The sequence below is a fragment of the Balaenoptera ricei genome, chromosome 13 (assembly GCF_028023285.1).
Source record: "Balaenoptera ricei isolate mBalRic1 chromosome 13, mBalRic1.hap2, whole genome shotgun sequence".
In the NCBI taxonomy this organism is placed as follows: domain Eukaryota; kingdom Metazoa; phylum Chordata; class Mammalia; order Artiodactyla; family Balaenopteridae; genus Balaenoptera; species Balaenoptera ricei.
The window spans coordinates 77,909,548-78,412,352 of NC_082651.1; the positions used below are offsets into that span (position 1 = coordinate 77,909,548).

At 46.6% G+C, this 502,805-nt stretch overlaps 3 protein-coding genes across 4 annotated transcripts; all 3 read left to right on the forward strand.

Annotated features, from left to right (window-relative positions):
- The first annotated feature begins 22,153 nt into the window (after positions 1-22,153).
- Positions 22,154-81,172, forward strand: CAPN14 (calpain 14). Its single transcript, XM_059942610.1, is given in 21 exon segments — positions 22,154-22,165; positions 24,130-24,199; positions 25,059-25,177; positions 25,300-25,436; positions 25,817-25,991; positions 26,606-26,668; positions 28,418-28,503; positions 31,698-31,772; positions 32,743-32,906; positions 33,908-34,075; positions 36,656-36,893; positions 38,418-38,454; positions 38,957-39,013; positions 40,356-40,413; positions 42,956-43,020; positions 44,659-44,727; positions 45,386-45,464; positions 46,106-46,222; positions 46,573-46,628; positions 79,031-79,172; positions 80,934-81,172. Coding segments are annotated over 21 exon segments (2,226 nt in total).
- A 106-nt stretch (positions 81,173-81,278) lies between these two features.
- GALNT14 (polypeptide N-acetylgalactosaminyltransferase 14) lies at positions 81,279-297,828 on the forward strand. Of its 2 annotated transcripts, XM_059942929.1 has the most exons (15): positions 81,279-81,407; positions 217,092-217,261; positions 247,043-247,141; positions 253,399-253,466; positions 255,562-255,627; positions 255,744-255,865; positions 262,960-263,047; positions 263,820-263,904; positions 266,436-266,539; positions 278,775-278,901; positions 281,069-281,161; positions 285,360-285,443; positions 285,930-286,074; positions 296,340-296,459; positions 297,670-297,828. In XM_059942929.1, exons 1-15 carry the CDS (start codon positions 81,279-81,281, stop codon positions 297,826-297,828), a joined length of 1,659 nt encoding a protein of 552 aa, XP_059798912.1. The 2 variants fall into 2 exon arrangements, with proteins under 2 accessions (XP_059798912.1, XP_059798913.1); XM_059942930.1 differs by lacking the exons at positions 285,360-285,443; positions 285,930-286,074 and having other exon boundaries at positions 297,670-297,756.
- A 110,989-nt stretch (positions 297,829-408,817) lies between these two features.
- On the forward strand, positions 408,818-462,003 carry CAPN13 (calpain 13). Its single transcript, XM_059942611.1, is given in 23 exon segments — positions 408,818-408,974; positions 408,977-409,014; positions 417,783-417,861; positions 419,001-419,122; positions 424,248-424,381; positions 430,986-431,043; positions 431,046-431,162; positions 432,094-432,168; positions 437,249-437,334; positions 441,361-441,435; positions 442,475-442,635; positions 444,741-444,883; positions 447,087-447,098; positions 449,206-449,411; positions 450,456-450,498; positions 450,859-450,909; positions 454,134-454,191; positions 454,286-454,344; positions 455,967-456,035; positions 458,018-458,093; positions 459,642-459,770; positions 461,059-461,109; positions 461,972-462,003. Coding segments are annotated over 23 exon segments (2,031 nt in total).
- The last annotated feature ends 40,802 nt before the right edge of the window (positions 462,004-502,805 follow it).

Consider the following 502,805-nt stretch of genomic DNA (forward strand, 5'->3'; position numbering starts at 1 on the left):
AACCCAGTCTAAGAATGACACCGCACAATGCTGTCGTGGGGATAAATTGACACAGTGTAGGTTAAGAACCTAATACCATTTTATAATCTCTTTACAAATATCTATCTATCTATAGACATAATTACATGTATGTATATATATGTGTGTGTATATATATGTATGCACATACATATGGCATGTAAGTTCACTTTTGTTCATTCAGTTTTCATTCATTCAAGGGGAAAGTGAACTACTGTTCTTTCTACTTGAACTACTGTACTTTCCCCTTGAATGAATGAAAACTGAATGCATACAAAGAAAGGGAAATCTGGAATAAAAATAAGGAGATTAGGAAATTGTACTCGGGAAATTTATAAACAGAAAAGGAGATGAAGTAACAGGCTGAGTCCAGTTGTTCAGTTGTCCCTGAACAGCCTGCCCTGTTCATACCGTTACTGCCACACCTATTGATACTTAATTGCTGGAACGTGCATCTGTCATACACAGCGGCTCTCGTGGGCAGAAAGATAATCTCATCCCTAGGTTACCAGGGGTGAGCTCACCGGAAAAGTCCAACATCACAAGGAAGAAAGCCCACACCATGGGAGGCAGTGGTGGCTGTCTGGTTTTATTAAAGTGTCTGCTTCTTGCGCCCCTACAGCTCAGTTTTCTCTCTGAGAACCTCATCTCCCAAAGGCAAGACATTTGTAACTTACAAGATGTGAGCTATAATTAGAAAACCTTCCATCATCACCTTCATTTTCAGTCTCTGCTTTCATAGCACTTGTGTTCCTAGAGGGTGGGCATTGCCCTTGTAGCATCTGGTCCTCACAGCAGTGCTGAAAGTAAAGATAGGAATGTTTCCTTGAGAGGAACACTCACGCAGAGAGGTCGAAAGCTTTGCCCACGCAGGCATCCTCTGTGGAGCTATCTATCATCCTACCTCCTTTCCCATCAATCCACAAAACGTGTGAGGCAGCTTTCCAAAATCTCCTGAATTCTGAAAAATAATTTAACCCTTGAGGCAGTAGATAGGAGGAGAAGGGGCAGGTGGCTGGTGCAGCGATCATGTCGGGGGGAGGTGCGCTCACCCAGTGCTCCTTAGAAGTGAGCAGCTTGTGCGGCTCCGAGCTTCCTGATGAAAGCAAAACCAGAAGCAAGTTCTTGGTCCCAAGCCCAGACATATCAATCTGTCCCTGCAGGCAGTACCTTGATTGCACCATCTCACTAAACAACCCCCCTTGGGTAATAAAAGTAACAAAGCAGTGAAACGACAAAAACACAGGAATCCAGAGGGACCCTGGAACAAGGACAAGTCTTGAGCATCTTTCCTAGATGGTAAATCTTGCCTGTCTCCCCACTAGGGGAGGTAGAGGAAGCTTCTTGATGAGGAAGGCTGAGCTGTTATTTCTCTTGAAGTCGAGCTCAGTGCTGGAGCAGGCCCCAAACTTGACTCATTAGGGAAGTGGCTCTTGATGGGCAGAGAGACTGGAAATGTGAATTGCCTGCAGTTGGCTAATGATTGTAAAACAATAAGGCTATGACCATCACAAAGTGTGTACCAGCAGAAGGAACCTGATAAAGGCAGAAGATAGGAGCAGGCATTATTTAAAAATACAAAAGCAGACAACAGTGGAAGTTGAAGAAGCAGAACCTGCTCCTGTCTTTAAAAATCTGCTACCCAGCAACTATGTCTCGATTTTTCTCTATTTGAAAACTGTATTTATTTTTATTTTATTTAGTTTGTATTTTTTTTCCAATTCATGAACACAGGATGTCTTTTCATTTATTTATGTCTTCTTGAATTTCTTTCAATTATGTTTTGTAGTTTTCAGTGTGCAAGCTGAAAACTTGCATTTTCTTGTTTTTTTTTTTTTTGTTTTCCCACACACACACGCTGTATTTTATTTTTACAAGAGATAAATAAACTGGCACCAAGCATTGTAAATGGATGACCACAACAAAAGCAACAAAGATTGCAATTGCCAAACATGAAACACACTCATAACTATGTCATAATATTGACATTCAGTCCAGTAATCCTCCACTGTAACAGCTCCTTTACTTTGCAGTGAAAATTGACTTCTATATTTTTTGCCTCTGAGTCCTTGTGGGATTTTTTTCTTCAAACAGAAAGTCACAAAAAGTATAATCATCCTCATCAGTTCACTCAGTCCCATGTCATTAATTTTTTTTTCATCTTGATCTTTTGTTAGCACTTTTATGAGTTCATCGGTTTTTCATTAGAGTTCTGAAAATGCTTATTCATTCAGTTCAGCAGTACAGTCGGTTACCAGAAACCTGTACTTGTCAGAGTCTTTTCCAAGAATTCCTTGAAGATGAAACCCTTTTATAGGAAAATATTTGCAAAAACATCAGAGTACACCCAGAACTGTCTGTAAATGACAAAAGACTTAAAAATGACCATGGTTAAAGATTTGATGAAAGTTCATAATAATGCAATTGACAAGGAAATTTAGTTATTTCTGAGATATACATTTTAAAGTAATAACTAGAATTATGACTTATAACATTATACCAGAACATATAAGATTTTTAGAAATTTCATGTAATGTCTGCAACATTTATATTAACATATTTCCATACAAATAACCCAATGAAAGTTTAGTATTAGTTGTTTTGTTTGTTTGTTTTTTTATACTGCAGGTTCTTATTAGTCACCAGTTTTATACACAACAGTGTATACCTGTCAATCCCAATCGCCCAATTCAGCACACCACCATCCCCACCTCACCGCCGCTTTCCTCCCTTGGTGTCCATACATTTGTTCTCTACATTTCTGTCTCAACTTCTGCCCTGCAAACCAGCTCATCTGTACCATTTTTCTAGGTTCCACATACATGCATTAATATACGACATTTGTTTTTCTCCTTCTGACTTACTTCACTCTGTATGACAGTCTCTAGGTCCATCCACGTCTCAACAAATGACTCAATTTCGTTCCTTTTTATGGCTGAGTAATATTCCATTGTATATATGTACCACAACTTCTTTATCCATTCGTCTGTCCATGGGCATGTAGGTTGCTGCCATGACCTGGCTATTGTAAATAGTGCTGCAATGAACACTGGGGTGCATGTGTCTTTTTGAATTATAGTTTTCTCTGGGTATATGCCCAGTAGTGGAATTGCTGGATCATATGGTAATTTTACTTTTAGTTTTTTAAGGAACCTCCATACTGTTCTCCGTAGTGGCTGTATCAATTTACATTCGCACCAACAGTGCAAGAGGGTTCCCTTTTCTCCACAGCCTCTCTAGCATTTGTTGTTTGTAGATTTTCTGATGATGCCCATTCTAACTGTTGTGAGGTGATACCTCATTGTAGTTTTGATTTGCATTTCTCTAATAATTAGTGATGTTGAGCATTTTTCATGTGCTTCTTGGCCATCTGTATGTCTTCTTTGGAGAAATGTCTATTTAGGTCTTCTGCCCATTTTTGGATTGGGTTGTTTGTTTCTTTAATATTGAGCTGCATGAGCTGTTTATATATTTTGGAGATTAATCCGTTGTCCGTTGATTCGTTTGAAAATATTTTCTCCCTTTCTGAGGGTTGTCTTTTGGTCTTGTTTATGGTTTCCTTTGCTGTGCAAAAGCTTTGAAGTTTCATTAGGTCCCATTTGTTTATTTTTGTTTTTATTTCCACTACTCTAGGAGGTGGATCAAAAAAGATCTTGCTGTGATTTATGTCAAAGAGTGTTCTTCCTATGTTTTCCTCTAAGAGTTTTATAGTGTCCAGTCTTACATTTAGGTCTCTAATCCATTTTGAGTTTATTTTTGTGTATGGTGTTAGGGAGTGTTCTAATTTCATTCTTTTACATGTAGCTGTCCAGTTTTCCCAGCACCACTTATTGAAGAGACTGTCTTTTCTCCATTGTATATCTTTGCCTCCTTTGTCATAGATTAGTTGACCATAGGTGCGTGGGTTTATCTCTGGGCTTTCTATCCTGTTCCATTGATCTATGTTTCTGTTTTTGTGCCAGTACCATATTGTCTTGACTACTGTAGCTTTGTAGTATAGTCTGAAGTCAGGGAGTCTGATTCCTCCAGCTCCCTTTTTTTCCCTCAAGACTGCTTTGGGTATTTGGGGTCTTTTGTGTCTCCATACAAATTTTAAGATTTTTTGTTCTAGTTCCATAAAAAATGCCATTGGCAATTTGATAGGGATTGCACTGAATCTGTAGATTGCTTTGGGTAGTAGAGTCATTTTCACAATATTGATTCTTCCAGTCCAAGATCATGGTATATCTCTCCATCTGTTGGTATCATCTTTAATTGCTTTCATCCGTGTCTTAAAGTTTTCTGCATACAGGTCTTTTGTCTCCCTAGGTAGGTTTATTCCTAGGTATTTTATTCTTTTTGTTGCAGTGGTAAATGGGAGTGTTTCCATAATTTCTCTTTCAGATATTTCATCATTAGTGTACAGGAATGCAAGAGATTTCTGTGCATTAATTTTGTGTCCTGCAACTTTATCAAATTCATTGATTAGCTCTAGTAGTTTTCTGGTGGCATCTTTAGGATTCTTTATGTATAGTATCATGTCATCTGCAAACAATGAAAGGTTTACTTCTTCTTTTCCAATTTGTATTCCTTTTATTTCTTTTTCTTCTCTGATTGCCATGGCTAGGACTTCCAAAACTATGTTGAATAATAGTGGTGAGAGTGGACATCCTTGTCTCGTTCCTGATCTTAGTGGAAATGCTTTCAGTTTTTCACCATTGAGAATGATGTTTGCTGTGGGTTTGTCGTATATGGCTTCATTATGTTGAGGTAGGTTCCCTCTATGCCCACTTTCTGGAGAGTTTTTATCATAAATGGGTGTTGAATTTTTTCAAAAGCTTTTTCTGCATCTATTGAGATGATCATATGGTTTTTATTCTTCAATTTGTTAATATGGTGTATCACGTTGATTGATTTGCGTATATTGAAGAATCCTTGCATTCCTGGGATAAACCCCACTTGATCATGGTGCATGATCCTTTTAATGTGTTGTTGGATTCTGTTTGCTAGTATTTTGTTGAGGATTTTTGCATCTATATTCATCAGTGATATTGGTCTGTAATTTTCTTTTTTTGTAGTATCTTTGTCTGGTTTTGGTATCAGGGTGATGGTGGCCTCATAAAATGAGTTTGGGAGTGTTCCTTCCTCTGCAGTTTTTTGGAAGAGTTTGAGAAGGATGGGTGTTAGCTCTTTTCTAAATGTTTGATAGAATTCACCTGTGAAGCCATCTTGTCCTGGACTTTTGTTTGTTGGAAGATTTTTAATCACAGTTTCAATTTCATTACTTGTGATTGGTCTGTTCATATTTTCTATTTCTTCCTGGTTCAGTCTTGGAAGGTTATACCTTTCTAAGAATTTGTCCATTTCTTCCAGGTTGTCCATTTTATTGGCATAGAGTTGCTTGTAGTAGTCTCTTAGGATGCTTTGTATTTCTGCGGTGTCTGTTGTAACTTCTCCTTTTTCATTTCTAAATTTATTGATTTGAGTCCTCTCCCTCTTTTTCTTGATGAGTCTGGCTAATGGCTTATCAATTTTGTTTATCTTCTCAAAGAACCAGCTTTTAGTTTTATTGATCTTTGCTATTGTTTTCTTTGTTTCTATTTCATTTATTTCCGCTCTGATCTTTATGATTTCTTTCCTTCTGCTAACTTTGGGTTTTGTTTGTTCTTCTTTCTCTAGTTCCTTTAGGTGTAAGGTTAGATTGTTTACTTGAGATTTTTCTTGTTTCTTTAGGTAGGCTTGTATAGCTATAAATTTCCCTCTTAGAACTGATTTTGCTGCATCCCATAGGTTTTGGATCGTCGTGTTTTCATTGTCATTTGTCTCTAGGTATTTTTTGATTTCCTCTTTGATTTCTTCAGTGATCTCTTGGTTATTTAGTAACGTATTGTCTAGCCTTCATGTGTTTGTGTTTTTTACATTTTTTTCCCTGTAATTCATTTCTAATCTCATAGCGTTGTGGTCAGAAAAGATGCTTGATATGATTTCACTTTTCTTAAATTTACTGAGGCTTGATTTGTGACCCAAGATGTGATCTATCCTGGAGAATGTTCCGTGCGCACTTGAGAAGAAAGTGTAATCTGCTGTTTTTGGATGGAATGTCCTATAAATATCAATTAAATCTATCTGGTCTATTGTGTCATTTAAAGCTTCTGTTTCCTTATTTATTTTCATTTTGGATGATCTGTCCATTGATGTAAGTGAGGTGTTAAAGTCCCCCACTATTATTGTGTTATTGTCGATTTCCTCTTTTAGAGCTGTTAGCAGTTGCCTTACGTATTGAGGAGCTCCTATGTTAGGTGCATATATATTTATAATTGTTATATCTTCTTCTTAGATTGATCCCTTGATCATTATGTAGTGTCCTTCCTTGTCTCTTGTAACGTTCTTTATTTTAAAGTCTATTTTATCTGATATGAGTATAGCTACTCCAGCTTTCTTTTGATTTCCATTTGCATGGAATATCTTTTTCCATCCCCTCACTTTCAGTCTGTATGTGTCCCTAGGTCGGAAGTGGGTCTCTTGTAGACAGCATATATATGGGTCTTGTTTTTGTATCCATTCAGCAAGCCTGTGTCTTTTGGTTGGAGCATTTAATCCATTCACGTTTAAGGTAATTATCGATATGGATGTTCCTATGGCCATTTTCTTAATTGTTTTGGGTTTGTTTTTGTAGGTCCTTTTCTTCCCTTGTGTTTCTCAGTTAGAGAAGTTCCTTTAGCATTTGTTGTAGAGCTGGTTTGGTGGTGCTGAATTCTCTTAGCTTTTGCTTGTCTGTAAAGCTTTTCATTTCTCCATCAAATCTGAATGAGATCCTCGAGGGGTAGAGTAATCTTGCTTGTAGGTTCTTCCCTTTCATCACTTTAAGTATATCATGCCACTCCCTTCTGGCTTGTAGAGTTTCTGCTGAGAAATCAGCTGTTAACCTTATGGGAGTTCCCTTGTATGTTATTTGTCGTTTTTCCCTTGCTGCTTTCAATAATTTTTCTTTGTCTTTAATTTTTGCCAATTTGATTACTATGTGTCTCGGCGTGTTTCTCCTTGGGTTTACCCTGTATGGGACTCTCTGTGCTTCCTAGACTTGGGTGGCTATTTCCTTTCCCATGTTAGGGAAGTTTTTGACTTTAGTCTCTTCAAATATTTTCTCTGGTCCTTTCTCTCTCTCTTCTCCTTCGGAGACCCCTATAATGTGAATGTTGTTGCGTTTAATGTTGTCCCAGAGGTCTCTTAGGCTGTCTTCATGTCTTTTCATTCTTTTTTCTTTAGTCTGTTCCGCAGCAGTGAATTCCACCATTCTGTCTTCCAGGTCACTTATCCATTCTTCTGCCTCAGTTATTCTGTTATTGATTCCTTCTAGTGTAGTTTTCATTTCAGTTATTGTATTGGTCATCTCTGTTTGTTTGTTCTTTAATTCTTCTAGGTCTTTGTTAAACATTTCTTGCATCTTCTCGATCTTTGCCTGCATTCTTATTCCGAGGTCCTGGATCATCTTCACTATCATTATTCTGAATTCTTTTTCTGGAAGGGTGCCTATCTCCACTTCATTTAATTGTTTTTCTGGTGTTTTATCTTGTTCCTTCATCTGATATATAGCCCTCTGCCTTTTCATCTTGTCTGTCTTGCTGTGAATGTGGTTTTTGTTCCACTGGTTGCAGGATTTTAGTTTTTCTTGCTTCTGCTGTATGTCCTCTGGTGGTTGAGGCTATCTAAGAGGCTTGATGGGATGCTCTGGTGGTGAGTAGAGCTGACTGTTGCTGTGGTGGTCAGAGCTCAGTAAAACTTTAATCCACTTGACTTGTGATGGGTGGGGCTGGGTTCCCTCCCTGTTGGTTGTTTTGCCTGAAGCAACCCAACACTGGAGCCTACCTGGGCTCTTTGGTGGGGCTAATGGCAGACTCTGGGAGGGCTCACGCCAAGGAGTACTTCCCAGAACTTCTGCTGCCAGTATCCTTGTTCCCACGGTGAAACAGAGCCACCCCCCACCTCTGCAGGAGACCTTCCAACACTAGCAGGTAGGTCTGGTTCAGTCTCCCCCGGGATCACTGCTCCTTCCCCTGCATCCTGATGCACACACTATTTTGTGTGCACCCTCCAAGAGTGGGGTCTCTGTTTCCCCCAGTCCTGTCGAAGTCCTGCAATCAATTCCCACTAGGCTTCAAAGTCTGATTCTCTATGAATTCCTCCTCCCGTTGCCGGACCCTCAGGTTGGGAAGCCTGACGTGGGGCTCAGAACCTTCACTCCAGTGGGTGGACTTCTGTGGTATAAGTGTTCACCAGTCTGTGAGTCACCCACCCACCAGTTATGGGATTTGATTCTACTCTGATTGCGCCCCTCCTATCGTCTCATTGTGGCTTCTCCTTTGTCTTTGGATGTGGGGTATCTTTTTTGGTGAGTTCCAGTGTCTTCCTGTCGATGATTGTCCAGCAGCTAGTTGTGATTCTGGTGTTCTCGCAAGAGGGAGTGAGAGCACGTCCTTCTACTCTGCCCTCTTGGTTCCTCCTCACACCTAGTTTGTATTTTGCTTCTCAATTTTGATTATAAAAAAATTTTTTTTTTGCTTACTGAGTTTAAAATTGTTTTATAGGAAAAGTTATTGGTTTTTTTAAAAATTTTATTTATTTTTACTTTTGGTTGTGTTGGGTCTTCGTTGTTGCACACGGGCATACTCTAGTTGTGGCGAGTGGGGGCTACTCTTGGTTGCGGTGCATGGGCATCTCATTGCAGTGGCTTCTCTTGTGGAGCACGGGCTCTAGGCACGCAGGCTCAGCAGCTGTGGCTCATGGGCTCTAGAGCGCAGGCTCAATAGTTGTGGTGCCTGGGCTTAGTTGCTCCGCAACATGTAGGATCTTCCCGGACCAGGGCTCGAACCCGTGTCCCCTGCATTGGCAGGCGGATTCTTAACCACTGCGCCACCAGGGAAGCCCAAAGCTATTGGTTTTATTCTTTATGATTTCTCCCATTACTACATTAAACTTAGAAAGAGTTCTCCTGGTCAAGAATTTGAGTTTTTATTTTCTTGAAATTGTTCTCTAGTTTGAAACTTTTATATGTAACTTTAAAATTCATCATTAGCTTTTTTTTTTTTTTTGGTATAAAGTTGTGGAGTGGTGATGTATTCAAAATTATTTCCAGATTCTTTACCAGTCCTCTGTTGAATAGTCTTCCATTCTCTTTTGATTTGTCAAGTCTTCTTAAAGACACATTATTATAAATTATTGGATAATATAAGCCCTATTTCAGAGTTATCCTGTTTCAGTGAGCTGTGTCTATTTTTAGTAACATGCCATTTAAATTACTGTAATCTTATGATACATCTTAATATCTGGTATGAATATTCACTCTCCCTTACTACCATGTTTTAATAATCTCTTAGTCTCACTTTCTTCTTGTCCTTGTTGTCTTCCCCGCCCCCCCCCCCCTTTCTCAATCTTCTGTTCCTTCTAATTGAAAAGTAATTATGAAATTTGGGGGTAATTTAGTTTCTGTCTTATTTCTGTCAATATATATTTATTTATCCTCTGCCTTTCCCCAGTCAACATTATACCATGTGTATTTCACATATCCTGGAAAACTATTCAAATAATTAATAGGAATGAATGCTAATATTCAACTCTATGGAAATTCCTTAATTTAATTAACCATAATAAATAATGAACATGTAAGTCATTGGCAGAATTATTGCCAACAATAATAAAAGCTTTATTTCAGAGTTATCTATTCTGTTTCACTGAAAGATGAACACCTTTGTACATAATTCTTCATCCATGGTTTTATTTACTTAATATGTATTTTATAAATGGAACCATTGGGAACATTATTAATTCTTTTGATACTTACCACAAAATTGCTTTTCAAAAGAGGTACAACAGTTTATATCCCTATTGCAGTGATGTTAGAGTTCCTAGCGTTTTTTTTTTCCCCCAACACTGTATGTTATTATTTAAATAAATTCACCAATTTGGGAACTGGAAAATATCTCATTTTTTAAAATGAGTGTATATACTATTCCAAAAAAGTTTGAAATTTTTCATTTGTTTATTAGTCATTTATATTTCTTCTGTGACTATTTTTGTTTATCCTTCATTTTTCTAAAAACATTTTGTGTTTTTCTCATTGTTTTGAAAAAGTTTCCTTGTTTTTACAATAAGGACATTAATCTTATGTCTCTGTGTTTACTCATCCAGATTAATTTTGAAGATGTTTTGTCAATTACCTTCTCCTCGTCTCTTCCCTCCCGCACAAAACAAGATCATTGGGATATTTTTTATCAGAATCTCAATAAAACTATAAATTAATTTTTGGAGAATTAACATCTTCTTAATATTTAAATTTTCAATCCAAGGAAATGATACAGCTTTCCACTTATTCTTTTACATCCGTGTAAACTTTTCGTAGTTTACAAATAGGTAAAAAAATTTTCTGTAAGATTATTCTCAGTTATTTTATATTTTTATTGTTACTATGAAAGATATTTCTTTTATGACAATTTCTAACTGCTTATTGCTATATATAGGAATGCCATTACTTTAAAAAGTGTTTATCTTATGTATAGTTTTTTTACTTAATACTCATTCATACAGTACTTTTTAGTTCATTCTTAGTTTTCCAGTTAAATGAGGATCAGCTAGTGTTTTTCTTCTTTATTAATACTATTTAGGTTTATAATTGTATCTCATATTTTGCCAGAATTTTCAAAACAATGTTGAAATTTTAAAAAGGAGCCTTCTTTTTTTGTTCCCCATGTCAGTGCTACTCTGATACCTATCTGGATTCTTCTTTCTTTCACCTCCTTGGCTTGGGAGTTGTGATCTTTATCAATGCTTTTTTTTTTTTTTTTTTTGGTCAGATAAAAAAGTATTTTTAGCATCTGGCATGTAGCATCCTCTTAGATTTGACAGATACATGTATTTGTGTGTATATAGACTCCTACATACATAATTACGTATTTGTGTTATGTGTTCTGAGTGTTTCTTAGAAGCCTGGGTAGATGGCGATTCTGTGAACAGAAACTGAGACCACAGGAGGAATAGTAGGTTTGGAAAATGATACCTACTGATAGCCACAAGGATACTGAAGCTCAGTCCAGGATCTTCTCAAAGGGTTTCCTTTTGCAGGATGGGACAGAACTCACATGTTTTAACATGTGAGACATGAGATTGAAATGACAGCAAACTCAATGTGAGTCAACACTAAGATGTAGTTGCCAAAAATAATTCTAAGATTTGAGCCTCATGAGCCCAAACATAGGAGATGAGGACAATCAGTGCTGCCTGGAAGCCTGTTATATGGCTGGCGCTATGCTAGCTGTTCTCACACAGATGACTTACTTTGTTTTCATGACAGTTCGAAGTGTCATGATTCTCCCAGAGAGCGGAACAGAAGCTTAGTACCTAGAACGAGGCAGAGCAGGGCATGTGCCACAGTTTTTATCAAGTGTAGGTGAACTGATTGATAAACCCAGATGTGGTCTGATATGGCATGGTTAACAGTAAGGGAACCAGTCACTATGTTGTATTATGGATAATTTAAGGAACTGAAATTTTAAAAATTATATTTGGAGGACTGTTCCCTGCGAGGGCAAAAACAACCAATCTACTACTGTGCTATTACCCACTTGCAAGATTTTGATTACCATCTGTATGCCAATAATCCTAAACATTCATATCTCCAGTCTGAGCTTCCCCTGGATGTCCTGTAGACAGGCAGCTCACATTCAGTCCCAGGGGTTAAGAGTTTCCCAAAGACCTCTTGGTAAGCACTAAATTCAATCATTAAGGAATAATTTTAATTACTATTTTAACACAATTTACTGAGTGCTTATTATGGACCAGCCACCAGACTAAATGTTTTGTATTCATTACGAAATGAATAGTTGAATTTTCCCACTAATCTTACAAAGTATATATTATCCCTATTTTGTAGATGATAAAACTGAAATGATAAAACTGAGTCAGTAAATGGTTAGAGTTGGGTTCAAACCCCAGGTTTACCTGGCTCTAAATGTAAGCTCTTTCTAGGACACACACTCCAAATTCCAGAGAGGGCAGACCAAGGCAAAACACATCATGCATTTAGGAGGCTCAGACCTGAGGGTGACTAGGTGACTGACGTTTTCAAAATTGCTGCCTCATCCTCGAAAGCCCAGACACTCAGGCTGATCAGAGATTAGGCTCTTGGCTTAAAAGGATGTTTGATCTGTTATGTATTGAAAGGCACACACAAACCCTTCCATGGAACTGTAGGAGGAAAATATATTTCAACATAAATTTCTGCCAATGTCCTGTTGAAAACTTTAAGCCACACGTTCCATAAAAGCGTGTTGTTTTCTGGATATAGAGAAACTCTTATTTTAAGAGAATGCGAGGTTGAGGACGGCTAGTAGACATAATTGTAAAGGTGAGGATTTCCTTTGATTGGCAACCCGGAAGCTTCCTTGCTAGAGACATCACTAGACGGTTATGCATGACGGAGCTCTCAGGAATTGGAGCTACTGTATTGGCACTTCTACTGGAGTCATCACCCTGGCTGGAATGCTCCTGGCTTTGGGACTTTTTTCACCTCCTTTCTTGCATTTTTCTGGGCATGAGGAACCGTGTCGTACTCATTTTTGTACCCCTGGGATTAGTCACGGTTTATTTACCATCAGAGCATTTTTCCTGACAGAAATCTTGCCGCTACCTCTTGGAAGGAAATATGGAAACCACACTGTTCTCCTCAGCAGTCAATTTTCCCTGCCATGAGCATGATAATGGCAGGCAAACGTACTGCCAATAAAGATAGCCCAGGGCACAAGTCAAATGGAAAATAAACAGATCCACACCGACAGATAAGTAGAGGTAAAATTGTGAGACACTCAGAGCAAAATGATGTCAGGAATAAAGTAAGGGCTGGGAAGAAGAATGGTTAGCAATATGCTCTGTAGTTGTGTATCAGTTGGACAAGTTTAATAATGCCAAGAATACAACTAAGAATAGAGGCAGAAAATAAGAAATGTATACTATGAGGCTTTGACAGAAAGAAGTCTAGACAACATTTTTTTATCTGTCAGGGAACCAGACTAGGAGCTAAAAAAGAAATGAAAACACAAATCATAATGTAGACCTTTTTGTTCCTTTGTTTTTCTCTCTTTGGACAGTCTTTGTTTGGAAGAATAATCCATAACTTCATAATTGTGTGATTTTGGGGGGGATATCAGGAAGGCCCATCGTGCCAGGAAGATCTCCCCCAGTGGCTTATGGTTAACAGATGAAGTTCTAGGTTTCAAGGTCTATGTTTTATAATTGAATCATTGGCATTTGACAATTAAACTGTCATCAGTCATGCACATCTTTTCATGAATTAGGTTATCAGATTCTTTCCAATGGCCATGGGGGAAAGTATGTTAAAAAAAAAAAAAGGCCAGAGTGCTAGATTAATGGATGTTTCACGAACTTGCTAAAGAAATGCCAAAATGCACTTCCAGTCAACTGAAATGTTATATAACGTATATGATATATATGTCATATACAAGTGTGTCCCAGGCATTGCCCCAGTATGACCCTACTTGCTACACAAACCTGGTCCCCTGGACCAATATTAGGCCAGAGAGAGTGGGGTAGAGAAGACAATAACCCGAATGGAGGGTGATGGAGGAGGGGTCCTGCTTCTGCTTCCTTTTAACCTCCATCCACCCCAGATTTAGTGACCAATTCTGCCCCAAGACTGGGGAAATAACTAGGACCTAATTTAGATATTTTTATGGGCCCTTGACATCTATCTCAATAATTCTGCTCTCTTGTTGTGTGGTTTTCTATGAGAAGCAATTGTCTTTCATCCTAAACCAAGAAGAGCTCCCTGCCTCAGACCCTCTTCCCTAAGAGACGGAGGTCAGCCTTACATCCGCCACTTTTCTAGGAATCCAGCTGTGTTCTGTGGTCAGGTCGCCATAGCTGTTTTAGACCCTCTCTGACGCTGCCTGCCTGGAGCTGGACCTCGCTGTATTTCTGCATCTTTTTGCCCTCACCCATTCCAGACCATCCTGCCCCGATGCCTGCCCTGCCTCCTGATCTGCCTGACTCCCAGTGCATCCCCAAGCCCTTCCCAGATACAGCACACCTTGACAATTGGAGTTCACTTCGGTTATGGGTTAGAAATAAATGTCCTTGAAATTCTAATTAACTCTCTGACAACTCAGGAAAACACCCTCCTGTTGAAAAAATACCTTGTCTGTTTTTATTTCCAAACTTCCTACTGAGTTTCTTTTTTTTTTTTTTTTTTTTAAATTTTTATTATTTATTTATTATGTTTATTTTTGGCTGTGTTGGGTCTCCGCCTCTGTGCGAGGGCTCTCTCCAGTTGCGGCGAGTGGGGGCCCCTCTTCATCGCGGTGCGCGGGCCTGTCACCATCGCGGCCTCTCTTGTTGCGGAGCAGAGGCTCCAGACGCTCAGGCTCAGCAGTTGTGGCTCACGGGCCCAGTTGCTCCGCGGCATGTGGGATCTTCCCAGACCAGGACTCGAACCCGTGTCCCCTGCACTGGCAGGCAGACTCCCAACCACTGCGCCACCAGGGAAGCCCCCTACTGAGTTTCTTAAAGAATATTTTCCTATGACATTCTGAATATATTTTCAGTGTGAAGAAATTAATAATTTAGGTCTTAGAATTTACTTTGGAACCTTGAAGATGACTTTTAATTTATGAGCTCATCCACAAAGCCTCTTTTTATTATCTTGGTTTTTGGATAAATTTCTAACGCTTAAAAGTTATATATGGAACCACCAATTTTTCCTTTTCCTTTCTCCTACTCACAAATCAAATCTCTTCTCTTTTCCTTGTTGGATCCTAGTTTTAAAGACATATAACTGAATAAAGATCAAGTGGGAAGAAACATCAGAGATACTGTCAGTTTGTTTTATGAAGCTTTGGTGCTGCCATAACCACCAGGACCTTAAATCCCCGTCTATAGGGCTGCCATAAGTAACCATTGCCAGAGCTATAATATCTCATGATTTACTTGTTTCACTCTTATATCTGCAAAAAAGGGGATCAATGCAGGGAGTGGTTAGATCTTAACCACAGTATTTCAGAAGTTTTTCTCATTTACAATTGTATTGGACACATAACAGCTTTACTTGTTTTTTAATGTGAGTCTAATATAATAACATAAGTGATCCACATAAGCAAGAATGAACACTTTGAACAGTTACTATTCACTATACTGGGCACCTTAACTTATCCCTCTCCTGGACTTTTTTACTTCTTATCTCACTGCCTGAGATTCCAACCACCAAGGATTAGGGCAAGGAGTTTTCTATTTAAAACGCAAATACCTATGGTGAAGATAAGGATTTGTGAGCCCCTTCACACAATAGTGAGAACTAGTTCAATCAGATTGCTTTCCAGTGCCCTAAAAGAATGAGAAGTCTGATTGTAGGAAAAGGAAGGAGATACTTCCGAGAATGCACTGAAGTTTGTGGGAAGGTCCGGCTTGTGTAGAGCACGCGGATTCTTTGAAAGAAGAGTACCAGGAAGTTGGGTAAGAAGAGACAGAGTCAGTTTCTGACAAGAATTCACTTCCTGGCTGGTAGATGGCTGCCTTCTCAGTGCACCCTCATGTGGCATTTCCTCGGTACACAATGAGAGAGAGAGAAAGAGAGAGCGAGAGAGACGCCTCTGGTATCTCTTCTTTTAAGGACACTAATCCTATCGGATCAGGGCTGAGTCACTACAAACTCATTTCTTTCCTTACTCCAAATACAGACACACTGTGGGGTTAGGGCTTCCACATATGGATTTTGGGGAAGACACAAACATTCAGTCCATAACAGCTATTATTATCAGTACTCTTTTCTTTATCAGTATTACTCAAATGAGTGAGGTGATAATTGTACAGAAAGATCGAGGTGTGAGAGATTAGAGTCAGGGCAAAAGGCCACTGCAGAGAAGCAGGTAGGAAGGGAGAGGAGAGAGGAGTTCTAGAGGTAAGGGACCTTTTAATTCCACTGACATGTACTGAGCACTCACTGGGTGCCAGCCATCGCTCTAGGTCCTAGGGATCCAAGGTGTGCAAGCGTGGAGTCAGACAAGCTGGAACTGACTTAATCACCAGGAAGAAAATCTGTGCAAGTCGTGCTGGGAACCCAGGAGAAGTCTTCCCAAAAGAGCAACCACGTGAGCACCAGGAAGTGTTTTGAGGGAGGAATAGCCAGTGTGAAATGTAAGGAAACAATCAATAGGGGTCAACATTTCTAGCTTTGAGTGGTCAAAGACATGAAGGCAAAATTGGCAGAAAAGTGGGATTTGGGGAGCAGATTTGGGAAGGGAGAGGGGGATCTCCCCTATCTCAGTAGCAAAAAGGAGTCACAAAGTTCCTCCTCAGCAGGAAAAGCTGCATCAGGCTCTGAAGACCGCAAAGGAAAATAATAATTGTATTATTTCTGGCAATGATATAATGCTCTAAGCCGTATCTCCAAATACCCTCCCTAGATTGGAACTGAGAAGATGACTCTCTTCAAGGCATTACTGGAACAAGTTCTGTTTGTATGTTGTTCTAAGAAAATAACTGGATTTGTACCATGTCATCACAAAGCCCCGGGCGGTCCCCTCCCTTCCAGGGAACACACAGCGGGGAGGAACCAAAACTGTGGAAGGCAGGAACTCAGACTCTCAGCCCGGCACTTGTGTCTAAGAAGGACCTTACATAAAGAGTAGTCTCGGGCAGCCGGGTTCTACCTGCATTGGGATTAGAGCCTGTCCAGTTGCTTAAAGGAACAAGATCTCCTGTGCAGGTAAATTTCTTTAGCTCCAAGGGTGGGTCCAGTTTAGCCCAGAGCCTCTGAGGCCTCTGTGAGGTCTGGGTTCAGAAGGTGAGAGAAAGGTAGTTGCTTTTCCTGGTATGAGCTTTGCAGGTCAGAGTGTACATAGAAAGAGTCTGGGGTCTGGAGATGTGAATGTTGTTCTCAGCTTTGCGTTTGCTCACTGGTGTGACCTAGAACAGTGGACTTCAGTCCTTTGGTCTCAGTCTCCTCATTAAAATCAGGGGGTCTTTGGACCTGGGTGATTCCTGGGGTCCCTCCTGCTCTGATTTCCATCAGTGGTGATTTGGTAGAGTTATTAATGCTGCTAGGGGCTGTCATTTCCCGGGGCTCAGGACTTTCCAGGGATCTTCTGAGCCTCCTTGATTTGGGGAGGGGGCTGAACGGGTCCTGGGGCCTTGTGGGGTCCTGACGTCCCGGGAGACAGACTGCTCTCTGGGTGCTGGCAGGCAGCAAGGCTGGTTTGACGTCCTCTGGGAAATCAGATGTAAAGGAACACTGATGACGATGCTCACCTTCTGTGAGAGCGCGATGGTCCCTCACGTGATAGTTGTCAGTTTGGTGCTAAGGAGTGGCCCTTGCTTAGATGAGAAATCTAGAAATCACCATGCTGGAGCAGTTTGCTGGCCTCTGGGCATCTGAGCCTTGGGATGGCTCCGGAGGAAGGTCGTCAGCTCTCAGCTCAGTGTGCGACCCTGTCCAGTGAAGGCAGAGGGAGATACCCTTTGTGTGGGTGGGACGCAGCCTGGATATAGGTTAAACATTTCTGTTCCGGACATGCCAGATTCAGTCTACAGGAGCTCAGGGCTAGAACTGTGATCCTAACTTTGAGCCAGTGAAGTGGACTTAAGTTTCTCAGTCTGGGGAAATCTTCCAGACCTGGCAGGGTGGGAGCATATCTCTGACTTTGGAGAGTGAGGATTCTTGGATGGGCTGGGTACTGACCATTACGGAGTAAACCTCACAGGGAGGAGAGGAGAGCCCTCTCTCTTGGCCTGTGATGTCCTTGAGGGCGGAAATTCTGATTCATCCTGCATCCCTGCCATTGAGGGCCCATGGGGAGGTGCCCAGGTAAACAAGACTTGTTTAAATGAGTAGAATGTATCGCTTTTCAATCTCCCTTGTAAATCTCTCTACTGATGATCACAACAATCAGTAGAAAGGAATAGAATCTATTTAACTATTAGTGGCATAATTGGTTTGGGGACAAATCTCTCCACCCCAAGGGTAACCACTAAGCTGATTTCTAACACATAGATTGGTTTTGCCTTTTTTGAAAGTTATGTAAATGGAATCATAGACTTTCTGTGTCTGGATGTTTTCACTCTGTACTAAGTTTGTGACTTTCATCCGTATGGTAGTGCGTAGTCCTTGTTTGTTCACTCTCAATGCTCTATAGCATTCTATTGTGTGAATGTTCCCCAATATCATTTATCCATGTTCATGGCCTTGTGGGTAGTTCTCAGTTCAGGGCTATTTTGAATAACGCTGTTATGAATATCCTTGTACATGTTTTGTGATACACAGATGTAAGCATTTCTGTTGGGTAATATCCAGGAATCGCTGCATCAGAGGATGTATATATGTTTACCTTTAGTATTGACTGCCGAATAGTTTTTGCGAAAGATGTTTTTGATTGACTTCCTTTATCTGAAGTGTTGCCTGGGTTTCTAACTGCATAGCTTGATTTTCTGGAGTGGTGCAAATCATAGCCTGAGATGCGAGGCCACCCATTCCTCAAGTCCAGGACCAAGGTTTCGGGGGGCTGGGAAGTGCTGTCACCCAGCATCGTTCTCCCCAGGTCATAGCAGATTTGGGATTGTTCTTTCATGGTGGCTTCTTTTGCAACAGTCTCCTTTTTTTTTTTTTTTTTTTTTTCTGTAGACTGGATTTATTCATTCCTCCTTGATCTCATAAAACCTACCACATGGCAATAATTCTTATTGTTCCTATTTTTTTCATGCTACATACCCGGTCAATGAAGAGATTACAAAACTCTTGCAATAGAACTATAACCCGAACAGGGGTATTATAAAACGTGGAATGACTCCAGATCAGACAGATGGTATGAAATAACGGGGCAATTAATACACCAGTCTGTGGGAATTCCATCTCCTGGACACATTGAAGGTGTCTCCTCAGGGGTCTCAGGTAAAGTTCCACGTCTTGGGCTTCGAGAAGAGCATTTTTCACAGCCATGAAGATATCCTTCAAAGTTGGAAAATAGCTGCTTTGCTTATTTTTCAGGATCTTAACCATTTTGAGGACAATGGGAGCCTGAAGTTGATCATAAATGCATGCTAGGTTCTCTCTTCTCATCATCCAGAAATCCAGTTCAGTTTGAGGATTTGAGTGAAGACTATTCAGCAAAGGCTGCACTAAATCTTTTTCTACAATTTCTTGGATTTGATGCGACCATTTAATAACCACTGATTCAATTGCATGGAGTACTGTCCTTTCATTTGGCTCTAGTTTGGTCTCTGAATATTTCTGATCCAGGTCAATATTTCCTGCAATAGTGGGAATTGGTAGAAGAGTTCTTCTTAACATTTTGCCCTTATAAATATGCATTTTATATTTCATGACTTCTATGTGACGTTCCATGTCTTGTGAAATACAACAGGACCAGGATTTATGGTTGTTCTTATTAGAAATAATTGGCACTAAAATCTCGTCTAGGAAAGCAGTTACACGTCCAAGAGATGAGGCGGGTAACTCTCCAAATAAAACTGTTTGAGAGAAATCATTTACTCCAATGTTTTCAGTACTCTTCTTGGCAATATAAACAAGTTTATGTTTTGCATCTCTTGGAATCTCACGCCTCACGCCCAGGCAGCTGAAAGATGCGCTGCTTTTCCTGCTTTATCGGGATGGAGCAGGCGCAAAGGCTGACCTTCGCAACAGTCTCCTTTTAATACTGTCACACAAGCTCAGAGATCCTTAGAATACCTTTCCTGAGGTGTAAAACAATCTGTGCATCAATGAGGTAACTCAGCTGTGAGAAGATAAAACGTGCTAGAAAGCTGGAGAAGGCTCTGGGGAGGAGGGGAAACTTGACCTGAACTTTGAAAAATGGATGCAGTTTGAACCAGAGAGGGCAAGACACATCTTGTGTTTGTGTGCGAGCGAAAGGTGTGTTGGAATAGAGCAGAGGGCATGTGCTGGGGGTTGTTTACCCAGAAAGGGGCCCAAATGCTGAGAGCCTGTCCATTTGGGTTTGAGGCCACGCTCTGTGTGAATCAGGGGAAGGAAGGCTATTTCTGTTTCATCAAATAACGCAGTTCAAAGCCTGTGACTCTCTTAAGATGCAAATACTCCTGAAAAAAAAAAGAGGAACTCATTTACATCTGTTTTAGAACTCCTTCCTATTCACGTGTGTTTTGAAATGTCCAGAAAGGAGAAAAATCAGAAAGGTGGTCCTTTAAAAGGGTGGAAGGTGCTGGAGAAATCAGAGTAGGGAATGACTCCAAGACTAGGATGGTAAGAATTGCAAGAAGCAAATGGTGTGGCCCCGCTGAGGTTCCGGTCTAGGAGCCTGTAAAAAAGTAAAAAAAGAGGATGTGCCAAGAAGATGCCCCCGGGCTTTTACACCAGCCAGGCTGGACGGCCAAGAGCCACTGAAACCGCTCGGAGGTCCTGCCTCTACACAGGGCCGCTGAAAGGGAGGACCACCAACTTCCTTCCAGCCCGATGTTTAGTTCACCTACAAAGAGTGACATCAGGGTCTGGCTTCCACATGGGCCAAGTGAATGTTCGGAAGCCTGCAGAAATTTACGTGGCAACTCAAGGTGCACTCTCACATTCTGGGGGAGTCTGGGGGTGTTTGCACTTCTACAGAGATCTGTGGCTGTGTAGTGTCTCACAGAGTCAGATGGAAGATGGGGCAGTTGGGAGTGGGTAGGGAGCTCCATCCGCCAAGTTCTTATTTCTCCAAATGGTCCTGCAATCACCCCAGAGGACCCTCTCACACAGCATCACCAGTGAAGGCAGAGGGCGTCCTGCCTCTCCTTCCCTAACCCCGGCCCCGGCCCCAGTCTACTCTCCCGGTGCACAGTCGCTATGGAGACTCCTTAAGGCTGACCTTGATTTCACTTTGTTCCTCAGGGCACTTTGCCCTAGATCCCACATACCCTCCTTGAAAAGGAGCCCTAAAGCCAGCCTGGATGAGGAGGGAGTGCTATTAAGGAGGCCTTTGAAAACAGTTCTCAGCCTAAACTAGTTTCAGGCATGTGATCAGAACAACAGAAGAGCAGCCGAATGGTTGAGAGCTCACAGAAAGTGTTCCTGTCCTTTTCTCCTTTCAGCTTCACATCAAGAGGGGTGGAGAGGGCAGGCTTTACCATTCTTTACGTTTTACAAATGAAGAAACATCTATTCATTCATTCAGTCAGTCAGCAAACACTTATCAACCACCTCTTTTTTCATAATATAATGATGGGCTCTGCAAATCCAGGGGAAAAAATACTCTTGCCTTCAATATCTCATAGCTGGACCACGTCCTTCATTGTTTCCTGAAAGGCAATGTCTTGGGGTCTTCTATTAAAAATTCAATCTAAATGCAGATAGATATCTAAATGGTAAAAACTTTCAAGATCCTTTCCAACTATTAATTTTGTAAAATCATTTCCCCTTTTATGAACAAGTCATGATCTGTACATAGAGATGTGGGTTTTCCTATTCATAATCAGTACCCACAAAAGCATCTGAAAACTGCTCAAGAATGCCTGATGTCATCACCTCTAAAAAATGCATTAGAGACCGGACTTTAGCAGAGAGAAGTGGCAAGCCAAATTTTTAAGTCTTTTTGAGACACAAATGTAACTGAAAATGTTGAATCTGTAAAAAAAAAAAAAAAAAAAAAAATCAATAAATCAATTAGAGATAAAATTCTGTTGCATTAAGATAAATTCTCAGTGATGGATTCAATTAACCACATTTTATTCTGTGAATTCCTCCTTGGAGCTTACCCCTGTGCCTAGTGCCACGCAGTAACAATCCACCTGGGTTAGGTAGTGCTTTAGAGCAGACTTCTCTGTAAAGGGCCAGGCTGTAAATATTTTTACTTGTTGGTCATATGATCTCTGCTCTAACTACTCAACTCTGCTTTTGTAATGTATATTGCAAAAGCAGCCATGGACAGTACATAAATGGGTAAGTGTGGCTGTGTTTCAAAAAAGCTTTATTTACAAAAACCAATGGTGGGCCAGATTTGGCCCATGGACCATAGTTTGCCATCCCCTGCTTTAGAGTTTATTCAAGCCACTTCACATCGTTGTCTCTTTGAGTCCTGAGAGTAGGCACAGTATATGTCATCTCCTTTTTATAGGTAAAGCAACCAGCTCATGCATGGTAAGTGGTCTGCCCATGGCCACACAGGTAAGAGGTGGCAAACCCAGCCACCTGCTGGGTTTTCTAATTCCAAATCTGGCACACCATGAACACTGTACAATGCCTGTTACACAAAAGAAGTATAGTTCTTCCCAAGATAAATCAGGCAGGGCTGATTCTTAGTCTTGTTCTTTTGTTCTGACTGTCAAGAGGATGGAATTGATCATTTTTTTCCATCTGATAACTCTTAATCATGTAGACAGAGCCATTGTGCAAGGAGCCTAGGTTTCTATTCCAATTTTACCTGAGACAACTCAGTGGGTTGTGGTGAGATGCCAGAGCTCTCTGGAAATCAGTCATCCCGTAGGAGGATTCTACAGGTCCACTGTACCTGTGAGCAGGGACATGCTTCTTATTTCTTTTGTTTCCTTTTCAGAGCCCCGACTCTACCCTTATTGGTGAGTCAAGAGCCAAGTGTATGTGTCCAGCATGGTACTGTGTCTGCACATAGTAGGTTCTCAGTAAACATCTGAAGGAACTGACCATCAGGGCAGGGACCCGAGGCGTGAAAGAGACCCAGTGTCTCACCTGGTGATGGTGCTCAATGTTCACCAGCCAGTTAACATTCTAAGGCCTCCTGGGGGTCATGAGTACCAGGGATCCCCCACCCCACCATAAAGATCTCTCTTGCCCTCAGCATCTACAGAGAAGGCAAGCATAGCCAATGTGGGAAAAGTGAAGGTTGAGGCTCTGACTACTGATTTGCTGAGGACAAATGAATCCCGACCTGAAGAACATGATGGATGAGTCCAACTCCCTCTGGGGAGCCAAGGAAGCTCTCAGGCCAGGCAGCGTGTCTTCAGGCTGCACGCGCTAATACCTGTGTCCTGGTTAGTGTGTTCATTTACCAGTCTGCTCCAACATTGCTCACTTACAACGGTTAAAGTGCATTTCCATATATGACCGAGACCCATGTGGCCCTTTGTAGAGAGCTGTGGCAATATGGGAATGAGACAATTTCTTCCACAGCTTGTAACAGAAGACACACAAGAACTTCCAACGGGCTGCATCTGGGTCTAGACTCTCCTGAAGGTGACTTAGGAATACTTCTTTAAAGATAAGGTATGTGTGTGTGTGGCCTCATCCTGAAGAAGCTATTAATCACTTTACAAGTGTTCTTCTCTTCATAAAACGCATCAACAAGTCCTTTAAAAGGCAACGTCTTAGTGTGTTCAAAGGCAATCCAGCTCCCCCAAACTTGGTTAACACAGAAGATTTCCCAAACACGGCTAGTGAACAAAATGAAGTCAATCTGTGCTACAGATTCTCCCCTTTTCTGTTCCCTATTCAGCCGTTACCATCAGGGCCTGTAGCCCCCGACTTACTAAGTCCCTACTGTGTGTGAAATTCCCAAGAGAGCCTCCTAAACTAGATGACAGCCAAGATTCTCCTTCTCCCAGAAAATCTTGGGAACTGCTGATGTAGTGAGTCTGTCACACACCTGACCTTGAGGGAAGCGTGCACATGCAAAGATGGAGGGATTAGGGCCTGCTGTGGAGCAGAGACGGCCCCCCACTCCCCCTGCCCCCCCAAGCCTGCATCTCAGCATGGAAGCCAAAGAGGCCGCTAGACTGGGGGTTGGGGGTAGGAAGGAAGAGTAGGGGGAGAATAAGGAGAATGAGAAATCTCTAGGAAAAATTAGAACACTCCCTAAGAGAGGTGCTTCCATTTTTCACAGATGCCCAAGAAAAGGCATTCTTGATACAAGTGCTACTTCTCAATATCTACACGGGGTTCTCCAGGACTCTCACTTAACATGAGCTGCAAGAAGGCATGAGAAATACAGTGGGCAGAATCTGTATGCCTGATTTTCTAGAACAGCCCTGATTTCACATATGTTCTATATTTATGTCCCCAGAAGTCCAGTTTGGGGATATGGGAAACTGTGGTCCTTGTAGCTCCAGGAGCTTCTTTGTTCTCGCTCAGAAGGACATTTCTGTTTGTTCCTACAGGAGCTGCACGGCAATCCCCACTTCTATTCTGCCAAGGCCAAAAGGCTGCATCTGTGCCAGGGACTGGTAGGTAAGTCTGCACAGCCCCTGAGACGCACAACTGGCAGTAGCCAGCCCAACCCAGACAAGGCAGAGCTGGGTGAAGAGGAGGGGGATTGAGAGAGCCCAACGGGGGAAATGGCCACCCTGAACTCTACCTTGACATGTTGTCCTTTGATGAGAAAATGATCACAACTGGTTCCCTGAGGATGCGTGGGAATGCCACACCTTGCCTAACGATCATCCTTGTTACCAGTTTACAGGTCTAAGTTTCATCTTTGGAAAATGTGCTCACTCTACCTTAGTCCCTGTAATGAGTCCTTCTTGGCACACCAGTCACTAGATACCCCAGAATCCAAGCAGATCTATCCTCAGCCCAACTTTGTTTTTAGAGGAATAGAAAAACCCTTGGCCATGAGGGAAGGCACGCGTGTAGTGATACCCATTTCACAGACAGAGAAATGGAGTCCAGAAGGGTTGAGGCTTTCTCAGAAGAACATAAATCAGTTACAGAAGCAGGCCTTAGAAAACTTTGGTTGCGTTTGGGTCCAAGTTCCTGACATTGGGGCAAGGGGAAGCTAAAAGCTGGTCCAGGAATATGGTTCAGTTCTTGGTGTCAAGTCTGGATTCCAGACAATGTTCCCCACCCTCTATTCTGCTCACTCACCATCTTCCTCCCCGGTATAGAATTCCCTTCTCCTAAACTAGGCTGCAAGCCCAGAGAGGATAGCAGTTGGCGCCAGACATTTCTTGCATGCAGTGAGCCCTCAGTAGATTCGTGTGGACACTTGTAGCATGTGCAGGCCTGTACAGTACACCCATGCAGACACTGCGGTCTGTGCACGCATGTCCAGCAGATTCATGTGGAGACTGTGTGCTGTCCGGCTTAGGCGACTGCTGGTTCTTGGCGGCTTTGCAAGCTCTGACTTTGCACCAGGATATCCTGAGTCGTGTCATTCCCCTGAATCAGAGTTTCACTGAGAAGTATGCTGGCATCTCCCGGTTCTGGGTGAGTGTCCTCCTGGTGCCCCAGCCTGGAAAGAGGGTTCTGGAAGAGTCACGTCTTTGCTCCCTGGGCTGACTATCCTCCATGGCAGTCTTCACTCACCAGCGGGCACTCTCTCCTTCCAGTTCTGGCACTTTGGGAAGTGGGTTCCAGTGGTGGTAGATGACCGACTGCCTGTGAATGAGGCTGGCCAGCTGGTCTTTGTCTCTTCTACCTACAAGAACTTGTTCTGGGGCACTCTTCTGGAAAAGGCCTATGCTAAGTAAGACAACCCCTTTCCTTCCCAGCCCTTCCCACCTCCTCTGCCTCTGTCTCCCTCTCATCAATGTTGAGGGAGGACAAGACGAAGAAGCAGTGAAGTTTCTCACGTGAGAGATGAGGCGCATCTCAGCAAACATAGAGGTCACGCTATCGGAACATGCTTTCAAGAGTCTTACCTTTCCCTGATGGATGGAGTTCTTTAATAGGGTTAGAAACTCTGAGTATATATTTTCTTCTTTTGCCCCTAGGATGGAAGGAAGGAATAGCAGACACATGACCGGGGAATAACCAAGTGGGGGATTCTCTAGACTTGTTTGGACCATCCCAGGCTACAGCATAGACACCCTTCCCTTAGCCCATGCTTATGCCTTCCCTGGGCAGGCTCTCTGGCTCCTATGAAGACTTGCAGCGTAAACAGGTATCTGAAGCCCTTGTGGACTTCACTGGAGGGGTGACAATGACCATCAACCTGGCAGAAGCCCCCGGCAACCTCTGGGACATCCTAACCCGAGCCACCTACAGCAGAACCCAGATTGGCCTTCAGACCCACTCAAGGGTGAGGCTGGGCTGCGCCCTGGCAGGATGGCCTCCTCCGCTGCTCCCTTCCCCTTTGTCAACCAGCTGCTGCTCTCACCTCGTGTGGGCCCCCGGACTCCACCAGCTCCCGCACCCAGAGTCCTGACGTTCAAACTAGAACAGCAGAGCTGAGCCCCCAGGGCAGGCGAGAACACCGTAGAATACAGAGGGTGTTCAGAGAAGGGAGTTAATAATTCTTGAGTGTCAACCACATGCAAGGCCATTTACCAGCACCACTAGCTGTCACCGTCTAATTTCATAACAAACAAGAACCCGGAAGTGGAGTAGGAAGCCCTCAGTTCAGCCCTGCCTCTGCTAACGACCGTCGCGTCACCTCACATGACTTAGCAGCTCTGAGTCTGTGTTGCCCTCGGGAAAGTGGGGAGCTAATCACTGCAGAGTGGCACCCTGACTTCTTGAAAGGCTCAAATGAGACTGCAGGTGCTGAAGAGCTTTGAAAACTGTAAGGAAACGCAGCATGGGTCTCTCCCACCGCCTCCCCATAAACCCTGGCTCCAGTCAATAAATCCCCCCAACTCTCAAGTTAGCTGTACACAGCAGAGTGCTGACAGGAGCTCTCTGTCTCTGCAGAAGGAGAGAGTGCTGAAGAATGGGCTGGTGCAAGGCCATGCCTGTACTCTCCCAGGGATCAGGAAGGTGGTGGAACCCAGCCCCTCTGTCTCCCTTCAGCCTCTCCCTTCTCTCCCGGGCCTTCTCACCGAGGCCTTGCCTCATCTTGGTGAACGTTGGTGTCTGTGCCCAGTCTAGGGGGTGAGTTTTTCTGGTAGGCCTGCCAAAGCAGGTAGTAGGCTCCCCGGACCTCCGTGCCGCTTCTCTGGGGTGAAGTGGTGGGTCCAGCCTTTGCCACCTCCATCGCACCATCCCCGCCTCTCTTGACAGTCCCAGCCAATCAGCCATCTAGCCCTGCTGTGCCTCACAACCCTTCTTTGAGCTTCACTTAGCTCTAGGCTGCCATTGATAGCTTTTCTATCTGGGTTTTCCCTCCAAATTCCTGCTTCTTTCCCACATGCTCCTTTCCCCACAGTCTCCCAGTTTCCTTCTGATGCTATCCATCTTTTGAGCTCTACTAAACATTGAGAGAAAGATGAACCAGACCGAGACCCTGCCTACAAGGAGCTTACAGTCAAGTATGGAGGCAAACCATATTTGAAATGGATAGGGAAGCAAAGTAGAAACTGAAAGAAGAAAGCAATGGTGAAAGGCTTGAGGGGTTTAGAGGTAGGAGAGAAGACATTTACCTGGTTGGGTTGGAGGGAAATCAGAAAAGACTTTATAGAGGAGGTGACATGGAGTTGGCCCCTGAAAGATGGGTAGATTTGTGTGAGGGGAGAAGTGCCTTCCTGGTGGAGGGAGGGCAGGAGCAAAGCACAGAGATAAGGAATCCACAGGTTGAATCTTAAAGAACCTCTGCTATCCTCTAGAGAGTGTGACTTCCCCAAAGTCCTCCAATTCCCTTTAACTCTGTTTCAGATTTTTTCAACTCCATTCGCACCTGACTTCTTCTTTCTCTTAGATCTCCATCAGTCATGTTTGTGTGTGTCAAGAACTTTTATTTTCATATTTAGATAACAAAATTTATATTTAAAAATATTTACGTTTATGATTTTATATTTATTTAACAAATGTATTTAACAAAATGTAGCACTTAATATGTGATAAATACTGTCCTAACTGCTTTACCAATGTTAACTCAATCCTCACAACAGTCCTATGAGTAGGTGTATTAGTGTCCTAGGGCTGCCATAACAAATTGCCACAAGAGAAATTTATTTTTCACGGTGTTTTTTAAAGCCAGAAGTCTGAAATCAATGTGTCCTTAATACCGTACTCACTCCAATGGCTGTAGGGGAGAATCCTTCGTGCCTATTCCGGCTTAGGATGGCTCCCAGCATTCCTCAGCTTGGAAGGCATAGCTCCGGTCTTTGCCTACATCTTCACACGCCCTTCTCCTCTGTGTCTTTCCCCTTCTCTTCTTTTGTAAGGACTTTTGTCTTTGGATTTAGGACCCACCCTAATTCAGGGTGATTTTGTCCCAAGATCCTTAACTTAATTACACCTGCAAAGACCGTTTTTACAAATAGGATCACATTGACAGATTCTAGGTAAACATATCTTTGGAGGAGGGTACCCATTCAACTCACTGCAGTAGATGTGACTATTGGCTTCATTTTACAGATCAGGAAAAGGACACAGAGAGGTTAAGTAACTTGCCTTAGGTCTCACAGCTAGTGAGCAGCAGAGCCATTTTCTCCTCTTACCAACTCCCAGGGCCTTTGATCGTTCATTTCAAGGTCTCATCTGCAGGCATGTATCTCACCCAGATATCTGCAACATTTGCTATTGGCACTCAGCCCAGCCACCTGGACTGGTTCTCATTTTATACAGGTGACCTCCAAACGTGGACCTGCATACCTAATCAAGCTGCAGAACCCCTGGGGAAGAGTGGAATGGAAAGGAGACTGGAGTGACAGGTGAACTTCTGATACCGGCTGGGAGGGGTGAGGACGGGGTAGGTGAAGGCTGCAAAGGAGGCTGCCTTTGGCACACAAATTCAAGAAATGAATGGATCCAAAAGATGGATAGCGTGCTTTTGACATTTTCACATCTGCGTTATCACTTAATCATTTTTATAGATGAAAAAATGAAGGCTCAGAAAAATAAGTGGAATATTACTCCGGATAGAATGTACTATACTCTATTTATTATAATTAATAAAGAGAATTGTCGGAGGGACTGAGTCTGTGTGGAAAAATGGCATCCAAAGATTTATATAAATTTTTTTTTTTTTTTGGCTATGTTGGGTCTTCGTTGCTGCGTGCGGGCTTTCTCTATTTGCAGCGAGTGGAGGCTACTCTCCATTGCAGTGCTTGGGCTTCTCATTGCGGTGGCTTCTCTTGTTGCGAAGCACAGGCTCTAGGCGCGCAGGCTTCCATAGCTGTGGCATGTGGGCTCTAGAGTGCAGGCTCAGTAGTTGTGGTGCACCGGCTTAGTGGGCATGTGGGATCTTCCCGGACCAGGGCTCGAACCCACGTCCCCTGCATTGGCAGGCGGATTCTTAACCACTGCGCCACCAGGGAAGCCCGATTTATATAAATTTTAAAGTGTTGTAGAAATATAGCATCATAATGTTGTTGGTAGTGGTTTGTTTAGGAAAACAAGTGCTTGCCTTTGAGAAAAATGACAGGTTAAATTAACTTTGGTGGCTGTGTGATCTTAGGCAAACTTCTTAATTTCTTTGAGCCAGAGGTGTGATGAGGATTAAATAAAATGATGGGCTTTATTCCATAGTGTCTAATCTGCTGTTAGTCTCATTCAGAGCAGTTTTCATTTTAGATATTATATTTTTTAATACTAGAGATACCATCTGAGAATATCTTTCACTTTTCTCTGCATCATGTCCATAGTTCCCTTTACATCCTTGAGAATATGAAGCACATTTATAATGGGTGTTTTAATGTCCTTATCTGCTAATTCCATCATATCTCTCTTATTTCTAGGTCTGTTTTTACTTGTGGTCATGGATCACAGTTTCTTTCTTTTATTTTTTTAAACATCTTTATTGGAGTATAATTGCTTTACAATGGTGTGTTAGTTTCTGCTTTATAACAAAGTGAATCAGCTATACATATACATATATCCCCATATCTCCTCCCTCTTGCGTCTCCCTCCCACCCTCCCTATCCCACCCCTCTAGGTGGTCACAGAGCACCGAGCTGATCTCCCTGTGCTATGTGGCTGCTTCCCACTAGCTATCTATTTTATATTTGGTAGTGTATATATGTCCATGCCACTCTCTCACTTCGTCCCAGCTTACCCTTCCCCCTCCCCGAGTCCTCAAGTCCCTTCTCTACATCTGCGTCTTTATTCCTGTCCTGCCCCTAAGTTCTTCAGAACATTTTTTTTTCTTTTAGATTCCGTATGTATGTGTTAGCATACGGTATTTGTTTTTCTCTTTCTGACTTACTTCACTCTCTAGGTCCATCCACCTCACTACAAATAACTCAATTTCATTTCTTTTTATGGCTGAGTAATATTCCATTGTATATATGTGCCACATCTTCTTTATCCATTCATCTGTCGATGGACACTTAGGTTGCTTCCATGTCCTGGCTATTGTAAATAGAGCTGCAATGAACATTGTGGTACATGACTCTTTTTGAATTATGGTTTTCTCAGGGTATATGCTCAGTAGTGGGATTGCTGGGTCATATGGTAGTTCTATTTTTAGTTTTTTAAGGAACCTCCATACTGTTCTCCATAGTGGCTGTATCAATTTACATTCCCACCAACAGTGCAAGAGGGTTCCCTTTTCTCCACACCCTATCCAGCATTTATTGTTTGTAGATTTTTTGATGCTGGCCATTCTGACTGGTGTGAGGTGATACCTCATTGTAGTTTTGATTTGCATTTCTCTAATGATTAATGATGTTGAGCATCCTTTCATGTATTTGTTGCCCATCTGTATATCTTAGTTGGAGAAATGTCTATTTAGGTCTTCTGCCCATTTTTGGATTGGGTTGTTTGTTTTTTTGATATTGATTTGATATTGGATCACATTTTCTGCTTCTTCATGTACATAGTAATTTTTTATTAGATACTGGACATCGTAAATTTAGTTGCTTAGGGATTATTTTGATACTTTGAAGTTTTTTTTTTAGGACAGATCTAGGAAAACTTTTAGTTGGGGCCTAACTTGACCCCACTACTAAGGTGTAGACCCTTTGAGTTCTCTCCTAAAGACCCCATGTATACTGTAAGGTCTTTTGACTCTGGCTGGTGGGAATTCAAATGATTTCCAGCCTGGTGTCAGCTCTGGAAATTGTTCTGTGTATAGTCCAGTCTTGTGGGATTTCATTTTACGTATGCACAGATTTTATTTTAGCCAAAGACTCAAGGGAACACCTATGAAGTTCTCTGGAGGTCCTTGTTTAAGTAGCTCCCTCCTCTTGGGCACTTTCCCCAGCAAATTCTAGCTGTCTTGTCTCCCTGAACTTCAGACTCTGTCTCTTCCACTCAGCAAGACTGCTAGGCTCTTTTTGGGTCCCCTTCCCTGCATCACTGTCTAGGGAATTAGTTTCAGGCAGGAGTCTAGGCAATGTTAGGGCTCACTTTATTTGTCTCTCTCCTCTTGGGGTCACAATTCTGTGCTGCCTGCTGTCTAATGTCCAAGAACAGTTGTTTCTTGTATTTTGTCCCATTTTTAGTTGTTTATAGTGGGGAAGTGGTACATGAAAGCCTTACTCCTTTGCGGCCAGAAACAGAAGTCCAAAATGATGGGCTGTGGAAAAAAAACCAATAGCAACATAGGTTCCAATGCTAGTTCTGACATTTAATAACTTTGTGACTTCAAGCATGTGACCTAATCTCTTTTAACCTCAGTTTCCTAATCTCTAAAATGGCAGTAAAAATCCCTACTTTGTAAAGTTGCTGTTAGCCTTAAATGAAATAAAATATGTCAAGAGCCTAGCCCAGAACTTGGCTCAGAGTGAGTGATGAATTAATGTCACACGTTGCTTTCATAATAGAGGATGTGAGATGTAATTGTCTGCAAGCAGTATGAAGATGAGAATAAATAGCTACCCTATAGAGCATTTACTGAATAATTTCTTGCATGTCCCTCTCAATCCTTTCCTTCCCCATGAAAACATTTCTTTTTTGTTTTCAGCTCAAGTATGTGGGCGCTACTGAGCCCCAAGGAGAAGATTCTGCTGCTGAGGAAAGATGATGATGGAGAGTTCTGGTATTTGACTCAGAGACTTGGGGCACGTGCCCTGGCTTACATTAGGACATCCATCCAGCAAACGTTTACAGGGTGCCTCATGCATGCCAGGCATCTCTTATACAGAGATCGAGAAGACCCTTTAGGGGCTCATGAGAGCAGAGACCCCTGGCATGGAACTCAGCAGGTGCTCAAAGCAGAGGGTGGGTGTGGCCACTGCCTCCTCTCCGACTTCTGTCTCTTGCCAACTATAAGCCACCGCACCTGTGCCCTCCAGAGCAAAGCAGTACTACTCCCACCCACCCCAAAGCCTCTCACCCCTTTTTATGAAAGGCCACCAGACACCCTGAGCTGATGCTGCTTCTGGGTGTCTGACATGAGACCCACCTGCTCCCCGTTCCTTCCACTTTTCACCCTTACTATTAACTCCCACGCTGTCCCTCTTCTCCCTGTACCAATCCTTTTCAGACTGCTGTGGCCCTTTCGCTCTTGAAGTAGGTGGTCATTGAACTCAAGAGTCCTGCAAATACTGTTATTTCCGTTAACAGATAGTAAACTGAGCTGGTTCAGACAACACGCCTCGGGGCACAACATTAGCCAATAGGGGCGAAGATTTTTATCAATTGATGATGAGGAACTGATTTGTGCAATTCTTATTGAACATGTATAAATCAACTGACTAGCTACGAATGCCCCAATTCCACTTTATCACCACCAGCAGCGGCCCAGGAGCATTGTCCTCAGGCAGCCATTGTTGGACGCTGCTTCCAGCCACGGGGTGGGGTTTCTTGGTAGCACCACCTGCCCGAGATGGACCCTCACACTGGTCCATCCAGCCCCAGTCTCATGGGTCCAAAGCCAGCTCAGCTCTGCGTGGGGGTGTGGAGGATGGGGCCCTGGGTCCAGCAGAGGGCTGGGATGCCCGTTACTTAGTTGCAGCCTCCCTTCTGATCCTGATGACTGGATGTCATCTCCTTCGTCCTCTACACAGGATGGCACTGCAGGACTTTAAAGCACATTTCATGCTTCTGGTCATCTGTAAACTGAGCCCAGGCCTGCTGAGTCAGGAGGTGGGCCAGAAGTGGTCGTACACCATGCTGGAGGGGTGATGGGAGAAAGGGACCACGGCTGGTGGCCCGAAAAAGTCACCCCTAGGTGAGCCTGTGCACAGGAGCCAGGGGCTCTTGGGTCTAAAGTGGCAGCTTCCCCGGGCAAAGGTGGGGCTGCAGACAGAGCCGCTGCCCAGAGCCCCTGGCTGAAGGTGAGGGGGCTTTGCTGGCCAAGCTGCGTGCGCTGGGGCCGGGCTATGTGAACCAGGGAGATGGGGCACTTCTGTCCTAATTTGCACCAGGGTGTAGAATTCTCAGTCAGGCTGCCTACCTCTTGGGGGTGTATCTTTCCAGAGGGTTCCCTTTCCTAATCGGCACCAGGAGGCCACAGGGGCACAGGCATAGTAGAAGGTTGGGTTACATCTTTCTGTGGTTTTACGATAAGGTCACTGATATGCTGAAGTAACCACCCCATAACAGGCAGGATTGAAATAGTATTTATATCGTATGTATCGGGCCCTCCTTACCTAGAGTTTGGTAGAGAAACAAAATCAAGGATTCCCAGGTCATCAGGTATAGGAGATGAAGGTGTATACATTCTCCAAGTGGAGAGGTTTGGGGACTGTGTCCCTTTCTCCACAATGGGCCATGTCTTGGGTAGGAAAGATTTGAAGGGGGTAAGATCTCAGCAGGGCCCAGGTGGCCTTGGCTCTGGCTTCATCTCCCCCACAGGGTCCCCCCAAAGGCTGAAGCTGCACATAAGCTAAGGCCCCCGTTAAAATGCTGCTCCCCTGGGACCACAGGCACGGTCTCTTCAGTTAGTTAACAGTCACTGGCCCAGGCAGTGAACGTCTCCAGGACACAAAGCCTGTGCCAGGCAAAAGCTACAGTGGAGAGTAACTCTCAGGTCTGTGTGTCCATAGAAGAACCCGGGGTGGAAGAGGTGGGAGGGAGGGGGACAGACCTGTGGTGAAGAGACCCCAGCTCTGTCCGGGTGGACCTTGGGTGGGAATCCTGGGGCAGCACCCTGGGTCTGTGCTCCTCTCTGTGATTTGGCAAGCAGGATGCTAGGGGAGCCTGTCTCACCTTGGCTATGTTCTGCCCCAGACACATTTTGGAAGAACCCGCAGTTCCTGCTGTCGGTCTGGAGGCCCCAGGAGGGCAGGAGGTTCCAGATGCCCTGCAGCATGCTGGTGTCCCTGCTGCAGAAGCCCAGGCACAGGCACCACAACAAGAAGCCTCACCTCGCCATTGGCTTCTACCTCTTCAGGGTAGGTGGGCCTCTCATGGAGTCTTATCATTTCTTCCTGTTTCCTGTCCTCTTTACCATCCATCTCTGTCTACCTACATCCCTCTCTGTCTACCATGGGTACAAATCCTTGGGAATATATGATCTAGAAGGAGCCACCTTCTTGCATTTGAACATCAGTTTCTACATCTGTAAAATGGGGACAATGATATTTATGCAAAAGGTGGAGTAAAGGAAGATCGTGTAGCAGTGCTTATCATTGTGCCTGGCACACAGTTGGTACAATTAATTCTGGTTCCCTTTGTCCCTCTCCAAAAGCCAAGCTTACCTTGCCTCACCCTTTTCTAGAATTTCTGATGATGGATTAAAATGTCACTGACTGGAACAGCAAGTCTTATGGGAGGGGAAGTGGCCTCTGGGTAGAGTCTTCTTGTATACCAGCCTCCATTAGAATTCATGCCTGTGAAAGATCTGGATTCACTGCCTAATGAGGCCTCTCTTTTTTGTTTTTCAGATGAGCAAGGTGAGTTGCACACTTGCCAGGCTGGCCCTGGTAGGGAGTGATGTCCCGGGTTCACTGAGACTGCAGCAGCCTTATGTAAGGAGCCGCTGGAAGGTCTGGCAATAATGCCAACTGCCTCTGTGTGTGCAAGTAAAGAGCATCTGCTGTTCTTTTTTTATCCAAGGGCCCCCCCAAAGTCCTTATACCTCCGTAGAGAGGTCTGAGCCTGATGCAGAACCAATAAATTTTAGAATCGATTAAATCCCTACATAAATACTTAGGGCTAATATTGAAGACTGTCACCGCATAGGAAGAATGATAAATCACAATCTTGCCTGAGTTATGAAGCCCATAATAAAACAGATCTATAACAGATGGGACATCAGGAGCCCGTGCAGCCCACCTACTAGGGGACAAGGGACAAAGGCTGGGAAAACAAAACAGAAACACAGGCAGGGGACAAGAGCAGCTCTGTGTTTCAGCTGCAGTGGCAGCCTACAGGGATCAGTTGAGAAGGCCTGAGCTATCCCAGCCTCTGAACGGTGGCAGCTATTCTTTGTTTCCCAAAGAAAACAGGAGTGAAAAACTTAATTTTCTCAGATTGGACTGAATCGAGTAAAAGGGTTTTTGTAAAGAAACCATTTTGCATTGGGTGTCTTGGGTCGGTTTGGGTTTTTTGTTTTCCTCACGAGGGAATACTGAGTGCTCCCAAAGTTGCCTATTAATTTAAAAAGAAAAAGTTATTTAGTTGGGGAGTGGTGGTGGGATGAATTGGGAGATTGGGATTGACATATATACACTAATATGTATAAAATAGATAACTAATAAGAACCTGCTATATAAAAAAAATAATAAAATTCAGAAAAAAAAAGTCTAGGAAATAGTATAAATAATGCCAGATCTCAAGATAGACATTGGTAAATCTAGACAAATCTAAAATGCCATGAATTTCTATTAAATTCTACTATTTCATTAAAAAAAAAAGCTATTTATATCAAGCCTATTCCTAAATAGAATTGGGTCAACCTACAATAAAAAGTATAAACAGAACAAAACTATGAACCAGTTACAGAATTCAAAAGGCGAGAAAAAAGTTAGAAATAGATGAGGGATAGGGAAGCAGTTAATTCTACCAGGAACATTAAACCTAGAACAGCTACTACAGCTGATTACAAAATTTAGTTCTGAGATTCCTGGCAGCCAGGGCAAAGACAGCAAAGGGCTGATCTTCTAGTGCTCATTGTCTCAATAAAGAAAGCATGCATCACCAAGAGACACATTTTGTTTCCCCAGCCCTAAGTGGAATCTGGGAAATGTCTTTACGTGGTGGGTAGTGTCTTTATCAGCAACTGTGTGCATCCCCCTTATGGATCTCCCCTCCCTCCATAGTCCTGCATGAGAGCCAAGGGAAGAGGAAGCAAGAGAGAAAAATAGGGCCAAAGGGGGATGTAAAAGAGGGAGGGAGAGAGAAAGAGAGAGTAAAAATATGAGATAAAACAAAACACAAACCAGACCTCTGATTTGGGTCTTCTGAGCTTTGGCCAGTACTCTTTCCTCCTTATGAGGCTGCTTTCACTGAGATGACATGGAATATCCAGTTGATCTGTATGGAGGGAGATGGCTGGTGGTCCGTCTGTACCTATGAGCATAATCATGTCATAATCAACCTTGAAATTGTAGCACATACATGGAGGCAGCATCAGGAAGTATCAAGAACATGGACATTGGAGCTCAGCTGCCCTGAATTCCAATCCTGGCTGAGACTCTTACCCGCTAGGTGACTTTGTGCAGATGACCTAACTTGTCTGAACTTCAGACCCTCAACTGTAAAGTGGAAAGTGCAAACACAGTGACATTCCTCACCTCATTTTGTGTATGATATTGTTTTTAACACAAAGTCAAATCAGTCGACATATTTATTCAACCTCATGTAGGGTTCCAGCAAAGGTGCCCACTATGGACGTTTTCTGGTGTTTTCTGTCCACTCCTCATCCCTTTATCTCATCCTCCATTGGGGCAGGTGGGATTTGGCAGATCAGCGGCCACCTTAGTCCTGGCTCCTGGCCAAGGGGCCCAGGCCTGGCCACAAGCCCTGGGTGATCAGCTCAACTGCTGCCCTCTGTCCTCTACCCACAGAGCTATGATGCCCAGAGGAGACTGCCTCCCAAGTCCTTCTGGAAAAATGCTCCCCTGAATTGGCCTGAGACGTTTCTCAGAGAGAAGGAAGTGAGTCGGGAGCTGTGGCTGGAGCCTGGGACATACGTCATTGTGCCCTGCACATCTGAGTCCCGCCAGGAGTCTGAGTTCGTCCTCAGAGTCCTCTGCAGGAAGCACGTCTTTTAGTAAGGTCCAGGCCTCTCCCGGAGGTTGGGGTCCACTCGGGCCAGGGGAGGGGGGCAGGGCGAGGCGGAAATGGTGGAGGACGGGGGTCTCTGTGACCAACACAGGGGACGGGGTGAGCAGGAGAGCAGGGCAGCTGTCTGCGCGGAGACATCCCTCACTTCTTCCTCCCCGCTCTCCTTCTAACAAAGGAACACTCTGCTGGACTTGGAGAGAAAAAGCTAGAACAGGTCTGGCCCCTGCCCTCCAGGAGCTCAAAATCTGGAAAGGACATGGACGTATGAACAGTTATTTATGTTACGCTGTGTCTGGGGCAAGCGTTTATCTGCCCAGGGTGTTTGGAGAGCACCAAGGAGGAGCATCTGAGCCAACCTTCCATGGTCCTGGGGGAAGCAGGGGTGGCTTCAAGGACGTGGTGATTCCTAAGAGATGCACAGGGTTTGTTCAGTTGAGGGGGGCTGTCATCAACCATCAGGCTCAGAGGAATCAATATACACTCATCCCAGCCAAACTTATTACAGGCCTACCTTGGCGATATGGCAGGTTTAGTTCCAGACCACTGCAATAAAGCAAATACTGCGTTAAAGAGAGTCACAGGATTTTTTTGGTTTTCCAGGGCATATAAAAATTATGTTTACACTGTACTGTAGTCTATTAAGTGTGCAATAGCATTATGTCTTAAAAAAACAATGCGCATACCTTAATTAAAAAATACTCGGGAATTCCCTGGCTGTCCAGTGGTTAGTACTCTGCGCTTCCACTGCAGGGGCCACAGGTTGGATCCCTGGTGCGGGAACTAAGATCCTGCATGCCGAGTTGTGCGGCCAAAAAAAAAAAAAACTTGACTGCTAGAAAATGCTAACCATTGTCTGAGCCTTCAGCGAGGTAGAATCTTTTTGCAATAGTAACATCACTGATCAAAGATCACAGTAACAAATATAATAATGAAAAAGCTTGAAATATTGCGAGAATTACCAAAATGTGACAGAGAGACAGGCAGTGAGCCAATGCTGTTGGAAAAATGGCGCCCATAGACTTGCTCGATGCAGGGTTGCCAGAAACCTTCAATGTGTAAAAAAAATGCAGTAAGGCGGAGCACAGTGAAATGAGGGAGGCCTGTATTTTGCCTATGATAATTCTGACATGACAGCCCTTCATTGCTTAGAACCCAGTTCTTTTTCCATCATATTTCGGGCATAGATAGTTTAACTTGGTCCCAGGCCTCACTGCCTTGTGAGACCACTGAGTCTGAACATATGAGTGGGAGTAGTTAGATGAGGGTGGGGGAAGGAAAGGGCACACGGGGTGGAGGGCTCCGCTTGAGCAAAGGCCGTGGGGTGAGAACACAGGGCGCGTGGGGAGGTACAGTCGTGTGCTGAGCCATGTGCCAGACTGCATGCTTCAAGGGCAAGTGGGGCGTCAGCTTAAGGAACTGGGAAGGTGAGTTCCCAGGGGTGGGAGAATATTGGTCAAAACATTCCCAAAATGATCCCCAAGAAGTAATTCGGTCTTTTCTCCCCCCTCAGTGAAATTGGCTGCAATTCAAGTGTCGTCTTCTCTAAGGTGAGTTGTCAGGTGGAATTCCACATGATGGGGACCGTTTACAGAGCCGGGAAGGGGGGCTTCTCCCCTCACATTCAGGGGTTGGGGGAAGAGGTCTGCAGATCCTGCAGGCCCTACTCTATGGCACACATAGTATGTTATCTATCGTGCCCTAGAAGTATGCAGGTTCTGCTGTTTTTGCACCAAAATAACTGCCCTTCTGATCAGGTCCTTGGCATTGAAGGCCCAGAGCCCCAGATGCATGAGTCACACCTCCATGTTCTTCTGTTTCTCTCTACCTGGTGTTTCTTCTGCCCCTTTCACGGTTTGCTACTTCCCCAAAGCCAGTGACGATTGGAGAAACAGGGATGTGGGTGAGTGCTATGGTAAAACATTTCAACCAGCACTCAAGGTCAGAATCACAGATTTCAGAGGCCTGGGAGCCGTGAGCACAGTAGTGAGTGCACGAGAGTCCATTCGTCCAGGGGAATGACCAAGTCCTTCTGTGTGTCTGTTCCTATAGGAAACTGTAGACCAAAGTGAAGGGCAGGATGAATTCTTCACCAAATTCTTTGAAAAGGTAAGTTGAACCAAGGGAGGTAGCAAGGAGCAGGGGACACTGTGGAGCCTATAATTCCATGGAGGGTGGGTTTGCATCTGCCTGACCCTGTGTATAAATTGTGATTTAAGGCTTCCTAATCTCCAAACTGCCACTTTCTATGAAAGCCCTCAAGGTTTTAGACAAATGAGTAGAGCTGTTGTTTCCAGCAGACTCCTGTAAAATGCATATCCGTTCTTGGAAGCTACATTGATTTGTTGTAGGAAAAACAACTTTAATTTTTAATCCCTGTGACGATGGAATATGGCGGAGGTGAGACTCAGTGTTGGGAGGAGTGGGTGGAACGTGGCAATGGTGAGCCCTGGGGGGTCTGGGGGAGGGAAGCCCAGGGAGAAGACCCCGTGGGTGGGTTGGGGGGGGGTGGGACTGGTAAGAGGCATTGGGGAGGAGGAGGGCTACCCACCTGGTCCCTTCCAGTTCTTTCCTTGGGCTGACCCAGGTTTGAGCACCAGCAAGAAGCCACCCCGTCCCTAAACTGCAGGACACTAAATACATTTAGGAACAGGGCAAGAAACCTGGGCCTGCCATCTGAGTGATGTCATCACAACTGGAAGAACATGAACTCCCTGTGTTAGTAACACTCCTGATTTCATTCCCAAGTTGCCTGCCCTCCCGTCTTCTCTCATCTTCACCACTGGCGTTTTGCTTAATGTCGTCAGAGAGGATACATCAGAATCTTATGTGTTTGTTTATAAAAGTTTTCCTCCATACCAGGGGTTTCCAAACATTTTCTGCGGCAGTCCTTTTTATCAAATGGGATCTCACAGAGAAACCTAACATATATAAAACAGATAAATATGAACAGATAACTTATAGCCATTTTATAAGTTCAAATTTATGGTACTTATATTGCATTAATATGTTCTAAAGTTAAATGTTCATGTAAAGGGTTGCTTTTCTGAACTCTAAAATGGAAATCTGGACTCTTGGCTAAGGATAGTTTATTAATAATAAAACTGAAACCCAATTGCTGAACTTTCAAAGCATCTCTATAGAACCCAGTTTGAGAATCACCCCTATTAGTCTACCTCTTAAGAGTCCTGCCCTGCTGGGGTGCTCTGAACTTGGCACCCAGTTAAACTGTTGTAGAAGTTCTTATGAAATTCCAGATTTAGTTGTATGTCTAGTCATGTTCCTTATGTGCAGGAAAACGGCATCACTTATTCTGCCCAGAAATGGCATATGTGCCACCCTGAGCAGATGTGGGAGAGGCCTTTCCCAGCCCCCTTTAGCTGTGGGCCCTCTGCATCTAACAAGCCTTCAGCAATGATGATTTTCTTCTACCACTCTGCTTCTACTCTAGCATCCAGAAATAAATGCAGTCCAACTGCAGAAGATCCTGAACCACATGCCCTGGTCAGGTGAGTATTTCAGAGTAAGACTCTGTAGGACTCAGGGGACACAACTTTTCTGAACTCTGGGTCTATTTCTCTTTCTCCTGGTGAGACACGTGAATGCCCACTGGTCGCCCCAGGAGCTGTGTCTTATACCAGGGTGGGTCGTGTGGTCTGAGAAAGAGGTAGAGGAATTTATGCAGCTTAGAGAATTGTTCTTTTTTTTTTGCTTAGTTGAGTGTGTAAAGATAGATGGCAGTGAAAATGAAGATTTCTGCTAGTTTGCTAGTTTGAGAAGAATAGTTGAATATTTCTTTCTTGGCATATAAAGTCCATGTGGAAGAATGGCATTCATTTTCTCAACCCGGCAAATAAATATTAAGTATCGACTAGCTTACCAGGGAGCTCTCTGATGAGCTCATATTTAAATTGATTAACCCACAGAAATCTGATAGGAAGGAGCACATCGCGTAGGAGAACTGCAGATGGGCGGTGTGGATGCCTTTGTATGAAGCTTGGGATAAATCATCAGGAAAGCTTAAAGCCCATATAAAAGTATTTTATGTGTATATTTTGAGTGAGAAAAACATGATTTTGAAAAAAGTAAACCAAACAACTAAAGGGTATTTGCTACCTGAAACATGTGATTGCTTCTCCTTTACATGAAGCCAAGATTTCAAACCCAAACACACTCAGAAACTGTATAATTTCCAGATGGTTTCTCAAAGCCAAACTTGGGTATCGTAAAAGAGCCAGAAAGGGAGACTCTAGAAATTATACAATATGAGATGCGGCCCCTCCCTACCCCTCCTCAAAAAAAAAAAATTGTAAAAGAGATGGCTTCTGCACATTAAAATTTTTAAGGCATTAATCACAAGTATGCAAAATGATTTTTGAAAGAATGGATGGACACATTGTTTTCATTTATTCCTGTGAGAGGGTTTCTGGTTGATAGATTGGAGAGCTACTATAGCTTTTGGCAAAATAGTTGGTAAAGTCTCCCATAATAAATGATGAAATGTGAGTTGGAAAGTTGCAATATGATTCACAAGTTTTATCATCATCCCAAGAGTTATATAAATATGAACCCAGAGAGATAATTCTATGTTATGGGTCAGAGCCTATACGTTTTAGATATTTAGTTGAGAGTCTCTGTATTCTGCACTTGGTCCCCTTACACTTCCTCAACTTTTATCAATGGCTTGGAAGAAGACATGGCATGCAGGCTTATCAGATCCGCAGATGGCACCGAACTGGGAGGAATAATTAATATAATAGCCAACAGAATTGAAATTCCGAATGCTCACCACAAGCTGTGCCCAAGCCAAAAAGATGAAGTGTAGTCAGGGTGGTAATTAAAAACTGCCATTTTATAATATTTAAAAAATCAGTTGCACAAGTTCCTAACAGAAGAGACCTCATCTTTGTGGCAGTTAATTTGAAAGCTATCTGGTTAATTTAGTTGGCCTTGAGCTTAACATGTGCTAATAGTTTCAAGTTGCTGCTAAATAAGCTAATCCAAATTCAGGCGGTATTTAATGGAAGCATTCAGTGTGTGTTTTTGAAATTGTGTTCCAAGAAATGTTAGAAACCAAGAGGTTTTAGTAAGTGTTCCATGAAGTAAAATGGGTTAGATTCTATGGTCAATTGTGCTTAGGAAATTCTGCATTAAACAAAATTTCAACATTGGCTCCTGTACACTGATCACGTGCTAAGGTACATGGTGATGGAGACAAGGGTCATGGATACAGAATATTTCAAATGTATTTGAACTCAAAACCCTTTCTCTGCAAAACATCTCCCTTGGAACCTAATCTGGGAAATGCGGACTGAAAATTTTGGAAGTGATAGACCCACTGTACTCTGCTTAATCCACCTGTGGCTGCAGGAGTGCATTCCAGTCTTGGTACCACGTTTTAGGGAGACGCTGGCAAAGCATAGTGCGTAGAAGAGGGAGGCGGGGATTTAGAAACCATATCATCTGGGGAACCGATGGAGAAAGGTTTAGATGTTTAGAATGGAGGAGAGGAGTCGAAGAGGGGACAAATACCTGTTTATGCTTTTCTGGAGGTAGAACTAGGACTAGTGAGTGAGTTTTACAGGAGCTTCCTTTGGAATTAACATGAGAAATTTCTCCTGACTTGGAGCTATGGATCCATGTGAAAAAGTGAGCTCCCAGAACCGACAGGCCATCTGTCAGGACATCTGAGATTGTCTCCCGGTTTGGGTGGGAGCTTGAAAAAGGTGCCCTTTCAGACTGGGGAGCCTGTGACTCTATCGTCCTGTCTGCCCCCACCCCAGCCCTCCGATACACAGGACCATGTTCGTCTGACCTACTGTGAAGCAAAACCAGAATGTTCTCTGCAGGGTTTTACTGTGTTACTAGGACGTAGGAATCCCCTCTAAGCCTTCTCTCTCTGTCTCCACTGTTCTCATTCTTCCTGCCCCAACGTAAATGGTGGTCATTGGACCCTATGGCTGGCCTAGACAGCACTGCCTCTTCCTGTTCAGAAAAGGGCCATGCAGTCCTGGGGCCACCGGCATGCAGACGCTTTCTGTTCCTTCACAGGTCTAAGGAGCGAACAGCCTCTCTTCAGCCTCGAGGCCCGCCAGGGGATCCTGGCCCTACTGGGCGTACCGTTCTGGGTTTGTGGGAGGATGCATTCCGCTGTTTGAGAGCTTTGGCCCTGGAGCCAGGCTGCCTGGGGTTGAATCCCAACCCCAGCTCTTATGACGTCTGTGATCTCCGACTAGTCACTTAGCCTCACTGTGCCCCAGGTCCTCATGTGCAGCCCAGAGATGGTATTAAAACCTATTCTGGGGCTTCCCTGGTGGCGCAGTGGTTAAGAATCCTCCCGCCAACGCAGGGGACACAGGTTCGATCCCTGGTCTGGGAAGATCCCACGTGCCACGGAGCAACTAAGCCCATGAGCCACAACTACTGAGCCCACACGCCTAGAGCCCGTGCTCCGCAGCGAGAGAAGCCACCACAATGAGAAGCCCGTGCACCGCAACGAAGAGTAGCTCCCGCTCACTGCAACTAGAGAAAGCCCGTGAGTGGCAACGAAGACCCGAAAAATCGCAGCCAAAATACAAAAAAAAAACCCAAAAAACAAAACCTATTCTGTAAGATTGGTATGTGAATGCAAATGAGATAACCCATGTAAAGTGCTTAGGACAGCACTGTCATCGAAAAGTGATCGATATTGTTATTAATAACAATAAGCTTACTTCCTGATAGCGAGGAGGAGGCAGCTGCAGGGTGGCGGTTAGTAACAATTCTCCAGGTTACAAGAAGCTTTTACAAGAGCCTCAGGGTCCTGAGTTTTCCATTTGGTGATGGGGCAGCAGCTGCCCCCATTTACAGATCAGGAAACCAGAGCTTGGGGAGTTCCATGACATGCCGCGAAATCAGCTTTCCTCGTTCTCAACACTGTCATTTTTCTAGCAAACCGTCTGCCTTAAGTTATTCGGAGTTTAATTACCCACACCACAGAGAGGCACATAGAATGGATACTGTGAGAGGGGTTGCAAATATAAAGAATGTTGGCAGAGACTTTGCAGAGGCTGCGGGCAGTGTGGGATGGTGGTCAGGTATGCAGGCACTGGGGCAGGTCCCACCCTTGTCACCAGCTGTATGAACTTGGACAAGATCATGCTCTCTGAGCCCTCATTTCCTCATCCATAACAGGGAGGAGTTAGTACCTACCCCACCTACTAGGTGAAAATGAAGTTCCATAGGTCAAGTGTAGAGCTCAGTGCTAGGCCCGCCATCAGGGCTCAAAGAGAGGTGGTGTGTCATGGTGTTTCTGAGCCAGTCTCTCTGATGCGGGGGTACTTGGACGTGGTCTACAGGGCTAACCATTCAGCTTTTAACTGTTCCAAAAATGACTAAATATAAGAGGCACCCTTAGTCACCCTGTGCCTGACTCCTTCCATGAGTTGGTTTTGCCAACAATGAAAAAAAGAGTTACTGTTTTTTATTTAAACCACATCAGATTGGCCATGTCAGAATACCCTGCTTCACTAAATGGTAACTGTCGTCATCACCATCATCAGACCATCCTCTCCTCCCAGTGCTGCTGTGTTCCAGCTCATTCTGTCCTTTCCTGGTAAGGGCCGGGGAGCCCTGGGCTGGACTGATCAGTCAAGGGAGGCCAGCTATTGAATGGGGTGTCCCAAAGTGCACATTGCTGTGTGGAGGGCCCATTACTGCCTCCAGAGGTGTGGACAAAACTCCCCTGGCGGCTTTGACCTTAACCCTGCTATCAGCTTAATGCGTCCGGCACCGTGAGTATCCAGGAATTCAGGGACCCGTGGAAGCAGCTGATGCTCTATCAGGTAAGAACAAGTGTTCACCACGCCTCCCACGGGACAGTGCAGAAATGGCAATTCTGCAAAACTATAAGGTACCTCTCTCCCTTTCAGCCCTTTCTACCCAACCACTCACCTAATCTTCCCTAATGTCCTTTTAGTGTTTCCTCCTTTCTCTCCCAAACTCAGAGAGCCTGTTGCAATAGTCTTCTGAATTTTTAAGGCGACATCTGATCGCATCGCTTCCTTACTAAAAATTTTTTGAGACTCCCCGTGGCCTTCAGTCGAGTTCACACTCCTCAACATGGCATTTAGAGTCCTTCATAACTTGGCTCCCTCCTACTTTTCCAATCATTACTCACAACTCTCCTCCCGTCTCCTGAGTCATAAGGTTGGAAGCCCTTCAAAATTTGGATGGCGTGCTCAGATTAGGCACGTTTACCTGTCCCCAGACTCTCCATCCCCCGTAACAGAAAGACCGCGCCCTCTCACAAGCCTTAAGGAGAACGGGGAGAGGAGGTGGCATCCTGGCGGGACCCCCGCCCTATTCTTGTCTAGGCAGCCGGGCCTACTGGTGGAGCGCACACTCAGCAGTCCTGCAGCCTTGACGCTGGGGTGTGAGGGGCTCTCAGGTGGGGCTTGGAAACGCCTGGCTTCCTTAGCCTTTGGTGTGGGCTCTTTGCAGGAGGTTTTCCACAAGCAGGACACTAACCGCTCAGGATGCCTGAACTGGGCCCAGCTGTGGGCTGCCATGAGGGACACGGGTAGGCCCGGTGGGTGGGGAGCTGGTGCTGCAGGGCGCACACCAGGCAGGGGATGGGGCGGGGGGGTGGGGGTAAGTGGTGCTGGGCAGGGCATGTGGCGTCCTGCAGTCTTCTAATGAGCAGAGTTACTCCCCGAGTTCAGAGGCCCAGAGACCAGGATCCGTGAATAACTAAACCATTGATTATTATCACTATGATCACAGCTAACATTCATTGAGGGTTGGCACATGTATACTCGCATTTAATCTTTGCCAACACCCTGTTATAATCCCCACTTCACAGAGGAAGAAATTGAAGCTCAGAGAAGTTCACTTGCCTGGGGCTTAAATCCAGGACTTCCAGACTCCAAGGCAGATGCTCTTGACCACTAAGCAGACTACCTCCTGCCTTCAAGGCCAGTAACCCATGTGATAAAAAGATCCTCATGCTGGTTGCCTAGGGGACAGGGATGGAGAATGGAGAGACAATAAAATGAATAGGCTAAATAATTGAACAATTCACAATGAACCGTGTAAAAGAAGATCTTAGGCTATTAGGATTCAGGTCCCGGAAGTGGAGGGACAATTTAAGGGGCCTCAGGTGGGAGGGGAGCTGGATATGAGGTTTCCGGCACCCACGGTGGGAGCCCTTGTTGAATGCAGGAATCGTGCTCAGTGATGACGTCTGCCGGCTGATGCTTATCCGCTACGGTAGCCCTGACCTCCAGATGGACGTCGTCAGCTTTGTCCGCTTGATGCTGCGTGTGGAGAACATGGAGGGTGAGCTGGGGGGAAGGAGGGAGGGCCCGGGCTTCCTCTGCTCTCCACGTGGACTGCCCACCTGTCCCCAGTTCAAGCACGAGACAGGACTGTTGCCCGTGCGGGGAGCTCCGGGGAACGCTGGCTCTGTGCCTGTGAAACCCAGCTGCATCTACCCAAACTAACTTATGCCCTGTCTGCTCCAGGGCAAAGGTGTGAGGCGGCTCGCTTAGAACAAGTGTGGCGCGTGTGATTGCACAGAGGCCGAGATTGGCTTCCTGGGTGAGGGCCCATACGGGAGGAGCTAGTCCCCCTTGTTTCCAACACATACACACATATTAGCTGTGTTCTTTTCTACTGCATTTTCACAGACGTCTTCCAAAACTTGACCCAAGATGGCAAAGGGATATACCTCCAGAAGCCAGAGGTAAGACCTTCTCCATGGGGTCGATTCACGTCATCTTAGGGAGCAGTGGCCGCTGCCGGTTCAGGGGCTTGTAAAGGAGAAGGGTTCTGAGTGCCCTTCATTCTGCTGAGCTCACGATGGAGCACTGTATTCATTGCACTTATTCATGGGTGCCTCACATATGACTGGGCAGCCACTGTGTGCCAGGCACATGTGAAGGTACAAGTGTTCGTTGAATGAACGAGGTGACACGCTGAGGAGAAAACAGCTCTGTGTCTGACGCTGGTTGTCTTCCCTGATCATTCAAGCTGCACGGATTTACTGAGCACCTGCTATGGGCCAGATGTGGAGACACTGGAGTCTGGAGTTGAAACATCTGCCCTTTCTGTCTAAAACACATCCTCTGTTTGGGCTGCTTAGAAAGAGACTAATAAAAGCTGGGGTTTCTTCCTTGACCTCAGATGTTCAGTTTATGGAATAAGCTTCTAAGATATAGGGACCCTCAACATGTATCTACCCTCAATCACTCCCATATTTGAGTGTGAAGGTGGGATGCAGGTGGAGGGGCAATGGTTAGAACTTCTGAGCCCGTACCCAGGCACAGATCCCCAAGGACACCTGATCCCAAGCGATCCTTCCATAGCGACGTACTCAGCACTGAGAGAACAGGACAGCCATCACAGAGGCAACTGACACAGGGCAGCGCACAGCTTGAGCAGTCTCCTAGAAAGCAACGTGCTATCATGGCAAGAGAGCTGGCCTGAGACCCAGGGTGAAGCCACAGCACCCCTCGTAACCACCTGTGGGACTGTCAGCAAATCACGCTACATCGCCGGGCCTCAGCTTCCCTATGTGCGAAATGAGCTGGCTGGGTGAGGTAGTCTCTACCGTTCTCTCCAGCTCTGACCATCTCTGGCTCCTTGAGGAGATCCTCAAGGCCATCCGAGGAGGCCTACAGGGAGTGGCAGCCAACTTGCTGGAATTTCACTCTGGGGTTTTCTCTGACCCCACTGGCAACTTCACCATTATCATCTTCATCATCACCACATCAGCGTCACCATTTTTATGTAACTGGCCTGGGGAGTGGTTTCCCCAGAGGTCCCCCCCTATGTGAGTTAGAGGGACCGTTCATCACACCCACATAAAGCTGTCAGACAAATGGGCCCATAAATGTAAACATGTAGACTATGCTCTACTGGATCTCTGCTACCCAGTGGTTCCACACACCTGCACACTGCTGTCACAAGCATGCCAAATCGAATTCATGGGGGAAAATTGCATTGAGAATTGAATATAGAATCAGGCTGCATCTTGGCTATCATCATTCACAGGCGCCAAGGGAAGTCAAGGTTGATTATATTTCAGGTTGATTTATACTTACTATGGGATGGTGTGCTCCCTCTGGCTAAGCTATCCATTAATGTCCTGTCTCTGGCTTCCCAGGAGTGATGGGGGAGGAGGCCCCAAGCCCTGCGTCAGGCTCTAGGACCTGGTGACTGAGAAATGAAGCATCCTTAACTGAATGTCAGAGATGGGTCTGAATAGATCATAACTTTCTTCCCCATTATTCCAGTGGCTGATGATGACTCTGTATCCTGAGAAGGCTGGACGCTCATCGGCCCTCGTTGAGGACTCTGCATATGGCCCAAGGGTGGCCTTTGGCTGAGACCAACCCATGCTCAACCCACCTACAGTTCTTCAGGATTGTGTCTCCAGCCATCCCCTTCTCATCTGTGAAGATTTCTTTTCTGCAGATCTCCCCTTTGGATGGGCAGCATACAAAGAGGGAAGCAGCGAGGTAGTAAAGATTGCCTTGGACTTGTCAAGACCAGCTCTCTTTCCCTGTGACCACGACCTTGTCACAAGCAGAAACGTCGTCTAAGCAATCTGATTCCAGGGTCGGTGTGTTTTCCTTTACACAATACTGCCTCCACAGGTGTCCAACTTAAATGACCTTAGACATGCCGCGTTCTCACATTTGGGGTAATAGTCTAGGTTTCAAGATCTGAAGAGGGAATGATATGTTTGTAGGCATCTGTACCGGCATCTATAAACTGGTAGAGGGATAGGCTAACTTTTAATGGTCTGGGGGTGGGGCAGGGGTACATTGAGCTTTTAAGAACACAGAAAATAACAGAACTGTCAGGGTCCAGGTGGGATGGGCTGGATCTGGCATCTGAGGTCACCGTGTGATCTTCTGCTGACAGTATCTCCCGATGGTTGGATTTGGGGGGTGCCAGTGAATTTAAAACACCCGACTTCTTACAGGGCTTCTGCATGTGATGGGTGTCAGTCTGTTTACCTGACCTATGGGCTCTCAGATCTACTTCAAAGAAGAACAACAAATCCACGCTGCATTGTAGAGTTAATCAGCGGACGGTCGGTATATCCGATTTTTTGTGCTACAGTGGCCCCTCACTTGCCTGGCATCCCTACCAACCCAGAACCCAGGCAGAAAATCAGAACAATGGCCATTTCCCAAGGCCCATGCGTTTTACTCATAAGTTAGCAACCCAGAGCCATTCGTTAAAATTCTATTTATTATTAATTTACAAACTGTTCTAACAAACATGACTACCTGGTTTCCAGGTCCATAGCAGACTAAAGGAGGAGGCTGAATAGGTGATAAAAGGGTGTCCATTGGCGGAACTAAAGGAAGTTTGACAGCCTGGTAGATGGGCAGTGCGGGAGGAAGGAGCACTTGAAAGGGGCACTTTTGAAGCATAAAAACCTTTATTTATTCCAAATGATAAAATGTGAAGTGGTTTACCGTAAAGTGCCATATGCACTAATACATGAGGTATTACTGATTTTGTAAACAGTCGTCATATAATTATAGTCTTTTAAAGATTTTTATGTCTATTTATTTATCATTATTTCTCTCTTTAGACCCTGCCGTTTTAAATATTTGGTTTAATTAAGTTATTATTGCTTTGCATGATGAAGGCCATTTTGCAGATTTTTGGGGTGATGGGAAGGTGGTACCATTATTCCGTTCATGACACTTGCATTACAATGTGACGGTTTTGCTTGGTGCAGATGAGATCTACATTCAAATTAATTAATTCTGATAGAGCCCCCTGCTTGACTTCTTGGTGGTGGTCTGAGCTGCCCTCCTGTCACTCGTGTGTTACCCTCACCCCCCTGAGTTTAGGTATCACTGTAGCAACTCACAGATACCCTGTGCCTTGCCGACCTTCACCCCCACTGATTCCCTCTGTGCCCTCCCAAAGCTGAGTACCGGAGATGAGGGGCAAAGCCATGTCCCCACCCACATATCCCCTCCCCATCTTCTGTCACCCCAGGGCATGGGGGGCAAGTAAAGCTCTAGGACAGGATAGACTGTTCAAGGGTCCGGAGGAAGTCACGCTGAAGGTCTGAGTGGTGGATATTAGTGATTTCCAGAAGTTAAAAGCCAGAAGATTACCATGACCAAGACAGGTGGAAAGTCTGCATTCCAGAAGCCCAGCAACGGAGGAGCAAGCAGTCAGTCCTCAGGTGCCAAGACAGGTGAGTCAGGGAGTCCAGAAGGTAGGGCTGTCTAGAAGTCCAGCCCAAGGAGACAGAGCATGCCTGGGGGTCCCGTCCTAAGCCTTCAAATCTCAGGAAAAAAGGACTCTGATGAAAGGGCAGTGCAAGAGGGGACTAAAATACCTGCCCTTTATTTATCCCTGTTTTTCTTTTTTCCTTGCTCTCATGTTTTGTACAAAAACTTAGTCACCAGAGAGAACCTTCTAGATACCAGTTAAGGCCCAGGGCAGGGCAGTCAGCAGCTTACTGTACAGAGCACTGCTTTCCTTCTGTGGTGCCGCCGGGTTAGAGAAATGATTTTAGCCTCCAGGATTTCCAAGCTGATGTTTTCCCAATGAAATATACGTTTTTTAAAATTTATAATGGAAGAAAAGGAAAAAATGAGTTTTGTGGGTCCTAGGTAGGTAAAAGGGGGCCAGCTCTGCCTGGCTTTGTGGAGGAGTAAGCTGTGTGTCCAGCTCTTGGGGAGCTCTGGGAAGACAGCCCTCTGGGGTCACTGGCCCCAGCGCCTGAGCTACCAATGCTCTCCCAGAGTCCCGAAGACTGAAGGGGTACAAAATCCAACAGGAATGAAAGTGAGGAGAGGTTGGGCAGGAACACTCTAGCTGTATGACATTGGACCTCAGGTTACTCATTTGTAAAACGGAGCTCAAAATGTCTACGTTACTGGGTCATTATGAAGACTAAATAATGCTGGTATGCTGTAGGCACTCAGTAGATGAAGCTGCTCTTTTTTTCCTTAGGCAGGACAAGTCTTTTTTTTACAACCATTATTATTTAGTTTTGTTTTTAAAACACAGTCACTCACAACGACCACTCCTCTGAAACACCCAAGGTTTCATACCCCATTTCTACCTTCCTCTTCTTCCTCTACTTCCCCTCTCTGAACCTATCATTGCTTCCTTGAAGTGTGGCCTCAGGAGGGCACCCCTCGTCTCCAATGCCAGGCACCTGCAAAAGGGGCCATCTTGTTATTAAAGCTCCTCTCACGTCACACAGACACAGGCTCTGTCCTCCAGTCACCTTGAACTTCAGAAGCAGGAGAAGGTTTACTCGTCAGAGGCCCAGGTTGTCAGTGAGGGCTTTTCTGGACCACAGACCAAGCAACTCTGGAGACCATACTGACCAGCAGTTGCTCCGGAAACTCTGTTGGATAATTTAGATGTGACCTAGAGCTGACTTGACACTAGGAGTGAGAAGGCCTGACAAGTGCACAGCCATGGCAAGGAAGCAGTTACTCTCTGTTAGACCGATGTCCTCACAGTGGTCCTCCATGCTGATTGGCTCAGCTGGTTTGCTTGTGGTGCTGATGAGGCCCTGGCATGGTGAGGCCAGCTGGGCAGTGGGATTGCATCCCCTCCACCTGTCCAGACAGCCAGCCGTTCAAACATTCACCCATCCATCAGAAGACATGTGTCAACCTCCTATAATGGGTTGGGCACCGTGCTAGGCACTGGGGACACAGAGTCACAGTTTACTGGAGTGACAGCTGACGGACAGATGGCCTAAGGCACGCTGTGATGGAGATGCACAGAGTGCTGGGGAAACACACAAGACAGGTGCCCAGGCCAGCCTGAGAGAGTCGGGGGAAGCTTCCTGGGGGGTGATGCTTGGCCGTCTTAAAGGATAGAGGCACTAGATAAGACAGTAAAGGGAGAACGGTGAGGTTCCAGATAGACGGTCCTGCACATGGAGAAAAAGTACACAGAAGCAGGGAAGGGCATGGTGTGTTTGGGAAACAGCCACGGTCCCGAGGGGTGGGGCTTAGCTCTGTCGTGATGGAGCAGGTGAGCGAGTCCGCACAGGCAGGCAGGGGCCCAGCGAGTTCTGTCATGGCCTCGGGACCCTCTCCTGAGGGGCTGAGGCATCAGCCAAGGCCTTCAAGCTTGGCCATGAGACGTTCAAGCCCTTCCTTTCCGCCACTGTCAGCAGGGTGCAGGCAAGGACCTCAGAGTCCTAAGAACTGAGTTCAAATCACGGCTTAGCTCAGGGGTTCCTTCGGAACTTCGCCTTTTCGAATCTCTACAGCCTCATCGATAAGACGGCGAGAAACATGCTAACCTCACAGGGTGAATTTCATGAGACAAGATATGAGCGTGTCTGGCATTGGGCAACGCACTTAAAAAAATGTGAGCTCAGCCTGATTTTTCAGGTTAGGGGCGGAGCACCTTCCTTCCCACATCTATGGCATGTGCTGCGGATGAGCAGACACTAGATGGCGCCCTGTCCCCACGCAAGGGCTCCTTCCTGGGTGCTGGACTGCAGATGACAACTTCAGCCCCCTGGGAAACCCCAGCTGGTTTAGAGTCCTGCCAGCCTGACTCAGAGCACAAGGCCCCCCTCCGCCCCGCATGGACTCACTCCCCTTTTCTTGCCTCCTTTTTCTGCTCAGGTTTTTTTTTTTTTTTTTTTGGTCAGCATTTATTTATTTATTATTTATTTATTTATTTATTTATTTATTTATGACTGTGTTGGGTCTTCGTTTCCGTGTGAGGGCTTTCTCCAGTTGCGGCAAGCGGGGGCCACTCTTCATCGCGGTGCGCGGGCCTCTCACCATCGCGGCCTCTCCCGTTGCGGAGCACAGGCTCCAGACGCGCAGGCTCAGTAATTGTGGCTCACGGGCCCAGTCGCTCCGCGGCATGTGGGATCTTCCCAGACCAGGGCTCGAACCCGTGTCCCCTGCATTGGCAGGCAGATTCTCAACCACTGCGCCACCAGGGAAGCCCTCTGCTCAGGTTTTAATTGATGTACTGTACTTTATTTTACACAGCTCATTCATTTCTGAAAAAGAGCAAACTATGCTTTTAAGCCCTTGTTTCAAATGCATCTCTTTGATGATGCACTCAGTCCACTCACCCTTAGAACCCAGCGCCTGGCTTAGTGCCTAACCCACGTTTGGTATTTATTGAATGAATGAATGATTTTTGAAGTAATAGGTGAATCTTGTCATTTAAAAAGTCAGCATCTAACTGAGTTTCTAGCGGAAAATATTTAGTACATAATGTTTGCTTGGGGACAAACGACTTTCCTCTAAAAGGGTCCCTCTGATGTTGCATAAGGTATAGGTTCACTCTGATGCCGAGCACTGTGGCTTTTCAAACCACCTTTGAAAAGCTCATCAGGCTCTATCTGAAGACATTCTTCCTATCTTGACATTCCAGGGACTTGGGCATCGTTTTCTCTCACACATTCAGAATTCATCCTTCCAGAGGGATTAACCAGTTGAGGAAAGTTCCAGAGACTTTTGCGTTCAGGGTGGCAGTGGCAGTGGCAGCTCTGTGAGTAGCGGGAGGCGGCTGGTCCTGGGCCTGAAGGCTGGTTGTTAAGTCCTCGTCTCCATCCTAAGCCTCGACAGCTTCTCCTGCTTGCAGAAGAAAATGAGGCCAGAACAGGCAGGGTGGGGTGTTGGAAGGAGCAGGCCTCACCCTGGCAGGGAGTCTGGGTGTTTTTTGTTCTCCTGAAGAGCAATCCACGGGGCCTTAGATGACTTCCCTAACTTCTCAATTCAACTATTTACAAAAGTTATGTGTGCACTTGGAGGAGGTTGGACTGTATAACTTCTAAATCTGCCTCTGGCTGGAGATAAATTTGCCAAGAGTACAGGCTGGGCTTGAAAAAAGACGCCTGCTTCAGTCCGGCGCCACCATTTACTAGTGTAAGTTACCTTTGGCCAGTTGCCCAATGTATCTGTGGTCCAGAGGATGGTGTGGATCACGTGTGATCACGTAGGTACACTGCTTAGCACTGAGCCAGGCCTCTGCTATGGTTTACTGTGGACCCACAGGAGGGGCTGACTCCACTCTACAATGGCCCCCCCCAGGATTCCCCCCAGGGGAGAAGCTAAGTGGTTTCTGAACCAGGGCAAACCAGAGGCCACAAGGCTCTGATGCCTGAAACCCAAGCTGCGGTTCTGCTTGGAAAACATCAATCTCGGGGCTTTCGTACAGAGGGTTTGCTTCCCAGATTCATTTTCCTTTTGGCCGAATGAAAGGATCAAAATGATCTTTGTCTTTGTTTTGACTTCCCATTGGCCTCACATCAGGTCTCCCCCAAGAGGGAATGTCACCAAGCTTGACATTCCACTCACCCAGCTGGTGGCCTGATTTGCTCATCAGCAGTAATGACAGACGCAGCCCAGCTAAGGCTGCACAGTGGCAGCAGTGGCCTTACTCAGGCAGAGCGGGTGGACAGGTTGCGGGCCCCAGGCTGGCGCCTCTGCTCTCTCACCCCCGGTATTGCACACACTCAGAGAAGCAGGCCGGTTCAGGCCCCACAGCAAGGCTGGGCTGTGTGCTAACCCTCTCTCCCATTTTGCAGGGTCCGGGGTTCCCTGGGTGCAGCTTGGATGGTTGACTCACACAGAACATTCTTTTCCTGGTCTTTAGCTTCCTTGAGAAAGGAGGAATCTGAGATTATTAGAGTGCCTTGGCCAGGGCTTTAATGATGGGAGGGCCATGGAGTTCTCAGGAGGCAGGCACTCTTCCCCTAAAACTGCCCCTGCCTCTGGGTGGGGGAGGAGCTTCTGGAGGGGCGAGCTGCAGGGAGGTCTCCCGGGGACTCTGGTGGCTGGGAAGGTGCAGTACGGTTTGCAGGCACTGCCTGGAAAGGGGTCTGGGAGATTGTTGCTCAGGGCTGCTCGTTGCTGCCTGAGTGCGTGTGTGTCCGACACCCAGGCTCCCAGAACTGATGGTTTCTTCAGATCAGGCTATGCCAGGCTGGAGGCTCAGCAGCTGAGAGGAGAGGTCTGAATTCTGCAAGTCCTACTGTGAAAGCTGGGGTCCTTAACGGAGTGAGAATGATCCAGGGGTGGGCTGGTGAAATGGGCAACACATTTGACCAGGAGCCAGATGACATGAGCTTACGTCTCCTCTTCCACCAACTGGATGTGAGGTTGTGTGGCCTTAGGAAAGTCATTTAACCTCTCTGAGTATCAGTGTTGTCATGTTCTGATTTGGGATGGTGATTCCTGCCTCCCAGGCTGGTGGCAAAGATTAAATAAGATTGTGAGCATGAGAGAGCTTTGCAAATTGTAAAGTAGGGTTCGTAGTTGGGGGTTACTATTCTAGTGGATAGACGTGGAGTCATATGCATCTGCTGGATTATTTGAGAATATTTGATTCTGCTCTAGAAAATAAGAGAAACCAACAAATAAGGAGGATAGATAAAACTAAGTGTAGAAGCACATGGCAAGAGAGACAAGTCAGACGTAGATAAAGAGAGTGAATCACCGCGTGAATTTAGGAAGGGATGCAGGAGCTGAGTAGGCTCTGAATATTCATGCTTTGCACTAAATATACATGAGGCACCTGAAGCATCAAATAGTCAGGATACGTCAAACATACACGAGACCCGTGAGGCACTCAGTCTTCAATCAGCCGCCCATTGGTGACGCCCACCCGGTCCCATTCTAACCCCTAGAAATGCAGATAAGCACCATGGCTTTCAGCTGACTAATTGGCGAGCTGCAGCTGTACCCTGCCATCCCTGCCTGAGGCTCACTGATAGAGCACCTGTGTGGTTGGGCCCAGAGCCTTCGGTCTTTTGCTCAAAGCCTCAGCTCTGGTGCTTGTGAGCACACCGTCAGCAGGAAGGGCTGACGTGGCAGAGGGACAGGACACCCCAGCATTCTGTAGCCCAGCATTCAGTGGCGTGGACCTTCTACAATATCCTAAGTGTGTTTACTACTCCGTCTCTCCCTGCCTTGCTTTTCCCTGTTTTCAATTGATCCAATCAACCACGTGAGCTGAGGCTCCTGCGTTTTGGTCCGCAAGCCCTTCTGTTTGGTGACTTGCTGCTAGAGGAGTCGGAAGATACCCGTGCAGCAAGGTAATTTCCCCCCTGACACCTGGGACCAGAATGGGGAGCTGGGGGCTGGGGGCAGGAGGACTGCGTGCTTCCAGCTCTGTGGCTTGGCTGCTGAGGTACGGGTGCCGTGTCTACACGCATGGTGGGTGGAGCGGGCCCCTCAGTACACCCCTCTCCAGCAGCCCTCGTCAGGTGGGTCAGCTCCCATGCAGAGGGCTGAGCAATGCCTAAGGCCACACGTTGTGGAGAGGTTCCCAGCGACCCTGCCGCTCTCTCCCCTTGTCCTAAAACGACAGAAGGTCAAGTGATTTCAGCAACCACCTGACAGAATCTCATGCTCTCCTCACTGGCCTGACCGGTGTTCCAACTTTCTCACCATCACCTTCCCATAGCCTCTTCTGAAAGTCATCCATGCGAGGCTACGTGTCTGAGCGCAAAGAAACCTGGGCCAGAGTCCCGCCTCTGTCACGTACTAGCTGTGAGATGTAATCGAGTCACCTAAACTCTGGGCCTCGGTTTCTTCATTAGTAAAATGATGCCTGACCAGGCACTTGTAACAGCTGATGTCTGTTCAATAACCCCAAGCACAGAGAAGGCAGGTAGTTCTTTATTTTATTTTACTTTACTTACTCTATTTGATTTGATTTGATTATTTAGATTTTTTTTTTTTTTTAAATAGACATATAGGTGCTGGCCTAGATCCTAACCTATGGAGATGAAAATTCAGCTCCTGTTCTTAAGGAGGTTGCAGTCTGCTTGGAGGAAAATACAAGAAAGTAGCCCGGTGTAGGGGGTGAGAACACACCTGGGGAACTCAGATGAACTTGGGGAGGCTTGGAAGAATTCCTGGAGGGCGTGGTACTTAGTTTGAATGCTCAAAGACGGATCCAGGGACAGAAGGATGAGCTCGGTAGAAGGAAGGGCGTGGGAAAGGACAGAGTATTAAAACGTGGATTCATCAGGAGAGGGATGAGTGCTATAATGACAAGTGGTTGCAGCAGGATAGAGGGTGATTTGGAGAGAGATTGTTCCAATAGCTTAGCAGAGGACAGATTGGCAGGAGTAGAAATGGGAGGGAGTTCAGAGATTGTAAGTGACCTACCCAAGGTCCACAGGAAGTTGTAGGTCCTCATGACTCAACTCTTCCCGGGCCTCCCCCTCAGGTTTCTTAGAATTCCAGAAGGGCCTGATAGGTGCCTTTCCCGCCAAGTTGCTGTCAACCCACACCCTGGTGGCTGCAGATCAAGCCACTCTGGAGGGGAGGGGAGGGGGGGAGGCTGCCCCATGCAACCTCACGTCATCAGAGACCCAGACAGAGGCCAGGTTGAGAGTGTGACGGGGACAGGCAGGTGTGTGGAGGCAGCTTCCCAGAGCCTCAGGCTGCCCTGCCCAGCCGTCCTTCCTTAGGAGGGTCCTGCAGGAGGTAAAGGAAGAGAGGGAAGGAAGAGGAGGCTTAACGGGTGACTTCAAAGCTGCTTCTCCCTCCTCAGTGTTGCCTCACCCCTCTCCACGAGAAGGCATTTTGTTTCAGAAGCAAACAGGGCATCAGTGAACAAGGCAAGGTCCCCTCCTAATCCCCACCCCCTCTGACTTACACTATGCAAGACCAGCCCTCTGGGCAGCGGTTTTAAAAACCCCTTTTTATTACCATGGAAACTTAGTGAACATTCAGGGCGCTGTTGGACCGGGGGCTTCCTTTCTAGGGGATGTGGAGGAAACCATCTTATTGTACGGGTATCAATCTGGGTCATATCAGGAGAGAGAAACCACACAGTAAGGTGAATAGGGGTCTTTTACATAAAGACTTTTTAACTATAACGGGGGATTGGAGTAACGAGAGACAGGGTAGTAAAAAGTAACGAGAGGGCTAAATAATGTAACAAAAGCAGATAGAAGGGCATCTGCTATCCCTGGGTCTGAGATAAGAAATAACTCCCTTCCTCCACCCAGAGCTGATCGAAGCCTTGGTGGAGAGGGCACGCTGTGGTTCCTGCACGGCCGAGAAGCCACTGGGGTGCAGGCAAAGTGGCAGACTTGCTGGAGATCTCAGCTCTGGAACTGGCTCAAGTTCTGCCCTCCAGAACCTGCTGGAAATCTGCCCTCCAGGGTGCTAAGGAAAGCTGTTCACGGGAAGGTGTCTCACCAGGGCCACTTTTCATGTGTACTTTCCTCGCGCAAAATACTGAAAAGGTTTGAGTTCAAGGGTTGAGATTTAATCAAATTAATCATTTTTACTGCTTTATCAGAGACATTCTTAAATGAAATTGGCTGTTACCCCCCTGTTCTCCTGCAAATGTGCGGTGGTGTAGAACATGATGGCAGGGTACGGTTGGGGGGGCACTGGGCTGAATCTAAGGCGCCAGCTGTTTACCTACCACTGCTTCTGCATCCCCGGTGTGAATGTCAGCACAACAAAAAAGGACAAGAAGAGTTTCGTACTATTTTTTTTTTTTTTTAAATCTTTATCTGATCTTAGTCATGAAGTTGGAAATAGTGTTGGTATTGTTATTTTATTTTATTTTTTTTAACATGTAATATGTGGGAGGTTCTTGGTATTTTGATTATTATTTATTTATTTGTTTATTTTTGGCTGTGTTGGGTCTTCGTTTCTGTGCGAGGGCTTTCTCCAGTTGTGGCAAGCGGGGGCCACTCTTCATCGCGGTGCGCGGGCCTCTCACTATCATGGCCTCTCTTGTTGCGGAGCACAGGCTCCAGACGCACAGGCTCAGTAGTTGTGGCTCACGGGCCCAGTTGCTCCGTGGCATGTGGGATCTTCCCAGTCCAGGGCTCGAACCCGTGTCCCCTGCATCAGCAGGCAGATTCTCAACCACTGCGCCACCAGGGAAGCCCCAGTTTCGTGCTATTATTCAAATAGTTTTGGCCCTGCAGGGCCCCTGAAAGGATCCTGAAACCACAGGGGTCCACAGACTACCCTTGGAGAACTGCTGAGTTGCTGGCTTGGCCAAGCTCCTAGACTAGGAAGTAGGGGTAGAATTTAAATATTGGGCTCCTGGCTTCAAACCCTGTGCCATTTCCACCAAAACTGTTGGGGTTCCCAATAAACAGCCTACCTCTTCTTTGTCCAGATTCTTAATAAGTTGAAAAATAAAATAAAACTAGGGTCCAAATGTCATTTTTTATTACAAATAGAGACCAGGTTGAAGGATGTAGCATCAGGTCTGTCAACCAAGTGGGCTTGATAATACCAAACCCAATCAGCCACATAGCGCTGGCCTGGAAATAGACCGTGTGTGTGTGTGTGTGTGTGTGTGTGTGTGTGTGTGTGTGTGTGTGTGTGTAGGGCTGGGGAAGGTGTGGGGAGCATTGCCCAGAGAGACAGAGCAGAGCACAGGTGGTCTGCAGCCCCTCGCCCCCAGGAGGTAGAGGGCAGGGCTGAGCTGAGCACGGTCAGTTATTCCTAAGACAGAGGAGTCTTCGGCCTTCATAAGACAGGGAAGAAACCCAGCCTTAGAACAGGAGTCTCAGATGCTTCCGACCCTCGCATTCCACATTCGAGAAGTTTTCCCTCCACCCCATGTCTGTATCCTGCCAGCCAAAGGCAGTCTCTGAGTAGCCAATTCCCAAGGTTTCTTGTCATTTCTCAGATATGCTCAGCACCCCTCCTTAATGCCTTTGTAACTTTCTATATCCTAGATCAAAAGTAATCAGATGCTTTTACAGACATATAAAGCATGTTGGAAGTCCCCTTATTAAGAGGCAGTGAGGTTGAGGAAGAGAAGAGACCAGCTTCTGGTTGGGCCTCTGAGGGGCTGTATGGTGGTGGGACTTTCGCAGTTCAAGACACAGCTGGTCAGATAACCCAGGTCAGGGCACCCGGAAGTGATCTGGGCAACTGGGTCCCCACCACCATGCTCATGTGCTTGTAATGTGTCCTGGGAACTCATCCATCTGAAGGAGCCCCCTTTAGGGTGACTAGATGCTTGTGTCCATCCTCCCCAAGAGGCACTACGTCTGGGAACCTGGAAAAGCAAACAAATCATTAGATGGCTAAACAGACTTAAAGCCCAGGAAGTGAGACGAGTCTGGGCCGCTGCAGCACAGGCCTTTCTAGTGACTAAATATTTGCGCTGCCAGATGCACACTCCCGTTTTCCCCCTGGTCGGCGCTCCGCAACCGCGGAGAGCTCTGCTTTCCCCGGCTGCGCCCTGATCAGCTGTCAGTTACTTCCATCCATCTGCTTGAGCTTGTGTGACATCATCTTCATCTGAACACATTTAGTGCTTGTAGCAGGCCGAGCTAAGTTTACAGATCATTTTCTGTTGATTGCGTTTTTGAGTGGCTGCTTCCCTGAGTGTCCGAAGAGGGCCAGTAATTCACCAGTGTGCGCTCTCCCAGTTGCTCCCACAGCCCGATTTACTCCGGGGAAGATTTCCTTTTCGACACTTGATCCGCATCAGGAGTGTGGATTCCCATTAGGTCTGATCAAAGAGATCCTCTGTGATTTGCCCTGCCCTTAAAGCGCCACATGTGTTGGTTTATTTCACTAATAGATGCTGCCTTTAATGTTGCTGGCAGCCCGTGGGAGCTTAGATAAATATCCTTTAAGCCAAAAACAATAGAAAGTGTGCAGGGGCCTTAAGCAAGGCCAACCTTTGAGTTAAGAGTTTGGGATTTTGAAATGGAAAGCTTTTCCACCCCTCACAAATAATTTTTTTATTTAAAGGCAAGCAAACAATTAGACGTTGTTAATACGCATTTCGAAGTTAATTTTTTAGAAGAAACAAACCCTTAAAGATAAACCCCAGGTCTTTATCTTCAAGTGTGAATTTCTCCCTCAGAACCCCACTTTTATGAAGTTTCATTTGGGGAGTATCGGTTCCCCACAGCTTGGTCTCCAAATGGTTTGTAAGAGCTCTCACTATTAAAGCCCATTCATAAGGGAAGTCGTCTTTACAGGAGTTCAGTTTTGCTTCAAAACTGAGTTTCTTGATTGTTTACTTGGTTTAAAAGAGTGTACTCTGGGGTTTGGGTAATTGACATGCTGTAGAGGATGTGGTTACCTCCTCAGTGTGTCTTACCAGTGGGACCTTACATCAGATCTCCTGGAGAGTTTTAATCACACAGCTTCAAGGGACCCGTAGATCACCCTCTTCATTTTAACATCTGGCGCTTTCAGGACGTGACACGTTCTCCCAGCTTACAGATGATTTCCTGTTGGTTGAACTTTAGAGTGGCTGCTTCTCTGGGTGTGCAGGGCGACACCTTCATTCACCACTTAAATCTGAAATTCTGCGGCCAAGACATGAAAACCTAGGTTTTCACAAAACCCCCATTTTCAGAAAAAAATCACTGAAATGATTCTGATGTATGCAAAGATCTGATGTGTTTCAGAACCTCCTAACTTCGCTTTGCCAGGTTTCATTTGTTCCATGCCTCTCCAAGACGGGCTCTGGAGATAGGTTGCCAGGACATACCCGACTCATGCCAGGTACCCACCAGCGTTGCCAGCACTGACCTCTCGGCATAAAGGAAAACGCTGGGCGGTTTGTACATTTCTTCATCCTTCCTCCTGTGCCACTCTCTCAGATCTGCACTTTCTCCAGAGCTCCCCAACGTAAAGGGATCTGAAGATGCTGAATCCGACCTGTTGGCAGCGTGTGTACCTTGCTGAGAAGAGGATGAAGTGAGCATTTGGCTTCCTGTTGCTGGCATACACATTTTAATTTTAGGGTCTTCATCTGCTTTGGTAGATAAATCACAAACATTTCCATGAATAAGCGCGTCTGTTATGCAAATTGTTTTCCGTCTGCTGGTCTGTTGAGAATAATGTTCCATAATTACAACAGCTATTTACTTATGGGCAAATCAGCTTTCTTACCACCTTCTCCATTTGAGAGAGGCCTCCAGCTGCTGTAGGAGCCCTCGTGTCCGGAAGGGCTGGAGGACTCTGCCTTTGTGGGCCTGTGGTCTGAGTTGGCAGGTCCTGGGACAGAGAAGGATCCAAATACCATACATTACTCACTTGTACATTTATTCCATGAGTGTTTATTGAGTACCTACATCATGCCAAAAACTGTGCAAGGTTGGGTATTCAGAGATGAATAGATCCAGTCTAGTTCTCCATAATTCACAGTCTAGTTCAGGAGAATTAAAGTCAGCATGGTGTTCTAATGAGGGGTAAGTGTAAGGGGTCATGTAAGTCCAAGGAGGGTCCATAGTCCAGGATCAGGAAAAGCTTCCAGGGAGAGGTGACATCTTCTCACTATGCTCCAGCCATGCTGTTCTTTCCTGCAGTTGCAGATTCCTCCCCACTCCAAGTATTTTCAATCTATGTTCCCTCAGGATTGAATGCTGTTCCCTCTCCTTTTGACTATCTCCTCCCATACATCTTCAGGTCTTGGCATAAATACCACTTTCTCAGGGAGGCTTCCCCTGACCTCACTCCCCACAAATCTAAATGATGATTCCTCTGTTATTTTTCTTTCCTACCGCCCCATTCCTTTACAACACAAATATATTTGTATCTATGTGAATCTTTAAATAACTGTTTATTATTCCTACTAGCATGTAAGCTCCTTTTCCTCCACTGTGTATACAATAGTGTCTGCCACACAGAAGACACTCAATAAATACTGGTGGGACACATGAACGAAACTACCCAACAAAGGCAAGTCAATAAGTCTTCTGGATCTCAGTTTCTTCATCTGAAAAATGGGATTTATGTGCCTGCTTCATAGGATTTTTGGAGTGTGATTACCTGAGCAATGTCCCCCAGAGATTTTCACATCCTAATCCTTGGCACCTGTGACTATGTGACCTTATATGGCAAAAGGGACTTTGCAGATGTGATTAAATTAAGGATCTTGAGATGGGGAATTTATCTTGGATTATCCAGATGGGTCTGATGTAATTACAGGGGTCCTTATGAGAGGGAGGCAGGAGATCAGAGGGACAGAAGGCAATGTGGTAACAAAAGCAGAGAGAGACCTGAAGATGTTACGTGGTTGGCCTTGAAGGTGCAGGAAGGGCCCACAGACCAAGGACTGCAAGTTGGAAGAGGGAAGAAACAGATTCTTCCCTGAGCCTTCACAAGGGACACCCCCTCCCCACACTGACACCTTGATTTAGCCCGGCAAGACTCATTTTGAACTTCTGACTTCCAGAGCTGTAAGAGAAAAAAATGTTATTTTAAGCCTCTAAATGTGTAGTAATTTTGTTACAGCATCAATAGAAAACTAATACATGTAGGGATCCAGTAAGATCTTGTGTGGGATGACTCTTGGAAAAACACAAAGCCAGGAGTCATTATTAGTTTACGACAACTCCCCCCTTGTTTATTCAATTTCTGTGCAGTGCTATTTAAGTTCCAGCTCCTATAATGAGGCGAGATGCTTGAATAATAGCCCTACACCCCAAGAAAGGGTATTTTTTCATAGTTTATAATTGCCATAGAGCTTGAAAATCTTCCAGGTCTTATAGTTCTTAATTATGCTCTCATGCATATGTATCAATTACCCACATGCTCCTACCTAGCTTGTTACTGCAAAGATATTTTAAAATATATATATTTGGAACAGTTTCCTCTGCATGCATCTCCCTCTGAAAATATCCTATGAAATATTTCACCTCCACTGCAATAATCCGCTCCAGTTGGGACATGCTTGCCAATCTTCTCCTGCATGATGAAATTAAACCTGCATTGTTGTCTGCTGCAGTCTCAATCCTGCTTATTCTACCTGGCAGTTCTCTCCTCTTAACTCCCAGTGGCGTCATTATAGATTTGGTTCTCTGGGTTTGTGTCTACTTTGCTTAGTATGGTCTGCAATCTGGGAAGGATCAGGGAGTGCCTGGCCCAGGAGGTTATATTGAAATGGCAGTGGAGGGGGAAGAAAGAGTGTTGATAATTTTGCTTGCTGTTTCTCCCTGTTCAAAGTGGTTCTGCAGGGTCTATACTTCTGGGCCACTGAGTTCCCACTGAATCTCAGTGCTAAGGGGAGGCAGTTTTATCTGCAAATCAATGACTTTGCCAAGTGATAGCACGGGAGTCCTCAAGTGGCCCTTCTGGTGATTTTCGGTCCCACCTGACTCAGTTTTTCAATTTGTAAGTGTATTTTCTTCTTTTCTGATTCCCCCCTTTCCTTCTGTTCCTTCTCTCCCTGACTGCTCCACCTGTCCTGGAGATGCCCATGGGAACTACACCTGCTTGTCTCTGTTGGGAGAATCACAGTAGATCTTCACTGGGCATTTTCATCAAATGGACTAATGTCATTCTGTTGGTGAGCTGAAAGGTGGTGGTCTGCCTCAATATTTTGACTGTTATCCTGAACTTAAAAAAATTTCTTTTGTGAAAGAGGAGATTTCACCTGTGGAACCTCTATTTTTTAAAACATATGAGTTGTATCATTAGGTAAAACCTTTAACCTCTCTGCATTTTGGTTTCTTTACCTGTAAAATGGAGATAATAATATAAACATGGTAGTGTTGTTGGGAGGATTAAATGAATTACTATGTAAAATGCTTGTCACATATGGGGCACGGTCACTTGGAAAATACTTATTCTGTCCTCTGCCCCCGACTCCATTCTCATGCTTGAGATGCACACACACTCCCTGGTGAATTTGCTTTAAAGGAAGATTCTGGGGTCTTAGTCCAGAAAGTCAGATTCAGTCAGTCTTGGGAGAAGTCTGGGAATGTGCACTTGGAACAAGCTGCTCAGGTGACATTGATACGGGTGGTCTTCAGACTCTACTTTTAGAGACTGTTCCACGGGCTGTGAATACGGTGAGCTTGGACCATAAGCATCTTCAGGGCAGCGCCTGTGTGACATCAATTTGTGTATAATCACAGTGTCTGTCACAGAGGAGACACCCAATACACATTGGCCAATGTTAAATGAATACCTCTGTGCACTTTCCATATTACCTGATTTATTTTTTCAAGCTTTACTCCTCACTGGGTAATTAGAAGGCTATGTATAAAGTACACTAGTGTGACAACCCATCCTCTGAACCCTGAAGCATATTCCTAGGGGACATCTGGAGTCCCCATTCTCCTCCATTCCTGCATGTCCAAATTTACCCATCTTTCAATAAGCCCCAGTTCAGAGCCACGTTCTCTATGACGTCTTTCCTGGTTACAGTTAACATTACCTTCCTCTTCGACCAGTTTCTCTATGTCATGTAAAATAGGGTAACTCATACAGGTTAAGTATGTGCATTGGCTCTCTCAGCAAATTACATGCTCTTGATGGTTTTCCCCATAATGTCTCTCAAATCCATCTCCTACTGCCATTTGGGCCACAGTTGGCCCAGTCCCAGCTCCATCATCTTGTTTGTATTTATGACATTAGCTTCTTCTTTGACTGGGTCAGGTGACTGTGAGTTCTGTATCTTTTCGATAAACTCTCCTTCAAGTAGGCTAGCTTGAGTGAGCCTCAAGCTCTCCGTTCTTTATCTTCAAAAGAAATGTGAGAAGCAATCAGTGATTGGGCATGTAATGGAGCAAACAGTTTAAATCTGAATTTGAGATGAACCTCGGGGGACTCACCTTTCTTAAAGACTGGAGCCACAAACATAGCTTCAGAAGAAACAAGCTGGGAATATCATGCTTGTCTGTAACTAAGCTGAAAGCTGGCACTTGTGTTTATTTATACAGTTAGCGTTCTCTGTTACTCACACTTGGGTGAGGGAGACTTTCCTGATTGGACATCTGACCTGGCATGAGTTGGGCTCATGGCCTGCTCTGGGGGAACTGCCAAGACTGAGGTTCAATGTGGAAAGTCTTCTTTGCTGCCTCGAGAGACGGTAGTGAAAATGACAGGTACAGAAGAAATCAATCTAGCCGCCCCCTCTTCCAGTGCAATGGCAGCCTGGCCTGACCAAGGGCTGATAGTCTTTTCCCTGCTCTTCTAGATGATTTCTAAGGTGTTAGCACCACGCTGATGCTCTTGTAAAATCACACTGGCTGCTATTCCCCTTAGATGGTGTCTCAGCCACCAGCTCTAAATGCCTTCAGATGTTCAAGTCAGCAGACCCAGCACTGTCTTCATTGGCCGAGGTGCTGTCAGCTAGTCAGCAAGGGCTTACAGCGTGTCCCCTCGGTGCCCATCTCTGCACCAGGTGCTCTGTGCACTTGACTCACATGTGTGAAGAAAACAGTTAATTGCCTGCTGGACGTGCTGTTCTGGAAGGGTTCTGACGCTTTGGCGAGCATTGCCAGGGCAACCAGACCAAGAATCTGTTAATTAGTTAATGCTGCAGTGATCGTACTCCACTCTAGATAAAGGGACGAGGAAGCTGGTTGGGATGCTTTTCTTCTCTGTGAGGGGTGGGTGAGAAAGAAACAAGGAGTTTCACAGTAGAGGTTTTGTCCCATTTTAAAGCTAACTGGGACAAGACAGGGAGAGAACTGGTATGGGGGAGAGTTATGGATGAAAAGATTTCAGCCCGTAACCACGTGGATGACCAGCAGAAAAATGGTTGAAGGGTTTCTTGGGAGAGATGGAAACCACAGCATGAAAGATCTATCAAGGGAGAAGCTTAATTGCCGAGTTGGGGTTCAGGTTTCCTGTAAAGTTTAGCTTTCCGATCAGGGCATCTGAGAAGATTCACTTAGAAGGGCTTTTGTAGAAACAGTTGGGAATTCATGAAGAAGGACACATCCATGTGAGTTTTATTTAATTTTGCGTGTGTGTATGTAATCACGAAAACCAATGACTGATTGTCAAAGGCTGTGCCCATAATGGTTTTGACATAGGGATGCAAATCCTTTCTGCCCACAGTTCTGGCTGCCTTTTGGTGCTTTGAACCCCATTCTGCAAGCAAAGGTCTTTGGAATTAGGGTGGACTCCAAAGGAACTCATTTGTAGGTTGGACAGAGCCAAGTAGATTCTTTTTATCTTCAAGAATCTCACTAAGAAACTAAATTAGTTGATAATTAGGAGCTTGAGTGAGGAGGGGGTGGTCACAGGGATCTGTGCTAGGTAGCTATGTCTTCCATGAGCACTCAGATGCAGAGAACAACACTGGTGGCGGCAAGGGGGATTCTTGCTTGCTTGCTTGCTTTCTTTCCTTCTTGCTTTTCTTTCTTTCTTCCTTCCTTCCTTCCTTCCTTTCTTTCTTCCTTCCTTCCTTTCTTTCTTGCTTTCTTTCTTTCTTCCTTCCTTCCTTTCTTGCTTTCTTCCTTTCTTGCTTTTCTTTCTTTCTTCCTTCCTTCCTTCCTTTCTTTCCTTCTTTCTTTCCTTCTTTCTTTCTTTCTTCCTTCCTTCCTTTCTTGCTTTCTTCCTTTCTTGCTCTTCTTTCTTTCTTCCTTCCTTCCTTCCTTTCTTTCCTTCTTTCTTTCCTTCTTTCTATCTTTCTTTCTTTCTTTCTTCCTTCCTTCCTTCCTTTCTTGCTTTCTTACTTTCTTGCTTTTCTTTCTTTCTTCCTTCCTTCCTTCCTTCCTTCCTTTCTTCCTTCCTTCCTTCCTTTCTTCCTTTCTTTCTTTCTTTCTTCACTCTTTCTTTCACCCTTTCTTTCTTTCTTTCTTTCTTTCTTTCTTTCTTTCCTTCCTTCCTTCCTTCCTCATTCAAAGCTATTCACTGAGCACCTTCTATGCACCATACCCTCTTCTGGACACAAGTGATACAACAGTGACTAAAACACAGTCCCTTTCCTCATAGAGTCTACTTTCTAGTGAGACAAAGGAGAGACGTAAAATAATTAAACACACACTATGCGCTCAGGCAGTAGTAAGTGCTATGAAGGAAAAGAAAGTCACGAGGGCCATAGAGATTGACGGGGTTGAGAGGCTGCTGTTTTAGATAAGAAGGACAGGGAAGGTGAAACAAGGGAACAATCCCTGTAGCTATCTAGGAGGAAAGACCGAAGAGGGTGGCTGAGAGGGTTAGGGACAAGGCTTCATGTGGTCATAGAGAAATGCAGAGAAGGATTCTTTAGAGATCTGGCTGCCCTTACTGTCCTTGGGTTCTGTGAGATACCCTGCTACACATCTAATGAATTACCCCTTTTTGCTTAAGCCAGTTGGAGAGCCTTTCGTTTTCTTGTAGTTAACAGATTTCAAAGTCATCTACAAATCCACAAGGTGAGTCTAAAGCAGTTACGAGCTACCTAGAATTTCTGTCAAGGCTCCCTAGTCAGAGCACGTGGCTCTTTATCTCCACCTGGTGCCAATATTCTGAAGGTGCAGGAGCCTTAACAAAGGAGCAAAAACCAGTCTGTGAGCACAATAGATGACAAGAGATAATAAATGTAACTTTCTTATCCCCAGTTTTAGCAAATTTTGAAAATGGAAGAAATTATATTCTTGAAAACATTAAAAGGGTATTTATTCATGTCAAGATTATCCCATTTCATCTGTAGGATTCCAGGAAACTTGGAGATATTAGTTGTGATTTCTTTGAACTGAGGGCAAGAGCTGGTCCCATCTTGGAGTCAGGTCATACAGATCACTCTTGATGGCTCTGAATGATTCTGCATGTGAACCTGAGGCACAGTTTATTCCTGGCCTTTTGCTTTCACTCTAGCTAGAGAACCAACCAGTAAGCTGGGTTCTCTCTAGAACTGTGTGGATCCCCAAGATGCACATATACTCAAATGTCAAAAAGGAATATAAGTAACACTGTAGCTTGAGGCTCTGACTGCTCTTGGACTTGTGTTTAAGGAAATAATATTTGCTGAGTACTCTGATGCCAGACACTGAACGTATAGTATCTTCTTCTATCCCTAAGGAATTAACCCTGTTGTAAAGATGGGGAAACAACTGCAGAGTTTAAGCACCTTGCTGGGTCAGTCAAATTCTGGATTGCAAGCTCCAGAAGATTGCTCTGGCTGATAAAGCAGAAACAGAATACTAAAAGGATTTGGGGAAGCTCACAGAGAACCAGGGCTAAGCTTCCAGAGGTATGCCTACAGTTGCACTGCAAAATTGGTCTGATGAGCAGACCATGGCCACTCTTACAGAGCACTAGATGCCAGGATATGCACCACTGCCATTTTTGTGCAGGTACTCGGCTAGACTGCTTCTGCTATTTTTGCAAGCCCCATGCCGCTTTTGTGCCAGAAATTCAACTTTTCAGCTGTCATGACTCCCACTGCCCTCTGTCCCTTCTTTCTTGTCTCATCAGTTTCCATGTAAAAATTTGGCCAAGTGGTCTGACCAGGAGAGCATAAATCTGGGCTGCAGCTGCAAGGGAGGCTAGGAAAGGAAGTGCTGGTGCTTTTCAGCTCCTCTGAAAGGCTGCTTCAGCTCCTTATCAGGGAGGGAATTCCCCCCAAATGGAAAGGGGTTCAGATGTGGGCAGCCAAACACAGTCACGTGCCCTCCAGACTTGCCAATATGACATGACCAGTGAGGGGTGGGCTTGGCGTCTCTTTCCAGAGCCCACTACTTCACAGTCCTTCTTTCTGTCCATCAAATGGAAGGAGATGCTTGCTTTTTAAAAATTCATCAAACAAATATCGTATTGAGTATTTTCATCATGTCACTAAGTGGTGGAGGAGGGGTGCCAAGGTCAAAAGACACAGTCCTTGCCCTCAAGGTGATAGCTTATCGAGCCATCATCACATGATCATGAGTGGCAGTGATGGATGACTGGTATATTGATTACCTTCTGTACCAGGTGCTTTGTATCTGTTGTTTCTAAATCCTCACAACAGCCCTGCAAGGAGATATTCGTAATGTCACTTTTTTTTCAGATGATGACGCTGGCGCTCAGAAAGGCTATATAACACGCCCACATGACACAATTAAGAAGCAGCAGATCCCAGACTACAACCAGAGGTCTGTGTGACCAACTCCAACCCGGGGACAATTGGGGGACAGAGGGATTCAGTGGCTTGACAAAAGTCTGCAGCTGATGGCAGAGGTAGGCTTAGAACCCAGGCCTCTGACTCCGGTGCCTGTGTGCTTAGCTGCTAAGCCAAACTGGCTTGACATCAGCTGTGCTCACGTCACACCAGGTGCAGGCTGACCTGACCCTCTTTGCCTTCATTGTTCTGAATGCCTTTTATTCAGTCTTGAGGTTTTAAAACTTGTCCTTTCCAGTCCCATGTTTTTGAGGGATGCTGTCCACCTCAGGCGATTCCAGGAGATAGGGGTGTGTCACTAAAGCCAGATCGCCCAGAGACCCTCTGAGGACACAGGCTAGTGAGCACCAGGGCATCGGCCAGCTGAGCGTGAAGGTCATGTCCCCGTCTGACTTTCCACGAGGAGGGCTCATTCCTAGAGTGTGTGACTCCTTCTCGAGAGAAGCTCTTGATTTTAAGTCTCCTCTGTGAGGCTGCTGGGTTCTATGATCTCAGGGCAGTCACCCTGACTGCTGGGATGAGTTCCTTCCTTAAAGGACAAGGACAGGCTGCTTTTTTTAAAGCAAAGAATTGCTGTATTAAAGCAAACTATTAACATGTACACACAAACGGTAAAGCTTAAATACTGAAGTCATAGCAAACAAATGGCAATTCAATATCCAGGGTTGGTGGACAGAATGCTTGAGAGGGGCAGCCCCAGATCAGACTCCCATGGTGGAGAGGGCGTCTTCAGAAGTGAGGGGCCCTGGGACAGGCTGCTGGTGGTGATTAACTCCCTAATGAGGAAAAAGGACTTTTGAAGAAGGAGCATGTGCAGAGCCTTGGTGGGGGATGACGTGAGTGACATTATGAGGACCTGCCTCCCAACTGGACAGGTCTGGCAGCACTGAGGGTGAAGAGCAGAGGATATTCTTTTTTTTTTTTTTTTTTTAATTTATTTATTTATTTATTTATTTTTGCCTGTGTTGGGTCTTTGTTTCTGTGCGAGGGCTTTCTCTAGTTGCGGCAAGTGGGGGCCACTCTTCATCGCGGTGCGCGGGCCTCTCACTATCGCGGCCCCTCCCGTTGCGGAGCACGGGCTCCAGACGCGCAGGCTCAGTAGTTGTGGCTCACGGGCCCAGTTGCTCCGCTGCATGTGGGATCTTCCCGGACCAGGGCTCGAACCCGTGTCCCCTGCATTGGCAGGCAGATTCTCAACCACTGCGCCACCAGGGAAGCCCGAGCAGAGGATATTCTGAGAGAGGTCATGAGAGGCTGAGGGAAAGAGACAGAATTAGAGGAACTGGTTCTTTATATCTTTCTCTCCCACCTCCCACCACTGGTCCAGCTTTCGCCATGGTTAGGTAGCCTTAGTTTTCACCTTGCTCCTTAATGTGCCCGTGGTCTGTATGTAAGTGCTTAAACATTATTATTGTTGTTGTTTGGGCACTACTGGACCATTTCTATTCAGTTCCTGTAAATATGAGCCCATACCACGTCCTCCCACTCCAACTCACACACACACACACACACACACACACACACACACACACACACACACCCTTGAAAACCTCAGAGCCGTTTGCTGCACCCTGGGGATTGCTTTGTCTTTGAGAGACCAGAGAGAAAAACCCATCAGCTGTCAAAGATTTTAATTATTTATTTTTAATTACATAAGCAATGCATGAATATGTCTGGTTGTAAAAAATTCACACAATACATATAAAATTAAAGTCTCCTCCAAGTGATGAATTTTAAATAGTTCTGGTCCTTACCTGTCAGATCATAGGTCTGCGTGGAACAGTTCTGGGGGATGTGGGTGAATCGGGCAGGGGTTTAAGGCAGCTGGAGCCTTCATTATACAGGGAAGGGTAGGGAAGCCGGGGTCACTTGTTAATGAAATGGGGGTGGTCTCTAGTTGAACCTATCCTTTCTGTTTAGAAGCTGTGGACTTTGCTAGGAATGTGTTCTTAGATTTTTGCAGTTTTCTTTTCAAGGAGTGAGGAAGAGGAGACATGGGCTCCTGCACCTCTGTAGAGATTCACCCTTTTCTCTAACATGTGCTGCTTTAAGGCAGCCAGCATCAGAGGCAAATGTTTGGCACCCTGGCCCACTGGCTTCTCTCCAGAGGGCCACCTTCCCGGTTCAGGCAGAAGAAAGAGAATCATCCTCACACATCCCCTGTCCCATGTGACTTAGTGAAGGAATTTCTCAATATTGGTTCACACCCTCCTTGAGTTTAAGGGACCTGGACATGCTTGGCCATAGCAAACAGGAAGACTTTTGTCAAATATATCTCTTCTCATCAACATTTTATCAGTGGGTATTTCCCTATGACTCAATAAAACCCTGTACACATTGGCTGCAGAACCAAATGGAGATGAGTAAAGGATTTAGGAGGAGGAGTAAGAAATGCATTGAATCCAAGAGAGACTGAAGTGGAAAGGATCTTAGAGACAATCAATTGAGTTCCTCACTTTACAGGTGAAGACATCAAAGACCAGAGAAATTTGGTCTAATGCTCCAAGTCCCATAGGCAGGGTTAGAAGCAGAGGGAGAACCAGGATTCCCAGTTCCAGACTCAAGGCAGTGCTTCGTCCCTTACCGCAGATTTGGAATTCAAGCTGCCACTGAGATTTACCTACAGGACCTGGGCAGGTGACAACAATTCTTGGTCCCAGTTGCCTCATCGCTCCTATCTACCTTAGAGTAGCACTGCTAAGAGCTTCACATGACATAATGACTGTTAAGTGCCATGCAAATCACCAAGCAATTTTCAAGTACAAAGAGTGAACTGCATTTCAGTTATTGGCAAGACAAACATTCTTAATTAGTCAGTCAACGATCATCACCTACCTGAATAAACATTTTTGGGAATCTGGCCAGCAAGGTTTGCTTCTTAGTTTTGTTCTGTGTTTTGAAGTTCCCTAGAAACTTGGTTATGGACTGAGTGTTGTATGATCTTAGGAAGTTATTTTTAATTCAGTTAGGTGTGATCATGGTGTTGTGGTTATGCCCAGGATGCCATTAATTTCGGGGACTTTGTGATGAAGTGTTTCTGGGTTATTGTTTAGGTGTTCTGTATCATGTCTGTAATTTACTTTTTAATGGTTCAGCAATTATAGATGCATGCTTGTGTGTGTACACAAATATATGGCAAAATGTTAATTTTTGAATCTTGGTGGGAGGTATCTTATACGCCTGGCTGTTGAGTAGATTATCATCCTAACTTCCTGTGTGTTTAAAAATGTTTATAGTAAAATGACTAGTAAAACAAGTTTTCCGGGTGATCCTGATTCTCTCTAATGGTTTGAGCCCACTCATGTGGAGCTGTGAGCCACTGACCAATGACAATGTGTGAGTGAAAAATCTTTTAAATTCCCTGCTTGGTGTCTTGTCAGAATTGGAATCACTTTTCCTCAGCAGTACTGGTGAGGTTCTATTTCCCATTGCTCTGTTTTGCCTGTCTGAGTCATCTATAAGACCAAAGTATTGAAATAATAAACCATCTTCAACATTTCCAGGCAGACCTAAGAGGTGATACTGACTCAACTTGAAGATATTGACTAGTCCAGTGGTTCCCAAACTTAGGTGCCTAGAAACATCACCCACAGAATTTCAGCAGGCTTAGGACAAGACACAGGCATCTGATTTAACAGATATAATTCTAATGTACATCAGAGGTAATTCTAATGTACATCAGAGGTAATTCTAATGCACGTCTAGGTTTGAGACCCATATTTTAGACCACAGTGACCACAAAGCCAGGGTCATAGGTTTGATTCCCAACTGAAGAGCTATTTAACTTTGCAGAAAGAAAAGTTCTGTTCCTTAAAGATATCCTGCACACCTTGCTCTGTTCTATCATTTTAAAATAGGGGTCCTGGTGGGAAAAAAATGAAAAAAGGGAACCAGGACAAAGAAGGTGAATGGATCAGAGCAATTTACTATTGCAAACCCATGTACGATTTTCTTCCCTTTTTCATGAGAACCTGCTACATTCTATTGTAGAGGTGACTGCATTTTGTTGATGGGTGAAAAGAGGCCTTTGTTTGTTGTTCTCTGACTGCCAAGTGTATTCCTACCTCAGGGATTTTGGATGAAAAGGTAAAAATGTCTTGTTAGTATCAGTGAATTATGATCCAAATGAATCATGCTTTTAATGAAAAACACTTGATGCACACTTACCCGGCATGCCTGAAAGGAGAAATTGAACCTTGGGAAACAGAAAAATGAACACTCCCCCCTCACCCAACTACCTTTATTACGAACATTTTCTGGGACTTCCTACACCACCATAAAGGAAGCCAGGAGCTGCCCTTTGGTGCAGCCCTGGTTTCTTGCAGCAAGAACCAGCAGTGTCCTTCATTAGCACGCCACAAAGCAGCTTCTCGTGTTCTTATGTAATACGTCTTTGCAGCTTAAACCTTTAATTAACCAGAGATGTCATCAAGAAAAGTTTGCCAAGGAAGAGGATGCCCGGTTTAATTTAAAAGATCTTTAATAGTTATTAAGGAAATCAATTTGGAATTCAGGCCTGAGAGCAGTGTTGGGGGAAGAGATCACTGAGAGGAACTTTGCCATCTCTCTGGGTAATGGATTTTAACCCTTTGATCTGCATTGCTTCAAATCCCTGGGACAGTGGTGCAGGGGGATGGAGAGGGATGCTTATTTATCACTCATCACTTTTGAATCTACCTTCCAGATCCCAGAGGCAGGTCTGCCTTACATACAGAAAGCCCAACCTTTCTGGAATGCAGTTATCCTGGCAATCGAAGGAAATGGAAAACCATTATAAATTGAAAATCTACTACCTCACAAGTATGAGCTATTTCTTTTCCCCAAGAGATGCATTATTTCTCCCAGAGGATTTGTGCTTGGACTGTACATCAGGTGTCTTTTTCTATTACCGCGCAAACCCTCCTTCTTCGGATCAAACCAGAAAAAAAGGAATTTGGCTCTTTGGAGCACAAGAGAAATATTATTTTCAGTTGTCTCATGAAAATGATGACACCAAGGGTGAAACAGCCAGAGGATGGGCAAAATAAATTGCCTATGGTGTAGGGGGGGAACTGCAAAAGGGAAAGAATTTTTATTTTAAAAGAACAACATTCTGCCAGCCGGGGGATGATTTTAATATCATCCTCTGATGCAGCCCAGCTGAGTTCAAATGCTAAAAGAACTTTTCAAATAATCTCTGTTTAATTAATATTTGCACAGCACTTAATGAGGGAAACTGAAGACAGGTGAGGAGTATGGCTACAAAAACGACTTTCTTGTTGCAATGTGGCTCATTCTCAGGTGGACTGAAGCGCCTCTACCTGGAACTCCTATCATTACTCAATGGAAGCTCAACAGAGAGGATGAACCAGATCTTTGGGCGCTCAACCTGCATCCTAATCACCAGCTTACACTTTCTTGAAGAGTTGGGAACAGGTTTGTATTTATTTGTATTACTCACAGCAAATTGCCCAGAATCTGTGCGTACAATGTCTCTGTTGCTGATTACCTGGAAACTTCTGGGCTTATTAGCCCCCAAAATGTCTCCGTTCCCTGTTTCACTTGGTCTATTGAACCTAGTGAGGGGTGTCACTTGGCAGAATTGGGGGTTCGGGGTAGATGCGTTATAATGCAAGGTCTACTGATGAACTTGTTGTCTTGCTGGAAATAGATCAGGTAGCTTCTCTGAGCTCCACTTTCCTCAATTACAAAATAAGAAGCATTGAACTAGATGGTCTCCAAGGCCCCTTCTGACTCTAATATAGTCTGTTCCACTATTTCCCCTTTGTCTTGGCTGGGTGTTATCTGTTCTAAGTTAGTAGACTGATGGTACACAGGAAATCTCAGTGCTTATTGAAACATTTGTCGCTGAAGTACGGGTTGTAAACTGGCAAGCAGGAGGCTGGATCCAGTCTGCAGACCTGTTTAATTTAGCCCACCTAATTTTTCGGAGAGGGGGTGGGAATTGAATTAGTTAACAACAGTTAAAATCCAGGCGATATCACGAAGTTGGACTTGTGTTTCTGTTGAGAAGTTGGAAAACTCTGGTACCGCTTCATCTTCATTGGCAATGATCTGCTTCCTTGTGAGTCCTACATGGACCCAGCCCCTTCCCACTGTGTCCTCAACAAGAAGGTTGAATGTCAGTTTCATTGTTTTCATTGATCTCATACCATTTCACTCATTCATGGCCCACAGAGTTATGTGGGTAGAGGGAGAGAGGGTTGGAGGGATAATTAGAGTCTGATGTCAGGAACCTCCTGTCCTTTGAAGAGACACCTGTGCCAGGAGCCTGGCTGCTTCCTGAGATGTGTGAGCTGCTAGGTGGATAAAGTTCCTTCAGTTGGGTGGATAGGATCAGACAGCCTTTGACTGATATGGGCAACACGATGATTTCCCATTTAAAGCCAGTGCGATTTGTCCACATTGTCTCTCCTTTGAACAAATGTTTTGATTATCGTTCACTCAGAATCGTGCCCCACAGGAACATTTAGTCTGTCCCAAACTCAGCACACCCACAGAAGAACTTGAACAGCAAAGACCCTTTTGTCACCTAAGAGCATCAATCTTTTTCTAGCGACATCACTGGAGTCGTCCTGTCCATGTCAGTGGCCATCTAATTTATTGCCTAAAATATGAATTTCTTGAAAGTGAAAGGGGGCACTATTAATAATTATGCCAGGAAAATAGGAATAAACCAGGACTGCCCTAAGCAAACTGGGGCATGTAATCACCCTGCTCAATGCGCAACACCCACTAATGACTTGATCACAAAATCTGCCATTGGCCGCAGCCGCTTGTCCTGGGAACCAGATTTGTCCCATTTCCACCCCTGGGCATGCTTGGCTCCTCACATTGTTGAAATTCCTGCCAGATTGGAGAGGACGCACCCTGTTTCCATTCCTTCCAGGATCTGAGCTCTCCTGCCCCCTTCTACCTTTCACTGATGCCTCTAAACTTAAGCCTCCCAAGAAGGACTGTCTTTGATTTGTCAAAGATGATGCAGGTGGCGATCAGACGTGGCTGTGTGAACTCTGGGTCCTGAGGAATGAATGATATCTGTCTTCGGATCCCTCCATTTCTTCTCCTGCTCCTGCACCCCTCTTTCCTGCTAGGTAATTCAGGTTAAAGAATTTTCCTCTCCTTTTCTTTAAGCTAATTGGGTCATCCCTTCGTGCTGCTAGAACTTTACATTTTCTACGTGGGGAGAGGTGGTCCATGGCTCAGGTCACTGCAGGACACCACCACTGAAGATCAAACCACTTTCGCAACCAGCAAAGGCATATCACTGCAGCAATAGTGAGTTTTATACTTGGCATTTGGGTGAGGAACAAAGAAAGTTTGGGGGCACTTCAAGTAATGAAAGAAAGGAGCAGGCTTTTGAAATGCAAAGATATAAATCCCTTTCCAGGAAGCAAATTATACCGTGGTACATAAGAAAAAAAAGGGAGGCGGGGTTGAGGGTAGTAGGATGGTGAAAGGAGGTGTTTAATGGATGGAGAAAGATCCAGAAAGGTGAGTCTCAGATCCCTTAGATAAAGCCACCCATCTACGTGGCGAAGATAAGAGGAAAAGTCGGCTGGCTTTATTCTTTTGACAAAGATGCACCAATGTGGCAGAGAGAGGACGTAAGAAGGTTGGTAACAGCTCATTCTCATTTACCACACAGCCTAAACTATTCTATCACTCACTTTATAAAAAGGCCTCGCAGGAGACTCGGGACATACAGTTTGACAGAGTCTACAGTGGCAAGGAAAAAGGACAGGAACACAGAGGGAAAGGGAGCTGATGTATTATTTACAGGTGAATAAAGAACTTGAATAAAGCAGGCCGCAGGATCAGGCCCAAAGACTTGTGTCCATACGACTGTGGAATAAAGACAGACATCTCTGAATTCTTGCTGTTGCTCCTTTTGCTGCTGGAGACCCTTGCCAGTGCTGGGCCCGTGTGCATGTGTTTCAGCTCATCACCGTGCCCCAATCTGCCCTGATCTCAGTTACATTTCCCTGCGGCCCAGAAGGGGTAAAGCCCTCACCTGGAAGCTGCCGGGCCTCTGTGGGTACAATCTCATTAGGCTGGGCACAGAGGGCATCTCGCTGGTGGTGGCAGGTCCAATAAGCATGCAGATGGAAGACACACATGCACACACACACTCTCGCTGAAGTCATGCAGTGGGCAGAGAGGAGGGATACGGGGGATCGGATCCGAAAGGAACAAAAGGCTGCAGCCTCTGCAGTGAGCTGAGTGAGAGTGACAGGAGGACAGCCAAAGGCAACCAGAAGCAAAGTGTGAAAACCCACAGCAAAAGGCACCGGAGAGCATATGCACTGGACTTCACAGCTTCCTCCCATTCCCGGCTTACACTGGCTCCGTGTGCTGCTTTACACAGCTTTCTGGGGCCATAATGGGTTTTATTCCACAGTTTTTATACTAACACGAATGACTCACATCTGCTCTAATACCCAATTCGCTCTCTAATGACTTCGGCTGCTAGGAGAGAACTTGCCAAGGACAGGAGTGGCAAAAAAGAGTCCCAATTCAGGGACGAGGAAGGTTACAACCCCATACGTGTGAGCTGGAAGGCCTTTGAGAGGGCATGACGTTAGGAATGGGGAAACAGATCCCGAGAAATCAGGAATTTGCTCCAGACTATCAAGACCAGAGGTTGATCCATTTTAGGGCACCAGGATAGTCCTAATTCAGAATGTTCTTATTTTTCTTATTTTCCTGCCATGTTAAATCTTTTGCTAGGAGCTTTTCCTCCCCATATAGGCTGTGATGAGAAAAAAGTAACTTGGATTAATCACCGATGATAGGTAATCCCCCACTGGGATCAACCGTGCTCTGCATTACTTAAGGTGGATATTAAAGTTTTAACTATCCGGGGGACCCCTGAATAGGCTGGGAGAGACTTAAAGGGCTGGACCCTGCATGGAGACTCACCTGGCTTCCAAATGTTTGAAGTCCCAACTGAAATCAGTTTCAACCCTAATGACAGTGACTGGCTTGACAACCCAGAATAATATGCCTTTTGGCTGGATCAGGTAATGACACTTGGCAAAACTGGATTCCCTTCACAGCTTTCATAGGCCCAGGGAATCTTCTCCACTTGAAGGGAGGACAAAATAGTAATCAAGAAGCAAGCATCTTGGAAGGCAATCCCTGCTGCCCCAGGCATCACAGGGTCTGTATGGAGCTGCCATGGGAGACCCAAGGCCTCAGTTTCCCCAGATGCCAAACAGCACCAAGCACCTTACACCCTCAGCAGCAGGTGGTGTGGTGCTGCACCATCTCTAAAGCTTGGCGGTGGTGTTGTGTAACTGTTCGCCATCTGTTACTCAGATGCAGCATCACAAAGCGCTGAGCGGCGGACTACGGTGCTGCAGCTCCTGCCTGGAGCCTACGGCACTTCAGCGGCTTGCCTGGAGCTCCCCTGCGCAGCCTGCCGCAGAGCACTTTGCGGGCCCCAGGCTGCAGGCCCAGGGTAAGGCTCCTGGAAGGATCCAGGAAGCTCAAGATGCTGCAGACAGGGGTTCTCTTGCTGCTGCCCCCCACCCCTCCCATGACCATGATCTACCCGGACCTTTGCCCAGCCAAAGTCGTGGCTGGGAAGCCTACCTCAACCTTTCAGTGTGCTAATAAAGGCAAATCCTGGACCATCCCCAGGGTTCTGTGTGATGGTCTGAGAGCTCAGCTGAATCTGGAGATGGGCTGGCAGGAGTGCTCAGCTTTCCTGGGCTGTTTGATTTCCGCCTTTGTTCCCAACCAAAAACTTCTCATCTATAGCCTGGCCGAGAGCACTTTGGGGCTATGAGGAAGGACTGCCCTGTGACTGAAAGACAAGGTACCAAACACAGGGGTTTGCAGCAGATTCCTCCATTTCTGACTCCACTTTTTGCTGACTCCATCTTACTGGAGAGTGAATTCTGGAGCCGTGCTTTACCCCTGCGCTACCTCCCCATGCTGAGCTCTGTAGGGAGAGGCAGGGAGGATGATGGCTACAGTAGTAGATGCATCACTTTCACCTCCCCAGGCAACTTGATGAGATAAGCATCCCTCCAACTCAGGCAACAGACATAATATGGCACTGTTCCCCAGGGAGAGCAAGGTTTCTTTCTTTCTCTCTTTGAGGGATTAGATGATCAGGTAACACCAGCACCTTGCATTTAGCTTTCACAACTATTCATTCACTTGTCAGAGGAGGTAGTATCGTCCCCATTTTACAGATGAGGAATCTAAGGCTCGGGGAAGGTAAAGGACTTCCCCAAGAGTCACACAGCTAGTGTGGCTGACCCGGGCCAGGAACCCCTAGTCCAGTGATATCACCATCATTCCAGCCTAGCTGAGACCCACATGGGAATCCAATTCAGACTTTGCTCTGCCTCTGGACTCAAGTAGTTCTAATCTTCAAGAGGAAGGAGGATGCACTTCCAGAAGGCATTTGGGGAAAGGGGTTTTTGAAAGATAACCCTCTGTGCTCAGTACCCCACTGCCCCAAAACCACTTTCCAAGAACCCCACGTGGTTGACCCAGCTTTGGACTCCATCCCCCACCCCCTTCCTGCAAGCACAGAGCCCTGGTCCTTATAGGGAGAGAAAACCCTTAAGGGAGATAATTACACCTTAATTTTTAAAAGGATTTCTTTAAAGTTAAATCTAGACCAACTCAGCGTTCCATTAAGCAGAAAAAGTTGCCAGGCACCTGCAGGCAGGCAGAGAAACACCCTGGGGCGGTGGCTGAACTCTGCCTTGGCCCTGCACGGCCAGGAGCGTGGCTTGCGGGTGGGGCAGTAGCCCCGCCAGCGGCCCAACCTCTCGGCGTCAGCTCCCATAGGGCGGGTGCGCAAAGGGCGGGACCGGGCTGTGAGCGCCACGTGCAGACCCCCGCGGCGAGCCGGAAAGTCCTCCCAAGCACAGCTCCTCCTGGCGCCGGCTGGCCCTTGGATCCCAGCTCGCAGCTGGGGGTGGCGGGTCTCGCGGACGCACCTTTCCCGCCCCGCCCCATCCCGGTACGGCCCGGGAGCTGCGCCCAGGGCTCGCCGCGGGCGACCCCAGAACAGCACCCGGCGCCTCGGTGGGCGGGCGGCGGTAGCGCCCCCTCTCAGAGCCCCGTTCGCTCCTGCCCGGGCTCCCTCGGAGTCGGTCTGTCTGTCGGCCCTCCCTCCCCCTTCGCTCCCTCCCTTCCCTCCCCCGTCGCGTTCCTCCCGGGGTGCCGGGCACAGCCTCGGATTCCTCCCTCCCCACAGCTCGAGTCAGTTTTCCTCGCGGCGGCTGCCGAGGCGGCGGCAACGGCGGCGGCGCGGGAAGCATCTCGGCGGCCACCGCGCTTCTCCGGCTGGAGCGGGCGTCCAGCTTGGCTGCCCCTCGGCCCTTCCCTGCCGCGCCTCGGGGCACCGTGTGCCCACCACCCCTGCTCTCTTCTCCCCCAAGCGGGCGGGGCGCCTGGCAGGATCCCACCGGCCCTCCACCCGGATCCCGGGGCTAGCGCTCCCGGGAGCAGGGCGCTCTGGGGACTCCTGCCCCGCCGACCCTGACCGCCAGGGGGTGCCCCACGGGCGCAGCGCCGCCGAGAGGAGAAGGCAAGAGGGACCATGCGGCGTCTGACTCGCCGCCTGGTGCTGCCGATCTTCGGGGTTCTCTGGATCACCGTGCTGCTGTTCTTCTGGGTAACCAAGAAGAAGTTGGAGGTGCCGGCGGGACCTGAAGTGCAGACCCCCAAGGTACCGGTTTGGCGGCGCGCCGGGCGCGGGGCAGTGGTGGGCAGGAGGGCGCGCAGCTCGCGCGCCGGGTTTGCGGGCTCCCGGGAAGCCAGGGCGGGGGTCTGGGTGCTGCGAGCAGGTAACCGGGCGCCGGATGCGGCTACAGTGTGATGTTTCTGGATTTCAAAAAGCTCAGGGGCATCCCCGGCCCCGCTCTGTGTGTAAGTGGGAGTGGGAGTGGGTGTGGATGGTGGGCGCGCTGGCGGGCAGAGCGGGCTCTCAACTTGGGCAGCGCGCCGGGGTCCCTGGGCGGCGGGGGCACTACGGTCGAGCAGCCCAGGGGGTGGCCGTCCGTGGACGCCGCGAGAGAGTCGCCGGTGGTGGGGTCGGGTGGCAGGGCCGGCAGGTGCTGGCGCCCGCGAGAAATCGGGAGGCCGCGCTGATCTCCTTCCTTCCCTCAGCTGCCAGGCCCGACCGGGGGAGGCCGGAGACCGAGGGTGCGCCGCGCGCGCGTGTGTGGCGCGGGAGAGCGCCCTGCAGCCTCCCGGGCGGTTGCTGCCGGGGCCCACCCGGCCTTTCGCCACCCCTGCTGTGTAATTGTCCTCGATCCCTCCGGCTGCATTGGAAGTTGAATTGAATGTGCCCTGAACATCACTAAAGAGCCTGTAAAAACAGACGCCTTGGTATTGGTGGGGAGTTGGGGAAATGAGAATCCAAGTGGCTTTTCCAACTCCTGCCCAGTCGGTTCATATGAGCGGAGCTGCAAGGTTCAGTCTTACCTTTATTCAGAGCCCCTATTCCTCGGTCCCCTCTTCCACAGACCTGGCTGTAGGACACAGAAAAAGGAGGCCTCAGGGGGTTTCCTGACCAGCCAGGAAACGCTTATGAACTGGGTCCAGAGAGGTCCTCCAGCGACTGCGAAAAAGCCCTTGGAGAAGATTTACGGTCCCAAGCAGGAGACAGAAAATAATGGGGGAAGGGAGAGAGAGGGGAGGCTCCCAGTAAGTACAGTGCAGAGCACCTACTAGGTGCCAGGTACATAGTGGGTGCTTCTTCATAAGTAGTTGTATGAGTTGGGTAGGATTCTCCTTATTCCATAGATTAGGAAACCGGTTCAGTCTTTAAGTACCTTGCCTTAGGACACTACTGATTTGAACTCAGACCTCCGATATTCAGGATCTTTCCACTATATCAAGTTGCCTTTGAGATTGCCTTTTAACTAAGTCTCTGGTCACTTAATGTTTTGGAATCTTGCCAATGCTCGATTGAATTCCACAATCATTTATTGATGATCTGCCATGTGCCAGGCAGTGTGCTAGGTACTGTGGGTACAGAGATGCAGAACTTGTTCTCTGCAGTAGGGGGATCTGCTCAGGAATAGACCAGGACCATACAGTGTGCTGAGGGCTACAATGGCTCAGTGCGCTGGGCGTCATGGGAGCCTGGGGACTTCCTGGAGGAGGAGGAGGACATAAGGGAACTGAGTTGAGAAGGATGAACAGTAGGTTTGCCAGCAGGTAGGGAGGGCATTCCAGGTAGAGGTTAATTGCACCAAACAGGCTGAGAGGAATTACACAGCGCGCTGGGTGAGTTTGGCGTCAAAGCATGTGGCCAATGGCAAGGATGAGGTTGGGAAGATGTGTAACGGTCCTGTTGGGTAGGACCTTGTGGGTACCAGGGGACCTTGGAGGTGTACTAAGCAGAGGAGTGATGAGGTCAGACTGATGATTTCAAACAGCCTTCATCACACCGGGTCAATTTTCTCACTCACCTCAGACCTAGAGAGGTCTGAGGTGAGTGAGATCTGGAGAGCTCATAGATCTGGAGAGCTTTTCGTCTTTTTCCCTGGGTGGTTCTGCTCCTTGTGAGGTTAATGATGTCTGTGGGGGCATGAACCCTCTCTGTTTTGCGTTGAGCCTCATTACCTTAAGCTTGTTTATTCTAGTCTACACCAGGGAGCTGGGACAAGAGATCTGTTTCCTTCTTGGTGCACTTTGTCTGTCTTCTTTTCCTGCCTCTTCTCATCCTGGCGAGCGCTGAGCACACATTGATCGAATGCAGCCACAGGCCAGGCTCTGTGCTAGGTTTGGGGGCGGCTGTGATAAGTACACTGCGCCCCTGCTGTTTGGCGGGGGCGGCTCTCACAAGTTCCTGGTTGAGGCAAAATTACAAACAAATGAGTAGCGGCATGGGATGGGGGCAGTGGTCTAATGTCAGAAGTCCAGACATAGTGCTGTGCAGTCACTTGCTCTTTGTCTTAGTATCTTCCTTTTCCCTCATTTTCTGTATCCTTTATAACCATGAATTCTCTAGACTTTAAAAATCTTGGTAATTCTTATTATTGGTCACCCTTTTTTTTTTTTTTAATATTTATTTATTTATTTATGGCTGTGTTGGGTCTTCCTTTCTGTGCGAGGGCTTTCCCTAGTTGTGGCCAGCGGGGGCCACTCTTCATCGCGGTGCACGGGCCTCTCACTATCGCGGCCTCTCTTGTTGCAGAGCACAGGCTCCAGACGCGCAGGCTCAGTAATTGTGGCTCACGGGCCCAGCTGCTCCGCGGCATGTGGGATCTTCCCAGACCAGGGCTCGAATCCGAGTCCCCTGCATTGGCAGGTAGACTCTCAACCACTGCGCCACCAGGGAAGTCCCGGTCACCCTTTTTTGTTAGTAGGTTTCTTCTTCCTGTTTTTCACCTGTATTATGCCTTTTTGTGTCTACATATATGTGTTGTGTGTATTCGTGGGTGTATTTTGTGTCTGGTGGATGAGCAGCCCTCTGTATTTTAGTGTATATGTACCTGAGGGGCGGGATGGAGAGACAAAGAGAGGTCCTTCTTAGCACTAGAACAGTTGTATTCCCATGACTGATCTACTCAGGAAATTTGCATGTCAGGTCCCAAGGAGTGCGGTGGGTTTCCAAACCTGATTCCATGTCAGAACCACCTGGAGAGCTCATTTAATTTATACGTTTTTGTGTTTATTGCAGAGATGATGATTCTGTGGGTTTGGTAGAAGGTCCTAGAATCAATATTTTTACAAGGGCTCCATGTGAGTCTGAGGCAGCCTATTGATGGGTGGTATTTGGGAGCTAGATGAAGAATACCAAGTCTCTTGGGTTTTTTTGTAGTTCGGTGGACCCCATGTAAATATGGCCGAATGATCTCATTCCTCTTGAGTTCCTCATGGACCAAGCCTGTGTGAGCACACGCATTCATGTGAAATAACAATAGCTAGCATTTGTATCATGCTTTACAAATTCGCACACTCCATTTCACATATATTAGCTCATTTAAGCTTCACAATGACCACAAACAATAAGGCAGATCATACTTTTATGCAGATGAGATTGAGTAATGAGGTTAAACAATTGGCCCAAGATAACAAGGCTATTATTAAGTGGCAGCATCAGGACAAGAATGGAATGGGATTATTCTGGCAACTGCTCCCGCAAGAGCTGCTTCCATGCCATCAAGCCACATGGATGCCTGGGTCTGCGCTAGTGGGTGATGGGGGGAGGTTAGGGATGTTAATAGCTGCACGATGCCCACCTACTTTCCAAGCACTTTCATCCCTACGTGCTGGCCTTTGGAGAGCTCCAGGGAGGTTGGTGTAATTTGTGGGGAAACCATTTCAGAGGGAATCCTGCTCTGCCCTCGGAGGAGGTCATATGGGGCAGAGGAGGCTCCTCTGGCTGGATAGAGAGCACCCTGGTGGGGCGGGTCTGATGGAAGGTTGCAGCATCATTGGGGGGTTGCCTCAAATGGTTGCAGGCGGTTGCAGCACCGTTGGTTTAGGAATCATTTGCCAGGGCGGAGATTGTTTCCTCAATAGTAGGAATTATCCAGGGACATTTGTCTATTGTAGGGAAAACTTTTTGGTTTTTGAGTGAGTTCAGTATCCAAGGTTTTCCTAGACAATGCTCATGCACAGTCATGGGGAGAGCTCTTGCCTTGGACATGTCTGAAGCCAGGGGGACTCTGCCTAGGGCTCTTCCCAGTGTGGTGGAGGGGGTCAGTTTATTTTCTAAAGCAAGAACACTGGGCTCCCTTCCCTTAAAAATATTTAGAGAAGTTGAAATGGTGGAGGGATTGGACTAGAGAGGGCTATGGTGAGGGCTCCTGGGCTGGGGACTTCCCAACTTGTAGATTCCATGCAGCCAATTGCCTTCGCTGGGGACTAGACCCTTATTCCCCTTTCCTCCGTGTTAGGGAACATCCTCATTCACCTGGCAATGGGATCTCCAAAGTGAGCCTGATAATAAAATAAAACCTATGCTTTGTCACAATCCAAGTGATAATGGAGAAGCCAAGCTGCACTCCAGCTTTAAGAAAATTAATTGGATTTTTTTCCTTAGTTTCAAGAAGGGCTGTTTCTATTAATAACTCAAATAAAGATTTAAGTTTGACTTTTCAATGTTGATTTGATTTTTTATGGGGTTTCCCACCCCCAAATTCAGCAAAGCTCTAATTCCTAATTGAAAATCCTGTAACAAGCTTGATGCCTTAATTTAAACTGTATTTTAGCAATAAATACTGTACCACTAAAAAAAAGGACCTGAAAAATGTTTCCATTTTTTCTCTCCCCTATCATTTGTTTGCTTCTTGGAGAATTATACAATAACTGGCAGAATTAAAAAAAAAAACAAAAACCCAGCAAATTTGTCTCTTATTTCCAAGAAACTAAATTTAGTCCTGGGGCTTAGGGCTTAGTAAAAGCAGAAGAATTTGAGGCCTGAGGGTGCTTTTGGAGGAAGGTATTGGAAATGTAAAGGCTTTGAATAAAGTGCCTCAGGCCCATGTAAATGTATTTGTGCTGTACTAGAAATACAGCAAAAACTATTAGAAAAGAGCCTGTTTTCTGTAATATTTGTATATTGCAAATACCTTATGTATATGACACTGTTATCGTATTCCCCATTTATTAGGTAATTTCTCCCACTAAAAAAAATTCATCAATTTTAGAGAGAGGCCCTAATAATCTGCTGACGCTCAGTGGGTGTATTTTAGACTGTCCAGGGAATTTTGACTCTGGCATGACCAGAAATAGCTCATTATCAGGTGAACGTTCATCCTTCATGAACATTCATTTCTGTGTGTGCTGGTGCCTGCGCTGGACGCTGTGCTGTTTTCCCGTCTAAGGCAGTTCCTGGAGAAGGTGGCGGGGATGGTGTTGCCTTGTGGGCCAGATATGGCTGCTGTGAGAAGCTGGGAAATATGAGACTAGAAGGTTGGAGCCTCAGGTATTCAAGAAATAGCATGCTTTTGCTTTCTAGATATCAACGAGCTTAGAAAAACAAACCAACCCAAAAACGCTGAGCTCCCCTGTACTTCCTCTCTTGCCCTGTTCAGTCCCATCAGGCTGATGGGAATTTCTCCTCCTTGGGTCATTTTTGGCCTGCCCTGGGTTGCACCCTTGTCCCTGCTTGCTTTCCCAGCTGGCATTCTCCCCCAGGCCCTGTCCCAGGGACCCACAGATCTATTCGAAGGGAACCTCTTTGAGTCAGTCTGGGGAGTGCTCTCTCTCTCTCTCTCTCTCTCTCTCTCTCTCTCTCTCTCTCTCTCTCTTTCTCTCTCCTCCTAAACCCTTGTTCCCCTAAGTGGCCTGGTATTTTTGGAAGCAAAGACCAGGAATCCCTGTCTCAAAATTTTCTAGAGGCACAGAATGATATCTGCTCAAATCAGGGAAGACAAAGGGGCAAAACCAGAAAAGAAAGAGAAATTAATGTCCTTGTCACAAGCTTCCCCAGCCTGTCTAGAGACTACCCTTTTCCAAGGTTGCTCATCTGTTTGTATCATTTAAAAGTGTTAATTTCCAGTCATCAGAGGTCATTTATTAACTGAACAGGGACAGAATGAGGCTGCCGTTGGCTGATGCCTAAGGCCCGGGATATTTACAGGGACAGGTTCACATGCCATCTTGTCTGCCGCCTTTGCCTGCATCCTTTCCCACACCTCTCCCATCCCAAATTTCCAAAACAGTCTTATGCATTATCAGGCACCCAGGAACACATTTTGAAGTTGAAGAAATGTGTTTCTGTGCCCTTGTTTAATTTCTAACGTTTTTAGTTTTGTCACTCTTCCAGAGCATTTCAAAGTCCCCGATGCATTTGTTTTGGAAAAGAATCTGAATGAGAAAGTAGGGACAAATCCCCAGCTCCTCTCTCTGGGGGCGTCTGTGAACCCTGTCATGACTTTTGCACATTCTACCCGAGACCAGCATTATGGACCCACCGTCTGTTTGGGGAAGTGAGTCTGACATGCCCAGTGCCCTCTACAGCTGGCTGCTGCCTCTTCCACTTGCCCACAGTGACCCTGAGCTGGGTGGTCAGCCTTCCTCCTTGTCTGGACCTCAGAGACTCACACTGTTCACCAGGGTCGAAAGATGGAGAGCCCAGCCCTCTCCTGGCAGCTCCCATGATGTCATAATCAAGTGTGATTTCACCTTCTGGTTTTTCTTATATACGTGGCAACCTGGGTGTCTCTTTCTGCCATTGGCAGTGCTGGGGATAACTCAGATAGTCTCTTCCGGGCTCAGTCTCCTCAACTGCGAAATGGGAGCAGCATGCTACAGCACTGCCTGTCTCCCACTTGCCTTGCCAGCAGTCTGAGTCATTTTGGGTTAATTGTGAATAATTCTGAAGTGAGACCTCGTGGCTTTAAGTAATTATACCACAGATACTCTGTGTCTGTTACTTGTCTTTTAATTATTTTACCAGAAATGTTAGATTAACCAAAAGATAAATCAGTTCCCGAGCCCTCAGATGTTGAACTGATTAAGAAAGAACCCCTTTGGGATACTGAAGAACGCGCATGCACACACATGTACACTGGCACCCTGGGGAATTCTGCAGAAGCTCCTGAAATTTGCTGGCTCTGGTATTTTGGTATTTCAGAATAAATGGCCTGAGATGACCTTCTGGGGCAGCAGCCTTTGCATTTGGCAGCAGCTGCTGTCATCACAGGACCTAATGAACACTAGGAAGCTAATGGGGAGAGCGAGGAAGAGATCTATCTCTGTGACGGGAGGAATGTATGTGCCACTCAGAGAGTCCTCTTTCCTCCTGCTTTTCTTTCCATCGCTTCCCTCCTCCCTTCATCATTCTTCCTCCTCCTCTTACTCACATCTCCTGGAAAGCAAGGGGGCCCCAGAGCAGCGAGGCACAGGGCACTTGGTCAGGAGCCCCGGGAAGAAGTCTGGAGGTGCAGGAGCCCAGTACTTCCTTGCAGGCACTGACCAAGGTCAGGAGCAGCCTGTCTCGCTGCTGCTCTGGACACAAAGGCCGTTCTTTCCGAAGGAGGGAAGTAGCCGCTCTGGGCCATCCTGAGCCATTCTGCTCGGATGCTCTTATGTCAGCATGAGCCCTCATGGCAGGAATTAAGGAGCCATCAGACCACTATCTCCCGGACAATGCCAATTTCAAGTACAAAGTCTCTTCTGCATACCATTTCCTGGAGACAAGATTAGGCATTTGAAAAAAATAATTAAATTCTCCTCATGTCACTTGTCTTCTTAACTGTGAGCACTACAGAGATCTTTCAAGGAAATGCAGGGCGAGCAGCACACGCACATGTTCCTGCCACGGGATCTGAGTGCCCAGACGAAGAGAACCACCACCAGCTGCCTCTTTTCTAATGATCCCGTTGTTTAAACCCAATTTGCATCTCATTCCCAGCCAGGAAAGCGTGGGTAACATCTACAGAGCAGGTAGGACCGCCCCATCTTGACAAGCTGTCTCCCAAGAGGCCATCGGTCCCTTTCCTCTGTCCTCACTAAGGTTTGGAAATTAGGATTTTTTTTCCCCTAATGGTCCAGGCTGAGGATTTATGTAGCTCCTGTTGTTCCTCTGAGAACACTCTAATCGTTAATTCCCCACCCCGCCAGCCACAGAGAGACTGAGCCAATCAATATTTATGCTCCCATCGCTCACAGCTGCAACGCACAGGCATAATGGACGCCAAACTCCTTGATGGTCATTGAGAAATTAGCTGGCGCCCGTGTTTCGGGCTCATTGTTTTCTAGGATCTTGGGGAGATCGGACCATGTCGTCCATGGATTATCTGTTTCAGGCTCATTTTCCAGGATCTTGGGGAGATCAGACCACGTGTTCCATGGATTAATTAAGCCATCCAGCTAATTGGCTGTTAATAGACAGGCAGTTGATAGCTGCCAGCTGAGTGCTGAATCGACCGAGGTCCTTATTATGGTGGGCTGCTGGTCTTTACCTGCAGAGGCACTGGCTCAAAGACCTGACTAATTAAAGGTGAATGAGGAACTGGAAGATAAGAGGTAGCTTCCTCCCTCCACCTCTTTGTGCGATGTTTTACAGTTTACAAAGCGTTTTTATTCACAAACGCCTCGTTTGATCCTTCCTGCAACCCCTTGAGGTGGGTGTTATTATTATCCTCGTTTTCTGAGGTATGATGAAGCTGAGATTATAAGAGGGAGGAGACTGGCAAGCTCGCCCAGCCGTAAGTGGCCTTGAACTCACTCATCTGACTGTAAAGCCTGTACTGTTTGTATCATGGCTGCACTCAACGTCTGGCAAGCTTCCTTTTCCAGGGGAAATGACATCTATTTTATATATGTATGTGTTATGTATATATTTTCATATGGACAAAAAGCTTATGCTCTTGCTGAGAAGTGACTCCGTACCTCTGCTAAAACACCAGTGTTGCTTTTCTGCATGTAAAAGGGAACAGAGGGTTTGATTAAGGGAACTGTAGAGCCGGTCTCCAGAGGGCCACCAGGACTTTGGGTTTTCTCCCAGGACAGGCCAAGTTTAACTCACTCGCAGGCCCAGCAGAAACATTCCACAGGACACTGTTTTCTACTGTGGGAAGGTGCCGGCCTGGAATGGCAGACTCATGGTCCTGGGAGAAGTGGAGGGAGAGAGGCTTTCCCACCCCTGAGTCGTGTAGTCGGCGTTGTCTCTGTCCTTGATTCTCCCTGGCTGGCGGGGTTTGCCAGCAGGAAATGAGGCTCTGATGTCATTCAAGAGGCTGCTTAACTCAGAAGTCAACAGGATTGTGCAATTAAGACAGAAACCGTTGATATGAATCCCTTTCGTGATGAATGTGGTTCTTAAACAATCGGAAGCAATTCCCCTCTAAGAGGAAATATGTCATTTGAAAGAACCTAAGACATACATCCTATTTGACATGCGAGGCAGGTGTATGGGGGAATGACTCCAAAGAAGTGTCTTTGGAAGGTAGCCAGCGTCACCTGAGAGCCTCCCGGCTCGAAGACAGAGGGTGCCCTGCCTGCGTCGTGCTCTTTAGCCTTGAAGGCCCAGGGTTCAGCCTCTTGGTGGCTGCTTTGGAGGTTGGGTGTGGGTAACGTAGTTGCTGCCCGCGTATATGCTTAAACTTAGGACAGCATAAAAGCAGGAGGTTGCTAATATCTTCCTGGTATTTTGTCTGCAATTCGGGTAAGCTACCCGGAGGGCTCATGGTGGTGCTTTTGTGATGTGGCCTGAATGACACAGTCTCTACTGTGGGATCCTGAACAGAAGCGTGACTTCTCCACTCTTGTCCGTTTCTGCAGAGTGTGGCAACGTTAAAGGGGACTATATTTTTAAAGAGTGTGCATGGAGTAAGAATGAAAGGAAATGTAAACCTGGAGAACTCTGATATTTTCACTCTCCACTCAAAAGTCCCGATGGTTTCTAATCATTTGTTTAATTCTGGATCAGGTAAACACCCTGTAATTCTCCCTGCCTCTCTTAACACTGAGATTATGGCTTCTGCTCCAGGTTTTAGCTTTTCTCTTAAAACTGAATGTATATTTTGGAAAACGTCTTGGCAGTGTCTACTAAAGCTGAACACATGTATATACCTATGACCCTGCCATTTCACTCCTAGTGATAAACCCCAAAGAAATGCATTTCGTATTTCAACGAATGCCTCGCACTCAAATTGAAGTGGGCAAACTTTTTCTGTAAAAGGTCATGTACTCAGAATTTTTGATTTTTTAGGTCATATGGTTTCTGTTGTAACCAACTCTGCTGTTGCGGAGTGAAGGACAATATGTAAATGAAATTGAGCACGGCCGTGTTCCAATGGAACTTTATTTATGGACCCTGAAATTTAAATTTCGTATAGTTTTCACATCTTGTGAAATATTATTCCTCTTTTGGCGTGATTTTCAAAGATTTATAAATGCAAAATCCATTCGTACTTTGCCAGGGTATCCTTAGACAGGTGGCAGGCCAGATTTGGCCCTCAGGCTGTGGAATTCCACTTACATAATGTACAAGAACAGAGTAAACTAATCTATGGTGTTTGAAGTCAATTTCACGGTGACACTTGGTTGGCATCAGTGACTAGAAGGAAGCAGGGGGGCATTTGGGGCGTTGGTACTGTGTCAGTTTCTCGATCTGGGTGCTTGTAACTCAGGTGTGTTCATTGTGGGAATTCATCAAATGCCTGCGCTTTTCTGTTTGTATATGCCTCCTCTGTAAGGCGTTCAAAAAGATAAAGAATGAACTGAGTGGGTGGCTTCTGACTTCAGGTGTTAGCACCTCTTTGGGGTCAGAGCATAGAAGTTTTCATTCTTTTTACAGCCACCGGCTTCTGTTTCTGAATAAGAGAGTCTCTGGAGAAAGGTCTTGATAGGTCTTTCCAATTTCCCAACTCTTACTCCCTTTTACATACAGGGAGACGTTTAATAACTAGTGTAGTACAGGTACCAGCCACCCAAAGTACAGTACCTGCGGAGAGTTCACCCTCTATTTGCTGAATCATAGGAAGTTGGTTGGGGGAGGGGAATCCTAGAGGAGAGCCAGGCAGCGGGAAAGCCTTCAGGGCAGTGGGAACCGCCAATAGGAATTCGGCTCCATAGTGATTCCGGGCTGAAATCTACCTATGTTTATAATTAAGAGGTGGAGGCTTAGTTACAGTGAGTGGAATTATATGGCTACAAGCTAGTGGCTTGTAGCAAACCACCTTCTATTCTTTTTTTTTTTTTGCACCCAGGACAAAAAGCAGAGAACTAACAACCTGAGCCCCTATGAGTACCAGGTGTTTCCTGTGTCAGACATCTGTTCTTCCTAACAGCCCCGTACAATAGGCATTAGTAGCTTTATTTTTCAGATGAGGAGCATCAAGCCTTAGGGAAGTTAAGTGACTTTCCCAAAGTCATGCCGCTCATCAGCAGAGGAACTGGATTCCAATCCAGATCTGTCTGGCTCCAGAGCCCACCGTCTTCCCACGTCACCACGCTCACCCCAGGTTTCTCCTCCCCTCACAGTCACACCGAATCTGGCCTCCTGAAAGTGATGATTGAATATCGTTTCCCCTTAGCAACCTGCCTTTATAGCCCGCTTTTGTTCTGCTTCCTGGAATTACACACATCTTATTGAGACCACAAGCTGTTGAATGAAATAGTTTTTTATCAGAAACTATCTCTTCCAGGACAAGTCATTTTAAAACAATAATCAAGGAGAAAACTTTACAAAACTTTCAAAGAGAAATAGATTGTGCTTTCGGCACTGTTTGATATCCCTTGTGAACACGTCAGATGACTGGGGATGTTTCTGGTCCCAGGGTTAAACTTTGAAAAAGGAAATCTCCAAGCTATCACATTGTTGACCATGTTAAGGTGCTGTCGACATGCCTCAAGACTGATGAAAGAGGGCATGGTAAGGAGTTAATCAACAGATGCTGAAAATGCAAAGGCCATAGTGAATGGTAACCCCCCTCCATATCACCCCTCAGAGAGGAATAGTCCTGTATCCGACATAATAGCACCAATTATTTGGTTGTTTGTGCTGAGGAGTTGAAAGCTATCATGTGCCGGGAAAATACTCAGCATGGAGCAGTAATTATGTATCAGCTGATAATAAAGGATGCACTGGATTGACTGCTAATTAGATTATTAGCACCAAAAACAAATACCTGCTATTAACCATAGATAAGCCATATTTGGGGACTTCCCTGGTGGCTCAGTGGTTAAGAATCAGACTGCCAACGCAGGGGACACAGGTTCGAGCCCTGCTCCGGGAAGATCCCACATGCCGCAGAGCAGCTGAGCCCATGAACCACAACTACTGAGCCTGAGCTCTAGAGCCCGTGAGCCACAACTATTGAAGCCCTCACGCCTAGAGCCTGTGCTCCACAGCAAGAGAAGCCACCGCAATGAGAAGCTGACGCACCGCAAGGAAGAGTAGTCCCCACTCACCGCAACTAGAGAAAGCTGGCACGACCCAACACAGCCAAAAATAAATAAATAAATATTAAAAAGAATAAGCCACATTTATAATATTTTCTACTTTTAAATACACATTCCTTTTTATAATGTGCAATTTCCTTCCTTCCCTTTCTGTGCCAAGACTTCTAATTTTCCCCAGTCATATTAAGCATAGCTGTTTTCTGAGCTGTAACCAAGTTGTTTTCTTGTTTCCTTCTGGTCTCAAAAGGAGTTGAGAGCTCTGACATGTATTGAGTGTCACGTGTCAAGGCCCTACATGAGATGTGCTAGTTCTTTTCAGGGAAGAAGTTGGGATTATTCCAGAGCAGAACCCCGGTGTTTCCCACGGGCACGGAGTCTTTATAAGGGGTAAGGGATTGTAGAATTTTCTCTGTGAAATATATGTTGGAGTTAATTGCCAAAGAAGTGACCCAGTTGCTTTTTTTGTGGCACTTTGGGGTTTGGTCCTTGTTTTCCTGATTTGAGGAGGTTGGGATGGACATGTGGGTGCTTTGGGTATGTGCCCTCCACCCCACCCCAGCAAGTAGGCCATCTTCCTACAAATGGGTTGACTGTGTTCCCCCAGTAGAATGAGATTCCAGCTGTCTTCTGCCCAGGGTGGCTATGAGTTCTGTGGGTAGGACCATCTGAAAGAAGCCTCGGGAGCTCCCTGGGTTGTCTGCAAGGAAAAGTTCCAGTAGGAGTCAGGAGGTGGCTCTGGCCATGTGCTCAATAAGTGGTGCAAGTGACTGTCAGGTGTCGTGCAGGAAGCGCTGGCAATGGAGCTTTGCGTGGCCACCATCATATGCTAGGAGGCTTCCATGGGGAGAGGGGTGTATGGCTGCATTTCAGGAGAAATGCTAGCTGCTCTATCTGTGTTAAGTTATTCATTCTTTACAAGGCCTACCACAAGGTAGGCAGGCTGAGATTTACCTGGTACTTGCCAGTACAGTCATACTGGGTGTTTAAGGCTGTCACCTTTCTGATTAAACAGTGTCTGAGCCATACGGGTTGTTAAATGTTCTCTTATGAACATTATCTCTGGATGATGTATTGATTACCCTTATTTTACCAATGAAGAGCTTAAGGTTCATAAACATCCAGTGAAACTTGCCCAAGTCAACAGAGCTAGCAAGTGGCAGAGCTAAGACAGGTCTGGGTGATGCTGAGGTGCCAGTGGGGCAGTCGGCAAGTGAGAAAGACAGTGAGCTCCTTGAAGGGGTTTCTCCCTTTGAGCGCCCATCCAGCATGGGGAGACAGGCTTATCGAACAGGGGGAGACAGAGGGGGCCAGTTGCCCTGCTCCAGGCCACTGGGTCAGGCTCATCAGTTCATTCAGCAAACCTACATGGGCATTGCTGGGTGCGAAGCGCTGTGCAGGATGCAGGAGATGGCCGAGGCTGGTTCTGCCCTTCTTGCCCAGGGCGAATTCTTAGGGAGTAGTGAAGTGTGGCGCAGTGGCCCCCGGCTGGCGCCTGGCGACTTCTGTCTCTAGAACTCTGTCTCCCTGTTGGACTTTCAGGTGTGTTGTTTATTCCTGGAAAGATAGAACTGTGTCGCTGGGATGGCTGTTAAATGGTGAAATGGGCTGCAAAATGGCTAGAAGTCTTTTTTGTCTTTTAAGTCAAAATGGGATGTGAGGCCAAGGGGATGGAGAGAATCTTTACCTGGGTTCATGGGATAAATGTTTGAGACTATTGCTTTCAAATTTTCTAGGTGTTGTTCTGCAAGGTTGATCTCTTCCCCTGATCATGTCACTCTTCTGTTAGCTCAAAAAACTGTGGTTGAAGTTTAATCTCCTCCTTAAAGCTCTTCCACTAAAACAGGAACCTGTTATTCCACAGGGCCTCTTATTAGAAGAAGAAGGATTTAGGACGGCCTTTTAAAGTCCGCTCAGTGAGTTTTGAAGAAGTACATTTCAGCATCCACTTGTCCCCAAAGTGTCTGCTGTTTGAAAAGCACAGCGCTAGTGGAAGGATCACGGGAAAGGAAAACCAACTTCAGGATAGAAAAATAGGCTGAGCCCCTCACTTTAATTAGTCGAGGATGCCTATCGTGGGTTTTATACTGTGTTGGACACTCTAGACCAGGATCGGCCCATGGGCCAAATTCAGAACCCCGTCCTCCTCTGCTTATCCTGTGAGCTAAGAATGTTTTTTAAAAATATTTTTAATGGTTGGAAACAAAACGAGGAAGAAAAATATTTTGTGACACGTGAAAATTATCTGAAATTCAAATTTCAGTGTTCATAAATAAAGTTTTATGGGGACCATCACACTCATTATGTGTTGTCTGTGGCTGCTTTCACACTGCCGTGGGTGGCAGAGTTGAACAGCTGTGATGGAGACTAGGTGGCCCACAAAGCTGAAATTTTTACTATCTTTATAGGAAAAGTTTGCTAACCCTGGCCTTAGACTTTTGCTTCTCAAAGTGTGGTTCTTGGGCCAGGGGTGGAAGTTTGCTAGACATGCGGATTCTCAGGCCACTCCACAGCTACTGATTCAAAATCTGCATCTTTTTAAGACCCCCAGGTGGTTCTTGTGCAATTAACATTTGAGAAGCGCTGCATCAGATAGCAACTAACTCTTGCTCACAAAAAGGTAGTATGAATCATACTTCACGAACTGAGGTCTAGAGTTGGTGCCACGTTTCCCTATTTATTGAATTCAGTTTGATTCAGAGCTCCCATTCCCCTGGGTTGGAGTGGGGAATTCCTCTCCTACTCATAGCTTCATAAGGATCCTCATTGCCTGGTGATGTGGGAAGAGCCTAGAACCTTCTGAGCATCATGGTCATGTCTGTAACATCATTGACTAAGCTCTCATCATTCTGTTGCTCTCGGGCTAGTGGGTTCCTTGTGATGCTGGGAGCCCAGAGCCCAGGGCCCAACCTCCCTAGGGGCACCACACAGCCATGCCTCTGGGACCCTGCTGCCCCCTGGGGCACCCACCACTTTCAGGACTGGCTACCTTCATTGTCTTTCCAAGCTGGAGGAATTCCCTTTTTCCATCACCTTCTGGGCTACTTATTCTTTCAGCACAGCTTTTATGTACCACTTACCTGGGAGTGAGGGAGTTTCCTGTCCAGGTTGTATGCTGAGGTTAGGGGCTGGGACAGGGCTGGGGTGGGAGTGAGTGGGTGGAATGAAAACAAATGCAAACGAATATCCCGGTACATTATCCTACCATGCCTGTAGTATGTTAGGGTGCAGTTTGCGGACATGAGCAGCACCATGTACTAGCAAATCTAGGATATCTTCCTGCAGAACAAGAAGTAAATTCTGTAGGAATTTAGAGAAAGGGCAGTTGTGTGGTTGGCAGGGGTGGGGAAGGTCTTCCTGAGGCAGTGGTACTCGGCACGAATGACCAGAGGTCCATGCAAACCAGGAGCAGCCCAGATAGTGGAAGAGTTTTTTTTTTTTTTTTAAATTATTTATTTATTTATATTTCATTTTTTTGGCTGTGTTGGGGTCTTCGTTTCTGTGCGAGGGCTTTCTCTAGTTGTGGCAAGCGGGGGCCACTCTTCATTGCGGTGTGCGGGCCTCTCACTGTCGCGGCCTCTCTTGTTGGGAGCACAGGCTCCAGTCGCGCAGGCTCAGTAGTTGTGGCACACGGGCTTAGTTGCTCCGTGGCATGTGGGATCTTCCCAGACCAGGGCTCGAACCCATGTCCCCTGCACTGGCAGGCAGACTCTCAACCACTGAGCCACCAGGGAAGCCCGGAAGAGTTTTAAAATAAAGCCATTTGCTTATTTTTGTTCTCAGAATTGAATGTGTCTGAAAGTAAATGGATCTCTTCAGTTGGGAATATTATAGTCTAATCACTGGGGACTTTGTTCAGGAAATATTTTTGGTTTAAGCATTTTAACTGCTCAGAGTTTGTTAATTGCTCTTAAAGGGGCAATTCAGGGAAACTTCAATGTGGCATTCCCTTTCTCTTACTCCCTGGCGTAAATGAGAGTTGCTGTTTACGTTCTCTATTTCTCACCAAGGCTGATTCTGGCTTTTCTTGACCACCTATTTTCATCTTTAGTCATGTAGCTGCTCTTAGAGAAATGCCCCGTGGAGAAGTCATCTTTTCTACCTACATTCTCTTCAATGAGGTCTTGGCAGGGCTGTGACCGGAAGTCATGTAGAATAGTCACGTCTTCTGAGTCCAGAAGACCTGAGTCTGTATGCATTCGTTCAAGGAATCAAGAAGTGAAGATATCCTGCCTGGTGTTACCAGGAGGATGGATGGGGATCAGGGCCTGGGAGATTTCTTTCTTCTTATATATGCCAGGTAGCCCAAAGGCTGATGGCCGGCTGGCGTTCCCTGAGATGTGTGGCTGATCCACCATGCCTCTCTCCAAATTATCTTCTTGGGAGGCTAGACTAGGAAAGTACCTGACCCAGTGGGCATGGAAATATACTCATGATGTACCAAGTTAAAAATAACTTGTGTCTATAGTAGGATCCTATTTTATTTAAAACCATATATCTATTGAAAAGAAATCTTAGAACATCAAAATGGGTAATATACATAAACGGGTATTGTCTATGTTGTATTTCTCATTGCTGCTTATTAATTTATTGATTTTGGCCTTGTCTTCTCCCTCATGCCCTCCACTCACCCCTCTCCCCAATTTTAAGTAAGCAACATAACAACCTGGATGTGTAAACTTCCATATCTTTCTCTGTGTACCCTCTAGTCAGTACGTAAACATATATAAATATTTATTGATCTGTTTTGGTCATTATTAAGAAGGAGAGAGAGAGATTTATCATATTATATATACTTCTTTGTATCTTACTCTTCATTAACCATATATCCTAGAAATCCTCAGATCAGCAAGTTCATTATTTTTAATGACTGCATAATATGCTATGACATGGCTGTGACTTATTTTATTCAACCCTTCCATGTGACGGGTATCTGCCTTGTCTCTTATCTTTTGTCACTACACACAGTGCTGCAGTAAATATCTATGTACACATGTTCTTACATATTGGTGCTTCTTCTATGGGATAGGTTTTGAAGAGGGGGGAATTCTGAGTCAAAGGGAGTCTAATTTTTATATTAATGGATATATTAAGATTGCTTTTGAAAGCAGTGTAATAACCCACATTTCCACCGGCAAAGTGAGTGTTCTTTCCCCAGCAGCCCCTTTAGCGTAAATTTTGTCCTTTTCATCTTGCCCATTTTGGGTGTAAAATGGAATCCTATTGTAATTTTACATTCCTCTGACTACCAAAGAGGTTGAGTATGTTCTCATATTTTTATTGCCCTTAAGGATCTGTTTTTCTGTGAAGTGTCTATTCATATCCTCTGCCCATTTTTCCCCTGGCCTATGTGTCTTTTGTTGTCAATAATAAGAGTTCTTTGTAAGTTACAGATAGCTCTTTATTGGTCATATGCATTGCAGATTTTTTTCTAGTCAGTTGTTACACTGTTGATTTTGTTTATGGTATATATTACCATATATTTTTTGCCTATTTTTATATAGTTAAATATGTCTTTTAAAAAATAGTTAATGAGGGCTTCCCTGGTGATGCCGTGGTTAAGAATCTGCCTGCCAATGCAGGTGACACAGGTTTGAGCCCTGGTCAGGGAAGATTCCACATGCCGCAGAGCAACTAAGCCCGTGCGCCACAACTACTGAGACTGCACTCTAGAGCCTGCGAGCCACAACTACTGAGCCTGCACGCCTAGAGCCCGTGCTCCGCAGCAAGAGAAGCCACCGCAATGAGAAGCCCGTGCACCACAACGAAGAGTAGCCCCTGCTCACCACAACTAGAGAAAGCCCACGTGCAGCAACGAAGACCCAAAGCAGCCAACAATAAAAAAATAAATAAATAAGTAAATAAATTTTAAAAAAAACCCAAATTACTGAACTTTAAAAAAAAAAATTAGTTAATGAATGTTCTGTCTTATTAAAAAGATCTTCCTAACTACTAGGTTGTATATAGACCATCCTAAATTTCCTCTTCTATATGAATTTAAAAAAACTTTAAAATCTTAAGTCCATCTGGATTTTATTTTTATTTCTAGATTGAGGCAGAGATTTAACTCCATTTTCTTCCAAATGGATAGTTATTTGTGTCAATATCATTAACTAAATAAGCCATCATTCCCTCCACTAACTGAAATACCACCTTTGTCATATATTTATTTCCCCTAAACAATGGGTTTTAGTTCTGGGAACTCCACTCTGCTCTATTGATCTGTTTATCTCTTACTATATCAATATCATACTTTTTACCAGAATTTTCTTATTAAACCTAGGGGTTACTTGTTAATTAGTCCATTAGATTTTCCAGGTATAAAATCATATCATTATCAAAATGAGTTAAATTTATCTCTTCTTTCTGAAGATTATTGATTGATTATTTCATTATCTTGTTTTGTCACATTCATGAGAACATTCAAAATGAAATACCATGGCAATACAAGACTCTTTTCTTGATTTTGATGCAAATGGCTGTAGTATTTCACTATTTACTATTTCACATTTATGAAATATTCTTTACCATATTGTAGTGCTTTCCTTTCCTGTTTTACTTCAAGTTTTTATTAGAATTAATTTTGTATTTTTAATTATATTTTGATTGAATCATATAATTTTTCTGTTTGATTGATGCAGTGAAATATTTTGACTTCCCTATTTTGAACCATCCTTGCTTTCCTAGGATAAACCCTCTATAGTTATAGTTTATTTTTATTTATACTACTGGATTTTATTTGTTGGCATTTATTTGGAATTTTAACAGCTATATTCATGAATTAGCTTAATTTATAGTTTTTTTTTTTTTTGGTACTCTATCAAGGTTTAGATTTAAGAATATACTGCTTCCATAAAATGAATTAGGGAGATTTGTGTTTTTTTTAAATGTAAAATAGTTAAAATAATAGTTTAAATAACTTTGACATATCTGTCCTTTAATGGGCACATAAAAACTCAGCTCTGAAACTACTGATTTCTTCAATGGTAGCCCTTGACTCCCTTGAACACCTATTTTTATTTTTCAGTCCAGTCTGAAAATGGTAGTTTTTGAATAGGAATATTCAGCCTATCATAATTAGTGAAATAATTGATATATTGAATATTTACTATTTATTTTTCTTTCTCCTTTGTATTATTGTCACTATTTTGGCCAGTCATTATTTCAACTTCTGTTTCCTTTTTAAATGCAGACATCTTACTATACTATCAACACTGACAGTTACCTTTCTTTTCAGGACATTCAAATAGATATTTCTATAAAAACAAGATGTGGATGAGTTTTCCCCACAAAGATGTTTTACTCACTTATTTTCAGTCTAATACATTGAGACTTTTAGGAGTACTTTTACTTCCTTACTCTTTCTTACACTGAAATCTGGCAGACCTTTAGAAGGCTTTTACTCCCAACCTCCACCCCCACTAATTTCTAGGTTTTGCTAAGGTAATTTAACACTTCTAGAGCTAAATGGCAAGTTTTTCTTTGCAGAGTGCCTCTTCTTTTTCAAGTATTCTTATTTGTCCCTTTTGTTACGTGTTTCCAGCACTTTATACTATCTATTTAGATTCAACCGTGCAAATTGCATGGTTCATCACTCACCACTGTTTTCTCTTCATCTCATTCATCCTGAGATTTCTGTTTGAATTCATTCATTTTTTGACCTGAGTATTTTCCTGAGAGGGGGTATGTGGGTTATATTTTCTATGAACCCTTGCATATCCACAAATATTCTACAAATCAGTTGGATAACCGCTGGCTTGGATGACTGGTAGTCTGTGGCTGGTTCCCTGCTGTCTTCTAGACTCCCGTTGTGCAGATGGCAGGTAAACTTGATAGCTAACTACTTTTCATTTGTAAGTCACTTGTTCTTTCTGTCTGGCAGCCTGTGAGATTTCCTCCTGATCTTTGGAACTTAGGAACATACTTTGGGGTACGTCCTTTCCCATGACTCCTGCAAGAAGCTCAGTTCCATCGGCAGACTTCAAGGGAAGCCCTCTATTTTCATTTGTTTAATTCTTGTCTGTTCTTTATTTGTTCGTTTTTGTCCTCCTGGGATTACTCTTATGCACAAATTAGGTCTTCCGAATAGATCTGTTATCCAAATATCTTTTTTGCCCCGATTGCTATTTCTTTGTATTTTTGCTCTTCTTGTGATATTTTTTTTCCATTTGCTCTTCTGAGCCACTGATTCAGGTTGGTACAGTGACCGTTCCTTTACTCAGCTCATCTGATGAGCTTTTTAGTTTGAAAATCATGATTTTTAGTTCCAGAAAGTCTTCTTTGTTTGGTGTTGTAATTGAGCATCATTAAATGCTGTTATTGTGTTGCTTGTGTGGTCCTTTGCCTCCTCCAGCCTCTCCCACTTCTAAGTGATTTGCTCCTTCAACTCTCTGCCTTCTGGTCCCCTCTATGGGGAACGTTTGTCTACTGGATGAGTCTCAGGACCAGCTGCCTTCAGGTAAGAGCAGCGGAGAGTGGTGACGGTATTACAGTCTTGGCTCCTGTACTTTGGTGTGGTTCCACCTGGCAGGTAGTCAGTTCCCTGAGACACAAGAAGGAACCCCTGAGCTACCCTGGTTTCAGGCTAGAGGGGACTCAGCAGGCCTATTCAGCTTCCAATCCTTCCTGTGGGCTACAGAGCCTCTCTGAACACTCTTGCCAGCTGAGCTGCCTTCCTCCTGGGGTCCATCCCACTCTGGGCCAGGCTGCCCACAGGATTTGGGAGCTCTGAGCTTGCCTCTCTGCTGCTCCTCTCCAGGCTGTCTTTCAGCCCTGCATCAGCCTTCTCCATCCAGCTCTGCAGGACCTGAGGTCTCTCTCGTCACAGACTCCAGACACACTTGTGTGCTGGCCTCAGCGGCTGCCAGGCTCACAACAGCAACCTGCGGTTAGTTAGATTGACGTTGAGTGAGACAACTCCAACCGTCAGCAGGGGCACGTTCGAGACCATTGTCCAAAACTGCTTCATCAACTCCTGAATTTTCAACAGTGAATTTTCAGAAACTTCTCAGCAAATTCTGTTTGAAATTTAGGTTTCTTTGTAAAGCAATCCAGTTCTAGGAGGAAGATGAGAAGATAGAGTCTTTGCATCGACTTTTGTATCTTGTCACCTTCTAGGAGAGGGGGTTTTGCTTTAGTGTTGAAAGAATTTCTGTGCATTGAGAAGTGTTACTGTGATTTTATAGTAGCTGCATATAATAATACTGCTGTGTAAGCCTAATTTATCTAGACCAAAATTACTTCCTTATGGGGTCATTTAGGGGCTGGTAGGTTTAATCCATCACAAAGTAAGAGTTCCAGAAGCATATGGAGATGGGGTTCTCTAACCAGAGGAAAGAGGACTTGGTGTAGCCTAAGGATCAAAGGGGAGAATTTGAGGGTGGCAGGAAGGAGAAGGTTTGAAGTAGAATTAGGGACAGACTCAGTGGTGTTGTGGACCATGAGAATGACACGGGATCTTGTTCCATAAAGTGGACAGAAAGCCAGGTGGACCCTGGGTTGCTGGGAAATTCATTGCCAAGATGTTATCAGATGTCCTTTCAAGTGCAGAGAACTGGAATATGACCTAGGTCGTGAATGTTGGCCATTTTGCCTTGAAGACTGTGACCTGTCCCAAAGACTAGCTCATGAAGAATTCAAGAGATCCTCATGTTTTTCAGAATTTATTAAACACCGGTTCCTTACAAAAAATTGTGCCTGGTGCCGTCCCACACATCTCGTTTACTCTCCACCCAACGTTCTGTGTTAGGCAGCCTCTTCCCCAGTTTACATAAAGAGCAGGAATGAGAAGCTAAGTGACTTGTTCAAGGTCACAGGTCAATAAACACCCACCGTGATTTATTAGCTGAGCGGGAGGCCTGACTCCTATGTGATTGTGTGGCTGAAATGCATAGGGTTTTGACCAGAATTTGCTCAAACAGTGATCAGAATAAGAAAGCAACCTCGGTATGTTTGCTCCCCTACACCCTGGAGCCGGTTCGCCGGGAAGAATGTTTCAAGGACCTTCTGCTGAATGGGCAGGATGTGACCACTGGCCGTCTCCAAGGACAGCCTTTTACAGAATTGGACTGAAATAGGAGCTCAGGTCCTCTGAGGAATAAGGAGGGATACAAAGAAGAAAAAAGGAGAAGCAAATACACAGAGCTACAGAGAGAGAAGGCGCCCAGCCCCGTCGGTGGAGGCAACAGCCGTGTGAGAGGCTGTGCTGTTGGTACCGGTGCTTCTGGCGGCCTGTTTAAAAAATAAACAGTAAATAAGGCATGAGAGAGAAGCAAAATAGATACAAAGGAGGAGAGGGTCTAATTGAAACTCATCTTGCATAGACAAATGACGAAAGCCAGATAAGGCCCTTTGTCTGAAAAAAAAGTCTTAAGCAAACATCTATTTACCTGCATCATCTCACCTCATTTTAAAAGGAAACAAAACTCTTAAGGTGCAGCTCAGGAGTCTCCAGAGGGGTGGGATTTGGGTAGTCTGTGATAGTTTGTTATAGTTTATTTTTGGTTTGATGGACTGTGGTTTGAAGTCCTGGGTGAAAGCCACACAGGGGGTGGACGGGAAAGCTGTCCCAGTCAAACCAGCCTGGGAACCAGCAGAGAGGGGCTTTCCTGCTGTCGACTTAGTGAACAGATTAAATTCTACAAATGTTTAGGATGAATATCTGTTGTGCGTCCAGGGATGAACTCAGCCTTGTGGGAGTAAAAGTGTAAGCCCAGGTCCTTTTGCCCTAGAGACTTGTGAAGTCTTTCAGGGTAGCTGCCCTGGGAGGCCTCCATCCTGGTGTCCTTGGGGCTTGCGACTGCAGAATCCCAGGCAGCTCAGCGATGGCATTTCCCCGTCTGCAGCCTGGACGGTTCCCTGGGGCTTCAGAGCGGAAGCAGGGGGACAGCATATACTTGCTGCCTCACCCCAGCTTGCACCTTTGAGGCTCTGGGGTGCTCACTGGTTTCAGTTCTCTGGCTCTGCTGGGAGACTATAGGGAGAGGGTCGGTTTGTCTAACTCTGTCTTACAAATGGCCACGTACATGAGGGAGGACTAAAGTCCTTGACCCCAAGTCGTTCAGGGGTTTGGAGTTACCATCCAAGTTCCCTGAATCCACATGAGTCAGGTTGAGTCATATCTTTGAAAATCTGACTTGCAGATTTTTTTCCCTCATGAATGAGGGTTGATATAAGTCTTGCAGAGTCAGTTTTTCCCATTCAGAGAAAAAGACCAATCAGCTTGACATCAATCCCTCCCAATTTTTGAACAGATGGTTTTCTGAGCACTTAAGAAAAACATGTGGTGGTCGCCAGGGCTAACATGGCTTCCCCTCAGGACAAAGCACGTCTTCTTTCCCATGGTCGTCTACTGGGAGGTCAGGGGAAGGACACAGCAAGCGATGGCTAACATCTAGCCCATGTGCTGTCACTCCTTCCCCAGCACTCAGGCCAAGGGAGATAGCGCTAACTGTCCCCTCTGCCAGCATATGGCCACAGTTTTCATGGAAGCCAGAACCAGGCTTGGTAGCTCCTGTTCTGCCTTTATTTTGCTCATTAAAGATTGCCTTCTGGGTAAGAAACAGGGTTCTTTCCTTTTTGTGGCTTTTTAAATCCTTGGCCTGTTCAATTTCCAAGATGCCTAGTGTGTGGAAGTCCTCTGGAGTCACTAGAGGTAGGCCACCTTTGACTTGATTAGCCAACGAATGGAGTGTCTAGAAATGGGGGCCAGGAGGAGGGATCTGTGTGCTTCTTGCATTTATAGGGAATGAAGAGATTGAGGAGGTAAGAAAGGGAGAAAAGAAGGACTGAGTCTGGCTATTCAGACACCTGAAATATTGTTTCAAAGAAAGGCAGTGCAGAAATTAAACCATTTTTTTTTAAAAGAGATGGGGCTCAAAGACAAGGAAAGAATGGATTTGTTTTTAATGATTTCAAGTAGAATTGAGGCTGTTCCTGTGATTGTTGGAAATAAAATTGGTTAGAAAATGATGTCAGCAGAGAGTGGGTACTGTGAACCGGGAAAATAAATGAGCTCTGAAATCACCTTCTATTTTATAAATATTGTTTCTGGAGCTGAGAAAATTGAGACAGATTATTCCTTTTTCTCTCTCCCAAGCTACGGGTGGAAGAAGCCCCGAGTATCCCATTTGGACCTTGTGAGGAGCGTCCCATCTTGTCCTGGCGCGCTAAGTAGCTTTGTCTGCATTTAGACACACTCCATTTCGCTCTCAAGGACCACTATCAGCAGTAGCCAATTACAAACACACCTCATAACACATTATTGAGACACACTGCAAGCAAATAAGCTGGAGAGATGTTTAATGATTGGATCGCATCGCGTCCATTCCAATCTGTCCGCACTGCCGGAGGACGGAGGGGCTGTGCCTGGGTGCGAGCGTCTCTGTGTATTTGTGCTTCTGTGTATTTCATTTTCACTGTGTCCTAATTGGACATAATTTGATCCAACCCAGTTGACAATTTCAAGGAGGGAGAAAGGGCATCATTTCACATTCTGACAGGCTCTTTTTAAGCCTGAGATTCCTTGTCTTTGGTTTTCTAAAAGTATCAGCGCTATTAGCAGCCTGGATTCATCTGAGAACAAGGGATGATGCATTTTCCGACTCCATGGGTGGTTTTCTTCTGTTATCTGTCTCTTGTGGAGAGGCAAAAGGTGGGCATTTTAGAGAAATGTTACTTAGGCAGCCACTTCCTCCACTCTTTCATCTGCGGGTTTGGTTTTGCGGTAAGAGTTGGCTGAATTTTATTTTCTCTGCCGTTTGCCATTGCTGTTGGTTTTGAAGTAATGACTGCATTTTGCCACGGTAACAGCAAGCATTCCAGGCCTGGGAGAAGTGGTGGCTGATTCACAAAGCATAAGGCTTTCTCTTACGGTGTGGGGTTAGGGGTATCAGAGCTGAGAGTGAGGTAACAGCCAGGGTCTGGGGGATAAACCGGAATCCTCACTTGCTGAAGCAGGGAGCCTTTGAGTTTATCAGACCCACTTGCCCTCCTTACATCTGAGGATGCTGAGACTAGGGAGAAGGTACCCTCTCAAGAGTACTCAGTTGGTTGGTGGTGGAACTTATCTGGAACCTGGCCTCTTGGCGCCTAACCCAAGCTCTTTGCATTCTGCCTGTTCCAAGCTGGCTGTGTTGGCCTCCATCAAATGCAGGGCTCAGGGGGGAGATGGGAGCTGCTGGCAGGATGCTGGGGGCCTGCCGGAACCTCCAGCCATGAAAAGCATCCCAGAGCATGCAGACGATGAACACTTGCATACTTCTCATTCCTCAAGGAGACTGTTCCCATTCCACAGAGCCTTCTGAAAGAGGGCATATGATTTCAAAGGATAATTTTATCAAAGGATTGTTTTTATCCTCCTTCTTTTGGAAAAATGGGTTGCCCAATGCTCCTACCCATGTTGTCTTGCTTGAGTTTCACTCTTGTAGTTCTGAGCCTTCCTTGAAGGGGTAGCAGAAGGAAGAGAGAACAAACCTTTGTGTATGCCTGGAAATCAGCCAGGAAGGTTTTCAGCTGGATGGAAAACTAGGTCAGGTCTTCTAGAGCCTGTTTGTACAGCTGAGTGGGTGACGTGTCTGGCCTCCCGACTTGGAAAAATTTACTGTTCACATTTCATTCATATGTTCCCTAGTCCTTGGCAAGTGAATTGCTTTTGAAGAATTTATGTTCCCATCTGCCACTTCTATTACTAAGGGTGACATTTGTGACTGATATGGTGACGGCAGAGTCCTCGGGCCTCGGTGATTTGACATTGCCCATCTGTAGCCTGAAACTTTGGGGTTCACATGGGGTCATGGGTTTGGTAGTTCCCAAATCACACCACCTGTCTGAGGGAGCCTGTGTTTGCTCACAGCCAGGCAGATGGTGCCAAGTAGTGGCACATTCCTACTGCTACTTTTGCAGCCAGCAAGAGAAATGAGACAGGGCAGCCAGCAAATTGGTATTTTGAAGAATCTGCTACGTCTGTGGGTGTGAGTGTGGGTGGTGTTGGGGAGGTGGTGAGAGTCTGCAGTCTAGTCCTAAAGAACCAGCTGTTTCCTGGCTGGTGGTCTACAGAAGAGCTGGTGCTAAAGGAGAAGTAGAATGGGAGGTAAAACGATCAGCACCATGGAAAGCACCCTCCCTAACAGCAGTGAGACTTGCCTCCTGTCTGCGCTTCCCATACTCTGCTTTGATCATCTTCAGAAGGAGCTGGGAGAAGGACAGCAGTTCCTTCTGCCCATTCTGCTCTTGGGGAGACTGAGGCTCACGGGGTGACTGGTTTGAGATGTTGTGGTAACCCAGCAGAACAGGCAAACAGAACTTCCAGCATGATATGGTTGTTTGTGCAAGACAACGTCTTGCTTTCTGTCCTTGAATATTATACAGAAGCAACAAGGGGAATAATAATAATTTAAAAATGCAAAATGTCATTTTCAGTGGAATTAGAGAATAGATATAATCTGTGGAATCTGAAGTATGTGCAAGGGCTACCTAAGCAGCTGGGTTTGGGAGAGGCCACTGGCAGATGTGAAGAGGTTTAGAAGAGCAGCAGGAGGGCCTCGGGGCAGCAGATGGCAGAGAGTGTCAGTAAGATATGTGTCCTGGAGGTGCAAGGGCATCCTGAAGATGTATCCCTTATTTTCAAACACTGGGCAGGGACTGGCATGAGCCAAACAGAAGGAAGGTGCCTCCTGGGCCTGTTTTGCTTTAGAGAAGCAGAGGAGGTGGGTTGATACAAAGTATCCCCCAGAGAGACCTATTTGCCGGAAGTAATTTCTGTTGCAGCAGAAAAAAAGTCATCCCTCCCTTCATCCCTTCCTTCCTTCCTGCGTACATTTTTCTTGAGGTCTAACATACATGCAGTAAAGTATATAACTATTTTTTAGCTTGACAAATTTTATATATTTTATATATGTTCACCACACAATATATATATGTGTAACCACCACCCAGTTCAAGATCTAGGGCATTTTCAGCACCCAAGAAGTCTCCTTGTGCCTCCTCAGTCATTACCCCTCCCACAAAGAGCTTTTTTTTTTTTTTTTTTAATAGTGAAATGCTACCCTGGTCCTTCCTTCTATCCCACAGGGACTTCCTGCAAAAAACTGGTCCAAGAAAATCCACTCATACAATGATAAGTAATGAAAGAGAAATGAGAAATTGAGGGTATTGGTAGAATAGAAGCAAAGATATTACAGTGAAAAAATGTCAATAGTAGCCACAAAAAGTACACCAAATAAGGAACATTTCCATGTAAATGTACGGAGGAGATGAAAATTTCAATCAGGTATTTCACAGCGAATTTAAAGAACCCAATGAAGCAATCATTTCTATGAAGAAAAACTACAAAGCAGAAACAAGAATTCTGGAAAGGATGACAGGATGGCAAGAGGTGGTGAAACGCAAGCTGTCAGAACCCAAGGAGAAAATAAGGAGGAAAAAGGCAAATCTATCTCAGAAATGAAGATAAAGTTGGAAGGCTCTCAAGGGCAAATAGACACTGGAAAATTCAGTGTGGAACATAGACAGTAGAAATGAGTACAGTGAATAAATGCAATTGAAATAAGAGAAGTGTTCATAAAGATTGGAGAGAAAATGATAGATATAGAAGACATGCAATGGAAATCCAAAGAAAGCATCATTTTAGTCCCTGAAGGAAAACACAAAACAATTGAATGGAACAAACATTTAAAATATAAATTAAGAAAGCTTTTATGATATAAAAGAAGAGTTAATATCTAAATGTTGAAAGAACACAAATTTGGACTTTGGGGAAAATTACCCAGAGCAGTTAACACCAGGATATAGCCTTGGAAAGTTTTAGGCATTAAGGGAAGGGAATAATTCCCTTCTTTCCTCCTTTCTCTCCTCCCTCCCTCCTTCCCTTTCCTCTCCTCCCCTCCCCAGCAGAGTAGAGAGTAGGTGTAGAGGTGGCAGGCACAGAAGTTAATTTATTGAGCAAGTAAAGATATATAGAAAGGATAATAGGACCCATGGTTTTCACTGTTTGAGAAGAGATTTATAAACATGTAAAGAGGAAGGGCTAGAAAGAATGTGGAGTGCTGGATTGGAATTAGAAGTATCCATGTGTATATGTATATACATGTATTTCCTAACTCATTCTGCTGAGATGGTCTGGAGGCAGTGGAACTGTAGCAGCTGTGAGTGTACACTGAATACTCAGAGCCTGTTTTCTGAATACTGTCCTTCCACTAGGAGTTACTGGGGCTCCTCAGAGAAATGGCTGATTTAAGGGATGGGGCAGAGAATGTGTAAAATGAACCTGAAATATTTTATTTTGCAGAAAGTCAGGAAAAGATTGGAACCTGTCAGGACACAGAAGCCAGCTTGGAGTATCCATGGGCCAAAGGACAGTATGAGCATCAAAGTAAATAAGTATCAGATTACAACCATTGCATAAAATAGGAATCCATGTTATAGATGAATGAATGAATCAATCAATAAATAAATATATGGATAAATAGATAAGTGGGGGAAAAGGGGAAACTTTTCCTTATGGTAGAATGCCAACTGAGAAATGTAGAAGGAATAATGGAAATAAATATTTATTCATCACTTGGCAACCATCATGATGGTAGTTGATACAGGCAGGAGTTGTCAATGGATGCTAAGTCTTGTGGGTGGAGGTTTCATAAGGATCTAGTGTTATTGGCACAATACGGAATAGCTTCCCACAAAACCGTTATCAAATACAATGGAAACATGGTGAATTATCAGTGGTGAAACCTGGCAGACACCGCCTTGGCCAGATAATCAAAGTTAACATGAATAGTGGTGGAATGTGTTGACCTAGGGTACCCTGGATGTGATGCACTGAGAATACAGCATCATTTCTATTGTATTCCTACCAAGAATGAATGGCCTTTGTCTGGTCATGGGGAAGCATCGGATGTACCCAGGCCCTACAGAATGAAAGGCCTGTAACTGAGACTTTTAAGGACTTGAGAAACAGAGAAAGGCTGAGGGACTGTTCCAGATTGGAGGAAACTGATGAGACATGACAACTAAATGGAACACGTGTTGGTGGATAGGATCCTAGACCGGGAAGGGAAAGGAGACATTGTTAGGACAGTTGGAGATACTTGATTGGGCCTGTGGATCAGGCTGTGCTGTATCAGGGTTGATTTTTTTTTTTTTTGGCTGTGTTGGGTCTTCGTTTCTGTGCGAGGGCTTTCTCTAGTTGTGGCAAGCGGGGGCCACTCTTCATTGCGGTGCGCGGGCCTCTCACTATAGGGTTGATTTTTTGACTAGAAGGGTTTGTATGGTGGTTCTGCTTAGAAGGGTCCTTATCTTTGGGAGGCATACACTGGAGTATTTAGAGATGCTAGACATCATGTCACAAGAAAAATCTCTCTCTTTCTCACTCTCCACAAATGGGAAAAATACAGTAAAATGCTCTCATCTAGGGATTTGTGTGGAGGGGAGTGTAAGAGTTTGTATTGTTCTTGCAACCTTTTTTTTTAAGGTTTGAAATTACTTCAAAATTAACAAAGGGATCATGAAAAAGACAGTTTGAAGGAAGGAAGGAGGGAAGAAGGGAAGAAAGAAAAGAAAGGCAGACAGACAGGAAAGAAAGACAAGAAAAAAGGAAAGAAAGACAGGAAAAGGAATTCATTGGGAATCTGGGCAAAGAAATCAAGTTACTTATGAGGAGAAAAATATCAGGTTGGCCCCAGTTTCCTCTGCAGAAACATTAAACGCCTGGAAGTCAGTGAAACATCTACAAGATAAGCAAGGGAAAAAAATGTGACCCCGAATTCCCATCCATCCTAGTCATCTTTTAAGTATAAAGGCAGTTTTGATCATGCGATAACTCAGGGAATATTGTTCCCATGAGCACTTCCTGAGCAAACTAGTAGAGGATGAACTTCAGTCAACAAAGGGAAGAGTGAGGATGAACGCCGAGTAGTTCCAACTGTCAATCTACACTAAAGCTAAAACAAATATAAGGATTAGAGCAACAGAGGAGAATGTAAATGTTCTGCGCCCTGATGATGTAGAAATAACACAACCAACAAATATTGGAAGAGGAGGGGGGAAAAAGTAAGTTGTCGGAATGCCTCATTCGATAATAGCAGGGAGTCAAAAGATGTAATTTAGAGCTGACAAATGAAGTAATATAAGCATAATTATATTTAACAATAAATGGTAAACATTATGAAAGATAATATTATTGATTAAAATCAGGTGATGGAAGAGGGATGCAGCCTAGCCAGCATAAATGGTGCCCAGGGGCTCTGTAATGTGTTTGTCATCTCCCTCCCTGCGTGCAGCTGCCACTGTGTTAAATTTCTATGCATTTTTATAACTGGTGTCCAGGGATGTATGTCTCTTTCTCTCCCTACCCTGACCATGCCTTTGCTATGCCTCTGTGGAAAGGGAAGTGAAGAGGAAGAGGAGGAGATATACCAATTTTATCTTTGCTTGTAGTATAAGACTCATAAATCACGTCTAAAGACATAGATTAAGATTAGTATATAATGTTTTAGTTATGAAATGTAACCACTAGAATAAAAACATGAACCTTCCCAGAAGAATCCCACAGAATAAACAATCACAGAAAGACTAAAATAATGCCAAGAATCCAGGAAACATGATATAAAATGAGAACGAGGAGCAAGCCCATTTGTCATACTGCTAAATATAAATGAGTTTAACTCACCTTTTAAAAAGATGTTCAGATAGCATTATAAATCACAACCCAATTCTATGTTGTTTAGAGAGACACCCCTAAGGAGAGTGAAATGGCAAGGTTGAAACTACAGGAAGAATGAGTAAAGGAACACCAGGAAAATGCTTTAAAAGGTTAATAAAAAAGTAAATATAGAAATAAAGTAATAATCACAGGCTTGCATCAGAAAAAGTAGAATTCAGGTTAAAATGCATTAAATGAGATAAAGGAACTTCATTATGCTAAAGTGTGCATTTCACAATGAAAAAAACAGCAATATTGAGAAAACAAAAATTTCAGGAGATTCAAGGAGAAATAGAGCAAAGCACACTAGTAACAGATTACTTTAATTTACATGTTTCGGTCTCCAGATAACTGGACAAGAATAAAAATCAATATTGAAGACCTAATTAACATAAGTAATAAAGCAGATCTGATTGATAAATAGCAAACCCTATAGACTAAATAAATGAAGAGAATGCATCTTTCAAGGGCCAACGAGACATTCACAAATATTGACCATCTATTAGGGGCTAAAGATAACCTCAGTAAATCCCCCAAATTAGAAAAAAAGATACAAGCAGTATTCTCTAATTACAGTACAATTAAGCTAGAAAGTAATACTAAATCAGAAAATCAAAAGACCATTCCACTAAAAGTAAAATCAAATCAAAACAAAAAGACCCCTTCAATGCATAGCTCAAAGAGGAAACTAGAAACTGAAAATTCAGATTTTCTGGAAAACAGCAATTGATAAAAACACTAAAAATCAGGACAGATGTGATAAAGCTAAAGCAGTACTCAGAGGGAAAATGATGACCTTAAATATTTACACAAAAGAATGAAAACACATGAATTAGTCATCTAAGTCAAGGAGTTATAACAGAATAAAAAGATTATAGCAGAAGGAAAGCAGAAGGAAAAAGTAGATAAAAGTAAAAATTAATGAGTTAGGAAGCGAAACAGTTGAAATAAATTTCAAAGCTGGTTTTGGGGAAAAACAACAATGAAATAGATAAACTACTAGTTAACCTAATCAAGAGAATGTGGGAGCAAGTGCAGATACATAAAATAAGAAATGATATGTGGGAAATAATGACAAAAACAGGAAGTTAAAGGAATCACAGGGGACTACTTTGCTCAGATTTATGCAGATATATTTGAAAGTCTGAATGAACTAGATTATTTTCCAAGAAAATAAAATTTACTAAGCTGACCTCAAAAAAGAATCCAAAATTTCCAAGGCAGAACACAAAAAAACAAACAAAAAATCCTTTTCAAACAGGTATACACCACCCCAAAATAAAAAACAACAGTCCAGATGGTTTTACAGAGAAAATTTTATTAAACTTCCAAGGAACAGGCAATTCCAATACATTCCAGAGCATAGACAAACAAGAGAAATAGTTACCAAAATCTGACAAAGAAGGCACAAATAGAAAACCAAAGACTAATCCCACTTATTATATCAATTCAAAAATCCTAGGAAAAAATGGCAAAACAATTTCGGTAATACATTTGAAAACTAATAAATCATAATCAAGAGGGTTTTAATCCTGGAATGCAGATACAGTTTTACAGTAGTGAACATTAGCAGAAGAGTGATATGGTTATCTTCATAGATGTCAAAAAGGCCTTTGAGAAAGTTCAATCATCATGTTTTATTTAAAAAAATACATACAAAAGCAGGAACAGCTAGGTACTTTCTTTTTTTTTTTTTTACATCTTTATTGGAGTATAACTGTTTTACAATGATGTGTTAGTTTCTGCTTTATAACAAAGTGAATCAGCTATACATATACATATATCCTCATATCTCTTCCCTTTTGCGTCTCCCTCCCAGCCTCCCTATCCCATCCCTTTAGGTGGTCACAAAGCACTGAGCTGATCTCCCTTTGCTATGCAGCTGCTTCCCACTTGCTATCTATTTTACATTTGGTAGTGTATATATCTTCATGCCACTCTCTCACTTTGTCCCAGCTTACCCTTCCCCCTCCCCGTGGCCTCAAGTTCATTCTCTACGTCTGCATCTTTATTCCTGTCAGCTAGGTACTTTTCTTAACAGCTAAAAATACATCTATCTTGGACTAAAAGCCAGCATCATTCTTAATGGGGAAACACTAAAGGAATTCTCACTAAAGTAAAGAATAAGGATCTATACTATTAGTACTATTATTCATCATTGTGCTGGTGATACTTTCCAATGCAACTAGACAAGAGAAAACAATTAGAAGAGAGAAGTGGGGAGAAGGCAATAGTCACTGTGTGAGATATTGTGGCTGCATGACTGGAGAACATATGAGAAATCACCATGAAACTATTTCAGACAATAAAAGAATCCCATGAAGTAACAATGTACAAAAATTAGTAAACAGAAATCAATACCTTTTGTATGTACAAACATCAAACAGAATGTACATTGGAAAAGCCCTCGGTTACAATAACAACAAAAAATGTAAAACAATAATAAACTTAGCAAAAAGATATATAGGGTATATAAGAGGATTTAAAAACACTACTGAAGGATACAAAAGGAGCCTTGAACAAAGGGAGAGATATATCATGTTCAGTGGAAAGACAATAGATGTTATTCTCTTTATAAATTTAATACAATCTAAATAAAAGTACTGGTAGATTTTTTTTTAATTAGGTAAGCTTATTTTAAAGTTCATATAAAAAAATAAATAAGAATAGTCAGGAAAATTCTGAAAAAGAAAAACAATGTGGGAAGACTGGCCCTCCCAGTTATTAGAACTTACTATAATGCCTCATTTATTGAAAGAGTGTTGGAGGCACATGCACAAATAGTTAAAAGAAGCAGAATGGATAGTTTAGAAATAGACCCAAATACATGTGATCATTTAGTATTTGTTAGAGGTGACATCTCAAGTCATGGGAGGAAAAGCTTAAAAGTTTAAAAAATCCCTAGGGGAGAAAAATAAATTTGCATTTATACCTCATACCATATATATGCCAGGATAAAATTCAAAACAAAAATAAGATTTAAATGTAAAAATAAAACTATAAAGGTACCAAAAGAAAACACAGAGAAGGCAGTTCTAACCAAGATTTAAATCCAGAAGCTGTAAAAGAAAAATCTGATATATTTGACTAGATAAAAATTGAAAGGAAAAAAAAAAACCAACAAAATCACCTGAATAGTAAAAAATAATCTGTATAAAGTAAACCGAAAAGACAAATGGCAAAGGACTAATCACTTTAATAGATAAAGGGCTCCAAAGAGTCAATAAGAATTTCAGTCCTATAGAAAAAATAGACAAAGATATAACCAGAGAAGTCATAGAAAAAGAAATATGAATGGCCCTAAATGTGTTAAAAGATATGCTCAACCTTACTTTGGAAAAAGTCAAATTAAAACTACATATAAATACCGTATTTCACCTATCAGAGTGCCAAATGAAAAAAAAATTCTGAACAGAGTGTATACAATACTCACGTTTGTATAAAAGGTGGTGGAGTGGGGGTGAGGCAGAAATAGAATGTATATTTCACATTTGCTTCTATAGGCATGGGAAATTCTGGAAGGAAACATAACTAACTATGGTTTGCCTTTAGGGGTGCTGATGTGAACTCGGGATGGACAGGGGTGGAAGGGAAACTTTTCACCGTGTGCCTTTTTTTTTTTCAACCATGTAAATGCATCCATTTTTTAAAGGGATTATTATACTAGCAGGATTCTGACATATTCACTGATATATTTATATCACAAAATGATGCACACCCCCTTATCCCTCACCTACAGAACAGGGTACAAATGCTTCTACTCTAACTATAATTTACCCAAACCTTTCCCCCTTTAATAAGCTGTGAAGGATAAAGGCAGAGCTCCTCAGAGTCCACTGTGAGTTTTTCAGGTAAAATCAGCATCATCTCGAATCACTGACTTTTATGAGGCAGTGAAATGTTTGTTTGCAGAATGCAGTGCATTTGCTGAGTGTGCGGTTTGCATCTCCCCTGACGCTTTGGTATGGATCTGGATCAAGTGTTAGATGCTTGTTTTGCAGCTTTTCAATAGAGATGTATGAAGGTGACTGATACCAGCTTGAGATTACTCAGTTCCCAGCTCTAAGGTAAGTCTGAACAATTCTGACCATGTAGAGCCTAGGACATGAAACAGAGGGCATGGAATGGATCACTGAGATTCACTCGTGAAATTCCCCCGTTTTATTGGTGAGCAAACACTCCAGTCCTGGTGGAAGGTGCTGAGCTAGAGCGAGAACCTTGAGGTTCTGGGCTGGAACCTGCCAACTCTGGATTCTTTCCCATCTTCCCATTTCCCATGATCACAAAGGTCTTAGCGTGGTCAGTACAGTGTGACTCTATGGACAGTATGAAGGAGGCTTCGTATTAGGGTGTGAATGTCCTATGTTAGGATGCTTGCGTGTGGGCAACAGGAAACAAGAATTAAGCTAACATAACCGAGAAGTCCAGATAATAATAATCTCTCTGTAACAAACCCCTATTTTATTTTCTCATAGCGCAAAACACTCCCAAAAAGATTTTGTTGGATTTTTTGTTGTTGTTGTTGTTCATTTGTTTATTTTTTAGCTCTGTGACCAAAGAGGCCTCATCTGGCTTGTCTACTCTTGTATCTCTGATGCCTAGAACACATATTAGGTGCTCAATAAATACCTGTGGGAGGAGTTAGTTCTCTGCCCTTGGAGTGTAGGATGGAGGGTGGAGCAAGCGCATGGTCTAAGAGTGGGGGGAGGAATTGTCCCCCAAAGACATTGAGAGGTGACAGTGGATGCACGAGGCCAAAAGACAACTAATGTCCACTGCACCTCAAAGATTTTCAGATAATCTTCTTTAGCTCTCTTCTCCTTCCTTGTTTCTTAGAAAATGTCTTCATGTTCATGTTTTCCCTTCTGCTGCATTTGACTCAGGAGGACTGGGAGAAGCTTCCGTAATCATGGTTGGTTACTGTGTCTCACACAAGCGGGAGTCACCTCTCACACCACCTGGCACTGCACAGAGTACATGAGACGCCCCTCCCAGTCCTTCCCCAGCTGGAGGAACCTGACTACTTCTCCTTGATTTAGAACCAGGACTAACCTGATGGTGTGTAGTCGCACAGCAAGAAAGGAAGAATATGGTTTTAGGAGGATGCTTTCAATGGGAAACAGACAGAGGACAGAAATGCAAAGTGAGAGACCCAGGGTCCTGAGTTATATTCAGAGGCCAGTGTCTACTATTGCCACGCCTCTCCACTCAGGTCAAGTTGTGCTTTGGCCGAATGGTGGTGCTGGTGGTGGTGGTGGTGATGGTGGTAGTGGTGGTTACCTTCTTCCCTGTGTGTACATTTCCATGGTATTCAGAACAGGTTTTCACGCAGGGCATGTGTTATTAGAAAACTCTAATTTGAAACCACAAGTGTTGTCATTTGTTAGTTGTGTGATCTTAGGCAAATCATTTAACTTCTTACTCTGAGATTATACTTCTACAAAGGGGGGATGATGGCAGTACATTCCCTATGTATTTCCCAATTGATGCGAGGATTACATGAGACAAAGCATAGGCAAGTGCTTTGAAAACTAATGCACACGACAGAAGCTAATCTTTTAATGACCTTATTTTATCCCCATAAAGTTACATATCTTAAAGATCTGAGACTAAAGTCCTTGATTTTAGAGGAGAAAACCAAAGTGACAAGAGGTTTGGCCAGGGTCATATGCCTTAGCTAGTAGAGGAAACCGTTTCCCACTGTGGCAGGTAAAATAATGCCCCCTACTCCCCCAAGATGTCCTAGTTCCTAGAAACTGTATGTTAGCTTACATGGCAAAGAGGAGTTACATTGCTAATCAGTTGACTTTAAAATAAGGAGAGTAGCCTGGATTACCCAGGTGAGTCTAATGTAAATATGAGTGTCCTTAAAAGGGAAGAAGGAGGCAAAAGAGGTCAGAGGGATGGATGTGAGAAGGACCCCACCCTCTGTTGCTGGCCATGAAGATAGAGGACAGAGCCGAGAAATACAGGTGGTCTCTAGAAGCTGGAAAAGGGAAGGGAACCCATTCTCCCCTAGAGCCTCCGGAAGGACCATACCCTTGCAGACACCTTGATTTTAGCTCACTGAGACTCGTGTTGGATTTCTAACCTAGAGAACTGAAGGAGAATAAATTTACATTGTTTTTTTTTTTTTTTTTTTTTAATTTATTTTATTTTATTTTATTTATTTATTTATGGCTGTGTTGGGTTTTCGTTTCTGTACGAGGGCTTTCTCTAGTTGCGGCAAGTGGGGGCCACTCTTCATCGCGGTGCGCGTGCCTCTCACTATCGCGGCCTCTCTTGTTGCGGAGCACAGGCTCCGGACGCGCAGGCTCAGTAATTGTGGCTCATGGGCCTAGTTGCTCCGCGGCATGTGGGATCTTCCCAGACCAGGGCTCGAACCCGTGTCCCCTGCATTGGCAGGCAGATTCTCAACCACTGCGCCACCAGGGAAGCCCAATTTACATTGTTTTAAGCCACTAGTTTATGGCAATTTGTTACAGCAGCCATAGAAAAGGAATACAGGTACCATTCCTCACATTTAAGTAGGCAAAGAAAGGTAGAGGGTCTTTTTCTAAGTCATAAGTGTCAGCTACTTCGGGAACTTTTTCTAGAGAAAGGAGTTGTTGTGTTGAAAATATTCAATAACTACTATGGAGATAGCTTGGAAAAGATTAGGATATTAAATAGCTGGTCATGGAAATAAATTTTCATCTCTTTTTAGCTAGCCTGCATTCCCTCTGTGGAGGGTCAAGAGCTGTAAAATTTTTCAGTGACCTGGTGTAATCATTACTTGTCCTGCTGAGTAGGCAGGTTGACTTTCTCAGGACCAAAAAACATCTTAGTGGAAAGTAAAAAGTAGGAAGTTGAGGCAGAGACCATTTTTTGTATAAATGGAAGAGGAGACTTTGGCTTATGCACTTTTTTTTAGGATGATTTCCCCTGTGTCCGGTTAGCTTAATGCAGGGCCCGTGCTATGTCAGATACTCAGCTTGCAATTGTTCTCTTGTCGGGGTTCATGCACATTTGTCAGCACATCTGGAACAAGGGTGAAATTCATAGACACTGAATGCTGGATGGGATCCTAGTGGTTACCCTACCTCGTTTTGTGTTGATGACATTAAGCTATTGCAGTGACAAATCTCTACCAAGATTAAGTCATCTCTGGTTGTCTTCTCTGGGTTTTGCCACCTTTCTTTCTTTTTCCACTCCCACTGATGTTTCCATGACTATTCTGCTGTCCATGTCTCTTTAACTCAGCACGTTATTTGCATTCTCAGTGACTCAGCCAGAATATGCTCATTGATTTCACTCAAGACTTGATGTTTACCTAGTGGTTCTTTTGTATCAGTGCCGGGCCTATTTCTCATTTTGATCTTGATACTCCTCCCCCGTGGCTCTGACCTGGCTTCTGGTCTAATATGCTCATTGGTCCGATGAGCTATTAAGGCCATAGAGGAGAAGTGACCCGCATGGGGCCCCATATCACTGGGGCAACGATGGGGCCAGAGCCCGGTTTCCTTTACTCCATTCCTCGCCCCTCGCCCAGCACACGGCCTACAGTGAGTCTCTGTGGAGGACCAGATGCTGCCTGTGTCTTCCAGTCTCAAGACCAGCCTCATGTTCTTTGGGAAAATTCCTTAATCATAAACTTCCATTCTCCATATGCAAAATGGAGAGAGCAGAGAAGAAGCTGAGAGACACCTGGAGAGTGGTAAAGTCTGGGATGTGCAAGAAAAATGGATCAAGGGAGACCCAAGGACATACTATTGCCAGAGCAAAAAGAATGATCGAGGGGATCTGGCCACATGTTGCCCATGGCCAATTTCTGTGGCTCTCACACAAATAGCTTTGGCCTCCAAATGGGCCAAGTCAAAGCCGGCAGGTGGGGTACATTTATTGCACCATAAACTAATGTGGATGACCTGGATGCAATGGGTTTCCAGCCAATCAACATGCTTGGAAAGGGCTTCTCAAGCCCCAAGGTCCAGCTCAGCGTAGTTCAGTCTAGGTCTTGGAATAACCTGGCAGCCTTACTGCTCTGCTCTTGGATGTTTTTCTTTATAGGAGGCTGCAAGTCTGTAACAGTGTATTTCAGTCCATTTGCATTCAACACCTGCTGGATACTACAGAAATAAAGTGATGTATGCATGATAGATAATAATAAGAAACGTAGCACTTGTCATTTGTTAACAGTGCTATTCATTATTCTTTGCAGCAGCGTGGTGTGATAGATTCACGTTATCTTTTTCCTAAAGAGGAGAGATGAAGCCCGGTTTGTGGGAATCAACATACCATGTCTGTGGTCTCTGCTCAGGATGTGCAGCCCCAGACTCCCCAGGCACTGCTTCTAGAAGTGGCGTGGCCTCTCCTGTTGTACAAACAGTCTTCGAAAAGATGAACAGATGCTGGTCACTGATCACTACATGTTATGCTCACAATATTGTGTACTCACTACTCTGAGTACATGTAGTGGTGGGGACCTCATCACTTGAGTTGGCACAGACAGCCAGCATGCTTCTTTATGTTGAGCTGAAATGGGTCTTCAGTCCTAAGTTTACTCCTTGCAGCCACGGAGAAGGATCCTTATCTTCCTTCTTCCTAACAGCTCTTTGGATAATTGAAGGTACCCACTTAATTATCTCTCTAACCATTCTTCCTGTGACATGTGTCTGGGTCCCAGAACACTCCTGGTTGCCTAACTGAATGTGATCCACTTTGTCTATACCTCTATTAAAGTACGATTCCCAGAATCAAATCCTGACTCATTCTAGATCTTTTTCTGGGAGTAGCCTTGGGGCAAGTAGAAAGATGGTCTATATCAGGAGTTGGCAAACTTTTCCGCTGAAGAACCACTTAGTAAATAATTTGGCTTTACAGGCCATATGGTCTCTGTTGCAGCTACTCAGCTCTGCTGGTGTAGCATGAAGACAGCCACAGACAATATGTAAACAAGAGAGCACGGCTGTGTTTCAATAAATCTTTATTTATGGACACTGTAATTTGAATTTCATATAACTTTCGTGTGTCACAAAATGCTCTTCTTCTGACTTGTTTTTCCAACTATTTAAAAATGTAAAAACTGTTCTTAGCTCACCTGTCATACAATAATAGGTGGTGGGTCAGATTTGGGCAGTGGGCTATAGCTTGCTGACCTCTGGTCTGTATTCTCTATTTAAGAGCCCTGAGCTCCTTCCTCAGATAAAAAAAAAAAAAAAATACAACTCCTTTCATCCATGCCTGAAATACCCCCGCTGATAAAGGAGGGAAATATTGCCCTCCATGCAAAAGGGAAGGGATGTCAGAGGGTCTGCTTAAAAGTGAAAATATTTTGGGGTGAGGGAATCCAGGCTTTACAACTTTAGTATGAATTAGTACCTTGTAATGACTTACCTTGTAAAACACTTACCTTGTAAATGACTTACCTTATAAAACACTTGCCAGTTTATAAACATGCATTATTTAACTCTGTCATCACGGAACCTGTGAGGTATATATTAAAATATCTACCTTCACAGAAGAGGAGAAAGTGCCTTAAAGATGAAGTGACTGCCTCGGGCTTCACGGTTCAGGCAGAGCTGAGGCTTATCCCAGGCAAGTTGAATTCTCTGCTACCTCTGTTGTTTGAATATAATAAAATATAACATTTATTCAGTGCCCACTTGTGTCTGGCGCACTGCTAGAGAAGGAAAGACAGGTAGATAAGACACAGCCCCAGACCCAGAGAGCTCAGAGCCTCGTAGGAGAGATTCCTAATGTCACTGTCGTTGCTTGGCTAGAAGGTAAGAGTAGGGTACTCCGGAAGCTCAGAAGAGGGGACCCTCACCCAGCCCAGCTGTGGACCGGAGGGCTTCTTGAGGGACACTTTGCCCCAACAGAGAAGGAGGGGTGGGCTGGCTTGATGACTCTGGTGTCTGAAAATGATGGGGACTTGGGAGGGTGGATTGGAGCCCTCAAGGGGATGGAAGGTGAGCGCCCGCACCTGCTTCACGAGTTTGCCCGTGGCAGCCCTGTTGCCAAGCAAGTGTTCTTTGGACCAGTCCTGTTATCCCCACGCATAACTGGTGGGTGTTGAAGATGGCAGTGCAGGACCTTCAGAAACTGTCAGGTACCTTGAACCGAGACTTCAAGTATACTCTGCTACCCTGGCTCAGGCTGGGAAGGCCCTTGAGAGCGAACTCCCTCTAATCTCTTTCAGGTATAAATAAGGTCTGCGTAGTTGGGATGGAGGGAGCAGGCCTGCTGCTTATTATTTCTGGGACCCCTTGCATGAAATACACGCTCCCGAGCGTCACCTGTCAGACCTGCTGCCTTTTGTTTCATTAAAAATAAAACAGAAAGCCCTCTAAGCAATGGCATTAAAGAACATCTGGAAAATAACCCTTCTGCTTTCCCAGGGAAGATGTCAGTACGTCCGAGGCAGGATTGATGAAGGCATTTTTGAAGCAGTAAAGAAAAAAAACAAAAAACAAAAAACGGATCAGGCTTCAGGGAAGTCGGCATAAGAAGTGAGAAAAAAAATAACCCCAAACGAGAAAATGTGTCTGTCTCCAAAAAACAATAGTTCTGGTGGCTAACTCTTAACAGCTGGTCTTGCCTGGTTTGTTTTGGTCCAAGTCAGCTATTCTAGAAGATGAAACAGTGACAGACAAATACTTTTTCTTCTTAAGCCAGTTAACAAGTAATTATTAAGCCTCCTCAGCATGACCATCATTATGTCATTGGTATTTTGGGAGACTCAAAAGAAGCAGGCTGCATGGCCCGCGTGTCTTATCAAGGTGAAGTCCAGCAGAGGGAAGAGGAGGCATTAGTCTTGAAGCAAACAATGAGAAGGCTAATCAGTATTGGACTGGGGTTGAGACTGCAGATACGGTAGGAGAAGTGAGGGGTCATGGTAAGCTAGAGTCGTTAGCAAAAGCTTTCAAGGAGAGAGTGGGGCTTATTAGAATTTAAATCAGTGGAGAAGATTACACATTTAAGGAAAGGCAAATAGCAGGCAGCAAAGCATCCCCTCACCACAACCAAGGACACTTCCTACAAATGACCTTGCATCATTAGTCCTTGAGAAGTTCGAGTCCATCCAACCTGAGCTCCTCATCTTTCCTCGACCAGATTTTTAAACTTTCTGGCATCTGTACCCACCTTTTCCTCTCTTATTACAATGGATACGCCACCCTCCTCTTACCTAAGACCAGCCCCTCCACTTGTCCTCGGGATCTCATTCCTTCTTGCTCTTCTCATAGACGTTGCCCTTCCAAAGCTATCTCACATTTCCCAGGCATCAAAATCGTTTTTCATGTCAGTAGATCATTTTCCTATTAGTATACAAACATACTCTAGTATCACCTATCTTAAAGATATCTGACTACAAGTTCTCCCTTGTATCAGTCAGCCATATCCATAAAAATGCTGCATAACAAATAACCACTGCATCTCAGGGGCATTCATACAACAAGCATTTGTTTTTTGCTCATAGGCCTTCAGGTTGGCTAGGAGTCCACAGATCTAAGCTGGGTTCCAAGTTGTGGGTTGTGTCCTAATCTGTTCCACATGTCACTCATCCTCCTTCATCTAGAGGCTACCCAAGGTATGTTCTTCTCATGGAAAAAGGCAGGAGCCACAGAGAGCAGGCCCAATCAGGCAAGTGCATTTCAAGCCCTTGTTCAGGGCATAGCTGCCCATCTCATATGCCAGATCATGTCAGAGGTCCAAGCCCAGCATCAGTGGGGTGGGAAACACACTCGTCTCCTGTGGATGGAGGGAGAGGGAGTGCATGCTTGCTGAGCAATATTCCACCATATTCTTTCATCTTCCACACCTTTGTTCTGTTCCTCTTGAGGGCCAGACCTCTGGAAGAGGTTGCCTACACACGGTGTCCCCAGTTCCTCACCTCCTGTTCTGTTTCCGTCTCCTCCAATGGCTACTGCCACAACCACTCCACTTAGGCCCCTCTGATCAAGGTCACCAACAGCATCCACAATGTCAAAGCCAGTGGATATGTTTCCATCCTCATCTTACGATCTCCATGTCTCAGTAGCATTCCACCCAGGTGGGCGCTCCCTCCTTCTGGAATTCCTTTCTCTTTGGGATTTCACACCTTCACCAGGTCCTGGTTTTCCTCTCTTTCCATGACTGTCCCTCCTCATCTCTTTCTTCTGCTCCTCTCCCCCAGCTCAGGGGTGGTATTTCTCAGGACTTGGTCTAGAGCCCCTCTTCTCTACTTTCTCTAAACTCCATCACTGTTCACAGAGTTTGAGGTGCCTTCTCTGCACTGATGACTCCTGAAGGCATGTGTCTAGCTCAGAGATCTGAGTGTTCACCTCCTCTCTATTCAGCTGCCTTGACGGTGCCGTTTGGTTGCCATGCATAACCCTTGAAGTCAGTACATCCAAATGGGATTGTTTGTCTCTTCAATGTCTCTTCAGTAATTTGCCCCTTCAATGTCCCCGCCCGCAGCCATAAAGATCCTAAACAGACCACATTGGCACCTGCCTCAGAGCCTTTGGAAAGGCTGTTTCTTCTTCCTGGAATGCCTTCTGCCCCCCTTCTCCCCAACCCACCCCTTCCCATGGCTGGTGTCTTGCCATCGTCCAGGTCATATGATCAAATGTTACTACCCTGGAGAAGCCTTCCTTAACCATTCTCTCTAAAGGAGGCCACTCTCCTCAGACTACCTCATTTTTTATGTCAGTCCTATGTTTCCTACCAGTTACCACAATTAGTCATTCTTTCATTTGTTCTCTTGGATTTTTTTTCTGTTTCCCTAACTAGAATGCAAACTTACTGGCAGGCACTCAGTAAATATTTGTTGAATTAATGACCTTGAAAGGCCCTTGGAGATTATCTAGTCCTCTGTTTGCCAACCTACAGGCTGTGGACCCCTGGGGGACTGTGGAATCATTACCCTGGGTCCAAGAAGCCATAGTGTACGAGTAATAAAAGATCTCGCTCATCTATGTACTACTATTTTTCAAATAATGGTGTTGTAATGAATAAGATACAAGTTCATTTGAAAGTATTACTACATTCATAGGGTCTTTTTATCTCACCTTCTAACATAATTCATAGACCTCTGTCCTTATAGTTGTAAACACAGCTCCAGAGGCATGAAGTTACTTTCTCAAGGTCACATTCTGCAACAGTAGAAAGGCCTGGAGGGAGGTGGAAGTAAAGGTCAGGGGCCTGGGGAGCCTTCACCTATAGCTTGGTGATTAAGAGCATGGCTGTGAGCACATGGTTGGAGGCATCTGGTTCAGCAGGGTGGGCCCGTGGCTGTGGCCTGAGCTGACTTGCGGGGCTAAAAGGCAGTGACTTGGAGGGTAGTGGCAGGTGAAAGGGTTAAGAGATGGCAACTCTGTGTGCCTGAAAATCACGGTTTAGCCTGGAATAGTGTGGCCCCAATCCAGAGTTCTTGGGACGTAGTGAAGGCCTGATGGCCAGAGTGGGAGGTGACAGAGCAAGTGTCACACACGGGCAGGAACTGAGCATTTCAATTAGAGAAGCATCAAAAAGGCACAGGAGAGCTGAGGGGTCACAGCAATGCACAGAAAGGAAATGGAGTGGCTTCTAATGAGCCCATTAGAGGGTGGCAGGGGAGTGATGACAGGGAGGCGGAGAAAGTGTGACGGAGGTGGCGGAAGTCAGGCTGGGACTTGGGTTTTCCCAGCGAGGACACCAGTTCCCGGGCCAGGGGCTGCAGAGGCCAACTCCCCTGCCTCGCCCAGCCCGCCCCCCACCCCATCTCCCCACCGCCTTCCTGTGATTAAGGCTCCCTTGTTGTCCCTGGGCTCGGAGTTGAGCTCTGCGGCTGTGCTTGGGAGCACCTTTTTGAGGCTCCGAAGGTTATGCTTGAGCACTGGCTCCTCCCTCTCTCTGGACGCCCTTCTCGCTGTCCTGATCCTGGCTTGCCTTTCTGGATGCCTGGAAGACCAGGAGCGAGGAGCGAAGGCTTTGTTTGAATCGGGCTCCTAGTCAGACAGGTCAGCCTGGCGTGGTTAAACGCCGTTAATGGGGGAGTCCTATCGCTTCTGTTTGGCTTGCGGGCCTGGCACCCTGACGGGTTAGCAAATGTTGCTCAAAATAACGTTCCCCATGTATGGAGGGCTACACTGTGCCCCATGCAATGCTAAGCGTGTCACACATGCTATTTTTAATAGTCACACCAGCTATGGGTGAGCCAGGTTATAGATGAAGAGACTGAGGTTCAGGGAGGTTAAGTGACTTGCTTAAGGCTGCCTAGTTACCATGGAGCAGAGCCATTATTCCAACCCTACTGTGTGGGGTGTACGAACCCGTGCTGCTTCTCCTTCACTGGCCCACCGCCGCAGTGTCTCCAAGGAGGACGCCCCATGCCACTCCCGTCCCCAGGACCCAGGCAGGCTGAGCATCAGGTCAGGGTGTCAAAGCCCTTAATAAACGTGGAGGAGCTGGGTACATCAACCACGGGGCTTCAAACGCCACACCGGACGGCTGGTCCAAAGAAGACTCTTCCTCGGGCACCAGGTTCTTGGCTCCTTGCATCAGGCACCATCGGTTCGGTGCATGTTACTGATCCCCGTCCCAGCCCACATCTTTACAGTTCCAGAATCAACCGCTTCTGCTTTAGCCAACACACCAAACTCCTAAGCTTCGCTGCATCAACAGTTCACTTCTCTTAGCCTCAGAGTCTACCTCCCTGAGGTTGTTGCCTCATCCAAAAAAAATGGGGCATAGTAATGCTTACTTTAGAGTCTTGTGCTGAGGATTAAATGACAAAATCTGAGACAGTGCCTTGTACGGTGGCTGTTCCCAGTGCCTGTGCGGCGTGTGCTAGCCGAGGCTGAATTTCTCCCCCACTTGCTGTATATCAGCCATCTCTAGAAATCGTGTTCCTAAGTCCATCCCTACCACCTCAGGGAGCTGAGGTGTCCCTTGTAGCTTCCCCCACCAACAGCCTCTCACCAAGCATCCCCTGGGCCCTCCTTGCTTCCACTGTTCTAAGATTCGCCAGCAGCAGGAGAGGAAGTAGGGACTCGAAGTTGTGTAACTGCCCTCTTGTCGGGTTACACGTAGGGTCTGGTGACGGGTTATGGGGAAGGCCTTGGGCCTCGGCTCCTGACCCGGGAGACCAGGGCCTGCCCACGGAACCAGGGCTCCCTGATAGTAATTCCCAGCTGAGAGTCTAGGCCTTTCTGCAGAGACACAGCCAAGGAGGCAGCAGATGGGAACCCTGGCCCCATCACTCCGCTTATTCAGATGCTTTGCACGTGGCTGAGTGCCCACCACCTGCCAGGCTCCTGCAGTGAGTGAGGCTCTGGGTGGGCACCTGGTGAAGGGTGGGGAGACCAGCTGAAACTCAGTGAGCCCAGGCACAGCCAGACCCCGCTTCCTACCATCCCCTCCCACCCCCTTGTTCTGTTTTCTTTAACTGGAACCGGCGGGAGGAAATGATTAGACTGGGCAGCTCGTTAACGATCATCGATTCACTACGTTCACTTCACCAGGCACTGTGACGGGAAATGCCAGACCATGATCCTCAAACAAGAAAACTCAGCTTTTCCCCCAGGAAGGTGTGGTTCCTGGCTCCCTGACTGTGATGGCCTCGGATGCCCACAGCTAAAGGCACTTAAGCCCCCCTGCAGCTTCCGACCCAGCCCAGGCTCTGTGATCATTTTGGGCACAGCGCAGGGAGAGAAGGACCAGCCATCCCAGTTTGCCTGGTTTAGCCCTGGATGAACCACATCTTGGGAACCCGGCCCCGGACAGTTGGTTACACTGGCAGGGAACATTTCATCCTCCTCCTCATCGGTAATAACTCATATCAAGTACTTCCCATGTACCAAGTTGACCTGTGCCACACATTGTACATCTTTAGGAAGTTGGTAATCCCCTTCAGGAAGCTGAGACAGAGGTTACAGTTAATTTACCTGATCAGCTTCTGCACGATTCTGTTTACCCGAACCCCTAACTTATGTTCTTGGCAGCAGATCAGCCTCCTGCAGGGGCTACTCTAATCCTCTGGTTTCCCCCAAGCTCCTGCCTTGTCCTGGTTTCTGGCTCTCAGCCTTTCCTATGGCTGAGATCCACTGAGTACTTCAGTACCCTGGGACCAAGGTCAGCCTTGTTCCTGACCTCCATCCTGGAATTCTACAAGAGCCTGGAGTGTGGCACTTGAACTTCTATCACTGAGGCTTGGCCTTTACACCTGCACTTGGATCCTGCGTGGCTGCCTGCTCACCGCTTAGTAAATTATAGCTGGTGCTTGGTCAGCCTTCCTGGAATTATCTTCAACAGGTCTGGGCTTGCAGAAGGCTGTGCTCTTGCTCTGTTGGCACGGTGTGGGGAGCACAGCCCTTTTCATATCAGTCTGAACATCCTATAACTAGAGAGACAAATAGACCACTGCAAATAACATCATGCACTCCAAAGGCACGTATAAATGACTTTTGGAAAGGGTGGGCTCGATTAAAATCAAATTGATTCAAATCATGATTTGAATCACTAGTCAGGAAGAGTCGATTAAATCAATATTTTCCCTTCAAAAATGCATTCATTTTTGATACAATTTTAACGCACAGCCTTCACATCTCTGACAGAGATAGATGTGGTTTTCATTTTTAGAAGTTACATACCATGCATTTTTAAGCTGTGATTTATTTTGACATTTCGTTGAATCAATTTTGCAGCCACGTCTGTCTTGAGTGATGACTTGGTTATTTTATTTACCAAAGCTAATCAAACAAATGTGTATAATTTTCCCAACAAAATAAGCATGTGTACTTTTGAATGTTTAACTTTTTTTTTCTGTAAATGTAAAAATGTGTCTTTGCTGAGATGAAATTAGACTGTTTCGGGCAGATCCAACCCAAAACGCTTATATAGTTTGGAGTTAACTCAGTCTTTACCTTTCCTTTCTGCTTGCTTACATATTAGGAAAGAAAGGGTAGGCTTTTCTCCTTTTGTAGTTCCCAAATGGTTTTAAAATTTAGGCTGAATTAGTCTTCTTTGGGAGACACTCTTGTATGTGTAGAGAAGAAATAGCTGTGATCACACAAACTTGATATTCTTCCTAATCGTTGCTGAGAACCCAGTGCTTGACTTCTGCCAGCCTTTGGTGTGACCTTCATGAAGCTTTGTCAGCATCTTTCATGATTAATTGAGCTTTACCCTATCTGAAACAAATTGTCTTCATGGGGATCAGTGGATTTTATTTTAAGAAAGTATTTTCACAACAACAAAACCTTTTAAGACACACCTTTGGAATCAGATACAGTCTTAATAGGGCTGTTTATGGAAGGGCTTCTCTTTCCTTCTATCAGCCTTGGAAGGTTTGGGATGGACCTCCATAGAGCAGTAGAGGCCCAGGTAACTTACTTGGGTTTATCTTTTCTGGCCCTATTTCTGGCTTCAATTCGTGACACCATCTCTTAGAACAGGGCCATGTGAATTCTGTGCCTGCTGGGAAATCAAGTGTCTGCCAATGGATGAATGGATAAAGAAAATGTGGCTTATATATACAATGGAATGTTATTCAGCCATAGAAAAGATGGAAGTCCTGTCATTTGTGACAACATGGATGAACCTGGAGGTCATTATGCTAAGTGAAATAAGCCAGACACAGAGAGAGCAATACTGCATGATCTCATTTATATGTGGAATCTGAAATAGTCACTCATAGGAGCAGAAAGTAGAATGGTGGTTACCAGGGGCTGGGGGGAAGGGGAAATGGGGAGATGTTGGTCAAAGAGTTCATGTAGGATGAAGAAATTCTAGAGATTCAATATACAGGATGATGACTCTAGTTAATAATACTGTATTATATACTTGGAATTTGCTAAGAGAATAAACTTAATTGTTCTCAATGCCCACCCCCCCAAAAAGGTAACTATGTGAGGTAATGGGTATGTTAAAAAAGAAAGAAGAGACCTGCAAAGAAAGAAAGAACCTATATCTTTCTGCAAGAGGTGCCCTCTAGTTTTGTTTTTCTAGGACTTGGAACATAAATACGTTTGTTTCACCCTGTTCGTATAGTTCTAATTGAATAGAATCATAACATTTAAGTACTAGAAAGAAAATAGCCATTTCCTAGTCCATCCTCAAACTAACTAACATAAAAATTAAGTGACTTGCACAGGTCACAAGCCTGGGACAAGAAACCATGTCCTCTGGGTATCCCAGAACATGGTGTTTCCTATAATAAATCATGCCTGGATTTGAGTAGTTTCTCCTCTAAGTCTTCCTCTTCTGGAAAGTAATGATTTTTTAAAAAATTATTTTCCATATACAAACATCTAACTTTTGTTCATTTATAACTGTTCTTTGCTGGACTTTCATAGAACTGCATTTAGAGTCTAGGTATAGGATGGATGGTTTTCTGGTAAGGATGCCAGACTTAGCAAATAAAAACAGAGGATGCCCAGTTAAATTTGAAGTTCAGATAAACAATACTTTTTTAGTGTAAGTATATCCCAGAAATTGCATGGGGTGTACTTATACTAAAAACTTAACTGGGCCTCCTGTATTTTAACTGGAAATCCTATTCTCCCTATTATTCAGGGTAATGTGTTTTATTTGGTTACCCATGCTCTTTCTAAGGTGTAGAGTAATGTATCTAATCCATCTTATAGGTGGCCAGACATGCTTGAGTTATATTTTCACTGCATACTCTGCTCTTCTGTTTTGTTTCATTAAAAAAAAAAAAAAATCATTTTGTGTATAGAAAAGCAACAGATTTCTATCTATGAATCTTGTATCCTGAAACTTTACTGAATTCATTTATTCTAATTTTCTTTTGGTGGAGACTTTAGGGTTTTCTATATATAGTATCATGTCATCTGCAAATAGGGACCATTTTACTTCTTCCAACTTGGATTCCCTTTATTTCTTTTTCTTGTCTGATTGCTGTGGCTAGGACCTCTAATACTATGTTAAATAGAAATGGCAAGAGTAGGCATCCTTGTCTTGTTCCTGATTTTAGAGGAAAAGCTTTCAGCTTTTCACCATTGAGTATGATGTTAGCTGTGGGTTTGTTATAAATTACCTTTATTATATTGAGATCTGTTCCCTCTATACCAACATTGTTGAGAGCTTTTATCATGAATGGGTGTTGAATTTCATCAAATGCTCTAATAATGAACTAACAGAAAGAGGAAGCAAGAAAACAACCCATTTACAATCACTTCAAAAAGAATAAAATACCTTAAAATAAATTTAACCAAAGAGCTGAAAGACCTAAACTCTGAAAACTATAAGACATTGATGAAGGAAACTGAAGACAAAAAAAATTCATTTTGATCAGCTCTGATTTTGCCCCACGCACCATTTTCATTAATGTGCACCACTGCATCCTTTCAAGAAGGGATCCTGATGCTTGCAGAACTCACGCCTGCTTAAGCCAACCTGTGTGGCACCAGGTCACAGGAAACTGGCCAAATCCACGTGCTGGAGGCTGGAGCGGTGCCCTGAGTTCCCAGTCTGGTCTTTCTGGGAAGCACCAGGAGGGCCTGGCGTCAGAGTGACCACCAGAGGGAGTAGCTGTGATGGGGGCTGAGTGACACGAACCTCACTGTGCCCAGGATGGGAGATCTAGACCCTGCCTGATTAAGGAAGGCTGTGGAAAGCTCATGCTGACACAGCCAATTTGCTGGTTGATGGGAGCCTCACACAGAAGCCAATTATCCCTAGATGCATGGCTTTCTAATTGCAGTAGTAGCTCTTGTTGGCCATCATCTTCCCTCTGGACATGGAGCCTAAACTGTGGCTCTTGATTCAGACAAACTGGTTTCCCACAGGTGTGGTCACCTGAGCCACATATCATGGCATGCATTTCCATTTCTTATTTCTTTATGTTTTCGTGAATTGAAAGCGGTCTGCAGCTGAGGTCTGGGCCCACCCATCTGTGAACCCAGCCCCAGCCCCCCAGCATAGCTCCTCTGCTCTCCCTTGGAGGGCCTTCCTCCAAGGCCCTGAGATGGGCTTGCACAGCAGCAGACCTGGCTACACAGCTTCCTGCTCCAGCAGACCTGAAGTGCCTGAGTTTGCAGCCCTGTGCTCTGATCTATGAACCAACCCTGCTCTGCTCTGCTCTCTGACACCCAAGTTCTCCCAGGTCTGTATCTTGTCCCATGCCTTGACCTCAAGTGCCTGTGCCCATCCCTGTTGCTCGTCTTGGTGGCCTCACCATGCTGTCCAGCTTCTGAACCTTTGCCATGAGTGAGTACTGTCCTGAGTGGGCAGCGTGGCCCCCAGGAGCCTGGGCAGGCCTGAGAGCTCCCTGGTTCCGGCACTGCTGCAGGGCTGGCCCCAAGACAGCTCACCTCAGCCAAGCTCAGTGCGGGGTAAGTGGGCTGATTTGTTGGACTTCCAGAGAGTGGGAGGAGAAACCGTCAGTAGGCCAAATCCTCCCAGGATTGCTGTGAAGAGAAATTCCAATTTAGACCCTTTCTTCTGAAGTCATTTAGTTGGCTTTAACTCTGGGTGCAATTTTCCGGTAACCTTTAAAACAACAGGGTTTTCTTATCAATCTGTGTTCTGTTAATAAGGGAAGGGCTGATGGAGACAGGAATGGGGGGCAAACCTGGTGAACTTAAGTATCTAATGATATCAAACCTAATTACCATTTTCAAAGCCTGGCTGAAACTGTAAAGTTTTGGAGTAGGATCATTACCATTCAAGTTTTCTCCTCCTAACGAGCCTGAACTTTCTCTGCCATAGCTGAGCCTGATACTTTTGGATGGTTGTCCCTATTGACTAATGAACATAATTGGTCCTGGCCTTTTTTTCCAGCCTCCTCTTTTCAGACTCAACACAGTCTCCGCTGGAGCCAGTCTTTTCTCAAGATTACCTGTATCCCTTCACTTTTGCTCCCGTGTTGTCACCTCTGGCATGACGTAGCAATGTCCTCAACTCCCGACTTGAGCCTCGTGGCCTGCCCTGGTCTCTCCTGTACCCAGGGTGGTACCAGACAACTCCATCTGTGACCTGGTACAAATTTCTCTGTGGACACACCATGATGAGTCTTGGTCAGGTTCCCCGGCCCATCCACCATAGGCTTTCAGCATAGACTGGCACTGAAATGCAATGCATATGCAATGGCAAATAGGCAGTGCTGTGGCTGCCCTGCTTATTAAGGGATGAAACCCAAAGGTGATGAAATTGAGTGAGAAATGTGTGTATTTTGCTGGTACTCAGGGAAAAGTCGATTTAATTAAAGACAGATGAAGAGGTAAATAGAGATTTCTGGGAATTGTGCAAGGGGGACGTCAGGGCACTTTCAGTGTCATTATTGGATGATATAACTGTTTATTATTTTAAATTTTATTTTACAACTTAGGTTTTCATTTGCCTTCATGAAGGAACTCTTAGGCTTATCAAACAAGATTAGTGAGCATCTTCGGAGATTTGTAACAGGAATGGAAACGGGGAAAGCGATATTTAGAGAAAAGGGGAAAGTATTTTCCGAGATAATTGAAGGGAAAGAAGGACAGATGTTAAGTAGGGAAACAGAAATTAAAATGGAGAGAACAAAACTGCCTGAGATGGCAGGAGCTGAGTTGTGGTTGGTGAAAGATGGACGTGTGTACTGGACTTCATAGCCTCCTTGAGGAATACAGGTCAGAACTTAAGCTTGTAATTAAGACGAGGCCCTTTATATTCAGAAAGTGCTGGAGTACTCACTTTCATGGGCATTGGGCATGTCACTTAACCGACACTCTTTGTACCCTGTTTTACTTTCTGTAAAATGGGTCTAATAATGCCCATCTCTTATCATTGTAAGAATCAAACAAGCTGATATCTGTAATGGCTTAGCACAGTATCTGGCATCTCTAATCAACAATTAGAGAAGCTGCAATTATTATAAAGATTGTTACTATAATAATACAAATAACAGAATTTAGTGCTGGTGTCACAAGGGATAGGGTGGCACTGTGCAGAATTCAGCACTTGTATAGGACACTTGAAAGCGGAGCCTGTGTGAGTTTGGCCGGGGCTTATGACCATCTAGCTACCTTAGGTGACCTTACGTCCTGGTTCACCTTGGCCAGTTCCATTTATACCTTTTGTCCTAGTGCAGTTATTAGCAGTGTTCTCCTTTCATTCTTAAGAGCATTCTGGTGTGGATGACAAATCATATAGTTATCCTACATGTGGTTCTTACTGTCTCAATCAGTAAGACAGTATTATTCATTGTTTCCTATTTTCTCAAAAAGATTATGAGTTTCTTGAGGCCACTCTATATATGTGTAAATCTGTGTATGTATTCACACACGCGTGCACACACACACACACAATTTAGTAGTTCTTTTGTATTTGCATCCGTGCTTCAACAGTGCTCGTCACATAGAGATGCGGTGCTCTCATCCTAAGTGATCATTTCTCCAGGACCCTCCCCTCCCACTGTTGCTACTCCATGAGCCCCTCCCTCACTGCTCAAAGGGGGTCATTAGAGGACAGTGGGCTAAGAGGAGAAGTGGAGACATGGTGTTCATAGGAGCAGCGTTGGTTCTAAAGTGGAGCTGTGGGCCGACAATGAGTTTGCACCCTAAACATCTCCTGGGCCAGTCATTGTATTTCTTTGAGTCTCCGTTTGCTCATATAGAAGAGTAACAAAATAGACCTGGAAGTCTTGTTAGGAGGATTGTACTGCATGGTGCCTGACCGTAGTGGGTGCTCAATAAATGGGAGCCTTGAGTAGGACGGCCCTCTAAATATACGTGGGCAGCATCGTGCCCCTGCCCGCCCCTACCCACTCTTTCCTTCAGTTCTCCCAGCTGTTCTTTATACACTGGGGTTTCAGGTCCGTTGGTGACCTGGGTATGCTTGAGTGAAGACAGCTTCTGGCCAGGGGGATGGATAGGTCAGTTCACGTGGCTGTCGGAGTTGTGTGCAGGGTGCTTTAGAAAGGGTTCTCTCCCTGACTCACGAATGCATGTGTAGAACCTGCAAGAGGCACAGAGCCCAGTGTCGGGGAGAGGTCTTCCCACCACGTGTACTTCCTGTCTGCCTTGAAGTTAAATCATGTTATTCAAATGGGATATTTGTGATTCAATAATCAATTCAACAGTGAAAGGCGAAGGAGCAGCCTGCCAGTTCTGGCGGAGTAAATCATCCTGTAAGCACGTGAAGAGCAGCAGCCCCTAATAGCTCTTGTAAACATGCTGTCACTCTCGCGGTTGGGCACGGTCCAGCCAAAGCTCTCTCTGATGTTTGTCTCTATTTCTTGGAAGCGCTGCGAGAGCCAGCTGTGACACACATTCTGTATCAGTCAAGAAACACTGTTCCAACCCATGTCTCTGTTACCCAGAGATTGTTTCCGATTGTTTGCAGATCAGTTAGGAGGCCTTTTTGGAGCAGCTTCTGGGTGGGGGGAGGGTGGAGGCTCAAGGATGTTTGAGCCAGATCTGCGTGTGAAAGATGTGTGGGGACAGTGGAACCCCATTCTGAGCTGCGCTCTGCAAATGTGCTTCCATTCATGTTCACGGCAACTGTCCCTTGTTAACTTCATTTTACATGGGAGGAAGCTAAGACTGGGGAGGTCAAATGACTGCTCCAAGGTCACCAGCTGAGAGTTGGAGCCCGAGCTGACTCTGCAGGCTGTTCTCTGCTCAGTTATGGTCAGCCGAAAATGTCCATTAGACCTGAGTCGTCTCCTGCAGTGACCTCTGGCCTCCTTTATCTACTTCCCCTGCACCTTGGTGTCATTCCTCACCCACATTTGCCTCTTCCAGGTCCCCAGCTCACAGGCAACTATTTGCAGTGGAAACCCCAATTGATTATTAAGATGTGCAGAGAACTCAGGGCTCAAATAACATACAGGTAGATAAGTAGGCAGCCTGGGGTAAAGCAGAGGGCTCCGTGTGGCAGTGGAAGGAGGGGGGTTCCACCCCAGATGTCTCTCCTCCCGTTCTCTCTAGTCCCACATTTGCCTCAGTTTTCTTCACAGCTGAGATACTTCATCTATGATTTGCCTCTCTCCTCCACTAGAATGCAGTCTCCAAGAGGGCAAAGTCTTTGTCGGTTTTCTCGACCACTGTGTCCCCTGTGCCTAGATAAACACCTGCACACAGCGGCGTGCAACAAATATATTCGTCAAGTCCCATCTTTGTAACTAACCTGTTTTGAGTGCGTATAATATGCCAGGCACAGGGCAAAGTTATTTATGTTAGCTAGACCTTGTAAAAACCCCATGGAGTGAGTCCTAGTAATATTCCTGTTTGGCAGAGTGGTTAAATATTTTGTCCAAGATCCTAGAGCTGCTTAGTGTTGGAGCCTGGGCTGTTGGACTCCAGATCAGAGCCCTTAGACACTATTCTCAGGTGACCGCTTGCTGCCATCACTAAGCAGTTGAGGAGGGGTTTTCTCAGCAGAGGTTGCCTGGCCCGTGCGGTTCCTGGTGTTACCTTTGAACCTGGGTGTCTTCCTTACCTACATCTTCTTCCATGTACCCAACACTCAGATGTTTAAGTGCAAAGGCCAGTTTATCATCATATGTCGAGAATGTAGGGCTCAAATAAGATACATAGACAATTAGCAGAGCCAGAGCAGGGCAGAGGCCATGTGTGGTCATGGCAGGAGCACCGGGCTAGAGTCCGGTGACCTGGGCCACCCTGACCTGCACATCTCTGCCTGGGGTCCTAGTGTGCATGGCTTCCCTCACTCTCTGGCCCCATCGACAGGGTGGAGGAGAAGTCCCTTGGTCCCCATGCACTGAGTGAGGGGTCCCGTTGGAGGGATGTCGTCTGTCGTAGGACTGGATGTCCTCCAGGTCTCCTTCAGCTGCAGGAATACGAGTCTGTGGGTCTGTGAGTCCACTAAGGGAGAAACCAAGGAAGGCAGAATTGTCCAAGCAAAGCAGAGCAGGGGCCTGTGAAATGGAATGGAAAAGAGAAGCAGAGAAGCAAGGCAGAGTGAGGACAAAAAGAGGAGAGGCCAGGGGACCAGAGGAGTGAGAATGAAAGAGAGAGAAGAAAGCAATGAAGGAACAACGAAATAAAGGAATGGGATCAGGAAGGGGGAAAATATGTATTTGGCATGTGTGTGTGTGTCTGTGTGTGTGTGTGAGGAGAGAGAGAAATAAAGTAGGTGGAGGAAGGCGATTGGAAGCTGGGGAGGGGAGTGAGCGCCTCGGAGCCTGGGCCACCCCTGCTTCTCCTCCCCTCCCCCGCGCCTCTGCCCAGCACAAGGTGAAGATCATGCCTCCCATCCTGTCCTCCCAGCCTGAAGTGCTCGTCTCTCCCCGGGTTCGCCTGTTCTTCCATGTGTCTCGGTCACCTCCCTTTCTGCCCATCCTGATTCCCTGTTCTCCCACGCATAGTGAACCCCACGCGCAGACCCTAGGTGACATCTCCTCTCCTCGGTTTGCTCAGCACCTCCACTCGGGATGTCTGGTCAGGGTAGCCCCCAGAGCACTGCCGGCTTCCTGGCCCTGCGGCTCCTGAAGCTGCACACGGGCTCTGTGCTTGATTTCAAGTCTGCTCTTGAAATTCTTCATGATTTTTGAACAAGGAAGCTCTACTTTTCTTTGCACTGGGACCTACCAGTTATGTAGTCCTCTCTCAGAGCCCAGAAGCCCACCTAGCGGTCTGAAGGAAGGGAGAGACACCAGAATTCAGAGGAGGGTGGAGGTGAGAGCCAGGGAGGTCCAGACACACCAGGTCAGGTGCGGAGAAGGAGGGCCCGGGAGCAACTTGGAAGCCGTGGGGCAAGTTCCTGGGACCAGGTGAGCCAGGTAATTCTGTGGGACGGGAGAGGCGGCTAGGGACATGCAGAGTCAGAAGCTCCAGGGCCTTGACCCTGCGCTTGTGGGCAGGGAAAGGAGCTGGAACAGCTGTGATGAGGAAAAGATATCGCTTGACACCAGTTTCTAAATGAAGCTTCTCCATCCACCCTTGGTGTTAGATCCAAGTGGCTGTCCTTGAAGCCACTGGCTCTCTGTTATGCTCCGCTGTCCTCTGGACATTGTTCAAGAAACAGCTGCGAAAGCATCAGTCTGGACAGTACTCAGACTCATGATGGGCATCCTTGGTTGACCCCGGTTGTACTCTTCTCCAAGTCCGAGGAAGGCCCTGGTATCTCTTCGCCAATAAAGATGGCCCTTACTCCTCCTGCAATCCTGTGCCCAGCCCCGAGTAGGGCCCGCCTCTCTCCATCCTGCAAACATCCAACCCACACTTCCAAATCTGCATTTTTGCAATTGGGCAAATGATCTCGGATTATTCCACCAACTCAGTGATTTGGGCATTTGCTACACACTGGAATTTGGATGCATCTGAAAAAAATTCAGACTCCAGGGTGTAGGATTTCAAATTAAAATTAGAAGGGTGGTTCACAGCATTGCTTGTTTCGGCTGCACTGGCTCGTGGCTGTCAGCCGCCTACCCTCGGGTGCACTGATAAATCGCTGCTGAGCGTTTTTCGGGCTGGTAGAAAATGGATGCATCAGTGGGCTTTCGGAGCCTAAATGCAAGCTTGTGTATTGTGTAAGTTCAGTGTGAAATGGCAGGTGGAAGAAGATGGCCTTTGAGTCAGGGCCCCACCAGGAGTACAGAAGCACTTCTGTGTCTGAGGACAGGACCTGTTGGGCAAGGCCTGTGTGATGCTGCCATTTCCAAGTTCCTTCTGTCTTCAGAGGGACATTAGGACCTAAAGGGTCCCCTGTTATTGCCCTCAAACTGATGTCCTAGGTTTGTTTCTGGACTCCTTTTGGGATGGTGGACAAGCGCCGGCTGAATTTCCGACTGGTACTTGGTGAGTGGGTGGACGTGTGGGACAGTCCCTGATTAACGTGGGAAGGAGGCTTGAATGCGGGGTTGCGTTGATTATCCTGGGATAATCACTCAGGTGGTTCATCTCTTTCCTCCCAGAGGCTCTTGGAGGCTGCTTTGCGGAACTCAGAGGAGAGGTGTAGGTGGATGGAGGAAGGAGTGTGGTTTTGCTGTTGGCTGGGTGATTAAGCCGTCGTCCTTTCCTTCGCCCGGGTCTGGCTCAGTGTTGATGGGTCTCTCCCCTCCCTGTCACAGTGGGGGCTTCTCACGGAGCAAGGCCGTTCATCACCCCATCGGGATGGGGAGACAAATGACCGCGGTAACGTAAACTGAGGAGGATTAGATAAAACCAAGGAGCTATCACACACAACAGTGGACAGTCATTTAAAAGGAAATCCATCTTGTTGTTGCCCGAGGCCTCTCGGGAAGAAAATGACATCTTCCTATCGTGAGTTTGGTTTTTATTGGGGGGGGGGGGGGAGTCAGCTTCCAGGAAGCTCCGCCCCTCTCCTGCGGCGAGCTCTCCCAGGCTCAGGGGGGAAGAAGGAAGGCTCTGGAGACACACCACCTGGGTTCACACTCAGGGTCTGCCTGTCCTCGGGCGAGATATCACGTTTAACCTCTCGGAGAGTCCATTTCCTCGTTTGTATAGTGTGGATAATAAAAGCATTTCCTTTATAGGGCAATCGTGAAGGATAAATGAGAGGATACCAGCAGAGTGCTTAGGACGTAACTAGGATGCGATCAGTGATAAGTATGATGATTATAGGTCAGATGCCGGCTGTCTAACCTGTCCATAGACAAATTACTCTAATAAAACACAGACCCTCTCGCCTTCCTGATGTGGCCTGGGGGTAAATAACCATGAGAATGTTTAATGCTCTTTCTGAGATACTGACTTTCTCCCTGTCCCTCTCCAGAAAGGAAGATAAAGGGGATGACCCAGAATCTTCTTATTTTCTTTTGATAAATGCAATATTTATAAATGGAATGGAATATTTATAAATGGAATATTTCCTGCCCTATCAGTAAACAAAGGATGTCACAGCCATCAACAATTGCAGCCCTCCAGCGTGAGCCGGTGAGCCCTGAGGAGACTCAGGGCTGAAAAGAATACTTGCCATCTAGCAGCCATCAGACTGCAGCCACTCCCTGCGGTGGATACTGGCCCCGGATAGCGGAGGTGCCTATCAAAGGAATGATTTCCTTTGAGCTCCAGTGAGCCCCAGACTCTTGCATCTTCCCATACATAGAAAAGCGCTAAATTCCTTAACTTGAGATATCTGGTTTTCTTTCATTAACAATAATCTTTTGATGTTCAGATTACTTGCCCTTTGTTACAAAACTTCTATATAAGTTGGCTCCCCTGCCTCACCTCCCAGGAGCAGTTTCTCAGAGTTATCTGAAACACTGTCTCCCAGGCTGCAGTCCTCACTTAGCCCCAAATAAAACTTAACTCGCATCTCTCACATTGTGCATTTTTTTAAGTCAACACTTTAATACCTTTACTGAGGTATAGTTTACATACCATAAAACCCACCCACAGAGAGTATACAGTTCAGTGTTACAGTGTATTCACAGGACATACAACCATCACTGCAATATAATCTTAGAGCATCTTCATTGCCCGCACCCAGCCCCTGACGACCACTAGTCTACTTTCTGTCTCTATGGATTTGCCTGTTCTGGACAGTTGATACAAATGAACTCATACAATACGTGGTTCTTTGTGACTGGCTTCTTTCACTTAGCATGTTTTCAGGTTTCATCCATGTTGTAGCATAAATATACTTCATTACTTTATTTTTTAACATCTTTATTGGAGTATAATTGCTTTACAATGGTGTGTTAGTTTCTGCTGTATGACAAAGTGAATCAGCTATACATGTGTGTATATATATATATATATATATATATATATATATATCCCCATATCCCCTCCCTATTGCGTCTCCCTCCCACCCTCCCTATCCCACCCCTCTAGGTGGTCACAAAGCACTGAGCTGATCTCCCTGTGCTATGCGGCTGCTTCCCACTAGCTATTTTACATTTCGTAGTGTATATATGTCAATGCCACTCTCTCACCTCGTCGCAGCTTACCCTTTCCCCTCCCCATTTCCTCAAGTCCATACTCTACATCTGCATCTTTATTCCTGTCCTGCCCCTAGGTTCATCAGAACCACTTTTTTTTTTTTTTTGGATTCCATATATATGTGTTAGCATACGGTATTTGTTTTTCTCTTTCTAACTTAGTTCACTCTGTATGAAAGACTCTAGGTCCATCCACCTCACTACAAATAACTCAATTTCGTTTCTTTTTATGGCTGAGTAATATTCCATTGTATATATGTGCCACATCTTCTTTATCCATTCATCCGATGATGGACACTTAGGTTGCTTCCATGTCTATTGTATATAGATCTGCAATGAACATTGTGGTACATGACTCTTTTTGAATTATGTTTTTTTCAGAGTATATGCCCAGTAGTGGGATTGCTGGATCGTATGGTAGTTCTATTTTTAGTTTTTTAAGGAACCTCCATACTGTTCTCCATAGTGGCTGTATCAATTTACATTCCCACCAACAGTACAAGAGGGTTTCCTTTTCTCCACACCCTCTCCAACATTTATTGTATGTAGATTTTTTGATGATGGCCATTCTGACTGGTGTGAGGTGATACCTCACTGTAGTTTGGATTTGCATTTCTCTTGATTAGCGATGTTGAGCATCCTTTCATGTGTTTGTTGGCAATCTGTATATCTTCTCTGGAGAAATGTCTTTTTAGGTCTTCTGCCCATTTTTGGATTGGGTTGTTTGTTTTTTTTGATATTGAGTTGCATGAGCTGCTTGTATGTTTTGGAGATTAATCCTTTGTCAGTTGCTTCGTTTGCAAATATTTTCTCCCATTCTGAGGGTTGTCTTTTCATCTTGTTTATGGTTTCCTTTGTTGTGCAAAAATTTTTAAGTTTAACTAGGTTTCATTTATTTTTGTTTTTATTTCCATTTTTCTAGGAGGTGGGTCAAAAAGGATCTTGCTGTGATTTATGTCATAGACTGTTCTGCCTATGTTTTCCTCGAAGAGTTTTATAGTGTCTGGACTTACATTTAGGTCTTTAATCTATTTTGAGTTTATTTTTGTGTATGGTGTTAGGGAGTGTTCTAATTTCATTCTTTTACATGTAGCTGTCCAGTTTACCCAGCACCACTTATTGAAGAGGCTGTCTTTTCTCCATTATATATTCTTGCCTCCTTTATCAAAGATAAGGTGACCATATGTGCGTGGGTTTATCTCTGGGATTTCTATCCTGTTCCATTGATCTACATTTCTGTTTTTGTGCCAGTACCATACTGTCTTGATTACTGTAGCTTTGTAGTATAGTCTGAAGTCTGGGAGCCTGATTCCTCCAGCTCCGTTTTTCTTTCTCAAGATTGCTTTGGCTATTCGGGGTCTTTTGTGTTTCCATACAAAGTGTGAAATTTTTTGTTCTAGTTCTGTGAAAAATGCCATTTTTAGTTTGATAGGGATTGCATTGAATTTGTAGGTTGCTTTGGGTAGTATAGTCATTTTCACAATGTTGATTCTTCCAATTCAAGAACATGGTATATCTCTCCATCTGTTTGTATCATCTTTAATTTCTTTCATCAGTGTCTTATAGTTTTCTGCATACAGGTCTTTTGTCTCCTTAGGTAGGTTTATTCCTAGGTATTTTATTCTTTTTGTTGCAATGGTAAATGGGAGTGTTTCCTTAATTTCTCTTTCAGATTTTTTATCATTAGTGTATAGGAATACAAGAGATTTCTGTGCATTAATTTTGTATCCTGCTACACTGCCAGATTCATTGATTAGCTCTAGTAGTTTTCTGGTAGCATCTTTAGGATTCTCTATGTATAGTATCATGTCATCTGCAAACAGTGACAGCTTTACTTCTTCTTTTCCAATTTGGATTACTTTTATTTCTTTTTCTTCTCTGATTGCTGTGGCTAAAACTTCCCAAACTATGTTGAATAATAGTGGTGAGAGTGGGCAACCTTGTCTTGTTCCTGATCTTAGAGGAAATGGTTTCAGTTTTTCACCATTGAGAATGATGTTGGCTGCGGTTTTGTCATATATGGCCTTTATTATGTTGAGGTAAGTTCCCTCTATGCCTACTTTCTGGAGGGTTCTTATCATAAATGGGTGTTGAATTTTGTCAAAAGCTTTCTCTGCATCTATTGAGCTGATCATATAGTTTTTCTCCTTCAGTTGGTTAATATGGTGTATCACATTGATTGATTTGCGTATATTGAAGAATCCTTGCATTCCTGGGGTAAACCCCACTTGATCATGGTGTATGATCCGTTTAATGTGCTGTTGGATTCTGTTTACTAGTATTTTGTTGAGGATTTTTGCATCTATGTTCATCAGTGATATTGGCCTGTAGTTTTCTTTTTTTGTGACATCTTTGTCTGTTATTGGTATCAGGGTGATGGTGGGCTCGTAGAATGAGTTTGGGAGTGTTCCTCCCTCTGCTATATTTTGGAAGAGTTTGAGAAGAATAGGTGTTAGCCCTTCTCTAAATGTTTGATAGAATTCGCCTGTGAAGCCATCTGGTCCTGGGCTTTTGTTTGTTGGAAAATTTTTAATCACAGTTTCAATTTCAGTGCTTGTGATCGGTCTACTTATATTTTCTGTTTTTTCCTGTTTCAGTCTCGGAAGTTTGTGCTTATCTAAGAATTTGTCCATTTCTTCCAGGTTGTCCATTTTATTGGCATATAGTTGCTTGTAGTAATCTCTTATGATCCTTTGTATTTCTGCAGTGCCAGTTGTTACTTCTCCTTTTTCATTTCTAACTCTGTTGATTTGAGTCTTCTCCCTTTTTTTCTTGATGAGTCTGGCTAATGGTTTATCAATTTTGTTTATCTTCTCAAAGAACCAGCTTTTAGTTTTATTGATCTTTGCTATCGTTTCCTTCATTTCTTTTACATTTATTTCTGATCTGATTTTTATGATTTCTTTCCTTCTGCTAACTTTGGGTTTTTTTTGTTCTTCTTTCTCTAATTGCTTTAAGTGTAAGGTTAGGTTGTTTATTTGAGATTTTTCTTGTGTCTTGAGGTAGGATTGTATTGCTATAAACTTCCTTCTTAGAACTGCTTTTGCTGCATCCCATAGGTTTTGAGTTGTCGTGTTTACATTGTTATTTGTTTCTAGGTATTTTTTGATTTCTTCAGTGATCTCTTGGTTATTTAGTAGTGTATTGTTTAGCCTCCATGTGTTTGTATTTTTTACAGTTTTTTGCCTGTAATTGATATCCGGTCTCATGTAGTCGTGGTCGGAAAAGAACTTGATATGATTTCAATTTTCTTAAATTTACCAAGGCTTTATTTGTGACCCAAGATATGTTCTATCTTGGAGAATGTTCCATGAGCATTTGAAGAGAAAGTGTATTCTGTTGTTTTTGGATGGAATGTCCTATAAATATCAGTTAAGTCCACCTTGTTTAATGTGTCATTTAAAGTTTGCATTTCCTCATTTATTTTCATTTTAGATGATCTGTCCATTGGTGAAAGTGGGGTGTTAAATTCCCCTACTATTATTGTGTTACTGTCGATTTCCCCTTTTATGGCTGTTAGCATTTGCCTTATGTATTGAGGTTCTCCTATGTTGGGTACATAAATATTTACAATTGTTATATCTTCTTCCTGGATTGATCCCTTGATCATTATGTAGTGTCCTTCTTTGTCTCTTGTAATAGTCTTTATTTTAAAGTCTATTTTGTCTGATATGAGAATTGCTACTCCAGCTTTCTTTTGATTTCCATTTGCATGGAATATCTTTTTCCATCCTCTCACCTTCAGTCTGTATGTGTCCCTAGGTCTGAAGTGGGTTTCTTGTAGACAGCATATATACAGGTCTTGTTTTTGTATCCATTCAGCCGGTCTATGTCTTTTGGTTGGAGCATTTAATCCATTTACATTTAAGGTAATTATCGATATGGATGTTCGTATTTCCATTTTCTTAATTCTTTTGGGTTTGTTGTTATAGGTCTTTTCCTTCTCTTGTGTTTCCTTCCTAGAGAAGTTCCTTTAGCATTTGTTGTAAAGCTGCTTTGGTGGTGCTGAATTCTCTTAGCCTTTGGTTCTCTGTAAAGGTTTTAATTTCTCCATTGAATCTAAATGAGATCCTTGCTGGGCAGAGTAATCTTGGATGTAGATTTTTCCCTTTCATCACTTCAAATATGTCCTGTCACTCCCTTCTGGCTTGCAGAGTTTCTGCTGAAAGATCAGCTGTTAACCTTATGGAGATTCCCTTGTATGTTATTTGTTGCTTTTCCCTTGCTGCTTTTAATATTTTTTCTTTGTATTTAATTTTTGACAGTTTGAATAATATGTTTCTTGGCATGTTTCTCCTTGGATTTATCCTGTATGGGACTCTCTGCACTTCCTGGACTTGACTGACTATGTCCTTACCCATATTAGGGAAGTTTTCAACTACAGTCTCTTCAAATATTTTCTCAGTCCCTTGCTTTTTCTCTTCTTCTTCTGGTACCCCTATAATTCTAATGTTGGTGCATTTAATGTTGTCCCAGAGGTCTCTGAGGCTGTCCTCAATTCTTTTCATTCTTTTTTCTGTATTCTGCTCTATGGTAGTTATTTCCACTATTTTATCTTCCAGGTCACTTATCCGTTCTTCTGCCTCAGTTATTCTGCTATTGATTCCTTCTAGAGAATTTTTAATTTCATGTATTGTGTTGTTCATCATTGTTTGTTTGCTCTTTATGTTCTTCTAGGTCCTTGTTAAATGTTTCTTTTGTTTTCTCCATTCTATTTCCAAGATTTTGGATCATCTTTACTATCATTACTCTGAATTCTTTTTCAGGTAGACTGCTTATTTCCTCTTCATTTTTTTGGTCTGGTGGGTTTTTACTTTGCTCCTTCATCTGCTGCGTATTTCTCTGTCTTCTCATTTTGTTTAACTTACTATGTTTGGGGTCTCCTTTTCACAGGCTGCAGGTTCATAGTTGCCATTGTTTTTGGTGTCTGCCCCCAGTGGGTAAAGTTGGTTCAGTGGGTTGTGTAGGCTTCCTGGTGGAGGGGACTGGTGCCTGTGTTCTGGTGGATGAGGCTGGACCTTGTCTTTCTGGTGGGCAGGACCGTGTCCAGAGGTGTGTTTTGGGGTGTCTGTGAACTTAGTATGATTTTAGGCAGCCTCTTTGCTAACGGGTGGGGTTGTGTTCCTGTCTTGCTAGTTGTTTGGCATGGGGCTTGCCAAACACTGGAGCTTGCTGGTTGTTGAGTGGAGCTGGGTCTTAGCATTGAGACAGAGATCTCTGGGAGAGCTCTCGCCGACTGATATTACATGGGGCCGGGTGGTCTCTGGTGGTCCAATGTGCTGAACTCGGCTCTCCCACCTCAGAGGCTCAGGCCTCATACCTCGCCGGAGCTCCAAGACCCTGTCAGCCACATGGCTCAGAAGAAAAGGGAGGAAAAAAAAGAAAGAAAAAATAAAATAAAATAAAATAAAGTTATTAAGATAAAAAATTTTTAAAAATTATTAAAATAAAAAAATTTAAAAAGTAATTAAAAAGAAGAAGAGAGCAACCAAACCAATAAACAAATCCACCAATGATAACAAGCACTAAGAACTATACTAAGATAAACATAAAACCAGAAACAAATTAGATGCAGAAAGCAAATGCCAAGTCTACAGTTGCTCCCAAAGTCCACTGCCTCAATTTTGGGATGATTTGTTGTCTATTCAGGTATTCCGCAGATGCAGGGTTCATCAGGTTGATTGTGGAGATTTAATCCGCTGCTCCTGAGGCTGCTGGGAGAGGTTTCCCTTTCTCTTCTTTGTTTGCACAGCTTCTAGGGTTCAGCTTTGGATTTGGCCCCACCTCTGCATGTAGGTCGCCCTCTGGCGTCTGTTCTTCACCCAGACAGGAGGGGGTTAAAGTAGCAGCTGATTAGGGGGCTGTGGCTCAGGCCGGGGGGAGTGAGCCTGCGGCGGCAGAGGCCAGCATGACGTTGCAACAGCCTGAGGCGCGCCGTGCGTTCTCCCGGGGAAGTTGTCCCTGGATCACGGGACCCTGGCAGTGGTGGGCTGCACAGGCTCCTGGGAGGGGAGGTGTGGATAGTGACCTGTGCTTGCACACAGGCTTCTTGGTGGCAGCAGCAGCAGCCTTAGCGTCTCATGCCCGTCTCTGGGGTCCGCGCTGATAGCTGCAGCTTGCGCCCGTTTCTGGAGCTCGTTTAGGCAGCGCTCTTAATCCCCTCTCCTCACGCACCCCAAAACAATGGTCTCTTGCCTCTTTGGCAGGTCCAGACTTTTTCCTGGACTCCCTCCCAGCTAGCTGTGGCGCACTAGCTCCCTTCAGGCTGTGTTCACGCAGCCAACCCCAGTCCTCTCCCTGGGATCTGAACTCTGAAGCCTGAGTCTCAGCTCCCAGACCCCACCCGTACCAGCCGGCAGGTGAGCAGACAAGCCTCTCAGGCTGGTGAGTGCTGGTTGGCACCGATCCTCTGTGTGGGAATCTCTCTGCTTTGCCCTCTGCACCCCTGTTGCCGCCCTCTCCTCTGTGGCTCCGAAGCTTCCCCCCTCTGCCACCCCCACCCGCAGTCTCCACCAGTGAAGGGCCTTCCTAGTGTGTGGAAACTTTTCCTCCTTCACAGCTCCCTCCCAGAGGTGCAGGTCCCGTCCCTATTCTTTTGTCTCTGTTTTTTCTCTTTTCTTTTGCCCTACCCAGTTACGTGGGGAGTTTCTTGCCTTTTGGGAAGTGTGAGGTCTTCTGCCAGCGTTCAGTAGGTGTTCTGTAGGAGTTGTTCCACACGTAGATGTATTTTTGATGTATTTGTGGGGAGGAAGGTGATATCCACGTCTTACTCCTCCACCATCTTGAAGGTCCTCCCCTACTTCATTGCTTTTAATTGGGAAATAATATTCCCTTGTATTGATGTACCTCATTTTATTCACCCATTCCTCAGTTGGTGGGCGTTTGGGTTGTTTCCACTGTATTGTGAGTAACCCAGCATCATGTTAAACACCCAGGGGCCCCACTGCTGTCCTGGGATGCCAGGGCCCGGTAGTGAGTGGCCATATACCACTTCCAAGGTGGCCCAGCCTCTAATTTAGATCCTCTGGGGTTGAGAGGGGAATGGGGTTAGCTGTGTACCTTTTGTTACTCTTTAAAGTGAGTGTCCAGGGATTTTCCTGGTGGCCCAGTGGGTAAGACTCTGTGCTCCCAATGCAGGGGGCCTGGGTTCGATCCCTGGTTGGGGAACTAGATCCCACATGCATGCTGCAACTAAGAGTTCGCATGCCACAACTAAGATGTCCATGTGCCACAACTAAGAAGTCTGCATGCCACAACTAAGAGCCTGCATGCCACAACTAAAAGATCCCACATGCTGCAACTTAACATCCCGCATGCTGCAACTAAGACCCAGTGCAGCCAGAATAAATAAATAAATAAATAAATATTTTTTAAAATAAATAAAATAAAAATAAAGAAATAAAGTGAATGTCCTATTAGTTAGGGGCCTTTCTGGGGTTGCAGCCCTTTGTCCTCCTTTGGAATCAGCCAGAATCTGGGTGCCTGCAGGGCTGAGCCCCACAGTCCTGACCAGAGGCTCCAGTTTGGGGAATGACTTGGAGCCCCTTTCTGGGCAGAGCTGGCAGCAGGGTGGGGAGTGGAGGCTCCTGAACTTTGTTGCTGGTGCAGATGGGGAGAATCCACACCCACAGGAAGGCAGAGCAGACTCGAGCTCAAGGTGCTGTGTCCCCAGCCTTTCTGCCTGCATCTCCCCCAGATCATGGCGCATGGGAACAGTACCTCCGTGTGTGTTCAGACTGCCAGGCTGTGGCTCAGGCGCAGGGGGACATTGAGCGTGTCCCTGAGCACCTCAGAGCTCCAGTCCTCGTCTGAAAAATGGGGTGAGTCATGCCCGCTTCCTAAAATGTTAATGAAAATTCATGGAGCCGATGGGAGTGGGAGCGCAGCGCTGCATCTGTCATTCAGGCTCATTTTTATCGCACGAGCAGGCGCCACTCCTATGTCCTCCCTTTGCGATAGGCTGGGGATCGGCTCCCCTGCCTTTGAAGCTGCATAAACGGAGGCATGGAAGGCACCCTCAGTATTAGCACCACTAGGGGCAGAGCCGGGAACCCTGCCCAGTTTCACAATAGATCCAGTCACCTGTGGACGCCCCACTTTCCCGAGTAAATGTGTCTGCCTGTCACAAAACCCGCTGGAGGAGGGCCCTCGGGGAGAAGCTCGGTATTCTGTAAGTCCTTAGGATGCGGTGGAGACCGCCCGGCCTCCATGATTCTGCGCGTCTGCGCTCATCGGGATGTGGGCCTCTGCTCCTTCTCCTCGGCCCCAGGGGGGACGCTGCTTCTGTCTCTGGACCCCCCGTGTGGCTGCAAGGCTGCGTCCCCAACACTCTTCCTCTTCTCGTCGGATCATCAGGGCTGGAGGGGACCTTCCCCTGCTCTCGGCCATGTGACCAATGTGGGGACCATGGCCAGCCAGGCCTGGTGACTGTGTGAGAGCGACGGGGCGCGTCTGCTCGCCCTGGACCGGAAGAAGGAAGAGTCCGAGCGGCTAAAGTAGCCCCTGAGGAAAGGATGGTGCCTTGACTGCTGGGGGCAGAAGGAGGGTCCCTGGCTGGACGGCCGGGGGGCGCCATCCAGCTGCATCACTGGTGTTGCTGGGCCGTGGGCACCCCCTGCTCGAGGGGTTCGGGCTGGTGTCCGAGCACCGTCACACGTGGGTGAGGTAGGCCTGCGGCCAGTGCCCCGCCCACTTCCCCCTTCTCGGCCCGAGTGGGCATGGAATTGGGTTTTCCACCGCCAGAGCGGCTTCCCACTGACTTGATTTCTCTTTTCTGTGTGTGGAAAGGGGCGCGGCCTGGGGGGCCGGCATGGAGAGGCGCCATTGGTGCAGCGGCGGGGCGGCGCCCTGCCCACCTGCCGACCAGCCCCGCAGGTCGCCCCGCACTCCGACTCTTTGCAGAAACCAATATTGCAGCCGATTTTATCTCTCCGCGGGGATGGTAGGGGCCGAGATGCAGTTCCTGGCCAGCCCGTGTCAGCATTTCTGAGGGGAAGAGCTCTAATTAAAGGCTTCCCTGCACGGCCCCCTCCCTGCTCGCTCAGCCCGAGTGACGTAAATGAGCCCCTTGTTTCTCTTGCACCAGCAAACCCTGAAGGGTGGCTGGACGCCACCTCCCCCATCCCCATTCCCTGGTTGCCACTAGGAGTCATGGGCAGAGCCGGTGAATAACGGCCGCTGTCGAAGCCACAGCCCTGCTCTTCTAGCTTCTGACAGGCTCCTGGGTACTTTATAGCAGGGGAGGGTGTTATGCTTTCTTCCGTCTCCTTCTGACCGTGCTGCTCTGGCCCCTGGGGTGGCCTAAAAACGGCTCAGCTGAGGAGTCAGTTGATGAGAAGCATCTTACAGTGGGCACACAGAGTGGAACCTCCAGACTGATGGGAAGCAGGGAATGGGGTCCTGGGAAGGGGGCATCTGCCACGTGATGTGCTGCTCTGGGCGAGGCACCTTGAAGCTATGATGTCATCTCTCTCATGTAGCAACCCTGCGAGCAAGCTAAGAAAAGGGAACCTCAGAGAAGGTGAGCCACTTGCCCGAGGTCACACAGCTAGGGAGAGGCTGGGGCAGAGATTTGAATACTGAGCTGAAGGCCTACGCTCTGGTCATCGTGCTCTGCTGCCTTTTTGGGCAGTTTGTGGGGCTGTATGGCACGAATGCGTCAGAGCTGGAACTCAAACCCAGGTCCACCTCATGTCCTCCGCCCTGCTGTTCTACTTCCCCTGGGCACCCAGGCCAGATTTGCTGGACACCTAGGATTTGTTGGGCACCTGGGAAGGACATGTAGGATGGTTGATTGTGGTCTTTCTCAAAGCAGGAGGTCCCCAGCACAATTTGAATGTGAGTCCTTTCACAGTGTTTCAATTCACACATCATTTTTTAAATCTGATATGGTGAGCAGTAAATCTGAGACTCAGGAGGGGCCATTACCAAGTTGACAGGTCTGGAAAGTGCATAGCAGCATTGGTCCATCCCAGGCCTTCCTCCTGGCCCCTTATGGGTTCTGGCTAACCCCACCCAGCACCCTGCTGATTGGTGCTGCATTGTGCCCACTGAGATTTACCAGACACTGAGCTGCGTGTTTTACCTAGAGCATCGACTTCCCCTTAATTCTAACCACTCTTGAAAATTATTCTCCCCATTTTTCCTATGCAGAAAATGAAGGCAGAGAAAGTCAGTGAACTTGCCTAAGTTCACACAGCTTTGAAATAGATGGGAGGGATCTGGATTGACTCACAGCAATGCTTTTCCCATGGTCACCTCAGCCTTTCGTGGAAGGAGGGGAGAGGAAGGGGGAAGCTTAAAGACAGTGTAAAACATGGGGCATTGTCTCTGCCCTCAAGTCAGACTTCAAGCATCCATGTAATAGTTAAAATAATAAAACAAAAGAGTGGATGATAAAGAACCAAGATGGATGCACAGACTGCTAATTCAGTGGGAGCCCAGAGCTGGGGGGTCTTCAGGGCTGATCTGGAAAGGAGAGGTCAGTTTGGGGCTTGCTTCCAGCCACTCCTGCGTCTCCCTCACTTTTCATCCCCGAGGAGAAGCGTGGCCAGCCTGAGTGTGAGCGCTTAATCTGCTGGGAATGAAGGAGGAGATGAATCTCTTTAACCGTGCTAACAATTTTTCACCACTCTCTCCCTTATCTCTGTTTATTCTGGAAATCAATACAGACAAAGGAAAAGTTATGCCCTGGAGAGGACCTGGCCATGTGGTTTTCAAAAATATCCTTAGTCCTTCTTCCCTGGTCCTGCTTGCCTTCCCCCATCACATTTATTCAGAGCAGAGCCATTTCTGAGAAGCGACACTGGGTAGTGAACCAGAGAGTTCTAGCTGCTGTAGCCTGGTCTTTGGCAGGGCCAGCGGAGGACCCGGATGCCCAGGTCTGATGGCCACACAGCACAAGGGGCACATCTCTTTCCTTTAGACAGGAATGTTTGCTTCCTGAGCCAAGGAGAGGGCTGCAAAGGCAGAGAGGACCCGTGCTGGGTGGGGAAGGAGACGGAAGTGCCCTGCTGACTTCAGGTCTTAAGGGCTAGGGGTGTCTGGCGAGATCCGATAGGATGATCTGAAGTCTGCCAGTCCAATAGAAATCAGTATCCCCTGCGCCGTATATTCTGACATGTAAACATACAGTCTTGGGTATTCTATAAGCTAATTGAATGATCTAGGGAATTAGAATAGATGTTAACTTTCAAACGTTTCCCCCAGTGAATCCTTTTAGTTGGATTGAAATCTGTGCCAGGTAGCAGATATGAACCAGTTGAAAGTGTAGCTTTGGTTTTAGGGGGCCAGGGTTTGGGACAGACTCTCTGCGCTCTGATAGGATATGGGGCTCTGAGGGAGGTGGGGAAAGCACTGGAGGAGTTGTCCCTGGAGGTTGTCTCTAGCTCTGATAATGTAGAAATTTACTATCTTGCATCGTTCCCCTCTCTGGGTTGTGCCTGTGTCTGGACCCTCTACAGAGCCAGGGAACGCTGTGAGGGCAGAAACAATGTCTTCCATTTGATTTGTGCCCTTGTACACAGCAGGAGCGTAAAAACAGATTTGTACCCACTTGAGTTCCAATCTCTGTTCCCACTTAGAATCAAGGGTTTGCAGCAGGCTCTCTGGAGGAGAGGGCCACTCTCCATCAGTCTAGCTGTGACATCCATTCTGTGTTCTGGCGTACCTGGCCGTGAACCTTGCCATTTCTCCTCTCTTGCCATCTGTAAAAGAGGACTCTGCCCAATAGGGATGAAATGAGAATGAAATCCTCATCTTGGAAGTCCCCTCCTGTAGAATTGTCTTTTCAAATCTTTTCCATCCAGGAAGAGTATTCTCAAGTACTACCACGGAGGAATTCAGTTCATTTTCAAGATTTTATTGAAACAGTTTGGTTCAGGCACTGCATGAAACACTAGGGTAGGAATAAATTAAAACTCTGATCTTGTCTTCGAGGACTGTTCGGTGTGGGTGGGTTTTCTCCCCGTCAGGAGTGGAGCCTGTTTAGCACCGGCCCTATTCAAGTTCAGTAGGAGGCCCTGGGTGGTAGGCGTGTGTGTCTGGGGGCCTCGCGTGGATTGTTGGCAAAGCAGAGCCTCGAGAGACTGGTCTACGGTGGGCGGAGAGAGGCCGTCTGGAAGAGCTGCGTGATCATAATAGCATCTTCCCAGGCTGACAGAAAAAAATCCCTGACCTGGGCCCTCCCTGCTCCCGGTCCCGGCTGCAACGCTGGTTTCCTTGTCACTCTTGGTCGAGCCATTTAGCCTTTCTGCCTCTGCTCTCTTCATCTGTGAAGTACAGCTCATAACACCTCTCATCCTCTCGGGTATGTTGTAGGGATTAATGACGGTGAAGCATCTCAAGGGTTGGGGAGGGGAGAGGGCTGGTGGTGGTGTCCATGCTGAGTGTTGGGAATTCTTGTTGAAAGCGAGGGGAAATATAATTTGGCATCGCCAATACATCATTAAATTGAATTCCTGATAGTATTTATTCAGGCCAAGTCACATTTTAGGAGAGGTACAGAAAGCACTGGATTGTGTCTGTTCAGATGAGAAGTGGGCTGTGATGTCTGCTTTGAATCCAAAGAAAACTGGCCCTGTTGTTCCCTTAGTGCTGGACGGGCGAGGAAGGGGGCAGAGCTGCCAGGCAGGCTCTCTTGCCCTTAAAATAAAGGTTAAGATAATTTCGTCCCTTGGGAAATAAAGAGGGTAAGACTTTCAACTCTGGAACTTTTACTTAAACATAAGATGCTTCTTTTATCTCTCTGCTTTTTCCTGACATCATTTTCACTAAATTACACAATTAAACCATAAACGCTCAATGACTTGTAGATGGACGACTGTATCTCTTCGATGCCATTTCTGTTTCTCAGTGGAAGAGCCTGTCTTTCCGGTCCAAAGATTTACTGAAGGGTGAGGGTTTTGTTGAGTCATTTATATTTGCTGTCTTAGCTCTTCCTGCTGGGAAAGAAATTGAGACATTGGTTAGAAAATTTAAGAACTAGGTCTGGTTTTGGTCCTCAGGAGATGTGTGACTTTGGACAAGTCTCCCCTATCTCTGAACTCTGTCTCACCCCAAAAAGAAGTAGGGTAGTAAGGTCCATTTCATGATATTGTGAAGATCAAATGAGCATCATCTGTGAAAGCTCTGTGCACCTGTCAGGTGTGGGGATTTATTGCTGAAGTGGGAAGAGGGAAAATGAAATCTAGAGGGGATCCCCCCTAAGCCAGACGGCTCCCCTGGGCCCAGCCTGACCTCCTCCTTCTCCTATGGGGAATGGCCCCCTGGCTGCTGTGTGCTTCTGAGGGGCAAGAGGCATCTGAGCCCTGTGTGCCCCCAAGAGACCTCCCCTAGAGTGATTCTGGCCATTCTGGACAGGAGATATACTAGGTCTGTCTACCCAGAACAAGCTGCAGGGCAACCTGTCTTCGGAGCTCTTTGCCGGCTCTAAAATGAAGGTGACTCACCAAGAGCTTTCCTGGCCAGGCACCCTGCTAGACCCGCTACTCACACCGTTCCGCTTAATACCCACAGCCCGCCTATGGCGGTGGGTGCTGCAGTTCCCCTTCCATAGATTAAGAAGCTCAGATTGGTTGGGTGCTTTGTTCAAGGTCACGTAGCAGGGCAGGGTTGTATCAGGAGGGCTCAGGCAAGAAACAGCTGGCACACACAGTGTGGCTCAGGGGCCCTTAGTAAAGAGGCTGGTTAAAGATCTGCGGGCAGGTGAGACTATCTTTCCCAGAAGCCCCCAGCAAACGTCCCCTCACATCTCATTGGCCAGAAAATGTCACATGGCCTATACCTAAACCAATCGTATACGTGTGTATATATATATATTTTTATATTCTCTTGATAACATGGGTTTGATTTTTCCTAATATTCATTTATAAATTCCAAAAGGAAAACATTTTGTTGGGAACAATATGGGAAATTTGAATATAAGCTGGGTATTGAGTAGTATTAGGAATTATTTTAAATTTTGTTAGGTGTGCTTAATGACATTGTGGTTATTAGGGAAAATGTCCTTGTAGTTAAGAGATGCGCATTAAAATATTTACAGCTAAAATATGAAGATCTGTAATTTACTTTATAATACTTCAGAATAAAAAAAGACAAAACATGCCAAAATGTTAAGATTTATTAAATCTGAGTAATGGGTATGTGAGTGTTCATTATTTTATGATCTCTACTTTTCTGTATATTTGAAACTGTTCATAAAAGAAAGTTTTTAAAAAGTTAATTAAACCATGAAAAAATTGCAAAATAAAGCAAACAAAAAAACCCCCCAAAACAAACAAGCAAACAAAAAAAGATCTATGGGCAGGGGTAAGGGAGCCAGCAGGAGACGGAGAACCCCCCAGGGACCAGCACCGCCAGGGAGCAGTTACTCCCTAGGACTGGAGGGGCAGGAGAGGGATGGTGTTACAGGAGCAGGGGGCCACCTTGGTGCCCAGGTAGAGGACGGCTCTGCAGTGGTCAGCTCCCGGGGTGCACAGCAGGGGCAAGTTCGGAGACAATATATCTGGGGGCAAATGGAGAATAACAGGATGCAAATCTGATTCTCTGGCATCAAAATCAGGACTCGTTACCATATCACTAAGCTCAGATAGTGTTGCACACATGCTCTCAGGTGGCGTGTAGTTGTCACGTGATGACAAAAAAGTGAAGCTCCTGGTGATTGTTCTTCCTGGTGATTGTAAAGAGGGCCGTTGCCTGTCCTTTGCTACTGGAGCCAGGCCCAGTGCCTCAGTGCCTAAACTGGGCTTCTTAGCTTGGCCCTAGCTTTATACTTACGCAATGCAGCTGCTACAGGGGTTTTGAATTTTTTTTCCATCTTGTTACTACCTTGAAGTTACAGCAGTTCTTAGACCACTGCTAGATCCCGTTGAAGGCATTAATAAAGAAACACATATACGCTACATCAAGTTAAAAATTTTTTTTGAAAAACCGTATTTGGATATAACTTGTTTCCTTTGTAACACTATGCATTTAATTTTATGCGTTTATAAGCATTTTTCTGAGAAGGGCTTCCCCACAGCATGTACCCTACAAAAGATTCAGAACCTCTGAACTGGGTGGTCTTGACCCTGCATATGTTGTTGCAACCACAGGTATTGCAGCTGGATTGTGGCAGATGATGCCTCGAAGGTCTGGGTCGTAGGGCCCGGCCAGTAGCTCCCCAGGTCCCAAGGTTGAGACCCTTGGACCGAGCTTCAGGAGTGTCCCTGGGATGATTCTGGCTCTTTCTGCCTCTGGATTCACTGACCTAAACACTGATCCTTTCTCAGGATCACACTTCTGAGATAAGTGTCCCGAGACGGGAGACTGGGGACCTGAACCTACCGAGTGGACAAGGGTAAACCAGCTGGTCACCTTCACCTCGGAGTTTCCTCAGTGTGTGATCTGTTCATCCCCTGTCTACCTCAGGATCACTTGGGAAGCTTATTAAAATGTAGATTCCCACTCCAGACCCACTGAATCAGAATTTGGGGAGCAGGACCTGGGAATATGCATTTTGTGGGTTTCTTGGGTGACTTGGGGGCACGCTGATATTTGGACCCAGAACCACTGCTTTCAATTGCCTGTGCCCTGGAGCTGCTAATTGGACCTGAGGTTTAAGATTTGCAATGGGTGTTCAAGAACACATCTCATTTCTAAACCAAGTTCCACTCCAGTTGGAGAAAATTGTGCATGGAGGAGAATCATGGCTTCTTGCACTGTGCCAGTCTATCTGGCTCTTGTCCAGTGTAACTAGAGGTCTTCTTGTCAGGCTCTGTGCTGTCCTCTGTGGCTCGGCCACTTTTTTTTTTTTTAATTTTATTTATTTATTTATTTATTTATTTATGGCTGTGTTGGGTCTTTGTTTCTGTGCGAGGGCTTTCTCTAATTGCGGCAAGCGGGGGCCACTCTTCATTGCGGTGCGTGGGCGGCCACTTTTCATGAGAGAAATAAGGCAGCCAGGGGCTGTACTAGCAGGGTCTCGTCCCGTCTGCTCTGGAAGCCCGGAGAAGTAACATATCCACTGGACAGTCCTTCAAGTCCCCATAGCCAAGGGCTGGCCAGCGGGGAGCCTGTGCCTTTTGCAGTGAGCCGCTCAAAGCTTCTCATTACAACAGGGGACCCAGTGCTCTACGGGTGGGTGGCACAGACACTCGGGTGGCAGCGGCATGCCAGGGCTCAGAAAGCAGGTGATGGCCTAATGGCCCTTTTGGCCTCCAGCAGCTGGAGTCTCAGCTGACCTGGGCTGTTCTCTTTTGACCCTGAAGTTTTGCATTGCAATGGCCAGTCAGTTGATCAAGTGCAATGACAAGGCAGTGGTTTATCCAGCACCTTTAGTCCCAGCATTTAAAGAGCTGTTCAAAGGTCAGCTTCCAAGGAGTAAGTGCCCATGTCATTTATGTTTTCTAAAATAGTAGCGTAAATGAAAACAGTTTGCTGGCACCTTGCTAATGCATGCACACTTTCCAGATTTTCATTAGCCCTTCAGAAGACTGCCAGTGTTGTATGGATGATCCATTTGACAGCAGCAAGCCTGAAGATTCACAGTATCTGTGCTGCAGATAATTTCAACTTTCATTTAAGTTACTTTTTTTCCAGAACATGATTTCTTTTATGTGCAATATTTTCATGGCCAAGTCTCATCCTCCTTTGCTCTGATAGTTTAGTGGGCAGACCTCTGGCCCAGGTTTCTTGCATGTGGCTCTCAATATGGCTTGGGCCTCAGTCTTGCCATCCAGAAAATGGGCAGCTCTTCCCAGTCTCTCCTCTACCGGGAGAACACTTAAGTACTTTTTAATCTTGCTCCGTGGTTTCCTGTCTTGAAAATTGTTATCCACTAAATAAACAGCTTGGATGTTATGATGCTTTTGTTTTCCCACTTTTAATAGTCAAAATATATTTACTAATTAGAGTTTCTGATTAGCAAGGGAGCCAGTAATACTGAGTTGATATCCTTGTAGTCAAAGGCAGAGAAATGTGACATCCTATTTCTCCTGTGGGGCTTTATCGAGGATAAGGAATATCCTTATCCTTTGGAATATATGGAAATAGCTCACAGGGGCCCGGGAGGTTGGGAACCACTGGGTGGTTGTTCTTCCTGTTCTTTTATTTGTTCCTTCATTTGTGCAGTAAACTTCAGTGGAGGGAGCACTTGCTGGGCGCTGGAGGTGTAGTGTCAAAGGACACAGGCAAGGATGCAGGAGGACAGATGAACAAAGAAGGAGAGGCCAGGCTGTGAGAAAAGCCATAATAATGACAAAATAGGAGGCTAGGAGGGAGAGTGATGGGGGCCGCTTTAGATCAGGCAGCTGGGGAAAGTCTCTCAGGGGAGGGGACATTTAAGGTGAGACAAGAAGGAAGGAGCCAGCCACGCCAAGGTTATCTTTGACCACATTGACAGAGTGGCCCAAGTCAGTGTACACATCTGTAAATGTGACTTCAGTCTTATTGCCAACCATCTTTCAAAAAAAATCAGAACAGCCATTAAGTGGACAGCTCACCCCAGGGGCTCAAAGCATTTGTCACATTTCTGTGAAATGGTCTGATTCCTTTTCTCCCTCCCTAAATAATGTGTCATCTCCTTGAAGGCAGGGCCCCTGACTTGCTCTTCCCTGTATGCACAGAGTCTGATGCTGTGCCTGACTCAGGGGAGGCCTACAGTAAATTCAATGGGTGGAGGAAGGAAGGAAGGAAAGGAGGGAGGAAGGAGGTGGGGAGGAGGAAGGAAGGCACAGTGTTGATTTTCACTCTCCTCGGGCTTTGTGGTACGGGGTTCTTGCCAGGCAGTGACAGAGGATCAAAAGTGGGCGAGAACTGGTAAGTGAAGTCAGCAAGGGTCTTCCCAGCCTTGATCTGATTTGCTAGTCCCTTGAACAGTGTGGTCTGAAGACTGCATGCAAAGGAAAGATTTAGTAAAATATTAATGCCCTGCTATGCCTCTTGTTAAGAAGGCATGGGTGCCAGGAGAGCTAAGAAGCCAGTCTATTCAGAAGTATAATTGTTTGGACTTTGAGCTGCCTGGAAGCAGCCGTATCTATAGGGAAGACTAGAAATGGGAGCAGAGGACTGCTTCTTAGCAGCAGGGGACAGACCAGGACTTCAGGCTGCAAGTGGAATAGGGACCTCAGGGGAAGCCATGGGATGTCTGGGTGGCATGGTTCCTAGTGCATTTTTTTTTTTTTTTTTTTTTTTAAATTATTAGCACCTTTAATTATTATTTATTTATTTATTTATTTATTTGGCTGTGTTGGGTCTTCGTTTCTGTGAGAGGGCTTCCTCTAGTTGCGGCAAGTGGGGGCCACTCTTCATCACGGTGCGCGGGCCTCTCACTATCGCGGCCTCTCCTGTTGCGGAGCACAGGCTCCAGACGCGCAGGCTCAGTAATTGTGGCTCACGGGCCTAGTTGCTTCGCGGCATGTGGGATCTTCCCAGACCAGGGCTTGAACCCGTGTCCCCTGCATTGGCAGGCAGATTCTCAACCACTGCGCCACCAGGGAAGCCCCCTAGTGCATTTTTGTGGGTCTTATTTTTTTTTTTTTTTTTTTTTTTTACTTTCTGAATTTTATTTTATTTATTTTTTTATACAGCAGGTCCTTATTAGTCATCAACTTTATACACATCAGTGTATACATGTCAATCCCAATCGCCCAATTCATCATACCACCCCCCCACCGCTTTCCCCCCTTGGTGCCCATATGTTTGTTCTCTACATCTGTGTCTCAATTTCTGCCCTGCAAACAGGTTCATCTGTACCATTTTCTAGGTTCCACATATATGCGTTAATATACGATACTTGTTTTTCTCTTTCTGACTTACTTCACTCTGTATGACAGTCTCTAGATTCATCCACGTCTCTACAAATGACCCAATTTCGTTCCTTTTTCAGGCTGAGTAATATTCCATTGTATATACGTACCACATCTTCTTTATCCATTCGTCTGTCGATGGGCATTTAGGTTGCTTCCATGACCTGGCTTTTGTAAATAGTGCTGCAATGAACATTGGGGTGCATGTGTCTTTTTGAATTATGGTTTTCTCTGGGTATATGCCCAGTAGTGGGATTGCTGGGTCATATGGTAATTCAATTTTTAGTTTTTTAAGCAACCTCCATACTGTTCTCCATAGTGGCTTTATCAATTTACATTCCCACCAACAGTGCAAGAGGGTTCCCTTTTCTCTACAACCTCTCCAGCATTTGTTGTTTGTAGATTTTCTGATGATGCCCATTCTAACTTATGTGACATGATAGCTCATTGTAGTTTTGATTTGCATTTCTCTAATAATTAGTGATGTTGAGCAGCTTTTCATGTGCTTCTTGGCCATCTGTATGTCTTAGGAGAAATGTCTATTTAGGTGTTCTGCCCATTTTTGGATTGGGGTGTTTGTTTCTTTAATATTGAGCTGAATGAGCTGTTTATATATTTTGGAGATTAATCCTTTGTCCGTTGATTCGTTTGCAAATATTTTCTCCCATTCTGAGGGTTGTCTTTTCGTCTTGTTTATGGTTTCCTTTGCTGTGCAAAAGCTTTGAAGTTTCATTAGGTCCCATTTGTTTATTTTTGTTTTTATTTCCATTACTCTAGGAGGTGGATCAAAAAAGATCGTGCTGTGATTTATGTCAAAGAGTGTTCTTCCTATGTTTTCCTCTAGGAGGTTTATAGTGTCCAGTCTTACATTTAGGTCTCTAATGCATTTTGAGTTTATTTTTGTGTATGCTGTTAGGGAGTGTTCTAATTTCATTCTTTTACATGTAGCTGTCCAGTTTTCCCAGCACCACTTATTGAAGAGACTGTCTTTTCTCCATTGTATATCCTTGCCTCCTTTGTCATAGATTACTTGACCATAGGTGCGTGGGTTTATCTCTGGGCTTTCTATTTTGTTTCATTGATCTATGTTTCTGTTTTTGTGCCAGTACCATATTGTCTTGATTACTGTAGCTTTGTAGTATAGTCTGAAGTCAGGGAGTCTGATTCCTCCAGCTCCGTTTTTTTCCCTCAAGACTGCTTTGGGTATTTGGGGTCTTTTGTGTCTCCATACAAATTTTAAGATTTTTTTGTTCTAGTTCCATAAAAAATGCCATTGGCAATTTGATAGGGATTGCATTGAATCTGTAGATTGCTTTGGGTAGTATAGTCATTTTCACAATATTGATTCTTCCAATCCAAGAACATGGTATATCTCTCCATCTGTTGGTATCATCTTTAATTTCTTTCATCAGTGTCTTATAGTTTTCTGCATACAGGTCTTTGTCTTTGTGGGTCTTATTGTCAAAGGAGGTTGTGTTCAGGCACCACACTTGGTTAAGATCTGATCCATGGTCATCAGAACTGGAGGTGGGTAGGAGGGTATGGCAGGATAGGTGGGGAAAACAGGCTGAGAACAGTCCCACTTACCTGCATGGGGAGCTCGCCTAGCCACAGGTGCCAGTGGGCAAGTGTACACCTGCGTCTAGGTGAGCTCCCTGGGTGTTCAGGGCCTATAGCTGTCTTCAGTCAGGGAGGATGGGGGGTACCCAAGAGGAAGTGGCCAACTGTCCTGGCAGTCAGGGCCCTCTGCCCATTATACTAGGGTTTAGGCACTGGACCCAAGGTTGGGCAAAGGGCCTGTGTTATCAGGCAGGTCCCCAGGCCTCAAAGAGGTGCCAGGAAGAACCTCAGCACAGGCCCAGGAAGTGGGTCACAAGACTAGGGCCGGGGGCCAAGGCAGGGTCTGTTGGGAGCAACGGGGCTCTGCAGCTGCTTAAACCCCTCCTGTCTCAGCTGAGGGTTGGGCCTGGGCTGAATGAGGGGGCCCAGCTGTGAGGAAATGGGACAAGAGACCTGGAGGCTGGGGACCAGCAGGGCCTGACGCTGTCGCCCTCCCGGCTCTCCCCCGCTGGAAGTAGGGTGCCAGATAAGATACAAGATGCCCAGTTATATTGAATTTCAGAGAAACAACAAATAATTTTTCCATTATAAGTATATCCCAAATATCACATGATGTGTATTTGTAGTTGATCTGAAATTCAAATTTAAATGGGCAGCTTGTATTTTTATTTGCTAAATCTGGCAACCCTGATTTGAAGGCAAAAGGTGGAAGCTCCCAAAGAAACCACTGATTTCTGATGCATCTGCTGCCTGACGTGTCCTCTGCAGTCGAGGCTGGTGGAGCTGGTGTTTCTCCTCCACCTCCCTGAGCACGGGGGCCTCTGGGTCAGCAGCTGGGCTGAGGGAAGCAGCCAGAGTGGCCCGGGCTGCCACAGAGGGAAGGGGTCTCTTGGCAGAGTGGAGGAGGCTGTCCTGCCGTCTCCCAGGCTGCGGCTCTTTGCTCCCCTCCTTGAAAAAGTGTCTGAAGTGAAAATGCCCAACTTCCTGCTCTGCCTTTTGACCTTGAGTGTGTCCTCTAGTGCTGCGTGGGCTTCTGGGGCTGTCACCCCGATCTGCGGACTCCCAGCAGCTCCGTGGATGCTACTGGTTTCCTTGACGCTGAGAGAACCACGGGCAGGACAGCCTGGAAGGGCAAGCAGCCTGTCTCAGTGGGTTGGTTCCGCTGGGTGCTGTGGATATCTCCTTGGCAGGTGGCACGTTTGTCCTCCTCCCCAAGGAAGTTCTGTCAGCCCAGGCACACGTGACTGCGGAGAGTTCAGTGATGTGCTGTTATTTTCGAGTTGAAAATGAGACATGGGGGGAGGGGGATGTCCACTAAGCTATTTCTGAAACGTTTGTCACTTCCTGTCACTTTTGAGTACAGGGAAAGGCATCCTCTTAAGACGATCAATACAAACTCTTTATTTCAGTGACTGAACGCTGAAGCTGGGGAGCACCAGTGATGGGGCGTCACTGTCTCTAAACCCACAGAGGGACATCAGCGGGACAGTGAAGAGCGCAAGTGTCTCTGACCCAGCCCGGGCTCTTCCGGATCCTCTGTTTCCCTTGAATTAGTGAGGGTTCTCCAGAGAAGCAGAGCCAGTCTGTGTGTCTACTTCTACATATTCATATTTGTCTTATACATCTACATCTATCTATCCATCCATTTATCTATATATCTAGAGAGATTCATTTTAAGGCATTGGCTCACATGATGGGGGGCTGGCAAGTCTGAAATCTGTAGGTCTTGGATAATCAGGTCAGAGCTCATGGTGCAGTCTTGAGCTCGAAATCCATAGGCAAGCCAGGCAGGATGGAAACTCCGGCTAGGTTTCTATGTTGCAGTCTTGAGAATTCCTTCTTTTCCAGGAAACCTCACTCTTTGCTCTTAAGGCCTTTAACTGATTAAATGAGGCCCACCCACACTACAGAGGGTCATTTGCTTGACTTTGAGTCTACTAAATTAAATGGTAATCTGCACTCAAAGTCTACTGATTTAAATGTTAGTCGTATCTAAAAAAAATACCTTCACAGCAACATCTAGGCTGGTGTTGACCAAACAACTGGGCCCCATAGCCTCGCCCAGCTGACACATGGCACTAACCATCACAGTGGGCTTGTCCTCAGACTTGCTGAGTGTACAGAGCTGGCTGGAGACCCAGGTGGAGTGTCAGCCACTTTCATGCGGATATTTCTCTCCAGTAAGGGGATGTTCCCTTGGCTTTTCTACACGAGGTTCACAAAGGCCAGAGTGTCCATCTTGATTCCCCTGCCCCTCTTACTACACCAGATCTCTTATTGCTTAGGGGAGATGAGTCTTTGTTCTCTTAAGGCCTTAACTGATTGGACGAGGCCCACCACTTATGAGGGGCCATCTACTTGACTCAAAGTCTGTTGATTGTAAATATTAAACACATCTAAAAAACAATACCTGCACAACAATATCTAGACCAGTATTTGACCAACCGGACACCATAGCCTAACCCAGTTGACACATAAAATTGTTATGCTTTTCCTCTGGCCTATCCTGAGAGTCGGGAGACTCTACCCTTGCCTTGGATAAGAAGAGAGCCAAGGAAAGGTGTGGTCACCTGTGTGCAGAGCAGGAACTTGGCACAGTGGGAGCGAGCCAGGAGCTCAGGAGCGCGGGGGGGCGGGGGGTGCACATCACAGTGGGCGTGTCCACCTGATCCACGCCCCTGCCCTGGAGGAGGTTTGGTGGGCCTCCAGGCAGAGGCCAGGAGAGACTGGCATAAGACAGGAGGTCGCTGCCAGCTGTCCCCTCCCTGGTCAAGGATGTTACACTCCCTCCGTGGGCCTGCGAGATTTCCAAACATGCCCAGCTGTCTAGAGGGTCTCACACACCCCACCGGAGGCAAGTTCAAAAGGATTCCCACAATGGCTGCCCCATGCGAGCCCAGAGTATTCTGCATGGCATGAGGCTTTCTGCCCAGTTCATTTCACTGCCTCTGTCCAGTAGACTCTTCTGACAATAAAGATGGTTTTTTGGTAGCATCTTCCTGCCTCATCCCTTTTCTTCCTTCTCTGTAGGAAGGCTTCCCCCTCTGCTTCCCCCTTTGCCCTTCTTCTCTTTAGTTATAACCTGCCTGTGACTTGCAGGCTCTATCTGGGGTGAGGTCACACACAGGGAAGGTCCCTGTCAGTGAGGGGCTGCCCCCAAACCCCACCACCCATGATGGAGAACCCTCACCTCCAAGAAGGCAGTACATTCACTTTTTCAATAAATTAAACTTTTTTTTTAAATTAATTAATTTATTTATTTATTTATTTCTGACTGTGTTAGGTCTTCGTTTCTGTGCGAGGGCTTTCTCTAGTTGCGGCAAGCGGGGGCCACTCTTCATCACGGTGCGCGGGCCTCTCACTATCGTGGCCTCTCTTGTTGCGGAGCACAGGCTCTAGACGCGCAGGCTCAGTAGTTGTGGCTCAGGGGCCTAGTTGCTCTGCGGCATGTGGGATCTTCCCAGACCAGGGCTCGAACCCGTGTCCCCTGCATTGGCAGGCAGATTCTCAACCACTGCGCCACCAGGGAAGCCCTAAATTAAGCTTTTAGCTTAGAATAATTTTTAATTCATAAGAAAGTTGCAGAGATAGTAGAGCATTCGTCCAGTCCCTCACCCAGTTCCCCCCAATGTTATCCTCTTACATCACATGGAACGTTTGTCACCACGAAGAAACCAACATAGGTGCGTTACGATTAACTCCGGACCTTGGGTTTCACCAGTTCTCCTGTTCCGGGTGCCGGTCCAGGATGTCACGTTGTGCTTAGTGCTGCTCCTCCTTCCAGGCTCTGTTGGCCCCTTGCGCTTTCTCACTACACCCTTCCTAGTTCTCCCCTCCTCCCCTCCCGAGAGAGTGTCTCGGCTTGAAAGTTCACTGATCGAGGCTCATGGCGATGTCTGTTGATCTTTGCGCAGAGGCCTAACCTGGAGCTTTCTTCCCTCTTTCACGCTGGGAGAAAGGAAGCCACCCTGGCCGCTTGGTAAATATTTTACAACATCTAATGGAATCAAGTTGTTTACTCTGCAGGAAATAGAAAGGCATTCATTAAAGACGGTAACAAGCTGGCTGGTTGCTGGCCCTTCCGGTTTAGCGAGAGACCTGGGAGCTTGAATGATTTCTACTTAAGAAGCTTTAGTGCTGGCCTGCAACTAGAACATCCCAGAAGTGATTGGCTTCTGCTGCTTCTTGGGGCAGGGCTCTCAGGGCCAGGATCCCTGCAGCCTCAGACTCACCAGGGACCTTGCTGGGCTCCTACTCAATTCTGTCCCCATAATGTCTCCCCTGCGCCTCAAACCTCACTCCCCCCAAATTCTCCCCTTGGCCTCTTCTTCCTCAGCTTGATTCTCCCAGCCCGTACCCTTTGGGGGTGTCCTGCGGGGCTGTGGACCACATCCTGAGCCTGTCATTTCTGTGCCCTCCTGGGGCCCCTATGAGCTGTGCCCATCAACATGGCCCCTTGCCCGTGGGACCTGCCTTTCTTGTCTGGCATGAGAAGGATGGTGTTTAACACGCAGCCCAGAGACAGAGTGGAAAGGACTGCTCCTCCTGGCTGGGTCTGGGAACTCCCACATCACCCGATGCTGCATCATTTCCTGCTCCTGCCCCACCTCCCCCTCCTCATGTCCCACCTCTGCTTTTCTGGACTTTGCCCCCCAAGAGTTTCACAGAAGAGTGAAACAAAAATATTTATTATTTAAACCAGGGCATATAAAGGAAGGCTGTAGTAAATTGTTCTGATGCTGTTTACAAGCGTGAAGTCACTAGGGAATCAGTGAAGGAGGTCTGAGCAGAATCTTGAATGAAGGGGAAACAGATCTTACAGACCCTTAGGTTTGCAATTTTGTCCCCTGCCGGCTCGTCACTCTAAGGAGAGCTCTGGCCTCCCTGCTTTGCCCTGTGGCTTTCTTGCCCTCTTCTTAGCCTGCACCCCACTCCTACCCCTCGCCCCCTCATCTCATCATTCGTCCCCCTGGCCCCTGCCCCATGTACACCCAGTTCTCCGTGACCAGAGGAAGTGAGCTGCCGGCTAGTCCCTCGGCGCCTCAGCCCGGCCCCGGCCTGCTTTACCCGGGGGCCCTCGGAGCCGTGCAGCGGAGCCCTCCCGGCTCTGGCTAGGAGCACAGAGGAGCCTCTGATTGGACTTTGGAGATTTACCAGGAGCCTGGGTCATCTTTCTCAGTTGTCTTGAGTGATAATCATTCCTGCTTTGAGTGTTTAACAAGTGCAAGTTTACGTGTGATACCTGAGAACAAGCGGAAGACACAGACCCTAACCCTGAGAAGGGGGCCCTAAGACAGAGGGCACTGAAGTGGACAGACGGACGGCTGCACCCGGAGTACAAAGAAGCGAGCCGGCGAATGACTCTGTTACAGTGCAGAGAACTAGTTGCATAAAGTACACATCGTGGGAAGCTGTGGGATCTCCAAGGAGGGCACAGGATATTTGTCACGGCCTGGGGTCCTCCCTCCTCATTTGTGAGGGAAGGCTGGCCGGGCAGGGTCGGGGGAAGGGAGGGAAAGGAAGGAAGAGAGACGTCTGTGGGCTGGAGGGAGCATCTATCCAATGAAGAGGTCCTGGTGGGAATGAGGGGGTCAGGGGAAGGGCCCCAAATCCTGGTGAGTGGTGGGGAGGCAAGTTCAGTCCTCATCGCAAGGACAGAGGGGCTTCTCTGGGGTATGGGGGAGAGAGCTGACCTGGCCCAAGGTCAAGAGAGTGATAGCAGCGGCATGAAGCGAGGGAGTCAGCGCAGAGCTCTCGGTACATCGAGGGGGAGAGGATGGGACTGTGGCTCCCAGCGAGGGCTCAGCATGGGGGAACGATGGCAGAGCTCCGTGGAAGGACGCAGCCCTGGGTACGGGGAGGCAGGTGAGGCAGGCATCAGGGTGGGGAGGCTGTCCCAGGGCCTGGTCGTGTCTGGCACTCTGTCTCCCTCTCTTTCGTATTTGTTCCTAAGAACCTGGCCATTCATTGCTTTAGCCTCCAGAGGCTGGCGGGTGGTGAGTTTTGGAAATGGATGAAGGCAGGGTGAGGTCCTCCCCAGCCTGGAGCTTCCAGGCCGGGCCTTGCAATCCAGCTACCATGAGGGCTATATAAGCTAACAAAGTAGAGCCCTGTCTTCTCTCTGCTGTTCTCCCTTATCAGGGTGCTCGTGGGGGAGAAGAACCTCTCTGGTTCGAGGCACATTTGGGCATTCCTATATCCCTTAGCCCAAAGCCATAGAGCCAGCAGGGCCCCAAGCCTGAAGTTCTTAATAGAAAGCAGGAAAAAAAAAAAGACCAGTTCATGTTTCCTACAACCCACCTCCTGCCTGGGGTGGGCAGCACATACACCCAGGGGTCCCTTTTGGGGGTGATGAGCTTATCCCTGACTCTGAACATCCCCCTTGGGGCCCTTGCATGTGGATTCATGGCCCTCACATCTGGGCCATTTCTCCCAGAGAGCTGGGAGCTGGCTCTCTGGCGTTTGGCGGCATCCCACCTGCTCAGCAGCTTTGGATTAAAATGTTCTAAATCCACCTATTATGGACCATAAGCTGGAGCCCCAAGGGGCTGGTGCTTGGCCGTAAGCCAGCGCTCCCCCGAATAGGTTGGACACTGGCACTGAAAATGAGCCAGGAGATGAAGGTGGGTGGGTCCTCTTTCTGGTCCTGGCTTTTAAGAAGACTCCATCCCAGCTTTGTCCTCTTAGGGCAGGAGTCTCATCAGCCGAGATGGTTGACATGCAGATTCCAGGGCCTTATTGCCAAGTTCACGATTCAGTATGTCTGGGGTATGGTCCTGGGATCTGCATTTTGACGGAGATCTCTTGGGTAGTCCTGACGTGTAGCCAGATGTGGGAACCCTTGCTCGAGTCCACCCTCCTAGAAAGAATCCCTTCAAGGTCACTAGCCTAGGCCCTCGTAGATCTGGATGTGGAAGGGAGACTGGGGAACAGCCTGGGGCCTCCCTCCCCTTTGACTTTAGTTACACAAAAGGGAAGAAATGTTACCTGTAGTGCCCATCAGACCTCAGAAGACAGAATCCTTGGGAAGACCTGATTCTGAAGCTATTCAGAGCCAAGGGAGTGGCTACAAATGGGAGCCTGGGCCACCAGGACACGCTGTCTTCTAGTGAAGGGGTGAGGTGAGGGGCAGCAAAAGGAGGATGAGGGACACTTCCCAGCAGCGGGGGAGGCAGGGCTGCAAGGTGGGGGCCTCCTGCCTGCTCCTCTCGGCTGCCTGAGGCCCACGCTCAGCCTCCTGCCGGGCGGGCCCTGCTCTGTTTTCTCCTGGAGGGATACTCTGCCCCCGATGGTGGCTGGCACTGCACTCCCTCTGTTCCTGGGGGTTCCGCTGGGGAGGGTGATCTCTGCTGTGAGATTTAGCCCCGCACGAGGAAGCAGGAGGCCTGGCTGGAGTCTGTTTCCAGCCACACCGCTTCCTGCATCTGTGCCCAGGCAAGGGGCCCAACCTCCCCGAACCTTAGTTTCTCCATCTGTGAAAGGGGATTTTGATTTCTGTCTTGCCTCCCCTATAGAAACATTCCAAAGACCACATGAGTTGAGAGGTGGGAGAATATCTTGAAATTTCTGAAGCAAAGTCCATGAACTTGATATGTGGGACTAAATGAGTGAGCTGGGCAGTGAGGAATGGCGGGAGCTGTGGGGAACCGGACAACGGAATTAGATTCAATCAGAAAAAGTCAATACCGTGGGCTCTGAATGACTCATAGATAAGGCCCAAATTTGGCTTGCAGGCCAACAGTTAACCTCTACTGTAAAGTGTCATTCAAAAGCCAGGTAGCTCTCATAGATTTCCGTACCACAGCCATCAACTATGATATAGCAGCATTGCAAACAATGCCCTACAAAGTATTTTATGCCTGGACATATATAAGTGTGTGTGTGTGTGTGTGTGTGTGTGTAGGGCCTCTAAGAGATGGGCTCTGGAGTCAGCCTGCTTAGATTCAAACCTGTTCTCTGGTGCTTGGACACGTTATTTCAACTTCCTGTACTCTCGATTATTTTCTTCATGTGTAAAATGTGGGTAATAATAGCACCTACGTCATTGGAATCCTGTGCAGATTGAATGAGATAATCCATGAAAAGCTTAGCCCAATGACTGCTCATAACTTACTCAGTAAAAGTTCGACATGATGATTATTGTTGTATTATTATTATTTTTCTCTGCTTTGTTGCACAAAGGATTGGAGGGGCGTATGCTGCAGGAACGCAGTAATAATACAGAATAAGGGATGGCGGTAAAAAAGAGTCGGAACTTAAGAGCAAAGATGACCACAAAGGTCTCATGCTGTTCCTTTGGAAAGTTTGTATTTTACTTTGAGCTTCCTGTTAACCACAGGGACCAGGGAGAAATGGCCAGTTTCAAGCTTCTTATCAAAAGGGAGGCGGGATCTTGGAAGCTCCTCCTGGATCCATGCTTATCTTTTGTTCAAGAAAAGAAGTGGAAAAAACTTTCATCCTCAGTTGAAATGACTGTGAATATACCTGGATAACTGTTTCCTCATTGGCAGGTCTGAGCCCAGAGTGACACCTTGGTTGTTTTTAAACCTCGGTGGTCCCCAGATACTGGGACATGGAAATGGCCCCCTCATGGCTAGTGCCTCAAAGCTCAAGATTTGGGCCAGTTTTCTCATCTTCCTGAATGTGCCAGAACATGGGTGCTGCTCAGCTATTTCAGTAGATCCATCTCTGCCTGTACCTTGTATCTAACCCTCTCCTTCAGCAAACTGGTCATTCTTCTCATGTGACTCTGACATCTGCCTTCCCACCTCCCATCTTGAAGCCCTTTCTGAAGGTTTTCTGGGTGGTGATTTCCTATGAGCATATTGGCTTGAATTTCCAATACCTTAGGTAGATCTGACACCCCATACTTCTGACTACCCAAATGCTCCTGGGATAGAGTGTAGCCAGTATGTAATTTCTAGAAGAATCCTTTCTGGTTTGTGCACTGTTAATATGGAGCATTGAAGTACAAGTTTCTAGAGTGCACATACCACACATCTGTTTATCTTGCTCTGATTTACATTCTATGCACAGAAGGATACTTAAATCAATGTCCTGATGAAGATGGTGGTAGTGTCAGTAAATGATAATAACTGGGACAGCAAAAGAGGAAAACGTTACCTGATTTGAACACAAAACTTGAGTTTTCGGAGGAAAGCAAGCTCTACGCAATGCATTTATTTTAAGGGAGAATGTGTTGACTTTGCAAGCCATTGCTGGACGAAATGAGCAGTGCATTATTTTACTGCTGAGTCCTTCCAAATGGTTTTAGGAACTCTGATGTGTCAGGACAAAAGGCCTTCTTTTTACAACAATGTGTGGCTTTAGAAGACTTACTAAGGGAAATGAAGAAACAATTGTGTGAAAAAATTGATCTTTGAGTGATTAAAGGGTCTTGTGATAAGTTGCTGGTCCTTTGCTGTGCCGTTATAGGGTCCAGTATGTGAAGTGGGCAGTGAGGAAACTTGACAGCATTCCCAGAGGGCAGGTCCTTCTGGTACTGCTTTCTGAGGTACAGGGAGGCATCCAATAGCCTGGCAGGCCCTTTCCCTGATCATCCTTTACCCTTGCCCGCCCCGCTACTGATTTCACCACTGTTGTACCTGCAATTCCAAGGGACTTCTTATAGATGTTGATATTGTACTGCGTTATAATTCTTTGTTTACATGTTGATCTCTCTGGATTGTGGGGAGGGACCAGTGTGGTGTGATGTCTTATTAATCGTCATATGCACAAGACCTAGCATGTAGTAGGCCCTCAATATGTATTTGCTGAATAAATTAAATAATTTTGGAAAAACACACACACACACAAAAAAAACCTGGTCCATCCCTTTCTGGTAAGGTGGAGGACCCCAGAGAATTTTAATAGCTTGTCCAGAGCCCCAGAGCTAGAATGCGGCCTGTACGGGGACTGGATCTTCTGTTTCCTATCTCCAAGTACAAGTGTTTTTGGCTGGAGTTACCAAGTTGTGGGGGTTTTTTCCCCCCTCTTGTTTGATTACATTGTTTTTTTCTTCTTACACATTCAGTCATTGACTCATTCTTACTTTGTTTATTGAACGGCTACAGTGGGCTAGGTACAAACCAGAACAGATGAAGAATGCTTATGGTGCTCTGTTATGACCCAGATGGGCGGGATGGGTGGGGGATGGGAGGGAGGTCCAAGAAGGAGAGGATGTATGTATACATACAGCTGATTGACTTCATTGTACAGCAGCAACTAACACACCATTGTAAAACAATTATACGCCAATTAAAAAGAAAAGAAGGCTCATGGAGCTTTTGTTTTATCAGGGGAAGATAGCCAATAAATAATAAGCATAATTAATAAGGAAGGTATATCATATGTCAGAAGGAAATAAGTGCTATGTAAAAAAGAAGCAAGTGAGCAAGGAGGGGAATTGGAAATGTTGAGGTGGGGCTGGCAGTAGGTTACAGCATTTCATGGGATGAGAGTGAGAAAGTGAGGTTGGAACAAAGACTTGTAGGAGGCGAGGGATTTTGTCTACAGATATCTGGGGGAGTGTGTTTCTGGCAGAGAAAAGAACTAAAGCAAAGGCTCCAAGGTAAGAGTGCACTTGGAGTGTCTGAAGCCAGGGCCAGCAGAGTGGAGTGGGCTGGGTGAGCGGAGGGGGAGAAGTAGGAGGTGAGGCAAGGCAGGTAACCAGACCCGTATCAAGTAGAGTCTTGTAAGCCATAAATAGGATTTTGGCTTAGATTTGGAAGGATATGGAGAGACATTGGAGGGTTTTGAGGAAAGGAATGACATGATCTGACTTGTTTTTAAAAAGAACTAGCTGTCGTGTTGAAAATAGACATTAGGAGGGCAAGGGTACAAGCGGTGAGACCTATTAGGAGGCTATTGACATAATCCAGGCCAAAGATGCTTGTGGCTTGGATCAAGATGGTAGCAGCAGTAGAGGCGGAGAGAAGAGGCAGATACTGGATTTGTTTCAAAGGGAGAGCCAAGAGGGTTTCCTGATGGATTGGATACAGGGTAACCCAGGGTTTTCACCTCAGCAGATGGAGGGATGGAATTGCCATCCACAGTCATGGAGAAAGGCTCTGGGTGGAGCTGGATGCCCCGTCTCCCCACCCGCCCCGCTGGTTCCATTCCTGGGAAGGAAGAGGAGTGGGGAGAATATGGAGTGAGATGAGAGTCCCCGCTTCTGTTTTGAACCCACAATCTTTTTCTCCACTAATTCAAACGCTACCCTTTCATTATCCCCTTTAAGATTCATCTCCTCCTTCGTGACATCTACCTTGATTAATTTTACCTGGCTGAAGTCTCCCAGTTCATTCCATATTCATACAGAGATATACTTTACTTAACACAATCGATGAGTTTTTGAAAAGAGAGGTGTAAGTCACCTTTTAAAAAAATATTAAAGCCTATTTTATATTCTCCAGGGGAGCGAACTATTCAAAGTACCTTATTATTAATGCTTTTGTAAGGCTAAGAGTCCTTTTGTTAGATGACTATGGAGCTCCAGTAATTTATCAGTTTTGAAAGATCAGATTATAGATGTGTAAAACTGAGTGCACACTTATACGTCTCCGTGCGTGAGGCACCTGCTAGGCATCTCATCACAGGGCCACTGGGACCTCAGGCTTAGTGCGTTCTCACCTGAGCGCGTCATTTTCCTCCTCAACCCTCGTCCTCCTGAACTCCCTGTTCCGCCCAGGCCTGAAACCTCAGAATCATCTCTTGATGTTTGTCCTCATCCGTCTCTCTGTCCCTCCCACACCCAGCTCGTCACTTCACACCTGTGAACTTCCTTGCATCTCCCGCATTCTTTCCCTGACCCTCTGCCTCTATTATAGTTCAGGTGCATGGACTTCTTAACTCTTCTCCCTGTAAGGATTCTAGCCCTGTTCTCTAATGCATCATTCTCCATTCAGCTATGCGAGCAAACTGCCAAAAGCATCGTTCTTATCGTGACACTTCTTTGCTCAAAGATCTGTAATCTCCGCATCACCTTGCCTCTAGCTTGCAACTAAACCCCTGAGCATGGTATCCACGCCCCTGTCTGCACCAGCCTCCATGCACCTCTCTGGCCTTCTCAGCACCTGTAAATCCCTTCATCCTCATGCGTCGTGAGGGGCATCTGTGATGAGACATGCCCGCGGTCCTTAGCGTGAGCAGGTGTGGGCCCACACCTTCATCACCCCTGGCCTGCAGTGCCCCTCATGCCACCTTATTCTACTCAAATCCTTTCCATTTTCAAAGACCTCCCAAGCACCCCTTCCTATTGGAAGATGTCTGTTCTTCAGACAGAAATGACCTCTCCTTCCATAGCACTTTATGCAAATTATTTTCATAGGCCATATCCTTCTAGTATGTCCTTATTCTGCTTCTTATATCTTCCTCACCAGTCTGTATGCCTGCTGGGTGCCGTCTTCAACCTCACCTTTCCTTTCATGTCTTATGTGGAGTGAGCGCTTAAGAAAAATGTGCTGTATGACTGTACAGCTGTCCTTTTTCTTATTCATGTTTTATTGTTGACATGTGCTGCCCACATTTAACTGTAAGCTTTGTGAAGTCGCGAACTGCCTTTGGTTTTTTACCTCCATCCTTACTGTACTGTCGCCACAGACAGTGTTTATTGTGCTAAGCACTGAGTTCTTCATTAGCCCTTGTGTTTCAAGGTTCATCCCAGGCACTCTGGCCTCTGGTTTGTTTATTCATTCATTCACTTATTTATATCCCATGTGGCGGGTATGAATTTCAGGCTACAACTGTAGGGTGCCAGGAATGTCACATTTCTTTGTTTCTCTAAATCAAATTTAATCAGTGCCAAGCTTCCACCTGCTGAGCTAGCCGGAAATTCAGTCTGTCTTTTGACAGCCTCCCACCCCCAACTACTCCTTGAGGATTGTACAAAAGCCTCAGGGTTCTCACTAGTTCTGAAGAGCTGAGGAAGGACCCTTTGTTTGGGGTCCATACTGGTCACATTATAACTCATGTGATCTGCAGGCCAGTGGCTCCTCTGCTTCTGTGTTAAGAGAGCTGGAGGGCCCAGGCTGGGAGCATGAGGTCCTTTCTGAGATTCTCCCATGGTCCCCGGGCACTGCAAGGAGAAGGACGCTAGCCTCTACTACTCAAGATGCGTCCAGAAACCATGCTGCATCACTTCAGGGGACATTCTCAAAACTTCCACAAGATGAGAGAGGGAAAATACCTCTTGTTCTTCTTAGCCTATTTCAATATTGCCCAAAGAAATCAATATCAGAATGACTTTTCTGTCATACATATTAATAATCTGATTTATGCTCAGTACACGTTATAAATTTGTGATGGTACAGAAATAGAAATAAAGAATTTGGACCAGAGAAAGAACCCAAAGTCCCAGTAGCTATAATTGCTATAGTTAAGCTTCATATTTGGTTGTCAAAATGAAAAGGGAGATGAGGTTTCATAACTCTATTATCAGAAAGGGAGAAACAATCAGTTTCTCAAGAGAGGCAAAGATTTTTCTATTACTTGGTTCTAAAATAAATTTCTCTTGTGAAGCTTTATAGAGGGCATATCAAGTTAAGCCTTTTGAGATATTGCATGCAGGTCTCTGTTCCTGTAGCTTGTGCCTCTTGTTAACTATGTGTGAGGATAAGAGTGCCTGGGGCCCTGCACATGGGAGCATTGAGCACAGATATTGGTTCCTTCTTTTGCTACCTATATTTCCTGCTCAGATTTCTAAAGATGGCCAGATATTTTTGATATCACCACTGCATCATAGTCTAAATGGAACAAAGACTGAAATAATCATCTACTAAAGATCATAACCTAAGTGGCAAAAAAGTATGGCCAGTCTGGGCAGGTAGGTTCTGCTCCTGATATTGCCTTTGCCTGTTGATGGCCCTTGGCCATTTTTTTTCCTGCTGAAATCTTTTTGAGCATTGGAGCTGGGACTCTGTCTTCATCATTGAATCACTAATGCTTCACATGGTGCCTGGTGTTTAACAGGTGCTGACTAAATCATTCTTCAGTTAATATGCTTGCTTTTTCCCTCTATTTCATATCTGTAACATCATCTTTTAAGTTACCCTCCTGGGTTTCAGGAATAATGTGGAAGTAAGTAAGAAAAGAGTTCCTCCAAGGTGGACTTTTCTCTACCTCATACATGATAGGACTAAGGAAATACATCTGAGGATCTATCAGTGATTTAAGGGACATATGAGAATTAAAGGAAAGTATGAGAATATTGCTTCATTAAATAGAGAATATTAGTAAAGAGATAGAAAAAATGTATATGAGAACCAAATAGACATTCTGGAGTTGAAAAGTATAATAACTGAAGTGAAAAGTTCACTAGAGAGACTCAACAGTATATTTGAGTTGGCAGAAGAAAGAATCAGTGAACTTAAAAATGGGTCAATTGAGAGTATCCAGTATGAGGAACAGGATGAAAAAAGAACGAAGAAGAATAGACAAAATATGAGACCTGTGGCACACCATAAAGCATACCATACGGGTAATAGGATCCCAGAAGGAGAGAAGAAAAAGTGGCATAAAGAATATTTGAAGAAGTGATGTCCAAAAACTTCCCAAATTTATGAAATGCGTTAATCTACACATCCAAGAAACTCAATGAATTCTAAGTAGAGTAACTCAAAGAAATCCACACGTGGATACATCACAAACTGTCAGAAGTCAAAGACAGAGAATCTTTAAAGCAGCAGGAGAGATTTGTCACGTACAAGGGATGTCAATAAGATTAACAGCTGACTTCTCACCAGAGAGCTGGGAGGCCAGATGTCAGTGGTCTGGAATATTCAAAATGCTGACAGAGAAAGACTGTCAACCAAACATTTTATATTCAGTAAGAACTATCCTTCAGAAGTGAAGGAGGAATTAAGACATTCTCAGATAAACAAAACTAAGAGACTATGTCGTTAGAAGACCTGCTCTACAAGAAATACTAAAGAGAGTCTTTCAGGCTAAAATGAAAAAACACTAGATGTAACTCAAATCCACACAAAGAAATAAAGAGCAGTCATAAAAGTTACTACGACGTAAATGTATTTTTTATTTATTACTCTTTTCTTTTCCTATCTGATTTAAAAGACAAATATACAAAGCAACAATTATAAAACATTGTTGATAGGCTTATAATGCATAAAGATGTAATTTGTTTGGCAGTAATACCATGAAGTAGGGGAAATGAATGGAGCTATATTGGAGCAACGTTTTTATATACTGTTGAAAGTAAGTTGATATTAATCTGAACTAGATTGCTGTAAATTAAGATGTTAATTGTAATTTCCAGGGAACTCACTAAGAAAATAATTTAAAAAAAAAAAGACGACAAAGAAGAAACAGCGGGGAATAAAAATGGTACACCAGAAAACATCCGTATAACATAAAAGAAAGCAATAATGGAGAAATAAAGGAAAAAAGACACAAGGCATATAGAAAACAAATAGCAAAATGGCAGACATAAATCCTACCTTATCACTAATTACATTATATTCAAATAGACTCAACACTTTAATCAAAAGGCAGAGTTTGGCAAGATGGATTTTAAAAAAACGTAATCCAACTATATGCTGTCTACAAGAGATATGTTTTCGATTCAGAGACACAAATTGGTTGGGGGTAAAAGGATAAAGATATAACGTGCAAACAGTAACGACAAGGAGCTATACTAATATCAGACATAATAGACTTTAAAACCAAATTTTTACCAGAGACCAAGAACATTTTATAATGATAAAAGGGTCAGTTGATCATGGAGACATAACAAATATAAGCATAATCACCTAACAGCAGGACCCCAAAATACATGAAACAAAAATGAACAGAATTGAAGGAAAAAACAGACAATTTGACAATAATAGCTAGAGATTTCAATACCCCACTTTCAACAAGGGATAGAAAACTCAGCAGATGACCAACAAGGGAAAAGTGGCTTGGGCACTAGAAACCAAGTAGTCTTAACAGATATCCGTAGAATACTCCATCCAACAGCAACAGAATAGACATTCTTCTCAAGTGCACATGGGACATTCTCCAGGATAAACCATATATCAGGCCATGCAACAACTCAATAAATTTAAAAGGACTGAAATCATACAAAATATTTCTCCAACCACAGTGGAGTGAAGTTGGAAGGCAATTACAGAGGAAATTTGGGAAATGAACAAATATGTGGAAATTAAACAACATACTTCTAAATAACCAATGGATTAAAGAAAAAATCATAGGGAAACTAGAAAATACTTTAAGAAGCATGAAAACGAAAACACAACATACGAAAACCTATGGGATGCTGATAAATCAGTGCTTAGAGGGAAATTGATGGCTGTAAATGCCTATATTTATAAAGAAGAAAGATCTCAAATCAATAACCTATACTTCCACTTTGAGAAATTAGAAAAAGCAGATCAAAGAGATGGAAGGAAATTAATAAATATTAGAGCAGAAATAAGTCAAATAGAGAATAGGAAAACAATCAGAGGACTAGAAAAAGATCAAAAGTCAGTGACTGGAGTAAGCCACAAAGAGCTCAAGGGAACGTTCCAGGCAAGGCTAACAAGGATGGGTGCCGTTTTGTGAGGGGTCCTGGTGCTGGACTAAGCACCCTGTTTTGAAGTGTGGGCTGAGAGGAGTCCTTGAAACTTTCTCCTGGAAGAGTAGCAAAATGAAATAAGTATTTTAAAGGATTATCTGGAGGCAGTGTTCATTATCTGGGAGCAGTGTTCAGTGCATTATAAAAGCTAAGGAATGAAATCAGTAAGGTGAAGCTAGAGGCCACTGCAGTAATCCAGGCAGCTAGGGACAGAAGTCCAGAGTTGAGTCACGGCAGTGGAAGGACAGATTCAGTATAAAAGGGGTCAGGAAGGAAGGAAGACTTCACAGAATTTGATGGCTGTCTGGATCTTTGATCTGAGAAGTAAGAAAGGAGAAAACTGAGTTTAGTCTTGGCTCCATCATTTACTTGCTATTTGATTTTAGGCAATTCTTCTGAGCCCCCAGGTCCCTCATCTATGAAACGAGGCTAGCAATGCTTGCCTGGCCTATATTCCTGGATCTTCAGTATGATTGAAATGGAATAATGGGCATAAAAGAGGTATAAAAGCCACTTGTGAACATTCAAACTCTTGACAAGTAGGAGGGTTTGTTTTCTATTATCGTGAGTTTCGTTTTTGACACGTGTGTTCAATAGTGAGACCATCCACGTGGAAATGTTGAGTGGATGGTTGGTAACGTGGGAGGGAATTCTGGAGAGAAGTTAGTGCCAGAACCAACATTTGTCCTCACCTGCCTATCCCAGAGGGAGGAGTGGAGAGAGGAGTGGGGTGGGACGGGCAGGGACTCAGCCAGCAGAGAAATGGAACCCATTAGGGGCAGAGGCAGGCCAGGGTGGGAAGGAAGCGGGAACTCACTCAGGTACAGGGTTTCCCAGAGCTGTAGTTCTGAGATGTGAGAGGGAGAAGCTAACAGGTCTGGGAATGACGGGGTATCTGAACTACACACGGGAGTTTCCGTAGAAAGTGATAGAATCAAAGGCAGCCTTATCTGAATTTAGCTGGAGAATCAAGAGTAAGGAAAGGTAGGTCACAGGATAGAGTGTTCATTTAAATGACTGGCTTTGGAAGAGAGAATCGGGACAATCTCAAGAGTCTTGCATTGAGACGTCGTCATTCTTTATTTTGAAATGGAAACTCTGTAGTGGTTCTGCTGTGTGAAGTGTCAGGGTCACGAGGAAGGCCACCAGGGAGGACAGGTGCATGGGGTTTTGCAAGTAGGAGCCCTGCCACACGCCACAGAGAGGTGGGGACCCCAGTCCACAGGAGCAGGAGGGAAACGCTTGGCAGATCAGAGATACCCCAGAGCCTCGAGGGCTCAGTCGCCTGAGCATGTGGAGAAGCATCCCCCCACCAAGGCAGCAGGGCTCGTTTTGGAGACCTAATTCTTTTGCTTCCATCTATCCCCTCCCCTGCAGCCGATCTGTTCCCTAACCCAAGGATGCCCACCCTCATATAGCAGTAAACTTGGGCTTGGTGTGACTCCGGGTCCCTCCCAGCTCAGGGCTGCTTTGGGAGCTGACCAATCCAGAGGTGCCCTTAGGGCGAGGGACGCAGCCTTTTCTGGCTCCTTCTCTCCCAGAGCCCAGCAGAGCCCAGCTGTTGTTCCAGCGTGGAGCAAAGTGCCGCCCGAGGCAGGGCTTCCTGGCTCCGGAGTGCAGAATGCACCTCCTGCTCTTCACAGCAGGTCAGTGGGAGGTTGCTATGACCTTCATGGCTCAGCAGTGCTGCTGGGCTGTGCTGAGCCGGGGCTTCCTGGGCCGGAAAGAGAGAGAATTGGAGGGTAGAGGGGGAGGACGCAGCGAGGAATACTCTCAGCAGCTCCCCCTGGCAGGAAGATAGCAGAAGCAAGTTGTGCACGCTTGCACTGACCTCTGGGCTGCTTCTGTTCTTTCACAGCCCCAGGATGCTTCTTAATATGCTGGACCTCGGAAGGCACCAGAAAAGTAAAAGCAGCAAACGTTGAGCCCAGCTACCCTGAACTGCCGACTTTATCTGTTTCTTGCAGCCTGGAAATGAAACTTGCTTTGCCTTTGGTTGCTGTTCAAGACATCCTGGAGCCCTGCACTGTGGCCTCCCTGCCCAATCCCCACACCCCGACTTTCTCTTCCCCAACCCAGGCTCAGGTAGGGATGAAAGTTCTGGGATGTCGGTGGCTGGAGGTATCTTGAGTGGGTGAGTCGTCAGCCAGCCATCCCCACCAGTTCCCCAGGGACCATGGGCACAGAAGACTTTCTGAGAAAAATCACTCTTGTCATAAGTGAGGGCTTTGGGTCCGAGCCCCTGATTGGTCTCCCACCTTGGAGAGCTGGTCTCATCACCACGGGACCTGAAGGAGTCCTTTGTATTCATGAGTCTGGCCCCTGGGTATTCCTGCCCAAATCCCACCATGACTTCAGCATGGCTTTCCTGAAGGATGAAGACACGTCCTTCCAAAGGAAGGAAGGTCCCCGTCAGATAGTGTGGCAGCTCCAAGGAGTTCCTCCAAGGAGGCACAGGGAGCAGGGCCCAGCTCGGCAAGGCCAGAGACCGCGGCTCCAAACAGGAAGACACTTACTGGAGGGAGAACATGTTACCCAGGGTGTGTCCAACCCCTGCGCTGCTCCTCCTCGGGGGCGGGGAGGGGAAGGGGAGCCTCTGTCCCTCCTCAGAGGTCGGGATGTGTAGCCAAGATCCTGCGCCCAAAGCCACATTTCCGCATGGGGTTCAAAGCGTGGCAGCTATTTTCAAGCCTCAGGCAGGACATTTGAAGACTTCCTTTTCATCCATACGACCTTATTTGGGTGCATCCGGATATTGAAAGGTGTGCCAACAAGCTGGAACTGTTTGGGACCGAAGAAGACGCAGGCATGCGCTCCAGCTCCTCACTGGAAGGCACATGTGTAATAGCCACGTCCGTTTGTATGACGTGCTCTCATAGAGTGCCGTCAGAGAGCGGGCGCACCGTGGCCGCCCCGGGCAGCCAAGGACTCGCTCTTCTCAGAAGGACGGTGGAGCCTGTATCCATCAGGATATGGGCTAAGCTGCTGTAACAAAGCCACCAAATATTATCGTGCTTCCACTAAGGTAGACGCCGCTTCTTTCCTCTCTGAACAGACCAGAGGTGGTCCAGGGTGGGCCGTGCTCTGCAGCATGAACTCACGTAGAGAGCCCAGCTGTCTTGTTGCTTCTCCACGCCTTAACGTGCTGTCCTTGTCCCCATTCCTGAGACTGGCCGCCACCATCACGTGCAAGTCCCAGCACAGGGGAAGGGGGAAGGAGAGGAGCGGGGACAGCCCATTTCCTTTATAAAGATTGTGACCTGGATGTTGTACCCGTAATATCCACTCACCTTCCACTCGTTATGTGGTTCCGTCTGCCGCAAGGCGGGCTGGGAAGTACAGATGCTAGCTGGGTGGGTATGCCCAGCTGGAACTCAGGGGTTCTGTTACCAAATGGATGGAGTGGAGAGAGATTCAAGGAGACAGAGATTAGTCTTTGCCCAGATGGCTTCACTGCGCGGGGACGCAGGCGCTGCTGCCGCCCCGTGTGAGACTGACCGGGTCTGTGGAGGGCCAGGTGGTCGGATGCTGGTGGCGATGATGAGGCATTTGAGGGTGATGGTGGTGGAGGCATCTGTGACCGTGAATGTGGGGCGCAAGGGGCAGAATATGCTTGCATAGACAGGCTGGCTCTTCCTGACTTTGGCTCTTTGTATAAGAGTCACAGAGCTTGTCTGACCCTTCATTTTGCAAATGACAAAACAGATCCAGAGAGCTGAAGTGACTTGCTCAAGGTCCCACCACTCGGGAGTTGCTGAAAAGAAACTCAGAGCCGAGTCTCTGCTCTACCCTCTACGCACTTTAGAATTTTCTTGGGTGGGGCAGTTTGAGACATGGGAGCACAGGGGGCGCCCAGGAGACCTGAGGGCTGTAAGAGCATATGAGACCTGCCACAGATGCCCTCGTTCCTGGCCCTCCACCTGCATGCTGGAAAGCAGTGCTTTCATTTTGGTTTTTGTTAACATAGCCAATCCCTCAACTGTAAGCTCCTCTCAGCCGTTGCCGCTTAGCATGTGAACCGTCCTCTCCCTCCCCTCACCTTCCCGTCCCCCGCTAGATACCGTGGCAATGAAATACCACCTTGGCAGAGTCGGAGAATTTGTCATTTTTACATCTCCACATCCTAGTGTCTTCTGCTCCCAGTGACAAATAAATCCCTGGGCTGATGGCTGGCCCTGGCCATTCATTAAGCAAATAAAGCCCCAGAGTTTGAGCCAGAGGCTCGTAAATAATCCCTGGTGTTTTATCCCCGTCGCCTGCTGCCTCCCAAGCTTTGCATATTTATAATACAGGAGCAGTATTTCTGATATAGCCTATTATGTGTGGGAGACGTGTGGGAGAAGGACAGACAGCGGAGGCGCTAGCCTGGATGGAGAAGGCCCTGTCACTGCGCCTGGCTGCGGGCAGTGGCCCCTCAGCCCTGAGTGCTGACATCATCACCCAGCTGGGCTGAATGAGGGGCTCTGTCATGCTGGGCCCAGAGCCGGCCCTGATCTGGCCCCAGTCGAGGTGGGGAGGAGGAGGGAGACCTGGGCCGAGTGGCAGCTTCAGCCCATTCTGTCCTGGGGGTAGAGGACCATCATCTTGGAGGAGGGAAGTGGCTGTAGTGTGGTAGAGCCCTTGGCCGGCTAAGTGCTGGCCATTAAGGTCCCTCACAGAGGCCAAGCACCCTCACTTCTGTTTCCCTGGGCAGCCTCATGGGTGAGGGGGTCAGGCTTCCGCAGTGGGCAGCAGGAGGAAGATGAGAAAGAGTTCATGCCTGTAACAGTGAGAACAAGGAGAATAATTAACACTAAGGAAGGGGATAGAGTTCACAGGCACTTTCATATGAGTTACGTGCCTCACTATATACACTCTTGAGCAATGGACTCAGCGAACCTCTGTTACCTGAGGAAGATGTCACCATGCAGCACCCTGCCCCCGGCACGTGTACACACACACACACACACACACACACACACACGTGCACACATGCACACCATGGCCCTCTTAGCATGTCATATCCCCCAGGCAGCATTTGTCGCCTAAAGCCTTCCAGTGGTAAAAACTATTATTTATAGAGGTGTACGGTGTACACGGGTGCACGATGGTGGATGTAAATTTCATTTGGCTTCCACCACAAAGGTTGGACACATGAAACTGTGGCGAGAAACAGAAGCAGAGATAATGGGCAATAGATACTCTATACCAGTTCCGAAAGGAAGGCTTGGGATACACTATTGACCCACTGGCATCCAGGTTTCTTCCTAAAGTGACCAAGGTCGGCTGATCTCACCCAGGACCCCTTTTGTCTGGGGTCTGTGTGAACTGGCCTAGGACCCCTGAATTTGTAGGTTTGCTCCCTGACCAGGCCCTGTGACACCTCCGAGAGGAAAATGCTGAGAGCAGAGGCCATCTTTTACCCTCAGTGAGAGCATGTGGTTGTCCCATTTAGTGTGAGGTAGACCAGAGTGTTTGTTTAATGCGGAGTATGACGCATCAGTGAATTGTGTTTTTTTAAAGGCATGGGCTGGAATGAGAAAGCATTGCCAGCAGAAAGGGAGAGTTTCATTCATAAAATGTGAGCTTTCATTGTGCTTGCAGGTGTGTGTGCTGTGTAGATGTACTGGCCACAGTGTGAAATGTATTTCTTACCTGGGGTTGAACTCAGAAAGGTGGGCAGCATGGGGAAGGCTGGAGAGGAAAGGGCTCTGGACTTGAAGTTGAAGGTCCTGGGTTCAGCTCCCGGCCATGCCCTTGAGTTCTTCTGCACATATTCACACACCCTGACTCAGGCCAGTCCCCTTTCTTTGTACATGACAGAAATGACCAGTCACAGTGGCATGGTGGAATGGCCCAGCCGGAAGGCACCTCGGAGATAAGCCAGGTCTGCGTGGCAACTCAAGGCCAGAGATCGGGAAAGGCTGTGCACGGTCACATGGCACCTTAGTGGCCAAGGCAGGACTGGGACCCATTGTGATTCTTGCCGCAGCCTCACTTCTGGGGAGCAATAGGCATGAGGGCCTCAGGAATCTCCTTAGAAGCAAACGTCTCCACGGAGTGACCAGGAGGACCTGGCGTCACCCCATTCTAGGCCTCATTCATCTCTGAACCGGGACAGGGTGGCCACTTAAACCATCGCCGTCCACAGTCCAGTGTCTGTCTGGGGAGAGAAGACAAAATATTCTGCATCCAATTAAAAGCAACAAGAGGGTGTAACGGAGACAGAAAGTAATTCTCCTTCTTGGAAGCCAGCCAGGGCATCCTCGTGCCAAGATTAAGAAGGATAATAACAACAGCCATAATAGTGGGAAGGAAGAAGCTTCTACAAGGCCTCAGGGACCTGACTAAGTAAGGAGAGAAGAAGGGGAATCAAGATGGACACTCTGACCTTTGCAAACCTGCAGAAAAACCAGTGGCCCAGCCCCTCACTGGAGAGAACTGTCCTCCTGGAAGTGCCCTTGGGTCTCTGGCCAGCTTTGCACACTCGACACGTCTGAGGCCAAGCCCACTGTGATGGTTAATGCCAGGTGTCCACTGGGCGAGGCTAGGGGGTCCAGTTGTTTGGTCAACACCAGTCTAGATGTTGCTGTGAAGGTATTTTAAGCACGTGATAAACATTTAAATCAGTAGACTTGGAGTCAAGCCATTGACCCCTCATAGTGTGGGTGGATCTCATCCAATCACTTGAAAACTTCAAGAGCAAACAGTGAGGTTTCCTGAAGAAGAAGGAATTCTCCTTGAGACTCTAACATAGAAACCCTGCCGGAGTTTCCAGGCTTTGGACTCCAGACCGCAGCATCAAACTCTTGCTGGAGCCAATTCCTTAGAATCTCTCCCTCTCTCTCCTACTGGTTAAGTTTCTCTGGAGAACCCTGACGAATACACTCACCAGCTCATCTCCAGGTCTCCTCCTGTTACAGGTCCCTGCATCCTCATCCCCACCCAGGTTAGAGCTTGCAGAGCTGACCTCACCTCTGGTCTCCTCTTCCCTCCACCCACATCCAGTGGGCCAACAAGGCTGTGAGTGTTTCTCATTACCGTAGGACTGTCATTTTCTACTGCCCGTCTCACATCCAGCCCTGTCTTGTCATTCTCTAGTCGGTCCTGTTTAGCCTCACACCTGGACAATTGCAGTTGCCTCTTTAGCTGGCTCGTACTCTTTCTCTCTCTCTCTCCATCCATATCTCCCTGTATCTATTGTCTATCTCCCCTCCCCCTCCATTTGTCCATATTAGAGAGTGTCAATGGTAGGAGGGTGCCTTGCAGATCATGAAATCCAACCCCTGTTCATTGGTTCTGGAATCAGACCCCCTGCATTGGGATCTAGGCTTGTCAACTTCCTGGCACTACTATAAATCTTTCTGCCTCAGTTTTCCCATCTCTGAAGTAGGTATAATAGTAACATGTACATCTTAAGAGTTATGAGAAGAATTATGTGAGATGAGCCACATAAAGTATTTAACCCAATATAAATGTGCAAATCAATGTTAGCTAGTTTCATTATTACTGCAGGAAAAAAAAAAGTTGGCCCAAATGGATGAAGTGACTGGCCTGATGAAGAGTGTCTGTGGTGTAGCTGAGCCACCTGTCAAGTATTTTGACTTCTAGTCTAGGGTTCTTTCTCTCCTGTTCCAACAGCCCACCATCACTGCCAGGAAGACTGTGTGGGATCTCTCTCCTCAGAAGTTTTCAGTGGCTCCCCATTGCTTCTCCAAAGACATGTATAATCTCTATGGTGCTAATGAATGCTAAGAAGCAAAATAGAACAGAATAAGGGAAAGGGTGGTACAGATAAGTCCTCTGAAGAGCTGAGGTGAGATTTAAACAGGAGAGAGTGAGTCATGCAGATATTTCAGGAAAGGGCGTTCCAGGTTGAAGAAATAGTGCGTGCAAAGGCCCTGAGGTGAGAGCTTGGCAGGCATGGTGGAGGAACAACCCGGGTTAGGGTTAAGGTTAGGGTTAGGGTTAGGGTTTAGGGTTTAGGGTTAGGGTTAGGGTCAGGGTCAGGGTCAGGGTTAGAGTTTAGGGTTTAGGGTTAGGGTTAGGGTTAGGGTTAGGGTTTAGGGGTTAGGGTTAGGGTTAGGGTTAGCCCAGTATGACTAGGATGGGGTGAGTGAGGGAGAGCAGCAAGAGATGAGAACGTGTGGGGTCTTTGGGCCACGGTAAGGCCTTTCCTCCTGAGGGGGTTGTGCAGCCAGCAGATAGTTCGGGGAAGAGGTGTGCCGTGATTTGACTTACATGTTTAAAGGATAACTATTGTCGGTTTCTGTGTGGAGAATAACCTCTAGGGAGAAAGGAGAGAAACAGGGAGTCCAGTTAAGAGTACAGATGGGAGGTGACATTGGCTCGGGCTCTGGTGATAGTGGTAGGCGTGCTGAGAGGTCACGTGGGGTGTATTTCATCTTTGCTGACAGTGAGAGGAGTCAAGAGTGACACACACACTGAAGGCTGGAAGGAGGCATTTGCCTCGTACTGAGACGGGGAAGGCTTAGAAGAGCAGGTTCAAAGAGGAAATCATGTTCTGTGTTGGGGACGCATGTTCAGGACATATTTTAGACCTCAAAGTGGAGATTTGGGGTAAGCAGTTGGAAACGAAGAGGGAAGAGGTTGGAGGTAAAGATATAGGTTTAGGAGTCATCTCTGTGTTGAAATCCTGGGACTTGATGAGATCATGTAGGGAGTGTGTGTGGATGCAGAAGAGAGGATGACAGAGTACAGAATCTCGGGCACTGCAGTGCTTAGCCAGGGGAGGAAGAGGCTGAGAAGGGGTGGCCAGAGAGGTGGGAGGAAAACCAGGAGAGAGCGGGGTCCCGGAGGGGAAGGAGGAAGGCACCCCAGTAGGAGGGCTGGAGTTACTGTGCAGTGATGCTGCTGGATGAAACATGCTGAGAATTAAGACTTGTCTATTGGATTTAACCCTGTGGAAGGATGACCTTCCTATGGGCCGTTCATAAATCATGGATGACCTCCATGAGGGCCATTTCAGAGGACAGTAGGGCTAAGAGCCTGATGGGGTGAGGTTCAAGAGAGAAGAGGAGGAGATGGTGAAGATGGGATTCTTCTTCCATAAAGGGAAGCCGAGAAAGGGGCTGATAGCTGGAGAGGGATCTGGGGGTCAAGGGAGGGTTTTTAAAGATGGGAAATATGGTACTAGATCTGTGCGCTAGTGAGACTGATCCAGCAGAGAGGGGAACTGTGATGATGTAAGACTGAGAGAGTGCAATTACGGGAAGGAATTCCTTGAGTAGGCAAGAGGGGAGGCAAGTAGCGTTCCCACCAGACCCGTCCTGGAAGTGGTCCCTCTAGGCCATCTGTGCTCTCTGCCTGGGCTGTCCGAGTGCTTTTATCATCAGTGCAGACTTCTTCACTAAGCAGACGGAGTGCGTGCTGAGGGAAGCAGCATAGCAGGGCCACCTGTGGGTGGGGAGTGAGGGAGGGAATTCAGCTCCCACCAACTTGCCCAGAATTTTGGTATTGGAAGAGCTACAAGGAACCTCTGTCCATTTCAGTATACTTGTAAGCTTTACTGTGGCATATTGTTTTCATTTAGAATTATATATTGGGAGGCATCATGATTTCTTCTGGTCTTAGGACCCCCTAAAGATCCTAACTGGGCTGCCCTCGCCCCCCCTTTCTCCCCCAGGAGGCTGTGAGTGCCTGGAGGATGCATTGCATCCCACCTGTCTTGGGGCCTCTGCAGCATCTCCCAAGCTCCTAAATATACATCTCCTGTGTGTGAAGACACGGTTTTGCAGAAGTGTTACATGGAAACTGGAGGCCCCGTGTGGGATGATATTCTGACTTTGAGGAGGGTAGAGTCGTGGTGGTCTTATTCCAGAACCGGGAGAGAGCAGGGCCACAGGGCTGAGGCTAGGGTCACAATCCATACACTCAGCCCAAGGGGGGAGCTGACCCAAGCCAGGTGTTATGATGGGCCCCGCATCCCAGCCTCTGCCACCAACGGACCCCCTGGGGGGCTTCGTGGCCCTATTTTGAGTGTGCCAGTGTCCATATTAAAAGAGAAGGCGGGCATTGATTTGCCTACTCATCCATATTTCTCCTGAGAAAATCAAGTGGTTGTCAAAGAGCAGCTCTCCCTTCTCCCCTCCCTTCCTCTCCATTCTGACCCACACCTCCCATCCATCCAGACAGGTATTTGCAAAACACAAGCAGGGTCTCTGAAAATATTCTAGCCCATGAAGAATAGGCTGGAAAGGTATATTTCCGAGCCACAGAGGAAGAAAGAATCTCTCTTCCGTCTAATTCCTTACTGATGCATCTGCCTTCCATGCCTTCACTGTACACACAGCTGATCTCATTTTTACTAATTAGGGCAACACCCTGTAAAGTAGATGTTACATCCCCATTTTATGGATGAGAGAAACTGATCCGTAGAGAAGTGAGGAAACCTTTGCGGGGCACACAGCCAGGACAGGACGGAGCACACGTTCATCTCCAGTCTCCTGGCTCCCAGGGTCCAGCAGAGTTCTCTTTCTACCACACCAGGGGTTGGCAAACTTTCTCTCTGAAGGGCCAGATAGTATATATTTTAAGCTTTGCGGGCCATATGGTCTCAGCTCTGCTGCTTAGTGAGAAAGCAGCACAGTGTGTAAAGGAGTGGGTGTGGCCATGTTTCCGTAAAACATTTTTATCAGAGCAGGTGGTGGGCTGGATTTGGTGCACAGGTCTGAGAGAGAGGACCCCAGACCTCCTCCAAAGCTGCCTCTTCCCTTCACGCCCTTTTGTGACCACGGCTTCACAAAGCCCTCGGAGGGTCCCTTCCTCGCCGGCAAACTGGCCCATCCGTAAAACGCCTGCTGGCTTTTCCAGCTCTCCCGTGCATCTCTCTTGGCTCCAGGATGGGCCTTTCCACTCCTGCCTTCCCTCCAGGCCCATTGGCAGGTGATTAAGAGCCCAGCTCTACATTTCTGACAGCAGTGGCTGGCAGAAGGGACCGCGTGGCTGAGATAAGCGAGCCTGTGCTGGGGAAGGGGGCTGGCCACGTGGGATGAGGGTTTCATTCCTGGAGAGGAGTAATAAGCATGTAATTGGCTTTTCAGAATCATGCAGGCTGCTGGAAAGCCTGTGTCTCCTACACACCATGCTCCCTTCTGAGCCGCCAAGGCTGATTCACCCAGAGCTGGGATGAGCTGGATGAATGCTGCATCAGCAGGTGGGGGCCACCTTGTCCTCAGTGATCACTATGAACTGTATGACACTTGGGAGCTGAGAGGCAGGTTAGGACAAGACAGAAGGTAAGTTGTTCCCACTAGCAACTCCCCTCTCCAGGGGGTGCAGGAGAAGTGGGTCTGGGAGGACCATTCCTAGACCCAGCATGACTGTTGAGGAGAAGAGAATTAAATAGCTTCCCCAGGGTGCTGGGTCCCTTGGGGTCTGTAAATTAGACCATCCTTTCATGACCCCGAGACCACCTTGAACTCCAGGCGCAGGTGGGAACTGCCCATCCCCCAGCTCTGTGCTGCCCAGAGAGGGTGCTGTGACAACATTTGATGGTGGGGAGGGCAGGGGCTGCTGGAGGTCCCCCGCTTCTCTCTAAGCCTCTCTGTTCTCTGGGGTGTCGTTGACCCACATGAAGGTATTAACAGCTGCAGCCATGTATTTGCTGGACTCGTTTTACAAAAATCAGCTTTCACTGTAGGTTGACTTTAGTTCAATCCCCCTTTAACGAACACAGTTAAAAGGTACAGTCTATAGAGCGAGTCTACGTTCATGTCCCGGATAAAGATCCAGTACTGCTTTGCGTCTTATAGCAACGAAACACGTCTAACATGTTTGTTCCCCAATCCCTGATCAGTTAGCGCTGGCCCATCCAGCAGAGATGCTGTTCATAGGGTAGACTGTTTGAGAACCTCTCACTCCTATTCTAGTACAATTCTATACTTAGATTCTGGCACAATAATAATCTCTTATATTTGTAGAGAGCTCTTATGTTGTCAAGGCACTTTTACATGCATCTTTTTACTTCATTCCCACAGTGACCCTGTGACCTAGGCAGCTCAGGTATCATGATTCCCATTTGACAGAAGGGCTAATGGAGGCTCCAAGCTTGGACTTCTAAGATCACACAGAGACTAAGTGCTGGCCTCTGGAAAGGAGGCAAAGCTGCTTAATGTCGAGGAGATACCCTTGCACCCCCAGGTCAGCCCTGTCATAACCTTCATGACCTTTTGTGGTGGCCTGCAGGCTCCTGATGCATGTTGTGTGGTCGTGTGGTTGTGTGGTTGTGTGGTGCACCCCTGTGGCCTGCTGCCTAGCCCAGGCCCTGCAGGACACAGACAGATTTTCAATGAGTGGTCATTAAATGGGTGAATGAATGAGGGACCCTGGGCCTCTCCCAAATGACAAGTCAGGTGTCAGACACTGGGCTCTGCAATTCCAGAAGGAAGAGTTCTTTACAAATGAAAATTAAAAGCAACACCCACTCAAAGTAAGCTCTGATGTCAACAAATTCTCAGCCCAAGTCCGATTCTAAATTAAGACTGCACTGATTCATGTTGACCTAGAGTTGGAGGACCCAGTGGAATCATAGCAGCCTCCATCCTTTCTGAGACGGTCTCGGCCCTCAGGGCTTCCATCCCTCCCACCCTGGAGGCACATGGGGTGGTGATTGAGGACAGCCTGCATTTGCAGCCTGACTGCCCTCTACCAGCCTGTGGCCTTGGGGACATGACAATCTTTCCTACCTCATGGCATTGTTCTGAGGATTGTATGAGATGATGTCTAATAAAGCATTAAGTGTAGTGCCCACAGACACCTAACTCGCCCATCACCAGCCCCTGTGCCACTGGCATTTGTGGGGCCCAGGGTCACTGTTCGTTCACCCATTTAATGACCACTCACTTAGAATCTGTCTGCCCTTCCTGGGCCTGGGCCAGGCAGACGGCCGCAGGGCTCCACCACGCAACCGCGAGCCTGCAGGCTGCAGTGAAAGGCCAGGAGTCCTGAGGGCTACGTGCTGAGTAAAATTGTGCGTTTTATCGTCACCACCGCTGACCTCATGCTCTCACATCCCTAAGAACCTGCACAAATTTTCTTACTCCTCACTCTGTCCATCCCTAGAAGCCCTCACTGTTCCAGATATCATTTGCTTCAAATACCTTTAAAAAAGAAAGAAAGAAAGAAGGGAAAAACAGACCACCCCTCTAGACTCTTTAGCAAAAATGAACAATAAGTGGCGATTATTCCTCTCAAGTGCTTCGAAGCTGAGGCTGCCTGGTGCCTGAGACCGGGTGACCTCCTTTCCACTGGCGAGGCAGGCCCGGAAGCCTTGCTGCCCTGCTGGAGTGAAATCCCAGAGGGCTGGCCTCGCCCTCTTGTTCTCCAAGCCTTTGTCCCTTTCACACATCTCCAGGCCCCTTTCTTCTCAGGAAAATTGCCTCTCCCGGAGCTGGGAGGCTGCTGAATTGTTGGCCCTGACCTGAGTCAGGACATGAGCGGAGAGCTGTCCCCAGGGCCCAGGGCCTGAGGGAGGGTAATTCACCCTTGTCGCTATAACTACAGACGCCCTTATTACTCACACAGACGTCTCACCCTTGTTTAACAACATATTAAACCATTAGTCTCCGTGCCAGTGGGTTCAGTTAGTTCACAGTGGCAAAAGCTGATCATTAAATCCCCTTTTCCCTGCTTAATCTCTTTTAAATTGGTTGCCTTTTAATTTCATCAAGTGCCCTCTTTCTCAACTGTTCCATCAGCCGGTGCAGCGGCGCCGGCATAGTGCTAGGTGAGAGGGGCTGCTGCTGGCCTTTCCGGGTCTTCCCCGGTGGTCTCTGCGGACTGCAAGGTCATGGGGCAGAGGCTAACCGGAACGCTGTCCCTGAAGAATGGGCCCCGCTCCGGGCGCTGTGAAAGCGTTATGGGTTTTACTCTCCTCTCACTCATCTCTGCGTCAGTACCTGGGGCAGAAGATTCCAGTCTTTAAACCTTTTGCTTCACCAGTCTGTCCAAGAACCCGGGTTCCCTGTAGGTTAAAGTAAAAATCTTCTGTTTTCTTAGGAGGAAATTTAAGTATTCGTAAAAATGGACAGTGTGCTATATATACGTATTACTTACAGTAAATTCAAACGTCATTCAAGTTGTAATTGAAGAGAACTCGTATCGCTAGGAGCCTGTCAGTCTGTGGTTGCACCATGTACAGTTGCGGCTGAGCGCCCGTGTGCCGAGAGATGCTCCAGGAAGCCAGCTGAGTGCCAAGCCCATTCTTTCCCTATCACGCAGCAATGCCACCCCCTTACCTCACCTCAGTCACTCTTCTTGTTAGGTTAGGTAGCTATGTTCTGTGCCTGCTGTCTACTGATAAGAGGAACCAAACCTGAAGAGGTGGAAGCCATAGCTTTAAGTTTAAGGGGGCTCTGTCCACTTAGGTGGGACTGGGGGGTGGAAGGGAGAGGTGACTCTCCCCTTTCCGTTTCACAGAGACCTTTAACTGTGGAGAAAAGCACAAATTCCCTAAGTGTGGGAGTGGGGAATGGGCCCCCTCCTACTTCTACTCCTTGGTTCCCAGATCCAGCTGTGAATTCCACGTGTTGACTATAGAGCCATATCCTGGTCATGGGTGCCCTGAGGGCTGATGCCCTGTCCTCTCAGGGCATCATCTCCAAGCTGGTGCCTCAGCTCCGCTCTAATAGGCTCGTGTCTTTTAGACGGCATAGTATGTTTTAGGATCAGTGGATCTGTAGTCTTGTATGTATTGCTTTTCCCCTTTGGCATAAAGTAAGTCCCTTGGTACAGGATGATGCCATTATGGGGAATCCTCTGCTGATAGGTCAGACTTTGTGTGAGCCCTCAGCAGTGGTACTAGTCAAGGCTCTGCAGACAGGAAATTCAAACACACACCTGGAATACATGTTCATCTGGGAATGATGAATCTCTCTCTGCCTTTTCCATTATGGAAGGGTCCAGTGTTCACCCTTGAACAACACTGGGGGGGATCTGAGTATAACTTACAGTCAGCCCTTTGTATCCACAGTTCCTCTGCATCCAAAGATTCAACCAACAGACCATGTAGTAGTGTTTTATTTACTATTGAAAAACATCTGTATATGAGTGGACCCGTGCAGTTCAAACGCATATTGTTCAAGGGTCAACTGTAATTAACTTGCACCCAGTGGCTGGTTGGTCTCCAGCAACCAGTGGATGGTGCTGTATTGGACTCAGCATTGGCCTCTGTTGTCGGCAGGTTGGCCCCATGGCTGTGGCCGTGGCTGGATCAGACTTAATGAGAGGGAGCCCAAGCCGCTAAGCCCACACATACTCTCTACCTTTGCCTCCATGACTGCTACTTCATTCCTGAGCCAGTTGTGAAAGCGCTGGGGTGGCTGAGGACAGAGGCTGGCTGCCTGTTCTGCCGTGGATGTTCTGCCATGGTTGTTCTTGGGGGGCATGAACACGTGACACATAGTTCCTCACACGTGCCTGCATCCATAAGGCCATCACGTGCATCAACCCAGATCTCCTTGTCTCCAGCCTTAACCTTGCTCCTTCCAGGCCCTTGACCAACCAGCTCAGCCATTCATCACTGCTTGTTAGACCGTGGATGTCCTTTCCTTGGGCCACTCGCACAAGGCACATGACTGAGAGCCTTGTCTGAAGCTTTACTCACTGGGAGGATTTTCCCTCAGCACCATTCCAAGGCCACAGTGGGGTGTAGCTAATGCAACCACAGTCTATTTGTGGTTTGCACCCATCTGTAGTTCCAATTGACCCACGAACAAAGCTCAGGCTTTCCCCTTTATCTGTCATGGGAAACCCCGACCCCTTCCCCATGAGGCCGAATTGGTGAGCTGAGTGAGCAATGTGGGTGCGATCGTTCTAAGTGACGAGGAGGAGGAGGGGTCTGGGCCACCTGTTTTTGAAGCCTTCTTTCTGGATGTGCTTAAGCCCAATTCTGGACGTTCCTTTCCATTTTATGATGGCTTCTCCAAGGCCTACTCAACCTTATGACTTGGTAGGTCCCACACTATCCAGTTCATTGTGAGTAGTTTTGGCTCTGTGGTTGCTTCATGTTCCATGGGTAGATTTTTTTTATGCTCTTCTTTTACTTGATATCCCAGGGTTAGGGGTGTGTGTGTGTGTGCATGTGTGTGTTTTAATATTATGTTTCTACCAGGGCCCAGAAGCATGTCCTGGCATATACTTCCATGCCTCAATAGCATCTGTAACTTTGCTACATAGCCCTGTGGTTCTATGCTGCAGCTCCTCTTTTGGGTCTTTCCAGAAGCTACATACAGCGTTTTTCTTTACCACAGATACCTCTGGTACCATGGGCTCTGCCAAGTTGTATGCGCTAAGTGTCAGAGCTGCTTGACCTGTAGCCTTGACCTTCCGTGGAGCCCATTTTTGTTCTGGGTCTCTTAAAACTAGCAGACTTTGAAGTTATCTGATAAATGGGTAGGAACAGTATTCCCAAGTGTGGAATATGCTGACTGCAAAACCTGAAGAGACCTAGCAAGTGCTATGCTTCTCTTTCAGTGGAGAAGGTGCAAGATGCAATCCCATGCCTTTTGCTTTGGAGGGGATGTCCCAATAGTCCCCAGATCCTGGGATCCCTAAAACTTCAGCCATAGGTCAAGCCCTTGCATCTTCATAGGGTGCATCTCCCATCTTCTGCAGCACGTGTATCTTACCTAGACTTCAAAGATCCTTGCTAGTTCCACTCATCTAGCTTGATTAACATGATGCCATCCATATAATGGACGAATGTGATGTTCTAAGGTATGTCCAGATAGTCCGGGGCCCTTTGGATGATACTGTGACAGAGAATTAACGTAGCCCTGGAGCTAGCCTATGAATGTATATTGTTGTCCATTCCATATGAATTTCAGTGAATTTCTGATCTTCCTTCCTGATGGGTATTGAAAGAAAAGCATTCACCAGGTCAGTAGCTGTGACCCAAGGCTGTGTCACTCTGTTCTAGCAAATATACCACAACTGGCCCAGCAGCTTTACTCATGCCCACCACCTGGTTAGGTTTGTAGTAGTTTATTATCATCTGCCATAATCCATCCGGTCTTTGCCTTGGCCAGGATGGTGATTTAAATGAGCATTGATAGGCATCACTACCTTGGCATTTTTAAAGCTTTGTGGATGGCACTAATTCCCCAGGGGGAATGGGATTTCGGGGTCTTCCACTTGTCCTTTCCTATCACAGTGGCTCTTATACTACAAGTCAGAGAATCAACGTGGTATTTCTGCTAACTAAATTTGTCCTTTCCAGTTTTATATTGAAGAACCAGGGAAATGAACACCAGGTAGGTCTGTGGATCCAGTCAACCCACTGAGAGACTAATTTGGGCCAGGCCTCCATTTCTTAGCAGACCCCTCTTTGCCCCCAATCCAGCAGGGGGACTTTGATGGCACATTGGGTCACAAGGTGTCAGTAACAAATTAGACCCTGTAATTGATAGTCCTCAAGAGACCTGGCTATGGTTACCTTTTTGAAAGAAGACAGACTTTTTTCTCCACCTAATTCCACAGCAGCCACCTGATTCCACAGTTTTTGTAGGTGCAATTTCCCTCAAACTCCTTAAACACCAGTTGCATTGCACCAGCCAGGGCACACCCTTTTACCTGTATCCTGACTGGTCCATCACCAGGCTGTTAGAAATAGCCACTGCCACAGCTTCTTCCATCCACAGCCTGTGTTGGGGGCCTATGGCCATCCAGCCAGCATGTTATCCACATCCTTAGAGGCTGATCCTGGAAGCAGAGCCTGAGGCAGGGATCTCTGTGGAAGTGATTTACTTGGGACATGCCTCCAAGAGGAGGGACCTCAGGGAAGCAGGATAGGGCAGGGATGTAGTATCCACTGGAGACTTGCTTTAGCCTGGTCCTGCTGGGAGCTCTGGATTAGGAACTGCTTCAGAGCTGGTCCGACTTTCATGCAGGAGGGCTGACCTTGGGTCCCTTCTGCCAGTTAGTCACTGGCTTCTGGGTTACTCCCAGGAGGGGACCCTGCCAGACTCCTGCTCACTGGGGTGAATTCTCTGGAGAAGGAGACAGCTCTGAGTCATTAGCTCATCAGCAGCCAAGAGTCAGTGGAGGGAAGAGTGTCCTGAGCCCAGGAAAAGGCTCAGGGTAGGACAGTAATAGCATCTATGGCACCTTGGATCCTCTCTACGGACCTGCTGTTCTAATCTCGTTTTACCAATAAGGAAACTGAGGCACAAAGTGGTTAGGTAATATTTCAAGGGTCACCTAGCACGTAAGAATCCAAGCTGGGCTTTGAACCCACATTCTCTGACTTCGGGACCTCTGTACATCATGGTCGTGCTTCATTGCTTTCCAGGCTACCAGACCAAGGCCTGCGTCACACACACACACACATTGCTGCCCTAGTCTGGGCACAGCAGGAGCAGGAGTGGCTGGCATTGGTGGAGTGGACTTAGGTAAGGGGTTAGGAGCACAATGAGTACCTCAGTGGTCCATGGATCTGGACAGATGCATCCTTTTTTTTTAAACAACTTTTTATTTGAAAATGATTTTAGACTTGTAGAAAAGTTGCAAAAATAGTATGGAGAATCCTATACCCTTCACCCAGCTTCTCCTAATATTAACATCTTATATAACCATAGTATTATATAATTATCAAAACCAGGAAATTAACACTGGAATGATCTCCTTAACTAAACTAAAGACCTACCATGAACTAAACTACAGTTTAAAACTTCCCCAGTTTTTCCACTAATGTCCTTTGTCTCTTCTGGCATCCAATTCCAGATCCCACATTGCCTTTGATTGTTCTGTCTCCTTAGTCTCCTTTAATCTGTGACAGTTTCTCTCTTTCCGTGTCTCCGGTGCCCTTGACACTTTGAAGAGTACCAGTGAGTAATTTTGTAGAATGTCTCTCGATTGGGTTTGTCTGATGTTTCCTCCCGACCAGATGGAGGTTCTGTGCTTTGGGTGAGGATGCTGCAGAGGCCGTATTGAGCCCTTCTCAGCACATCATTTCAGGGGATACATGCTGTCGATGTGTCTTATGAGCGTGGTGTTAACCTTGATCCCTTGGCTAAGGTGGTGCCTGCCCAGCTTCTCCATTGTAAAATACCATTTTTCCTCTCTGTAATTAATAAAAAATCTTAGAGGGATATACTTTGAGACTCTGCAAGTATCCTGATTTGACTCTGGTTTTAGGATCGTTGGATGCAGTTTTTATGCCATTTTCTGGACTCCTTTCATAAGGTGGAGTTGGCTTCTTTCAGCAGTTCCCTTATCAGGAGTGGGATCCTGGGGCTCTGAGCAGGTTGAAGGCAGCTATCTCCAGCTCTCTCTGCAGGCAGCGAGCTGACGCTCCTTTATGGCTATCGGATCGGTGCTTCAGTCCTTTCCTGCTTCCTTTCCTTCTCCTTGTCCCCTCCTCTGCTCATTTACACTTCAGTCTCGTGTTTCCTGGCCTTGCTCCCTCCTTCCTTTGGTTTGCTTGTTGAGTCAGTTGAGGCCACAAAGACATCATATGGGGCATGCAGCCTGCCCACAACTCTGCACTCTACACATACAGTCAACCAGAGAACTTCCAGGTCGTTGACTCCCACCCACTTCCTTCACAGATGAGGAAAGACACAGACAGGTTGAGAGGAATAAGTGGGTGCCAGTGCCGGGTCTAGAGCTCGGCTTCCTGACCTCCGTGTGCTCTGTTCCCCGGGCTGCCGCATCCCTCAGGGCTGGTCCTGCAGAGGTCACCCGGGGTGGTCAGGAGGAGGTGCCAGCCGGCTGGCAAGCTGGAACCACCCCGCCCCTCAGCCTGCACCTCACCTGCGGGGAAGCCTGGCTTCCCGTCCTGGCTCCTCTTCCTCAGTCCTGAGAAAGGGGGCTGTTTTCTGCCTGGCTGGAAACTGGGGGCCCCACGCCTCTCTGTGGAGACACTGCTCCCTGTTTTGAAGCACTGGGACAGGGACCTTTGTGAAAGCCCAGCATCTCCCATGAGTATCCAGGCACAGAGCAGTGGTTCATCCTCTTGCCTCTTTGCGGGGAGCGTTGAGGTGGAGGTGCTCACTTTCATTCCCATTTTCACCCTCATCTTTGGTCTCCTTCACCTCTTAGTGAACAGTTATTATGTGCAAGTCACTGCTTTATATATATTTTTTCATTTAATCCTTAAACCCTATGAGATAGGCATGAGTCTCCCCATTTGACAGGTGAAGAAACTGAGGCTCAAACAGGTTAAGTAGCTTCCTCCAAATCACACAAATAGTGAGTGGTAGAGCTGGCATCAGAGCCCAGGTCTTGAGAAAACTTAGGTCAATCTTTGTTCCTTATTAGCAGCTTTTATGATAGCTTACAGAGATAAAAGCCTAAAGCCATTATCCGCATTATTATTATTTTCAGATTGTCAGAGCCTGTAACATTTTCACAGTATTATATGACCATTGCCACAGCTGCTTCTTTTTTTTTTTTTTAACTTTTATGTTTTTATTTTTATTTTACCTGTGGCTGCGTCAGCTTTTTTTTTTTTTTTTTTTTTTATTTATTTATTATTTTTGGCTGTGTTGGGTCTTCGTTTCTGTGCAAGGACTTTCTCCAGTTGCGGCGAGCAGGGGCCACTCTTCATCGCGGTGCGCGGGCCTCTCACTGTCGCGGCCTCTCGTTGCGGAGCACAGGCTCCAGACGCGCAGGCTCAGTAATTGTGGCTCACGGGCTCATGTTGCTCCACGGCATGTGGGATCTTCCCGGACCAGGGCTCGAACCCATGTCCCCTGCATTGGCAGGCAGACTCTCAACCACTGCGCCACCAGGGAAACCCCAGCTGTTTCGTTTTAATTTCATAATTAAATAGATTCATTGTGCTCCTGGTTCTTATACTCCGTTTCTGGGCTTTTCATTTTGAACCATCTCTTCATTGGCTGGATGTTATCATTTAGTAGATTCTTCAAAATGGGCTCAGAGGTGCTGTGATCCCCAAGGTCTTTGACGGTGAGAATGTCAGTCTCTCGCCTCCCACGCTTGAACAGGTTAAGATGCTCTCGGGTCATACCTGGAGTTAGCCTTTGTGGCTACTCCTTCACTGTCATCTGTTGATGAATGTTGCTCTGGGGAAGTTTGAAGTCAGCAAACATTCTTCCTTTTGTAGATGAGAAGATGTCTTGTTTGTTCTGCCTGGATGCTTGATGATTTCTGTCTCAATCGTCCAAGTTCAATACCTAAATCAGGAACCATCTCTGGGTCAATTGTTCTGTATCAATTTTTTGTGGAACGTGGCATCCTCTTTTGCTGTACAGATTTCACTTTTTATTCATTTCAGGGGCTTTTATTTTTAAAGGATGAATACCTTTTTGTGCGTTCCACGTGTGTCTCGCCTTCAGGTTCGCTGGTTTTCTGATGTTGGGTCACCTTTACTGTTTCTGCATGGTTTTTTCTGTCCTCTAGTTGCTTCAGTAAATTGAGCTTTTCTCCTTTGCAGTCACAGTGACTCACTCAAGGACCCACTGCTACTGGGTGGCAGACGGGGATGGAACCCTTTAGTTGGTGTCAGAAATTAGATTTTCTGCTTCATCTGCTACTTGGAATTTCTACATTTATTTACTGGTTCTGCAAAAGCATTTAGTGGTTCTCGATTTTATAATCCTTCATTTTGTTTCTTTGTTTTATCATCTGATCTTCTAGCTTTTGTTTTATTAAATTCATGTTCTTAAGTTGTTCTATAGTATGAAGCATGTTTGGGTAGTTTCTTTCTGTGCCTAGGTTATATTTTCTTTTAGGCTGGGGTTTTTGGTTTATGTGTATGTGCAGTGGGATTTTTAATTTTTTTCATGCTCTGCTCCATTTCTTTGTTCGTTTTTGTTCATCTCCCCGCCCCCCACCCCCGTACTCCGCAATGACATTTGCTTCATTGCCATGCAGTATGTTTTCAGTTTGCCTTTCCTACTGACCCTGACTTAGGGTGAGTCAGTTCTTGACCCCCTTCCCAGCGTGTCTTGGCTTGTTCATTTTCTCCACCAGGAGTAGTTTGAGGGCTGGGGGTTCTGTGTTCTGTCCACTTTTCTGCAGCCTGAGAGCCTTGGCTGGGGCAAGAATGGAAGTGGAGAGCTGGCCCGAGGCTGGGAGTAGTCTTCATTCGGACACCCAGCCTCTCTCCCAGATGCCAGGAGTCAGCGAGAAAATCCTTGCTCCTACGTCTATGCAGTTTGGGAGAAGAAGGCCTGACAAATACGTAATTATAATAAGTGCCATGATGTAAGAGGAGGGGCCACTTTCAGATGGCAGGGACCAGATTTTCTCAACTTACTTTCAGTACTAGTGGTGGCAGTTTAATGTAAGGATACCAGTTTTGTGGGGACTGGAATTAAGGACTTGCAGGCCATGGTAAGGAACTTGGCCTTTATTCTGTCGATAGGATCCAACTATATATTTCAGAAAAGTCACTCCAGCAGCAGCATGAAAATTAAATACGGATCTGAAGACTTAACATCCCCAAAGCATATCTGTGGGTCAGCTCTGCAAAGAGGCCAAGAAAATAACTTTAGTACTTGGAGCTGGGGCACCATGGAGTAGAGAGGTTCCTGAGACAGGCTGACATCCCTCCACCCTTCTTTATCCCTTCCCCACTTCAGACACCCTCAGCTTTGGGGCAGCAGCTGAAGAAACCCAGCTTCTCCTCCCAATGCTGTTCCCTCGTGGACCTCTGGAGATGTTTTCTAGAGCTGTCCAGATGACAGCCAGGGCCAGGGGCTGCACATCGGGATAATAGATCTCAAGGTTGTTGTTTTTTCCCGGCACAGCACGGAGCAGGGCCCAATTATGCGGTCCCTCTGCATAGCAGCCCTCATTACTGTGCTCAGCATGGGATGGGCAGAGGCTGGCAGAGCTGGGGAACCGGCTCTGGCCCCCTAAAGTATAACTTAGGGGCGGGGGGAAGGAAGACATCATTGATTTCTTCCCTGCCAGGCAGGTCTGCCTGTGTGAGCTCGTCTTTTCAGGGAGGCACCCATACCTGCACACCGGACTTGAAAGCCGGGTGCCTCCTAGGGTTCCTTGGTGGCACTGGGTCCTTGATACTGTAAGCAGAAATTTGTATCTGTGTCTACACAGACATTTCTCTGGGGAGAGGGGCTTCCATCATGTTGCAAAGGGGGCCATCTGTCCTCAAAATAGTTAAGAATGCCTGCTCTAACTCCTACATTTGGCAAGTGGGGAAACTAACCAGAGACCCAGTGAGTAGAAGTGATTTACCCAAGGATACAAGGTAGTGGCAGAGGCAGGTCTAAAAGCCTGATCTCCTGGCTCCTTCCGGGAATCCTCGCTGCCTCTCTGGTGGGATCACTTCCTGCCCCATGGACACACGATGTTGTCTTCACTTTACTAACAAGTGAAGTTGTAGCTACTATTGACGGAGTGCTTAGTGTGTGCACGGCACAGTACTCAGTGCTTCATTTAGTCTATTTGTTCACAAAACAGAATCGTGATTTTACAGACTAGGCAGCTGAGGCTCACTCACAGAGGTTAATCCCTTGCCCAAGATAGACAGTAACTGGAGGACAGAGATGGCACACTCAGCTCTTTCGGGGCATCCATTCTACCCATCCCCACCTCCCACCTCCCATCTTTTTGCACTCCTGTCTCAGTCTGGCCCAGGCCAGGACTTCCCCCTCCCTGCAGTGTTCTCTGACGGGCCCAGCCCTGGCTGTTGCTTCCTTTCTCTGGATAGGCAGGACCACTGTAAGTTCTTCGTAGGCAGATGGTCTTGGTTCAACTCTCAGTCCTGCTACTTCCCTGATGGCTGCCCTTGAGCATATTTACTTCTCCTCTCTAGCTCTGCTTGTATATGAGATGGGAATAATAATACCCAGATCTTGGGGATTTTAAGAGGATTAAATGAGATAATTAACATCCATCGAGTCATTTATTCAACAAATATTGGAGAATCTACCATGAGCCATGCAATATGCCAACAGTGGTGAGCAAAACAGACAGTTCCTGCTCTCAAGAAGGGTGTGGCCAAGTTGCAGAGGCACACATGAAATATATAATTAGACCAATGTACCTGATACAGGCTGTGATTTCCCAGTTCTGTAAAAGAGATGTGTAAGTTCCTAAGAGAGTATAGGAGGGACTTCATGCAGCCTCAAGATTCATGGAAGCCCTCTTTAAAGATATAACACTTAGTTTGAGAGCCGATGGATGAAGAGTTGATCAGGTGAAGAATATTCCAGGTAGAAAACACGGCAGGCATGGAGGCCTGAGATGGTGTATTCATTTGCAAGAACTGCCATAACAAAATACCACAGACTGGGTGGCTTAAACTACAGAAGTTTATTTTCTCAAAGTTCTGGAGGCCTAAAGTCTAAGGTCAAGGTGTTGACAGTGCTGGTTTTTCCTGAGGCCTCGCTCCTTGGCTTGCAGATGGCCGCCTTCTCATCATGGTCTTTTCTTGGTAGGAGGGCACCCCTGGTGTCTCTACCTCTTTTTATAAGGACACCAGTCATATGGGATTAGGGCTCCACTCTGATGGCCTCTTTTTAACCGAATCACCTCTTTGAAAGCCCTGTCTCCAAATGTGGTCACATGGAGCAGGGCACACCCCAATAACCTCATTTAACCATAATTACCTCTCTAAAGGCCCTATCTGCAAACACAGTTACACTCTTGAGGTATTGGAGACTTCAACAGATGAATTTGGGGAGACCAGAATTCAGATGGGAAAGAGCTTGACTTGTTCTACAAGCTGAAGACAGGCCAGTGTGACTGGAGCGTAGTAAACAAAGAGGGGAAGGGAGACGGGAGTGAGGCTGCAGAATTTGTGAAGCCACATCAGGCAGGGCTTGGAGGGCCGTGGTACAGAGTGCGGATGGTATTCTGAGTGCACCCGGGAGCCACTGGAGGGGTTTTGAGTCCGAATGGGAGAGAGAGGATCAGGTGTCATTTTAAGAAGGTAACTCCTGAAAATGGATTGTTGGGGCCGAAAGTAGAAATACGGAGTTGGGGCCTATTGCAGTCAGTATTTCAGAAAGCAGTCAGTGGTGGTGGGCGTGGTTGTAGAGATGGGGATGGTGGGGGGGAAGGATGGAGACACGTGGTGGAGGTTGAATCCGTAGGACATGGTGGTGGGTGGGGTACAGGCGATCAGAGTGAAGATGCGGGTGAGAGAGAAAGAGTGTGAAGGATGACTCAGATTCCCGGTTGAGCAGCTGCACGGATGCTGGTGCTGTTTCCTCACAGGGGGCAGACTGGAGGAGGTTGTGATGGGAAGATCAGGAGTTCCATATGGGACCTACTCAGCGTGAGATGCTTGTGAGACACCCGGGTGGGCATGGCAAGTAGGCATCTGTTTAATCTAGACGTGAGCTCAGAAGAGATCTGGGCTGGAAAGATATAGTGGGAATTATCCACCTGTAGAAGCCTTTGAAGACACAGGAATGGAAGCAGTCACCTGTGATGAGCATATAATGGGTGGGGGAGGGGGGATTAAATCCACAGGCAATTCCAAGATTTAGAAGCCAGGGAGGAGGAGAGGCCAGCAAAGGAGGTGGGGAAGAGGGCAGAGGATGAGGAAAAGCCCAAGAAAGAGGGCTCCTGGGAGCCAAGAGACAAGAGCACCTGAAGGGGGGGTGTTCCCGCTGGGATAGATGCTGCTGAGGGACCAAGGAAGAGGCATGTGCCAAATCCTGGCTCAATGCTGGGCAGCCAGCGGGCACCCGATCGACGTGGGATCCTTTTCCTTGCCACTCTCTCCGTCTTAATTTGTTCCTGTATTTCTGAATATCTATTGCCTTTTCCCTCAGATGACAGTAAGAACCCAAGAAATAATGAATAAATGAATGAAGATGTGAATGACAAGGGCAGCTGTGATGGGTGGTCTCCGGGGTGAGGTGCAACGCCCCTCATCTCCTCTCCTGCAGCCCTGGGCATTGATTTTGTCCCAAGGCTAGGCTGGGTGCAAGATTGCTGGACACTGATGGCTCCTGTCTAGCAGAGGGCCCTCTGGGGAGCGACTTCGCGTGTTCCTCAGGCATCCCGGCCTGAGCAGGACCGAGACAGCCCCCTTGGCTGCTGGTGCAGGGAGCCGCCTCCCTCAGCAGGTCGCCGGAGTCCCTGTCGCCTTCCCCCCACCCGCCCAGCGGTGTCAACTGCACTGTAATCACACAATTATGATGCCATTAAAATGTCACATTTGGAGACATCCATATAAACAAAGCATTAACAACCGCTTGAAAATTGTAGTCTTTACCACTAATGACCTACTTTGTCTATGCACCCACCGTACCCTCCTGCCACCCCCAGGGCTGCCGCTTTCCCCAGCCTCGCTTTCAGAGGCAGACCAGAAGGTACAGTTGTGTCTGCTGCCTGGAAAGCCTTAATGTTTAATGTGCTGGGAGAGGCTCTTTGATGCGTGTGTCCGAAGTTGGCCAGGCCAGGGGGAGACCGGCACTGAGCCACTTAGCAAATGAGACAAGAGGATGCCACACCGCCCTACCACCCCCCTGCCCTCCGCACTGCCCACGGCAGATCTAAGATCCTGATGGTGGAAGAACCCGTGGAGAGAATCTGGTCCTTGGGAAACTGAAGAAAGAGGAGGTTGTTGAAAAACGTGAGGGTCGGATTCATGCCATTGGCTTTGACTCCCTCCTTTCGGGAAGAGATTGAACCTGAGACTTAGTGTCAGGCCTTGCAGGAGGAAAGGGTCCTGCCCAGCGGCTGTGGACCAGAGTGAGTCCAAGCTAAGAACGTAGGTGGGTGGAGAGCCACGGGGTGAGAGGGCTTTGATAGTTTTTACCTCATTCCCAGGACAGTGCTCTGGAAAAGTGGAGATACTGAATTTTCTTTGTCACCAGAGTCTAATTTTAGTGCACTAAGGAAATGGATTACTTAAAGGAATCTTGTAGTGAGTGCTCTTAGGCAGTAGGACATAAACCAAAGCAGCTCTGGCCAAGTGATTAATCTCTTCTCGATGTATCTCAATTGCAAATCTGGATCCCCAGAGAGTCTCGTTTGTGGTTGAAGTCAGAGTAAGCTTTATTCTGAAGAAGCGAAAGAGAAGACCACTGTGGGTTAAAAGATGTTGAATTAGAGGATTGGCGATGTTTTATTTTTGTTTTTATTGAAGTGTAGTTGATTTACAATGTTGTGTTAGTTACTACTGTACAGGAAAGTGATTCAGTTATACATATACATATATATACATTCTTTTATATATATATATTCTTTTCCATTGTGGTTTATCATAGGATATTGAATCTCTGTGCTACACAGTAGGACCTTGTTGTTTATCCATTCCATATATAATAGCTTACATCTGCTCACCCCAGCCTCCCACTCCATCCCTCCCCAGCCCCCTCCCCCTTGACAACCACCAGTCTGTTCTCTGTGTCCATGAGTCTGTTTCTGTTTCATAGCTAGGTTCATTTGTGTCAAAACTCTAATTCAAAAAGATACATGCACCCCCTATGCTCATAGCAGCACTATTCACAGTTGCCGAGACATGGAAACAACCTAAATGTCCATTGACAGAGGAATGGTTAAAGAAGATGTGGTACATATATACAATGGAATACCACTCAGCCATAAAAAAGAACAAAATAATGCCGTCTGCAGCCACATGGATGCAACTGGAGATTATCATGCTAAGTGAAGTAAGTCAGAAAGAGAAAGGCAAATACCATATGACAGCACTTATATGTGGAGTCTAAAATATGACACAGATGAGGGTAGAAGATGTTTTAAATGTCACTCCAGCACTTGACATCCCTCACACAGTTCAGGATTAACCTGCACAAGGGATCATGCCACAGGTGCTTTAACGAATGGACAAGAATGGTTGGTGACGAGCACGTCATTTGGGGAGCAATTATTGGTGCTTCGTAAGGTGAGAGAGATGCCCCTGTGGGTCTTGTTTGCAAAAGCAAGTGCTTTATAAATCCCTTCTTTATAGTTCATGCAAGATGCCATAGACGAAATTCCTGCCAGGCTGTAAAGATGGTCAGTATTTAGGACAGGCTCGTAAGGATTTCTCCCAGTTTTTCAACCCACTGCTGTTATCACTTGCTATGTTGCCTGCAGCACTAAATTTGCCCTTCGCAGAGGTGGGCATCCTTTCCCCACCCAGATTCAGCAGCCGTGATGTCTGCTGGGTCTGCTTTTGACATAATAGAGCCCCTTTCACTGAAAGCCAGCCAGCAGCCCCCATGGAGTCCTGGGAGATAAAGCCCTTTCAGAGTTATTCACTCCAACCCCACACCTGCATATTCAGCAGCTGACCTAGTTTTGAGGGAGCTGGAGGGTATCTGGATGTCACCTTATTTACAGAGCGGATAGAAAATGCGCTAAGCTCTGGGCCCTGCCTGCACACAGTATCTGGGGAGATCTAGCCGGCACCTCGGAGACGGAGAAGAGAGGAACAAATTCTCCTCCGCCAAGAGCTCGAGGCTTCTTGCTAATGTCACATTTGGGGAATGAATGATAGGGCTTAGGGGACATGACTCTGAAACTCCTTCTAGACAGAAAATCCAGTTTAGCACCTTTTGACCTATGGATTAGGGGAGGTGTTTGCAGGATAGCCTCGGCGGAAAGTGTATGACGGGGCTTCTGGCGGGCACCTCCTCCCCCCTCCTTCCTCCATCCTTCTCTAGGCAGGAGCTGGGTTTGGAAGCCTCTTTCCACGAATGACCCTCTGCCATTGTAGGTCCCGGTAAAGGATATGACGGCGCCCACCTGCCTGGGTTTAATCCCAGCATCTGCACTTACTAGGTGTGTGACCTTGGCTGAGTCTCTTTAGCTCCTCAAACCTCAGTTTCACCTTCAGTAAAATAGGGTTCATAATAGCACCTGCTTCAGGTTTGTTCTGAGTATTCAATGAGTGACATCTTCAGGACAGAGCCTGGCACGCAGTAAATGCTACAAAACAATTAGTTGTGATTGCTGTTCTGAGTGACTATGTCCAGTGTGCGAATTGATCACCTTTTCAAGTTGGTCCTCTTCCCTGGCTTCTCACAGCCATCTCCACCTTGATTTCTCCAAGGTCACCTTTGCCCAAGAAGAACCTAGAGGGAGATTTGGGGAAGCTGCAAACCTTGTCGAACATTTTCCTTGTGAGGATAGCTGTAGGACTGGCCATTCCGGCCCTTGGAAGCCAAGTCCCAGGACGCCTGGAGAAGACCCTCCGGGGCTAATGCGTCAGAGGAGGAAAGGGGCCAGCAGTCGAGCAGGGAGCAGGCTCCTTGGCCTGATGGGAGCCTTGGGGTCTCAAGCAGGTTCAGGTTTCTGACCCCACCCCTGAGATCCCCAGGTGTCCCCCCAGAATCACCCAGCACAGCCTCTGTGCCTGCCGCAGACCCCACCTTCACACACATAAAGAAGGGAGTTAGCACAGAGGCCACACAAAACTCAGTTTCCAGCCTTCCAAGCTGGCAATGACCTTATGTATTACTTTTTTAAAAAGTAGTTTTCTGGTTGTGTCGTTTGCATGGCACTGTGCTCAAACCCGTATCTGAGATGGGGCTTTTGGGTGGATGAGCCCTCCTGAACCCCAGGCCACAACAGCATTGATGATGACCTGTGTCTTTCATCACAGCCGGACAGTTAGGAGGTGCATCCAGTCACCTGAGGATGCAGTCACAGGCCACATCTCTGCCACAGGGAAGGAAGAAGCTAAACGTAAATTAGCTGACTGTAAGTCGTAAAATTGTAAATTTTCTCCCCATTAGCATTCAATCCCCAAAAGGAATAATAGTAACCACAGCAATGTGGACAATAATAATGTGTTACATTCGCATTATGTTTTACAGAACAATTTTCGTGTCTTATCTCATTTCTGAGACTTAATCCAGGACTGTAAAATTGTGTGGGGTAAAGATTCATATTGCCCTTGGGGTGGAGGAAGAAACCGACCACAGGAGGTTGAAAGGGCGTTGCTGAGCAGAGCCAGGCTCGGGACCGGCTTTCCTGACTCCTGTGTTCCTTTAGCATCTACGGGACCGTCGACAGGAATTACAGGATCTTCTCTGATGCCGTGCCTCCCCTTCTCTGCCCATCTCCACCTTCCCACACGTCTGCGCTCTTGCTGCTGCATGTCTGTCCGGGTGAAACTGGGTTGAAATGTACAAGGGGCCCCTTGAAAGAGAAGAGAAGTCACAAAAGCTTGACGCGTATAGCATGAGCACTTTCCCCTTCATTTCATTCTTCCCTCCTTTATCTTTACCCTCTTCCTTTTATCCCATTACTGTCTCTGGGTCACAATTTGGTAGCCCGCAGACTCACCCCATGGGTGTATTTTGTTTCACCCAAAGGGGAGGTTTAAGGCAGTGTCACTAGGCAGGTATTGTTTGGCACCTGTAAGGTCTTCGCTCACATTTCTGTTCTCGGTGACCCTGAAGGCATGTTCATTTGTGACCCCTGCTGCACACCTTGGTTCAGTCGGGCCCCTTGAAAGTTGCTTGCCTCCATAGCTATTCCTTGAGGCTAACGAGATTACTGATGATGTCTTAAGATATTTCCTGGCCCTGTACAGGTGAAGAGGGAGACCTCTTCTGTCACTGGGAAATTCAAATCTCGTTTTTAGTGTTTTGTTATTTTCCTGCTTCTAGTGAGTGAGCGTCTTACCACAAGGCTCCATCTCTGTTCCTGCTGGAAGCCACTCTGGCCACACTGTTGGGCCATCCCAGGAGGAATGCCCTCCTCTTCCCTCGCAACCCTGCCCTGAGAGATGGCTGCAGTGTCACCCTGGCAGACCTCAGTCTTTGGAGGTGACCCTGTGCCCAAGACGACTCAGCTGTCCACACCAGAAACAATGAGTTTCAGTGTCCGGTTCTGTTTAGCTGGAGGCCTCCCTTTCTGAGCTCACTGCCGGTCCCCTCTCCCTAGGTCCAGGCCCTCTCCTTGGTCCCTCCCGAGCACAGGTTCGGTCTCTTCATGCCTGCTGTCCTCCAGCGCCAGCCTCCTGGGTACAGGCACAACCACCCTCCTTGTGCCACCATGCGGTCCACCAAATCCTCTTCCTCCTGGGCCCCGTTTGGTTACTTGGCTCCCTCCCCACTTGATCTCTTGCTCTCTGGGTTCCAGAGCTGAAAGGGACAGAGGCTTCTCATGTTCCCATGGTCTGTTTACTGCTCCATCTTTGAACACAAAGAAGATGCAGAAATCAATGCTGTGGGTGGGGCCAGCTCTCTCTTCCTCATGCCCACCAGCGATTGGGAGGTGCTCTTCAAGCAAACAAGTGATATGAGATGCCCATCTCCATAAAGCAGCTCTGGGTTTGGTCTTTGGTGGTGGAATGTATAGGGCGTTGGGTAGGAAGGGAGCAGACATGTAGCGTTAGAGCTCACTCACCCTGGCACGTGCAGGGGGACCATACCTTCTTGCCCAGTCACGCTGGTTTATACTTCCCTGGTGCCTCCCTCTCATGCTAATTAGCAAGCAAATTAATCTCCATATAAGGCCCAAATTGCATGAGACTCTTTTTTTCCCCTATTCCAGAAACAAAAGCTGGGCTTCTGTCCATTCTGTTAATCACATTATATTTCACAGTTGGAGGTTTCAGGCAATTATAATAATTATCAGAACTTTTCTTCTTCCAGAAAGCTCGAAGCATCCCCCAAAGCCGTATTTGCATGTGATGTGCAATTGGAAAATATGTGGTCAGGGTGTGTATTTGGCAATGATGGGGAGGAGAGAGCTAGGTAGTGGTGTCTCTTGTCCGAGACCAAATGAGACTAAAGCCAGCAATAGAGTCATTGTGGTATCCAGACTGTCAAGACCCCCCAGTGGCTCAGAGAAGCCACAGCAGACCCAATATCTAGGCACCTGGCTCTTGAGGGAGCGGGAGTGAGAAGGAAAGTGGGGAAGAAAGACAGAAGGAGGTGGAATAGAAAAGTAAACTTATCCCTGTTGAATTATCTGCTACCTCATTTGGCCTGAGAAATAGCCCTTTCCTCCTCTATTATATGCCCATTCCATCTATCAAATTCTTTAAGAGTGACTTTCATATAATTAATACTAACCATTAAACTACAGCATTGAAGGAGCAATTGCCTAATTCTGAGGAAAATTTAAATTTATTATCAGCACCCGAGATAAAATGAATCCTAAAGAGAAGAAGGGAAAACCGTGCAGAAGATAAATAGAAAGCCAAGTGGGATATTGACTTGATCCTTCTCCAGTGCAGGGTAATTTGGCTTCTAAAGTGAGTTAGATCATAATAAATTAAATTTAGATTTCTGCACATCAGTTAAATAACTCCCCAGACAGAATTCCAGTGAGAGGAAGAGGTGATAATACATGGTAGAAATATTAAAATGGAGATCTTATCTAATAATCCATAATTGATGTGCTGTCCCTGGATGAGGGAGAAGGATTTTGCAGCTCTTTCCTTTGTCATGAGCCCAGGTGGGTGAGTGAAGGGCTGGCTTGCCCCTCCTTCTTTGTTTGAGTTGGTCCTGCAGACTGTGGGGAGTCTGTTACCAGCAGTCAGTCCTCTCCCAGACCATTCCTACCAGGTAGGACTTACATAGCTGTACTGGTGTGATGAGGGATTCTGCTGTCCTCTCTTGACTGGCCCTTGGAAAAACAAGGTCACTTCCCAGATGGATGCACATTAGAACAGTACAGAGGTGGGCAGATCCTCCTGCATTTTTGTGACTGCCTAGCAGGGTGAACAAAGTGGCCCCGTGGATGAGTGAAACATCTGGTGATGGGGAAAGAACACCGGTTTTGAGGTCAAAAGTCCTGGGTTAGAGTCTCAGTCGTCTCCAGCAAGCTCTTTTGCTTTCTCGAGCCTCAGTTTTCCAGTCTGCAAAATGGGAACAACCTAACTGGTCTGCCACCTGCATGGGGTTAATACAAATGGATAGTCCAGTGAAAATGCTTTGAAGACTGTAAACATTTCTGTTTGTCTTTCAATCATTATTATACTTTTTTGTTTCTAAAAATTCTGTTTGGTTCTTTTACAAATAACTTTTGTTCTTTCCTAATTTTTTATTCCACATTTCAACCTACATATGCTTTATTTTATATCTGTCATTTCTGTGTCTGGATTTCTTGGAGGAACAGAATATGTTGTTTATAGTTTCCACTCACTCTCCCTTATAGTGGACTTGTTCCCTCTGTGTCTGATCATTTTTTATTGTGATTCCATCTTTTGGTGAGCTACGTGGGAATCCTGGGAGCCTACGTTGGAGATGCTTTCCTCCAGATAGTATTTATATTTGTCTCTGCTGGGAGCCAGGTTACAGCTGACCTGGGACCATTTAGTCCCACTTCTTGACCTTAATTATGGAAGACTCAGGTTCAGTTACTCCACCTTTTAGGAGCCTGCCTTTACTTTCTCAGTGACCTTTACCCTCGGGGCAGCCTTACATATTGTCTTTACTTACCATTCAACTATCCCAGCTCTGGCTTTAGCACCCTGTATTTTCCCTGGCCTCACCTCTCCTCTTGTGGTGAAGATTTTCGTTCTAGAAAGCCCAGTAATGCATTAAAAACCACATTTGTGGCACCTCCCTGGTGGTCCAGCGGTTAAGACTCTGCGCTTCCAATGCAGGGGGCACAGGTTTGATCCCTGGTCCGGGAATTAAGATCCCGCATGCCGCGGGGCGTGGCCCAAAAATAGAAATAATAAAATAAAACAAAACAAAACAAAATATATCTTCAAAAAAACCCCACCACATTTGTTGTTATTTATGCAGGATCTAGCTGTAGTTCAGCATGAAGGTCCTGGCGAGTATCTGGTCTGCCATGGTGCTAGAAGCAGACGGCTCCAGCGGGTAGGAGGCAGGGGCACTCGGGGTGGTGCTGGGAAGCCACAGGCTGTGGTCCTGGAAGCAACCTGGATGCGTGGAGATGTGAACGCCAGGCTGCACAGCTAGCGTAGAAACTGGGTCTACAGGCCTTGAGGCACACTTCTCAGTTGTGTGAACTTGGGCAAATAATTAATCCTGCCCGTGCCTCAGTTTCCTCACTTGGAGATTGGGGATACAATTTTCTGTTGTATATTCGGATTGTAAGGGTTAGACATCATTTGGGTTACCTCTCCCTCACTACTTCCCTCTGAGGTTCTGACAGGGGAGCTGGGATGGGTAGTTTTGTGTGCTCAGTAGGTGGTGGGCCTTATCAAAGGCGCAGCAGAGCAACTTCCGTCTAGGAAGCCTGCATGTAAAAGTTAGACTGTATTATGAGCAACGTCTCCCTTCTCGTTCTGCACATACGGAAGGGTTTCCAGGGTGTTTGAATTCCTTGATGAACCCCACCCGACTTCACTTACTCTCGTTCTCTTGATCCTTTGGTAGATCTTTTGCACTTCTCTGTGTCATTTGTTCTGAGTTGCAAGTCTTATATAAGACTTGGAAGCTTGGGGGTTGGAAGACCTGGGGAACACATAGTTGCCATTAAATATCTGAAGGGTATGAAAAAGAAAGGTCAGATTTGCATTAAATATCCCTGGGGATAAAACCAGGCCCCAAAGGGAGATATTACCCGGAGACAAATTCTGGTTCAAAATTAGAAGAAAACTTCTAGAAGTTACAGTCCTTTGAAGCTTGGAGTGGGCTTCTTGGGACTGCTCTGTCCCTGAGTGGTGGGATGTCCACCAGTGGAATGTTACATTGGAGTTTCAAACATGGGGTGGATAGATGAATTATATCGTCTTTAAATTATCAGTTGTATCATTTTTTTCAGTTATGACCTTCTGTGTGTTAGTCTATCACATTCCCATCTTCCTGCAGGAATCTGCCTGCAGAGTTCCCCCTTTTCTTGCCCTAGGCTGGCAGGATGAAGCCCACTGCTGAGAGGAGAATGACTGCCCAGACGGGGGACTGAAGAGCAGGTGGGAGGATGGTGAGAGGGGGCACAGACATCCTTGCATGGAGGAAGATCTCTAAGCAAGGGAAGAACTGGACCTCGAAAAATGGTGGGAAGCACATAGATAGTCTTCGAAGGTAGCCCAAGAAAATGGCAGTGAGGGTGTACTAAGGTTGAGTCACCTAATGGGTGAGCGCATGGGAGCTGGAGCTAGGCCGCCTGGGCTCAAGTCCTGGCTCTAACACTACCTGTGTGACATTGGGCAAGTTACTCAATCTCTCTGTGCCTCGGTTTCCCCAGTTATAAGATGGGAATGGTAATATTGACATCTATTAGAGTGAGGATTAAATGTAAATATTTAGGACACATGATAAGAGCCCCCCAAGGTGTTAGCCGTTTATTATAGGGTGAGTCTGAGACATTCTCTTAAGGATCAGGGGCAGTTCAGAGTAAGATGGAAGCCTTAGCAAGGGCTAGAGATTCTCTCATTTGAAAGTGAAAAAGAAGAGAATTAGATCAATAAGAGAAAACTAGTAATGCCAAGCTGGGGAAAGAAGGGAGGGAGACAAAAACATTAGTGGAAAATAGAGGCATCTTCAAAACCTAACAGAAGGGAAGGCTACACCCATGATTCCTGAGCCAAATAATCAGCTTGAAACCAGAGTGAGAGAAAACAGGCCAGGGAAGGATGGAGGAAAGGGGATTCATGATTTCTCATGGAAGTGTGGTGAGACGAAAGAAATGAAGCAACTTAACAGATGTGCTTTTGAGCTTTCATTTTTGGTGCCAAATTATTTAAGCACTGGTCTTGGCCAGGGGGTTGGCTGACTTAATCGATAGTTTCTACTTAAAAGATGGTCTTCGTTTTTGTTTGTGGCATCATACTCCTCTTTTGAAACACACACACTCTAGATTGAATAAATTCCAGTCAGATAGTCAAGTGGTGGCAGCTTGGGGGGCCAGGTGGCAGTGGGCGCAGTTCTGGGGTGGGCCCTTGTGGGGGCTTCCTTGGTGTGTGTTCTTGTTTTGGAAAAGCATTGCACGTCCTGTGCTAGGAAGGCTTGTGAAGGTGAAACTGCCTGTTCAGAAACTCTCTCGATGTTCACATGAGCCAGGAAGCGAGGAATCCGATGCATGGGTACAACGTACGTGCCCTGGGCCCTTAGAGGCCAGATGTGGGGACTTAACGAATTGAAGAGCTTGGAAACCAGCTCCAAATCAGGACTGGAAGTATTTGGCAAAGTCGCTGCCCCTTTAGAAATTCCGGGAGGACCGCGGTCAACTCTATTCTGGGGGCAAGCAGGGCAAGAGTGGCTGGTCCTTCCTGCGGGCATGTCCCCCACTCCACTCCTCCAGGGGGGGGTCTTTCTCTGCCCATTCATCCTCAGCAGAGAGGACGCCCCTTGTTCTGTCCATGATAAACAGAACAGACCGTGGCGCTGGGAGGCCCTGGGGAGATTCAGTCGGGGGTCCCTTCACTTACTAGCCGTCGTGCATGGGCAAGCCACCTTACCTCTCTAAGTCGACCCCTCCCTGTCCAAATGGGGGTTGTGTGAGGATTCTGTGACAATACCTACCTGCAAGCTGCTTCATAAAATAGAGATTGCTATTCAAATGGTAGTGTTGTTTTAAACACAGTCTCAGCATCATTTAATACATCCAGATATCATTATAGAAACACCAAGCTCCCAGTACAGGGAGATCCCCCCAGCGGATGCAGTGCGGCAAAGTGGGAACCAGCTCCGCACCTGTGACCATCTGAGGGCGTGGTCCCCTCCAAGGATGCCCTCGACTGACTGTTCAGGCAGTTTCTCTTGCCAGCCTGGCTGCTGCTCCGGCTCTAGGCCTTCTGGAAGCCAGCTGAGTTCTCACGGCACCATCTCCAAGGATGCCAAGGATGCTCAGCTGCCCTTAGGGTGGCGATTACCAGGCTGAGCAAACCACCCAGCCTTGCACCCCCTTGGCCCTCAGCCTGGTCTGGTATTAATAGAAAGTAGGGATTGGGATGAGACTTAGAGGTTGGTCGAGTGCCCTCACTCCAGCCCCTGTGCCTCCCCACGGTGCCTGCGCCACCACCTGCTTCTCCAGCTGATGGATGGTACACCGGGGCCCCATCAGGCTTCCCTTCCCACCAGGTTAAAGTGCTAAGGTTACCTCCCAACTGGTCTCCTCGTGGAGCTCTCTTCCCTCCACTCCATCCTGCACACGCAGCCAGAGATACTTTCCCCTGACCTGCTTCATACGGGACCAGCCGCATTCTGGAATTTTCTTTCACTCATGCTCTCTTTGCAGTGCGCACTCTGGCCTCCCCATTCTGACCTAGCCATTCCCTGAACAAGATGCGCCTCCCCCGAGCCATTCTGCCTTTTATCTGGATTTTCACTGCGCACGCACTTCCCTTCCCCATATCCCCTTAAGCAAAGCAAAATCCCTGCTCATCCTTCAAGTCCTAACTCATTTGATGCTTCTTCTGGGAAGCCGTTCCCATTTCCCTCGCTCCTCTGTTATAGGTGTCTTCACGCAGGTGTCTCTACAATGTTGCGCCCGCTGGAGGGCAGGGGCCTTCCGTCTCCGCATCTCTCCTCCCCAGCACACAGCACTCTAAGGACTCACAACGTATTTTGAGATTTGCAGTGAATTCAGTGGGGCGTGAGCCAGCTGGAGATGGTTCAGGGCCCCATGGCCCTTCCCGCAAGAATGGGATGTCAGGGTGGCCCTGAGGTCATGTTCCAAGCACAGGTGACATCTGTCAGGCTGTGACATGACACAGCCCAGGCTGGGGGTTTCATACCCCACACACACACAAATACCCCCACATAGCAGCGGTATCACAGGACATTAATAAAATCAATTATTGGATAAAAATCACTGGTTTCCAGTGCTTCATTTTGTGCTATTAGCAGGAGAATGCTGTTTCAAAAGGATATAACAGAGAGAGAGAGAGCAAAAGGGAAAGATCAATTATCAGATAAGATGCAGTGGTGCCTGAGATGAACGTGTATGTGGGCGAGCGGCCCCCCTTACCTGCCAAATGTGGGCCGAGCGCTTGCACTGCTGTCGGCAGCACCTGCCCTGGGCCTTCCTGTTTGGATGCCCTGAGTGCAGAAGAGCATCCTGGCCAGTGATGGGATGGGTGGTACCCGGGCAGCTTGAGATACTTGCACAGCGAGGAGGGTCGGTAACACGTGAATGAACATCTCGTCCTCGATGCCAGCCCCAGGGCTCCAGCCCTCATGGTCCAGGTCGGAGCCTGGTCAGTAGGTTCTTCCTGGCACAGGATTCTTTTGGCTTTGATGAACCTGAAAGGTCTGAGCTTTGTTGATACAGAGGGGCTCTCCCCTAGTGGGGGCAGCACTAGCATCCACTGGGCAGTGGCTATCAAGGGAAGCATCCAGTTTGCCGAGGCCCTGAAGCCCATACCTCCTGCTGGCTGTGTGGAGTCTCTGTTGGCTGCAGAGCCGGGGTGGGCAGAGCGGAGGCGGCAGCCTGGGCTCTGGGCAGGAGCCGTCGCCTCCCTGTGTGAATCCCCTCACCTCCTCTGCACTGGGGGGGTCCAGGAGACAGAGCTCTGCTTTGGGCTCTGCCACCATCCACCTGGGCGACCTCAGACAAGCCAGTAACCTTTCTGAAGGCTTGTCTTCCCTACTCTGCAGAGGGTCTTGGGGAGGGTGAAACGATATCGTGAATGCAGAAACCGCCTTATCCATTCTAAAGTACTGTCTTCCCTTGTGGTGAGGGTTGTTACTTGCTCCCCCATGGGTGCTTCTTAAAAATAAGCACAGATTCCTGGGTTGGAGGAAGAAAGGAGCACACAGGCATCCATCTGGTGGGTAGCACACCATGATAGATGGACTGCTTACTTCTCATCGCCACCTTCCTTTGGCAGAGGAAGGAATGACAGTCACTCTGTACCACCTACTATGCGCCAGCCACTGTGCCAGCACTTTTCACCAAGTGTCTCAAATTACCCTGGAGAAGTGGCCTCTGGGGTTAGTATTCTAGAATCCAAGCCCCAGCCCTGCCGCATCCTAACTGTGAGATCTTGAGCAAGCTGCCTGGGCTATAGAGCCTGCTTCCTTGTCCGTGCAGTGGGAATACGAGCAACATCCATCTCCTAAAACTGCTCTGAGAACTACACGAGATAATGTGAGTATAGGTCCTAGCACCGTGCCTGGTATGTGAGCACAGCACTCATTAAATGGTAGCTGTCATTGTCATCGTCATTCTGTTGTTATTATTGTTGCTCATGGTGTTATTAACGTCCTACCTCTGCCCCTATCTTTGAGCTAAACCTCGCCAGCACAAGCCCGGTCTCAGCGGCTGGGCACTGACAGACAGAGGGGGCTGAGAGGACCGGGAGCCATCCTCACAGACTTCCTGTTCGTGTCTCACAGATTTCGGATGCTGACTGGGATGACCTGTGGGACCAGTTTGATGAGCGGCGGTACCTGAATGCCAAGAGGTGGCGCGTCGGTGATGATCCCTATAAGCTGTATGCTTTCAACCAGCGGGAGAGCGAGCGGATTGCCAGTAGCCGGGTGGTCCCAGACACCCGCCTTTTCAGGTACTTCCTCCCGACCCCTCCCCACAGTCATGTCAGATCCACAGCAGGCTTGCTTTGTGCAGCGCCCAGTGCCAGGAATCGGGGCAGGCAAACCGTTTGTTGCCAGTTAGACACGAAGGGGTCTGTGATGTTGCAGTTTACCCCGTCTGTGCTGCTTGCTGCCGCGAGCCGTCCCAAAGCACCCCGTGGAGAGGGAGGGGACCTCCACCTGCACCCTGCCGCCCTCACCCGGGGGTCACCCTGGGCATAGCCGCCATGGGGTCATGGAACACTAAACACCCTACAGCCAGAACCTTTCTCCCCTGGCAGATTCCCGTGGCCCGGCCTGGCTTTCACACTGCGGGAGGGCAGGCCGGCCAGGCCTCTGGGCAGTCAGTCTGGTGGTCTCTTCTGTCGCTGGGAGGTCCCTCTGGCTTCTCTCCTCACGTGCCAAAATGTCAGGCCATCAGAGGTCCTACAGCCTGACATTTCGGCACGTGAGAGGAGAAGCCAGCGGGGCCTCTACACTTGCCATTGGGTCCGCTGTCTGCTTCGGAGCAGCCCTTTCACACAGCCTCTGTCCTGCTATCCCCTTGGTCAGGCCCCCTTCAGATGGGTTGCAGAGATCAGCCCTGGGGCAATGTGGAAAGCTTTGTTTCCCAGCAAAAAGAGGCTTTGTGAAGGCGCTTCGCCTCTCAAGCCTTCCTAGAGTCAGCCAGCCCTTTGCTTCCTGGGGAGGCCTGAGGAAGCAGGTCAGTCTCACCCAGCGCCTCCCCTCCTGACCTCCAAGCTGGGAGACCCAGCTGTGCCAAAGCCCCAAGAGGGCGTGTTTCCTGTCTGCTGCGGGAAATTGACTTGGCACCCAAAATAGCAGACCAGCAAGCTTGGGGTAGAGGGGCTTGAAGGCAATGTCAAATGAGACACTGTAGGATTGGTGTTAGCGTCTTAGCTTTCTGTGTCTGTTTGGGCCTATGGGTACCGAATTGTGGACACTGGGGTTTACGAGCAGGACAGTAAAAATTTTCATGACAAACGAGGCTGGTCAATCAGGTGGTGCGTAAGCTGGCAGTATGGGAAGGCTGGTGAACCCAGTCTTCCCGACTAGGCAGCACAACCCAGAACCTTGACTTATGCAGCTTATTTCCGCGGAGGGGTTTGACCAGTCCTGGTTAATCACCATCACCCCTAAGAGGAGCCGGAGTCCTGGTTTCCCCCATGAATAAAGCCAGGGAACTGAACTGGATGAGATCTATGGCTTCTCACTCTGAGAGTCTGTGAACTCAATCCTCCCCTCGAGGTACCCTGGAGACGCTTCCTTAGCAGTGGGGCCTGGAAGTCCCCTTTACCCAGGACACTCCCTGCTGCTTGCCTGAAAGCTTCAAGTCAGAGTCTTGTATTATTCCTATTAAAATTCCCCAGCACTTACCCTGGTCCTTGGACCTGATAGAATTTTATTTAAATATTAGTTTATTTTATTTCGCGGGGCGGAGAGTATGTATAGGAGAACAGGGAAGAGGGAGCAGGCAGAAGGCTGAGAAGCTCCACTGGGTCTCCAGCGGGTGGTGCCTCCCTTGTCTTGTGTCCAGATGCCGAGGCCCTGTAGAGGGACCCAGGGACACCTCCTCGCCAGGAAAGGGGCTGGTGCATCTGGGTGACAGCTGTCGGAGCTGCCTCTGAAAGCTCCCACCTGCAGGAAGGAGGCGTCGGGGAATTCACTGAGCAGGCCGATTTGCGGGGATACCTGAGCAGGACTAACATCTGCGTTCACCCTGTTTTATGATCTGAGAGGCAGAAACGAAAGCATTTTACAGGGCTGGACACAGTGGTAGTTGCGAGTGAAGAACTCAGCCTGTCCCCAAGGATCTGAGTTCCCCAGGTCCAGTTCCAGGCTCCCTACCTGACCCAGTGTGTTTCTTCTGTGACGTAAGTGTGATCTTCTGGGATTGCAGCAAGAAGGGAAGAGAAGATTTAGACAGAATGCAGACACCCTTTGGGAAGACAACGAGGAAAAGTGTATCAACCACACGTCTGCCTCGGGACAGTGACCTTGCTCTGTGGGAGCTGGGATTGTGTTACTCAGAGAAGTTCAGACTTATGGATCCTAATCTGAAAGAGCAAGAAGGGGAGAGGACGGGGCATTGGGAATGAGGGCAAGCACATGGGACCAGGCAGCCATGGCACGTGGTAACGCCTACTGTGTGCAAAACCCTAAGCAAGCCCCGACAGAAGCCGCCCATTGATCAGCTGTCTGCAGGCTGAGTTTGGTACGGGACTGACCCTGTGCTTGTATCACCCTCGTGGTGATGGGAGTTCTGGAGACTGCAAAGCCCAATGTTCTTCTCTCACATGGGCCCCCACTGAGTGGTGACTTTCTGTCTACAGGACCTCCCACTTCCAACCCTTACCTCCCAGGGAGTCCGTGTCCTTGAGGTTGAAGTCATCAGCTAAGTCCCTTAATCCTTCTGTGATTCTAGCCTCTCTGCTGTATCCTGCCTTCACCCTCCTCCAACCCTGGGGCTTGCCTGCCTGGGCTGACAGAGCCCCAGGGCCCATTCTCAGGCCCTGCCTGTCCCAGCTCTGACCAGCTGTGGCTGCTGGTGACCTGCGTCCACCTGACCAGGGATTCTCAATGGTGACTGACATTTGGGGCTGGATAACTGTATGTTATGAGGGGCTGTCCTGTACTTTGGATGTTTAGCAACATCTCTGGCCTCTACCCACAAGACGCCAGTAGCACCTCCCCAAGTTGTGACAACCAAATATGTCTCCAGACATTGCCAAATGTCCCCTGGGAGCAAAACTGCAATGAGAACGCCTGCCATAAAGCCAGCCCTGCTTGTTACCTGAGTTCTCAAGAATGAAACGTAAATATGCCTTCTCAGCCCCAGCAAAAGGATGAGGCCATATCTTCCCCCTAAGTCAGAGTCAAGCAGAAGGCAGTACAGCCCAGGGGTTAATGATACAGAGTCTGGGACCAGATCACCCTGTTTCCAGTCTTGCCTGTGCTGCTGCCTAGCTGAGCAAACTCATCATCACCTGGCTTCTCTGGTCCACACTTTCCTCTTCTGAAAAGTAGGGATAAAAATAACAATGATACCTACCTAATGCGCTTTTCATAAGGATCAAATAATCTATATGTAAAGTACTTACATACTCCTTAGCAAGTAGTAAAAAAAATTTTCATTGTTGTTATTATTACACGGTAATAATATGGGCAGGCTGGCACTGCAGGACCAGGAATGGAAGGGAAGTGTCGGGGGTGGGAGGGGCGTCTCCTGAGAAAACTGAAGATACTCAGGCAAGAGAGGCAACCAAACGCCGAGTGTCAGGAAGGAGCATTAGGGAGATCACTTAAGTTGTCAGGAGGGGTGGGGGTCAGGGAGGAACAGAGGAGGGCCTCAAGAGTAAGTTCAAAGCTGGAGAAATGGGCGTGGAGTGTTGGTCACGAGTGGGGGTCCCAGCAGTTCTCAATCCAGGCATCTCATAAGAATCACTTGGGGAACTTTTAAGAAATGCTGATACCCAGCCTCCAAGCAGCTGAAGTGTCTTTTCTGAGTTCCCCAAGTGATTCTAGGGAGCAGCCAGGGTTGAGAAACGCCGTTCCAGGTACGTGTTTCTCAGACTTAAATCATCTGAGGTTCTCGTCAAACTGATCCCGCAGGTCTGGGGTGGGGCCTGAGAGTCTGCATTCCCATCAAGCCCCCAGGTTCTGCCGATGGACGGTCCATTGATCACACTTCGAATAGCAAAGGCTTAGAACGATGGTTCTCAAAGTGTGGCTTCCCAAACCAGGAGACTAGCAGCGCTGGCATCACCTGGAGGCTTGTTAGAACTGCAGTTTCTAAGCTTCCCCCCCGGAACTACTGAGTGAGGCGCTCTGGGGTGGAGCCTGGCAGTCTGTGTCTCAACAAGCACCACCAGTGATTCTGATGCCTGCTCAAATTTGCAAACCACGAGCATCAGCTGGCACTGCGGCTTCCTTTTGTGGGTCAGATGAAGTCCATGGGTGGGTTGGTCCAGCTGAAAGGCCCAGGGTTTGAGTAGAAAGTAGGCCCTCGAGTAAAGATGCCTTCCCGCCTACAGGCTGCAGCCCTCTCCCTCTGTTCAGGTGATGGGGCTCTGTCTCAGGCCCTGTAGAGACCTCTGGCTTCTCTGCCCCTTCCTCTTCTCAGTTTCTTCAACCACAGGGTGTATGTGCTGCCATCCTCTTGGCAATTGGCATCGCCTTTACCAAGAAGCTCCTACTGTGGCCATTGGCCCACCCTGGACTCCTGGTTCCTTTGTGGGACCCGACCCCATGGACACAGCTTCCCTCTCCCTGTCCATGCCTTGCAGCTAAGGTTCTACTAGTTATGACACCAGTTGCCCTCTAGGGGGAGAAATCTTTGTTGTGTGATAGGAATTCAATAAATGTTTGGTGAGCAAATGAAAGGGAGAGTGAGCCTGGAAAGACAACTGATGACTCTTTTCCTATCTGCCTTATGGGTAAATAGGACAAGAGCAGCTAGAGGAAGCCCCCTTCTCCGTATCCTCCCATCCTCATGGGCTTCAGATAAGGGACCAGGAGAATAGCCTCTGTTAAAGGAAAAAGGCCTTTTTCCCATAAAGAGTTCTCATTACTGAGAAGAGAAGAGTGAAAAAACAGCATGTGAGAGGGGTCTGAGCTTATTAAATTTGCTTCCAATTTTCCTACCACAGTAATTGCATTGTAATTTATAGGATGCGTTTGGGCAACGCCTGAAACACAGAGCTGTTAGCTGAGCATCAGAGCAGACACTGCTGAGAGAGCGGGCACTGGGCGGAATGGCTTAGGAATCCAAAGGTACCCAGGTGGAGTGAGGAGGGGAGAAAGGAGGAAGGCTGCGGAGGTTTTCACCAACCACCCACTGTGCTGATTGAAAAGCGAGTGCATTGGTGGCGTGGAACGCTGACAAACAAGTCATGGCGGGGTGTCACGTGATAGAAGAACCCCCAGAGGGGCCAGGGGCTTGATCCCCTATGTGAAATGGGATAGAGTCACCATCTTTCTCTTGGTCCTTTACCCCGTGGAGTCCACGGTATTTTGTGGGAGGCAGCAAGGTTTACCTGGAGCCTGGGATGACTGAGGTGAGGAGTAGGAGATAAGACTGGGGGGCAGGCTTTGAACTCTCCATTCCAGGGTTTATGGGGGCTGTGGGGTCCATGGGGTCAGCAGTGAGGATAGTTTAGAAATGAGTTTCTACAGTTTCCAGTGGATCTACTCATTCACCCTTCGGGGTCAACAACCTTCCCCTGCCCGCCCTACCCCTTACGTAACATTTGACATTTTCACAATCTTGAGATGGAAACCTGCTGTCTTGGGGCTTCAGACATGTCTTTGCTACAGCTCGGTCTCCCCACCCCTGATTCAGGCCCAGTGAGAGCAGTGGGGACGAGGTGACCAGCAATGGCCTTCCGCCCATCCCTGCCCTGTCTCGGCTTGTTTTCTCATCTGTAGTTGGACTAGATAACCTCGAAGCTTTCTCATTCCCTGAATGCCACACAACTGTAGATGGGTTCATTCTTCCGTGGTTGGCCTTCTCTTCCAGATATAAACATACACTCCGCTCTCCCACCCGCCTCGGCCTGTGTGAATACAACACGGGGTGCTTCATCGGGGCATCCTAGTCTGGAATTTTCCCCCTAAGGCCCATTGTTCTGTTAACTCGGATGAGAGCCTTAATTTCCAGGGCACTACCTAAGTCCTGTGGGGTCGCAAGGATGAATACTTGTGGCTGCCTGTGCTGGGGGCTGGAGGTGGGGTGCCGTAAATATTTCAATGTGAGGAAGAGACAGCGTCTAGCTGGGGTGAGTCTGAGAAGATTTCCCAGGGGGGTTCTGCTGTTTATAAAGCATTGACTGGTCCAACAATTAGTCTTCATTTTCCAGTCCTGCCGCCCCCATCCCTGTCACCACATTCTGGTGACAACAGCTGGATTTGCTATCATCCAAGTAGCACATAAAACGGCTGGCAGACAGGAAGCCATTAAATGGAGGCACACCCCTCGAGAAGGGGGGAAATATTTTGATAAGGCACATGTATATTTTCGCTGTTGCCTAGCAATGCTTATTATGGGGTCGCTTTGATTGCAGGGGAGCAGGTGGCAGGGTGGATGCGCCCGTGAGCTGGGAGCTGGGAGGAGTGAGAGCTGGGAAGCCTCATTAGGTCACCTCCCCCGGCCATGCTGGGTTTGATTGTTCCCCTCGGCATATCCTCCTGGGCTCTGTCCGGTGCGGTGCTAAATCATTCGAACAGTGGGATGCCCATCGCTTGCCTGGAGGGAACATTCCACACTTCGATACATCTCACCGGGAAGACATTTTTCCTTTGCTTCTTTTCATTCTGGGAAATGAAGGGACCGTGGCCCAGTCTAGGATTGCATTTATCCTTCCTTGAATTTACTCGGTTGGAATGGCTGCCAAAGATCATCATCATTTCTATCCTTGTACTCGTCACTTAGCAGTAATAGGATCAAAATCTTTATGGCTGGAATGGCTAAGCATAAAAAATGTTCATATTCCCTCAGAGTCAAGGCAATTCCACTAGCTCAGCATAGACTTGGTGATTCCACATCAAGGTGGAGGGGAGGGGAAACCCATCACAGACAGTAAGCTTTGCAAACAAGCTCTCCCATCTGCTGCATTCTGGTCCCTCCTGTGTGCCATTTTCCAATACAGGAGCTTGCAAGCCCGTTGACAGTGGCTCTGAGAGTGCTTCACTCCAGAGCATCTGAGAGTTTCAGGGAGCTTTGGAAGGGAATAGCGGGAAGAGTTTCCCAACAGCCTGGTATCTCTCAGCAGGAGAACTGTGTCTGCTGCCCTGGGTACCCCTGATTGCAGGACCACTTACAGGCCCTGGGAAGGGGTTCTCTCCAGGGTGCGGAGGAAGAAAGACCACAAAGGCTGAGAGAGCAGACGTCTCTGGGCCAGGATTCCTTCCACTCAGGTCCCCTGTTCCTTGTGTGCTGCCCCTGCAGGTCCCTCCCTCAACCCCCGGCTTGCTCTGTGAGTTTCGGACAGATTTCCCAAAAGGGCAACTCTTCAGACTTTGAAAGGGGGCCAGTCAAGAAAAGCTACTGATGAGAACTCATCTGGACAAACCGCCTTAGCTAATGTTTTCTCACACCTTGTTTCCTAGTTAATTCCCACCAACTTGACTTCCCACCGCTGTGCATCTCACTCATTCACTCATTTCCCCATTCATCCACTCATTCATCCACTCAGCACATTTACTGAACACTAACTGCATGCCCAGCTCCGTGCTAGGAACTGGTCTCCGCTCCCAGGAGCTCATGGTCTAGTGGGAGGAGTGCACAGCGACGGATTCCTGATGCTCAAATGTGGATCGCCCTGAAGCCATGTCCTTATTTCTGGAGTTAAGGCACAGCCTTCCCGCCCTTGATTTCCAAGCGCCCATTTCCTGCCCTGTCTCTGGTTGGGTGTAGCTATTTCTGTCTTGACCATGGAACAGAACACAGGAGTTAGGAGCTTTCCCGAAGGAAAAAGACAAAATAGCATTAGGCTGGCGTAAGGAGGAGAAGGAATTTACACGTGAATGGGAAGCAGAGGCTTTTTGAAGGAGGCAGCATCTGGACCAGAAGAACTAGGGGAGACAGGTAGGAATTTTGCAGGTGGGAGGCATTCCAAGTTGAGGGAACAGTGTGCCAAAGGCAAGGAGATGGAAGAGCCACAGTGTTTTGTGGGAGTCAGTCCAGTTTCCTTGGAGGGTGGGATAATGGAGGGGATGAGTGGGGAAGGATAATTCTGGAAGGGATACTTCGGGTCGTGTTGGGGCAAAGCCTTGGATTTGGGGTGAGGACCTTACAGTTAATTCAGTAAACACTGAAATGCTTTCACTTTCACACTGGCCCTGGCCCCTCATCAGAGCAACCCTGAGAGATGCCCTAGACAACACATCCTGGGGCAGCACCATATTTTGGGAGCTCCTGCCTGGGGGAGGGGACCAAGCCCAGCCTGAACCTGGAGCCGGCCCAAGGCGGTGGAGGGCAATGTGGGATCTTGGCTCTGAGGCTCTGGCATCCTCAGGGTGGGAGTGTTGTGTCTTACACCTGGGAGTTTACTCAGAGGTGAGGTGGGAGAGATGAGAAACCAGAACTGGTCCAGCAGGAAAAGGAGCTGGTGGGGACCTGGAAAAGGGGGTTTGTCCTTGACCCCCAAACTAACTGCTGGGCTTCAGGATTGAGCACCAGTACTGGCTGTGGAGATTTGGGCAGAACAGCAAGACTAGCAGATTAACCACATACCTAGGTAAGGAGATCCAGGCTCAGAGAGGTTAAGGGACTTGTCCAAGGTTGCACAGCTAGTCAATGCTTGGGTGAAACTCAGAATCAAGCTTTTAGATTCTAGGTGAGCGTGTGTGTGTGTGTGTGTGTGTGTGTATATATATATATACACATATATATAGAATTCTGTCACAAACATAAAACCCCTATTATGGCCAGGTTCACTGAGTGAGTGAGTGTGTGTGTGTGTGTGTGTGTTTGACTTGTGCTTGTAGGAACAAGTGGAAGAGATGATGCATGAGGATTCTGGGCTTCAGATTAGATAGTTTGATATTTTTATTTTAGTTTTGCTTAGAGACACAGAAATAACATATTTCGGTTGGCTAATGGAGTCAGTAGTTTCTTCTGGTGTTCTGTCACTGAGGCCAAATTCTAATGGGCAGGTACCCCAAGAAGAACCCTGTGTGGCTTTGAAAGGTACTAAATGGCCTTGGTTCTGGCGGCAGATTTCCCTTCCTCCTCCTTGGGTTTGTCCCCCCTTTATTACATGATGCCTGAGGAAAGAGGCAATGGAAAGAGATGTAGAAAGAGACGGAGAAGTATATTCAGTGCCCAGAATAGGAAACTGGTTTGGAATTAATATTTGCCATGAAAAAAAACCAGCCCACAATACTTATTACTTATACACACTGAGTAATTAGGCTATTAGGGACATATCAGTAAATGAGCAGTCCTGGCGCTTGCTCTCATGGAGCTGAGATTCCCCAAGTGAGCAAATCCCCCGCTGGGTGATTGGGAGCTACCTTAGCGCCCCTGCAGGCCACCAGTCCCTCCTCACCTGAGGGTCTCTCCCCCTGGGAAGAATGTTCCCTTACTCTGGCCTTGAAACTAAGTGCTGGTGCTCAGGGCCAGTAACACCAAGGGGAAGGTGGTATCATTTCTCTCTCCTCTAAATTATCTTTTTCTTGAAAATTTGGTTTGGGGTGTGTACTTTTAAAGGTCAGAGGCAGAAGGCTGAGGGGACCTTGGATTTGCACTCTGTGTTCTGGGGTGTTCTCTCTAGCACTATGAAGGGCACCAGGATGGTTGGAGTTCTAAGAAGGGGACAAGGCACTGATGAGTTTGCTACCTATTTCATTACAGTCCTTGCCTATTTCATGGGCTGTATTTTGAATCCTTCCAGTTCCGTGGCTTTTGAAATATTCCTGCAAGACCAAAATATACCCATGGATGAGGATCTCTCTTCATCTTAAGTAAACTTTCTATCCAAGTATCACATACATATAGGAAAGTTCACACTTTGTACATGTACAGTTTGATGAACTTTTCCTAAGAGAAGTTACCCATGTTCCTATATCAAGCACCTCGGTCAAGGACAAGACCCTCAGTTTGCCAGAAGCCACCTTTGTTCCCCACTCCTGCTCCCCACCATAAGTAACAGTGTCTGGACTTCAAATGCCATAGACTAGCATTGCTTGTTCTTGAACTGTTTATAAATAGAATTACACAGTGTGTGCTCTGTGTCTGCCTCCCCTCAAAGTTATGTGTATGTTTAATCCACTTGGAGTTTATTTTTGTATATGGTGTTAGGTAGTATTCTAATTTCATTCTTTTACATGTAGCTGTCCAGTTTTTCCAGCACCACTTATTGAAGAGGCTGTCTTTTCTCCATTAGAGGAAAACATAGGAAAAACACTCTTTGACATAAACCACAGCAAGATCTTTTTTGACCCACCTCCTAGAGTAATGGAAATAAAAACAGAAATAAACAAATGGGACTTAATTAAACTTAAAAGCTTTTGCATAGCAAAGGAAACCATAAACAAGACGAAAAGACAACCCTCAGAATGGGAGAAAATATTTGCAAATGAAACAACAAAGGATTAATCTCCAAAATATACAAACAGCCCATGGAGCTCAATAGCAAAAAAACAAACAGTCCAGTTAAAAAATGGGCAGAAGACCTAAATAGCCATTTCACCAAGGAAGACATACAGATGGCCAAGAGGCACATGAAAAGATGCTCAACACCACTAATTATTAGAGAAATGCAAATCAAAACTACAATGAGGTATCACTCATGCCGGTCAGAATGGCCATTATCAAAAAATCTAGAAACAATAAATGCTGGGAAGGGTGTGGTGAAAAGGGAACCCTCCTGCACTGTTGGTGGGAATGTAAATTGATACAACCACTATGGAAAACAGTATGGAGGTTCCTTAAAAAACTAAAAATAGAACTACCATACGACCCAGCAATCCCACTACTGGGCATATACCCTGAGAAAACCATAATTCAAAAAGAGTCATGTACTGCAATGTTCACTGCAGCACTATTTACAATAGCCAGGACATGGAACCAACCTAAATGTCTATCGACGGAGGAATGGATAAAGAAGATGTGGCACATATATACAATGGAATATTACTCAGCCATAAAAGAAACGAAATTGAGTTATTTGTATTGAGGTGGATGGACCTAGAGTCTGTCATACAGAGTGAAGTAAGTCAGAAAAAGAAAAAAAAATACCATATGCTAACGTGTATATGTGGAATCCTAAGGGGGGGGAAAAAAAAAAGGTACTGATAAACCCAGTTTCAGGGCAGGAATAAAGAGGTAGACATAGAGAATAGACTTGAGGACTTGGGGTGGGAGGGGGAAGCTGGGGCAAAGTGAGAGTAGCATCGACATATATACACTACTGAATGTAAAATAGTTGGCTGGTGGGAAGCAGCAGCATAGCACAGGGAGATCAGCTTGGTGCTTTACGATGACCTAGAGGGGTGGGATAGGGAGGATGGGAGGGAGGCTTAAGAGGGAGGGGATATGGGGACATGTGTATCCATATGGCTGATTCGCTTTGTTGTGCAACAGAAACTAACACAGTATTGTGAAGCAATTATACTCCAATAAAAATCTATTAAAAAAAAAAAAGATAAGTGTGTGAAATCCAGCCACATTTTGCAAGACAGTTTGTTCATTCTCATTGCTGTATAGTATTCCTTTTGAGGAATATATTACAATTTATGTATCTTTTCCACTGTTAATGCTCATTTGGGGTTTTGCCAGTGTGAGCTTCTTCTGAATAGAGCTCCTATGAGTAACCTTGTATTTGTCTTCTGGCGAACAGGCGTATGCGTTTCTGTAGGGTGTATCCCTGGCAGCTTTTTAAGATTTTGTCAAACATCTAAGGAAGCGGTTAGACCGCTTCCACCCCCACCAGCAGCGTGAGAGTTCCAGTGGCTCCGTGTCTTTGTTGCCCGTCACTCGCTATAGTCAGTCTCTTTCATTTTAGCCTTTCTAGGGGCTGAGTAGGGGTGTCTCGTTGTGGTTTAAATCTGCCTTTCTCCGCGAGTCAGTGAAGTGGAACACCTTTTCCTAAGTGTATCGGCCACTTGAATCCTTGATCAAGGGTCTTGCCCCTTCCCTGTTCACCTTTCTGTGCTCTTTGCCCAAGAACCAAGCATGAAGCCTGGCTTTTAGTCTGTCCTCAATTATCTCCTCCTCTTCTGATTAGTTTCTGGCATTTTGTCCCACATCTTGGCAGCATGATAAAATGAGGGGGGAAGAGCTGAACGGAGCGTGAGAAGATCTGGGTCCTAAGATGCTCCCCAACTCTTCAGCTCTCTGGGTGACCATTTCTTCACCTGTAGGAGGAGAGAAGTAGCTCAGAGATTGTTATTAAGGTCACTTCTAGCTCTGCTGCTGGTGGAAAATACTCTGCCAGTAAGAATGTGCGGGAAGTGACTTAGGAACTGACTCAGATTGGAGGCTATTTCCAGACGCAGGGCTCCTTCTAGCTCAGCAGCAGTGGCCCGCCCCCGAGACCCTGGATTAGTCGTTCTCCTCACACACTTCCCTTCCTGACAGGACTCCAGGGCCCCGCAGAACCGGAAGAGCTGTCCTTTTTTTATTGCTGCCGTGGCCGTTTCCTTGTACGGCTCCCCTGCCCCTTCAAGCCTTCCCCTCAGTGGAGGTCACCAGACTCCCTCCCAGCTGGAGATCCAAATGTAAGCTGATTTGACACCATCTTTGCACTTATCCGAAGGTCTCAGGATCTATTAAACACGACGACAACAAAACCATCTACCCCTGGAATTGACGCGTGGGCGGCAGCTTGACTGCAAACTGGTGACCTGCCCACGTTTTTCAGTCTAGTATAGGGAGTTGGAGCATACGGACTTTTTCCCTTTAAAACCCAGGATGCTGTCATGTTCAGTTACCATTATCCCCCAACCCCTAGTGCACTTGGCGTGGTGTGATGCCCCTGACGCCAGAGAGAAACAGGGCTGGTAGGACTGGCTTGATGAGGCCCAAGGAGTCTCAGGGCACCTTTGGCAATTCCTTAGTGAAAGGCTGAACCTTGTAGTAAGTGCCTAGAATGAGAATAATCACACCTTATATTTACGGGAGACTTTCCAAAGCACTCTCACATCCCTTACGCATGATGTCCTCAGTAGCCCTTTGGGTGAAGGGGCCATTGTCATTTCACAGCAGAGGAAACAGAGGCCCAGGCAAGGCAACTGGTTGGCTAAGTGGCAGAGTAGGTCTTCTCGCCGTGTGAGCCCTGAGAGAAGTCATCTCTGCCACTTACCAGCTGGTCCTTGGACAAGTTACTCAACTCCCGAGCCTCAGTTTCCTCATCTTTAAAATGGGAATAATAATGGTACCCAGGATTGCTGTGAGGGTGAGCAAATCCATAATCCATGTCAAATGCTGAGCCCCGTCTTTAACCCCTAGTAAGCACTCAGTGATTGTTTGTTAGCTGTGGTCATGAGCAGTCAAATTGTATTAGTCTGAGGACCAGCATTAGCACTCAGGCCCTGGGGCCTTTTCACTGCTCCACAGCTGTGGGTAAAAGCAGGTCCAAGAGGCGGGCAGAGAGGGTGACCCAAACCAGGACAAAGGGGTGATGTGAGTAAGTTTGGAGAGGTCCTGGCTTGGTGCCCTGTCCCACACCTCCGAGTTGGTGTGCCCTCCAAGAGCAAGGCGGGCAGGGGTGGCAGGGGCGCGGGCAGGGAAGTTGTGCAGAGAGCATCCTGCCTCATCCTTGGCTCTCAGCACCAAACACTTCACGTGCCTGAATGTCAGACTTACTTTGGAAACTGGAATGCAAAATAAGCCATGAGGCAACTGCAATGCCGTGTCTGGTGAAATTTGCATTTTTCAGATACTGGGGATAGACGCCAAGGCCAGCAGAGGGAGTGATTTAAGGGCTGGGGTCCAGGAAGTACAAAATGTGTTTGACAAGAGATGAAAAGAGCAGAGAGGAGATGACAGCTGTGAGTGGGAGAAGCCATGGGAAGGAGGCTGCCCGTGCAGCTGTGGTGACAGACAGTGGGATGGAGCGACGTGAGCCCCGGGGACCAAGGACAGCGGGAAAACTCACTGAGGAACGTGTGACGTGACAGAAGAAGGGCTCTGCTGGGGGACCCGTGGAGTCACGTGGCAGCCGGGCTTCCATCTGGACTGACAAGGGGCACGATCAGCAAAGGCCCCTTGTGGGGTCCTTAGTGTCCTGGATGTAGCAAGAGGAGCCACTTACATTGGACTGAAGCATATCGCATCTGACAGCTCTCACCTCCTGCCCTCACCTCACCCTCCCAGTGACCCTGCAGCCAGCCAGACCAGACATCGTTATCTCTGTTCCCTGTTTTCCTACTTCTCCCTGTCTCTCCTTGATTGATCATATGGACACATCATTTTTTCCTTACTCCGAGCCTGCCTGTCGAGACATCAAGTACCCAGTCTGCTCTCATGTCTCCATCTCAGGGCAAGCCCACTCTTCACCCTGTGACCCAAGCCAAACCCTCGGCGTCCCCTCCTCTCTCACCCTCACTTTGTTGGGTCTGCCTCCTACATAGCTCCTGGTCCCTGCCCCTGCTCACAGCTCTCCCCTCTACCTGGGTGACCGCAGCAGCCCTCAGCCGCCCTCCCACTGGGCTCTGGCCCCCCACTGGTCCACCCTGCACACCTCCTCCATGGAGAGCATCCCAAATGCCGGTGCATCACTCCCCATCCAAACCCTGCAAAGCTGCCAGCTCACCCCGCCCCTGAAGGCACACCCACCCCAGCCAAGCCCAGGCTTGCAGCTGCCTGACTGTGCACAAGGGTTCATTCATGCCTTCTCATCTTCGCTGCTCTCTCTGCTTGGGATGCTCTTTCACCTTTCAGGAACGCGGGTTGGTTGGGTCGCCACTCCAGGAAGACATTTTGCCCCTTCAGGCTAAGTAGGGCAGCACCTCCTACTCGCTCACCTCTGAGCAGCACCCGTTACCCCGAGTTTCAAGCTTACCCTCTCCCCTCCTTGAGCGACATGGGCAGGGATGCTGACTTACATTTGCACCTCCCTGCAGAGCTCCACACGGTGCCTGGCACTCAGACACTTCATCAGTATCAGCAGATGACTGATGGATTCAAAGAGCACCCCCCACTGGATTCATTCTCAGACAATCTACTGAAAACATCCGGGTTTGCAAGTGCAGGTGTGGGAATGTATCCTCAGAACAGAGGGAGAAAAATCACGGGAAACTTAAAACGACCTTCACTCAACAAAGAATTCTCTGTGTTACCACATAAATCCAGGACCATAATCAGCCAACATTATTGATCAAACTAGTCCCCTGACATGTGGTAGGCACCTTACATATGTTCTCTCAGTTAAGCCTCATGACAACTTTGCTATGATCCTGGGTTTAGAGATGAGGAAAGTGACTGCAGTCGGTTGAGTAACTGGCCCACGGGAACATTAAGAAGTAGAAACGTGGCCGCTGCCCACGGAGAAGATAGCACAGCCATGCAGGAGGGGCAGGGAGGCCAGGGAGCCCACGAGAAGTGCAATGGAGGAGCTGACCTAGGCTAAGCATTGCACAAAAGTTACACTGAGGCAGCCCTAGAAAGGACGGTGGCTGGATGGGGAGGTGTGTGGAGGTCATGGCTCAGGCATGACCAAGGATGCATGGACTGGTTCGCAGGGCTAGAAGGTTCAGGCAAGAGAACCGTGGGGCAGAGCTGAAGGGTTAACACGATGGTGGGGGCCTTGGGATGTGGCCAAGGTTTAGCTTAGGTAACTACGGAAGGTAGGGAGAGCTACGTGTGTGAAGCAGGGTGTTAGAAAGATTAATGTGGAAGGTGGGGGGAGGAATGAGATGAGGAGCAGTCAGAAGGCCATTGTAGTCCCACAGATCAAGGGGGTGGGCCCGGCTTGGGCAGATGGAAATGAGAGTTAAAAGAGGGGATGGAGGCAGAATTTGGTACAGGACTGACTTGGAGATGGGCCGACAGTCTAGAAGGGTACAGGTGGGCATGGGAGGTCTTGGCTTTTTATCTCCCCAGCTCAGACCTTCCACAGGGGCCCACCGTTATGAGTCCCCTAGAGAAGAAGAGACATTGGATGCTTGGCCCTCAACCAGACCATTCTGGCGCTCAATGTGCTGGGTCTGACCACATGCCTGGAGTCACTAGGCTACAGGTCTTATCTCAGCTGCTTCAGTTTGAGGAACATTTCCCCCTTCAGGTAAAGGAAGGGAATGACTCTTCTCTGATCCTTTAGCTGGAAAGTCTGAGAAGTATCAGGACACAGCTCAGGGAAGATCAAGGGGAGACATCCTTCCTTAGCAGGCGAGGGACACCCAGACTTGTGATTTTCCATCTTTCCAGAACCTTCCAGCATGCAGACTTCAAGAGCAAAGACAGAGAGAAAGGTCAACATGAAACAAAGTTTTGCAAACGAGTGTGTTGGCTGACCATCAAGGGTCATTCTAGTGGAGTGTGAGAGCTGAGTTGGGAGCCAGACCATCTGGTGTGACCTCGAGACTCTGCTGCTTACTGACTGTGACCTCACAGTGTTCTCCACGACGAGCGAGGAGGTCTCAGAGCACCTACCTCAGGGAATGATTGTGCAGATTTATAGCTCTTGGAAGAATACCTGAGACATAGGATTCAGTAAATGTTATCTATTATTACTATTGTGTAATGTGATTCAAGCAGGACTAAAATAAGACTTGGAGGAGCCCTAGTCTCAGACACTGAGGAATCTTTTTCAGGAAACATTTCAAAAATAAGCCTTGGCCCACCTCCACACTTCCTGGTCCTGGCTAGACTCTGCATTTGCCTTTTGAGAACATTCTCCTCTGCACACACACATGCACACACACGGGCACACAGCTGCCATCTGGGTAGTGCTTGGTACCAACTAACCCAGGTCCTGGGAGCATCCCAAGAGAAGCCTCTTTGCAGCTTCCTGAGAGCAGCTGATCTTTCTGGAGAAAAGGCGCTGTTACTTCCCTGTGGTTTCCACCAAACCTCAGTGTTCCACTCACTTCAAAGGGGCTGAGTGGTCTGGAAAAACACAGTGGTGCAGAATGGAGCTATGGTCATTTCTAGGAGGTCTAAATGTGGCCAGAGGCGTCTGCATTCGCCAAGTTAGGTGTGCATTCTGAGCCCAGATTGCGCATGACAGCTTGGACAGCAGAAGTGCGTGAGGAGATACATTGGGGCTAGAGACTGGAAAAATCATACCAAGTCATAGCATCAGCAGCACCAAGAACAGAGCTGGAGCTGCTGCTTCCAGAGCAGAGTGTGGAGATATCTTGTCTTCTGCGTTTAGTATACGTGCTGTCTGTGGAGGGTGGACATAGGTGCATCATAATTTATGGGACAAACCCTTGAACTGTACTTTCAGATGCCATTTGGTGAATTAGTGCAGATCTGATCTGTGGAGTTGGGGAAAAGGGGAGATGCTGAGGGAGATTTTCTTAAAGTTTAATTTTACAATTTATAACGCTTTTAATGATTCTGAGGTTGTGGCCTTTTTGAGTGTTTAAACACCCTTTCTTTTATGAAATAACAATGATGCTAGATGATGAGAGTTTTAAAATATAATTTTGCTGCAAAAGAAAATGTTGCAAACCTCGTAATCTTCTCTACAATTTTTTAAAATTTTATTTTACATTTAAAATTTTATTTTACATTTTATTATATGAAAGAACCCAATATCTAGAAACTATTGTCTGACACTAATGTTGAAATTTTAAATTAGATTATATACAAGCTAGGTTCAGTAATGACCTAGGACAACGATGTCTAATAGAAATAGATGTAAGCCATGCACGTAATTTAAATTTTTCTAATAGTCACATTTTAAAAAGTAAATTTTTTTTAAAGAATTTTTTTTATGTGGACCATTTTTTAAAGTCTTTATTGAATTTGTTACAATATTTCTTCTGTTTTTATGGTTTTTTTGGTTTTTTTGACCGCGAGGCATGTGGGATACTAGCTCCCCAACCAGGGATTGAACCCACACCCCCTGCATTGGAAGGCGAAGTCTTAACCACTGGATCTCCAGGGAAGTCCCTAAAAATTAAAATTTTTTAAGTGAAATCAGTTTTAATAATATGTATTATTTAACCCAATACACCCAAAACTATCATTTTGACATATAATAAGGTAAAAAAATTACTGATGAGGTATCTTGCATTTTTTATCAGTCTGAAATCTTGTGTGTATTTCACACTTACAGCATATCTCTATTCTGATACATCTCAAATGCTCAATAGCCACAGGTAGCTCGTGGCTACCGTATTGGACAGCACAGGTCTGGGAGAAAAGCATCTGAGTCATAGTCTGGCAGTCCTGTCAGCTAGGATTCAGTCTCTCCCCTCCCACGTAAGGAAGCCTTGTTCATCTCTGGGACTTCAGTGAACAAGGGGAACATCCCAGCTTTTTAAACATAGCTGAGTATTTTCAATGCAACAGAGAATGCGTCAGACCTGTCCACAGGCACCAGATGACTGTCCCAGAAGTCTCCCAGGACAGCCTTAGCCCAAGGCTCCCCATTCTCCCCACATGGTACCATTCTCAGTTTTGGTGACTTGTTTGGACTCCTCTGTGTGACTGACCTAGGCACGCCACTCAGCTTACAGCTCTGCAGCTTCCATGAGCTGGTGCCACCTGTCACTTGGCAAGGGACGTTTTCTCCTCTGGCTTTGCCCCCATGGAAGCCTCACCTGCTTCCTCCCCCATTCACTCATCCACTCATTATTCAGATGTTTATTGTACGTCTACTATGTTTAGTCGCCGTGCCAGGGACTGAGGTTTTAACTATGAAAAAGTCCTAGCCTTCATTGCAGCTAAGAGTCAGCAGGAGAGACGGAGAGTTCCCAGTGCTTGGTAATAAACCACAGTGATGGGGTGAGTGCAGGGTCCTAGCGGAGCACAATAGAAAAGACTTGGAGATCAAGAAATGCTTCCAAGGGGAAGTACCTTCCAAGCCAGGATTAGAAGAGGAAAAAATAACCAGGCCTTGGAAGAGAGGAGAGTGCCTTTCAGACACGTGGGAGGGAGGGCAGCGCCTGCTGAGGTCCAGAGGGAGAAAGAGCCGGTGAGGCAGAACGTGGCTGGAAGTGGGAGGATATGAAGGGAGGAGTCACAGGTGATGCCGGGTCACCGAGGATGGTAAGCAATGATTGGGGGTTTCAACTTTATTTTGTGAGCAGTTGGGCAGTGTTGAAACATGTTGAAAATTTGCAGTTTGGAATGATCATTCTAGCTGCAGCATGCAGGAGAGATTGGAAGGGGATAAAGCCAGCTAGGAAGTGGCTGCAGTAATCCAGCAAAGATATGATGGGAATAGAGACAAACAGCCAGATGGAGAGATAAGTAAGAAGGATTGATAGGACTAGGTTTAGTGAGACTGGTGTCAGGGACGGAGAGGTAGGATTCGAGAATATCTCTTGGGTTTGGGCACATGTTAGATGGTGAGCTGGGGAACATGGAAGGGTCGGCAGGCTTGGGCGAGGTATGAGAGGCAGAGGGTGGCTGAAGAGGTCATCTCGTGGGGACATCCAAGAGAAGAGGCTCATCAGATTAAGGTTAGGGTTGGGATTGTTAGCAAACAGATAGGAAATTGAAGGCTTGGAAACGAGTAAAATAATCTAGAGGGAAGGAAGATTGAGAAGAGAATGGCTTAGGAGAGAATTTTGGAGGGGAACACCAGAATTTCAGAGGAGGGAAAGAAAAGGAAAACCAAGAAACAGCCTAAGAAGAGGAGAACCATGCTAGGGTGATTCTACCAAAGCCAAGGGCAAAGATCCAAACATTTAATGAAATGTATGACCCTCACTATTAACTGCTACAGAGATGACAAGCAAGGAAAAGACTGAAAATTTTCCATTAGATTTAGCAACATAGAGAAGTAATAGGGACCTTGGTGGGAATATTTTGAGGGGGTAAAAGGGCACTGGAAAGCAGAGGTGGCCAGTACCCTATGTGGACTGGGGCTTCTCTAAACCATCTGACAGGGCCCCCCAAGCCTGAGTGCTTTAAGGAAGTAGCAAGTTCAACAACCAAGAACTAAGAGGTCTTAGCTTGGCCACTGCCAAGCAGGGTCAACGTGGCAGGTCAATTTGCTCACTGTTCTGGGTCTCAGTTTGCACATCTTTAAAAAAGGAGGGATGGGCTTCCCTGGTGGTGCAGTGGTTGAGAATCTGCCTGTTAATGCGGGGGACACAGGTTCGAGCCCTGGTCTGGGAAGATCCCACATGCCGCGGAGCAACTGGGCCCGTGAGCCACAACTGCTGAGCCTGCGCGTCTGGAGCCTGTGCTCCACAACAAGAGAGGCCGCGGTAATGAGAGGCCCGCGCACCGCGATGAAGAGTGGCCCCCGCTTGCCGCAACTAGAGAAAGCCCTCGCACGAAACAAAGACCCAACACAGCTATAAATAAATAAATAAATAAAGTAGCTATTAATTAACAACAACAACAAAAAAAAATACAGGGAGCTGGAAGCAATGCTTTTAAAACCTGTGTGTTACAAAATTCTGTTTTTGGTAGGATGTTAAGTGGTAGGCTTGATACAATATATATATCCTGTGAATATGTGAGTTCCCATGATATGTGAAGGATTTTAGGGCAGGGTTTGAGGTCAAAGCTTGGTAAACAGGATGCTAGCGCAAGTCTCAGAACCTTTAACATGTTAGTGTGCATGGGTGGATCACCAAAAAGTTAATCTAGTAGTCTTCCAGTATTTCTCATGTGCCAAACTTATTTGACTCTTGTAGACTTTATTCAGAGCATGCATAGGCTTTTCCTGGAGATGCGGTCCAGCAGCTCACAATGTAGGGACTGACTAACCAGAGGAGCTCTGTGGTCCATTCCAGTCCAGTATTGCAGCAGCCCAGGAGTTTGTATGGAGCCAGAGAGGGAAAGGTCTTCCAGCTACTCTGGGCTGCGAAATAGCGGCAGAGACTGAGCCTTTGGGGGCCTCCAGACAACATGGCCCCTTACATCCTAGTGTCCCCCCTCTGCAGTTAGCTTCGCAGCGTGTCAGCAAAGAACCCTTGGGGCATTGGTACATCTCCAGGAAAATGAGCTTGCGGAGCCTGCAATTAATAATGATGGTGGAAGTGCCCTAGAATTGTCAAGATGTAGGTTTTCTTAGAAATGTGATGCTACTGGAAGTAGGTAGCTAAGAAATCCAGAGGGTTCTCCGAGGAGCAAGAGGTGAATTGCAGACCCTGAGCTGGCCTGACAGATAGATTCAACGAAGAACATCGTGATGGTTGGTACAGGGAATGCATTTGTTGGCCTAAATAGGCCCAGCCTGAGACCAAGGGCTCTGCCAGATGGCCTCGTGTTCATGGAATGGAGGGATGTCTGTGATACCATCTAGGTCAGCCTTTCTTTACTGGACTTCTGCAAGTGAATCAAGCCTTAAAACCCTATGACATCCATTATATGAGATGAATTAACTTCTCCTCTGTGCGTGTGGAAGGGTACTAGTTATGCACCATCCACGGGAGAAGTGAGAAGAGAGTCTCTCAACAATTTTCTATGTGTTTGATTCCTATTAAGAAGCCCTAAGGGAGCTGAATCTGTAAAGACTGGAACAAACCCCAAAGGTACCCCTGAAGAATTTCCCTCTGTATGTTGTGGCCATAGGAATCCTATACCTAGCAACATCTTGATGCCAACAGAGCATGAATGAAGGGTCCAGTGGGAGCTCTGGAGCTCTGTGCTGGGAGAATCCTGATGCCTTTGCATAACTCTTCCACCAGGTACCCGAGAGAATTTACCTTTGACCCCAGGACAGTGAGAAATCCTGGTGGACTTGGGTTTTCAGGAGCTAAGGGTACCAGTATTCATTGTCTGTTGCTGCATAACAAATTACCATGAAACTTAGTGGCTTAAAATAATGTTCATCATCTCACAGTTTCTGTGGGTCAGGAATTCAGGCATGGCCAAGGTGGGTCCTTTCCTTCAGGGTCTCTCACAGGCAGTGTTCAAGGTGTCAGCTGGGGTTGCAGGCATCTCAGGGCACGTCTCGGGGGGGACTCTCTTCCAAGTTCACTGACATGGTTGTTGGCAGGATTCAGTCCCTCACAGGCTATGGACCAGAGGCCACTCTCAGTGCTTTGCCATGTGGGGCTCCCCATCATGGCAGCTTGCTTCAGCAAAACATACAAGCGAAAAAGATGGAAGTCACTGTCTTTTGCGACCTAATCACAAAAGTGACATCCCATCACTTTAGCTGTAGTCTGTTCCTTAGAAGCAAGACACCAGGTTTAGTCCACACTCAAGGCTAAGAGATTACACAAGGAGGTGGGTGCTGGGGGCCTTCATCTGCCCACCAAGAGCTCAACCAAGTTCCTAAGCAGTTCAGTTCCCTGCCCTGGCCCACTTATCCCGTTCCCAGGATACTAGAATTTAATAACGTGCTCAGCAGGGACTTCCCTGGCGGTCCAGTGGTTAAGACTTCACCTTCCAGCGCAGGGGGTGCGGGTTCGATCCCTGGTCGGGGAGCTAAGATCCCACATGCCTTGCGGCCAAAAAACCAAAACATAAAACAAAAGCAGTAGTGTAACAAATCCAATAAAGACTTTTAAAAAATGGTCCACATCAAAAAAAAATCTTTAAAAAAAAAATAACATGCTCAGCAATTCAAAACGTAGCAGTGTCATGGAATAGCAGATCTCACTGTTATCTTAAGTGTCTTTTACGAGACGCAGGATTTCCATAACACTAAGTGAGGGTGACTTGAGGCAAGAAGTAGGAGCGGTATATGTTTATGTGGATGAACAAATTAATCTGCATGTGAAATCCCAGTGAAGTTGACACGAAATAAAAATTTCATGCCTTACAGTGTATAGTGTTGCCCATGAAATGAGATTAAAAGGAATTTCTGGTTTTACAGCTGTCATACTTTTTATACTGCTCGTGTTTTTCTCTTCTAAAGAGTCAAGTTTGAACCTAGAGGTCAGTTACAGATTTGGCATTTTATAGTTTTCGGTCATCTTCCTTTTCCTCATAGCTGACAGCAGGCTTCCTTGCATAGCACTGAGCTGGGAAATGTAGTAGGTGTTCTTGGTCCCTGTCCTGAGGGAGCTGACATTCTGGAAAGGTCACTGGGCCAAGAGCTTTTCCCCTCTCGTCCTTTCTTCCTCACACACATCAGCTTTGGGGGGGTGTTGCTGGCGGGAAAATGGGGAGGAGACATGGTCTCCCTGGGACCTCTTCTGGGCTATAGTGGAGGACACAGGGGCCCAGAGACGGAAGCGGGGAGCAAGGAAAGGCTGTGCCCCACCCACCTGCAGGGAATCCAGGTTGTCACTCCCCTGGGGACAGTGCTCTCCCGGGAAACTAGCCCTACCCCCGCTTTACAGCTTATGCCTATTTCCCTCGGCCTTTGCAGCTGTAGAGTTCAGGCAAATGGCACATGTGGAGAAGATAACCCGTTCGTTTTCTATGTCTGGTCTGGCCTCTGGAGCAGGCTCTGGACCTGCGGGAATCGGAGGGACAGACTGCAGTTTTCTGCTTAAAAACAGGTTCACGCGCCTCCCAGGGCCTCGTTGAAATCACCCTGTGCCCACTTTCAGGCTCCATCTGGACGTAAGTGGGAGCCCCTGTTAGGATGTTCCTGTGGCGGCTCAGCCAGCAGTGTCCCAGTCTTGCTGTCACTACCCAGGAGCGGCAGGCAGCCTGTCCCTCCCTGCTGGGTTCTAGAGCTTGGTAGAAGCTGCTCCTTGGGGGTGGTGATCGAGTGTGAGGCCAGGCGTCCGCACGGTGTGCAGGGCCCAGAGTACACCTGGGGGACAGACGGCAGCTATGGATACCCTGATGCCTGGAACGGTGCTGGCACGGAGAGGTGGTGGCTTGGTGACAAGGATGTACGACAGGCCGGGGCTCACTAGCTGCAGTGAGTTACTTAACCCCCCTGCGCCTCGGTCTCCTCCTGAGTGAATCCATTAAACAGTGCCCCCTCCCACCGGGCTATCTGTGAACCTTAAATATGCGAGGTGCTCAGGACAGCGCCCGGCAGCAGGGGTCACTAAGTAGTCGTTTAAAAACCTTCCCTGATTGTAAAGCAATTATACTCCAATAAAGATGCTAAAAAAAAAAAAAAAAACCTTCCCTGAGGTGGATAATTTCATCAAGGAAGTCACTGCCCAGCTCCCGAGTGGCAAAGGGTTGGCCCAGTGTGTCCCACCCCAGGCCTGTTTGATTTCCACTGTGTCATGCTGCATATTTGCGTGACCTTTCCCCTTTCTCTAACTGCCCTCAGCCTTCCCGCTGGGATGCCAGAGCCCCCACTCCGAGAGTTTGCCTCCTAGACACAGAGCCATTGTCAGTTCTGGACATTATAGTGATAATAATTATTATGCTCTACTCTCTGCTTCAAAGTTATCGGGTCTGCCTCTCCATCACTCCCTCCTGTTTTTACCCTCGAGAATAAAATCCCAAATGTTTCTAATTTATGACCACATCTTTCCTCCCTGCTGCCCAGTGCTAAAATGGAGATGACGATCATCATCATAACACTCTGTTTACGGGCTGCTGCCAGTTTAATGAGCTTGTGCAATAAAATAAAAGGCATGTGCACAGCATTAACAGTTCTGTGATAACTGACAGCCGTCCTCACTTGGGGTGTTTCTAACATCCCCGCTTGGCACATGTTCAGGTGCAGGGATGAGGCGGGGTAGGCAGCCGAGCAGTGATTGGCTGGTGGAGAGATGGAAGAGGAAGCTCTGACCCCGTGCCAGGGGTTAGCATCTCAGAACACCTCTCTGGAAGCATCCTCGGCCAATAAATGACACTGAACACTCAAGAAATGGATGGTTAGGAAGCACTGTGAGACCCACCTGAACTTGGAGAAATTAAGTCAGTTGAATCTTTCTTTAAAAAATGAAAAGTTGGGGCTTCCCTGGTGGCGCAGTGGTTGAGAATCTGCCTGCCAATGCAGGGGACACGGGTTCGAGCCCTGGTCTGGGAAGATCCCACATGCCGCGGAGCAACTAGGCCCGTGAGCCACAACTACTGAGCCTGCGCGTCTGGAGCCTGTGCTCCGCAACACGAGAGGCCGCGACAGTGAGAGGCCCGCGCACCGCGATGAAGAGTGGGCCCCGCTCACCACAACTAGAGAAAGCCCTCGCACAGAAACGAAGACCCAACACAGCCATAAATAAATAAATAAATAAATTTTTTTAAAAAAATAAATAAATAAAGCAAATAATTAAAAAAAAAAAAAAGAAAAGTCAAAAAAGAAACTACAGGTGGAGAATCAGCTCAGAGGAGCGTGCATTATTCAGGAGCTGCTGTGGCAATCAGGACAGCAGCCCGGGGCTGGCATCTGTCTCTGCGCACAGCGGTGGTCACGCCCTTCCTCCTGGTTCCACCCTCACACCCATCCTTCCTGCTCGCTAGCTCTTCTCTCCAGTAAAAGCCCTGAATCTTTAATAAATTATAAACATGTTTCTCGTCCATCTGCCGGCGCCAGATCTCAGTGTTGGCAGTTTTTGCATTCCCCTGGTGCCCCTAATAGATCTTGCTGTTTGATGAATCTTTCAGATCCTCTCACACGAAGCCCACGCACATTCTGACTCCTCACAGTGGCCTGTTTTAAGGATTTTTCCTGGCCCCTTGGCCTTGTTGCTGCCAGTGTCCAGGACTCGTCTCCAAGCGGGACTGCAGCCCCCCCTGGGCCTTGAAGGGCAGGTGGCTCATGCGCAGGGCTCGGGCAGCTGCGCCCCGTCCAGAACCAGCCCCTCGGGCTCCTGTGCCTTAACCAGGTTGAGTTCACAGTGGACGCTAGGGACAACGACCACATTAGAAGTCACGGAACCTGGACGCAGCTCATCTCGGCCACTCACCAGGGGTGTGAGCTTGAGTGAGATCCTGAGCCTCGGTTGTTCTCATCTGTGGAGTAGAGGTTCTCAGAGGCTGTTGTGAGGGTCCAAGGAGACGGAGGATGAGTCCAGGCACCATGAGCTGAGAGCAGGGGCAGGAGGAAGGCAGTGCTGAGTGCCGGGAGCCGGGATCTGGGATGCCTGTGCCTCAGAGCTGTGATGCACCGCCTCCTGCCGGCCCGCCCTCCCTTGGGGCTGTGCACACAGGGGCGCTTATGGGATTTCTGCCCAGCCTCGAGGAAGAGCCCCTGCCCTTTATCCTGCAGGAGCAGGAGGCTGGCGGGGGCTGAGGCCCAGGAGCAAAACAGCCCAGGCGCCAATGGACGCCTGTTGGGCCAAGTTCTGCCCGCTTTAGGAGGTTGGACTAGGTCATCTCCAAGCCCCTTCCTTCCTTGGCTGAACTCTGAGTTCGTAGTTCTAGTCCAAAAGCATTGAACGTTGCCTGGAGGCAATATTATTATTACAATAATAATTCTCACCACCATTTACTCAGCAGCTATGAAACACCACGTGTTTTGCCTGTATTCTCTGCATTCTTCACAAACAAGCCTGAAAGGGAGGTATTTGTCCTCATTTTACAGGTGACAACACTGAGGCTCAGAGAAGGTAAAGGATGTGCCCAAGGGCACACAGCCAGTTTTCAGCAGATCCAAGATTCCCGTCGACGTCACAGCCCAGGTTCCTTTCTCTAAAACTGATGCTCTTTTTGCTCTCTTTACCTTCTCTTGCCTCCCGGTGCCCCTCCCCCGCTGTCAGACAGGGCAGAACCACTCACTAAGGATGCCCTTCCAGCCTGTGCAAGATCTGGCTCCACCCAGCGGGAGGAGGAGTCTGCAGATTTAAGCGTGATGTTAAAAATAATGATAGTCACTATTTGTCAAGCATCTATTATTACCTAACATGTTAATAATTTAGGGGGAAAAATCTACAAGTTAAAAGTTGTTGTCTCCACTTTCCAGATGAAGATACTGAGTCTTAGAAAAGTAAATTTGGATGTCCAGCCACACAGTTGAGCCTCAGCTGCAGAATGGCCTTCACGGCCTTTCGTTCAAATCAACCACGCTTATTGCATGTCAGCTACGATCAAAGCGTCTGATTACTGATGCTCTGGGAAACTTTAGCAGGAGAGCCTTGGGCCCAAGCTCTGTTTTACAGATGAGCAGACAGCAGCCTGCAGAGGTGGGTGGTTTACCCACCGTCTCGCAGCTGGTCAGCGGTATCCAGACCCCTGGGCCAGTATTCTGCCAACTGCCTCACTGGGCATCCGGCCTGCGGGTCCAGAACCATGCTGTGACGGGGATGCTGTACCCTGTTTGTGTCCATCCATCCCCATCTCACCCTGTGAGATCCAGCTCCTCCTCCTCCATGAAGCCTTCTTCACCGCCCCCCCCCCGCCCCTGCCCCCGCCCCCGGGCGGAGGTCCGCTTCCCTCTGCTCTCCCAGTGCCACGTGCATGCCGCTGCGTCACTGTGCGGCCATACACCTGCCTCCCAGCTGGATGCCTCCAAGGCAGGAAGAGGAGCCCCGTCCCCAAAAGCTCTCTAAGCGGGTAACTCCCAGTACCTCCTGCACCAACTTGCCCCCGAATAACTTAGCTCATAAAAGGTGGGATTTGGGATCCCATCGCCGCCCAGGGTGTGGAATGGGACGCCATCTCCAGCGCAGTGCCCACGCCTGACCCTCAGCACAGCCCTGGCAGCATGGCCTTCTCAGTCATCCTGCTCGTGTCTTCTCTCCCCGTCTCTGATGGAGACAGGGAGGTTCTGCTAAGCTCTCTGCTTTATCACCTTCCGATAAAGAGACATGATTATCATTCCGCTCCCTGACATCCCCCTCATTCCTTTCGGCGCTGACCGTGCTCACTGCCGCCTACCCCTCTGCCTGGGTCCCTCCCAGCCCCTCCTTGCCCCCCATGGACCCTGCAGCACACCAATCGAGGGACCCCCCCCCACCAAGTCCACCTCTGCCAGCCCCCCGCCCTCCTCCCTCCCCACTGCTCACAGCTTAGACTCAGGTCTGAATCCAAAGGTAGGCAAGTCCAAGGCCTCTTCTCACTAGGGGCCATTTCAAGGCATTTTCCTCCTCTTTTATAATGGTTATTTAATGCACAACAAATCGCCCCCAAACTTTAGTGGCTTAGAACAACAGGAATCATTGATTGTCCTTATGGTCTCTGTGAGGTAGGAATTCAGAGCATCTTGGCTGGGCGGTTCAGGCTTGGAGCTGCTAGAGCTGCTGTCATCTGAAGGCTTGACTAGAGCTGGTGGACCCACTTCCAGGGGGGCTCATTCCTGTGTCTGGCAAGTTGGTGCCGGCTGTGGGCAGGAGACCTCAGTTCCAACACACGTCAGCCTCACTCCACAGGGCTGCTTGAGTGTCCTCACGGCATGGCAGCTGGCTTCCCTCCAAGTGGCCAAGGCAAAGTCTTCGGTGCTTTTATGATTTAGCCTTAGAAGTCACACACTGTCCCTTCCATCATATTCTATTAGTCCTATAAGCTAGCCCTGATTCAGTGAGGGACAGAACTATATACTAGGACCAGTAGTTAAGAATCACTGGAAGCCATCTGGGAGGCTGGCTACCTCCCCTTTTAAAAGCATAAAAGGCTAAGTCATCAGCTGACCTAAGAATGCATTTCCTGAATTTCTTTCTCTCTTTCTCCATGAATGGGCATCCGATATACTTATCTCTTGTTCTAGGGACATGAAGATAGACAGGGGTCCTTCCCTAGAGGAACTCATAGTCAAGTGGGGGAGATAGTCCATCTTGAGAAGTGCCAGGAGAGAGATATGTACAAAATTATGGGAGCACAAAGGACAGGTCATTACCTATCTGGGGGAGTATGGAACACCTTTGCAGACAAGAGGTATTTGCTCTGGGTCTTGAAGGATGAGTAGGAGTTCATCAGGTGGAGAAAAGAGAAAGGACACTGCTCCATGCAGAGGTAATAGTGAGAGCAGTGACAGAAAGTTATGGCAGCATATGAAGTTGCAATTGTGGAAGGTCTTGAAGGCTGTGATAGGGAGTTTGGACTTTCTATATCAGGAGCCACTGAAGGCTTCAAGCCAGAGGAAGACCTGGGTGGAGCTTTGTGGTAGACTGGACATGACTGGCAGGGGCAGAGGGTGGAGGCAAGATGACTGGTCAGGAGACTGCTGCAGGAATCCCCCAGAGGAGTAAAGACTCTCTGAGCCGGGCCCATGGGGACTAGAAAGGAGAGGTGGGTTCAGGGTGTGGGGATTTATTAGTAGGTGGTGCTGACGTGATGTGGTGAGAAGTTGTCTCTGTGGGGGGAGCACAGGCAGACCTGAAAGTCATGACCAGCCTTTCCACTGTCTCTACCCCTGGGGCCTTCCTTTCCCGATTCTTGGCTCCTCGTGGCTGACCCATCCCAGTCTGTGCTCAGGTCCTGAGCACAACAGCCCTGCCTTGTCTGTGTAAGTCCTCTTATTCAGGGTTTGCTCTTGTAGGAAAAAGTGTTCAGGGGCTCACAGTCTCCTTGAAGTCCATCCTTGGGACTCTGGACCCCAAGTTAAAAGCCCCAAGAAAGCCCCAAGCCTAGGAAGAAATTAGAAAATGAGGAGAGGAAATGTTTGACTCACCAAACATCTGTTATTTATTTCCTCATTTAATACCCCTGGAACAGCGAGAAACAGGAGGCAGCATTTACCCAGGATCACCCCTGGTGGCCCCAGCCTCACTTGGTGGGTTTATTTCCATTATTATAGTAATTTTCGGGCTGCGGGCTACAATTTTCACTTGCAGTGAGGTATTAAATTGATATTACCCCAGATGTAATTGTCATACAAAATGATCCTGGACATGGGGAAGTGAATGCTTTTTCAAGATGGGGTTTTCCTGCAAATGCTGGGTTTTAGGGCTCTGCCTCTTTAAATATGCCAGATTTCGGTGTGTGTGGCCGGCAGTCAGGGGTCAGCATGGTGTGGCGGGCTGGAGCTGCTGGCCCAGAACACAGTGAGGCCTTGGCAGGCTGGGATGGACACAGACTGGGCAGCAGAGCCCAAGGCTCGGGGGTGGGCTTATGTGGCTACCAGGAACTATGTGCTGTAACCCAGGCACGCGGGAAATCCCGCATTTATGTTCTGTACGTCAGCTTAATTCGACTCCAAGCCCATGTTCCCCCGAGGTGGTGGGAGATTCAGCTCTAATCATTCTCGGAGCTTCCTGGGCTCCCCCGTAGGGCCAAGTGAGGCCCTGGGGTCTTACACAGTGCTGTGCAGCTGGAGGGGGCCCCACCAGACACCAGGCATCTGTCCACACCAGTGATGCCCTCGGTTCCAGCCCTTGAGATCTGCTTTGTCTCTAAAGGTCTTCTTGTCCCGCTGCCTTGCCTTCCCCAGATGCACCCTGCTGGGGTACTGCACGGACCTCCCTCCCACCAGCATCATCATCACCTTCCACAACGAGGCCCGCTCCACCCTGCTCAGAACCGTCCGCAGGTAAGAGCCTTCCCATCTGTCAGCCTTCCAGGCTGGCACGTGGCGAGGGCGTGTCTGCCCGCGCGGGGAGGGGGACCAGTTCAAGTGTTTCTAAGTACCTGCCAGGCACTGTTCGGCACACTGCACATGCATCCGCTAGTAGTCACTCCTCACGCTCCTATGAGGGCGGCTATTATCCCATTATATAGGAGGAAAGATAGAGGCCTGAGGCATCGGGTTACTTATAGAAGGTCACTGGAAGTCATAGAGGACTTGGTCCCAGAGCACTTGCCCTTAACCACTGTGTAGACTGCCTCTAGAGCATGAGTTCTCATTTTCACAGCTGATGAGGAAGTCGGGGCCCCGAGAGGCTGAGTACATCCTCCACCCCCAGCATCAGTCTGGGATTAGAGCTCGGGTCTGCCAAGAGCATCCGAGAGAGACTCCTTGCCTTCCAGGCTGACCTCTTCTCCTCCTTGGAGGAGTCTTCTACACACACACACACACACACACACACACACACACACACACACCCCATCAGGGCCTTCTTCTGGGCTGCTTCTCTGCACATCTCTACTCTAGCACTTAATGCATTTTTCCCAGATGTAATCCTCAATGAACTCCTGACGGGTAAGGGCTGTATCTTATTCATGCCTTACCTAACCTCCCTGTGGCATAATAATTAGTCCTACGGCCTAGAGCTGCTTTGGTTAATTCAGGTAAAGGACTGAGACTGTGCTGGCACAGAGCAGCCATCCCTGTATCTGCACAGCTAGTGAGCTCTCAAAAGAAAAGATGCGGGACTTCCCTGATGGCGCAGTGGTTAAGAATCCGCCTGCCAATGCAGGGGACACGGGTTTGAGCCCTGGTCCGGGAAGATCCCACATGCCGCGGAGCAACTAAGCCCGTGTGCCACAACTACTGAAGCCCGCACGCCTAGAGCCTGTGCTCCACAACAAGAGAAGCCACTGCAATGAGAAGCCAGTGCACCACAACAAAGAGGAGCCCCCGCTCAATGCAACTAGAGAAAGCCCACGCACAGCAATGAAGACCCAATGCAGCCAAAAAATAAATAAATAAATAAATAAATTTATAAAAAAAAAAAAGAAAGAAAGAAAAGATGCTCTGGGGTACCTAAAAGAGCACCACACTTGCAGTCTGAAGACCTGGGTCAAGTCCCCACCCTACCACTTCCTTGCCTTGTGACCTTGGACAGGTCATTAGCCACATCTGTAAAGATGGTGATAGAAAGGTCTTTCATGTTTCAAGTTCTATCACATTTCCCACAAGAAGACATTACCCTGGGACATTTGGGGGCCATTATAATGTGGGCACCCCAGGTCCCCCATGCTTTCCTTACACTATGTTTATGTTCTCGGGGGCACTTCAGCTGCTGCCCTCAGACTCGTCCCTTTCAGCTCTAAGACATATTTCTACTTCTCTTCCTGCTGCTCCTGCATCTCTTTATAATAGTAATAACGGTACTTTATGATAATAATACTAACATGTTAAATGTATGCTGAGCTTAATGGTCCACAGAACACATTTTATCTGTCACTTCAGTTGGAGCCCCATCGGACCTTGTGAAGTCCAGGTGCACGTAGTGAATGGAGGCCAAGTCCACAGAGCTGGGAAGCACAGGAGCCAGGATTCGGGTTTCTGACTTCCTGGGTGGAAGTGGAGAGCAGTAGGGGTGCAGCCCCAGCGCCTCTGTCTGCCAGCCTGATGGAGGGCTTCCCCCGAGGCCCTGGTGCCCTGCACTCTGAAGGGGACTTGGGGACCATCAACACCATGCTCTTCAGAAGGCCCCATGAACTGCCAGACTGTACCCCAAATTCTGCTGGGCGCTTTGCTGAGAGAGCTCAGGACCTCTTTCCTGCCTCTCAGGAACTTCAGTGTGAGCCAGACCCCTGGCTCAGACCCAAGTGTGATGCATGAAAACAGCAGAATTAGGGCCCGAGAGCCAGGTATGACCAGACGGGCATTAACATCATTAGCAGGCAGGGCGGAAGTGAATTTTAGGGGTGGAGGCAAGAAGATTACTTCTAGGAAATTCCGTGGCCAGGTGTCATTTGCCTTGGGAATCCGTACCTCCCTTTTACTCCCTATCCTGTTGCACAAATAAATCGCTAGCCACTGAGAGAGAATTGAATGAAGAGCACTTCCTATCTCACTTTTGTTGTGATGAAAGGATCTTTTCTAAGACATCTTTTCATCTTTAACTTTCTAGAATTCTCATGGCTTTGCTGCCAGGCTCTGGCAAGGGAAAGATGCTCGAGGAACTGGGAAGGACCGAGTTGCCCTCTCGTCCCTCCCATGCAGCGCCTGGCCAGGCCTTGGTCCCTCTGTCCATCCCTGCCCAGGCTCCTGCATTAGCCGGGGATGGGGGGTGTGGGAAGGCACACATGGGGGCACTCAGAGCCAGGCAGAGGCACGATGCAGTGGGTGATGGGGGGAGGGAGAGAGAGTCACAGCCTTGATGAGTTAGGGGACTTTTCTCACTTAAGGACTGAGAAAAGCCCTGAAGAATAGTTTATCTTGACTGGTGTTGCCACGAGACCCTGTGTATATATGAGACCCAGGGCCGCCCCCTTCTTTTGGAGCATCCTCTGGCCTCCTGCCTCCCAGGGGGGCTCTGGAGCATGCTGACTGGCCAGTTTATATCTTGAACCTCCTTGCTGTGGCTTTTGGTAATAACCTAGATTTAGAGGAGCAGTCTCTCAGATTCAGATGGTTAAGAAATTGGACCCTGGGACCAGATTTGCCCACTCTGCCCTTACCAGCTGTGTGACCTTGGGCACCTCCTTCACCTCTCTGCCTCAGTTTCCTTTTCTGCCAAACAAGGAGTACTGGTAATAACTGCCTCACATGATTGTGGAGAGGAGTGAACGACTTCAGGTAGGTAAAGGCCTTGGAAGAGTGCCTGGCACAGAGTGAGCCTGGGGAGGTGACAGCAGGTGCCATGAGGCACCCCCAGCCCGGGTAGGCAGCGGGGTTCTGGTGCTGTGGCTCTCAAGCTTGAGCAGACATCAGAATCCCCTGGAGGGCTCGTTAAAACATGGTTTCTTGGGCCCCATCCCCACATATTCCAACTCAGTAGGTGTAGAGTGGGGCCCAAGACTTTGCATTTCTACGAGGTCCCCAGGTGATACCGACGCTGCTGGTTCTGGGATCACACGTTGAGAGCCGGTGTCATCATCATTATCAATCCTCAGGTTCCGGGGGCAGCTGCCGGGCACCAGGCAGGGTGCTAAGCTCCTTCTCTGTGGCTGAGGCAGCTGTGCTGACAGTTCGGCACTTCCTGAAGCTCTCCGGCTAGTGAATGGCAGATACGCAGACACAGCACTCGAACCCAAGTCGGTCTGACTCCAGAACGACTAAACTCAACTGTCAACCGGCCTCAGGTCTTCATTCAACTGGTATTTATGGAACGTCTGATAAACGCTGCCTGCCTATAGCCCCGTGCAGTTCACAAAGCAATTTCAAATACATTTCCTCATTTCATACACACAATAGCCTGTGAAGTAGGTCAAGTACTAACATCACCTGCCTTTGCAAGGAAAATGTAATTACAGATGGAAATGAAGGCTGAGACCTGCCCGGTGTCTTGCTCAGGATCGCATAGTAGTAGATGGTAGAGGCCGCCCGGCCTCCCATGCTGCTGTACCTGCCATCTCTCAGGGGGATCCGGGGGCCCCATGGTTAGGGCGCGGCGGGCAGAAGGTGTAGACGCTGCCGGCAGCCGCCCTCTGGCAGAGAGCGAGCTGTGGATAGGAGACTCAGTTCTAGGATAATTCCCAGGACGAGTGTGACCCCGATGCGCCCATGAGGCGAGCGCTCAGTCCCCTGCGAGGCTGTGAAAGGAAAGGGCGCAGAACAGAGCAGTGGGGGTGAAGCAAGGAAAACGCCGGGCCCTGGAGGAAAGGGAGGGTCGGCTTGGCTGTGGAGGGACTGGTGAGCCGTCCTGGCAGAGAACTGGTGAGACCAGAGGAGGGAGATGGAAGCCACCAGGGTCCAGGGGATGAGGGTGGGGTGTGCAGAAGAGAGGACCCAGGGGGACCATCTGGGCCGAGCCAGGTCCCCTGGGCTGGACTTGACCTGTCTCCTTCTCCAGCCACCCCAGGCGCCCAGAGCACCTGCCCATCTCAGGCCCTCCCAGCCCCGAGTCACTTTTTCAGTGCCCCTACCATCACTCCAATTGCTCTGTTGAGAGGAGCAAAAACCAGCCAGGTGTCACTAGGAAATGGTGTAATTAGCACTTACCGCTGACGATTTCATTCTTTTTTTTTTTTTTCTTTTTTAAACCCTGGACATTTTTTATTCGCTAATCATCTCTCAGTTCAACCAGCACAGAGCTGCACGCGATTTACCTTTTGATGTTCACAGAAGAGAACTCTTGAATTTCAAAGAGCCGGCAGGGATTTGGGGAGATCGCGTGCAGAAGCTACAGCCGTAATCAAACCTCATTAGAGGGTATTCTTCCAGCAACTTTTCCCTCTCTCTCAGCCTCGCTCTCCCCATCCCTCTCTGATTAGAGGGCTGGTTGTTGGGTTTGGTGTGTTTCCTTTCGGATGATTGTGGCGAGGGTTCCCTCCCACCACCTCGTGCCCTCCCTGTCCCCACCTCCCAACAGCGGGCTCAGGGCTTGGGGTTGGGGTTCCTCTCTCCCCCTCACACTAGTTGCCATGGTGAAAACTAAGGTTTCATAAATAAAGGTAGCTCCAGGCGAAGTTCTCCTCCTGGAAAGTCTCTGCATCCTGCTTAGAAAGGACAGCTCACCAGAAGCAGGGCTCAGGTGCACACACGCCTCCGCCAGCGCCCATCTGAGCCCCGTCCTCAGTACACGCAGGGCGCTGGGTGCCCCACGGTGGGTGGTGTGGCCCAGGAATGTTTCTGAGGACCCATGCAGTTTGGCGTGTTCAGGAGAAGCAGGATCCAGCCATCTCAGGCCTGAAACCCAGAATGAACACAGAAACCTAACCTTGCCCTGTGGGTACAGATCCACAGCACAGGAGAGGAAGTGAAGTCAATTCAAAAATCACCACTGATGCACAAAACAGTAATAATTGCTACACTTTTTATCACTGTTATCAGCAGACACTGTGCTAAATGTTTTAGAAACATTCTCCTTTAATTCTCCCAACAGCCCTGTGAATGATAGGTACTATTATTATCCCTGTTATACAGATGGGAATACTTTACTGCACAGAGCAGTGAAGTAACCTGCCCAAGATTACACAGCCTGTAGTAAGTAGCTCCTAGACCACAGGCTTCTCACAGAGCTCACATCTCCTTTGATCCTCATCATATACCCAGCACCCAGCACATAGTAGGTGTGCACTAAACATCCCTGGAGTGCATGGTCATGGGCCAAGGCCCAGCTGGACTCTGGCAGTACAGACAATAGCTTGACAAGGCCCCTGCTGCCGGGGAGGTGGCCATTTTGATGGGCCAACAAAACCAGCCCTTGGAGTCAGGCTGGCATGAGAGCCGCAGGAAGCTTCAGATACAAACAGCTGAGGGACCCCAGAGGAGGAAGCAGTTCATTCTCACTAAGTGGCTTGGAAAGCCGCTAGGGGGGAAGTGACATTTGAATAGATCCTTGTGGCACAGGAGGGGCATTTCACGCTGTGGCAGCAGTAGGAGAATGGGCCTCGGTTGTAACAAGCAGGGTGTCTCCAGATAAAGGCACTGGGCATGAGGAGGCTGGGAAGAGGGCTGGCTCCAGGTTGGGAAAAGCCTTGAAAAGCATGCTGAGGGTTTGGGGTGTAGATTGTGGGGAGCCTTTTGTCAACCTATGTACTTGCATTAGTGAGGAAAGTCACATGATCGGAGATCAGATCTGTGCTTCAGAAAGCTCACTCTGGAGGTGACCTCCCGTGATGGGAGGATGGCCTGACAGGTCAGGCTACTGAAAAAAAAACAGGCAAAAGAGGTTGGATCAGGTTGGAGGTATAAGAGGTGAAGGTGATTTGAGTGATATTTTTCAAGGAAAACCAGCACATCTTGGTCATTGATGTGATGCAGGATTTCGGGAAGAGGGAGGGTCGTTGAGGGTGGCTGTGGATCTCTGGGTGCTAGGGGGGTGGTGGTGATATTCACTAAGACACAGCAGAGTTGTATCGCAGTGGCTCACAGGTGAGCAGTTTGGCTGGACAAAGCTTTTCGGTTGCTCTGAGTTTTATTCTTCAAATGCAGTGGTGTCTATTTAAAGCTCAAGTTGATACATGTATTTGCCGCTGGAAGTCATAATGATCTTTCCTCTTTCAATCTCACAGCATATTAAACCGCACCCCTATGAATCTCCTCCAGGAAATCATATTAGTCGATGACTTCAGCAATGACCGTAAGTACCATCGCTCTCCTGTGCTGTGGACACAAATGTCTGTTCCCAGCCCCTGTGTAACCAGCAGAGGTGAGGCCACTGGTTCCCTGGGGATGGAAGAAGCCTGGGTTTGTAGTAGGTTGGAAGACACTGAGTGTCCAGGCGGGGCTCAAGAAGTACATAAACCTTACATTTGAGAAACAATGTCTTGGGTTCTCTGCCATGAGTCTTTGAGGATCTAACCAGATCAATTCAGTAGATTCTTGATGGGGTTGGTGTGTGTATGCATGTGTGTCCCTGCCCCCAACCTGCATTCCTGGACTTGAAGAGCCCCCATACCTTCAAAGAGACCCCGAGCCCTGAAGCAGGGCCCATGACTAGAGATTCGTCACTCGTATACTCTGATAATCCACCAGCCTGAGCTGAGGCCACCTACCCTCTTCCTTTCATTCCCACGGCAGGACTCATGGGGAGGGGGGGGTTCAGTTTTTGGGACATCCCATCACTTGGCCATGACGCAGTGAGCAGCTGCCTTCCAGCCTTCCAACCACTGGTCATTACCATCCCCTAGTCATCCTGTCCGAGAACCTGGTCCCACCCAAATTCACAATCCAAGTCCACTTTCCCCGAGAAAAGCACGTGGGAGGTTTCAGACCCCTGTGTGTTCAGTTTGACGATCAGGCACGATCATCGCAGAAGCACTGTTACACTTCAGGAATGGACAGTGCTGGCGCCTCTTCCGAGAGCCGTCATCCCAGCCCCAGCACTGCTGCAGGCAGTCGGCCACGTGCAGGCAGAACCGCCTCTTCCCAGTGACAAACCAGGGGAAGCAGGTGATGGCCACTGGGGACAGCTCCGAGTCCCAGGAGAGTGGAGTCTCTCCCCACCAGCCCTGATGCTGGAAGCTGGGCATCGGAGCCACTTCCACACTGGGGTCTGCTGTAGGAAGGCTGGAAACCCACACCTCTGACACAGCCTCAGAACCTTGGAAGTCATGCACAAGGGGGTTGTGCACCAGATCCAGGGTAATCAGATCGGACTTGAGTTCTGAAACTCAGTGATCTGATCTCCCTTCCCTAGTGAGAAAGGGGTTGGAGCTGGGGAGACACTCGTCCTGCTGGGAGGTAGCTGGCACTGAGGCTGGAGACGGGAATGCTGCTGGATTCACTTAGAAGCAGAATAGCTTAGTGGTTAGAGCATGGCCTCTGGAGCCAACTGCCCGGCTTCAAATCCGGGACCTGTCACTGACTCACTCACTAGCTGTGTGCCTTGGGCAAATTATTGACCTCTATGCGCATCAGTTTCCTTGCCTATAAAATGGGGATAACAATGATATATATGGTTTATATAAGGATGAACGTGTTAACATATTTGAAGTGCTTAGAACAGCACCTGGCTCCGAGGAAGCCCCTGTAAGTCTTTGTGGTCACTCTGTAGAGTCCAGACCCAAGCAGAGAGGCTGAGGTTGGCCAACCAGTGAAGCAAAATCAAAACTTATTATGATGTGGAGTTCAGAGCCAAGGAGTGCTGGGGCAGGCAGGCACGCCAGGGCCACCCAGGGTGAATGCCTAGGATGGGTCTCTTGCCTTTCCCAGCACATTTCCCTGCATGGTGGAGAGCTGAACCAGCTCTGGGTGACGGGATACACCGGACGGATCCCCTAACAAATAGGGTCTCCTGTATTGAGTCCATGAACTGAAAGGAAACTCCAAAATTTGTCTCATCCATTCTCTGGCCTCCCAGCGGCTTTTTATCAGGCCCCTCGTAAGTGAATAGGACTCTGATCATGCTTTGAATGATCTATAAAAAGGCAGAAATGTCCCCAGGTGACCATGCCAAGATTTCCCATCTGGCAGTGTTCCAGCAAGTACGCAGGTGCCACTGTGTGACTGACCTGCTCCAAAGTGGCCCCCTTGCGGCCACTTTGCACAGACTGGGCCATGTTGTATTTTGCTAGCTGTGGTCAGTCAGCCCCTTCCAAAGCCCACAAACACCCTGGCATCAAGACAGGGCACCGCGGTTGGGGGCGGGGACGGCAGGCAGGGCTGCCTCACCTACTCCGCCGGCTCACCTCCACCCCCAGGCGCTCAATCCACGTGACCTCTTGTCTTTGCAGCCGAGGACTGCAGAGAGCTCATCAAGCTACCCAAGGTGAAATGCTTACGCAATAACGAGCGGCAAGGTGGGTCTGCGCTGCTGGGCGGGGCCGGGGGTGGGATGCGTTTGGGCGTGTGTTCTGTGTGGTCCCAGACGATGGAGTGACGCTGACGCCCACTCGGCCGATTGTCCCTCCTGCAGGTCTGGTGCGGTCCCGCATCCGGGGTGCTGATGCTGCCCAGGGCACCACCCTGACTTTTCTCGACAGCCACTGTGAGGTGAACAGGGACTGGCTCCAGCCCTTGCTGCACAGGGTCAAAGAGGTGAGCGAGGTGGGTTCCGTGCCCCCCGCTTTCCTAAGCTCAGGACTTCACGTATGCCCTCAACCCCTCGGGGGGTGGGTCCCCATTTTATAGATGAGGAGAATGGGGGAGAGTGGCCTTCCCCGGGGTCGCCCAGCAGGCAGTGGTGGAACAAAGCCCAGGACCTCGTCTTTGCACCACACTGTCACCCACAGCAGGCCTGCAGGTGGGGCTGCCGATGGCTGGTACGTGACACACGCAGCTTCCTGGCCAAGAGGACTGCCCAGAACGGTTTCTCCCAGACGTTAGAAAGTTCCAGAAAGGGAGTCCTGATGAGTGTCATTTGTGAAAAGGAGGCCGTGGGATTAACCAGGCCTCATAACGCAAATCCTGAGGCTTCTGACTTATCTCCAGCCACGTGTCACCCTCATCCAAAGGCCAAGGTGGGAGCAGGGGGTGGATGCTAAAAGACCTGAATTCCTTGCCTCTGTCTGCCCTTAAATTACTCTAGAATTCTGTCTGCTTTCTCTCTCTGGGTCTCAGTTATTCCTCTTGAAATTTTTAAAAAATTTTTTTATAATTTTCCCATCATTATTTTATATTCCCAAAAATCCATCCACCCCTCCCCTGCCTTGATCTGCAGAAAGCACTGCATGCTTAGATGCCAGTGTCTGTGACTAGCATTTATGCTGTTCATTTCCTCCGTGAGTTACTGTCTCCTGCAGCTGCTCTGTGAAGTGGGAAGCCGGGTATTTTTAACATACCCATTTCACAGGTGAGGATACAGCCTCGGGGAGAATCATATAATTTGGGCTGATATTTCCTAGCTGGTACCGCCAACACCAGGGCCCTCAGTGTTGCCTCAACAGCAGCTGCCCTGTGCTGTGGTTATTTCCTTCTCACTCTTCAAGGTGGCTCCTTGACTCCTATTGCAAAATGACGGTTTTCAGAGGATGAAAGAATTGAGATGTGTGAACTGCTCAGAGTACTAAGAAATCCTTACCAACTTTGTTCATCCGTTGAGAGAACCTCGGTGGGTGTACAAAGTTCCCACACCTGGGCCTAGATGTTAAAACCCATCCCGTGACCACTTTCTCTGAGATCGGGAGGGCTCATATAAGTGTGTGACGTAACCAGGTGAAGAGGTCTGGATGGAGACATAGTCGGTTATGAGCAGACCATTCTGTTGAGGGGCATGGCCCGGCGCTGGAGGCCCTTCCGCGTCCTCCCCTCCCTTTGTGCTCCGTCTACACATGCAGCAAGCCTCCCCAGTCTAACACTCTTACAAAGCTAGACTGCTCCTCCTCCCTGACCGTGCCCGACATGCCCACTGCTTCATCTCCCTCTAAGCCCTTCCTGTCCCTGGATGCCCTTCCCCTCCTCTCCACAACCCCCTTGCTCTCCAGGGCCTCACCCATGTCTCCTCTCCTCCAGGAAGTCTTTCCTGACTGCATGGCCAGCTGGGATCACTCCCAGCAAGAATTGCCCACTTAGCCCTACAATTTCCTTTTCTGGGTTTAGTTCTCTGTCTCCCTTAACAGATGACAAACCCAGGGCGGCACCAATCACCTCACTGTGGTCACAGAGTAAGGTGCTCAGTGTTTGGAAATGATAATAATACGAAACTACATGCAACGGGAGGTGATAAGGTTGGAATAGGAGGAAAACGGGCTCGCTTCGTGCCTCTAAGTTAACTACCAGACATTTATCGAACAACTATTTTGGGCAGAGTTTTGAGGGAGAGTTGGGATGGACCATGGAAAAGGAATCCACACCCTGCTTTCTTCCCCAGCCCAGAAACTTTTTTTTTTTTTTAAACATCTTTATTAGAGTATAATTGCCTTACAATGGTGTGTTAGTTTCTGCTTCATAACAAAGTGAATCAGTTATACATATACATATGTTCCCATATCTCTTCCCTCTTGTGTCTCCCTCCCTCCCACCCTCCCAATCCCACCCCTCTAGGTGGTCACAAAGCACCGAGCTGATCTCCCTGTGCTATGTGGCTGCTTCCCACTAGCTATCTCTTTTACATTTGGTAGTGTATATATGTCCATGCCACTCTCTCACTTTGTCCCAGCTTACACTTCCCCCTCCCCGTGTCCTCAAGTCCATTCTTAGTAAACCCGGAAACTCTTCAAACCGTGTTGTTTAGGGTTTTCATGGAGGTTTGTTTACATAGGCATGGTTGATGAAATCATTGGCCATTGGTGGTTGAGCTCAATCTCCAGCGTCTCTCCTCTCCTTTGAGGTGGGGGGCAAATGGGGAAGGGAATGTGAGGAGGTTGGGCATGGGGCTGCAATTTCCAGCCCTTTAATCACATGGTTGGTTCCTCTGGGAACCAGCCCCCCCTCCTCCAAGAGTCACCTCATTAGTATAAACTCAGATATAGTGAAAAAGGCTTATTATGAGAACAAAAGATACTCCTGTCACCCCCAATCAGTCAGGAAATTCCAAGAGTTTTAGGAGGAACAAAGGCTAAATTCAGATTTCTTTTAATATCACAACATCACAGTATATACCACTTTTTGTTTATCCACTCACCCACTGATGGACATTTGGGTTGTTTCTGCCTTTTTACCATCGTGAATAATGCTGCTGCAAACATTTGTGTACAGGTTTTCCTCTGAGTACCTGCTTTCAATTCTTTGGGGTGCATACCATGGAGTGGAATTGCTGGGTTGTGTGGTAATTCGGTGTTTGACCTATAAGGACCTCCAGGCTGATGTGTCCCTGCAGGATGCTTTCCTCGGGCGGCCTTATTGAACCTGGAGGCCCTTTCCTTCCCCGTGGCACTGAGTCCATCTCTGAAGCCCTCTTTGAAAAAATGCTCTCTTGTGTATCCCTGCACAGCAATCCTCCTATAGGAGTCATGCGGCCCCAAGAGTGGGCTCAGCCCCCCAGGCCAAGCTCCCGGTCCCCACCACTGTCTGACCTAAAGCTTTCATGGCAGAGGATTGCTCAGACAAACCCCAGACTGTGGTCCCACCCTCACCTGCAGAGGTTTTCACCAGACCCCAACTCTTGATGATGAGATGGTTCTGCTGAGACATCCCCTTCAGGATGGGGAGTGTGGGCGTGTGTCAGCCTCTGTTTCCACGTGTCTTCGTATGTGTCTCATCTCAGAGTAAAACGTGATTTGATCTTGTGAGTGGAAGTGGAAATTTTAAGCTGTAATTGGAGTTTGGGATTTTCAAAAATAGAAAGAGATAAGAAAGAGGTTGGGCTTGAGCTGTCAGAAGCTGTCCTCAGCTGGTGTTTTCCACATGGAAAATCTCCTTGATTTCCCTTCCTTCCCTTCAATTACATGATGATACTTGAAACAAGCACCAAGTTGTTAGGCTTTTTTAAACAGAGGCTTCTTCCCTGCCACCCTTATCTACATATTCCTTTAATAGGAAAAAAAGATTTTAAGAAATTTCAATCCCTGTAGCATTTGGCAAATTGATATAAATAATGGTTTACATATGCTTCAAAGCCCTTTCACATGCTTCCTTTCTTGTTCCTTCCAAAAGCCCTGTTAGGAAGGCAGGAGAGTTTTGCAAATGATAATTTGCCTTTGCTTCATAGATGAAGAAACAGAGTTCCTCAGAGTGTGCTGATTTGCTTAAGGTCAAACGTATTCTAGATGTCAGAACCAGAATGGGAACCCAGGTCCCTGGCCCCCCTCCTGCTCCCCCATCCCTCCCTCCAGGCTAACAGAGACCCCACATTGTACTCCTCTGCTCTTCTGTCCACCACCTTCCCTAGATAGCAAGGTCTTATTCATCTTTGTACCATCCACAATCCCTAAACCATAGTAGGTGCTCAGTGATGCTGGTGGATGCAATGAGTGAATGGTCGTCTCTAGAAGTGTTTTGATTGCCCGTTTACAGTGTGGTTTTAATTATATGAGATGGTGGAGGAAGAAGAGAGGTATGACTGGAGGGGTGATTGATGGCCATTGGCTCTCAGTGGGGCTTGGGCTTGGCTTTGCGTCGGGGAGGGGGAGGGCGTGTTGTTCTGGATCTGCCGGGGATTTCACCAGCTGCCGTTTGAGCTTACCTGTGGACCTAGCCTTAAAGATAAAGCCACTGGAGCACACAGGTGGGGACCTGCAGTAGGTCTGGGCATCTTTATGGAGAGTCCATCCATCCCTGAGCCTGTGTGAGGAGAGGCCATCTTGCTCAGCTGTAATTGATCCACCGGCTTTGCCTCTAGTCATTGACAGTGCCCTCAGAGAGAGTTCATAGCTGCCCTCTTTTAGCCAATGCCAGCTGAACACCTGCCGCCCAGCCGGCTCTGGCCTGGGGCTGAGGGATACAGAAGTGGAGCAGATATGACCCCCAGGGTCACTCAGGGAGGTTTGTGTCCTGTCTTCGAGGGGTCACGTCTAACGTCTCCTGCAGCCCCCTCTTAAGTTTGCCTCCACACAGCACTTAGCCCCAAGCATCCCTCTCTGCCTATCTGGCCTCCATGACTCTGAGCCAAGCAGCTGTCACACCCGAGTTGTGGAAGGACAGAAACCCTCAGAACTTACAGAAGAGTACCCCGGAGTCTGTCATAGCCCTGGAGGCAGAGCCCATGGGTTTCTTCTGGGGAAGCCTGTGGCCAAGGTAAGCAACCAGCATTTTATTTTGCCTTGCAGTTTCCAAATATTGAGGAAAGGTTTAAAAAAAACAGGATTGCAGTTTGGGGTCCCCAAGACCACCCTCAGGCTCAATAATTCACTAGAAGGACTGGGAACTTGGCAAAGATGCTACACGCAAGGTTACTGTTTATTACTGCCAAGGGATCTGGATTAAAATCAGCAGCGGGAAGAGGTGCACGGGGGGAGTTCCGGGCACGATCGTGCAGTTGTCCCCTCCCAGTGCTGGTGTGCGGGCAGCACTTGCTTCCCCCAGCCAGGGTGTGTGGCAACATGCACGGAGTGTTGCCAAACAGGGGAGCCCACCCAAGCCTTGGTGTCCAGGGTTTTAATGGAGGTCAGTCACATAGCCGTGGCTAATCACCGCCATGGTTTCCACGCCCCTTCAGAGGTCAAGTTGAGTTGGCACCCCGTGACCCAAGGCCGTCACCACAAATCTCACCGTTAGCATAGACTATCTGATGTAACCCCAGGGTCCCAGGTAAACAGAGACACTTTTATAGGCAGAACATGCCAAGGGCTTAGAAGTTACCTCTCAGGAGTTGGGCAAGGGCTAAACGTATCTTTAGGTTAATCCTTTATGGCACAAGGGTTTTTACCTAAAGACTCAGTGAAGCTGTAGAGGCCCAAACTCAGCAGACAAAGGCAAAAAGAGGACTTTGTCAGACCCACAGAAGAAGATCAGTCTCTGAACTTCTGAGAACATTTCAGAATTCAAGTCAGGAGAATGTCTTTGAGGTGTGTCTCTGTGGAGATATTGGTGTGGGTGGTGGATGGTTGTGCGTGCGTGCAGTGGGTATATACACACGGACACATGGTGACAGTGGCCCCAAGGCACTGTGGCAGCTGGGCAGGTGCTGTACAGGAAGCATCTGTGCACATCCCAGAGGGGGAAGCAATGCATTGAAAATGAGCATTTCCTTCCACGGGAGCCAGCTGGCTTCAGAGGCACCTTGGCACCGTTGAGATGAGTTGTGTGTGGAGGCCAAGGGCCAAATTAAGTCTGTGAATGTCAAGGCGGGTGCTCGGTGAATCTGAGCTTAAAATTAGAAGACGGCCTTATTTATGGGAGAGATTGAACCAGGAAATTAAATGACTGCAAGAGAAACAGAAGTTCCTGCCCATGCTGACCGGGGGTGGTAGGTGCGAAGGATTGGAAAAGTGGTCCTGCCTTGTAGGCCCAGTCCTGTTGTCTCCTCCCAGCTGCTGGATTCCCATTCAGCCACTGAGTCTCCTGGTCACAGCTCAATTATCCTGCCCGTGGGAGCCCAGTTTCCCCTCCTGCATACCAGTACGGGAGTGTTCATCCAGAATTAAGGAACATTTTAAAAACATATGCAATGCCTTGATGGCCCCCAAGAACTGGTGGATTTGTCTTGAAGATTTTGAAACTATCCCCTGGATGACTTTGATGCTTATCAGCGGGGTAGCCTGGGGGAAGTAGCAAGCAATGAAGCCGGAAAGCTAGAAACAGGCCTGTTTTCGATGGTCTTGGATGCCAGGCTAAGGAGTTTGAACCTTATCTTCAAGGCAATTCAAGTTTTTAGCTGTTGAGCTACAGAGTGAGATTTGAAAGACAACTCTGTCAGCCACCTGTAGAATGAAAGGGAAAGCGGTGAGATGAGGGTGGGGAGGAGCTGGGAGTCCACTGCCGTGTTCGCCAGGCTCGAGGGGATAAGGGAGAATGGATAAGCATCCATTCAGAAAAGCAGTTTTAGAGTTACAGTCGGCAGGATTGATCCAGTTGATGGGCAGAGGTGTAGCTTCTTAAGTTAGTGCTGGGGAGGAAGGGGGGATATGTTGACAGAAATAGGGAACCAAGGGAAGGAGCGTGTGTGGGGAGAAGATGATGAGGGCACCACTGAAAGGCTGTGTGCGTCCACATGGAGGGGCCAGCGGTGTACTGGATCCACCCGAGTCTGGAAGTGAGGAGCAACATCAGGGCTGGAGGTACAGACTTGATTATCACAGGTGACGACTGAAGTTAGGAATTTTTGGAGATGCTACGCATCAACTTGCCCATGAACCACAGGCATAGACGTTAAGTATTGGGAAATTCCCACTGTGGAGGTGTGGCTTTGCTTCTTGGAGCTGCAGGCTCGAGGCCACCTTCCTGGCTGACTGTGTCCTCTGCCTCCTGAGAGCCCCGTGGCACTGAAGGACTTCAGGGCTCCCCTTCTTCCTGATGTCCCTTTTCTCAGTGTGCAGCATGCTCCAGCCAGCCTCCCCGTGTCTCCACCATGACTACGTGGCCATGAGAAGGCGCCCAGGAGTAAAGGAAAGGCTCTTAGCATTGTAGGCATCGTAACTAGAGAGGTCACGTGTCTGTTGGCCCATTTTACAGATGAGAACATTGAGATCCAGAGAGGAAAGTTCTCAGTCAAGGCCCTGAACCCAGTCTCCGGCCCTCCCAGGGCGAGGCCCTACCGAGCCCCGGCCTGGCTCCCTTATGCCGCCCTCTGAGCTTGCAGGCCTTCTGTTTTGCAGGACTACACGCGGGTGGTGTGCCCCGTGATCGATATCATCCACCTGGACACCTTCAACTACATCGAGTCGGCCACGGAACTTAGAGGGGGTGAGTGGGGCTAACGCCCTTGCCCAGTAAGGACTTTCTTTTTCTCCTAGTCGTTGCTGCCAAGGGGGAAAGTGAGAAAAATCTCCTAGTGGTTTGTCTGGAACCGCCAGCCCTGCATCCTGTAATGTCAGTAGCTCCAGGGTGACCCTCACCATGGGCACTGTGAATGGAAGGGCCGGGGAGGGGGCAGGTCACTCCCAGCCCCCTGAGCTCTAGCTCCAACACGGGGTCACTCCAGGGCCTGAGGATTCGAGGGAAGCAAGGGCCCCCCTCCAGTGTGGGGCCTGAATTGTTCCAGCATCTCAGCATTGGGTGCCTCCCTCTCCTCGAGGCCCACCACAGTTCTGCCCAGGGCTGAGTGCTGGCTCCTCAAGACGGATTTGGGGTGATTCAGCCCCTCACAGACCTCCTGCTTACACCCCCCCACTCCCGAGACTCTTGGCCAAGGGCCACACTCCATAACTGTCCATCATGTCCCCCTTGGGTCCCACTCTTGGGCTCTGTCAACTCCCACTCTTTATCCTGTGCCCTTTGCTCCCTAAGTCCGCCCAGCAGAGAAGGCTCAGAGAGGCAGTAGGGGGTAGAGAAAGAAGGAAGCCGTGGAAGGGAAATCAGGAAGCTCTGTTGCCGACCAGCTTAGGTGAGACCTGTTATCCCTGGGACCACCTGGGAAACTGGGCATGTTCTTGAGCTTCTAGTAAAGGGACGGAATGAGCAAGGTCTGCAGGTACATCAGAGAGACCAAGTCAGCCATGCGGATGCTGTGTTTCAGGGTTTGACTGGAGCCTCCACTTCCAATGGGAGCAGCTCACACCAGCGCAGAAGGCTCGGCGCCTGGACCCCACTGAGCCCATTAGGTGAGTCAGGGCAAGGGTTGGGGGCGGGCAGATTCATAACCACTTGGCCCTTCCCACTGTCACGTGGTATAGGGAAGCAGTCCATGTGAGGTGCTCAAACGACTGGGCAGAAACCAAGAGGACCCTTTGCCAGGCCAGCACCGCCTTTGCCCTATTTTAGGAGGTTTCCATCCTCGTGGAGACTTCTGCTGAAGGGATGGGGGCCGGTGGAGACCTGTGCTGAGGACTTGCCCAGCGCTGTCCACCCACGCACATGCCATGTCAATACTTACGCTTCCAGCTAAGCGTTGGAGGGTCCCAGATGGTCCCGTTTGAGCCTCTGACAAGGGAAAAGATGGTTCCTTAGCCCTCAGGTGCTGGATATCAGGATTCGGCCCAGGTGGGTCGAGTGAGCCGTTGCTGTAAGCGGAGGCTGCTGTCGAGGCATGGCCGCTGCTGTGTACTAACACACGCGACTGCCGTGTCCCACACGAGAACACGACAGGGGCGTCAGCCCTGGGCTGCCTTTGCGGTGCTGCAGATGGCTTTGTCCTCATCTACATTCTCACTTCCAGACCCCATTGTGGCCCACAGCACAGTGGCCAGATGGCCGCCTGGGGTTCAGGCCCATCTGAGGGCTCGGCGTAGAGTAGAGCACAGGGGTCCACCCAGCGGTGTCTGCATCGTGAGTGCGGCTTCAGTGTTCCCAAGACTGGAGGGTGCACGTGTCCCAGACCTGCTGGGAACCTCCAAGCTAAACCTTTCCTGCCTCCAGTGCAACGTCAGGAGGCCAGCAAGTGCTTGAGGATGTGGAGAGAAGACCACGGGACGGGGATTGCTCCTGCCGAGGTTGCAGGGGGGCTCTGGGCTCTTCAGGGGCGACTCGGGGCCTGCCATAGAGTAAATGTTTGATCATTTTCATTGAACTAACTTAAGTCAAACTGAGACTCAAAGGGCTGTGAAGAACTGAGTGGTGACACTCAGACAAACGGTGGGAATTGGGAGAACTTTGCAGTGGGACCTCTGTCGCGTCTACCTGCCAGCCCCTCCTCCCTCCTCCAGCTTTCATGATGTGGAGTGATGCCGAGAGGGAGGTTGGAGCCACGTGGCATGCCAGATAGTGCCATTCGCTCCTAAAGGGAGAGCAGAGCCTTCTCACCGTCCTCAGGGCCATGCAGCACACACCGGTGCCTCAGTTACTTGCTGCCAGAAGTGTCTGATGTGGCAATGGACCTGGACAAAGTCAAGGACAAGGCGGTGATGGTGCAGCTGCCTCTGGGTTTCCCTTCTCTGTCCCAGGAGTAGGGTTTTTGGGGCAGGTTCTCTTCTTGTGGGAATATCTCTGCTCATCAGAGGACAAGTGTTTCCCAGAGGATAGTAGGGTGTCGTGGCATTGGGATACTGAGCTTCTGACCTGCTCCCCGTCAACTAACTGTCTGACATAGAAGAAAACGCCCTTCGCCCTCTGGACCCACTGAATGAGGGGCCAGGTCCTGGAGGGCTTGCCACCACCCCACCCGAGCTGTTGATTCTTGCAGACATGCATCCTTGTGCTTATCGGGTTGCTTGGCTGGACTCTGCAGCCCTTTCCTTTCCAAGTGGCTTCTCTGGAATCTCTTTCAGTGGTCAAGGGGAGGGGAGCTTGGGAGAGGACTCCAAGGAAAGAGAATGAAGATGAGGGCGTGTTTGTTTACTAGGGCTGCTGCAGCAGAGTACCACAGGCTGCGTGGCTTAAACCACAGAAACATACTGTCTTGAGCTCTGGAGGCTGGAAGTCCAAGGCGGAGGTGTTGGCAGGTTTGCTTCCTTCTGAGGGCTGTGCCAGACCCTCCCCTGGGCTTGCAGAGGGCCGTCTTCTCTCTGTGTCTCCTCACATTGTCATCTCTTTGTGCATGTCTGTCTCTGCAACTACATGTCCCCTTTTATAAGACACCAGTCCTATTGGATTAGGACCCACCCTAATAACCTCATTTTAACTTGATCACCTCTGTAAAGACCTTCTTTTTAAATAAGGTCACATTCTGAGGTACTCAGGGTTAGGACCTCAACATGTTTTTCGGGGGATATAACTCAATCTAGAGCAGAAGGAAAGAGAGGGAAAAAAAGAAGAGAGAGTCCAGTCTCGAGAAATGCATGTGCTGTTCACAGGTGCTGCCGCAGCCCCTCTTCCCTGCCTGGTCAGTGGCCCATGGTCCCCGCTCCCTGTCGTGGAGCTCCCGGGAGAGCCCCACTGGGCAGGGCCTGTGGGAAAAGCCGGGGGGAGGCTCCCCAGGCCCTCCGAACAGCCGGGGCTCTGAGCAAAGCCCGACTGCCCCACAGGAGGTGTGCGGACGAGCATATTAGCCTGTCTGCAGGGTCAGGAGATTCATGGTCAAAGGGAAAAGCCCTGGGGCATGTTCCTGTGTGAGGCAAGTGGACAATGTGTCGGTCTTTCTGAAGAGGGGCAGAAACGGGAAGAATGTGGCCTCGAGGTCAGGACCACCGGGACAGAAGAACAGGCAGCAGCCCCCCTCCCGTGACTGACCCTCCTGCTTTTCCTTCCAAACGCACAGGACTCCAATCATAGCTGGAGGGCTCTTCGTGATGGACAAATCCTGGTTCGACTACCTGGGGAAGTATGACATGGACATGGACATCTGGGGCGGGGAGAACTTCGGTGAGTCGCTGTCTCTGCATCCGGGGGCTAGGGCGGGGGTCTCCATGTCATTGGACCACATGTGCCTGGGATGAGGGCCAAGGAGATGGGGAGCGGATCACTCCCTTGGGGGAAGACCACATGGGGCGCCAGAGGAGTGGTTGCTGGGAGGGTGGAGGGAAGGAGGGGATTTATCCATGGGGCCACATGGATGCTGCGGACCAGGGAAACACGCCCAGATGGACCATTAGGGGAATGTTGAGATGCAAAAGCTGGAAAGACCAAGGAGGAGCACCAAGTCTGAGGGCCAGAGGCAGGCTTGAGCTGGGAGTACTGAACACGGGAATTTGGAGTTGGAAGGAGACTGGGGATAAAAAGGATGAGGAGGAGGATGGACAGCAACGCCATTAACATCTGGATCACATCTGTTGGCTGGTCTAGGCATATGGCACTCGGCACTGGGTTAATGAGGAGGGTCTGGGTGAATGCTACAGAAGCCCTTATCTTTTCGCACAGAGAAAGCCGTGGGGGGGGGGGGGGGAGAGGGGCTGGGTTACGTGTTCCAGAACTGTGTAAACAGATGGCCAGGTGTGGCCACAGTGGTGTAGGGCTGCCATGTGCAGATAAAGGAGAAAGTAGCCGGAGACCCATCCCATCTAGATGATGACAATGACTGACCCTCCAGTTTCCTCGTGTGTTAAAAGTGTAACACGGGGATGCTTTGGGGGTTGCTGTGGAAATCCGTTCAGGTAAGTCTGTAAAACCTCTGGGCACCATGTGGACACCGTACACGTTAGTTGCCATTTCTTCCCTCCAGCAGGTGAGACCTAAGAGATGACCAGCACGTAAGCTGCACCAGGCAGGGATTTGGTCTGTTTGTTCGTGGCCATCTCCCTTGCCCAGTATGGTGCCTGCCACAAAGGAGGCTTCAGTAACTATTTGTTGAATAAACCGCAGGAGAACCATTGTAAAGCAATTATACTCCAATAAAGATGTTAAAAAAATAAACCGCAAGAGAGGAAGAAGAAGAGTCCGGAGTGTCAGGGCCCCTTCCCCTTTCTGGGTACCGGGGAGCGTGTTTGGCACGGGCTCCCCGAGCAGTGGCGCAGGCCAGGAGAAGGATCCATGGGGCTCGTCCTGGCATTTAGCGGTAATCCCGTGCATTGTCCTCTGCCCCTGTTTTCTCCTGTCCCTGTCTCCAGGATGCGTTATGGCTTTCTTCCTCAGTCATTAAGAGTTATTTCCTGGAAATTTATGGCTCTTGGCCTGACCCACAGCATCTGTTCTCCTAAACTGGGCAGTGTAGAGAAATCTATCAGAAAAGTCCGTGTCCTGCCATGTGGGGGCCAGGTTGGAAGCTCGGCAAACAAAGCAGAAAATCCCAGTTCCCACAAACCAAACCAAATCCCCTGACTAGGACTCAGTCCTGGGATGCCATGGGGGTCTTTGGGGTGGGGTTTGAGGGGGGATCTGCCTGCACCAGCCCGGGAGAACTTGGAGCTGGGTACACCTTTGACGTTTTCAATGGGGACAAGATCGCTCTCCTTCTGGGCAGAGCCCATCAGATGTCCTAACGTTCACAGTACCTCTCATGATTCTTCCTGATGTGCTCTAGCCTTTATTCCTGTACATTGAATCCTTTCTGCAGCGCTTTTTTTTTTTTTTAACATCTTTATTGGAGTATAATTGCCTTACAATTGTGTGTTAGTTTCTGCTTTATAACAAAGTGAATCAGTTATACATATACGTATGTTCCCATATCTCTTCCCTCTTGCGTCTCCCTCCCTCCCACCCTCCCTATCCCCCCTCCTAGGTGGTCACACAGCACCGAGCTGATCTCCCTGTGCTATGCGGCTACTTCCCACCAGCTATCTATTTTACATTTGGTAGTGTATATATGTCCATGCCACTCTCTCACTTTGTCCCAGCTTACCCTTCCCCCTCCCCATATCCTCAAGTCCATTCTCTCGTAGGTCTGTGTCTTTATTCCCATCTTGCCCCTAGGTTCTTCATGACCTTTTTTTTTTCTTAGATTCCGTATATATGTGTTAGCATACGGTATTTGTTTTTCTCTTTCTGACTTACTTCACTCTGTATGACAGAATCTAGGTCCATCCACCTCACTACAAATAACTCAAATTTCATTTCTTTTTATGGCTGAGTAATATTCCATTGTATATATGTGCCACGCCACATCTTGTTTATCCATTCATCTGTTGATGGACACTTAGGTTGCTTCCCTGTCCTGGCTATTGTAAATAGAGCTTCTGCAGCCCTTTTGATAGACAGCAGTGATCCAATCTCTGCTCGAATGCTACTTACGATGATGTGTTTGCTGCTTCACAGTATGGTAAGTTCTGTTGTTGAGAATTTTTGTGTTGAATTGTTAGAAAATTCTTCTAAGTCGAAGCCCAGCTTCCATCAGTCAGGCCTTGTTCTGCCCTCTTGACCCACACAAAGTATGTGTGATCCTTCCTTTCCGTGGCAGCCACGTGTGGATGCAGGCAGCATGTTATTTTCAATGATGTCACATTCTGGTGCAACCGACCAGTACCTGCTCTTTATAGCAATGTTGACGCACACCTGCTCACATCCAGGGTGATCTCCTCTTGTTGGTTTCCCAGTGGTTTGGCGTCACCAAGTGCTGACTGGACCAGGGAAGTAGGGAGGGGCTTCGGGAGAGGTGTGGGAGAGACATTTTACAATCCATCACAAAAGTTTTTAAATCACAAAAAAAGCATTGCAGACAGCTATCACAGGAAACACTGTTTTCTCCAATTCCAACATTCCATCATACTATAGCCAGCTCCCAGCATTTTAAAAGTCATTTCTGGATTTTTTTTTTAGCATTTTACATGCCAGAACATGCAGTGCTTTTTTTTTTTTAATGGAAGTATAGTTGATTTACAATGCTGCGTTAGTTTCAGGTGTACAGCAAAGTGGTTCAGTTATACATATACATACATATTCTTTTTCAGATTCTTTTCCATTCTAGGTTATTACAAGATATTGAATATAGTTCCCTGTGCTAGACAGTAGGTCCTTGTTGGTTATCTATTTCATATAAAGTAGTGTGTAGATGTTAATCCCAAACTCCTAATTTATCCCTCCCCCACCCTCCGCTTTCCTCTTTGGTAACCATAAGTTTGTTTTCTATGTCAGTGAATCAATTTCTGTTTCGTAAATGAGTTCATTTATATATGTTTTTTAGATTCCACAAATAAGTGATATCATATGATATTTGTCTTTCTCTGTCTGACTTACTTCACCTAGTATGATAATCTCTAGGTCCATTCATGTTGCTGCAAATGGCATTATTTCATTCTTTTTTATGGCTGAGTAATATTGCATTGTATATATATACCACATCTTTATCCATTCATCTGTTGATGGACATTTAGGTTGTTTCCATGTCTTGGATATTGTGAATAGTGCTGCTATGAACATTGGGGTGCATGTATCTTTTTGAATTAGAGTTTTTGTCTTTTTCAGTTATATGCCCAGGAATTGGATTGCTGGGTCATGTGGTAGTTGTATTTTTAGTTTTTTAAGAAGTCTCCGTACTGTTCTCCACAGTGGCTGCACCAACTTACAATCCCACCAGCAGTGTAGGAGGGTTCCCTTTCTCCACACCCTCTCCAGCATTTATTATTTGTAGACTTTTTGATGATGGCCATTCTGACCAGTGTGAGGTGGTACCTCATTGTAGTTTTGATTTGCATTTCTCTAATAATCAGTGATGTTGAGCATCTTTTCATGTGCCTGTTGGCCATCTGTATGTCTTCTTTGGAGAAATGTCTATTTAGGTCTTCTGCCCCTTTTTTGATTGAGTTGTTTGGGGTTTTTTTGATATTGAGCTGTATGAGCTTTTTGTATATTTTGGAAATTAAGCCCTTGTCAGTCGCATCGTTTGCAAATATTTCTCCCAGTCCATAGGTTGTCTTTTCATTTTATTATGGTTTCCTTTGCTGTGCAAAAGCTTATAAGTCTGATGAGGTCCCATTTGTCCACCTGCAAAGGACAGATGGTGAAGAGGGGTAAAGGAATGTGCATGTCAGAGTAAAAAATCCCAGCTCCAGTGTGTGGCAAGAGGGCCCCTTGCTTCCAAGTCCTGAAGATCCTCTCCCCTCAGCATCACTCATGTCCATCCCCCTCTCACTCTCCTAAAGGATCCTCCACCTCCAGTCTGCTCTCCTCAAAGCCATCCCCACACACTCCCGCCAAAGTGCTCTTGGAAATGCCAATCTCTCCCACCCTCCCGGGTCTGGCACCCCCTGTGGCCCCTTCTTGTCCTAAAGACAAGGCCCACACCATTCCTTGACCTTGCCCACCTCCCCAGCCTTCAGTCCAGAGGCACTGACAGACCCTCCTGCGCTGCCCAGCCGTCTACAGAGACCCAGCCTCCATCCTCCACCAAGTGCCAAATGGCCACAGATCACCGCTCTGGGGCTGCCGGGCCTCCCCCAGGACTAGGACACCCTCCCTGCCCACCCTCTGCCCACTGCCCTCAGCACCCTGCTCTCCTCTCCACTCTGGTACTGGGCCCTCTCTTGTATTTGTCTGTTTTTTCTTCTGTGCCCTCCACCCTCCACCTACAAGAACACTCATCCAACTTCTCGACCTCGATGCCTGGAGCGGTGGAAACTGCTTGCTGAATGTGTGTTCAAAGCGGGAGACTGACCAGGAAGGGGGTTCAGGGTGGGAAGGACCACCTGTACACAGCTCTGAGGCTCCATTTAAAATCAGTCTCCATGCATTAAACAGAGCCTGTGGAGAATAACAATGGCAGGTAAAGATGTCTTTCCTTTCCCAAGACATGGGATTTCTGTGTGTTCCAGACGTATTTGCCTTTGTTGCACTGACTTGATTTCACAGCACAGAAGTCCATGAGATCACCGGACAAGGCTCTGGCCAGGGTGACCGGGACCATCCTCAGTGGCACGCTGCCTGGCCCGCCCATCTCACTTTCATCTGCTGGGAGCGGCCCCAAGCGGCCACTTGAAAGCCAACCCCCGCTATGCACTCGAGCAGCCCGACCCTGGTGCAATCATTCGCACAAAGCGTTTCTAAGAGGAGCTGAAGTGTTGATAATTACATCTGCAGTTCAGCATAGCAACAGGCTTTAGGGAAATGTGCCTTTTAGCCTTTTATTTTTCAGAAGTTGCTTTGCATTAAAATTGGATGTTTAAACTCCAATTTTCATAACACAGGATACATGGAAAATATCTAATACATCTACTCACTTTAGCTTTTGGTCTTTAGAGGTGAAAGGAACCTGTTGCCCAGTAAAAGTGTGCGTGCGTGTGTGTGTGTGTGTGTGTGTGTGTGTGTAAGTGGTGGGGTAGGAGGTGTGCCTTTCCAAAATGGAGGCCTTGGCACATATATGAAGGGAGAGTATGGGATTTCTGGATTTAAAATGGGGGATTTCTAAAGCATAGCAGATACAAAAGACAGCGCTGAGGAGAGAGATGAGGGTCCCAGAGAGAAGCTGCCACCACCAGCTCCCCCATCCCCAGAACACAGTCAAGGACATCAGGCTGTGTCAGGTTTGGCCGGCACACTCCTGTGTGTCAACATGGGCTGTGGAATCGGACAGGCCTACATTTGAATCCTGCAGTCATCACTAGCTGTGTGTCCTTGGGAAAGTTGCTTTACCTCACTGTTTCTAAGTCTTTAAAGTGGAGACAGTGATCCCCATGGTAGGGGAAGGGCCTCCGCCAAAATACATCCCCGCCCTAATCCCCGGGTTAGAGAAAAAATTATTCTGACACTTGTTAAAATGGTAAGAAAGACTTTATTCAGGACTCTCACAATGGGTGTCAAGGCTATCGCAATGGCAGGGCTGGGGGGTATGGGACTCAGCTCCAAATACAACAAGAACAGGTGGGGATTTGGATCCAAGGAGTGGGGTGGGGGGTGGTGGATGGAAATTACTAAGAGGGAACATCAAAAGTGGGAGGGGATAATATTCTTGAAGTGACAACATTATGAAGGAAATAGTAATGGTTAACATGGGTTAAAGGTGAGGTTGACAGGAGAGGAGAGAGGTGGTGTGATTAAAAGGGTAGCATGAGGGATCTTTGTGGTAATGAAACTCTTCTGTGTCTTTACTGGTGAATACATGGACATATGCATGTGATAAAATTGCATGAGGTAAATACACACATGCCCACACACAATTTCATGTACATGAAACTTGGAAACCTGAATATGATTGATGGATTGTATCAATGTGAATATCTTTGTTAAATTCATGTACTATAATTTTGCAAGACAGTACCATTAGAGAAAACCATGAAGGGTACACAGGGTCTCTATTTTATTTCTTATAATTGTTTGTGAATGTACAATCATCTCAACATTAAAAGTTTAATTTTAAAACAAAGTGGGGGGAATTCTGCTACACTGACCTAAGGTTTCTTACCAGGGTAATCAGATATGGGGGCCGGGGCAGCCTGGGGGGATGGATTCTCTAAACCGGCTTAGCAGGATTCTTGCTAAAACGGGACACAGGCCTGACGAGGGTAGGGAACAACAGTTCACGCCTAGTCAGAGAGAGGGCAAGCCCGAGTAAAGTTTGGTCACGGAGAGCATCTCCTCACTTAGAACCTGTCAGGAGGTTACCTTACACAGCAAAAGGGAGTTTGCAGATGTGTTAAGGCTCCTGAATCTGAAGTTGGGCGAGTAGCCTGGAGTGTCCAGGTGGGCCCAGTCCAATCACGTGGGTCCTTTGCAGCAGAGAACTTTCTCTGGCTGGAGTCAGAGGAGATGTAGCGGAAGCAGTCAGAGAGGTTCGCAGCCTGGGAGGAACTGGCCTGGCTGCCACTGGTGTGAAGAGAGAGGGGCAACGTGGATGTAGCAGGGGCCCCTGGCAACGTGGATGTAGCAGGGGCCCCTGACCTACAGCCAGCGAGGAGAAGGGAACCACAGCCCTGCAACCGCGAGGAACTGGCTTCTGCAAACAACCTGAATCAACTCGAAAGCTTCAGAGCCCCCAGAAAGGAACCTGATCCTGCTGACATCTTGATCGCGGCCTGGAGAGACCCTCAGCAGAGGGCCCAAACAAACCCACGCTAGGTTGGTGTGGTAATTTGTTTCGGCAGCAGTAGAAACACGCTCCCAGGGCCACTGTGAAGACAAATGAGGCCCCGAGCAGTGGCCTTGCCTCGCCTTCAGGCTGAGGGCGAGCAGGTTTGTCAGAGGAGTGCTGTGTCACGCCCACGGGAACAGTGGGTCCCTCTCGCTTTCTCTTTCGGCCTCACCCTTTCCAGGCTCAGGGGCTCAAGATGAGAGAAGTGGCCTCATCTGGGAAGAGCATCCAAGTCTGATGAAAAGTCATCTTTCCCCCTGCAGGTGGGGCTGCTTGCTAAGCCCCAGGCCCAGGTGCGGTCCCTCAAGGCCATCCTTTTCCAGAGGGACTGTGGAGAGGTAAAGGGTGCCGCCGTGACGTTCGCAGCTGGACAGCCCATGGTGACCAGGGTGGGCCTGTGGTTACTGCTTGTTCAGAAGTCAGGGACCTGGATGCAACCTTGATTGTCCCGGATGGTGCAAAGCATAATTTTGCTAATAGGTTCAAGGTTATCCTTTGTGGCCCAGTAAGATTGCCTCTACTCGAGTCCGTGTACTCATTAAAAAATAATAACAGAGCTTTCTAGCCCAGGTGGCCCTGAGAACGTAAAGATTCTTGAAAGGAAAGGTCCCTGTCACCACATTTATCTGTGTGGACTGAGTGGCTGTCTCTTACTGTTCACCACTCTCCACTCCAATCCCTTTGTCCTCACTGGATTTCAACTCGGCCAGAGGGAGAGTGGATAATGCCGTGTAGACAATATGTGTCTGTATACAGTCCATGAGGTGCCATTTAACACAGGCCCACTGCCTTCAGGGGAGCCCATGTCGAACGCTCCCTTTGCCTTTGTCTAGAAACCAGGCTATCAGAGGAGATTCCAACTTGACCTATATGGCCAAGGAGGAATAGCTGTGATACGGTTCCTGGGGAGGAAGCTGTCCCCTTTCCCCTGAATTCCTGTCCCCCATCACGGCTCGTCAGGTAGACGCTGGCTCTGGTTAAGGGTTGGGGGCTTATGAGCGCTGGCAAAACTACGGATGAGTTGGTGAGGAGATAGAAGGAAAGAGCTGAGAAGAGCTGAGAACAGAGGCTGGGGGAGGGCGGTTTATTCCCAAATATTAATCTGAAGTTTAAAGAAAAGAAGAAGGCAACAGTGCCCCCAGTGAGGATGGAATAATTACACATCTCCCTGCCTGGAATTCCGAGCAGATTTGGGGCTGCGTGACATTCATCACCAGGGAGATTATGCGGGTGCTGACTCAGTGAGAGCTCCCCACAAGCTCCCTACATCATCTTTTTGCTCCTTCACTTAAGAAAGTGATGACTTTGCAGGAACTGCCGACATGGCAAGTGGAGGGTCTGGGCTATACCTGGAAGGCCCACTGCTTTACACCTCGGTCTAAGGCCCCACTGCTTGGACCTCGGGATCACAAGCCTTTCCCAGAGGCTTCAGCACAAATCTGTGAATCACCGGACCTGGCTTGCAGTCCTGGGAGGATACACATTGTTATCCTGACGTCAGTGGTGTAGTTAAGGGTAGGACAACGACATGTCCTAGGTTTTGAATACTCCACACTGTGGCACCTGGAAGTCATTACACTGATCTGAACACTCCAAGCTTCATCACCCAGGCTGCCTTGACTCTGGCCGAGGCACAGCAAGGCACGCGTCTCAGGTCGTCTTGGTTACGACAGTCTGGACTCCAGAGCAGAGAAGCTCTTACTGCAACTCAGGCTGCGGCCTCTGTGGGCAGCATCAGCTGGCCGGAAGCAGAGCTGAGACAGGCAGGTGTCAGGACTGGAGGAAGGACTGGATGAGGTAGCTGGTTATACATTGGCCTCTGGTTCGTCTGTGAGTGCCCTGAAGTCAGGATCTTCGTGTCCACAGCCGCATTGGCTGATGGTGTGTGTTCACACTGGGGGAGGTGGGGTCAGGGCAAGGGCAGGAGTTTTGGAGCTGGGGAGGTGGGCTTCAGATGCCAGCTACCTGCTGTCAGTTGTCCTATCAGGACTGCTTCTGCATCGTAAAATAACATCCACAACTGTGTGTGGGGTTGTTAGGATGACTAATAAGTTACTGCCTGAGGGAGGACCAAACAAAGCCCAGCCCAGGAATAAATGAAAGAGTCCTTTCCTCCCATGCAGAAATGAGATACTCTGATGTTTTAAAGAAGCACAGACACAGGAAAACGAGGAGGAAGGATGGTTTTAGAGGCGGAGGAGAGGAGGTAGCCTGCAGAGGGCTATTAGAGGATGCTGATGGGGTAGAAGACATACCACATCTGAGGACATCCAGTGCACCTCGACAGAGCGTCAGGCAGCCCCGGAGGTCAGTGCTGGAGCCCGCAGTAGAGCTGGGCTGGTGGGATAGGGCTGAGTCCTCAGCATCAAGTGAATGTTGGGGTCAGATGAGGAAGCAGTGTCAGCAAGGCACTCAGAGACAGAGCCTTGGGGTGGAGAATGCCAGAAGCCCAAAAGGAAGGTGGAGAGGGAAACGGTACTTTCTGAGGTGGGGTCTGTGCGTGATGGTGGCAGAGGAGGGGGGCCAATAGATTCAGAGAGAAGCAGAATGCTGGGTGAAGGAAGCACAGGGAGAGGAACAGGTTTCAGGGGCGGGGGGGTGGGGGTGGGACTGAGGCACAGGTTGGAGGGATTTGCTTTGCAAATGAGGAGGGACGTATGTCTCATTTGAATACATGTAAGGAAGAGACCATAGCTGAAACGTATGCATATTTTTGGAAGAAAGCTGGCACAGAATTGGTAGGTTATATCCAGTAAGCGAGGCCTCCATCTCCGGTTTTGAGGGATGAGAGGGTTTTCCTTTTAGGGAACTGGAAACCCTGTTTTACGATCCTGGAGAGGAGCTGATTGGAGCCCAGTAGACCTTAGCCCTGGAGGCTCAATTCACACGTGTTCCATCACAATTCCCTGCACCGAGCCCTCCGCCCCTTCGTGCATCTCTGCAGGGTGGAGAGCTGGGTGCTGGCCGTCAGCTAAGCTCACTCATCATCCCCCGCAAACGCCAGGCCGGTGCCCACGATTCCAACCAGGCAAACACCAGGGCGCCGTGTATCGTGGATTTCTATGGAGAGACAAAATCTCAGGTGTTAAGTATCACAGATTTCAACTGCCTCCTGTGGCAGAAGCAGGAAGCTGTAAATCATCTAGGAAGTTGGAAGTGGGCACAGGTGGGCGATGCCATTGGCGTCCACGTCTTAAAGAGACGGCCTGCAGAGGAATGTCTTGTAACTGTTACTGAGCTTTCCAGCACACGTAAGAGTTTTCACAGTCATTCTTGAAATTCCATTTCATTTGATGTCAACGGCAATCCTGTGGAGTACTTTTATGATCTTCATTTTACGTGTGAGGAAACCCGGCCTCAGCGAGGTCAAGCAGGTTTCCCAGGGACACGGCTAGTGGGTTACTGCAGACTTGGGGCCACTGACCCCAAAGCCGAGTTCTTCCCATCTCTCCCCGACCCTGTGTTCTTGCCATCATTTGACAGCAATCTTGAGACGTCCTTTCTTCATCCTGGTGTCCACGTTGCCCCCACTCTGAGGGAAATCCGAGCTTGCTGGAAATGAGCTGTAGCCTGTCTGGGAGGGTACCTGGGCAGGGGGCGACAGGTGTCAAGGCAGCCTGGCCTGCAACTTTTCCAGGGACACAGGGCAGGAGGCAGGAGGGGACAGGTAAAGGGTGACTGAGGACAGGTGAGTATGAGAGCAGGTGAGGCTCAGGATGAAGAATTTGTGTCCAAGCACTTGCTTGGAGAGTTGGAAAGAAGGGAGAAGGAGAGCAGGACATGGGAGGGACAGAGGATAAAGGAGAGGACCCTGTGGTGAAGAAACCCAGGGAAGTGGGGCCCAAGGTGCTGGAGGGTGCGGGGCACGTCGTACATGGTGGGACAGCACTGGAATACCCGCATCCTCATTTCCTGCTCGTGGACACCCGGGCCGCTTCCAGGAGCAGTTGCCCACGGGCACGGGATTTTCCTGAGCCATCCTCTTGCTTGAGCTTGACTGCAGAAGCATGGGCCAGGCAAGCATTTCAGGTGGGAAGCCAGTGGGGTGCAGCGAGGAGGCTGCCCTGGGTGCAGTCAGTAAGGGGAGGCACCATCTGTAGAGGAGTTAAAAGTGATAATAAAACCCCCTCACAGTGTTCAGCAATTCCAAACCAGGGCAGTGATGAGAGATACTCCCCCACCACCGCTGAATTCCGCTGCCTCCTTCTGGGGTAGAACCACTGCTCCAAGCCTGCAGGAAGCAGCCCCGAGGGAGAAATGCACCCGCCAGCCTAGTCCCAGTGCCTCTGCTAACTCCACCCCTCCCACCTCCCGGACGTCCCTGCAGCAGCAGCCAACAGGGAAAAAGGGGTTTGTGTGCAAATTCCCACCCAGGGGAGCACCTCCAACAAGAGCTTCGAGGCTTCCAGCACTTTCTATGGCTGCTCCCAGCTCTCGACTACGGCTCAGACTTCCTCCTCCGGGCTAAGATTGAGGGGCCCTTGCAGCGGGTAGCATTGCCGTCTCAGTATTGGGAGGCTCTGGCCTGGACACCTTGTCCAGGTGCCTCCTGGGAACTGGTCCTCTCTGTCGCCTCCAGGCCATGTGGCTTGCTGGCCTGTCAGAGCGGCAAACACACTCACTTACTCCATGACAGCCCCTTCTATCTGGACCTTGACCATCAGAAAATTCTCCCATAGTCTCTAATGGAAAGTCTTTCTCCTGGGTCCTGGCTCTAACCCTCTGGGATCATATGAGCTCGTCTAATCCATCTTCCACGTGCTCAAAAGCAGCTCTCTCGTAGCCCCCAGGCTTCTCTTTCCAGAGTAAAGCCTCACAGCAGTGGCCCCCGCCGTGCAGGCCCCTGAGTGTGATCCAGAGGCCTCCATGAGGGCAGGGAACAGGGCGTGATTGTTGTGTGCTCCTCCCTGCCGGCCACTGTTTCCCTATTAACTCAAACCACCCTCCCAGGTGCGAGTTGTTACCACCCTTGTTGTGGGCCGGGAGACCGAGGTTGCCGGGCCCGTGGAGCACGCGGGTAAACGCCGCGCCAGCGGCTGGGTGCAGCCGGCCCTCGCCGCTCCCTGGGACCTGGGACTCCCTGGCGCCTGGAGTCTCAACGCTGCCATCCTGTGTCCCCTCCGCCCAGGAGGCAGAGCAGCGATGGGGGGCCTGGCTGTCTTGCAGAAATCTCCTTCAGGGTGTGGATGTGCGGGGGCAGCCTCGAGATCGTCCCCTGCAGCCGAGTGGGCCACGTCTTCCGGAAGAAGCACCCGTATGTCTTCCCAGATGGAAATGCCAACACGTATATAAAGTAAGTGTGCGCTGCAGCGGCCGAGGGCTTTTCTGGCGATGGGTTGCTGCCGCCCTGGGTTCTCTGGTAGGTCGCCTGAGTGTTCTGGATGGACAGGGGCTGCGGGTCCTGCTCGCTGGGCCGCTGCCTGAGCAGGAGAAGTCAGGCCTGCCCGTCCAGCTTCAGGCTGGAAGCCCCAAGGCTGTTCTCCACTGTTGGCTTCCCCCACATGTAGCCTTGGGGGCTTCAAGTCACTGGGCGGCGCCATCCTGCAGGGCTCAGGGCCCTGGGTATCTTGGGTTGTTTGGGGTGGGAGAAGGGTGACCGTTTTGCCCCTGAGTTCTAGAAGATCCGCTGCTCCCACCTTCAGGCTGGGTCACCAGGGGAAAGGCCCTTGGGAAGATTCGGGAATGGGGAGGCATGAGTGGATACAACCCACCTGACTGCTCCAGGACCTCGAGGGTGCACAGAAGCTGCCAGGCTGGCGTAGGCCCTGCGGCCCTGGGCTCCTTTCCTGGGACTTGTCACCTCCTGCCTGGGGACAGGACAAAGATCCCGGGGTCTCAGTGACCCAGCGGTGCCCACTTGCCTATTCCTGTTCCCTCCTTCCATACGCCCTTCTGCTTTTCGTGATTTTTTTCTTCAACCTTTCTCCTTTTCTTTAAAAATAATTCCTTACACCTCTTTTTCCTTTTGTTCTTCTGGTCCTCCAGCTTCGCCTCCCCTTGTCTCTTGTCACTTGACAGCTCACTCCCCATTTATTCCCACTGTGCCCTTTTTTTCTCTCATTTGGTCCATTTGGGGGAAGGAACCAAGCGCCTCCTTTGGTGTTTTGCTTCCCCTGCGGTGTTGTTCTCCTCGTCTGGGCTCTCCCGTCCTCGGTTTCTCACACTATGGACAGCTGTGGGTGTGGACAGGTGTGGAGGCGCCGTGGGCTTGAACAGGGAGAAAGTTGACCCCATGCTGGGCAGGGCGGGGCAGTGAGAACCCAGTCAGCAGGGACAGGAACAAAGGCGGGGCTGCCTGGGCTCTGGGCTTTTACAGGGAAAGGTGATCTGGGGGCGCCTGGCACAGGAAAGTGGTGGGGCCTCGATGGGGAAAGGGGCCAGCCTGGGAGTGAGGGGGCAGAGCCTTGGGCTCCAGAACATTCCTTGTGTTTGAGACTGGGCCCTGGCCAGCGGGCATCTGCGTGCCCCCAGCGGGTCATTGGAGGGGAGGGAAACGTGGGGCAGTGTCTCCTTGGCAGCTTCCGGTTTGCCGGTGGTTAGGCCAGTGAAGGGAGGCGGCAAGGCTCTGTTAGCTGCCTTCTGAGCACCAAGACCTGGGCTGCGTGTGCGTAACTCCTTCCAGGTTCACGGGCTTGAAGGGCGTGCCGCGCCCCGCTGTTGAATGCCTCTGTGGCGCACAGAGCCAGAAACCTGGAGGGACATGGCCTTTCCGGTGAGACCCCGAGTCCACGCACGCGGGCCTTGGCAGGTGCTGCCCCAGCCCTGCTCCTGGCTTCTGATGGTTTTCCCACATCCTCTCTTCCTGGTGCCCCTGCCTGCTGGACAGCTGAGTACTGGCATCCTCCGTGTCTGTCTCTGTCTCTTTTTCTGTGACCTTGGATGTCAAACTCAGAGCGAAGAGCTGATGTTTTAAAAACTTCAGAGTCCTGGCAAACGTTTGACCGAGATGGCGTGATTGCTTAATTCTTTACACCTGCACCAAGCTAATCACGTGGCCTGTGGGAAACCCGTGCGTGACGGGCTCTCCCCTTGGAGAGCTGGGCCCCGGGCCGCAGGGGAGAGTTCTGGAGCAGGAGCCCGCGGACGGCCAGAGGTGAGGCGGTCAGCACTTGCTCCTCTTGTACCGGCACCACAGGGCTGCACCAGATTCTCCTGGCTCTTTTCTCCCTTATTTTTTTTCTTTTTTGAGGGCGACAGAAGTTCAGTTTCTGGTGTAATTTCTCTGGCCTGTGCCTTTTGGGAAAAGAGTATGTAGTGACTCCTAAAATCGTGTGTCTTGGGGTAGAGGTCCCTTTGGAGATTGGTGGTAGTGGCTGGGCTCAGCACTGTGGGGAGAGTAATGTTACTGGACCGTGGTGGGCCCCACAGGGATGACGCTGCCAGCTTGCCGCTTGTGTATATTTTACCTGGACACGTCCCAGGTCCTCTCTGACCCTCTTCGACACCCCCTGTCTCCCCAGGAACACCAAGCGGACAGCTGAAGTGTGGATGGATGAATACAAGCAGTACTATTATGCTTCCCGGCCGTTTGCCCTGGAGAGACCCTTTGGAAAGTAAGTGTCCCTCCTGGTTTATTTGTGCAAAGAGCCAAGAGCCCCAGCTCACAGGCCCAAGGAGAGCGGGTCCCAACAGGCCTGTGTGCTCAGCTGGTCTCCCGAGCCCCCAAGCCCCTCCAGGGCCCAGGCTGGGGCTCTTCTCCCTTCATGTGCCTTCTTGCTCCTGCCCAGTTCCGGCTGCAGGGCCTTGGACAGCTCTTGTGGGATGACCCCCGGGCAACCTGGGCCATCTACTCAGTGGGCAGAGCTGTGCCTTGTGCAGTGGACTGGTGTTTCCAGCTTTTTAGGAAGGTGGGGTGCTGGGCTAAGCAGCCCTGGTCCCTCCAGGTCGGAGTTCCTTCCTCCTTGTCCTCAGCTGCCCAAGCCTAAATCTTCTGCCTTCCTAGGTGGAACGGTACCATGCAGATCTCCTCTAGAGCCGGGCTCCAGCTTCATGGGGGTCGAAGAGGACAGAGAGAGAAATTAAGGGCCAGATACCATTACATGAGATATCCCATTAGTCCTCCGCAAACTGAGAAATGGGTATAATTACCCCTGTTTTACAGATGAGGAGACTGAGTCTTCTACAGGTTCAGGTACTTGCCCTGGATCACACCATTACAGGAGGGGGAGGAGGCTCAAATCACACCTGTCATATTCCAAAACTCTGTGATGTTGCATTCCCCAACCCAGGGTTGATTTGAGTAGAGAAAAATGGCAACTTCATTGATGTTATCATTCATCTTTTGGGGGGGCAGCCGGTGGCTTTTGTCATCTAATGTCCCTCAGTCATTCTAAGGCTGTTGACAGATGGGATTTTTGCATCCTACTCTCCATAGGTCGAGCCCATCATTGCCCGGGAGGATTAAATCAGAGGCTGCTAAAGTGATTTGTATTTCTGAAACCATAAACCCACACTGTTCTCCACGTCTCCTACTCAGAGCCTCCCACGGTGTTTATTGAGTCCTCAGCCAACTTCCGGTCTATTGGCCATGTGGGTCCACCCCTCCTTTCTTCACTGCTCTCCCCTCTCCAACTTGGGTTCCACCTTCTTGCTTAAAGAGAATGCTTAAAAGATGTTGTCCTCAGATCTCTTGCTCTGTTGGGCATCTATCAACCCTCCTTGGTGAAGTTCTCTTAACACTGGATGAACCTGGCTTTGTACCTTTTCCTCCCCTGTTCATAGGCTGCTGAACAGTTCTGGGACTGTCAGCTGGTGCTGCTACCACTCCGTGGCCATCAGGCTCAGGGGGGCCCTTGGTGGACCTCTTGATCCTGCCACCTTACCTGGCCAGCGTTCTCCCTCAATCTCCATTTGTACCTTTTCCACTCTCCCCAGCTGCTGAGTCCACCCCACTCCTTTCACTCAGAGAGGATGACACCTCTGTTTTGTAGATGAAATAGCACCAAGTTCCCAAGACAGACGAACCTGTATCTGCACCATCCTTCTGTCTCTTTCATCTTGAAGGATAAGGTGTGCCTCCTGTTCTCCGGACACACTCTTCCCCCCTGCATTCATTCATAAATCATCATTTATCGAGGTCCCACTGCCTGGATTCATCTCCTCCTGCCTGTCGGTTCTCACACTTTAATGTGCACACAGATATCCCGGGGATCTTGTTAAAGTGTGGATTTTGGTTCGGTAGTTCTGCAGTTCTGTAAGCCCCAGGTGGTGCCGTGCTGCTGGTCTGAGGACCTCAACTCAAGGAGCGAGGTTTCAGGGTGATGGTTGCCAAACTGTCTGTACAGCGCAGTCACCTGGGGAGCTTCAAAAACTCTGCTGCCTCCACTCCACCCCCAGAGAGTGGATTTCCTCTGGGCTGTGGCCTGGGCTGTAGAATTTGTAAAAGAACCACCCCCCCCCCACCATCAGGTGACTCTAATGCGCAGACAGTGTGGGAGCCCCTGTTCTAGGGGACTTTGCCCTCTGTGTGCCTTCACTCTCCCTGATCACCCATCTCTCTTCTCTATTGCATGGTCCCCATTGGCATTTAAATTTATTCAGCATCTTACATAGTTTTTAAAAACAAAAAAGGAAGAGAAGGAAAGAAAACTGTAAGAACTCTCCCTCAGTCCAGCTTTGCTCATCACCTACACCCGGTCTTCTGCTCGCTCAGAGCCAAGCTTCATGAAAGAGCTGCCTGCATCGCTGTCTGCGGCTCCCCCCCCCCCCCCCGCCTTCTCCTGACTGTGACCTGAGGCCGTGCCCCCACCCCCTGCGATCACTCCCACCTGGCCCACCCATGACTCCCTGGGACCCCTTACCTTTCTCTATGTTACCCCATTGGTATGAGACTTCTCCCACCCAGCCCGCTTCAGGCGCACTTCTGATCTCGGTTTCCAGAACTGCAGTCTTGGCTCTTGTCCTGCGGTGCAGGCCGCACCCTCTCAGCCCCCTCTGCAGGCTCAGGCTCCTCTCCCCACCCTTATGTGTTGGCGTTCCCTGAGGATCTGTCATAAGCCCTCTTACTCCACATTTTCCCTGGCATCAACCACCACTGTGCTGCCGATACTCATGTTTCCATCTCTGTCTTGCACCTTTCCTCTGAGCTCCATCCCTTATGTCTGAGTAGCAACTGGACATCTCTGCCCAGATGCCTCCCAGGCTCCTCCAACTCGACAGGTCCTAACTGAACTCCTCCTCTTCGCTCCTAAACTTGCTCCTTACCCCATATTCCCCTTCTCAGTGAACGCTCTTCCTTGCATCCTGTTGCCAAACCAGAAATGAGTGTCAACCTTGACTTTTCCTCCCACACCTAGGCAATCACCAAGTCCCAGAGATCCTGCCTCACTCATGCACTGAACATCTGGGTTCTTGCAAATACTGAACATTTAGCCCTATTCAAACAATGTCATTCCTGCCCTCATGTTGCTTGGAGTCTGGTGAGGAATGGTGGTTAGTGCTGTTTAAGAAGTTCCAGTGCCGTGAGGGCGCCCGGTCCAGTCCTTGGGGTGGAAGGAGGCAAGGCTGGAGAGAGCAGGGCCAGTTCTGTGTGGTCACACAGGAGAGACAAGGTGTACATGGAACTCGGGTGGGTGCTGGTGGTGCAGTGGAGAGAATTAAACCTGGCCCTTCTCTCCGTTCCCACCCCCACTTCCCTGCCAGCAATCATGAGCGGCGCCTGGGTTTCTTCTGCTGCCTCCTAACTGCTCTCCCAGCTTTGCACATCAGATGCATTCACCATCAGTAAGATGCTCTTAAAGGGCTAACACCGCCACATCGTTCTCTGCTTAGAACCCATCCATGGCATCCCATTGCCCTGAAAATGAAGTCTAAGCTCCTCCACAGTATTTCACAGGACCTTTTATGGTCTGCATCTTCATCTCCTCCCACCCACCTCCCCTCTCCCATCCCCCCACATACATCCGTTCACACACACATATTCTAACCTGCACCGCTGTTCCTGTCAACAGACCCCTTCCCTCTCCACGTGCACTAATCTCTCTTTGCTATTCCCCTGGCACTACCAGGGGCCCCCACCTCACCCACTTTCTGGTTTGTCTGGACAACGTCCACTTTCCTTCCAGATACCAGCTTCCACATTACCACTCGACCACCACTGGCCCGACAGGCATGGGGCCACCTCTGAGGTGCTCCCACCCCACATCCACATAGGGCTGTGACCACCCGGTTCATTACCTGTCTCTCTCGCTCGAAAGTCCACCATCACGTCCCACATTGGGCACAATGCCTGGCGCATACTAGGTACTCAGGAAATACGTGATGAACAAATACATGACCAAAGCCCAGAACCAGCTAACAAAGAGGATTCTTTGAGGCTGGGCTGGTTGAGGCAGGGCATCGGGGGGATGGCAGTTCAACAGCAGAATCCAAAGAGAGATTTGTAAGTAGACACAGAGCCCTGGAGGTGAATTATTAACAACACGCCGAATGTTCTCATAGCCTTGTTTTTAATGAAAAGTAAAAACACCCCCAAATTCTGTTTTCAGGTAAAGCACAAATCTTTGGTGTCATTACCGCTCCACTGTGAGATATTGCTAAGTGTTTCCATAGCTCTGTCTGGAGCTCTCAAAATCTCTTTCGGTTATTTTCTCCAGCACCCTCCAGGGAGACGTGGGTGCAGAGCATGGGCACGGGTTGTGCTGTACGCCTCCCAGCCTGGAGGGCTGGTACCTCCTGGGTCCATGTTGCTGCTACCTGTCTCTGACACAGCTGTATTTTGTCTCTGTGTCTGCCCTCCCCCTTCGCCCCCAGCATTGAGAGCAGATTGAACCTGAGGAAGAACCTGCAGTGCCGGAGCTTCAAGTGGTACCTGGAGAACGTCTATCCAGAACTCAGGTATCCGCCCTGTGGTCTGAGCCTTTGCTAGCTGCAGAGGGAGACCCTCCGCTGACTCAGTCTGGAGAAGGGACCACCTGTGGCCATCTGGATGAGGGTTTTTAAGTATATGGAGGTCTGAGAAGGCCATTTGGCTCTGCTTATCCCTGAAACCAGAAAGAGAATTCTATTCATCAGTAGCATGAGGAATTGAGGTCAGCTGTAGCAGTATTTCTCAACTGCTGGGGTTTGAACTCCGGGGTGTGACCTCAGGGCATGGACTCACTGATTCCATTCCAGGCTCCAGTCTCCTGGGTTGTTCCCTGTTGCCTTGCTCCTAGTGGCACCTCCCCCATCCCCAGGCCCCGAGCAGTGCAAGTCATTGTAACACAGCCGGGACAAAATGCCCCTGCCATTCTCCAAACACTGCCCGACCTCTCCAACTGCTGGTGTTACTACTAATCCAAAGAGTAGTGGATTCTCATCCCTCCCGTGGCTTTCCTCTAGAGTACCCAAGGAGTCCTCCATCCAGAAGGGCAGCATCCGACAGAGGCAGAAGTGCCTCGAGTCTCAAAAGCAGAAAGACCAAGAGATCTCCAACCTCAAGTTAAGCCCCTGTGTCAAGATTGAAGACAGGGAAGCAAAGTCCCAGGTAAAGTAACTGGCTGGGGATACTTGAACATGTGAATGGACTTGGCCTCTATTTCCTGCTTTTACATGAATCAGGTGTCTAGTTATACCCGGAGCTCAACAGCAGAGCAAGAGAAGCACGATCCCCCTCACTCTGGGACTGGGTTCACTCCGCTTGGTTTCCAAATGCACAGACTTCCTCTGAAAGACGCCTCACCAGGCAACTTAGCGCCTATAGGAATTAACCATTAAATTAGCAGGAGTTTAATGAGGATGTCATTGGTGTCCAAGCTGCTGGCAGTAAATGTGGGCTCGATCAGGCAGGGTGGATAGCACAGCTACCTCGAAAATATGAGATGCAGACAGAAAAGCATCCTGCTGGGTGACACTGTCTCCAGGTGAAATGCCTGCTCTGTGAGTCTCCCCCCTGAGTTAACCCTGACTTCCAGACAGTCACCACAGATGTGCTACAGCCTTCCCCACCATCCACCGCCCCCATCTCTGGGCAGGGCCGTCGATCATCCCCTTTCTGCCCTCAGCAGGCCTGTGGCTCCACCTCTGCTGTCTCCTGCTTCCCCCAGGTCTGGAGGGACCATTGTCGCCCCTTCTCAGAGAGGTTTCCTTGTGCTGTAGCTGTTTCATCAACGCTGTGGGTCAGTGTGCTCCCCTCTGAGGACAGAGCTCTTTTCAAAAGTCACTGACAAATTCACAGCCTGTCTCAACCTCTGTAACACTTGGCCCGCTGGATGCATGAAAGCACATCCATCTTATAACTTCCCTCCTGGCTCTGGAGACACTGCATGATCCTGACTGTCCTGCATTCCTGTTCTTTCCACCCCTTTTTTCTTTTTTTTGGCTGCCTCCTCTCTCCACTCTCATACCCTATGGTGAGTAATCACCCAAGTTCTCAATTCACTGTTCTTTTCTCTGTAACTGGTTCCTTGGAGATTTTATCCATGCTTCCAGCTTTGGCAACCTCCTCTGTTTTCTTGATTCACAAACTCTGTATCTTCATCCATCCATGAATCCATTCATTTATTCATTCATCCACTCAACGAATGTCTATGTTCTCTGCTGACTGTGGAGATGCACAGGTGAAAGGCTAGGTTGCAGGCCACCATGGCCCCTCGAGGGATCTAACGCAAAAAGAAGCAAGTCAGCAGCCATTTTGATATAATCTCTGTCCTGGAGAGAGTTTGGTCCACGGTGCTATAGAAGTGCAGAGAGATGATATCCAACTTCTACACAAGGATTGGGGAAGTCTTCCCAGAGGACCTGAAAATGAGCTGTATCCTGAGAGATGAGTAGAAATAGGCCAGGTCACGAAGGAAAGAAAGGGCAGGTGGGCAAATCCAGCATGTACCAAGGCCCGGGGCTGGGAGCCAGGATGCCTTTGAAAGGCTGCAGGGAGATTGTGGTCAGAGGGGTAGAATGGTGAGGGAGCAGCAAAGGTAAGACTGGAGAGGAGGGAAGAGGCACGTCATGGCCTCTTTTCCCAGCTGAGGAGATTGACTTTTATCCTCAGGGGTATGAGGCTGTGAGCGCCCAGGAGATGGCTCCAGGATGGCGGGTTTACACTTAGACATCCCTGCCGGACTCTCCCTCTCAAACACGGGGTGATCTAGTGAGTCCACAGCCACAACAAACGCCTCTGAAACTCAAGCCAACAGATGGCCCCAAGCACCTGTCAGGCTCCCCGGCCATCTCACCATCCCACTAATTCTCTCCAGATGGTTGTAGTTCTGTCCATCTTCCATGGCTCCTCTTTCTCCCACATCCCCCGTTCCTGCAAATCCCATCCCTTCTCCCCTCGGAATAGCTGCTCTTGGCCCCAACGTTCACCTCTTCATGCCAGATCAGCGGCCCTCCACCTCGGCACTATTGACATTTGGGGCTGGATCACTCTTTGTGGCAGGGACCATCCTGTCTCCTGTAGGCTGTCCAGCAGCATCCCTGGTCTCTGCCCACCGGATGCCAGGAGCGCCCCATACATACCAGTCATGCCAGTCAAAGCTGTCTCCAGGCTTTACCAAATGCCCCCGGGGGACAAAACCACCCTGCTTGGGAACCACTGTGTTAGATTATGGCCACAGCCTCCAGTAACATGTGATCACCAAACCATTGTTCCCCATCTCCATACAGCCTTCAATGGCTCCTCATTGTCTACCACAAAAACCCACACTCTCAGCCTGGCATTTGAGGCGTTGCACCACCAGCCTCCAGCTTGCTGAGAGTTTTTCCAAAAATAATCTCTGCTCCAGCAAGACACGGAAGGGTGCTGCCTGAGTCAGACAGGAAAAGGGGAAGGAAATAGAGGTGTCAGTTTTGCTTTAGGTGTGGCAGCCTGGTTGAGAATGATACCACTTGATAGTGGCATTTTGTAGAATGTGTGAGTAGATAACGCACATCCCTCTCTTCTGGCTCTATGTGTGGGCCCTGCTCATGGGGGATCGCAAACAGCCAAAATGTTACCATCCCCCTTTCCCTGAGACAGAAGTTTGCCTCATCTGTTTCTAGCAAAGTAGGGGTTTTTCTGGTACTTAATGTCTTTGGCTGCATAAGGAAGGTGGCGGGGGGAGCCATGGGATCTCTGGATCTCAGGGAGGGGCCACCCAATAGCCTGGCCCAGGGAGAAGCTGCCAGGCCTTTATTTGACTAGAGGAGAATGGCACCTATTCTGGCTGACGTTCCAGCGGAGTGAGAAAGGGGAGAGAAAAAAGCTGTCACTGTGGGAAACTAAGGTTTAGCACAGTAACAGCGTTCAAGTGAGCAAAGAGTTCTTTTGTAGAAAATCGTGCCAAGCTGTCACTCTTCTCTGCTTTGGAGAGAACAGTTGGGTGTGTGTGGCAGCAGTGCGAATTCAGGACATGGGAAGAACACAGGAGACAGGACGATGTTCAGTTCCCTTCAACAGATGACACCCACCGAGTGTGCACGGTGCCCCGGGCACCAGGCTGCATGCTGGGGTGCCGGGTGGGATTACCCTGGGTTAGACACGGCCCTCTCTCCTAGCGGGACCCGCGGCCGACAGCAGGCCTGGGATGCCTGTCCAAGTATTCTGAAGGCGTTGAACCCACTGATAGAAATCCGCAAAGCAATTTCAGCTAGACTCGTCCCCCCAGTGTGTGGGCGTGTGGGCATGTGCATGTGTTTCTGGGTGTGTGCACGTGTGTGCGTGGAGTATATACCCTTGCAGGACTGACTTACACTACCTTTCTCATGCTTTCGGTGTCTGCCCCTCCTTCCTACATAAACTACCCGTCCTGTCATCCTGCTTCCCAGCGCCTCCTGCTAACGTGATAACCCTCCTTTGCCTCCTCTCCCCTCTTGCGTCTCTCAGCTTGTCCTGCCTCTTGGCCTGTCCAGAGAAGTTGCATCTGCCCCTCAGACCCCTTCATGTGACTTGTTCACCTTCTCTCCTGCCCCTACTTCTCTGTCTCTGAGAGGCCATATCAAGCCGATTAAGGAGGTGTTACTATTATCCTCGTTTTGCAGATGATGAACCTGAGACCTGGAGAGATTATCCAAGGTCATACACTAGTAAGGGAGGAAGGCAGGATTTGGAAACCTGGCTCCACAGCTCTGCTCGAGCTACTGCTGCCGCTGGGGTCATGGCTCGTTCCGGGCCCTTTGATTCAGTTGAATCTCGGGAGACCCCTCCTCCAGGTCGTAAATATTAAAACACTAGATCAGCTCCTCCTTGACAGGAGATAGCTGGCAGCAGCTTCCCCTCTTGGCCAGTTCCCAGTGGCAGCCCCTGTGAGAAGGGAAACCAAGCTCACACCCTGTGTCGGGGGCTGGGGAGGGGGCAGACCAGAGAGTAGGCCCCTCCTCTGACACTGATGGGAACTGGGCAAGGGTATGAACGGAGGCCCACCCGCCGCGGACGCCACACCAGACCAGGGGACACGCGTGGCGCTGGCTTCCAGCGTGGGCTGCCCCCCTTTACTTCCCACCCCACCTCCGTCCCCCACTGTGAACTCCCAGCCTGCATCTCCCTGCTTGGTCACTCCCCTCTCAAGGGTCCCCCTAGGGCCTGGGTGTGTGGACCTGGGACACAGTCCATCCTGTGGAACGGACCCAGGGGAGGGAGATCCACGCAAGTCCTGAAATCAGGCTCAGGTTATTTGGGTGGTGGATTCCGGGGTCTTCAACGTGTGGGGTGAAAGAGCAGCAGAGGATGGGGCTCGGGGGCCCTGAGCTCTGCTTCCAGCTGGCCACTGAGTCTCCAGGTGGCGTGTCCCCGTGCACGTGGCGGTCCTCATTGTTGAAAGGAGACCATCCGACCGTGGCTGTCCTCTGGCTCCAGTGCTGGCTCACGACCCTGCCCCACCCCAGCCCCCTCCATCCCTCACCCTCCCTTACTTCCCTTTCTTGGCTGGTTTGTCAACCTTGGGAGCAAAATATCTAACCTGAGTGTGTATTCAGGATGGCAGCAACCTGATGCCTTGGGTAGAAAGAGAAATACATCATCAGTTTGTAAATGTGTGAAGCCCCAGGAGCCTTCTGGGTAGTAAGCTTCCTCTCAATTTTATTGGATTCCCTAGAAAAATATTTGTGAAAGATAGAAAGAAGACAGATGCACCAATCTCACTGTATCCCAATTTAAAGAAAGGGAAAAAACATAAATGAAGGACTTTTTAGTGTGTCCTCCCACCTGGATCCCCAGCAGTTCAGGCTACTGGCTTGTGAAGGACGCATGCAGGCCGCTCGATAGCCTGGGTGGGTGAGATGAATATCAGAGCTCTTCCCCCAAACCCGGACTCGCATTGGCACCTCTCGGTGAGTCTGCCAGTGGGACAGGTTGCCAGCAGTCACCTTCCCTGCCTGATACCACCCTTCCTCCCCGGCTTTCTCAGCACACCCTTGGGAATGGCCCCATCACGACTGCCTCTGCAGCATCTGTCCTGGGAGGCAAAGCAAAGGCAGTTTTCCACCGGAGGATCTCCAGGGCCGTCTCTCCTCCTGCTGGCATCCTCCAGCATCACAGCCAACAGGCGGAGAGTAACTGAGCCCTTGCTCCATGGTCAGCGCCATTCTGGACACGTATACGTATTACCCTCCGAGTTCGGGGCTGCTGTTATCTTCATTTCACAGCTGAGGGGACTGAGGCGCAGAGTTAAGTAACTCACCCAAGTTTATGGGGTTAAAAAAACAAGCGAGCCAGGGTCTTAGCCCCGGCAGTCACTCCAGAGTCCAACAGCCTGGCCCAACACCATATGTACTGGGTGTATTCTTGCAACTTGGGCGGAAAGGACACGATGGACTAGAAACAAAGGTCCCCAAAGTGAGTCTAGTCCCAGTTGAAGGAGAGGAGCGTCTCAGAGCCGCCCCTGGTCAGAGGGCCCCCACCAGGGCACGGCTGAGCTCTGTCCCTGCGGGTGATGAAGGCCCCCGGCACAGCCAGTCAGTGCGTCTGGGGGATCCCACGGCCACACAGGTGCATCAAGAGGTCGGCTGAACTAAAGGTTCGCTTGAACCCACTCGTTCATTCCCAGCATCTTGTCTGAAGCAGGCTTCAGGGCGTGTTCGATGGACGAGGGCAATGCCCAGTGTGGCCTACGAGGTTTGAGGCCAGCCCGTGGTCCTGGACACGCTTGGCTCAGATCCCGTCTCACCAGGGAGGTCCCGCATTCACAGTCAACCCCAGGGTCTGCCCCTGGCATTGCCCAGAACAACCACTGACCTCAGTCCGCCTTCCATCCAATCGTACCTACCTCCCAGGGTGGCTGTCAGGGTCACGTAGACAATGGAAGGTGAACAACCTAGAACAGAATCGTCCCTTGGCACCGAGTTATTTCGGCCGTCTAACCACAGCACAGCCAGAAGGGCTGCCTCCCATTCACTGTTTCTTCTCCGTTGTTTACTCTTCCGCACACGGGAGAATTTTTGAACAGGGGACTCACTACCAGCAGAAAATGATGTGTGCTTCTGCCTTAAGGAAAACACAGCCCCCTAACGTCTGTCCACATGGCAATGTTTCTCTGTCCTCGTCCAACCACTCCTCCTTCCCACGTGTTGGAAAAAGATGATTCACGGAGACTCTCCTCCAGGGGCTGGGCAACGGGCTGAGTGCTCGACGTGCATCTGCTTGTTTCATCTTCACGATAACCCCCATTTCACAGATGGAGGAAGCGAGGCTTAGAGGAGTTGACCAAGGCTACCCAGGTCATGTGCTAGTAGCGCCAGAGCAGGGTTCAGACACGGGCCTGCCGCCTCCAGATACCAAGCTCTTAAGACTAGGCCAGGTAATGAGAATTTATTGCAGAGCACAGGGAACTCTACTCAGTGCTCTGTGGTGACCTAAATGGGAAGGAAACCCAAAAAAGAGGGGATATGTGTGTACAGATGGCTGATTCACTTTGCTGTACAGCAGAGACTAACACAACATTGTAAAGCAACTGTATCCAACAAAAACTAAAAAAAAAAAAAAAAAAAGGGCTAGGCTAGGGTTTCTCAACCTCAGCACAGTTGGCATTAGTACCAGGTAATTCTTCGTTGCAGGGACTGTCCGTGCATTGTAGAACGTTTAGCAACATCCCTGACCACACCCACCAGGTGCCAGTGACAGCCCCGACCTAGTCATAACAGTCAAAAAATGCCTCCAGACACCGCCAGCTGTTCCCTGGGTAGGTGGCTAGGGGCACAATCACCCCAGCTGAGAAGCAGTGCCCTTGCCTACTAGCGGTGGCTCTGGACCATTCTAAGATCAGCCCCTGGGCTTGGGCCCCCACTTAGCTTCATGCCTGCTCCCTTCAGAACTTTACTCCTTCAGGTGTCTCCTCTGAAGAAAATCTTTCCTCTCTGCTTCTCCAGCCAGTACAGGACAGTAAGCCCCAGGCTGGCTGCCATGGCCAGGTGAGCATTTACTAGCGAGAAGTCTCCTCCCCCAGTGACGGGCCACTCCCGTCTCCCGCCCACACTGGCAGCTCCAGAGACTTCCTCTGAGCACAGAAGGTCTTCAGGCTGTCTGGCCTGGACCATCCCCTCCCCATCATCAGTTCCCCTCTTCCAGGGCAGCGGCAAAGAGGCTGGAGGGCCAGGAATGGGCTGCCTCCTCCTCAGCCCCTTACCAGCCCTGTCCCAGAGGGGCGAGGCATCCCACACCGCCTCCAGGATGGCCTCTGGGTTAGCTTCCATGGATATGGCTGTGTCTGTGTGCATTGGGTTGAAAGCTGTGACTTTGCCAGTCCCTGAAATGGAGCCGTCAGTGCTCACCGATCGAGGCCAGGCCAGCCTGAGCAACCAGTGCTGCCTTCTTGAATTCATTTCTGACTCTGAGATTCATTTAATAAACCCATTCATCACTGACCATTCTGCGAAGCCTGACAGGCTGCAGAATAAGAATCGGAAAACCTCTCCTTGCTTCCTGCCCCGCCTGCTCCCGTATTCTGCTTCCCCTTCAACTCTCTTCTCTTGCATATGTGGCCACAGAGCTGCGTTCCTCTGGGGAATTGTGAGGCTGAATTATTTCGATGCCAGTAAAGTACTAGCTAATGGAAAGTCCACATAGTATGAGGGCTTCAATACCTGTCTGTGCCTGTGCCCGTTCTCCCCCGGGCGTCTTGAGGTGGTTTCCTCAGAGCCCCCGGGGTACCATATACATTCCTTCCCGAAAGGCATTTGTGGATGGGGTGTCTCAGAGTTAAAAGGACCACCACTCCCCACCCTACCCCATGCCATCCTCAGCACTTCTGGTTTTTGAAGCCCCTAGGATATTCAAAAAGAAATGCCAAAATGGGCTACCAGAAATTGTGGTATATTTTAAGTTTTTATATTTAATCAGTTAATGCTTTTAACATAAAAAACACAAAGCCAGTGTATTGTAGTGATCATAAGATAATTACAGGGTTTATTTTTAAAATGCTAATTCATGGTTCACTGCAAGCTGTGTGGTCGGGTAGTTGGACGGAGCAATGAGCCTCATCTTCTTTCCACATCCGTGACTGTGTGTTTATCCTCATTTCCAGACAATGCATAAGTCTAACACTGAGGCCAGTGGTACGGTGGGCCTGGGCAAATGGCCCCCTGGCAGCGCTGCCCTTGAACCTGGGCCCTGCTCTCCCCCCGCACCACCGGCCAAGGAATTCTCAGGGCTCACGCCTCGGACCTGTGTCTACCTTCTACATTACACTCCCCCAATGCGTAGGACCCCAGAACCCACCACCCTAATGACCCGAGCCTGATTTCAGGACTTGCATGGATCTCTCTCCCCTGGGTCCGTTCCAGAGGATGGACTGTGTCCCAGGTCCACACACCCAGGCCCTAGGGGGACCCTTTAGAGAGGAGTGACCAAGCAGGGAGATGCAGGCTGGGAGTTCACAGTGGGGGACAGAGGTGGGGTGGGAAGTAAAGGGGGGCAGCCCACGCTGGAAGCCAGTGCCACGCGTGTCCCCTGGTCTGGTGTGGCGTCCGCGGCGGGTGGGCCTCCGTTCATACCCTTGCCCAGTTCCCATCAGTGTCAGGGGAGGGGCCTACTCTCTGGTCTGCCCCCTCCCAGGCCCCCGACACGGGGTGTGAGCTTGGTTTCCCTTCTCACAGCGGCTGCCACTGGGAACTGGCCAACAGGAGGAAGCTCCTGCCAGCTATCTCCTGTCAAGGAGGAATTGATCTATGGTTTTAATATTTACGACCTGGAGGAGGGGTCTCCCGAGATTCAGTTGAATCAAAGGGCCCGGAACGAGCCATGACCCCAGTGGCAGCAGTAGCTCAAGCAGAGCTGTTGGGGAGAGTGGGTGCAGGGGCCACTTACTGTACCTGACTTAGGATAACCTCTCTGAGCCTTACCTTCCTCATCTGTAGAAGGGGAATAATGACAACACCTACCTAATTGGAGTCGTGTGATTAAGTTAACATGTGTAAAGCTCCCAGAACGGTGCCTGGCACATAGTAGGTGCTCAAGAAATGTGAGCAGCTATGAGCCATCTTGTCATGGTTCCGACGTTACCTCCACGCATACAGGCGTCTTCCCGTTGCAGCTTACCCTGGAGGAAGGCAAATAGTTTGCGTAGCATGGTGATGCTCACAAGGCCAGAAGAGTACATTTCCTAACGTTTTATTATTAAAAAAAAAAAAAAAAACTGAATAGATACAGAAATCAAACTCAGTGGAAGAGTATGAAGAACCCCCGTGTACCCATTCCCAGGCTTCAGGAATTCTCAACTCACAGCCAGTCTTTGTTCGTCTCTATTTCCATCCACTCCCCAGGGAGTACTTTCTGGTCTAAGTCTTCTCTCGACACCAAGTGGCCTGGTGCAGGGACAGAGGGTCCACTGGACGGTAAGGGTGTCGTGGAAGAGGAAGGGTACAGCCCTTAAAGGGGTCCTCTCTGCAGCTCCCCTCGGGGCATCTGATTCACAAGTCTTCTCTGCCCCATGATGAAGGCAAAGGACAGATGTTATCCCTGTTTTACAACCCAGGAAAAACCTCTTGAAGGTTCACGTTTGACAACTATTACGCCAGCATTTCCGCCCCTGATCGAAGAGCTGGGCGGTGTCCCGGGCTGCTTCAGCAGTTGGTTGCTGTCTGGTCTCTGGCTCTTGAAGGAAACGTTCCTCCTTCCTTGTAATGAACCTCACCGAATGCCCCTTTCCCTTCGCCGACGTCAGAACTCTGCATGTCCATCCGATTTCTCAGCTGCTCCCCCTGCAGGAGCTCCGGGGTTAAGTGCTCTGTTCTCCTGGAGTGCTGGCGTGCATGCGCCCTCTTGCAATGATTTTATTTCTCACAACTTCCTTCTTTCCCTCCTGCTCCTCTGCCACCCCCTCCTCATTCCCTTTGCCCCTCCATCTGCCTCTTGTCACAACTCTCATGTTCTCAGGGCACCAATTTGGACTCCTCTTCAAAGAAGGGACATTCTAAAGACAGCTGGGGGGAACAGGGTGTGTGACCTACCGCGTAGCTGCGTGAAATGTCAAGAGTGGGGAACAGACACCAATCCGAACGGAGAAACTGGAGACCATGCAGCTCGGCCGGGGTGTCGTTCAGTCTCCTGCCCAAAGCCCAGAATTGCTCCTTGCCTCTCAGAGGCAGCTGCATGCCCTAGGCCAGGCCCCGTCTTGGGAGTGGGGCGGGGACTTCACTGAAGGTGTGACCCAAGAATCTCTGGCTCTTGAGTAGCATTTTCCCAGGTGACCTGTTGACAGTCGATTCCCGCTAGGACCCCCCCCCCCCCACCAGTGCTTCGTACCAAGCTGTGCTAATTGTCACGCGTAGGCACAGTAGTAGCCCAGCAGGGGTGGCTTTCAGGCATCCTGAGGTGACCCTTTCTGGCCTCTTCCCCTCCAGACCTGGGCCTTCACATACACCCAGCAGATCCTGCAGGAGGAACTGTGCCTGTCAGTCGTCACCTTGTTCCCTGGCGCCCCGGTGGTTCTTGTCCTTTGCAAGAATGGAGATGACAGACAGGTAAGTGCTCAGCGCGTCTGCCCTGGCACGTGGCCGCCGGTGTAGTGTGCAGGAAAAGAGAGAAGCTTCAGAGGAGGAAGGGGTGATAAGGAAGGGGTCCTTCTGGTTAAGAGAGGGAGGGAGGGGCCTCTGATACCATCCGTGGTGCCCGCGGCAGCGATCAGCTGCCATGTGAAAGCCTATTGACCGCGCTGGACCTCAGCTTGCATGCGTATCTTGTACTGCCCTGTCTTGCTCCGACGCCCACCCAGGATCCCAGAGCAGTAGCATACTGGGACAGAGCCTGCAGGGCCACAAGGATGAACAAGACTCGAACCTCTGCCTTCGGGGGCCTTGGGCTCTGGCAGGACGTGCAGCAAAGTTCATAGCACTCTGGATGCACCTTGTGCCTAGTTTCTCTGGCGGCACGGTGTTGGCTCCACTCAGTTTCCCGCCAACTGGGTCCTGGTGTTGGAGAGACCGAGATTCAAATACCCATTTTTACGGCTCACTGGCTGTGTGACCCTTGGCAGGTTACTGGACCTCTCTGAGCTTCCGTTTCCTCCTCTATGAAATGAGGTTGATGATGCCCATCACACAGGGTAGCTGTTTAGAGCAGTTCACTGAGATGGTCCATGATACCTGGTCAGTGGTAGTTCCCCAGTACGTGTCCATCCCCTCCCTCCTTGTCCAGTGAGGTGAGGTCTGGGAAGCAGCAGCATGAGACCCCCTCTCTGCTTGGGCCCCTCGTGTGCTGAAGCACTTTGGAGGAGCAGAGGTTCGGCTTCAGGTGCTGCCCAGGAGCCCCTCCCCCCCTCCTGCCTCGCCATCCCCCCCTTCCTCATTCTCACCCACTTCTTCATGACGGTGCAGATACCGAGCGTGGATCATTTCTTTAGCCGCTCCTGTGACTAACTCGCTTCTTATTTTCTGGCCTATTGCTTGGAAAGTTATTGCCTTCTAATGAGTTTTCCTAGCAAACATATTGATTTTGCGTTTACTTTTTTTAATCCGATAAAAAAAAAAAAAAAAGAAAACCAACAACAATACCTGGCAAGGCAATTAGTTGCAGTTTTCTTCCTCCATGAGACCATGAAGTCAAGTCTCTGGATGACCCTAGCCATGTGGTGTCAACATTGCTGATTACGCTGGAACTCCCAATACTATTGCTAGGACCCGGGACCTTAGCCGGAGAATTCTGGTTCATCCTCTCCCCTCTCCATCTTCCCAGCAATGGACCAAGACTGGTTCCCGCATCGAGCACGTGGCATCCCACCTCTGCCTAGACACGGACATGTTTGGCGATGGCACTGAGAACGGCAGGGAGATCGTTGTCAATCCGTGTGAGTCCTCACTCATGAGCCAGCACTGGGACCTGGTGAGCTCTTGAAGATCCGTGTCGGAACCGGCAGGGGCCGTGGGGTGGCGCTTCCCCGGATGAGAATCGGACTGGAAACCAGGCTGCAGGAAGGCCCGAACTACTGCAGAAGCCCTGAACGGGGAGGCGAAGGCAGAGCCCCCCAGGACAGGAGCGGCTGTCAGGGAAGATGCAGGAAGAGATTGCGAGCCAAGAGCAACTCAGAGACAGACAGATCCCCGTGTTCTCAAGGCCGTTAAGTTCCAGTCCTGGCTGGGTCTGCACCTGCACGGTATCTGGCGGCAGAGATCTGATGGGAAGTGTTGATGTTGTTCCCTGTCTTAACGAAAGAGGCCAGAGAGAACAGCCTTCGTCGTCACTAGGCCAGGACTCGACTGAGAGATGAACGGCGGAGGTGCTTTTCAAAACAATTAAAGGAACCGTGGAAGTTCTGTCTGTGTCTCTCCTCCTTTGTTTCCACTTAGGTTAGCTCAGAGCTAGGCTGAGTTCTCCTTCGAGTCGGGGTGGGCAGTTGGTGGGGCCTTGTTGGGGGTCGACAACGAGGACGGGGAGATGGGAAACCTGCCCTCTGATCCTGAGCTGCCGCTGGCCGGCAGTGCGGCCTGGAGAAGACACATAATTCTCTGGCCCTTCATCTCCTGTTACATCAAGTGGGGGAGGCGAAGGACAGCAGTGTTTCCTGCCTGGGGATACACAGTCTGTCTCATTGGGGAAACTGCATCTATTCAGCAGCCCTAGGGGCTACCTGTGGGGATCCCACTGCAGTAGGTCCAGGGCAGGACCCAGGCTCCTCCCTGGTTGGAATCACTGCTCTAGGCGTCTCTGTGGGCCCTGATGGCTTTAGAGTCTGTGGCCATCGCTGTGGGAGTTTCTTCCTCTAACAAATCCCCAGTGTGTTCTGGGAATTGGGTATGGTGGTTGTCCATTCTTAGTAACTAGGCTTTAAGAAAAGAACCAACCCATGTTGTTTAAAAGTTCCCGGAATATGCCTGTACATTCTCGGCCGAGGTAAGTTCACCACCACGTGCTATCGCCGAGAAACAAATGACCGCAAAACTTAGCAGCTCAAAGCAACACACATCTCTGATCGCAGTTTCTATGGGGCACAGCCTCCCTGGGTTCCCTGCTTCAGGGTGACTTAGAAGGTTGCAGTCAAGGTGTTGCAGTGGTTTTTGATAGGATCTGGCTCTTTGCTGTTGGCCAGAAGCCGCCCTCAGTTCCTTACCGTGTCGGCCTCTCTAACCCAGCCACCAAGCCAAGCAAGCCAGGAAGGCAAGAGTACCAGCAAGACGGAAGCCACAGTCCTTTCCAACCTCGTCTCACAAGTTACCTCCCATCACTTTTGCCACATTTGAGAGAAGTGAGCCTCTAGGCCCAGCCACACTCAAGGGGAGAGGATTACACAAGAGAGCTGGTGCCAGGAGGTGGGGGTCATTTGGATCCACTTTGGAATCCATCTCCCATCTTATACCCTGAACAGGTGTCTGTCTCCCCTTCATCCAGAAAGCCTTCCGTGATGGCCGTTGTTCAAGCTCATCATTAAAAAAATCCATGACTGTGGACTACTGCAGACATGGAAAGTGAAGGGCTGGGCCCGCAGATCCAGCGTGTCCTCTGGTGGTTGCATTTGTTTATGCAATCCTCCTATTGCCTTCTTCAGTTACCATTCGGCTCTTATGTGGGGCTGGCTCACTCCCCACTGTGGACAGGAGAGGAGGCCGTGTAATAAAGACATCTATAGAAGAAGATGTTCTGTTGGCTCCTCAAGCTACAGGTCCACGGGGTTTAAACCAGTTTTGCAGAGAAGAAAGAACAGGCAGTTTCACCAGCGCCCTCTCCCCTAAATCGGGGAAACAGATTCTGCACTAAAATAACTAAAGGAGCTGGTATTGTCCCCATCTGTGTCCTTGTCTCCCTCTGTATCTGTGCCTGTCTGGGAGTTCCCCGGTGGCAGGAAAGCTGGCTCGTGACTGACTTTAGCCCCAGCACAGAATCAGGCACATCAAGCTCTCAGTGAATATTTTCCCACATGGGTGATTGGAAACACTATTCCTTGTCCAAGAGGAAGGGACATTACTCCTATTTTACTCCCCCTGTAAAGTCACAGAGTGTAGGTGGCCATAGATATCCGTTGAATACCCATGGAAACGGGGAAACAGGAATGGAGGCCTCTGCCCCAGAGGGACAAACATTTTTTTTTTTTTAAATCTCAGCTGCTTAGATGTGGCAGAAAAGCTAAGGCTCGGGGATCCCACTGACCTTCCTCTTACTAGTGAAAGAACTTGGGACAGTAACAAAGACTCTGTGAAGGACGTGGGGGGTAGTTTGCTAATGGAGACGCCAAAGGTTCACATTTGGGCTGCAGGGTGTGCATCTTAAGACCTCCTTAGTGGAAAGCAGAACTTAAAAACTGATGCAGATAGGGATCACTATAACTGTGTAGGGTTATCCAAATACCCTCTCTTCACCAAGTTGATGGTGATGGAGCCAAAGCAAGAGTAATTTGTGATTTAAAAGCAAGAATAGCAGCAGTTCCAAAGCTCCACCGATTATCAAGACAAAGCTGATGATACCTGGATGGGACAGCAACCTGCCCCAGTCTGAGATTCCTATGTCCGGCAATTATGCAGCAGAGCAAGTGTGGCCAAGCTTTGCCGGGCAGTAAGGTCTTTTAGTGGGTGCTGAATTAGAGTCCTTGGTCAGCTCTGATCGTTGAGTTTGAATGCCAGATTTCAGGAACCTGGAACGGCTCACTTTGTAGGCCAGCAGTATTGTGGGTGAAAGTGAAAGTGAAAGTTTGTCAATGACATCAGCATATGGAAGCAGAAAAGGACCTACTCTCTTCATATCTTATGGGCTAGCAAGATAGAGACCCCAAACCCAGCTTGGGGAGTCGAGTCACCACTCTGCAGCAATCTCATCGCACTGCCGGGCGAGAAGGTGGCCAGGTGTGGCAGAAACGCCTCACCAGGGGTTGCCTCTGGCTAGTGCGAACGGACGTGAACAATATGGGCTCCTAAGTATCTAAATGGTGTGGTGTGCAAATTAAATGAAAGGGAATTTATACATACGTAGTATACATTTGTGAACTGGAAAGAAGAGAGACAGGGGCTTCAGGCACTCTCCAGGACCTGGATTAAAGTTGGAGGGATGATGGTGTAGAGTGGATGCGCAGAAATGGGAGTTTTTCAGTAGTTCTGGAGGCAGCATAGGTGGCCACACTGGGTGCCATATTGAATCTGAGACTCACTCTCTTGGCAGTTTCTTTTCTTATGTACTGTGTAATTTCTCTGTGTGTGAGCTCATCTTCAGCAGGAGTTATTTCCGCTGGGCTGTGGAAGCATGCCTCAAGGAAGGTTCAAGTTTGCCTCTGTTGGGTTCCATTGAGTTCAAACCAGTATGTACACTGATGTTTCCAATTGTAGTTTCCACACTGTGAAAGTTCAGTGACTTTGGACCCCACATCTGTGCTTGGCACAATCTTGGATTTTGATCCTTTGCAGATTATCTTTCCTCTACCCAAATTGTCCTGCTCCCATGCCGGCTGGTAGGTGGGGTTTGTTTAGCCCTTCTGAGCACCCACTTAAGTGTAGGGTCCCATTTCTGGCCGCAGCCACTCATGAAGCTGTGGTCTTCATATCTGCCTCCACTGGGGTGTTGCAACCCCAGTCCTGATTGCACAGATATCTGGCTTCCACTCCCTTTCAGCTGTCATTCACCATGCTGGCTTTGAATTCCCACTCATTTTTGGAATCTGGAATTTCTCTTTTCTTCCTTTCAAATGCAGATGTGATTTCAAATTGTTTTATTGTATTTTATCCAATATTTATAGGTGTTTGTGGCAGGGGGCTTTCCTGTGTCAGCTCAGATCAAAATTCCTTAGTGCTATAATTAGCTGTCACCACTGTCTTTCCCACTGGCTCTGGGACCATATCTTAGTGTAGACCCTCAATAAATTTCCGTGAGTGAGTGAGAGAATAAGCCCGTGATTCTTTAGTACTACTTCCTAATTACCTCCTGGCTATAGCTACCAGACATTAGAGTTTTAAAAAGATAGCAAAGGCAGAAATGGAGGACCGAGAAGACAAATTTATAACAATGAAATCTCATTATAATACACAAAGATTTAGGGATCATGCATATTTTACTTCATAATGACAGAGATTAATCCTGGAAGCGTTAACTAGAAAGAACTATCAGTAATGGAAATCTTTAACACTACAATAGAGCCTGGCAAGAGAGAGTCTGTTCTCATAAACTCTGGGGGATGGAGATGGGAGGGTAAGTGGGGAGCCCTCACATCTCCTCTGCAAGCATCTCAGGCATATTCACCGGCAACTGGTAATCTGAGTCCTGGCCAGCCTTCAAGGACAGGCTCACCTTTTACCTGTGCTCCATCATAGTTTACCTGCAGTGCAGTTACGCCTCCTCCGTTCCCCCACCCCACACGTTGTGCTCCTGGAGAGACAGTGCCCTGACCTATCGGGTCCCTTGGCACGTGACAGCACCTGGGGCAGCATCTGGCACGCAGAGGAGCACGGCGAAGGGTTGCATGAGAGGTCTGGCAGCCGTGCGCACGTGGTGGCCTCTGGGACATCACCCACGGTAGGCGGGAGCCTCTTCTCCCCAGGATGCAGAGCCAACCTCTCGAGCTCCCTGGCGGTCTAAGGTCTCAGGCAGCCCAATTCGGATTAGCAAAATCCAAAGCTCCGAGCGCTTTTCCATTTGCCATGGAGCCGACTAATTTAATGAAGCCGTCACAGAGCAAACCTCAGGGCTTATTGGAAAAGGACTCGAGCACGACATTATTTCACAGCAGTAGATTGCATCATTTTCATTTCACAGCTTTCCAATGGGAAATAATAAAGCAAAATTACAAACATAATGAAGAAAGAAAGGAGGGGAAAAAAAAAAACCTTGGGTGAGAGATGCATCCTCTGTGCCATGAAAGGGCTGGTTACCTTATTCATTGGAGCCAGTAGATATTACCTGGCTTCACTCGCAGGAAGGAGCGCAGCCCAGAATGCCTCTACCTGCTGCTGAAGCTAACAGGCTGCAATAACTCACTGCCCAGCACAGCAAGGAGCCCTGAGCACCCCTGCAAAAGGCTCACTGGATGGCCTTCTGAGAAATTCCAGCTTCCAAGAGCTCAGCCCTCCCTGGGCTGGCCACAGCGCTGGGGCAAAGGGCTGCCATTGGTGATGGCCGGGCAAGGTCTTGGGGTGTTGGTGTGCACTGCACCTCCCTTCCCTCCAGAAGACACAGTGGCTTCACCAGTGGGCCTTCATTCATCCCCAGGTTGGAGGAAAGAATAGGTCCCTTCCTCCGTATGAGCTGAAAGCCAGGGGCTAAATAGGAGTCAACAGAGAGACAAAGCTTTTTCCAAAGCTGTTCTCATTTATAGCACTGAGGTGTAAGATCAGGGTGGGCAGCCAGCTCAGGTGGGCCTTTTATTCCATTCTGCAGACCTGTCCAGAGCTTGAGGCGATGCCCCAGGCCTCTCCCCACAGCCAGGAGACTGAACTCCATTCCACCCAGGCCCAAGTTCCTGCCTTGCCTTGTACTGAAAATAACTTTCTCCTCGGTTAGCGGAGGGGTTTGGGGCCTTGAGGAACGAGCTCCCTCCTCTTTCCCCTAGTAGTCACCACCTCCTTCCCCTCCCCTTCTTTCCCCTCCCCATCCTCATTCTTGACCCCTCACCTGTGCCTTCATCTTCCTCCCTTTGCTCCTGCAGTGATGCGTCCGCCTCTGCTACCCCCTCCCCATTAACTGAACAGTGTCCCGGTTTCTCCCACCCTGACATAAAGAAAAAAGCCTTCCCTTGAACCTGGTCTCCCCTTTTTCTTTGGCCAACACGCTCCTCGAAAGCACAGTAGCTGGTCCCATGGACTTAGGTCCAGATCCTGGCTCTTCCAGTTCCTAGCTGTGTGACTAGGGGCAAATTACTTAACTTCTCTGAACTCAATTTTCTCCTCTCTAAATGGGGCTAATAATTGCACCTATCTCATACGTTTATTGTGAGACTAAATGAAATGACTCATGTGATGTTCTCAGCACAGTGCCAGGCACGTATTATGTCTAAAAATGTTGGTCATTGTTATAGGTTTACTGTGAGAATGAAACATCAGTTTCCAGAGCAGAGGGCAGGACCTGGGAGTGGGGAGGGCTGAGCCTCTAGCCTCAATCCTCAGCAGCCACTTAGAGGTCAGGCTGGGGCCTGAGACTCTCTGTGGGGTTGCCAGGAGAAGCCCCGGCAGCCCTGCTCTTTGAGTCTGAATTGGTGTCGGGAGGGGAGGAAGCAAAGAGAGACAGTGAGGACGGTGAGGGAATGGCGATGCCCCTCGCTGGAATTGGCCCTTTGTTGCCTGCAATTCACCATTCGCCTTTCCTGGTGCTGCCTCAGCCTGTGTGTTCATTGCTCGTGGGCTCACACTGACGGGTCTGTCACCTGTGCGCTAGGCCCTGTGTGCGCCTTGATCCGTGCAGAGCCCCGCGGGAGGACACGTCGTGCACAGCGCCAATGGTGTCATAGACAAGGACAGCGGACAGGCATGCGAATAAGGCCTGGCAGAGAAGTCCAGCCCGGCCCCCCACCCCCAGAACCCCCCTCTACCCTCGCACGGTGGTCACACCACACCCCAACACCCAGGAAACGTCTCCAGCTCTGCTTCTGACCCTCTGTTTGGCTCTTCAGTCTAACCTAAGAGTTCAGCTCTCACACCTGAACTCTGCCTCTGTTCCCGCATCGGCCTGGCCCCTGCGTGATTTTTCAGTTTTGGTGTTACCCCCAGATGCTGTTGGACACCGGGTCCGGCTCGGGTGCCGGCGCTCAGTGCCCCAGGCTTCCGCCTGCCTTCCGGTGGGGTCCCCAGCTCCGGGAGTAGGGTCTGATCTATCTCACCAAACCGGCTTTACAGGACACTTGGTCCTGAGCAGGCGGATAGGATGTTAAGGGCCCAAAGAAGTGCAGACAGAATGTTGCACCAGAAAAGAGATTCCAGTAAAGAACTATGAGGTCCAAAGGAAGAAAAGACCCCATGTGAGATGAACTTGAAACATACATGAGACTTCAAAAAGGTGGACACAGAGACACATGCTAGGGAATAAGAACAGCATGAACAAAGACACAGAAGCAGGAAAGGATGGACCTTTTTCAGAGAATGTGGAGCAGCTCAGCTAGCTGCAGGTGTAGAAGACATGGAAGAGAGCGGGGAGGGGTGGGGGTGTCAGGTAAGGCAAGAGAGGGGGCCTCGAATGCCAGGCAGAAGATGCTGAACTTAATTGGGTAAGTGCTTTTGAGCTACTGAAGGTGTTGGAGCAAGGGAGTAACACTGGCCAGGGTGGAAGAGGAGGAAGACGGATGGGACAGCAGAGAGTAAGGTGGTTTGGAGGTAAGATTCCGTGAAGAGGGGCCTGATGGAGACTCCAGAAGTAGTATGAGGCCTGCGCTATGTCACCATCAGTCAGAGGGGAAAACAGACAACAGTTATGGGAGATCCTGGCGGCAGACATGGGAGGGGAGGAGAAGGAGGGAGAGGAGACGGAGCAAAGCAGGAGAAGGGCCTTAATGTCAGAGGGATTCTGCTCTGCCGGCTGAGCAAGTGCCGTTGTGGGCCTACATTTAACTGAGTATCTGATAACCAGGCTTAATTATTCAATTATAACACATTTCCGACACACAGAAGAAGACTGGTAGCGTAGCAACTGCGTACACAGTGCTTCCTCTGCGCTTGGCATTGTTCTGAGAGCTTTAAAGAATCTAACTTAGTCAATCCTCTTGAAAATAGTAGTGATATAATATAATAACAGCTATTACTATCTCCATCTTACAAGTGAGTAGCTTGAGAGCCAAGAAGGGTAATATTGTAGAAGTGAGATTCAAGTTCAAGAAGTCCACTCCAGAGTGCTGGGTTCCGAACCACCAGGCTCTGCTGCTTCTCACTCGGAGGACAGAATAACAGATACCCGTGTCCTCACCAGAAAGAAAGGGCTGCAAGTGCAGGGAAGTCCCTCGTGCACAGCTCCCCAGTGGGCTTACCTGTCAAATTACGTAGTTCTACATCTTTAACAATGGTGAGCCATGTTGAGCCTCCGTTCATCCATCCATCAGTCGTCCTGCATCAGGTAGGAAGGGTGAAGGGAATCAGCATTTAGGGAGCTAGAGTTATGTGCCAACTGTGTGCTTATGGGCTCTGCAGTCACTATTTTGTGGAATGCTGACAGCATCCCATGAGGTAGGTTATCCTTCAGATTTTACAGATGAGGAACTTGAGTCTCAGAGAAATGAAATAACCGGTCAAGGTTACCCAGCTGATATGTGGCAGAGCTGTCTGCCTCTTCTTGGTGACCTTGCTGCCTCACGAGCGTGGGGATTCAGCCCCCAAATGCCTATGGCAATCACTAAGCAATAAATATTTCCTGGGCACCTGTCATATGGCAGGCACTATGCCAGGAGCTGGCCACTGACCGTGCCCTCAAGGAAAACGAGCGGAGGAGAGAACCGGGTTCTATTTAGAGAGAGAGGGGGCCGGGGGGGCGGGGTGTGAAGAGCAGAGGGGGAGGGAGGGGGTGCTCAGCTGTAAGAGGTCACTTGAATGCAAGGGGCACAGAAGAGGGGATGGGCAGGCTTCGCAGAGGGTGGGGTGGCTGAGTTGTAAGGCTGACAGGACTAAAGGAAGAGAAGGCGGGATTCCAGACACAGGAACCCGAGCTTGCGTCTCCACACCGTCCTGGAGCCCCTGGCTCAACGCTGGCGATAATGTAAGGGTGGCATTTTCTTTACGAACTTGCGACGATTTCATCAAGAGGTTGGAGGAAGGCTGAGCCATCTCCTAGGAACCCCTTTCTGGGCCCCCCAGGAGGAAGGATGCGGAGAGGCTGGCTGTCCCCTCTGTATCCCCGTGGTAGCCTGTGTCCCCATGGAAGGCTCTGTCTCCGGGTCCTTCCGTGGGAACAGCACCCTCGGCACAGCTAACAGAGCACTTACTCCGTGGCCTGTACCTCCTCTGTTCATGTGTCTATCCGCCCACCCTCATCTGTTTGGACGCACCTCACAGGAGGGAACCCACCTGCATCTGGTAGCGTCTGGCCCTCAGAGGGTGCATGTTGAACTGAACCACCCTGCGTGGACCGAACCAGATTTTCCAGGTGAAGCTGCTCCCTGCTTTGGTCCCACATCCAACCAGCCAGGCCAGGGACATAGACATATTTCTGTCCAGAACAGGCCCTTGCAACTTAAGCAGCACAGACAGGCCATAGTTCATTCTAACTGCCAAGAGTTCTTTCTGTTGGATCATAAAAGTGATGAAAACCTCCCAAACCTGACCTCTGCTGATGGATAGTCAGGTGCCTCTGCCCTGCGGCCCTGGGGATTGACAGCACAAACCTAGCAGGGACTTTGCAATATTCAGAGCTGCCTTAGGGAGCTCCCGTTGTCCTCGGGGGCTACTCAGCCGCCCTGAGCAGGACCGGCCCTGCCGAGGATGGCAGGGCAGTAGGCCAGGAGCCCGAGGGGTGACCGCTGACCGCCCTCCCCTGCCGCAGTTGGGTTTGGGACATCCAGACTCAGTCAGCTTCAGGGTAACAGCCGACCTGGGAAGTGGTGCCTGGGGAGGGGAACCTGTAGGAAGACAAGGCGGGTACCAGCGGTCATGGTCCGTAGTTCAGATTCTAGAACCAGAAGCTCCCACGCGGAAGCATCTGCTGGGTACCCAGCACGGCCCAACACGAATTCTCCAGTATGAAACAAACAAAGTCACTCCGGGGAAAACAGGCTCGATTACCTCTGCCTCTGCTCCACCCAGTCTCTCTAATTGTAACAGCACGCCTGCATTGCCTTGGATTCTGTATTCCTATGGTAGAATGAAAGAAAAGTCTAGAATAGTGAGCACAAACAGAACTTTGAAAGAGCATTTCTAGTCCAACTCCAGCCTCTTGGCAGACCTGTCCCCAAATCATAGCAGCCATTTGCTTCTATTTTTAAGTGCCTTTAGAAGTCACTCTTAATTTGCTCAAATCAGATCAATACTCAGCAACGCCTACTCTGTGTAAGCAGTCAGGGTCTACTGAGGCTACAGTGAAATGAAGTGCCCTTGCCCCACCTGTAACTGCCCTGTGAGGAAGGTAGTGTTTGCCTCATCTGCAGAGTAGGAAACTGTGTTTCAGAGCAGTGCAGTAACTTCTTCGAGGACACACAGCAAGTAAGGGGGGGGGGGCGGGGGACAGTCAGGGCTGGAACCCACTTCTTTCAGCTCCAGATCCCAGGCCCCTGTCCTCTTTCCTTTTCTTTCAAGAAAGTCTAACTTTAAAAGTCTAATCACAAAAAACATGAAACTGATACTGTATATAGTGTAACTAAGGAGTTCAAAATGTAACACATTTTAAAAATTGTCTTTTTTGTTCACGATGAGAAAAGCTGCGGTTTGATGACTAGTTTGGTTGAAAAAAGATCCAGCCCACTAAAAGGCTGTGGCAGCTGTCTGTGTCATTTTTTAAAACTCAAATTTGTATTTGTTAATTATTTTTATAAAAGTAATACTTGTTTGAAGTAATATTTACGTACAGAAATCCCCCATTCCACACATGCTCCCTCTCCCCAGAGAGAACACCCCTCACATTTCCAGGGCTTCCCCCTAGCATTTACCTCTGTCCTTTAAAATCATACTGCTATTTCTTGAATATCAACTTTAGACATTATCTATTCACTTTGGGCCATGGTAGATAAGGATTTCCTTTTTTCATACCACTGGCCACATTTCTCTCCTTTTATCCCTGTGACATATTTATAAAATAATTTTTGGCAAAAATCAATAATCAGTACTGACACACTGAGCCAAATGGTGAAATACAACCAAACCTCCTTTCTCGTATAATCTTTTGTTTTTCCTAGAATTAATAATTGCCTCCATTTTTTTTTTAATTTACCTGGTTTTCTATGAATCTTTCACACTTCTCTTCAAATTTTTCTATGTCATAATAATACTTTCCATAATTTCAAACAAATCCTCATTTCCTTTTTTGTTGTGTTTTATTTTGTTTTCCTTGAGTCCTCACACAAGAGGCTCTCTTTTCAAATGTCCCTGTGTCCCAACGTCATCGGTTGTTTTCAGTGCATGCTGCATAGCAGACAAGCTGGGAACTTTTTCCTCCAGTCTCTAATTTTGGTTCCCCTCTTTCCTGGATCAGATATCTTCTTATTTCTTGATTTACTTTTTTTTTTTTTTTTTTTTTGCTCAACAACATCTTAGAGTGCATTCCTAAGAATGAGCACATTGTATTTTTTGAACTTGAATTTGTACAAGCAAAATTTTTGAATTGGGAAAATGTCTTTATTCTCCTCCACATTTGTTTTCTACTCTGGTTGTATAAGAAATCCTAAGGTGGGGACTTCCCTGGTGGCGCAGTGGTTAAGAATCTGCCTGACAATGCAGGGGACACGGGTTCGAGACCTGGTCCGGGAGGATCCCACATGCCACGGAGCGACTAAGCCCGTGCACCACAACTACTGAGCCTGTACTCTAGAGCCTGTGAGCCACAACTACTGAGCCCACACGCCACAACTACTGAAGCCCGCACACCTAGAGCCCATGCTCTGCAACAAGAGAAGCCACCGCAATGAGAAGCCTGCGTGCCGCAACAAAGAGTAGCCCCCACTCACAGCAACTAGAGAAAGCCCGTGCGCAGCAACGAAGACCCAATGCAGCCAAAAATAAATTAATTAATTAATTTTAAAAAAAAAAGAAACAAAGAAATCCTAAGGTGAAAGTCATTTTCCTTCAGAATTCTGAATGCATTGCTGTCCGCAACTATGAAGGGTCAGGTTTTACCCTCCTTGCAAGCTAACCAACTGGCTTCTAGCTTCACGGAGACAGAAGGCCTGAGGCTCCTGGGTCAGACATAGGACAGCTTATTACTCACAGCTGTGGGAGAAGCCAGAATATCAGCATTCTTTGCACCTATGCCCCTAACCCCAGTTCTCATAGAGGACGTAAAGAGAACCAAATGCCACCTGCACACACACAATGGGTTGTGTTACAAGAGAGGAACCCTGCGCTTAGGGAACCCAAATCTTTTATAATGGGCATGCCTGCCTTTTGCTCTGGATGGAAACACTATCTCTGTCTTCCAAAGCTGTTCACTCTATGAACATGCTTGAAAGTATAGTCCATCCAAACCAAAAGGCAGTCAGGGCCTCTCTTGTAAGACACTCAGAAATGCAAGAGACACACGGCAAAGTGTCTGCCAAAAAGTGTCTCCTTGCCTCCTGGCTTCCCCCACTGCTCCTGAGCTGTCACTGATGTCTGTGCAGCTGTTTTCTGTAGTTTGTTGCCTTTTTTTCCTCCCTTGAAAGCCTTTGGACCATCTCTGTATACCTGGTCTTCTGAAATTTCCATCTGTCAACTTGGAGACCCTTATATCCTGCATTTCTAGAGAATTTTCTTACACCATTTCTTTGATTATTAGATGGTCTCTTTCTCCCTTGTATCCCCTCATGGAATTCTCTAGTTTTCTTTAGATTTATTTGCTTTGTCATTCAGGTTGGAGGATTTTCCTCGTTTCCCATTACCTATGGTTGTCAGAGTATATTTAAGAATGAGAGACTAAGGCTTCCCTGGTGGCGCAGTGGTTAAGAATCCACCTACCAATGCAGGAGACATGGGTTTGAGCCCTGGTCTGGGAAGATCCCACATGCCGCAGAGCAACTAAGCCCGTGCGCCACAACTACTGAGCCTGCGCTCTAGATCCTGTGAGCCACAAATACTGAAGCCCATGTGCCTAGAGCCCGTGCTCCACAACAAGAGAAGACACTGCAATGAGAAGCCCACGCACCACAACAAAGAGTAGCCCCCGCTCACCGCAACTAGAGAAAGCCCGCGCACAGCAACGAAGACCCAAGGCAACCAAAAATAAATAAATAAAAATTTTTAAAAAAAGAATGAGAGACTAAAACAGCTGGAAGTTCTGTGTGTTTGGCCAGGGCCTGCCACCTGGTAAGCTGAGCCATAGGGTGATCAAGCGTGATTTGGGCTTTTCATTGTTGGGGTGGGAGCTCCCAGTTGTCAAAAGCAGTAGGTGTTTGCTCTTGGCTCTTCTAGTTTCTCCAGAAAACTATTGGTTTCCTACCTGGGAGATTTATGCCAGGCTTGGCTTTCTGGAAATAAGGCAAGGGAAGAAAGCTGAGGCTGCCACACTTCACCAAGCATGTTTTTATGAAGGAGAAGAAATAAATACATTTGGTTAACCAATGCACTTGACCCAGTTATCCTTACGGTGGTCCTGCCCTCATCCCAGCCTCTGACGGGTGGGCCTTAGCTTAGAGCCTGAGACTCCTCTTGTCTTGTAGAGGAAATTACCCACAAATTGATCCAATCAACAGGACATGTGATTCAAATACTTCCTGATTCATACTGTGCTCTCTCGTGCAGACATTGTCATTCTTTATGGGTCTGTTTGAAGGGGGACATCTGATGTAGGACATCCTAAAGAGAGAACCTGGGGTCCAGGTGGTGATATTTCCTCATGGAGCTTTCTTCAGAGAATGACTCCTTTCCTATTTCTCTTTATGTAATTTGATCTTGGTTTCTTGGGACCCTTCTTTTTTAAAACTTTTCTTCACGGAGTGTTTGTAATCTCGTCACACTCATTTTCTGAGCATCTGGTTCATGTGCCTTGAAGTCCTCCTGCCTCTTGGTAAACCTTCGTTAAGTCTTTGAGTTTCAAGGTCACAGCTGTGAGAAGGCCTTCTTTAGTCATCACTGGGTAAGCTCGTTCAGTCACAGAGCAGGAAAGCCCATCGTCTCTTCCGACAGTGCGTCTGATTTACTCTATCAGAATCTCACTGGCTTTAGAGCCTGGGAATCTGTATTTTGAGAAGATCACCTAAGTGATTCTGGTCACCTCCTAGTTGACAGGGGTCTGCCACACCCTTGCCTTTCATGCCTAATGCCTGCATTTGGAGCTCTGATGTCCTGGAACACATGTCCCTGGGTCAGACTACCTGCCCACTCCAGCCTCTGCCCACCCACTGCCCTGGTTGGACAGGGCCTAAACCCCGGACCTTAAACTTTGCATCCTCACTCAGCTATGGTCCTCCCACGTGGCTCCTCTCTGTCCTCACACTGGCCTCCTGGACTCAGGAGGACTTACTTGCCCTTGCCAGAACTCATGTCCTCCCTGCCCCATCACCTGCCACCCACCACGCGCCCCCCCCCCCCACACACACACACCCAAGTCTGATATCTTGCCTTATTCTGCCCTGACCCATCTGGATCTGCCTGTGCTGTGAGTCCCATAACTAGAAAGAATGCTACTGGGTGTTACGATGTTTGGTCTAATGAGCGATGCAGACAAAGAACACTGAGAAGGAAGTGATGACCTCGGGCTGGCATCTCAGGGAGGTGTCACACTGAAATGGGATTTCAGCTGGACTTTTAGCGGAAGAGTATTTTTGCATAGTCATAGAGGAGGGTGAAGTGAAGTCTAGGAAATACTTACCAAATGCCTCCTGCTACTACAAGTACTACTACTATAACTATTCCTACTAATATTCATATACATTATCATTGAATCCCTACTCTAGGATAAGCACTGCATATGTGTGTGTATATGTATATTTTATATATATATATATATATATATATCATTTGAGACTTTCAACAACCCTCAAGGGAAGCATGGTTATCCCCATTTTAGAGATGTGGAAAATGAGGCACAGAGGAGAATTGTTCTCTCAAGACCTCAAGAATACTAAGTGCTAAGAGGAAGACCGGCAGCCCAGTGTGCTGACTGGTTTCTTTCCTCCTTGCGGTTTGCTCCTGCTGCTTCCCTGTAATTAAAGAAAGCAGCTCTCCCCTCTGGGGGCAGCAGCCTCTTCTCTTTCCTCCCAGGGAGACATCTGCAAATGAAATTCAAATCAAATCACACTGTGTCTCCCCCTGAGCATGTAGATCACCAGGTTCCTCCCCCACGGGCGTCCATTATTGTGGTAGGCGAAGTGTGGCCAGCCGTGATCTTGGTAATTCGGCGGCCGTGAGAGTTGTCTGCAAGGTGAGGTGGCACAGCCAGGCTGCAAGCCTGTTTTCCTCTACACCCTTATTTTTCATTCCCCATAGCTTTCTGAGACATTTACTCAGAGACTGAAAACATTCATGGTTCAATGCAGCCCCAGATCTGAATTACTTTGTAAAACTTGTTAAGTGCTTTTAGAGTTAGTCAAGCAAGAAAATATTTGACTTTTGTTCTAACGAAAGCAATTTTTAACATTTAAAATATAGAAAACAACCCCACTTTTGCACTTCAGACACCAACATTTGCCAGCATGCGTGGCCCTGTAAGTACACAATCTATGAAAATCTAACTTTACCAAAAAGTTAAACTAGAGGAGATTATTCATTTGTTTACCAGGATGCCTTTGTACAGGAATTCCAATAATTTGAAAACCTGAATCCTAGGTCAGGCCCTACCACTTACTGGCATAGCCTCTCTGCACCTCAGTGTTCATCTCTGTAAGATGGAGAGATGTCAGACTAAGCTGTCCCATGAGGCTGTCATGAGAATCTAGTGGGCTATAGATTGTAAACCAAGATGTGCTTTAGAAAGATGAGGTCCCTTTGATGAGAGGAGTAGAGGGCTGGGGTGAGGGGAGAAGGCAATCCTGTCGGGGGGTGGGGGGTACCCCAGGTTGTTAGGAGACCAGCCTCCCACCTGGATTAGCTCGTGAACAGGCTACCCTCATTGCCACTGCAGGATATGAGCTGTTCCAAGTCCCATTATCCTCATCATCCCCCCACAGCCCTGCTATTCACTTAAACAGCGCAACTCCTGAGTACATTTCAATTTCTGATCATTAGTTACAAGATTGTCTTGTTAATTCTGATTCAGCAGATTTTGCTGAGACAACTCTCTTTTTTCCCTTTTATTTTGGTCGTGCTGCACTCAGCCTATTCAGACAGACAATAAATCTGGTGGCTAACCTCCCTCCCGAGGATGAATCATCTGAAACTCTGCAAAGGACACAGCCACAGGGGTGGCAACAGGGAGGGGGCCTCCTCCCAGGCTTCTTTATAGGTGACTCTGGGGGACCTTCGTGATTCTGGCCCTGGGACACAAACCTGCCAGTGGTAATTACATCAGATATAACAAGATTACCTCAGAGCTCAATAGCAGGCAAATTGGGGGGGGCGGGGGGGCAGAATAGAACAACCAAGGACAACTCAGCAAAATCTGTTCCTGCTTTCTGCCACTTTTATTAGATCACAGGTATCATGCCACTGAATTTGCTGTGGATTTATCTAACCTAGAGGTACCAGCAGAATTTTGCAACCAGCAAGATTGGTTTGGGGTCCTGCACCTCTCCCTCCTTTCCTTCCCTCCTTGTGTCTAGTTGCTCGCCCTGGCCATTGGCATGAGTAGGTTTATTGTCCTCCTTGGTCTGGTAGGTAACCCCTTCCAACCTTAGACCTAGGAAAAGGATGAGCTCATTCAAACTAAAATGTTGTTCTGGTCAGTTGTAATACTCTTCCCAGGGGACTGGTGGTCTTTTCAGAAATTCTTAAGACGAGCCGACACCCATGGAGGATTTACAATATGCTGGACACTCTTCTTAACCCTTTCTATGTATTAACTCACTTAATTGCTACATCAACCCTGTGAGGTAGGTGTAATCAGTATCCCCATTTTGTAGATGAGGGAACTGAGGCACAAAAATGGCAAACAGCTCTCTCTGTAGTCACCCATGTAGTAAGTGGCGGGGCTGGAATTTGGTCCCCAGTTCCAGAGTCCATGCCCTTAGCAATTGCACTCTATTGATGAAACTTGATTTTGTCACAAGATATTGCTGGAGTGGCTTGATGCAATAGCAGGATAGCTCAGTCTCAGGGGAGAGAGAGAGCCTGGGTTAGACCAATGACAGGGATGGGCTAGAGCTGGAGGAACAGACCTAGCTAGTCAGCTGAGACGAAGTCCTGTCTGATGGAATCCAATCGAAGGCAAGAGTAACAGTCCAGACAAGCAATGCACCTCATGGAAGCTGACATAGGATGGAGGGGTGTCCCAGACCAACAGATAATTCAGGCAAGAAACACTCAGCAAGGCAGGCATCAGGGGTAACTGCCAGCAGACTATGGGATCCAGGTTGGACCCCAAGCTGAGGTGGGCTCGGGAGCAGGAATTAAGAGTTAGGAATCCCTACCTCACATCATATACAAAAATTAACTCAAAATGAATCAATGACCTAAATATAAGAGCTAAAACCATAAAACTCTTAGAAGAAAACATAGGGGTAAATCTTTATGACCTCAGATTTGGCAGTGATTTCTCCAATATGACACCAAAAGCACAGGCAGCACAAGAAAAAAGTGGATAACTAATACTTCATCAGAATTAAAAACTTTTGTACATCAAAGGACATTATCAAGCAAGTGAGAAGACAGCCTATAGAATGGGAGAAAATATTTGAAAATCATATATCTAATAAGGGTCTAGTATCCGGAATATATAAAGAACTCTTACAACTCAACAGTAAAAGGACAAACAACCTAACTAAAAAATGAATGAAGGAATAAAATAGACATTTCTCTGAAGGAGACATACAAATGACCAGCAAGCACATGAAAAGATGCTCAACGTCATTAGTCATTAGAAAAATGCAAATCAAAACCACAATGAGATACAACTTAATACCCGCTAGGATAGCTGTAATAATAACAATACAAAAAAAAAAGAGAGAATACAAGTGTGGACAAGGATGTGGAGAAATTGAACACTTGTACATTGTGTTATATAAATATAACACATGGGAAATGTAAATGGTTTGGCCACTATGGAAAACAGGTCGGTGGTTCCTGAAAAAGTTAAGCACAGAGTTTATCACATGCACCAGCCATTTTACTCCTAAATATATACCCAAAAGAAATGAAAACAACTACTCAAACAAATACATTCACATGCATATTCATAGCAGCACTATTCACAGTAGCCAAAAGTGGAAACAATACAAATGTTCACCAAATGTAGAATGGATAAACAAATTGTGGTGTATGCATACAATGGGATATTATTCCGACATAAAAAGAATGAAGTACTAATACGTGCTACAATGTGGATGAACCTCGAAAATATTATGGTAAATGAAAGAAGCCAGACTGAAAAGGTCCCATATTGTGTGATTCCATTTATATGCAATATCGAGAATAGGTAAATCCATAGAGACAACAGATTGGTGCTTTCCAGGGACTTGGGGGGGAGAAGAAACTGAAATGTAACTGCTTCATGGGTGTGGGATTTTTGTTTTTGTTTTTTTGGAGTGATGAAAATGTTTTGGAACAAGATAGTAGTGGTTACACAACATTACGGATGTATGAATGTACAATGCCACGGAACTGGTCACTGTAAAATGGTGAATTTTATGTCATGTGAAGTTAACCTCAATTAAAAACAAAGAATAAGTCAGGAGCTTAGAACAACGTTGGCGCCAGGCAGGGACCAAGGCAGGTTCCCGGGTACTTGAACAGGGGTGTCAATGATGTGGACCAAGTCTTCAGTACAAGGCAGTAGGCCAGTTATTAGCCAAGGGGTCTGGTGCGAAGCCTCAGCATACAGGGCCAGGGCTCCCCAGGCAGGTGTAGCCCTGGAAGACGGTCAGGGCAGAGCCAGCAGGGGAGACGGACTGTGTTTAACTGGGCACAGAGGAACCTGGGATCCTCTTTCCAGGTGGGAAGTTATTAGCAAGGAGAGGCACAAGCAAGAAACCATGGGACACAGGTCAGCTCCTGTGATTCAGCTGTTTCTGGCCTCCCTCCCTCCACTTGTGTGAGCCTGGAGCTTTAGACGCGAATGCATTTGGCTGATAATGGATCCCAATCACAAAGGAACAGACGGGAGGGGTAGAGACAGGAGGGAATGTTCTGTTGTTGTTCCGAAAGTGAACAAAACAGCTGGAGGTAAAGCTTTTGTTACAGGCTGCCATCTCTGATTCATGCGTCTTTATAAATCTGACTACACTTTGAGGGAGCCGGGAAGAGTGATCATTACCTCGTGCACTGCACCCACCAGCATGGGGTTTATTAGAAGCCAGCGTTAGCAGTGTCGGGGGAGCGCATCGTTACGCAGAACAGGCCGAGGTCGGTGTGGAGAAGTGCTGCCCCCAGTCAGATGCCCAAGGCAGTGGGTTCAGAAAGCCTGAGGCCCAGTGCAGAACCTCCGGGGCTCTCCCTCCCAGCTGCAGCGTGAAACACGCACGGAGGCCTCAGCCCAGACCAAGCAGAGCCAAGCTTCGGGGGCCTTGAGCTGAGGTCTTCCAACCTCCTTCTGTGCCATCAGCTGGGAGTAGCGGGAAAGGAAAGGAATTTGTGAAAAGGAACAAGAGGCCTTTGATGCCTCCACCCCCATGTGTCCACCCTCCCCCTCTTCTTTCCTGGGCTTCTCCTTCTCATTTCCCCTTAGGCTGCCTTTTGCCCACAGAGCTCTCCAAACTTGTCAATGTCTTCCCTACCCAAACTCTAAGGCCAAGCTGAATGGCTGCTCTTCCAGGGGTGAGACTCCTGCCATTTCTCCCTGTGTCGGCTTCAGCTCCCTCCATGTCGGGCCCTACCCTCCAGCCCCACCTGTTGTCGCCTTACCCCACCAGGAAGGCCACTTTACATAGTCTCCATTTCAAGGTCTTTCTTGATTGCCCACCCAGATATGCCCTCCTTACCTAAACAAACTAGGACCTGTTTGTGCCTCTCTTGATGGTGTATCCTACTCTGTCTCAAATCATGGTTATTTCTGGACTTGTCTTAATGCACCTTACTAGGCTGTATGGGTTTACCTCTGAACCGTCTCATGCCAGTACAGGGTGTTTGTACATGTAAAACAATATGTGTTTGTTGAGTGAATGAATGAATGAACGAATCAACGAACGAACGAACTTTTCCAACCTGAATCATGTGGAAGAGTCTCCAGGACACTGCTTAGCCATCCAGGAATCACTGTGCCACCAACTGTGACTTCTCGTGCAGAAAGCCCGTCTAAGGCATCTTGTTAAGAAAGTGAATGAAAAGGAAGTAGGGCAGAGGCTCTGGGAAGTGCCCTGGCCTTCTGGTATTTCATCAAAGGGACCAGGCCTGGAAAGCATAAAGAAAGGAAGTCCCTTTTTATCAAAACTGAGACCGACTCAGCCCTAGGCATGCTGGGACCTCAGGAACATAGGCCACTCGGGAAGGGGAGAGTTGTGTCATTTGCCAGATTAGCGGGAGGTTGCCAGCTAGCACCGGCAGTCCAGGGGGCAGTGAAAGGGCTCACAGGATGTCAGGGCCCCAGCCGTGTGAGCTGGGCGTCTTGACAGGTGCCCTCTCAGCCCAGGGCATAAAGCACTTGCTCATCCCCCTCGTGAACTGGGCAACCCCAGCAGGCCAGGGAGGGGCAAGCCCCAAACAGACTGGTCCCAGGCAGACACCTGATAAGGGTGGGCCGTTACCTCCTAACCCTGAGGGAGCTAGAGGCTGCTGGGGTGAGCCTGGCTGGGAGTCAGGACCGGCTCACAGGGCTGCAGATCTGCAGGGCTGGCCAGGGCAGGGGCGGCCCCCAGCACCCACCCCCAAGACCTCTCTTCCCTTGAGCCCTTTTCTCCCACTCTGAATTCCAAGAAACAAGGCAGGAAAGGAGAGAAGCAAACCAACGAAGGAGGGAGGAGGGAAATTAATAGGAAAGTACCAGGGACAGATGCAGGTTTTCAGGGACCTAAAACTCATACAATTTGGGGGGTTCTCTTAAAACATGAAAACGCAACATTGGGTTTTGGAAGCAGTCGTGCCAGAAAATGGCCCTAAGCCTAAGTTTCATCTTCCAGGGGAGTCAGCCTCTGCCCAACCTGGAGTGATGTATGCAGGGGTGGGTGTGGGTGCTGAAATGTCCCATGGAAGTACAGGCACGCGCCCTCCGCCCACCCTGGCTCTTTCTCTCCCTCAGTCCTCTCTAGCAAACCCGGCTGGGCTGGCCAGGCTGGTTCCCTCCCATCCTCCCCGCTCTCCCAATTAAATAATCCATTCTGTATTTCCTGCGTGTAGAGCCCTTAATAGAAGGTCTGAAAACAATTTGCAATCAGTTGCACTAATTAATCTAATTGAATTTAATTTCTCTTTCTTGGTGTTAGGGGTGAACGAACTCCATATGCTGACTTATGTAAAGCAATATGCAAATTTGTATCTTGAGCCCAGAGCCCTGCAAATGTTTTTGATTACAAAAAAAAAAAAAAAAAGGCTATGCCGAGGCCTCAGGGAAACGCACCACCACTGCAGTTTCTGGCCTGACACTCCTCTCTTCCAACAGCCTTGCCGGGCACCCGTGGCTTGGTCACCCTTGTTCCGGCCCCAGACTATACTCTTGGGTCCCTCCAGAGGTCCCTAGGAACGTGAATATGGTCTTTTCTACCTTAATTCCCCAGAATCCGGGTTCCTTCCCTTTGTGCAGCTGCTCCTTCTCCCTCAGCCCCTCATTAAGCTCAGGAATGGATTCTAACTTTTGCTGAGAAGTCGGCTGAGCACCCTGGTGGTGAGGCATTCCGCCTGGGGAGGTGGAAAGCAGTGCTTTACTGGCTGTCCCAGATCCCTCCAGCAGAGGGCAGTGCTTGGGGGGCTTGGGTGGGGAAGCGGCCACAGTGCAGGGAACCCTGGCATGAGGCCCCAAGGAGTTCTCTCAGCTCCCTCGGAGATGGGGTGGTGTCGCCCATGGATGACAGCGGAGCAAGGGTCACGAGCCTTGATTGGCCGTGACTGAGTCCCAGAGTCCCTGGTAGAGCCCTGCCCTCGAGAGCTGCTATGTGGGCCCCAAGGCTGTGACTCACCAAAGGGCTTGTACCCCTGGTTCTCCTGCTCTGTTTAAACACCATTTTTGGATTTGCTTCCAAATAACCCAGGCTGGGGGTGGGGAGGTGGGTTGCAGGGAGTAGAGAAGAAGCAAGATTGGCCATGAGCTAAACACGGTTGAAGGTAGATGATGGTTCATTGGGATTTACTATACTTTTCTATTTCCATAGATGTTTGAAATCTTCAGTCTTAGTTCTGCAGCTGGATCCAAGAGCTGGCTTTCTGCTTCCCATTGAGTGGGAGCTTACAGAGGGAATGAGAAAAACCAGAGGAGGATTTACTGTCAGCTCTTGCCAGACCAGGACGGCTGTGGATGAAGGCTACATACACCCTCATCCCACCTCCTCAGGCAGGGTAAGGGAGGGGCAATCTGCAGGGCACAGGGGCACGGGGCGAGCATTGTCCCAGCCGCCTTCCGGTCCTGTGGCTCCCCAGGTCCATTCATTTGGCTAAGGGAAGGACAACGATCCTAGCGGCAGGTTCCAGACAGTAAAACAGCGATAAAATGGACCAGGCGGTGGAGGACAGATTGGAAAAGGAGGCTAAGGGGAGGAAGACCCATTAGGGGGTTTTGCAACGTTTGTGCAAGAGACAAAAAAAGTGAGGGTTTGAATAGAGCAGGGCTAATGGATATGGAGAGGAAGGTGTAGATGAGAAACATTCCCAAGAACAACCCATAGCATTTACCTTTATGTGTATGGGAGGTGAGCAGGCAGGAAGCTTCGAAGGTTGCTCAAGCACATCTAAGTGGGTGGTGAAGTCATTAATGGAGACAAAGAATACGGGTCAGGGAGAAGGTGAGGGGAGTTGAGAGGAAAGGCAAATGGTTTCTTCTCAGACAAATTAAATTGCAGGCACAATAAGAACCCAAGTGGAATTATCCAAGGAGGATGGGTATTTGAACCTGGAGCCCCAGGATGAGGGGAGAGCCAGAGGGAAAGATGTGGAAGCCGTAGACATGTAAGTGACACAGTGCATGAGGGCTGTGAGACCATCCTGGGAGAGAACCCCCGGGGAATTCCAATGTTTAAGGGGCAGGAGGAGGGAACGGAAACAGCAAAGACTGATTGAGAGGGGGAAAAGAAAGGAGATATAATCATGGAAACCAGGAGAGGAGAGAATTCCAGGAAGAGCGTTTAGTGACATACTGCAGAGAGGACTCATAAAATCAGTAGCACAAAAAGATTTCACACAAAGTCTTACCCACTGGATTTCCCACAAAGAGCTCACCATTGACCATGGCAAGAGTTTGAGGAATTTACGTGAATGCCTCTCCCTTGCACTCAAAGTTCACATAATACTTAAGAAATCATTTTTTAAAAAAAATAAATTTCCAAGCGTAGGTCTGTTATGCATAAAATCTATATTCTTCCCTAAATCCAACCTTCCGTCTAGTATATTAAATATACTTGAGACATTATTCAAAGTTCTTCAAGAACAATGAAGAATTTTCCAGTTTAGCCTCTGATGAGAGGAAGACTTTATTAGGAAGAATAAATCCAGTTGAGAATGCAGAGAGTAGAAGACAAGGATTGATGAGTTAAGGAAAACTTAAAGAGGCTCCAGGGTGCTTTCAGCCCCTCCTTCCTTGGCACAGGACTTCACGTCACCATTGCCAATTTTCTTTTTTAATCTTAGGCATCATTCACTATTTCATTTAACCAAAATTTATTAAGGGTGTGCTATGTGCCAGGCACACACTACATGCTGCAAATAAGATTTTTAAAAATGGATTAAGACAAATCCCAGCCATTGAGGATTCAGTGTCCAGTAGGGAATTAGGAAGTCCCTACGGGGGTTTTATCACAGAGGCTCAGAGGTATGAAACAGACGTGGCCATGGAGGTTGCACAGAGCTGAGCCCCTATCCCCTTACCTACCCGGGGCTCCTCCCACAAGGCCTCTCGAATACACGCTCTGATTTCACAGGGTGTCTTACTTAGCCCAGCATCAGGAAGTGTGCCAGGGCTTCAGAGGAAGCCAAATAAAGACATCAAAATCTGCACCTGGCTCATGTGCCAGTGGCTACCTGGCCTGGAGGTAAGAGCTTACCAAAGGCCCTTTGTTAAAATTTTTCATTGATCTCTACCCGTCCCCAGACTCTGTTGGTTCCTTTGTCTCTTCCAAGTAGAAAGCAAGCCCCCTTTTAAGACTACTGGTGGTCCCCATGTGGGACAGCCAGATTCTTTGGGTCCACAGAGTGGGGCTCTGCCCCCAAGCATCTGAGAGTCTGTCTGCTTTGAAACCCTCCTTGGTTACCAGTTTCTGAGGATGGCTGATGGTTTTCCAGCTCCCCTGCATTCGAGAAAGATTAGCTGGTGGAGAAGAGCCATGTCTCTGTGCTCACATGATAAACGTGCCAGAGAAAGGTGCAGGGGCGGAGGTGGGAGGTGTTAAAATTCTTGGCAGGAAATAGAAGCTGAGCCAACTTCCTTCCCTTTGAGCTGCATCTGAGGAAGAGGGTAAAAGCCTAGGAAGCAGTGCTGCAATTGAGATGATGACAGTGAGTCACTCACCTCGGGCACAAAATGTAGGGGGTGCCAAGAATTCAGTAATCAAGATAAATCATGTTCTAATACAATATTATAAAAAAATCAAAACTAATGCAAAAATGTATAACGAACTTGAATTTATAATTTAAGTAAAGGTAGTATCAACAGGATCAATCAGACAGTGGAGTTGCCCCAAGCTAGATGGGAAGTGCTGAGGTTGTTTGCAGGGGATGCACCTCTTTCTAACCATAAAAGCCAATTGAACTTCCTCCTCCTGCTTAAACACCTCCCCTGTTCCCCAAAGCAGCAAGGCAGCTCTTTACCCTGTGGGTGCATCCTCTCCCATTGCCCAGCACGCTCTAGCCACAGCATCTTCCTTCCATTCCCAGGACACAGTGATCTCTTTTCCACCTCAGGACCTTTGCACCTGCTGATTCCTCCATTTGGAGCTTCCACCAGCTCTTCTTGTAAGAGATTTATTGTCATCCTTCAAGTCTCAGCTCAAGTGCCCCCTCCTAGAATACTTCCCAACCCACTGGATTTAAAATAGGCTTCCCCCACATACCATCCTCTTTACCTCTTCCATACATGTTTTACAATCTATAATTATCTTGTTTACCTGTTCATTATCTCCACAGATAGAATGTAAGCACTATGAAGGCAGGAACCCTGACTGTCATCCCTGTGGTATGACAGACCCTTACACGATACCCGACACAGGGCAGGGACTCAAATATTTGTGACCTGAATGTTTGAATGAAACTCCTTTTCAGGTGTTGCCTCCTCTGTTAAGGCTCCCAGTATACGTCCTCACCATTGCCACCACAGAAGTCACTGCTTCATTCTCTGTGTCCTCAGAGCACTTTGTGTACATTTGTGTTACTGCATTCCAGCTAGATGTGCACACAGCCAGCTCCTCCATGAAACACTGACCTCCTAGAGGTCAGGGACTGAGTCTTACTCACCTCAATATTCTTGAGCACAAGGCCCAGCACAGCACCTGATAATAAATGCTCAAATAAACATGAGCAAGTGAAATCTCCATCAAACCAAGGTAGCCAGGGGCAGAGTAAATGTGTTCCGGAAAAGTTAGGTCTAATTAAAATTTTGCAGATCAAATAATATTTTAATGGCAGTAGAAGAGCTCACTGCTTAAAGGAACCCTATGGGGAATCCTACTGTAGAGAGAGAATCACCCCCTTATTTATCCTTTAGTTTTTCTTTTTTTAACATCTTTATTGGGGTATAATTGCTTTACAATGGTGTGTTAGTTTCTGCTTTATAACAAAGTGAATCAGCTATACATATACATATATCCCCATATCTCCTCCCTCTTGCGTCTCCCTCCCACCCTCCCTATCCCACCCCTCTAGGTGGTCACAAAGCACCGAGCTGATATCCCTGTGCTATGTGGCTGATTCCCAGTAGCTATTTTACATTTGGTAGTGTATATATCTCCATGCCACTCTCTCACTTCGTCCCAGCTTACCCTTCCCCCTCCCTGTGTCCTCAAGTCCATTCTCTATGTCTGCGTCGTTATTCCCGTCCTGCCCCTAGGTTCTTCAAAACCTTATTTTTTTTTAGATTACATATATATGCGTTAGCATATGGTATTTGTTTTTCTCTTTCTGACTTACTTCACTCTGTATGACAGACTCTAGGTCCATCCACCTCACTACAAATAACTCAATTTTGTTTCTTTTTTTTTTTTAACATCTTTATTGGTGTATAATTGCTTTACAGTGGTGTGTCAGCTTCTGCTCTACAACAAAGTGAATCAGTTATACATATACATATGTTCCCATATCTCTTCCTGCTTGCATCTCCCTCCCTCCCACCCTCCCTATCCCACCCCTCTAGGTGATCACAAAGCACCGAGCTGATCTCCCTGTGCTGTGTGGCTGCTTCCCACTAGCTATCTATTTTACGTTTGGTAGTGTATATATGTCCATGCCACTCTCTCACTTTGTCACAGCTTACCCTTCCCCCTCCCCATATCCTCAAGCCCATTCTCTAGTAGGTCTGTGTCTTTATTCCCGTCTTACCACTAGGTTCTTCATGACCTTTTTTTTTTTTCCCCCTTAGATTCCATATATATGTGTTAGCATACTGTATTTGTTTTTCTCTTTCTGACTTACTTCACTCTGTATGACAGACTCTAACTCCATCCACCTCACTACAAATAACTCAATTTCGTTTCTTTTTATGGCTGAGTAATATTCCATTGTATGTATGTGCCACATCTTCTTTATCCATTCATCTGTCGATGGACACTTAGGTTGCTTCCATGTCGTGGCTATTGTAAATAGAGCTGCAATGAACATTGTGGTACATGACTCTTTTTGAATTATGGTTTTCTCAGGGTATATGCCCAGTAGTGGAATTGCTGGGTCGTATGGTAGTTCTATTTTTAGTTTCTTAAGGAACCTCCATACTGTTCTCCATAGTGGTTGTATCAATTTACATTCCCACCAACAGTGCAAGAGGGTTCCCTTTTCTCCACACCCTCTCCAGCATTTATTGTTTGTAGATTTTTTGATGATGGCCATTCTGACTGGTATGAGGTGACACCTCATTGTAGTTTTGATTTGCATTTCTCTAATGATTAGTGATGTTGAGCATTCTTTCACGTGTTTGTTGGCAATCTGTATATCTTCTTTGGAGAAATGTCTGTTTAGGTCTTCTGCCCATCTTTGGATGGGGTTGTTTGTTTTTTTGATATTGAGCTGCATGAGCTGCTTGTATATTTTGGAGATTAATCCTTTGTCAGTTGCTTCGTTTGCAAATATTTTCTCCCATTCTGAGGGTTGTCTTTTCGTCTTGTTTATGGTTTCCTTTGTTGTGCAAAAACTTTTAAGTTTAGGTTCCATTTGTTTATTTTAGTTTTTATTTCCATTTTTCTAGGAGGTGGGTCAAAAAGGATCTTGCTGTGATGTATGTCATAGAGTGTTCTGCCTATGTTTTCCTCTAAGAGTTTGATAGTGTCTGGCCTTACATTTAGGTCTTTAATCCATTTTGAGTTTATTTTTGTGTATGGTGTTAGGGAGTGTTCTCATTTCATTCTTTTACATGTAGCTGTCCAGTTTTCCCAGCACCACTTATTGAAGAGGCTGTCTTTTCCCCATTGTATATTCTTGCCTCCTTTATCAAAGATAAGGTGACCATATGTATGTGCGTGGGTTTATCTCTGGGCTTTCTATCCTGTTCCATTGATCTATATTTCTGTTTTTGTGCCAGTACCATACTGTCTTAACTACTATAGCTTTGTAGTATAGTCTGAAGTCTGGGAGCCTGATTCCTCCAGCCCCATTTTTCTTTCTCAAGATTGCTTTGGCTATTCGGGGTCTTTTGTGTTTCCATACAAATTGTGAAATTTTTTGTTCTAGTTCCGTGAAAAATGCCATTGGTAGTTTGATAGGGATTACATTGAATCTGTAGATTGCTTTGGGTAGTATAGTCATTTTCACAATGTTGATTCTTCCAATCCAAGAACATGGTATATCTCTCCATCTGTTTGTGTCATCTTTAATTGCTTTCATCAGTATCTAATTGTTTTCTGCATACAGGTCTTTTGTCTCCTTCGGTAGGTTTATTCCTAGGTATTTTATTCATATCCTTTAGTTTTTAATTTTGAATTCTCATAAATTAGATCAGGTTGATCCTAAGCCTGTGCACATTCTTCAGAGCTTTCGGATGTCATGTGTCCTCAGCCCTGCACAGGTTATTGTTAGACCCTGAGGAACTTGGTCATTACCCCATTTGTATATTTCAGGGGATCCTCAAGATGATCTCCAGTTCCCTCTATGTTTTTTCTTTACCTGAGGAAACACAGGCCTATGGGCACCCCCTGGTTCATGGAGAGGCCTTATTTGATCTCCACTCAACAGGAGGAGCTGGCATCTTGGAACAAACCAAATACCTATGGTGTCTGAACTGACTGCCCCAGTGCCAGGATGCTATATGATAAATATAGTCAAAGAATGGGAGGGAGGGTACTAAACAAAACCACTGCTGCAAAGTCTTTACATTTAGTGTGCAATGGTACAATATTTACTCTAATTTCTGTGAGAAGTTAAAGATTCCATTGTAATCCCTAGAAAATTAATGCCAAAAGGTACAGGTGAAAAATCAATAGAGATATTAAAATGAAACAGTAAGAAATACTCAATTAACCCAAAAGTAGGTATGAAAGAAGAAACAGAAAAACAAAAAACTAATTGAAACAACAGAAAATAAATATCAAATTGGTAGTCCATATTCAACAATATCAATTTTTATGTTAAATTATATGGTTTAACACTTCAATTAAAAGTGGTTATAAGAATGGATAAAAGTCAACACCCAATTGTATGCGGTCCACCAAAGGACACATTTTAAATACAAAGAGACAGGTTGTAAGTAAAAGTCCAGAAAAAGGTACAGCATGCAACTACTAATCAAAGAACATTGAAGTCATTCTATTAATATCATACAAAGTGAGTTCAGGGTAAAGCAATATTACATTTCATAATGATAAAAGGATTAATTCATCAAGAAAACATAACAATAATAAATTTGTATGCACAAATACAGAACCTTTTTGTAATTACAGATCTTCAAAGTATATGGAACAAAATACAACATACCAAAATTAAATTAAAGGGAGAACTAGATAAATTCAATATCATCCTCTCAGTAATTGATAAAAGTGGAGACAAAAGTCAGCAAGGACACAGAAGATCTGAACCACTCTATAAACCATTTTGATCAAATTGACATTTATAGAATACTACACTCAACAAGTACAACAAACATATTCTTTTCAAGTGCACACAGAACAGTCACCAAGATAAAACATATGCTGGGCCACAAAATAAATCTCAATACATTTCAAAAGACTAAACTCTTTTAGAGTATGTTCTCTGATGACAGCAGAATTAAATTAGAAATCTAATACAAGATATGTATAAAAGCCTTAAATATTTAGAAGTTAAACTATATGTTTCTAAATAAGTCATGAGTCAATGAAGAAATCACAGGAAAATTAGAAAATATTTCATACTAAATAGTAATAAGAATACAATATATCAAAACTTTTGATACAGCTAAAGCAGCACTTAGTGGAAAATTCATTGCTGTAATGTCTATATTAGAAAAGAAGAAAGGTTTAAAATTAATTATCTACATTTCTACCATTTAAAAACTGAGCAAATTAAACCCTAAGTAGATAGAAGAAAGAAAATAATAAAATTTGAGCAGAAATTAATGAGCTATAAAACAAACAATAAAGAAAACTAACAGAGCCAAAATTTGGTCCTTTGAAAAGATTAATACAATCAATAAAACCCCTAGCAATACTGATCAAGAAAAAAAAAAGAGAAAACACAAATAATCTATATTAGGGGTCTGTTATCACTACAGATCCCACAAACATTAAAATGATAATAAGGATATATTATAAACAAGTTTATGCCTATAAATTTGATAACTTAGATGAAATGGACAAATTCCTTGAAAAACAAGATTTGCAAAAACTGACACAAACAAATTAGAAAATCTGAATAGCCCTATATTAAAGACATTAGATTTATCTAAAACCTTCCCACAAAAAAACCCCTCTAAATCCAGACGGTTTTATTGTTGAATTTTATCAACAATCTTATGCAAATGCTTTCAGAAAATAGAGGAGGAACATGCCCCACTATATTTTATGAGGAGGAACATGCCCCACTATATTTTACCGTATGCCTCATACAAAAATCTGACAAAGCCAGATTTTCCTCTGAGAAAGAAAAGAAAACTACAGCTGATAGCCCTCTTGAAAACGATACAAAAATCATAAACAAAATATAGCAAGTCACATCCAGAAAAAAAGATAATCCATCTTGACTAAGTGGAGCTTATCCCAGGAATGCAAGGTTTTTTCAACATTTGAAAATCAATATATTTCATCACATTAATAGAGTAGAGGAGAAAAATAATATGATCATCTCAACAGATGCAGAAAAAGAATTTGAGAAAATTCAATAATACCCAGCAAATACTCAGTAAATTAGGGAAAGAACTTCAGTTGGATAAAAAAATGGGTACAAACTTTATGGTTTTCATTACACTTAATTGTGAACATTGGATACTTATTAAACAATAGAGTCTATTGCTTATGCAGGGAGCTTTTCCAGTAGAAGCCTAGTGGGCCGTGGGGCAGTTATTGGTTTATTATTTGAGGCTGCAAGGATAATGTTTTAAACACGTGTTCTGAGGCTGAAGTGTTTGCCTCCTCTTCAAATGGAAGAGAGAGATGTGGTATGGAAAAATTCCACATGAATGATGAGTTTGGACAGAAACATTGTTCATTGGTCCACGTACTTTTCGGGAACCACTATAGACAATGAGACCCTTAATCAAAATTTAAAATGTGCATGTCCTTCAATCCAGAACCTCCACTTCTAGGTTCTAGCCCACAGTAACAGTAATATATACAAGGATGATCATTGCAGCATTATCTGTAATGGGGAAAAACTAGAGAAAACTAAATTCTATCAATAAAAGATTGGTTAAGTTTATGGAATACTACATAGCCAGTGAAAAGAATGAAATTGATCTGAATGCAAAGGCATGAAAAAATATCCATAATGTTTTTTTAAAAAAGAGCAAGTTGATATATAATATAGTATTGATACAAACACTTTTATTAAATAAAGCTATTCATTTATAACTTATATATGAAACAAATGCCTGAAAGGATGCATACTAAAATGTTGATCATACCTAGCTTTGGGTGGTGGTATTTGGGACATTTTAATTTTCTTTACACTCTTATTCTCAAATGTTTCTACAGAAACATTTTTTAAAATGTGAGCCACCAATTGTGCAAAATAGGTGCAATTATTCCCCTTACTGGGAGCTGGGGGTGGGGGTGGAGTGGTTCCATTAGAAGCCCCGCTGTGTGACTTTGACAAGATGAGGCTCTTATCTCCAATGAGAATTATGATAATAATACATCCTGCAAAGAGTCCTTGTGAGCATTTGTTAAGTCCTTCTGTGCTGATATACATATTCTCATATGAGTCCCAGGAAGTCTTGTGTGTCGATCAGTGAAGCAGGCAGGGTTTGAAGCATCACACACGCTACCCATCACACCACATCATACACACCACTCCATACCCCTTGCATGCACATTTAGTACTAACGTTGATGGAACATTGTCCGGGGACTGAGTCCTGTGCTGGGTGCCTTATATGTATTATTTCTGATCCTCCACAAAGCCCTGAAAAACATGCATAATTCAACACTCTATTTAATACATATTTACTGATCATCTACTACATGCCAAGCACTTTTCTAGATGCTGGAGTTACAGCATTGAATAAAAATGACAAAAATCCCTGCACCTTTTGTAGTCAAACATTCCTGTGAGAAGAGACGGGCAATAAACCTAATGAATACCTATAATCTAAGAAGTTAACAGTATGGTTGAAGGTGGTATATACTAAAGAAAAATACAGTGAGATAAGGCGAATTGGGAAAGTCGGAGTGGGTTGAGCTTCCAGTTTTCAAAAGGATGATGAGGGTAGGTTTCCTTAAGAAGGAAACTTTTTTTTTTTTTTTTTAAAGGGCTGGAAGATTTGGCCTTGTAGGGGATCAGGGGAGTGATATTTGCTCAGCATCTTTTATTTTTACACTTTTACTTATTTATTTATTTATTTTTGGCTGTGTTGGGTCTTTGCTTCTGTGCGTGGGCTTTCTCTAGTTGCGGCGAGTGGGGGCCACTCTTCATCGCGGTGCGCGGGCCTCTCACTGTCGCAGCCTCTCTTGTTGTGGAGCACAGGCTCCAGACGCGCAGGCTCAGTACTTGTGGCTCACGGGCCTAGTTGCTCCGTGGCATGTGGGATCTTCCCAGACCAGGGCTCGAACCCGTGTTCCCTGCATTGGCAGGCAGCTTCTCAACCACTGCGCCACCAGGGAAGCCCAAGAAGGAAACTTCTGAGCAAGCACTTGAGGAAGATGAGGGAAGTGAGTCAGACAAATATCTGGGCAAACAGCTTTCCCAGTAGAGGGAACAGCCAGTGCAAAGCCTCAGAACTGCAGGGAGGGGCCAAGGAGGCTGCACTGAATGAGTAGGAGGAGGTGAGGTCGGAGAGGGAACAGGGGACCCGGTCTTGGGAGGCCTTTTAGGTCATCGTGAAGACTGTAAATTTTACTCTCTATGCAACAGAAGCCATAACCACAGGGGGAGCGAAATACAAGAGTGTAATGATCTGACCTGAGTTTTTAAAAACTGATTGAAGAGAGGTACGGGGGAAACCAGGAGGCCAGTTAGGAGGCTATTGCAATAATCCAGGCTTGGGCAGGATCATATTCCCATTTTAAAATCAGGAATTGAAACCCAACAGTCCTGTCTGGCTCACAAGTCACACAGCTAATGAGTGGCTGAGCTGGGATTTGAATCCAGAGCCATCTGACTCCAAATCCAGTGTTCTTTTGCCCAGGAAGGAAAACTGGGCTTTGTGTTGTCCTGAGAGTTCCTTTATTGGCCAATGTCCTCCCACTTTGAGGGGGGAGGTTATCTCCCGGCCTGTTTCATGCCTCTCTCCCACCCCACCGTCTCTCCTTCCAACCCTCCTGCCCCTGCCACCTGCCAGCTGTGAAAATGGAGCTGATGTAGGTACTTCACCAGGGCTGGGAATGCCATTTGACATCCTAATGTTGGTTTCAAGTGTTTCTCTAACACCTAAAACAGCCTGGGGTGGCAAGTGACAACCATGATAGTACAGGCTGGAGAAACTGAGGCACTGTCAGATCAGGAAAGCACCCCAAAGTCGCACAGCGGTTTGGAGATGGACGCTCTCGTTCCCTCCCCATTACCCACTTAGCATCTCCTGCCTCCTGGTCTGGGCAACTGGGTGTCAAACGGAAGCTGCTCTTGGTCCCCAGCGGCTCAGTCCCAATAGGGTGCCTGTGCCCCTTGGCAAGGGTGAGCCCACAGCAAAGCTAGGGTGAGTGATTGTTATTTTCTTGCACAGCATCCATCAGGAGACAAGCCCTGGCATTTATCTAGCAGCGAGCAATCATTATCTGGTGGCGATGTTCTTCCCACTGAGAGTATCTTCTAAATAAGGGTCAGCCATCCAGGGCTCTGTCTGCCGCTGATTTCCTCCTGTGGGATGAAACCAAGGAAGCGAGGGCACTGGGGTGGGGGCAGGGAGAGAGAAGCTGATTAAGGAGGAGGTCGTTCCGCAGCTGAGCCAGAGAAACTGGCCTGAGCTTTGATTCTGACAAGTTTGGGAGAAGACGGAAGACAGCACCAGGGAGAACCCTCATTTCCACTTCAGCAGACTTTCATACATAAATGTCACAGACCATCCAGGGAAATCTCTGGATGTGAGGAAGGTGAAAGAACAGGCTCTTGTAGCTCTTGATCTCTGTCGCTTGTCTTCCTGTCATCAGACCGGAATCTGGAATGGGTTTCGAATGAGGAGCTCAGAATGAACTGTCATCAACTGGTCCTGGCCCCTGCATCAGAGGACCGAGATTCAAGTCCAGACTCCACCGATTCCAGGATCCTGGACCTCAGGCAAGTCCCTAAACTTCCCTGAGCTTTGATTTGCTCATCTGCCTAATGGGAATGCGAGCGACCCCTTTCTCAGGGGCTGTTGTGAGGCTTATGGGAGATAATAATACCGTATCTAAGAAACGTCGTGTGGACTGTGGATTGCTCTTCACGTGTGACCTACCGTTGCTCCCCTTCAGGTCTAGGGTTTGGTTGATATTGTCGAGGTTGTTTGCCCTGCACTGTCCCGCACAACTCGTCTTACTGACTGAGAGGCTGGCCTTCTTTCTGTTATTTTACCTCTTTTGGTCTTAGGTTGAGAGCTATGGTCCAAGTAATGAGTCCTGTCAATCAGTAGAGAGTCCTGTGTAACTGAGGCTGTACTAGGCTATGGGGATTTGAGAAGAATACGTGATTTAGTCTGTGGGCCCTCATGGGATTTATTAAGTTTCACTTTTGGACAAAATGAACCTAATAGAAGCCAAGGCACAATCATGAACCACTCTGTAGGTGGGTCCTACTTATTGAGGGCCTGATGTGTGCTAAACGGTGCCAGGTACTTCCACGTCGTTATATTGTTTAACACTCTATAACTAATCTGAGAGGAAGGTGTCCTCATTTTACAGATGAAAAACTGTTACTTGGAGAGGTTGAATGACCAACCCAAGACCAACCCAATGACAGGATAGTGGTGAGGGCTATATCTGTTTATTCTCAAATCCAAGGCTTCTCTCCCCTATTCCAACTAGAGTATAATCTGGTCCTTAAACCTCTTACGGAGAAGTGAAAATCCCTGGCTTACATACCTGGCAGCTGAGACTCTGGGAGGCTGCTATGCATTGATTCTGGTTGCTTCCAATTCTGAGGCCTTGCTAACATTGGGTACTAAGACAGGTAAGCTCCTCTTGAGGGACTTGAATATTTAAAACCCCAGGGAGAAATGCAAGTCAAAACCACATGAGATGTCACTTCATGCCCATTAGGGTGGTTATTATTTTTTAAAATGGAAAATAAGGCTTCCCTGGTGGCACAGTGGTTAAGAATCTGCCTGCCAATGCAGGGGACACAGGTTCGAGCCCTGGTCCAGGAAGATCCCACATGCCGCAGAGCAACTAAGTCTGTGTGCCACAACTACTGAGCCTGCGCTCTAGAGTCCGTGAGCCACAACTACTGAAGCCCGCACGCCTAGAGCCCATGCTCCGCAACAAGAGACGCCACCGCACTGAGAAGCCCACGCAACGCAACGAAGAGTAGCCCCTGCTCGCCGCAACTAGAGAAAGCCCGCACACAGCTACGAAGACACAACGTGGGCAAAAAAAATAATAATAATAGAAAAATGGAAAATAAAAAGTGTAGGTGAGAATGTGGACAAATCAGAACTTTTGTGCATTGCTGGTGGGAATGTAAAATGGCAGAGCCACTGTGGAAGACAGTATGGCAGCTTCTCAAAAAGTTAAACATAGAGTTATCATATGATCCAGCAATCCCACTTCTGGGTGTATACTCAAAAAAATTAAAAGCAGGGACTGAAACATATTTATATATGTTGTTCATAGTATCAATAGTATTATTCACAACAGCCAAAATGTAGAAGTGTCCATTGATGGATGAATGGATAAACAAAAGCTGGTATATACTCACAGTGGAATACTATTCAGCCTTGAAAACAAAGGAAATAGGAACACATGCTACAACATGGATGAACTTAGAGGACATTATGCTAAGTGAAACAAGCCAGACACAAAAGGACAAATACTATAGATTCCACTTCTATGAAGTACCTAAAGCAGTCAAATTCATAAAGACAGAAAGTAGAATGCAGGTTACCAAGGACTGAGGGGAGGGCAAAATGGGAGTTATTGTTTCATGGATACAGAGTTTCTGTTTGGGATGATGAAAAATTTCTGGAATTGATCATGTTGATGGTTGCACAACATTGTGAATATACTTAATGCCTTTGAAGTGTCCACTTAAAATGGTTCAAATGGTAAATCCTATGTTATGTATATTTTACTACAATAAAAAAGCCCTCAGGGAGGGAATGTTATGCTACCAGAGTGCCTTTCAGTAGTGAGTCCAGGACGATTATAATGTTTATTTAGCAATCATTAACTGCTCATCAAAGAAGGAGCAGCCAAAAACACTCAAGAGATGACAGGACAAGAGAAACAGCTTTGCAACGTTAATGTAACTCAATGAGGAAATGAGGATTTGATTCAGTAAAACTCAGCTTTTATGCAACTGTCTTCTGAGCCCACCTATTGTCCAAAGCAAACAAACCTGCATCAGTATTCAAAGGAGCTACAAGAAAACCCGGTGGAATTTGACCACAGGTACCTTTAACTCATTCAACGATGAACATTTATGCCATATGTTTCTTGGGCTTTTAAAAGGCAATGTTCTGTGCCGATGGTCCCCGGCTGCATAGATAATTGTAAAACAAACTCCATATTCCACTGACACCCTTTCTAATTACATCTCACCTTCATTAGGCTATTAAAGTGATAGATGGTAGCAATTACATTGAACCCCACTGAAAACTCTCTATCTGTGACGCGCAGTGACGAGAACATGAGTTATTTACCCAGAAGCCAGGAAGAACTTGGCTGCCTCCGCCAAGCTGAACAAAGAGAAACCCCCTGTGACCATTAGCAGCACAGAGTCCCAGGGCCATGGCAGAAGGCAGAGTGGCAGAGTATACAGTTGGGGCTCACTTTTCTACTGGCCTCACAAATGCCTAGAGGTGGAAGATGAAAACTATTATCAGGTGTTATAGAGTTACTCAAAACAATGTGAACGTTCTTGGAAGAGAGTCTCCAAAATGCTGAATTACTCCCAACCATTCTATATGCCGAGTGGTTGAAGGAACCAAAGAAGTTGAACCAGGAAAAAAGAAGACAAGGTGGCCATTTATTGACATTCCAAGATGAATTCTATGTGTTAACGTCTACACGGCCCAAAGAGGATGAATTTGGTGCAGACAACAGAACACCCCACTCTAACAGGTTTCAATAACTAGGGCATTTACTAGTTTGTATAACTGGAGGTCCAGAGGTAGATGGGCTTCAGGGTTGGTTGATTCAGGGGCTCAGTGATATAATCTAGGCCTCAGGTTCTTTCCATTCCTCCACTCTGCTATTCACTTTATCAGCCTTACCGTAAATTGGTGACTCCAGTGTGCTTTTTTTTTTTTTTCTTTTTTTAATTTATTTTTAGCTGTATTGGGTCTTCATTTCTGCGCGAGGGCTTTCTCTAGTTGCGGCGAGTGGGGGCCACTCTTCATTGCGGTGCGCGGGCCTCTCACTATTGCGGCCTCTCTTGTTGCAGAGCACAAGCTCCAGACGCGCAGGCTCAGTAGTTGTGGCTCACGGGCCCAGTTGCTCCGCGGCATGTGGGATCTTCCCAGACCAGGGCTCGAACCCATGTCCCCTGCATTGGCAGGCAGATTCTCAACCACTGCGCCACCAGGGAAGCCCTCCAGTGTGCTTTTGATGGCTGCCAGTAGCAATAAGGGCTACATGTGCTCTTGTTCTTTTCCAATAGGAAAGCAAGAGCTGACTTCCCATAACTCTCAGAAAAATGAGGAGAGCTCTTAGAAGCCTTCAGCAAATATCTCTGATCTCACTGGCTGGAACTGGGTCACGTGCTCGTTTGTAAATTACTCACTGTGGGAGGGAGGATGGGATTACTGTGGTTGGTGAAGACTAATCATGGCTCACCTGGAACTGCTGCAGGTCAGCTTCCCCTGAGATGTCAGGGGAGAAATTCCCGGCAGATCTCAGGGGCAACCTGAGCAGTATTGGCCTCTGTTGGGAAGGAAGAAAGGAGATTGATATTTGGCAAGGCCATGGACACTGTTTGCTAGAGGAGAAAACAAGGACCAATAGGTAGAGGCAGAGATGACTCATAGAAAGAAAAGCTTCTAGCACTGGGGGCAGATATGCTGCATCCATTCCACAGCTGCCCTCTTCCATACCCGTGGCAGACATGGTTAATTAATCAATCACCCTGCCACTGAGCCTAGACGGCCTCAGCACCTTCCTTAACCTGGCTGTCCAGGCAGTCATTAATAGGAAATTAGAGACAGCTCTCAAGGAGAACCCCTTTTATCAGCTAGGACTGCCCAAAGATGGAATAGGCAGGCTGATAAGATAGTGAGCTCTCGGTCACTGGTGGTATTCAAGCACAGGCTGTGTAATCTGCATGCAGAGATGCTGTAATGGGTAACTGATCACAGGTAAAGGTTGGGATCCAATTGTCCCTGAGATTCTGTGATTAGAGAGGGCTCAGCAAGAAACTGGGGTACTAGCACAAGCTGCAGATTAGCAATAGAGGAAGGGTTTGAGAGCCTGTCCTAGCTCTTTGCTTTTTCTCTGTGGTCCTGAAGCTTCAGATTCCTTACACAGGATATTACCCCAGGCATCACCAGTCCTTCTCCAGAGCACCCATCCTAGTCGCAAAGTATCAATACCTTTGCCTGGGGCTTTAATTTGTGCACAGTCTTTGCTTTTAGCTTCCAAATTCTGGTTCTCATTAAAACACACACACGCGAGATAGGCATTGCGGTCATTTTACTGATGCACGCTCCTGAGAGGTTGGTTGCCTTACCTAAGATCACACAGCTAGGTTGTTGGCAGGGCTGAGATGGGACCTTGGGTATCCTCTCCTCTAGCCCAGAACGCTCCTCTGGAAGCACAGGGCTACAGAGCTGAGGTGTCCTCACCTGGGTATACACATGATGGAGACAGTACTGAGGTGGGCATGAGGGCCAGACACCTAAAGCATGGTCTTCACGCTGGATACCACAGGATGCCTGAGTACCAGCGATTCTGAGGACTCTGAGTGTGGGTGGGTCTTCTCTCCTGTCTGGGCTTCACTTCTTCCATCCACCTCCTCACCTATAAACAGGAGATGCTGGTAGGCTAAGATGCTGTAGGGCCAAGATGAAAGGTGAAGACACTTCCTCCAGCTTCTCCCTCTGGATCAGATACTCCAGGTTCATCTGAGCTGCGTGCGTTCACGTGGGCTGCTTCTTTCCACTGATTTCCTGGAGGCTGTAACCTGGCTGGGCAGGAGTAGGAAGGTAGGGAGGTGGCCTGAGATTAAAGCCACACCTTGGCCAGACACACAGCTTCTGTATCTCTGCTCTGTCTCTTCCCTAAGCCCTTTTCAGCTTGCAAAAATATGAAAAGACCAGCAGAACGTGAAGGGAGAAGCTGAAAGGAGTTCTCTGAAAAGACCACTTGATCTCAATGGTTTCTGACAGCACAGTTAGCACTCTGAGCCCTCCTCTGTGCCAGGCCCAGTGGAAGGCACTTCATGCACTTTATCTGGGCAGTTCGTGCTGTCAGGGCTGTGACACACCGGTGTTTCAATCAGCTCTGAGGGGTGCTGCTAGAAATTCAACAGGTGGGTAGCACAGTGCCTCATCTTAGTAGATGTTAAAAAAATAATTCACTGACAGACTAAATGAGTGCATAAACCCATTTTACAGATGAGTAAACCAAGGCATGTTATCCCTAGTTGATAGGCCAAGGCTATATATGACTTATGGCAGAGCTGGGACTGGAACTAGGTCTTCTGCCTCCTAGTCTGGTCTGGGGCAGGACTGGACAATCTCTACTAGCCCTCTGTGCTCTCCAATAGCTGGACACTTGGATTCTGGATCAGCAAATTAGTCTGTAGGGCAGTGCTAGGCAGTAGAACATTCTGCAATGATGGAAATGCTCTATACCTCACTGTCTTATACAATAGCCACTAGCCACATGTGGCTGTGGAACACTTGGCATGTGGCTAGTGTGACTGAGGAGCAGAAACTTTAAGTCCCGTGGCTAGTGGCTACCATGTTGGAACAGCACAGCTCTAGCGTGTTCTCTTCCCCAAGGCCCAGCACCACAGCCTCCGCCAAATTGTGATGCAGTGGAAGTTTGCCGTTGGTGGTGACACTTGGAGAAACTTTCCTACATCCTTGGCAGAACACACCAGGTCCCCCAGAAACTCCAGTTATTCTTCAGTAGCTGTGCTTCTTTCTACAGAAGGGAGGTGAAAACAAAATTGGAAGAGTTGAAGCTGAAAGACTATTGATTTTTAATCCTTTTTTATCATCCAAGAATTTCAAGGTGTATTCCTCATGTCATGCCGTTCCTCTCCTGGGAACTGGGAGTACTGACCTGTAAGGCCTGGACGGCATCAAGTGATGTGAATTAAACCCACTTTAAAGAAAACCTCTCTAGTCAACATTAGTTTTTCCTCAGAGAAGTGTTTGGATCTTTACTACCTATTATTTTCCTTTGGGTTCTTACCAGGAGAGGATTTTTAAAAAATAGATTAAAGCATGTATCCATTAACCAGTGATTTAATTTCTAAGCCCTTATTCTTCTAAATTACTTTCTCATCACATAATAGAACCAATGCACATCTGAGCTAAAAAACAGCTTAGGCAACCTCCAGTCCATAAAATTGAAACAGTTACTACTTATCCAGGCTTGTGTAACCATTGGACTGTGTTCTCTCCATTATAATTGTATGTGGTATGTAAAATTCTCCCCATTTTACAGATGGGTAAGTAGCTAAGCCAGCATTTATATCAAGATCTGTCTGGCTCTGAGGCTGGGACTCTTGCTCTGTACCTTGAGCTTTCCAATCATCTCATGGACAAGGAAACAGAGACCCAGAGAGTTGTAAGAACTCCAGCAATCAGGGCCTGACCTCGTGTTTTTGTGCTCCATTTAGTTCTACCCTTCAACCTCAGATTTACAGTCCCACACTCCACGTTTCACCCTCCTTTCCTCTTTAGCAGTATCCTTTTCCCCATAAAAAAGTCACAATACCTTCATTTGCCATCCAAGCTCCCCCAACAATTTGGTCAACCTTCCGTGCACCATCCCCCAACCCTACTCAGTCAAGTGAGGTGTCTGAGCAAGTCCAATACTTGCATTCCTTCTACACTCTCAGAATTGAGCTGTTTTTCTTGCCACAATAAAAAATATATATATGTTTACACACACACACACACACACACACACATACAAATTACATACCTGTATACTGAGAAAGATGTTTTGGCATTAAACACAAAGATGTTTATTACAGCAATATACATTACAGTAAAAGTAAAAACAACATACATGGTCAACCATAACCGAAATGTTAAGAAAAAATTATTTCAACTCTGTAGATTAGTAAATAGCCGCTGAAATGGAAGTAGGAGCCCATGACAGGGGAGCATTTGGCTCCCCACAATGGTCATAGCTAAAGGAAGAGCAAGTCTCTCTCCCTGAGGCATCCTGGGCATATTGTATATGAGCAAAACCAGAAATGGCTGGCATGGACCCCAGGATAATAATAACAACAAAAACAGTGATAATGCGAGTGAATCAAGCTTTGTATTCATGTCTAAGTTAAAGTTTCCAGCACTTGCCAGCTTCTCCTTGGAGCAGTGCCTGAGGTAGCTGGGAGAATAAAAACCGCAATGGACTTGGAGTCAGAGACCATTAGTTCAAGGCCCGCCTGGGTCACTGGGACTTCAGGGTGCTCATCTGTAAAATGGGGAGGAGTCCATCTACTGAGGAGCTGTGTTGAGCACAACTGGTAGCCGGTAGCACTCCCAGGAGCGTGTCTCCCTGCTGTTCCGTCGTTCAGGGCTTTCTCCAAGCACAGGGAGAGTGAGGGCAGCTTCAGCATGGCACCCTGGCAGAAGAGGGGGCCAACCGCTGCTGTCTGGACTTGCCCGCCCAGCAGGTTCTTCCATAACCTGAATCAAGTTGATGTGCAGCGGTCTGTCCACACGGTGGCAGGCGTGGAGAGGCGTGGACCCACCATGGCTCCCCCTGGGGCCCTGCTGTATTTGTGGGTTCTGCTGAACCAGAATATTAGAACTGGGCCTAACAGCAATGATGGTAATAGCCACACATACCCTCGGGACTTCTCATGCTTTAGCAACCATTTAGAGGACCATTTCCAGACTCTGGTCAATGCACAAGGCAATTACTACTACATATTTTCATAGAAGATTATTGTCACCAAATGTTCTTACAAATTATTTGGTTCAACTGTGTGTGCTAGTGGAAACCATGAGGGAATGATTTCAGCTCTGTACTTTTATACTTAAGCACTCGACCTGGAATCTGTCCTCCAAGGCCACATAGGTTGGGAGCTGGCTCCTTATCTGAATCGCTTTTTAAGCCCCTAACTCAGAATCATATGTGATAGCTGAGAACAGTGGCTTTCAAAATTTCTGAGCAGCAGAGGATTTTTTTCCCCAAATGAAATCTCGTCTGGAATTTATGTGGTTATTTTATAATTTCTAACTAATAATACCTTTTTCAAAGTCAATCTGTGACAGTACTGAGGTTGTTTTGATTAACAAATAAGATTAAATCAGGAACTGCAGATGACAGTTGCATTTTTTATATCAGCTTCAGCATCTGATTTATATCTGTATTTTATTTGGGGTGTATTGTATTAATAATGCATAATAACTAATACTTCAGCACTGCTCTGAGTGCTTCAAACATTTTAACTCATTTAGGCCTCAGAACTCTAACAGATTATATTATCATTCCCAGGGGAGGAAATGGAGGCCCAGAGACCTTGTTAAGTGGCCAAAATCACACAGCTGGGGAGTGGCCAGAGCTGGGGTTCAAACCCAGGCAGCCAACGCTATAGTCCAGGATTGGAATAACTATTTGCTTCTGCTGCTCCCAATGAAAAGCCTAATATATATAAATACATAGTTGTAAAGAATAACTTTTTAATTGCCTGCCCTGCAATCTCGGGCTATTCTTTAATTAAACTGGGAGGGCAGAGAAGTCTTATTCCATGTTCTAATAAAAAATAATAGATAACCTCGCCCCTGAAGCACCCCCATTAGGATTCGGGGAACAGTTTGAAATTCCTGACCTAGAGCACCAGGGACATACTGAAGGAACAATCAGTCTGTCAAAACACACATGCAGAGGACCCTCGGGGTACAGCAGAGACAAAGACATTGGCTGGCATTTCACCAAATGGAAATCTCTATAGTCTCTGGCACTACCAATATTCCCCATTACAAATCTTCCAGCTGGTAAACAGAATGATGCCACTGACATTTAATTGAAATGTCAGCACATTTAGAAAGCGCCCTGATGAAACTGCCAAGTTAAAGTTACCGCTGATGAGTTAAGCTAAATGGAAACACAAAATCACCACTAACACCTACCACCCCAGCACATACACATACACGCACTGTAGTATCAGACGGAGAGAAAGCAGAGAGCTTCAGCTGTCCAAGAAAAACTTGCAGATAGTTTTTAAATGGAGTTTTATTCTGGCTATGAAAAACTATGGTGCAATTGGAAAAACTTGTGGAAGTAATCAGGTCTGAGACAGGCCAATGGCCATGTAAATCAATTCAACAAGAACACATTGATTAAATTACGTTTGGATAGTAATATTACCTTACATTTATTTGCATAGCTTATGGTGTATAGGGCCATGGTAGATGGCAAGAAATGGCCCCAATTCTTCACCACTCCCTGCATCCTCACCTTATGCCTTTGTAACTTTGCATGTTGGGCTTAACCATGTGATTTGCTTTGGCTAATGGGTTCTCAGAAGACGTGACATTTATCTTTGCCCTCTGCCATCGCCTTTTGAAGAACATGCCCATGGAATAGAGGCAAGGCATCCCAATTGTCCCAAGGCCATCCTAGATCAGCAATAGCTAGCCAATTCCCAGCAATATGAATGAGCCCAGCCCATTCATATCAGCAGAGCCATTCAGCTGTGACCTGCAGCTGACCACAGTCACATGGGCAAGCAAGCAAATCGGGAGCAGCCAAGCACGGATCAGCTGAACCCCACAGACTCCTGACCTAATTCAGTGTTTACTGCTGTACGCTACTGTGGTTTTGAGGGTTTTGTTCAGCATCACTAATGTGGCAACAGATATCTGATGAGGAGACTTGCCTTGTATGACCTCCTGTGTCCCCTCCTCGGGAAGGAAAGTAGGACAGGGGTCCTACTTTTATGAGAACACTGTGATTCATAGAGGTTAAGTGGACTGCCTTTATTCCACAGCTGCTGCTTCCGATGCCATGTTCTCTGTTCATGCTTAAGTCATGCAGCCTCTCTGAAGTACTTAGCCAACAACATTAACCCAGAGGCTGAATCCATTTTTTTTCTTTTACATCAAAGAAGCAGTTTTTATAGGTTGAAAGCACAGAAGGAGAGCAAAGGTTTCAGGAGTTCTTCGGCCCCAGAGGCAGAAACTGCACAAACATTTGGCTTTGTGGACCTGCTCCCACTCTCTCACCTGGGATACCTCCCTTCTTCCCTTGGTTCCCCTCTGCTTTGAAGAGATATGTGATTCAGCCCATGTCAGATGTGTGTTCTCTTGCCATCTCTCTGTGGCTGATTTCACTCACAGGCATTCTTCAAATGCTTCCCAGAAATCCCTGCCAGGTAGGAAAACCACTGGGGAGTTATGAAGAAATGATCAAAAATAATTTTTTTTGACCTTGCAATGCTCACTTTAAAATCTACTCTAGCCCCCAGTTTCCCCCAGCTAAGGCCCAAACTCAAGTAAGATCCTTACAGTCTGGACCAACCTACTGGGAGCATCACCACCTCCTCCACACCCTCCCCCCAAATTTCTCTCTATTTCAGAATCAGAAATGTCCTTCTCCTTCTGAATAAGTGGCCCAAGACCACACAGCTAGAGAGTGGCAGAGCTGGGGTTCAAAGCCAGACAGGCTAGCTCCATAGTCCATGATCTATGAAGAACATGCCCATGGAACAGAGGCAAAATTTCAAAAGCATTTTTTTTTAACAGAAATCAAAAGCATTTTGAAATTTTGCCTCTGCTCATACTCCTCCATCTGTTCAGAATTCTCATCTCTTCTTTTCCTTCACCTGATGAACCTCTAATCTTTCCTATAAAATCACACTCACTTCTCAAAAAACACTTTAAAGACCCACTCACTTTATTGTTTTTTCATGCATTTATTTTGTCTGCCCGAGGCTGGGGAGCATCCAAAGAACTTGTTGTCAAAACCTCATGACATGGGACTTCCCTGGCAGTCCAGTAGTTAAGAGTTTGCCTTCCAATGCAGGGGGTGTGGGTTTGACCCCTGGTTGGGGAGCTAAGATCCCACATGCCTCGCAGCCAAAAAACCAAAACACAAAAACAGAAACAATATTGTAACGAATTCAATAAAGAATTTTAAAATTGTCCACATCAAAAAGAATCTTTAAAAACAAAACAAAACAAAAACTCTCATGACATCCTGGTTCATGAACAGCCCTCGGAAATCATGGAAAATGGTAGACTCTGTTAAGGGAGGACAGGATTACTCCCTTTTATGAACAGCTGAGTCTAAATAGGTCCATTTACATTAAGTGGATTAACACCTGCTCACTGGGAAGCTTCTCAGGCACTCAGAGGTTAAATAAATCCCAAATTTCTCTAGCCTGTAAAGGCGCTAATCACATTGATTTTAAGTGCCTCTCATAAGGCACTGATCTACTCTCCCGCTGGATATGAGCTTATCAAAGGCAGATGCCCTGTTTTGTTCATCTTTCTGTTTCCATATCTCTCCTCGAACTTCCTCACCTCTAACACCAGGGACCTACTATAATGCCTAGCACATATTAGAAGCTCAATAATTGTTTGCAGAACAGTGAAAACCCAAACAAGCTATTGGGCATTAGACTCCCAAGGGTTCCTCTGAGAAGTAAAGGTACCTCCTCCGAATCTTTGATGAATTCCCCTAAAAAGCTGGGAGTGCAATAGAAATAGTATGTGCTCTAGAGTCAGATAGTAGGAATATCACTTAATCTCATTGGTCCTTAGTTTCCTAATCTGCAAAATGGAGATAGTGGCTGGTACCATCTTATTACTATCATTTAAAAAAAAAACCCTCATTTTTCAGGAACCTATGACGCATGGGGGAGGGAAGCAGGATGGAGAGTGGTAGGCGTGTGTATTTTGAAAATCTTTCCCCACAGGATTTAATAAACTCATCCACCCCCAACATGAGAATCTCTAGTCTAGGTCTGAAGACAGGAGCATTGGGTTGGAATGGAGGAGTACATGGTGTTCTGGGAGAACTCAGAAGCTCTAGATAGTAAAAAAAAAAAAAAAAAGAAAAAAAAGGGAAACTGACTCCCAGGAGAATGAAGACAGAAAACGTGCAGAGGGCAGGGAAGAGGTGAAGAAAGGTCACAGCTCGATGTTATTATCCACATAGACTGAGGATAAATATGGGAAAAGGCCATTAGGATATCATCTTGGATGTCTTATTGTTGACCCTGTGTGTTTTGGGAGGATTCCATGGTCCAAATTCGTGCAGAGTATCAGGAGGATATGAGGGCATGCTCAGGACCATGAGGCGGCAGGGGTGGGTGTAGGGAGAAGCTGTGAAGATGCTTTCATTCTCACTGACCTTGTGGAAAAAAGAAAATCCGAGATGGAGTGGGTGGTGGCTGGAGAGCAGAAACCCAGGAGGCCTGTCACCCGGCCTGCAGGAGGAAAGGCACACAGGGGCTCCAGTATCCAAAAGGCAGCCCCAGGGAGGATGTCCCAGCAGCACTTTGGAGACGTGCTCTATCCCCGGGGCTCTGATATTGATTTAGTCAAGGTCTTCATCATGTCTTTCCTGGACCATTGCAGGAGCCTCCCTCCTAGTCTCTGTACCATCCATTTCTGCTTCCTTTCAAGTATCTTCCCCGCTAGAACCACCAAAGTTATCCTTTTCCCCTCTGTGTTTATAGGTATATTAAAAGTATAATCATATATAGATTTATGTATTTAATATAAGCATATATACATATATTGTTCTTTGTAATTATTTTATTAAGAGGAGATTGATTATATTATACATACAGACCCTCCTGTATCTTTCTTTTCTCATTCAGTAAAACCCGTGGAATTTCCTCTAAGTCTTCTGGTAGTTCTCCAATTCATACTTTTTTATGGTTACATAATAATCCACAGTATAGATGTACCAGTCTATTCAGTTTGGGGCCACTATAAACATCAGTAACCAATTCAGCAAATACATATATATATATATATATATATATATATATATATATATATATATATATATATATTCCACCTGTGTCTGTGTCCTTAGAAACTATTCTTTTTATTTATATAGGCTAGATTCACAGAAGTGGGACTGCCAGTTCAAAGGATATATGTACTTTGAATACTAATGATTGTTGCTTGCTAGCTTCCAAAATAGCTATAACTATATCACTGTCCCAACCAGCAATGTATGAGAACGCTCTTTATTCCCCACATCCCTGCCAGCAATAGATATGATAGTTCTTTTTAATTTTCGCCAGTCTGATAGGTGCAAAAATATACCTCATTGTTATTTTAATTTAGACTTCTGTGACTATCAGCGAACGGAGTACATTTTGTGCCATTTGCATATGCCCTTCTATGAATCGTATTTTGATATAATTTTTTCTGTTTATTGTGATTTAGTCTTTTTGTCAATTTATCATTTCTCTTTGTGTAGTAGTGGAATTGACACTTTATCTACCATCTGAATTACAAACATTTTTATGGCTGTATTGTATGTATATTATCTTTACCCTCTCTTTTTTGCCAGAATGCATAAAGTAAATTTTTTATTGAGATAACATTTGCATATCATAAAATGTACCTTTTTTTAAAGTGTACAATTCATTGGCTTTTAGTGTATTCACAGGTTGTGCAACCATTACTCCTATCTAATTCTGGGACATATTCATCACCCTGAAGAAACCCTGTACCCGTTAGCAGTCACTCCTTATTTCCCTCTTTCCCCGGTCCCCGACAACCACAAATCTGATTTCTGTCTTTATGACTTTGCCTAATCTTGACATTTTATATAAATGGAATCATACAATATGTGGCCTTTTGTGTCTGCTTCATTCACTTAGCATAATGTTCTCAAGGTCCGTCCATGTTGTAGCATGCATCAGAACTTCATTCCTTACCATGGCTCAATATTCCCTTGTATGGATATACCATATTTTGTTTAACCATTCATCAGTTAATGGACATTTGGGTTGCTTCTCCCTGTGGCCTGTTGTGAACAGTGCTGCTATGAACACTCGTATACAAGTTTTTGTGCAAATGTGTTTTCATTTCTCTTCAGTCTATACTTAGGAGTGTAATTGCTGAGTCACATGGTGACTCCATGTTTAACCTCTGAGAAACTGCCAAACTAGTTGTTTTCCAAAGAAGCTGCATCATTTTACATTTCCCCCAGTAACATATGAAGCTTTCAATTTGCCCCCTCTTCTATTTTTTGGAAGAATTTGTAAAAGGATTAGCGCTAATTCTTCTCTCAAGCTTTGGTAGAGTTCACCAGTGAAGAAACTAGATTCTGGGCTTTTCTCTTTGAGAAATTTTTTTAGTACTAACTCAGTCTGTTCACTTGTTATAAGTCATTCACATTGTTTGTTTCTCCTGAAATTAATGTATAACTTTCTAGAAACATCCATTTTATCTAAGTCCTTTAGTTTGTTGGCCCACTATTGTTCATACTATTCCCTTATAATTCTGTTTATTATATGGTCAATAGCAATGCCTCCTAATTTTAGTAATTTGAGTCTTCTTTCTTTTTTTATCAATCTGGTTATAAATTAATCAATTTTGTTGATTTTTTTCAAAGAACCAACTTTTGATTGTATTGATTTTCTCTATTATTTTCTATTCTATATTTTATTTCTTTCCATTCTAATCTTTATTATTTCCTTCCTTCTCCTTGCTTGAAGTTTAGTTTACTTTATTTGTCTAGTTTTTTAATTCGGGTAGACAGGATTTTGTTTTGAAATCTTTCTTCTTATTTCATATAGTACTTTACAGTTATAAATTTTCTACCAAGCACCACTTTTGCTGTATCCCATAAGTTTCAGAAAATCATGTCTTCATTTTCATTCTTCTCAAACTGTTTCCTAATTTTCCTTATGATTTCTTCTTAGGCTCATTGCTTATTTAGGAGTTTGTTGTTTAATATTAACACATTTGTGAATTTATCAAATTTCCTTCTGTATTGATTTACAATTTCCTTCCATTGTGGATGATGAACATACTGCCTGATTTTAATCCTTTTAAAGTTATTAAGGCTTGTATTATGGCCTAACATATGGTCTATCCTGGAGAATGTCCATATGCACTTGAGAATGTCTATTCTGCTCTTGTCAGGTAGAGTGTTCTATAGATGTCCATTGGGTCTAGTTGGCTTGTAGTGTTGTTGTTCTATATATAGAAGTATTCTATTTTTTTATTGATTTTCTGTCTAGTTGTTCTATCCATTATTAAAAGTGGGATATTGAGGACTCAATCTATTATTGTTAAAATGTCTATTTTTCCCTTCAATTTGTCATATAATATTTTGCTTCTTGCATTTGGGAACTCTGTTGTTAGCTGCATGTGTTTATACTTTTTATATCTTCTTGATGTCCTTATTTGTCTCTAGTAACAATTTTTGTCTTAAAGTCTGTTTTCTGATATTAGTACAGGCATACCTTGGACTTCGCTGGTGGCATAGTGGTTAGGATTCCGGGCTTTCTCTGTGGTGGCCTGCGTTCAATCCCTGGTCAGGGAAGACCCCACAAGCCGTGTGGTGTGGCCAAAAAAAATAAAATAAAATTTTTAAAAAGTACGGGCATACCTTGAAGATATTTCAGGCTTGGTTCCAGACCATCACAATAGAGCAAAGATCAAAATAACATGAGTCACACAAATTTTTTGGTTTCCCACTGCATATAAAAGTTATGTTTATACTGTAGTCTATTAAGTGTGCAATAGATTTATGTCTAAAAAAAACAATTTATATACATACCTTAATTTAAAAATACTTTTTTAACTAAAAAATGCTAACGATCATCTGAGCCTTCAGTAAGTCATAATCTTTTTGCTTATGGAAAGTCTTGCTTCAGTGTTGATGGCTGCTGACTGATGAGGGTGGTGGTTGCTGAAGGCTGGGTGACTGTGACAATTTCTTGAAATAAGACAACAGTGAAATTTGCCATATTGATTGACTTTTGCTTTCATGAATACCTTCTCCTTTCATGAATGACTTCTCTGTAGCATGCAATTCTGTTTAACAGCATTTTGCCCACAGTAGAACTTCTTTCAAAATTGGAGTCAATCCTCTGAAACCCTGCCGCTGTTTTATCAACTAAATTTATGTAATATTCTAAATCCTTTGTTGTCATTTCAGCAATTGATTAAGTTTGCCATCTTATGTGGGAACAGTTCATCATACCCCAAAACAATTACAATGGTGACATTGAAGATCACTGATCAGAGGTCACCATAACAAATATAACAATAACAATAAAGTTTAAAATACTGTAAGAACGGGCTTCCCTGGTGGCACAGTGGTTAGGGATCCGCCTGCCAATGCAGGGGACACGGGTTCGTGCCCCGGTCCGGGAAGATCCCACATGCTGCAGAGCGGCTAGGCCCGTGAGCCACAGTTACTGAGCCTGCGCGTCTGGAGCCTGTGCTCCGCAACAAGGGAGGCCGCGATAGTGAGAGGCCCGCGCACCGCGATGAAGAGTGGCCCCCGCTTGCCACAACTAGAGAAAGCCCTCGCACAGAAACGAAGACCCAACACAGCCAAAAATAAATAATAAAATAAAAATAAATAAATTAAAAAAAAAATACTGTAAGAACTACCAAAATGTAAAACAGACACAAAGTGAGAAACTGCTGGTGGAAAAATGGTGCCAATAGACTTGCTGGATGCAGGGTTGCCACAAGCCTTCAATTTGTAAAAAACACAGCATCTACAAAGTACAATAAAGTGAAGCACAATAAGACAGGTATGTCTGTATAGCCACTCCAGCTCCCTTTTGGTTACTGTTTGTGTGATATATCTTTTCCATCCTTACACTTTCAACCTATGTATGTCTTTGAATCTAAAATGTGTCTGTTGCAGACAGCATAGGGTGGGATTATTTTTCATGGATTCTGCCAATCTCTGCCTTTTGATTGGAGTTTAATGATTACATTTAATGCTTAATATGTTTGCATTTAATGCAATCACTAATGAGATATTATTTACATTAACCATTATGTTATTTGTTTTTACGTATCTTATGTCTTTTTTGTTACTCCAGTCTTCCGTACTGTGTCATTGTGTTAAATATTTTCTAATAGTTCACCTTAAGTCCTTTGTCACTTCTTTTACTATATATTTTTTAGTTATTTTCAAAGTAGGAGCTGCCCTGGTGGCTGCCAGGCTGCTGGTTTTCACTGAGATTGTGAGCTGTTGGTCTTCAGGGCAACTGCAGAGCTGGTGAGAGGAGATGAAAATAGGACAAGCTAAAATGCTGTATGTCAACTGTTCTTATCAAAAATACAGCCATTTTTCTTATATAAATGCCCCTTGGATTTCTGCAAGCCTTTGTTAATTTTCAGAGTTCTGAAAAAGTTGATCCTTGATTCTGAACATTTTTGCTAGCGTTATTATTACCTTTCTGAGCAGAGAATTTTTGGAAGTTCTTACTCTGCCATTTTCACTGATGTCTTTGTTATATCTTTTTTTCACGTAAAAGTTAATTTTAATTTGTATTTTCTTGTAACGGTTTACTTTAATTTGTATACAGTTAAATATATCTCTGCTTTATTTTATTTATTCTGGGTGTCCACTGTTCATTAGCAGAGCCTGCTCAACCTTAGATTGCGTCTCCTAGGTTAATATATATAGAAATGCATAAATACCCTGTATGTAATATAAATGTATAATAATATGCATGTATATGATACATACAAACAATATACATCATATATCTGTGTAAACACACATACATATTCAATTTATTTATATAATGGTATATTGACATAATGATATAACAGATTGTTGTTGTTTTTTTTTTTAAAGCATCCCCAGTGACCAATGGCTGGGAATCCTCTTATTAATTTAATTAATTAATTTATTTTTGGCTGTGTTGGGTCTTCGTTTCTGTGCGAGGGCTTTCTCCAGTTGTGGCGAGTGGGGGCCACTCTTCATCGCGGTGCGCGGGCCTCTCACTGTCGTGGCCTCTCCCGTTGCGGAGCACAGGCTCCAGACGCGCAGGCTCAGTAGTTGTGGCTCACGGGCTTAGTTGCTCTGCGGCATGTGGGATCTTCCCAGACCAGGGCTCGAACCCGTGTCCCCTGCATTGGCAGGCAGATTCTTAACCACTGCGCCACCAGGGAAGCCCCCATAACGGATTGTTTTAATAGATATTCTCATAATGAACCACCCTTAGTATAAAATCTACTTAATCACAATATGTTTTTCTTTAGATCATTGCCAGATTCTATTTGCTAATATTTCAATTTGAATTTTGTACCTATACTTATAAGTGATATTGGGATATAGTTTTTCTTCTTTGTTGTTTTGGCAAGTTTCTATCATCTGGAACACTTAAATGGAAATTACCTATTCTTATGTTATATAAAATCTTAGCTTATAGGCCTAATGACATTTTCAGTGATAATTCACTAATCAGTTTGTCTATTTTTTCTCTAGTAATTAATCAAGTCAACGTTTTCATTTCCTCTTAATTCTAATTGGGAATGTTTTACCTAGAATTAATACATTTACTCTAAGTTTTAAATTTTGCTAGTATATAATTCAAGCACGTAATAGTGGCATGTCTCCTTTTTCATTTCCAATCTTGTCTATGTTTATGCTCTCTTTTATTCCCCCTTAATAAGGCTTGCAAGAGGTATATCTGTTTTATTGCTTTTCTCAAAAAAATTAGATTTAGTATTTATTTATCCTTTCTATTTTTAAAATTTCCATTTCACTGATTTCAAAGAAGAAATTAAAAAAGAAATTACTTACTAGCTTCATACCAATGAAAAATATAACACTTTATACAAAAATAATATGAGACACTATAAAAGCAGTATGCAATTATTTAAAGAAAGACACTGGAAAATAAAGGAACCAAGGGCTCACTTTAACTATAACAGTGAAATAAACCAAACAATCAGGAAAAAAAGAATCAGTAAAGAAAAAATTAAAATCAAAGAGCTCTTTCAACCCCAAGTCTTCCTTGCTTATATGTTTTATCTCCACCTACAAGGTGAAGACCAGCTTCTTAGCCTAAAGCATGGCACCTGAAGCCATTTATGATCTAGAACCTGTTTGCCTTTTAGCCCCATCAGTTGCCACTCCCCAGCACAATTCATGCTTCAATAATACCTAATTGCTTGAATTCCCAAAATACATTACATTCTCTTCCTTGCCTTCATTTTACTGCATGTACTCTTCCCATTCTCTGGAATGAATTTCCCATCTTCTTCCACCTGGCAAGCTCCTTTTAATTGTTCAAAATCCAGCTTTATGAAAAAGAGCCATGTACCACAATATTCATTGCAGCTCTATTTACAATAGCCAGGACATGGAAGCAACCTAAGTGTCCATTGACAGATGAATGGATAAAGAAGATGTGGCACATATATACAATGGAATATTATTCAGCCATAAAAAGAAACGAAATTGAGTTATTTGTAGTGAGGTGGATGGACCTAGAGTCTGTCATGCAGAGTGAAGTAAGTCAGAAAGAGAAAAACAAATACCGTATGCTAACACATATATATGGAATCTGAAAAAAAAAAAAAAGTGGTTCTGAAGAACCTAGCGGCAGGACAGGAATAAAGATGCAGACGTAGGGAATGGACTTGAGGACAGGGGGAGGGGGAAGGGTAAGCTGAGACGAAGTGAAAGAGTGGCATGGACATATAGACACTACCAAATGTAAAATAGATAGCTAGTGGGAAGCAGCCGCATAGCACAGGGAGATCAGCTTGGTGCTTTGTGACCACCTAGAGGGGTGGGATCAGGAGGATGGGAGGGAGACGCAAGAGGGAGGAGATATGGGGATATATGTATATGTATAGCTGATTCACTTTGTTATAAAGCAGAAACTAACACACCATTGTAAAGCAATTATACTCCAATAAAGATGTTAAAAAAAAAAAGCACAATAGATGATTTTTACAAAAAAAAAAAAAAAATCCAGCTTTATGGCATCTCTGTAGGAAGTATCCCCAACTTCTCCACCAGGTGGAACAATTTTTTCTTCTTCTGAGCTACACCTGCACCTCTGTACACTCCACTGTTAATTTTAGTGCAGTGTTTGCATCTGCCTCTCTTACGAGACTATGAGCACCTTGAAGGCAGTAATTATATCTTACTGGTTTCTATAATGACTGCCAGTTCAGTACCTGGAATGTATTATCAGCTTAAAAAATGTTTATTGAATGAGTGAATGAATGCCATGACTGTAATATCCAGTCATTTCGAGTCCTTCTTTGCTGGAATACTCTTATCAGAGTGTTTTATATGCTTGCTTTCTCTACATTCTGGACTTCTGATTCCTCATAATCTTTTACATAATGCATTCTGCTCCCATCATTTCAATAAAATGGCTTAACCCAAAGTCTCCATTAGCCTTCTCGCTGCTGAATTATTCAGTGACCCCCTTTTCCCCTGGTTCTGTTTGGCCTCAGGGAGCATTTCTCCTGTGAAGTCCCTTCATCTTTTTATTTCCCTCCCTTGATTCTAGGGCAGCATTCTCCCTAAGCATGTAGTTTAAATTTCTTCACTAACCTCCTTCTGCATGAGTTTCATCAGTGTGGCTTAGTCTTCTTCTTCATTCTTTTCTGAGTGGCTTCATGCATTCCCCTGGGGAAAGATGGGAAATGTCTTCTTTATTTATAAATTCACACTTTTAGATTGAAGATTCTCTAGTCACTAGCTCCAGCCTGGACTTATGAGATCCAAGCTGACACTTCCATCAACTTACAAGCTGTTCCATAGGCACCTTAACTTCAACTGCATGTTTTTCCTTTAACCTCTCCTTTCTTCTGTATTCCTTATCTTCAAGAATTGCGTAACTATTTCCCAAGTCACTTAATCTGTAAACTGTATATTTGCCTCTTTCTCGATCATTGCTCATGTCACCAAATCTTCTTTGTGCCTCTGAAATGCCTTGCAAATCTCTCCCCTTGTCTTCATTCCCATGGATATGGCCCTGCATCCATTCTCATCCTCTTTTTCCTAGATTATAGTAATAACACTCTAATTGCTTTCTCAGCATCCAGTCTCTTTCCCGCTAATGTAGTTTTTACTTGGTTTTAATTCTAAACATATATCTGGTAATGTTTCTCCACTAGAGAAATCTTTGTTGGTTCCCCACTACCTAAAGGACAAAGTACAAACTCCTTAGCAATGCGCTCAAGACCCTCCACAATCTTTGAAGTTTGTATCTTTTCAAGCTCATGTACAGTTTTTTCCCACCGCACCCCACACTTCAGGCACACAGGCTTGTTTATTTCCTAAAACCACCTTATTCATTGATATGTTTGACTTTTTAATACCTGTCCCTACCCGCTTATCTGTGAGCTCCATGATATCAGAGACTGTCTTATTAACTACTATATTCCAAGTACCCTGAAACCATCCCTGGCATTTCACAGGCGGATGGATATATTTCCATGCTTCTGCACCGTTGCTGCTCCCTTCACCTGGGGTGCGCTTCCCTTCTGTTCTCCATGGTGAGTGTCTATTCATTCATCCTTCGAGGTCTAGCTCAAATATCAATTTCTCCATCAAGTCTGACCTAACACAACCTTCCCCAACTCAAAACGAGTGACTTTTCTTCTCTGGGCTCCTATAACATTTTCTACAAAGTGCCGTTTTAGCATCTACCTCCTTGTACTACAATTATTTGAATGTGTGTCTCCAACTTCAGTAAATTTGGACTCTTTGGAGGGAGAGGAATGTGTCTCACTCATGTACAGTTTCAAACACTGAACTTCACACTGAATGGGTAGGTGCTCGGTAAGTGAGCAGAAAGAAGGTGTCTGCCTTTTGATGATGTAGAGTCTTTTTTTTTTATTCACTTCTAAGCCTTTTTATTTTAAAAATGTGTCTTCTTTTTTTTACATTTTTCCGGTTTTATCGAGATATAATTGACATATGTCACGGTATAAGTTTAAGGTGTACAGTATCATGGTTTGACTTGTGATATGATTATCACAATAAGTTTAGTTAGCGTCCATCATCTCATATAGATATAACTGAAAAAAGGAAAAAAGAAAAAATGTCTTTGTGAGAACTCTTAGGGTTTACTCTCTTAACAGCTTTCCTGTGTATTACACAACCGTGTTAATTATAGTCATCACGCTGTACATCACATCCTTAGTACTTATTTATCTTATAACTGGAAGTTTGTACCTTTAACCACCTTCCTCCCATTCTCTCTCCCCCTAACCCCTGCCTCTGGTAACCAGAAATCTGATCTCTTTTTCTATGAATTTGGCTTTTGGGGTTTTTTTGGGGGGGGGGGTCCTCATATAAGTGAGATCATACAGGATTTATCTTTCTCTGTCTGATTTATTTCACTTAGCATAATGCCTTCAAGTTCCATCCATATTGTCATAAATGTCAGGATTTCCTCATTTTTTTATGACTGAATAGTATTTCATTGTATATATACACCATATCTTCTTTATCCATTCATCTGTCAGTGGACATTTAGGTTGTTTGCATGTCTTGGCTACTGTAAATAATGCTGCTATGAACGTGGGTGTACAGATAGTTGTTTGAGTTAGTGTTTTTTGTTTCCTTTGGATAAATACTCAGAAGTGGAATTGTTGGATCATATGGTAGTTCTATTTTCAATTTTTTGAGATTCTCCATGCTGTTTTCCACAGTGGCTGTACCATTTTACAATCCCACCCACAGTGCACAAGGGTTTCCTTTTCTCCACATCCTCGCCAGCATTTATTTTCTCTTGTCTTTTTGATGTTGGCCATTCTAACAGGCGTGGGGTAATAGATGATGTAAAATCTTATCTCCCGTTTGGACAGGCGTCCTCTTCGGTGGAGCACTTCTTCTGCCTGCCTCTCTAGCTCACCTGCCGTTCTCTTTTATTGAAGTATAGAACCACAGAATGTCAGAACTGGAAGGGGAAACTGAGGCCCCACAGATGGAGTGACTTGTCCAAGGCTACATGGCAAGGATAAGAGCCACGGCCAGGGCACCTTAGGACAGTTCTCTTTAGGACAGTATCTTCCCACTTGACTCTCTCTCTCTGCTCCCTCTTTGCACCACCTTCAACCAGTTGTCACCCTAATGGGAGACAATGGAAGGAAAAGTGTCAGAGAGTGAAAGGAAATCCATGGGCCATGGGGTCCATCAAGTGTGTATGTGAGAGTGTGTGCGTGTGTGTGTGTGTGTGTGTTTTGTGTGTTTGCCTCCTTTCTACACTATATACAGGCCTCTGTGTGGCTGCACTGGGCTCCTGGAAATGAGCAGAGAAGTCTCTGATCTTGACAGGATCTGTGAGGAGAGAAGTCATCACTTCTGGCTCTTCCCAAGTCACTCACCTTCTAGAAGATGCCCAAAGCCCACCCAACCTGGGCTATGGCATACTTTACCACACCAGGGTCAGAGGTGAGCCCTGAACGGAGAACCAAACAGCCTTGAAATGTCACTGTTACCCAGAACCCAGATCCTAAACATCATTCAAATTGATGAACATATGTCCCATCTCACTCTGTCACCTTGGCAAACAGCAACCCAGAGACAGCCTCTGACCTCTGTCCTGCTCTGGCCCCCGTGGCCCAGACACAGAACAAAGAATAGCTCAAAGGGATGTCAGGTTCTAGCATCCTCCAGTATCAAATTTAAAAAACTGCATTACCATCAATAGATGTGGTTTTATTGTAATTGCTTGGAATTTGAATAGCATGCTATAACCATCCCCATAAATTGGACTTCTTTAGATTTATTAAGCTATTTATTGAATGGTGGGTAATAAACATTCAGGATTAACAGCTCTGCAACTGCTCCAAGACAGTTACATAGAGAGTTGCTAAAATCTCATGAAATAATTATGAATCAGTTACCATGCTGACAAAACGTAATTGTCAAAAGTTCAATGCAGACTTGGGGGCTTATTTAACAGTTTGCTCTTGTTTGCAGCTTTGAAGTTCCTCTTCCTTTCTCCTGGCATCCCCTTTCTTTCCTCTCTTTTTCTACTTTCTTCCCATTCTCTCTGTCTTCTTCTCCTCTCCCACCATTCTTCTTCCTTTCTTTCACTTATAATATATGGGAGAAGTAGCATGGTGTGAAGAACAGAGCAGAGATGTGGAATCTGTGACATCTGAGCTCAAGACAGGGATCTGCCACCTGCTACCTCTGGGACCCTGGGCAAGTCTCCCTTAGGCTTCATCTCCTCATCCATCAGTATGGAGGCATATGCAGAGCATCCAGGATATAACAGGCTTTTGGTGACTTCTGGCTTCCTTCTCCTCTCCTGCTTCTCCTGCTTAGTTCATCCTGAGAGTGACAGGTTCTCCTGCAGTCCCATTCTCTCCGTGTCGCTTTCCCATAGCTCCTCTTATGTCACAGCTCAGCTGGGCTGTCAAGGCCCTGGTCCACCATTTGGCCCACTGCCTTTCAGCTTTGTCAGCAACTTTATCACTTTATCTAGGACCTAGCATTATCTGGATTTTAATTCAAATCAGATGAAAATAAACTTTTTAAAGTCATGGTAAAATATACATCACATGAAATTTACCACTTTAACTTTTTTTAAGTGTACAATTCAGTGATGTTAAGTACATTCACATGGCTGTGGGACCATCACCACCATCCAACTCCAGAACTCTTTTCATCTTGCAAAACTGAAACTCTGTGCCCATTAAACAGTGACTCCCCATTGCCCTCTCCCCTAGTCCCAGGTAATCACCATTCTAATTTCTGTCTCTGTGAATTTGACTAACCCAGTTTCTTCATATCAGTGGAAACATACAGTATTTGTCCTTCTGTGACTGGCTTATTTCACCTAGCATAATGTCCTCAAGGTTCATTCATGTTGTAACATGTGGCAGATTTCCTTCCTTTTAAGGCCGAACACAATTCAGTGTATGTTTACACTACATTCTGTTTATCCATTTATCCATCAGTAGATACTTGGGTTGCTTCCACTTTTGACTATTGTCAAATAATGCTATGAATATGGGGGTGATAACATCTGTTTGAGTCCTTGCTTTCAATTCTTTTGGGCATGCACCTAGAATTAAATTACTGAATCATATGGTAATTTTATATTTAAGTTTTTGAGGAAGTACCATGCTGTTTTTCATAGTGGCAAAAATAGTTTTAATATATTTTCCTTAATTTTAAGGATAATATACATGCTTTATGAACAATTTGGAAAATATGGAAATGACTGTAAAAGAAAATAAAAGTTACTCATAATACCATCATTCAGAGATAACCTATGTTTATATTTTGAAATGTTTCTGTCCAATCTTTGTTCTCTGTAACTTTACCCTTATGGGCCTCAGATGATTTTATTTGTGTTTTTCAAGCAGAATTATTTAGATAGTACTATCTATACAATTATGATTTTTTTTTCTTTTATTCCACATTATATTGTGAGCATTTCAAAGTGTTGATAAATATGCGTGTATGTGCGTGAATGGCTATACAGTATCCCACTGCATAAATGTTTCATTATTTATAGGACATAGCTAAATTAGATCAATAAAAGTATCTATTAAAATTATTCTTGTATAAAATTCTTTTTATTCCAACTTTATTGAGATATAATTGATACATAAAACTGTGTAAATTTAAGATGTACATGTTGATATGATACACTTACATACTGTGAAATGATTACCACTGTAGTATTAACTAATACTTCCATCAACTCACATAATTATCATTTATTTTTGTGATGAGAATATTTAAGATCTACTCTCTTAACAACTTTCAAGTATATAATACAATGTTGTTAATTATAATCACTGTACTGTATATTAGATCCCCCAAACTTATTCAGCTTGTAACTGAAAGTTTGTATACTTTGCCCAACATTTCCCTGTTTCCTCCAGCCCCCAGCCCCTGGTAATCACCATTATACTCTCTGTTACTATGAACTTGTCTATTTTAGATTCCAAACATAAGTGATATCATACAGTATTTTTCTCTCTCTAACCTATTTCACTTCGCATAATGCCCTCAAGGTCCATCCATGTTGTCACAAATGGCAGAATTTCCTTCTTTATCATTGCTGAATAATATTCCACTGTGGAGTGTGTGTGTGTGTGTGTGTGTGTGTGTGTGTGTGTGTGGCAACTTGCATTGCTTCCACCTTTTGACTACTGAATATATATATCTCACATCTTCTTTATCCATTCATCCCTTAATGGACATTTAAGTTGTTTCCACATCTTGGCTATTGTGAATAAACCTGCAATGAGCATAGAAATGCAGATATCTATTCAAGATCCCGATTTCATTTCTTTGGATATATACCCAGAGGTAGGATTCCTGGATCATATGGTAGTTCAGTTTTCAATTTTGGGGAGAACCTCCATACTGTCTTCCATAGTGGCTGTACCAATTTACATTGCCACCAACAGTGCACAATTGTTTCTTTCTCTACACAAACTCACCAACACTTGCCTCTAGTCTTTTTGATGATAGCCATTCTAACAGATGTGAAGTGATATCTCATTGTGGTTTTGATTTCCATTTCCCCAATGACTAGTGATGTCAAGAATCTTTTCATATATCTGTGGGCCATTTGGATGTCTTCTTTGGAAAAATGTCTATTCAGTTCCTCTGCTCATTTTGTTTATTTTTATTTTTTAATTTATTTTTATTTTTGGCTGCGTTGGGCCTTTGTTGCTGTGTGTGGGCTTTCTCTAGTTGCAGCAAGTGGGGGCAGCTCTTCGTTGTGGTGCACGGGCTTCTCGTTGCAGTGGGTTCTCTTGTTGTGGAGCATGGGCTCTAGGCACATGGGCTTCAGTAGTTGTGGCACGTGGACTCAGTAGTTGTGGCTCACGGGCTCTAGAGTGCAAGCTCAGTAGCTGTGGTGCACGGGCTTAGTTGCTCCGCAGCACGTGGGATCTTCCCAGCCCAGGGCTCGAACCCATGTCCCCTGCATGGCAGGTGGATTATTAACCACTGCGCCCCCAGGAAAACCTGTCTGCTCATTTTTTAACTGGATTGTTTGGGGGGTTTGCTATTGGTTTGTATGAATCCTTTATATAGTAACCCCTTATCAGATACATGATTTGCAAATATTTTTCCTGTTTCATGGGTTGCCTTTTCATTTCATTGACTGTTTATTTTGCTGCATAGAAGCTTTCTGTTGCTTGTGCTTTTGGTACTGTATACAAAAAATTATTGGCAAGTCCAATGTCAAAGGAGCTTTCCCCATGTTTTCTTTTAGGAGTTTTATGGTATTAATTCTTACATTTAAGTCTTTAATCCATTTCAAGTTCATTTTTGTAAATGGTGTAAGACAAGGATCCAATTTCATTCTCCTGCATGTAGTTATCCAGTTTTCCCAGCACCGTTTATTGAAGAGACTATCTTTTCCCCATTAAGTATTCTTGGCTCCCTTGTCTAGTATTAGTTGACCATATTTGTATGGGTTTATTTCTGGGCTCTCTATTTTGTTCCATTGGTCAATGTGTCTACTATGTCAGTTCCATACCGTTTTGAATACTATATCTTAGTAGTATAATTTGAAATCAGTAAGTGTGATACCTTCAGGTTTGTTCTTCTTTTTCAGGATTCCTTTCGCTATTAAGGGTCTTTGTGGTTCCACAGAAATTTGGGGGATATTTTCTATTGATATGAAAAATGCCATTGGAATTTTGATAGAGATTGCATTGAATTTATAGGTGGCTTTGGTTTTTGGTTTTGATGAATCATCATTTTGATGATTTTGTATTTAAGTAGTTAATTTGAGTAATTATACTTTAAGTGACCATATGAACATTTAACTGTGAGTTACATGATTTCCCCTTTGTATATTTTTTATTCCTTTATCAAAAATTAATTTACCATATAACATGGGTTTATTTCTGGGCTCTCTTTACTGTTCCACTGATCTATATGTCTATATTTTTGCCACTACCATATTGTTTTGATTACTATACATTTATCCTGTAGTTTGAAATCAGGACAATGATTCCTCCAATTGTATTCTTTCTCAAGATTGTCTTTTGTAGTTCCAAACAGCTTTTAGGATCTTTTTTCTTTTTCAATGAAAAATATAATTAGAATTTTGATAGCAATTGCACTGAATCTGTAAATAACTTTGAGTAATATGGGCATTTTAGCATGGAACACCTTTCCATTTACTTGTGTCTTTCTCATTGTATTTTACCAATGTCTTTTAGTTTTCATATGGCCTTTCACCTTCTTAAATTTATTCCTAAGTATTTATTCCTTTTGGTACTTTTAAATCCCATGTAAATGGGATTGCTTTCTTAATTTCTTTTTCTAATACTTCATTGTTAGTGTATAGAAATGAAACTGATTTTTGTATATTGATTTTGTATCCTGCTGCTTTACTGAAGTCATTTATTAATGCTAACAGTTTCTTGGTGGGGCCTTTAAGATTTTCTATATATAATATCATGTCATCTGCAAAGAGTCAGTTTTCCTCCTTCCTTTCCAATTTGGATGCCATTTATTTATTTTTCTTGCCTAATTGCTTGGGCTAGGACTTCCAGTACTATGTTGATTAAAAGTAGCAAGAGTGGGCATCCCTGTCTTTTTCCTGATCTTTGAGGAAAAGATTTAAGCTTTTCACCATTGAGTTTGATGTTAGTTGTCAGCTTGTCATATATGGCATTTATTATATTGAGGGACATTTCCCCCATTACCAGGTTTTTGAGAGTTTTTTTTCGTTTTTAATTTTTAAATTTTATTTAATTTATTTTTTTATATGGCAGGTTCTTATTAGTCATCAATTTTATACACATCAGTGTATACATGTCAATCCCAATCTCCCAATTCATCCCACCACCACCACCATCACCCCGCGGCTTTCCCCCCTTGGTGTCCGTACGTTTGTTCTCTACATCTGTGTCTCAATTTCTGCCCTGCAAACCAGTTCATCTGTACCATTTTTCTAGGTTCCACATATATGCGTTAATATACGATATTTGTTTTTCTCTTTCTGACTTACTTCACTCTGTATGACAGTCTCTAGATCCATCCATGGCTCTACAAATGACCCAATTTCGTTCCTTTTTAGGGCTGAGTAATATTCCATTGTATATACGTACCACATCTTCTTTATCCATTCGTCTGTCGATGGGCATTTAGGTTGCTTCCATGACCTGGCTATTGTAAATAGTGCTGCAATGAACATTGGGGTACATGTGTCTTTTTGAATTATGGTTTTCTCTGGGTATATGCCCAGTAGTGGGATTGCTGGGTCTTATGGTAATTCAATTTTTAGTTTTTTAAGCAACCTCCATACTGTTCTCCATAGTGGCTGTATCAATTTACATTCCCACCAACAGTGCAAGAGGGTTCCCTTTTCTCTACAACCTCTCCAGCATTTGTTGTTTGTAGATTTTCTGATGATGCCCATTCTAACTGTTGTGATGTGATAGCTCATTGTAGTTTTGATTTGCATTTCTCTAATAATTAGTGATGTTGAGCAGCTTTTCTTGTGCTTCTTGGCCATCTGTGTGTCTTCTTTGGAGAAATGTCTATTTAGGTCTTCTGCCCATTTTTGGATTGGGTTGTTTGTTTTTTCAATATTGAGCTGCATGAGCTGTTTATATATTTTGGAGATTAATCCTTTGTCCGTTGATTCGTTTGCAAATATTTTCTCCCATTCTGAGGGTTGTCTTTTCGTCTTGTTTATGGTTTCCTTTGCTGTGCAAAAGCTTTGAAGTTTCATTAGGTCCCATTTGTTTATTTTTGTTTTTATTTCCATTACTCTAGGAGGTGGATCAAAAAAGATCTTGCTGTGATTTATGTCAAAGAGTGTTCTTCCTATGTTTTCCTCTAAGAGTTTTATAGTGGCCAGTCTTACATTTAGGTCTCTAATCCATTTTGAGTTTATTTTTGTGTATGGTGTAAGGGAGTATTCTAATTTCATTCTTTTCCATGTAGCTGTCCAGTTTTCCCAGCACCACTTATTGAAGAGACTGTCTTTTCTCCATTGTATATCCTTGCCTCCTTTGTCATAGATTAGTTGACCATAGCTAATTCATTGATTAGCTCTGTGGTTTTCAGGTGGCATCTTTAGGAATCTCTGTGTATAGTATCATGTCATCTGCAAACAGTGACAGTTTTACTTCTTCTTTTCCAATTTGTATTCCTTTTATTTCTTTTTCTTCTCTGATTGATATGGCTAGGACTTCCAAAACTATGTTGAATAATAGTGGCGAGAGTGGACATCCTTGTCTTGTTCCTGATCTTAGAGGAAACACTTTCAGTTTTTCACCATTGAGAATGATATTTCCTGTGGGTTTGTCATATATGGCCTTTATTATGTTGAGGTAGGTTCCCTCTATGCCCACTTTCTGGAGAGTTTTTATCATAAATGGCTGTTGAATTTTGTCAAAAGCTTTTTTGTACCTATTGAGATGATCTTATGGTTTTTATTCTTCAATTTGTTAATATAGTGTATCACATTGATTGATTTGCATATATTGAAGAATCCTTGCATCCCTGGGATAAATCCCACTTGATCGTGGTGTATGATCCTTTTAATGTGTTGTTGGATTCAGTTTGCTATATTTTGTTGAGGATTTTTGCATCTATATTCATCAGTGATATTGGTCTGTAATTTTCTTTTTTGTAGTGTCTTTGTCTGGTTTTGGTATCAGTGTGATGGTGGCCTCATAGAATGAGTTTGGGAGTGTTCCTTCCTCTGCAATTTTTTGGAAGAGTTTGAGAAAGATGGGTGATAACTCTTCTCTAAATATTTGATAGAATTCACCTGTGAAGCCATCTGGTCCTGGACTTTTGTTTGTTGGAAGATTTTTTAATCACAGTTTCAATTTCATTGCTTGTGATTGGTCTGTTCATATTTTCTATTTCTTCCTGGTTCAGTCTTGGAAGGTTATACCTTTCTAAGAATTTGTCCATTTCTTCCAGGTTGTCCATTTTATTGGCATAGAGTTGCTTGTAGTAATCTCTTAGGATGCTTTGTATTTCTGCAGTGTCTGTTGTAACTTCTCCTTTTTCATTTCTAATTTTATTGATTTGAGGTCTCTCCCTCTTTTTCTTGATGAGTCTGGCTAGTGGTTTATCAATTTTGTTTTTCTTCTCAAACAACCACCTTTTAGTTTTATTGATCTTTGCTATTGTTTTCTTTGTTTCTATTTCATTTATTTCTGCTCTGATCTTTATGATTTCTCTCCTTATGCTAACTTTGGGTTTTGTTTGTTCTTCTTTCTCTAGTTCCTTTAGGTGTAAGGTTAGATTGTTTATTTGAGATTTTTCTTGTTTCTTGAGGTAGGCTTGTATAGCTATAAACTTCCCTCTTAGAACTGCTTTTGCTGCATCCCATAGGTTTTGGATTGTCGTGTTTTCATTGTCATTTGTCTCTAGGTATTTTTTGATTTCCTCCTTGATTTCTTCACTGATTTCTTGGTTATTTAGTAACGTATTGTTTAGTCTCCATGTGTTTGTGATTTTTACGGGTTTTTTCCCCTGTAATTCATTTCTAATCTCATAGCATTGTGGTAAGAAAAGATGCTTAATATGATTTCAATTTTCTTAAATTTACTGAGGCTTGATGTGTGACCCATGATGTGATCTATCCTGGAAAATGTTCCGTGTGCACTTGAGAAGGAAGTGTGATCTGCTGTTTTTGGATGGAATGTCCTATAAATATCAATTAAATCTATCTGGTCTATTGTGTCATTTAAAGCTTCTGTTTCCTTATTTATTTTCATTTTGGATGATCTGTCCATTGGTGTAAGTGAGGTGTTAAAGTCCCCCACTATTATTGTGTTACTGTCGATTTCCTCTTTTATAGCTGTTAGCAGTTGCCTTATGTATTGAGGTGCTCCTATGTTGGGTGCATATATATTTATAATTGTTATATCTTCTTCTTGGACTGATCCCTTGATCATTATGTAGTGTCCTACCTTGTCTCTTGTAACATTCTTTATTTTAAAGTCTATTTTATCTGATATGAGTATTGCTACTCCAGCTTTCTTTTGATTTCCATTTGCATGGAATATCTTTTTCCATCCCCTCACTTTCAGTCTGTATGTGTCCCTAGGTCTGAAGTGGGTCTCTTGTAGACAGCATATATATGGGTGTTGTTTTTGTATCCATTCAGCCAGCCTGTATCTTTCGGTTGGAGCATTTAATCCATTCAGTTTTAAGGTAATTATTGATATGTATGTTCCTATGACCATTTTCTTAATTGCTTTGGGTTTGTTTTTGTAGGTCCTTTTCTTCTCTTGTGTTTCCCACTTAGAGAAGTTCCTTTAGCATTTGTTGTAGAGCTGGTTTGGTGGTGCTGAATTCTCTTAGCTTCTGCTTGTCTGTAAAGCTTTTGATTTCTCCATCGAATCTGAATGAGATCCTTTCCGGGTAGAGTAATCTTGGTTGTAGATTCTTCCCTTTCATCACTTTAAATATATCATGCCACTCCCTTCTGGCTTGTAGAGTTTCTGCTGAGAAATCAGCTGTTAACCTTATGGGAGTTCCCTTGTATGTTATTTGTCGTTTTTTCCCTTGCTGCTTTCAATAATTTTTCTTTGTCTTTAATTTTTGCCAATTTGATTACTATGTGTCTCAGCCTGTTTCTCCTTGGGTTTGTCCTGTATGGGACTCTCTGTGCTTCCTGGACTTGGGTGGCTATTTCCTTTCCCATGTTAGGGAAGTTTTCAACTATAATCTCTTCAAATACTTTCTCTGGTCCTTTCCCTCTCTCTTCTCCTTTTGGGACCCCTATAATGCAAATGTTTTTGCGTTTAATGTTGTCCCAGAGGTCTCTTTGGCTGTCTTCATTTCTTTTCATTCTTTTTTCTTTATTCTGTTCCGCAGCAGTGAATTCCACCATTCTGTCTTCCAGGTCACTTATCGGTTCTTCTGACTCAGTTATTCTGCTATTGATTCCTTCTAGTGTATTTTTCATTTCAGTTATTGTATTGTTCATCTCTGTTTGTTTGATCTTTAATTCTTCTAGGTCTTTGTTAAACGTTTCTTGCATCTTCTCGATTTTTGCTTCCATTCTTTTTCCAAGGTCCTGAATCATCTTCACTATCATTATTCTGAATTCTTTTTCTGGAAGGTTGCCTATCTCCACTTCATTTAGTTGTTTTTCTGGGGTTTTATCTTGTTCTTTCATCTGGTACATAGCCCTCTGCCTTTTCATCTTGTCTATCTTTCTGTGAATGTGGTTTTTGTTCCACAGGCTGCAGGATTGTAGTTCTTCTTGTTTCTGCTGTCTGCCCTCTGGTCCTTGAGAGTTTTTTTTATCATGAAAGTATGTTGAACTTTGTCAGCTGCTTTTTCTGTTTCTATTGAGATGATCACATGATTTTTCTCCTTCATTTTGTTAACATGATGTATCACATTGATTGCTTTGTGGATGTTGAAACATTATTCTTTTCCTGGAATAAATCCCACTTGATCGTGTTGTATAATCCTTTTCATGTGTTCTTAAATTGGTTTGCTAACATTTTGTTGAGGATTTTTGCATTTATGTTCATCAGGAACATTGGCCTATAATTTTCTTTTCTTGTAGTTTACTTGTCTGGCTGTTGTACTGGGGTAATGCTGGCCTTGTAAAATGAGTTTGGAAATGTTCCTTTGTCTTCTATTTTTTGAAAGATTGTGAGAAGGATTGGTACTCTTTAAATGTTTGGTAGAATTCACCAGTGAAGCCATCTGGTCCTAGACTTTTGTTTGTTGGGAGGTTTTGATTACTGTTTCAATCTCCTCACTAGTAATTGATCTGTTCAGATTTTCTGTTTATTCATGATTAAATCTTAGAAGGTTGTATGTTTCTGGGAATTATCCATTTCTCCTAGGCTTTCCAATTTATTGGCATATTATTATTCATAGTACTCTCTTATAATCCTTTGTATTTCTGTGGTATCAATTGTAATGTCTTCTCTTCCATTTAAAAGTTTATTCAGTTGAATCCTCTTTTTTTTTCTTGTTAAGTGTCCATAAAGTTTTGTCAATTTTATTTATCTTTTCAAAACAACAGATCTTGGTTTCATTAATGTTTTCTATTGTCTTTTTACTGTCTGTTTCATTTATTTCCACTCTGGTCTTTTTTATTTCCTTCCTTCTCCTAACTTTAGGCTTACTTTGTTCTTCCTTTTCTAGTTCCTTGAGGTATAAACTTAGCTTGCATATTTGAGATCTTTTTTTTCTTTCTTTTTTTTTTTTTTTTTTTTAATTTATTTATGGCTGTGTTGGGTCTTTGTTTCTGTGTGAGGGCTTTCTCCAGTCGTGGCAAGCAGGGGCCACTCCTCATTGCGGTGCGCGGGCCTCTCACTATCGCAGCCTCTCCCGTTGCGGAGCACAGGCTCCAGACACACAGGCTCAGTAATTGTGGCTCACGGGCTTAGTTGCTCCGCGGCATGTGGGATCTTCCCAGACCGGGGCTCGAACCCGCGTCCCCTGCATAGGCAGGCAGACTCTCAACCACTGCGCCACCAGGGAAGCCCTTTTCTTTCTTAATGTAGGTATTTTTCACTGTATACTTTCCTCTTAGGTCTGCTCCTGCTGCATATCACTACTTTTGGTATGTTGTGTTTGCATTTTAATTTGTCTTACAGTATTTTTTCTTTTTTTCAGTTTTATTGAGAAATAATTGATATACATCACTGTATAAGTTTAAGGCATACAGCATAATGGTTTGATTTACATATATCATGAAATGATTATCACACATCAAGATTTTTTATTTCTCTTTTGTTTTCATCTTTGATGCATTTGTTGTTGAGGAACATGTTGTTTAATCTCCACATATTTGTTAATTTTTCAGTTTTGTTCTTGTAATTGATTTCTAGTTTTATACCATCATGGTCAGAAAAGATGCTTGATATGATTTCAATCTTCTTAAATTTATTAAGACTTGTTTTGTGGCCTAATATATGATCTATCCTGGAGAATGTTCCTTGTGTGCCTGAGAAGAATATGCATTCTGTTGCTGTTGGATGGGATGTCCTGTAAATGTTTATTAGGTTCGTCTGATCTAACATGTTATTTAAGTCCAATATTTCCTTATTAATTTTCTGTCTAGGTGATCTACTCATTGACGAAAGTGAGGTATTGAAGTTTCCTACTATTATTGTATTTCTGTCTATTTCTCTCTTTAAATATTTTAATATTTCTTTTATATATGTATGTAAGTGCTCCTCTGTTGGATGCATAAATATTTACTGATGTTATATCTTCTTGGTGAATTAACCCCTTTATTATTATATAATGGACTTCTTTATTTCTCATTACTGTCTTTGGCTTAAAGTCTGTTTTGTCTAATATAAATGTAACTACTTCTGCTGTCTTTTGGTTTCCATTTGCATGGAATATCTTTTTCACTTTCAGTCCATTGTGTCCTTTAAGCTAAAGTGAGTCTCTTGTAAACAGAAAATATTTGGATCTTATTATTTTCTCCTTTCGGCCACTCTATGTCTTTTGATGGGAGAATTTAGTCTATTTACATTTAAAATAATTATTGATAGGTATTGACTTACTATTGCCATTTTGTTAATTGCTTTCTGGTGTTTTGTAATTCCTTTGTTCCTTTTTTCCTCCTTTCTTTCTCTTATTTTGTGAATTGATGATTTTCTGTTGTAGTATGCTTTGATTCCTCTCTATTTTTTGCGTATCCTACATGAGTTTTTGCTTTGTGGTTACAATGAGTCTTACATAAAACATCTTGTATTTGTAACAGTCTATTTTATGCTGATAACAACTTAACTCCTAACACATATAAAAGCTCTACATTGTTAACCCTCCCCCATTCTATGTTTTTGATGTCACAATTTACATCTTATCTTGTGTATTCATTAACAAATTATTGTAGTAATAGTTATATTAACACTTTTGCATTTTAGTCTTCATACTAGAGTTATAAGTGATTAACCCACCACCATTACAACATTAGAGTATTCTAAATTTAACTATATATTTTCTTTTACTCCAATGAGTTTTATACTTTCATCTGTTTTCATATTACTAACTAGTGACCTTTTATTTCAGCTTGAAAAACTCCCTTTAACATTTCTTGTAAGAGTGGTCTGGTGGTGATCAACAGCCTCAGCTTTTGTTTGTCTGGAAGATTCTTATCTTGCCTTCAATTCTGAAGGACAGCTTTGCCGGGTAGAATATTCTTGGTTAACAGGATTTGTTTGTTCTATCAGCACTTTGAATATATCAAACCATTACCTTCTGTCCTACAAAGTTTCTGCTGACAAATCTGCTGATAGTTTTATGGGGACTCCCTTCTACATAACAAGTTGCTTTTCTCTTGCTGCTCTTAAGATTCTCTCCTTATCTTTAACTTTTGATTATATAGTGATAATGTAACTTTGTGCGGGTCTCTTTGGGTCCATCTTTTTTCATACTTTATGGTGTTCCTGGGTCTTGATGTCTCTTTCTTTCCCCAGATTAAGGAAGTTTTCAGCCATTGTTTCTTTGAATAAGCTTTCTGCCCCTTTCTCTCTCTCTTCTCCTTCTGGGACCTCTATAATATGTAAATTGTATGCAGGCTGATAAGAAGTTAGATCCTCAGGCAGCAGCTGGGAAAGTATGTACTTAAGCCCCTTTCAGGGATAAACTGGAAGATAGGTAGTTTTGTCTGCTCCCTCTGGACTGAGCCCATGTGTATAGCTGTGGTGCAGGTGTTCCTGCACCCATTAAGAACTGCTTCTTTGATTGCTACAGCCCTATGGGACTCATGAATGGAAGTCTCTTTGGCTGTTGGAGTCATGGGATCCAGGAACACATTCCTGTGTGACAGCAGCAAAATGTAGAGCATGGAGGTGTGTATAAGCTCTTTTCAGGTAGATACTGGCAATTTGGATCAGAGTATACGAAGATAGCAGTGGCAGTGTCCACCAGTTTCCCTGGTCCTTAGGGAGGATCCAAGCCAGCCCCTAGATATATGATAAATTAGAAGGCTGACACTTTGGCAGCAGCTCTTAAAGTATGAGATGAAGTCTTTTCAGGAGAAGACTGGGAGATGAGCATTTTGTCTGTCCCCTCTGTGTTGAGTCAGTTAAAAACTCCTTCTTTGATTTGTATAGTCCTGTGGAATTCATAAATGGAAGCCCCATTGGCAATGAGACCCAGGCAATTTGGGGACATGTACCTTGGGCAACAGCTACAAAAGCTTTGGTGCAAATGTGTGCCCAAGCTTCTTTCTAGGAGAAACTGGTGACTTGGAGCAAGTTATAAGGAGACAATGGGGGAGGTGTCTGCCAGCTATCCAGCCCCTGGGGAAGATCATAGCAGCCCCTGGATGTGTTCTAAATTAGAAACCTGACCCTCAGGCAGCGGCTTTGAAAGTTTTCAGATGAACTGCTTTCAAGGAGAGACTGGGACATGGGCGGTTTTCTCTGCTCCCTCTGTACTGATCCTAGAGAGTGCCTGCATGCCCATTAACAGCTGCCCCTTTGTTATAGTCTTGTGAGTCTCCTGGATACAAGCCTCCTTGGCTTTCAGAGCCAGATGTTTTGGGGGTCTATTGCTCAGGTGGCAGTTTTAAAAGTTGGAGCAGTAAAATGTGGGGTCCCAACCCTTCACACCTCACAGAAAAGCTGGGAGTTAGGAGTTCCCTCCCAGTTGTATGATGTTATGCCATGCATGGGGTTTATGACGAACGTGTGTCTCAGCCTTTCCTATCCATTTCAATGTGAGTATTATGTCAGTCACCTTATGTGTAGAAGTTGCTCGGCTAGTTTCTGAATTTCTTTCGGAGGTGACTGTTCTGTGTGTAGCTGTACATTCAGTGTGTCGATAGGAGGAGGGGAGTCCAAGAACTTCTATGTTACCATCTTGGTTGACCTCCCAGTGTTCATGATTTTAGACAAGGCCCTTTATTCCCACTGCGTTTAGACCCTGTTTGATTCAAACAAATCAATTTTCTACCTACCATCCATGGGCTTCCCTCTTTTCTAGAAAGTCCTCCCCTTTTCTTCCCTGTTGAACCATGTTACTCTTCTCCTGAAATCACTGCTCACATGTTTTGCCTCCTCCTGGAAGCTTTCCCTGACTGATCCCACTTGACATGATCCACCTTAATACTTTCTGATCCAGTTAGCATTTAAATACACACACAAACACTGAGAGCCAATGATAAACAGAGAGAAATAAATTTCCAGATAGATTTTACAAATAATACCGAGTCTACCTTCCTGAATTACAAACTCCCTTCAAATTAAGGTTCTCCAAAACAAAGTGCTCTTTGATTGTCCATGTAAGGGATTATACATGTGGACAGCCCCAAACACATGGAATCATCACAAAAGCAGATAGTTTGACGTTTAGAAGGAGATTGCCTGCATGTCAACCAGTGCTATACCTTACTGTCTGCATATCATTCTCCCAAGGAACCAACTAGATTAAAAACACATTTTAAAACAAGTTTCAGAAATGAAACATTGCCCATAGGGAAATCTGCCTACTATATCTCTATCATAACAGGCAGGATTCCAAGCCATATCCAAATTCAATCTAGCAAAATCTTACTTAATCTTTTCAAATAAAATAAAATAACAAAGTAAAATAAAATAAAATAAGCTTCCTTCAGAAGGGTTTAGATCACAGCTCTTTAAAAAATCCTTGATATGAAATCTTCTAGAAGGTACAGTCTCACATAAAAATTTGAAACTAAGAGAAATTCCGTTGGTCCCATGTCACAGCCAATTGTATCTCAGGTTCAGCCAGGAACCTGAGATCAAACTGTTGGCAGGTCCTGCTGTGATCAATATGGTTATCTGAGGAGTGAACATTTATCTAAATAGTGAACCAGACTCAAAGTATATACACACCTCTATTAATACATAAGCATTTCTCAGGAACAGGGTGTGTCTGCTTTATTTTTATTTATTTATGTTTTTAAGATTTTTTTTCTTTTTAATGTGGACCACTTTTAAAGAATTGAATTTGTTACAATATTGCTTCTGTTTTATGTTTTGGTATTTTGGCCCCGAGGCATGTGGGATCTTAATTCCCTGACCAGAGATTAAACCCATACCCTTACATTGGAAGGCTAAGTCTCAACCACTGGACCACCAGTGAAGTCCCTAGGGTGTGTCTGCTCTCAAATCTTAAGCTGTTTTCTTAGTAAGAGTAGTCTTGTGATAGACTTCTCCCCTTAGACGGTGAATTTCTTAAGAATGGGTATATTATCTCTTTGTAATTCTTTGATAATTATTTAAAGAAACAGTTCCACTGACTTTTTTAAGAAAAATATATTTTCAAAATGGCTAATCTCTTTCATCTCCCATTTTCTAGGCCAGGGCTATTTCAGAGTTTTGCATTGCCTTATACACAGTTGCATCCTCAGGCAGTTACACCTTCAAGTTCCAAGTTGCTTTTTAATCATTAGAGATAAATCTTTCCCCATAATGATGGTATGGCATTTTTCCAGCTAAATCAGTGTACTTGACAAGGTGTCAACAGATTAGAATTTCAGGCCACATTCCTAGAAACAAAGGTATCTGAGAAAAAGGCAATTTCTAATCCAGGGGCCCCTCACTGCTTTGTGAGCTCCAATGCAACGTACAAGGTAAAGAAAGAAAGGAGAGAAAGCACTCTTGGTCTGACCCCCTTGTCTCCAAGACTGGTCCTGGCCAGACAGCATCTCTGACAGCCATGCGTCCCTACACCTCACTTCTTACTTAAAAAAAAGAATTCAGGTGCTGAACTGAAGGGACTCAAGGAAAACTGTGATTAATAATGGGAAAGAAATGATATTTCTTGCATTTTATTCATCACCTGCCTCTCTTTTTTTTTTTTAATAGATCTTTATTGGAGTATAATTGCTTCACCATACTGTGTTAGTTTCTGTTATACACCAAAGTGAATCAGCCATATGCATACATATGGCCCCATATCCCCTCCCTCTTGAGCCTCCCTCCCGTCCTCCCTCTCCCACCCCTCTAGGTCATCGCAAAGCACCAAGCTGATCTCCCTGTGCTATGAGGCTGCTTCCCACTAGCTATCTATTTTACATTTGGTAGTGTATATATGTCGATGCTACTCTCACTTCGCCCCAGCTTCCCCCTCCCACCCCGTGTCCTCAAGTCCATTCTCTACGTCTGCATCTTTATTCCTGCCATTCAACTAGGTTCATCAGTACCTTTTTTTTTTCAGAGTTCATATATATGCATTAGCATATGGCATTTGTAGCATATGGCATTTGTTTTTCTCTTTCTGACTTCACTCTTTATGACAGACTCTAGGTCCATCCACCTCACTACAAATAACTCAATTTCATTTCTTTTTATGGCTGAGTAATATTCCCTTGTATATATGTGCCACATCTTCTTTATCCATGCATCTGTCGATGGACACTTAGGTTGGTTCCATGTCCTGGCTATTGTAAACAGTGCTGCAATGGACATTGTGGTACATGTCTCTTTTTGAATTATGGTTTTCTCAGGGTATACGCCCAGTAGTGGGATTGCTGGGTCATATGGTAGTTCTATTTTTAGTTTTTTAAGGAACCTCCATACTGTTTTCCATAGTGGTTGTATCAGTTTACATTCCCACCAAAAGTGCAGGAGGGTTCCCTTTTCACCACACCCTTTCCAGCATTTATTGTTTATAGATTTTTTGATAATGGCCATTCTGACCGGCATGAGGTGATACCTCATTGTAGTTTTGATTTGCATTTCTCCAATAATTAGTGATGTTGAGCATCTTTTCATGTGCCTCTTGGCCATCTGTATATGTCTTCCTTGGTGAAATGTCTATTTAGGTCTTCCATCCATTTTTTAATTGGATTGTTTGTTTTTTTGATATTGAGCTCCATGAGCTATTTGTATATTTTGGAGATTAATCCTTTGTCTGTTGTTTCATTTGTTTCATTTGCAAGTATTTTCTCCCATTCTGAGGGTTGTCTTTTTGTCTTGTTTATGGTTTCCTTTGCTGTGCAAAAGCTTCTAAGTTTAATTAAGTCCCATTTGTTTATTTTTGTTTTTGTTTCCGTTACTCTGGGAGGTGGGTCAAAAAGGATCTTGCTGTGGTTTATGTCAAAGTGTGTTAAGCCCCTCTCCAGGCTTTCATGCTAACACACCTGGTCATTGGGTCAAGCCAATTCAGCTTGATTCCTTAGTTAATGGCACTTGGGAGCTTATCGAGTCTGTGACTGACACTTGCCTTTGAAATTCAAGAAGGAACAGAAGCAAGTCCAAATCTTTTATTTCATGACCCGGACCTGAGCTCTTCTGTCCTGGTCCAGCGTCAGCCACCTTCCCTAGAGCCAGGGCACTCTCTTTTTTTTTTTTTTTAAAGAGCTAAGGGTCTGGCTTTTTATTTATTTATTTATGGCTGTGCTGGGTCTTCGTTTCTGTGCGAGGGCTTTCTCTAGTTGTGGCAAGCGGGGGCCACTCTTCATCGCGGTGCGCGGGCCTCTCACTATCGTGGCCTCTCCCATTGCGGAGCACAGGCTCCAGACGCACAGGCTCAGCAATTGTGGCTCACGGGCCTAGTTGCTCCACGGCATGTGGGATCTTTCCAGACCAGGGCTCGAACCCGTGTCCCCTGCATCGGCAGGCAGATTCTCAACCACTGCGCCACCAGGGAAGCCCCGGGACAATCTCTTGATGGACGTGTTGTGTGTGGCTGTACCAAACCACAGACAGTATTTCGTTTCTTAGGTCCTTGAGTGATCAGCTGAGTTTCCAACTTTGCAGCAAATAATCTAGCTTGTCTATGAGTTTTCCAGTCTCGTTGTTAATGGTCGTGAGGTACAGGGTTGGCATAGATGACTGAATTCATAGATTTTCCCCTTCCATCCAACAGGGCTAATGTTGTAAGTCCTTCTTCTGCCAAACCTTCTGTATTAATTTGCCAGGATTTGCTGTAATAAAAGTATCACAAACTGAGTGGCTTAAACATCAGAAATTTATTTCCTCACAATTCTGGAGACTAGAAGTCAGAGATCAAGGTGTGAGCAGGGCCATGTTCCCTCTGAAGGTACTCAAGAAGATCTATTCCAGGCCTCATTTTTTGAGGTAAAATTGACATATAATATTATATTAGTTTTTCAGGGGTACAACATAATGATTCAATATTCATATATATTACAAAATAATCACCACAGTAAGTCTGGTTAACATCCATCACCGCACATATTTACAATGTTTTTTCCTTATGATGAGACCTTTTCAGAGCTACTCTCTCAGCAACTTTCAAATATACAATACAGTATTACTAACTATAGTCACCATGCTGTACCTTATATCCCCAGGGCTTTTTTTTTTTTTAATTAAACAAAAGATTCTTTAAATTCTATAGTGCTTTATGAGTTTCAAAAGTTTCACAAACATGATTTCATATAATCCTATTATAACCCTTTCTTTTAATCCCCTACCCCTATATTTCCCCTCCCCATTCTCTCTCCCCACTGGTAACCACTAGTTTGTTCTCTATATCTGTGAGTCTGCTTCTTGTTATACAGTATTCACTAGTTTGTCATATTTTTTAGATTCCACATATAGGTGATATCATATAGTATTTGTCTTTCTCTTTCTGACTTATTTCACTTAGCATAATGCCCTCCAAGTCCATCCATGTTGCTGCAAATACAAAATTTCATTCTTTTTTTATGGCTGAGTAGTATTCCATTGCGTGTGTGTGTGTATACATATATATCATATTTTCTTTATCCATTTATCTGTTGATAGATGCTGAGGTTGCTTCCATACCTTGGCAATTGTAAATAACACTGCTATGAACATTGGGGTGCATGTATCTTTTTGAATTAGTGTTTTTGTTTTTTTAGGACATATACCCAGTAGTGGAATTGCTGGGTCATATGGTAGTTCTATTTTTAGTTTTTTGAGAAATCTCCAAACTGTTTTCCACAGTGGCTGCTCCAATTTATCAATACATTTCTACCAACAGTGTAGGAAGGTTCCCTTTTCTTCACATCCTTGCCAACATTTATTATTTGTGTTCTTTTTGATGATAGCCATTCTGACAGGTGTGAGGTGATATCTCATTGTGGGTTTGATTTGCATTGCCCTGATGATTAGCCATGTTGAGCATCTTTTCATGTGCCTGTTGGCCATCTGCATGTCCTCTTTGGAGAAGAGTTCAGGCCTGAGTCATAAAATAAAATCAGATTTGGACTTGCTTCTGTTCTTTCTTGAATTTTAAAGACAGGTGTCATTCACAGACCCCAAGAAGCTCCCAAGTGCTGTTAACTAAGGAATCAAGCTCAACTGGTTTGCCCCAAAGGTCCCAAGGCAAGGCTTATAAGAACTGGGTGAGCAGTGGACTATCAGAGGGAGAATATGTTTTGAAGACAGATGGGACTTACCAGGATCCATCAAAGCTTGCTCCCACCACCATGGACCTCCAAATGCCCTTCAGTTCTACTTACAGCTTCCAATTCCCTCAGACATCTGGTATACCAGCCTTCTCACACTTCCACCTCGGCCCTAATACCTGAGCTGCAGTCTCCCTCTCTATCCCACAAGGAGAGCTGCTCATGCAGAACTACAAATGTTGTCCTTGGTGACAAAATTATCCTGTGAGGGCTGGGAAACGCACCCCACACAGCAGGCAGCCTGCAGCTAAGAATGAGGTACCCCAAAAACATTCAGCAGCCAAACTCCAAGCACGTATTACCACAAGTTTCTGCTTTGCTAACATCTCCTCACACAGACACTTGAGCCTGGGAAAGTAAGATGGACAACCAGCTTTGCATGCCCCTTTCAGGCCCGTTGTCACCCGTGGGGGAAACCAGTGGGAAACGTCGGCATGTGCGTTCCCCTGGTGGGAGTGCATTTTCAGTTTTCTTTCCCCACCCTCTGCTCATTGTGGGAAAGATTAAAACTATAGAAACATGTAAAGACGGCATGAAGGCAATCAGCCACAATCTTGCCATACAGAGGCAGTTATGTGACATCTTGGCATTCTTGCTACCAGAATTTTCCTGAACCATTGTTTAACATAGTTGAAATCTTATTGAATATATTATTTTGAGCCTTACTTTTTTTTTCCATTTGATAGTCTCATAGCATTTTGCTAAGGCTGGTTGTTAATCAACTTCATAATGAATATTATCTGGGAGACTGGCAACCCATTGATGAAGCAGAAATCCAGTTTGAGTCAATTCTTTGGCTCCACTGGTGGTTGTCCTCCACACTGACTTTGAGATTTCTTCAGGTCCGGGAGGGTTGGGGGGTCTTATTTACCATTATAACACTCTTCGCAAATTGCAAGCCCCCTCTTGCCAGGCCACCAGTTAAAGGAAAATTGGTCAAGGTACTGCTTGGTACTCCAGTGAGAAAAGTGGGGATCTGAGAATCAAGGAGGTCTAGGACCAAACATGGGGCAACAGTCCCTCCAGGGACATTACCAGTGTTCTCTCAGCATCTCAGCCACCAGGACAGGCAGCATGAACTGGAGACAAGTGGCTCCTAAGTCTTGTCCTAAGTGTCCTGTGGGGTCAGAGATGGGGAGAGAGAGCCCAGGTGGGCAAGGCTCAGTTCACACATACTCCATTGCCCCAGATACTTGCCCACCTATTACACTTCTTTCTTGCTTGCTTGCTTGCTTTCTTGCTTTCTTTCTTGCTTTCTAAATTTTTATTGGCGTATAGTTGATTTACAATGTTGTGTTAGTTTCAGGTGTACAGCAAATTGAATCAGTTATACATATACATATATCCTCTCTTTTTTCTTTTTTTTTAAGAAGAACGCTATTCTTTTTTTTCAATTTACTTACTTATTTATTTATTTTTGGCTGTGTTGGGTCTTCTTTTCTGTGCGAGGACTTTCTCTAGTTGTGGCAAGCGGGGGCCACTCTTCATCGCGGTGCGCAGGCCTCTCACTATCACAGCCTCTCTTGTTGCGGAGCACAGGCTCCAGACGCGCAGGCTCAGTAGTTGTGGCTCACGGGCCTAGTTGCTCCACGGCATGTGGGATCTTCCCAGACCAGGGCTCGAACCCATGTCCCCTGTATTAGCAGGCAGATTCTCAACCACTGTGCCACCAGGGAAGCCCTATCCTCTCTTTTTTAGATTCTTTTCCCATATAGGTCATTATAGAGTATTGAGTAGAGTTCCCTGTGCTATATCGTAGGTCCTTATTAGTTCTCAATTTTATAAATAGTAGTTTGTATATGTCAATCCCAGTCTCCCAATTTATCCTTCCCCCACCACCCATTACATTTAATCTCAGAGACTCCACGGGGTACTCATTCATCAGCCCCACTTTTAAGACAAATTAATGCAGACCTAGAGCTTTTAGATGTTGCCCGAGATAAGTAAGGGGCCGTGCTGGGATTCCAATCCAAATTCAAAGTTTTTATAACACACTCAAGTTGCCTCTCAAGGCCACTGAGAAGCCTCCCTTCCTTGAGGAAACTAACTAGTATTCTCTTATACTGGCAGGCTTCTCTCAAAAAATAAAGACCCTGGGTATGTTTGGTATAGTGGGTGATGTGGTGTGGCAGGTAGACCCTGGTTCAGGACTGAGACATTTGGTCCTGAATATCATTCCCCTCCTTCTGGGCATGTTAACAATTGATGGTTCTCAACTGAGTCCCTCTCCAGACATTTCCCTGAATTGCCCTTGACTGAAGAGAATCACCTCATCCGAGGTCATGTCTCCTCCTCAAAGGCAGCCTGCATCCCATTACTGGTCCACTTGGGGGATTTAAAGGGCTTGCCCTCTTGCCCGTAAAGTAGGATAATTCTGAAGGGCCATCCAGAGTCTAGACCTGCCAGTGGGGTCAGCTGAGACCTTTGCTGCAATGGCCTCTATCCCTTTACTTCTATCCATAACCTCCCTCTCTCCGTACTTCTTCCTTCATTCCCTTACCTGGCAAGCAGTGATCCCAGCAACAGTACCCAATAAACCTTATATACATAAATCTCTTAGAGTCTGTTTCTCTGGAACTTGCCCTGAGACCATTAAACCATTAGTCATTGACACACTGTGGACGAAGGGGATATAGAAATGCACATCTTCCCTCTAGGACTCCTGAAGCCTGGCATACTCGCTCAGCACCACGCTGAGGGAAGACAGGAGTGTGTTTAGCGGGTGCCCAGGTGCTCCGAGAAAGAGCAGGCCTGGATGGGGTGGCAGAACAGGGGCCTTTAGGCAGCCAGAGGGTGTGGTCTGAGCACTGAACTATTGGAAGTGCCCCAACCCACAAGGGAGACAGAAGAGAAGGGACCCAGGAGGTAGGAAAGAGGGGTGGGGCCCAGGCTTAAGCATTTTTTTAATCTTCCCAGGTGATTCTAATGCATAGGCAGGATGGAGAATCATTTGGCTAACAGAGGTGGGCAGGCAGGGAAGGCTAATGACGTCCCCTAAAATCTACTCTGCAAGTTTACTTTGCCCCCTGCTAAACGAACCCTGACTCACCACTTCCTGGGCCCCAGGCTGAGCTCACAGAGGGGAGCCCCACCTCCTGACCCTGTGAAGGCTGGAAGGCCCCTCTGACAGCACCCATGTCTCAGCAGGGCCCATGTGTGCATGTGATGAGGGGGTTGCTTTTTCTAAGCAGGGGACCAGCCCCAACCAGGCTACTACAGGGATTTATTCTCAATGCCCAATCCTAATCCGAACCCTGAGATGCTTGTCAAACCTGTGGATTCTCTGGCCCTACCCCAAACCTACTAAATAGGAATCTCTGGAGTGAGGCCTGGAAATCCACATTTTAAACACACCCCTACCCCCTCCAATGAATCTTGTGCACCTAAGTTTGAGAACTGCTACTGAGAGCTCACTTCCAGGGAACTTTCTCTTACGCACCAGTTTGCTGATATGAAAGCTTTGCTTTCTCTGCAGCAAAGGAGTGCTGGCCTGCTCCTGGTTTTCTAACGCACACTGGAGTAGGCAGTCAGGTCCCTGGAGGACAAGATCAGCTTGCCAGTGAGGATCTGAGAGCAGAGCCTGAGAATCCTCTTCAGCAAATTCTTTCCAGTTCTTTTTTTTTTTTTTTTTCTTCCTTTTAGCAGCTATGGTAAACATGGCTTGCGAATTGGCCCAAATATTTTTTTTTGGCATTCTGCAATTGAGTCGACAGTTTTGCATAATAAACTGTTAACATGGTGAGCAAACAAGAAATGAATAAAGCTTGATTGTTCGGAGGCAGATCTGCCACTGAGCACCCAGAACTTCTCTTCAGGCTCGGCCCATTGTCTAATGAGTGCGCTCTCAAGATTAAGTACGGCCCTGAGGTGGATAAAACTAGATATTCATAGGCTTGTACACACCACACCCCCCAGCAGCATCTTCTCATCAAAGAGGCACAACTATTTCTTTGACCTCCCATCTTGGCTTTTGGGAGTCAAAACCGGTATATCTGAGCTTGACTGAAGCCCCATCTTTATGAGGCACTTCTGTGTATTCCTTATACACGGTACTGGGCAGTTTAACATCCTCATTTAGTTACTTTGTGAGGGTGCTGCATCCAAAATAATGAAATTATTTTGATTATCTTTCATAGAGAGTGTGTCAGTGGACAGTTTGCAGCCCCATAAAGAGCACAGTGCAGATTTTCTGCTGGTTCAGACCCAGGGTTTCCCCTTTCTTTTTTCTCCAAGGCTCCCCCCTGCTCTCTCTTCTTTTTTCATGGGGATTCATTTATCTGCTCTGTTGTAGTTCCTTTGGTCACCCCAAGACTGGCTTAGACGGAGCCTTCTGTCTCCCCAGTGAGCATAAGCATCCTTTTCAATTAGTTTTCTTGTCCATCACATTGGGAGACAGATGGGGAAGCCTAGAGATCCATAGGCAGAAGCTGCACTGGCTTGACCAGGCTCTGCAGGATCGTTTTCTTAGAGGTTCCCTGGAGCTCTCTGCCATCAGGACTGAGAGTGTCTTTTCAGGCAAATGACTCAAAATTAAGCAAGCCCGCCGTAGCCCCACGTGAGTTTGGGTTGATGCTGCCACCAGTTTAGATGGATTCCCAGTCCCTGCAAGAACCTGCTTGTCATCCTTTGTCCTGGGCACACTGCCTCTTCCTCCCTGAGGTCTGCTCACCTCCAGGGTCAGTCACTGACCTTTCTGGGCAAGTGCAGTGTTTCCCAGCCCGGTTACCAAATGCCCTTCGTCTCAAGCCACTCTGCACCAACTTTGAACCCTTCTTATCTGTACTTGTTCCTATTCCACCCCGTTTGTCACCTTTCAGGAAGAAGGGAGAGTTTTCCACAGTCCTCTGGGGTCGCTCAGGAATGAAAGTAGGGAGTCAGCTGACTCTAATCCTCCCTAATCCACCCACGTGTGTTGGCTGACCTAAGCCTTCTTGCCTCCAGTTTCTGAGAACTTCTTTACTGGGGATGTAACCCAAGAAGGAAGCAGCAATAACAGTCCTCTATCCTCACCCATACTGTAGTCTCAGGACAGTTCTGCAGTTCTGGTCCATGTGTCCTCCTCAGGCTGCAATGACAGTGACCACCCTTAGACTGTGCTTTTGTGGAAATGGGCGTCCAACAATGGAGCTTACCCTGAGGGATGCTGGAACGTTGACAGGGCCAGAGCAGCGCCCAGGGACCATGCCCCGACACAGACACACATCTCTCAGGGTGCTGGCTTCCTGCTCCTTCAGCACAAGCAAGATGTGGGTTTCCCCAGTTTCCCTTCACCATGGCCACCACATCAGAAGGCAGGGAAAGGGGTCCATCTCCTTTTAGCCCCCTCATTACGAAGGTTTCCACTTTGGTAGCAGAGCTCCTTTCTACTTGGCCCGATGCCTCTGTCTTTCTCAGGTCAGCAACATGTGGCAACACCAGAAACAAACACATCATGCTGGTCTCTGTTGGTTTCTTCAGGCAATACTTATGTGGATTTACTTGGTTTTGGTTTGTTTATTTTTTGTTTGTTTGTTTTTAAATTTTTATTGGAATATAGTTGATTTACAATGTTGTGTTAGTTTCTGCAGTACAGCAAAGTGAATCAGTTATACATATACATATATCCACTCTTTTTTAGATTCTTTTCCTATATAGGCCATTACAGAGTATTGAGTAGAGTTCCCTGTGCTATACAGTAGGCCCTTATTAATTATCAGTGTTATATATATAGTAGTATGTATACTACTACTATACATATCAATCAATATCAATCAACATATCAGTCAATCAAAGTCAATCCCAATCGCCCAATTTATCCCTCCCCCACCTTACCCCTGGTAACCATAAGTTTGTTTTCTACATCTGTGACTCTACTTCTGTTTTGTAAATAAGTTCGTTTGTACCCTTTTTTTTAGATTCTATAAATAAGGGATATCATATGATATTTGTCTTTCTCTGACTTACTTCACTCAGTATGACAATCTCTAGGTCCATCCATGTTGCTGCAAATGGCATTATTTCATTCTTTTATATGGCTGTAAAAAAGCCATATGTTGTATATATGTACCACATCTTCTTTATCCATTCCTCTGTTGACGGACAATTAGGTTAGATTTACTTGTTACTGAAACAGAATTTTAAGAAATGAATGAAGACAAGTTTCATTTCCCTTTCCAGACTTTCTCTCCAACAGTGTAAGGCTCTACTTCCCTAGCCTCGGGCATCACCTTTATCCTTCCCAAAAGAGTCCAAGGTTTCCACCTTAGAAGTCCCAGCCTCTCTCTGACTTAGTTCTCCTAAACTCCCACCAGCCAAGTACTATGTCTGGCTTTACTAAATAATAGCCGCCCTTTGTTGCATAATTACTATGTGTCAGACTTAGTAGCAAGCAATTCACCTGCCTTTGCGTTTTTTTTTTTTTTTTATTATTCTCATAATGGCTGATGAGTTAGATTCAATTATCATCGCTATTTTGGAGTTAGGGAAACAGGCTTAGCGTTAAGTTGCTTGTCCAAAATCCCACGATAAGTAAGTGGTGACATTTTGGTTTGAAAACTTGAGTGTTTATAATGCTTCTCTTGAAGATACTGTTCGATTTGTCACCTACTGCTCTGATTCTAAGAACATGACTTGCCTAATTCGTCCAGAATGCAGCCCACAGCACAGTACCGGAGCTGGGTGAGCCTGCACTTCACACTGCTTGGCACTAAAAAAAATCATCTCACTTTGTTGACGACTTTTTCCACCCAGAGAGGAATGTAAAAACACGTGAAATCTGTTAGATGGGCCATTTGCTTACATGGCAAATACTCTGTACACCTGTTTGCCCTACCGCACTAGTCTCCGTCGTCATATTTTGCAGGGACATTTGATTTAATCCCCTAAATCAACACTGAATTTGTTTTCTTTTTTTTTTTTCCTTTTTTTTGTTTTTTCTTTTTCTTTTTGGTTTTTTTTCTCAGCTTTATTGGGGTATAATGGACAAAACACTGAATCTGTTTTCTTAAAAATGAGGAAGAGGATGGAGCTTATCAAAATGCACGGGGGAGCTTGGGATAGTTTGTCTTGGGGCTATCCTGGAGGATAGTGATGGGAAGGGTGGGTCCCAAGTGGGCTTTGGGGTACTGGTAATGTTGTCTCTTTATCTGGGTGCTGGTGATTTGGGTTTCACTTCTTGCAAATTCCTCAAGCTGTCCACTTGGTATTTGTACTTTCTCACTCTGCTCACCCTTGCCTGGACCACATCACCAACCTCTTCTCTTGGCAGGCTCCCCACCCTCCATCACTCCCATGACTCATCGGTAGAGAAGAGGTTTCCCTCTTTTAGGCTGCGAATGAAAAATGTTGCCTGCCATATCAGCAGACAAAGGATGTTGCAGCCATCAGCCACTAAAGCAGCCCCCCGCTGGTGAGCCCTGAGGGAACTCAGGATGGAGACAAACAGGGCTGCCCACTGCCAAGCCCTCAGGCACCGCAGCACGCCCACCCCGCAGGGGACTCAGGATGGGAAAGAACAGGATACTGGCTGTAGATAGCTAAGGTGCATATCAAAGGAATGATTGCAGTGAGTCCAGGCTCTTGCATCTTCCCAAACACAGAAAAGCTCTAAATTCCCTAACTTGAGATGTCTGGTTTTCTTTAATTAACAGTAACCTTTTGATGTTCCAACTACCTCGTGTTTGTTGCAAAAACTCCTGTGTATCCTGGCTCCTCCGTTACCTCTTCAGAGCCGTCCCTCAGAGCTGTGTGAGAGGCTGCCTCCTGGGCTTGAAGTCCTAATAATTCTCAGCTTTTAGGTGGTGCATTTTTTTTCAGTCAACACCTATTACGTAGGGTGAGCCATGCTATCGGGAGTCTGGAGTCAGGAAGGGCCTGCTTTACTGCCTCATCCCTTTCTCCTTGATCCGTTAAGCAGGGATGATGCGGAGACGTTCCCCGGGTCTCTCCATGCCCAAGGGTTCATGGGGTCTGCCATTTATATTTGTGGAAAGAAGATATTCTCCCTGCAGAAAGCCCAGGTGGTGTGATTTACTTTGAGCATCTGCTCTTGACGTGCAACACCTGGCGAAGGCACTGCCGGTGTGAGAATGAGGCACCAAGGAAGGACACTTCCCTGCAAAGCAACTGAATTATCTGGAAACAACGGATGTCCAGAACTCAGGCAGCCAAGAAGTCGAAAGCTCGGGGCTCCAGGAAGTGAGGTGGGATCAGGTGGAGACAGGCTTAGGGTGGAGCATCTTTGGGGAAGTTTTGCAATTAAATCCAATATACTCTCTCCGGGAGGGAGGCGCCAGGCGCCAGGCTGGAGTCATTGTTTAACTAAGGTGGGACGGTACCTACTGTGCCTGTATAAGGAAGAGCCCGAGGGGACGAAGCAAGCAGACGCCTGCGCTGTGGGGCTCTCAGCCTGCCTTTTCGCCGGAGGGACTGCCGCGGTCCTCCACCACCAGTCTTCTATGCCGCTCTCCATCCCGCAGAGCTGCTACTGCCACCGAGCCTGTGGGACTCGCCCGGTCCCAGCTCAGCTCCCCACGGGAATCCTGCTGACTAGGCTCCTTCAAACCACCTGCCTCTGAAACAGGTAGGATGTGAGTGGTGACCTCCCAGGGCTTCGGACCAAGACAGTGCTCCAAACTTTGGTGAGCACATAAATGTTTCAGGGACAGTCTTAAATCTGTAGATCTAAATCTCCACCCCCAGAGATATGGATTCAGTAGCTCCGAAAAGTGGGTGTTTCTGATGCAAAGGGTCCAAGTACAAGTTTTAAGAAAAACTAGGGCAAAGGGTGAGTTGACTCCCTAAGAGAAGATAACCTAAACTTTGCACACTTCATGCGGTGAGAGGATCTCTTAATCACTGCGTCACCTTGGCTTTCTGCTCATTTAGTTACAACCTGGAGGGCTACATTGTCATAAGGGATACCCTGATGGCAGGAACCATGTCTTTGTTCACCATTGTATAGTTTCTGACACATAGTCGGTGTTTTATATTTGCTGGAGGAATGGGGCCCAGGGCTTGCCTTTTGTTTTCTAATGATCTAGATTAATAATTATACCAAGTTGAAAAATCTGTGTTAATCCCCAAAGGCTGGTCAACACCACTGCAGAGATTCAGGTGGTTCCTATACCCCTAGAGCTGCTTCCTGGTCAATGCATGTGCCTCCATGGCTACAAATGTTGTGGAATCTGAGATGTGATTCTGTACTTGGGGAGACAGAGCCACAGCTATTTTGCTTGAACCCAAGCTGACCAGATTAGAACGAGTGCAGACATTTTTCCTCTGCAGTTACAGTTATGACCTGCCAACTACCCTGTTTGTCCTGGGACAGAAACAGAATTTTGATGACCCCCAGATGGCATTACCTGAATATTCAGTCAGCAATTCTCTGGAATTGGCCCACTTGTACCCAACTGGACCTAATTTTTGTTCTTGTGGGTGATAGCTGCAGGAGGACTCTAGTTAGCACATTGGTTGTTGAGAATATAATAATCTACCAATTGTGTAATAAGCAAGAGTTATATGTAACATAAGCTTATTATTCCCAATTTGTAGATGGAATAAGAAAGGTACCTGGTGAGCCACTTGCTACTAAGCAAGATGCAAATGACTGAGTTAATAGTTATATTATTCCTGGCATGCTGTTTCTATAAACTTGTCCATTTCTTCTAGGTTGTCCACTTTGATGGCATATAGAACAGTATTTCATAGTTCATAGTATTTTCTTATGACTTTTTGTATTTCTCCAGTATCAGTTATTAATTCTCCTCTTTCATTTCTTATTTTGTTTATTTAGGTCCTGTCTTTTCTAATTAGTGAGCCTGGCTAAAGGTTTATCAATTTTGTTTATCTTTTTTTTTTTTTTTTAATTTTTATTTATTTATTTTTGGCTGTGTTGGGTCTTCGTTTCTGTGCGAGGGCTTTCTCCAGTTGTGGCAAGCAGGGGCCACTCTTCATCGCGGTGCGCGGGCCTCTCACTATCGCGGCCTCTCTTGTTGCGGGGCACAGGCTCCAGACGCGCAGGCTCAGTAGTTGTGGCTCACGGGCTTAGTTGCTCCGCGGCATGTGGGATCTTCCCAGACCAGGGCCTGAACCCGTGTCCCCCGCATTGGCAGGCAGATTCTCAACCACTGCGCCACCAGGGAAGCCCTCAATTTTGTTTATCTTTTAAAAAAACCAGCTCTTGGTTTCATTGATCTTTTCTATTGTCTTTTTGATCTGTTTTATTTATTTCCTCTCTGATCTTTATTATTTCCTTCCTTCTGCTGACTTTGGGCTTTGTTCTTTTTCTAAGTCTTTTAGGTGGTAAGTTATCAATAGGTTGTTTGCGATATTCTTGTTTCTTGAGGAAGGCCTGTGTCGCTATGAACCTCGCCCTTAGAACTGCTTTTGCTGCATCCCATAGATTTTTGGAGTGTCGTGCTTTCATTTTCCTTTTGTCTTGACATATTTTCTGATTTCCTCTTTGATTTCTTCACTGGTAGTATTTAGTGAGTGATTTCACTGGAAAGAATGCCTTAGAAGAAAAGGTGCTAGTGAGAAATACACAAATTAATGATCCACCTACTGACCCTGAGGGCTTACTCTATGTCTAGCACTGCGCTTGACGCTACCATGTGTGCTGTCTGATACTATCATCTGGGCACGTTACATAACCTCTCTGAGTCCCAGTTTCCTCATCACTAGAATATAACAATAAATTAGATTAAATGAGATAATATATGTACAGTACTTAGCAGTGCCTGGCACATGGTAAGTGTTCAAAACATTTTAGTAGTTACTATTGACATTATTTGAGCCTGGGTTCTCTACAAAACAAAGCTTGAGGCAAAGCTTAAGTGCTAATGCCTCACTGGGAGTTGCAATACCAGGGCCGTGAGAGTGAGGGAAATGAGAAATGAGGAGAGGAGGATGGGACGCAATATAAGATGATGTGTCACCCACCTCTCTTCACAAAGAGATATAGCCAGCTACTTGGCTAAAGCAGGACACCTGTGGACGAGCTTTGCAGAAATGCTGTGTCTTGAATAGTCCACACGAGAGAGGTTGGAGAGGAAATTTACATGTGGGCTCCCCTCCTGTGTCCCATCTCTCATTGCTCAGAGTTTGCCCCGTGGGGAATTAATGCTTCTGAACCTCTGGCTTGTGCCATGTGGCCCCTTGGCAGCCACTGGGAAATCCAGATCCTCCTCCTTGTGGCTTGGCACCTCATCTGAGTCCAGAAGTGGTGAGAAGAGCCACTTCTTTTCCTGGGGTCAAAGAAAACCCCCCAAAGAGGAGTAAGAGACCCAGAGACGGGTGAGACCAAGAGGACCTGAGACAGCACATAAGATTAGTCCAATACGGATCAAATTATCATTATTACTTGCAGGACACTGTGCAAGGCACTAATGTTTCCTGATCTTAGGGAGTCACCTCCCCCTTTCTCCCATGAGACAACCATGAAAGAGTCCTCAGGTCTATCCCATCTCTCCTCAGTGTTTGGAAGAGGTCAGACTGAGTACATCCTTCACTTTCCCAAACCTTTATAAGGCAGAGCATCCTTTGATAGTGAGAAAGTCTACGGCTGTGCAAAAGAGCAGAACAGAATCAGGAGCCGAATGCTGATTTTTTTTTTTTTTTTTCTGCTACCTTTGGGGACTCTATCTCTTGGGCAAGCATGGTACATGGAACACTACTTCTAGGAACTGTTGCTGGGAGCTCCTTGATATAAAGTTTCTGTGATCAAACATTTGGGTGAATGTTGCCTCCTACCTTCCCCTCTTTGGAGAGTCATGACTCAGATTCACATAAAAGGCTCTGAGAAGGCAAAATAAACTGGTTGAACTGAGTGCATCAGCAATTCCCATACTCAACACTGGTCGGGAGCACTACTTTGGACCCTAGCGACCCTGGGTTCCATCTCTCTCTGTCTCTATCCCTGAATTCTCAGGAAGCTCTTCTCTACCATGCGTGCTCACTAGTCTGCAAAGCTGGTTCTCCCAATAAAAAACCAGGAAAATCTCGGCCAAACACAATTTCCTCATCTTAGTTATTAAGGTAGTTGAATAAGGTGCTCCCTAAGGAGCCTTCTAAACCATTGTAATCTGTGAGGATCATGTTGAAAGGCAGCTGAAGGTCATCTCATCCAGCTCCTGAGCTGCCTCAGAGATGACCTATTTAGCTAATAAACAAATGCAAAATTTGAAGCCATCCCACTGCCGCCCCCTCTGGTAGAGTTTTTCTAAGATGAGAGAAGTACTGTGTACTAAGGGTAATGACCCTGGTGATGGGCTGCCTCTGAGCCCCTGGGCTGGTAGAGAGCTGCAGCACTGGGGTTAACTTTCCCACTGCGCCACATCGGCCACAAGGGACCTTTAAAACTGAAAGTGGCCAAGAACTTTGACTTCTCTCTGAAAGAGTGGTCCCTTGGGCAGTACTCTGCCCTCTGATCACTGGCTAGGTCCGCCCTGCCATGCCTGTGGATCCAGCCTGACCAAGAATTCCCACACAGCTCAGAGAATTGAGCCAGACCCCATCACAGCCTGGGGACTAGAGACGCTGGGGGCTTGTCTCCATCCGGACAGACCACACATCTGCCTTCTGGAGGCACAGCCGATGACTCACATCTGGATCCAGTTGGTTCTCAAGTGCCTGAGGTAGGAGAGGTCACAGGAATTGTTCCCTGGGTCTCTTAGCCAAATGTTCTGTTTTCTCCCCAGTCTAATCCTTAATGAGAAGAGGCTGCCCACCAGCCGAGCTACATCATAACGCTCCATGTCTGAAATTTTCGTCTTCTTTTCAGGAACCAAAGTGAAGAAACTTTCAGATGGCATTGCCGGGGGGAGAACTTCAGGGCAGAGGCGTTCAGGACGGGCCAGCAGCTAGGCCGCAGGCACATGCCTCGGAGTCTGTCCTGATCCAGACGCTGTCCCCCTCTGATGCTGTTTGAGGACCCTGGCTACCTCCTCAACCAGGTCGCTTCCTCCAGATGGGCACAGGACTCACCTGCCCCCCTCACCTGTTCTGGCCTGCAGCCCAGGCAGCGGAAGGGAGGCCGAGGTTTCCTGTGGCAGCGTCTGCATTCTGTCTTCCACTGGAGGGATGGAGGCGCTGGAGGGATGGAGGCGCGGTCCCTCTCCCACCTGGCCTGTCGTTCCCACCACCTCCCCTTCGGCCCCGCCTCCAAGCAGGCTCCTAGACCATTTCTGCTCCTCTCTCTTCCTACTTCTCTGCTTCTTAAGAGTGAAGAAAAGAGCATGGGAGCCCTGAGAGGCTTAAAACCCCCCTCAACCTGCTTTTCAAAACTGCTTCACTCACCCGCTTATACACACGTTTATACACATGCTCACACACAGAGTCGTGTTCTAAGTTCATTCTCTTTTGTGATGCTCTTTAACATAATTAATTCAGAAAGCTCTTTTTTTTTATTTTAAAAATATTTATTTATTTGGCTGCGTTGTGTCTTCGTTGCTGTGCACAGGCCTTCTCTAGCTGCGGCGAGCAGGGGCCTCTCACTGCGGTGGCTTCACTTGCTGCGGAGCACGGGCTCTAGGTGCACAGGCTCAGTAGTTGTGGCACACGGGCTCAGTAGTTGTGGCTCTAAAGCGCAGGCTCAGTAGTTGTGGTGCACGGGCTTCGTTGCTCCGCGGCATGTGGGATCTTCCCGGACCAGGGATCGAACCCGTGTCCCCTGCATTGGCAGGCGGATTCTTAACCACTGCGCCACCAGGGAAGTCCCGCAGAAAACTCTTATTTTCAAAAAAAACTTCTCCCCTCTTGCTGACCCGTGCCCTGTCCCCAACCCCACAAGCATGACTCCATCCACTTGGATGGAAGCCTGCTTTCAGAAAAGTCTGAGACCAAGTAGCTTGGCCTGGGCCTTTTGGGGACATACCATCATCTTATGTCCCTGAGCTGGTCAGAAAAGGGAGACTCTCCCTCACAGTGCTTGGGTGCTGGTGCGAGTGTACCTCTCTCCCCACCCGCATCCTCACACCACAGTGAGGAGTGGACACTGGCAGAGCCAGAAGCAGGCCCAAGTCCAAGGCTCTGCCCACTCACCTCTGTGGCCTCCACAGGCCTGAGATGCCCAGGGGTGGCCGGGTACAGACCGGGATGCCCGAGGTAACCTGGCCAGAGGTCCAACTGCTGCTGTCCGCCTTTTTCTCTCCCCTGGGTGATCCCCTGGATCTCCCCGTGTGGCTCTGTCACAGCAGGAGGGAACTTCAAAGAGCTCCACCAGGGAGTCTCAGCCGTTGCACATCTGTTTTCCAGGTGTGCCTCAAGTGCTCACGTCTGAGGGGTGAGAAAGCATGGTGATGTTTGGGTGTGATTTCAGCACAGTCGTATGCTGGCATTGCACATGGATGCTTTTTATTAGTGGACTTGCCCTTCTCCATGTCTTGGCCCTCTTGTTCCTCCCACTCTCTTCATCACCATCTCCGTCTCCGCTGGCTGGCTGTCTCGTCTTTGTCTCTCTGCCCCCGTCTGTCTGGGTCTCTTTGTCCCTGTCTCTCTGTTTTATCCATTTTCTCTTTCTCTTTGTCTCATTTCATTGAAAGCCTAAGAAGATAGGCCAAGAGGAAATCGTTTAAGAATATGCTGATTGTCTAAATGTGGTATCGCCTTCCAAAGAAATTATTTAAAAGGCCCTAAACTCAGTGAGCACGGTGCTTGCCTAGCCCTCTCTGGTTCCTGCCGCTGGGAGGTGAGCCGCCTGGAGCGGCCTGGGGAGGATGGGTTGGAAATAGTAGCTCTTAAGACCAGATTATCATTTGGTACATGACAGGCCCCAACTTCCTAAATCCCCCTAATTAGCTTAAGAGGGAGCTTGAATTAGCTAAATGGGAAGTATATCCTCTCTTTATAGATGGGGGGGAAAAAAAGAAACATGCCCAGAAATCCAAGATCATACCGAATATTACACGGTGTTTCTAGGACACATGTAATTATAGAACCCAGAAAGAACACTCTGCCTTGTTCTCAGAATACATTGACAGTCTACTCAGGAGCTTTCTAGGCCTCTTCTGTAATTGAATGACACATACCAAAGCACTTTGGGGATGGTAAGGAGAATCATTTCATGCAAAGACGTTCCGATTTTTTGTGTTTGCACATGGCGAACCTAACTGAAAGGAATACTATATCCCTGTTTCACTGCCTGCTCAACAGTATCACGTAGGGTGCGTAAGAACTCACGTTCTCAGTTCCCGTGACACAGAACATTACAGCTGAAAAGCACTTGGAAGAGTAAATCCAAATTGCTCAGTGTTCCAAGCGGGGAACCTGAGGCCAGAGGAGAGGCGCGGCTCACAAATTTAGTGGAGCAGTGCAGACTCCCTTCTGCCAGGCAGGCGTTCTCTTTGTTACCCCATAGGGTGCCTGGGCGGGACCCATCAGCTGAGGTCTCCGAGCTCCCTTAGGCCATGAGTCCCCAAGGAGGCTGGGTGCACATGGTGAGGCCAGCAGAGAGAACAGGGTAGGGTTGCATCATCTGTGGGCCATGCAAAGCGGTTTCTGCTTTTTGCCTCTCTCTTGCCAGGCTGTTCATCTCCTTGGCAGTTGGGCTGGCCCTGAACCCAGAGTCACTGGCAGGCCATGGATAGTTCTATTCTGAGCACTCACTTCTCTGGCACCTGTTCCCCATTGGGGGCGCTGCGGCACTGTGTATCTGAAGCCACGTGAGAGGCTTCTCTCGTTACTCCCTCTCCTGTGGCCCTTGGATCAGAGATTCTCAGACCCCTCTCAGCCCTAATGAAACAGAAAGTAAGGTGTCCCTTGGCAGGGACTAGGACAAGCTTTGCATCCAGGCCAGGGCACCAGCCTTGAAGCTGGGGGCTGGACAGCCGTCTACTCCAAGCACTGTCCAAACGCCTCTTGTTTGATCTTAAGCCTCAGTTTCCCCTTCTGCAAAGAGAGCCCTGGGTAGACTTCCTCTGAGGACTGCCTTTTTGGGGGCCACAAACCTCACTCATGGCCTTCAGGCCACCAAGGCAGGGAATCTCACTGAGATGATTCTGAAGTGGGAGAGTGACCCAGGGAAAGCACTGGTCTAGGTGTTAAGTTGAATTTTAAAACCTAAAACATATGTTCATTCTCACCTTTACACCACTGCATACCAGCTCTCCTTGAGAAATCGTCACGTGTCCTCCCAACTCAGAGTAGATTTGCACATGCACAAAATTCCCTCTCTCCCTCCCTCTCCCCTCTCTTTGTCTCTCCTTCCCTTCCCTCCCTCTCTCTCTTCCTCTGTCTCTCCCCGCCCCCCAAAGCCCTGAGGTGTGCGAGGTATCACACAGCTGAGAGTGGTTTGCACGGGGCTTTTTTCCTCCAGAGAGCAGTTAAGTGCCTTATTTTCTCCACTCCGGTGGCTAAATTATTCTCGATGCTTAAACAGTGTAATTAAACACATACGCACGAAATGCGCCGGGCCCCTCCCCCCACCCTTCCTCGCTCCTTGTTGGCAGGGAGCACATTAGCCCCAGCCTTCAAGCTCTGTTAGTTTTAATTTGAGTTGTGGAATTAGTAATGGGTTTTGCCGGAACACTGTTGTGGGAAATAGATCGCTCCTCGTGCAGGGTGTGGGCACCATTTCAAATGAGTATTTGTTAAGGGGAAAACTGTCCCTTGTCGTGTTCTGCTACGTTACATCAGATTTATTTCCATTGTTCTGGAAAACACCAGCCAGGAGAGAGCGGTGTGCATCATTCCGGGGCAGGGAACAATTGAACGCTGCTTCCTGTTTCTTAGCGGATTGAAAACAAAATGCAAAGAGAATCCCCCTTTTTGGCTGGGATGTTCTAAGCTCAGCCTGGAGGCCGGGTCACCAGGGCAAGCCTTGCACCTGTCACTGTGAGGTCTGTCCTGTCGTGTCACTGACAGAAAGCAACTGGGTGGTTTGGTGGCAAAAATATCATGTTGAAGAAAAGCAGCTGAGTGCAGAGAACCCCAGCAGGTCAAAGTGAAAGGATCTGTCTAATTCAGGGATGCTTCTGCACCCCCCTTTAATAATCATCCAACCTCAGCTTGACTATCTCCATTGAAGGGTGCTCAGGGCCCTCCTGGTTCTGTGGTCATGGCTGCCATTAGCAGCTCTTACTCTCGGCTCTGTCCAATAAGGTGGCCGCTAGCCGTGTATGGGTATTCAAATTTAAATGTAAATTAATTAAAATTAAATAAAACTTAAAGTTCAGTTCCTTAGTTGCATTTACCATATTTTAAGTGCTCAAAAGCCACATGTAGCTAGTGGCTACTCTATTGGACTCAACTTTGGGGACCTGAGGAGACCTGTTGGAAGTCCAGGAGTAACTGGCCAATGCCTGGGGTGCTTCCACCTGTCACAGGGACAGGGCAGTGGGCACCTGGGGAGATCCTGACAGGGTGATGGTCACGAGACCTACCTACCTAGACTTCATTATGTTCCATGCCAAGCCCTTTACAAGAAGCTTCTCCTTTAATACCCACCTAGTGCTAAAAGGCTGGTTTTACTACGACCACCTCCAGTGCATTTTATACGTAAGAAAAGGAGGCTCAGAGATATTAAGGGCTTGGCATTGCTCAGTCAGTCCGTCACTAAGCCACACTGGATTTGAACCAAAGTTTCAGCCTGATTCCACATGCTCTTGACCACCATTCCATGATGTCTTTTTTTTTTTTTTTTTTAAGAGACAAGGCAAAGCCCAGTTTTCCGAAAGGCAGTATTACCTTGGGGGTTAGAGAAGCAGCAAGGAGGAGCCCAACTGTGGGACCAGAGGTGGTTAAATCCATGCTCTCTCGGACCGGGATTATTGTAGAGGGCTGGGGATCAGGATTGCAGGGCTGGCTCTGACAGTCATTGTAAGTCTTTCAGTCTGTCTTTCTCCCTATAAACGTTTCTAGATTTCCAATTTCCCAGGAAGTAATCTCTAGGTTCCTTGCATGCTTAGCTGATGGCATGTTTGTGCCAATTAGAAAAAGTCATCACGTTTTCCCGGTGGCTATAACCGCATGCCAGGAAACCATCCTTGCAAGCAGCCCTATGCTACTCTAATACCTTCTCTGGGCACCACTGAGGTTGTTGATGTACCTCTTGAAATGTGGCCCCCAGAACTGAACAGTCCATGTGGTGTCGAGCAGCTTTGTACAGGGGGCTGGAGCTATCCTGTCTAGAGCAACCCCTTACTACTGTGATAGCAGTTCAGATTGTGTCAAGTTTTTCACCACATTGCCTCATTTAAAGCAGGAACTCAAGTAAGCCACACAAAATATTTCTGAAATGAAATTTAGCCAAGGCAGAACCCACTCACTATTCACTTGCACAGTTAACTTTTAAATGTGAAGACAGATTTGCAGTTACTTTGGTTAAATTCCATCTTCCTGGTTTTGAGGTCCTTTAGAATTTGGATTCTGCCATCTGCGTGGTTAATTGTTCTTGTTTTCTTTCTATCATTAAAAATGATGAAAACGTTGAAAAGTAACTTCGTTTTCATTTCAACATCTTCATCCAGGACCAAGATTAAAAATGTTAGTGCAAAGGACAGAGTTCTGTGACTATTACAGTATGATGATTCTAAGATAATCCAGAATCATTAATCTATGATCTCTGGTTCAAACTGTGAATTATATTTACTGTATTTTACTTTATGGTGCTACTCTACACTGTACTTATGTACAATACTGTGGGATATAACCTACCCAGTCTAGTGGTCTTGTTTGGTTTTACCATCTTATATATAAGGAATAAAGGGTGATTTTATCAAACACTTTTTAAAAATCAAGATATTTTATCTATCTGTATTTATATAAATCAATACATATGACCATATATATGGCATTCTCCTGTTCCTCTGGAGTTGGAACTCTATTTTTAGAATCAGAAAAAAAAAGAGCGGGAAAGCTAAGTAACTTATTTTGGTAAGGCTATATTTGCTTCTAGAAATACACACATCATTTCCTAAGTACTCAGTGTTTCTTTGCAAGTCCATTTCAGAATTTTGCTATGAATATCATACTTCTTAAAAATATTATTATAGAGCTATAAAAAATTTTAACCAATGCTTCGGGAGAATGAATGTGTAAATTACAAATAAGCCTTCTGTTTATAAAAAGAGAATCACAAAGTTTCTTACATTAAGTTCCCATAAAAATTAACATTTGGCTCAACTTATAAAAATGAAACTTCTAAGAAAAGATTCATAACACATTTATATTTGTATAAAGTGAAGAATATCTCTGTTCATCCAAAGACATTATAAAGGAAGTAAAAAGATAAGCCACAGACTGGGAGAAGATGCTTAGAACACATATGACCAACAAAATATGAATATCCAGAGTAAATAAAGAATTCCTACAAGTCCATAAGAAAAAGATAACTTACAGACAAATGGGCATAAGATATGAATATTCATTTCTTACAAGGGGGAATGTGAATGAAGAATATTATATTGAAAGATGCTCAGTCTTACCAGTAATTTCAAGGGGACATAAATTAAGACTGCAAGGAGTTGCCGCTTTACACCCACCAGATGCATACAAATAAGAATCCTGCCAATACTAAGTGTTAGCAAGGAGATAGAGCACTGGGAACTCTTTTACATTGCTGGTGAGATTATAAGTTGATACAATCTTGGAAAATACTGTGGTATATTTAGTGAAGTTGAATATATGCAAAAGCTAAACCACTGGTACTTGGTGGTCGTGCCATTTCCCATATGCACCAGTAGTAAATGAAAGTTCTAGCTATTCCATTGCCTCACCAATACTTAGTGTAGTCAGTATTTTTAATTTTAGTCTTTTTACTGCCTGTGTGGTGGTATCTCATCGTGGTGTTAATTTCCATTTCACTGACGACTTAAGAAGTGGAACATTTTTTCATGTTGATTATTGCCTATTTTTATATATTTCTTGGTAAAATGCTCAAATCTTTTGACCATTTTGGATCAGTGGTCTTCCTCTTATTATTGATTTATAGGAGTTCTTTATATATTCTGGATACAAGTCCTTTGCCTAATATATGTGCTACATATGAATATTTTCTCCTGGTCCATCGTTTGCTTTTTTGTTAATGGTGTCTTTCACACTTTTCATGAAGTTTAATTTATCCATTTTTTTTTTCTTTTAAGGCTCATTTTTGTGTTCTATCAAAGACACATTTACCTACCCCAAGATCGCAAATATTTTCTATGTTTTCTTCTAAAAGTGCTATAATTTTAAGTTTTATCTTTAGGTTTGTGATCATTTTGACTGATTTTTGTATATGGTATGAAGTAAGGGTTCGTGTTTATCTTTTTTCCACATGGATATCCTGCTGCTCCAGCATCAGTTTTTGAAAGATGTTTCTGTCCCCATTGAATTGCCTTGGAACCTTGTCAAAAATTAACTTACCATATATGTTTGGGTCTATTTCTGGATTCTCTACTCTGCTCCATTGATCTATTCATCCATCTTTTTGCCAATAGTATAGCTTTATAACAAGTATTGAAGTCAGGTTGGCTAAGTCCTCCAATTTTTTCTTTTTCTTTTTTCAAAATTCTTTGCTTATTCTAGATCTTTTGAATTTAGATATAAATTTTAGAATCAGCTTGTCAATTTCTAAAAGACGAGCATGCTAGAATTTTGGTTGGGATTATATTGAATCCATAGATTAATTTGGAGAGAATTGCAATACTGAGCAATGAACTTGATCTATCTCTCCATTTATTTAGGTCTTTAATTTCTCACAGCAGTGTTTTTTAGTTTTCAATATAGAGAGCTTGGATGTCTTTAGTTAGATTTTTCCCCAAGCATTTTTAATAAAATGCTACTGTTTTCCTATTGTTTGCTGCTTGTATCTTGTGACCTTGCTACGTTCAATTATTAATTCTAGTAGTTCATTTCTACAATCCAAATATCAAATAGGGACCATTTTTTTCTTCTTTCACATCTTTTTACTCTTTATTTTCTTATTGAACTGGCAAGGACCTCTAGTACAATGTGAAATAGAAATGGTGGCAGCAGGCATTCTTGCCTTAATTATGATCATAGCGGAAAAAAAACACACTCTTCCATCATTAAGTATGATTTTAGCTGTAGATTTTTCATAGATGTCCTTCATCAGTTTGAGAATATTACCTACTCTTTCAGGTAACTCTCCTCTGAAAGTTTCTATCATAAGTATGTGTTGAATTTTGTCAAATAATCCTAATTCAATTATTGGTTTTCTTTTTAGCCTTTTAATATGGCTAATTACACTGATTTTTTTTTTTTTTTGTGGGATTAAACCAAACTTACATTCCTGAAATAAAACCAGCTTAGTCTTGATGTATTATCCTTGTTTTTTTTCTTTTTTACATTTGGTTTCCTAAAATTTTGTTAAGGATCTTTGCCATCTCTGCTCACATGGGACTCTGATTCATAATTTTTTTTCGGGGCAGGGTGGGGGTGGATTCCTTTATAAGGCTTCGTTGTTAGTGTTATGCTGACCTGATAAAATACATTCAGCAGTGTTGCCCTTCTCCTCTAATTTCTGAAGAAGAGTGTGTAAGATTAGTGCTATTTTTCCATTGAAGGTATAATAGAATTCACTAGTAAAACCACCTGGGTCTGGGGGTTTCTTTTTGGAAAGCTTTTTTTTTTTTTTTAGTTTTTTTTTTTGGCTGCGTTGGGTTTTCATTGTTGCATGCGGGCTTTCTCTAGTTGCGGCAAGCGGGGGCTACTCTTCGTTTTGGTGCGCAGACTTCTCATTGCGGTGGCTTCTCTTGTTGCGGAGCACGGGCTGTAGGTGTGTGGGCTTCAGTAGTTGTGGCATGTGGACTCAGTAGTTGTGGCTCATGGGGTCTAGAGCACAGGCTCAGTAGTCGTGGTGCATGGGCTTAGTTGCTCCGCAGCATGTGAGATCTTCCCGGACCAGGGCTTGAACCCGTGTCCCCTGCATTGGCAGACGGATTCTTAACCACTGTGCCACCAGGGAAGTCCCTGGAAAACGTTTAATAACAAATTCAATCTCTTGATCAGATATAAGGTTATTCAGATTCTTCTCGGGTCAACTTTGGTAAGCTTATATTTTTCAAGAAATTTATCCATGTCATATAACTTACAAAATTTGTTGGCATTAACTTGTTCATAGTAGTCTCTTATTAGATCTCTAATGTTTATAAAATATGTGGTGATAACTCTTTTATCAATGATGATAATGGTGATTTGTGTTCTCACTCTTTTCTCCTTGCCTAGTTTGACTCTGGGTTTGTCAATTTTGTTGATCTTTTCAAAGAAACAGTTTTTGCTTTGTTAATTTTCTCTACTGTTTTTCTCCTTTATTAATTTCTGCTCTTTATTTACTTCTACTTGTTTCAGGTTTTCTTATTTCCCTTATGATATCACCTTTGACTCATGATTATTTAGAAGTGTGTTTAATTCCGGATATTTGGGGTTTTCTTAAATATTGTTATTGATTTCTAATTTTAATTCTGTTGCGGTTAGAGCATACCCTATGTGACTTGATCTTTGGAAATAATATTGTTTTATGGCCCAGCATATTGTCTGTTTTGGTGAATGTGTATCATACATCTGAAAAGAAAGTATATACTGCAGTTTATAGATGTAGTGTAGTATCAATATATGTGTCAATTAGATTGAGGTGATGGATAGTGTTATTCAGATATTCTATGTTTTCACTAACTTTTTTTTGTCTAGTTTGTCTATTAATTGATGAAAAATGCATGCTGAAATCTCTTACTACAATTGTGGGATTGTTCCTTTCTTCCTTTAATTCTGTTAAGTTTTGGTTCATATATTTTCAGGTTCTATTATTAGGTGCCTACAGATTTATGATTTTATTTCTTCCTGATGTGTTTTTACCAGTATTAAATGCGCCACTTTATCCCTGGTAACACTCTTTGTTATGAAGTCTGACTAATCAATCTACTAACGTTCATCCCAGCCTTCTTATGCTTACTGTTTGTATGGTATATTTCTTTTTATCTATTTGTTTTCAAATTATTTGTGCCTTTATATTTTTTTTAAACAGCTGTTTATTTTATTTTATTTTTAAAATTTTCTTGGCTGCACCATGCAGCATGTAGGATCTTAGTTCCCCGACCAGGGATAGAAACTGCACACCTTGCATTGGAAACGTGAGGTCTTAACCGCTGGACTTCCAGGGAGGCCCCTATGCCTTTATATTTAAAGCGTGTCTTTCATAGGCAGCATATAGTTGAGTCTTGCTTTTTTATCAATTTTGTCAATTTCTGCCTTTTATTGGAATTAAATTAACATTTAATTATTAATATGCTTGGATTTAGGTCCATTTTGTTTGTTTTATCCACTATTCTGCCTTAATTGATTTCTGTTGATTATTTGAATATGTGTTCGTATTCCATTTTAACTTACCTGTTTTGTTAGTGGTTGTCTAGGAATTAGAATGCACATACCTTACCTTTCACATTCTATTGTACCACTTCATTGTAAAATACAGAAAATTTGCAACCATATAGGTCCCTTTAATTCCCTCCTACTGTTCCTTACATTATAGTTGTCATATGAATTATATCTGCATATATTTGAAACCTCTCCTGACAATGTTATAATTTTTGCTTTAAACACATGTGTGTATTTTAAAGAATTTAAGAGGAAAAATAGTCTTATATGTTTATTCAGGTATTTACTATATGCCATTTCCAAAAATTCAGTTTTCCCATTTTACTGCCCTTCAAATTAAAGAACTTCCACATAGGAAGAACACTATGACATAAATCACAGCAAGATGCTTTTTGAACCACCTCCTAGAGAAATGGAAATAAAAACAAAAATAAACAAATGGGGCCTAATGAAACTTAAAAGCTTATGCACAGCAAAGGAAACCATAAACAAGACAAAAAGACAACCCTCAGAATGGGAGAAAATATTTGCAAATGAAGCAACTGACAAAGGATTAATCTCCAAAATATACAAGCAGCTCATGCAACTCAATATCAAAAAAACAAACAAACCAATCCTAAAATGGGCAGAAGACCTAAATAGACATTTCTCCAAAGAAGATATACAGATGGCCAACAAATACATGAAAGGATGCTCAACATCACTAATCATTAGAGGAATGCAAATCAAAACTACAATGAGGTATCACCTCACACCGGTCAGAATGGCCATCATCAAAAAATCTACAAACAATAAATGCTGGAGAGGGTGTGGAGAAAAGGGAACCCTCTTGCACTGTTGGTGAGAATGTAAATTGATACAGCCACTATGGAGAACAATATGGAGATTCCTTAAAAAACTAAAAATAGAACTACCATATGACCCAGCAATCCCACTACTGGGCATATCCCCTGAGAAAACCATAATTCAAAAAGAGTCATGTACCACAATGTTTATTGCAGCTCTATTTACAATAGCCAGGACCTGGAAGCAACCTAAGTGTCCACTGACAGACGAATGGATAAAGAAGATGTGGCACATATATACAATGGAATATTACTCAGCCGTAAAAAGAAACGAAATTGAGTTATTTGTAGTGAGGTGGATGGGCCTCGAGTCTGTCATACAGAGTGAAGTAAGTCAGAAAGAGGAAAACAAATACCATACACTAACACATATATATGGAATCTAAAAAGAAAAAAAAGCTTCTGAAGAACCTAGGGGCAGGACAGGAATAAGACGCAGAGGTAGAGAATGGACTTGAGGACACGGGGAGGGGGAAGGGTAAGCTGGGACGAAGTGAGAGAGTAGCACTGACATATATACACTACCAAATGTAAAATAGATAGCTAGTGGGAAGCAGCCGCATAACACCAGCCGCATAACACAGGGAGATCAGCTTGGTGCTTTGTGACCACCTAGAGGGGTGGGATAGGGAGGGTGGGAGGGAGACGCAAGAGGGAAGGGATATAGGGATATATGTATACATATAGCTGATTCACTTTGTTAATACAGCAGAAACTAACACAACATTGTAACACAATTATATTCCAATAAAGATGAAAAAAAGAAAACAAAAACAGTAAATTGAAAAGATAGCTACATCCATAGCAGCATTATTTACAATTGCTAAGACATGAAAGCAACCTAAGTGTTCATGGATAGATGAATGGATAAAGAAAATGTGGTACATATCTATAATGAAATATTTTGCAGCCAGCCATAAAAAAAGGAAACCCTGCCATTTGTGACAATATGGATGAATCTTGAGGGCATTGTGCTAAGTGAAATAAGTCAGACAGAGAAATAATCTCACTTATATGTGGAAGCTAAAAATAAATAAAACCAAATTCATAGAAAAAAGACCAGATTTGTGGTTACCTGAGGCAGGGGATGGGATTAGGGGAACTGGAAGAAGGTGGTAAAAAGGTATACACTTACAGTTATAAAATAAGTAAGTATTGGGGATGTAATATAAAACATGATGACTATAGTTAACATTGCTGTGTGGTATACTTGATAGTTGCTAAGAGAGCAAATAGTAAAAGTTCTTACAAGGAAAAATCATTTTTTATAACTGTATGAGGTGATGAGCATTAACCAAACCTCTTGTGGTAATCATTTTGCAATATATGTGTGTCAAGTCATTATGCTGTACCCCTTGAACTTATACAGTGCTGTTTGTTAATTATAGCTCAGTAAAACTGAAAAAAATAAAATAATTTTCCACCACATTAAAAAAAATTAAAGAACTTCCTTTATCATTTCTTCTGAGGCATGTCTCTACATGATTTCTCTTAGTTTTTGTTTATCTGAAATGTCTTTATTTTACTTTTATTCTTGAAATCTTCACTGGATATAGAATTCCAGGTTGACATTTCTTCCTTTCCGTGCTTTAAAGTTATTCCACTGTTTTCTGTCCTCCAGGGCTTCTGATGACAAATTTGTCATCATTGTCACCATCGTTCCCTCTATTTAATGTGTTATTTTTCTCTACTTTCTTTCAAGATTTTTTCTTTATCTTTGATTTTCAACAGCTTGATTACGATGTGTTTAGTTATGGTTTTCTTGACTTTACTTGCTTCTTGAATTCATAAATTTATCATCAAATTTGGGGAGTTTGGGGCCATTATGTCTTCAAATACTTTTTCTGCCCTAATATCTTGATCCTCTCCTTCTGGACCTTCAATTACACATAAGTCAGACCTTTTGATATCACATCACGTGTCTCCCTGTGGTTCTATTCTTTATTTTCAATGTTTTATTCAATCTGTTCTTGACTTGGATACTTTTTATTGATCTTATTCTTTCCTCTCGTTTCACTTATTCTTTCCTCTGTCACCTCCATTCTGCTCTTAAGCCCATCCAGTGAATTTTTTTATTTCAGATTTTATATTTTGCAACTCCAAAGTCTCCATTTGTTTCTTTTTTATAACTTCTGTTTCTCTATTGAGATTGCCTATCCTCTCATTCATTTCAAGTGTGTTTTCCTTTATCTCATGGAGCATAGTTTAGTAGCTGCTTTAAAATCTTTTTCTTATAATTTTCTACATCTAGGTCACTACAGTGTTGGCACCTGTCAGTTGTGTTTTCTCTTGAGAATGGGTCACATTTTCTTACTCTTTTATTTTGAGAAGTTTGGGATTATATCCTGGACAAAGTGAATGTTATGTTGGGTAGACTTTGTGTTCTGTTATAATCCTCTGGGGAATGTTGATTTTTTTTTTTTTTTTAAAGCAGGAATCAACCTGATTAAGTTCAGACTATGCATTCTAGCTCACCTTCTGTGGGAAGTAATTCAAATCTCAATTCGTTTCTTTAAGCCTCTGCTGTGCTGGTTTGGATACATACCACACATCTGTAATACAGGTGGGTTAGGCCAAGACTTGTGCAAGTTTACTTACATAATTAGAGGATCTCATTCTCTGGTGCCCTCTCTACTCTGCTTCTTTCCCCTGGTGTTCTCCCCCGAGGTCTGTAGGAACTCCTTTCCCAGAAAGATGGCAGGGTTTCTTTCAGTCATCTGCACCAGGCCACTTCATGACTGGGGCCCACCCTCATGGCAAAAATGTGAGAGACAAATATCAAAGACCTGGAAATTCACCTTCGTGCTTGTTTCTTCTCCAAGTTTTGACTCCCCCATATGATTTGCCAGCCTTTGTTTTCAGATTCTCAGGTAGTTGTTTCCAGAGGTTATAGCTATAATCAGCTCAAGAGGAGGGCTGTATAGGGGGCTTCTTACATTGCCATAAAGGAATTGGAACTCCTGTATAATTTTTAAAAGCTGAAAAGCAAGCAAAATTAAAACAAGGCAATGTAGAGATGCATAAATATGTGATAAAGCTATTTTTCAATAAAAGCAAAAGAATGATAAACACAACATTCTGGTGTTGGCCTCCTCTGGGGGAGGTGAGGGAGTGGCATCAGGGAGGAAATCACAGGTACCTTCATAAGTATTGGTAAGTTCATAACCTTGGTGGTAGGCTCATGGGTGTTCATGAGATTATGATATTTTATAACCTATATAGCTTACATATTCTCTTATATGTATCAAAAGTGGCCTAATTTAAAAATTAAAGAATGTGTTGGTTTGTATAGTTTAAAGAGTTTGGTTACCTATTGTTAAACCATCCTTAGGAAGATTTCTATTAACTGAGAGACCCACTGGGGGAAAAAAATCCTGTTTTTAAATATGTCTGAAGCTCACTTGTCTTGAGAGGACGATGACTACTCTTCAAAAAAAAAAAAAAAAAAAGTTATTTGTAAGAGCATTTATACACACACCCATACATGTTTATCTTCTCCATTTCCAAAGATAACCCAGTCTGGAATTTCCATGTAGAACACCAACACAATTGTGTGTGGGGGGGGGGGGGGCGTCTTGTCTGTGGGATAAATGCCCTTAATCTTGTGTCCAGGCAGAAGTAGTTGGATCATCCACCTGTGTATTCTTAGCTTTTTTTTTTTTGACTCTCTTTTACTCTTTATTTATTTATTTATGGCTGTGTTGGGTCTTCGTTTCTGCGCGAGGGCTTTCTCTAGGTTGTGGCAAGCGGGGGCCACTCTTCATCGCGGTGCGCGGGCCTCTCACTATCGCGGCCTCTCTTGTTGCGGAGCACCGGCTCCAGACGCGCAGGCTCAGTAATTGTGGCTCACGGGCCCAGCTGCTCTGCGGCATGTGGGATCTTCCCAGGCCAGGGCTCGAACCCGTGTGCCCTGCATTGGCAGGCAGATTCTCAACCACTGCGCCACCAGGGAAGCCCCCACCTGTGTATTCTTAACAACTATCCACCTCTGAGTGGGAGCAATACAAGAAAGGTTAGGACAAGATTATTGGAGTCAGAGAAATAAATAATATCTTTGTATAATGCTTTATTATTTAAATCCCTTCCCACATATTTTTCATTTTATTTTTCAACAAAGTATCATTGTACCCATTTGACAGAAGAGGAAACTGAAGTTCTAAGTGCTTAAAAAACTTCCTCAGGCTCATATGGCTATTAAGGGGCAGAATAAGGACTTGAGTTGGGATCTTCTGCAGTCATTTAACTTTGGGGCTTTTTTTTTCTTCTGAGGTCTTTTAACTTTTGTCCATCTTCTCCACACATTAATAAGAACTTTCCAATAAAAAGACTTGCTGGTTATATATGTCTGAAACACTGAAAGCAAACTTAAATTAGTTTCTTTATTGAAGGACTTCTTGGAGTCTTTTGTGAATCTTCATAAAGTCTATTCAATATGAAATATTTTCCCAAACAGTTTGACGTCATAATTTGTTATTCATGGAGGCTTCTCCACAGAACACGCTTGAGAATAGTTGACATGTGACATTCATTCCACCAACACTCATAAGAATTTTATAGAATACCTACTGTGTGCCAGGCCTGGCACGAGGTGCTGGCAGACCAAAGATACTAAGATCTAAGTATTGGTAGGCCCCCAGGTCCTCTTTGATCCACACACTCCCTGAAATATGCAGCTGGGGTCGTGAGAGTTGTTTGTACAGCCTGGGGTTAGTCACTGCTGTGGACTGAATTGTGTTTCCCCCAAATTCGGTTCGAAGTCCTAACCCTCCATGTGACTGTATCTGGAAAAAGGGCGTTTAAGCAGGTAACTAAGGTTAAACGAGGTCATAAGGCTAGGGCCCTACTCCAATAGGCCTGTGGCCTTATACGAAGAGAAAATGAGAGAGAGAGAGGTCCCCCTCTCTCTCTGCCACTCTCTGCCACGTGAGGACACAGCGAGAAGGCTGCCGTCTGTAAGCCAGGAAGGAAGTCTGCACCAGAACCCGACCATGCTGGCTTCCAGATCTTAGACTTCCAGATCTTAGACTTCCAGCCTCCAGAACTGTGATGAAGAAAATGTCTGTTGTTTAAGCCCCCCAGTCTGTGGCATTTTGTTGCATCCAGAGCAGACTAACACAGTTGCCCATATCAGTAGAGGACAGAGGGAAGGACTGAATCAAACTCATTTTATAGACACTGATGGGAGCAGAAGAACAGGTTTGAACCACCAACTATATACCTCTTACCTGCTTCTCATCCTAGTTCTGAGGCTTGATTCATTAGGTCACACAGTTCTCACCTTAAGAACTTTAACAGGTAGTATCCAAAATATACAAACTGCATACAACTCAATATCAAAAAAAAAAAAAAATACCCAATCAAGAAATGGGCAGAAGACTTAAATAGACATTTCTCCAAAGCAGACATACAGATGGCCAACAGGCACGTGAAAGATATTCAACACCACTAATCAGAGAAATGCAAATCAAAACCACAATGAGGTACCACCTCACACTGGTCATAATTGCTATCATCAAAAAGTATACAAATAATAAATGCTAGAGAGGGTGTGGAGAAAAGGGAACCTTTGTACACTGTTGGTGGGAATGTAAATTGGTGCAGCCACTATGGAAAACAATATGGAGGTTCTTTAAAAAACTAAAAATAGAGCTACCATATGATCTGGCAATCTCACTCCTGGGCATATATCTGGAAAAGATGAAAATTCTAATTCGAAAAGATATATGTACCCCACTGTTATAGCACTGCTGTTTATATTAGCCAAGAAATGGAAGCAACCCAAGTGCCCATCAACAGATGGTTCAAGAAGATATATACATATACAATGGAATATTGCTCAGCCATAAAAAAGGGTGAAATATTGCCATTTGCAGCAATATGGATGGACCTAGAGAATATCATCCTAAGTGAAGTAAGTCAGAAAGAGAAAGACAAATATTAAGTGATAAGATATCACTTATACATAGAATCTACAAATTAATACAAATGAATCTATATACAAAACAGAAACAGACTCACAGACATGGAAAACAAACTGGTTACCAAAGGGGAAAGGGAGGGGGCAGGGATAAATTTAGGAGTATGAGAGTAACAGATACAAACTACAATATGTAAAACAGATAAGCAACAAGGATTTACTGTAGAGCACAGGGAACTATATTCAATGTCTTATAATAACCTATAATGGAAAAGAATCTAATATATATATAAATATATATAACTGAATCACTTTGCTGTACACCTGAATCTAACACAATATTGTAAATCAACTGTACTTCAATTTAAAAAAATAACTTGATATCAACTCTTTTTGCCGTTTTTCTAGCTCCTCCTGTGCCATTTTTCTCACTAGACCCAAGAGATACCCCAGCAGCAAGACTGGTTTTTATCCTGAATATCAGGTAGACCTTCTATCTTTCTTTCTTTATCAAGAGAGCAGAGTCTTCTCCTGCCTTTGTTTTTTTTTGCAAAGTGAGGCGAGTAGGACATAGAAGGAAAGAAATAAGCCAAAGAGCCCTCCCCAAAGTGACAGGTGGGAAAATTGTTTGGCCTTTTCTGCTGCACACACAAGCAAGATGTTGTCAAATTATGTAAACCCTTCCTGCCTGAGAAAGTGAGTCTACAGGCTGTTCCCTGGTAAAGCCATTAGCAATTTGGAGAGCAAGAAGGTGGGCCCAGTAGGTGTGAGGTCTGTGCAGGTGGAGGCTGCCTTTCCAGCCTGTCTTCTCTTTTCCACATCAAGATTCTCCTCCTTCCCAAAGCAGCAGACCACCTCCTCCAGCAGCGGACACCCAGACCTGCCTCCTGTCCCCCAGAGCCTTCTCCTTCCTTTCCGAGCTCTCAGAGCAGTAGCAGAGCTGAGGGCACAGGTCTGATGTCCCACCCCTGGCCTTCACCCCTGCAGGCCCCTCTGAGCCTGGCCTGTCATTCATAAGTGCAGGTCCTCCTCTTAGAGGGTGTGGGGCTTCTGCACCATCCTTTCATGGCCAGAATGATAAGAATGTTAATTATACTAATAACCACTGTTGATTGACTGCTTTCTGCTCACCAGTCACGGTGCTAAGTATTCGACAGGCATGGTTTTGTCTGAGTCTTCCAACAACTCTATAACATGCATATTAATGGCATCTCCATTTCACAAATGAGGGAAGTGAGTCTTAGAAGGGGAATTCCTAAAGTCAGCTGGTGCACTGGCCAGTGGTGGGCAGTGGGGGACCTGCAGATGAGCCTGGGAACTGATCCCCAAATATAAGGCCCTTTTGCAAGATTCTGATAGAGAAGTCAAGCCAAACTGTTCAGACTCCTTTTTACCTGCAGTTAAGGGCTGCTTAATAACAGTCTCGTAATTGTAGGTGGGTGGCTTGGCAGTGCGGTATTGGCTCCGCTATCCCTAGGTATGTGTACAGATGGTGGACCCACAGTTTTCACAACTCTCCCTTATCAGGTGTCATTGCCATTGTCTTCAATTGGCAGCCAATTTCTACTAACATTTTCTTGTTCTTGAACGATACCTTACTGTTATTTCAGCTTTATCACTATTTATGTAGTTTGTTGTAGGTGCTCCTCTTAACCCTATAGGGAGTGGTGAGGTACACTGACATATTTTCACCTGTTATTTTCCAAGAACTAGATTGACGAACTGTATATATCATACTGGGGTAAACCAAAGGAAATTGCTCATATTCAATCATTTTTACCTTAGGTTAAACCGTATGATACTATATTCAACGATTTTTGACCTATAAAAATGGCAGTTTCATATGGTCCAACCTAATAGTTCAAAGAAAAATTATTTTTATCTCTTTTGCTAGATAATTGTATGCATCATTCCCTCCAAATATGTGTGTACAATGATACTTATTGGTGCTATTTTGCCGATGAATTTGTGCTATCTAAATAATTTGCAACATACTACTATTATATGTTAATCGTAAGAAAATTGTAAGTTATTTTTTAAGTTTGCATATTTTTTTCTGTGATCCGAGATCCTGATTGTAAGCTCATTTTCTTTCTTTATGAGTTGTTCTTTCATGTTCCTCTCCAGTTCTTTATCATTACCTGATTCCTTTTTCGCTGTGAAGTGGGTATGGATAGGACATACGGACCTTTCGGTCTTTTGTGTCACCTTTATAGACCCTGGTCAAAGAAGATTGAAAAGCACGACTTTATGGGCTAAGGAGGTTTTTCAAGTGCCACAGCTAGTAAGTGTGGATTAGGATTCAGATCCAAGCCAGCTTGCCTTGCAGATGGAGGATGTGATGCATATTTTGGTAAATGGCATCAGTTACACCCCTGTGGCTTCCTGAACAAGAAAACCCAGGCTACCTTGACTGCTCTTTAGAGAAATTAGGGCGCCAACATTTACTGAGTGGCTACTGTTTGCCAGTCACTCTGTTCAGTCTGTTAGGTCCAACCTCATTTAATACAGCAATAAACCCTCTGAGGTTGGTATCATTAATCCATACAAGTGGAGAGATAGGTTCACAGGCTTGAATACTAACGCACTATTGCAGAACTGGTAGGTAGGTGGTGAGAGCAGAGAGCAAACTTCAAAGCTCATTTGATTGTTCACTGCACTGCCTCTTCTTCTTCCTCCCCCACATCCTCAACCTCCCGCCCCTATATTCATCATCGAATCCTACGGGTTCTACCTAAAAAGTGACTCTGGAATCTGTCTCTCCACCATCTTCACTACCACTGCTCTAACGCTGTCTCTCCCGTGGACAAATATGCAGCAGCCTCCAAGCCTCTGCCCTGTCTCAGACCCTCCCCATCCCGCTGTGTGGTCTCCAACTTGCTCCACAATCCTATACACAGATTGGATCATAATCCACCTCTTCAGTGGCCCTGAAGTGCTTGCAGGGTATAAAACGAAAACAATCCAGCTTTCCAACCTACCTTCCTGGCCTGGCCTTGTCTGCCAAAACTCTCTACTCCCAACCCTCGCCCCACTGACTCTCCAGCCCCTCCCACCCCCTCTAACACCCATGACTTCTCCAATCCAGCTCCTGGTCCTCCATGTACTAGCTACTCAGGGCACCTGGAGGGACTTTTTTTTCTTAACCTACTTGCCAGTTCTCCACCTGGCAGATTCTTCTTCCCTCAAGGCCAATTCCAATGTCACTGCTTGTGGGAGAACCACCCCAGACACTCCTTGGCAGTTCCTAGCTCCTCCTCTTTATATCCATCCACAGGACTCTGTACACATTTTTAATTAGACCGTTTCTGTTGAATGAGAGCTAGTTGTTGAAATGTCTAACCTATTTTTCCCACTTGATAATGAGCCCCCAGGGGATAAAGATCATGTCATATTTATCTTTGGATTGCCGGCATTCAGAAAAGTACCTGGTATAAAGTCAGTACTCAATAAATGTTCATTAATGTATGAATAGTCTCTCACGCACGTAAGAGCATCCTGAGAAGCTGTTCAGTACCACAGACTGAAAACTGAACTACAAGGAAGGATGCTTGGATTGTAGTCTGGGCTCACCTACCAACTGGCTGTGTCACCAGGGACAGCACTGATCTGGGTCTCAGTCTCCTCACTTGTAAAAGTGGGGGACATCTGGGTGCCTTTCAAGGGTTCACATCTAATGATGCAAAGGACTTGATGGCTTGCCCCTAAAAATATCTTTTTTTCTCACTGAAAGGGAAAGACCTTATACCTCTTCCAAGAAAAGTCATGGCGCACAACCAGGAGCTTCTAGCCAAGACCCCCATCACCAAGTTCAAGCAACAGGACTTTTACTCCTTGCGGGATTATTGCCTAAACAGAGGCCTGCTGTTTGAGGATGAGACATTCCCTGCTGAGACTTATTCCATAGGTCTACAGCTGCTCAAGGGAAAAACCTCTCCAGCCTAAGCTGGATGCGGCCAAAGGTAAGCGAGCCTCCTCTCTAGCTCCTGGACCCTCTGACATGGTGCCTCCCATGGCGCCTCCCCCTGAAATGACGGGCCTGAGACCTGGTTTTCAGGGCTGGCCCAAACTAAACTGGAAGGAGACTGAAGTTCATCTGGTCCCTCAGCTATAGTGTTGTATCCACAGTGGGATGGAATGACCCTGTACCAGGAAGCAGGATCCCAGTTCTAAGACAGCATGTCACTAGATTACATGCCTTAGGATTCCCACATTAAAAATGGGAATGCATGGGTAGGAGGATTGTAGTAGTAGCTGTGGGGTCTCTTCAATCTCCGTAAATGAGCCCCTCTGTCAGTCTTCATCATTCTTTATTCTGTCAGGTATTACGGTCTTTATCTTTTTTCTTTCCTTATTAGAATTTACTCGAAGGGAAGATAACATGTCAGTCACTTATACAATAGGATGAATTTCAACAATTGCCTTGCCTCTGTCATGTGTATGTGTATTTTCAATCTTGTAAAGGCTGATCACCTATAAAAGAGTTGTAAACATCAGCTATAAAATTAGGGAGGTATTTCATGGCAATATTCAAACCCCCTGACTCCCCCACCCCAGTAGACGACCACTAACTCCACCTTGAAGCCAGGTGAGCCCTGTTGGTTTTTCTAGAACTATCTCAGTTTCAGGGCATGAAGATCCAAGGGAAATTTCTCAGCCCACTAAGCATTCTCATAATATCATTTTCACTGATGCAAAGGACCTGGCTAAGGGCCACTTGGAGGGCCCTGTTGCTCAAACCTCCTGTTCATGCTTCCAAAAGCAGCCAGCAGAACCTAGAATAAGAGGAAAGAATATAATGTCTAGTAAGCTAATGATTATAATATCAGCAAGCATTACTGAGTGCGAATGAACGGCCAAGCACTCTGTGCAACACACTCAATAAAGCCAGGTTAGGTTATGCAGAATAGGTATTTTCTGATGACGTAGAACAAGACGGAAACTCTGGAGGTAAGAACTCTTGTCCTAACTCAGGACCAATTTGTAGCTTTGGGGAAGGGGAGGGTGAGTGGGGATCAGGTGGGGCTTAGGATGCTGCTTAGTTAAGATGAGGGTGCTTCAAGCTTCTAGAATCCATCTTACCATCCAGAGGCAGTAAGTCCCCAACAATGACTCCCTACTTCTGGACTTCACTCCTACGGAGAGCTGAGCAGAGAACTCTATTTAAAGCTTGGAAGGATTATATTTTTCTCCCTTTGTTATTTTCAGATGAGGTTCTTTTAGAATGTTTTTTTTTTTTTCACAAGGTACTGAGCAATAGATGTGAGATCATATTTATAGTGTTAAAGAATTTTTATAACATTTTTATTTAGAAAGGGTTGAGAGTTTTTTATTGTCTAATTCCAGCAACATCTCAAATTGTGATGTCTTTTGAGGTCCAGGAGAAACTGAGGCAAACAGAAATGAAATGACTCACACAGAATCATTCCAGGAACCCAAAATAGAGGCAGCCAGGGGCCAGATACTTTTTACTCCCATTCTTCTTCTCATCCGAAAGCTTACCCATCCAAAAGCTCTACCAGGGGGTCATTTTTCATTCCAACATTTCTTTTAAAATGTATATGTGGATATGTCGTATCTCTTTGTATCCCTTATCACAACTGGCAGCACTTACGCTTGTATAGTATTTTCCAGAGCTTTCCATGTGTCTTCTCTTACTTTGTCTCGTGTTCTTTCCCAGTTTTATGAGAGAACAGGTTCAGACGGGTGATGTGACTTGCACAATGTGACACAGTTAGTGAGGGAAAGAGCCAGGATTTAAACTAAAATTTCTGACTCCACATATTGTACTATTCCTCACATAAGATTGTGTGCCCCACGGGATTCTGTTAGGATTTGGGTGAATGAATAAGTGAGTGAGTGAATGACTCTGTCCACAGGCACCTGAAATGGGTTTCAAGCTCTACATGTATAATAGAGAATTCTTGAGTTGACCTGTTTTCCAAGTCAGATGGTGGAGGAGAAAGCTGATGTAGTCACCCCTTAAACATGGTGACGTCCTCAACTGCCACAGCTCACAGCTGCGACTAAAAAGAGCCTTGAAAGAGAAGCTCCAGCCAGCATGGAACAATCCTACCTGTAATGGCCAACACTTAGATAGTGCTGACCACATGGCAGGCCTGGCTTTAGGTGCTTTGACTCACTGAATCCTCATAATAACTCTATGAGTAGGTACTATTATTAGCCCCATTTTACAGATGAGAAACAGAAACAGAGAATTAAGTGACCTGCCTAAAGTGTTAGAGCTGGGATTTGAACCCTGGAGTCTGGCTCTGAGACATATTCCTAACACCACAACTGTATCGCCTTCTGTAAGGCTTCATCATAAGCTCGTGATGTATTTTAGGCTCCTGTTTGCTGCTAATAATATCTTGTGCACCAATAGAATCTCCTACTTTGTCTGGGTAACAGGAATCAATCCCTGTCTATCTTCTGCCCTTCTTTCCATTTTTATAGGTGAAAAGAATGAGGATAAAAATGGTACCAGTACCTAACAAGATTATTTTAAGGAATAAATGAAGACAATACTTAGAACATTGTCTACCACATTGTAAGCACTTACTAAACACTAGCTATTGTTACTATGACTAATTTGGGTGGGATGGCATAGAGTGGCAGCCACAGGGGCCATCCCCTGGGATTTCTTGGGCTTTCACTGTCCAGTCATCGCAGCTTCAGTCTTCAGCCAATTTCAGCAAACACTTTTAAGGAGAAATGTGGGTCAGAGGAAACCATTTGGGGAGGCCAGGGTAGCCTGGCAGGGAGTGTGCATAGTGCTTTTCTTCGCACATTCTGCCGCCTGTCACTATTAGAAGGTTGCCTCCCAATCTAAAGCTTGCTCAGTGCCTGACCAGAGGCCTGACTGGCATCCCCTAAACTTCAATTATATAATGGCTGAGGTGGCACCAAGGCTCCTTAGGCCATTTCTGCATTCTAGGCCTTTCTAGATAATGGGAAAGCTTCATACTCTAGGCAACTGTTAAACCATCATGGATATCATTCTACCTCGCATACTCATCTAGGCTAGGTGGGTTCAACAACAGTGCAAGAGTCAGGGGCATGAAACTAGGCTCAGCTTTCTACGCCCCATGAAGAAGAAAAGTTGCTTTGCATCCCATAGTTCATGTTCTCTCTCTCTCTCCTTTTGCCTACCTCTTCCTCCTTATCTTCCCTCTCTCTAACAATTAACCCTAATCCATTTTGCTGCTGTAGAAGCTCCTTCTATTGCTTCCTTCAGCTTTCTGGGTTTGAGGAATTGGTAACCCACTCCCCACACCCTCCCCTCCCCCCACCAGCAGGCAGTCAGGTTCTGGAAATGCCTGTGACTGTGCCTGGAGCAAATGGCACTGAAAGGATCCAACTCCTCATCCTCCTCAATGCTTTCTGCAACACCAGCCTCAGCAAGAGACAGTGCTGAGAATTACGCTTATACCTGGAGACTCTATATGATATTTCCCTGAACTGAATTTGGCACTTAGAGTCACTTTCTTCTAAAGATTTTATTTCATGAATAATAACAAATTCCATTTATCAATCATGTACCTATGCTAGGTATTAATCTAAGCACTTTACATACAACATTTCATTTAATTACCATAGCAGCCTATGAGGTAGATAATATTATTATCCTCATTTAGTAGATCAGCACTGTCCAATAGAACTTTCGGCAATGATGGAAATGTCCTTTCTGCCAATACAGTAGTCACTAGTCACATGTTGGTATTGAGCAATTGAAATGGGTTAGTGTGACTGAGGTATTGAAGATTTGACTTAATTTAATTTAATTTTATTTTATTTAAATGTATGTCGCCAATATGGCTTGTGGCTACCATATTGGAAGACACAGAATTGTAGACGTAGATCTTCACAGCAGAGTTGCCACTGTGTCAGACTGAGGGATTGAAATTTCATCTTTGTCCCCATTCTTTAGTGAAAAACATGTTCATTTCTCAACTGAAGAATGGGCTGGGGGCCCAAAACATGTTCAGGACTTAGCACCCAGCCCCACTGTGGATTTTGGCCTGTGGCCATCCCAGAATGAAGTGTTGCCTACCCAGACACCGATGTTCATCTTCCAAGTAGCCAGAGCAGAGTTTCTGAAAGGATCATTTACTATAAATGATTCACCTTGGTTTCAGCATGAGTTATTCCGGAAAGGAAGGGGTTAACAAAGTGGAGCTCTGAATGTAGGTTGTGAAGGCAACAGGTAGCAGAAGGTGACAGAAAGGGAGCACGCCAACAGCCAATTGCCACTGAGCCAAAGAACTTTGATTCCAATAAAGCAAAGTTCTCTAGCAAAAATAGAAAAGGGAGTGACGCTGCCACCTGGCCCAGCCTGAATTCTGGCCACCGGCTGAAAGGGCCTGTGTCGGAAGACCAACACGCTAAAGCGGGTGTTTCCTCATCCAAAAGCAGCACACCATGTGGGGGGGGGGTGGGCATGAGGAGCCTTTGACAAGAACACAGGAATCACTGTCCAAAACATAGGAAGTGATGCCGTGTTAGAAGGGACACCTCCAGAGACAACTGCAGGGCAGTGCCTGGTTCGGTACCACTTCGGATATGGGTTATGGGTGTGAATGCAGAGGGGAAGAGGGAGGAGGAGAGGGGAGAGGTCGAGATCTCCTATAGGACATAACCAACAGGAACTATATAGATATATCCTATTGATTTATTTATCGTGAGGAATTGGCACACATAATTATGGAGGCTGAGGCGTCCCAAGATCTGCTGTCTGCAAGCTGGAGACCCAGGAGAGCTGATGGTGTAGTTTAGTCCAAGTGGGAAGGCCTGAGGACCAGGGGGGGCTGATGATGTAATTCCCAGTCCCAGGACAGGAGAAGACCAATGTCCCAGCTCAGCAGTCAGGCAGAGAAGGGGTGAATTCTCCCTTCCTCTACCTTTTGTTCTATTCAAGCCCTCAATACATTGGATAATGTCCATCCATGTTGGGGAGGGCAATCTTGTTTACTGAGTCCGCTGATTCAAATGCTAACACTCCTTAGAAATAATGTGTAGCCAAAAATCTGGGTGCCCCATGAGCCAGTCAAATTGGCACATAAAATGAACTATCACAGCTTCCTTCTGTACAAATGGTGTTGCAGAGACCTCAAAGGGCCAATCCATCTCACAGAGTCAGAAAACACTGAAGACCCTGCCTGCCGGTGTGGGCCATGGGGAAGGCATTATGGGAGCGGAGGGCCTGATGCACAGCCTGATTCCTGTGGGACCTAGGGTAAATCACTCAACCTCTCTGAACCTGCTCCTTGCCCTGGCTGGGCCTCAGAATCACCTGAGGAGCTGTGTGGATCCTTAACTCTACCTCCATCTGCCCTACTAAATCCAGGTCATGGGGGGCGGCCTCCAGCAGTCTCCATGTCTGCGAAGCTCCTGCGTGATTCTGAGTCACACTCGGGGTAGAGACTACCCATCACCAGCCTTACCACACTCTCTCACTGCCCTGGTGTGCCCAGCCCACCTAGTGACAGGGGACCTGCCCAGAGCCAGGGGATTTTCATCTTCCAACCATCTTTATCTATTTTCTCTGTGGGCCTGGTCTCAGAAAGTCAGCCCGGCAGACTGAAATGCTTCTGGGTATAATTTCTGTCTCCTTCTACCTTTGCTCTTTTTGGATCACCCAGGACCCCTCTAAAGCCCAGAGTGAGGAAGGAACAGGCAGCTCAGGACAGGAGATAAAAAATGCTAGTTTGGTGCCCAACTTCTATGCACACAATTCTAGTGTTTGCCCATAAATTTGATGTTGACAATTGATTTTTTATTTGAAATAATTATCCTTTAATTTTCATAAATTAAAGTATCTTTCTATTCCTAATTAACTAAAGTTTTGGTTTTTTTCATTTTCGATTTTGTTATTTTGGTAAATCAGAGAAATTTGTGCATTTATCAAATGCCTTCAAGGCATTTATTGGAAAGATAGCAACTGTTTCTCCTTTGGCCCATGTAAATGGTATTTTATACCATTAGATATCCCGATAGGAAACCATCCTGGCATCCTGCACTTCTATGGCAAACCCTACTTAATGATAGTGGGTTAGTTGTATAATTTATCGTTGATTCATTTGCCGGGTATTTATTTCAGTATATTTCCGTAAATGAAATCAGTCTGTGATGTGATGTGTGTGTGTGTGTGTGTACGTGTGTGTGTGTACGTGTGTGTGTATGTGTGTGTGTATGTGTGTGTGTGTACGTGTATGTGTGTGTGTGTGTATGTGTGTGTGTGTATGTGTGTGTGTGTGTGTATGTATGTGTGTGTGTACGTGTGTGTGTGTATGTGTGTATGTATATGTGTGTGTGTGCGTGTGTGTGTGTGTGTGTATGTGTGTGTATGTGTGTGTGTGTACGTGTGTGTATGTGTGTGTATGTATGTGTGTGTGTACGTGTGTGTGTACGTGTGTGTGTGTGTGTGTGTGTGTGCGCGCGTATGTGTTTCTCTCTCTCAGGTTGGGCATCCAGGCTGTGCTGACTTCTTAAAATAAACGGTGGCAGAATTCTTTCTTTTTTTAAACACTGAAACTGTAAGCGACACAGGAATTATTTCCTGAAAGTTTGAGAGAACTCAGCAAGAAAATTTTGTGTACTTAGAAGCCTTGGCAGAGATAATAGGGAGATATTCTTTGATCATTTAAAAATACTGTTTCAAGGTTATTGATTTTCAGGTTATTTACCAACTTGGATCATTTTGGCCATGTTAATTCTTGTCAGAAAATCATCGGTATGCTTAAACTGATTAGTATAGAATTTTACATCATGTTTTTATACTGCTAAAACCTCCTTTCTATTTCTAATTTTATTTGGGTTTCTCTAGCATATTAGCCAAAGGTTGGGTCTAAGTAAACCTTCTCCCCAAATACAATGTCTTCAATATTTGCTTTACTGATCTTGCTGTGTTTCTATTTTGTAATTCACCAGTTGTTCTGTTTATCATTTCCTTCCGCCTATGTTTGTGAGGCTCTTTTTGTCTTTCTAATATCTAAAAGTTGACTGTGTTATCCATGTTTTTATTCTCTCTCGTTTAATAATGAATGCCTTTGAGATGCTGGGTTTATCCGTGAGTGTGGTCTTTTTAATTTTGCAAATATTACAGAAGCAGGGAATCAATATTTATTGAACAGGTCCCTCGTCTGATGCTACACTAAGTATTTCACATCCTTCCTCGTTTGTAAAATGCAAAGACTCCTGCTTTGCAGCTCTGTCGGGCGACCACTGCGAATGGAGCATCTAGTCCTCGGCGAGGGTTTGGTAACAGCAGCCAGGGCACCAATGGCTTTCTCATTTGACTCCCATTTTACACATGAAGAGACTGAGGTTCAGCAAAGTAAAGAAAGTTGCTCAAGGTCACCCAGGGAACAATGCAGGCAGGATTCCACACCAGGCTCGGTTCCCTCACTCTCGGCACACCTACCCCTCCTCTGCCCATCATGGGGGTAAACCAGGGGTAAACAACGAAGAAGCTGCCGCTGTGCTGGGTCAAGAAAGCTGAGCCACACTGTCTTTTCTACCCCATCCAAAAACCTGATGGCCCCACCCTCTTCTTTAATTCCTGAGTGGAGGCTCTCCAGCTAGCCTCCACTGAGACCTTGAGTTCCCTTTTCCAGTAGAAGGTGAGGGGACAGCTAAAGCCACTGAAGTGCCCCAAGTTGCTTTGACACTGGGAGAGTCGCGCCCTCCAGGGCCCTGCGGAGAGCTGCCCTTCCCGCTGGTGTTGGGAGAGACCCCGAGTTCTGAGCAGCCAAGGGTAGGGCAGAGGGTCAGCTGCATGCCTCCATCGCAAGGGCCTGGGCCTGAGCGCCCTGCCCTGGCCATCAGAGAGGGCTGGTTATGTGCAGAGAAGATGGTGGGAGGAGGCCTGGTGAGGTGGGCTGGCTGACTTGTTTGCAGACACGCACGCCTTTGTTTGCCCCTTGGCGGCTCCACCAGGAAACTGGCCGGCAGTATACGAAGGGCTGACAGGTCTCACAAGATACAGGACTCCACACGTTCATGGCTGTTGAGTAGATGAATCTACTTTGCCACCCTGCTCTCTGGGGACTTATTTGTCAATGTGAAAAGAAATGATACAGGAACAGTTACCAAATTATTCAAATCCACGCAGTGGAAATCCAGGAAGAGATGCACAGAGAAGATGCTGAGGATAATCGTGTGGGCTCCTGGTAGCAGGAAAACCTAGAGGCTGCTTGGGGTCTTCCAGAATCAGTCTGTGTGTTAGCCAGGGAGTGGACAAAGACCTGAGTAATGCACATCCTCTATCCTGTACAGCGCATGGCTAGACTTGAACCTGGAGCTCAGAATGTCTACGCTGACTTCTGAGAGATGACATTTCACAAGGAAAGCGTCGTTATGCTTATAAAAGTTTCCTCTAATAAATGCATCCTATTCTTTTTTGGTTGTTTATAAACTCTCAATGAAACAGTGCTTTTGGTACCAGGATGGCTGATCATTTGATGTAAGGATCCTGAGTCCTTATCTCTTGGCACAGATTGCTTATGCATTTATTGCCTATTTGGTCAGTTACAGATACACCCTTTTGACATCTGCCTTGCTGTTAGCAATAAAACCTGAAGAATGAGGGCAGCTTTCCTAGCTCAGATTTTAAACACCTATTTAAGAAGTAACCTCTACCCCTCAAAGACAAGGAGAGTGATGTCTTGGGTAGCACACTGGGAGATAGAGGAATGAAAGATGCTTATGGCTTTTCTCCCTCTTTTCTAAGGATTTATTGAAGGGTAAATCAGAGCCTCACTTCATCCTGGAAGGTGCGAGCAGTTTTGACATCCAACAGGGGGAGGCAGGTAAGAACTCAACATTTTCCTTCCCAGCCCTGGATTGAGGCAGGCTGCCCAAAGTCAGCCTCAGAGTAGGGGGTGGTCAAGAGCAGTGCCCACCCAGACCCACAGAATGCTGCCCCATCTTCTGAGGAGGCAAGGCTGGCACCCTCGGTGTTGCTGTGGACGGACTATGCACGCCCAGACCCTCAGCCTGGAAGTCGGCTCAGCAGTGGGGGTGCAGAGCCCTTTGGGGAGAGCAGTTATCAAAGAAAATGAGCAAATAGACACAGAGTTTAATCTGAGCACTGAGTAGAGAGAAGCATCAGGGAAGCAAACATTAATTGAACTTCTGCAAGGTTGTGCTAGATACTTTGTATCTGCTATTTCGGTAAAACCATTACTCCCATCACCACCACCACCCCCATCACTCCCATCACCACCACCACCACCCCATCACTACTCCATCCCATCACCACCTCTACCGCCATCACTCCCATCACCACCACCACCACCCCATCACTACTCCACCCCATCACCACCACCACCCCCATCACTCCCATCACCACCACCACCACCCCATCACTACTCCACCCCATCACCACCTCTACCCCCATCACCCCTTTCACCACCACCCCATCACTACTCCACCCCATCACCACCTCTACCCCCATCACCCCATCACCACCCCCACCACCCCCAACCCATCACTACTCCACCCCATCACCACCTCCACCCCCATCACTCCCATCACCACCACCCCATCACCACCTCCACCCCTATCACTCCCATCACCACCACCCCATCACTACTCCACCCCATCACCACCTCTACCCCCATCACCCCATCACCACCACCACCACCACCCCATCACTACTCCACCCCATCACCACCTCCACCCCCATCACTCCCATCACCACCACCACCACCCCATCACCACCTCTACCCCAATCACCCCTTTCACCACTACCACTATCTCCATAACCACTACCATCACCTTCTCTATTTTGCTTGAAACTGAACCCAGTGAATCTTTCTTCCAGTTCTCCTCTCTCAGACAGAAAAAAATACATTATTCAGAAGGAGGTATGCTGACTCTGTGCAGTACATGGGATGGGGCTTCCAGTTGTGTCCAGTCAGCTCTCATGGCTTATGTCCCCTCCCAGGAGATTGCTGCTTCCTGGCAGCACTGGGCTCCTTGACACAGAACCCACAGCACCTGCAGAAGATCCGAAAGGACCAAAGCTTTTCATAACAATATGCGGGGATTTTCCGTTTTCCGCTAAGTGTGCTGCTGGGATGCTCCTTAAATGGGATTCTCTGTGAGCACAGGAAGGCGACCGTCTTGAAAGTTCTGTTGGTCTGGCAGCCCGAGATGTGGAAGAGACACTTATGTGTTAGTTACTCTGTGTTGGCTCGTGACCTGATGACACATATGGAGGATGAGAGTTAAAATGTTTTCATGTAAATGTAAAGAATGGCAGTAACAATCAGCAAAAGAAAAGAGTCATTCATCAAGAACCCTGTACGTCATTGAGATTTTGTCTGTCTATTCCCATGCCATATCTTGTTATTTTGATTACAGTAGTTTTAGAATGAGTTGTAATATCTGGTGGCATAGGTTCTCCTTCATTATTCATTATCCTTGCCTCAAAAATATTTTATCTTGGTGATTCTTGCACATTTATTCTTCTATGAGAATTTTTAAATCATTGTGTCTATTTAAAAAGAAAAGCCACTGTGATACAGAATAGAGCAGCATTAAATTTATGTATTAATTTGGAAAAAATTATTATTGTAGTTATTCCTTTCCAAAAAGACAGTATATCTTTCCATTTATTTGGAACTAGTTTTATGCCCTTCAGTAAAATGTTATAGTTATGTTTTGATATTCATGCTATACCCTTCTTGGTAAATGTATTCTCAGATATTTTACAAGTTTGTAGCTAATATGAATGATTTTTCTAACTAGATGTTGCTAAAAAGAGGAAAGCTATTCCTTGTTTTATATTAAGTTGTATCTAGCCACCTTACCAAATTCTTTTATTAGTTCTAATTTTTTTCTTTAGTAGTGTCTGGATTTTTTTTTTTAGTTATCTAATATTATCCACAAAGATAATTTTGTCTCTCCTTTTACTATTTATAGAGCTTATTTTGCTTTTTTGCCTTGTTGCATTAATTAGAAGTTTGCAATTTTGAATAAGAGTGACGAGCAAAATCCTGCTGTCTCTTGGTTTTAGTGACGTACTTTCCTGGTTTGTCATTCTTTTAAATCCACTGTTAGATTAAATTTGCTAAAATTTTTATTAGAATTTTTACATCTATATCACATGTAGAATTGGCTTCCCATTGTTTGTTGTTTTTACTATGGAGTTATGCTTGCTTTTTAATAGGAACCTATTGAGATTTACTTTGATCTGAAATAATTTGTATAACGGTTGTTAACCATTGATTATCTGTTCTTTAAAAGTAAAATAGGCAATAGTTAAATCGTCTGGACCTATCTCCTTTTTAAATATGATTTCTTAAACTCTTCTGACATGTTCAATAGCTGTTGATCTGCTTGGGCCTCTTATTTCTTCTAGAGTTAATTCTTGAAATTTATATTTTGCCAAGAGAACCAACTGTTTCTTCTGTAGTTCCAAATTTATTGCCCCAAAGTTGCTTATATAATTCTCTGAAAATTTATTTTATTTCTTCTAATTTGTGATTAAGTCAACTTTATTAATCCCTAAACTATATTTTTATTTTTCCTTTTTTTCTTAATCCAGCTCTTCTTAATCCAGCCAATCTACTGTATTGGTTTTTGAATGACTCAACTTTCAATTTTCATTGTTCTTTCTATTCTTTTTCTTTTAGGGTTTTGATTTTCATATAATTAATTTCAATTTATTTTTATTAATTCCCATTTACTTTCTCTTGGTCAATTTTATTGGTTTTTTGTTTTCTGAAACTATACACTTAATATTCTTTCTTTTTTTCTTCATGATAAAAGATTTAAGACTAAAATTTTCCTTCGCAGATCTTATCTGTATCCATCGATTTTAATATCAAATGTCTTATTAATTTTAAGTTAATATGTTTTTAGGTTTTTAATGATGTTTTTAGTTTTGATTAAGTTTTATAGAGGATCATCTCTTGATTGTAGAGTTTTAGACTTATTAGATGATGATCAGAGAATATAATTCATAAACTCTCACATTTGGGGAAATTATTAAAGTTTTATTCATGGCCAGGTCCACAACAGTTTTTATAGTTGCTTCATGGACATATGAGAAGAGTATATATTATCCAAGATAATATATCCCTGATATATGGAATCAAGCTCTCTGATTTGCAGATTGTATAATCTGCAATTATCTCTTCTATCTTGGCTTATTTTTTGTCTGTTTGATTTGTCTTATTCTAAAAGAAGTGAGTTAAAGTTCTTCCCCAAAGTTATAGCTTGGAGGGGTCCTCATGTTCTGGCTTTATACTTTTCCTGCTATATTCTTTGGCGCCCAAATATTTATGTTCTTGCTCTCCAGTTGTTGCAATAAAGCTTACACAATATCCCTCTTTGCTATATTTAATGCTTCTGAACTTGAATTCCTCTTTATCTGATATTCACATTGCTACTCCGGCTTCCTGTTACTTACATTTCCCTATTATATCTTTGCTCATCCTTTCACTATCAATTTCATTTTCACTACATTACCAGTATATTTCTTGTCCAAAGCATATTTAAAACTCATTACTCACCATTGTTTCTTTCAGCCTTCATTTCCTCTTAAGATTTTTGTTCTAATTTCATCCACATTTGGTAGGAGTGGTTCCTTGAATAGTTTCCTCAGATTACATGAGTATTTTTCATTTGCTCTTACTTAAGAACAATATTTCGGTTGGGTTTAGGATTTTTGGATTACATTCCTTTTCCTCAAGAATCTGTAAACATTTCTCCATTGTCTGTACCTTCCCCAATGTTACAGAAGAAAAATCCAATGCTAATCTATTCTCTTGACCTTGTATGCGACATATTCTCTCAAATTGCAAGTTTATATGAGGCGATCTCTCTCCTTGGCTCAGAAATTTCTCTAGAAATGTCCAGATGTGTGAATTCCAGGCAAGATTAAGCTTGCCTGGAATTCAGTGAGCACTTTCGTTCTGAAGACCTGCCTCCTTTTTCTGCTCAGCTGTTTCCCTCCATTTTTTCTGGGTGTCCTCCTTTATCCTGCTCTCTCTTCCTGAAGTCCAATTATTTGCATGCTAGGTCTTCTAACAAGCTCCCAGATGATGCTGCTGGTCCAAGGGTCACACTGAGGAGTTAGCCAGAGGGTGCAGTGTTTAGCTGTGTCTGGGCTCACCTCAAGGGTGCAAGTGTTGGTGGGGTGACAGGTACTTAGGACAAACTGAGGCCCAGGCTGGACATGCTTTGCCCTTCTGGGTGGTGAAGATAGTCCCACAGTTCCCCAGAAATAGCTACAAGTGCTGACCTCTGTACATCTCATCATTCTGAGCTTGGGCACTCTTCTCTGGAAAGGGCCCAGTGCCTGGGCAACTTGGATGCTTTGCCCAAAACACTTCTGGTTTCCCTCAGACACTTGGGTGTTGGCTAAATGGCACCAGCCAGCTTCTTGAAGGGTGCAGACATTATCCAGGTGCCAGCCCTCCTCACCCAGAGCAGTGAACCAGGAAACACAGATCGGTGGCCTCATTTCTTGACCACCAGTCAGGCCATTTTCATCCTTTTTGGGAACGATGATCTTATCTGAGGTTCCCTTTGTATAGGGAGAACAAGTCTGGTCAGCATTACTGGTGTGGGAAGATGTGAGTGAGGGTAGAACCAACAAGAGGATCTCGTTCAAGCCAGGACTCACTCATTCTTTATGGCCTACTGTGTGCCAGGCACTATCCTAAGTGCTGAATGAAAAGCCTATCGAAAAATAGTTCTTACTTTCAAAACTGTGATCTCACCTTCACACACTCATCTGATCCCATCACAGAAGGAGGTAGCTCTTACTCTTACCACCATTTGACAGATGAGGAAACTGAATCACAGAGAATTAAGTGTCTTATCCAATATCTATTGCTCAGGACAAAAAGACAAAACCAAGACTGGAGCACAGTTCCACTGACTGGATACCGCCTACTCCACTTTGCTATCCAATTACACCCAAAATCCAGATGGGTCTGTGCTTCTAGTATCCTCCTTCAAGGAGCTAGAGTTCGCTTCCTTGATGCTTCAGCCAGGTCTCACGATCTCACTGTGATAGCATCCCTGTTGGCTCCCAGCCTCACCCTCCTGTGCATCTTACTGTAGTCGGGACGCAGATCCACAGCTGGGGCAACACCAGCTCCAGTGCGCTGGTTCATTAAAGACTGTGAGGACATCTTCTTTGTCTTGTCTCCACTGACATCTCTGTCTTGGTCTCCCTCCCTGCTTCGAAAGTGCATCCTCATCTGTATGCAAAAGCCCAACATCTGGGACATCCAGCTGTGGGCCAGGCTCCCTGTCACCACCGAGCAGATGATGGATTGCATCCACCCAGCTTTACTCCAAGCCCAGCTATCGGAGGCTTGCCTGAGTCTTGTCAAGACGCAGGCCTGAAGCCAGAAGCCCTGTTGCTGTTCCAGAGACCAGCAAACCAACTCCAAAAAGCTGGCTTTGTTATCAATTATCCTCATTTGGCAGTGCCCCCGGGTGAACCATTAAGAGTTGAATGCTGACGATTAAACCACTCTGTTTTGGAGAGGAGCATCTGGTTCCTTTGCACTCTTAGCAGCGACAGTGCCAGCCCGCTTCATGGCTGCTGCTCGGCTGGCAGGGACGGCTGGACGTGAGGAGAGGAGGCCCAGGGCGAGCCTGTAAGTGCTCAGTCCTCCCGAGCAACCTCACCGTTCGGCCCCCAGGCTTCCGCCCACACTGTCGCCGCCGCTTCTGGGCTGCCTTCCCTGCTCCTCGCCACCTGCTGGAATCCTGCCTCCTCTCTCAAGCCTTCAGCTCCCCAAAGGCTGTCCTTCCCCATCACGACACTCTGTATCTCCCATTCTCCTTTGCTATTCAGCATCTGCTCCCCCTACTGCCATTTTGTATACAAGATGTACCCGGAGAGTCTTCAGTGTGCCTGAATCTCACAAGGGACTTGCCAAAGTGAGGCAGGAGTTAGCCATAAAGTCCAGCTAGAGCCCAAGACTCCTTCCTCCCTGCTGTATTTTCCTTGATTAACTTGATCTGTGACTCACCTGTCAGTGGAGATGACAGTCCTGTCCCCTGTCCGCCAACCTGGGCTGGGATTTTGGTCTGGATAGACTTCCTTGTTGCGCTGTGGTGGTCAAGTGGTGATGGTGGTTATCTTTTGGCCTGGGTCGGGGGGCCAGCACCTCCCTCCTGCCCCAACTCTACTAGGGTGTATATTCCTCTCTCTCTCCTCCAGTTCTGGCAGTGTGGCCAGTGGGTGGAAGTGGTGATTGACGATTGCCTACCTGTCCTGAACAATGAGTACTTCTTTGTTAATCCTCGCAACAAACAAGAGTTTTGGCCGAGCCTGCTGGAGAAAGCCTGCGCCAGGTAAGGATGGGCCCGCCCCTCTGCCCAGGCCCTGGATGCTGGCCCTGCCTGCCCAGCCACTTGCCCTGACTGATGCTCCCCACCAGCCAGCGCTAAGGCTTTTGGCAGCTCTGCTCAATGCACGCGATGCCCCTGGGAGCTCCAGAGCCTTTGCCACCTCGCTGGGCATCCTCTGTAAATAATCACTGTGCGCAAGGCTCAGTTGGAGCCAGTGGAGGGATCCGGAGACACGTGGCGAGGGGTGGGCAGGGCAGAGCTGGACAGAGATGGGCACTGACAACGGTATTATTGTAAGGGCTGGTGTATAGGCCCAAATAAAATGTAGTATCATGTTCAAAGTCTGCTGAGAGGAGAGAGAGAGCAGAGGAGAGAGACAGCAGTTCTGACTCACAGAGACTCAGCTGGGGCTGCACAGAGGAGGTGACGTTGAGCGAGGCCTTGAAGGATGGGTAGGATTTCAGAAGAGAGAGAGGAGATATGAGGGGGGGGGGGAGTGATTTGAGCAGTGACCCGGGCGGGACACGTGGGGACCTGGTGTGGCTACCGTGAGATTGCATTTATGACTGGGGGCAGGGCGGGAGCTGCTTATTATTATATGGTCCAAACACCGTGAGTCAGGGACTACCTTCTGGTATTAACAAGCTCGAGGACTTACAAACTCCCCAAGTCACCTGTTTCACTTAGACAATTTGGGTTGCTTTTATTCAGCAGATGTGTATGGTGCATTTAATCATAGTCCGGGCACCGTGCTGGGCGCTGGAAGAGACGCTCACGCCAGCTCAGGTGGGGTGTGCAAGAGTATGTGTGTGTGTAAGAGGTCGCTGTCATCAAGACCCACACAAGTGAGGGACACATCAGAGCTGGAAATCAATGCTAGGAGACAAAAGGTCAGGGGACCACACATTTCAGGAGAAAAATGAATAGTGGAGAGTGTCCTGGAATCAGGTTCCCCAAAGATCTTCCTAACCAATGCCTCATAATGACAAATGGGGAAGCCAAGTCTCTGAATAGTGATATGATGGCAGGTGTAAGCGATTAACCTGAGTCTCCTGAGGTTTTTGGTCGTTTGACCAGGTGACATCATTTGGCAAGACGGAAGACCCCGCCCCATCCAATCCTGGGCCCTGTGGAGTGGTTACGACCCCACAGACTACCCCAGCCCCTGTCCTTCTGGAGGCACATCTCAAGGGCTCTTTTTGTGCGTTCTTTCTTTTGAGCCAGCTTGTGCAAAACTAAAGCTGTTGCTCATTTCCAGTGTCAGGAAGAGCTGGTCGTTAGCATTTGAGAATGAAGCCCAGAAAACAGGCGAGTGGATGAAGCAATCCATATGTTTGGGGAGGTTAATTCACTTCTAAGCTACTTATGCAAACACTGCCATTATCTTTCCGGGGTGGATTCAGTGCTCACCGCTCCAGGGCCTCGTTTTTTTCCTTATCAAAAGGGGGGAGCATGGCAGTTCACTTGGAGAATTAGAAAGCTCGCAGATGAAATGATGACTTTGACCCGATTTTGTTAACAGCTGACCTAAAGCAATCATTCAGCTTGAAAAGAAATGGGAAACTGGACCCAGAATCCACATTCCACTGCCTGAAGAAATCTAGTGCAGGAGAAAATGTTTCAAACTCCAAAGCTATTTAAAAGCTTTCCCCTCCATCCAAAGAAGGGGGTTATAGAATGCAGGAGGAAATCAAATAGAATTATACCCCATCAGAGCTAGATGGAGCCTCTGTCAGCATCAAACCCTACCTTCTTTGAAAGATGAGGAAACTGAGGCTCGGGGTGGGGGGGGCGGTGGGCGGTGAAATGACTTGCCCAAGGTCACACCGTGTTTGAGGCCAAGCTGGGATCAGGTCTGTCCTCCCCAGTCACGTGCTTTTCCATCATTTCTTGATACTGTCAGTCCTAGAGGAAAATGATTTGTCTTTTTGCTTCTTTGGAACTCAGTGTCTGGCACAGAGGGACCACAGCGCGAGCACAGAGGACCCACCTGTCCAGGTGGAGATGGTCCTCTTTCCCTCCAAGGGTGTAGGCAATACCCAGTGAACATGTGGATCCCAAACTTTCAACCATTCTTGCAGCTGGGGAGTCAGAAATGAATTGGTCAAGTGAGTCAGATGTGGAGGGAAAAAAAATCTTTGTTTGCAGGGTTTTTTTCCCCAGAAGTCATAAAATAGGAGAGTGGGAGACAAGATCTGGTAAGCTGCCTAGCATCCTTTCTGGAATCTCTGTGGCTCAGAATTATAGACTTTCAGCGTCCTTTTTGGATCCCGATTTGACATCTGAATTCTTCCCTCTCTCATATCATTGCCAGGCACGTAGACATTTCCCCAAAATGAGGCTGAAGCCGAGGGCTGAGAACAAGGCGCTCTCAGAATTCCTGGGTTCAGGTGACACGCGTAGTGACAGGTGTGGCGAACACAGGGCTCTCTCTCCCTCCCTTTCTATTTCCTGGCAGCAAAGGGAGCTAGGAAGAGTTGACTTGTCCCTGAAGCATGAGCAGGATCTCTGAGCTCGTGTTTGTAAAGCAGAGAGGGAGAGCTCGTTGTCTAAACACCCAGCTGCTGCCGGGACAGGCTTCGTGGGCATCGTGGAGGCGCAGCGAGAGAAGGCTGTGGAAGACACCGAGAGGGGGGCACTGGCCATGGGTCCCTCCCCTTGCATTGGGTGTCTCTGTGGTGACTGCAGAGGGTGGGGTGGGGGGGTGCATGACATCAGACCATCAGACGAGGCCCGCAGACACTGAGGCAGTGGCCCTGAAGTGACGGGGCAGAGCCAACAGCTGCTTTCCTGGTGTGGCTCTGGTGAAGCTCTATTTGAAGCCAGAAGGGGGTGTGGCAACATGGGAGGTCATGCTGGTGGGCTCTGGAATGGGTTCCAGAACCCTAGTCTTGGTGATCTTCCAGCACCCTCATCAAAGTCCTCTTAATCTAGGACCCAGAGCCAGAAAACATGTGGAAAATCAAGTGAGTCAGACCCTGAGACCTACCTAGGCACGATCGTGACCAAAGGGAAGCTTTGCAGTTGACTAAAAACACTGCAGAGATAAGAGTCTAATACCAGACAACCCTGGTCAGAGAGAGGGAGAGACAGAAACATAAGGTTTAGAACGAGTTAAATAACAAGTTGAGATCCATCTGCCACCTGGTTCCTGTAGAACGGCCCTTGGGTTCTGTGGATCCTGTGCTTTCATTAACGCAAGACTCTCTTAAGCTGTCCATGGTGTTTGTGCCTGGGAAGGTGTCCTGCTGAGAGCAGCTGCTTGATCTGTATTTGCTGAAGTGAGTTTACATGAATTCTGGGGGACCCCAGGAGGAGAGAACTGCAGAGGTGGAAGTATGGTGAGAGAGGGGTGTCTGAGGGGCCCCAGAGCTGATCCAGGTGAAGGGCCGAGGACCAGGAGGGGTCTTGTCCGAGGCCTCGGGCCCCAGTAGAGGCGGCAGCAGGGTGGACCCACGCCTGACCCCCACGTGGTTTTGCATCACCAGAAAGCAAGCCGCAGCTGGAGCTTTCCTGCGGCTACCAACCTCTATGGGGCTTGGCCTCTGCTTCCCCATCAGGGACAGGAAAGCTTAGGTCCCGGCTGGAGGCCCGAGTGACCAGGCGGTGTGGGAACATGCCCACTGGACAGCTTTGACACCAAGAGGCAGGGTCTCCTGCCTGGCCTGGCTCAGCTCCATGCTGTTGTGGGTTTGCCCTGCCTATATTTTAGGAGCCCATGGGAACCTTTCCAATTCACCCCATCGACAGGAACTTGAGTTCTCAAAACAAATCTGACCTCCTCTGGCCCCTGCTTCAGTGGTTCTCCGTGTGAGTGATCCATCCGCCCTCTCTCCCGGGAATACCAGTCAGTCCATCATCAACCCCACTCCACCACGCTCTTCTGGCTCTGGAGCCTCCCTGATTTGACTCTTCCTCCCCAGGATGTCCGTCCCACTGTCCGGACCTGGATAAAACTCAGTTCAGAGTTGTGCCACCTCTCAGAAGCCTTCCTGGGACCCCCAGTTACTTCCTCTCTGTTCCAAGGTGATCCACGCGCTCTCACAGCAAATAGACACCCAAGGAAGGCAAAGCAGCCCGACGTGTCCTTCTAAGGGGAGAGCATGTGGGTGGTGAGCGCTGCTGTGGAGGGGTGGACGAGTGTGGCGGTAGAAGCAGGTGAGCGTGGACTTGCTGTCCTGATCGTGCTCACAGCAAGCACACCTCCACCAGCCAGACCCTCTCCCCGTGCTGTGCGCGCTTCACCTGGCAGCACGACCGCAAGAGCCCATTCCCCAGAGGAGCAAAGGGGGCCTTGAAAAGCTCAGCCTCCCGCCCGAGAGGAGAGCTCATGAGAGGGGAGGCCAGCAGTAGGGCTGAGCAGGTTGACTCTTGAATCTGGAGACTATCTGCCTGTCTAATAGGTGACGGGGGGAGAACTGGGAGGAGGGCAAGATAGGGCAATAAGACAGGGCATTTCTCAGGGTGTGGGTCCAGAAGCAGAAACCCCATGGGAGGGTGGGAAGAGGCTTTTTTTTTTTTTTTAAACTTTATTTATTTATTTTTGGCTGTGTTGGGTCTTCGTTTCTGTGCGAGGGCTTTCTCCAGTTGCGGAGAGCGGGGGCCACTCTTCATCGCAGTGCGCGGGCCTCTCACTGTCGCGGCCTCTCCCGTTGCGGAGCACAGGCTCCAGACGCGCAGGCTCAGTGGTTGTGGCTCACGGGCTTAGTTGCTCCGCGGCATGTGGGACCTTCCCACACCAGGGCTCGAACCCGGTTCCCCTGCATTGGCAGGCAGATTCTTAACCACTGCGCCACCAGGGAAGCCCGGGAAGAGGCATTTTTAAAAATATTTATTATTTTTTAAAATATTTATTATTTTTTAAATTTATTTGGCTGAGCTGGATCTTAGTTGTGGCACTCAGGATCTTTAGTTGCCGCATGCGGAATCTTCATTGCAGCACACGGGATCTCTTAGTTGCAGCATATGGGATCTTTAGTTGTGGCATGCGGGCTCTTACTTGGAGCATGCGGGATCTAGTTCCCTGACCAGGGATCAAAGCCGGGCCCCCTGCATTGGGAGCATGGAGTCTTAACCACTGGACCACCAAGGAAGTCCCGGAAGAGGCATTTTGGAGAACAGGTCTGAGAGTTCTAGGTGATTTGCTTTGGGGATGTGTTATGTAAGCCTCACCCTCACCTGTGTTACCTTCAGTGACATCACCTCCCTGATGATTCTGGGGGGAGTGGGTTAGTTTTGAGGATGGGAATGGGGATTCTGGGTCAAGCTTCGCACAGAGTAAGAATAGAGGCTGCTTATGGCCACAGCGAGCATCACAGTTGTTGACTGTGGGCTTTTGGAGGGCAGGAACAGGGTCTCATCCATCTGTGAACGCTCAGTGCCTAGCAAGGTACGCTGCACACAGCCAGTACTTACCACTGTTGTTAAACAGGAAACAGTGGATCTTTTTTTTTTTTTTTTTAACATCTTTATTGGAGTATAATTGCTTTACAATGGTGTATTAGTTTCTGCTTTATAACAAAGTGAATCAGTTATACATATACATATGTCCCCATATATCTTCCCTCTTGTGTCTCCATCCCTCCCACCCTCCCTATCCCACCCCTCTAGGTGGTCACAAAGCACTGAGCTGATCTCCCTGTGCTATGCGGCTGCTTCCCACTAGCTATCTATTTTACGTTTGGTAGTGTATATATGTCCATGCCACTCTCTCACTTTGTCCCAGCTTACCCTTCCCCCTCCCCATATCCTCAAGTCCATTCTCTAGTAGGTCTGTGTCTTTATTCCCGTCTTGCCCCTAGGTTCTTCATGACCATTTTTAATTTTTTTATTTTTTTTTAGATTCCATATATATGTTAGCATACGGTATTTGTTTTTCTCTTTCTGACTTACTTTACGCTGTATGACAGACTCTAGATCCATCCACCTCACTACAAATAACTCAATTTCGTTTCTTTTTATGGCTGAGTAATATTCCATTGTGTATATGTGCCACATCTTTATCCATTCATCTGTTGATGGGCACTTAGGTTGCTTCCATGTCCTGGCTATTGTAAATAGAGCTGCAATGAACATTTTGGTACATGACTCTTTTTGAATTATGGTTTTCTCAGGGTACATGCCCAGTAGTGGGATTGCTGAGTCGTATGGTAGTTCTATTTTTAGTTTTTTAAGGAACCTCCGTACTGAAACAGTGGATCCTTATCATAATAATAGCCAGTCTTTATTAAAGGCTTCCCATGTGGCAGGCACTACGCTAAGCCCAGCCCTAGGAGGTTAAGTAACTTGTCTAAGGTCAAGCAGCTAAATATCTGGTGAGACTGGGATTGAACCCTTGGCCTGTGGCTCCAGCACCTGCATTCCTAAGCTCTATACAATAATGCCACCTGTGGGGCTCCCCAGACCCAGGAGACCAGGGGAAGGAAGTGGTAATGGTGGCACATCGCTAGATTCTTTATCCAGGAGAACAGAAGGTGGGCAGGTTGCCATAGCCCGGGGGTGGTTGGGAAGTCCATTTCCTGGGAAATATGCAGAGGTCCAGGTACAACCTCCCTTTCTGGGGGCACCAAAGTCACCACAGGGGTTGATCTGCCTTTCTCCCTCCCAGGTTTCATGCGTCCTGTGTCAACCGGCACTATGGCTACCTCCCTGATGCCCTGGTGGACCAGTCACAGGAGGGGTGGTCACCAACATCAGCCTGCATTCCTCCTCATCTGACCTGATGACAATGGTGAAGATGGTAGCCGAGGCGGGCTCCCTGATGACCTGCAGCACCCTGGCCGGGGTGAGTAGACCAGGAATCTCGCTGCACTGGTTCGAGCCTTTCCTCACCCAGGAGCGTTCAGCCACTGGCCCATTCAGGGGAATGGCCAAGTGACCATCATAGAGATCTGATGCTGTGCTTCACCGACACCACCTCATTTAATCCTCACAGTAGCCCTCCATCTGAAATAGGGATTGCAGAATTCACTTACAGAAGAAGAAATGGGCTCAGAGAGACTAAGTAAAATGCTTACCATCACACAGCCAGTGAGTGGCTGAGCAGGGGTTCAAATGCTGTTGTCTGATACTGAAGCCTTTGCCTAGTGCTTCCCTGTGACCGGAAGCAGTGGGGTCCAGAGTGATCGGGGGGCCCTTTGATTCTCACTGGCTTTAAAGGCAGCATCCCAAAGGCAGAGTGCCCATTCTGAAAAGCCTGAATGACCCTCCAAATTATTTGAGTCTGTTCTGAAACAGCCAACACCGTATCCCTGAGGACACTTCCTTCACTCTTTAACCATGTGGGCTTTGAGTCACACAGCCCTAGTCTGAAATGCCACATGAAACCAGAATGCACTTTAAACCCCAATTCCTCATAGCCTGGAGGTGGTAGGTCTTCCCGACTCCCACAAAGTGCCCAGAAGTTATGTCTTGTGTTGTGTCTCGTTGATAGCAAGTAATTGGAGAAGCCAGCAGCCCAGGTCCTCAGGACTCGGTGGGCTTCTGTCTGTCATGGGGTGGTCTCCTGAGGTGTGAAATGCTGGGGCCTCAAGCACCCTACAGCCTTCAAACTCTGCCTCTCTAGGAAAGAAATCCAGGAACACATGCCATTCCAACGTGAGTCAGTGGGATGCTTTTCATCTGGCCACGGCCCAGCTGCTGATTGAATAGTGCTTTTCTATCTTTTTGAAGAATGTGTGAATGTTTAACGCTTGGTCTGCTTTCCTCCTTTGAAGCCGACAAGTGAGTCCACGAGGATGGCAAACGGACTGGTGAGTCGGCGTGCCTACACAGTGACTGGCGCCGAGCAGGTAAGGCTCCCCATGAACACGGTGCCCCAGGGTTTTTGCTCCCCTACACAGGAGTCAGAATCACTTGCCTCAGTGAGCCCAGCAAGCTGAAACAAGTAGTGATCACCCTTGCCTCCACCACGTCCAGGCCCATCATGGACAACCCCATTCCCTCTCTTCATTCAGAAGTTCTGGCACCCAGTATCCTCACCCCCCAGGGACCCACCAGAAATCTTACTATCCTTGAATGGCCGCAGACAGGCAGAGTGTCTAAGTAGGCTGGGGGATTAGCCCAAAAAGAAAGCAGAATTAACTACCCAATTGACTTGGGAGGAAATTTTGCCCCGAAAGGGTTTTATTTGTTACATACCAACTAAACTGCTCTGACAAAGACACTCGAAGATACAGGGGCTCAAACAAGATCAAGTTCACTTCTCAGCTAGGCACGTGATTCCAGAGCTGGTAGCTGGTTCTGCCATCTGCAACATGGGGCTTCTATCTGTGAGCCCAGGGTAGCTGCCTCAGGTCCCCTCATTTCCCAGCCGGGGGACGAGAAAGAGGCCGGGGACACTTATACGTCCCTAAGGAAGGCACGTATCAGTAAAGGCACACACCATCTCCTCTCAGATCCCAGGAGTCTGGACCTAGTCATGGGCCACCCTGAGGCCCAAGGTTGTCTGGGAAACATACCATCTAGCCGGGCTGCCATATGCCCAGCTAGAACTTTATTCCCATGAATGAGGGGAGGATGGCTATTGGGAGACAGTCTTTCCCGTAACAACCGACTTTGGGTGGACAAAAATGCATATCATCAGTGTGTGCAGTAGCGTTTGGTCTAGAATACACTACTGAAGTCCAGCCTCCTCCATTCATAAATGAGAAGCCGACATCTGAGAGGGGAAGGTCAGGGTGACACAGCTGCTTGAAATGGCTGGGCCCAGACACCACGACTCCTCAGTTCCCATCTATGCTTATCACGCAGCCGTGCAGGGACAGCACTTCCTGGCCTTGTGATGATTTCCCACAAATGTTCCCCCATCTCTGTAGTTCTCACAACTCTCGAGGTCTGATAATGTCTTCTAGGTCATAAGAGACAGTGTCGCAAACCCCAGGGTCCATTTTTCACAGGTATTTATGGGCCAAGGAACGTAGAGTATCAGCTTCTATTTATGGCATGTTTCTCATACCTGCCTTCCCTCTCTGCGTGTCAATCTGTCTCTCCTGTCCGTTGACCTAAGGGCAGTTACTCCATCGTTTTGTGTTTGGGTGAATGTTCCAATCTGCAAAACAGAGGCAAGGTGGGAGGGAGATGCAAGAGGGAAGAGATATGGGGATATATGAATATGTATAGCTGATTCACTTTGTTGTAAAGCAGAAACTAACACCATTGTAAAGCAACTATACTCCAATAAAGATGTTAAAAAACAAAACAAAACAAAGCAAACAAACAAAAAAAAAACAGAGGCAATATTTTCTGTCTCCCACCTTCCTCCCTAAGGAAATCAGTACCAGAATGCTTCCTGTGCACAGCAAGTGGAGGAGAGTAGGCACCTAATAAATGCCTGTTGGATCAATGGGTGAGTGTGCTTGCATGAGTGAATGAATGCATTTGTCCTTGGCCTATGAGGGTGATATCACGGATTCTCCATCATAGAATATGTGAGGAGCTCAAATGACATTTCCCACAAGCAAGGAAGAGGCCCCGATAAACCCAAGCCACAGGAGATCCCAGTCCCAGGGGCTCCAGATGCTCTTCCTCTGGAACCTCCCATGCCCCTCCCTGAATTCTCAGTGGAGACAGGCAATACCATCATCACATCTGGCCACGGATGGACGTTCTGCTCGCCGTAGCTCCCCATCCCAGACGTGGACAGGTCTAGGTTAGGGAGAGAAGGTCAGCTTTCTTGTGTGCCAGCCTTCATCCAGGCAATGCTGCCTGGATTACTGTGTTGACAAGACTTTGGCTCTGCTTCCAGATTTGGAAAAAGAGAGCTGCGATCAATGAATGATATCTGTGCTGGGCATGGAAGGAAGGAGCCATGGTACCTGCGTGATGTGCTGGCCATTCCTGGCAAGGCCCTTTTTATACGTTGAGACGGCCTTTCTTTCTCCTCTGAATGCAGGGGAGAAGGGACTTGTGTATCCAGAGGTCCAGACGGCCACGGAATGTGAGTCCCGCAGAGGCTGGGCGTGGGGATGGCAGTGACTGCCGGCTTATAGAGCAGCCAAGTAAACACCTAGGGCCAAGGTCATGGAGGTGAACTGGGGAGTGGAAGTGTGGGCTTGGCTGGGGTTTGGGCTCCCAATGATTCTATCCACAGCCCGATGTTTCCTGCCCCACAGCACACACGTTGAGTTGTTCTTATAACACACTGAGCAATCTAAACAGGACACTCTCCTGTGACCGTAGGTGATGAAGACCGTGTGTCCCGCGTGACCCGCCATTCTTGCCACTCTGTGGCTGCTGACACTTCCCAGCCTGTGCTCTAAGGAGCACCGGCCTGCTGAGATGCTCTGTGAAAGCGGTATTTGGATATTAACATTTTAAAGGCTCTGAGAAGGCCTGTGTTAACAATATAAGTACAGCTTGGTTTTAATCTACCATTAGCCATGAAACCTTATTTTTTCTAGGAGTAACAATTAACTGCCTCTGCAACTTGCCTTCAAGAGATACTTTCAAGGAATTATTATCCTAGGATAGATAACCTGGATCACCTCTTCCCAGTGGCACCCTTTCTGAGAGATCTGACCAGGGCCAGGGTACCGTCAGCAGCCAGGAGAGTGAAGCAAGAAAGCCCGCCCATTCTCAGATGCAGCTGTGACCTTGGCCTCGAAGGTTACCCCTGAGGCACTTGGCCAAGGCCCATGTGATCACCAGCAGAGCACTGTCAAAAAGAAGTGACACATGGGCTTCCCTGGTGGCGCAGTGGTTGAGAATCTGCCTGCCAGTGCAGGGGACACGGGTTCGAGCCCTGGTCTGGGAAGATCCCACGTGCCGCGGAGCAACTAGGCCCGTGAGCCACAACTACTGAGCCTGCGCGTCTGGAGCCTGTGCTCCGCAACAAGAGAGGCCGCGATAGTGAGAAGCCCGCGCACCACGATGAAGAGTGGCCCCCGCTCGCCGCAACTAGAGAAAGCCCTCGCACAGAAACGAAGACCCAACACAGCCAAAAATAAATAAATAAAATAAATAATTAAAGGAGTTCCTTTAAAAAAAAAAAAAAGTGACACGGTCAGACAAGAGCCCAAGAACTTGATTACAGGTTCTTCCTGCAGAAAGAGGAGGTTATAACTCTGACCACAAGTGCTAAGATTAAACCAGCCCATAAACGCAGTGTGCTTTGTAATCTGCACATCCACCCTCTGGGTGGGACACAGACAACAAGATAAATGAAATTGGCATTTTATACCATGCACCTCGCTGGGTCAGTGACTCCCCGGGGCCAGGGGTGCGTGTTTCTTTGCATGCCTCATTTAGCCCCGCTCTCAGCCCCTTCCCGCCACTGGCCACTCTTCTCCCCTGTGCCTGCCTGAGCCCCTGACTGTCCCTTAGGCACTGAGGGTGGCTCATTAAGCTCTTTGGGCCACCAGGCGACCGTTTCTCACGTCCCTGTTCCATGGGCTCCGTCACGTGCTGGCAGTTAATAATACACTGTGTGCAAAGCCTGGGGTACCTGGTGGGGTCAGAGGGGGCACCCCCATCCCATGTGGCATTAAAAGAGTACCTTCCACTGCAGTGTCAGCTAGACAGAAGTAGACAAGAAAAGAACGATACCCAAGCTGGGTTCTTGGGTCCTTGTCTGACCACATCGCTCCTTCATGGCACTGCCCTACTGGTGATCACGTGCTGGCCCAGGGTTTACGTGCAAGGTCAGGGTCTCATCCACATGTGAGAATGAGCTGGGCCCTGGAACAGCTGTATCCTTTATCCACTCCCAATTCTAAAATTAAGAGCCTGGGCTTTGGAGACTCACAGTGGCTGGGATCAGAATTCCTCCTCTGCCACTTACTCTGTGGCCTTGGGAAAGTTGCTTAACCTCTCTGATGCTCAGTCTCCTCTGCAAGACGAGGATTATATGAATATCTACCTCAGAGGATTGAAGGCCGTAGTGCACGTCACACACTCAGCCAGGCCTGTCTCCAAGCCCTGCCTCCACCCACGGGTTCCTTTTCCACGTGGGAATATTCCACTCGGGACTTTCTCCTGTGACCTGGAATCAGTGAACAAGTCCGCCCCTTCCTCACCCCTCCAGGCCTCTGTCTCCTCAGATGACATTAGCACAGATCAATACTGCCGCTACAACTCAATCATGCTTTAATTCCTCTCACCAGGCGGAGGCCTCCTGGATCCAGGAACATAAGTTCAAAGGGTTGTGATTGTTTTGTTGTAACTTTTCAACAAACAGTTCTGCCCTCTGGCCTCAGTGGTCTGAAGGAGCAAGTGTGCCGGCCTCTGTATCTAGGACAGATGATGATGTGATCGCCCGGGGAAGGAAGGAACGTTCAGGCCACGGAGATGCCCTGCTCGCTGACAGAGGCAGGCTGCCGGGGGGCCGGGTGCAGCCCCGGGGCCGCAGGCTAGGAGGGCTCCACTCCCAGGCCTCAAAGGTCCTGTCTTGCTCAAATCAGCCTCCTACTGGCCTTGCTCAGGACAGTGCTGTGGAGACCCCAGCACAGCTCCCAAGGGGCCTCCAGCAAGGAAACAGCTATTTGAGTGGAATAGAGATGCCGGCTGTGACAGGGCATGGAGGAGGCTGGAGACCCGTAAAGATCTCCCCTCTGCAGCCCATGGCACCATCTATTTATCTGCTGTTGTCTCAGCTGGCGCAGGTTTTAGCATGCAGTCGTACAGACTGAGGAAGCTGCACCTGCCCTTCAAGGTGCTGCACAGAAAGAAGGACTGTTTTCTCCTCGGTCTCATTCCAACTCCACACAGGCAGAGACATTGATTTTTTTTCCTTTCCATTTTTTTTCCCTGGCTGCAGCCAAATGAGGTCAGAAGTTAAATTAGTCCTTGGAGGTGAAAAGCAGCTGCACTCATATCCCTTCTGCTGACTTTTGCTGGAGAACACTGACAGTTTTCCTTTTCTGTTCTTTGCAGATTCAGTACAGGAGCGGCTGGGAATATCTTATCCGCCTGTGGAACCCCTGGAGCAAGAGCGAATGGAGAGGGTGCAGGAGTGACAGGTATGGCTTCTGGAAACCTCTCTCTCTCCTTCATGGAGACCCGGTGTTTGGAGAGCATTCTGGCCCATGAGGGCAGCAGGTGGATCTCACTGCAGGTCTGTCCAGCTCACACCTGTGTGTGACTTTCAGTCGAACTCACACTCCCATGATGCCATTCACCAAGCATCATTTAAACACCTGCTGTGTACTCTGGACTAAGTACACCGTGCTGGGTGGGTGCTGTGGGATGCATACAGATGACAAGAGACAGTGTCTGTCCTCCAGAAGGGAACAGTCTTGAGCGATGAACCCATATTCCTAGAATAAGTACAAAATTAAAAGAGGGGTAGGGTAGGGCAGGAGTCAAGTTCTACTTGGCAGACAGAGATGGAGAGAAGGAGTCGCCTTCCATAAAAGGATCCCATGGGATTCTGATCCAGATGATGCCATGTCATCAGGATGGAAAAGACTTCATTCTAGGGGGAGTTGGGGAGCTGAGGCAAAGATCTGGCTGATTTTTTGACTCAGTCCACCTGCGTCATCCATCCTGCCCTATTGGTCCAGACTCCCACAAGCAGCCGATGCCTTGCTGGTGGTAGGAGTGAACAAAGCTAAGTGGGCCTCAGATGCCCCTGCTGGCCGTGTCCCAGGCAGTTGCTCGCTGACCCAGCTGACCTATGGGGCCCCCGCTGTGTGGTCTGTAGTTCCTGGAGAGCTGGGCTGGTGTTTCCCAGCTGCCAGGAGGACTGACCCCTGGTCCCCACCCCTTTGCTGACTAAGAACGAGATGGCAGTCCTGAGAGGGATGGCAGACCAGCCACAGGGCACTGGCTCCTTTCGGCAGCCAGCGAGGCCCAGCCTGCCCGCAGGTCTCTGAGGGCCTGTGTTAGATCCACGGAAAGAGTCGAGACACCTTGGCCAGCCGTGGCAGCTTAGCACGAAGGAGAACATGATCTGAAAGGAAATACATTACGTTCAAGCAGGAGAACAGGACCCAGCCGGTGGTGGAAATCAATACAGGGAGAAGCGTGTTCTGGAGGCGAATGCAGAGTTCTCCTGTCCCTGCCCTGAGCCTGATGCCCCAGGCTGGGCGGTGCCCAACAGCCGAGGTGCCTGCACGGGTGGGGCTGGAGGGTAGGAATATGAGGGAGAGGGAGAGACATGAATTCTTAGAATAAACCTGGGTGTGACCTCCCTCAGATGCCCCCTGGAGAGCAGGGCAACTGAATCCCCTCCTCCCGCACAGAAGGGGAATGAAATTGCAAAACCACGAACCACCGAACAATATTTTTACTCCCCGCCGCACTCTCTCCTTTTATCTTGCCTCTGTGTTTCTTCCTCCCTGGGGATATCCATGGCCCTCCTTCGCAATCATCACCCCAAGCTGCCCAATATGGCCCGGGGCGGTGGGGGGGCAGATCCGATCAGCCAGAATCCCTGATTCGGGGTTGGCTGTTGCAGTAGGAGTGGAGGAAGGGCAGATGTCAGAGGCACAGCCCCCTTGAGTAGAAGAGGCAAGAAATTCACGTGAGCTGACGTTCTGCCCACGTCCCCCGGGCTAAAGATCAAATGACCAGTGAAGGCAATAAGGGACCCCAGAGGTCAGGGAAGAGAAGCTTCCCATGGGCGGGCCTGTTCAGGGAAGGCTTCGTGAATGGGGTTGAACTGGAGTTCAACCAAAAAAAAAGTATGACTCACTTTGAAAGCCATCCCTAGGTAGGCGGGAAGTGTCGGCTGCTGCACTGAGCCAGGAACACCTGTAGTGTGTTCAGGGCCAAGAAGCTGGCCTGAGGCAGAGGAACCTGGGGGAGATGTGTCGGGGGCTGGAGCCAGAGAGCCTGGTGCCAGCTGAGAGGTTTGGGTTTGTACCTACAGGCATGGGGGTTCACAAAGGCCTTCAAGCAGCGAGGAGAAGTGTGCAGAGCAGGGACGGGGGATGGACCCTCCACACCTACTCTGGAGGATCACGTACCCCGGCTGAGGGCTGAGGCTCCCCATTCCCCACCAGCAACCAGGCTGGAAGGAAGCGATATGGCCGCATCATCACTGTCTCCGTGCACTGGTCGATTTCTTCCCTACGTTTTTTAAAATTAATTAATTAATTTATTTATTTATTTATTTTTGGCTGCATTGGGTCTTCGTTGCTGCGTGCAGGCTTTCTCTAGTTGCACTGAGCGGGGGCTCCTCTTTGTTGCGGTGCGCGGGCTTCTCGTTGCGGTGGCTTCTCTTGCTGTGGAGCACGGGCTGTAGGCACGGGGGCTTCAGCAGTTGTGGCTCACGGGCTCTAGAGCACAGTCTCAGTAGTTGTGGCGCACGGGCTTCATTGCTCCACAGCATGTGGGATCTTCCTGGACCAGGGCTCGAACCTGTGTCCCCTGCACTGGCAAGCGGATTCTTAACCACTGCACCACCAGGGAAGCCCCTTCCCTAAGTTTTAAGGAGTGGAGACGGATGGGGAGGGGGCGTGGTCTAATCTCAACTATGATGGAAATTTCAATCACACACACTTAAAGACAAACTTGCATGAATCAATAGTGTATTGATTTACACTACATTTATTTTCCCTTACACACTGCAGAAAATGTAATTATCACTTAATTATAAACTGGCCTTTTTACAATAACACATCTGACTGGCTCAGCCTGCAGCCAGAAGCCTGAGTGGTCCCTGCCTTGCTCTCCCGGCACAGAGGTGACCCAGGCCCTCCATGCAAGTCAGTCCCAGAGAAGGATCTCATTACACTTTTGTGCCTTGGCGGCCCGTCGCCTATGAATGTGCCTCCACTTTCAGGAGTAGGCTGGGAAGTGACAGATGCTCCCTTCTGCCCGTGAGGTCTCCCTCCTTCACCGCAGACTCTAGGACTAGCTTCTGGAACACATTATCCCAATGAAGTAGACAGCTTTAATTATTAATTAATTAAGCCAGCAAAAAATTATGGCATCCTACTGTGTGCCAAGGCATTGTGTTAAAGCCGTATGACGGATGATATAATGGTGAGCAAGGTCACTGATCTCATGGCACTGGGAGTCTAATGGGGGACAGCAAGAAATAAACAAGCACTAGTAACACAGGGTGCTAAGTGCTGAGATGGGAGTGGTACGGTGTGCCATGCGGGCTCAAAGGAAGGGCTCCACAGGGGGGACGAGGAAGGTTTCCCAGCAGAAGTGCCTTTAGGAGGAAAGATGAGTACAAGTTATTGGGTTATAGGACTGAAAGGAGGAAGTGTATTCCAGGCAGAGGGAGCATCATGGTGAAGGCCAAGGTGGGTCGGGGTTGGGTGCTGCCACTGCCACCAGACAGACAGGTATTTCTAAGGAAACGAAGATGTTCATTATTGCTGGAGTGTACAGTTCAAGGGCAGGGGGACACGGAGCTGCTCGGGTAAACCTGGAGAGGTAGGCAGAGGCCAAGTTCTGTTTCAGAGTTTGAAGTTCATCCTGAGAGTAAAAGGGCAGCACTGATGTGTTTTAAGCAGGGAAGTGTCCTCACCAGACTTCTGTTTTAGAAAGATTGTTTTGATTGGAGGTGTGGAGTATGAATAGGAAAGCGGGCCAGACTGAGTTCCGGGAGACGGGTGAGAAGTCCAAGAAGGAGATGAGGGTTCTTGAACTTGAAAACAGCAAAGGATGGAAATAATTAGATGGCTTTGAGAGGGGTTTAGGAGGTAGAATCAATAAATCATTAATATTTGGTGATGGCTTGGACGTGGAGGGTATGAGAGAGAATAACCCTTCATGTTCTCACTTGGGCAATAGAAGGAGGCAGAGGATGAGTACATTTTGGGATACGTTGATTTCAAGGTCACGGTGGGGCTCTGGTGGAGACAAGAAATGGACCATAGCATGTATCCATCTAAAGCTCAGGAAAGAGGATGGGGCTGGGGGACAGCTTGGAAGACATCAGCTTAGAATCACCAGGTAGAACGACACTGTCCACTCGCACCCGGAAACTACTGGAGGCCTGTGCAAAGGGCCCCTGTCGGGCCATGTGTGGTTGAGATGAAACATCCTAGGAAGTCTCATCCTATGGTCTGTCTCTCCATGCCCAGGTCTCTGGAGTGGCAGGAAACCCACGACCAACGGAAAAGCCAGCTGTATGAGAATAAGGATGACGGCGAGTTTTGGTACTTACTCTTTTTTCAAAATTAGATTTTAAATCTTTAACTATTGCCCAAACCCTCAATCCCCACCCTTTTCCCTAAACTTTTGTGAGAATAAAGATTCACTTTTCAGAGACCTAGGTAGAAGGAGGCTATTTTCTCCACCAAGACACAAAAGCTTTGAAAAGGAAATTGTGTGTTCTCTCTTTGCCTGAAAGGTATTTCCTCTCTGAAATGTTAGAACTTGCAAGAGATGTTAATGGTAAAAGGGAATATTGGCACCAAAGCTTTGAAACCAACAGTTTCCTGGAAACCAGGATGCATGGTTATCATGCCTGTAACTTCTTTTGCCATCTTTTTTGGAGCCCTAGAACGCCACAGTCTTTCCTGGCATGAATCGCAAAAGAGGAACATGGGGGTTAATCTCCCAGCCCTGACTCTAGAGTTCTGGGTGAGACATCGGTGTCATCACCCAGCAGCTATGTAGGACTAGATGTTTTACAACACATCCCCAGCCCTATGCTCACATCTTAAAGGATAAGATGGACATTTTCTCTGAAGGGTTGTCTGGTTTATTCAATGACATACTTAAATAAAATTTAGCATGTGTGAAAAAGAGACTGGGTCTAAGTAATTAAGAATCAGAGAGACAAATATAAATTAGGAGGAAGAATATTTCCAGTATCGCAACTTTAATCACAGGTGTGATTTTAGGTGTTGAATCCACTGTATTCTGATAAGACCCCAACAGTGCATTTGGCAAAGGGCCCTAGGGAAAGGTGATTTTCTTAGCAGTGTGTAGGACCCAGAACAGAAAGAGACTGGCAGTCGTCTTGCTGGCCATGAGAGGGGACCTGAAGAACTCATAATTTGACTCTGTCCTGGTCCTCCCAACCACTGGAGACATCAAAAGTGTATCTGACCACGAATGAACCAGAATGGGGCTCTGGCCTTTGGGTAGGACAGTGGCAAATCAATGGATACTATAGTTGACAGGCAAAGGTACGGTGAAGTTATGGGACAAACCCGTGGTCATTAAGTGATGTGTCTCTCTTTATAACAGGATGTCATGTCAAGATTTCCGAGATAACTTCTTCTGCCTATTTATATGTAACCAAGTTCCAGTCAGCCTGGACCATGGAAACACACTCCCTGAAAGATAGTCCCAACTGATGTTTAAGAACCACTTAATTCCAGGAAATGCAGAAGGTAGTTATGACATTGGTAATTATTCTGCCAGATGGGAAGCTGCCAGCCTTTGCCCTATCCCAGCTTCAGCTCTCAATGGCCCTCGATTCTAGACCGTCAGCCTGAAGAAGAAGAGGACTTTGTCAGCCCAAAGGAACAGCTATACTTCTCCAGGGGAAATGATTGCTGGTGGCGGGGGGGGGGGGGGGGGGGGGCGTCGGAGAATCTCCAGTGTGAATCCCCTGCTTTCTTGCTTTCCCACTGTCCTTCTACTAACCTCCACCCACCTCCCAAGAGTAGAATGGGCCCACTGCTCTTCAATAATTATCCAGGACATTGGGGGAGCTATGAAAACAACACTGGACAGAAGTCAGGGCCTGGGTTAAACCATTGTTTCTGCCACATTTTGGCTTTGTGGCTCTGGTCTCTCTGTCCTCAGTCTCCCCAACTGTAAATAGTGGAATTAGTCATCTCTATCTGCCCCTTGAAGCCACAAAGCACCATCCAGGCATCAGGGAGCATATTCCTGCCCATGTTGGTTGATGTATCCTGCAGCACCATACTGAGATCCCAGAGGTGGGCACCTCAGAACCTGTCTTTGGGCTGCCGGGAGATGACTCTTATTGATGTGATTTTAAGAGAGTGAGTGACATACTCTCACTGCACCTCCGGCTCCCCGTCTGTGACATGGTTGGGTGAAATATCACCCTCTGAAGGTGAACCTGAGTGTGCTCACACATCCTGGATAGGAAAAGCTATGCAAACAACATATTTGTGCGTGTGTGTTTGTGTGTGTGTGTGTGTGTTTGCACCTCGACGTGTGCGTTCCCTCTCCTTGGCACCAGCCTGTCGAGAATGGTATGCTTGAATGACCCCACGCCTCCAGGCTCTTCACTCTGCTGGTCAGAGAACCTAGTCACCAGGAGACCACGGACAGATTCTAAGAAACCACCGAGTCGCTCGGGCAGCAAGTTTACTGATTCATCTTCCTGAGCTGCACCTGTCTGACTGTGGGCCAACACCCCCAGATATTAGTGCAGATCGATGAATTGACCAAAATTATACATTGGTGCCATCTTTAGTAATTCCTTACAAGGGAGAGAGGGAAGGGAGGCAGCCGGCGAGCACCTGCTCTGTGCTGCTAAGTGCACTTGAGTGTGTCATCTTGTTTGATCCTCACAAAAAGCCGATGACCGAGATGGTCTCTATGTCTCCCTATTCCCCTTTCAGAGCTTCCCAATCGTACCCCAACCTTCTGATGTCTGTTAATTCATTTCTAGCTTGACTCATCTTCATTTATTTTTCATACATTATCTCTCATGCGTTTGGTTGTGTTTTTTTGTTTTGCTTTTTTTGGCTGTGTCGGGTCTTTCATTGCAGCACGCAGGCCCTTTGTTGCAGTGTGCAGGCTTCTCTCTATCTGTGGTGCACAGTCTCAGTAGTTGTGGCACGCGGGCTCTCTAGTTGTGTGTGGGCTCGGTAGTTGTGGCACGCGGTCTCAGCAGTTGAGGCAAGCGGGCTTAGCAGTTATGGCTCGCAGGCTTAGTTGCCTGGTGACATGTGGGATCTTAGTTCCCCGATCAGGGATTGAACTCGCCTCCCCTGCGTTGGAAGGCGGATTTTTAACCACTGGACCACCAGGGAAGTCCCGATCTCTCATGCATTTGAATCTAATGGTTTTCACGTTAGTTGTCTCCCTCTGGCTTTGGTGAGGACTCTTGGGTAGCAGAGTTCTATGAATTGCCATCTCTCTGCCTCTCTTCCTCTGTCTCCATTGATGCTTGGGGGATTGACATCATTTCTTGGCTCCGTGGTTGTCACCAATGCATACTTGAGGCCTCTGGAATTCCACTTATTATTATAAAAATAGCCCTCAACTTTACAGTGTAAGAAACATTTTCACCAAGTAGGAACTATACTTTCCCTCCTTATTTTTAAGAGGAGGAGACTTAGGCTCACAAAATAAAGAAGCTTGTGTCACAACTAGTAACTGTGGGGACTGGGACCCGGGCCTTAGGTCTATTAGCCCAAATCCAGAGTTTCCATCACAACCCATTGAACTGGCTCTCTGAAGTGGTCACGGTCCCATCCTGGAATGCCAGAGATGAGCTGAAGTCCAATTACTGCCCTTTTTCATGCAGGACCCCAGAGGGACATGCAGTACATCTTCTCTCTACCAGAAAGCATGGAAAACAACAATGTCATCATGTCCTTCAATTTTGTCATGCCACAGAATTTAAAGGCAAAAGACAGGACATTTCCACTGAAGTCCGAGGTGCTCAAGGTAAGGCAGCATGCTTCCGGGCTTGCCCTTTGAGGACATTTCTGTACACCTTGGAGAAAGCAACCAGCTAGGCTGGGAGATTTCACCCAGCTGCAGACTCAGAAATAAAACCCAATGGGTGATAGAGTTCAGTTGGTCCAACTCTAAATTTGCGGGAAAACCTGACAAAGGAAATTACAGTGGGACACACCTCCTGCCCTTGTCAGCATTTCCTGGTGCAGACTCTAATGCTTGTTCCTTAAAAAGTAGTCTGGCCCAAGACCAGCTGTTGCAACAGTGCAGATTCCTGGGATCACCCCTAAACATTCTGAGTCCCATTCTCCATGGACAGAGCCTGAAAATCTGTATTGTAATGAGCTCCCCAGCGACTGCTTACACACAGAAATGTTTGAGAATCATTGGCTAAACTCTGGGAGGAGTTTAAGGAACAAAACAATCCTGGGTATACAGCTGGGAGGTACGTTTTTCTCTTATGCTTACACCAAAATCAGTCAAAGCTCCATGGTTGGCTTACGAGCATCTGCTTGGCCACTCATCCAAGGCCAGGTCTTCCTCTCCACCTAGCCTCCCCTTCCCTCTGATGGCTCTTCAGCCAGCCCTTCAGCTACTAAGGGGCCATCCCGCCGCACACCTCCCAACACACACACTCACCTGCACACACCCTAGCTGTGAGTAGGTGATCAGGGAATTCCTTATTTTTTTTGTTTTGTTTTGTTTTAATACCATGCAAAAGAAAGGAGTTACAAAAGAAAATCTGATACCTGTGCTCCCTGCTCCTTTCCCAAATAGTTTAATGCATCCCACAGATAAAGTGAAGGGTTCTCAAATCATACACCCCACAGCCTCTCTGCACGAACATGGATAACTAAGATCGTGCAACCATCAAATGCTGGGATCCCGTGTCCCCATATTAGAGGTGAAGAAACTGAGGCCCAGGGACATGAAGTGACACAGTCAGAGTTAATGGCAGAGCTGGGGACTGGGTGCCAGATGTCCCTCGAGCCTTCAGTCAAACACACCCATCACTTGTGTGGCTGGAGCTCTGATTACAGCATCTCTAGGAAGGATCCCAGGAATGTTCACTGAGACTAAGGCAACATTCACAACTAGGGCCTTAGCCCCCTCATGGACGGGCAGGACTCCCGGGTCCTGAAACAGTCCTGTGCGCTGGCTGTGGTTCACTCTAATATGAAGGCCTCACTGATAGAGAACTTCAGAGTTCCAAACATGTTCACATTCATTGTCTCAGAAACCCCGGTACCCCTGCTTTTATAGATGTGGAAGCCAAAAGTCAGAGAGCGTGAATGACCTGCCCAAGGTGCAGCTCATTCCTGATCTCCAGATAAGTCTGCCCAGGCAAATCAAATGGCCTGTACACCTACGTGGAGCCCAGGATCAGCAGTGGGATAGAACTGAAACCCATGCCAACTGTGGAAGACAGTGCATGGAGGTGGTGGGTATTAATTACAAAGGAAGCAACACAGCTTGCTCTATTCTCACCTCTGCTACTGAGACTGCAAAGCCTCAGTTTCCACACCCATAAAATAAGGAGCCTAGCATATGCTTAGTATTACTATGACAACTCAACACATTACATGCAAATACTTTGCAAACCATGAAGTGGCTTAAAAATGGGACTGCATCTTCGGTGCTTCCTTATGCAACATGGACAGACTGAAACAGCTATTTCCGCATTCAGACACTCACATACATCCCTACAAACACTGAGGTACAGTGAGGGGGAGGAGGGGAATGCTGGAACAAATTCCCATCATGCTCTACAGTGGTCTGATGGAATAACACTTTCCTTCTCCTTGGAGCTCCAACTCTGGGAAATTTACATTTGATCCAAGTTCTGTCTTACCTCCAGTTCCCATCACTGTCTCTTTTCCTTCCAATTTTATCATCACTGCTGTGAAGAGTTACCAAGCTGAGATGAGGAAGGGAGAGTCTCCTTTTCTCAGACACCTTCCTCCCCCTTCAATTTCCTTTCCCCTTCATGCTCCCTACAGCAGTTGGGTTTCCCTTGTCACAGCTCTGCACAGAGAATGAGTGATGGTCCCTGTTCACGCCCAGGTGTTCCAGGAAACAGGCTGAAAGTGCAACAAAAAGGAACGCAGGGCCCTGAGCCAGGCTGCTCAGATCTGCTCGCCTTTGGGTTTTAGTTTGGGTTCCTGAACCTGCCTTTCTTCTCTTCCCTCAGATCAACTGTCAGGTATGGCCACCACCCCCGCTGCCGTCAGTCGGTATTGTTACGCCTCTTCCAACACCCTTGTCCTCAACGTGTCTCTCACTGTTCCGTGGCTGCCAATTCAGTCTTGCTATGTCCTGTAATAGATACAAGCTTAGAACTTCCAAACAGGTCAACAATGCAGGGAATATTTCAGCTGTCCTTGTCTAAAGCTGGATCCCTTAGACTGTTCTCTGGTTTGACGTTCCAGAGGGAATGCAGCCATGAAACCATCCTCAAGCATTTATCCCCTGGTAGATAAGACTGACGCTGCCGGTTCCTTTTCAGATGAGAGACAGGGCTCATGGGTCCCTGGTGGGGCGGGGGGTGGATCTTTAGCCTCCTGTATTCTTTGTCAGCCCCCAAACCCGCCACAAGCAGGATGCATGCAATGCAAATGCAAGTTCAAGGCACATCCTCCAACTCTTCTTACAGCCACTTCACTGCCACCACCCTCCCTCCCCACCCTCCCAGCCACCCCCTACCACCTGCCCCTCCCCACCCCCGGCCAGTAAATATTCTGGCTTGGCATGGGTGAAAGGTGACCAAAATATGGGTAAGGATGGAGAAGGAAAGATGGAGTTTGGGAAACCTAACCTCACAGGCACTCAAACCCCCTTAGATGTGAACTCTGTGATGCGGCTGTTGCCCAAGGGGAGGTACATGTGCCAGGACGAGGATGGAAGGGAAGAGGGAGGGAGCCGGATGTAGCCACAGCCAACAGGGGGTGACTGCAGCCTGCTGGCAGGTCCAGGGAAGCTCCTCCGGGCCTTCCAGACGTTCCCCAACAGGGAGACAGAGGCTGGGACAGGTGGTCCTTGAGCAGGGGATACACAGAAGCCCAGGCAGAAAGCAGACAGCAAGGAGGTCTGCCTGTCACAGCGGCGGCCCAGCCACAGAGCTGGGTTTAGGATCCAACTCTGGTTCTCATCACACCAGTCATGGAATGAGAACTTCTGGAAGGGTTTCAAAGGAAGCAGTCAGGTGCAAGGAACGAGTCAGGGTTCTAGTTCCCAGACCTGGAGAACGAGGTGAGGACTTGATCAAACAAAAGGCGTGAGCCGCATCCCTAGAAATAGAGGGTCAGGTCTTGTGATTGTAGGAGGCTCAAAGCCCACACCCGTCTGTACACAGTGCCTCCCCATGTGCACACGTGTGCATGCGCACACACACACACAGAACAGTGCTGACTCTCTGGAGAAGAACTGATCTCATCATTGCTTTTGCCAGAAAGGGCCAAGCAAGTCAGGCTCCAGAGACACTGGGGTTGCTGATAACGTCAGCAGCATCCATTTGGAGACTCTGCCCCGCGCCCCGCTGCAGCCCAGCCTGGTCCCCATCCCTTGAAAAGACTGTCTCCCCACCTCCTTGTTTCCCCCCAAGGCAGAGCTCACAAGCAATCATTTCATGCTGCGTGACCATTCTAAATGGAATCCCCATCTCAATTGTGTTGGGGAAAATTTATTTAGTAAGGGGTTTTTATCATGTAATGTGTATGTGACGTCCGGTAATAGGAACTGCATGATATTTATTGTTTTATCTCTAAGAAAATATTGAAATAAAAGGAAAATGATCAGGGCCTATTATTCTCCAGTGAGAAGGCATTTCAGGGCTTTACTGGAAGGAAGAAATGGAGGGAGTGAAAGGACACCAGCCCCGCGGTGCTGCAGGGGTCCAAGGAGTGCTTTGCAAAAGGGTCCAGAGAGAAGGGACTTTAGGGGCTCCAAATTCCAATACTGAATTACGTTTTGAATTACTGAATTAATTCAGTATTGGAACAATCTCACTAGTTTTCATGATTCGTCTTTGTATATAAGCAGAGAGATAAACCCGGAAGCCCAGGATGCTGTAAGATTTAATGAGGTAAAACCATGTATCTTATTTCCCCACATTCATTGTAGTGTTAGCATCTATATTAAATAACAGTCTGAATTCTATTGCATTTCGAGATTTCGGGTAAGCAGTGTCTCCCTTTTCAGGGCCTGTAGTGCTGTTTTGGTGGATGGACAGGGGTCTGGGAGGTAGGGGTCTCTCCTGGTAGCTGGGGCCCATGCACAGAGGGGGTTTCTCACCATCATCACGTCTCTTCCAGTTCCAGCATTTCCGAGAGAGAGATTGCCGTCCACCTTGTTTTTCCAAATTCACAATTGCTGAGAAGGGCATCGTTTCTGAAACCACATGCAACCTTACAGAGTGCTTCAGCCTGAGCCCTGGGACCTATGTGGTGGTCGTCTCCGCAGGCAGAGAAGCAGTTGAGTTCTTGCTCCGAATCTTCCTAAAGATGCCAGACAGTGACAGGTACAGAACTTCTGGGATTCTAAACGTTTTCTTCTACTTAATTTTATAAAAACACCTTGCATCATTCTGTGCAGCAACGCACTCTGTTAGCAGGGGACACAGCACGGCCCCCGCTCTCGAGAAGCTCAGCACAAGTGGAGGCGAGAGAGTCTGTGGACCAGTAAGGAGACCACAAACAGGATGGGGCCGTTGCTTCACGGAAGTGCGGGGTCATGTGGGAGGACAGAGTGGAGGGATTCTCTTCTGGCAAGAGGGACAGAGGAAGGCTTCTTGGGGGACATGGAATGTGAGCTAGTCCTTGATGGAAAACCTAACAGCGTTTCCCAGGGGAAGGCAGTGCAGGTGGAGGAAAAAGGCGTGAGCAGAAGCAGGGAAGTGGGTGAGCATGGGGCTCGTTGAAGAATGAGCGATGTGGTCCGTACACACAGGAAGGTGGTACGTGGCATGCACGGCAATTGTCTGAAATGTGGACAGAATGTGGGGTACATCATCAGGGAGACAGTGAGAGACGGGCCTGAGTGATAGAGCCTGATGGTGGAGGGTCTTCACTGCCAAGTCGGCAGTCAAGACTGGGATCAACAAGCACACACCCTGCTGGGCACCTCATGCCTTCTTGGCCCCGAGGCAGACATCGCTACAGTCACGGCAGTCTTTACAGCTGGGCATGGACGAGGGCTTCTCAGTCCAGCGTGCCAGATGGTCACTGTGCCACCATTCAGAGTTGGAACCTAAGACAAATCTTATTTGCCATCCTGGCAATGGGGGTTACGATACACGTATATCTGGTTGTGAAAGGAACAGTTTACAAAACGATTTGAAGACCAGGGGAGGGCCGCCCGAAAGACTGGACACGGGGTCACGATGCTCATCTGTCTGCTGACTGCCATGGCTGCCCGCTTCACAGCTTGCTGTGCTGAGGGCTCTCCACGTGTGTCCTTGGCGTAGATGCCCAATGCCTGCAGGGGTGCCTGCCACATGTAAGCGTGAGCCTCCTTTGAATAGTGAGCTGGTCATCCTTGTCACACTGTCCCCCTGATTTTCTAGGAACCTGGACGATAATCTCAACCTCAGACCACTGCAGGTAAGTGCGTGGCAAGGCTTGGTTGGCAAACTTCACTGGGTCACGTCCCCTCCCCAAGAGCTTCTATCCCCTTCCTTCTTGCCTCACCACTGACCAATGAAAGCACAGATACCACAGTGGGCTGGTGATGGCTCAAAGGGGCAGGGATGAGGTGAGAAGACCAGGCCTTGAAGGCCAGGCTGGACCCAACCATCTTCCTTCCACAAATTTCCATTTTCCCATTCCCCAAAAAGGTTTGATCCAATTGCTGGATGAAGCCTCTGTCTCAGATCCAGGTGGAAGGTTTTTGGGCCCTCACCATATCAGACAGGCAGCCTCCTTCCCCAGAAATTTGATGTTGGCTCTTCTTCCTTAGATCCAGGCAAGTCTTCCAGAAATGGCTCCCAACGAAGCATTTTCTACAAATACGCTCAGCAGGTACAGTACTTAGCATGACGGCGAGAGGCCCTACATAGGACGGGTGATGGAGGGGCCAGGGGGAAGGAAACCTCTCCCAGGTCCTTATCAGGATAGAGAGAGGAAGATGACTTGATGGGTGGTCGTGTCAGCCTCTCTCCCTGGATGTCCAGAACTGATCTGGAGAGACGGGGCGCCCCACCTGGGTGACATCTGGGGTGAAGTGTAGTTTGGAAAGTAAGGGCCTGATTATAGGGGAGTGAGCTTTTTAAATCTTTAAATAAGCAATTGGCAATACCCCTTGAAATCTTTCCTTCTCCTGTTCTGCCACCTCCCACCAACGTTGGCATCCTTCCTCTCTGGAGCTGGCCAGCTTCAGAAAGCACCAACAGCCTTCTTCCTACCAAGCCACCTACGTGCACAGGGGATTTTCTTAATGGTTTAATAAGCCGTTATAAAGAACTCCTTGACTTGTCAGGGAAAAAAACAGCTGCCAAGGGCTCTGCACGATGGGCCTTTTACCATTAGTCGTCATGTCGGTGTGGGAAGCGGAAAGCCATATAGATGATCGTGTGTACTGTTCCGGCCTCGGGCAGGCAGGGGCCAAGGACAGGAAGATGCGAGGCATTCAGAGGGCTGACAGGGCATTGGTAACCAAGAGGCAGCCCAAAGGGAAGTTATTCAGGTAGCCTGGGCCCAGAGATAAAAATAAGGGGAGATGAAGAATGCGGCTGGCATGAGAGTACATGTTATAGGGAACAGCTCAGTATGAACCTCCTTGAAATCAGCACTAGCCCAGGATTCAGGCCCGCATCTGGGCTGACTCAGAAAGCACTTCACTTGATGCAAAACAGGATCTACTATGGTGAATGTCCCCAGTCTGTGAGCTTCTGAAGGCAAGGATGACATCGTATGCATTCCTTGTCCCCAATAACTATCACTGTCCTTGGCACAGAGAAGGTGCTCAATCAATTTGCACTGAATTAAGACAGATTCATTTCCCCAGAGCAGATGCTCTAGCTAAGGTTACTTCCCCTTAGGTGATCGGCAGGACCAGATTAGGATACCTGAGACCAAGCTTCCTTCAGGGGCAGGTGGCAAAATCCTCAACGTGGTCCATGAACCTGTACCTCTGAAATAAAAAATATAATTTGTCATATGATAAATGGTACAGATTCTCTAATCAGGACTTTTCCAAACAACAACCAAATGTCTTCTCATAGAGGGTAACTGGTAGCCCGTATGAGGCTTTTGCAGGAATTAGAATAGAAGAGAGATGGAGCTTTGTGCCAAGGTGCATGGCTCGAGAGTAGAACCCAGACTGGACTCCAACTTCTTTTCACCCCTTGGTGGACACCCTTGAGCAGGACCAACCTGGCATCATTCTGCACAACCTGCAAACTATCCCCAGAGGCTGTGTCCTCAAAAGAAAGTTGAGAGCAAAATATTCGTCCATGTACTCACTCTGTCCTGTCTCCCAGTCTCTTGTACCCCTCTATCAGCCATAGTAGTGGTGGTGGTACCCTAACCCATGGTCCGCCTGTGGGAAAAGGAAGGACACACTTGGCCTTTGGGACAGGCCACATCCATCATCTATCATTCAGTCAGCAAACATGTACAAATACCCTAGGATGTTCCAAGACTCTGCTCAGCTTTAGGAAAGCAAAGCATCAGTCCTTAGGCATCTTCCATTGAGGTGGCAGAGGCCAACGTGTGATTCTTTGGGCGTTTTGTTCAGGCAACCTTTATCTCCATTGCTAGCCTCATCTTTTCCAACATTCTGGTGTTTATTGGGCGCAGGGACCAGGTCAGGGGCTGTCCCAGGGTGGGGGATGTGATCCGTGCCCCACAGCTGCTTACATTCTCGTTGTGACGCCATGTAAGCTGGCATTCCTCACCATGGCAACCGCTCTTTATAGTGAGGTACCATTATTCTTTCGAGGAAAAAACTGAGTTCATGGCGGGCACACAACACCAACTTCCCTGATGTAACCACCGAGTGAGACGTTGGAGGGATGACCTGAGGGCCAACTTCAGATGCTGGCAGGATGTGTTGCACTGGTGACATCACTGGGGGTAATTTTTCCAGCTAAAGGACTCCAGTAAGGACAAACTGTAGGGCTGCTTTTGCTTTCTGCTCTGGGTGGTGAGGCCACCCTGGGGACTGCTTATCTGTTGTCTGTGTGGTGCTCGTTCTCAGAAGACCCCAAAGAGGCACCTCCTTCCGCCTGACCTAGTGCCACTCTACAAAGCCACCTGCTGGGAGCCCTCACTCCAGCTCCTCCTGTGGAAAAGTTTCCCCAGGGTGGTGATGTCCCATCATGCCCTCGGCTTTTTACCAGGCTGGGTGAAAGAGACAGCTGCGTGGAGAACAGCTCTGCTTCTCTGTCGAATCGTCACAGAATCTGCTGCCCATAAAACTGGTCGGTGTCCCCAACAGAAAAGTGAAGGTGGTTAACACCTTCAGAAGTTCAGGCCAGGAAAAGTTTCTCTCCCCTCAACCTCAGCTGCTTCCCGTTTTTTATCCAAGGAAAAACGTGATGTCTCCCTTTCTCCTTCCGTGGCTGTGAAGACTAATACTACGTTATGTGCTCAATTAGAGCAACTTGTCTTAGCCTGGATTCCTGGTGTTTTTATCTCCCCTCACCACACACACACACACAGACACACACACACACACACACACACACGTCATGTTTTCTCTCACTTCCTTTCTGCAAGCAGATGGGGGAACACACCTGCAGGGCTGAATTGATCATTCAACAATACTTCTGAGGGGCTCCCCAGTGCCAGGTATGGTGGGGAGGAAGCAAACACAGCTTTCAGCCCAGTAATGAATAAAGAGAGAAATGCAAGGTGACCCACACCAGGTATCAAATGTCAGGAGTAATCAGCACTACAGATGTTCAGGAAGGGAGTTATCACCAGGGCCTGGAGCAATCAGGAAATGCTTCATGGGAATTCCCTGGTGGTCCAGTGGTTAGGACTCCACGCTTTCACTGCTGAGGGTGCGGGTTCAATCCCTGGACAGGGAACTAAGATCCCACAAGTCACGCTGCGCAGCCAAAATAAAGGAAGGAAGGAAGGAGGGAGGGAGGGAGGGAGGGAGGGAGGGAAGGCTTCATGGCAAAGGTGAGATGGGAACCAAGTGCTCAGAAATCCCAGTGCTTTTATAGTCAGGCAGGTGTGCCCCTCTGCTCCTGGGCACCGATGTGATTCCTGCATCCCTTCCTCGTTTGGATCAGGGGCTGGACATTGATGCTACCCAGGTTCAGAGGCTTCTCAACCAGGAATTCCTAAAAGGTAAGAACCTGCTGGCCCCAACCCCATCCGCATGGCCACGCCAGTCCTATGCCACCCTCTCTGACGTTTCAGTCCTTCCTGTTCTCCCCCTCAGGACCTCCAGGGGACACATTCTCTTTGGATGAGTTCCGGAGCATGGTGGCTCTGACGGATGTATCCTTTGCAGTCATCCCCCCTCCCCCAGCTCTAAGCGCCTGTCTACTCGTGGGCTTCCCCTGGGGTCTATTTAGGACATTGGGGAACACTTTTCTCACCCTCATTATTTTCTTTCTTGGTTCTAAGGGCTCACCAAAGAGCCTGGGCTTCTGGGGATTCTGTACCAACTCGCTCTCCAGAACCACCACAGCAACAATAACAAAACTTACCACCTATCAGGCGTCTACCGCGTGCCAAGAACTTACTGATAGATATTTTTTTCCTTGTAATTCTTGCAATAACCCCTGTGATATAAGAAGTATTGTCCCATGATACAATGGAAGAAACAAGGGTTCAACCCAGATCGCACAGCTAGTCAGAATTTGTGCCTGGATTTGAAGTTGGAGTTCTCAGCCTCCAAAGTCTGTGTTCTAACATTATCCTTCACTGCCTTCTTGTAGCACCAATGGGAACTATCTTCCTTACACCCCTCTCCTTACCACTGGAGGAGTCCTCACTATGTATTCCTTGCTCAACAAGCCCCCAGTTCAATAAAGATAACAACCACCAACACTTGTAGAAAACTCTGCGGTCTGCACGACAGTTACACCCCATTATTACTGTTGTGCTGCACTTGCAGATGAGACTGGGCTGGGACAGTGCAGTGACTTGCCCACGTTCCGTGGCCACAAGTGGCAGGGCTGGAACCCAGCCCCGGGTCTCCTGCCTCCCGTCCTGACTTCCACTCTCCCCTGAGCCGTTTCTCCCCTGCCCGCCCCATCTCCCCTCTGGCGCCTCGTGGGCGTATCCCCCAGCTGCTGCCTTGCAGCTCTTCCCTCGGGTGTGCACTGTCTCCCTGGGGTGACACGGATCCCCCGGCTCTTTCACTCCTAACAAGGCTCGACTGGGGATGTGAAGCCAGCCATTGTCAAACAAGAGGCCTTCCTGATGAAATCATCAGTCAGGCCCTGTCTCTGCTGGCTGTGGCTTGGAATCACCCAGAGACACTGCTCATCCCTGCGGATGAGTCCAATGGCCCACGGCAGCCCCACGTCCTGGGGCAGGCAACCCTAGGGGAGGTCATGTCTGCAGGACCCCTGCAAAGCAGACAGGTCTTTTCTACCCTTCCTCTTGCTCACCCACCAGCTCCCCTCCAGTTCCTCAGAGATCCATTCTTTTCACTAGTTTTCATGAAACCCATCGTATGGAGTGACCAGGGCTGACTTGAATACACAGAGCGCGGTGCATCCACTGGCGCACGCTTAGCGGGCGCGCTCACCTCTCATGCTGCCTCCGGAGTTGCAAGGCGCTCTCCTCCCCCCAGCTGCTCCCCACTCCCCCCTGCCAGGGGCCCCACCCCAACTGGTGAAGGCTGTGTTTGGGGCTCGCTCTCTTCCCCTGGGCGCAAGTGATGTTGGCTCTTCTTCTCAGGGCTGCCTTCTCCTTCCAATGGATTGTTTTCACTGTGAAATAAATCTAAGCCAGGTCCCTTTCAGATGCAGCGAGAGCCGGCTGGCGTAGGGCCACATCCAGGTGACACTGGACTGACTGTGTTGCTCGGTGGTGGGTGGAGCTGCTCCATCCTTGCAGCCCCTCCGCTCACTGCACGAAGGACTGCTTGACTCTTAACTCCCCACCAGCTGAAGGTGAACGGGCGGCTTGACCAAGAGGAGTTTTCAAGGCTGTGGAGCCGTCTTGTTCACTGCCAGGTACCTGCGTGTTCCCTTTTGACGAGCACTCTTATTCTGTCTGGTTTAGCATATGTTTACTGGGTAGCCCGATCCTACACCAGGGTTGAGGGCTATGAAAGAAGAGGAACCTCACCCCCACCCTCAAGGAGGGCCCCTGTTTTGCTTGGGGAGCTGTACACGCACCACTAGAAGGTACGAGGCGAGGCCCGGTCAGGTGGCGGGCTGAGGACGGCTCTAGGAGGCTGGAGGAGAAACGGGTCACAGTGACTGTAGCTAAAACTTCCAGCTAGCTCTGCCCTCGTCATTTCCCCCCAGGCCCACCGCAGCATCCCCTAGGCCGCTGGTTCACCCCATCCCCTTCCTCTCCATCTGCCGGAACACACATCAGAATCACAGCTGTGGTCTGTGGCCTCAGTGTGGCCCCACTGTTGTTCTCAGGACAAAGTCGAAACTCATCAGCTATACATGAGATCCTCTGAGTTGGGACCCACTTTGGGGTCCAGGAGAAGCCCTTTCCCTCATCCCACTCCCTCCATCGGACCCCAGCTATGAGACTCCTTGCACTCAGAGCCTGCCTGATGCCCACCCAGCCTGCGGGTCCAGCCCCAAAACTCCTTCCCCGCGGGGCCTCCCCTGGGGGCCTTGCCCGACCCCCTAAGACCCAGTTAGTCCCCCTTCAGCTCCTAACACTTGAACCCACAACAATAAAATAAAAACACTTTCTCTTTACATATTATTTATTTATATCACCTAATCCCTGATTGGGGTCATTTGGTTTCTCACCAGGCACTGCAATGGCTGACAGTCCTCCCATTAGATTGCAGGGTCCTCCAGGGCAGGAATCCCTCATATTCATCCTTTTCCCCAGGGCCTTCCACAGTGTCCAGCACACAGAAGGCACTCAAGAGTTCTGAACAAACGACCGAACGAATGCATGACTGAATGAATGAGTCCGTACCTAATTGAGAACACGCTAAGTCTCTGAACTCACAAAAGCCAACTAAGGCCAGAAAAAAGTTGTTAAGCCGCTGTTTCACAGTGATCGGCTCCCACGATCTGCCTCAGCTGCACACCTGCTTGGGGGTATTTTGCTTTAAAACAGCTCCTGGGCAGCAGCTGAGCCTAGGCGAACATTAGGAGTCCCGGGTTCAGTCCTGCGGTGCTTGCCTGCCTCATTCAAGGCAAGTTACTCACCCACCTGTGTCCTCACCTAGGAAGCAGGAGGAGCCTGAGGGTTAGAGTGAGAATTAGGGAGAGGGAGAAAAGTCTCGGGCAAACGGAGAGCCGCCCTGTACAAAATCGGGGTGTTCAGGTGACTCCACACCACGGCCGTGCTTGGTCCCAGGCGCAATGCTCACGTGCCTTCCGAGCTGCCTACACAGCACTCACTATCGTGCAGGGCACGCTCCTAAACACTTTATAAAGATGTGCTCATTTACTCCTTGCAACGAACCTGTGAGGTACGTACTGTAATTGGCCCTGTGCTCCAGAGGGGGAAACTGAGGCCTAGAAAGGTTAGGGCACTTGCCCCAGGTTACACAGCTGGTAAATAGTCAAGCTGGGATTTATACTCAGCGATTTGGTTGTAACGTCTGTGCTATTAACCCCACCCTAGGCAAGCTCTAGAGAGCTCTCTACCTCCCTGGAAAACAAGAAGCCTCCCAGGGCGGGTGGCAGGAGCCCAGTCTAGGGGGTGAGGAAGAGGAAGGAGAGCAGGTTGTGGGAGTGGGGGGAAGGTGCGGGCCTGGGAGAGGGACCCGCCGCCCCGCAGCTGACTGCCAGGCAGTTAGCTTTGTCAAGCAGAGCCCATTCCCCACCCCCCGGCCTCAGCTATGCACCCTGCCGACCTCTGAGCTGGGCCCACTCGTGTTTTAGTGAAGCAGCCTCCAGGGCTGGGAACGAGATTTATTGGGACCTCCCTCTACCCAGCTACCCAGGAGATCCTCTTCCAGGTGGACACTGGGGATCACACAGGCTTCTTGCTTTTTCTCCCATATCAGAGTGTTTTCCAGAACTCCCGGAAGAGCTCTGGAGTTTTCCCGAGCCCGGATTTGTGGAAGGCCATAAAGGACACAGGTAAAGCAGGCGACCCTTTGAGCCGTGATGACTGGTGGGGTGTGTGTGTGTGTGTTGCCCTCGCCCCCAGCATGCTGTAGGCAAGGCTGGTAGAGAGGTGCTGGGCAGGGGTGGGGAGAGCAGAGCACAGTATTTGTGCCCTCCCCTGGTTTGCACTGGGTACCTGAGCCTCCTGGCTCCAGACGCAGACTCCACCCTCCCCCGCCCGAGTTCTCACCTGCCAGTCAATTCTCCTGACTGCCTTCTCTCCCCAGCGCAGCTCTAATTGTGTAAAAATGACCCCGCATGGTTGGTACCCTACCAGAAATCTAGCTTGCCTTGAAGATGCTTCCATCTCAGCATCCGAGCCATCAGGGTTAAATACCCACAGGTGGGCTGATGTGCTCTCTTTACAGAGGGTCTGGGGCTAAGTGAAATCAGATGGCCTCTGTCTGCTTCAAGGAAGCAAGAGCTTTCAGTCCTGGGAGAATGATAATAACACCGCAGGGTGCAGATGCTTCATATTTCAGCAAGAACTTGCACTCACGTCACCTCATTTGATTGTCTCAACAGCTCTGGAACTTGGGAAGGACAGGAGTCATTATCCTCACTGTACCCATGGGGGAAATGGCTCACAAAAAGGGTAAGTCAGGAAATTGCCGCCTTCCTGAATAAAATGTAAAATCAGGCTCCTGCAGGTCGCCTGCTGGAAGGGCAGCCTCCATGGGTCTCCCTCCCAGGGGCTCTCAGCCTGTTGAGCGGGTAGAAACCTGAGCTGCCGCCCGCCCCGGCTCCAGCCTCTTTCCTCGCCTTACGTTTTCACAGCCGAGGGCTGTGGTTCTCACGCTTGCGTCAGGACCCCCCGGGGCTTGTGAAAGTGCAGATGGTGAGCCTCACCACCTGCCCAAAATTTCTGCTTCAGGAGGACTGGGGTGGGGCTCAAGAATTGGCGCTTCTGACAAGTTCCCTAGTGAGGCCAAAGCTCCTGGTCTGGGGAATCACACTCTGAGAACCACTGAATGGCCAGTGAAAGGTGAAACCTTTAAAGGAGAACCTCACTAATGACTCCAGAATAATAAAAGGGAGAAAGAGAATAGTTGGAATTTGGCTGAAAAGCTGGCAGGGGCCAGTCCGGTAACTGAAAGGGGCAACAGAGCTGATGTGATTTGAGGAGGCAATTTGAGAACATGCAAGCTGCAGAGGCATGCCCTATCTAAAGGCATTCAAATTCACATTTTATTAGCTCTGCAGGAGAAACCAAACGTGTCTCTGGCTGTATGGGGCCCACAGGCCACCAGTCTTGTCCCCTTGATGGATGGTTTGGTGTACAGTGTTCTGCTGGCTCACCGGGGTGCACAGACCCCCCTGGTTTTCAGTCTGCCGTTGTTGGTTCTGTGGTCAGTGCCCCCCTGGAGCTCACAACTAGACATGCACGATCACAGGACTCGAAGAGGGTGAGGCAGCTCTCTCCCGTCCACCTGAGGCCACCACCTGAGCTCTCTGCTCTGAGGACAGGACCACCCCAACTCCCGGCCTCCTCCCCGCTCACTGGCTCCCCCTGTGTCCCAGACTTCCTCGCAGGGATCTCCGTCACCAATGAGCGGCTGGATGTCATGAGACTCCGCTATAGCGACAGCACAGGCGGGGTCAGCTTCCCCAGCCTGGTCTGCGTCCTGATGCGGCTTGAAGCCGTGACAAGTAAGTGTCACCCTGGGGCCATCCTGGAGACCTTCACAGTGACCAAAGGACACAGGAGGGGACCAGGAATGCGCTCCGGCCCCAGGCCTGGGCTCGTCCCAAGGGACAGAGCCAACGTTAGCCTGTGTGATGATGTAGTTGCCTGGAGTCCCCAGCCTCCCTTCTGCACCCTTTTCTCCCCAGGGCATTCCCCCACCCCAGATGGCTCATTTCCTCATCACCCTACTAGCACCTCTCTCAGGGACAAAGTTAAATCGCTGTGGCCCCTCTCTCTGAATAGGCCCCTCAGTTTAAACCTATTCTTTTTTTTTTTTTTTTAAAGAGTGATCTTTTTTTTTTTTTTAATTATTTATTTTTGGCTGTGTTGGGTCTTCGTTTCTGTGCGGGGGCTTTCTCTAGTTGCGGCGAGCGGGGGCCACTCTTCATCGCGGTGCGCGGGCCTCTCACTATTGCGGCCTCTCTTGTTGCGGAGCACAGGCTCCAGACGTGCAGTCTCAGTATTTGTGGCTCACGGGCCTAGTTGCTCCGCGACATGTGGGATCTTCCCAGACCAGGGCTCGAACCCGTGTCCCCTGCATTGGCAGGCAGACTCTCAACCACTGCGCCACCAGGGAAGCCCTAAACCTATTCTTTAGTCACGCAACGAATGGTTTGATCGCTGCTGAAGTGTTGCACACACAGCGAGTAGGTGGGAGCAGGAGGTCCCCCCCCAAGGCCTCAGAAATCCAGCGATGTAGGCCAGAGGTTTTGACACTTTTTAGCAGCACACCCCTTTGTTTAAAATGACATTTCACGTGAAACCCCAAGCCACAATATAGCTCCAAATGGAGCTGTTGTGGTTGAGGTCGAAGTGGGATCTGGCCTCCACTCACGTCCTTGCACCGCCCCTGCCATGTGGCACTAACCCCACAGCTCTGAGGCAGGCAGTTAACAAGGTGGAGAGAGCAGAGCGCCGGGAGGGTAAAGGAGAAGCCAGAGGCACAGTCTTGCTCCAGAGAATTCGCAGCTGGACAAGGGAGGTGCCCCGAGATACCTGCTAAAACAAGCCCCCGCATCCCCACAGCCAAGTGTGGAGAGTACAAAGTGCAAGGAAGCTGCAGGGGGCAGGGGCGTGTGGCGCCGAGCAGTCAGGAGGCTGTTTTGAGGGCTGAGCCTGAGCTGTCCCACATTTGGCTGGAATGGAGGGGAGGCCGAGCACACTCCAGGGCTTCGCACAGAATCACCACGTTGGCTTTCGTCGCACGTGGGCCCAGGCCTGTCCTGATTCTTCTCCTTCTCTTTACCCTAGAAGTGTTCCAGAACCTCTCCGAGGATGGAAAAGGACTCTACCTGACAGAAATGGAAGTGAGGTACCTTCCCCTCCCAGAGACAGGGCACAACCCCAGGCTACCTCTCCTCACCTGATTCCAGGGGGCATTTCTCTCTCTGAGGTTATTGAACAGTCTGTCAAAGGCCAGCCAAGCTGCCAGCCCCCCTGCCTCCAGTTACTGCCTTTATATATTGCTGGCTGCCAAGGCTGCTTTAGGATCCTGGCAGACAGATTTTATTTTTTCCAATAGCTTAATAAAGCAGAGGATTGTGTGGGAGTCATAAATCCAAGAGGGAACTAAGGAACACCTGCGGAGCTCACTGGTTTTTAAATTTTATTTATTTTATTTATTTATTTTTGGCTGCGTTGGGTCTTCATTGCGGTGTGTCGGCTTCTCATTGCGGTGGCTTCTCTTGCTGCAGAGCACGGGCTCTAGGCACACGGGCTTCAGTAGTTGTGGCTCGCGGGTTCTAGAGCGCAGGCTCAGTAGTTGTGGCGCACGGGCTTAGTTGCTCCGCAGCATGTGGGATCTTCCTGGATCAGGGCTTGAACCCGTGTCCCCTGCATTGGCAGGTGGATTCCTCACCACTGTGCCACCAGGGAAGCCCCATGAGCTCACTGTACATTAAACTTACTCCCAGTGAGTTTTTAGAAAGAGCCTCCTGGCCCAGCCAGCTGGTTGACCTCAGCTGTCCCTCTCAGTGCCCGGCTATTCAGGGAGCAGCAGAAGATATGCTGTAATAGAGGGCCGAGACCTCCTGCTTGGGTTGGAATTAGCTGGAAAAGGTTGATGAGACTAGACTGAGATCTTTCAAGGGAAGAGGGTACCATTTGCCCTGCTCTGTGTTAAGCTCACTAGTTTAAAGTTGGGTTGTAACGAGGATGCTTATTTCTGACTGGATGAACCTGGTGATGCACAACTGAAGCCAGGAGGAGAGCAGACCCCGGAGCCCAGGTAAGACGACGCAGCTTTAGAATCATTTCCTCCCAGGGGCACAATGCATCTTCCCCTCCAGGAACTGCACACAAGACTCTCTCCCTGGGGGCAGCCTCCCCAGAGATTACAGAGCCCTTCTCTATGTGAGCCAAGGCTCAGCTGCTTGGCCCATGAGTTTCAAGGCCAATGCTGCAGATTTCATCCAAGTCATGTAGAACAAGGGGCATTCATGAAAGAGTGTGGCCTGGAGGTTATGAGGGAGGGATTTAGAATTCTTTTTTAAAGTTTCTTTTTATTGAGATATAATTGACATTTAACACTGTGTTGATTTTAGGCGTACCACATAATGCTTTGATGTATGTATGTATTGTGAAACGATTACCATGACAAGTTTGGTTATCACCTCACATAGTTACAATTTTTTTTTCTTGTGATGAGAACTTTTACAATCTACTCTCTTAGCATCTTTCAAATCTACAACACAGTATAGTCAGCATGCTGTATGTTAACAGCCCCAAAACCTCTGTATCTTATAACTGGAAGTTTGCACCTTTGGACCCCTTCACCCATTTTGACCAACCCCCTTACCTCCTGTTCTCTGTATCTATGAATTCAGTTGTGGTATTAGATTCCACATGTAAGTGAAATCATACAGTATTTGTCTCTCTCTGACTTATTTCACTTAGCATAATACCCTCAAGGTTCATCCATGTTGTCACTAATGGCAGGACTTTCTTCTTTTTTATGGCTGAATAATATTCTGTATGTATATATGTATACCACATTTTCTTTATCCATTCGTCTATTGATGGACATGTATCAGTAGGTTGTTTCTATGTCTTGGCTACTGTAAATAATGCGGCAATGAACAGGAAGGTGTCTGTGTCTTTCCGAGTTAGTGTTTTTATTTTCTTTGGATAAATACCCAGAAGTAGAATTGTTGGATCATATGATAGTTCTATTATTAATTTTTTTTCAATTAAGTGACCATTTATTGAATAACACCTATATGAGGGGCACTGTGCTGGGCTCCAGGGATACAGAGATAAATAAAATTCACATGGTTTCTGCCCTCAGTTCCTCACTGTCTAGTGGGAGAGATAGTCTTATAACAGGAAACTACACTCTACTATACAAGATGCAATGAAAGAGGCTTCGGTGCTGTATGGACACTAAGGGGGGTTCTTCAGATGAGTTCAGCTTTGGATATGGTGATGTGCTTGTGGGACACCCATATGGAGATCTCCCATTGACAGCTGAACATACAGGTCTTTAGGGAAATCAAACTCGGTCATTGCCCTGGAGGGTCTTGCTATGGAGTGAAAGAGACAGAAATGTAAATACGGAATATAATAGATCAATTGCAATACTCTGTAGTGAAGGCTAACACAGAAGTTCATGCAAAGATGATGGTACAACTAAGTTGGCCTGGAAGTTGTGATGTCTCTCTAGGAGACAGCCTAGGAGCTGAGTCCAGAATGATTAGGAGTTGTTATCCAATGTTGTGGGCTCTTGATGAGGTCACCGTTCACATGGAGTACTTTGGATGGACTGAGCGAGGCTTCAAGGCAGAAGGACATCACCAGCTGGGCAGTCAGTGGACAGTGTGCAGGCAGCTGGTCACGGGAGGCCCTCCTCTGAGGGCAAGACCCACAGCTCACAGTCTTCCTTGACACAAGTAAAAGGTGGCATGCTGTGCCCACTCCAGTGGTGGGTGTGTCCGATGGTCCTAGGAGTTGGTTTGGTGTCCTCTGGAGAGCGGACACCCAGAGCCTATTACAGATTTTTTAAGGAAACTCCATACAGTTTGCCATAGTGGCTGCACCAATTTACATTCCCACCAACAGTGCACAAAGGTTCCCTTTCTCCACCTCCTCACCAACACTTGTCTTTTTGATGATACTCATTCCACCAGGTGTGAGGTGATACCTCATTGTGGTTTTGATTTGCATTTCCCTGATGATTAGTGATGTTGAGCACCTTTTCATGTACCTGTTGGCCATCTGTATGTCTTCTTTGGAAAAATGTCTATTCAGATCCTCTGCCCATTTTTAAATCAGATTGGGTTTTTTTTCTATTGAGTCATATGAGTTCTTTATATATTTTGGATATTAACCCCTTATCAGATATTTTTATTTCCTTCAGTGTTTCATTCTTTTCCCAGCCTTGCCCTTTGCCTTTACTGTCTGCCCAGCCCTGGGTTAGTTACCTCATTCTTGATCCTTCATGTCTTGGCTCCATTGGGTTTCCATAGTATTTATTCATGTAAACCACCTCCCCAATCATAACATTCAAAACACTGTTTTGTTGCTGTTGCTCACTCCTTCCTTTCTTTTTGTAGAGCCTTACTGAAATATAATTCACGTAACATACAGTTTACCCATTTAAGGTACACAGCTCAGTGGTTTTCAGTATAGTCACAGAGCTTGGCAACCATCACTACAATGTAAGTTTAGAACATTTTTCATCACCACAGAAAGAAACTCCATGCCCATTAGCAGTCAAGTCCTATTTTTGCCTCATCCCTTAGGTTCTAGGTGACCACTAATCTACTTCTGAATCTATAGATTTGCCTATTCTGGACATTTTATATCATTTGAATCATGCAATATGTGGTCTTTTGTGACTGACTTCTTTCACTTAACATAATATTTTCAAGGTTCATCCAGGTGGTAGCATGTATTAGTACTTCATTCCTTTTTAGTGCCAAATAATATTTCATTTTGTAGGTATACCATATTTTATTCATCCATTCATGAGTTGATGGGCACTTAGGTAGATTCTACTTTTTGACTATCGTAGATAATCCTGCTCTGAATGTTTGTGTACAAGCTTTTGCATGGATGTATGTTTTCACTTCATTTGTATACTTAAAAATGGAATTGCTGGATCATATGATAACTTGATGTATAACATTTTGAGCAACTGCCAAACTGTTTTCCAAAGCAGCTACAACCACTTTACATTCCTACCAGCAGGAAATGAGAGTTCCAATTTCTCCATGTTATCGCCAACACTTTTTTTTATTGAAGTATAGTTGATTTACAATACTGTGTTAGTTTCAGGTGTACAGTATAGTGATTCAGTATTTTTGCAGATTATATTCCATTATAGGTTATTACAAGATAATGGGTATAATTCCTTGTACTATACAGTGTATCCTTGTTGCTTATCTATTTTGTATATAGTAGTTTTTATCTGTTAATCCCAGACCCCTAATTTGTCCCTCCCCACTTCCCGCTTCCCTTTGGTAACCACAAATTTGTAACCACAGACTCTATGTCTGTGAGTCTGTTTCTGTTTTGCATATACATACATTTATATTATTTTTTAGATTTCACATATAAGCAATATCATATAGTATTTGTCTTTGTCTGACTTATTTCGCTAAGCATAATATTCTCTAGGTCTATCCACATGACTGCAAATGGCAGAATTTCCTTCTTTTTTATGGCTGAGTAATATTCCATTGTATCTATACCACACCTTCTTAAGCCAGTCGTCTGTTGATGGGCACTTAGATTGCTTCCATGTCTCAGCTATTGTAAATAGTGCTGCTGTGAACATTGTGGTGCATGAATCTTTTTGAGTTGGAGTTTTCATTTTTTCCAGATAAATACCCAGGAGTGGAATTGCTAGAGCATATGATAGTTCTATCTTCAGTTTTTTGAGGAACCTCCATACTGTTCTCCATAGTGGCTGTACCAATTTACATTCCCACCAACAGTGTATAAGGGTTCCCTTTTCTCCACATCCTCTCCAACATTTGTTATTTGTAGACTTTTTGATGATAGCCATTATGACAGGTGTGAGGTGATACCTCGTTGTGGTTTTGATTTGCATTTCTCTAATAATTAGCAATGTTGAGCATCTTTTCATGTGCCTATTTGCCATCTGTATGTCTTGTTTAGAAAAATGTCTATTGAAGTCTTCTGCCTATTTTTTATATTGAGTTGTATAAGCTGTTTGTATATTTTGGATATTAACCGCTTGTCAGTCGCATCATTTGCAAATATTTTTTCCATTCCATAGGTTATCTTTTCATTTCCTTTGCTGTGCAAAAGCATTTAGTTTTGCTTTTATTTCTTTTACCTTAGGAGACTGATCCAAGAAAATATTCGTACGATTTATGTCAAAGAGTATTCTGGCTATGTTCTCTTCTCGGAGTTTTATGTGAGCGAATGTTCTAATCTCACTGTTTTACATGTGGCTGTCCAGTTTTCCCAGTGCTGGTTGTTGAAGAGCCTGTCTTTTCTCCATTGTATATTCTTGCCTCCTTTGTCATAGGTTAATTGACCATAGGTATGTGGGTTTATTTCTGGGCTCTCTCTTCCGTTCCATTGATCTATGTGTCTGTTTTTGTGCCAATACCATGCTGTTTTGATTATTGTAGCTTTGTAGTATTGTCTAAAGTCTGGAAGGGTTATACCTACAGCTTTATTCTTTTTTCTCAGGATTCTTTAGCAATTTGGGGTCTTCTGTGGTTTCATATAAATTTTAGGATTTGTTCTACTTCTGTGAAAAATGTTCTGGGTAGTTTGATAGGGATTGCATTAAATCTGTAGATTGCTTTGGGTAGTATGGTCATTTAAATAATATTAATTCTTCTAATACAAGAGCATGGGATATCTTTCCATTTCTTTAAATCATCTTCAATTTCCTTCATCTTGCCAACACTTTTCATTGTCTTTTTTATTATAGCCATCCTAGAGGGTATGACGTTATATCTCATTTTGGTTTTGATTTGCAGTTCCCTGATAGCTCATGATGTTGCGTACCTTTTTGTTGTTTATTGGCCATTTGTATATCTTCTTTGGAGAAATGTCTGTTCAAATCCTTTGTCTGTTTTTAAAATTGGGTTATTTATCATTTTGTTTCTGAGTTGTAAGAGTTCTTTATATATATATTCTAGTTACCAGTCCCTTATCATATATGTGATTTGCAAAAATTTTCTCCCATTCTTCAGGTTGTCTTTTAAGTTTCTTTATGATACCATTTTCAGAGTTTTTAATTTTGATAAAGTTCAACTTATCTATTTTTTCTTTTGTCACTTACACTTTTGGTATTGTATCTAAGAAATCATTGTCTAACCCAAGATCATGAATATTTACTCCTATGTTTTTCTCCTAAGAGTTTTATAGCTTAGCTCTTACATTTAGGTCTTTGATCCATTCTGAGGTAATTTTTGTATATGGTGTGATGTAAGGGGTCCAACTTCATTCTTTTCCTGTATATCCAGTTGTCCCAGCACCATTTATTAACGAGACTATTATTTGCCCCATTTTGTTGTTTTGGCACACTTTCCAAAAACCAGTTTATCATAATGGAAGGATTTATTCCTGAACTTTAAATTCTATCCCATTATCTTAATGTCTGTCCTTTTGACAGTACCACGCTCTGTTGATTACTATAGTTTTGTAGTATGTTTTGAAATCAGGAAGTGTGAGTCTTCCAACTTGGTTTTCTTTTTTTTTTTTTTTTTTTTTTTTTCTTCTTCACACACACACACACTGTATTTTATTTTTACAAGAGATAAATCCAACTTGGTTTTCTTTCTCAAGATTGTTTTGGTGACTGAGTTCCTTGCATTTACATATGAATTTTAGGGTCAGCTTGACAAACTCTGCAGAAAATAAAGGCAGCTGGGATTTTTATGGCAATCACATAAATCTGTGGATCAATTTGGGAAGTATTGCCATCTTCACAATATAACATTTTCTGATCCATGAACATGAGCTGTCTCTCCATTATTTTTAGATCTTATTTAATTTCTTTCAACAATATTTTGTGGTTTTCAGTGTAGAAGTCCTGCACTTCCTTTGTTAAATTTACTCCTAAGCATTTTATTCAATTTGGTGCCATTATACGTAATTTCACTGTTAGCTTATTCATTGCTAATGTATAGAAGTAAAATTGATTTTTGTATGTTCTGCCACCTTGCTGAACTTATTTCTTAGTTCTAATAGTTTTTTAGGGGATTCCTTAGGTTTTATATATATAAAATCATGTCATCTGCAAATGGAGATAGTTTTATTTTCTCCATTCCAATCTGGATGACTTTTATTTACTTTTCCTGTCTAACTGTCCTGGCTAGAACTTCTAATACAATGCTGAGTAGAGGTGGAGAAAGCAGACATTCTTGTGTTCCTGATCTTGGGAGAAAACTCCCAAGTCTTTCACCAATAAGTATGATGTTAGCTGTGGGTTTTGTTTTTTGTTTGTTTGTTTGTTTTGGCCGCACCACACAGCATGTGGGATCTTAGTTCCCTGACCAGGGATGGAACCTGCACCTCCTGCAGTGGAAGTGCAGAGTCTTAACCACTGGACTGCCAGGGAAGTCCTGCTCTGGGGTTTTTGTAGATACCATTTGTCAAGTTGAGGAAGTTACTCTGTATTTGTAGTTTGCTAAGTCAGCACACTTTTAATTACTTTCTTGATGTCTGTATTCCCTGCTACACTGTAAGCCTAGGTATGTCTTATTTGTTGCTATCTCCTTAGCATGTGGAGAAACCACTCAGTAACGATTTCCAAAATGACTGAAAGAAATTGTCCTTTCAGGTTTGTGTCTTCCTTTGTTTTGTTCTCCTCCCAACTTTTGTAAATGGGATGTAAATATTGTTAAAATTGTAAATATTGTCAATATTGTCTTAAACCCACATCTTCCTGCTATTTCAGCTATTTCTGTTTTCTTCCCCATTGGGATTACTGGAGAGCAGATAGTTAACATTATCTTGTTATAATCTCCAATACATCATGACCTATATTCTTTTATAAAGGCTATTGTCTGACCCATTGATCCTCTCACTCTTTTGAAATCAGCTTTCCTAAGTCCCAGAAACATTTCAACTCTGGCCAACATTCCCTTACTCTGCTATTACAAAGTCAAAGTTACTTTCTTCCAGGATTCCCATCACTCCCAGGTTCACTGTTGGCCAACGCTCCATCCAGAGGCGGATTTCCTCGCCTCGCTCATTTGGTCCTCCGTGCCAGGAAGCAGTCACGGGAACTAGTGAAGGCCTTGCCAGATGAGCTATGTGAGCTTCTCCCCAGAGACTTGGGGTTGCTGAAGCCCCTCCCCAGTCTACCCCTGCTGGGCTGCTTCCTACAAACTGTGCACAGGAAGCTTCTACCTGCCCTTGGACTCACCAGGAAAGCTGGGGTGTACTCCCATTGTGAGAACATTTCTGTTCCTCTCTCTCATCTTCATCCCATCTGCTCTCCTCTGACTTAGTAAACTACGATCTTAAAACCAACCAGACAACTCCTCTTCCTCCCCTCTCATCATATCTGTTTCTTTTGAACAAAGCAAACACTTCGGTTGTCACACTGGGGGCAATGTTTATGTTAAAATTGTTTAAAAATACTGAATTCTTACTTTAACGAATGCTAATACTCCGTGCTTTGGTGTGTGGTCCTTGGACATTTGAGGCTATGTTGAGCTTAACTGACTTCAGAGTCTAGAGGTTTCGTACACTGCAAGTCACACCCTGCTGAGAGTTTGTCTAGCTGATGTCATCTACATTCACGTTGATCTACTGTCAATATGGCAGTAAAGTGCCTTATTCTAACAAAGTTAGTGTTTAGAACAATTTCCCACTATGCATGAATAAAGTGTCTGGAGGAATGAGCCACCTCTTCCTACTCTGCATGAGGGTGAAATATGGGCAGCGGTGGCCCTGATCCTGCTGATTTACCAACAGCAGTTTTCACAAGAGTGGGTCTGCTTCTATCCTAATAAATCCGTCTCTCCAGCCTTCAGACCAAAGAAATTCTTTCTGAGAGCTGAGAGTCTGGATTTGTCTCTGGTGTTAGGAAAACTCCCCACCTCCTTTGGCAAACATACACCTGGTGATTACCAGGCACCTTTCACACCTAGGATGTGCAGCTTTCCAGAGCTAGCTTTTAAAGAGAAATGTATCCAACTAGGACAATAGCATGAAAACTCCAAGGATATAAATGAAGATGGAGAAAGAGTTGGAATCCAGGAAACAGGACATCCAGCACTATATCCTTCACTCACTACAGAAGTCCTAAGGCCAGAGCTGCAGAGCTGAACAAGAGAGCCAGAAGCCCAGCAGGGAGCAGGAAAAGTGACCTATGGAAAAAAAGGAACCAGTAGTTTTATCTAATCGCTTAATCATGGGGAAAATAGTGTTCAGAAGGATTTTGAATTTCTGCTGGAGGGTTGGAAGAATTGTTAGGATAATGACATAGACCAAGCAGATTTTTTAAATGAGGTAATTGTTAACTCCTGGAAGAACAAAGACTTCCTAGAAGAAAGGAAATATGAACCTAGAGTTTTTCTTCACTCAGCAGAATAAAATAAAAATTGAGTATTGATTTAACAAAAAAATGTGACATAATATATTAGAGAATGGAGGGAGAGAAGATACAGGCATGAAAGTGGGGTTAGGAGCACCCCAGCCCCATCTTCCATCATGAGGCGTCAGTAGCCATTTAAAATTGGTAAGTCAAGGGGTAACCATGTAAAATATTATTTAGAAGTAAAGAGTTCAGAAGAAAGAGTTTGGAGAGAGGAATTTTGGATAGGAATGGGGCAGGGGACTGCTGTTTTTTCTTCATGCTTTGTATGAATGTCTTAAATTTTTAAATTATGTACCTTGGGCGGGACCTTTATGAAAAATAAATAAGCAAACTAGCAAATAATCTGAGAGACAAGAGTTTAAGACTCAAGAGAAGAGGAGGGAGACAGAGAAGGAGAGTTGAGGTGGCTTCTTTACCAGGTAGGCAGGAAAGATGTTTGATGATAGTTGTAGAAAAAAATGTCTATGCAGGAATATCACTTGAATCCAAGAGACAAGCCCTTGAGAAAAGCCACTCTTCCCCAGGGGTCCACAGCCAGCAGACCAGAGCTCAGCTGGACCAGAGGACAGAGTTGTAGTTATTCTAGCTGCCCCTCTTCTCAGCCCTTCCATCCTGTCCAAGGGGTCAGAGGAACTGACTTTCCCTCCACTTTGCTGCAGGCACTCAGGTGCTAAATGGACTATGGTTTGTGCTCAGACAGGGCAGAGTAGGTGGGTAGGGTGCCTCTGGGGAATTTTGAAGAATAAAGTAGGGACATTTTCATCCTTTGGAGCCATGGGTGTGATGGAGCTGGTCCAGCCTTGCCAGTAGGTGGTACAAGTGCTCCCTCTGTTGTCTGGTGGACCTGAACAGCATCTGTGGGAATGGGGCCTGGCCTCTGTAGTCACTCGAAGGAAAAGCTTCTTTACTCACCCTGGACCTTTTGCATTTGAGCATCTGTGTCTTTCTCTAGGACAAATTCCCAGTGATCACTCAAGAGTCTGGCTCTTGTTCCATTGGGCTGTGCTGCCCCCGTAGGTGCGATACATCAAAGCCTGCCCTGCTTGGAACATAGTCAAAGCCACCTTCAAGGATCCTGGGCCAGGTCCTCAGCTGGGTCAATCTCTGGTTAGCCCAAGGTCATAGAACAGGTCATCTGAATACTTCAGAACCCCAGCCTGGAATCCCAGGAGAATGAAGCAGAAGATGATCCCTCATGGGAAAGCAGGGGAGAAGCTGCATCTCGGTTCCCCTCCCATCAACCCAGTCATTTCTCAGTCTGCCCACCCACAGGGTGCTGTGCGTGACATGGGAACGGTCCGTTGGGTGTTTGCAGAATTAATCATACTCTCCGATATCTGAATCCTGTTTCACAGCCAGGTGGCAAAATAAAGGTCTTCAACTCTGTGACAAATAGGATCTTAGTTCTGGATGAAAAAGACCTTTGGGGAAGGGGAAATCCAGCCAGCAAGGTGGACGCCTCCCTCGCTCCTAATCCATAAAATGGTCATCAGAGAGCTCTAAAAGATCATGCCTCACCAGAGTACAGAAGAGCGTCCAGAGAGTGACCAGGCCAGACCCCGCTTAGGAGACTGACATTTGAGAACTCATTCCTAGAAGCATTTCTCCAGTGAGGGAATCCTAGCAAATGCGTGTGTCAAGAGAACAGGAGGGCAAGAAACTGCCAGAGTGTGACCTTTCTGAGAAGAAACCATCAGAAGGTTGATGGCATGGGCAGGGGTGCGCCATCATGCAAACGCCCATACTCAGGTACTAAATTAGCATTTGGAAGTGGATGCATCCTGGTACACGGAACAAACACACGGCCAACTGACCTGCCTCTCACAGGAACTGCTTCAAAGTGTTTGCAATCATTTCAGTAGCATAGCAGGGTCAGACACACAGCATAGCTTGGGCCACGTCATCGGGCCTCCTGGCCCTGTGCTTGGCTAACCAGGATAGATGGCCATGGTTATCAGCATGGACTTCAGAGGTAGACAGAGCTAATGCCTGAAGACCCCAAGTCCTGGGCTATCAGACTGCCCTCTTACGTAAGATTTTCTGCATGCAAAACACTGGTCCCGACTGGTCAACACAGACTCTGCTTTAAAAAATGGACAGCTCAAAAAAATGAATGGGCTTCTTTGGCAGGACTCAGAGATGACCTTCACCTGTACCTCCAGGTAGAAAGTCCAACACACCTGCACACTTTGCTGCTCCAGCCACATGCATTGAAACCCAAGTCCCCTGACTCAGTGACTGTGCCCTCTGCAGCAGCTGGGCCTAGGGAGCCCCCAAGTGGAGGAACACAAAGGACAGGCCTGCTTCCCCAGAGCTGGAGGTTACCCTGGTGAGAGTGGGCATCTGAAAGTGCACATGTGTACACAAACACACACACCGGGGAAACCCAGGCCCAGAGAGCAGCTCTACATGCAAACCCAGTGGTTTGTGGTGACATCAGTCTTGCTTCTCCCTAGAACAGAAATAGGTTCCTTGGTTCTTGCCACCTCCAGGCCCAGTGGGGACAGAGGCAGGATTACAGTGGAACAGTGCAGCACATGTCATGCCTGTGCTTTCCCTCTTCCCTCCCCCATCACCTGTGCTCCATCAAGGGCCCTGACCCACTAGGACAGAATCCAGGAGGACCTCAGATATAGCCAACTCAGTTCAACGAGGGGTTTTCCAACCTCAAAAAATGTTCAACTCACCTATGTTTTAAATTAAGAATGGAGATAATATAACTTATCCAAATCTAAACATTTAAAACTTTCAGTTTCATATAATAGCCAGTTAGGAGGAAGGGCTGGGAATAGGGAAAGGGCAGAGAGTGTGGAATAGAAGAAAAGGTTAAGTGGAAGGGAGGAACAGAGAGTATATCAGGCAGCATCAGGCAAGAAAATAGGAACCGCTCAAGGTATATCAAAAAGGACGTATTTAACACAGGGAGTGAGTTGCTCACAAAGTTGTTGGATTGGCTGGAGGAGCACAAGCCAGACACAATCACCACCGACTCCCAGGTTCACCACTAGCTTTCAGAGAACCAAGAAGCTGCTGCCACCACCGCCGCCCTCACCAGATACGACAGGGAGCGGCCAGAGACGGTCACAGTTGCCTGCAGGCCTAAGCAGGTGACTTGCAGGACAAAACCTCACATTTGCTGAAGCCCACATGTCTGCCCACCCTGCCAGAGGCAGAATAATAAGGCTCTGCCTCTCTGCTGCCTTTCAAATCATAAGTGCATCTCACTGGTGGGACTTAAAATATATCTGGGACTCTTCTAAAGGTAGTTCTCAGGCTTCCAGCCCCTGCCAAATGGGAGAGGGTATAGAAAGGGGGTATAAAGAGTGTCAGGTGCCAACAGACAATAGTCAGCACAGGGGAAAGAGAAGAATGGGGGGAGAGAGAACGACAAGCAGATGGAGATGGAGAACTGGCGGGGAGGATGATTCAGACAGACGGGGGGCAAACAAATGAGGCATGGCAGGGAGCAATACAGACAAATAAGATAGGAGAGACTGAGGGCAAGACAGCAATCAGGAGATTATGTAACAACCTAAATGGGAAAAGAATTTGAAAAAGAATAGGTACATATATGGGCTTCCCTGGTGGCGCAGTGGCAAAGAATCCGCCTGCCAACACAGGGAACACGGGTTTGATCCCTGGTCCGGGAAGATCCCACATGCCGCGGAGCAACTAAGCCCGTGCGCCGCAACTACTGAGCCTGCGAGCCACAACTACTAAGCCCATGTGCCACAACTACTGAAGCCCACGTGCCTAGAGCCTATGCTTGGCAACAAGAGAAGCCACCTCAATGAGAAGCCCGCGCACCGCAACAAAGAGTAGCCCCTGCTTGCCACAACTAGAGAAAGCCTGTGCAGCAACAAAGACCCAATGCAGCCAAAAATAAATAAATAAATTAAGAAAAAGAATTGATACATGTATATGTATAACTGAATCACTTTGCTGTACACCTGAAACTAACACAACATTGTTAATCAACTATACTCCAATATAAAATAAAAAGTTAAAAAAAAAAACAGAAGAAGGAAGACTGGGGTCTATGGACGTTGATGGGGCTGGTGGCCATAGCCCCAATCATCTGAAATCTGTTGCCAGTGGAAATGCTGACTTGCCCGACACCAATCAGAATTGTAGCTCTCAAACTTCATTGTGCATAAAAATTAGGAATAACTTTTCTAAAAAACTTCAGAAATTCTGATCCGGAAAGTCTGATGCTAGACCTGGGAATCTGCTTTTTTCTTTTAAAGCTCTCAAGTGATAATTGTGGTCCTCAGGTGACTTTTCAGGACTCACTGCTTTTGCAGCTCCGCTGAATGGTGGAAACGCTCTGGGCTGCAGCAACCAGGATGGCTATGAAATGCCTGATGAATTCAAGCTTAAGGTCTGCTCTGGTCAGAGGCCTCCCGCCACCCCTCCCCTACCCCCTCAGCCCCACGCTTGCTGCCCTGGATGGCTGAGATCCCTCCCCACCACCTCCCAGCTCACTGCTCCCCTCCTTCCAGCTCGCAGAGAACTGATGTCCTAGTTGATTTTTACCTCTAAACAAGCTAATTAAGCAGTAATCCTGGAAGAATCCATCTCTCTGGCAACATTGTTGATTAACCATCCCCCAGCCAAGCCAAAAGTGCTTAATATCCCAGCGAGTGGTCAGTAATGAGTAGAGCAGTGACACTGGGCTGCAGCAGAGCAGGTGATGCCTGAATCTGAGCAGTTAGATGCAGAAAGGGCAGGCGGGCCAACTTTCCAGCCAGGTGGAGGACAGTGGAGAGGAAGATGGATGGGCTTGAGGCTGCACAGGCTGCGGCATCCCTAGCCAGATTCTAGACCATTCTTTCTGAGACTACCGAATGCCCCCAGAGGGTTTCGAAGGTTATGAACAGCTCTGGACCACGGGAGGAGGGCCATGTGAAAGGGGCTCGACAAGGAGACATAATTCTCCAACTTCATAGCTGTGGCAACTGTTTAACTGCCGACTAAGAGAAGACACGGGCAAAACAATAGAATGACTGCATTCAGGGATCAATTTCAAGTCCAGACTGATACATCTTTCTTTTTTTCCACACTTAGACTCTTGTTTTAAACACCCCTCTGTTCCCTTAAAAGATTTACTTTCTTCAGTGCTCAGAAAATAGTCTCTTGGAACCGAGCAGGATGTGGTGAAACACTGCCCCCTGATGGTCACAGTTGATGCAGCTTCGAAGCATCCACCTTCCAAAGGTTCCTTCCCACTCAAGTACCCAGTGTGGGCTCAGCAAGGAGCCTCCAGCCAGCCTGGCTGGAGCTTGCCATCTGAGCTGCCATCTCTGCAGAATTGCCCCATCCTCTGTCTGACCTTGAATTCTCATCTCATTTCTGCCCTTTTTTGGCATAAAGAATGGATGACATTGGTAAATACTCTGTTTTGTTTTGTTTTGTTATATTAGAAGATAACAGTTTATTGTTTGAACAAGGGAGTGATATGATGAAAGCAGAGTTTATGGTAGGTTAGTAAAATGTGTGGGATAGATAAGAAGCAAGAGAGTTGATTCAAGGAAGCTAGATAGGAGAACGTGGCAGTTAATATATAAGGGCTTGATTTAGAAGAGAAGACATAAAAATTAAGCATGTAGTCATGAGTCTAAAAGACCCATATCCATGGTGCGCTGTTTCCGTCACTAAATCAGGTTTCACTTATTTTACTCTGTTAGCTATGTCAGTACTTACTAGACTCTATGTTATCATTTAGAAACTGCATCTCTCTCTCTCTCCCCTCCCCGCCACCCCCCGACTTCCAGGTAGAATTTGATCTTACTCATGTAAATCTCACTCAAATAGGAGTGCTCCTGGTATGGAGAAGAATTCTGAGTTGGTAAATACTCTTGATCAAGGGAAGGAAACTGACCCCCAGGTGTGCCATTCTGATGGGATCACTGACATGCCGTGTCATCTTATGTCTTGAAGAGTTTCCAATTCTGTTTAGGCACAAAGAAAAGAAAAATAGTTGAGAGTAAGTGCTCAATAGTGTTAAGAGAATGAATGGCTGAGCATGTGTAGTGTGGAGACAGGGAGCATGGTGGAGTGGACAGAGCGCTGGGCAAGGCCTCTGGAGTCTCAGGTTCAAGTCCTGGTTCTGCCTCTGTCCAGCTGTGTGTGCTTTGGGAATGGCCTTCTCTTTCTGGGCTTCCCTTAAAATGAAGGGGCTGACCTTGGAGGTCTCTGAGGTCCCTTCCACGGCACACACTTGGGGAGCCAGAGCCTAAGGATTCTAAGCCACGATCATCATGAAGAGACAGCAATTAGGCAGGAAAAAAGAGCCCCTAACAATGCAGGAGCAACAGCCCTTACTGGGACCCACTCTCTAGGGAAATAAGCAGTGGTCTTTCCCCTCAGCGTGGGAGGTACTACTCCTTTTATGATTTTTCAGCGATGGAAATTTCAAAAGCCTCTTCGCTGTATATTACAGCATAAGGAATATGGTCAATAATATTGTAATAACTTTGTTTTGGGACAGATGGTTGCTAGACATACTGTGGTGATCACTGCATAATGTATGCAAATGTCAAATCATTTTGTAGTTTACCTGAAAATTAACATAATATTGGACATCAACCATATTTCAATTAAAACATTTTTTTAAAAACCGTATGCATGGAATGAAAAAACAGTGCCGCTTCACTCACCCAGTGTTGGTCATTAGCTTTGACACTGCCCTGGAAAGGTGGAATCCAGGCCACAGTGCAGCCACGGATGGTGGTGAGACAGTGACACCTCGTGGCCATCTCCACTAATCACAGCCCAGCCCTGCTTCTCGGCACTTGCGAAAGCCCCATCCTTCCTGGGGCAGCATTAACCCTCAGTGAGTGGGAGTGATGCAGGGCCCTGGGTTGTAATCTCAGTCTTGCCACTGCCTCTCTGTCTGACCGTCCTCAGTTTCTTCAAACGGGAGTTTGGTCCTTAAGTCTTTCCCTTCCAACTTCTTGTTCTCTGGACTTCCACGACTTACGGTGTGTAGTCAGGGATCCTAGGTCCATGCAGTGTGCAGGATGTCCCTACTGGGAAGGCATGGCCCCGAGTTCACCACGAGGACCCTGGGGTCCCACCCACGTGATCATGCACGGTCCTGCCACACACCCACCTCCTTGAGACAGCCAGACCATTGACCACAGATGTTCCATCCAAGGCCTGACTCCATCCCGGCTGCCAGCTGCTGAGGTGGGAAAAAGTAACAGAACCAGCCAGAAGGAAACCTCATTGAGCCAGCTTTCTATTGGCTGTGGGGAGGACTTCACCTGCTACCAGAATCTTGCCCTATTGGTGGGACCCATAGGGTTCATGTATCCCCAAAAACAATGTAGATGGGTTCTTTTTTTTTTTTTTAATTAATTGATTTTATTTTATTTTTGGCTGTGTTGGGTCTTCGTTTCTGTGCGAGGGCTTTCTCTAGTTGCGGCAAGTGCGGGCCACTCTTCATCGCGATGTGCGGGCCTCACACTATCGCGGCCTCTCTTGTTGCGGAGCACAGGCTCCAGACGCGCAGGCTCAGTAGTTGTGGCTCACGGGCCCAGTTGCTCCGCGGCATGTGGGATCTTCCCAGACCAGGGCTCGAACCCGTGTCCCCTGCATTGGCAGGCAGATTCTCAACCACTGCGCCACCAGGGAAGCCCTAGATGGGTTCTTTTTAATACACTTTCCTCCCTATACTGATACCCCCGCAAGCTGCAAAGAGGAGAAAGAGGGTTGTGTGCTGAAGCTTCTGAACCTCCCCCCAGGCACTCATGATATTTTGGATGGCTGAAGACACAGAGGCTGAGCTTTTTGGGTCTTTCCTGAGTATCACATTATTCTTACCCTAGAAGAGCTGGGCTTCCTGCCTCTTGAGCCATGTCCCTTATCACTAGTTTCCGGTCTGTATTTACTAGTCTTTCTCCAGGTGTAATCTCTGAGTGCTGCATGATGTCCGCAGAAGACCGAGGTGCTTTCCAATATGGCTGTGTTCATGTCACCATCACTCCCTATGGCTTCCCTAGACTGTCCCCAAGAAGTGTACAGTGGTAACACCCAGGAACCCCTTGAAGAGGGAAGTCATTCATTCAGGTTGGGGATGCAATTTCTAGAGTTGCCACAGCTTCTGGTGGTATGTGACAATTTTTCCTTGGCTATTAAAGAGCGTATGTAAAAACACTTTTTTGGAGATGGAGAGCACATGAGCTATCATTTTAAAACACCTACTCTGTATTAATCGGGGTCCAGTCAGGAGACAAAAATCATACCAGCTGTTTGAATAGGGAAAATTTAATATAAAGAATGATTAACTAGTGAAGGGTAGTTACCTACTAAAAGGGGCAATAGAGGACTCTAAGGAATACAGGAATAGGAAATGCAGGAAGGAGCTGCTACCTCTAAGGATAAGGGAGATTACCCAATGATGGAAGGAAGAACTTGGATGAGATTCAGACCACTTTGGAGAGAGTGTGGCTCCAGCCCACTGGAGCTGAAGCACAGGAGGTACCCCTGCTGGGAGCCAGAAAAACTCCCTGAGTTTTTCTCCTCTCACCACTGAGAGGTGAAAAAACTCCTCTCACCACTGGGTGAGAGAGCCTAGATGCGCTGGCAGTCACATTGCAGGAAGAGAAAAGGCACACTGGAGCCAGGAAGGGGAGCTCTTCCTCTGTGTGCCTTGCGGTGTCCCCCTAGCACCCTCTACTGTCTATCTGGTAAAGGACAAGTGTTGACAAGGTCCAACTGCAGTATTACAAAGCAAGGCAAGGAATGGTGAATTTGGAGTTAAAAGCAACAAATTGATAACAGGAACACCTATTCCATGGCAGGCCCTGTGCTTGCATTTCCATCAAGAATCTAGCGTAATCTCAAGCATAATTCCTTGAAATAGATAATAGAATTCCCATTTTAATGTTAAGAGGGTACTGAAAGCTAGCAGTAACCTGAGAAGGACATGCAGCTAATATACGTGGCTGGGCTGGTGTTTTGACTGCTGTGTGTGTGATTCTACAGTCCAGTCTCCTACCGCAAGCTAACGGTGCCTCTCTCTGTAAAGGGTGAAGGGCAGTGAGATCCTGCTCTCCTCCCTTCAACCCTCCTCCTCCATGAACTCATGTAAACCTTCCCAGCATTGCTTCTTGGGCTCTCCTCCTGAGAGAGACCGACAGTGAGGCAGATGCCCTGGGGGTGCTCTAAGGCAGTGATTCCCAAACCAGAATCACTGGAAGAGCTTGGTGAAAATAGAGGCTCCTGGGCCTCCTCTGTAGGTACCAATTTAATAGATTGGCAGGGGTAGCTGAAATCTGCATTGAACAAACTCCCCGGAAATCCCGATGCTCCGAGAAAGGAACACCAACCTCTCCCCTGGGCTGGAAGCGGCAAGCGAGAAGCTGCCTGGCCTTTGCTGGGGGGAAGGGGACTTCACGCTAACAAGGTCCTCTCAGCCCCAGCGCCCCGCGGAAAGGTCAATATTGATACCTGGCTTCTGAAATGAAAATCAAATAGGACACATGGATCTGCTTCATGGGTGATGAAGTTGTAATGGCTCTCACAGAGGCTGAATTGATTCCTATTTGTCAGCTGGAAAATTGGAAGATGGGCTCCAGGACCCCTGGCCCCCTGACCTGGCAGTCCTTTAGGCATATTTTCTGGACAGGAGGTATTTCCGAGCTAGAGCTTGCCAGGCAATCCCATCTGGCGCAGGAATAAGAGCCACCAGCTTTTGAGCACCTACCATGTGCCAGGAACTATGCTCCAATCCTTAAACCCGCCTGCAAGGGTTAACACCACAATGAGGAGGCAGGAAGCTGGGGGTCTGCCCAAGGCCACACAGATATAGGGGCGGAGCTGAAATTCAGGCACGTGTGGGTCTTAACTCCAAAGCTGTGCTCATGGCCTTGGGAGGGGGAGCAGCTCCTGGTTCAGAGCCCCTGCCGGGGGAGGGCCAGGCTCCAGGAGGCCTGGGGGCCACGTGCTCATCAAGTAGTTAACGTCTTCCCTTTGGTGAGGGTTTTAGCATCTATAAACCAACTCAGGAAGCGCATGTGAGATGCTATTATCTAGGTCCTTCAGAGAGGGGCCAAAGCAGAGGATATAGGCGAGGGGTCTGTCCTGGTGAGGGGTCCGTCCCAGGAAGGCCTCACGGGGTCCTGCTCAGTGACATAAACCCATAGAACTATAGCACCAAGAATGAGCCCTAACATAAACTGTGGGCTCTGGGTGATAACGGCATGTCAGTGTAGGTTCTTTGATCGTAGCATATGTACCACTCTGGTGGGGGGATGCCTCCCACCAGGGGGCAGGGGGTAGGGGTGGGTGGGCATGGGGTATATGGGAACTCCCTATACTTTCCCCTCAGTCTTTCTGTGGACCTAGAATTGCTCTACAAATTAGTCTATTTAAAAGAGAAAAAAAACTACTGCCTCTTTTATTTATTTATTTATTTATTTATTTATTTATTTATTTATTTGGCTGCGCCGGGTCTTCATTGCGGCACGCGGGATCTTTAGTTGCGGCATGTGGGATCTCTAGTTACGGCATGTGGGATCTATTTCCCTGACCTTGGATTGAACCGGGGCCCCTGCTTTGGACGCACGGAGTCTTAGCCACTGGACCACAGGGAAGTCCCCCAAATTACTGCCTCTTAATGTGGTTGTGAGATTGTTAAATAAGTTATAAAAGGGCCTAGCCCAGGATTTGGCAGTCATCAGGGTCCCTGGCAGCTGAATGAGGGGAGATATCACCCCGTAAGCTCAGTGTAGACCCAGGAGGACCTGACAGTGGAAGAAGAGCAGTGCTCATCTCTGCCACCTCGTCCCCCTCAGGGAGCCCTCTGGGGGCGTGGGGACAGGTGTAAGAATTAAGGACCAGACTGAGCCAAGTGTTAATAAATCAGAAGACAGGGCAGCAAATATGGCCCAGGGCTGGATATGATAACAGGCCCAGGTCTAGGATTTGTAAGTTCAGTCCCTCCCTCTCTCCCTCTCTCCAGATAAACCTCATAGCCAACAGAAGGAACCAGAAGGGACTGGCTATTTGGAAAAAGCATAAATCTGGCGGGCCATTCCCCTGCTCTGAAGCCCGTACTTGCTCCCCAGTACCCTCACCTGACACACAGGCCTCCCCTCCACTTCCTCTGCTCTACGGACACTCTGGGTACCATTCAGTGGAATAGAAAAGAGAACAGGTGGGTGCCCAGAGACCCAAATTTTAGACCCAACTGTGTGGTAGCTGTGTGACCTTGGGAACACCTCTCCTCCTCTCTGTGCCTCAGTTTCCCCAGACTGGATTCTTTCCTTCCTTCTTTCACTGAATACACTACTGAGTGCCCACTATGAGCATGACAATCTCTAAGCTCCTTCCTGTTGTGATATTACGTTTTATTCAGTGTAGTTCAAATGCACTGGGAGAGATATAAAACACACACAAAGTGTAAAGATGAAAATGAAGAAGTCTCCTTAATCATGGTTCCCAGAGATGTGCATTTCCTTCCAGGCTCTGCGTTTTGAATCCCCATTTCTGTGCCCACCTTTGTGGGAATGGAACACTTGTTTGCAAAGTGCTTAGATAACTTCAGAGATTGCAGGGCTGTGACTTTGCTCTCAGTATCTGATCCAGGATAAAAGTGGTTGCTTCCTGACCAAAGAGCTTGATTCTCTTTGAGTCCCCCTCCATGGTCACACCTGTCCTCCCTGTCAATCCCCCTCCCCTATGAGAGGATCTAGAGCTTCTCTGGGGGAAGCACATGATGCTCAAACAAGCATGAGATCGGCTCTAAACAGGGTTCCAATTCTAGCTCCAACGTTTACTTGCTGTGTGACCTTGGGGAGTTACTTAACATCTCTGAACCTTGTCCTTTATCTATTTAGTGGCGGAAGTAAATTTCTACCCGAACGGGTGTTGTAAGATTAAGCAAAATGACACAGGTAATGTTTCTGGTCACATAAATAGCAGTACCACTTTATTTAATATGAGCTATTAGGTATCTTGTCCTCACGTGAGAGCATCCATGTAAGGCATTAGGACAGTGCCTTGGTAAGAACTCCACATCCTATTTCCCTCACCCTCTTCAGTCAGTTTCATTTTCCTCCCTGTGACTGCCAGGTGGCAGCATGGGGCCATGGACCAGAGCCCTCTCGTAATGTGAGTGCTGTCAGGGACTCTTGAGTGACAGTAACCACAGACTGTTTATTGAGCTCTTACCATGCTGGGTGCATGAGGGCACCTCATAAACACCTTCCTTTAACCCTTGTAAGTTCGTATGGGGGGAGGTTCAGTCACCTGCCTCGTGCAGGGGAGGAGTGACGGGCCCAGGCAGGAGGACCCATAATGGAGCAGAGCCTATAATCGAAAGCCCCCCTGCACGCAGCCCGGGCACCTGCCCGCTGCACTTGGCAGGCTGGTGGGTTGCAGGAGCCTCACGTGGTGGATGAGGACAGTGGGGCCCAAGGAGGGGAGAAGGGACCGGAAGCCAGGGCCCTGACCCCAAGCAGGTATGCTTGCCTGCAGGGCCCAGTCTCCAGGGAGGATCCCATCGGCCAAGGTCCCCACTGCCATGAGGCTCAGTCTGGGGCTCTCTGGGGGGTGCTGGGAACCCCAGGAAAGCAAGCACACGATGTCCTCCTGTCTGATCCTGCTCATCCAACAAGACCTCTTCCGATCCCCAAGTAATCTTCACCTCCGGGAGCCACGGTGATTTGTGAAAAACTTCCTCCAAATCCCTGGCTAATCCTCCTTTGGCTGAACCCTTTAGTGATTGCATTTGCGGCTGGTGGCCCCTAATCTCTCCGGCCCCAAATGTTCCTGGGAAAGCACATGTGCAGACCTGTGTCGTGCTGGGGCCTGGTGCCCAGTGGGTCTGAGTCGGGCACACCGGGGACCTCCAGCTTGTCCCTCGGAGTCAGCGTCCTTTTCTCCCTCCTGCGAGTCTCACTGGCAGCAGGTCGGGGAGAAGCCTGGGTCTGTGCCTGGCGGTGCCTGGACAGGGCAGCTGGCCGACAGCCGAGGAGCTGGGGCCGCCACCCTCTGCACCGCATGATTCCCAGAGGGATGCTCTTGTTTGAAGTTAGGGCCTCAGTTTCTTCCTCTCAAAAATGGGGATAAGAATAGTCTTTCAGGTTGCTTATGAGGATTTACAAAGGTAACATATTTAACGAGCCTAAGGCGGAGGCTGGAACCTAACGAGCCATCAGAGCTGGTAGCTGTGGTTAACCTGGAGTGTCTGCCTGCCATCCCCACCCCTCGGTGACGACCTCAGCCCTCCTCTCCCTCCCACCTCCGGAGGCGCGGATCCCGGCACAGCAACTCCTCACACAGGCTGCATGGTGCAAAGGTGGGGGAGCCACTGTGGGCTGTGCACGGTCTAGGGGCTGCCGGTAGGGCCGCGGTTCTGGTGCTGGGGAGAGGCCGAGGACGACCTGCAGCTCTGAGAAGGTGTACCCAATGCAGGAGAGATGCCCAGCGTGGCCACCTGGCCAAGGTGCAGGGCTCAAGCTCTTGAGAGACGAAGGAGCGCAGGGCCAGGGAGGCAGGCAGGCTGGGGTGGGGCAGCGCCGCATCCCTGGCAGGGATGGACCAGCCCAGCTGGACAGACAGGGTGGTCCCAGGCGCTGCCCAGGCAGGCAGAGTTTACAGAGAGATGCTACAGGGGGCAGCTCCATGAGCAGGGATAAACGACTGGATCTTTGAGGCACAGTATTTTTATAACCCACAAGTCAGCAGGGGGCCCTGGCCCTAAGAAGGATTGGCTCAAACTCCCTTGTGGGGGTTCAGCTCCCTCCTGGAGATGTGAGCCCCCGTCCTGACCCCCCCGCCTCTGCACTTCCCACCTCCACTCTGGGCTCACAGCTGTGTCCTTATCTCCCCCCAGGTGTGGGCCTCTTTATGGATTCCTGTTCCCTTTCCCTCTGTCCATGCAATACTGAAAAACAAAAGTAAAGACTAAACTCCCTCACACTCCTCAGAATACAGGGCTCCAGACCTTTCCTGGGGTCCTTGCCTGTTTAACCCGAAGCACAGAAGCTCGCCCTTGGCCAGAAGGGAGCTGCCTCCTGCCGGGGAGACCCCTGCCCACCCTAGTCCAGCTACTTGTGCGGTGCTGGCTTCCACTGTGGCCCAGAGGCTGGAGCCGGAGCCGCCACGTGCTGGCAGCCTGTGGGTTAGACACAGAGGCCGTGGCTTGTGTTCCAAGGAGTGTGTCTTACTGAAGGTGTCTGAAATCTCGCTCCTCTCTCAGCCTAGAAGCCCTCACCCCTCCATTTACTGGAGCTCCTCCAAGGAGCCTGGCATATAAGGAGGCAAGGATTAAAATACAGGGTCTTTATTCCTACGATTAAAATACATGGCATTCAATCAATACTTTTCGAACTTTTTTAACGTAACAGAAACATTTTGCTCATAATCAAACCCCATGCAGGACCCCAGTACATGTAAAATAGTGAAGACAGACGGTTTGGCTGAATCTGGAGGAGGCATGAAGGCTCAATCCCACCCCTCCCCCCACCCTCACAGGAGGACAGAAAGGGAAATTAAAATGTCTCTGTCACCAGTGTAAGGTCATCCAGCTTAACTCCTACTAAGACAGATGCAAATTAAAACTGCACTGAGAGTATGACCTATCATATAAGACAGCTGCTCCGGACCTTCTCTGAACCCTAACTTCTCTTCAGGAGCCACACCTAAGCTCTGAGACTGCTAGTCAGCCAGTACCATGCAGAAAGAAGTGAAACAGTAAGCATGTCCAAAAGCTCTGATGTGGTCTCATCCCAGGTACTTTGCACATAGGCAACACCGGTACATCACAAAGTACTCGTTCCACTGGAAGGCAGATGATGTCATTGATCTTGTCTCCAGAAAGAGGGCAGATAGCAGAAGCAAGAAGAACTACAATTCTGCAACCTGTGGAAGGAAAACCACATTCACAGAAAGATAGACAAAATGAAAAGGCAGAGGACTTTGTACCAGATGAAGGAACAACACAAAACCCCAGAAAAACAACTAAATAAAGTGGAGATAGGCAACATTCCAGAAAAAGAATTCAGAATAATGATAGTGAAGATGATCCAGGACCTCGGAAAAAGAATGGAGGCAAAGATAGAGAATATGCAAGAAATGTTTAACAGAGACCTAGAAGAATTAAAGAGCAAACAAACAGAAATGAACAATACAATAACTGAAATGAAAAATACACTAGAAGGAATCAATAGCAGAATAACTGAGGCAGAAGAACGGATAAGTGACCTGGAAGACAGAATGGTGGAATTCACTGCCACAGAACAGACTAAAGAAAAAAGAATGAAAAGAAATGAAGACAGCCTAAGAGACCTCTAGGACAACATTAAATGCAACACATTCGCATCAGAGGGGTCCCAGAAGGAGAAGAAAGAGAGAAAGGACCTGAGAAAATATTTGAAGAGATTGTAGTTGAAAACTTCCCTAACGTGGGAAATGAAATAGCCACCCAAGTCCAGGAAGCGCAGAGAGTCCCAGGCAGGATAAACCCAAGGAGAAACACGCCGAGACACATAGTAATCAAACTGACAAAAGTTAAAGACAAAGAACAATTATTGAAAGCAACAAGGGAAAAATGACAAATAACATACAAGGGAACTCCCATAAGGTTAACAGCTGATTTCTCAACAGAAACTCTACAAGCCAGAAGGGAGTAGCATGATATATTTAAAGTGATGAAAGGGAAGAACCTACAACCAAGATTACTCTACCCAGCAAGGATCTCATTCAGATTCAATGGAGAAATCAAAAGCTTTGCAGACAAGCAAAAGCTAAGAGAATTCAACACCACCAAACCAGCTCTACAACAAATGCTAAAGGAACTTCTCTAAGTGGGAAACACAAGAGAAGTAAAGGACCTACAAAAACAAACCCATAACAATTAAGAAAATGGTAATAGGACACTACATAATGATTAAGGGATCAATCCAAGAAGAAGATATAGCAATTATAAATATATATGCACTCAAAATAGGAGCACCTCAATACATAAGGCAACTGTTAACAGCTATAAAAGAGGAAATCAACAGTAATACAATAATAGTGGGGGACTTTAACACCTCACTTACACCAATGGACAGATCATCCAGACAGAAAATTAATAAGGAAACACAAGCTTTAAATGACACAATAGACCAGATAGATTTCATTGATATTTATAGGACATTCCATCCAAAAACAGCAGATCACACTTTCTTCTCAAGTGCACATGGAACATTCTCCAGGATAGATCACATCTTGGGTAACAAATCAAGCCTTGGTAAATTTAAGGAAATTGAAATCATATCAAGCATCTTTTCCGACCACAATGCTATGAGATTAGAAATCAATTACAAGGAAAAAACCGTAAAAAACACAAACACATGGAGGCCAAACAATACGTTACTAAATAACCAAGAGATCACTGAAGAAATCAAAGAGGAAATCAAAAAATACCTAGAGACAAATGACAATGAAAACACAACGATCCAAAACCTATGGGATGCAGCAAAAGCAGTTCTAAGAAGGAAGTTTATAGCAATCCAATCCTACCTCAAGAAACAAGAAAAATCTCAAATAAACGATCTAACCTTACACCTAAAGGAACTAGAGAAAGAAGAACAAATAAAACCCAAAGTTAGTAGAAGGAAAGAAATCATAAAGATCAGAGCAGAAATAAATGAAATAGAAACAAAGAAAACAATAGCAAAGATCAATAAAAATAAAAGCTGGTTTTTTGAGATGATAACATTGATAGACCTTTAGCCAGACTCATCAAGAAAAAGAGGGAGAGGACTCAAATCAATGAAATTAGAAGCAAAAAAGGAGAAGTTACAACGGACACCGCAGAAATACAAAGCATCCTAAGAGACTAATACAAGCAGCTCTATGCCAATAAAACGGACGACCTGGAAGAAATGGACAAATTCTTAGAAAGGTATAACCTTCCAAGACTGAACCAGGAAGAAACAGAAATATGAATAGACCAATCACAAGTAATGAAATTGAAACTGTGATTAAAAACCTTCCAACTAACAAAAGTCCAGGACCAGATGGCTTCACAGGCGAATTCTATCAAACATTTAGAGAAGAGCTAACACCCATCCTTCTCAAACTCTTCCAAAAATCTGCAGAGGAAGGAACACTCCCAAACTTATTCTATGAGGCCACCATCACCCTGTTACCAAAACCAGACAAAGATACTACAAAAAAAGAAAATTACAGACCAATATCATTGATGAATATAGATGCAAAAATCCTCAACAAAATACTAGCAAACAGAATCCAACAACACATTAAAAGGATCATACACCACGATCAAGTGGGATTTATCCCAGGGATGCAAGGATTCTTCAGTATACGCAAATCAATCAATGTGATACACCATATTAACAAATTGAAGAATAAAAACCATATGATCATCTCAATAGATGGAGAAAAAGCTTTTGACAAAATTCACCACCCATTTATGATAAAAACTCTCCAGAAAGTGGGCATAGAGGGAACCTACCTCAACATAATAAAGGCCATATATGACAAACCCACAGCAAACATCATTCTCAATGGTGAAAAACTGAAAGCATTTCCTCTACGATCAGGAACAAGGCAAGGATGTCCACTCTCGCCACTATTATTCAACATAGTTTTGGAAGTCCTAGCCAAGGCAATCAGAGAAGAAAAAGATAAAAGGAATACAAATTGGAAAAGAAGAAGTAAAACTGTCACTGTTTGCCGATGACATGATAGTAGACCTAGAGAATCCTAAAGATGCCACCAGAAAACTACTAGAGCTAATCAATAAATTTGGTAAAGTTGCAGGATACAAAATTAATGCACAGAAATCTCTTGCATTCCTATACACTAACAATGAAAGATCAGAAAGAGAAATTAAGGAAACAATCCCATTCACCATTGCAACAAAAAGAATAAAATACCTAGGAATAAATCTACCTACTGATGAAAGAAATCAAAGATGACACACACAGGTGGAGAGATATATCATGTTCTTGAATTGGAAGAATCAATATTGTGAAAATGTCTATACTATTCAAAGCAATCTACAAATGCAATGCAATCCCTATCAAATTACCAGTGACATTTTTTCAGAACTAGAACAAAAAATTGTAAAATTTGTACAGAGACACAAAAGACCCTGAATAGCCAAAGCAGTCTTGAGAGAAAAAAACGGAGCTGGAGGAATCAGACTCCCTGACTTCAGACTATACTACAAAGCTAAAGTAATCAAGACAGTATGGTACTGGTACAAAAACAGAAATACAGGTCAATGGAACAGGATAGAAAGCCCAGAGATAAACCCACGTACCTATGGTCAACTAATCTATGACAAAGGGGGCAAGGATATACAATGGAGAAAGGACAGTCTTTTCAATAAGTGGTGCTGGGAAAACTGGACAGCTACATGTAAAAGAATGAAATTAGAACACTCCCTAACACCATACACAAAAATAAACTCAAAATGGATTCGAGACCTAAATGTAAGACCGGACACTGTAAAACTGTTAGAGGAAAACATAGGAAGAACACTCTTTGACATAAATCACAGCAAGATCTTTTTTCCTGCACCTCCTAGAGTAATGGAAATAAAAACAAAAATAAACAAATGGGACCTAATGAAACTTAAAACTTTTGCAAAACAAAGGAAACTACAAACAAGATGAAAAGACAACCCTCAGAATGGGAGAAAATATTTGCAAATGAAGCAACAGACAAAGAATTAATCTCCAAAATATATAAATAGCTCATGCAGCTGAACATTAAAAAAACAAACAACCCAATCCAAAAATGGGCAGAAGACCTAAATAGACATTTCTCCAAAGAAGACATACAGGTGGTCAAGAAGCACATGAAAAGCTGCTCAACATCACTAATTATTAGAGAAATACAAATGAAAAGTACAATGTGGTATCACCTCACACCAGTTAGAATGGGCAGCATCAGAATATTTACAAACAACAAATGCTGGAGAGGATATGGAGAAAAGGGAACCCTCTTGCACTGTTGGTGGGAATGTAAATTCATACAGCCACTATGGAGCACAGTATGGAGGTTCCTTTAAAAACTAAAAATAGAATTACCATATGACCCAGCAATCCCACTACTGGGCATATACCCTGAGAAAACCATAATTCAAAAAGACACATGCACCCCAATGTTCATTGCAGCACTGTTTACTGTAGCCAGGTCATGGAAGCAACCTAAATGCCCATCGACAGACAAATGGACAAAGAAGATGTCGTACATATATACAATGGAATATTACTCAGCCATAAAAAGGAATGAAATTAGGTCATTTGTAGAGCCGTGGATGGATCTAGAGACTGTCATACAGAGTGAAGTAAGTCAGAAAGAGAAAAACAAGTATCGTATATTAACGAATATATGCAGAACCTAGAAAAATGGTACAGATGAACTGGTTTGCAGGGCAGAATAGAGACACAGGTGTAAAGAACAAACATATGGACACCAAGTGGGGAAGTAGTGGTGGTGGTGGAATGAACTGGGAGATTGGGATTGACATGTATACACTAATACATATAAAATAGATAACTACTAAGAACCTGCTGTATAAAAAAATAAGTAAAAATTTTAAAATTAATTAAAAAATAAAAATAAAACTGCACTAAGATACTATTTTTGCTCAATCATATTGGCAAAGATCCAAAAGGATGGGAAGGCTCTCTGTTTTGGCAGAGGTGTAAGAAACAGCCACTCTTATGCATTGCAGATAAGAAGCTTAATGTGATGTAGATTTGGCAATATCTATAATATAAGTACACATATCCTGAGACCCAGAAATTCCATGAGCAGGAATTTATGCTACAGCTAATCTCTGCAGAGAAGGTAAATGATCTTACAACATTGTTTGTAAACAATGTAAAAGGGAGTAAATAACTAAATGTCTATCAATGGGGAATGGCTAAAGAAATGGTAGCCCATACAGTGGGGTCCTCCGTAGCCACTAAAATGAGAAAAGAGCAGAAAAAGATCTCCAAAACATACATTGCTAGGTGAAATAATAAGGCAATAGAACAGTGTGTAAAGTATGCTACCATCTGTACAAAAATCAGTGGGGAAAGAATAGAGGTATTTTCTTATAGTTGCATAAAATAATTCTGAGAGGATAACAAGAAACCTGTAACACCAGCTTCCTGTAGAGAGAACGAGGTGGTGGGGGAATAGGAATAGGAGGGAGATTTTTATGTATAGCCTTTTCAATTTTGAACCACGTGATAGTATATTCTATCCAACACTTAAATTTGAAAATATATATGTATGAACAAAAAGAAAACCAGTCACATGAGACAAAAATGAAGACCTTTATTAGTCTCCTGCTTTAACTATGCATAGAGTGATTTGTACTCTCAAAGAATCCAAAGTCAAGATACAAATTCTATTTTTAAAGATTTTCTAACATTGCTCAATAAAGTAAGCCTCTAGACTTTTAATTAATTATTTATTTATTTATTTTTATTATTATTATTTTTTTGGCTGCGTTGGGTCTTTGTTGCTGTGCATGGGCTTTCTCTAGTTGCCGCGAGCGGGGGCGACTCTTTGCTGCGGTGCGCGGGCTTCTCATTGCGGTGGCTTCTCTTGTTGCGGAGCACGGGTTGTAGGCGCACGGGCTTCAGTAGTTGTGGCACGTGGGCTCAGTAGTTGGGGCTCACAGGCTCCAGAGCGCAGGCTCAGTAGTTGTGGTGCATGGGCTTAGTTGCTCCGCGGCATGTGGGATTTTCCCGGACCAGGGCTCGAACCCGTGTCCCCTGCATGGCAGGCGGATTCTTAACCACTGCGCCACCAGGGAAGTCCAAGCTTCTATACTTTTAAACGAAAAAGGCTGTTGGAGTTTTGGCTCCCACTTAGGGTGTAGAACTCTGCAAAAAGCATTGCTCTCACCCTTACCCAAAAAAATGCCAAATCATTTACAAAAGGACCCCTTTTCTTGAACTCATCAGAGAACTGAGATGGAAGGCAAAAAACTAAGCTGAAATCTAAGGAATAACAGACACTTCCAAGGAGAGATGGGACACAGGTCCTTGCTTACCTGTTATAGATGTTGGATGCCATACAAGAAGGAAAGAAGAATCCAACCAAACTTATTAATGAACTGCTAAAGGCCACATGTGGGGCCTGTGTGAATGTATAGCCCCCTTGGGGGCTGCAGACTTCAGGGAAATCCACACCCGCTGGCAGGCTCTTCTCCATGGAACACACTGGATGCTCACAAGAAACGGGGGGAAGGTTAAGAGACCTGGGAAGACCTCTCTCTTGGTTCAGGCCTGGGGAGGGGGAACAGTGCTTCTGGAAAATCATGAAGTTCCACCCAGATCTTTCTCCCCGTATCCCTTATGGAAAAAGTATATAACCATTGGGGAAAGGGCAGCAAACCATGTTGTCCTTAGGGCGCAGGATCCATGGCAGATGGGAGAAGAGTAAAACCCTCTACCCTGGGGGTGAGGGGCAAAACTACACGCAGACCAGTAAGTCCCCTACTGATGGGGGAGGGACAGAATCACTGAACTATCCCCCATCCAAGACACAGCACCTGCCTAAGACTGAAACTGAAGCAGAACAGCAGAGGCTGTCACCCGACCCCTACTCCATCCCGACCACAGGCTAACAAGTGTTGAGTAACAGCTAACAGCAGTCCGTTGCTGGGGGATCAGGAGCAGGAAGAGAAATGTTCCCTAAGAGGGAACAAAGGTGCAAAGAGAAGCCCTAAAATGAGGGCTTGTTATTGTCAGTTCACCCCAAGATGATCTGTGGGCTGCAATCCAATAAAACTCCCTGCAAAAATTGTTAACAGAAATTGACAGGCTAATGCCAACATTTATATGGAAAGGCAAAGGAACTTGAATAGCCAAACCAATTTCAAAAAAGAAGAGGAAAGTTGGAGGAACTGACTTATCTGATTTCAAGACTTACTAGACTTTCTGTGAAGCTACGGTAATGAGGTTGGTGTGGTTTTGGAGGAAAATATAAATAAATAAATATTAATAATACTACTGTATAATAATAATGTATTTATATTAATGTACATAAGTATACATATATAAAATATATACAAATAAATATATGATATATATTTTATATGTATGTGTACTTCTGGAAAAAATATATCTTATGTAATATATATTTATATAATATAAAATATATTTTATATGTATTTTATATATATATATATATATATATATATATATATATATATATATATCAATCAGTGGTAGAGAAGAAAGAATCCAGAAGTAGATCCACATTTTTATTTTTATTTTTTTTTGGCCACGCCATGCAGCATGTGGGATATTATTTCCCCAACCAGGGATCGAACCCATGCCATCGACAGTGGAAGTGCGGAGTCTTAACCACTGGACCACCAGGGAAGTCCCAAGATCCACATATTTAGTCAACTGATTTTTCACAAAAGTACAAAGGCGATTCAATGGAGGAAGGATGCTCTTTTTAATAAATGATGCTAAAACAATTGAATATCCATATGCAAAAAATGTAAAAAGCAAACCTTAAGCCATACGTAGCACCCTATACAAAAATTACCTCAAGTTGACTCTAAATGTACCTAAATGTAATACCTAAAGTTGTAAAGCTTCTAGAAGGAACATAGAAGGAAATCTCCATGACTTTGGCTGCCTGGCAACAACACCTGGAATCTGTGCATGACACAACTACAGAGGCCTGAATCCTGTTTCCCCATCTCCTACCTCCCTGATTTACTTCCTGGAGGCATTTGCAGGTTGCTGGTTATTTTCATGTGAATGCAGAACTGAAGGTGTTCATCCTGTAATAGTTCATCTTATTGCTTCTCAAGCTCGCCCTGCCATCCTGAACTTGGCTTCGGGTTTCTCACGCCCACACTCAGCTTTGGGTCAGCTGTGAGCCGGGTCTGTCTTCTCGGCAACTCCATCAAAGTCAGAGAGCAAACTGCTCATTCCAGCCCCCGGCCCTGGCTGGTGCCCCTTGGGGCCTTCTCTCTTGCCCTCAGTCCGTTTTCCTCCTATTAAGCATGTGTTCAGTGAAGTTGGAAGAGAAAAAAAAATAAGCACCCAAACCCACAATTTCTTCACTGTGAGTTTGGTCATTTATTCAATTCCTCTCAATTCTCTCAGTCTATCCGCCTTTCTGTCTGTTTATCCATCACGTTACCTAGGCCTGAGTCAGCCACAGAGTCTCAGAATAGCAGTTGTTGAACCAAGGGTCTGCCTTGCTGTGTGCGTGTGTGTGTGTGCATGGGTGTGTTTATACAGAAGTGTGGAAGAGGCAGGAGCAGAGGCAGGAAGACATGAATAGGAATGAGAAACTTTTTTTTTTCCCCTTGGAGGGAAAGAGCCAGAAATTACATCCGTTCAAAAATATCCTGCCTCTCTCACAGATAAATATAGCGACATGGGTAGATGTGTCACCGAATGAAACTTTCAAAACAAATCCGGGAAGAATCACTTGCAGAGGCTGCCACTGCTGGCTCCGTCCTGCTGCTCCTCTGTCCCCCGTCCCCCTCCCCCGGTGCTCCCCACAACGATCAGGAGGGAGAGCGAGGAGGGAGGTCTGTGCCCAGCCTCCCCCAGCATTCTGGACAAGGGGTGGGGTAGCAGGAGCAACAGTGCCCTTCAAGGGCTGCTGGCCAGAGGCGCTAGGTCGCCAGATGTCCCCCACAGGGAAGAGCTTGAGAGATCACTTCTCTCTGTTACAGGGGAGTGAAAGCTCAGAACGGGAGGGCAGCCCCACGAGCTCATATTCACCAGCAGTGGTGGCTGAAGCAGGTAATTGGAGCTAAGGACCCATGACTTGGACTCAAGGGTGCCATTAAAATCATTTGGCCACCAGTACAGCAGAGGCACCTACCAACCCTTGACAAAGGGGAGGTACGGTCACCACCACAGCTCTGCATGCCAGCTGAGACTCAGCTCCCCTTAGACCCACGTGCAATCAATCCTTCCAGCAGCCCTATGAGGTAGGTACCGTCATCCTATTTTTCAGATGGGGAGACTGAGGACAGGAGTGATTCAGTGATTAATCCAGGGTCCCATGGTTGGTCATGGCAGAGCTGGGCACGGCCTCTTCTGAGAGTGTCATGGGAGACCACCCTGCCTCCACATAGAGGAGGGTAGAAGCCCTGCTGCCCTGCCTCCAGACCAGACCAGCCCAACCCTGTCCGTTGGCAGAAGCCTTGGCCAGCTGCGGTCACTGAAGGGGCAGAACCTGCGTCCTAAGCCCTGCGGGAACAGAGGGTTGTCAGATGATCGTGGGTCCTCGAGGAGGAAGGATAGAGCCATTTTGCAGTTGTGAGCTTCTCGGTACCTACTACTCCCCTCACCTCCTGACTCAGCCTGGACCCCTCTGTCCAGTGCATCTGTCCCTCCAACTCTGCCACAGGCCTGGGACACCTCTCTTACCTGGCCAAGCAATAGCACCTTCAGCTTATCAGCTCTGAGCTCCGTTGAAAAGTTTCTTAACATCTTTTGGACCCGTGGAGTCAGACCGACCTGGGTTCACATCCCACCTCTGCCACTCCCCAGCTCTGTGGCCTTGGGAAAAGTAATGCCTTGTGTATTCGTTTCTTATTGCTGCCGAAACAAATGACCACAAACTTAGCTCCTTAAACCACACAAACTTTTCACCTTACAGTTCTGAGGAAAGGTGCCAAAATCAGTCTCACTGGGTTAAAATCAAGGTGTCTGCAGGGCTGTGCTCCTTCTGGCTCTGAGGGAGAATCCAGTTCCTTGCCTTTTCCAGCATCTAGAGGCTTCCTGCATTCCTTGGCTTGAGCCCTGCATCACTTGGACCACTGCTTCCATCACTGCATCTTTCTGACTCTGGCCCTCCTGCTTCCCTCCTATAAGGATACTTGTGATGACCTTGTGTCCCTCTGGATAATCCAGGACAGTCTCCCCATCCTCAGATCCTTAATCACATATGCAAAGCCCCTTTGCCATGTATGGGAACCTAGTCACAGGTTTTGTGGTTTAGAGCATGGACATCCCAGGCAGAGGCAGGGAATGTTAGCCTACCACACCTCAATTTCCTCATTTTACAAATGATAATCCGTACCTCCCAAGTCTGCCGGGAGGACCAATTACATTACGAAGTACCCAGCCTGGTACCTGGCACAATGTTTAAAATGAGGTCCTAAAAAAAGGGTCTCTGCCCTCTTCCCATTCCGGTCGTCTTTCTCTAGAATCGCAGGTACCTGTCCCCAAGCCTGGCTCTCCGTGGGGACTTCAAGAGTCCCTGTGGAAATAAAACACGGGGGTGATGGATGGCTCTGACCTCCCAAATGCCGAAGCAGGGCTGTTTGCAAATTTAAAGGCTTCTAGGCAGCAGCGGGAAGAATGTGAGCAGAAGCGTGGAACGGTATGTGCAGGGACATAAATTACAAGTGGCTTTTGTTGGGAAAGCTGAACAGAAAGTTATTCCATCCACGTTCCCCACGTCGGAACTGCTCTCCCAGGTCGGCTGGGGCTGAGACCCATTCCAGCACTGGAGCACCTCTCCCCGGAGGCCCCTCGGTGAGGGGGCAGGGCGGACTGAGAGCCCCGACGCCGCTCACTGCCCAGGCCTCGGGGGTGATGGCTCCGGGCGACAGGGGCTGGAGCTGCAGATGGCTAGTCCAGAGCTCAGATGGCAGGCCTCATCTTCTGGGAAGAAGTGAGAGTACTGAGCGGGGTCAGGGGAAGGGGGTGCAGACCCCCAGGGAGCCCTCCTGATTCTCCCTTCGCCAGAAGGCTCTCACCCAGCACAGTTTAAAACCATTTAAATCCAATACCCTTATCAGTAAAACATCTTTCAGCACGCCCTCCAATGAATGTGTAGTTATTTCTAAATTATATGGCATGAATTAATTTATTTGTATAATAATGCACAGATACATTATGCGCATTAAAACTTTCAAAAAATATAAACACAGCCAAGTAAAAAGCTAAAAATAAATATAAATAGAAGACCAACATTGTGACTGTGCATTCGAATAAATGAATCAGCGGGCATGCTTCACTTTGGAGGCAGTAGAAACTATACTTGCATTTTGTTGCCCTTCTGTTTCCTCAAATCTCGCTTATTCGTGTGTCCAATTCACTGAGCTCCTCTCCTGCCAGGCAGGGTTGGTATCTTGTTTCTCCTCCTGGCTTATAAAGTTGCCAAAGGCTAAGAGCATTTATGCTTTGGATGGTGCAGAGTGCAGGGTACACAGCTGGCGCTTAATAAAGTCGGTCAGTAAATATTTTCTGAACACGTACTTTGACCCTCAGGTTGGTGGCCGGCACTGGGGGTTCAAAGAGCAAGAAGTGGTCCCACCCTCATCCCCAAGCCCCGTTCAGGCAAAGCCACCCTTGGGAGTGGCACCAGCTCTGGGCGGTGCTGGGGCACGGATGGGGCGCACCTCCAGCACCAAGGCAGGAAGATGCATCGCTCCAGCTCGGCAGGGGCAGATGAGACAGGGAAAGTCTGCGGGCAGGAGATCTGAGTACTCTTGTGTAGAGACTTGGTGGCAGGAGCTACTGCACAGTCCAGGGGGTTCACCAAGCCCTCAAGGGCGAGATCCGCCTGAGGCTCAGGCCGGGTGAGGTCTGAGGAGAGGGGATGAGGGCTGCTAGTGTTGGCTTGGCCCCTGACCCCTGGGACCTGGCTTTAGGTTCCTTATCTGGGCAATGAGGAGGGTGGGCTGCATGCTCTCTGGGGTCCCTTCCAGCTCTGACATTCTTGGCTCAGTCCAGGCTCATCCAGGCCCCGCCCTGCCCTTTTCCATCTTGCAGCCTGAGCCCCCCGCAAAACACGGGGCCACCTGCGAGGTGAGTGGACACTGCTCTGGGGTTTCTGAGACGTTGCAAACAACTAGCAGTTCCTTCCTGAGAAGTAGGGGGGGCATGCTGAGCCCTGTGCCCTACACCCACCCCGCTCCACCATAGGTGCGGGGGAGAAAGCGCCACCTCTCCTCGGCTCCCGTGACCTCCGTGGCATTCTGTGAATGAGCCTGAAAACAAAGCATCAGAGGGAGAGAAAAGAAACCACTCGTCCCAAAATAGCTCTCTGAAGGCTGCCTAATCCCATGTCTTTGCAGCCGAGACGGTCTGTTATTTGGACACAGCAGAGCGAGCTACCCGATGGATCCTCCTGGAGTCTCCCTCTTGGGAGCGAGCTTGCAGTGTGCGCGCATGAGGACGGGCTGGGTCAGGAGTGAGTGTTCTGGTCATGGGGCAATGGATAAAGCCCTTGCACCCAGGATGGAACGCTGCGGGCCTCCTTTTGCAGCTTTCCTTGGCGGAGGGACAGTTAAAGGACAGTCTCAGGGCCAAGGGCACCTCATCACAATCCAGTGAGAAGAGATGTGGAGAAATGCCGCCCCTCTCCTCCTCCACCCCCCCGCCCTGGTGGCCACAAGGACTTAGAGCAGAGAATGAGCACTGAAGAGCTCCACCGAGCCAGGCCATTGTGCCAGCTGCTTCACAGAAGCGCACCAACACTGATAATTAGGGCTACGAACTCAGGTGTCTGACATGCGCTGTGCTGATGGATTTCCATGAGGGGCTGCGGGGCCCACGGACAGAATTCAAAGGGTCTGGACACTTGGATGGGAAAAAATTTTACACCTTTATTTTCGCTAACCTTCGGTCAAAATTTAGCATTTCCTGCTGTTACGAGTGTAGGCAGAGGACCTCAGATGTTGTAGCTGTGTCTGTGATTTGCCACCAGTAGAAATCCCATCTTCCTATCACAGCGTACCGGTTGCAGATATCTTAGATTATTGTTTACGCTCATCATGGCTTGGGAATTATGGTGGTTGATAGGCCTGTCACTAGATCTTGCTGAATGTGCTAAAGAAGCACACGCGGTACTAGATCGCAACTTTGATGTTTTAAAGAATAGTTTGATAACTGTATTTCAGTGTAGTTGGTTTCCTTTGTAATCTTATGTTTTCTCTCTAATGCACTTGAAAATGTTGCTTAGGGGAGGGTTCATAAGCCTCACTAGATTGCCTGAACAGAGACGGTCGGGATCTGCTTTCCCTGCAGAACCTGGTGTAATCTTCCCACCCAAACAGCCAGTGTGGTGGGCGCAGGGCTGGGAGGACTCATGTGGTCCTGTAACATTTTGGGGGTGAAGATACCTTTGCTCAAACACAAAGTTTATCAGGAAGCCCAGCCCAGCCCATGAGATGAAGGTGGCGCTTCTCTGGCTGGATTTGGAAGCGGGCATTTCTTGCAGCTGCCTGACGGCTCCACCCACCACTCCCCATCAGATGTCCTCCTTCCCTCCCCCCGCCCCCCTGCTTCCTGGCAACCTCCGTGGAGTGCCTACGTTTCCACAGAGCGCATCTGCAAATCATCAACCCAACGTAACCGCTCACTGGGGACCTGAGGAGCAGCGCTACGGCCTCACCTTGCTGGCCGCATAACTGCTCATTCCGTCCTGCCCATGGGAAGTTCTGACTGTGGGCAGGTCTTGTGTCATTTATAAACACAAGCCTCCCGTGTATGTGGGAAAAAAAAAAAAAAAAAAAGCAGAGAGAGAGGGGATCGTAGCCCAGGGTGCTCTTCCCCATGAGTTCTGGATTCAAATACTGGTTCCACCCCCTCCTAGCTGTGTGGTGTGGCCTCAGTTCTTCTTTTAATTAGCAGTTAGCGATAATAATCGCTCCCACCTTAAAAGGCTGGTTGGGGGATGAAAAGAAATAATGCATGTAAAGAGCTTCGCAGGCTCAGGAAGTTCTGCTGCTACCCTCTCCCCAGGGAAGAGATTTTCATCTGCCACAGCCTCCTCCAGCCACCCCCCTCCCCATCCTCTGCCTCGGAGGTGTCTCCCTGACAGAGGCGACCTGGGAGCTTGTTTTCACCGTCCAGGCCTGAAGCGCTTAGTCCTTCCCTTCTTTGCAAACATGTCACTTGGCATCCACGGGGTATTTTGGTAGCAGCAGCAGCAGCTGACCCAGACGGCACACACTGTAGCTATTATCTCATCATCCAATAATTAGCTTGACATTTATAAAGGGGCCTCTGGGGCCTTGGGATGACACTGCCTTTTTCAGATGCAAGGATACTGTGATTTTGCACTTGCGCAAGGCAAGATGAGAGCAGAAGGGAGAAGTGACCCAAGGTTTTGCCTGCCATCAGCAGCCCTGAGCAGAGAAGGGTGACTGGGGAGCTAAGAGAGCGTAATCTTCAGGGCCCCCTCAATTGCACAGTCCCGCGTTTTCTGTGAATTATGCATAAGTAGTAGTATATGTTTCTTTTTTTTTTTCCTAAAGACACTCTCCAAAATTATATAGACTTCGGGCTCCATAAAACGTAATCCACCCCTGGGTTTAAAGCCAAGCTTTCTCTTGGGTCTGCCCTGTCTGGAAACTGACCTCGCATATCATGGCCATTAAGGACCAGCAAGCGGATTTGGGGGTGCAAGTCACAGAGGGTGTTGCACTGTGAACTGAAGAATTTGGTGATGTGTTGGAGCACAAAGGACCCCGGGACTTGGGTCTTCACAGAGTCAGAATGCTCTGCTCACACCGGGAGCCTTGGGTGCAGCTTAGGAGCCTCTGAGCCTGAATGTAAAGAACAAATGGGTCACCAGTCAATGTGCTGAGATGGCGGTGTCAGTGGTGATTGCAAAAACACACAAAACATTGATTTAGGAATGAAAAAGGCCAGAGATAAATTCCCTGCCTCAGCCCTGGCAAGTCGTGGAACAAGGTACATAGCTTGTGTGTGCCTTACTCGACCAAGAAATAAAATGGGAAATGCAAGCTACTCCCCTCACCCATCATTAGTAGGAGAGAAGGGGCTGGGGAGGAGAAAGCAGCCATCTACTCCAACACCTATAGCATCGCTCTCTTCCCGTTGATCTTAGGAGCCCGTGGAACAGATGACCAGGGGAAAGCATGTGGTTTCAGCCAGGACACGGAGGAGAGAGGTGAGAAGTAAAGGAACAGCTCCCACAGCAATAAGACCAGGCTCTGTCTTTACTCTGTCCAAGTCCTCACTTCCCTCTGGGCTCAGAACTCACAGCCCTCTGATGCCTTCCCTTCTATCTTCCCCCCATTTAATTGGTTGGGCTTTTAAAATTTTATTTTATTTATTTATTTTTGGCTGCGTTGGGTCTTCGTTGCTGCGCATGGGCTTTCTCTAGCTGCGGCGAGTGGGGGCTACTCTTCCTTGCGGTGCGCGAGCTTCTCATTGCGGTGGCTTCTCTTGTTGAGGAGAACAGGCTCTAGGCACGTGGCCTTCAGTAGTTGTGGCACGAGGGCTCCGTAGTCGTGGCTTGCGGGTTCTAGAGCGCAAGCTCAGTAGTTGTGGTGCACGGGCTTAGTTGCTCTGGGGCATGTGGGATCTTCCACAGGGATCGAGCCTGCGTCCCCTGCATTGGCAGGTGGATTCTTAACCACTGCGCCACCAGGGAAGTCCCTAATTGGTTGTTAAGTCTAAAATTCCCACCCTCAACATCTGCTGCTTCATCCCCGCCTCTCTATTCCTACCGGCCATCATCCATTTCTTATCTGGATGAGAGCAACAGACATCTATGCGGGGCTCCGGACAAATGGGCAACAGGTGTGCTGAGAGTTCCATCTCCTCAGCCCTCGGGGCGGCCAGACCAGGCTTGTGGAGGCTGCAGCCTCTAGACCAGCATCTTGCAGCCTCAGGAAGTCTCGTCTGTTAATCTCAGTGTGCAATTCAAATGTCATCATTTTTTTATGTTGCTTCCATGTGGGAAATGTGGGGAAGCACCTATCTTTCTTCTGCCCACTCAGCCCCATCCTAGGCATTGTGGCCAGATTCATCTCCATCGAGTCCAACTAAGATAGTGCAGCTTGCCTTCAGAATGGCCATCAGGATTCTGCACAATATGAAAGTTACTGAAAGCCACAAGGGCAGGCAAGAAAACCCAACACAGGGGTCCTTCTTACAGCATGGGTCCCATGGATTGAGGAGATGTGCAGAGAAAAGCAGCCTCCAAGGACATCTAGGAAGCTCACTCCTTCAGCTGGAATGGTTGTTCTCACACTCTACAGTGTACAAGTATCACCTGCTGCAATTGTGGGAAAATGCAGATTCCAGGGCCTCCTCCTGCCCCACCCACATTTTTAGTCAATGTGTTTGCAGCCAGACCCAGCAGTCTGCATTTTTAGGGAGCACACTGATGGTGGACACAGATCTTACTTTGAGGAACGGTGCCCTGATGATCTCAGCTAACGGCAGATTTCACCTAGTCGCCTCAAAGGATGAAACAATAGCATACGGGCAGGAATTTGCAGTAAAAAGCAGTGTCTCAGCCTAAAATCTCAAATCAAACACACCACTTTGAAAAAAATGTAAGAATAAGGGATCCTTAAAAAATGGAAAGTGGTTGAAAGGAAGACCATCTGGGCAAACCAAAGTTACTCATCCTCAAGAACATTCTCCCAGAAAGGCAAACTGCATGGAAAATATAAAATGTAATCCTAAAGGAGAAAGGAAGCTTTGAAACTCTGGAAAGAAACTGCTTATAACCTATAACCAAGACAGCCCATTGGGCAGACAAACATAGCAAACTGCTCTCAAAAATGGGACAAGATGGAAGTTATAGTGAAGGCAGGGAATACGCGTGTAGCCAGAGGGGTAATGTACAAGTTTGTGTAGGAGGTTCCCAGGGTGGAGAGAATGTCATTGATGGCATTACAGTTCCAGCTAGCTCAGGGACCTGTGTCCTTACTCAGCCAGTAAGGTGACTCTGCTGGCTGTTGTGACTTTTTCTGGTCCCCAGATGAAAAAGGGCTCTGGCTCACAGGGATGCCGTGAACTCATCAGGCAAGTGACACAACGTTTGAAATCCAGGCTGACTTGAAAATATGGACCACCTGTTCACTGTGATTCTGTGGGGATGCGGAGCTCTTCCAGCTGCAGGTGTTTGCCATCAGCGTGGGGTGTTGTTGCTGCCCGCTCCTCTGCCTCCTTTCAGACATGATATGGACCGTTCCACGACCATTCAGACTCCACCCAGAGCGTGGAGTGGGGTGCAGGGCTCTGGATCTGCTCTGGGTATTAACAGGCATGGCTAAATAGTGACCGGAGAGTAACTACAGGCTTCCTGCAACCAGGACAAAAGCTGGGGTCCTTGCTCTTCGCTGGAAGAAGACTGGGAGGGGGGAAGAGGCAACACCATCTGGTTTAAATGGGCTGGTTCGACACCAGTGGGACAGGCACCGGCTGACACTGTTTCCCCAGAGGAAATGTGGGATTTCTTGCCTTGCATCTCCAGGACATCTCAGTGAACTAGCTCCACAACCATGATTCAGGAGGAGGCTGAGAACCAGAGTGAGTGAGGAAGGGAAGAGAGGAGAAACCTGTTTTGAGCTCTGGCGTGAGATGCTATTTTTAACTGGGATAAAATATCTGGAGGAAAGAAATATAAAAGCTTCAATGGAATCCTTTTAGAGCTGTGGTGAATACTCAGCTTGGCCAGAGGTAGAATGGCCAAGTGTTAAACATTGAGCTGAAGCCCAATATTG

Coding starts and splice junctions, on each gene's coding strand:
- GALNT14 (XM_059942929.1), top strand. CDS start 81,279: ATGCGGCGTCTGACTCGCCGCCTGGTGCTGCCGATCTTCGGGGTTCTC. Junction 263,905..266,435: donor GACCCCACTGAGCCCATTAG/GTGAGTCAGGGC, acceptor CCAAACGCACAG/GACTCCAATCATAGCTGGAG. Junction 286,075..296,339: donor ACAGGGAAGCAAAGTCCCAG/GTAAAGTAACTG, acceptor CTTCCCCTCCAG/ACCTGGGCCTTCACATACAC.